A 443,485-nucleotide genomic window follows, 5' to 3' on the forward strand; every position below is an offset into this window, starting at 1 on the left:
AATAAAAAAGAAAACAGTAGTTAAAAACATATAAAATATCATGCATTATATATTCATTCAAATGGCTCTAACATTAATGTTTTATATATTAATTTATTATAATCTTATGAATAAAGGCGGCCGCAAACTTCACACACATTTTAAATATTACGTTATTATTTATTATGTATCTTTTTATCTAATAATGTTGCATAACGGATCATTTTTAGATGAAAATTATCATAACCTAAGAAGCAGCTTTGTGATATGTTTAGAGTAAATTCTATCATGGTTATGTGGCTTGCTTGGAGTGTTCTGTTAGTTCATGTTTTCTGTCAGGAAAGTAAGTATGATTTTCTCACATTTATGGAATGAATGGAGTTATTTGGTTAACGTCAATTAGATCACACAATATAAAATGTAGAAAGAAGTCAACATATTATAATATTGTTTATAGATCATGTCAAACTTCACATCACTATAATGGAGAAAAAAATTGAAAATGGAATTCATCGGAACAATAAAAAAATGCGTAACATACAGCAAATTCTCGAAATAGTAAATCATATCTTTTTTTCAAAATATGACTTTAAACAACAACTGAAGAGAACAGATACGAACATTAGTTCTTAATGCGAAGCAGAAGAGATTCATTAATTTCAGTTCCAAAGTTTAAATGAATCTGCCTATATTTAAGTTTTAACAAATGGTGAAGATTGAAAACACATTTTTGAACCAAACAAAGGTTGCCGAGTGTGAACTCGCATTACTATAAGACGTGGTACGGTACTTATACATCCCAAATTCATGTATTTAGTTTAAATGTTTAATGTTATATTTGTAATTCTCATCGGATTTTGTCAAATGTGTTGACGTCTTTTCTATTATATTTATGTGTTATGGTAAAGAAAATTAATCACCGCCTTCATTTATCAGATTTGATTTCGTTCAAAGTAATCAGTACGATATTTTACGTTTGAAGTTAGATTCATGACAAACCTGACATAGTTTTTTAATATAGTTAATTGCTACCTCAGTTTTATATTAATAAGAATTAAAATGTGCTTTGTTATTAAATGCAATATCAGTATTTAGTTCAAATACATAATCTTAAATTAATCCTAATTCTATCTTATTCATTCTTATGTGACGTCATTTTTCATTTTTTGATGCTCTGTTTTACTAATTCAAATGACGTCATTTTTTCGTCATTTTTCAGTTTCAAATAGGACGTCACTTGGCGTAGAGGTTTAAACGTATTCGGATGTGTCTACTTTTGTGTTTCAAATGTCTGGTTATGTAAATGTATTTCAGTTGTTTCCTGTAAATAGTTAATACTTCAGCTTTATCATGTACATCTTTTGAATATTCATTTTATTAAATTTACTGTTTGCAATAGTATAAATTACTCTAAATTATAGGGATTTTCTGGTTACTTAACAGAAAACCCTTGCCGTTTTTGGCACAACCTTTTTGATCTTTTGGTCCTCGATGCTATTCAACTTTGTACTCGTTTCGGCTTTCAAACTTTTGTATCTGTGCGTCACACATAGGTCTTGTGTGGACAAAATACACTTCTGGCGTATGAAAATTTTGAACTTGTTGCCTTTTGTTGGCTGTTGTTCGTGTGATTCTTTGTCAATTGTGTTCTCCAATTTATTTATATTGTAGTCCTGTGTTGTCATTTTGATGTTATATTTCACATGGCCATAAAAGTGCGAGGTTTGGCATGCCACAAAACCAGGTTCAACCCACCATTTTTTCCTTTAAAAATGCCCTGTACCAAGTCAGGAATATGGTCATTGTTATATTATAGTTCGTTTCTGTGTGTATTACATTATAACGTTGTGTCGTTTGTATTCTCTTATTTTTGAGTGTAAATTCACATTGCGATAAGACGTGTCACGGTACTTGTCTATCTCAAATTCATGTATTTGGTTTTGATGTTATATATATATGTTATATTTGTTATTCTCGTGGGATTTTGTCTATATGTGTTACATTTTAGTGTTATGTCGTTGTTCTCCTCTTATATTTAATGCGTTTCCCTCGGTTTTAGTTTGTTATCCCGATTTTGTTTTTTGTCCATGGATTTATGAGTTTTGAACAGCGGTATACTACTGTTGCCTTTATTTATTTACAAAAGATTTTATGATATCAAATAAGTTTATTAGAGTGGTTGTTTCTATATATTACCATTCAACAAAATAGCTGTTTGTAAAATCTATATTTAAATATTTTACAGAGAAACCTACAATTGTGGTTACACCATATCAGTCAACACTTTATGGTACTTCAAGAATTGTAATCCAATGTACCGTGTCGTCGTCACCTGTCGCTACATCAGTCGGTTGGAAAAAGATTTCGTTAGTTGACGGTACTTCACAAGATATAGATTCACAACATCGATACGAGGGCTATCAAATCGCCAATTCAATGATTAATCCCCATTTGACCATCACAAATATAGCATTTTCTCATGAAGCCGACTATATTTGTACTGCAAGAAATGATGCTGGAACAGGACAAAGCAATTACGGAAGAATAAATGTAACTATCGGTGAGTTATGTTTTTCATATTTTTGTTAGATATATATATGGGGTCAATTAATTTCCAATGTGTCAGCAAATTTATTGATATATAAAAAAGAAGATGTGGTATGATTGCCAATGAGACAACTATCCACAAAAGACCAAAATGACACAGACATTAACAACTATAGGTCACCGTACGGCCTTCAATGACCCCATATATATTGTATGCGTCTACCACACTTTGTATCGAATGTATCTTACCGACTATCTTAACATGTGGCATTTATACTAGTGGCATATTACAGTGATCAAGTATTCAATATTATGAACCTTATTCAGTTAGTCTATACCACTTGTTGGCTTTAAATGGTTTTTCTGTATTTATTTCCATCGTTCATCATCAACACCTTCATCTTTTGAAAGTTATCAAAGGTACCAGGATTACAATTTAGTACGCCAGACGCGCGTTTCGTCTATATAAGACTCATCAGTGACGCTCATATCTAAATATTTATAAAGCCAAACAAGTAAAAGGTTGAAGAGCATTGAGGATCCAAAATTCCAAAAGTTTTGCCAAATACGGCTAAGGTAATCTATGTCTGAGATAAGGAAATCCTTAGTGTTTTGAAAAATTCAAAGTTTTGTAAACAGGAAATTAAAAAAAAATGACCACATTATTGATATTCATGTCAACACCGGAGTGTTGACTACTGGGCTGGTGAAACCTTTCGGATTTTTCGTCAACATCGTGTTGTTATTACCAAGGGTCGTAACACCACTACCCACCGTGTAAAATCCACACATACTGATACACCATATGTGAAGTATACACGATCTCCATGCAGATGCCTCCAACAAACCAATCGTTTCCTTGAAATGTAAAGGGAATACAATTAATTATATTAATGTAAGTAATGAAGGTTATACGTTAATGAATCAGTATCTATTGACGTACATGTGTAAGACAAGTTAGATCATTTTTAAAGATACTTATAGGTCATTTTTACTGATTTTACATGCAGTTTGCTATTTCAGATTCATATCTACTAAAAAATGTTTTGTCCGATTTTTAATTCAAAATCAATTTTAATTAATCATTGTACTTCAAATAAGAGTATTTACCACAATTTGATTCAAAAGTATAGAATATATATTTTTTTCATAGAATTACCATCTGTAACTGTAACACCAGAAATACAGTTTCCATTCGTTGATACTTCGAAGATAATAATCCAGTGCGTTATCACATCATCACCTACTGCCTCCACTGTTGGTTGGCAAAGAACATCTTTAGATGGTTATTCAACAGTACCAATAGTTGTGGCCAATAGCAATGGCAAATATCACGTGGACAATTCACTGGAATATCCACATTTGACCATTAATGATATATCATTAGCAGATGACGCTTATTATGCATGTTTTGCAATCAATGATGGCGGCAAGGGAATAAGTAATGGATCCAGGGTTGATGTCATCAAATGTAAGTCTTGTACATATCAAAGCCAAGTAGTATTTATTAACTTCTTCAATCTTTCGTTACTCGTTTAATATTCGAGTTTATTAAGGCATTTAAAAAAAAAATGTTCCAACAATGATTTCAGTTTAAACGTTCTCATATATCAAAACACTGAAATACAGATTGCCTTTGTTTTTTTCAACAAACCAAAATTTAATGTTAAATACAAAACAATGATTATCACATTAATGACAATAACAAGATATAATACACGTTATGATAGTAATAAATAATATTTTTCTTTAATTTACATTTGTATTTTAATTCCCTTTGTAGCACCACTAGTTGTTAGTGTACCAGTAACAGAATATTCAGCATCAATTGGGTCTAAAGTCACCTTGCAGTGTTCGATCACTTCAAGTACTGCAACAGAAGTAAAGTGGCTTAAAAACAACAAAGTAATTACCACAACTGCTAGATTATCAGGGGGAAACGTAGAGTCTCCGTCTTTGACAATAAATTCAATAGAACAAGGGGACTTAGGATATTATGTTTGCCAGGCAACTGACGGAGTAAGGATTGTGACTTCAGATGACATATTTCTTTTTCCTTCAGGTAAGCAAGACTTAATGAAATAACTTTTAAATTCAATACAATTACCTTGTTAAAAATCATTAGCTACGCAATAGACAATAAAATAATACACGATTTCTTGTTTCAAATATTGATAAAAGCAGAATTTATCATCAATTAGCTCTGGCAAAATAAGCTCAGAAAACATCACTTGTTGCTGGTCAATAATTCAACCTAAATTGGATTCGTATTTATGCAACCTTTAGTTTGATCCCTTATAAATCAGTTAAAGGAAAGCAATAGCAACAATGAATAATGAAACAAAACGTACCCTTTCGTTGACTGATTCCACTCAAACTTTTTTTCTCAAGTTTAAGTCGCTGATGAACAAATGTTGTTAATGAAACATAACTAGATAAATACAGTTACGTGCTCGATGAATATTCATATCGATTGTGATGCTAGATCTTAAACACATGCATTGGTAACTGTTTATTTTAATATTTTTGTAATTTGGATATACATTATAGTATGTTATCAGTCAAATATTGATATTTGATTCAAATCGGTTGACATGAGTTTGAAAGCAAAGAAAGTCAAAGAAGTGTATATATTTATAAAACATGATTACAAAATTACTATTAATTTGCATCAGTATTATTAAAAGAAAGTATAAAAAAGATACAAAAGTCCAAGGTAAATTAAAAAAACATGGAATTCCTCAAATCCTGAAATAATCAAACGACTTTATATACCTACAAAAAAGTAAAATCTAAAAAAAAAATTAATCTCCGAGGGAAATTCAAAACGGAAAGTCCGTTATTAAAAGGCAAAATCAAAAGCTCAAACATATCAAAGCAATGGATATGAACGGTCATATTCTTGACTTGGTCTAGACATCTTCTTATGTATGTTTTCATAGCTAGCTAAACTTCTCACATGTATGACAGTCGCAAAAGAAAAATCCATTACTTTGAAAGAGATGTATGGTTAGGGTTAGGTCCAAACAAAAACAAACAGACATAATTCTAGGTAAAAACTGGAGTACAGCAGTCAACATTTTGCTATAATCATAATCATTATAAAAACAAACAAATATGTAACAAATAGCACAAAAAGGCATATGATAAAAGCACGTCATATTTAACAAAAAACAAAAATGAAAATAAAAGGAAATCAGATTACTTACCAGAAGATAAAAAGTTAAATAGCAGTAAGTGTGAAAGAATAAAAAGAAAAAAGTTTTATAGAATGAACCAAATTATGTTTACGATAATATAAGTTTTGCTTGTTATATCTATCCCTATATTATATACCGAGACACGTAAGTAAATTTACACTTTTGCTTTATATATTACAGAAGTTCGAATGAGAGTTGAAGTACCTGTAACTCAATATTCTCCTACTTTATTATCCACTGTAAAACTACAATGTGAAGTGACAGGAAGTGCGACATCTGTAAAATGGTTTAAAAACAACATCCTTATTGTAATAGCTAATAATAAAAGATTTTCTGGTGGTAATTTAAATTCACCATCACTGACAATTAGGTCTGTAACGGGGGATGACTTTGGATACTACACATGCCAAGTAACCAATGGCGTTGATATTATAAATGCTGATCAAATAGCTGTGTTACCCAAAGGTTAGTATATAGATACCGAATATATGTCAGAACATACAGAACATTTAATAATGTATTCAATGGCAAAAACATTATGTATGATTCATTTGAATATGTGTTTGTTTAAAATATGAAAAATTTTAAAGCAATATTAAATTGTCTTCAAAGTCTCTTACGTAGATATGATAAATGTGTTTTATTATAGTTTCCACAAATTTTATTTTCATTAGGCATTTAATTTGTCTACCATTACTCATGAAAATACCACCAAAACATCTCATAAGATTTTTTCGAATTTACTTTTATATCCAAAACTGTCCAGTCATTATCATACAGTACATACACCAGCGTACTGAAAAGCCGTGTTGCTCAACGTATGTCTTTTTCGTGAAACAATATTGTAGATGAAAAAAAAGTTATTATAAATGTTGCAGGCATTCCACCAGTTATTTCTGTTCCACAACCGGTTTCTGCACCGATAACAGGACAACAGTTCATTGTCCCTTGCATTACAGAATCAAACAGCAGTTCTCTGAACGACATACAGTGGATACATATAGATTTTACTGGAAAGATTATTGACCCAATAATTATATCTTCGCAGCAGCCAGTTAAGTATCAAGGTTCCTCAGTCAATAATCCATCACTAGTGATACACGATTATCAGTCTTCTGACGATGGACGCTATATGTGTCGTGCTACAAACAGTTGGGGAAGTTCTGTCATTGATGCAGTTTTGGCTACAACTGAAAGTAAGTTAAATTGCAGGTAAAATCTAACAAATTATAAATGTAACATAGAGAGAACTATATCAGTGGTTTAGTTTTGGTAAACACATAGTAGGTTAAATGTCAATGTATGATTCATTAGGTCTTTTCACTTTTTGCATTGAAAGACCTTTCGATTTTGTTCTGATTATTATTTGTCAGGAGCCTCTGGCCTTTCTTAGTCTTGTATGTTTTGTGTTTAATTTCAGTTCATCTATATGTTATGAAGTTTTATGTGACGTCCATCTTTACTGAAATAATACACATTTTTGTTAAGAGGCCAGCTTGAGTCCGCCTCCGGGTGCGAAATTTTCTCGTTGTCTTAGAGAGCCATTAGTGGTTTCGGGCTGTTAAATGCTCTTTGGTCAGATTTTTGTCTCTTTGACACACTTTACATTTTCATTCTCAATTTACGATTTATAAAAAAAACTAAGTTCATAAGACTAATAATAGTGTGGTTTATCCTAAAAATGTACTTGATGTTCCATAATCACAGAAATAACTGAATGTTTTAGCTAGTGTGAGGCCCTAGTGTAAAAACGCAGACACAAATTCCTAACCCTTTACCTGTAAAGGCTATGAATGTATTATCATAAAGGTTTTGTGTATCGAATACAATACCTATGCTTTGAAGTTATGCAAAAAATAACCACAGAGCTAAGTAGTCAGTTCTATAAAACTTTTTTAGTGAATTTTTATACCAGATTGGTAACCTAATGCATACAATCTTTGTAAAAATGGCTTTGTTTAAATACTTCTAGTTCACATATTAGCCAAAGTATGTTAGATATATATAGACAGAAAATTTGAACTTTTATAGATGAGTAGGCATACAGTAAGGTAAGATCTGGACTGGAAAGAGAGGCAGAATTTGATACAAAATATAATCTTGAATGTTGGAATGTGTAACAACTTAACTTTACATTTCTAGTAATATGAAATGCTTTAACTTTATTATCAGAATAGTTTAATAAATGTTTTAGACATTAAGGAAAATCCATAATGTTACTTTCTAAAGAGCCAAACTGATTCAAATTTCAAATTCAGCGAAGATAAAGTAACAAAAGAGAGCATATATGTTAAGTTATGTTTTATGACATTTACAAAGGTATTTACTAGGTTCTGGCAACCTTTTTATTATATCAATATGTATCATACTTTTTTAATTATTTTGACATTTGTTAGTTGATACAATACATTATCCCGGCCTAGTTAACCATTAGTAGTATATAACAATTTGATGAGTACTTATTAGTTAACTTATTTCTGAAATATATACATTTTTCATATATCCAAATAGTACATAATTGTATACATACAAAATGATCTGGTTTTTTTTTAAATAAGAGATAACAAATCGCATTAAAAAAAGAAATACAAAACACCAATGTCTTAGAGCATTCGTTATAGAATAATTTGTACAAGCGACTATGAGGAACATAAATGCAGATATAAACATAGACAAAACAGCAAATATACTTTTAAACAAACATATGACAACATTAAATCGTAATATGGATAGTGATGCGGATAAGGTAGAGAAATGTAAATCAAGACTCAATTAGGTAAACAAAGAACCTACGATTTTATAAAAAGATATTCTAGTATTGAAAACCAGCAAATGTTTGCCATGTGAAAGGGGTTACTTTTAGAAAATGAATTCTGTTCTAGTTTAAGATTCTTTGATGTAATTGTTTATTTTATATGATATTCGTAAAGTTTTGATCTATAAACAATAGATTTTTTCAGGAGTATTGATAAGTTTTTTTTATATTATTCATTTCTGTTTTTCCATAATATTCGGAAGCCAAATTCACACATAACCTTCTAAAAGACAAAAAAGGATGGCATCTTTAAAATTCTTTCGTTTAATTTTCAGATAAGAACACTTACATTGGTATCATTCAATAGCCAATAGCCACCTTTCGCCACCTTTCAGTGCGTACATGTATCTCAGATAACACAGTAACCTTCAGATAATGGACACTACTGATACTCAATGATTGGCTTTATTTCTACTTTATGAATAGAATAAATGTTAGGGATGTAAGAATAATATAGTTCTTACATATATATGTATCATGCATTCAAATTTTCATTACCCTCAGGAATAGATTACCATAGCTGTATTTGGCAACAACTTTTAGGAATTTTCGGTACTCAATGCTCTTCAACTTCGTACTTTATTTGGCCTTTTTCACATTTTTTTAGAGCGTTACTGTTGAGTCTTTGAAGATGAAACACGCGTCTGACGTATATACGAAATTCCAATACTGGTATCAATGAACTGTTTATTTAATTTCATTCATGCATCTATCTTTGGTTGAGAAGATAAGAAGATACCAAGAGGACAATTCAAAACCGTTAGTCGCAGAAAACACAGACAACCCATGACAAAAGGAAATATTTTGAACAGAAAAGTAACATTTCCAACCCACTACAATGAAATGTAAAAACGAACACTTCTTAAAACTGGGTTTATCTTAGTCGCGCAGGAAAATTAATCATTCTATTTCGATAATGAACGTCAGTGATATTAAATAAGATAATTACCAAATAATAATAATACTGAACACATTTTATATCAAAACTAGGTGGTTAAAAAACACCTTTTGCAAACAATATTTATTCATATATATCTCCAATACGATTGCCAAACAACTCATGATCAAATACGATGTGTGTTATTTATTTCTAGGTGTACCTACTGTATCTATAGGTGAGAGTTTTCCACAGTATGAAAGATTTACCGAAGTGACTTTGTTTTGTGCTGTGAATTCTGGAATTTCGATACTTCATGTGTTTTGGCAGAAAAAAAAGAATTCTTACATAACTACGATCGGACCTTATACAAACATCAATAAATATAGCGGTAGTTCGCCATCTACACCACAGCTCACCATAAATAATCTCGATGATGGCGATGAAGGTGAATATACATGTTTTGCATCAAACGATGTAGGAATAGGACAGAGTTCATCAACACATTTATTTATAAGAAATGGTAAGCTGCTGTTTAGATACTAGATATTAGCAATTTACAATAGATATAATAACTTTATTTTCATAATATATTTCTGGAGATTATTTGGTAAAGGAAGTTCTCATTTTCTTATCTTATTTTGAAGCACTTCAAAAAGATCTCATATAATAAGAAAATATAGTTGTTCGTATCATATTTGTTGTACATAGAACGTGTTTAAGTGGCATTTAACAGTTTCGTTTGACTGAATTTTTGTGTAGCCAATTCAAGAAAATAAAATAGCAGGTACTAAACCAAAAGGACAATAGAGAACATCCCAGAGCGTATACATTCATATTTTCGAATGGAATTGTTTATGAATAACTTGTCATGTAATGCATGTCAATACATTTTCCCGAGCAAAGGGGCGATAAAGCACAGCCTCCAGCAGGCGTTCGATTCAGTGGGATAATAGTTTTATCAGAATTGTTACATAAAACGTCCGAATTATTTGTCGTATTCATATTTTTGAACATCGATCAACTATAGTAGTTTCATTAATGCTTCTATTATTTCCTTGTGCCCTGAGGTGAGATTTCAGGGTTATTACTCACAGTGTATATGCTACATTTATTTCCTAGATATGTTTAGTTACATAGTGTGCTAGTAAATTAATTCGATTTATAAGGGTTTAGTAATTTCCATATGAAGTGAGAGCGGAATGAAATGATATATGTGTAACCAAATTTCGTATACGGTCAAACAAAAAAAAAGAACAAAAACAACGTGTGATTGGAATTGTTTAGAGTTGATGGTTCATCATATAAAGGCTTGGTTAACTTATATATGTAAAATTAATATGAGGCGACCAAAATTAACAAATTTCAAGATAGCAACCCTTTGGGCGTTTACAGCCGAAAAAAGTGTGGTTTATTAATTTTGAACTATACTAAATGGTATGAGAATGCTTTATGAGTTGGACGGAGTTGGTCTCAGTATGTTTTCTAGAAAAAGTAAATTTAATGTGTAGAGATATGTCCTCTGTGAATTTCTGTTTATACTATTAATCACGAACGTAGTTGTCTATTACAATAAAGGTAAAGATTATCACATTGTCAATGTTTTCATGTACCACCGTTTCAGTATGATGACAAATAACGAAATGACAGCATCACTCTTTCACGTTGGCATGGCACCCCCCTTTTCCCCTTCATTCGATGTCTTGAAATTACTATAAAGAAGCCAAACTGTTCTTCATTTACCAAGTCGTTTTGTAGATTTTATACCTCGTTCGGTTTTGACAGGTTTCATTGCCTTCCCTCTAAAACTTGATTTCGGTATGATTTTTTTCACTTATTATAATATTTATCAATGATCAAAGTATGATAATGGAGTTTGTTTTTATAATTTCAAGGGATACATTGTGGTCAGGCGTATTTTCCCCATATTTCTTATTTCAAAGTTCAGTGAAATTATGAACAATCCCTTAGCACTCAATAAATCATAAGATGCAGTTGTTTTGAGCCATCATAAAAGTTCTTTCTGAATTAAAGATTTTTTTGACAAATGGGCGTACCAGAAAAACGATAGTCGAATGAAAAAACAATACTTAAAACGGTATTATTTCATGAACTAAACAATAGCATTTAAAAAAATCTAAACGCCACAGATAATTTTTATATACTTTGCTCTAGTTGAAGGCCTTACGCGGACCTATAGTTGTTATTTTGTGTGTAACTTTGGTCTCTGGTGATAGTTGCCTTATTGGCGATTATATCACGTCTTCTTTTTTATATTTTATACATTTTCAGTGACATTGTTTGTTTTAAATATATTTCTTTTGTGTCATGGTAGGGCAGCCACCAACCGTTTATGTAAGCCAATCAACTTACCAAGTTGTCATCCATAGATCAGTGACTTTGGTTTGTACTGCTGTTTCTAACTCTATATATGGTATCACTGGTGTTCATTGGATAAGATATACTACTGGTGGCTCTCTTACTTTACCTTATACTAGCAAATACCGTGGAGGCAGTGTTTCAAATCCTTCCCTTACGATCGTCTATACGGATGAGAGTGATGATGGGACTTATAAATGTTCCGTCTCTGATAATTTTGGGACAGGATCGGGATCTACCAGACTCTATGTAACAGAAAGTAAGTATATTTTGTTTGCATTTTGTTGTTCTTCTCTGTGCGCAGGAAAAGTTATTTACCACTAAATCGGTAATTTTCACTGTACATTTCATCTACAAAAATCATGACAATTTACTTTTTGCATTTCTAAGGTTCAAACTTGCTCAGGAGTTGTTTCCGTTAACCATTTTTAACTGTTTTATTTAGGCACGTTGTGGTTATGGCGCTTAATACGTTAGGTTATAGAACAATAAAAAACATGACAAAAAAAAAACTAATAAAAAAACCAAAACGAAATCCATACATGAAACTTTTATCAAACGTAAGCTTTTATGCATATTTTCTCGGTCAAAAGGAATACAGTTCAAATTCCAAATTACATTTAGAATGACAGTGTGTTTAATAATTCAATTATGTTGTATTGCTTCATATTAAGAAATATAAATCAAAAAGTTTCAGAGAATTCCTGTACCAACTGATATTAAATTTCAAAAAAGCAAACAAGATACACAGGGTGCAATTAAAAACTAGAAGTTTAAAAAAAACCAGGTAAGACTAAGGCAAAAAACAACCAGAGAAAACAATAACAAAAGCTAGGTCCACACTTCATTAAGAAGAATATGTGGTATGCTTACCAATGAGGAAACTATTTGACAAATACGAAAGCAAGAAATTGTCAAGAATCTGAATGTAAATAACTAAAGAACATTGTATCTTGCGTAAAAATGTGCTTATTCAGTTGATTGAAAAGCATAATCCAACCTATTCACGTTAAATATTCACTTTAAAACATCTTATGGAAGCAGGATCAATATACCTGTATTAATATATTTTTGTCAGCTTATATATAGAAAAAGGAAGATACACGTGTATGGTGTGAGTGCCAATGAGACAACTCTCCATTCAAATAGCATTTTTTTAAAGTAAGCCATTAAAGGTCAATGTACGGCCTTTCATGTTTGATGTTAGCAATACTTAATTCCCAAAGCTATCCATGAAATTGAGCCAATTCTTCATCAAGCCTTTATATCAGTGATAAAATGGCAGTCAACTGAGGAATTGGAAGAATCCGTTGGATCTATTGATGGTATGTCCGAAAGAATAGATCGCCCAACTGAAAACTAAGCATTGTTTTATAGTGGACATCGTTTTATACACTGTATTCATACGTAAATCATAATAGACACAGAAAAGAAAATAAGATACATCAAATCTGGTTTCCTAAGTCATAACAATGACGCGATGTCTTACAGATTGATAGATGCGGTCGTTCCACACGTTAATATTACTATTCCCTTGTGATTGTTACTTAATTGGCGATACCCTATACTCATCGGAACATCCTCTTGCAACACCATATACTGTAAGGTATCTACGCAATCAAAATGCAATAATCCGCTCTCACCGCAAAATTGTCAATGAAAAAATTCGTGCAAGAAGAGTTTGTGTAGAACATTCCATAAGACCTATGAAAATTTTCTTTTTATAGACAAAGTCGGAACGATGATGCAGCCTTTGTAGAACTATGTGCAGCTCTTTGCCTACGACGAAACATATTTAATGATAAATTTGCATGATGAATAAATTGTCTATAACTTGTATTAGTGATAGAGTTTGCATTAAACTCAGCTTTTGTTGATAGATTCGTGTGAATTGATGAATTGAAGTAATATCCCATCTAGTGTATTCAAATTTCAAACAATACAATGGAGTGAAAGGTTTGAGTTAATTGACATAACATTTACATTTAACATTTACCTCACTACTATATATGGTTTCGGTATCGATTTCGGTATCGGTTTCGTCTTATGGTGAACATGACTAATATGACTGTTATACATAGTGTGAATTTGCATTGCTATACGTCGTCATTCGATATTTTGTACATCGAACATTAATAATCATGTACTCATGTACTTATTATGCACTTGTTTTTTTATATTTCTGTTGTTGTTTTGATTGGATAATTTGTTCTGTCTTATCGGTTGTAGTCCAAGTAGTCACAAAATCGTCTTTCCATAACATCCTTCATAAAAATTGTTTTGAGTAATATGAAATAATTGTATAAAGTTCGTGATGTCATGTTAGTTACGTAAGCTCGTCAATGTTTTTAATATCATGTTGTGTTTGTTGTTGATGGAATATGTGCCGAAAAAGTATTCTCCATTCCAAACGATGGGAACAAATTGGAGAGTTGTTATTAATTTGTTTCATAAAATCATAAAAAAAATGACCAACGTAGAAACAAGTATCTTGCTTTAGATTCGGATAAATCTTACTTTATAAAGAATAACTCTGATTCAAACCAAAAATGCTATGAAACTGACATTATAAGATGCTTGATTTCTTGATTGACAACATTTTTACTATCGTCATTCCTCTTGGAACCAATTGTAACCCTCCACTTGCCGACTTGTTCCATTATTATTATGAGACTGACTTCATACAATAACTTCTTAGGAAGAAAGATAAGAAGTAAGCAATATCCTTTAACTTTACTTTCCGTTATATAGATGATGTTCTGTCACTATATAATTCAGAATTGGTGACTGTTGAACGCATCTATCACATTGAACTAGATATAAAGGATACAACAGATACAGTCAAATTTGCCTCCTATCTTGACTTACATCTAGAAATTGACAATGAGTGTCGGTTGAAAACAAAACTTCACGATAAACGAGATGATTTCAGCTTCCCATTTGTGAACTTTCCATTTATATGTAGCAACATACTAGTAGCGGAGTATATATCTCCCAATTGATACGATATTCCCCGGCCTATATTTTCTTATTAAAATTTCATTGAAAGAGGGTTGTTGGTGGAAAATATTAAACCAAGAATTCCAAATAGTGAAGTTGAAATCATCCCTTCGAAACTTTTAAGGACGCCATCACGAGTTGGTTGACAGTTATGGAATATCCGTGTCACAGAAGATTTATCAATGTGAAGATGAGAAAAGTCCATTTTTGTTTATTCTCTACAATGCAATGACATATAATTTAAAAAATATATATACTTTGTTCAGATACTCAAAAGACAGAATGCCCTTCAGTGAATTGGTTTATTTATGAAAATTCCTGCTATCTCTTCGTGACCTCACAGCTTGACTGGTTTGGAGCACAAGTAAGTTAATTTGTTGTTTTATATGAAAACGAAAAACTGATAGTAAGCATTACTACAGTATCCCATGGTGTGCAATGTGATTGGAGGGTCGATATTACGCGATAGTGATATCTTCCCGGTAACCAGTTTTTATGTACAGACACGCTGAAAAAGATGTAAACTTGATAAAATATAACAATTAAATCCTACTGACAAAGTTGCCCATGGACGTTCTTATTTGTTCTGGCAAAATCATAATACAATAATTAAAAAACAAATGCAGAAAATGTTTGTTTATAACAGTTTATAAAACAATCATTTAAAATTTTAAAAAATCACATGTTAAACTAAGCTTTGGTATAGCAAACGTCGAATTGCTTCACAAATATGTATAAGTCAATATACATATCCATACATCGGTACTTTGTGTCTGTTGTCTTGTTAGAACCTGCTCCAGAAGTTGAGCTATTTTGAAATCACTTTGTGCGTTTCTTAGCCCACCAATTCGTTCATCCAACAAATATTTACGACATAACTTGTTAGAGGACCATTAAAAATCACGAATTTGCATATGTTAAAGTATAATACAGATACAGTTAAGTCGACCTCATATCTTGACTGACATCTAGAAATTGACAATGAGGGTCGGTTGAAAACAAAACTTTACGACGAAAGAGATAATTTCAGCTTTCCATTTGTGAACTTTCCATTTCTAAGTAGCAACATTCCAGCAGCACCTGCATACGGGTCATATATCTTCCAATTGATACGATATTTCCGTGTTTGCATTTCCTATCATGATTTTCTTGATAGAGGGTTGCTGCTCACAAAGAAGCTATTAAACCAAGAGTTCCAAATGGTGAAGTTGAAATTATTCCTTCGTAAATTTTACGGACGCCATTACCAGTTGGTTGACCATTATGGAATAACCGTTTCACAAATTATATCGGATATGTTCCTTACGTCGTAACAATCCCCTTCCCTTTCATGAATGTGAACTACCGAATTAGACTATTTACCGCATTTGTTATCACATAAGCAACACGACTGATGCCACATGTGGAGCAGGATCTGCTTACTCTTCCGAAACACCTGTTCTCCCCTGGTTTTTGGTGGGGTTCGCGTTGCTTATGCTTTAGTTTTCTGTGTTGTGTCATGTGAACTAATTTTTGTCAGTTTGTCTTTTTTCATTTTTAGCCATGGCGTTCTCAGTTTAATTTCGATTCTAAAACAAGTTTCGACTTCTTATGAGAAAGATCAACATCTATGTTAGTAAAGCGTAACATGAAAATATTTACTTTATATGTTAATAATTATTATCCACTTGTATCGCATGACATACATAAACATACTGTATATTTATTCATAGTAAAAAGGAATTTATCCTCACATTTTCGCTCACTGCAAAGAACTCTTAACTGTGATTTTAAGCAAGTAAAAATTGTTTGAAATAAAATATATCGATACACTATATATAAAATTGAAAGCTTAATAACCCAATTACACATTTTGATTTACGTTATAGAAGTTTAATCTTGCTAATTCATTTGTATATGTTTTTTTCATTGGAATCAAAGGAGCATTGCATTTCAAACTCCTGTCGACCGATTTGACTCAAATCTAATGTTTGATTTATAACAAACTTCTACGTTTATCCAAATCATAAAAGTATAAAATAAACAATTTGCTGTGCATGATCGCGATAATATGCATCAACATTTCGTGTGTATTCTAGTCGTGACACAATTTTCATAACCTTCGAGGTGACCTCCGAAGACTGTTGACAGTCATATAACCCGCTATAAACTTGCAAGGGAATAATTAATCTGCGATGTTTCTAAGCTTATTTATACAAGATTGAACCTAACTAGCTGCTACGAACAAATGATTATTTCGTTTTTACTTTTGTATCTCGTAGCAAATGGCCCTTTTAAAAGGAAGATGTTATGTGCGATAGAATAACTATATACTGTCTTTCTATTTCAAAGAAGAGGAGAACGTGTCTTTTCATTTATGAACTTCTCTCATTCATCTGTGAGTTATCATCAATTAGAATATGAATATCACAGATGTATGATCAAACGTAATTGAAAATTATTGTCCATTTAAACTAACCGGATCGCCATGGCGGAGTAAGGTTCCTGGGGTCGACAGCTACATTTTAGAACATGAAGTTCCAATACGAAGTCAAGATTATGGCCGTTATTGTCCATTCGTTTGATATGTTTGATTTTTTGATTGCACCACTTGATATGGGAATTTTCGTCAGGAAGTTACTTGGAAATCGGTATTTTTTTACTTTACTTTTAACACATCTTATTTATGACCCTTTGCGATTTGCTATAACTCTCCACAGTTTCCAAATACAATTTAGTTTAGACTTAACTTATCCTTTTGTTCGTGAAATTGTAAGTGACTGCGTGCCTACACACATTTTCGTTTTTTTTTTTGTATAATTACCTTCGGAAAAGGTCCGTCCCCATTCCTATTAAGATTGGAAGCCTGTGCATATACTCGGGTTGCAATTTGCACCGGACGTTTACAACATCTTCCAAAATTTAAGAACAAGCATGGTGGCACGAGCTACTACTCCTATACTTTTTAAGTTTTGGACCATCCGGGGTTAAATTGAATGCCCGGGTGGGAAACTGCACCTAATTTTAGTTTCTTGAACTTTCGGCCACCGCTTTACTCTTTTTTTTTTTTTATGTCAACCACTTACTTTTTTGTACTCCTCGACATTTTCCTATTGCAAATTTTTGAACCGTAATAATATTTAATATTTAATTTTTCTTTGTTCTTGTAAACCTAACTCCATGGAACAGAAATAGTATTATCATTAAAAATATAACAAATAGTCAGAATTAATACAAACGAATGATATACGACTGTTGAAAAAAAAAGAAGAAATTGCAGCTAATATAAATAAACAGACATTATTCATAAAAAAAGAAAATGTGGTATGATTGCCAATGAGACAACTCTCCACAAATGACCAAAATGACACAGAAATTAACATCTATATGTCACCGTACGGTCTTCAACTATGAGCAAAGCCCATACCGCACAGTCAGCTATAAAAAAAACCCGAAATGAAACGTAAACAATTTAAACTAAAAAACTAACGGCCTTATTTATGCACCAAAAAATGAACGAAAAACAAATATGTGACACATAAACACACGACAACCACTGAATTACAGGCTTCATGTAGACAATATGATCTAAACGTTATTTAACAATGTTTCCCCTAATAGTCCATTCGTTTATTTATCAGTCGAATAAATTAGCACAAATGGTTCAGAATACTGATGTTTCTAGTATTCATTAAAATATGGAACTGACTAAAATGAAACGTACTGACCGCGCGCAGTGTCCGCCTAATTGATTAAGTGGGGTCTTGAACCTTTTGGGTACCACATCGGTTGAAATTGTATTTTCATGTCAACTACTCATACTTTCGTTACTACTCAAACTTTCCATACTAAAAAAATCTGAATCAAACCTGGCTCAAATTGATGGTATCGACCGATCTCACTGACAACTTAAATATTTTTATGAACGTGTTTGTCACTGCAGAGGATCAAAGTTGCTTATTAAAGCATACAACATAAATAAATTATTAAAAGTTCATGCCGTATAAAATTATTAACTAATATATATTTTGTAATGGTAGTGTAAATACCAAATACAAATTGATGGTTTTTAGACATATCGCCTAATTGTTCACTAGCTTGTTGATTCTTATGTTGATCCTTAACGGTGGCTATTAATGGTCACTAGTCTCATTTGTTGCGGGAATTTGGTCGCTAGACTAAGTCTCCTTCCTCAATTCCCGAAATATAAAAGAATATTATACATAAAATTGTCAAAACCGTCACTTACATCACTTGAAAGAATAACTATTATTAAGTCTTTAATTGCAATATGTGTCTTATTTACGGTTGCAATGTACTAAGTTAATCCAGTAGTAAAATTTATACAATTTCATGTAAGATATAAAATTTGACAATGTACATCGGGATTGTTTTGCTTAGAATACTGCAGAGGGGGTTAAAACGATTAATTTGAGGAATTTCATACACAGGGTACAAGGCTAAAATGACTCAAATAATGAATAAACGACGGCACAATACCAGTTGTTCTTGCAGCTTTGTGAAAATAGGAGAATGAATTAACTTATATTGCTGGAAGCCTATGAAAAAAATATACTTTATAAAGATCAAGCTTTGTTGGTTTCCATATAGACATGATAGAACTATTCACATTATAAAAACTTTTTATGATAAACCGTCTACATCGTAATTTGTGGTCATTTTGCAAGAAAGAAGCGGAAAGTATTGAAGAATAACTGTGGGACTGTTATGCTGTAGCTGACATCTGGCACTATCTGAATGCTTGAATTTTCTAAGCAACGCATATTGAACTTCGACTTAAAGTGATATTTTCACGTTTGTCAAATATTAAAATTACTTAAAATATTTTATAAAACAAATGAATGCCATTTTACTAGTAAAGTACTTCATCTAAATATCGAAGATGCAGATGCAAAACCTCAAATTGGGGATCTAAATAAAGGCAACATTAGTATACCGCTGTTCAATAATTATTTGCTGCAGTGCAAAACAAAGGGCACTCTTCAAAATTAAAGACAAGAATAGAATTCATGGCAAACTTTTCTGTTTTTGGTGATGGTGACTTGTTTGTAGATATTATTTTACTGAACATTCTTGCTGTTTACAGTTATCTCTATCTATAATGAACTTGGTGAAGTAGTTTCAGACGAGAAGATGTTTGTAAAAGTTAAGATTTGATATTGAGAAATTATTTATGGGTGTCATAATGAGTGAGAATAGATATCGCTTTTATCAACTCGAAGTATTTAATTTCAATATGATAATAAACGAGCCTTTGGCGAGTTTATTATTACTATTTGAATTAAATAACGAGATTTGATATCAAGCAATATCCCATTCTCACAAGTTATTAAACCTGGTTGTCTAAATACGGCCAACACTTCCATTGCGTTAAACTAAAAATTACGAGAATCGTTGTTCAAGCATTTTGCACACAAAATGAATATTGTCGTAACCTTTGACGGTCATCAATGATCTAACGAATAGCCAGTGAAAATGCCGTAAATAGTTATCAAAGGTAACAGGGTTATAATTTAGTACGCCAGACGCGCGTTTCGTTTACATAAGACTCATCAGTGACGCTCAAATCAAATATTTATAAAGCCAAACAAGTACAAAGTTTAAGAGCATAGAGGATCCTAAATTCCAAAAAGTCGTGCCAAATACGGCTAATGTAATCTATGTCTGGGATAAGAAAGGCATTATTTGTTCGAAAAATTCAAAGTTGTAAACAGCATATAAAATGACCACATTATTGGCATTCATGTCAACACCGAAGTGTTGACTACTGGGCTGGTGATAACCTCGGGGACGAAACGTCCACCAGCAGTGGCATCGACCCAGTGGTGTGAATAGTTATCAAAGGTACCAGGGTGATAATTTAGTACGCATCGTCTGAATTAATGATGTTGTATAAGGTGTCAGACCACAAATTAAAATTCCCTGTCTGTTCTTCCAAATTTTGCAATTTTAACAGCTTTCTAAATGTCTTACCCTACGTTTATCTTCCTAGAATCCAGGTATATCCTGTACATGTATCATTTTTCTACATGCCAATAACCTTAAAGCCTTCTTAGAAAAAAAATGTCCGTCGAATAGAGGTTCTCCAAAAATAACCCCCTTGTTTTCTCGAAATCTTTAATTAGTATACCTTGGAGCGCAAAAATCCTTAATTTTTAATTCTAACTCATAGACAAGTAAATTTTGGCTCAAAATGATATAAACATATTTCTCTTTCACCAAAAGTTTGAGTTTTGAAAATTTGTTGGATAGTTTAAGTAAACAAGGACATCAAAACCACTATTTTGTGTCAGAGTAGGGCTACTTTTACTTCATTGAAGGGAGTAGTTGGTTGTGTGGTGAAACCAGCAGATCAAATTAACGCAGATTTTCGTACATGTATTTTCATATCACACTCTGTGTAATGATGATACGAGAAATTAATATTCATGCAAGAAATAGATAATAAGACACAACCATGCATAAGAGAAATGAACTTTGAAAACGTGACAGGTGTATCATGCGACGGAGTAAGAAACCTCAGTACTGGACAGCAAAGAAGAATCAGCAAAATGCTATGTAATAAAACACATTCTCCTAATGGAGGCCTGACCCCCGCCCCGACACAAAAAAACATGAATATTTTTTTTAACACTGACACAGACACAATTAATCCGCTCGATTTTTATTCCAATTGACAAAATATTTGAATTAGATTTTATACATAATAAACCATGATATGAATAGCTCATCAGGAATACAAATATTCTAATTGACAAAAACATTTGAATTATATTTTATACATAGTAAACAATGAAATGAATAGCTCACCAGGAATACAAATATCTGTATGTACGTCTCAATCCAAATTATTTATGCGTAGATTATATTGTTGTCACCACTAATATGTACTGTACATGAAAGTTAAAAAAAATATGACAAACAGCAACATATATACAAATGAACGAATGTTTATAACATGTAAGTGTTAGAACACCATTATCAAACTGATGCATTGGTTCCTTCTTGGAAAAGTATTGAATTTGAATCTTTGTTTATTTTTTTTTATCGTAAATACACTGGCATATATCATTTTTAACTATAGACAATTTGTATAATCACTCGAAAAAAAAATTGTACACACTCGAAAAAGCCCGGACTGCTCTCGAAAAAACCCGAACATAAACAAATGAATTTAGACTCAAAGTGTCGTTTTCAATGCAAAAACAAGAATTTTTGTAAAGTGTCTGTATTTCTAAGGATATATAGATTCCATGTATGCATTTCCTTCAACATTATCAGTGTTATGTGTATAAAAATGTCTTTTTTGTATTTTGGAATTAAAACATTTTAAGTCTTATTTCAAATTTTTTAACGAAAAATAATGTCGGATTAGTAATATCTTTCTTTATCAAATACAGTCATACATAATATAACTTTGTTTATCATATACTTAGACTAAATAACATATGATTTTTACTGTATAATAATAGCATTAAATTAACGTCAATTCAATATTTTTCGAATTGGTACTTAGTGCTTCGAGTGTTATCACATGCCTTTCCGTAACGATATCGAATGGCATTCCGGTGATACTCGGCAAATTCCGGAAAATACACCTCAATGCTACGTTTTCACTAAAAAAACATCACAAAGGAGTGTACAATACAATTATTTGGATACTGGAAAGTGTATTTTGTAAAATAGAAAAAAAACAATCAAATTATTAAATAAATGCATCTTTTAAAAGTTTAAAACATAATTTAGAAAGTTACTTTAAAAAAAAGTTGACTTTTCCAAACAGTGTTCATTATGTATATAATAATTCTTGAATTATGTTTTGTCGTTTCGTCATATTAAAATGTTTTTCTTCTCTGTTGAGGCATATGATAGAAAGATTTCATATCGAATGTATTAAATTTGGAATCCGACGTCCGTGAACTTTTCACTCTTAAAAACTTCTATTTGGGAACCACGTTAAAGGATCAATATATGAATCTGTTATTTTCCTCCATTGTTGAAGCATATGATATAAAGATCATAACATGTCATTTTTCATCACATGTATTATCAGTCCTCGGTCAATATCAGCCCTCGAGCCATGCGGCTCTTGGGCTGATATTGAACCTGGGGCTGATTATACATGCGATATGAAAAATGTCATGTAATAATCTGATAATATTAAACACAAGCGTCTACTTCATGTCTTGTTAGAGATGAAGTCTGTTTGTTTACATTTTTGTTCATATTTACTCGAAAAAAATGGTCACACTCGAAAATCAAATCATTCAAAAACCACGACCCTAGCCGGACACTATACCTACCGTGATCATCTTAGAGACAAAAACAACGAAACAACAGCCATTGCACTGCTACAAAATCAAACCCCCAACATACATAGAAACATTAGTTGTATAACATACGGTCTAACTTTACAAAAGCATATTTCTTTAAAACAAATTTGAGTGTGGAACTTCTGAGTAAGGGTTGCTGACTTAAGGAATAACAGTAATGTAGTTGAAGAGTTGCCACCGTCAATTGTCGATTTGACGGTCGCAAATGCAGTTTTACTGGCGACGCGTAGCGGAGACAGTAAAACGGAGATTTGCGACCGTCAAATCAAAATTGACGGTGGCAACTCTTCAACTACAGTACTGTTATTCCGATTCTAATGCATTTTAAAAAGAAATAATACGATAAAACTTGGAAAAATGTCTAAATTTGACAAATAAAAAAAAAAATCCGCGAAACTTCATGAATGATTTTGGCGCAAAGACGTCATGGGTAAACGTGACGTCAGACAAATGAAAACTTACAAACTGGAAGTAATTACGTTACCTGTACGCTTCAAATTCGGATAAAATAACTTTAAAACGGCGAATTCGAGGTAGGTGTTGTTTTATTTTGGATTATATAGTAGTAATCGAACATTTGTTGATTCAATCATTTCAAAATGGTTGTCCCTCCTTAGTTACGCCTGGTCAACTGTGGATTTGACAGCAACTTTTAGCCAATGAAAACAATTGTTACATACAAATTACATTAGAATAAATTATGAATGGTCATGTGTATACATGTATGTATATGTATACGTATATTTATGATCGTGTTCGTACAGTTATAATTATGTAAATTGAAATAACAATCAAAACCAAGGAGTAAACAAAGACTCATAAAACCAAAAGACATTTACATCAACAGTTACAAATTATAAAAAAGAAACGACACGAACTCCAATAAAATCCGGGAGTGAAACCAGGTGCTCCGGAAGGGTAATTCCTGCACTGTATACGGCACCCGTCGTGTTATTTCTTTGTTCAGTTCGGTAATGATGGAAGGTTATTATGACTGAGGAAGAATATCAGACATGATTTCTGATACACTTTTGTCAAAATGACCAATCAGCTTCTGATGGCGACCGTAAAATTTCTTGATTGATGACCTTAATTTGATTGATTCATAGCCCTGTCTTAGCCACTTTTGAGAAAGCAGTATTCCTCGTTCAACAAAATCAGCGTACTTTGAGCTAGCTCTAGAGTAGCGTATCCATTGAGACACATATACTCCATATGCTAGTGCCGCTGGGATGTTATTACACAGAAATGGAAAGTTGACTATAGGATAATTAAAATCATCGCGTTTATCATAAATTTTGGTACTTTACCTACCATCAGTAGTCATTTCTAGAAAAAGGCTAAATTTGGAGAAGGGGCTATAAGGGGCAAAATTGGCCTCAATTTCGAGAATTTTTCAAATTCTACTTATTCGTATGTGTATTGCTTTCTTTTTCCGTTAGACATATTCATTTTATGAAAAAAATGTTTTTTTTTGTAGTTATGACGTCATAATGCCGTGTTTTGACAACACTTCACGTGCATATTTGTTGGCTTTTCACAATTTTTTACTCATTTTCACTAACTTTTTTTACGAAAAAAGTACCAGCGCATTCTTGCCCCAACGAAATATTTTGTCAGAGCAATAATACCAACAAAAAGCATCTTATGTTGAAATATTTCAGTGGGGCAAAGCTGCGCTCATACTGAAGTTCCAAAATTTTTCGTCCGTTTTTCATATATACCGTTATCGGACTAAGGTTGACCAGGAACAGTTGTATTTTTTTAACATATTATTTGTCAATGGTTGATAATAATAAAGTTTCATTATAGAAAGTAAATTATAAAGTGTTTTTCTTCATATTAAAGTATAACATAGCCTTCCAAGTACAGCCTAGCCCTTGTCGTCTATATTTATTTTAAGTGATTACGGAACTGACACACGGAATTTTACTGGTTTCTGTTGTTAAGAAATAGAAATCAGTGTATCATTCGTTAAATACTTGATATTAACAGACAGAATTAAAAGAATTTTTAATATATTATAACTTAACACGTAAAAACTTCCACAGCACAGCAGGGGAGTGTTTTTTGTTCATTGGTAGTGAGCCAGAAGAGGTCCATTTCTGTTGGTTTTTTGTTTTGCATTGGGAAGATCTTCTGGCTCTCTTCTACCTCTTCCTTTTAAATAGGTGGTTTAGACGGCAGAGGCACAAAACAAAAATGGCGTTGTTTAATCGAAATGACAATAATAAATAGAGTGCCTCCCCATGCTTAAGGTTTATGCTTTATATTATACTAGATTATTAGCCTTCGGCTGTTGTCTGCTCTATGGTCGGGTTGTTGTCGCTTTGACACATTCCCCATTTCCTTTCTCAATGTTATTATGAATGTAGATATATTAGAATGTGAGCTGTGGTATACATGTTTTTATGGTACGACAGCCTTAGTAGGACATCTCTGTAGGATGTAAGCTAGATGAATATAAGAACTACACGGACAATAACAGTTAAGGGCCAACTATTTGAAATTCTAGGGAAAGGATTTTGATTTATTGGTGTTAAACTATACTTTCAACACTCATGATTTGGCTAGTGGTCAGTTTAAATCATTAGATGAGGACTGAAGAAGGAAAGAGGGCATTATTGATCATTTTAATATGTCGCTAAACATGTCTATTTTTCAACTCTTAGCAGGCAACCGTATTCATATACGAAATACTCCTGTCCCCACCCCAACCGAAGTTATTAAATATCAGATGGTTTTCTCTTATTTAACACAACTTTAAATTGATGCTTATTTTTAACGCACAGTGACACATATTTCATGCATATTCAGGAAACACGAGATTAAACGTCAGATATATATATATATAGATATGTAATATAAAAACGAAGAGATGTGTGATTATTGATTATATGACAACTATCCACCGGAGTTCAAATATGAAGTGGATGTAAGCAATTACAAGCAACCGTAAGGCCTTCAATCATGACAAAATCTGATACTGTTAAGCCGTTTATAAAAGTCCATGAAAAGTGTGAAACTATTTAAACGAATAAACTAACGGTTTAATTATACATAACAAATCAATTTAAAAAATATCGAAAATGAGTTGAGTTTAAACATATTTATTTATAGTGGATTGGAAAACAAGTTTTTGCAACTTATATTAATCCCTTTTCACTTTGCGGGTGCGAGTGCTGCCTTGTAACGGCAATAGCCTGCTCTTTTTCGAAATCTACAAGGGTGTATTTAACGTGCAAGAGATATGGCTCTCTCTTAACACGGGTCAGTCATTTATCTTCCCCGTCCGACGGACTATCATCGTTTCCTCAAGACCATACTCGCAAATGGTGTCAAGGGAGAGCCGAAAATTAAGTCCCTGAAATTTTCATCCCAGACGGGAATCGAACCAGGAACCTTTGTGTTAGTAGTTCTATGCACTAACCACTACACCACGGCTCTCTGTAAAATGACTTGAGACATGAACCAACGACAACCACTAAACTGCAGGCTCCTGACTTGGGACAGGTTCATAAAGAATATGCCAGGGTTGATATTAAAACGAAGATGTGGTATGATTGCCAATGAGACAATTTCTCACAAGAGACTAAATGACGCAGAAATTAACAGCCATATATTACCATATGCTCTTCAACAATAAACATAATAAAATTGAGAAAGGACATGGGGAATGTGTCTAAGAGACAACATTTCACATACTCAGCTATAAAAGGCCCCGAAATCACTAGAAGAAAACTAACAGCCTAATTAATGTACAAAATAATGAACGAAAAACAAGTAAGTAACACAGCAACAAACAATAACCACTGACTTACAGGCTCCTGACTTGGGAAAGCATATAGTTTTTACATACATAATTTGGCGGGGATAAGCATGTAAGCCGCGGATCCCAACCATCCCCTAACCTAGTACAGTGGTTTAACAGCACAACAGCATGTTTGTGAGCGCTCAACCCTCCGCGAAACTGAAACAGTAGCAGTACAATATAAAAACAACCTGCACAAATCAGTTGCAATTAGATTAACTCAAAATATCGGTCGAGACAAATACAAAAAAAAAAAAAAAAACCCAGCAAACTAGAAATAAGACAATATAGTATTGAATTAAGAGTATTTGCAATTACTGGTAATGTGTTCAAAACTAATTGCAACTAGTACTGAGACAAATCTTGTTCTCCCAGAATGAAGTATTAATCAGTACACAACCAACTGGTCCAAGGACACAGTTATCGTCCTTTTGTTTTCGTTGTCTATAGTCCCTAGTGTAAACAGTGTATAACGTGCATGTTTTATTTGATACACTTTCCCAATTTATTTCTTGATATTAAATGCATGAAATATTAAGTAGGGAGATGTATTTACATGTTAAAAAAAAATTGGGTGCTGAATCTTTATGTTAAGTAGTGATTTGGTCCAGTTCAAAAATCAAATTTTATCACGTCTGAAGCTGTCAAACTGAATTTTACACCCCCTTAACACAGGATTGTCAATATCTTGAGTTAGAGCTGGTAAAAGTTTCTATAATTTTGATATTATTTGTCTCACTGGTAGTACACTACACTGTAAAAATCTTTTTGAGGAAGAGCAGGTGCGATTTTTTTAATTTGAATTTATTGTTTAAAAGAAATGCACTACGAAATAACTGTGTTCTCGGACCAACTGATTTATTTATTAAACGTCTGGTATACTTTGTATACTTACATATTGATCCATATACAATGAAGGTTGTAGAAAAATGGTAGTCTGAAGGTTTTGACCATCAGAATTGTGCATTAGAAATAATAGTTAGGACCAGAAGATGTTCTTCAAGGTGCACCATAGAAAAACGATATTTGGAACTTAATTCCAGATATCTTAGCTTTATACAAAAAAATCCAGTTCGGTTACTTATTAAAAAAATGTATAGATTGAGATGTACTTTTTGATCAGTCATATTCCAGACAACCATTGACGATTTTTCGTGCAGTTTAAGATTATTCTTAAAAATCAATAAGCGGGAGATTAAGCCTGGTTTGTTTAGAAAAAATGAGATATAGGAAAGCACAAAGAAAATTGTAACAAACAGAGCACACTTTTACAGTCATGCATGTCTACGGGACGTATCTTAATTTTCTAAAAAAAAAAAAGAAAAAAATAAAGTCATCGAAAACTTAATTTATGTCATCCTACATAACAAAAATCTGCTATATTCGACGTCAAAATTTTTTTTTATTTTACTCTTCACCAGAAGACATTCTGGAGATGTGCAGAAGAGACCAATAAAACACGCCCCAGACGAAAACTTCAGTTTCCATTTTGCACTACTAACGTCTGTTTGGTAAAACAAAAATAATTTGGACCATGATATAACCAACAATGATGAAATGGCCATATCATTGATATAAACAATTTAGTTGAATAAGAAGTAAAGAAATGAAAAAAAAAGGTTCCTACTGTTTATGAATCAAAATGATCAATATGAGTTATTAACTTCAAATAGTTGTTGTGTCAATGTGGTTCAAATCGCCTACACGCTGCGCATTGGGCATGGTGGTGTACGAGTCCCATCAAATCCAATTGTTTTTCATCGTTTCGTAATTTTTTACATTTGTCGTTTAAAATCACATTATCATGATATTGTAAAGACACTTTAACAACAAAAAATAAAAAAAATGTGCTAACAATATTTCAGTTTTATTAAGGTTGAGCTGGTAATTGTTGAAATGTATAGTTTATGAAATTGCGATCTTTATTCATATATTATATGTATACTAGTACGTAATATGTCCCACCTGCTTGTGTTTTTATCAGCCGAGTACATTAAAGTACACACAAACTCATTTTTGGATATTCAAGTTAAAAGAAAAATAAATAAGGCCGTTAGTTTTCTCGTTTAATTGTTTTACATTGTCGGGGCCTTTTATAGCTGACTATGCGGTATGGACTTTGTTCATTGTTGGAGGCCGTTTGGTGACCTATAGTTGTTAATGTCTGTGTTTTTTTTTTGTCTCTTGTGGACAGTTGTCTCAATGGCAATCATACTACATCTTCTTTTTTATACAAACAATAACTGTAGATTTTCTCTGGTGAAAAATTTCTATAATTTGGTCATACATAGAACGAATGTTAACTTGTTGTTACCATAGCAACTATTTTATTGATATTAAATAGTTAAACTTTAGATCAATATTGTTCTTCATTGTATTAATACAATGGTTCACTAGTAATAATGTATTCATGTTGATTATATAAGGTGTAATCTATTGTAAAATGTACACAATACATAAAAAAAGGATAAAATACGTAAAAATCTGATATTTAAGCTTAGTCGGCCTACCATTTTTACGACGTCATAACAAGAAAACCGCAAGAGATAACTATAAAATTTTTGGTGTTTTATAAGCTCCATATCATAGAGATCAATTGAAAGAAATAACAATAGATTCTGAAGTGGGGCCAATTTTGCCCCTTATAGCCCCTTCTGTGTCGGAAGTATATGTAATTTCAAGTTCACTTGGATATATTAAATGTAAGTGATCACTGAAAATATTGTTATTAAGAGACAGTACATCATCAATATACCGAAAGGTGAAATTAAAAGACTGGGCTAATTTCTTTTCTCCTTTATAAATTATACATAGCTTTAGAAAGTCAGCTTTGAAGGTAAATCAAGAAAAGGCCTTGGGATACATGAAATTTTTAAAGTGTTGTTTTAATTCTCATATCATAATATATGCATGTTTTTGTGTTGGACGTTTTGTTAATCACTTGCTTGATTATGCTTGCTAGTCTCGCTGGCTTAATTATTTGCCACTATTTATAAATATATGTGAATGATTGTCCATTTGTTTACATTGTCGTAACTACAATCCTTTCCTGTTTTTCTCGTATATTACATTATCGTTCAATCCTGAGACTTAATTTATAGTTACATGAGCAACACTATTTGTACAACATGTAAAGCATTTTCTCCTTACCATTTTAGAGCGTTGGGGATCACACTCGATTCGTATTTCTCACCCGTTGGTTTTCTGTGGTGGTTTTTGTAGAATATATGTTTTTGTTTTTTTGTCATTTTTCGGGGTTTTGTTTTTTGTCATGACGCTGTAGGTTTGACGTTGACTTGTGAGTTTATTACTTGTTGTTTGTCGAATATCATGATACCAATAGTAACAAAAATCTCTATGATAAAACGACTAAATCATAAATAATAATAAAAAGATACACACAAAAATACAAAGATTAGGAAACACGAACACTAACGAAAACTAGAGCTGACATTAGTAATAAGTTATTTATCCTATTGTTGTAGAAATACACCAAAGTTAGTAAGTTTTTGAAACGTTGAGATTTCATAAAAAAAAATATTCAAATTATCAGTCTGCAAAATGCATATTGGTTTTTATTGGTTTATTCATATAGAGTTATTGTCGAGAATACGACGCAAAACTTGCAGAGATAGAAACAGAAGATGAGGACAACTTCATTCGATTAGTTATATCAGAGGCGCACTCTGGACAATGTAGGTGTAATTTACTTATAATTATTTATATGATATCGCCGAATGCAGATATTTGATACATTTCAATTTGTTTTAAAAATTCATTCTTTTCATATTATTAGATTTTTGTCGGAATTAATTGACTAGCTTTGAACATGATTAACAACTGCTGCTTCTACGGGGCGCCGAATGAAACTTGAACTTTTTTTAATCAAAATCAATTTTGTGTACACAAAATTCAATTTTGTCATAACAAAATAATTTTTGTCATAACAAAATAATTTTTGTCTTACAAAACTATGTGATACAGACTTGTTTTATGAGAACTTCAATTTTGTAATGACAAAATTCATTTTTATAGTGATTGAGATTATGACACAATGTTGACTGATGTAACCATATTTTGACATTTTTACCTATTATGTCTGTTTGATTTGTTCAAAAATCGTTGTCAATATAGTGGAATTTTATTCCACTGTCATACAAGTGAGAGGTTAAGCTAGCTATCAAACCAGGTCTAATCCATCATTTTTTTTTATAGGAAAATGCCTGTACCAAGACAGGAATATGACAGTTGCTATAAATTCGTTTCAATTCTTTAGTTCGTTTTTGCTAATGTGCTTTGTCTATATGCCTTTTTTGTTTGTTTTTCTTTGTTGATACATTCGTTAGTTTTAGTGGTGATAAGGATTAAAACACAATCATGACAATGATTTTTGACATTTTTACCTATTATGTCTGTTTAATTTTTTCACACATGGGTTTCAAAATAACGGAATTTTAAGCGATTATCATACAATTGAGAGGTTAAGCTAGCTATCAAACCAGGTTTAAGTTCACTATTTTCTACATACGAAAATGCCTGTTCCAAGTCAGGAATACGACAGCTGTTATCCATTCGTTTGATGTATTTCAGCTTCTGATTTTGCCATTTGCATAGGGACTTTCCGTTTAGAATTTTTCTCGGAGTCCGGTATTTTTGTTATTTTAGTTTTTGATCAGGTACTGTTTATCATTTTAGGAATATTGTGCTCGACATCAATATTAAAATAGTTGATGTTAAAGTTTGTTTATCCACGATTTTATCTTCAGTAAACGTTCAAGATATAAAAGTAAATGTATTTTGCTCTAAAATATGCAAGGAGTAATTACATATGCCGATGACTTTTCGATATTCTTTTAAGATAGATTTTGAAAATGTACGGATATTTTTATGTCTTCTTCATACAATTCGTTATATCTCGGTCTATACGATTGAGAAGTTAAGTTCAAATGGCTCATATTTAAGCTATGTAAAGTGATGATGTCGGTCCCAGTATATATTGATGAAATGAAGATTTCTATCAACATACTGAGTTTCCCAGGAAATGGTCACACTTGTTTTCTCTAATTAAGTATAAAACTTTCAATACAACCTTTTTAGATTTCTGGTTAGGAGGGACGGATAATGGCGTTGAGGGTTCATGGAAATGGTGGTCTGGAACGTCGTTTACGTATACAAAATGGAACCCGGGTGAACCAAATGACAACACGAATGCAAATGGCTACATTCAAGATTATGTAATGACTAATTCAAATGGATGGTTCGATCATGAATCGCACAATGCTGTCAACTATATATGCGAAAGGGAAGGTAAGTTTAATCCAAAATTTGACTTGTGATAACATGACTATCAGCTGACTCCTCGGTTATACTGCCGATTGTGATGAATACATGCATGCTGAGACAATGTTGATATAAATCTATAAGGCGTGAGTCTTTGTCTTCTCCTTAGCGAGAGTGTTTAACCAACTACTCCGTCCACATAAGCTACATTCTTTAGTAGTGAGCAAAGACAACTATTGCTTTACATATTACATGTTGTCTTTATTTCTGATTTATGACATTGATTAGATGGGCATTTTTTTACTGCGTCATTTATTTATTAACATATGGTCTAAATTTGCAAGAGATGCACACATAACACTGGATTTTCTCATTTTGTACATTTGACCTGGTCAATCTAGGTGAACCATCGTTTTCGATGTCTGTCTTTGTATTTTTGCAGAGTAATAGACCCCGTTTATACTACCAAATAATTGAATCGATATATTTGAATCGATCTTAAAAAGACCAGTTTGCGTTTACATTGCTTACGCAAGATCGATCGCGATCGATCTTATTTAATCCAGTGCGTTTACACTACAACATAAAAAGAACCGGTATGAACTTTATTTTTTTTGTATCTAAGCATAACATTCACCCGAAAAAAGATTGATCGTGTTTGATCTAAGCGTTTACACCAGAAAAAATATCGATTCAAATAAGATCGATTTTTTTTAAACAAACTCTAGAGGTAGGCTTTTTAAATCCGATTGGAGATCGATCTTACATATTTACACAGGACCAAGATCAATCTTAGTAAAGATCGATCTTTTTTGTCAGTGTAAACGGGGTCTAAGAATATTGGTTATTGATTTTTTCAGTATTTTTGTGATTCATGTCATGCTTTTATGTATTATTTGAACAAAGTGAATATAGCATACTTTTCGTACGTAATTTAAATAAACGATTTGGGTGTTTGTCCATCAAAAGATTCCTTGAATATTTCTTAAGAATAGACTTAACAGTCCAGTTCAATGCAAAACTAGTCACAGTCATAAAATATATACGCAGCATGAAGTTTACAACGTAAACGTGTCTAGTGATGGATTGTTAACTTCTGTCGGAAATTTTGTGAAAAAAACATATTCGAACTAAATTTCATTTCATACCATTTTCTAACATTTTGAGTTCACGCACGTGTCGTGTTGATAGACATATCAGACATTATGGGAGCGTCGTATTGCAATATGTTTTCGTGTTGATTATTTATTATCATTAAAATATGTTAACCAGTACACATGGCTTGTCTCTTAGTTATAAAATATAGGCTACCAACGCTTCACATTTGATACGTTAAGCTTGTTTGTGTTTAAACTGTTCGAATACCACCAGCAAGGGCATATAAAGATAAGAAGACGTGGTATAGTTGCTTAAATGGCATTTCTATGCCAGAGAACAAATGACGTAGAAGGTATTAACGGCCTACTAAAATGAATAATGAAAAAGTAAGACTAAAATAGACACTAATTCTACATAAATTTTACAATCAACAACATGAATTGAATAACTTAAATAAATGTCTGAATCTGACATTTTTCGCAGCCATTGATGTTCAGATAACAGAATAGTTGTTTAGTCTGTTATTTACCTTTTGTGTTAAATAAGTAAGGAATCACATTGGGGATTTATACATGCATATAAGACACTAACACTGTCGACATTTATATTGGGGATATTGCGATCATATCAGTTTTTGTTCGTTGCCTTGATTTGTTTTCTTAATGAATTTTTTGCCATTTTGATATCCGCAAACAACTGTAACCTAGATCTAGGCATATTAAGATAGTGAGTCAAATTTAATAAATGAAAAGAAAACTTTCTTTTTGTAATTATCCCATAACATAGGTTAGACGCATGTTAACATGCCTTTTAACATGACATCTAATGGTGGTACTTTAAGGGCATACGATACAGTTACAGGGGAGGTAATGACGTTGCTAACGTAAATTGTTATTTTCGCGACGTCAACTATGACTTATTGGGAAAAGATTCAAATTTCGAATAATTTTAATCATTCAAATTGATTTAACTTGAAAACGAGTTCATGGACCCCCTTTTTTTAATGCCATTTGGTTTGATTATGAAAGAAGATTATGTGTGCCAGTTTTCATGAAAACGTAAATTGTTCAATTTTTTTAAATTTGATAAATATACAGCAAAAAAAGTTTTTTTTTCTTCTAAATACATGAACATTTGATAAATACGAGTTAATTCTGAATAAAAAATGTATAAATTTTTAGAATACTTATAAAACACAGAAATTTAAAATTATTTAACAAAAAAACAATTTGTGTTTACCTTAAAAAACAAAAAGTTGTGTCTTTTTTTCGAAAGGGAAAATACGGCCTCAAATTCGAATTTTGAGCAAATGTACAAAATTTCGACCTCATTTTACTCAAAAAGTAGCAAATAAAGGTATATTTTTGTATTACATATTTGATTTAATCAGGTAAAACATAGTCTATATGGAAATTTTTATCAAAATGTAAATACGGGATCATCACTGTATCGTATGCCCTTAATCTTTTTATTATTTGTATTTCGTGCTTTGTATCAATCGGATGAGTCCATCCGTTTTCGTCTGATTGTGATGTGCTGTTATACTACTGTCCAAGGTTAGGAGTTTTGGGCTGCACAACTTTTTTAAAAACCCGGCACATTCTGTATGAGCCAGAAAAATTAGTGGTTATCGTTTGGTGCCCTTTGTTTGTTTATTGCTTTGTGTGTAAATGAGGCCTTTGATTTTTCTAAAAATTAAATGTTTTATATTTTGTTATCACTTGGCTTTTATATCTTGCTTTGCGGTTGAACTTTTCTTATTTTTGAAAATCAAATGTTGACCTCCAGTTGATATTACTTTGTCTTTTATCATTAGTTATGTCCTGACGAATCATGCCCTGTTTTTCTTACTTTTATCAAATTAAAACATAAAATAAGACAATACTTCTGTGGTCATATCATTACTATAAAATAAGATACACATAAGAAGATGTGGTATGATTGTCAACTTTTACTTTAAGTCAATATACGTTGCCAGATTGTCAAATATTCGTACTGTGCAATTTCCGTCATATCAGGATCAATGATCAAGCATAAGCAATTTGTAATTGAGTAAGTCCTTTTTCAAGTTCTGTCTTCTGAATAATATTATAATGTATGAACACAAATAATTCTTTTATAGAATAGAATTAGAACTCATCCAGAAATGTTATTAAAAATAGCATAAATATAGTAAAAATCAACACATTTGTTTGTGATTAAAATTGTTATCTCCTACAAAATGAAATTCCCTTTTTAATGTTTAGAAATGTTATCATTACAATAAACCACATCAGACAGATTTTCACTTTACCGCATACGGGTGCTCATTATACAGCCATGTGGAAAATACGGAGTTGAGCTCTTCGTAAATTAAATGCAGTCAATAAAAAATTACAAAAACACATTTTTTTTTAATTAGAAACGTTTAGCAGATAATACACGATGTTAAATACGCCATGTGGGAAATCTGATATTTCAATACGTATTTGCAACTTCCATCATTAAAAATCTTTCGGCTTTCCTTATTATTTGCTTTGCAGTTTCATTTATTAACATTACAAAAAACAACGGACATATATTTATATAATGTCTGTCAAAAATTAATTAATATGCGTATTTTAACAAATAAAAAAAATGATAATGTCAAGTAAAATCAATGCAAACAGTATTGAATTCAATAAGCAAAACAAAAATTGTTCTTTTGGCTTTTCGTAGACTTTTTAAACAAAAACAGCAGTAAAGTTGTTTTTGATTCGTTGATATCACTTAAATGACGATCATGCACCTCTATACGCAGGTAACTGATTTTGAGTTTGCATTGATTTGTAAGCAAGGCCAATATTGGTATTTTAAAAGTTCAACTTCGAAAATAAAAACATATGTATGCTACATATAAATAGCATATTCCTTTTTGCACTTGTAATGTTCCTTCCAAAATGAATGAATGATGGAACACATTATTTCTTTTCTTATAATGACAATGACAACGTCATTTAGAGAACGAATTATGAAAATGAGTCATTTTGCAGATCATGGTATTTTGGACATTTGTAAAGGTTTCAAAGAAAGCTGTTACTAGAACAATATGCATTGATTAAAATAAAATGGACGAATCAATATGTCTTGACCTAACCACTATACACGACTAATAAGATTTATAAAGGGCATATATTGAGCGTTTGAGGAATTTAAAAAATTTGGAGGATTTTTTTAGAATGCAGTTTTCGCTGTCTATAATAAATAACAAAAGAATCGCCACATAAGGGAATTTTGTTAAATTCTTGAAAAAAATATTGGAATGCTTTTTTACAACTTTCGTATATGAGAACTGTAGTATGAAGGGGCTTGAAATAATAGCTTAAAGTCCTATATGTAAACTTTTTTAAGTCCTAGATGTATAATTTTTCTAATTGGCTATTTTTGGCTTTGAAATGCCAGTAACTGCTAGTACTCTCAGATATAAGCCTGTCCCACATTATGTATGTACCTGTCCCAAGTCAGGAGCCTGTAATACTGTGTGTCATATTTGTTTTGTTTTTTTATTTATTTATTTTGTACATAGATAAGGCCGTTAGATTACTCGTATGAATTATTTTACATTTGCCATTTCGGAGCCTTTTATCATTATGCGGCATGGGTTTTGTTCTTAGTTGAAGGCTGTACGGTGACCTTGTTGTTGAAATCTTATTCATTTTGTCTCATTGGCAATCATACACCATCACCTTATCTTTATATATAATGTGATTTTTCCTCAGGAAAATTACCATTGTTATATTTTAGTCCGTTTCTGTGTGTGTTACATTTACATGTTGTGTTTCTGTTGTGTCGTTGTTCTATTCTTATATTTGGTGCGTTTCCCTCAGTTTTCGTTTGTTACCCGGATTTGTTCTTTCGCAATCGATTTATGAGTTCGAACAGCGGTTTACTACTGTTGCCTTTATTTGTTTTCTGATTTACTCTTAGTAAATGTTTACTTTATTTTTTCAGGTCTTTTATCAGTTAGTGCTCCTGTTACCTTTTATTCATCAACCTTGTATTCTAATGTAACACTGGAATGTGTGGTAACCGGTGAAGCAGTGGTGACATGGTTTAAAAACGAAAATCCTATTGATATAGCAGGGAATCCAAGGTTTTTTGGTGGAACTATTAATACTCCATCTCTTACCATTATTTCTGTAGAAAAAAATGATTTAGGATATTATACCTGTCACGCAACAATTAGAGATACTACTGTTAAAACTCCTCACATTATGTTGACAACTAAAGGTAAGCAAAGCTATGTTTTAAACTAACAACAAAGGAGCCAACCATATAACATGTACTATAACTACAATAAGATAAATGTGAATAAATTAACATTAACTCCATTATCAGGACATATCAATCAAAATACATATTTTTGACATACAAATGGAAAATGTTCTGCTTGTTAAGTTATTTTCTTCGCATATTGTATTGCATTATTTATCTATGACATAAACGACTAAACGCTTATCATATATACGAACAGTATTAAAAATAAGAAGTGTGCCGTAAATGCCAATGATACAACTATTAACCAAACCCTATTGACCTTGGCGTAGACGAACCGTAAAACCTGCGACAACAAGTAAATATATACCAGATATATATTAACTTCAGATCGACGTCTGATGTTTAATATGAAATAAGTATGTATTTCCAGTTCAGTATTGGTCCTTCGTCATATTCTGTCTAAATTGAAATCATGACAAAAAGAAAGGCGAAATGTATCATAGGGATGTTCATACGCAGTCGCAAACAAACTGACAAATCATGATATGAACATTGAGTTCGCGTATGGAAAAAATCAGCATGAAGAGGTGACAGCCCATCCTCATAGAAATATCTAAAGCAAAGTAAAAGGAGTTAAGACCTTTAAAATGTAATTTATAATATATAAACATACATATACATATAACATACGCTATGAATGTGTTTAAAAACAGATATTAGTATAGCGAGGTATATGACAACAACATAACAGCTTATAAGGACTTATCGGTCGTCCCACTGTCTATATTACTCTGCTCAGCTATTTATAAAATTGTATATCACGGCATTGGGACGTCAAATAGGTTGACCCGGTCATAATAACTTTGACCCGACTATATATCAGCAACGTCACAATGTTTGACCAGACGTTATTAAGTTTAACCTGCACTTATCAAGGCATCTTCCAGTTTGCTGGCGAAACAAAGAAAACACTTCATAAAATCCGATAAATCGATTATCAGGTTATCTGACACATTATGAAGCCTTTTGATCTAGTTCGCTTCGCTCACTCGGCAATAGCTTCATATTATGACTCGCAGCCAATATTCTACTATAGCAATATGCAGACAACCTGATAATCGGTAAATACATTGTTATCTTATGTAAAACGATGATCTACTTGACCTAGTTTATCCGAGTCATTTCATTTACGCACCAACCACTTCAATGAGTATTGTAAATGAATGTAACTGCTGAGAACAATGAGACAAACAAGATTTAGATTAGACTAATTTGCAGCATCGACAGACGTTGAAAATGCTTGCCTTCAAATGGAGCCTGGCGAAAAAGGTCGAGACGTGACAAGATTCGTTAGGCTGAGTGAATCTGACGACTTCATTTATCAAGAAATTTCCATTTTGACGTGTATTTACGGAGGTTGGCAGTGAAAGTTTGATATTAAACGGGTGAATTTGAAGACCGTAGAAAACACACAACCTGTCTATGAATTATATTGCAGACACATATTTATATTGTAATGTTGTCAGGGAGAAAATGGTTCGTATGTCTCCCTTGCGAATGGGGACAAATAAGTTATTGCAATGGCAAAACATCGAGTATCTTTTTTAGAATAGATAAAATTTTTAGACTTTTCTCGAATTGCTAAACATATACTTGAATGTATAGAGGAAATTGATTTGTACTTTCGGCCCGATGCCGAATTCTGATCATTTGGATATATATATAAAAAAACAAACACCCGAAATAATGATTGCCAATCCTGTGGTGGAAATGAAAGGAGGCGTGACTAACCAAAAATTGTGGTAAAACCAAACATTTGACAGATTGCTCGGAGTGGTAGATGTTTATTGTCATGTAAAAGATGGATGTACGAAATTAGTGAAAATTATAACCAAAAAAAAAACAGGGGCCGGTTTCACGAAGCTATCATAAGACATGTCATAAGATATATCTTAGGGCATGTCTTATGATCCTCTTATGACTATCCTCGGACATATGGCAGACTTCGTCTCGAAGTTATCTTAGGATGATCTTAGCTAAGACATCCTAAACCTGTCGCAAGTTCTTTAAATTTTCAAATATTAATAAGATTTACGGGAAAAAATCATGTAAATGTAGTATGTCTTACCATAAATTATTCAAAACGTATTAATTATTAAAATGATATAATTTGCAAAATAAATATAAAAAATAAAAGTGATTTATATGTAAATTATCTTTAATCAATACATCAATATAAATATGAAATTTTTAATGCAAAATTAAGAAAAAAGAATATAAAATGATGACATTTTTTTGGTACAAGTGAGTTGAATTCAATTTCGACTTTATTGGTTATAAAAGGTTAAGGGATAAAATCGGGCAATCTTGATATCAATACATCGAATTTTCATTGTTGACAAATCATGATAATCCGTCCATCTAGAAAGATAACGTAATAAGCAGGAACAGGAGAATAGATAATTAGATGATAATAAAATATTTTTTTCAAAATTAATATAAAAAAATGAGTGTAGTTTATATAGATAAACGTATAACTATCCTAAGACCATCATAAGACACCTCATAGTCCTAACTTTATGACCAACTTTAAGAGATGTCCTAATTTAGTTCCAATTTGTGAAACCCACTTAGGACTAAGATATGTCGTAAGACCATCCTAATACCTGTCTTAGTCCTAAGACAGCTTCGTGAAACTGGGCCCAGATTAACAAACTCTCTTTCAAAAGAGTTATTCGTTGAACGTTCTTATTATACAGTGTCATCAAAAGACATGAGAGCATACATCGAAAATTGAGCTAAACTAAGGACTCGTATAAGCACACCGAAGTCTAATTTTGAAATAGAGAGTCACTGCAAAATGTGCGTAGTAATTTAGTGATTCAAATTTGTTTGTGAAAATTAAACAGGGACAATGGAAAATGGAGAAACAGCACTATAAATAAAACTGTTGAGTTAATTGGAAATGGCTGAACTGAGCAGATTTGTACGAAGCATGAATAAAAAGATTTATACACAAATACAAATGACACAAAGTAACAATCCAAAAGCATCAGCAGTTCCTGAACACTCAAATGTTCAGGAAAAAAAAGAGAAAAATTTTCAACTATGGGATTTTGATGTTGTTCTTTTTTTCAAATCCAAATCATAGGACAGCTATATAAAATATTTACTTTCAATTTCAATTGAAACAATGTTAAAAATGGGAACACGCACCAAAATCACACCCACCAATGTTTGAATTAAGTGAGATTATTAATGTCACTCCGTTATTTATTTCAGGTCCATCAGTGTTAGATTTACGTACACCAATTACTAAATATTCACCAAAACTGTCAAGTACAGTCACTCTGCAGTGTATAATTACCTCGGGTACTCCTTCTTCGATAGATTGGCATTTTAATAATAATCCTATGAGTGTTGAAAATAATTCAAGGTATTCTGGAGGCAACATTAATAACCCATCTCTGACAATTACATCAGTGGAACAAAATGACTTAGGTTTATATATGTGCTTGGCAAGCAATGAAATTGTTACCATAAATTCTGATACCATAGCTCTACTACCTGTTGGTAAGTATGGACAGTAATTTTAACTATTGTCTTTAGTTAGTAACAGCTGGTTTATTTCAATGAATAAATCCAGTTCAGAAATGACCATTGCAAAGGGTATTGCTTTGGGACTTATTCTATTGAGCCTTTATTTTTTACTATTTCCTTTATCTTTTTTAAAGAACATATTCTAAAAATACTTCTAATTTGTTGGTGAGACCGTGAGAACACTCTTTTTCCTTGCAAATCAATCTCATTTGTTTTTAAACTGTGTATTGACTTGGTGTTTTTCAACCACAGGTCTTTTAAATGTACTTAGTACTTTACCAGGAACCAAAAATCAGCTGAAATCTCCACCATCCCTTTTATAATTTAGTTTTTTGATTTTGCAAGTTTTTCTCGTAGAGAACAATTTATTTAAGATATCTAAACAAAAATTCCTTTAATCTAATGATGCGTTGATTTAAATAAAATTGACAGATGTATACAACAACAATATCAGTAATGAATGGTGCATTCTATTTCTAAAACATTATGGCTTTCATGCATAAAGACCTAGACATTTTAAGATATTTTTGTATATAAGGAGGGCCTTGGTGTAATAGTTATCGTATCGGACTACTTACACAAAGTTTCCTGGTTCGATCTTCGTTCATGAGAGAAATTTTCAGGGACTGAGTTTTCGGCTCTCCCTCGACACCATTTCGAGTATGGTCTTGAGAAACGATGATAGAACCGCCGGAAGGGGACGATAAATTACTGACCCGTGTTGAGAGCGAGTCATATCTCTAACATGAAAACGACACCCTTGTAGATTTCGAAAAAAGAGTAGGCTAATACCGCTCCATGGCAACACTCGCTACCACAAAGACTAAAGGGATTGTTAATAAGTTGCAATACATTACTTCCCAATCACTAGTAACAAATATGTTTAAACTAATATTGTTGTATACATCTGTCAATTTTATTTAAATCCACGTTTCATATAAGCAGGAATTCAAATGTAAGAAAAGATCTAAGGTTTAAAAGAACTTCAGTACCTAAAATCGATAACTTACACTATTTTGTACCATTTGTGATAAAAACAAACCTTGCGCCTTTCATTAAATGAATCCATCTCTACCAAACAAGATAGATATAATTCATCCGTGCTTTTGGTGAGAATTAAGGTTTGAAACTTTGATATATAAAAAAAAATTGTATTTGCCAGCATGAATTTTTTTATTTGATATTATATTGTTTAATTTTTAAATGCATTATTGATTTAAAAGCTCGTTTATCTATACTATGCTAGACATAATAAATGAGATAAGAAAACTGTACAATAACAAATTTACAATCAATTAATTTCAAATAGAATTTCAATTAACCTTCTTATAAAGAGAAGAACGATTAGTATGCTTGCAGCAATTGCAATGTCCATTTGATAAATGCTTATATCCATAAATAACAGAAAACGATATTAAAACTGTAATACATATAGTTTTACCCATATGTCAATTACTGCTTACATGTAGAGCACATACATGCTAGTGTACTTCAGATAAACAACATTATAGACAGAAGGTTAAAGGTCTGTCTCAAATGTATGGCGTACACACATCTCAGTTAATACGGTACGTTCTAGATAACATATTCACATTAATCGATTTTCTTACAGGATTGTTCTCCTCCGAAAAAAAACCCAGCTTAAGCACAGTTTCAAGGAAGACGGGTTAAAATCGATACAACATTACCATAAAAAATCACAATAAAAAAATGGCTGATTGATACGTTATGCTGGTGTCTCAGCTTAAAAGATACATTTTTGTTACGTTTTTTATGTTCTTTAGACTGATTTTCAAATTGACCGATAGTAACATTTGACTAAGTGTAAATATCATGGCGAGTGTTGCATGTATAGCAGGAGTCCCGATATCGCTTCTTTTGAAGTTATGTGAATCTCTCAGTTATCAATTTTTTCCTGATGTTTTTCTTTCTTATCGATTGACATGAGAAATGGTATTCTACTGTTGACACACTTTATTAGAAACTGTAATGATCTTTGTGTCTCACCCAAATAAGATGCCATATAAGAATTCAAATAACAGATGATTGAAAAGTTGTAGTTATAACTTTTGCTTTCATCCTTTATTTAATGGTTTTTTTTAATTATCTGTGGATATGTTTTTTTAAGTTCGAGTGTTGATTTTTTGTACATGATGAAAGTAGCTCCGGATAATCGTTTTATGACGCACCAAATAAATAAAAAGATATTGTGATTTATTTGGTTGAGAGAGGAATAGCAGTTCGAAATAATTGTTATAACAAGACTTCCTTAAGGGCTACACTATAACAATGTATTTGTATAAAGACGACAACTGCTATTTAGACGTGTTCTATCTGTTTTATATGATATTTAGATAATATGCATCGTACAAGAACCCTTAAATGATATTTAGTTAACTTCTTGCAATATTTAGTGATGCTTAATCTTGACCTTAAACCTTGATGTAATGGACATTGCAGCGTAGAGTGTTTTTCTTTCGACCAAGCAAATCAAAAAACCTTTCGAATGATATATAATGTATCTCAGTTTTAGGTATTAGAAATAGTAATTTCAAAATATATTTGTTAGAAATGATAATGGAAAATTATGGTTCGATATTTTTGCATCTGTGTTAACAAATGCTATCTAAGCTTGTAAATACATTTGTATATTTTATTTCTGTAACCGTTTTATTTAGATTAAATAATTGTTAATCATCCACAGAAGCAAAACCGGTGGTTGATGTGCCACAAGCATCTTACACCCAATTAGCAGGACAAGAAATATCCATAACCTGTATAATACAATCCCCGAATAGTCAAATACAGGAAGTGCAGTGGATATTCACCAATAAAGAAGGAAAAGGGATTGACCCTGTCATTCTTTCAACAACTCCTCCACTCAAATATCGAGGTTCAAATATCACTAATCCATCACTAACAATAATGCATCTTGAGTCATCTGATGCAGGACAATACAGCTGCAGAGCTAGGAGCTTAATTGGAACAACAGTCAGTGCTAAATCTGCGTCACTCGTCATTCCAGGTATGGGTATTAGGGAAGAAAGTATACAGTCGCAATGAAACAAATCAATACAAAATGTAGTGGTATAAGAGAGTGAAATTTCATGAGACAACCAGGACCATATTATTTTATTTGCTTCGTTTTAATATTGAAGGTAAATGCTCATCAAAATTGATTAGAAATAGCTATCTCTTCTTTGGGTTCATGTTTGAAAAATATAAGGAATTAAGGGACATGACATGGTTCCCAGTATCTGTTATTATTTAATTGATTTTTGAATAATTTTATAGAAACTTAGTAGGAATAAGGTACTTCAGTCTTTTTTAAACAGAACTGTCAACAATAGTGCAAAATTGAGACATCGTTTCTGAGATTATAGATTTTTTCAATATTTATATGTTCTTATCACAACCGTAAAAAATAAACCACCAAACTAAAAAAAAAATAAACGTTTTTGTGTACAGTGTTTATAAGTTTGATGGGCTTAAAATATTATTATCAACTAATGGTTTCAGATTTAAAGTTGTTGTGAATGAATAGTCTACCTTATCAACCTTTCCTTATCGATATAAATTAGTAAAGTTGGTACTGGTTATTGTTTACATTTGAAAGTAAACTTTTTAAACACATTGTATCTCAAAAACATTAAGAAATTTAATGTTTGTGCAACATATAATATACCATTATCATTAATTTTACAGAGATTCCTGCTGTTCACATATCGAAATCCTTATATACTGTAAATCTACAAGACGAAATAACACTGGAATGCACAGCAATATCAAACATTGCACTTCGAGATGTCTTCTGGGTTAAAGACATAAATGATACGACTACAAGAGTTGTAATTGGTGACAGATTTCATGGGTCATCAATTATAAATCAATCTCTAACAATCTCCGATGTTGACAATAATGATGAAGGACATTACACGTGCTATGCAAGTAATACTATTGGTATTGGAAGCAGTCTACCAACTGCCTTAAATGTAACAGGAAGTAAGTTTTCTCACACTAAACACTAAACAATAACATTATCATCAATTAATATCCTTTCTTAATTTTGCCGACTAATGAATTTAGAAGATGTCAAAATGTAAGGTTTAATCTCCGAAAGGCAGAATTTACTTCATGTGGATTTGACTTTTTGTATTTACCTCACATTTGCTCCATTTTGGTCAAAAAGCTCACATTTGCTCCATTTTAGTCAAAAAGCTCCTTTATACGAGTATTTCTACATCTTTAGTTTTAATTGTTGTGTTTGAGTATACCTGATGAATGTTTCAGAAGAAAATGAAGTCGGACGCATTAAACTTTGGAAGTGTGATTTTTCTTTTCTATTGGTCTAAAACGTTAATAGTAGTCCCACAGTGTACCTTCAGCTCAGGAGTCAGTGCATGGGCACTGGTATAATCACATCATTCCTTTCTTGGATTATCCACACGTTAATGAGTATAGATACTCCTTTTTCTAAGAAATTCAGTTTCCAATTCCTTTGCAAAGTTCACCTTAGTTGGATTTGGCTTTTCTAATGACAGTCAATTATTAACTCTGCTCTTGACTTTCAAATTTCCAGATATGAGCATCCTTGATATATTTTAAGCAACAAAATGGCTTCGTACCCAGCAAAATTATAAGGTGTACACTACTGTTACCTATATTTCGACAAATTTTAACACAATGGTTTACTAAAGATACCAAAATAAAAATAAATTAATGTGTCATGATTGAATTATTGATTAATTTATTGTTGGTATGATTATCGATTAAGTTTTTTTAATTTTCACCTATGTGATGAAGATTTTGAATAAGAGATCATCAATTCAAAGTTTTTCAAATTCTTTTAAAGATGCAAACATCACTATCACTGAGCTGACTATTGAAGGTGAAATGATTAATGGAAGAAGTGTAACGGTCATGTGTGAAGCGTATGTTTTATACGCAGAAGGTACTATTTTTGCTACCTGGAAGCTGAATAATTCGGTTATAAATCCAACAAATACATCAAGATGGAAAACAGAAACAGTATCAAGTAATCCAACCAATAGAAGAATGCACTTCCGTTTGATTGTTTTAAGTCTACAAACAAGTGATTCAGGTATATATCCTTCATGAACTTTTAAAAACAACTTGTGATCTCTAGTGATCTATCGCGCATGTTTGATTGTTTTATTGTTTGCACATGCGTTAGTAAGATGATCATCAAAACACGAAAGACAGACTTACTGTTCAGGAAGTTCAATACACTTAAATATTTAAACAAAGGCTCGGCAAATGGACTTCAACATATGAACAACAATAATGACAAAAGAATTTAAAATGTGACTAAAACCCCAAAGCAATACTGTAAACAACAACACATACTTATGTTTAGCTAATTGTAAACATGGGAATACAATTGTGTCCAACAGACTGCCGAGTTACAGATTTAAAAAGAAAATACTTTATTTCAGTATGAAACTTCTAAATGCCTGATTATGTTTTACCAACGTTTCTAAGCGACTTCTGAAAATAAAACACGTCCAGGTACGTTCGTAACAGATAAATTATGCATTTACATTGTCCTACATAATAAAAAGATTGAGAGAATGTAACGAACTATAGCTTCAATGTTGTATACAGGACAATTGAAATTGTAAAAGGTCAGCTGTTCTATTTCAAAACTACATTGATCTCAGCGTCATGGTTTAGGAATTTGGAAAGAGAAAATATGGATGGGAGGTTTGATCAATTTGTTTTGTAAGTAAAACTCAATACTGCTTTTGATACACCTAAAAAAATTTCTTTAACAGGAAACCTAACCTGTGAAGTGAGTGATGGCTATATCAGCTCTGACAAGAAAATCAGTTTAAATATCATTGGCAAACCGATCGTTAGTATTTCACCACGTACATCAACCGTAACCCAAGGCGATACTGTCAACATATACTGCAATGTAGTTCAGTCTTATTCTGTCCTTACATCTATCCTATGGTACAAAAATGGAGACACGTTTAACCCAAACAAAGGTAAGTAATTACCACAAATAAAGTCATGTTCAGTCACCATCATTGTTTCATTGCTTTTTTAAGGTAAATTTTATGATAAGTTATTAATATACTGTGCCTTATTTATAAATCGAAATAAAAATGTTTGCAAATCATTTGCAATTCTCATTAAAGTAAATTAGAAAAAAAGAACTATTTCTAGTTAAATCAGAATTGTCCTGATAAATTCATGAAATGTAATGTTTTTGCAACAACGTCTTAAACTAATATTAATCTATTTTCTGATATTCGAACATTTCTCAGTAAATTTCGCTATACCTCCTCCTGCTTCTACCTAACTTGAAATTACTCGTAAATAAAAATCCTGAATTTTAACGTTCATTTAGTGCTTTATGTTCATATAAAGAACAAGAACATTTAACGGGATTGTTCCAATATTTGGTCGGAATAATCTTCTAGTTCAGCCGATTGGTTGTTATTGTTAGTGCTGTAGAATATATATACTTGTATCTCAAGTGAATTGGATATCAATGATACTAATTTCTTTTTTTTTTTTTTTGCTTCGTAAAAAAGAATGGCCAACGTAGATACAAGTACCTTGTCTTAGGGAGGGATAAATCCTACTTTGTAAAGGATCACTCTGATTCGAGCAAAAAATTCTCTACTACTGATATTATCAAGATGCTTGATTTCTTGATTGACAACATATTTGTTACGTTCGGAGGACGTGTTTTTCAACAGACTGTCGGCATTCCAATGGGAACAAACTGTGCCCCTTTACTTGCCGACTTGTTTCTTTATTATTATGAGGCTGACTTCATGCAGGAACTTCTTAGGAAGAAAGATAAGAAGTTAGCAATATCCTTTAACTCTACTTTTCGCTACATAGATGATGTTCTTACACTAAATAATTCAAAATTTGGTGACTATGTGGAACGCATCTATCCAATCGAGCTAGAGATAAAGGATACTACACATACAGTTAAGTCGGCCTCATATCTTGACTTACATCTAGAAATTGACAATGAGGGTCGGTTGAAAACAAAACTTTACGACAAAAGAGATGATTTCAGCTTTCCAATTGTGAACTTTCCATTTCTAAGTAGCAACATTCCAGCAGCACCTGCATACGGGGTATATATCTCCCAATTGATACGATATTCCCATGCTTGCATTTCCTATCTTGATTTTCTTGATAGAGGGTTGCTGCTCACAAGGAAGCTATTAAACCAAGAGTTCCAAATGGTGAATTTGAAATTATCCCTTCGTAAATTTTACGGACGCCATCACGAGTTGGTTGACCGTTATGGAATAACCGTTTCACAAATGATATCGGATATGTTCCTTACGTCGTAACTACAATCCCCTTCCCTTTCATGAATGTGACCTATCGAATTAGACTATTTACCGGATTTGTTATCAGATAGGCAACACGACGGGTGCCACATGTGGAGCAGGATCTGCTTACCCTTCCGGAGCACCTGATAGCACCTGATATCACCCCTAGTTTTTTGGTTGGGTTCGTGTTGTTTATTCTTTAGTTTTCTATGTTGTGTCGTGTGTGCTGTTGTTTGTTTGTCCTTTTCATTTTTAGCCATGGCGTTGTCAGTTTGTTTTAGATTTATGAGTTTGACTGTCCCTTTGGTATCTTTCCGTCCATTTCATCACAATATTCATTTCATTTGCAACGGTATTATCCTGACAGAACACTTGCACTAGCAGAAAGTGATAGTTAGGAAGACTTGCATTGAAAATCACCTTAATACCTTGGATAGTTTATCAAGAAGGAATAATAAAACGCCTCTTCTCTATACTAGGTGAGATAATCATACGTATAGACAATACACACTCGAAGTTGGTTGTAAGTGGAATCCAAGACACTGTTCAGTATGAATGTTCTGGAATTAACAATTATGGAGAAGGAAATCGCCTCGTCTCTCACATCAGTGTAATTAAACCCAACGGTAAGTGTTGTATTTTTTACAGAATATTTCAAACAAATGGATGTTTATGGATATCTCTATACCTAAACAGAAACTGCAAAAAAGGAGGTGAAAATATATCGGTGCTATAAATATTTCAATATAAGCAAATGCTAAATTTCAAAGTTAAATAATTAACTTATTTAAAATGGAACAATCGGCAATTTAATTTAGGCATACCTTCATGTGACTATTCCTTCCAAAGTATACAAATAAATAATATTAACAGAAATAATTAATTCGTGTCGATTTTATAGTTGTAATCAGCATTCTTTGGCTTATACTCACAACAATGTTATATAAAGTGTGTTGTATTGATAATGCCGTCTTTTATTTTGTTTTTCTATGTGAGCTTTCTTTAATTTATCCAATGTTTGTGTATTTATCTTTTAGTTGTCTATCAATATTGTCCAGTCAACGTGGACCAATTCGAAAGCTTCTGGGTATATACTGTTGAAAATACATTAGCTATTATTTCATGCCCTGGTGATCGTGCAGGTAACTATGATATTATTTGAATATAGATGTTTTGTTTCATTTTCAGTGTTTTGTGAGCTCTACAAATTTTCAAAAACTACAATAATCTCACAACTTTAATTTGAATGCCTGTATATTCATAAAGAACCAATGAGACGAACTATTGATGAATATGACATAAATAAAATAAAACATAAGATTACTGTATATTCGAATATCATCTGATGAATTTGAAATAATTGATATCAATGCATTTACCTTTTTTTTTAAGTATAATACTATCAACAGATTGCCGAAGTGTATAAAATATCGTATCATCTTTAATTGTCCCAGATTCGTAAAGTGCACCTTGACACATATGATATCTTATATCTAATCTAAGACAACGTGTTATTTTTTTTTTGTAGGTACAGTATCTCGATTGTGTAACAGTAATGGAGAGTGGGAAGAACCAAATTATAGTACATGTATATCAGAGCGTCTCTTAAATTTGAACGTAGAGGTATACTTTATATATAGCATTTATCTGTATTGTGGGTGATAAAAAGTAAAATCACAAAAATACTGAACTACGAAGAAAATTCAAAAAGGAAAGTTTCTAATCAAATGGCAAAATCAAAAGCTCAAACACATCAAACGAATCAATAGCAACTGTCATATTCCTGACTTGGTACAGGCATTTGCTTAAGTATAAAATGGAGGATTGAACCTGTTTTTATAGCTAGCTAAATTTATCACGTGTATGACAGTAAATAACCTTACCTTGATCAGTGTGATAGCTTTCAAACAAGTTTCTGTATACATTCATGTTTGTTTGTATGAGTATTTGTTTTCAACTTCGTTGTCGGCGAATTCACATGTGACAGTACATGTTCATGCCAGACAATGGACAAAACGCGAAAAAGAAGACGTGGATACTCTTTCGGAATGGAGTAAGGCTGTGAGGTCATCGATACAAATTCGAAAGAAAGAAAATCACACTTAATATGTTTCAAATACAGATGCTACATCAATCTTCATAACACGATAAAATAGATATTCAACAGTTCTCACTAAGATTTATATATATGTTGTTATCGAAATCAAACATGGTTGACCAGTTTGTGCCATGTTTAAGCACCATTCTGTGAATCTTTTTGTCATCTATTCTCAAGATTTACATTTCCAATACAATGGCCTTTTTTTATTTTTAGGCCTCTGATCTATTTCATGCAAAAGCGAATTCAAACTTTTCTCTTAAGAACTAGACTGTACAATTATTTTTTAATAACTCAGAAACCTATATTTTCACTATATTCCAAGTTGCAATGGTCAGTAGTAAAATAAAATTTTAACTGTTAAACTTTTGCTAGAATAAAAATCAGGTGTCTCCTGAATAAGAATATGAAATATTCGGTTAATTTTCATGTTTAAAAGTATAACTATTTAAAAGTTAATATATAAGTTAGAATAGGTAATACATAAGAATTTATTCTATTCTTGCTAAACGTAGACATGTTAGAGTTTTATGATAAATGAAAAATACATTAAAAATTAAACCGAATTCTACTGCTGAAGACCAAATGTTTTGTAAAGTCACAGAAATAGTTTGAAGAACGCTGTGCTTGAAAGTATGGAGCCACTTCATAAATTAAATTATAGGGAAGTGTTTATAGACTATCAATTGTACTAAAATCTGATATCTAGAAGCTGTTTCTTGGAGAAATATGATGATACCTTACTAAAAAAAGTTTGAGCTTTATTTTAAAAATGTGTATACATTCATAAACCTGCCTGATCTCATTAAATGAAGAAAAACGATTAATTATTCCTTTAAAGTTACCTGATTGCACTGTTTCATTTGTAGACGGACCTTCTGAAAAATGGTATCGAAGTGAAAGATGTGAACAACATTCTTGTTGATTTAAACAAGTTAACCGAACCAGATGTACCAAAAGACTTAACATCAGGGGAATTGGATATATCTTCTTCAATACTCGATAATATTGCTGTTCATGCGAAAGATAAATCAGACAGTATTTCTATTGACCAACTGGAGGTATGTAAACATTGTTTAAAAAAAACTAAAGACAATAAAACAAAACACTCAAAAACACTCAAAAATCGTATGTGGAATGTCCTAAAAAATTACAAAAACTTTCAGCAAATGAAACACATAATGGGTATTTAATCCCATGTCAAACTTTATTTCATAATCCATTTTTGCTATCTCAACATTCACTGAGTGAAATCACTATCCTCTGATAGATTAATATATATGACTACTTTTTTCAAGATTTTTGTGTCATCGTGTGATAACCTTTTGGTCGAGAAGAATATACCAAGCTGGAGGCAGTTGAAACGATTGGTTAGTATAAATGATAAAGTAAAAACATTAACATAAGACATATACCAATAATACCCTAATTGTTTTATTTTGTTGCTCAAACTCAGCTCAATTATTTATCTTCATTGGCAAAGGATTTTAATTCAAGCTAAATTCTATCTTCTTTGTCTGCAATAAAATTTGTCTTCATTATAAACATCGAGATCCAATCAAATCAGAGAATATGATGTCTATGAAAGTAAATCAGAGTAAATAGTAATTAACCAATACTTCAATCTCACAATTCAATGTTATCATTCAAATCAAGGTTAAAACAGAACCTGATGGAATCAAAAACTCCAAACGAGAACGACACTCGTGTATCGACAGTGTAAACGTCTCCTGTAATGCTATTATATCTATAGAAATCCCATAAACGCAATCAAGATAGGTTAATATGTGTACATTCTATAATTGAAGTTTAAAATGTGAACTAGTTCCACATCTTGCTATTTTTATTATACTAAGGATTTTCTAATCCTAGACACAGATTATCTTAGCTTTATTTGGTACAACATTTTTTAATTTGGGTCCTCAATGCTCTTCAACTTTATACTTGTTATGTTTTTTTACTATTTTGATCTGAGCGTCACTGATGAGTCTTATATAGAAGACACGTGCGTCTGGCGTATCAAATTATATGCTTGATACCTTTGTTAACTAATTATAAAATAATTGAATTATGGGAGTGAACATTCACTGAACGGCCACTCATAGTTATTATTCGGGACGTTTATATTTTCAAATAATTTCAATTTAAAGAATGAATAATTTGTATATTTGGGTATATTTGGAATAGAATTTCACGGGTGTAACAGCCATTGCAAAAGCAGTCACAGTGTACACAAAAGCATATACAAATGTAAATGACAGTGTATTTCAAAGGACTGTACAGAAAGACCAGTTAGGTTAGTATTAGAAATACAAGGAATACGCATTTGTCAAATCCTAAATACTTTCGAAATCAAAATATCTCTCAAAGAAATATCGTTCTCACCATTTATTCTTTCTTTTAAGAAAGGAGAACAGTCAATAAGGTCTCCTATTGACTTGCTTTTGCATCAAAAGATTTGTACAGTGTAATAATAATCAAATCAAAAATGAAACATAAAGAAAATTAATTTGATGAAATCTATTTTAAACCTAAATAAACAAACAACGAGAACGTAACGGCACACAAACATAATTAAAATTCACGAAGATGCATCAAACGTCTCATGTAAAAATATTCTTAAGTCACGTGTTCTCTTATACATTATCTCTCCAAATGTAAGTGATTCAATAGAAAGCAGAATAAACGTTCTAACTGTATGTTGCATTTCAGTTGTTCAAGTCGGGAAGGTTTTGTCTGAGGATATTACATTCCCCAAGAAAACTCAAGTGTTGCCTGATTGGATAACAGAATCGACAAATCAAGTAACATTAAGCAAAGATAACTTTCAAGGTAATTTTCCTCTACTAAACGCTATTCATTACTCCTGTTCTAGTTCTTGTTTTATCCTACTTTGAGATATAACATTGCTGACTTATTTGGAAAACCTAAAGAAAGTAAAATAAAAACAATTTTAATATACCAAAGATACAATGTTTGGGACATACATAATTGTGACTTCCACTCATCTGTTATTAGTTACACGAGGGATGTTTTTTGTGGAGCAAAATACTACTTAATCCATCAGGGCACCTGGTTCCATTCGGATGTTATACCAGAATTTTAGGTTCTTAATTTCCTTTCAAATTTGTTTTCTGTAATGTAGAGTGTCTGTTTGTCGTTTTTGTCTTTAGTCATGGTGTTATCACAGTCTTTTACAGTTGGTATAATTTATTTTGCAATTCGGGTTGGCTGTTCCTGAGATATATTTTTGGTGTTTTTTTTCAAAATTACACACATCTTTGATAGAATGAAAAAGGATACAGTTTAGTTATATCTGATCGTGTGTATAATTACATAAAAATTGTATTACTTAATTAATTGTTAAAGAAATAAAATACAAACGTCCTAATCAATCCAAATTCACACAAAATACAAGTGACGTCTGTATACAGATTTTACAATGATGTAATGACTTTAAAGTGTCAGAAACAGTGGTCAGTTTTGGTTATATATTTGACCGTTTTGAGATTTTTACCACAAAGGTTAATTTTGTGAAATGAAATGATAACTATTCCATACATAATTTATTTTTTAATTGTTACAGGGAAGCAACCAGTCGGATATAGTACAACGTATTACAGAAATATTTCGGATTTATTTCATGAATATTATTTGTCTGATGGGTACGTTTTTCAATGCTTATCGCTAGAAATCTTATAATAAGACATCAAACCATTTACTGTGAAACAAATATGGTAATGAGGTCATCAAAATCGAACATTAGACTTGAATTCAAGGGCAAACATATTCTGAAGAAACCACAAAAACATCTAACGGCAAATATATCTTTCATATAATATGGTGATTTCAGAAAGAAACATTTCTTTTTTAATCAGCATACAATTAAGATAAATATGGTATAATAAAATTGTATATTCCAGCTAAAGGTGAACATGTTCTGGGGAATTCATTTGAATGGTATCGCTTAAAATCACTCTTTTTGTGCTTTTGTTTTGTCATTTAAACTATAATTGTGTTATTTGAATGTACTTTGTTTATATACTAATTACTCTTATGCTGAATACATATATTCGTTTGTTCATTTGTTTCAGTTCGGTCGTAGCAACTAATGGAAGTTATGATATAAACTCGGTAGTAATAGATTTTTCTATAGAACCTACACCAACCAGTTTAAAACGTCCACTGATTATAAAATTTGAACATGTACAGGTATGTTTACATTAAAGTACATTTTACTTATGTTCACCCTGTTTGAGAGTTTAAGAGGGTGTTGTGATTTTAAACCGGCAAATTTGAGCTGAACATGATACTCAAATTACAGGCATGTCAATAATAAGCACGAATAAAAAATACTCATGTCAGTTATGTATACGGTATAACGACTTCCAAACAAAACAAACAACCATTCGCGGTGTACCATTTAACAAACTATCCAGTGTACTTTAATCAATGTAATTTTCATAACATTGATATTCCACATGTTCATTCAAGATGAATTAAATGCTTATCTCGAAATTGACTAAATGGAGAACTTGTATGATTCCAATTTAGCCAAATGTCATTTAAGATCAAGTAACAGTAAATGAACGCCGTCTAGCGAATTCCGCGAAATATTGCGACGTTTTGTACGAATTACGTCCCTTTGACCAGATTTTGCAATGTAAAAATTGCACCGGCGACTTTTCGATGGGACAACGTCAACGGTTTTGACGGAAAGAATGTAACTTCTATGAGAATGAATTTGTTTTTCTAAAATTAAAAATTGAAAATGAATATGAAAACGTCCTGAAGACGATCTTCAAAATGAAAATCAGGACGTAGGGTGGTAGAGTTTGTATATCTGCCGACCAGCTAAACATGTTAAAACAAGTGTGAAAACTGTTGCTCACTACTATTTCTACATAATTGTGATGAGAAAAAACAGTGTGGTCTCGGAAGTATTCTATATGTTGTATGTAAAAACTGTCCTTTCAACAAACCTATATTCACTGGGAAAAGACATCGTCTAGCAGAAAATGAGCAAGTTTGGGACATTAATACTAAAGATTCAAAAACTTAGTGTTGTACGGTAAGACTATATCTCCCATATTTTGAAAATTATCACACCAGTCGGAACAAGTCAAAATATTTTCAAATTAGAGAAAAGGAAATGAACCACATAAACTAATACTGGTCATAAATTCGCCGCTGCTGTCAGTCAGTCATAGATGGCACTAAATTATAATACACTTAAATTAATTAACCTTGTTCACGGCTGGAACAATATATAGTTTAATATTCATACACAGTTTTTGGACTTTAACAAATTAAAAATAAACAAAAATGATGTTTCACGATCATTAATCCATAGCTACATTTTGTATTCTAAAGTTGTTTTTTTTTTTTTTTTGTAATGGTGTTTTCTTTCACGTCCGCAATTTCGATGTTAGAAATAGAACACAAATCTTTAAATAGATACATGTATAAATAGTATATGGTTTGAAGATTTATACATGGCTTAGTATCCTAATAGTATTGATTCGTATGGTTGTCTTCTCAAAGGAATTGTTTCATATATATATATATGGGTAAATATTAACCGAATAAAAAAATGTACCCTAGCTGAAAGTAGCATCTCAAATATACTATAGAAATGTTGTCAATTCTATTTCACTCATAAAACTTGAAGGTTGAGATCGAGATTATATCGATCACCTCTATATCATAGTACTACTATATATACCGACTGAAAAATATGCACAGTGTCACAGACTTTCAGTACCAATTCAAGTTCAATGTAAATCCCGTAAGTAGTCAGTACTTCAATGAGGGTTTCATGATCCCGAAATCTCGGACTTTAAAACATGAAATCCCGAGGTTCCGAATTTATAGAAAATTCAATCCCGCCATCCCGAAATTCGAAAAAAGAATAGCCGGATCCAGAAAGGATAAATCCCGAAATCCCGTGCTTGAAAACACCTGATCCCGGAGTCCCGTTTAAGGTCCCGTTTAAGGTCCCCCTCATTTGTGTAAATTGACTAAATAACAAAACACAATATTACCAGTCATGTCTCAGCCTGTGGGCGATTGTTTTTTTCTCTTTTTTTTTCGGTTTGGGGGGGGGGGGTATTTTTGTAGGCATATTAAACATAAATATGTACATCTGTTTTTAGGTCATATCTCAACCTCCGTATATTTGTTTTTACACGATGTATTTTCTGGAAAATACACTGTACTACAAAGACCGTACAATGTCTTGAGAGAAAGCGAAATTCAGAGAGAGAAGCACGTTAATTTATGGTCACATATAATTAGATCTCAAAGAGAGTTGCAGAATAAATGTCAAAAATTGAACAAAAAAGTTTGCAAAATTATAAAGAATAACAACGGAAAATAAAATAATTGTTAAAAGATAAAGAACATTTAGGTACACACTTCATATGGACCCTTAAAAATCGTTGGATTATCTCGGTGTTACTGGTCAGTAATGCATAAAAAAACACTGGTCAGTTTAAAGGTTGTTGTAAGTGATGCAATATATTCTTATTTTCCTGTTCCCCTTTCCAGTTTTATTATAGTTTACATCAATCAAAGCCTTAGTTTAATTTAGTTTCCTGTCATTACTATCCCCCTTTATTTGTCGCATGTTGCGTATCATGTACTGATTCTATATATACTTCGAGCATACATATGTACACTGATGGAACAATAACCATTTAATAACTTTTTAAAACGTTTTTGTAGACTTGTATACAATAAATTTGATACAGAACAAAAAAGATAATAAAAAAGATGACAGTTTGTCTGCGTGTTTTACTTGTTAACTTGAAGATGTATTAATAACCACACGACACATTTTCAAGAATTTGTAGAATCATTGATATAATGTTTGTTTATATATGCGATATTAAGCAGCAGTATATGGACAGAACACGTTCTGTACTGATATAGTACCAAAACACAAGCTCTTAGATAGATATAGGAAGATGTGGTGTGAGTGCCAATGAGACAACTCTCCATACAAATAACAATTTAAAAAGTAAACCATTATAGGTTAAAGTACGGCCTTCAACACGGAGCCTTGGCTCACACCGAACAACAAGCTATAAAGGGCCCCAAAATTACTAGTGTAATGTTCCGCTGCTAAAAAATCCGTTTTTTTTTCAAAAGTGGCCAAATCATTATCGGAACGGATAAAAAGTGTAAACAGATGACTTACAAGACTGTCTAAGAGATTTATGAAATCGTTACCCAAAAATGACAAAGTTCAACTGTCTCTCATTAGAGCAAATATAAAAAAGATCAAAACCTTGACCACATGCAAACAGACAGCAAAGTACGTTCCATGATTCAAACTGTAGATGTTTTGCGGAATAACTATAAACTATAAAGGGGGCGGACGGACGGAAGGACGGGCGGTCAGACGGAATGACGGACGGACAGACGTACAGGGGTAGTTGAAGGGGGCATAAAAATATAGCTTCTATTACATCTTTTATTGCGTCAACTTGTTGACAGTAACCCTGATGATTTCTATTTTTAAGTTTTTACCATTTTTGCGTTCATGTACTTACAACGTATTTTTGTCTGAATTAGTTAATTGTATATTAATAATGAACATACATATACCACATTTTTTACAACGTATAATTTCTTTTTAACATGTTCCATAAAAGAGGGGTTTACGGAATACAGAATAATGGGCAAAATTGCAGAATAAAATGCAAAAAAGAAAAAGTGTATAATGGGGTGCTAAAATATAAAGAATAAAGAATATTGGTAATACTAAATAAAAATTTATGATAATTATCCAGACTCTTATGATAAAAAGAATCTATCAATACGAAACACATAATCATCGTGCATAATCAACACGAAGAACGTTGGAAATTATAAGCATGATAACTTGACGTTATGTAATAAAAATTACGACGTCACGAATTTTTATGGTTTTTTTTTGCCAAAATCTCGTGTTTGCGTCGCTTCTACAGGGAAAACGAAGTCGGTGACCATATTTTTTTTAATATCATCTAATTCGTAAGACAAAGAAGAAAAAAGTATTGATTTAAAACAAAATTCTATGGAGCGGTTCTCGTGATTTATACCAGAAACCGAAAATTGTAAGAGGAAAATATAGATTTACCCTATATATTCAATGTAATTTAGTACCCTCTGGGACCATTTTAAAATGGATTTTTCTTGAAAACGAAGTCGGTGACATATACTTTTTTTTACATTTTCTGATGTATATTTTCAATATCTAATAGAGTTCTAAATTTTAAAAAAATCTATGGACTAGTTTATTTACTGATCCTTGACCTTAAAACGAGTTTCAGTGGATTATAATGTTGAGGAAATTATTTACCAATGCATGCATACTTTGGAAAACGAAAATCAATAGTCATTTGTGCACGACAAAAAAAAATATTTCATTTTGCTCAGTTGATTAAAAACTTTGACTACTTGTTATCGAAGTTTACCGATCGTGATCTTGTTGAGCAATCTACAAATACTTATGAAGCATGTGTGTTAAACGTGAAACTATAGAGCAAAGTGCATTAAATGCGGGTTATTTTAGATTGCATACGTTCCAATATGTAGTTCTTACTCATGAATACAGGTTTTTGGATCTGGTATAATTGATAAGAACTTTCCAGCGTCAAGTTGGTTAACCCTTTTTCATCGCTTCATTTTAAAAGCAGGCAGGAAATCGGAGTAGGGGGGAAAAAATAAGTAGCAGTACTGGACATGTGTACATGATAAAGGATTATATTTTTATAAGAAAGTTCATATGCACCTGTTTTACATCTAAACATTTCAAGTGAGTATAAAGATAAGTCAAACTTGTAATTATCCTTTTGGTGTTCTTTTTAATGATTCATAATAAGGAAATAAAGTAAACGGGAAAAATTACCACCAAAGACACTCAAAACTGATACATAAAATATCTTTCATGATTAAATTGTCTATTTACATTTACATTACAGGTCAATTACTCAAATCCTGTCTGTGCATTTTGGGATTTTGATGCTATGTAAGTTCATGTTACATTAAATTGTTACGGAATAAAAAGGATTATCAAATGTTATTTGATGCACCGTGAGAGAATTGTACCGTAAAGATACGTGTGTATATTTTGCAACAGATTAATCCTTCAAATTTGTAAAAAAAAATGCATCTCTTTAAGAATAAAACTACACACAAGAAAAGAAAAGTAAAACAACTAGTTATAGTAAAGGAAGCATAATAATAGTATGCTATAATCAAACAATGAAGTGGCTTTGATGAAACAGCAATGTTCCTTCGTCTTGTCATTCCGGTGAAGCAGAAGGACTTAACTGTTATGGTTTAAAACCTTTAATTTCTAGCACCAAGCCATTTAAAACTGCTCTCGCTAATTTGCCAATCCTTTAATATCACACGATTTGGTTAAGCATCGTAAAACATGTATTCATGTGAGAAAAACTATTTACACTATTTTCTATATACTATGAATTCCTTAATGGTCATGGGTACCAATTTTCGAGGATGGAGGAAAACTTGCGAGAATTTCTCGCTACATTGAAGACATGTGGTGATCTTCTGCTGTTGTCTTTTCTATGGTCAGGTTGTTGTTTCTTTGACACTTTCCCCATTTCCATTTTCAATTTTATTGCATATTCGTAATTTTTAAATTGGTGGTTTTGGAATAGTCTGCATACATTCGTTTAGAAGATTTGTAATTCGTTGAACATTTAAATTTGTGGTTCCCCTGTACCAATCAAACCCACGAAAATTAGTATCCAACAAATACTGATGAATCCATAGTACCTTTATTTCGTCTAGTAGTATGTTAATAAGCCCTGTGTACTCTTTTAATAAAACATGGGGGGAAATAGCAAATGTAAGACGGAATACTTTTACTAAGTGTAAATATACAAAATTCATCAAAAGGTATATAATATAACTGTCGTGCATGGCTTTTCCATTTTATGAAATAATGATTGAGAATGATATATGTGAAAAAAATAGTGTTATCTTATTACAGAAACACTCCTAACGGTGCTTGGTCTTTTGTTGGTTCAAAATTAGTGAAGACTTCTGAAGGAATAACAGTATGCCAATATGACCACACTACTAATTTTGCGCTTCTTATGAGTCCAGGAAGAGCAGTGAGTATTTATAAAAAGGTTGTAGAATAACTGAAGAATATAATTGAATAGAAATTTACAGAACATTGTAAATGTTTGTGCCATTGGGTTGCTGTCCAATTCATTATTCAAATGTATATTCCGCGAACGAAAATGTTTAATGTTAAAAATCAAAAGTACATGTTATTTTATTCTATTTGCAGCCTTCATCACACAGCTTGGTGTTAAGTAAAATATCTGCTGTTGGGTGTGGTATTTCAATCTTATTTCTTGTTGTAACAGTTATGATCCATGGAATGTTATGGAGGTAATTAAAATAAAACAAAGGCATCTACTATATAAATAAATTACATTAGAATAGCGTTCTGCTGAGTTGAAGTTTACATTTTATTAATTGATCTGTCTTACCATGTGAATGAATAAGACATAATTAAGATAATCTAATGCGAATTACTATAAGAACGTTTTCAAAATATTAGTACTTTCTGGAGAATAAAATGCAATCTCTTTTTTTATACTCATCATATCTCAAACAAAATAGTTTAGTGAACGAATTTTGTATTTACATACAAACAGTATGAATATGAAAACATTGACATCCATCTCTATTAATAGTGCTTAAGTGTATCCGAAACAAAGAATCCTTTATACTTGTACGAATGATTTGTGTTTCATTGTCTTATTTTTGTAGACAACTAACATGTGATATGCGCGGAAGAAAAATAAAAAGGGATAAAGCAATCTTACTGGTTAATTTTTGTGTTGCCTTGACACTGTCCTACATCTTGTTTTTATCAGGAGTAACACAGACTGGCAATAAGGTATGTAACTTATTTGTGAATAACAAGAATTTTATTTCAAACAAAATGTGCTGTCTTCTGTTCTTGTAAAACAACTATATAAAGAACAACTGTCTTAGGTTGAATAGAGAGGGGTTTATGTACGTCCATATGAATGTGAATTAAAGTAAACCATTATCCTTATAATTTATGACAGGCCTTTGGTTTCAGGTAAGAACTTGTGACGAAATACACATAAAATGCATATCATATGCCAGATCCATTCAATTTTGTATTTAATATCGTTTGAATTTAATTCTATTAAAGTTCATAAATAGAAAATAAATTGTGCTTTACCAAACCTAGCAAATGTTTATGTTAATTTGTAATACCTTGACAAATTGTAGAAAGTCTGCACAGCTATGGCGGTACTGTTACATTATATCTTCTTGGTAGACTTCGCCTTTATGTTAGCGGAAGGAATTGAAATTGCAATTTCCGTCCTTTTTGTTTTCGCAACATCTTCAAGAACAAAATGGCTGATACCAACATGCTGGGGTACAGTATTGCAGTTTTAACGTTTAAATTAAGATATACACTATGTTTTATAAAAAAAGTAACGATTTTTTACCGAGCGCAAACACAAACACGAACCTCCCTAAAACAATCGAAAATATTCATCAAAGGAAAAACGTTGACGAATAAACTATTTTTTTTTATTTATTTTTTTTTATTTTTAAACTGAAGTTCTGCTCTATGATGGTACAATCAATGAAACTAACATCACCCTTGCACAAAATGTAAAATAAATTTCAGAAAAACAAACAACAGTCTTAAATTCTACACAGAAAACTACAGACAAATAGGCCGAAACAACAATATAGTTGGTCTAAATTGGCCTGGAGTTCTCGCTCCTCACATGACATCTTTCGTATTGTTCGTGGTTAATAGATATTCCCTGAAATATGATATAAGAAAGATGACTAGGCTTCGAAAATGAAAACAATGTATGTGGTCATCTTGTAAAGTATCTGTAGAATTTTCAAATTTTACTTATCAATCCAGCTTAACCATTTTATTCTTGCATTGCCATTGTGGCATAAATAGATCACAAATTATTTCTGATATTGTTGAATCAATCATAGGATGGAATGAATTATTATCCATTTAATACATTTCGTAAATCTGTATTTGCTCATTTCAATTTTGTTTTTGTAGTTTCTCCAGCTGTTATAGTCGGAATATCTATGGGTGCAACCAAACTAGACGGATACGGAAATTCTCAATAGTATTTATCATATTCTTTATTTAAATTTTGAAATTATTTCTATTTTATTAACAAATTGATTGATTGATTGATTGGCTGATTTTTGTTTACCGCAACTTTCAGCATGGTAAGACTTTATTCATGATTGAAGCCGTAGTGACCAGAGAGAACCAGCAATCTTACAATACGATTCAACAAATACAACAAATGTCATCCAAAAGAATTCAAATAACAATGGCAAATTATAATAATTACTATATTCCCTCAAATAATGTTGAAAATTATTTCTTTTGATTATTTTTACCTATCTGAAACTGGTATGTACATACTTGAGAAAAACTTAATCTGTTTTTAATTTTTTTCTATATATATTTGTCTTACCAAATCTTTTATCTGAAGCATACCTAATTAAATAAAGGCAACAGTAGTATACCGCTGTTCAAAATTCATAAATCGATAGAGAAAAAAACAAATCCGGGTTACAAACTAAAACTGAGGGAAACGTATCAAATATAAGAGAACTACGACACAACACCGAAACGTTAATTAAGATTGTTCCAAAAACACATGTTATACATAGAAACCTTTTTACCATATGCATTACTGTAAAGGATTATTATAGACACCACCATTGAGTGTTGTATTGCTAATTCCTATTTATTTTGCGTTTCATATACTTTTATAAAAACGTATTTCAAATGAATTTTTTTTTAGCAAAGTGTTAGTACAAATATTCAAGTAACCGCATGGCCTCTTTTAAAATGAAAATCATGTTTTCATTTTCTTTTCAGTTGCTGGCTTTCTGTTGAGTCCAACTTGATATGGGCATTTGTGGGGCCTGCATTAACGGTTATTTTGGTACGAAAAATAACAGATTTTAATCTTACAATACGCTATTTTATAATGAAAAACTCGATTTCCCTAAAAAAATGAGATTTGGATATATGTCGATTAGACATTAACCCTACAACAAATACAGCAAACCAAATATAGAGAGCAACATACAGTCATTAACAAAAGACCGATGCCTTGATGTCATGGTATAATAAGTCATTGGCCAATAAAAATGAAGTTCAATGAATTAAAAAGAAACACCACAGTGTTAACATAAAACGTTTAAAAAAAGCTGTTATTCAAACTTTCTTAATTCATCAAACACTATTATAAAACAAATTGTCTCGATAAACACTTTGAGATCTAAGGAAATATTTTTGACAAATGATTATAATGTTAAGCATGTCTCTAATAAAAAACCAATAAAAACATAACCTCTGTCATTTTTTTAGGTAAACCTTATTATTCTCATTTTGGTGTTGAGAACAATGTTTGCCACTCATGCCATGATGGACAAGACAACAAAAGAACGAGCAAAGTATGTTACTAAATATATTTTGTGGTGTTGATTTATTTGTGTTAATTAAGACACATAATGTTCAATCTATTCTATTAAGCTGTTTTTGTGTACTGTCCTAAATTATCTTTAGGTATTACCTTTTATTGTTCATGCATTTATTTGTACTGTATTCCAGTCTTGTATTATAAATGTCCTGTTTACAAAACTTTGAATTTTTCGAAAAACTTAGAATTTTCTTATCCAAGGCATAGATTACCTTAGCCGTATTTGGCACAACTTTTTGGAATTGTGGATCCCCAATGCTCTTCAATTTTGTACTTTTTTGGCTGTATAAATATTTTGATATGAGCGTCACTGATGAGTCTTATCTAGACGAAACGCGCGTCTGGCGTACTAAATTATAAGCCTGGTACTTTTGATAACTATTGTAATGTTGTCGTCTGAGCGGTATATCTAACATTGACATACAGTGCGGCGGTTTGGCTAGCCATAAACCAGATTCAACTCACCATTATTTTTTTTAATTTCCTGTACCATGTCAGGAATGTGGCTGTTGTTAACTTATAGTTCATTTGTATGTATGTTTTTTGTTATACGTCTGTGTTGTTTTTCTCTGATAGTGGGTGTTTTTTCACTCGGTTTTAGTTTGTAACCCAGATTTGTTGTCTCTCAATCGATTTATGACTTTTGAACTGCGGTATACTACTTTTGCCTTTATTTGCTTACATATAGGATCTGATAAAGTTATATAAAAAAGATCACATTCAATAGACAAAAGAAAATAGACAATATCTTATTGGCACAAACGCATTTACAATAAATTGTAATGACCGAATGGATAAACAATTTGCAATACATGGTAGTAAAATACAAAAAATTATATATATATGTGAATAAAGATTAAAGGTATAATGAAAATCTATTGCAATAGATTACTGCTTGCATTTAAACAATTTGTTACGAAAATTTGTTCAATTGAAATGAGTTCATTAAATACTGATATTTAAATAATATAGAATAAAACTGTATGATCAAAGCATTATTTAGTTGCCGTTTCCGCTCTTAAGACATTCTTATCATAACTATAAAGAAACTATTGATAACATGTAATTGTTATTGCAGAGCTGGAATAAGGAGTTTGTGTGTTATTTTACCATTGTTTGGTGTCACATGGGTCCTAGGAGTGTTCTCGGTTAACGAGGAGACCGTTTTATTCCAGTATTTGTTTGCAGTGTTTAACTCTTTACAGGTAAATTTATTTGGTCTGCAGTTTGATATATAACAAATCCAAAAGGATGTATTTCAGATCATCTTTAAAAATCATTAGAATAACAATGCGTATAATTTTGTACTACAATTTTGCCTTACGTCTTCATACGACTCACAAGAGTGTATTGAAATGTGTGAATCGGGAGCACATGTCCTCCATTTTCCTAATTTTTTCAGTGATTTTTTTTCAATAGCATGTTCACTTCAGTGAATATTTATGCCTTGTAAATGAAAAATGAAAATACCAATTGTAAAGGGGTATGTCCGGTAAGGGTCGATTTTGGCCTCAAATTTCGGGTTCATCTGACGAGAGATTTTGGTCACTTTTTAAACCCTTCAGTGTCCATTTCAATTGATTCAATTAGTTCATGTGAAAGATTTTAACTGATTCACTCATAAAAAACGCTCCGATTTTACCCCAAATATGAAAAATTAATCAAATCTGCCCAAAAAAAATGTCACTTTTCAGATGTTTTTTGTCTAAAATGAAAGTGGCCGCATCCGTGCTCATCCTCAACCTTTATATATGTTATGTATTATCATCAAATACAACTTACATTTCAATATTAAGATTGAACACAAATGCGGCCACTTTCATTTAAGACGGAAACTAAATTTTAACAAAAATGCAAACAGTTTGAAGATTTCAGTAATATAGCATGACTTAATGATGCTAGTACCCGCTATATGTACATTGTATTGTCAAAAACAGCCAATATTTATGTAGCAGAAGCATTCTAATTTCCAACTTATAACAATTTTGTTTAAGTTGATATATCTGGGGCCAAAAAAAGGGTCTTACTGGATACTCCATTTTAAGCTTTTGAAATTATTTTTTAGATTTTCTTTCATCAGGAACGATTTTAAAAAATAAAGGTCAAGGACTGATGAGATTCGAAACAAATGTTGTAATAATTACTCTGGGATTTGAAGCATTTTTTTATGCCCCACCTACGATATTAAAGGGGCATTATGATTTCTGGTCTTTGCCTCCGTTCGTTTGTCCGTTCGTTCGTCCGTTCGTCCGTGCTTCCGTTCGCCCCGCTTCAGGTTTAAGTTTTTGATCATGGTAGTTTTTGATAAAGTTGAAGTCCAATCAATTTGAAACTTAGTACACATGTTTCCCATGATATGATTTTTCTAATTTTAATGCCAAATTAAAGTTTTGACCCCAATTTCACGGTCCACTGAACAAAGAAAAAGATAGTGCGAATCTCAGGTTTAGGTTTCTGGTCAAGGTAGTTTTTGATGAAGTGGAAGTCCAATCAACCTGAAACTTAGTACACATGTTCCCATATGATATGATCTTTCTTATTTTAATGCCAAATTAAAGTATTGACCCCAATTTAACTGTCCACTGAACATGTAAAATAATAGTGCGAGTGGGGCATCCGTGTACTATGGACACATTCTTGTTTTAAGATATTTTTATCTTATGATTTTAGGGATTTTTCATTTTCCTATTCCATACAGTTTTTAACCAACAGATTCGAGAAGGAATACAAACGATGCGAGTAAAGAGAGCTGATAAAGCATCAATTTACTCAAAACAAAGCTCACAAGTAAGTAGATATCTACAATTTACTCAAAATAAAACTCAAAAGTTAGTATTTAGATTCCCTCGGTTTTAATTTGTCACCCGGATTTAACTTAAGAAAACATGTATTTGTTTACATAGAGGTCATTTGGTTATTTATGTTATTGAGATTTTGTTATTACCAGGCATGATGCGGAGTATAGAGTGACGTATTATCCAGTGCATCTGTCCGTCTTGGCCATCTTATTGTAGTTCATATTTATAGTTTCCAAACATTTAACAATGCCATGACCATATGGCAAACTTTAACTTGATATTAGTCGTCATTAAATGTGTTTGATTTCAACTGAAAATACAAACGTTATAGCATTTGCTTTTATTTCAAACTTTATAACAGACAAACTAATAATGTACAATTAGTTGCAATCATTTCCAGTTGTTATAATTTAATACGCCAGAAAGCGTTTCGTCTATATAAGACTCATCAGTGACGCTCAGGTCAAAATGATAACCTTGAATAACCAAACTCAGTGAAAATTCGTTGGGTTCTACTTTTTCTAATTAGATTGTTTCCCTGAGATAGAAATAAGATGTTTTACAATAATAATATATTGAATAAATATACCAGTCAGTTTAACTATAGATAACAGAAATATTTTTGATTGGATGTATGTAATGATCGAATACTGTTCTTTTTGTCTTCAGAAAACTACCAGGGAAAGTTTTGCTACGTCAACCAGTGATTCGCAAAGAAAGTCATCTGGTAAGGGTTGTGGTAAGAAAGCAATGTTCTATTTTGTCTTTCAAAAACTATTTGAGAAATAAAAAATATATTAATGGGCATTTAAAACTCAAACCTCGAAAGAACAGCAATCTTCATGCTCTAAAGAAAAAGATAATGACATAAGACAAAATTGACAAAAAAAATAAATGACCGGAAAACACATTGAAAATATTTCATAACAAAAGTATGTCAAACTTAAATTAATGACATTATATGAAAGCTATATATATAGTACACCGTCGGATTTGATTTTAAGACCGTAATATCGTTTTTAAGGTTGGCTCAGGGTTAAGTGAAAAAATAAACTCACACCTTACAAATAGGTGCAATAAAATTTATGAAAAAATATGACAAAATCAACATATTCTTATGAAACAAAAATCTGAGCATCACGAACCTCTGCAAAAATGAACCAAGGTAGCTTTAGCAAAAACAAGGCATAACGATAGATATAAACTATCCTTCCACAATTGTGACACACATATTCAGTGGTCAACTCTCCAAATTGTGTAAAACTATCGGACAAAAGTGTGTCTGCAAAGCCGATGCATTTGTTTATTGGTTAAAGTCTTGGCTTAAATCTATCCGAATAATGCCATTAAACGTATATTTGTAAAGACATATAACATGTATAAGAGTATGCATTTTTTAAATAGGATTCGGTTACTATTTTTACAGATTCAACTAGCATTTTGAAAGCAAAAAAACTTAATGATAGTCTGATCACAAGTTTTGAGAATAGTAGAAATACCAATCAAAATAGCCTAAAAGGGGATAAGAGCATTACACCAGAAAATGATTCAAAATCTACAACAGATGTACACGGACCTGTCAAAGCTGATAATGGAAAACAAAACAGTGTTCAGAACAAATCGAAATCAGACGGAGATAACAAAAAGGTAGATTATTTTAAAAATAAGTATGAGTATATCAAATATTACAATGAAATGGCAAATTGATTTAATTATAAATTCTGGATGTAAATTGGAAACATACATCTGATAATTTCACGCCATTCAACATGTCACGCAAGCCTGTGAAAGGCTAAAGTAGTAGAGGAACATTCACATGTGATATCATCATTGCCTCTTAAAGAGAGGTTAAAGATACCCATATTCATAAATAAAAAAACATGACTTTGCCATGGCTTAAAACGAAAACGGACAACGGACAACCAACAGTACACAAAACAACATAGAAACTAAAGAACCCAATTAATCGGGGTTTTTATATACATAATTGGCATACATGTATTAAACACCAGTTTTATTAGTATTAATTTTGATAAAAGCTAATCATATCAAAAATATCCTTTCTTTCTAAGCCACAGCAAGCTAATGATAACAAAGATGTTGTCGTAAGACGATCCCACACCGTTGCATCAGGGAGCCAGAACCAAAACGGAAAAAAATCTCATAAAAAGGACAAACGAAGAAGCCAATACAACAGCCGCCCTGAAAACATCAGTGTGTATTATTTTGATAATCCCGTTATGTCGAATGATCAGACCAGGCGACCTGCCGTGGAAAATCCTTCTTCTACAATTAAAAATGAGCAACAAAGGATACCAGATGAATATCAGGATCAAAGAGGCAACAAAATAAGGTGGTCAGCTGACTGTTAAGTTAAATAGTGGCGGGAAGTTATTAAATGATCTTTTCACATGTTCATATCAATATATCTTATATACCCGACATATGTTTTTATTGATAAATAGGCTAAATAAATATGCATATTAATGTTATTTCATGATGCATGTTTTTCATATGTCACACACAGTGTATTACCATTGATATTTTATTTTTGATTTTTCCCTGTTTGCACTAAAATATCCTTATATATTGTTTTCTAATCTCTGATGTATACCCCTTGTCTTGATCATTAAAATAAGATCAGATTTTTTAACAGATGAATTGCACCCAATTACTCCACCAAAGCATCAGATTAAAACTCGATAACATAGCATTGTATTTTAGTTTTATATTGAGTTTAGATATGGAGGATTTACTACAGTCTGAAAAATATGTTTATCTGTTCTGTTGAGCATTTCTATCTTAAATCTTTGAGAAAGCCGAATAACTACCTCAGAGTGTATTTCCTTATTATTTTTTCCATGCTCTCTTTGGTACATTTAAATTTCTCATTTGCTAGATTTAAGTTACAAATTTAAGTCTTGTTTTATCTGTTGGACAATCGATTTATGCATTTTATAATTGATTTGATAACATTGTATATACATATATATTTTTTGCAAAGGAAACATCGCCTTTTTATACCATTATGTTATAATTTACTAACTTTTATACAACTAATATTCCTGATGACATTATACAATTTCTTAACGGCATTATCGTATACTCAATTGTGTTCAGTTTATTATATATCTTTGTATACATTTGTTCCTTGTTACTTTATATATTTTAACACTAGCAATTTTTTTATTTTAATAAAAAAAAATTAACATTTCTCCCTGTTCTCTGTTGGTATATATGTATATAATAAAATTGAGAATGGAAATGGGGAATGTGTCGAAGAGACAACAACCCGACCGTAGAAAAGACAACAGCAGAAGGTCACCAACAGGTCTTCAATGCAGCGAGAAATTTCCGCACCCGGAGACGTCCTTCAGCTGGCCCCTAAACAAATATATATACTATTTTATTGATAATGAACGCCATACTTAACTCCAAATGTACACAAGAAACTAAAATTAAGAATGATACAAGACGTTCAAAGGCCAGAGGCTCCTGACTTGGGACAGGCGCAAAAATGCGGCAGGGTTAAACATGTTTATGAGATCTCAACCCTCCCCTATACATCTTGCCATTGTAGAAAGGTAAACGCATAACAATACGCACATTAAAATTCAGTTCAAGAGAAGTCCGAGTCTGATGTCACAGGATGTAACCAAAGAAAATACACAAAATGACAATATTACATAAATAACAACAGACTACTAGCAGTTAACTGCCATTCAGCTCCAAACTTCAATTAAACTGATTGAAAGATTATGTCTTCATCATATGAATATTAGGCACAATCCTTCCCGTTAGGGGTTTAGTATCATACCATCATGACATATATGAGAAGAAGATAACCCGCGTCATGCCAACAACTGGTTTTTAAATAAATGTGTTTAGTTCCGATGCAAAGACCCTATAAGTGAATCAATATTAACGCCAAAATATGCAATCTTTAATTACCTGACAACAATATCGTAACTATATTCCTTCTTAAATAAACTTTTTTTAGCTTTTGAGGTGAATACTGATATGTTTGTGCTTTATAAAGAATATTTCCATAAAAAAATAAATATACTTGTTCTGAGAAAAAGACCGCATTCTGCCATTCACACATAGTATGTTGAAGTAGTTTAATTTCGAATTGTTGCTAAGTTGTATCCGTCTTAAAATAATTTAGTATAAAGGCTATCAAAGAGAGAAAAGAGCTTACAGAAGAAATTCTAAATATATTTCCACATAAAATCACTTATATCGCGCGATCGTGTAACTCTCCTTAGAAATTACTAATCAGTTGCTATATTTTTATAGTCCTTGTTTTTATGCATACTTGACAGTCAGCTTTTGAAGAAGTATGTTATAAAAGAAGAGGCAAATCATAACTATAAGACAAAAAACTGTTTCCAAAAGATAACGACAAATTAAAATGGTAGACTGAAAACTTATGATGGAACATCATCTTTATAAGTCGCAGCTGTTATTAAACTGTTTGTTTCTATGTATGTTGGTGTTGCACTTCAGTGTTTCTGTTGTTTCGTTGTTTTCCTCTTATAGTTAGTTGATGGGTTTCCCTCGGTTTGTGTTGCTAACCCGGATTCGTTTTTTCTCGATCGATTTATGACTTTGGAACAGCTGCATACTTCTGTTGCCTTTATTTGCGATAAATTTTCAAACTCTCCGTAGATAAATTTAAAAATTATTCGGAAACTTTGGCTCAAACATTTTCATGCAAAGTTGACATTAAGTGGGTTTGTCTTTTATTCCTCTTAGGTCAATGTGTGTCATATTGTTCTTTAAGTGTTTATGTTCTTTTACATCCCTGCTTTCAAACTGTTGGTTTCGTTCATTTTTTATGAAGATGATTCCAGAAAAGTAGTTTGTACGAAACCCATTTACTAAGTGCACAGTTTCTAGCAATTAGTCGATAATACTGCTGGTGAACTGTTAAACTCTGAGGTTTTTATTTAGAAATTGTCGAGAGCCTTACGCTTCAACTCCTTCTGCGGGAAGGTGGAAACAAACAAAATCTAGCCACCTTTTTTAAAATTTCTAAAAAGTTAATATATTTGAATTCTATATATCTAGGGCAAGCTCTGTCTTTAAATATTTCCACAAACACAGGTGTGACTGCACTCAGAAAAGATTTGTGGTGTCAATACAGAAGTTATAGTCAAATGTTTTTGATGAACTTACATTTTGTTTTGTGTACAGTTGAAGCATACGACAATATTAGCATTTCATTGTTGAATTTTAATACAAGTCATTATCATTGCCTGTTTGAACAATACATTAACAAAAAACAACATTGAAAATCATACCTTTATCGGCTGCCTACGAGGTCCGAACTTTGGGAACATCCATGATACACTGCGCGAGTTCGTTCATTTATTTTTTGGTAGTTGATTGTATTGTATTGAAAATAGAATATCAGCAAATATTGAATGTCTTAATTAGAAGTTTATTAACCAATCAGTTCAAGTTGAAAGCTGGTAGTTTGAAGCAAACAGTTTGGAAGTTTTTATGATAATTGCAAGCTACCGGGTTGCTCTGAAACTGTAATTCCTCACGGCAATGGTTGCAGTCCCTCGAATAGATGGCTTGTGGTTGTCAGTTTACTGTGATACAAAACCCTGGTGTATCGGAGACTATGTGTCCCAGGAGCAAGGTGTCTCGGAGACTATGGCTCTGTTGTTTCAGGAAGTTGTGGTGGTTTTAAAGCTTCTTCTCTGTTCTAGTTTCAATGATTAAGGAGTTTTGAAGTTCTTGTTTTAGACTACTTTTTGATAAAAATTTAAGTTAGTTGTAAATCAATGAAACGGAACCAAGAGAGAGGCTTGGATAAAGATGCTGCAATAATTTGTTTTTCTAATTTGCCAAGGAAAATATTGGCGTAAGACGGTGCCATTTTCGTTCCCATCGCTGTCCCGTTAATTTGAAGGTAATGATCACCATTAAAGGTGAAATTGTTGCATTTCAGGACCAGAGTCAGCAGCTGGACTAAACATTCAGTAGGTGGTTCTAAAATGTTGCGAGAGTCCCATATTTCCCTACAAGATTGTATGCCGTCATCATGAGGTATGTTGGTATACAATGAGGTGACATCTAAAGTGACAAGGAGAGTTTCCGGAGGAAGAGGGTGCATGGATTCCATTTTACGAAGATAATCTGTAGTGTCTTGAATGTGGGAAGGAAGATTTTCTACATGAGATCTTAAATGAAAATCGACGAATTCCGAGATATTCTCAGTCGGATGGCCGTTTGCAGATACAATGGGTCTACCAGGGTTGTTAACCTTGTGTATTTTGGGAAGAAGATACAATCGACCAGGCTTGGCATTCTCTGGTTTTAAATAACCAATTGTACCTGCATCTATGTGACCGTCATCGTACATGGTTTGTAACGCAGTGATAATTTTGGAGCTAAACTCGGAAGTAGGGTCATAGTCTAGCTTCTTATAATATCTCTCATCGAAGAACTGACGCACTGCTTCCGCAATGTAGTTAGCTTTGTCCATTATCACAACGGCACTGCCCTTGTCTGCTGGTTTTATCACAATATCATCCCGGTTTCTCAGCGATTGTATGGATTTTTTCTAGTCAGGAGATGTGTTATAAAATGACGATTACTTTTTGCTAGCTAGATGAACAACATCCGATTTTATTTTTTCGATAACATCTGCCAGTGTAGCAGATTTACTAGGTTTTGAAATCCATGAATTCTTCTTTTTAAAATAAGGGATTCTGATTTCTTTCTCCGAGTCAAACGTGCCTGAGTCTTCCTCATTTTCCACCTCTTTATCCTTGTTACCAAAATATTCTTTGATTCTGAGGGTTCTGGCAAAGTTGTCAAGATCATCTCCCAGTTTCATGTTTTCTATGTTACTTGGAGTAGGGCAAAAATTCGAACCCTTAGACAAGACTTTAGTTTCGTCCTCAGATAAAGAGACTGTGGATAAGTTGACAACCGTGTTGTTGGGATTGGTCGGAACTCGAATTTTTCATTGAAATCTACGATTTCGAGACTTTTTATTTGATTTTTTTAGAGGGTCTGATTATAGGGTGATTAATTTGCACACCATCACGTTTGAATTTGTTAATCTGTTTGACGTGGAGCTTGTGTTATGCAATACGGTTGATATCACCAAGACGTACTTGAATTTCGTCAACTTCAGGATCAGACAATTGTTCACGAGATCGGCAGTGCAAATTATCACGTAGTTTATATAAATAATTTACTTGATGAATTGCTTCTTGGCGTGAAAGATCCATCAGACTAAACGAACTGTTGTGTAGAATGCTATTCCATCTATGAAAAAATCTGTTTGACTTTTCTCCTGTTGTAATTGGGGAGACTTTTAAAACTAATCCTTTCGGAATAATTCCTTGATCAATGAATGTTTCTAAATTTGAAATCTGATGTTCTGTTTTGATAAAAGAGGGACGAAAGATACCAAAGGGACAGTCAAACTCATAAATCTAAAACAAACTGACAACGCCATGGCTAAAAATGAAAAAGACAAACAGAAAAACAATAGTACACATGACACAACATAGAAAACTAAAGAATAAACAACACGAACCCCACCAAAAAGTAGGGGTGATCTCAGGTGCTCCGGAAGGGTCAGCAGATCCTGCTCCACATGTGGCAGCCGTCGTGTTGCTTATGTAATTACAAATCCGGTAAATAGTCTAATTCGGTAGGTCACATTCATGAAAGGGAAGGGCATTGTAGTTACGACGTAAGGAACATATCCGATATCATTTGTGAAACGGTTATTCCATAACGGTCAACCAACTCGTGATGGCGTCCGTAAAATTTACGAAGGGATGATTTCAACTTAACCATTTGGAAATCTTGGTTTAATAGCTTCCTTGTGAGCAGTAACCCTCTATCAAGAAAATCATGATAGGAAATGCAAGCATTGGAATATCGTATCAATTGGGAGATATATACCCCGTATGCAGGTGCTGCTGGAATGTTGCTACTTAGAAATGGAAAGTTCTCAATTGGAAAGCTGAAATCATCTCTGATAATTTTGATAGTGGAAGATCTTTATTTCTTAAAATAAAATTGCAAATGCATGATGGAATATGCAGTAAGAAAATCGGATCGGGTGAACACACTCGATGCAGACTACCAAAAAAGGGAAAAATATAAAATGACTGAATAAATAGTCAACGATTAATTTTATATACATATTTAGATCCACTTTTCGTGTTGCTTATTCTTTAGTTTTCTATGTTGTGTCATGTGTACTATTGTTTTTATCTGTTTGGTTTTGTTTTCATTTTTAGCTATGGCATTGTCAGTTTATTTTGCATTTATGAGTTTGACTGTCCCTCTGATATCTTTCGTCCCTCTTTTATAGTAAAACCTTTCTTGAGATAAAAGTAATCTCTATTTCAATCTCCACCTTCAATTTCAAGACAGACCTGATAAAACTTCACAATGATGAAAACAATTTTAATTTGATTCAATTTGCATAGATTGTATGCATTGATTTTATTTGTTTAATTTTTTTATTTTTATAAACTAAATTTGACAATTTGTGGTACCTAAATAAATGTTGCTCAATATTTACGGGAAAACATATACATTTCGATTTTTACTTCGATATAACATTGTTCGTAAAGGTCCTGCTATCATTTCTAACATAACTCTATGGAGTTATTTGCTTTCAGAACGATAGATCATTCTTTCGAAGAATTAACCCGGACGATACCATGCTTCAATTAAACATGCTCCAAGGCATAAAAGAGGGACGAAAGATACCAAAGGGACAGTAAAACTCATAAATCTAAAACAAACTGACAACGCCATGGCTAAAAATGAAAAAGACAAACAAACAACAGCACACACGACACAACATAGAAAACTAAAGAATAAACAACACGAACCCCACCAAAAAACTAGTGGTGATCTCAGGTACTCCGGAAGGGTAGGCAGATCCTGCTCCACATGCGGCACCCGTCGTGTTGCTTATGTGATAACAAAGCCGGTAAATAGTCATAACTAATTACCTATGTGAGGTCATTTTTTTTCTTGATAAAAATACAAACTATTATTTACTTAAAAATTTTAATCGTCTGATAGTTTTTTGTTGCCGATTTGGGAATTCATTTTTCAAAGTGTAATCTATGATTGATGTAAAAATAAAACATATCGTCATTGCCCGCATTTTAATTTTAGAAACAAATTTTGTGAAGTTTTGCTTATTTATCGCTACAATACAGAAATGATGAATTTGTATGTAAAACTTCCATAACACTTAATAAAAAAAAGCCAGATTTTACGTATTCGTGATTAAGCTTTGAAAATCTTATTGATTTGCACTGAATAGAAAATCATGCTGTGACCTACATGTATTGGTGTTCGTTTTCGTGTTACATGTACAAGAATGACGATTTCGTGCTCCCTATGTGTCAGTTCTGAACTTTTTTTTACATTTATGTATACCTTTTACTCTATCAAATGATTAACTAATAAAATACTCTTGTATTCTATTTAATTACACCCACATAACTCACAATTAGGTCGGGTAGGAGGTATAAATTTGTCATGATTATCGTTTTAAAAAATAAATGTAATTTTATTCAAAAGAAAACCATTCTGAATATTTCATTCGGTTCAATAAAAAATGTTGAAAAAATAATCACTCAGTGTCCTTCAGCGATAAAAATATCATTACAAATAGAAAAAAAACGCAAGGAGGTCTTTCTTTTTGCAATCCTGACAGCCGAGCTGTGTTCTACTGCCGGAAAACCCTTAATATTTGCACTATCTATAACTTCATCAATATCGGCCGGAAGGGTTTATTAAAGAATAAATAATGCATTTGTTTCTGGTTTTTGTTTGTAAGTAAACCGTACGGTGACCTATAGTTGTTAATGTCTGTGTCACTTTTGGGTTTTTGTAAATAGTTGTCTCATTGGCAATCATACCACATCTTTTTTATAATGTCTTTATATTTTAACCTATCAAAACATTTATACTGCAAGAATCGGGGAACACATAGGTGCCAAGCGGCCTTGTTCACTAGATCAACTAGACTATTATAAAAAGTAAACACACAAAAATTCCGAACCGGAAGGATAATTCAAATTGGAAAGTCCCTTATCGAAATTTCAACCAAAGATGAAGAACTGGATCTTCCATCACTGTAGTGGATACCTAAACTTTATAAGTGTCCTTACAAACAACGGTATATTGCTGGGTCTTCCAAGTGCTCGACGAAACCGCTTTCTGAATAAAACATCTATTTTATCAGCAATCAAAGACGAGCTTCAAAGTTATTGTGAAACTGCCTATTCTAGAGGTGGTGTGAATCATATGTGGATACTTAAAAATTCCAAAGATCTTTTAGAGTACATATCTAACTCTCTTTCATCTTGTAACAGTTTTAAAACTTTTGACTTTTCTAGTCTTTACACAAGTATTCAACATTCCAAACTAAAAGACAAATTGAAAGAGTTGGTATTGCTTTGCTTCATAAAAAAGAATGGCCAACGTAAATACAAGTATCTTGTCTCAGGGAGGGATAAATAGCAACATTCTAGCAGCACCTGCATACGGGGTATATATCTCCCAATTGATACGATATTCCCGTGCTTGCATTTCCTATCATGATTTTCTTGATAGAGGCTTAATCGAGGAAGCTTTTAAACTAAGAGTTCAAAATTGTAAAGTTGAAATCATCCCTCCGTAAATTTTACGGACGCCATCATGAGTTGGTTGACCGTTATGGAATAACCATTTCACAAATGATATCGGATATGTTCCTTACGTCGTAACTACAATGCCATTCCCTTTCATGAATGTGACCTACCGAATTAGACTATTTACCAGATTTGTTATCACATAAGCAACTCGACGGGTGCCACATGTGGAGCAGGATCTGCTGACCCATCCGGAGCACCGTGTTGTTTATTCTTTAGTTTTCTATGTTGTGTTATGTGTACTATTGTTTGTCTTTTTTCATTTTTAGCCATGTCGTTGTTAGTTTTTTTTAGATTTATGCGTTTGACTGTCCCTTTGGTATCTTCGTCCCTCTTTATTCAAATAAAAAAATGCTTAAACACATCAATCGAATGGAAAAATACGTGTCCGTGTTAGGTTTATATATGTTTGTGACAGTGGTTGTGTTATAACGACGAGTAGACAGAATACATTTATCACTTGATAGTGTCTGCATTATTTTAGTAACTTGCTAAAACTCGTCATCATTTCCAGCGGTTACAAGCTAAATATATGATAAGGGTACGTCTGTTTGTGTTTGAAAAATGATAATATTAATAAAAAATAAGATGCACAAAACGGATTCTTTTGCTTATTGATTACTTTTTTTTTCAAAAAACGAAGAAATGCTACGTTCTAGAAATGGAAATGTATATCAAACAGAAAAAGGTTACTACTCCGTTTGCATGTTTGAAATATAATGCAAGATATAACTTTACAACAAAAATCGATAGAAGTGTAAAATATGTTTCCAAATATTCTTGTTTTCATTATCATATTGCGTAGACCATATCATTGGACGTATAGTAGAACACTTATGTATATATTTTGTCTTCTATTTTGTTTGTCTTCAGCTTATCAAATTGTAGTGTCAGATAAATATGGCAAAAATTATCTTTGTAAGTACGTTACAAATGGTATAAAACAATTTTAGAGAAAGATGGATAAACAATTTGAGAAAATGGTGACGACACTTCAACAGAGTATAGACAATAAATAAAGTAATGGTATGTTTATATGTACATGAGTATGGTATAATAGTTGAAAATAAATAAAACAAAATTGAAGATAGAGCCTAAAGATTTGCTGGAAAAATAATGTAATAAGGTACAATCAATCAAAATCTTTGTTTTTCAAAAAATGCTTAAAGATGGAGATTTCTAATTTATTGTTTATCATTTTGTTTATACTTTATGTTCTTGAATAAATTATAAGCTTTTGGATAATCTGATTGAAAATCTGAAATCAAAATGTGTGTGATTCGTTCATAAAGATATGATAGAATATCAATGTTTAATTGAAAGGGAAAATTCCAAAACATCTTAATTGACTTCAGAGACCCTTGATGCCGTATTATGATGTTAACTACTGAACAATAATATTAAAATGGAGACGATCAGTACAGAAGTCGCATGATGTCAAAAAATAAATCTCTGAAATCATTAAAAACCGGATCTGTTTCACATGTCGCACTTTACATTGTGATGTTTTACCCATAGTCTTTTGAGTGGTGCATAATTTGTGTAATCATAAGAAGAAAGGCAAGTATATTACAGACCTTTTTTTATAAATTAAACTGAGAATGGAAAAGGGGAAATTGAATGTGTCAAAGAGACAACAACCCGACCATACAGCAGACAACAGCCGAAGGCCAACAATGGTTCTTCAATGCAGCGAGAGAACCTCCCTTATCCGGAGGCGTCTTTCAGCTGGCCTCTAAACAAATATGTATACTTGTTCAGTGATAATGGACGTCATACTTAACTCCGAGTAATACACAAAGAACTAAAATGAAAAATTATACAAGACTAACACAGGTCAGAGGCTCCTGACTAGGGACAGGCGCAAATTTGCAGCGGGGAAAACATGTTTTTTTGAGATCTCAACCCTCCCACTATACCTCTAGCCAATGTAGAAAAACACAAACGCCCAACAATACGCACAGTAAAACTCAAATGAAGAAAAGTCCGAGTCCAATGTCAGAATATGAAACAAAAAATAAAATAAACAAAATTACAATGTACATTTATATGTTTACAAATTCACTCGTGCAACCTGACCATTGGTGATTTCCATCCTTTAAAAAGATCATAAATACTAGGAGTCACCGATAAGTCTTATTTAGACAAAACGCGCGTCTGGCGTATCAAATTATTATCCTGGTACCTTTAATAACTATTTGTCCTTTTATTTATTTATTTTGCTGTGGCGTTGGCAATTTATTTTGGACTTATGAGGCTGGATATCCTTTTGGTATGGATTGCCTGTCTTTGTTTATTTTTCTTAGATTGTACGTACTGGTTTCCTTAAAAATAATGTTCTGAATTATTACGTTTTACCATCAGTATTTTTTATGTTTTTTGATAAACACTGCTGATTTTGTTTTATCCATTTTATAAAGGAAATGTTGATTTTCATGCCATTTTAAATGTTTAAATGAAACTAATCTTGCTTTTAAAAGGTAGTCAGGCATTTTAAAAACTTAATCACACCAAGATTATGTTCATATATCAAAAATCATTTTGAAATTGAAAACGAAACATTTAAGTACAGCTCTTTGTAAGAACCAGGCAGAGTGCGATACATGATGGTTTCAGATTTTATCTATAATTGGCCTAGTAGAAGCAGTTAATGAATATTGCTCAAAAAAAAAATTTAAGTGGGAAAATATGAGTGGTTGTCATGGTAACGGACACTCTATTTTTTGGTCGTTAAGCTTGGTAAAATCTTTCAAAAAACATCTAAATCACCACAATTCAGAGCCTGCTTATGAATAGAATCATGCATTTTTCATTAATGTTCAAATCTAACATTGATAGAACTTGGTTCAAGCTTCATTTTAGGGAAGATTGCATGTCAACCAAATTTGTAATTTTTTTGAATATTTTTAATGCATATTTTCAACATTTTTGAAATTGGGATTTTTTCGAAATTAACAAATTTTCTCTGGTGTTTTTCAAAAAAGTGCAAATGTGTACAGAGCAGTTAGCACTGTAGTTATGAAGTTTGGATACTACTTTACCAAATTGAATAGAAAAATGCGTGGGATTTTCTTCAGTTTTATCACCATAGCAACCGATTTTTTTCCTTGGAAACGGAGTTTTATTTGCAGAATATTGCAGTTTAAGAGCTTAAATGTCTTGGATTTTTTCATTACCGATAAAAAATACATAAAAACTTTCAATTACTATCATCAAGTGTTGTTGACTTCAATTGCTACCACAAAAACACATATTAACCATAGCAACATCCACTCTGAAACTGCATAAATAGAAATTTATGTAAAAAATACATAAATAGAGGGTGTTTATTTTCAAGTTGGAACATGACTGCATGCTTTGCTTCACTTACAGTCTTGTCTGGTTTTTTTCCTTCAGATTTTCAATAAATGTAATATATAATGTAATATTGGGGTTAGAAGGTAAAAAAGGGGGGTAGGTTCATTTTTTTAAAGATATCATACATGAAGATTTTGGAAAAGATATCGTTTGGTCGGCGAGCCTGATTATAAATAGAATCATTTTTTTTCTCTCAGAAATTTCTTATATAACATCGATATAACGATTTTAGCTTCAGAGCTAAGTTAAGGTACATTGTAGTTGTCATGTTTTGGGATTTTTGTCAGATTTTTGGAAACCTCCAGTTTTATTCATTTGAATGCCTTAAGAATAAATTTGTAAGGGTTCTGCGGAACCCAGTGTCTTGCCTATTTTTGCTGTAAATTGCAGGCTCAACAGAAATGAGGAAAAAAATCGGTAAAAATATTCCTCTTGATACTATTTTTTGATTGTAAGAAGCTTCTGTTCAAGTTTGGTAAAAATCCAGGATCGTTTATGAATCTAATAAATGTTTTAAAAACTTTTTCTGCAGACTGTATGTCATGTTAACTGGAAGAAAATCTAAGTCCGTTTAAAAGTAAAATACGGAAAAAATGGATTTATCTTTTTACAAAATTTACTTCTTGATACTATCTTATGATCATCAATAAGATTCTGTCCAAGTTTGGTACAAACCCAGCATGCCCAGGATAGTTTAAGAAAGTTAATAAAATTCTAAAAACTTTAACCACAGAGTAAATGTAATGTTTCCCCGCAGAAAAAAAATAAGTCCATTTATAAGTAAAATACGGAAAAAAATAGAATTTTATTTTTACAAAATTTACTTCTGGATACTATCTTATGATCATTGGTATCTTGTAGAGAGTTGTCTTATTAACAATTATACCACATCTTAAGATCAAATGGTCACTTTTAGAAATTTCTTTATAGTTAACCAACAACATTCAAACTTGATCTCTGTTTTGTGGTAATAAGCATTGTGTATACATGTTTCATGAGATTGGATTGAGGCAAACTATAACTTGCAAAATAGAAACCAACTTTGTGACGACTAATGTACTGACGGACATGGATTAAACCTACTACAACGCCCCCTCCCCCTCCCAAATTGCGGCACGGCCATAAAAGTGTTTATTTTAGTTTTTGCCGTTGTACCTTGAATCGATCAAGTGTGTGCACAACGCGTGGGACATCGGAAATTTATTCTTTTTTTACACATGGGACTCTAAAGTCTTGTATTCATGAATGATTACAACTTGTTGGGACTAGAAAACATTGATAATTACAAAGAAAAATAGCATTGGTATGTACTGCGCTGTTTCTAGTGTTGCATTTAATTAAATTGACCATGTGTGGAATTTGTCTTCCAATTATTACTGTTATTAATCTTGTATTTATGCAAATATTCTCAGCTTAGTGGTTTCATTCTAAATCTCGGGATTAGTGCAGTCTTTTATAAAGGTTACAGAGACAGATACAGAAAATAGGGGCGTAATTCATGTAAAGGTTAACAAAACGTTGAGAATAGCAAAATATTTTTTTTGAAATTTGAACCTAAAACAAGATGCTCCGCAGGGATCAGCTTTATACGACCGCAGAGTTCGAACCCTGAACATTGGGGCAAGTATGGACACAACCTTCAAGCTTGATACAGCTCTGAATTTGGATTGTGATTGAATAGTTGACACAACAAAGGTTTCTGACACATAATGAATGTGGTCTCAGAACTAAAACTTAAAAGCTTCAGTTAAATTTTAAATTGGACATTACCTATTATGGTCCAATATCCAAAATCAAAATACATGGTTAAATTCGGCATATCAAAGAACCCCAATTATTCAATTTTTGATGAAATCAAACAAAGTTTAATTTTGGACCTGTTGGGCCCCTTATTCCTAACCCGTTTGGATCAAAACTCCCAAAATCAATCCCAACCTTCCTTTTATGGTCATAAACCTTGTGTTTAAATTTCATAGATTTCTATTTACTTATACTGAAGTTAGGGTGCGAAAACCAAGAAAAATTCGTATTTGGGCCTCTTTGGCTACTTATTCCTAAACTGTTGGGACCTCAACTCCCAAAAACAATCCCAACCTTCCTTTTGTGGTCATAAACCTTGTTTAAGTTTTATTGATTTCTTTTCACTTATACTAATATTATTATGCGAAAACCAAGAATAATGCTTATTTGGGCCCTTGTTTGGCCCCTAATTCCTAAATTGTTGGAACCTAGTATAAAAGTGACACCTAACATCCACGTATTCCAACATCAATCCGAATTACGATAGCAAAAAATCTTATTTGGGAGACTCCGTATACATACTATAAGTATTTTATTGTAATTATATTACAAAATATTGATCACATGATGCTAGTATTACTAGACTTGCAATTGCTTTACATCAATCCAAACTCCCTAAATCAATCACAACCTTCCTTTGGTGGTCACAAACCTTGTGTGAAAATTTTATAGATTTCTATTTACTTAAACTAAAGTTATAGTGCGAAAACCAAGAAAATGCTTATTTGGGCCTTTTTTGGCCCCTAATTCCTAAACTGTTGTGACCAACACTCCAAAAATCAATCCCAACCTTCCTTTTGACACACACACACACACATATACACACACACACACACACACACACACACACACAAAACAAGATATAATGTTATCGGAATCTTGAACTTATGAGATGTATGTAGAAAGACGCATAGTAAGGAATAATTCATAATTGATACAATTATTTTGCTTGATAATTTTGATATGATAATCTTGCCGGTAATAGCATTATTATTTTACCGGGATTAGCACAATTCAAACTTAGCAGATGTATTCTATTTGTCTATCTCGGAGATCCTGAATTTTAATTGCGGGATAGTATTACAACAAAGGAGTTATTAATGATATGTTAATAGCTACATGTATATTTAAAGAGGATTCCATTATACTGGACTTCTGATATCAGCGATCAACAATTGACTATTATTATTTTTTTTAAGTCACCACCAACTTAAAATGTGTTCAATTTGCCTGTCCGTCTATCCGTCCGTCCATCACACTTAAGTTTCAGTTTAGAAATGCTTTGACCAAATGATTCTATTATTGGTTTGTTAATATTATGTTACAGGTCAATATGTGATTTATGCTGGAATAACATCTTAGACGGGTGTGTGCCATAAGAAATTAAGAATTTTCTTGCAATTGTTAGGGCCATATCTATCTTGCCTTGCCATAAGCCAGGTTGGCCCAGTTATTGTAAACCCATGAAGTTCATCATCTGCTAACTTCCAAAAATTGATAATCAGATGATGAACTCGGAACAAAGTCCGACCAAATGCAATTATCTTTTTTAAGTATCTACTTGTATGCAACATTTTAAAAAATCAACATACCCCTACCCCCCCCCCTCCAACCCCAATGTTACATTATATATTACATTTATTGAACAATCTGAAGGAAAAAAAACCCAGACAAGACTGTGAGTGAAGCAAAGAATGAAGCCATAGTCCAATTTGAAAATAAACACCCTCTATTTATGTATTTTTTTACATAAATTTCTATTTTTGCAGTTTTTAAGTGGATGTTGCTATGGATACTATGTGTTTCCGTGGTAACAATTGAAGTCAACAACACTTGACGATAGTAATTTAAAGTTTGAGTTGGCTTTTATGTATTTTCTTATTGGTTATAAAACAATTCAGGACATTTAAGCTCTAAAACTGCAATATTCTGCAAATAAAAATTCTGTTTCCAAGGAAAAAATCGGTTGCTATGGTGATAAAACTAAAAAAAATCCCACGCATTTTTCTATTTAATTTGGTAAAGTAGTATCCAAACTTCATTACTACAGTGCTAACTATTCTGTACACATTTGCACTTTTTTTTAAAAACACCTGAGGAAATTTGATAATTTCGAAAAAATCCCAATTTCAGAAATGTTGAAAATATGCATTTTTCCAAAAAATATACAAACTTGGTTGACATGCAATCTTCACTAAAATGAAGCTAAAACCAAGTTGTATAAATGTTACATATGAACATTAATGAAAAATGCATGATTCTATTCATAATCAGGCTCTAAAATGAGGTGATTTAGCTGATTTTTTAATGATTTAACAATGCTTAACAACCCAAAAATAGTGTGTCCGTTACCATGGCAACCACTCATATTTTCACACTCAAAATTATTTTTCGAGCTTTATTCATTTATTGCTTCTATTAGTCCAATTATAGATAAAATCTGGAACCCCCCATATATCACATATATATGGCATTCTGCCTGGTTCTTATAAAGAGCTGTACTTAAACACTTTTTCAGTTATGCAACAGCGAAAAATGGTCTACGTTCTTGTAATTACTTTTCCATATACATCTCTTAAAAGAGCCGAAATGACAAGATTATCATTTTACTTTGTTATTTATTCAGAACTGGATGGGAAATTAATAAAAACAAAATATATAGGCTCAAAATTGTTTTTTTCTTCAAGAAAAAAATATTTTCGCCTTCTGTCATCGACTGCTTTATTTCATAAAACTAGAAATAAAAAGTCAAAAATACATTCAGACCATGATGGCTTAATATTCATTTGTAAGTGTCAAGCTGAAGTGACATACAAATTGAAACAGCGAGCTAATCGTATTATGTTAGGGACTAGGGTCTTTTTGTTTTAAATTTTCTATAGAGTTCAATATTTTTGTGCTTTTACTTTTGTGTATAATATTATATATTAGTTATTGCATTTAACGTAATCAAAATCAAATATATGGGGCTTTGTATGATACTGATTAAGTTACGCATGCTATTTCATCAATCTTACTGGTTTCGAGATTTACGGTTTAGTTTGATAATTTAACTGGCTCATTTATACAAAATAACAAATTTGTACATTCTGTGTTTTTGTTAAATGTATTTCTATTTGTATTCTTTTTATGAGTTAAGCCTTTTTCAACTAACTTTTATAGTTCGTTCTTGTGTTGTACTATTACACCACAGGGTTGGGAACTCGCTAACACGTATAACCCCGCCACAGTCTGTATGTAAGTGCCTGTCCCTAGTCAGGAGCCTGTAATTTAGTGGTTGTCGTTTGTTGCTGTGTTACATATTTGTTTCCGTTCATTGTTTGTTCACAAATTAAGCCGTTAGTTTTACCGTTTTAATTGGTTTACATAATTGCATAAGTAATTTCGAGGCACTTTATAGCTGACTTTGGGGTATGAGCTTTATGCACTGCTGAAGGCCTTACGATGACCTTTATTATTTTTTTTAGTCTTTTGTGAAGAGGTGTCTCATTGGCAATCATACATCCTCTTCTTTTTATAAATATGAAATGTTCAACGGTAAATGTTGCATGGATATTTATGATAAGAACACACCAATGAGTTGTAAGAACACGCCAATGAGTTGTAAGAACACGCCAATTAGTTGTAAGAACACGCTAATTAGTTGTAAGAACATGCAAACCATATTTTGTTCTCTGCATGTACTCTACAGATTTTGAGTGGGTTATTTGAAATCATTACAATGAATAATCATTTTCAAATTGTTACAATTGGTTTTTTTTACGCATTCTTCATCACAAATTTGTCAATGAAAAGAGATTCATCGTCGAAATTTAAATCTGAACAGATTTGTCAGATTCAAGGTTTTACTTGTCCATATGAAGTTTCCGTCGTCTTTAAAAAACCAAACATTTCATTGACTCAACTTAGATGATTATAATCTTTCTTAATTACGACGTATATACGTCAGAGTTATCTATATATACATATACAAACATACAAACATACAAACATACAAACCTTATATCATATAGGGGTGTTATTTTTAAAGAGAGTGACGGACATCACTAGTTGTATAATACAAAAAGTTGTTTTCAAGTTACGGACATCCATAGTGTTTTCTCAAATCGTTCTGTAATCGTGAATTGTGTATAAGTAATCGCCTTTTACCTTTCGGAGTTTCCCTAAAAGATTGATAGAACTTTTTAGTTAATGAATATTTTTAATGTAAATAATGTATACATGGTGTTGTTGTAATATAAGAGATAATTTTCCTACCGACGCCAAGCGGCTCCATCTTGGACAGGTTAATCATCCTCGTCAATAAGGAGATGTGGTATTATTGCCAATGAAACAGCTATCTATCACTGTTTAAATGAAGTGGATGTGAGCAATTATAGGCAACCGTACGGCCTTTAACAATGAAAAAAATCTGTACAATAAAGTCGGCTATAAAAGGGCATGACATTAAAAATATTGAACAATTAAATTATAACGGCATAATTTGTAACAATGCAATTTACAAAACACTAAAACATTATATCATACAGAATATTTGTTGACTTACAAACAAGGCAAAGAAAAAACAACCCAGTTTACAACTACGACTGTCAGTATATATAACTGAGTATTTGATAAGAATTCATGTGACTTTTAATGCTTCAAAAGTAATTGACCACTGTGTTTCAAACACATAATTGCATATTGAATAATAAAGTTTTGTTATGGTAAAAATAAAGCATGGTGAAAAATAAAAAAGGAATATTCAATTTTTTATTAGTCGAAAACAAACTGACAATGCAATGGCAAAAAGGGACTAAACGACAAACAAATGTATATAGCAGGCAATATAAAAATCTAACGACTGAGCAACCTGAACCTCATCACAATCCGTGTTATATCATGTGCTCTGGGAGAGTACGCAAATCCATCTCCACACGTGACATCAGTACTTATTAGCCCAGTGATAAGTTTAATTCGGTAGGTCAAACTTGACGAAGAGAAGGCCTAAATTATAGTAAAGAAAATCGTTATAGCGTCCGTAAAATATTTGAATTTCACCACTCTAAACTCTAAGTTAAATAGCTTCCTTGTGAACTGCAACACTCCATTAATGAAATTATGATAAGAAATCCAAGCTCTGGAATGTCACTACTTTCTTCTTTATATAAATTTAAATAGTATGTACAGTTTCGTGAATTTACCGATTAAATCAACTTACATTAGTCTTGATCTGTTTACGATCCCCTTGTCAATTCTTCATATTTTTTCTCTAGATTTGTATATTAATATACAATTTAAACATATGATCACTAATGTTGCTTCTTATATTCCTTCATATCAATTACATTGCAACCTTTGACAAATTTATTATCAGTACAATTGAAAGTGAAAATGTAATAGAAATAAAAATTCACATCTGTATTATCGTGCATTATATAACCAATATAGTGACAGCAACGAACATGATATGGTAAAATCATATAATGCTTAATGTCTCATCTAAAGAAACATAGGAATTTATTTTTTGTAAAAAAAACGAATGAATTTAGGAATTTTTTGAATTCATATGTCTATATGAAGTATCAAAGGGAAAAACAGCAAAGCAAAGTTCGATATATCAACAGTTTTCTGCCAGTTTGGCACTTGATGGTAATACTGGTACTTTTTCTCACACCGATAACGAAAAAAATTCGTCTTAATGGGTAAATCTAGGAAAGCTGTTCAGTGTTGTACAGATTGAAGTGTATAGCCGGACGCAGTGTTGTGGTAAGTTGTAATAGTAACAAAATAAAACTAGGAAATATTTTGGACGTTAAATTTTGAACACAAATATTTTGTGCTTTCATGAAAAACGTGTTTGGTAAACAATTGTATTACACATTAAGGATACTTTCAACAATAAGTTTAGAGATTACAACATCAACGACGTCTTTAACATATTTAGCATTGTTACGAATGAATCTGTGCAATATCTAATGATGCTTATTCTTCATTTACACATATTCAATGGAAGTTAAACACTATTATACTAAATAAATGAGATACTTTAGTGTGGTAAGTAAACGTTTCGATCATGAACACCTTACGTCGACAATTTCCAAAATCAGTTTTCATCTTCGGTCATAAAAACACAAGAAATAGCATGGAAAAAATCCAATTTTGCTATTCTAAATACTTAAGAATACTAAAAAGATTTGAGACAGAATTCAATGTTATAAATTGATTCTTTTATCAGATATACAGAATGTGTAATTTTTGTTATGTTGCTGTAAGTGACATATCACTCGTACCATAATTATCTATCATTAAGTTCAATATTCAAATTTCAAAACTTATATTAATATGAAAGTATTTTTAGGTCAGTATCATTATGCTACGAACGTTATTGTAGGACCTTCCCTTAACAACATGGCTTTATGCACCCAATATATAAAGGTCCTGCAAAAACAGGGGAACATATCGTCTTAGAATGTAAAGCAAAACGGTTGGACGGTATGTGAAACTGCCTATTGTTGGTTCAGGTGTAATACAACTGGCAGAATTGAAAGTGTTTGCGTATTATCACAAATAATAAAATATTGAATAAAATGCTCACACATATTGTTTTATCAACAAATTCGCCTTTCCTTCAAGTCAGGAATATGACCGTAGTTTTCCAATCGTTTTATTTGTTTTATCATTTGATTTGCCATTTGAATAGGGACCTTCCGTTTTGAATTTTCCTCGAAGTTCAGTATTTTTTTATTTTACTTTTTTCAGTCTGAAACTTGTTCGAAAATGACTTTTAACAGTTAGACTAGATCGGGAAAAGTATTAAGATTGTCATATTGATTTAGAAAAATGTTATGGTTGTCTTTTCTGTAAATGTTGGGTTTACCAGGGAATATAAAGTGTATGTCTCTATCCCAGTAAAGGCAGAGCATGCATATATATTGGGTGTTTAAGTAATCTATGGAAAATGCTTAAGTATCATTTCAACATTTGTACCTCCACAGAAGCAATGTAAGAATGATATTAATTCCGCAATAAGGCGATACTTAAAATATGAAAACATTAAAGTAGTTGTTTGATGCAAAAATTTCAACGTATCATGAACTCTTCTTTGTCCTTTTGGGGTTTTTGATTTCTTTGATTTTGATATTTTGGCCACGATCTTTACTGAAGAGACATTCATTTTCTAATTGTGTGCATATTGTACAGTGACATTGGATCCGTTAAAGCTTTTTACTGATTATCCAAGAAATTCGAGATTTTGTTTATCCACAATTTGCTGAAACCTTAGCTACATGCTGTCGTCGATATCAATTACTTGATATAGTTGCATTTGTTGCCAAAATGAATTCAATAATACCAAGTAATTAATATAGACGACAGTTTATATTTCGATTGTTTGAATACACATATATGTATTGGTTTGAATTCGTGCAGCAGAAATCATTATATTATCCTAGTTTTTTAAATCAACGATTATGCTGTGATTGATATTTCGAACATAATTTGGTGAAAGTTTTTGTTATTATGACCCTTTCAAATGATAAATAATAATCTCCAATGTTTGTTCAAAACGAAGTTATTGCTTCAATAATTTTTAAAGTACAATTTCTTCAGTAATCTCTTTGAAGTTCATAGATGTTGTAGTTGTCTGACCGCTGATTCAAATACATGATCACAGATGTGTCCCATAATCATTGCAACACCAACCTGAATGACTTGTTGTCATATCCGATTAATCACCAATTTTGTATTGGGTCATATATTTTGATTATGCATTGTGACCTTGATGCAATTTTGAATATTCCCATATGTTTTTTAACAGTGTTGTACCTCAACTGCAGATCATTTTTCACTCAGCAGATTTGAGATATGTCGTTTTAAAGATAATGTAGTTTGAAATTTTTCGAGCGGCGGCATGAACATGTATGTTGTTTGGTTGTTTACAGTCGTCTCATTGGTATAATCTACCTTTCATATAAGTTTATTTGTCCGAGCTTATTGATTTCTACAGATCTCTTTAATATTTGAGCAATGTGTACTCTTACTTCAATCTGCACTACCGAATTTACACAAACTGAAAAAGTACTTTTATTCGTGGTTTTAGATTTTCCTGGTTGGAGACAAAGTTACATACTCGTGGGTTTTTAAATTCCTGGATTTTAGTTTTCTGAAGAAAAATAATTGAAAGTGAAAAATTTGAAGCCAATGAAAGATAAGACTTCATACTAGTGCTGTACAGAATTGAAGATTCAAAAATAGCAGCATTAACAAACTTCCTTTACATATTTTGAAAATCTTTTTCTGGCACAGTCCGATATATGAAACCTTCGATTGCAAAATCCTGCCCCGTTTTGCTTGGTTCCAATTATTATTTATTTTGTTCTGTTTTTCGTTTAATATTTTTTATGCTGGTCTTATTATTTTTTCCATTTGTTTTTGTCTGTCTAGCTATGATTAACGAGTTTGTGTTTTTCTCATTTGCATTGGTATCTGCACCGCTTCATAAATATTGCTAACTTCATATATAGAGTTGCCGAATATATAATCCTTCACAAACAAATTGACATGAATTACCACATTTATTGATATGTTCGTGTATATATTGTATGCCCCATTTATGGGCATTATGTTTTCTGGTCTGTACGTCCATTTGTCCGTTCGTTCGTCCTTCTGTCCTGCTTCGGGTTAAAGTTTTGGATCAAGGTTGTTTTTGATGAAGTTGAAGTCCAATTAACTTGAAACTTAGTACACATGTTCCCTATGATAACTTTTTATGATATTTATAATGTTAATGCCAAATTAGAGTTTTACCCCATTTTCACCGTCCATTAAAAATGGAAAATGATTATGCGAGTGGGGCACTCGAAAACTATGGCCACATTCTTGTTGTTAATTAATTTGTCGTTGTTAAATCATTTGTTTTATTTCTTCAAAATTGAATAATCTAAAATATGTATGCCAAAATGGGTTAATTATAGGATATTTTTCTATTAACAATAACAGCTGTGTGAAGATATTCGATAGAGCATAACTGAATGAGATTTTAAAAACAGTTCTAATGTAGATGTTATATAAAAAGTAATCTCATTTGAGTGTAAATTCACTATTTACTTTAAACATTGAACTTGCTATTACATTTGGTAGTGAAGTCTCATATTACATGTATTACAGGTATCTCGTTTAAATACAATGTATAGAGTGTAGCAGGGGTCATAATTTAACAACGAGGTTATCTTTAATATCACTATTGTGTCATAGCAGGGTTAAAACACATGATTTGTATTTAAAGTGTATCATTTGACACCCCAGTAAATTTCAATAGGCTCCTATATATTTTTCTTCTGTACAAATCGTAAATGCTTTTTAGAAGTTAATTTTTCGACTTCCTGATTGGTGAGAACGATGTTTTTACTCTTCTAGTTTGCATTCCTCTGCAAAATGCCTTTTACCTTATTCGAAAGGATGGATATTTTTACTTACTTCTTAATCCTCATTACTTCATAGTTTTTGGTGGGGTTCGTGTTGTTTATTCTTTAGTTTTCTATGTTGTGTCATGTGTACTATTGTTTTTCTGTTTGTCTTTTTCATTTTTAGCCATGGCGTTGTCAGTTTGTTTTAGATTTATGAGTTTGACTGTCTCTTTGGTATCTTTCGTCCCTCTTTTCGTACATATACATGAAAAAAGATATCCCGCCATCAAAATCGCAAGCGCTTTGAATATGGTTCCCTTATTTTAATTTCGATTTCGGTAAAGACATGCAACGAGAACCGGGTTTTGGAGACCATAATGGTAATGCAAGTATTTAACCAATACATGACTTATATTTAACTAAATCCTCTGTTAAGGTTTATTATGAGTTTATACATCATGAACATATAAACGACAATTTAACATTTTGTGATTGAAATGTAAGTGAGAAGAAAGAGCGATGTGATTTTTTTTTAATTTTTTTTTTATAATTCCCATGCATTTCTACTTTTATCACACTTTGTTTTACCAGTTTCTAAAGGATTAGGTGTATCAGTTTTGTCTCTCTAAATTTAATGAACATTTTTCTGTCCTGGCGGTTTCTTGCTTTTACGTTTACTGGGTGGTTACCAAAACTCAGTCGATATGGCAAATCCGAATTAAAGTTCGTCTTTCTTGCAGGCAATATTTCAATCGCCGTACTTTTCCGAAGATTTTGACAGGGCAAATTATTGATTTACAACCCATGTAAACTTATCTTAACTTGAAATACCATATGAACATATAGGCAGATAATTATATTATATTTTTAGTGAGTGTTCCCCTTGTTATGATTAATTCTCGAACATTAGAACAAGAGGTACGAAGAAACGGAAACTAAATCAAGATTAAGTGGATAAACGGTGTATAAAAAGAACCCACTGTGATATCCTGAAGACAATTATCTGTATCGCCCGTTCATTGTTTGTCGTTCAGGATTAAATATTATTACAATACTTTAATATTGATAATTGATATACATATTATAATTTGTGTTTTTGTATGCCTTACAAAACGGCTATCATATACCTATCAAATGACATTAAAAATTATTTGACCACAACACTTAAAACTTCATTAAGCACTACTAAACAGAACAATTGTATTGAATACAGTTTAATTTTGTAACTTGTTTTAGGAAATCGGTCGATTATCAAATTTCAACTTGACCTCCAATGAAATTATTTTAAAAAAAATAGTTGAGTGTGGAGACTGATGTTTTCTGTAGACGATTTGATCAAAAGATAAACATTTTTGTTGATTATATACCTATCATTTTTACTTAAATTGCATGACATAAAGTTTTTAAAGCCACATTTTTGAGAATCACAATATATCAAAATAGAATGCTACTTAAATTACATTTCCCGAGGAAAATAGGATTATTTTGAAAGTTTACTACCCGTGAAACTTCCTGTTTGAAATGCACAGACTCATTCAACCAGTAAACCTTTAACATTGCAGGTAGGTACCGTAATGAATGCTTTTTTTCCAATAATTTGAAAATATTTGTCTTTTTGACATTTATATCAAATCTAATGTTGAATCAAATTTGCACTTAACCTGAATAAAAAGTAAGCATGAAACGTAAGTATTAAATGAAATGGTATTTCATATTGGTAAATACTGTTAGATACTGTTAACATGTGGCTATCAATATCAACAATAAACAGACCACAACATACAAAAACATTCTCAAAAATCACAAATGGCGAGAACAACTTATTTTTATTAACAGAAAAACGTTTAATCTTGCCATTTATTTAATAAAGCATTTAGGAACCAAAATTCTAAAAAGTTGTGCCAAATATAGCTAAAGTATTCTATGCCTTGAATAAGAATAGCATGTGCAAAGTTGTATAGGTGTTATTTCTGGACATACAAACTTTTTGAAGAAATATCTCCGGATATGCATTAAGTATAATGTTTGATCTATTAGATCTAATTATTGAGGACAATTAAGGTAGATAGGGTGTCTTCCTCCATCTTGGATTTTGAAATACTAGAAAACAAGGTCTAATTCTTTTATGAAATGTGCAAATTTTTGAGGTAGTAGGTAATTCATGTGTAAGAATTTTCATTATAATATAGAAAATGCCATGTTTGATCATATTTATGATTGTATTTTACAAAAGAAGAATATTTTTGTTTGATTAATTTTTTTTCCAACTTCGTCAAATAAGGGGAGGCAACGCAAATGCAAGGGGAGATAATTCAGATAGTGTTACTTTTACAATAGAATGTGTTAGGATTTTACCCATTTTCACATGTAGCAAGAAAACAAGTTCGGTGACCCCATTTTTTCTTTTTCTTATCTGAAAGCATAATATTAGGGCTATCTTCTCATAATTTATTTTAAAATTCTATGATGTGGTTTGCGTTTTATGGCAGAAATTTGGGGTTTCCATGCATAATCTATACAAAATCTTGACAATTTTGCACAACCTGTAGTGTGAAAATAAGTCCGGTGACCCATTCATTTTATGAATGTTTTTAAACAAGCAGGATATGAACTACATTTTGGCAAATTATTAAAAGATTCTATGGATTATAATTTACACACCCCATCTACCTTAAGACCCGATTTTTTTTATTTATTTAATAAATCAAAAGAAAAATGAAAAATGTTTTTAACATATTTTTAGGATTCAAATATCTACATGTCTGATCTAATTCAAATAAGATGTGAACAAAGTGAGCGGCTTAACATTCGTTTTTCTTTTAATTTTGAAAAAGTTTTTTTTAAGGAATAACTATTTTATGCAACATAGATTTTTATTGTAAATAATTCATGCTACATGTTATATTGGTTTAGGCTTAATAGATTCATTTATAAATATTATTATTATTACTTTTACTGTTAAGTCTGTTTTTTTTTTGTTATATCTACTTTACGTGACTCTGCATTTATGTATGCCGTCATTCTTTGAACGACAAAATTATTTTATGTCTTCCTGTGCGAATTTCAAACGCGCACTTTTACACCAGTACTGAAAACCTTCCATCCTTTATGGTTAGATTTTACATAGATAAATAAAATCGTATAATATAAGCAAAATAAGGATGTTAATTTTGATGTATGCCGTTTCATTTTTTTTTTTTTATAGTGATTAAGATGATAACGTAATGTTGACTGTTGTACCCCTATTTTTGACATCTTACTTATTGTAAAATTGAGAATGGAAATGGGGAATGTGTCAAAGAGACAACAACCCGACCAAATAAAAAACAACAGCAGAAGGTCACCAACAGGTCTTCAATGTAGCGAGAAATTCCCGCACCCGGAGGCGTCCTTCAGCTGGCCCCTAAACAAATATATGTGTTTGTTTGTTTTGTTCACACATCGTTGACAATGTAATAGAATTTGATGCGACTGTCATACAAGTGAGAGGTTTAGCTAGCTATAAAACCAGGTTCAATCCACCATTTTCTGCATAAGAAACTCCCTGTACCAAGCCAGGAATATGACAGTTGTTATCCATTCGTTTGATGTGTTTGAACTATTCATTTTGCCATTTGATTTGGGACTTTCCTTTTTGAATTTTTCTCGGAGTTCAGTATTTTTGTGTTTTTACTTTTTACAGGTTTAACATTTAACTGTTACATTCTTGAAAGTCCTTGTTAGCCTTAGTAAGATAAACAATAAACAAGCATCTTTACAAATCTTTATCCAACAGTCTAAATATTTCAAAGATTAATAATTATATAATAGTAAAGGTAAAAGAGGGACGAAAGATACCAAAGGGACAGTCAAACTCATAGATCGAATAAAAACTGACAATGCCATGGCTAAAAATTAAAAAGACAAACAGACAAACAATAGCACACTTGACACAACATAGAAAACTAAAGAATATAAACAACACGAACCCCACCAAAAACTATGGGTGATCTCAGGTGCTCCGAAAGGTTAAACAGATCCTTCACCATATGTGGCACCCTTCGTGTTGCTTATATGATAACAAATCCGGTAAATAGTGTTAATTCGGTAGGTTACATTCATAAAAGGGAAGGGTATTGTAGTTACGACGTAAGGAACATATCCGATATCATTTGTGAAACGGTTATTCCATAATGGTCAACCAACTCGTGATGACGTCCGTAAAATTTACGAAGGGATGATTTTAACTTCACCATTTGGAACTCTTGGTTTAACAGCTTCCTTGTGAGCAGCAACAATCATGATGGGAAATGCAAGCACGGAAAATATCGTATCAATTGGGAGTTATATACCCCTTATGCAGGTGCTGCTGGAACGTTGCTACTTAAATGCAAAGTTCCTAATTGGAAAGCTGAAATCATCTCTTTTGTCGTAAAGTTTTGTTTTCAACCGACCCTCATTGTCGATTTCTAGATGTAAGTCCAGATATGAGGCCGACTTAACTGTATCTGTAGTATCTCTAGTAAAGGGTCATAACCAGTGACAAACTTTTCATAAATATATGCTATGATTTTTGTAGTTTACTGAATCGATGATTTTAGAAGTTATCAAAAAGTAAAGATATAAAAAAAATATTCAAAAAAAAAAATATTTGACATAAACATTATATATGTGTAATAAAATTTCCGATAAGATAAATGTTAATGAAATTAATTTTTGATTACTTCAAAGGGAATGCAATACATTGGGTATCTTATGTATGTATCCTTTGCTAGTACATAACCTCAAATAAAAAAAAATAAAAACCCATGGACCTCCTTTATTTATCAGAAAGGTCATGGGATATGTCATATCTGCACACTACAGTTTACTTTTGTTCGCTTCTCCTCCCCTTATTTATTATGTTATTCTTATTGTATTTCACAATATACATGATATAATGACTTTAAAAAACGCCAAACAAAGAAACAAAAAGCACTCATTCGGAATAGATACAGAAAAAAAATATCGTGACCAGGTAGCGATTTGTGTTGATGAATACAATACAAAAGTAATTAAGTTCGATTTTATCTGCATTGAAAGATCTATATGCCTGCTTTCTTTTATTTTAACATCGAGGAATTAATGAAAAGAAACCGGTAATTAGGAATCATCTAAAATGTCATACATCGTACATTATTATAACCTTCTAATGTCTCAAAACATTATATGTATTTATTCATAATATCTGCTAGATATGAGTGGTTTATGTATAAGTTGATCATCAAGCAGAACTGATCATTTCAGATGCAAATTATCATACCTTGAGAACCTGATGACCGTGTTTATATTCAGTATGAATACTACAATGACCATGTGGCTTGCTTTGCTTGTTCTGTTGGTTCCTGTGTTCTGTCGACAAAGTAAGTAAAAACAAAAGGATTGATTCCATGTAGTTTCCTTCACGACCAACGACTAAAGGCAAAAGCATTTGACGATATTTTCCTTAAAAAGACTGTTACTCAGTATAAAAAAAAACTCTTCGTCTACATCATTATACTAATAAGATATATTCAATGAAACAAATAAAAATATCTGCAACCAACATCGAATTTACAAAATGAAAGAACTATGACTCTTAACAATAACAACTATTACTGCAAATCATACTGTCTTTGAACAGGAACATAAACTAACAGAAATGGTAAATAATTTTGGTACAACACATTTTAAAGATTAATGTTTATTGTCTCAGCAACTTTGTGCTTTGGCAGTTAAATAATAACAAAGATTTCTCAAATGTAATATATTACAAAAATGTTTTGAAAAGTTTTCACAGGCACTTCAATTTTTATCAAAACCTCTCACCTTTTTATTTAAGTTGTTCATCTTTATTAAAAATGGTACATGCATGTTGATCATAGCTTCAAATAGCTAATCTCCAACAATTATGACAATCAAAATGTATCTTTATAAAGGCTTTTATTAAATGATATGAGCAAATAAGCCCTAATACGGATAAATCAGCATGTGCAATACTTAAAACGTTCCACTGTCGATATAAATCAAGAGTTAATATTGCTCTTCGAACAGGGCCAATACGGAAAAAAACAGGGCCAATACAGAAAAAAGCGGGAAAAAAGTCGTATTAGCCCTATGGCTAATACAGGACGTTCACTTCCGGTTTTCAATTTTCTTACGCCATTACTTTACTCTTGAAGTATCGTTATGCATAAAAACATTTGTATAATATTTTTTAAATTAAAGTCATAAAATAAACAGGTTAAATGATGTGCAATGTTTTGTAATGTCTTAATGTTTTCAAACGGAAAAAACAGGGCCAATACAGAAAAAAGCGGGAAAAAAGCTATATTGGCCCATGGGCTAATACGGGACGTTCACTTCCGGTTTTTAATTCTCTTAAAATCATTTAATAAAAGTGTTATGAACTGGCTGTTTCTGTATTGGCACTGGTATAGATTCTCGGTCAGCTGTATTGGCCCTCGACCCTACGGGTCTCGAGGCCAATACAGCAAACCTTGAATATATACCAGTGCCAATACAGAAACAGCCAGTTAATAACACTATAGTACTAACGCGCTATGGTTTTCGCTATTTGAGTTTACCTTGTTTTACTTTTTTAATTAAATAGTGATAAAGAAGGTGTGAACGAAATTCCATTTTCAAACTTACTATACATTCATTTATAGTTAAAGATAGCAAAAACGTTTTTTTAAATTTCTTGGATCAACCGAATTGCGTTTTGTTTAAAACAAAATTTCATACAAATATAAACTGTTACAAGCATTTTCTTTAAGGAATCTTTTAACACCACAGCATGTCACACAAACAAATCTTTGAGGAGCTTATGGTTGAAATATGATACACTATTACAGAGAACATTTTTCAAGCATGTTCAACACATTATGATATGTTACAAACTTTTCAGCAATATTGATGAAGCTTTGTTCAATTACTGTACATCTGATGTCTGCAGTAAAAATGTACTGCCATCTTTAACATCTCTCATTACTGATTTTTCTTAACTTCACAAGTGCGTACCAAATTTTTAAGAGAAATTTTGGAATGCAATATCGGTCAAAATACAATGTTTACTTTTCAACTAACTGGAACTACATTTTAAAAGGCAATTGGAAATTCACGATCAGATTATTTTGTTTTAAAATGAACTAACGTGGCTGCTAAAAGCTTGTCATCTTTGTCACTTTCATTTATGGTATCTGGTTGCTAATACCTCTTTATGGTATATTAAACGAAAAGCAGTTATCGACAAATATTGCTTTTGATTTACAAAGAAAACAACCTGAAATATTTGATATTTTATTCAATATCTATTCAAAATTTCACATCAATATTTACAGCCATACCTTCCATTGTTGCGACACCATATCAATCCGTTCCTTATGGTACTAGTGCAATTGTAATCCAGTGTACCGTGTCGTCATCACCTGTCGCTACATCAGTTGGATGGAGAAGAGTTTCTTTAATTGACAGTACAACAGAATACATTTATGCATCGAACAGCAATGGAAAATACCATATAACCGATTCAATGATAAATCCCCATTTGACTATCAACAACATTGTCTTTTCGGACGAGAATAACTATGTTTGTTTTGCAACAAATTTGGCTGGAACTGGACACAGTAATAACGGAAAATTAAATGTTACTAGCGGTAAGTTAGTTTCATTTGATTATATTCTAATTTATTTATTCTGCCGTTAGTTTTCTGGTTTTAAATGGTTCACATTTGTCATTTCGGGGCCTTTTATAGCTGACTATGCGGTATGATCTTTGCTTATTATTTAAGGAGGCCGTGCGGTGACCTATCGTTTATTCTTGTGTCATTTAGTCTCCTGTGAAGAGTTGTCTCATGGGAATAATACCATATCTTCTTTTTTATGTATACACAAAAAGTTTAGGAAAGGAACATCTTTTTTTTTCTCACGTATTATAAACCTCCTATATTCAGTTTGAATTTTGTTCAAAATCTGTGCAAGCATATGCATACATGATACTATTGATGTACGTGTAAATCTTTGTCAAAAACAGATATGCTATAGAGTATAGACACGCGTTCCAAATATAAGTTATCGACACAATAAAATAAATAAATAAATAATCTTTATTTCAAGAGGATGATCTCATTAGTTAAAACTAATCTTCCTGAGAGTCCTCAAAATAATAATAACATTTTATAAGTACATACAGTGTTATAATGATATATTATACACAATATACAAGTGTATCTATAGATAGATTTCCTATTTATTCATTTTATTATATTACAATAATAACTCGTAAAGCTTTCTAATGTACTTCTTCAAGCAATATGTACATGTGTATGACGTGTTTATTTTTAATTTTCATACAATTCAAGTCCTATATACGACAATAGGGGGCATTATATTTCAGTCCGTCTGTTTGTATGTTCAGTATTTCCGTGTGTATTGTATAAGTTGCCGTTTCTGGTAGAGGTAATTTATAATGAAAGAGGGACGAAAGATACCAAAGGGACAGTCAAACTCATAAATCTAAAACAAACTGTTTATAATACGTGAGAGAAAGTGTAGTCACATCAACTTAAAATTTAGTGCACATGTTTTTATATTAATTATATTACACAGTTAAATGACCATAATTACAATGTGATAGTGGCAATTTAATTCATTTTCAGGTTAAAGTGTTCGATCTACCATATAAAAGTTGGTGAAAAAAACTAAAATTTAAAGTTACTGTGTTTACACTTAAATTTTATAAACAAAATTATACGATTTTTTACAGAAATTCCCTCCATTATTGCGACTCCACAAAAGCAGTTTCCAGTTGATGGTTCTCCAAAAATTATAATCGAGTGCAACATTTCTTCATCACCAACTGCTACCTCTGTTGGCTGGCAAAGGACCTCATTAGATGGTTTTTCAACGAGAGCAATTGTGGTAGCTATAAGTAATGGCAAATATCAAGTTGACAACTCATTGGCTTTTCCACATTTGACCATCAATGATGTTTCATTAGCAGACGATGCGTACTATGCATGTTTTGGTAATAATGTTGCCGGTAAAGGAATAAGTAATAGTGTCAGAGTTGATGTCATCGAATGTAAGTTTCTTTATGCAGCTAAATCTTATGAAATGTCAACATTTTGAGATCTTTCATTAGGCATTTTGTCGTATAACATTTTTGTAGATGAAAGCCTAATTGTAGAAAACATATTATTACGTTGGTTGTAACTACTTAAAGTTATAATGTTCCCTGAAAATAATTATGAAAATTTCAATAATTATAATGTCAATGGTATTTTTTATAATGAAATTAATTAAATTAATAACCAAACCTTTTTAATAGGAAATCCCAAATCATATTTCACGGGTTAAATTTATTTGTTTAGCCTATTATATTATTTGAATCATTTTTGATTGGAATTGTACACTGACAACTTTTTTTATTTACATGCTTCTTCAAGTACCGCTAGCAGTTAGTGTACCGGTAACAGAATACTCAGTCTCAGTTGGATCGAAAGTCAGCTTGCAGTGTGTAATCACTTCAGGCACAGCAATAGAAGTAACGTGGCTTAAAAACAACATCATTATTACAATGACAAATAGATTATCTGGTGGGACTGTAAAATCCCCGACATTGGTTATTAATTCAGTAGAACAAGGAGACTTAGGATATTATGTTTGCAGTGCAAGTGATGGTGTTATGACTGTCAATTCAGATGACATATTCCTCATACCTTCAGGTAAGTATTACTCTGTAAAAGAACTATATATGAAAAAAGTAAAATAACAGAATACTCCATGGAAAATTCAAAACAGAAAGCCCCTCTTCAAATAGCAAAATCAAAGCTCAAACACATCAAACGAATGGAAAACAACTGTCATATTAAAGCATGTAATTCTATTATGATAACAACAATGCGTGGACAAGACAGAAATACATGATTGGTCACAATGGCAACATTAGGGTACAACAGTCAACATCGTGTTACAATTTTAATCAGTATAGAACAATCTTTTTTGTCAACAAAGAAAAGGAAAATATCTTAAAGAAAAAGCGCAAAAGCAAAACACTTGCCTTTATTTCAAAAACCGACACAAGAGACAATTTTCTAAATAGAACGGTGATGTTCCTTTGACTTCTTTTAAAGTGTTAATAAATCAATACCCGTTTGCTATATCCATATATCATGTACTGTAGTACGCCGCTAGATTAAAACTGACGAGGAAAGGTAACACACGGCCAGCGAAAGCTCTTTTTTTGAGAGCCCAGGTGGTCGTGTGGTCTAGCGGGACGGCTGCAGTGCAGGCGATTTGGTGTCACGATATCACAGTAGCATGGGTTCGAATCCCGGCGAGGGAAGAACTAAAAATTTGCGAAAGCAAATTTACAGATCTAACATTGTTGGGTTGATGTTTAGACGAGTTGTATATACATTATGTACACAGCCATGTATCACCATCATTGATGGCGATCCGATGGATACATCTGTTGTAGAGTTGTCACTGACTCAGACGTACTTATAAATATAATTATTTTCTGTGACTGTATATTACATTAATTTGTAGGATCCTTTACTATAGATAATTTAGCTGATCTGTAACAATAACATCTTCATGCCTTATATATCATGTACTGTAGTACGCCGCTAGATTAAAACTGACGAGGAAAGGTAACACACGGCCAGCGAAAGCTCTTTTTTTGAGAGCCCAGGTGGTCGTGTGGTCTAGCGGGACGGCTGCAGTGCAGGCGATTTGGTGTCACGATATCACAGTAGCATGGGTTCGAATCCCGGCGAGGGAAGAACTAAAAATTTGCGAAAGCAAATTTACAGATCTAACATTGTTGGGTTGATGTTTAGACGAGTTGTATATATATATATATATGCAAATGTACACAGACGACTGATTTCAATATTACACATAGCCGGATTATCATAATATTCAACTGATAACTCGATTAAAATAGACCCTGATACAGTCCCAACAAATCCTAATCAGCGAAAATAGATTAAAAGTTTTATGATACTGTATAATCAAAAAAATAAAAAATAACAAATATACCGAATTCTTAGGAAAGTTCAAAATGGAAATTAATGTATCAAATGTAAAACAAAAAAAAGAAGCTCAACCACATCACCAGAATTAAAAACAACAGTCTTATTCCTGACTTGTTTTATGTTCTACATTGTTGCCAATATAATGGAATTTTATGCGACTTATTTATTTCTCTTTGTATTCATCCGTTGAGCTTTTTTGAGCGAATAATTTGTATAGTGTGTTCTTATGTTGTTCTATCATCCACGGTGCCTGTGTAGAAAAAGGTTGAGCGTTCGAAAACATATATAACCCCGTCACATTATTTATATGCCTGTCCCAATTCAAGAGCATGTGGTTCAGTAGTTGTCGTTGGTTCAGGTCTGCGTATTTGTTTTTTCGTAAATTGCTGTGTTATAAAAAAGGTCGTTTGATGCAAAATTGAACTGTTTCATTTTTCTAATGTGGGGGCATTTTATAGCCGACTATATTGTATGTGTTGTTATTATCATTGAAGGCCATGATAATGCCTATCATAAGTTATATGGTTCGCTACTGACCCCTATGTATCCATAGATGATTTGTAAAATCTATACGGGGTGAAGCCTTATTTACTGTGGATTTAACTCACCCTTAATGGTCTGTAGACGGTCAGTGGTTAATCATATAACGAAATCATCGCACGCTGGACGTCATCTGCTGCGTTTTGTTGAAAAATAAACAACGAAATACAACAACATTACTAGATGATGTCACCATTTACATTAGACATGACGTCATGAAACCCCTATGAAACTTACCTATCCGCTACGAATTCATAGGGGTCATCACGTGACGACGTTAATCCAATCACAACGTGATAATTTACCCGAGAAGCGACAATATTGCTAACATCCTCTTCATTTTGATTTGTGGATTGTCGTCTCATTTTCAATCATACCACCATTGATTTACTTTTATATTTGAAAATATGGTACTAGTGTGTTCTAAAATTGTTAAATTTCATAAACAAATAATTACTAGGGCACTAAGTCAACAAATCAACAGAACACAAGTGCAGCAGGGAATAAATATACTGAAGCGACTAGGGCACCATATCATGAAGAAACTGGGGAACCACATCAATAAGCTACCATTACATGAATTTACTATTTACAATTGGTGCACCATTTTTAAACATAGGAATATCAATGTAATGATGGTAATCTTTACAGATGATATTTTCATATTGTTTATCCTGAAATTTTTATCTGCATTAAATGACTTGAAATATAAAAAAAAATACAGCTGATACAAAAACATTATAGCAATGGACTAAAAATGAAAATAATACACATCCCCTATCTACGCTCTCAATGCCAATTAATTGTTGAATTTCGTGCTAAGCATTCAATTTTATGAGAGATTTAAATAAGTAGTTCTAATTCTATATACATCCGCATATCCGTGTGAAAATTTCGTAAAATAAATAAGTTGTTATACAACAATTTAACCATATGAATTATCAATAATATATTTTAAAAAGCTTATCATCACTTTTTACTCTTTTCTATATTTTTTCATTGTGAACGGAAATGGGGAATGTGTCAAAGAGACAACAACACAACCAAAGGGCAGAAAACTGCCAAAAGGTAGAACAAATGGGTCTTCATTTGTCAGTTTTTTTCTACTTCCATTATATATCATGCTATTCAATTTTTATTTGTTCATTTTATTTTTTAACAATTTGTAATAAATGAAAAACAATATATCAAAATTGTAATTACAGATATGAGAGTACCACTAGGAGTAAAGGTACCAAAAACTCAATATTCTCCAGTTTTGTTTACCAATGTCATATTGCAGTGTGAAGTAAGAGGGAGTGTGACATCTGTTAAATGGTTTAAAAACAACAATGTTATTTCAATAGCTAACAGTCTAAGATTTTCAGGTTCTGATCCGAATTCACCATCTCTGACAATAAACTCTGTAACTGAAGATGACTTTGGATACTATACGTGTCAAATAAGCGATGGTGTTGATATACTGAACGCAGATATCATAACTTTATTACCTACAGGTTAGTATGCAGAGTTCTTTTACCTGCAACGACAGACAAAATGGCCATTTTTTTTATTTTATATTCAATGACGGTGAACCATAAAATATCACCTAATGTATGCTATTTTTTAAATAGGGTTTGATGTATCTACAAAATTGATAGACATTGGGAGATGTGTTTTAAAATCTTTAAAATGAAAATGGCTGATATTTGGTAGTGAGGTTGGGATAAAATGTTTGCAGGATAAAATAAACTGGGAACCAACCTTTGGCCACAACTATAAAGGTATAATGTAACAGTGCTAAGCAAAAGACCGTACTCAACCATATACAGATAATTTTCATTACCGGCCTCTGAAGGGCTTATTAATAACAATGTAAGTATTCATAACCTAATAAACTAAGTAAACAATAAACTTAGACAATAATAAATAATTATTCGAATACTAATCTTTTTGATAGTATTAAGACTTTTAACAGAATCATATTTTTTTTATTTTTAAATGTCAACATAAATGTATATTTTTATATTGAGGATATCGAGCTAAATTTGGAAAAGAAACATTTTAGATGTCGGTTTAGTCATTTATGCTTTTTGCAGTTAGTTCGGGTATCATTTTTAATATAAATTTTCAAACATAACTATTTTCTTAAGACATTAACGTTAAAAAGTATACTCTCAGACGAAGAAAAAATGTGAAAATGTATATTTGTAATTTAAATTTTTGATGACTGGCTTTCTACAATTTTAAGATCATGACAGTCTCGTATAAATGATATTCGTCTTCGACTGTTTCCTTTTATAAGTTACAGTATGTGTCTTTAAATTCTAAATTAAGGAATCAGTATTGCTTTCTATATTGACGTTATGATCACTAAGCTTAAATTTGGCAAATAATTTTCTGCTATCCTCCGACCCCGTAGTTAATGTAAGGTTCTAGTTCATATACATATTTGAATATTCTGTATGCTCTAATACATGTACTTATTTCCAGCTTTGTCTCTTGTTTTATTATATTCATTTAGTTTTGTTTTCAGAAGACTTATACATTTTCTTTTTGTGCAATAATCAAATTTATGAATTACATAATTCATTGATGTATGCGTATGACCCTTGTCTCTATTTATTCGTTCTTGTGTTTACCTGCCCTTATCGGAATATACACATACTAGCCCCATCACCTACTTTTTATTTGTTTTATTATTTCAATCAATGTATTTGTATAAACAGCTTATTATTCCGTAATATGGGTGGACGTTACTCGACTTTAAATATAATGAGTGGTTGTACCAATTTGGTAGTTCTTGTTTATATTTAATTATGTTTTAATCATTAAATATAGTTTCCCCCATTTAATTCTAAAAAGCCAAAGAGATCAGTCTTTTTTTTAAACACCTAGTTTTTTCAAACACTCGTTTAAAAAAAATATGCACACAACCTAACGTTATATTGATTAAATTTATTAGACTCAAACATTAATAGGGACTATGAAAGATTTTTCATCTTCCTTGAATTACGAAAAGACAAAGCACTACAAAGATAACCCCGGATTAGTTCAGGAGTTTAATAAAGTAGGAACCCGACTTTCCATTTAATTGAAATTACTGTATATATGTACAAATATTATTGTTTACAAACACACGAAAAACTTACAGGTATTCCGCCAGTAGTTTTTGTTCCACGACATTTACCAGTACCTATTAGAGGACAACAATACATTATTCCTTGTACAATAGACTCAAGTCAAATCCCTCTGCAGGATGTGCAGTGGATATATATCAATTGGGATGGTATTACTATTGACCCAATCAATATAACTTCGCCGCTGACAGTAAAGTATGAAGGTTCTTCAGTCGATAGTCCATCGCTTGTGATAAACGATTATCAGTCTTCTGACGATGGGCGTTATATGTGTCGTGCTACAAATGCATGGGGAAATGATGTCAGTCCGGCAGTTTTAGTAACACTTGAAAGTAAGTTAACATACAATGATTTCTATATTCAAATATTTCCTTACTTAAAATATTTGGTTGATTTAATTACAGAATAAATAATCCTACAATTTCTAATGTAGAAGAAATATATAACACTTGGGCAAACAACACATTATATATAAAACAGAAGATGTGGTATGATTGTCATTGAAACAACTCTTCACAAGAGACTGGCACAGAAATTAACAATTATAGGTTACCGTACGGCCTTTGACAATGAACAAAACCCATACAGCATAGTCAGTTATTAAAGGCACCGAAATGACAAATGTAAAACAATTAAAACGAGAAAACTAACGGCCTTATGTAGGTATGTGCCAAGCAAATGTAAAAATGGGAAATATTATTTGATTAGACTGTTACAACATAATGTTATTTCATCAAATAGTTATCAAAGGTACCAGGATTATAATTTAGCTCGCCAGACACGCGTTTCGTCTAAATAAGACTCATCAGTGACGCTCAGATCATAATAGTTATAAAGCCAAACAAGTTCAAAGTTAAAGAACATTGAGGACCCAAAATTCCAAAAAGTTTAACAGGCTTGTTCTCATTTAGAAAATGGTTGATTTAATCGTGTTTTATATTATAGCTAGCTAAACCTTTCACTTGCACGACAGTCGGATGAAATGCCATTATATTGACAATACTATTGGAAAATGTCTGTGATGCTGTTATCCAAAATACGCATTTTATATTACAAAATTGTATTGTTTAATTTGTAGGTGTGCCTACTCTTTTAAGTGTGCAGTCTTCTTATCAAAGTGAACCTTTCACCCACGTGATCTTACGATGCACTGTAAACTCAGTGATACCGGTAATCAAAGTATTTTGGCAGAGAAATCAAAATGGTAACATATTAACGATCAGTTCAGATACTAACATCAATAAATATAGCGGGAGTAGCCCTTCTACACCACATCTGACCATATCAGACACTAACAATGGTGATGCAGGATCTTATATATGTTTTGCTGTCAATCATGCCGGAACAGGAAACAGTCCAACTATAGTCTTGTCAATTACAACAAGTAAGTAAGTTATAAGTTATTGTCTAGTTTATATAAATGCTCTCTTTATATTTTTTTTTTTAATTATTGATTTTTATCCTTTTAATAAGCTTTGGCTATTCATATATTTTGGCCTTGAGCATCACTGAGGAGACATTTATTTCCGATATATTCATCTGGAGCATACACATTACAATGTAGTACCGTAAATCATACTCTTATTGTATATTTCCATTAGAAAATACTTTCAAAAACGTCTCGCTTCCACCTATCTGTGCCGATTCCAATACTAATTAATGTCTTCGTTTAACTAATCACAAATACGAATTGTAACTTAGCTTTTATATGTGTATTATATATTGTCAACCTAATATTAACAATTTTACAATTAACTTATGTCACGGTTGCTACTGCAAATTTTTTTTTTATTGTATGATAGTAATTGATAGCTTAGAATCATGATCTGAAATGCAATATTGTCCTCACTCGTTCATAAATATAAATACTAATAAAAAAGTATTTTAATAAAAGTTTGAACCTTAATTTAGGAAAAACGAAATAACATAAAATACTCCAAGTAAAAATCAAGACGGAAAGTTCCTAATCTAATAACAAAATCAAAAGCTCAAACACATAAAAAAATGAATATCAACTTTCATATCCCTGAATTGGAACACGCTTTTTCTTATCTAAGATAACACAAAGGATTGTATATGGTTTCATAGTTTGTATGTTATTAAACGAAATCTAATCTCAGGCATAGATAACCGTATCCGTATTTGGTACAACATTTTGGTCTTCATTGCTCTACAACTTTTAAATACTTGTTCGGCTTTCTTACTATTTTGATCTGAATTTCACTGATGAGTCTTATGAAGACGAAACGCGCGTCCTGCGTATCAAATTATAAGTCTGATACCTTTGATAACTATTTGATGACACGCATATGTTAAGTATGGAGTGAATAGCAATTATTATCTGTTATAGGAATACATCATGTTTAAATTGATCTCGAAAATAAATATTCGAGTTAGAAGGCAGAGCTCAGAAGTTTTAAATCAAATGTCCGTATGATACACATTTAAATAAAAGACATCTAAATAATTTATACTGTAAATTCATTTCAAAGTTTAAATGCGGAAGAGATATATTTCAAAATAGTATCTTTGTTTCGTTGTAGATAATGTGATACCAATTGTTGTCGTAGCAGAGTCCTCATACAATGTTGCATTAGGTAGTTCCGTGACCATGGTTTGTACCGCTACCTTCCCTCTTCACATTACCACTAATATAGTATGGGAAAGAATCACTGACGGTTCCAAGACTGTCATTGTACCCTATACTAGTAAATATGATGGTGGTTCTGCATTAACACCATCTCTCACGATATTTTATGCAGAGGAAAGCGATGCTGGAGTATATATATGTTATGCCTCCAATGTTTTTGGAGTAGGACATGGAACTACTGAACTTTATGTAGTAAAAAGTGAATATATTTTTACATGCATGGAATATTGCACTATGTTATGTCTGCTGCGTTTAAGAAATAGTACAATGTTAACATATTCGTGTCAGTTATTGAAGTTCGTGCATATTGAAGACAGAAGGCAACATGGTTTTTATACGACCGCAAAATTGAAAAAATTTTCGTCGTATATTGCTATCACGTTGGCGTCGTCGTCGTCGTCGTCGTCGTCGTCGTCTGCGTCGTCGTCCGGCGTCCGAATACTTTTAGTTTTCGCACTCTAACTTTAGTAAAAGTGAATGGAAATCTATGAAATTTTAACACAAGGTTTATGACCACAAAAGGAAGGTTGGTATTGATTTTGGGAGTTTTGGTCCCAACATTTTAGGAATTAGGGGCCAAAAAGGGCCCAAATAAGCATTTTCTTGGTTTTCGCACTATAACTTTAGTTTAAGTTAATAGAAATCTATGAAATTTTGACACAAGGTTTATGACCACAAAAGAACGGTTGGGATTGATTTTGGGAGTTTAGGTTTCAACAGTTTAGGAATTAGGGGCCAAAAAAGGGCCCAAATAAGCATTATTCTTGGTTTTCGCACAATAACTTTAGTTTAAGTAAATAGAAATCAATGAAATTTTAACACAATGTTAATGACTACAAAAGGAAGGTTGGTATTGATTTTGGGAGTTTAGGTCCCAACAGTTTAGGAATTAGGGGCCAAAAAGGGACCCAAATAAGCATTTTTCTTGGTTTTCGCACCATAACGTTAGTATAAGTAAATAGAAATCTATGAAATTTAAACACAAGGTTTATGACCATAAAAGGAAGGTTGGTATTGATTTTGGGAGTTTTGGTCCCAACAGAATAAGGGGCCCAAAGGGTCCAAAATTAAACTTTGTTTGATTTCATCAAAATTGAATAATTGGGGTTCTTTGATATGCCGAATCTAACTGTCATGATTGTGTATGTAGATTCTTAACTTTTGGTCCCGTTTTCAAATTGGTCTACATTAAGGTCCAAAGGGTCCAAAATTAAACTTAGTTTGATTTTGACAAAAAATGAATCAGTTAGGTTCTTTGATATGCTGAATCTAAAAATGTACTTAGATTCTTGATTATTGGCCCAGTTTTCAAGTTGGTCCAAATCGGGGTCCAAAATTAAACTTTGTTTGATTTCATCAAAAATTGAATAAATGGGGTTCTTTGATATACCAAATCTAACTGTGTATGTAGATTCTTCATTTTTGGTCCTGTTTTCAAATTGGTCTACACTAAAGTCCAAAGGGTCCAAAATTAAACTTAGTCTGATTTCAACAAAAATTGAAATCTTGGGGTTCTTTGATATGCTGAATCCAAAAATGTACTTAGATTTTTTATTATGGGCCCAGTTTTCAAGTTGGTCCAAATCAGGATCTAAAATTATTATATTAAGTGTTGTGCAATAGCAAGTCTTTTCAATTGCACAGTATTGCGCAATGGCAAGAAATATCTAATTGCACAATATTGTGAAATAGCAAATTTTTTTTTAATTAGAGTTATCTTTCTTTGTCCAGAATAGTAAGCAAGAAATATCTAATTGCAAAATATTGTGCAATAGCAAGATTTTTTTTAATTGGAGTTATCTTTCTTTGTCCAGAATCAACTTAAATCTTTGTTATATACAATATACAATGTATATTCACTTTTTACTACCAACTGATAGATTATAATAAATAACATTCAGTGATAACAAGCAGTTTTTTTTACATCTTAATATTTTATGATGTATTTAAATGAGTAGTTATTGTTGCAAACTCCATTAGAAATTTTAATTGAGATTAGTTTTGGAATAAGGGAAAGGGGGATGTGATTAAAAAAATTGGGTTCAATTTTTCTCATTTGAAATTTCATAAATAAAAAAGAAAATTTCTTCAAACATTTTTATGCCCCACCTACGATAGTAGAGGGGCATTATGTTTTCTGGTCTGTGCGTCCGTCCGTCCGTCCGTCCGTCTGTCCGTTCGTTCGTCCGTCCGTTCGTCCGTCCGTCTGTCCCGCTTCAGGTTAAAGTTTTTGGTCAAGGTAGTTTTTGATGAAGTTTAAGTCCAATCGACTTCACATGTCCCCTATGATATGATCTTTCTAATTTTAATGCCAAATTAGAGTTTTTACCCCAATTTCACGGTCCACTGAACATGGAAAATGATAGTGCGAGTGGGGCATTCGTGTACTGAGGACACATTCTTGTTTTGAGAGGATTAATATTCAACAGCATAGTGAATTGCTCTAAGAGAAAACAAAAATTTTAAGTTCATTAGAACACATTCATTCTGTGTCAGAAACCTATGCTGTGTCAACTATTTAATCACAATCCAAATTTAGAGCTGAATCCAGCTTGAATGTTGTGTCCATACTTGCCCCAACCGTTCAGGGTTCAACCTCTGCGGTCGTATAAAGCTACGCCCTGCGGAGCATCTGGTTGTTGTATGTGTGTGATAAGGGTAAGAGTGCATTAGTTGCATTCATTTGTAACAGGTATTTTACTAATTGTACATGAATTAACAAAAACATCTATCTTCTGCTTTATAAAACCAACTTTTTTCAAGTTATTTTAAAATTGATATAGAAAAATGTAGTATCAAAAAAAGTTTTCGTGTGTATTAGATTTCCTGCAATTTGCATAAAATCCTAAAAAAAATTAGACTTCGTTGAAAATAATTATAAATTCTTGGATTTGCAAACGAGCCTATAGATTAAATTTGTTCGGAATCTAACTTCGTGATTGAACAATGAAATCCATTTAATTACTGAAGAGGGGTGAAAGCTACCAGAGGGACAGTCAATCGAGAATAAACTGACAACGCAATGGCTAAAAAGGAAAATACTAACAGACAACTAATAATACACAAGACACAACATAGTAAACGAAAGACTAAGCAACACGAACCCCATTATGAAACGTAACTTCTGTTATATCATATAAACCACGTTGCTAGAATATTGCTATAACTCTCTTTATCTATTTATGCAAGTAATGTTAAACATTTGAATGTATTTTGATTCATAATATCGTTAAATTATTTCCAAGTTAAAAAGATATTGGACTGAAGAAAATGTTTTCTTTTTGAATACAGCTAATGATCATCGATTAAATTATATAGATGGCACCATTATTGTTTTTTTCTTCGATCTTATATTTATATTTTTATTGATAGGGCAATGAGCTCCTTTTCGAGATATTTTTATATATTTTGAAATCGACTGGGATAGAATGACTCGAACTTTAACCTCATATTTTCGTCTCAAATCGAAAGAAAGGAAATCAAAAATAGTCTTAAATTTTGGTAAGTGGCCTTTATGGGCTTTTGAAGTTTTATATGAAAAGAAAATTGATATTATTCGGCAAATTATTTTACCCTGTATCGTAGAGAAAAATTCCAGGAATTCGAACATCTGACACAAATTCATCAATCTCAACGAAGTACAACCTTCATAATTGTTTCAATTTCAATCATATCCAAATATTTGTAGGCAAATTACTTACCCTTTTAGTAAATTACATATTGATGTAGTCAAAGACTACAAAAAACACTTTTCTTTTTCAGATGAAGATAAGTTAAAATGTCCATCGGGGTGGATATATAATGAAAACTCTTGTTACCTCTTTACGATAACAAGTTATGGTATCCCCTGGTTTGGTGCAAAGGTAAGTTGTTATTTGTACTAAATGGTTGGGGTATTTTTTTTATTTTTTTTTACTTTTCAAGAATGTTTTTTAACTACGGCAACGTTTAATTCAGAATTTATGCTATAATGGGGTAAAATTTGTATTTTACAATGGGGAGATGTAACAACTTTCTACACAAGAGAAACAAGAATGTAAACTTTCCAGGTTAACTTTTGGCCCTCAATCGTGAGTCAGGATATATACCAAAAAGTATATAGTGTCAAAAGACCACAGGATATCACAATTTGAAACGACAAAAAAACCATCTAAAGGCTTTTTATAAGAATGCATAATAAAATGAAAATACATTACAACAGACTATCCTATGATGGAATTTATATGAATTATAGACAAATTGTGAAGAAATATCAATTGCTTTTAGAGATCAAAATAAACGGAAAAGAGTATAAAATTGAGAATGGAAATGGGGAATGTGCCAAAGAGACAACAACCTGACCATAGAAAAAAACAACAGCAGAAGGTCACCAAAATGGTCTTCAATGTAGCGAGAAACTCCCGCACCCGGAGGCGTCCTTCAACTGGCCCCTAAACAAATATATACATTTATTTGTGTAGAAGCTAGTTCTTTATGTTAGAACTGGAACAGATGTATTAAACAGATATGTCATGTTAATAAGGGGTATTTGCGAAAAATACCAGTCAAGGGACTGTGAAATTTTCCAAGCCGCTAGGCGAGGGACATTTGGTTACAAGACTGGTATTATTTCGCAAATACCCCTCCATAACATGATACATCTGTTTGATTACACCGAATAGATTTTGATTGACACTGTCAGTAAATGTGAATGGTAATCGGGAATTATATCTGTACTTTAGTGCTGTCTTTTTGTAATGTCATGGTATCTATGATACGTGTAAACGACAATGTTGTTCCATCCATTAATCGTTTATTTTTACAGACGTCTTTTTTCCCTCTTTATATATATAGTATCATGATATCTCAGTAGTATAAGTTCGAATCCCGGCGAGGGAAGAACAAAAAACAAAAAAAAATGCGAAAGCAAATTGACAGATCTAACATTGTTAGGTTGATGTTTAGACGAGTTGTATATATACAGAATGTACACAGCAATGTACAACCATCATTGCTGGTGATCCGATGGATAAATATGTTATAGAGTTGTCACTGATTCAGACGTATTTATAAATATAATTATTTCTGTGACTGACTGTATCTAACATTAATTTGTAGGATCCTTTACTATAGATATTTCAGGTGATTTGTACCTATTTCATCTTCATGTCTTATATATCATGTACTGTATTACGACGCTAGATTGAAACTGACGAGGAAAGGTAACATCCGGCCACCGACAGCTTTCTTTTTGTGAAGCCCAGGTGGTCGGGTGGTTTAGCGCTTGATGCAGTGCGACGATTTGGTGTCACGATATCTCAGTAGCATGAGTTCGAATCCCAGCGAGGGAAGAACAAAAAAATTTGCGAAAGCAAATTTACTTCTAACGTTGTTAGGTTGATGTTTAGACGAGTTGTATAATTATATATATTTATATCTTAGTTCCGATTTAATACAATCAATATTGTTTAACCATGTTGTCTTAATAATTGGGATCAGTGAGAAAGGTTCTGAATAATTTGTGGGGGTGGAAACAGGCTCACGAGGATAGAACAGGAATATCCAAAATGGAAAATATCAAGGTATTTAATGCAAATTCACCGGCAGTGGTGAAAAAAAACAAATCCTATAAAATGAAGAATGTGCAACAAATACACTGGTTTTCAACCAATCAAAATGCAGCCTTCTTACATAAGGTGTAGTTAAGGTTGACAGACACCCCTTATCAGCTGACTTAAAAGAATTCGTTATATAAACACAGTTCACAAGAAGTATAAACGTTAAACTGACGTTTTAACCAGACAAACAAAACGTTCAAATTGTTAAACAACTCTGAATGCTTCCATTTTACAGAATGCTTGAAACGCATACCTTTATCTTTTTAAATCTATTGATTCAAACACAAACTCAGTCACCGTTAAGTAACACAGTCAGTAACCGAACGTATACCGAAATAAGATTTGTTTGCTGATTCTATACATCATTAATAAAATCTTCTGGACTTCGTACCGTGGAGAGATTAAAAACGATAGAAAAACGAAAAAAACAATATGTGTGACAAAACAAAATTATTTTTTGTAGAAAATTGCAGTACAACTGATCTTCATATCAATGCAATATAAATGGTCAGAATAACAAAACGCATTGTACTAGTATATCTAAGCTTCTGTTGTTAATGAGTTTTTAAAGTCTTTAAATTGCCTGCCCTTAAATTCATATCTTAGAAACATTTCGGATCTAATATAAACAAGTAATATTATAATAAGAGCTACCGGTTGTATTGGGAATGTCTTTGAGGTTGTATTTCGATGAGCCTTCATTAGTTTATCGGTTAGTGACAGTGAATTAACACATATCGGGGTTTTTTCATAATACAAAACATATAATTTTACTCTTGGCCTGATTTCAATCATCGCAATATAAACAAGATTATTTGTTTACATTCTAGACGTTTTGTGAAGAACATGGTGCAAAACTTGCAGAGATAGAGACGGAATCTGAAGACAAATACATTTTAAGCAACATGAAAAATTTAGGATCACGTGATTGTAAGTATAGGCGTAAGGACTTTTGCTAAAATCAGATTATAAAATAAATATGCTTAGACAAATCCAAAACTGTTTAATAAAAGACTTTTTGTTGGACTATCATGGTTTAAACGTCAATTTTACCCAAATGTTAGATGTTGTTCCAGTTTCTGCGGAAAAGGATATGTGGTATGACTGTAAATGAAATAATAATCAACCAGACTAAAATGAAGTAGTTTAGTTTAAACAATATTTTATTCAAATAAATTGAATTGGATTGGGCAACAGGCATAGCCTATGTAAGCCCTCTCCACAAAACAAGGTACAATATATTACATTCAAACAAAGCAACACATACACAAACATAAAGACAAAACAGAATTAATTTTTCAAAAATACCTCTTAGCTGACTGGAATGATATTTCAAATAGTTAACTCAGATCAAAAGTATGACTATTTTAAAATGCTTCAAATGTTAACTTAGAAAAATTATGAAAAAAAAAAAATTATGAAAAAAAAAAAAAAAAAGTTTTAGTATTCTAGGTTGTATACTCCAACATTGATTTAGAGGTCTCACATTAAATTAAATGGTCTCCAGTCAGCTATCTAAAATAATAAATTTAATAACTCATTTTTAAAACAACATGTTTGATATCATGTACTTATTTTTACTAAATTATTGCACCTGAAGAAAAACGACAACGAGTAGTAACCATATTGATACATTAAAGAATTATAATAATATAAAAAGAATTTAGAATGTTATTAATAAAAGAAAAGAAAAAAATAGATTTAAGAAATTAAAGATATACAAATTGAATATATGAATGATATAGAAATAAAAGTGCATTTATTAGCTTTTTAGCTTTAATAATATTAATTTCAATGTACTGTCGTTTCATTATATTTTTGTTTCAATTTTAATTATTTTTTAGCTGGTTCGGGTTTAAGAGCTTAATATAATATAAAATACAGACATACAAAGTAAAAGTTAATTTTGTTTTGGACTATAAAATACATTTCATTATACAAATCTCTCTGAATTTTTTATATATTCATGAACAGCCTTAACTATCTGCACATTGTCTTCAATACTCATAGATTGATCACCAAATAGTATCAAGTTTAAATCAATATCAACTCCATAAGCAGACAGTTTATCAAGGAGTGTGATCCTGTTAATAGTGTATGATGGACAATCAAAAAAATAATGTTGGTTGTCTTCATGAAGTAACAGTTAGCTATTATAGACCATCGTATAAAAATTCATGTACATTAAAGCGCGTATGCTTTACAGATAGTAAAGTATCGTGTCGCCATTAGAGCTTATCTCAAGGTCGCCATGAAAGATTTGAATTTTTTTCTACTTTATATAAATAACATGATGTTGTATGAGTGCCAGTGAGACAAGTCCCCATCCACATCACAATGTAAAAAAGCTAAACAATTATAATTCAAATTCTGGAGTTTAGGCTCACGCCCAACAGCAAGCTATAAAGGACAAAAAAAGGCGTAAATTAAACATAAAACCCAACGGTCAATAAAAAAACATACAGTAAACGTTGATGAACTCCATTAACAAACCATATGAAAAATATGCACATGGACTAATGCAGGTTACATGTATTGGCTTCCAAAACTTTAGAAAAACCCGTTAAAATTTGGTTTCATGAATGACACTGGATAGTATAAATTCAATACAATTGTCGGAGTGTCAAACACATCTTTGTACGTGTTTGCAATAATAAATATCGACATTTTGAAGGAATTCATTTGGGAACCAACTGTGTCCCTTTAATATTGCCATGGATCAAGTTTATAACCCAACTCAGAAAAAATCCGTCTCAATCAATTGCATTTTATTAATGAAATTTTCAAATTATTTACCGTTACCATGATAATGATATTATTGTAATATAATTAAAAGAAATAGAGAAGCGTTTCAGGTTTCAATGAACGTAAACAAAAACAAAAAAACTGGTTAATTGTCAAGTCAGGAATTTCGTTACAAAAAAAAAAAATCTTAAACAATTTATAAATACAAAAATTCTGTTAAACATGATTCACATTCTATTCTATTACGGTAATGTTGTTTATAAAGCCTATTAAAATGTTAATTATACCCAATCCATGTTAATTAATTCATCTGTTTGATAGCTTTATATTAAAGGTTACCAATTACAAATAGTATTTTATTAAGAATGCTTAATGTATATATATAAAACAGAACTTCAGCTAATTATACCCCACAAATTAACTTTGGGTCGAATATAGAAACCACCATGTCCGTTTGTCCCTTTTGCTATTTAAAGTGTCTTTCTAACTATTATAGCTTTCTAGCACGCAATATAATGATAACAACCGTAATTAAATAGCGATAACGCTAATAAACAGTCCACTGATGATAATATCAACGTCGATTGATTTTAGAACTTGTCTTGTTAACCGACCACTACCTTGATAACCTCTTATAATATTAATAAGAGTTGTAATATTCAACTTTTTTGCAGGTACACACATTTACAGATTCAGTAAAAAAAACAATTCTGTACCTTGACCATTGAAACGTTCTGTAATTGTGCTATTTTTCTGATAAATTTCTTGATATTATTTGTTTCTCTAGATTTTTGGTTAGGAGGAAGAGATGATGAAGTGGAAGGCTCGTGGAAATGGTCGTCAGGAACACCTTTTACATATACACATTGGCTTCCAGGAGAACCAAATGATAACTCAGGTGTTTATAAACAGGATTATTTGATGACTAATTACGCGGGATGGATTGATCATCCATCGTCCCTCTTGCATGTTCGTCATTATGTATGCGAAATGGGTAAGTTAATACTAAAACCCTTTATTGGGTATTGTATTCTAACTGGAATTAAATAATGTTTTCTTAAGACACAAAAAAAAAATACATGAAACGTAGAAGTTGATGAGGACATAATAAGTAGATGTACAAAATCTATAACAGTTTATCAGCGACTTTCGTAAGAGCTAGGAGTCTTTGAGCTTAGGACTCTGGTGATAGTGTTGCCTAGTGACAATGTGAAGGTTCGGGATATGTGAGCGTGTTCACAAAGGTTCTTTAAACTATATTCTTTCATAATTTTCTGAGGTTTCTTCACATTTCTGTAGAAATGATTTTCGAAGTTGCTTTGTCTTACCGCCGTTTTATTCATCTTGTATGTTGTTTGTTAATTGGTAATCATACATAGGTATATTTTCACACTTTCTTAAAACAAAAAAGACAGCTTTAATTCAAAGTTTTAGATTCGTTCATTTAAACTGGTTTTAAGACATCAGTTGTTTTGTTTGAATTTACTGCACCTTGTTAGAGATTTAGTGAAATGAACACAATTCCAAATATAAATAGTCCGTTGCCATTTATTGCAGATAAAGCCATATTTTCTAATAAACACCATAATAATGTACATTTGATTGATATGTTGTCGGCTATGTCAGTGGTGAATTACATTTTGTATAAAAAAAATAAAATTAATAGGATTAGTCAATATATTTGGAAAAACCAGACTACCTCGAACTGATTCGTCATTTCTTTAGTTTGCGTAGACTTTTTATTAGTAAATAAGTATATTAAGACATTTCTAATTAGAAATAAAAAAAAAGTACTTTGAATTTGATACTCTGTGAACAAAGTTTGATTGGATTTACGAACCTTTTTCTTCTCAGATGTCTTTTGTCTAACATGTAGACAGAAAACACTCAAAAGTCAGACAAAATTTTGTTATTTCAGAATCTGTTGACTATTAGTTGAATATCACGTGGCGGTACATACAAATAATACAGTTCTATATCACAGAGGCTATTAAATTATTTAAGAGTTATTTTAAAAGATTGTATGTAGATCGACAGAAGTCACTTAATATTCTTAATATAAATTCATTTAAAGTTAACAACATTGTTTATTCTCGCATACAAGAGATTTAAGAAACTTAAGACTTTCTATCATTTTGATTTAATCTCAATCTTTCTTTTCAATAGAAAATGCAATAAGATTAAAGACGCTGAATTGAGTTTCATTTATGTGATCACCAACGGAAGTCAAAATAGCATGTCATTAATCAATAAAGTGGTCAGTGATCGGAAATTCAATTACACGTGTATTGTCGGATTAACTATTCAATCCCGGAGTATATGTTTCCTAACGGGAAGGATTGTGCCTGATGTTCATATGATGAAATCATAATCTTTCAGTCTGTTTAATTGAAGCCTGGAGCTGGCATGTCAGTTAACTGCTAATAGTCTGTTGCTATTTATGTATTATTGTCATTTTGTTTATTTTCTTTGGTTACATCTTCGGACATCAGACTCGGACTTCTCTTGAACTGAACTTTAATGTGCGTATTGTTATGCGTTTACTTTTCTACATTGGCTAGATGTATAGGGGGAGGGTTGAGATCTCACAAACATGTTTAACCCCGCCGCATTTTTGCGCCTGTCCCAAGTCAGGAGCCTCTGGCCTTTGTTAGTCTTGTATTATTTTAATTTTAGTTTCTTGTGTACAATTTTGAAATTAGTATGGCGTTCATTATCACTGAACTAGTATATATTTGTTTAGGGGCCAGCTGAAGGACGCCTCCGGGTGCGGGAATTTCTCGCTACATTGAAGACCTGTTGGTGACCTTCTGCTGTTGTGTTTTTTTCCATGGTCGGGTTGTTGTCTCTTTGGCACATTCCCCATTTCCATTCTCAATTTTATTTGATAAATGCGATAAGTTTGAGATAACTAATGAATTTTGAATGCTTTTGATAACCTTGGGACCTTAGATTTAGTTTGTCTCAACCAAAATTTCGACTCTTCAAATTTAGACACATCAGAGGATTCTAAATACATATATTTATATGCAAAAAAGTTCGGGACCTCGAGAAAACTTTGACTTATCCAAAATTTCGAGTCAACCGAGTTCGACACAACAAGAGCTAACTGTAGTTTTTTCTATGAATAGTGTATGAATTACTATCCCCAGTTATCTAAAAAAATTAATTTGTCAATCATTTTCCCCTGGTTTCTGCTTCAATAATTATATTTTTAAAAAGAGAAGCTAAGTAGACATAAACTTTTTCGGTAATCAATTACCTTTTATTTTGCCTTTATTTCCCCAATTTTGACAACATTAGTTTCCAATGTTCTTTGTAAAAAGGTTAATAAGTGACAAATCTAAGTTGAATAAGGGAAAATATAAAAATTCTGGCCTACACACATGATATAACACATCTTATTATTGTTTTATATATATGGTCACAATAAAACTTCATTATGATCCAATGCCTCAAACCTTGTCCCGTTCAAGGTGGTACCTTGTACCGGTTTAAGCAAAACTTGTAAGAAGATTGTGATCATGCTACATCGATCTGTCACCAAACGAAACTTCCAGGTAACATCAACGAATAATCAACTAAATTATGTTATGACTAACTGCCAGTCTTTCCTCAAATTATACTAACAATGCATACTAAGTAAGACACACAATTACAAATTGCGTCGGTAAACCACATTGAAACTTTAATCTTTACTTGTATTATTAGAAACAAATAAATAAAAGATTTTTTTTCAAATTGAAGCTATGAGAAATGTAACAGGTGGGAATAAATTAACTTCGATACAGATGCGTGTTGGGGAACACTTTCAGAAAGAAGGGAAAAACACAAGCTCACTATGTTTTATAAAATGGTGAATAAGGAAACTCCATATTATTTACAAAACTTGGTACCAAATCAAATAGTTAATTTACATAACCATTTCACTCGTCAGACTCAAAATACTTCGGAAATTCGTACAAGAACCAATCTATACTCCGATTATTTCCTTCCTTTGTCTATTTAATTGTAGAATAAGTTACCAGACCAAACGAGAAATTCTACGTCTTTAAGCATTTTTAAAAGTCGTATAAAAACCCCAAATAATAAATGCCCAAATTTTTACTACACTGGTACAAGAATGGGTCAAGTATTACATGCCAGATTAAGGATGAATAGTAGTTCTCTAAATGAACATTTGTTCAAACGAAATCTAGTAGATTCTACAAACTGCTCGTGTGGTTTGATCGAGTCTACAGCTTATTTCTTATTGCATTGTAAAAAATATGACGAATTGCGTAATGACATTATTTTCTCAATTAATTATCCAGTCACACTAAACACGAATTTACTTTTTTTTTGGATCACAAGCTCTAAATTTAGACCAAAATAAAGATATTTTTGGAAAAGTACAAAAATTCCTACTGAAGTGCAAGAGATTTACAAGTTAAATTGTTATTCACTATTCTCACTAAGTTGCAATTCATCTAAACATGTGTGTAGTATTTCAGTGTAGTTTTCTGTTTTCTTTTTTTTACTTTTTTTTTCTTCTTTTGTTGTATTTATTTTCATCATTTTAAAATTATTATTTTTTCTCCTTTCTTTTTTTGTTATATAGTTACTTATTTATTCTTGTTCCATGTCATAGTTACATTGCATGCTATATTTATGTAATAGTTAACTGGAGTTGGTATTTCAAGGAAACGGATTAATATAAGCTATATATAGCTTGTTTCCGAATCCTGTTATTATTGTGTATTTTGTATGATGATATATTTGTATTGATGGTGAATAAATATGTTTAAACTAAAAGCTCTTTTTTCAGTTGCCCATGAGATAAATTGCCCAACAGATTGGTTGTCTTTTGACAATTCGTGTTACCTCTTTATGGACTCAAGGAATGAACTTGATTGGTTTAGTGCAGACGTAAGTTTATCTGTTGATATAGATGAGAACAAATAGTTATAGTAATTTATGAACTTGTCACAAATCACTATCATTGAGTTGAAAGGATTAGAAAGAAACAACCATGAACGTTGGAGATAACAACCAAGTGTGATTGGGAAGGTTTTGGCCAAAACAGCATAAGAAATATTTAAAGGGGCAGTAATGACGCTGCTAACGTATTTTTACGACATCAAACAGTAATATATTGGGGAAAAGTTGCATTTTCGACTGAATTTTATCATTCAAACTGATTTAACTTGACAACGATTGTGCTAAAATGACAAAATGTCTAATAACATAAGTAGATTATTGTACCCACTTTTATATAAAAAAAAAGAGACATCAATGAAAGGTTTTTAAATTAGATAAATATACAGTAAAAATATGATTCTTATTTTATAAAAACATGTACTTTAATAATAATCAATTATTTCCAAAGAATTGTTATACAAATATAGAATATTCTTATGTAAGGAACGTTTTCATATTGTCTTTACATTAATCCGCTTGTGTGTATTTTTTTTTAACAAAACAGTTAGGTATGTCTATCCAAAATTTAGAAGCAAATGTGTAAAATTTCGATCCAATGTATCTCTTTAAGGGGCACTAGCTTTGAGATAGAGGGAAGCATTTTTTAAATCATTGATGAATGTGAAATAGTAAAATACAAATTCGCTTTTCACAGCCGAGTTGGTTCAGGTGTGTAAAACTATGCCACTTTTCATCGCTAATTTGATTTTTAATATGTTGGATTGAAGATTGTTACTGTCAGAAATCGCCTTTAAATTGCAGCCAACAAAAGACACAAATCAATAATAAAATTTAACAATATTTAGTATACAAACATTTACAAAAAGTATTACACAAATATTACTGTCAAATTAACTGTCAAAACATGAGTCCAATCTTTTATCTTTGTATCCGGATATCTTCTCTGAATCCAATCTGAATATTACGTTCACAACTTAGGTCACAATCCAGTATGATGTTGTTTGTAGAATAAAAGTGTCAATCCAAATGCTGTGAATACTAATGTCTATCGAAGTTTAACTTTAGTGTCTGCATATATATAGTTGTCACGGAAATTTCTAGAACACTCTAGAAATGGAACGTCCTTGAAAGTTACAACGGAAGTTTCTAGTAAAATGTAAAATTCTAAATAACGCATCTTTTATTAGGATCATTCTGGAATCATTATGAAAGTCAAATGGAAAGTTCCAATCATTTTGTGTTTGTTCTAGTGATTTCTAAACTACACAGTTATACGATTATTTTGTAAACAACTATCAGACCACACAACACAAATTAGGCCAACATAATAAATACAATAATTACAATATCATAACAAGATACATACGAACAATTTGCCATTATAGAAAGACATCTATTTTGGTGCAAATTGTAGGATTTCTTATCAATTTTTTTGTATCACATTTATAATAAATGGGATGCATCATGTTTTCAATAGCTGCATCAATCCGTCTGTTGGCTTGCGTGTTCAATAAAGTGTATATATTTCTATGATGTTTGATTTTTCATTTGACTGAATAGGACATTAATATTTTTTGTTTAACAACATAAGCACCACGACAAGTGCCAAATGTGAACCAGGATCAGCTTACCCGGGAGCACATGAAATCACCCTAAGTTTTTTTGGTGGGTTTGTGTTGATTTAGTTGTCTATGTTGTGTCTTGTTAACTATTACTTGTTTTTTTTTGTTTTTTTTTTCTAGCCATGGCATTGTCAGCTTATTTTTGATCAATGAGTTTGAATGTCATTCTGGTGTCTTTCGCCCCTCTTCCAATGAAAAAGAAAGGTCATAGGTGTTTACCAATGTTCTCATCTCACAAATCGATATAAATCAATGTAAAAAATAAACTGAGAATTTGCATGAACTGTTAAAGCAGCATAATCCGTTGCGTCGACAAGATACTACGATATAATTTTTTTCATTAGGGTTTTTCTCGTGTTTTTTTTTTTTTTTTGGGGGGGGTGGATCTCCTACAATACTTTCTTAGATGATTTATATGCTTTTAGCTTGCATCATATTCATTCGCATCTTCCTATTCAGAAACCTCGTAAGTTTAAGTTTCACATCACACGCATCTTTATTTTCTTGTTTGCAGATTCAAAAGTTTTGTTGATATTTGTTTAACTTATATACATCATTTATGAAATTGAGGAAGAAGAGCTTTGTATATTGTATAGACACCTGGTGTTTGTTATAGATAATGTGTAGTTCTACATATTTTTGGAATAGATTGTCGAATTGCTCCTGTCTAAAAGAGGGGCGAAAGATACCAAAGGGACTGTCAAACTCATAAATCTAAAACAAACTGACAACGCTATGACTAAAAATGAAAAAGACAAACAGAAAAACAATAGTACACATGACACAACATAGAAAACTAAAGAATAAGCAATTGTCGTCCACCGATCATCTCCTTCCTTTTATTTGTATCTATGTTTTCTTAATGATATTAGTTAGAATGCAAACATAATTATGTAATTTCATCCGCGGTCAAACTCCATTTATCAAATTAAACACATAACTTTTTACATTTAAGAATGCTTGCCGAGAAAATGGTACAATACTTGCAGAAATAGAGACAGAAGCAGAAGATGAATATATTCGAAACATCATTAGAAATCAATACTTCGGAGAATGTAAGCCTAACATGATAGTATAATAAGATTAGAAATGTTACGTTTTAAACATCTATGAAACATCATAGGTTTCAGTGATTATCCAATGTTATTTATACATTGTTGTTGTGGTGTCTTAAAATGGCGTTCATGGACCTTATCTGTGAATAAAACATTACTATTAATTAGGGTTTGCTCTTTGTCAGGTAATATTATGAAATGCCTAAAAACAAACCCAAATTATTGACTTATTGTTTAACTAGTTCATTTTTTGATTTTTAATACCTATTATAGTAAATGTGGTTTAATATTAATCAATATTGAACAGAATTGCCATATTCAAAGTTTTCCACAAATGGTTATTTATGGTGTAATGTTTGGTAAAATTCAAGTTCAACACACTACTTATTGGTTGTGACATCACTTTGATGTTCAGTACGTACCACTGACCTACAGGCGGAAACCCATTAGAAATAGGACAAAAGAATTAAAGCTCTTTGTTAGAGAAGGCGATAAATGCTTACTGTAATGTTTACTATAGGTGACACGGTAGTATTTCCTGGCCCGTAAGGGATAATGATAGTCTTTTAATTTTTTTTGTACTTTCCAACACTGCCAAAAATTTTACATTCACAGTTAACTGAAGTACTTTCATTTTACTATTCAGAAATGAATTTGAATGTGTATCATGACCGTTAACTTGTTTTGCTATTTATAAAAACCTAAGGCTACTAGTGCATTAAGGTCTTTTATCGTGCAGTGAATACAAAAATTTTAAAAAAATCTCAAAAAACCATTTTCATCCGTATGTTAAATTTTTTCATATTTTTCTACACCTGATTTATCCCTTAGTTTGGGAAAGTATGTTCAGTTGATACTGTATTTTTTAGCTTACCTGGCCGAAAGGCCAAGTGAGCTTTTCTCATCACTTGGCGTCCGGCGTCCGTCGTCGTCCGTCGTCGTCCGTCGTCGTCCGTCGTCGTCGTCCTGCGTTAACTTTTACAAAAATCTTCTCCTCTGAAACTACTGGGCCAAATTTAACCAAACTTGGCCACAATCATCATTGGGGTATCTAGTTTAACAAATGTGTCCGGTGACCCGGCCAACCAACCAAGATGGCCGCCATGGCTAAAAATAGAACATAGGGGTAAAATGCAGTTTTTGGCTTATAACTCAAAAACCAAAGCATTTAGAGCAAATCTGACATGGGGGTAATATTGTTCATTAGGTCAAGATCTATCTGCCCTGAAATTTTCAGATGAATCGGACGTTTCGTTGTTGGGTTGCTGCCCCTGAAATGGTAATTTTAAGGAAATTTTGCTGTTTTGGTTATTATCTTGAAAATTATTATAGATAGAGATAAACTGTAAACAGCAATAATGTTTAGCAAAGTAAGATCTACAAATAAGTCAACATGACCAAAATGGTCAGTTGACCACTTTAGGAGTTATTGCCCTTTATAGTCAATTTTTAACCATTTTTCGTAAATCTTAAAAATCTTTTAGAAAAATCTTCTCCTCTGAAACTACTGGGCCAAATTTAACCAAACTTGGCCATAATCATCATTGGGGTATTTAGTTTAAAAAATGTGTCCGGTGACCCGGCCAACCAACCAATATGGCCGCCATGGCTAAAAATAAATCATAGGGGTAAAATGCAGTTTTTGGCTTATAACTCAAAAACCAAAGCATTAAGAGGAAATCTGACAGGGGTAATATTGTTCATCAGATCAAGATCTATCTGCCCTGAAATTTTCAATTGAATCAGACATTTCGTTGTTGGGTTGCTGCCCCTGAAATGGTAATTTTAAGGAAATTTTGCTGTTTTTGGTTATTATCTTGAATATTATTATAGATAGAGATAAACTGTAACAGCAATAATGTTCAGCAAAGTAAGATCTACAAATAAGTCAACATGACCAAAATCGTCAGTTGATCACTTTAGGAGTTATTGCCCTTTATAGTCAATTTTTAACCATTTTTCGTAAATCTTAGTAATCTTTTAGAAAAATCTTCTCCTCTGAAACTACTGGGCCAAATTTAACCAAACTTGACCCTAATCATCATTTGGGTATCTAGTTTAAAAAATGTGTCCAATGACCCGGCCAACCAACCAAGATGGTCGCCATGGCTAAAAATAGAACATAGGGGTAAAATGCAGTTTTTGGCTTATAACTCAAAAACCAAAGCATTTAGAGCAAATCTGACTGGGGTAAAATTGTTCATCAGGTCAAGATCTATCTGCCCTGAAATTTTCAGATGAATCGGACATTTCGTTGTTGGGTTGCTGCCCCTGAAATGGTAATTTTAAGGAAATTTTGCTGTTTTTGGTTATAATCTTGAATATTATTATAGATAGAGATAAACTGTAAACAACAATAATGTTCAGCAAAGTAAGATCTACAAATAAGTCAACATGACAAAAATGGTCAGTTGACCACTTTAGGAGTTATTGCCCTTTATAGTCAATTTTTAACCATTTTTCGTAAATCTTAGTAATCTTTTAGAAAAATCTTCTCCTCTGAAACTACTGGGCCAAATTTAACCAAACTTAGCCATAATCATCATTGGGGTATCTAGTTAAAAAAATGTGTCCGGTAACTCGCCAACAAACCAAGATGGCCGGCATGGCTAAAAAAAGAACATGGGGGTAAAATGCAGTTTTTGGCTTATAACTCAAAAACCAAAGCATTAAGAGCAAATCTGACAGGAAGTCAAATTGTTGATCAGGTCAAGAACTATCTGCCCTGGAATTTTCAGATGAATCGGATAATCGGTTGTTAGGTTGCTGCCCCTGAATTGGTAATTTTGAGGAAATTTTGCTGTTTTTTTTTGTTATCTTGAATATTATTATAGATAGAGATAAACTGTAAACAGCAATAATGTACAGCAAAGTAAGAACTAAAAATAAGTCACTATGACCAAAATAGTCAATTAACCTCCTAAGGAGTTATTGCCCTTCATAGTCAATTTTTAACAATTTTCTTAAAATTTGAAGATTTCCAATAACATTTTCTACAGAAAGTACTGTTATAGATAGAGATAATTGTAAGCAGCAAGAATGTTTAGTAAAGTAAGATCTACAAACACATCACCACCACCAAAACACAATTTTGTCATGAATCCATCTGTGTCCATTGTTTAATATTCACATAGACCAAGGTGAGCGACACAGGCTCTTTAGAGCCTCTAGTTGTCCAATCACACTGCTCAGATACATTGATGTTGGTAGGGTACACAAAAGAGAATGCAACTACTACCGTGCTACAAGGGTCACTATTGGTGGATCTAAAAAAAAATACATACATTTTTTTACCACGGACGGAGAACATATTTATTTACGTTTTCCTTCATTTTCGCTTCTGCCCTTCCATTTTGTGACTCAGAAAAAAAATCCCCAAAATAAGTAACAATTGCGCCGAAAATAGAAAATGGAGTGCACCTTTTTATGTTAGGGCGTGTTTGAGTTGAATATTTTGTCTTGAAAACGTACAAATTATATAAAGCAAGAGTATTTGATACATCATATTGCTTAATATTCCATAATCTTTATATATCAAGGCTACAGGTTAAAATTATAACCACGCGACTTTATTCCATATCTTCTTGTCACAAGAAATGAACATTTATTTCGCCTATAGTTTGTGTTTCTCTCGGTTTTAGTTTGTAACCCGGATTTGTTTTCTCTCAATTGATTTATGACTTTCGAAGAGTGGTATACTATAAAAGGTAAGGTTTGGCATGCCACAAAACCAGGTTCAACCCGCCATCTTTTCCTTTAAAAATGTCCTGTACCAAGTCAGGAATATGGCCATTGTTATATTATAGTTCGTTTCTGTGTGTGTTACATTTTAACGTTGCGTCGTTTGTTTTCTCTTATTTTTTAGTGTAAATTCACATTGCGATAAGACGTGTCACGGTACTTGTCTATCCCAAATTCATGTATTTGGTTTTAATGTTATATTTGTTATTCTCGTGGAATTTTGTCTGATACTTGGTCCGTTTTTGTGTGTTACATTGTAGTGTTGTGTCGTTTTTCTCCTCTTATATTTAATGCGTTTCGCTCAGTTTTAGTTTGTTACCCCGATTTTGTTTTTTGTCCATGGATTTATGAGTTTGAACAGCGGTATACTACTGTTGCCTTTATTTATATATAACTGTTGCCTTTATTTATAGCCATGTATCATATTAAATTTTACACATTTTTGTTCTGCGCATTGATCATACTTTTAGTTTTCTCATTTGATTTGTACATTAATCAGACTATTAGTTTTCCGTTAGATTTTTTAATTTTTTATTTCGGTGTCTAGTATAGCTTACTATGCGTTATGGGTGTTTTCTAATAGCTGATTGTCGTATTGTGCGTTTTACTTATTACCTTTCACCTCATTTTGTTTGATGAGAGATGTCTCATTATATTAACAAACATATCACACCTTTTTTATATATATATACTGAAAACCCAATGCGGCTGAAATAAGTTTTATTATTTAAATCGAAAGGATCAATTACTCTTTATAAGGTAAAAACGCGGGCTTCATGTTTAAATAGCAAATGGAAACTTAAAAGGTTGTTCGGCATAAAAACGAAGATTAAAGAAAGCTTGCAACCCCTTATTAAATTATTATGTATAAAAGAGGTGCGAAAGATACCAGAGGGACAGTCAAACTCAAAGATTGAAAAAAATGACAACGCCATGGTTAAAAAGGAAAAGAAAGAAGGGTGATCCCAGGTGCTCCGGAAGGGGAAGCAGATCCCTAACACCATATGTGACTTATGTTATTACAAATCCGGTAAATCGTCTAATTCGGTAGGTCACATTCGGGAAAAGGGAAAAAATGTATTGTAGTTACGACATACTGAACATATCATCTGTGAAACGGTTAATTCATAAAGGTCAACCAACTCAAATGGCGTCCGTAAAATTTACGAAAGGATGATTTCAACTTTACAATTTAGAACTCTTTGTTTAATAGCTTTCTTGTGAGAAGCTACACCTTATCAATGAAATCATGATAGGAAATACCGGGAATATCGTATCAATTGGGAGATATATACTCCGCGTGCAGGTATTGCTTGAATGTTGCTACATAGAAATGGAAAGTTCACAACTAGGAAGCTGAAATGATCTGTTTTGTCGTAAAGTTTTGTTTGCAACACACCCTCATAGTCAATTTCTAGATATAAGTATGAGGCAGACTTAACTGACGTATCCTTTATCTCAAGTTCGTATAACTTACATGTCCTGTGAAATGTTGTTTGTTAATCAACACCAACAAAACAAATTAAAACTATTCAATCGGGATGCTTTAAAAAATCTGATGAAGGACTAGAATAAGATAGATCAAATATTATATTCAACTAAATGAGAACGATTAAAAATAAAATTGAGTTAGACTTATTATTTGATAGCTATTAAGAATTAAATATCTTGTGTTAAAAAATAAATAAAATTTAAATATCATAATGAGTAATTGTAAAGGTAATGAGATCCATAATAAATGTATTCTTATAATCTGAAATTGCCCTAACTTTTAGAAAAAAAATGATATCCTATTTATAGAAGGGTAATGTCATACTCATTCACAATCTACAATCATGAAATACAGAATGAGACCGATAACCGGATTTGTACTTCCATGAGCAAAACTATGGGCGCCACATGTTGAGAAAAATCAACTAATCCTTCTGGAGCACCTGAGATCACACCCGTTTTTTTTGGTGGGCTCGTGTTGCTCAATATTTTTTATTTTTTTTTTATTTTTGCTTTTTCATTATCAGTTTGTTTTCGACTGTGAGTTTGTAAGTCCCTCAGACATCTCTTTTAAATAAAACTTTTAAATTGAAACTCTTCTACCATAATACATTTACATGATTATTCAAACCTGTTGTTATCGCAATTAAAGCTCCTTCGATTATGGGATTTAATTCACCGTTCTTTGGTATATATTTACTATTAACCTTATAAATGTTTTTAAAGATTTTTGGTTAGGTGGAAGAGATGATGAAACGGAAGGATCATGGAAGTGGTCGTCTGGAACACCTTTCAACTATTCAAAATGGTATTCGGGACAACCAGATGATGCTCAACTCTACGAACAGGATTTCTTAATAACTAATGAGAAAGGATGGTTTGATCATGAAGCGTCCTATGTTCGTAATCATGTTTGTGAAATGAGTAAGTGTAATGTATGCTAAACAAACTACAGTAGCTTATGTTATAAAACTTGAAAATTAAACTTTGTAAATTGTATGCGTCAGAAGCGCCTTTTTAGATTTATCTTCATCAGGAACACTCAAGGCAAAATATTTAAAATCCAAGGATGTATCAGTAGTAACGGATTAAGTAAAGGGCTATATGAACAGGTAGTATTACTGTCACAAAATTTGGCTCGCACATTAGAGATATGTTAAATTCGGATGAGATAAATTAAGTTAGGTTAACCTTTCGCAAACAGACTTGAAATAAGGCAATATTGTTACTGTTACGATAAACTTTTGACTTACAAGACACAAACAAAAGCAGTCTTGATGCGTATCCTCTACCATACGGTTTATCGAGTAAATACAACTGATTATAAAGCGGAATGGAAACTAAAGAACTAGTAAGGGGTAGGAACAAAAAAATGCTTCCTTTTACTCAATGCAATTGTATTCCATATTTGAATTTTAATGTTAGCTCACTTTTCTTGAAAATATGAATCACGTTTTGCTTCACGTTGCAATTGATTATCAAGCCTCGATATGAAGCAAATTAGAATTTGTCGATATATGTAGGTCCTTGCGAATCTCAATGTCATATTTTGACTGAAATGCTAGAACAACGCGTAACTGCTCTTTCGTGCACTTCCCTGAAAAAGCGTACGTGTTGTTCATCGTTTCAAAGAGTAACGCGTGCATTCAACAGTTAGTTCATATAGAGTAACGCGCAACAGTTTGCTCGAGTATCATTGGGCACTTCATTACAACTAACACGAAACAGACGACACCTGACAATTTCAACAGTGGGATTGAATATTTTGGGATTTTTTCATAATAATTGTATAACACATAGAATTAAAATGTCCTTTCGTTTCGGTTGCACCTTCAACACTGCACTTTAAACTCCCAGTGCAATATAGGCCAGGCAATAATGTAAGTTTTGAAGGACCTATTTAAAATTTTCACAAGAACGTGGCTCTGCATACACAAATTCTCTGACATAATGCATTGATTTTAGTGAAGCATTATTTACAAATTATTTGGTAATACATTACTTATATTACAATTGCCAAATTTGGCATATTCAAATATTTAAACTTATGTTCTGAATTCATTGAACAATCGAGTTTTATTATACATGAAAGGAATATCGTTTATTCAGAGTAGCCAACTTGAAATGGACAACATTTGAAACGTGTTTTTTTTTCTAGCGGACACGAAAAACTGTTTAGTGTCGCTCTAGGGTATACCAACATCAACGCTGTTCCATGTAAACGTGATACTATTGCACAGCAACCCGAATGACCGTTCATACTGACATTGTTTATTGTCTTAATATGTGTTATATAGTTCTTTGTGTTTTGTATTTGTATATTTCTATCCTGTATAGTTAAGTCATTTATTGGTAATATCCTGTTGGCTTGACTCGGAATTTATGCATACCGCCATTTTATTATTGAGTTGGGCTATTGCATCCTTGTCTTTCATGTTTGCTTTTATGCTTTGTCTGTAGAGTGCCATTTTGTTTTTCTTTGATGACATAATTGTTTTTTTTTTATAGTGATAAATATAATAACGCAAGATTGACTTCTGTACACCATTTTGTTTTGGCATTTTTTCCCTGTACCCTATTTTTAACATTTTTGCCCTGTATGATTATTGCTTTGCTTACACATTGTTGTCAAAATGATGAAATTCTATGCCATACATGTGAGAGATTTAGCTAGCTATTAAACCAGGACAAATCTCCAAATATTAGGAAATGTGTAAACCCAATCGGGAATATTATAGTCATTTTTTATCTATTTATAAAGTTTTAGCTTTTATTTTTGCTATTTGATAAGGGCCTTTTCGTTTTGAATTTTCCTTTGAGTTCTAGAGTTTTCTTATATTACTATTTACGCGAACATGACCTTTGTCTACATATGATTTCCAAATAGAATTCAATTCAGACCTGGGTATTAATACGACATATTTTTAATTATATAGGTATGGACATCAAAATGTTCACTTGTACGTTTTTTTTACTTAACAACATCGGGAATGAAAATACTTTTCCAAAATAAAAATAACAAAAATACCGAACTCTAGGGAATATTCAAAACGGAAATTCTTTTAACAAATGGCTTAATCAAAAAATAAAATGAATGGAAAACAACTGTTTCATTACTTGGTGGTAAACGGTAGTAACCAATACACTTTCTCTTTTTTTTATTGGTGTGCATATTTTTAATTGTTATGAATGTCAACGAGATCCGTAGTGTATTTTTATTTTGCAACTTGTATAGTCACAGTCATGTGAAACTTGAAAAGACGATTTTCAATCGTGGAATTTGACATTGTTAAACGTTCAGTTTATTACACATATTGTTCAGACTACTCAAAGCTTTTGCCGCAATACATGTAGCAGCGTACGTCTAGGAATAGACGATGTGTTATTTTAAAGAGTGAGACACTGTATAATATCAGTGAAGCGAATATTTCCAGTGAGTAACATACGCAAAGTACGTGAAAGATCATCATATAAACCAAGATTGTGATCACTTTTAAGTATCGTTTATAATAATGAAATGGTCATTATTTTACCACAATCTCAATAAAAGTTATGTCGTAATTACAATATAGATAAGTAAAATTAACACTATGGTTAAAAGCTTGTAATTTGTTATCAATGTATAAACTCATTTTTTAAATTACTTTGTAATACATTCCAGAGTTTTCACAAATTGCGATGTTTTCATGTGAAAGTTGGAAACAATACTGTGTCATTATTTCGTAAATTGATAGTCAGATGTTTAACAGTCAGTGAAAAATGTATTGCTCATATATTTAGATATAGTAAAAAAATGATCATAAGTTTTTAAGAAATGAATCATCAAGTTGAGGCAACCAAAATCCTATATAAAGTTTTATCGGATATACACACTTTAGAACAGCACTAGCGAAACGTATCTTGCAACCACATACATATATATTATGGGTAAATTAACGACAAGTATGAAAATTCTGTTGCAACTTATACGTTGTTCTACGATCAAATATCGGCATTTTACTTTCAAACCGGAATTTAAATATTATAAAGAAAAAAATTAAAAAGACAAAACTCCAACTATATTTTATACGAACATGATTTCTTTTTGCTGAAAATTAGAACTATTGTATAATGGAAGAAATTGTATAAAGATATTTCATTTTTCACGTATCCTTCTGAATAACAATGTTGGTATTTTTATAAGAAATTAAGGTTCGACTAACATGACTTTATTTGTATCGACTGCTTGAGGGCTTTTTATCCATTCATCTATGTTTTAGGCAATTGGTTCATCAAAATACATTTTGCTAAAACTATTTGTGTGTAGTCTTTGAAGAATGTCCTTTTCGACATTTTTTCGTCCTTTTTCTTCGGCCATTGTTTAGTTTTTTTTCAAAGGCTTTGAAGGCTGTTTTATGGGACCCATGTAATAAACAAAAACGAAATAATATTGAATGAAAAAATAAATTTTCATAATAAATTAATCATTCTTTTAATATTTCACGTCCTTACATCAAACAGAAGAAACACTTTAGCACACGGGTATGCTATTTGTTCATCCTCCATATTATTTAGATTTTTCAATATGTAATAGGACCATTTTCATTGTTTTTATTTTATCTCAAATCAAACGTGTATTCATAGGTTTGCAGTGCTATATTCTAAATTCCTGTATAAAAGTACAGTAATGGATGTTGTTTCATGACTTACAATCGCAATCGATATAAAGCATACGTCAATCTTTTCAGGTTCTTTGTCAATAAGTGCTCCTGTTACCATATATTCACCGACATTGTATGATAGTGTAACAATGGTATGTGTAATAACAAGTGGAACCGCAAAAGCAGTGACTTGGTATAAAAACAAAAACCTGATTGATATACCAGAAAATGGAAGATTACTTGGTGGGAATGCAAGTATTCCATCTCTTACCATTATTTCAGTAGAACAAAATGATTTAGGATATTATACATGTCACGCAACAGATGGGCGTTCTACTGTAAATTCTCGTAGCATATTGCTGACACCAAAGGGTGAGTAAACATATAGTCTGTGTTGGTTCAAAACAATTTCGAAATTGTTTTACGTAACAATGATTTCCCTATTTTGTGCATTCAAATTATAAATTTTACATTACAAGATGTTGCCTAAAACATTGTGCAGACATTATTCAGTTTTCTTATCTGTATTACTCTATCCACTTATGTTTAAATGATATGTTTTTATATGTGGGATAACATAAGGGCTCACAGTACATCTTATCTACTTCAAAGTTCAGAGCTCAAATTGCAAGTTTTGAAGAACTTTAGAGGAAATCAAAAGGATTCATTAACTACAGTACTAAATGTAACACAAAATCGAACATTTCAAACATAAAACTAGCAAAACAGTAAGTTTCAGAAAGAAAAACACATGAATAAAACAAAACAATATATAACTCGAAGGATAAAATAAGTGTACATAAAAGGAACCTTTTGGTGATTTCGTATATTGTAAAGCCTTTGCGTAGAAACGTGAAGTTCTGTAATAAACGAAATCTCATATTAGAAACAGAGACCTTTAAAGTGTATCTCTTACACAGATATATGATTTATGGAGCTTTTTTAATTTCAGTTCCATTATTGTTGAGTGTGAATGCACCGATCACTAAATATTCACCTCCCCTAGCCAGTAAAGTCACCTTGCAGTGTACCATTACCTCTGGAACTGCTGCAACACTGGAATGGCATTTCAATAACAGTCCAATTAATGTTGGAGACAATTCAAAATATGCTGGTGGCAACATCAATAATCCATCTCTGACAATTAACTCGGTGAAACAAAATGACTTAGGATATTATATGTGTGTGGCAATAAATGAAATAATAACCGTTAATACGGACACAATAGCTTTACTACCAATGGGTAAGTACTGACAACGATGACAAACTCATTTTCTTTTCATGAAATCTTTTTGAATTTAGATTAATTTGACAAACGAATAGTTTTAGTGATGAGATTTTATTTGGTAACTACAATGAGATTTTGTAGCAAATCATCCAGTTACATCATCCGGGCTAAAAAAAGAGGGTAAAGATTATTTTTAGTTAAATTCACAAGTCGAAGTAATTCATAAAAATATTGAGATTGATAAAAAGTCCACATTGTCTTAACCATGTTTAACTGCGAACAACATGAGATAAATTGCATCTCATGCTACAGTAGAGTGATATATCTTCTTTTTTTAATTCGGTATGCTATATCAATTTATTTCACACAAATAATTTAACATATAGGTAAATAACAAACTTTAAAGATACGGGTTGGGCTATTTAGTTTAATACAATAAAGTTCTAGATCAGTCATTTGTAGCCATTTGTGAAGGTTTTGTATACATTCTATTTTCATTTTTTTCCTGTGTCCATGCATATATAAACTTTCTATAAACTAGAGATGAGTGACGATAGCCTTTACAGAGCCCTGTTTGAGTAAACAGGTAAATTGTGAGTGTTCCATCAAAGTAAACATTTGTCAAATGTACTACTACATTTTTCCCTAGTTACAAGGGTTTATAATTTGAAAGTTGAAACGATATAAGGATTTCTAAGTTTTGACCATGACTTTCTTTCAAGATCAAACACCTTATTGTAGTGATAAATACTCATACTTTTATTCCAAGGGGTATGGATGTTAGAACGCGTTAATGTTTTTTAACATATCTACCGGGGTGACTTCGGTAGTCAATTTGACTTACTGTATGCTTTCTAAACCGTTGTTTGTGTTTCGTATCGGTCTGATGTGTTCAGCCCTTTTCAACTGATTTGTATAGCATCACTGTTCCAATAAAAGATAACGGGGGTGCTGACAAATATTTTCAACCCCGACATATTCTGTATGTGAGTGCCCAAGAAAGGATCCTGTAATTAAATGGTTGTCGTTTGTTTCTGTTAATAAAATTTGTTTGTCAGTTTTGGTGATCGTTGAACGCCATGTAATGATCTTTGTTTGTCAATCCCTTCGTCATTTTGTCTCTGGTAAATTAAAATTCATTGACAATCGCACCTCATCTTCGTTTATTGTAAAGATAACGTTGCATAATACCATTATGTCATGCATAACTATTGGTCGTTCACAGGAGCAAAGCCAATTGTCAAAGTGCCACAGACATCGTACATCCAATTAGCAGGACAGGAAATAACCATTATCTGTACAATACAATCCCCGAAAAGTCCTATACAGGAAGTTCAGTGGATATTCATCAACCAAGAAGGAAAAAGGATTGACCCGGTCATTCTTTCATCGACTCCACTCAAATATCAAGGTTCCACTATCAGTAATCCCTCACTAACAATAATGTTCCTTGAGTCATCTGATGCAGGACAATACAGCTGCAGAGCAAGGAGTTTAATTGGATCAACGGTCAGTGATAAATCTGCGTCACTCGTGATTCCAGGTATGGATAGTATGACTGTTACAATGAAACAAATCAATACAAAATGTATTTTTCAAGTAATGTAAGTTTAGAAAAACTATGAGGAATTACGGGGCATGACATGGTTCCGAGTATCAGTTATTATTTAATTGATTTTTTAATAATTAAATAGAAACTTTGTAGGAACAAGGTACTTCAGTCTCTTTTAAAAAAACGTATCATAGATACCAGGAATAAATTTTGTATATACACCGACGCGCGTTTAGTCTACAAAAGACTCATCAGTGACGCTCGAATCCAAAAAAGGCCAAATAAAGTACGAAGTTGAAGAGCATTGAGGACAAAAATTCCTAAAAGTTTTGCCAAATCCAGCTAAGGTAATCTATGCCTGATGTAGAAAAGCCTTAGTATTTCAAAAATTCTAAATTTTGTAAACAGTTAATTTATAAATATAACCATATCAATGATAATTCATATCAGCACAAAAAGTGCTGGCTACTGGGCTGGTATCGGGAAATTAATCTCCACCAGCAGTGGCATCGACCCAGTGGTTGTAAATAAACTCATCATAGATACCAGGACTAAATTTTGTATATACGCCGACGCGCGTTACGTCTACAAAAGACTCATCAGTGACGCTCGAATCCAGCAGTTGCAACAGAACTGTCAACAAAAGCGAAAATTGAGGCAGCGTTAAAACGTATTCATGAACAGTAGCCTAGTAAAACTGACAAGATACCAAAGAAATCTAATAATAATTTTCTTGAAATTATGAAATAAAGTCAATGTTGTTACCCATTAACAGTATTTTTGATTAATAAAAAACTTACGTCGATGATTCGTTTCTGAGATGTTATGTTTTTTTTCCAATATTTATATGTTCTTATCACAACCGTAAAAAATAAACTACCAAACTGAAAAAAGAACTTTTCAACTTTTTTAGTACAGTGTTTATAAGTTTGATGGGCTTTCAGTCAGTTACACAATAAAGGTCGAATTCGTTACTTGGTTTTTAAAATCAGAATATTATCCGTTATTGGTTGTACAAAGCAAATTGGTTTGCAACTACAAATGATAACCAAATATTTTTATATTTGTTTTCTTTGTTCTTAGGATTTGCAAGAATGAAAAAAGACCACTTTAAATTTTAATGCGTAATTATTGTCCCTGTTTCTGTATCGTATGCTCTTATCACTGGTTGGGCATTTCTCATGCGTTTCCTTTCAGATTAAAGCTTGACATCAATTAGAAGTTAGATATATTTTTGTATTATTTACCCTATGTCGCATATTACAAAATTGACAGGACAATAGGAAGGGTCTGAACCCTGTACAACAATATCATTATGAACTTATGGTTTCAAATTGCGCCACTTAAGTTGAAGCGGGGAATGAAAAGCCTACCTTTTTAACTCTTTCCTTATCAAATTTGTATTTATCAAGTTGGTACTTGTTATTGTCTTTCGCTGAAAGAACACTTTTTAAACATATTGTATCGCAAAAACGTTATGAAATTAACTTTTTGTGCAGCATATTATTACCGTCATTATGAATATTGCAGAGATTCCTGCTGTTCACATATCGAAATCCTTATATACTGTAAATCTACAAGATGATTTAACACTGGAATGCACAGCACTATCAAATATTGCACTTCGAGATGTATTCTGGGTTAAAGAGATAAATGACACTACGACAACAGTTGTAATTGGTAACAAGTTTCATGGGTCATCAACAATAAATCCTTCTCTAACAATATCCGATGTTGACAATAATGATGAAGGACATTACACGTGCTATGCAAGTAATACTATTGGTATTGGAAGCAGTCTAACGACCGTGTTGAATGTAACAGGAAGTAAGTAAACATTTTCTAACACTTAACACTGGACAATGGCATTATCTTTCATTATCATTCCTTTCTTAATTTTCCGACCGATGAATTTAGAAGTTGTTAAAAAGTCAGGTTTAATCTCCGAAATGAAAAGTTTACTTCATGCGGATTTGACAATTATATTTAGCTCCCATCTCCACTTTTATTCAAATAGCTTTCTATTTTATGTAATTCTCTTTTGTTCACGGTGTTCTTCAGACATTCAATTATTTTCACTTAATCTACTTTCTTCTTTCAAATTTGCGGATATGTATTAACCGTTTTTGTGTATGTTATCGTTTGTTTTTGTAGCAGTTCAGTTAAAGTTGGTGTGTTTCCCACAGTTTTTGGTTGTGACCTGGATTTATTCATGCTTATTCAACATTTGTCAATTGAGAAGCGGTTTACTACTGTTGCCTTTATTAAGACAAATTATTATACATTGGTTCACTATAGAATACACGAAATAGTAATCATACCATCAATATGTCATGACTTTAATATGGAAATATTTATTGTTGGTATGATTACCAGTCAAGTCATTTTGATTTTCACATATCTGATGAAGATCCGGAATAAGGAATCATTAATACCATATTATTTTCAAATTCTTTTAAAGATGCAAACATCACTATCACTGGGATGACTGTTGAAGGTGAAATGATTAATGGAAGAAGTGTAACGGTCATGTGTGAAGCGTATGTCTTGTATGCAGAAGGTACTATTTTTGCTACCTGGAAGCTGAATAATTCGGTTATAAATCCAACAAATACATCTAGATGGAAAACAGAAACAATATCAAGTGATCCAAATAATAAAAGAATGCAGTTCCGTTTGATTGTTTTAAGTCTACAAACAAGTGATTCCGGTATGTAACATTCTTGGACATTATGATAATTTGTGATATTAAGTGAACTATATATTGCACATGTTTGACTGTTTTATGTTTTTGCAAATGCGTAAGTACGATGATGCTCAAACAAAAACGAACGATAGACCTATGGTTTGAGAAGTCCAACACACTTAAGTAGTGAAACTAAAGCTCGAGAAATGAACTTAAACATATGAACAACAATTAATAATGACAAAATAAATTTTAAATGTGATTAATACTGTTAACCACAACATATAGTTATTATTATCTATAAGCTACATGTAAACATTGGTATAAAATTGTGTCCAACTGCCTTATTACAGATAAGAAAAGAAAATACTTTTTTTCAGTATGAAAAATCTGAATGCCTGAAAAATGATTATATTTTACCAACTTTGACTGCCTTATTACAGATAAGAAAAGAAATACTTTATTTTTAGTATGAAAAATCTGAATGTCTGAAAAATGATTATATTTTACCAACTTTGACATCTTTATTACAGATAAGAAAAGAAAATACTGTATTTTCAGTATAAACAATCTTAATGCCTGAATACTTATTATATTTTACCAACTTTGTTAAGTGACGTCTGAAAATAATACACGTTCAGTTACGCTCATACCAAATCAATTATGTAGGTACATTGTGCTACATTATTTTAAGATTGGGAGAAATTAACGAGCTATAGCTTCAATGTCGTAAACAGGACAATTGACATTATATAAGGTCAGCTGTGCTATTTTCAAACGACCGTGATCTCACCGTCTAAATATAGAAATTGTCATGAGAAAATATGGAAGAGAGCTTTAACATTGTTTAAGCAATTAGCGTTGTCAGTTAAACTCAATGCTGCCTTTTATACACCTCAAATACATGTTCTTCAAATAGGAAACTTAACTTGTGAAGTGAGTGATGGCTATATAAGCTCTGACAAGACCTTGAGTTTAAATGTCATTGGCAAACCGATCGTTAGTATTTCACCACGTACATCAACAGTAACCCAAGGCGATACTGTGAACATATACTGCAATGTAGTTCAGTCTTTTTCTGTCCTAACATCTATCCTATGGTACAAGAATGGTGACACATTTAACCCAAACAAAGGTAAGTAATTAACACACTAATAAAGTCATATTCACTCACAATCATTGCTTCATTGCGTGTAAAGGTAAATCTTATAATAAGATATATACTGTGTCTTATCCATGAATCGGAATATAAATGTCTGCAAATTATTTTGCAAGCCTTATCAAAGCAAATTAAAAAGAAAATAAAACATTTCTTATTAAATCAGAATTGTCTTATTAAATTCATAAAATGTAATTTTGGGTTTTTGCAACAACTTCTCAAACTGATATCAATCTGTTTTCTGATATCCGACAATTTCTCAGTAAATTTCGCAAAACCCCCTCTTGCTTCTATTACTCGTTAATAAAAATCCGGTATTGTTCCGTTCACCTGAGATAAAAACCTGACATCATCCTAAAGTTTATTTAGTGATGTTAGTCAGAAACAAGAAAGTTTAACGGGATTGTTAAACTATTTGATCGGAATAATCTTCCAGTTCGGCAGATTGGTTGTTATTAATTTAGAGATCAATATGAGGCTTGCAGGGCTGTATAATATATATACTTATATTTCAAGTATCCCAGTGAATTTTATATCCATGATACTAATTTCCTTGAAATTGAAAAATATGTACGATTCCAACCAATGATATATGTCAACCATGACGACTAAGTACTCTTGTTCTGAGCAGTTATGCCCTGTAGTGTTTAGATCTCTGAACTGAAACGTTCCGTCTTGTATTTCATCACAATAATCATTCAATTTGCAATGGTATTATCCTGACAAAACACTTGCACTAGCAGAAAGTGATATTTAGGAAGACTTGCATTGACAATCACCTTAATACCTTGATTGGTATATTCAAAAAGAATTAATGAAACGCATCTTTTCTATACTAGGTGAGATAATCATACGGATAGACAATACACACTCGAAGCTGGTTGTAAGTGGAGTCCATGACACTGTTCAGTATGAATGTTCTGGAATAAACAATTACGGGGAAGGAAATCGACTTGTCTCTCACATCAGTGTAATTAAACCCAACGGTAAGTGTTGAATTTTTTACAGAATATTTTTTTTATGACCATTTGTATGGGATCAAACAAATGTATGGTTATGGATATTTATATACCTATAAAGGAACTGCGATATATTTGTGACATCTTAAGGAAAAAGAGGTGAAAATATATCGGTGCTATAAATATGTCAATATAAGCAAATAATAAATTTCAAAGTTATCAATTAACTTATTTAAAATTGAACAATCGGCAATCTAATTTAGACATACTAGTATTATACTTATAAAGAATCAAAAGACAGTGATAAACACTTATTGACTTGATCTTACATGTAGCCAGTATACAATTATAGCCTTTATATTGACCTGGAAGACATATGTTGACTGAGGACGAAGTTCGAGGTCGATATACTTCTTTTTGTCGATAAAGCCTGTATTTATTTTGACCACATACAAAGGCTATAATTGTGATATTATTAATTTTCGACCATATTTGCTTAAAAATTGTTAGTGCATTATATTCTCCTCGTTGGAATTTTATAGATATAGTGTCTCATTGACAAATTAAAAAAACAACATTTTCATTAGTTGTTATTTCAATTATTATATCTTCATATTTGATTGTGTACATCTTATGTATTAGAAGATTGGTGGATAATCCTGTCTTTTTTGTTTTTCTATGTCAGCTTTCTTTAATTTATCCAATATTTTTGTGTTTTTCTTTTAGTTATTTATCAATATTGTCCAGTCAACGTGGACCAATTTGAAGGCTTCTGGGTATACACTGTTGAAAATACATTAGTTATCAATTCATGCCCTGGTGATCGTGCAGGTAACTATTATATCATTTGCATATAGATGTTTTGTTTCATTTTCAGTGTTTTGAGAGGTCTTATAATTTTCAAGTACTACAATGAATACCAAACTTTAATTTAAATTCATTTACAATGAAAAGAAAATAAAAATACGAAACATTGATGAATATGACTCAAATAAAAGGAAAGATTAAATTACTCGTCCTTAAAGTATAATCTGATAAATATAATCAATATCAATACATTTGCTATTTTGCGGTATTATGATATCACCAGATGTCCGATTGGCATAAGAAATCATATCATCTTTTTAAAATTGTCCAAAATTATCAATGTACACTTACCATCGATTCCGAATGACCCATAATGTATATTTGGCATGTTTCATGTACCTTGCATTGACAGACTATAGTCAACTTTAGAAATGTTGAATATGTCGATAAATACGTAATGTACATAGCAAGACGAACATCGTGTTTCTCACCATATGAAATTTATGCGGTTACTATAGATTTCAATCTCACTGAAATCTGGCTTAAATAGTATCAAATATTTCAAGTAAATTTCTTAAAGAAGTAAAAATACATTCATCGCGGACATCTTTAATGATCCTCTTTACAAATATACATAAAAAGTAGAACATTTCCGATGAAGTAAAAACATTTCGTCTTGACCGATGCATATGAACTTTCTAATGTAGATCTTGTACGCACTAGAGATCTTCTGAGTTAAAGTTGATTTACCAACTATATCTTAAAGAGTATAATGTTTTGTTTGTTTATTGTTTTAAGTCTACTACTATAAATATGATGGATATTACTTTATTGTGTACTTCTTCACATTTTTTAGTCGTAAATGTCATCTCATATCAGTTCTAATAAATACATATTTTTCTTGTCAAATTGATTGAATGCCACCGACCTTGTCAAATAGAAGACTGTGTTTTCTTTCAGAATTTTTTTTCACTGAAGGAAATCAAATTGATTTAATAGTAACATAAAAACTTTCTTCCAAATTACTTTCTTTCATGTCAAATTGCAATCATTGACAATTTTGCATTGATTCAGAGAAATAACTGAGGAGGCGAGATAAACAGAAAATCTACTTTTAAAAATTTGAACGAAACTAATAGATTGTTACGTGACAAATTTATACATATAGAAACATTTTAACAATCATTTATAGATTAATAAGAACAAAGTAAATACCCAAATGAAAGTATCTGATTGTTGAGTAAAATTGTCGAATCATTTTTTTTTTTTATATTGCTTGAAAATTATGAACAAAAGAACAAAAACATGTTCACACATACACTATCTATATCTAAGACAACGTGTTAATTTTTCTAAGGTACAGTGTCTCGATTGTGTAACAGTAATGGTGATTGGGAAGAACCAAATTACAGTACATGTATATCAGATGGTCTCTTAAACTTAAACGTAGAGGTATACATTTATATATAGCTGTATCAGTTTTGTGGGTTGTTTGTAACATTAGTCTTTGTGTTTGACTTCACACAAGTTTCCGTATATATTCATGTTTGGTTTTTTTGTTGGATGATGAAAGTATGCAAAATTCAATGCTAGAGCCAGTTTTCCAATTTCTTTGTCGTTTCATTTACATGTAACAGTTGATATTTAAGGCAGGCAGACAATGGGTAAAACGAGAAAAAGAAGACACATATACTTTTTGTGAATTGGTTAAGGCTGTGAGGTCATTGATACAAATTCGAATAAAAAAAACGTAATGGGTCTTTGAATACAAATGCTACGTCAATGTTCATAGACCCAAATGTTGATAATCACATACCTCTATGACAATTATGTTTTTTCCCCGCAGACAAATCCCAATACAACACTATTGTTGTGTGTAAATCACATATTACATGAAATGCTTTAAAAGAAAATTAGGTAATTGATAATTCACTTGGAAACTCAACATTCAGCCGAACGCCTCTTACTTAGGAGAAAATCCTATATAACAATAAGTTTGTTCAATGTTCAATTTCAACCAGAGATGAAGAACTGGATTTTCCTTCACTGTATTGGATACCTTAATTATCTAAAGTGGCGTAAATCTGATGCTTGATTTCTTGATAACCAACATACTTCATTACGTTTGACGGACAATGGAAACCAACTGTGCTCTTCTTTTTGTCAAATAAAACCTAGAGTTGCAAGTGATGAAGTTGAATTCTGCCCTTCGAAAATGTTAATGACACCATAACGAGTTGTTTAACTGTTACAGACTTAATGCTTCAAAGAAGACGAATGATATGTTCCAATTGTTGTAATCATACACAATTTCGTTCTCGTTTCCTCGAATGAGATCTACCGAATACGACTTGTCACAGGGTCTGTGCTTACATGAGCGATACCGCGGATACCACATATGGTGCAGGATCTGCTTTCCCTTTCGGAGAATCAGAGATTACTGCCGGGTTCTTTGTATGGTTTTCAACTTTGTGTTTAGTTAACTATTGTTTTCTTTTTTGGGTTTTTTTTTTTTGTCGTGGCTTTGTCAATTCGTTAAAGCCTTCTGTGTTTTAATACACCTTTGGGATTTTTCGCCTCCCGTTATCAGCATGAATTCATGCAATTGTAATTTCTTAATACCATTTATATAGATTGTTTTATATTTCAAATTACTAATTAAATTTTATTAATTATAAAAGTGTTGTTTCGCTGATGTTGTATCTTAACAGATATTTGATTTAGAGCCTTACTTTACTTGAGTTATATTCAACAGTTCTTACTAAGATTTATCTTCAGATTGATCATAGTATTACGTTCATATCAAAATATAAAATGTAGTGGTCAACAAGAATGGTTAACTAGTTCACACCAAAAACTACAAAATATATTAAAGCACCATTCTATGAAACTATCTTTTATATGTTCTCACGAGTGACATTTCCAATACAGTTTTCATTTTTTTTTCAAGGATGATTAAAATTCAATAAATTAAACTATTGATACTTATGTCCCAAGGAACGACATGCGTTTTAACTTGATAATTGCTGCTGAAGACCAAATCTTTTGATGATTTACAGAATTTTTTTAATAGCGCTATGCTTGAAAGTATGGTGCCACATCATGAAAAAAACCTGGAAGAAGTGTATATAGACTTTCATCTAGAAGCTATGTTTAGGTAAAATATAATTTCCTAAACCTGAACTCATAGAATGAAAAAAATATAATTAATTATTCCTTTAAATTCACATAATTAAACACTGTTTCGTTTGTAGACGGACTTATTGAAAAATGGTATCGAAGTGAAAGATGTGAACAACATTCTTGTTGATTTAAACAAATTAACAGAACCAGATGTACCAAAAGACTTAACATCAGGGGAATTGGATATATCTTCTTCAATACTCGATAATATTGCCAGTCATGCGAAAGAAAGAGCAGACAGTATTTCTATTGATCAACTAGAGGTATATAAATATTGTTTCGATGAAACCTAAAGATAACCAAAAAAAAATAAGAAACACACACAAATCTCATGTGGAATTTCCTCAACAAATACACAAATTTCACACACTTTTAGGACATGAAACAATGAAGACATAATGGGTGTTTGGACCGTTTGTCAATTCTTTTTCTTGCTATCTCAACATTGAAAGAGAGAAATTACATTCCTCTGAAAGATTCATATATATGACTGTACTTTTTTAAGATTTTTGTGTCATCGTGTGATAACCTTTTGGTCGAAAAGAATATACCAAGTTGGAGGCAGTTGAAACAATTGGTAAGTAGAAGTGAAAAAGTATCTAGTATTTAAACATATACCAATAATACCTATATTCTATTTTATATCAAACTCAGCTAAATTATTTATCATTATTTGCAGTGGTATGTAATTCAAGTTGAATTTGGTCTTCTTTGCGTATTAAATTTTGTCTTCAATATAAACATCGAGATCCAATCCAATCAGATATACGATATCTATGAAAGAAAATTAGAGTAATTAACCAATACTCAAGTCTCACAATTTCATGTTATCATACAAGTTAAGGTTAACAAAAAGTCTGATGTAATCAACTTAACTCCAAATGGAACGAAACTTGTGCATCGACAGGGTAAACTTCACCTGCTATGCTACTATAACTATTGAAATAGCATAAAGGCAAACAAGATATGTTTGTATGTATACATTCTGTAATTGAAGTTTAAAATGTGAACTAGTTCCACATCTTGTTATTTTTATAATAGTAAGGATTTTCTAATCCAAGGCATTAATTACCAAAGCTGTATTCGGCATAACATTTTGGAATTTTGGGTCCTCAATGCTCTTCAACTTTATACTTGTTTGGCTTTATAACTATTTTGATCTGAACGTCTTATGTAGACGAAACGCTCGTCTGATGTATCAAATAATGAGCCTGGTACCTTAGATAACTATTTACACCACTGGGTCGATGCCACTGTGGGTGGACGTTTCGTCCCTGAATGTATCATCAACCCAGTAGTCAGCACTTCGTTGTTGATATGAATATCAATCATATGGTCATTTTTTTATGTTAACTGTTGCAAAAGTATGAATTTATTCGATATACCAATGATTTTCTTATCCCAGGCATTGATAACCTTATCCGTATTTGGCTCAACTTTTTGGGATTTTGGAGTTCTCAATACTAATCAACTTATACTTGTTTAGCTTTATAACTATTTTGATCTGAGCGTCACCTATGAGTCTAATTAAAATGAAACGCCCGTCTTGCGTATCAAATTATAAGGCTAGCGTAGTAACTTTAATAACTAATTATAATACATAATCTGTCTGTGAATTGTACATGACACTTATAAATCTTTAAAAAAAAGTTTTTATGCGTTTCTTACACCACAAAAGATTGCTTAAGCTTTGTTTTGAGCAGGTCTTTTGTAATTTTTTGTTTCCTGCGATTCTTAACTTCCTAAAATTACTTTTGTTTTCCAACTGATTTGCTTTACTCGCCACTAATGAGTTTTTAGCGGATAAAATGTCTCTTATTATTAGCTTAGTCGTTACAATGATTTCTTTTAACCAGTTACATTTATAATGTTACTATGCATACAACCAATAAATGATTAGCCTCATTATTTAACTTCAAATACATATTAATAATGTATTTCCTTGATTTTATCTAAATAAATGAATTTTTGAAAGTGGACATTCACTGAAACGTGAGTTGTTATTTGGTACGATTTATAATTTTTTCAAATAAATTTAATATAATGAAAGAGTAACTTATATATTTGAAATAGAATTTCACGGGTGTAACAGCCATTGCAAAAGCAGTCACAGTGTACACAAAAGCGTATACAAATATAAATGACAGTGTGTTTCAAAGGACTGTACAGAAAGACCAGTTAGGTATGTATTAGAAATACAAGGAATACGCAATTGTCAAATCATGTTACAAATCAAGATATATCACAATGAAAGGTCGTTCTTACCAGCTAGTCTTTCTTTTAAGAAACGATAACAGTCAGTAAGGTCTCCTATTGGTGACTTACTTTTGCATCAAAAGATTTGTACAGTGTAGTAATAATCAAACCAAAAATGAAACATGAAGGAAATTTATTTGATAAAATTTATTTTAAACACACCAATACAAACAACGAGAACGTAACGACACACAAACATAATTAAAATTCAGCGAAGATGCATCAAACTTCTCTAGAACATACTCTTAAGTCACGTGTTCTCTTATACGTTATCTTACCAAATGTAAGTGATTCAATATCTATCAATGGAAAGGAGAATACAAATTTAACCTGTCTGTTGCATTTCAGTTGTTCAAGTCGGGAAGGTTTTGCATGATGATATAACATTCCCCAAGAAAACTCAAGTGTTACCTGATTGGATAACAGAATCGACAAATCAAGTAACATTAAGTAAAGATAACTTTGAAGGTAAAACTATATAATTTTCCTCTACTAAAAATATTCATCGATCACTCCTGTTCTAGTTCTGTTTATACTACTTCGAAACATAACAAATCAATTTCATTCTGCCTTAACAATAATTTGTGTCAAGTTTCTTAAAGACATATGGCTGCTGTTTGCTCGACTCACTATTAAGCAAGCAGTAGTTTTTAAATTTCTTCTCATAGCTTATGTGGAAAACCTGAATCAAGTAATTAAAAAAAAAACAATTAAGAATTTTTTTTTAATATAATAAAGATACAATGTTTGCAACTTGTTGTGACTTACCATCATCTGTTAACTAGATGTTAGATACACGACGGGTGTTTCTTTCAGAGCAAAATACTACTTACTACATCTAAGCAACTTGTTTCATCCGGATATTTTTGCAGGGTTTTCTCTTCTCAATCATTCAATGTTGAGTTTGTGTAATGTAGAGTGTGGTGTGTCTGATTGTCCATGTATTTCTCTAGTCATGGTGTTATCAGTCTTTTTCTGTTGATATATTTTTTTACGCAAATTTGGGTTTGCTGTTCCTTTGATATTTTTTCTTCTTCACATATTTGATCAAATAAATAAGGACACAGTGAAGTTATATCTCATGGTGTGTATAGTTACATTAAATTGCTTACTAAAAGTAATTGTTTGTTTAAGAAATCACGGACAAACGTCATAATCTATCCAAATTCACACAAAATACAAACAACGTCTTTATACAGTTTTTACAATGATGTTATGACTTTAAAGTGTGAGAAACAGTGGTCGGTTTTGTTCAATATTTGACCTTTTGGGATTTTTATCACAAAGTTGAATTTTGAAATTAGATAATTACCATAATTGCATATATATTTTTTTAATTGCTACAGGGAAGCAACCAGTCGGATATAGTACAACATACTACAGAAATATTTCGAATTTATTTCATGAATATTATTTGTCTGAAGGGTATGTTTTTGTATGATTATCACTGGAAAGCTTATAATAAGACATCCAACTATTTACTTCGAAAAAAGAAGATGCTACAAATGTTGTAATCAAAATCGAACATCAGACATTGATCTAAAGGCATAATTATTGTGTTGCAACCACAAAACATCTAACGGGCCAAAATATCTTTCACTAAAACTGATGATTTCAGAAAGAAACATTATTTCTTTATCAGCATACATTTTGATAAATAGTGTTCAATAAAATTGTATATTCCAGCTAAAGGACATTTATTTGAATGTTATCACTCAAAATCACCCTTTTTATGTTTCTGTTTTATCATTTAAACTATAACTGTGCTATTTGAATGTACTTTTATAATTCTTATGCTGAATATATGTATATTTGTTTGTTCATTGGTTTCAGCTCGGTCGTATCAACTAATGGAAGTTATGATATAAACTCGGTAGTAATAGATTTTTCTATAGAACCTACGCCAACCAGGTTACAACGACCACTGATTATAAAATTTGAACATGTACAGGTATGTCTACATTAGAATACATTTTATACTTATGTTCGTCCTGCTAAAATGGAATATGTTATGATTTTAAATCGGCAAATTTTAGCTGAACATGATGCTCAAATTACAGACACGTCAATCATTAGCACGAATAAAAAGGTGAGGTATAAGGTAATGAGACGACTTCAAACCGAAGTAAACAACAATTGGCTGTGTACCATTTAACAAACTATCCAGTGTACTTTAAGCATTGTAATTTTTGTAACACTCATATTCCAGAGGCTAACTCAAGATGAATCAAATGCTTATTTCGAAATAGATGGAATGGACATGAATTTATATGAATCCAATTTAGCCAAATGTCATATAAAACGAGTTTCAGTTAATTATAATATAGAGGAAATTATTTGACCAATTCATGCATATTTAAGAAGACGAAATCAATTAGTACTTTTTGCACGACAAAAAAATATTTCATTTGGTTCTGTTGATTAAAAACTTTGACTGCTTATTAACTTTCATTTTTTGTTGTCAAAGTTTACCGATCGTGAACTTGTTAAACTTTCAACAAATAATCATGGAGTATGTGTATAAAACGTGAAACAGTAGAGCAAATTATAACAGTAGAGCAATTTATATGTGGGTTATTTTATAGAGTACATGCGTTTCCATATGTAGTTCTTACATATTGATAAAGATTGTTTGTTTTACTAGAATTGGTAAGAACTTTCTAGCTTCGTGTTGGTTTACTTGTTTTTCGCTTCATTTTAAAAAATGTCAAGAGAATTGGAGTATGGGAGAACAATAAATCAGTGGCAGTACTGAACATATTGACATGATAAAGGATTTTCTTTTAAAAGAAAGGTTATGTTCACCTGTTTTACATCTAAACATATTCATCTTTTTTTTTTGTCAATTTAAAAGAACTGTTTGATTTTCGAAGAAAGCCTAAACTTTTATCGTTTCATTTCAAGTGAGCTAGTATAAAGTTGTAGCTATCCTTTTGGTGTTGTTTTTAATGAAGCATAATAAGAAAAGACAGTAAACGGGAAATATTACCACCAAAGACACTCAAAACTGATTAATTTTAAATTGCTTATTTATTTTTATATTTCAGGTCAATTACTCAAATCCTGTCTGTGCATTTTGGGATTTTGATGCTGTGTAAGTACAAGTAACATTAAATTGTTTCAAAATAAAAAAAAGAATATCAAATGTAATTTGATGCACCATGAGAGAATTGAACAGTACAGATACGTGTGTATATTTTGCAGCCAATTTATCTTTGTTAAAAATATCCTTCTCTTAAAGAATAACATTACACACAAGAAAAGAAAAGTAAAACAACTAATTATAGAAAAGAAAGCGTAATGAAAGTACTCTATAATTAAACAATGAACAAACGGCTTTAATGAAACAGCAATGTTCCTTCGTCTGACACTTCTGGTGAAGCAGGAGAACAAAACTGATTTGGTTTAAATGATAATTTAAAAATTAAATTATAGTTTATACATATTTTGATAAATTCCTTGGGTTAAACTTTCCCTGGTTTGTTTTCTTTAATGATAATGTCAGCTTGTTAGCTTGTCAGCTTGGCAGTTTTGTTTTAATTAAGAGATTAAGGAAAAGAAATTAGATCATAGATAGGAAACAGCTGGATGACAGCATGGGTGTTGTCAGAAAAACATCTGTATATAATAAGGATGGTCAGTTGTTGTTTGAGCATTGCACTGTTAACCGTCATATTTTTACTTGTGGATAATTTATTCAGCCCACCCACCGAATCCCCAGCTGCACCTTAAAGAATTTAATAGTTTTATTTTAGTGTCAATTATTTTACATGTTTATTTAAAAAGGGGCTACTCATAACATATGTGTTTCTGTTGGTTTTAGTTTTATGTAGTTTTTTTGTTGTTTTTTTTTTTTTTTTTTTTTTGTTTTGTCATTCAATTTGGCCTACTTAATTTCAGGGAAATTATTTTTCCCCAATTCATTAATACATTTTATAATTTATTTAGGCTTTGTTTTATTTAAGGGTGATAATTAAGTTATTTTTTGTACCTGTTGGAATCTACCGCAAGAATTCTCATTTTTCAAAATTCATACTTGTCTGAGCTCTACCACTCAGGTTCTAAAAGTACCTGTTGGGATCTACCGCAGGTATTCTCATTTTTCAAATTTATACCTGTCTGGGCTCTACCAGTCAGGAGGTTTCTAAAATTAATTTTTCACCTGTCAGGGCTCTACTGCAGGTTCTTAAAATTGCATAATTTAGACAATTTACTTTTTAATTAATTTAAAATTATTTTGAGTAGGTAGTGTTTTACATTTGGTTATTTTTATTTGTTTTATTGTAAGTTTTAATGAGTAGCCCCCTAGAAAGCCAAATGATACATTTATTATTATTTTCTTATGTATTCAGTATAATAGATTTAGAAATGATTGTGAATATGATATTAGTATACTGTGTATACAATAGTGTCTTAGTATATTAGTTTGTTAATAAAATTAGAATAGTTATTATAAAGTTTTGCGTATGATATCAAGTATCCAGTACGGCAGGATAAATGTTCCATCCTAGTTGAACATTTCCTTTTCTATTCTAAGTATCTATAGCAGTATAGATAAATGTGGTATGATGTATGAGACTAGTTATTGTCTATAAGGACACACCAACTGTTCTTGTGGTATGGTATATGAGACTTGTTAGGTTCTGGGTGGAGACTTCTACTTGTTCTATGTGGTATGGTACATGAGACTTATTAATGTACTTTAGAAGACTTTACATTTCTATGTGGTATGGTATATGAGAATTGGTAGCATTTATTTGGAGACATCTATTGTTTCTTGTGGTATGGTATATGAGACTTGTTAGTGTTCTTTAGAAGACATCTACTGTTTTATTGGTATGGTAAATTAGACTCGTCAGTGTTCAAGGAGACTTCTACTGTTCTGACAGTTATAGGTATAAACCTTTAATTTCTAGCACCATACCGATGAAAAATGATTTCGAATAATTTGTTAAACCTTTAACATCCGACAATTTAACATAGTAAAACGTTAATTATTTTGAAAAAGATTATTTACACTTTTTCTATATAACCTTTATTTCGCCTATCCATCAATAAGACATGGGGGGGGGGGGAAATAACAAATGTATTAAGAAGGAATACTTTTACTTGGGCATGAATGTAAGAAAATCATTAAAGGTTATATATTTATCCTGCATTGCTTTTGCATATACAAACAGTGAAATGATAGTTGTGAATGATTGCTTAAAAAAATTGAACTTTTTACAGAAACACACCAAACGGTGCTTGGTCTTTTATTGGTTCAAAACTAGTGACGACATCAGAAGGAGTAACAGTATGCCAATATGACCACACTACTAACTTTGCACTACTTATGAGTCCGGGAAGAGCAGTGAGTATTTATAAAAAGGTTGCAGAATAACTTCAGAATATTATCGAATAGAAATTTACAGAACATTATGGAGTTTTGTGCCATTGGTTGCTGCCGAATTGATGGTTATCCCATTGAAAATACACATTCAATAATTATCCAAATCCATATTGCGCATAGCAAAATTTTTATTTTAAAAAATCAAAAGCGTATGTATTTTCTTTCTATTTGCAGTCTCCATCACACAGCTGGGTGTTAAGTAAAATATCTGCTGCTGGTTGTGGTATTTCAATCTTATTTCTTGTTGTGACAGTTATGATCCATGCAATGTTATGGAGGTAATTTTAAATATCAAGGGCATCTACAAAATAAATGACTTACATAAGAATAGCGTTCTGCTGAGTTGAAGTTTACATTTTATTAATTGATCTGTCGTTTTGAGTTGTTTCGTTTTTTTGTATATTCACTTGTTTTCTTACCATGTGAATGAATAAGACATAATTAAGAAAATATAATGCTAATTACTATAAGAACGTTTTCAAAATATTAGTACTTTCTGAAGAACAAAATACAATCTCTTTACTCATCATATTTCAAATAAAATATTTTAGTGAACGAATGTGGTATATACATACAAAAAGTATTAATACGAAACATTGAAATCCATCTCTGTTCATAGTGTTTAAGTGTATCCGAAACAAAGAATCCTTTATACTTGTACGAATAATGTGTGTGTCATTGTCTTATTTTTGTAGACAACTAACATGTGATATGCGCGGAAGAAAAATAAAAAAGGATAAAGCAATCTTACTGGTTAATTTTTGTGTTGCCTTGACGCTGTCCTACATCTTGTTTTTATCAGGAGTAACACAGACTGGCAATAAGGTATGTAACTTATTTGTGAATAACAAGAATTATATTCAAACAAAACGTGATGTCTTCCATCTTGAAAAACAACCATATAAAGAACAACTGACTTAAGTTGAATAGAGAGGGATTTATGTACGTACCATATAAATGTGATCCATTCTCCTTATAATTTACGACAGGCCTTTGGTTTCAGATAAGAACTTGCGAAGAAATACACATAAAATGCGTATCATATGCCAGATTCATTTAATCTTGTATTAAATTTCGTTTGAATCTAATTCTATTAAAGTTCATAAATAGAACATTATTTGTGATTTACCAAACCAAACAAATGTTTATGTTAATTTGTAATACCTTGATAAATTGTAGAAAGTCTGCACAGCTATGGCGGTACTGTTACATTATATCTTCTTGGTAGACTTCGCCTTTATGCTTGCGGAAGGAATTGAAATTGCAATGTCCGTCCTTTTTGTTTTCGCAACATCTTCAAGAACAAAATGGCTGATACCAACATGCTGGGGTACAGTATTGCATTTTTAACGTTTAAATTATCACGATATACACTATTCTTTTATAAAAAAAAAGGTAAAGATTTTTTACCGAGCGCAAACACTAACACGAACCTCCCTAAAACAATCGAAATTATTCATAAAGGGTAAAACGTTGAAGAATATACGATGTATTTTCATTTAATTCATTTTTTTTTCATTTTTTAACTGAAGTTCTGCTCTTTGATGGATGATACCCAAGGTTCAATCAATGAAACTAACATCACCCTTGCACAAAATGTAAAATGTATTTAAGAAAAACAAACAACAGTCTTAAATTCTACACAGAAAACAACAGACAAATAGGCCGAACCAACAATCTAGTTGGTCTAAATTGACCTGAAATAGTCTACAAATGCTCCTCACATGACACCTTTCGCATTATTCGTGGTTAATAGATATTCCGTGAAATATGATATAAGAAAGATGACTAGGCTTCGACAATGATAAAAATATATGTGGTCATCTTGTAAAGTATCTGTAGAATTTTCAATTTTTACTTTTCAACACACTTAACCATTTTATTCTTGCATTGCCAATGCAGCATCAATAGATCACACATTCTTTCTGATATTGTTGAATCAATCATATAATGGAATGAATTTTTATTCTTGTAATACATTTCGTACTTTCTGTAATTGCTCATTTTAATCTTGTTTTTGTAGTTTCTCCAGCTGTCATAGTCGGAATATCTATGGGTGCAACCAAACTAGACGGATATGGAAATTCTCAATAGTATTTATCATATTCTTTTTTTTTTATATATATCTTATTAACAAATACAATTGATTGATTGGTTGATTTGTGTTTACCGCCACTTTCAGCATGGTTATTCATGATTGAAGCCGTAGTGACCAGAGAGGACCTCCAATCTTACAATACGATTGCAACAAATACAACAAATGTCATCAAAAAGAATTCAAATAACAATTGCAAATTGTAATAATTACTATACTCCCTCAAATAATGTTCAAAATCATTCCTTTGGTTTCCTTTACCGATCTGAAACTGGTTTGCACATACTTGAAAAAAAATGAAACTGTTTTTAATTAAAAAACATTCTGTATATTTTCCTTACCAAATCTTTTATCTGAAGCATATCTTATTTAGTTTGTTTCAGAAACACATGTCATACATATTAACCTTGTAACCATATGCATTACTGTAAATGATTTTGCTAGACCTCACCATTTAGTGTAGTATTGCTAATTCCTATTTTTTTGTGTTTCATGTACTTTTATAAAAACGTATTTCAAATGAAATTGGATACTAAAAAAATGATTTTAGCAAAATGTTAGTACAAATATTCAATTAACCGCATAGCCTCATTTAAAATGAAAATACATGTTTTAATTTTCTTTTCAGTTGCTGGCTTTCTGTTGAGTCCAACTTGATGTGGGCATTTGTTGGACCTGCATTAACTGTTATTTTGGTACGAAAAAATAACAGCTTTTAATCTTACAATAAGCTATTTCATAATTAAAGAATTTTTTAATTTGTAAAAACTCGATGTCCCTAGAAATATGAGATTTTTTAGATACACGTCGATTAGACATTAACCCTACAACAAAAACAGCAAACAAAATATAGAGAGCAACATATAGTCATTAACAATAGACCGATGCCTTGATGCCATGCTCAATTAAGTCATTGGCCAATAAAAACAGTTCAATGAATTAAAAAGAAACACCAAATTGTTAACTTAAACGTTTTAAAAAAAGCTGTTATTCAAACTTTCTTAATTCATCAAACATTATTATAAAAAATTGTCTCCATAAACAATTCGAGCTCTTAAGAAATATGTTTTTGACAAATGATTATAATATTTAACATGTTGTTTTGAATAAGAACCATTAAAAACATAACCCTCTGTCACTTTTTAGGTAAACCTTATTATTCTCATTTTGGTGTTGAGGACAATGTTTGCCACTCATGCCATGATGGACAAGACAACAAAAGAACGAGCAAAGTAGGTTACTAAATATGTTTTGTGGCGTTGATTTATTAGTGTTACAGACACACATTTCTTTAATCGATTCTGTTAAGCTGTTTTTGTGTTCTGTCCAAAATTATGTTTAGGTATTAAAAGAGGGACGAAAGATACGTTTAGGTATTAGCTTTTATTGTTCATGCATTAATTTTGTACTGTATACCAGTCTTGAAATGTTGTCATCTAAGCGGTATATTCAACATTGACATACAGTGCGACGGTTTGGCTAGCCATAAACCAGGTTCACCTCACCATTATTTTTTTTTAATTTCTGTACCATGTCAGGAATGTGGCTGTTGTTAACTTATAGTTCATCTATATGTATGTTGTTTTTTTTCTCTGATAGTGGATGTTTTATCACTCGGTTTCAGTTTGTTACCCGGATTTGTTTTCTCTGAATCGATTTATAACTTTTGCACAGCGGTATACTACTGTTGACTTTATTTGCTTACATATCGGATCTGATAAAGTTATATAAAAAAGGTAACATTCAATTGAAATGAGTTCATTAAATACTGCTTTTCAAATAATATAGAATAATACTGTCAAACTGTATGATCAAAGCATTTTTTCGTTGACGTTTCCGCTCTGAAGACATTTTTTTCATAATCATAAGGAAAATCTTGATAACATGTAATTTTTATTGCAGAGCTGGAATAAGGAGTTTGTGTGTTGTATTACCATTGTTTGGTGTCACGTGGGTCCTTGGTGTGTTCTCGGTTAACGAGGAGACAGTTGTGTTCCAGTATTTGTTTGCAGTTGTTAACTCTTTACAGGTTAAAATATTAGGTCTGCAGTTGGATATATAACAAATCAAAAAGGATATCAGAATATCTTTAAAACTCATAAGAAAAACAATGCGTATAATTTTGTACTACAATTTTGCCTTACGTCTTTATACGACTTACCAGATACCGCCAGAATTTAAATAGCTGAACGTTTGAATCAAGCACAAAGAAACGAATTAAGAATCACATATTGTCGTTTCATAATTACTATCAATGAGAGTCGTCGAGTGAATTGAAATGCGTGAATCGGGAGCACATGTCCTCCATTATTCTGTCTTTTTCGGTGATTTTTTTTCAATAGCATGTTCACTTCAGTGATCAGTTATGTCTTGTACAAATGAAAAATGAATATAACAATTATAAATTTTTATAAGCTTTTGAAATTCTTTTGTGGATTTTCTTTTATCATGAACGGTCAAACTTTAAAAAATGAAGGTCAAGGACGTATTAGATTTGCAAAAAAATAGTAATAATTATTTGAAGATATGTTTTTCTAAGATATTTTTATCGTATGATTTCAGGGATTTTTCATTTTCCTATTCCATACAGTTTTAAACCAACAGATTCGAGAAGGAATACAAACGATGCGGGTAAAGAGAGTTGACAAATCATCAATTTACTCAAAACAAAGCTCACAAGTAAGTATATATCTACAATTTACTTAAAATAAAACTCAAAAGTTGGTATTTAGATTCATTCCCTCGGTTTTAGTTTGTAACCCGGATTTGTTTTCTCTCAATCGAATTATGACTTTTTAACAGCGGTAAACTACTGTTGTCTTTATTTAGGTGTCGTTTGTTTAAACTGTAATTATACAACAGTTTTAACTTAAGAAAACATGTATTTGTTTACATAGAGGTCATTTGGTTATTTATGTCATTGAGATTGTGCTATAACCAGGCATGATGCGGATTATACAGTGAGGTATAATTCAGTTTATACGTCCGTTTAGATCATTTAATTGTAGTTTATATTTACATTTTCCAAAATTGGAACAATGCCATGACAATATGTACTTGATATCAGTCGTCATTAAATGTGTAATTTCAACTAAAAATGCAAACGTTATAGCATTTGCTTTTTTTTCAAACTTTATAACAGACAAACTAATAATATACAATTAGCTGCAAGTATTTCCAGTTGTTATAATTTAATACGCCAGCAAGCGTTTCGTCTATATAAGACTCATCAGTGACGCTCAGGTCAAAATGATAACCTTGAATAACCAAACTCAGTGAAAATTCGTTGAGTTCTACTTTTTCTACTTAGATGGTTTCCCTGAGATAGAAATATGATGTTTTACAATAATTAATATATTGAATAAATATACCAATCAGTTTCACTATAGATAACAGAAATATTTTTGAATGGATGTATGTAATGATCGAATACTGTTCTTTTTGTCTTCAGAAAACTACCAGGGAAAGTTTTGCTACGTCAACCAGTGATTCGCAAAGAGAGTCGTCTGGTAAGGGTTGTGATAAGAAAGCAATGTTCTATTTTGCCTTTTAAAAACTATTTGAAAAATAAAGATATATATTAATGGGCATTCAAAAATCAAACGTCGAAAGAACAGCAAACTTCGTGCTCTAAAGAAAAAGATAATGAAAAAATTGACAAAAAAATATTAAATGACCGGAAAATACATTGAAATATTTCATATCAAAAGTATGTCAAATCTGAGTACATGACATTATAAAATAATTGAATATATAATACACTATCGGATTTAATTTTTAAGACTGTAAGATCGTTTATAAGGTAGGCTCAAGGTTAAGTGAAAAAAATAAACTCACTCCTTATAAATAGGCGCAATAAATTTATGAAAAATATGACAAAAACAACATATTTCTTATGAATTAAACATCTGAGCAACACGAACCTCTACAAAAATCAACCAAGATAACGTTAGCAAAAACAAGACATAACGATAGATACAAATTATCCTTCCACATATGTGACACACGTATTCAGTGGTTAACTCTCTAACAATTGTATAAACTATCGGACAAAAGTGTTTCTGCAATGGCCGCTGCCTTTGTTTATTGGTCAAAACGTAGGAGATGAAAATATACGTCTTGGCTTAAATCTATCCAAATTATGCAATTAAACGTATATTTGTAAAGACATATAACATGTATAAGTGTTAGCATTTTTAAAATAGCATTCGGTTACTATTTTTACAGATTCAACTAGCATTTTGAAAGCAAAAAAACTTAATGATAGTCTGGTCACAAGTTATGAGAATAGTAGAAATACCAATCAAAATAGCCTAAAAGGGGATAAGGGCATTACACCAGAAAATGATTCAAAAACTACAACAGATGTACACGGACCTGTCAAAGCTGATAATGGAAAACAAACCAGTGTTCAGAACAAATCGAAATCAGACGAACATAACAAAAAGGTAGATTGTTTGAAAGATAAGTATGAATTTATCAAATATTACAATGAAATGGCAAATTGATTCAATTACAAATTCCGGATGTAAATTGGAAACATACATCTGATAATTTCTCGTCATTAACGTAAGCCTTTGAAAGGCTAATGAAGTAGAGGAACATTTTAAATTAAAATTAAAAAACGAAAAAGACAAAGACAAATGGACAACCAACAGTACACAAAACAACATAGAAACTAAAGAATGGGCAGCAAGAACCCAATTAAGTGGGTTTTTTATATACATTATTGGCATACATGTATTAAATACCAGTTAATTATATCAATTTTGATAAAAGCAAATCTTATAGAAAATTATCCTTTCTTTCTAAGCCACAGCAATCTAATGACAACAAAGATGTTGTCCTAAGACGATCCCACACCGTTGCATCAGTGAGCCAGAACCAAAACGGAGAGAAATCTCATAAAAAGGACAAACGAAGAAGCCAATACAACAGCCGCCCTGAAAACATCAGTGTGTATTATTTTGATAATCCCGTTATGTCTAATGAACAGACCAGGCGACCAGCTGTGGAAAATCCTTCTTCAACATTCGGAAATGAGCGACAAAGGAAACCAGATGAATATCAGGATCAAAGAGGCAACAAAATAAGGTGGTCAGCTGACTATTAAACAAGTGGCGTGAAGATATTTACCAAATTTTAAATATGTTCATATCAAAATATCTTATATACTCGGCATATTCGTAAATGAAGAATAGGCTTAATTAATATGCATAGATATTTTACAATACATTTTTTTCATATGTGATTTACCATTTAATGTACTTTTATATTTCTTGTTTAATTGATCAATTTATTGTAAAGTCTGTATGTTTTCTATTATTTTTAAAACGAAACACGATTGTTTAAACAAAGTAATGGGTGGATCTAATCTGTTGTTAAAAAACATTGATACGATTACGATTTATCTTAGGTCATGAACAATTCAGTAAAGTCACGGTACCCAAATTGCACCGAGTACCCAAATTGCACCTATTCAACATAAACAGCTGAGAAATTCTTAAAAGTTTTCTTTGAGACTGAACAATTTGTATTTTGATTATTTGACATTATAAATGTCTTACAAAACAGGTGAATATATTCAAATATACACTAAAAGTTCACAATTTATATCAACAGCTGAAGCGTTCACTGGAAAGAAAAATGTACGTAAACGCCACCATGCGACCTTCACATATAGTAGTAATCTTTCAAAAATTAACACAAAAAAAATTAAAAAAAAAAAATTAATAGTGAGCTTGTACTATAGTCAAATTGTTCTAAATGTTTGAAAAAATAAATCAAAACATCTCTTATTTGATTTTTAATGGTATGAATTTAAACATGGATGTAATTTAGGTACTCCTCATTACGGAATCATGGATAGTTTTGAGGTCGATTCAAACCTATTTTTCTATGGCTGAATATATGGATTAAAAATCAAATTGTAGTAGCAATATGATAAAGAGAGATACGGCTACAAAATAAGCACAGAATGGATTTTTTCTTTCTTTATCATAAAACAAACGTAGGTGACAAAACTAATAAAATAGGTGCAATTAGGGTACAAATGTACCGTAGCGTTATACTTACCATACAAGTTATATGGTTCGCTACTGACCCCCAACGGATCCATAGAGGGTTAGTAAAATCCATAGGGGTGAGATCCGTAGGTGGAAGTAGATAACCGTAAACGATTTTATTGCACGCTGGTCTTTTTCTGTTGCGTTTGTTGAAAAATAAACAATGACACACAACAATAGTAATAGAAGACGTCACCATTAACAGTAGACGTGACGTCATGAACCCCCTAAGAAATTTACTAACCCTCTACGGTTCCATAGGGGGTCGCCACGTGACTGCGTTAAACCAATAACGACGTGATAATTTACCCGCGGTGCGATAATTAATATTAGTCGTACCTTTGAGTAAAACCGACTCCAGGTAATTAAGCAGATGCATAGTAACCCATTACTCCACCCAAGCATCAGATTATACCTCGATCATATAGCATTCTATTTAACTTTTTGTATTGAGTATAGATAAGGAGCATTTACACTGGTCTGAAAAATATGTTTGTCTCTTCTGTTGAGCATTTCTACCTTAAATCGTTATGAAAGCCGAATGACTATCTCAAAGTTCATTTCCATATTTGTTTTTCATGCTACATTTAGTGCATTTAAAAAAAATCAAATATCTCGAAAACGAGCTCCATGACCCAATATTTTTATCTTATTTTGTTCCTTAATTGGTACTCGTTTGACATGTAGTATCAATTTTAATTTCTTGATTTTTTAAATGTCACTTAAGTATATCCTTAAGTTAAAGATTTATGTCTTTTTATTTGAAGGAAAATCGATTTATGCATTTTATAATTGATTTGATAACATTGTATATACGTTTATATATTTTTTTTGAAAAGAAAACTTACTCGTCTTATTATACCATTATGTTATAATGTTCTAACTTTTATACAACTAATATACCTGATGACATTATTCAATTACCTAACGGTATTATCGTATACTCAATTGTGTTCAGTTTATTATATATCTTTGTATACATTTGTTCCTTGTTACTATATATATTTTAACACAATTATTTTATTTTATTTAATTAAAAAAAATAATAGCATTTCTTCATCTTCTTTGGTTGTATATCTTTATGTAAATATACTTGTCTCGAAAAAAGACCGCATTCTGTCAATCGCACAATGTGTCTTGAAGTGGTTTAATGGCAAGTTGTATAAGTTGTACCCGTCTTATATTATATAAAGGCCATCAAAGACAGAAAAAATGTTGCAGAATAACTTTAAAAAATATATATTTCTACATAAAAATACTACATCGCGCGATTGTGTAACTCTTCTTGAAATTACTAATCAGTTGCTATATTTTTATTGTCCTTGTTATTATGCATATTTTACCGTATGTTTTGAAGAAGTATGGTATAAAAGAAAAGAAATACCATAACCATAAGTGAAAGGTACAGTTTCCAAAATACAAACAGCTTAAGGTAGATACATGGTATACCGCCATCTTGGATTGTACAATCTCAGTAGAAAATAGGTCTAGTTATTTGACTAAATCTGCAAATTTGGAAACAGATTTGCAATTTAAAGGATAGATTGTTTAATAATATACAGAAAACTTGGTAATTTATTGTATAATTTAAAATATTTAAACAAATATATTTTTTTTTTGCTTTTAGAATCATTTTTTTCAAATGAGCCATTTAAGGAAAGATAACTCTTATAGTAAAAAAATTATACTGGACTGATAGGGAAATTTTTTCTTTTTACTTGTAGCAAGAAAACAAGTTCGGTGACACCATTTTTTCTTTTTATTTTCTTAATACATATTACAAAACCTATCTTTTCACAATTTATTTCAAAATTCTATCTCATAGATTTTTTTTTATGCACAAAAATGTGTTTTTCCATGAACAATCTAACCAAATTTAGGCAATTTTCAGCGACTCATAGCTTGAAAAATAGCACGGTGACCCATACTTTTTATTATATTTTTCAAAAGAGCATAGTAAAATCTTCATTTTGGCTAAGTATAAGAAAATTCTGTCTCAAAAAATATTTACTTATGATCTACCTTAAAATGGTAGACAATAAAACTAATGAACCATCATCTTTATACGTGGCAGTTGGTTTTAATCAGTTCTTTTCTCTGTATATTTGCGTTTGTTTTTGTTGCCCTTCAGTGTAATTATTTTGTTCCGTTGTTTTCCTCCTATAGTTGATGTGTTTCCCTTGGTTTGAGTTTGTGACCCAGATTTATTTTCTCTCAATCGATTTATGAATTTGGAACAGCGGTAAACTACTGTTGCCTTTACTTACAATAAATTCTCAAATTCTCAATAGATGAATTTAAAAATTATTCAGAAACTAAAGTTCAAAAGCTCTTAGGCTAAGTTGACATTAGGCGGATTTGTCTTTTACAATTCTTCTTAGGTCCCTATTTATTGGTTTTATAAGTGTTTATGTACTTGTTCGTCCCTGGCTTCAAACCATTGGTTTTGTTCGTTCTTGCTGGATATAAAGCAAGAGAAGCTGGACGAAACACATTTATTAAGTGTAACAGTATCGAGCAAGATGCCGATACCACTGTGATGGTGAACTGTTATATTATTAGGTCCTCAATGCTCTTCAACTTTGTATTTGTTTGGAATTATAACTATTTTGATTTGAGCGTCACTGATGAGTCTTATGTAGACGAAACGCGCGTCTGGCGTATTACATTATAATCCTGTTACCTTTGATAATTATATACTCCGTGGTTTCTTTTTTTTTAATTTTAGAAAGTATTGGCTTCACGGGAATGAAAAATAATGACAACAAAATCAAGGTATTTTTTTTTTAACTTCTGAAACATCTGAAACATAACTTATACATTTGGGATTGCAGATTTTAGACTACTTGTTGATACAAAGTTAGTTGTGTATATTTTGTTGTTTGTTTTTGTTACGATTCAAAGTTTAAAGATGGTCCCGTGGTTTTGAGTAAAGCTTCTAAATTATTTTTTTGTGTAAATAAAAAGATTGATATTGAAGTATCTCAGATTCTGTGAAACATATTGAAAAATTTGGGGGACTTTGCTAATTTGCATAGCAGCCTTTTTTTAAGAATTATATATATGGCCTTTAAATCAAAATGCCAATATGCCAATTTCTATGCCGAATCAACAATTTGTCTTCATATAGGTGAATTGTACTAATGTCTTGTTTTAGGGTTCTGTCCGTGTACAAATGAACAAAGTCTAACGTGAAAACTTTCGGCCTTTTTATAGTTTGAAATCGGGATGTAACCGTATTATACTTGCTATGTTGAATATCAAAAAGTCGTAACAAAGGAAGATTCAAAACAAAAATAAAGATACAAGTAGATATTGTTCATGATTTGTCCGCATATATACAAACACCATGTAGGTTGAATTTCAAAAGTTAAATAACCTTTAACTTACCTGCTTTCCTAAGCTCTCAGTCAAATTCTTTTTTTAAAAATATGATGGCATCAACCTTCCCATTTCGTGAAAAAAACAATTTTATGCGTTTTCCACTAGAATTACACGACATTTTTGCATATATCCACCAAAGGAAGTTATTTAAATTTATCTTACCTCCTATACATTTCTAGGAATATGATTGGTTAAAAGCGTCCGCGTGAAGACCATGTATATTTGATATTAGGTTAGTAGGGAGGCGGGGCTTATTTCATACACGGTCAGTAGTGGAGTTACGTCCTCAAGTTGTTATCGTTGGCTATTGTTTTTGTAGGATCAGGGCCGTAAATTACATAGAGTCATGTAGGCAGTTGCCTCCTATTGCAAACCGATAAAAAAAGAGAAAAAATGAAGAAAAAACACTGAAAAAAAACCAAACAAATGGTAAAAATCATGCTTTATTTTAATAGTACTGGTTGTTACTCTTACGCCTATTAAGAAGGTTGGGTAAAAATATTCGATAGAGCAAGCATTGGAAAGCAATGTCACGCAATTAAAACATGGAACAGGTGAACAATGACGGAAAGCAGATTGTGTAGTCTCTCTATGCAACACATACATCTACATAGAAGTCACAATGTTGCAATATTGAATGCATATAAGTGCTAAAGAGATGGGATTCGACCAGGCACAGAAAATTCCCGTTTGCATTTGACAAAGCCTAACCAAATAAAACTTTCAGTGTAAACAAACTGTGTTACGCTATAATAATTTGAATTTGATAATTAAAGTTTTGTTAAGTATGCATTTTCATTTTAAGGTTTGAAAATTGTGTCTTTGAAATGAAGTAAAATAGCTCCATTTTGGACAGCCAAAAAACCTGATAAACCATAAAAAAAATATTCAATTTGCAACTTCAGGGGGCATTTCATTTGAAGTACGCAAATTGGTTGCCTAAAACTTAGTAATAATAGCCTTTGAAGAGTCATATAGCAGGACAAAGGATAAAAAAATCTTACTTTAACCGCACACGTGATCTAACTTTGAATAATAAATATTTTCAATATATTCCAGGCGCTTATTTATTGAAATATTATATAATTTTAACAAGAGGTGAATTCTGGGGAAGTACATTGCATTTTCTGCATAAAACATGAAAAGGTCCACAAATAAAGGGAAGGCAATTTACGGCCCTGAGGATCAATGGAAGTAGTTTCTTAATGCTAACAGTATTGAAGACTGGCTTTCTCATTTTGATAGATTACAAGTCTAAATTTTACACGTTAAGATAGTCGATAAGATATATTCGTTACATAGTGTGCTAGTGACCTAATACCGTATATATGGGGTCAGTAAAATCCATATGGGCATCGAGCTTCCCTCTTACGCCATATGACCCCATATATACCGTATTAGATCACTACCACACTATGTAACTTATAATATCTTAATATTCAAATATTAAATACTCTGTAACGGAGGGGGTCGGTGACGACACCTCCCGGGACGTGAAGTGGCCAGTACTTCGCCCCTATTCGACCATTGGGATACCTGATATCAGATTATGGCTGAACTACAGACAATGAATCAAACGAAACTATATTTTATTCACAAATGTACAATGATTGCATTAAACAAAGTCGGATAAAACAGGAGTCAGAAAACTTTCTTAAATGGAGTTCAAAAATAAAGTAATTTCAAATGTAAAATGAAAAATATAGTGTTCCCAGAGTTAGTCTTAAAAGTAAAGTAAATTTGCTTCGCGTTGTGTTTAAAGTAGTAAAATTGCACCAGAAAGGGGTGACTAACTCAGGCGATCTGCACGGAAGTGGTGGCTAACTCTAGACTCGAGTGGTACTAATTTTAGTTCCGGCGAGTATTTGGAGGCCTGTGCAAGGCCGACTCCGACTGATTATCAAATGATATCCTAAACTTGTCATTAAACAGGCTAACTTTAACATAAAAGGTACTGAAGAAAAGTTAAATAAATGAATATTCTTAAAACATTATAAAAACATCAAAAGTTAAATACTAAAACAGTAAAATTAACAATCCTTACTTTTATCTTACTATATTTAAATCAAATTTAACTTAAAATAAACATTTAAATACTAAATAATTAATCTGTCCAAATTAAGGGGAATTAACCTAGGCACACCAAGGCACATCTATTACATTCCTCCCTCCTTAGGACAAATATTTAAGAAATTAATATTTGGGAAAAGAACTATTTAAAATAGATGTGTTGAAAATAATTAACAGTATAAACCAATGCAAACAAATGTCAATAAATGTCAACAAAAATGTCACATAAACACATGGCCCAACCATCGGGAAAGTTCCACACAGTATAAATGTCCAGGAATAGGCGGTAAACACAGTTTATAAAGTACAATAATCCATAGAATATATACCCAACGGTAAATGGACACAGCATATGTACAGTATTCAACACATAGTCCTTCAAACGGAAACGAAATATAAATATGGTTAATCTGTATGGTCCAAGTTGTACCAGGTATAGTCCACCAATTGTTGATCTCACAAAAAAAAACCACTTTGAACATGTGTTTTCGGTTTCTTAAAATCCATCGTTGTACCAGGTTTAGTCCACCAATTGTTGTTCTCACGAAAACACTTTAAACGTGTGTTTTCGGGTTCTAAAAAGTCCATCGTTGTACCAGGTTAAGTCCACCATTGTAGATCTCACGGAATCACGTATAACATGTGATTCCGGGTTCAAGATGATCAAACGTTGTACCAAAAGTAAGAAAGGTGTTCTTGATACAAGAACTGCTTACTTTATCAGCTGGTTGTCTTCACTCCATCTTTCTGCCACTCTATAGATTTCTGTCATGACTTATAAAAGTCACAAAAGGAACACCATAACCAAACTAAACAAATTTAAAACAATAAAACTTGTTCAGAAAGGTTAAAAATCCAAATAAATGAGCAAACTCATAAATAAACCTATTCAAACAAAAAAACTAAGCAACACTCTAAACTAACCAACATCTAAAGGAAAACACAATCAAATCAAACAACGTTTTGGGGGTGGTTTTGATAGCAAAACCGGCTCATTAACGTGACCAAGAAAAACAACAAATCCAATGAAAACTTTGAAACCATATCTACTAAACAATAATATAAACTGACAAAATAATTAAAATACTAAATATACAAATTAAAACTAATAAAACATACTATATGAAAACTTTACCTGGCTTATCCTTCAAACAAGAAAACGCATCCATGCTAGAAATCAAATAATCAGATAAACAGCATTGCAAATCAGATGAAAATAAACTTTGAACTTTGTTGACAACTTTGCATGATTTTTTCACTTTCTTATGAACTGCAGAAGAAACTGGTTTGTCTGGTTAAACAACCTGAACAGAATTGACACTTTTACAAACTTTATTGGGACAATTAGCTCTGATATGTCCAACTACCAAACAATTAAAACATTTTTTAACTTTAAACTTCTTATAAACCAGCTTTTTAAGAAATTTGACAATTTGATCAAAACCAGACTTCAAACAACTAAAATCTAAACTTTCTTCACTTTCCTCAATTTCGCATTCAACAGGTCCAATTGTCAAATTAAAACATTCAAACTCTGTAGCCAAAAATATAGCATCATCAAAAGTTTCCGGATGCTTAAAATGGACAAACTTTCCCATTTCCTTCTCTAACTTTCCAATAAAAAGATCCATAAAATAAGTTTGCATACTGTGAAAACGATCTGGAAATGCACGATGACATAAAAGTTTGAATCTATGTCCAAAATCGAACACAGATTCATCTGACAAAATTAAACAGCTATTCATTTGAAATTTATAAAAAGCTATCCTTTCCTTAGGATTAAAGCGTTGCACTAATAAACTTTTCAAAAAATCATAGCTTTGCAACTGAGTTGGAGTAAGAAGACGTATAATAGTTCGTGCTTCTTCTCTTAAGTTTATTACTAACTGAAGAGCCATTTCAGTAAAATTCCAGTTATTCCACAGACTAACTGCTTCACATTGAATAAAATAATCTTGTACATCGGCACTAGCACCGTCAAAAGTACAAGGTTTCTGTTCAAACTTTATTATTTTGAAAATCAAAAATTTAAACAATATCAAAAATAAATGCAATAAAAATATTCATACCAAAACTGAGGGATCAGGTATCCTGGTCACGGCACCATTTGTAACGGAGGGGGTCGGTGACGACACCTCCCGGGAGGTGAAGTGGTCAGTACTTCGCCCCTATTCGACCATTAGGATACCTGATATCAGATTATGGCTGAACAACAGACAATGAATCAAACGAAACTATATTTTATTCACAAATGTACAATAATTGCATTAAACAAAGTCGGATAAAACAGGAGTCAGAAAACTTTCTTAAATGGAGTTCAAAAATAAAGTAATTTCAAATATAAAATGAAAAATAGAGTGTTCCCAGAGTTAGTCTTACAGCTTTTACATTAATGCTAGCAAGACAAATCTTTGTTTGGCTTGCTGCTTTGTTTGTATCAGTGTTTGCTCAAGCATGGCAATTAAGATAGGCGGGGCTTCAGTTTGTATACATCATACTTAAATTTTATTGGACGTTATGTTTGAGGTTAAGGACACTTAATTTTAAAATATCACATGACACATATTCTCACATGTTTCCTTAACTGTAAATATACAATACAGACAGGATTCTACTTCGTCGAAATGATCTCCCCATTACACCAGTTCATTTTCACAATCGTAGAAATGGAAGACAATTTTTTTTCAAAGATCCAACTTAAAGACTGTCGTCAAGCACTTTAAGTTAAATAGCTATTCGAACACACCTACTCTGATTTTGTGATCCACTGGATAGGTATTTTACTTGACCCCTTTATTTCATCTTTTAGTACTGTGATTTTTTTTATGTTAAAAAGTCAACCTGTAGCTTTGATATATAAAAATGATAGAATCTGAAGCGAAATGATGTATCAAATACTCTTGCATTGTACGTTTTCCAGACAAAATATTCACCTCAAACACACTCTAACATAAACAATCTTTTCGATACAATTGTTTTCCATTTTTTTGGAATATTTTCTTGAGTTACATAGTAGAAGGACATACATGGAAATAACTGACTGAACTAATAGATTGATATGTTATAAAAAAACAATATTAAGTCAATGTTGAAGGCCAGTTTCTCAGCCTCATCCAAGAAAAAAGTTTATTTATTTTTCTTTCATGACAAATTATTGTATTTTTACAGGTAAGGAAACATGCGAGATTATTTGTCATGTGATGTTTAAAATTAGGTGTCCTTAACCTCAAACATAACGTCCAATAAAATTTAAGTATGATTATAGAAGCTGAAGCCCCGCCTATCTTAATTGCCATGCTTGAGTAAACATTGATACAAAGCAAGCAAGCCAAACAAAGATTTGTCTTGCTAGCATTAATGTAAAAGCTGTGAAAGTAAAGTAAATTTGCTTTGCGTTGTGTTTTAAAGTAGTAAAATTGCACCAAAAAGGGGTGACTAACTCTGGCGAACTGCATCGAAGTGGTGGCTAACTCTAGACTCGAGTTGTACTAATTTTACTTCCGGCGAGTATATGGAGGGGTGAGCAAGGCCGACTCTGACTGATTATGAAAATGATATCCTAAACTTGTCATTAAACAGGCTAACTTTAACATAAAAGGTACTGAAGAAAAGTTAAATAAATAAATATTCTTAAAACATTATAAAAACATCAAAAGTTACATACTAAAACAGTAAAATTAACAATCCTTACTTGTATCTTACTATATTTAAATCAAATTTAACTTAAAATAAACATTTAAATACTAAATAATTAATCTGTCCAAATTAAGGGGAATTAACCTAGGCACACCAAGGCACATCTATTACAACTCCATTAGATTTATTAAAAATTGAACTTTTTGATTCAAAGAATTTAACGTATAGTTTAAAATCAAACAATCGTCATATTCATAGACGTTCTACATTGTATGCATATTAACTGTAAGTGTATTACATACGCATGACTGTAATCAGTTATTTAACAACGATATGAGCAAGGTCAAATTCTAGATCGTTTAAAATATATAAATACGGTTAAGGTGTATAAACAAACAACGTTCTACATTATCCACCCCTACAGTACAGAAGTCACACAATTCAAGACTGAGTTACAAACAAAACAGACGACAGACAAAAGTAAGTAGTTTTTAAGTTGATAAAGATATTTTGTAAGTTACCGAAACTGATTTATTCTGTATTTTTAAATTACCTGTGAATCTATTAATTTGGTGACAAGACAAATATTTTAATTTACAATAACATACGAAGTAAGCAGTTGTTGTTTATTTATCTAGATATATAATATATTGTTAACAAATACATACACTGAACAGCCCATAAAAGCGAATCGAACGCATGATATTTCTAACATGTTTCAATTTGTTAACAGCCGTATGTCGACACCATTGCTGGGACTATTGGTCCGTTCGTTATTAACTCAGTAGTACTGTTTAGGTACTGACATGATTTGCAACAAACCTTCCTAACATTGTCTGTTAATAAGTTTTGACATTATAAAGAAACTAAGGTTGCAACTCTGTCAATCAGACATTGGAGTGATTTGGGTTTTTTATGCCCTTTTTGGTTATATAGCTCTCCCATTGTTACAGTTTTATAATCCTTGGCTTCAAAAGTTGGCTTTGAACGTTCCTGATGAGGGTTTATCAAGAAAATCGTTTTGGACGCATGAAATTTATTGCGTGTTGTTTTCATTTTTATGCCTGTTAATGGAAAATGGAATATAACTAAGGAACCTAAGTATTAAAATGCTTAAAAACTGATTTTTCATCTTATTCTAAAAATACAAATTGAAGAGTGATTCAATTATTGTATTGCTTGTATGCTTGAAGTTGTCTTCCTAAATCTAGAAACTATTAAATTATTTTGTTTTATATCATTTATAGTAACATAAAATATATACATAAAAATAATTGCATAGAACTGTTTTACCTTTTTCAGCAGGATGACAAATCGTTTAAAGTTTTATTGTGCTTGGTTTTGTCCCTTTGCACAGCGTGCTTGGATTGCATTGCTGGAAAAAGGTCTCGATTTTGAGTATATTGAATACAACCCTTACAAAGAAAAAACCAAGGAGTTCCTTCAACTGAATCCTAGAGGGCTTGTACCTGTGATAGAAGTCAACGGTAAATCTGTATACGAGTCGGATATATGTATAGAACTTGTAGATGAATACGGAGGGGAAAAAAATAGACTCCTCCCAACGGATACACTTGATAGGGCAAAGCTGAGAATAGTAAGTGGTTATATATCTCGCGAGATCACGCCTCTTTATTACAGGATGCTTCTAAAACAAGACAAAAAGATTCAAGAGAGTGTCAAATTAGAATTACTTAGTAACCTTAAAACTTTAATGGATTTTAAATCAGATTCTTCTACTTTCTTCGGTGGAGACAAATTGTCAATGCCAGATATAATGCTAGCTCCTTTCGCCATGCGATTTCCTGTACTTCAACATCATAGAGGTTTCCAAATTCCTGACACTGAAGAATATAAAGCCGTTCACAAATGGATAAACGCTTGTCAGAATCAACCATCGGTAATGAAATCAACATGTGACACGGACAAATCTATTATGATTTATGCATCTTATGCTGATGGAACGGCAGCTGTTAGGAGTAAACTTTGAAATAGTTAAAGCTTGATGAATAATAGAATCGTGTTTTATATTGGAATGATTGCTACTGACTTTGAAGTTACAAGACAAATAGCCTATGGTAAATACTTCCTTCACGCATTATATCGAAATGCTGTTCTATGTAAAACATACTCTGAAATTCAGCTTGTACGAATTAAATATATAGTGTTCTTCTTCTGTGAATACTACAACGTTAATATATTATAACTCTACCCCGTCATTACCGTAAATACATGACGACATCCTTTGATCAAATACATGTATTAAAAACATTTCTGAGTCTTTTTTACAAAACAAGTTTTTATGAAAGAAAAATTATGTTAGCGTTAGTATATATCAATGTTGTGCATCACAACAATACCATGGAAACAGTTATCCACTGCCTGACTTTTTACAGCGATATCAGCAGTTTGAACTCTCCTTGTATGATTTTACCTATTAAACTATTAAACAGTTCCTACTCAACAGGTGACACCATTCATCAGGAACTTCTTACCCTTCCGGAGCACACACATTCTATCTGTTTAAGGTGGGGTTTGTGTTGCTCAGTATTTTTAGTTTTCTATGTAGAATTTTCATGATGGTCTTTTCGTCATATTTCGTTTACTGTCAAGGCGTTGTCAGTTTTCTTCGACTGATGAGTTTTAGTTCAAACAAAGGTTTTTTTTTCAAACATTGAAATACACGCTTGTTATCTTTCGACTTTTTATTGTGAATTTCGAATAGAAAATGGCTTTACAAATACATGTAGTCTTATCACTAAATCCATTGGATGTTGGATGTGTACGGATTGATAGTTTAGTCTTAGATGCATGATTTTTTTATTAGTTGTTAGTGGCTTTGAACTAGCTGTCAGATAACTGCGAGTACTCTCAGATCTGTTCATTGTTTCTTTTTGTGTCGGGATGTATAAGTACCCGGCCACGTCCACTTGTATTTTTGTCCATCTGATGAGTTAAGCCTTTTTCAACTGATTTTCATAATTCGTTATTATTTTGTACTGTTATACCACTGTCCAATGTTAGGGGGAGGGTTGCGGATCCCCCTTACATGTTTAACCCCGCCAAATTATTTATTTATGTGCCTGTCCCAAATCAGGAGCCTGTAATTCCGTGGTTGTCGTTTGTTTATGTGTTACATATTTGTTTTTCGTTTTTCGTTCATTTTTTTTTTATATTAATAAGGCCGTTAGTTTTCTCGTTTGAATTGTTTTACATTGTCTTATCGGGGCCTTTTATGGCTGACTATGCGGTATGGGCTTTGCTCATTGTTGAAGGCCGTACGGTGACCTAGTTATTAATGTCTGTGTCATTTTGGTCTCTTATGGATAGTTGTCTCATTGGCAATCATACCACATCTTATTTTTTTATATTTGCTCATTGTTGAAGGCCGTATGGTGACCTAGTTGTTAATGTCTGTGTCATTTTGGTCTCTTATGGACAGTTGTCTCATTGGCAATCATACCACATCTTCTTTTTTATATTATATATCCGACTATACCGTATACGGTACGAATTTTTCTCATTTATGAAAGCCGTACTGTTGCCTATAATTGCTTACATCCACTGCATTTAAACGTTGGTCGATCGTGGTCTCATTTGCAATCTTACCATATCTCCTTCATATATAGTATTAATATGCAATTGATATCTTTGTACTTCCGGTATGTTTGTCAGTTCGTTCGTTCGTCCATCCGTTCGTTCGTCTGCTCGTTTGTCACATGTCAAATTAGAGTTTTGACCCCAATTTCACGGTCAAATGAACATAAAAAATTATAGTAAGGCATTCATGTACTTTGGACACATTCTTGATAAAAAAAAATAATTATATCTTAAATTATGAAACCAAGGAAATGTGGTATATTGATAACAAGACCAAAATCCAACTAAGACCAGAAGACGAGGATGCAAGCAAATACGAACATGCTAATTGTACGATCTTCACCAAGGAACCAGATTTATGGCGTTTATTACGCATAAAAAAATAAGACCCAAGCATGAAAAATGCGAGTCAAATCAAAGGAGAAATCCAACAGTCAATTGTTTGATAAGAACAATAAACAACAAAATATATGGCAGACAGCTTTTAACGATATCTAATATAAATTACCGGCTTCTGACTTCGTTCATGTTCAAAAACATGTTTCTGAGAGTTAATACTACCCATTAACTTTGTATAGTGGGTTAAAAGCTCAAGAACAAATATAAAATAGATAAGACAAAAAGATAAACACTAAGCAACGATCTTGGAGAACAGGCAGTTACTGAAAACTAGTCAAAGGCTAATTTCAAAATAATAAATAAACCATTTTTGCTCAGACTAAATTTGTCCTCAGTATACATCTAACGGATTATATATTAAAAGGCGTCAAAAACTATTTGAGAAAAGTATAACATTGTGCAATGCCCAGAGATAAACTGTATCTTTCTCATCACAGTATTTATGTGTATAGAATAGATATATATGATATATCACTCTATATCATAACCAAATTATAATCTTTCGTCTGATCTGAAGTAAATTTTTTGTTTTCCTTCAATTTTTCTTTTTGTTTCCTCTTTGTCTCTTCTTTGTTTATTCCGTCTTTTGTTACGTCATCATACTCTTGTTCATTAAACCTCTTGATATTTTCCTGTAATTTTGTTTTCTTCTTTTTCTTTTTCCTTTTTTAGGGCTGTCATGTTCTTTTTCGTTGACGGTTTCAAATGTTGGATTAGCCACGATTTTTGTTTTTTCATCTGCGTTAATGGTTGACGATTTTTCTGTTTCAATTGTTGTCGATTGCTTTATCATATTCGTTGCTGTTTGTGTTTCTGTCAGTTCAATCGATGTGATTGTTGTTGGTGGTGTTGGTGGTTCATTTGTTGTTGTCGGGTGATCAATTCCCTTGCTATTTTCCTGTACTTTTGCCTTTTTCCTTTTCTTTTTCTTTTTTGTAGAGTTTTGATTTTCTTGTTCGTTGACATTTTCAAATGTTTTAATATCCTCTGAATTCACAACTATATTTCCTTTCCATTCATCATTAGATGCATGTACTTGGTTTTCTTTAAGTAATCTTTTTCGTTTTTTCTTTTTGGATTTTCTAGTCTTCTCTTCATTTGTTTCGTCGTCTTTGTCTCCATGGTTCATCGATTTGTCTGAGGGACGGTCACTGATTGGTGGTAATGAACCAAGTGACATTATTGGCTTAAAATTACTACGGGGTATGTTCTTAACGTCAGCTTGAGTCGACAAATTACCATCCGCTTCCTGGTTAATAGGTTCTTGTTGTTTATCAGAAGGTTCTTTATCTGATTTTGGTGGAGCTTTTTTCATCTAAAATGATAACAATTGGAAAAAATAGTTACTTCAATTATGGTAATAGTAATTGTGTACTTAAAAGGATGAACAACCTAGTATCAAGAAGTGTTATGCCATCTTAAAAGTTTTCGTAACCAGGTTTATGACTGCCAAACACGTAAGTGACTGCAAATCACAATTTTAATGTCTATTATTGAACGAGTCACATTAACACACAAATATTTTCGGTACTGTAAATTCAGAAATTATTGCGTGCATTTACGATTGAGATTTTTGATGACTGAGTAAAAATGAAATTAATTATTACAAAAAAGCTCCATGCACATTCATGTGTCCAATATCAAAATACAAATACGCATGTTGACAATTACTGTTTTCCTATGTCTTAACCATCACATTTGCTCTTTTATACTCCTGGATGGTTCGACACCAATAAGACGGCTATCAAACTATATAGTATAACCAACATACGGTTGCAACAATAAACAGGCGCATATAAGACAAAGACACACTGATCTAAGAGTATTGGCAGTTAACGAAAGGTAACCAATAATCAGCCAATAATCAAATTATGTCCTACCCGACCTAAAGTTTTAATCAGATCATACACCAGATTAAGCGTAAAAAAAGAATATTCAAAGATCTTACTACGGTTTTAAAAAAAAAATTACTTGAAAAATGTTTATTCAAGAAAAAGTTAACTGTGCATGGATCGCCTTTTTAATGGATAAACAACATTACCATAATAATACATTAGATTCCTTAGGTTGCAGTATCCCGGTTTTAATCAGAATTCATCACAACTGTTTTCTTAAGAATTATAATTTTGGTAGACTAACCTTCTTCGCTTTTCCTTTTTGCCATATGTATTTGCAGCATACAAACGTAAGTATGGCGGCAATGATAATAACTGTGACCACTAATATCACAACAATCACTATCAAAACTGAAACAGATAATCATTCAGTACATTAGAAGTCAATGTAGGTAAAGATGTAAATAGTCAATGACTGCCGTTGGACCTATCATCTTTACAAATTGAATTATTGTTCCCGGGCGTTTTATAAAAAAAATAAAACCTTGCTACCCTGAATATTTATATTCTCTATCTGAACAGTTTAGTCTTGTCTCCATTTAGAAATGTAACAATGCAATTATGGAAAATATTAAAATACTAGAGGTTTTATTTAATTTCAATCTAAAATCGTAAAATTTTACAAACGTCATTCATTCAAGAAAATACATACGAGTTGTTGCGTCTTCGGAAGATTTTTGATTATCATTTGATAGCTTTGTTGTCGGTTTATCAGATGCGATCGTTGTTGCCAATTCAACTGTTGTGATCGATATTGTCGGTTCAGATGGTGTGATTCTTGTTATTGGTTCATCTGTTGTGGTCGTAGTTGTTGTCGGTTCATCTGTTGTGGTTGTAGTTGTTGTCGGTTCATCTGTTGTGGTCGTAGTTGTTGTCGTTTCATCTGTTGTGGTCGAAGTTGTTGTCGTTTCATCTGTTGTGGTCGTAGTTGCTGTCGGTTCATCTGTTGTGGTCGTAGTTGTAGGTTCATCTGTTGTGATCTTTGTTGTCGGTTCAGATGGTGTGATTCTTGTTATCGGTTCATCTGTTGTGGTAGTAGTTGTCGTTTTATCTGTTGTAGTCGTAGTTGTAGGTTCATCTGTTGTGATCGTTGTTGTCGTTTCAGATGGTGTGACTCTTGTTATCGATTCATCTGTTGTGGTCGTAGTTGTTGTCGTTTCATCTGTTGTGGTCGTAGTTGTTGTCGTTTCATCTGTTACAATCGTAGTTGCTGTCGGTTTGTCTATTGTGGTCGTAGTTGTAGGTTCATCTGTTGTGATCGTTGTTGTCGGTTCATCTAAAGTAGTATTTGCTGATGATTCATCTGTTGTGAACGTTGTTTTCGGTTCATCTGAAGTATTATTTGTTGTTGATTCAACTGTTGTGAACGTTGTAATCGCTTTATCTGCAGATATCGATATTGTGGTTGTATCTGTTATGATATTTGTCTGTTGATCAAATGTGATAGTTACCGTTGGTTCATTTGTTGTAAACGTTGTTGACGGTTTATCTGTTTTGATATTTGTTGTGGGTTCAGCTGTTTTGATCGTTGTCGATTTATCTGTTGTGGTTTGCTTTAATGTTGTGATGTGTGTTGTCGGCTTATCACTGGTTATCTTTGTAGTCGGTTCAACTGTTGAGATTGTTGTCGTCGTTTTATCTGTTGTGTGTCCTGTTGTCGGTTCATTTCCTGAGATCGGTATTGTGGTTGTATCTTTTGCATTATCTGATGGTTGATATGATGTGATAGTTACTGTCGGTTCATATGTTGTGAAATTTGTTGACTGCGTATCTGTTGTGATCTTTGTTGTGGGTTCAGATGTTCTAATTGTAACTGTCGGTTCAACTGATGTGATCGTTGTTCTCGATTTATCTGTTGAAGTCGGCTTATCTTTTGGGATCGTTGTTGTCGATACGTCTGAAATATTTGAAGAAGTCGTTTCAACAATTGTTATCGGTTTATCTGCAGATATCGGTATTGTGGTTGTATCTTCATTGATCTTTGTCGGTTCAGCTGACGTGATAGTTACTGTCGGATTATATGTTGTAAACGTTGTTGACGGTTTATCTGTCATGATCGCTGTCAATTGATCTGTTGTGTTTTGCTGAAATGTTGAGATGTTTGTTGCCGACTTATCTGTGGTGATCGTTGCAGTCGGTTGATCTGTTGTGATCATTGTTGTCTGTTCAACATTTGGGATTGTTGTTGTCGGTTTATCTGTTGTGTATATTGTTGTCGGTTCATTTCCTGAGATCTGTTTTGTCGTTGTGTCTGTTATGATGTATGTCGGTTCATCAGTTGTGATCATTGCTGATGGTTTATCTGATGTGAACGTTGTTAAAGGTTCAAGCGTTATGGTCGTTGTTGTCGGTTCATATGTTGTGAAATTTGTTGACTGCGTATCTGTTGTGATCTTTGTTGTGGGTTCAGATGTTCTAATTGTAACTGTCGGTTCAACTGATGTGATCGTTGTTCTCGATTTATCTGTTGAAGTCGGCTTATCTGTTGGTATCGTTGTTGTCGATACGTCTGAAGTATTTGATGAAGTCGTTTCAACAGTTGTTATCGGTTTATCTGCAGGTATCTGTATTGTGGTTGTATCTTCATTGATCTTTGTCGGTTCATCTGTCGGATTATATGTTGTAAACGTTGTTGACGGTTTATCTGTCATGATCTTTGTTGTGGGTTCAGCTGTTTTGATCGTTGTCAATTGATCTGTTGTGTTTTGCTGAAATGTTGAGATGTTTGTTGTCGACTTATCTGTGGTGATCGTTGCAGTCGGTTGATCTGTTGTGTATATTGTTGTCGGTTCATTTCCTGAGATCTGTTTTGTCGTTGTATCTGTTATGATGTTTGTCGGTTCATCAGTTTTGAACATTGTTGATGGTTTATCTGATGTGACCGTTGTTAAAGGTTCAAGTGTTGTGGTCGGTGTTGTCTGTTCATATGTTGCAATCAGTGTTGTCGGTTCAAATGGTGTGGATCTTGTTGTTGGTTTATCTGTTGTGATCGTTGTTTTCGGTTCATTTGAATAATTCATTGCTGTCGATTCAACATTTGGGAACGTTGTTGTCGGTTCATCTGTTGCGATCGTAGTTGTCAGATCATCTGTTGTGATCTTTGTTGTCGGTTCATCTGAAGTATTTGTTGACGGTGTGAATGTTGTGTACGTTGTTGTTTGTGTATCTGTTTTGTTCATTGTTGTCGATGTATTTATTGTGTACGCTGTTGTCGGTGTCTCTGTCGTAAACGTTGTTTTCGGTTTCTCTGTTGTGTACGTTGTTGTCGGTGTCTCTGTTGTAAGCATTGTTTTCGGTGTCTCTGATATGTACGTTGTTGTCGGTGTCTCTGTTGTTAACTTTGTTTTTGGTGTCTCTGTTGTGTACGCCGTTGTCTGTGTCTCTATTGTAAACGTTGTTTTGGGTGTCTTTGTTGTGTACGTCGTTGTCAGTGTCTCTGTTGTTAACTTTGTTTTCGGTGTATCTGTTGTGTACGTCGTTGTCGGTGTATCTGCTGTGTACGATGTTGTCAGTGTCTCTTTTGTGAACGTTGTTGTCGGTGTCTCTGTTGTGAACGTTCTTTTCGGTGTCTCTGTTGTGTACGTTGTTGTCGGTGTCTCTGTTGTGTACGTTGTTGTCGGTGACTCTGTTGTGTACGTTGTTGTCGGTGTCTCTGTTGTGTACGTTGTTGTCCGGGTCTCTGTTGTAAACATTGCTTTCGGTGTCTCTGTTGTGTACGTTGTTGTCGGTGTCTCTGTTGTGTACGTTGTTGTCGGTGACTCTGTTGTGTACGTTGTTGTCGGTGTCTCTGTTGTGTACGTTGTTGTCCGGGTCTCTGTTGTAAACATTGCTTTCGGTGTCTCTGTTGTTAACGTTGTTGTCGGTGTTTCTGTTGGGTACATTATTGTCTGTTGGTCTGTTGTGTACGTTGTTGTCGGTGTATATGTTGTGTACATTATTGTCTGTTGATCTATTGTGTACGTTATTGTCGATGTATCTGATGTGTACGTTGTTGTCGGCTGATCTGTTGTGTACGTTGTTGTCGGTGTATCTGTTGTGTTCATTATTGTCGGTTGATCTATTTTGTACGTTGTTGTCGGTGTCTCTGTTCTAAACGTTGTTGTTGATGTCTTTGTTGTGAACGTTGTTGTTGGTGTCTCTGTTGTTAACGTTGTTTTCGGTGTCTCTGTTGTGTACGATGTTGTCGGTGACTCTGTTGTAAACGTTGTTTTCGGTGTCTCTGTTGTGTACGTCGTTGTTGTTGTATCTGTTGTGTTCATTGTTGTCGGTGTATCTGTTGTGTACGTTTTTGTTTTTGTTGATGACGGTGTCTCTGTTGTGTACGTTGTTGTGTTTCTTGTTGACGGTGTCTCTGGTGTGTACGTTGTTGTCAATTTATCTGTTGTGTACGTTGTTGTCCGGGTCTCTGTTGTGTACATTATTGTCGGTTGATCTGTTGTGTACGTTGTTGTCGGTGTATCTGTTGTGTACATTATTGTCGGTTGATCTGTTGTGTACGTTGTTGTCGGTGTATCTGTTGTGTACATTATTGTCGGTTGATCTGTTGTGTAAGTTGTTGTCGAGGTATCTGTTGTAGTCGTTAATGTCGGGGTCTCTGTTGTGTACGTTGTTGTCGGTTGATCTATTGTGAACGATTTGGTCGATGAATATGCTATTGTTGTTTCATATGTTAATACTACAAAATCAAATGAGTCTATAAAAATATTATTTTGAAATCACATGATAGCGTTGAATATTCAGTTAATAGTTTTATTACTTTTTTTGTGAATAAAAGTAGGTAAAGGTAGACGTATATAGACTGGAGAGTTGTCTCTTTGGCATTCATACCCAGTCCTCACATATCTATTTGAGATGAAGATACATCCTCATATCACTTAGACGGCAAATCAAGAAAAGCACTTTGAAAAAACTACATTGATAATGTGTAGTTTTTTATTTAAAACATCACTTAGTCGATAACACAGTTATTATACTATCAGTCTGCGAAGGTAGCATTAGCTCAATAGGCAGTACCGAATTTGTATCTCGGTGCCGATAAAAAAAAAATTATAACAATATAACAATATAACAATCCTTTTTAAAATTGTACATTGATATATTTTGAAATTATAAGGAAACTAAGGTTTTGACTCCCTTAGACAAAGTGGACCACAGGTGTTTTGGTTATATTTTTAGGTTCTTTTAAGTTATATAGCTCTCCATCTTTTTCAATTCTTGGCTTTCAAAAGCTGAACTGTAAGCGTTTCTGGTGGAGATTAATCCAGAAATTAGTGAAAAAACTCGAAAAAAATGGTTGCACGTAAAACATGTAAATTCTGTAATAGCTTTTCTTCATTTGCAGTATGATATTTAAACACTGAGTGCCCTCATTAGTTTTGAGATACTTTTTTATAGAGAAATTATGATATTCCACCAAGTTTTCCTAATTGCTTCCATTAACGAATCCGATTTTTTTGTTTTCATGTTTGTAACCATTTATGATGACATAAATGTATGAATACCTTCTTTGTTTTAAAAAGAAAATTGAAGCACTTACTAGATGGCCAACAGTCAATAGTCAAATTTATGTATTTTCGGGGAGTTTGGTGATATATCAGACACAGCAGCAACTGCATCTTATCATCTGTCTGTTTTTATGTAAAGTTGTAATAATTTAAATGAGCCCCCTCCCCATATTGTTTTGATAAAACCAAAGTACAACGTGAAAATCGGTCAATATACAGGAACTAAACAGAGCAAATAAAAAAAATATATATGCTACATCATGTATTTGTGTATTTCTCTGTGCTAAGTGTTTAAACCTAATTGTGTTAGTTTGAACTGTATAGTGTTAATATTTTAACGTTATTTTTAACATTGCCATATGAGCTTGAGGTTTTACTGGCCATAAAACCAGGTTCATCCCACATTGTTTTCTTAAAATGTTTTGTACCAAGCCAGAAATATGACAGTTGTTTTCCTCTTATTGTTGATGTATTTTCTTCGATTTAAGTTGGCTCCTTTATTATTTTCTTATTCGGTTTGTGACTATTGAACAACGGTTGTCTACTAGTATTGTTGCCTTTATTTATAAACAGTATTTGAAATGTTAATTCAAATACATACCTATAATGTAAATGCCTGTGGTGGACAGTGTACAGCTTGAGATGACCTTTATAAAAATGTTACTAGTCGTCCTATAGGCATGGGTGTAAGTGTCAGTATCGATTAGTTTTCGAAATGTCTATTATTCATAAAAAAAAAATATTGGTCATCATTAGGTTTCTATATTCTCAGAATAAAAAAAACACTAATACCAACACAAAATTTGAATTTTTCTGTCTTCAAGCTCAACTTTAATGTATTTTTTATAACTTCTTATGAATTCTTATTTAAAACATTAACGGTACCAGTCTTCCTGCACCAGATGCGAATATCGACAATACATGTCTCTTCAGTGATGCTTGTGGCAAAAATATTTGAAATCCAAAGCTTATATAAAAGGTGATGAGCTATTATAATCCAAAAGGTCCAAAAAGAAATATCATAGTGTAGGGATTTTTTGTAAGCTTTCTGCACTCTGCACACCACGTTTTGGTAGTCTTTCGTCGTAGGTATTGTTTAAGTCATTCCAAAATACTTTTAGTATGACACCCTCAACGACGTCGCCAATGTCATCATTTATCTTTGGAATTTTAAAATGGTAACCGTCACCATGGAAACAGCAAAAAAGTAAAAAAAATCAAAATGTTCCAAACTTAATGAAACTTTACAGGAATGTCAATTGGCATGTGTAGATGCACTCTTTGACTTTAGAATTTTCAAAATGACTGCCTTTCACCTGGCAATGGGGGACAATGGTGCCATCCGTTATTGCTGGCAATTACAAATCTAGTTTTATTTTGCTTTAATTCAGGTATTTTTAAAAGAGAAGCGAAGTATATCAAATTGACATTTAAACATATTTTGGATCAAGGATTTCTTTGTTATTAAAATATGCGTGCATATTATAACTTTTGAATAGTTATATAGGGATAGATAAACTCATCAAAGATAACAGGATTGAAATTTTATATTAAAGCCAGGCGGGCGCTTCGTCTACAAAAGACTCATCAGTGACGTTCGAATCAACAAAATGTTAAAACGGCCAAATAAAATACGAAGTTGAAAAGCTTTAAGGACTAAAAATTCCTAAAATTTTGTCAAAAACAGTGAAGGTAATCTATTCCTGGAGGAAATCCTAAGTATTTAAAAAAAAAATCAAAGTTTTGTTAACAGTTAATTTATAGTTATGAACATATCAATGATAACTCAAGTCAACACAGAAGTGCTGACTATTTGGCTGGGAAATTAAAATTCCACCAGCAGTGGTATTGACCAATTGGCTGTAAATAAACGAAACATAGATACTAGGATTGAAATTTTATATTTACGTCAGACATGCGTTTAGTCTACAAAAGACTCATCAGTGAAGCTCGAATCAAAAAATGTTAAAAAAAGACTAATACAAATAAAGTACGAAGTTTAAGACCTTTGAGGACCGAAATTCCTAAATGTTTTTCCAAAAACAGCTAAGGTAATCTATTCATGAGATAGAAAAGCCATAGTATTTAAACAAATTCAGTTTTGTTAACAGTTGATTTATAATTATGAACTTTTCAATGATAACTCAAGTCAACATAGAAGTGTTGACTACTGGACTGTTGATACCCTCGGAAAATTAAAATTCTACCAGCAGTGGCACCCAGTGGTTCTAAATAAACTCATCATAGACACTAGGATTGAAATTTTATATTTACGCCAGACGCGCGTTTGGTCTACAAAAGCCTCAGCAGTGAAGCTCGAATGAAATAAATGTCAAACAGGCCAAATAAAATACGAAGTTGAAGGGATTTGAGGACCCAAAATTCCTATATATGTTTTGCCAAATTAATTTTTATTAACAGTTAATTTATAATTATGAATTTATCAATGATAACTCAAGTCAACATAGAAGTGTTGACTACTGGGCTGGTGATACCCTCGGGAAATTAAAATTCTACCAGCAGTGGCACCCAGTGGGTCTAAATAAACTCATCATAGACACTAGGATTGAAATGGTATATTTACGCCAGACGCGCGTTTGATCTACAAAAGACTAATCAGTGAAGCTCGAATAAAATAAATGTCAAAAACGCCAAATAAAATACGAAGTTGAAGAGATTTGAGGACCGAAAATTCCTATATATGTTTTGCCAAATGCAGTTTTGTTAAAAGATAATTTATAATTATGAACACATATCAATGATAACTCAAGTCAACACAGAAGTGCTGACTACTGGGCTGGTGATACCCTCGGGGAATTAAAATTCATCCAGATTTTGCAAATAAGATCAACAAAAATAAATGAAAAGCAAAAACTATTCTACAATTAATGTTTATCTTACATTTAAAAAATGAGGTTTCTTGTTTGTTTATATAAAGATGTCAGCGTATTGCACGGTGGCATTGGGTATGGACAAAAATGTCCAATGGATTTGATAAAGTGCCACATTCTAATCGTCACCCTAAGATTAATAAAAGAAGCTTGTTTTGTCACTTGTTTTCAGAGTTATAAAAATGTCAAATTACAAAAATACTGAACTCTAAGGAAAGTTCAAAACGTAGAGTCCCTAGTAATCAAATGGCAGAATCAAAAACTCAAACACATCAAACGAATAGATAACAACTATCATATTCCTGATTTGGTACAGGAAAGCACGTATTGGAAATTTCGATATCGAAAATAGTACCCCTGCTGTATCTGTAAAAGGGATTGTGATTATACTGATTCCGTCCTCTGCTTTGGTTATGGAAAATTGGTCCACGATCAGAAACAGGTGACATAGTAAAGAGAAATTATGATAGGGCTTTAGGCTATATTATCAGATTATTTTTCATTATAAGTCTTTCGGATTTCACGTTTTTAGATTAAGGCGTTTAAATGTTTTTCATTTTTTTACAGTGTCATTTCCAATGTCGTTAATCCTACCTATTTTGAGAAAGTTGTTTAAAAAAAGTTGACAAAAATTTCTATCGCTGCAAACCTTGTCAAACATAACTATATTAATTAGTTTCAATTTCTTAATTCTTATAAACCATGCAATTGGCAACAGTTTTGGTATATTTCATTTGAGCCAATATCTACAAAATTCAATCTTTCATTTGCTCTTCAACACTAATTTTCATTTGCGCTAAATAATAAAATCTACATAGGCTCCACTTAACAGGTAATTCACCAAACAAAAGTTGAAATTGTTTCGCTATATCGTAAAAAAATATAATATGTTTTAAACAGCCTCACATATATAGGTTATCTAATGAATAAATAAATTTTGTATCTACTATTTACATGTATTATTGACGCATATTTAAATTTGAATTGTTGTGCAAATCATAGTGAAAGATTTTTATGGCGCAAATTAAATGCCAATTTGCGCAAAGTCAAATCATCGTACATAGGTATTACCGAATAGGAGCAGATCAATTTAAAAAATAGCATTATTATTTAATGATATGTGTTATAAATGTTGTGAACAACACAGCCATTTCGTCTGTCATAAAAAAAAAAGGAAAAGATCACCCGCTCTCGCAAATTGAAAGTTGTTTACTCTAAAATAAGCGTTAAGATAAAAGTGTGTGAACATATGATTTCTAAACAACATTATGAAAAATAGCATGTCTAAGCTGTTTATATTCTTACAAACTATTTGAACAACATACATAACAAAAATTCAACAAGGGAGAAATAAATATATATGATTGTATAAATGTATATACCTTCTATGAAACAGTTACTGGTAATGACAGAATAAACAAGAACACTGAATAAAATATCCATCAAAATAATTGCTGGTTTTGATCATGTATCTGTTGTTTACTACTAACTGCGTATATAATTAAAAATTAAAGCACAAGGTTATATAACGAAGTATTTGCAGTTCCATTGACCATTCACTTTTTAAAAATGTATATAATTGTTTCATACAGATTTAATTACAGAAGTAAGCATTCTATGTTTTGTTTAAGCCGACACGGTATACATTTATTACATTTTAAATGACAACTAAACAATGATTTACTGGAAACAAATGTTAATTATTTCATTCGATTATTGATCGAAGTATTACGTAAATTTGTAGACCGTCATTTCGATCAACACGTTGATTGATTCTTATAATATAGAACAAGTGTGCGGTCAAAGATCGCGTTAATGATTTTCTTGACCGTGGTATTGTCACCGTATACATGTTCTTATTTGCCAGGAATGGTACATCGGACAGACTGGTAATTCAATTTGTCAAATAGTCAGTATTCACAGACAACAGATACGAGATCCATCCACACAAATGCAAGATGTGAGCGAACATTTCGAAACAGTAGAGGAAAATTTACCGTATATCCGTTCTATAAAATGAACGAATCGAATAAATATAAAAGACTGGTATATGAAGCACACTTTATAAAGGACTCTTAGCCAAAATTAAACGGATCTACGTAAACACGTTTGATTTATCTCCCCTTGCCGTTATTGTAACGTAATAAACGTTACCAACGGTAGTGTCGTCAAGGACATTGTTAAAACGTCGCCTGAAGATTGCCAGAAGGCATGAAAGCGCTAGTGGTAATATTTTAACGAACTGTTATTATTTGATGTGAAATAGTAGTTTGCGAATTTAAAAAAAATATTATGTTTTTATTATATTTGCTTCATCTAATCATTTTATGTTATTCTTGTTTTTGGTGTTAGATAGTTTCATATTCATATTATTTCCGTAATTCCTTTGACGATTGACGGCAAATAGAGTTGCGCTGCGCAACGGGCTAAATATTGCTTGCACGCTATGTTTGGCTACAAGTAATAAGGTGGTACATAACACTGAAGAGAGATAAATATGTAAAAATCAGCTGAATTTTTTAAAAACGTTCCATTATTGAGGAAATATTAAGCTTCTCCATGATCAAGGTAAATGTTTGTCAAAGTGAAATATATCCAAAAAAAATAATTCCGAAAAGTATGTTGTTTAAGTTTTCTTGACTTTCTGTCAAAGGGTCAAAATAGATAGGTTGTGAAAATAATAACTTTGTCAAAACTTTATGAAAATTAAACGAACCAAGAAATGTAACTCTAGAAAGTAAATATATTAATATTAAAAAAACACATATTTATAATCGAATGGCATGACTTACACACGTATTCAAAACGAGGTAATTCTAACCATAATAATATAAACTTTTGAAGTTAGTCACTGGTCATCATATAAATGTCTTATACCAGCAAGGGTGGATATTGAGCGTCGCTGCTACATAATATAAGTAAAGTTGTTTGGACGACTCATTTTAATGCAGAAAATGGCCTATGATTGTATACCACTCCAATACAAATTTAGACTTGATGGTTTAACATTTGGTGTCCAATTTTTTTTTTGAAATCAGCATTATCATTTTCTAAACAACCTAAAGAATTGTGTTTGCAACATATTTTTGGTTTGAAGTAGCGGACAGACAAAATCTTTTCCAAATCAACATATATCATACTGAATTTGTATTGTTTTACGGAGTGTAGGGATAAACCTTAAATAAGTTTTACATAAAATGTTAGTTACAATTCAATTCAATTCAATGTTTTATTAAAGTGTCTTCTCTCAACAAGTACAATCAATCTTTATACATTGTAAAATAACACTAAATAAAATAAGAGCCATTCTATACAGAATTATACGAGATGTTGAAAACAGATGAAATCGAAAGTTGGGAAATGTTCCTTGATAAAGACGAAAGTTCATTACATTTAATCGAAACAAATCGACTACCTTATTATAGACAAGACAAGAAAAATACTTTATTAAAGTCTCACCACTTGTAACATATAAAATATACAGCTTTTTAAAACACAAGTTAACAACAAGAGCCACTCTATAAAGAGTTATGAGAGACTATAAAACATTTTTTTTTAAATTATAATACAAATACAAGTCAACTATCATGAATATGAAATACATTTTCGCTTTATGAACATTTCATAGCAGATTTAGGCAGTATAAAATACCGTATTTTCATTTGTAAAAAGATATATAAATTTTTCATTATCAGACATATGTGAAAAATTCTCATCAATAGATAACTCTTCTGCAAAATCGTATCTGATTCCATCAAAGCGAAACCAACGACAATCGTGGAGACGAATGATATTCATCGTTGGTCATATTGATACAAGATTTTCAAAGGCCAAGTTCATCGTGATAGTTTTACCTTGACCTTTGTTATGAGTTGAGTTTTAAAGCCGTAATAGTTACAAACAATAAACTAAATGTGGGAACATCAGTCAACAACTTCGATACGTTAATGGTATATGACTAATAGCTAAATAAAGGGAAATACAGGTCAAAAGTTTGAGATTTCCTGACAATAGGTTTCCAAGAAAACTATTCAAATTGATAAAGCGTTATATTCTGTTTTCAGACATTTGTCAGTGGCGAGAACGAGGACACTGTAGAACTTATGAAGGAAACCAGGCTTAGTTCTCCAGTCGCGCGAGCGTTCCTTCTGGTTCCAGTCTTTTATTACAACTCCAGTTTCCGGTGCATGGCAAAACATGGAGGGAAACAAAATATTCCATTTTTTTCTGAATTTTTTTCTGGACTCAATTTTATCTGTTTGATTATAGGTTTATGCTGAATTGAAACATATATATAGATTTAAAAAAATCTTGCATCTTTTGGGTAATATCAATCCAGGAAAGTGGAAGGATATCATGTTTACTCGGAGTGGTGCGGCCTAGTAAAAACAGCAAAAAGAAAGTAGAAAAAAAATGTTTTGACTTCAGGATTACGTAACTTTTTATTCTTCGTGGCATGACCCACTTTTTTCCAATTAATTCACAATTTCACATTAGTACATACATGATATGAACAGGAAAAAAATTCTATCTAGCATATTTTATTTTTTTTATTTTCAAAGATCAGACTGCAACCTTCTCCATAAGATTTATCAATGTCTCGCTTAAAACGAGTATATGAAAGTCAAAGTAAACGAGTTTTGAAAACCAAAATGTGTAAGTCGAAGGGACCTAAATTATTCTATTTTAGATTTCTTTAATATAGTAATATTTAGGAAATAACATAGTTGGAGAAAGTTGTCAGGACATCACGCCTAAACTTTTAAAACGTGATTGATATAATTCGAGCTTCCGAAAAAGGTATTTGTAAGTGACGCAACATGTATCCCAACGGCGCACACCTTTTGGTAATTAATGTTCTTCAGCTTTGTATATGATTTGGATTTCCAACTGTTTTGATGGAGGTGCCAATGGTGAATTTTATGTATACCAAAATTACATGCCTAGTATCTTTAATGGATGTTTAAAATCACTAGGTTTATGCAACTTGTGACGGACGTTTCATCCCCAAGAGAAAAAAACAACCAAGTATTCGGTACCTTAGTCCAGACAATAAATTTTATTGATTTGTTAAATTTTTGTATATTACTGTTTGTATAATTTTCAAAACATTTTGCGTTTTTTTTTTCTCCAGGTAAAGATAACCTTAGTTGTATTAAGCACAATTTTCGGTATTTGTGGATATTCATTTTTATTCAACTTTATATTTGATTTGGGTTTCAAACTGTTTTGATTATATCGCTATACTGATGGGTATATTGAAAACGAACGCGCGTTTGGCGTACACATGGTAAAGTCAGGTATGTTTGTGGAGTTTTTACAACCACTGGATCAATGCCATTTGTGGTGGAAGTTTTGTCTCAGAGGGTAACACCAGACATGTTGAAATTTCTTTTTATTGACATACACTATCATTCGGTATTTTCATTATATGTCAATATGGGGCTAGTAAACGGTATAATATTCAATCCAACAAGGTTTGCCATTGCTACCTAACGATAAAGATTGTCCCAGCCGTATTTTGCTTAACTATAAGAAATTTCGGTTATTGATGCCCTTCATTACTTTATCAGTTCATCTTTCAAACTGATTTCATTCGAGCGTAATTGATGAGTCGAAGAAATGCACGTCTGAAGTACCAAATTATAAACCTGATATCCTTTATGATACAACTAGAAGGTTGATACGACAACTGGTGGACGTTTCATCCATGACGGTTACATCAGTAGTCAGAATGTTTGTGTTTTGAGCTTACTTGAAATTTCATAGACAGAATAATTTTATGTAAATTTACTCTCTGCAAAAGCATTTTTGTTTATTGAAAACAATAATACTTTTTACACCCAGGTAAAAATTGCTTTTGCCGTATTTAATACAACTTATCAGAATTTTCGGTTATTAATTTTCTTCAGCTTTGTATTTGATTTTGTTTTCAATCTGTTCTGAGTAGAGTGTTTCGTGTACAGATGAGTCTCATGTAAACGAACCAAACAGCCGTAGTCAAAGAGAGGCAAAATTGATACCAAAGGATAGTTAAACTCATAAATCGAATTGAAAACAAATTGATCATACCATGGCAAAAACCGAAAAATACAAATAACAGTATACAAAACACAACATAGAAAACTCAAAACAACGTATCATATCATAAGCCTGGTATTTGTGATCATTCATTGCTTGCACAATCACTTTTTGTTTTAAATGTAAGGACATAACTAAATTAGATCTTGAGAATGATCAACGTAAATACAAATACCTTGTTTGAGACTGAAAATCATGCTAATTGATACGAGGACATTTTGAATGGTTTTACTCCAGTAATGTTTTATATCCTGAATAGATTGCTGTTCGGAGTGAGTCAATGCTCACTGTTGAAGGTTATATTTTGACCTATGTGGATCACATGATCACAAATATATGCCATTTATCGAAGCAACAGTCCTGTTATGACATCACTGATTGCAACTATAGACAAAATGTTTTACTTGTCAGGAGTATGACGACGGGTGTCACTAGTCAAACAAGAATAGTTTACCCTTTCGGAGCATATAGGCTTATCATCGTTTTGTGGTTGGAGATATATTGCACAATCTTTTTTTTGTGTGATTGTCGGATTGTCTATTCGTCTTTTTCGATGTTAATATGATGTAAGTCATAATTGATTTTAAAATACTTTATTCACGGTAAAACCGTTATAATTTGGAAAAGTCTATTCGAATACTTAACATCTATTCATTTTAACAACATTAATGACAACTTGTATAAAAATGGGGAATAAGTGATTACCCATATTTCTATGTACCAAAATAAATTCAAGGAATATAAGTACAGTTTAATAAATTTGCAATTATGAGATAATGAGTACATGAAATTATATAACAAAAATGTTCAAATTCTAATCAAATGTAAGGCTTCTTCAGACTTATTTCGTTCATATAACATGTTACATGTACCAGTTAGAGAAGTCTTACCTTCCATCGGCTGAGATTCAATTACAATGTCTCTAATATAAATTTTGCAAACATAAAAACTATAAAAAGACATTTGCACTCATGACACATATTCATATATCTATTATAATTGTCATGATTGACAAAACAAACATTGAGATAAAACAAAAGTACACATTCTTGTACACAAAAGATTCTTTTTTCCTATAGAATATATTATACAAAGTGTTCATGAATACATTAATTATGATACTCAAGTGAATACACTATATCATAAAAATTCACACAAACTATACATACACACTAATATGGTACATCCTAACAATTAAACGAAACAATTTGCACCATTGGTTTATCAATAAGATGAGGTAACTCGGAATGAGCTGTACAAACTATACATGCATGACATGTTGGGTGAACAAAATTAAAAACCTGAAGTTGTTATTGGCTTTGAACTAACTTTCAATAACTAAAGGTACTATCAGATCTGTACTTTGTATCTTTTGTATAATTTTTCGAATGTTGTGTTGTTACAACACTGTCCCAGGTTACGGAAAGGGCTGACCCGCGAACATGTTTTATCGCACCAAATTCTGTATGTGATTGTTCCAAGCAAGCCAGGAGGCTGTAGTACAGTGCTTATCATTGATTTATATCTGGCATAAGATCAATCGATGTTTTTGTTTATTGTTGCTGTTTATCCTATTCGCTTTTTTTTCTTTTTTGGGGGGTTGTTGTTTTTTACTAGGCCATTAGTAAAATACTTTGAATTGTTTTACATTTGTCATTTATTTTTATATATGCCTTAGATGTTGTCTCATTTTGGTCTCTGATGATGAGTTGTCTCAAAGGCATGCGTACCACATCTTATTTTTAAAAGTACACGTCCACAACTACTAATAATTACAGTCATTTGGTTCGGAGATTTCTGAATAATTCGACAGAAAATAACTTGCATGCAAGGGGCAAGTACTGTTAGTTAATGTTTTTAGAAATTCATACACCTATAATGTTTATCACATGTTATAAAACTTGTATTTCTCAATATAAAGCAAACGAATGACAGGTAAAAAATAAATCCTTGCAAATAAAACAAAAATGTGGCTACCATGACAAAGAAACACAGCTGAGTACATTAACATAAAAAAAAAATATTTTAAATTACTCCTTCTAATGCATTCTTACTTCTTTCTACAAACAGAGATGGCTTTTTTGTCTTGTTACTTTTTAAAAAAAAAAGGCAACTTTATTTTTCACACATAGTTTCATTATATTAACCAACATCTGTAAACTGCTTTATCTTAAAAAGTTTTTAACTACAAGACAAGCCAAGAAGAGTCAGCTACGGTCTAATGAACCGGAATCGTAGTTAGAAGTCCCATAATTTCAAAGAATTGTGAAATTTTGATACTGGCGACAATATTTACATAGTACATTTTTTTGTATTTGCTTCATAGATGTTTATTTCACATTTAAGAATAAACATTCCACTCATCGGTACGAAATGATGAGTAAAAATTGAGAAACAAATGTAAACAGCAATTATTTGTTTCATATATAATTGCATATGCAGGTGCTTTCAATTGTATGGATACTACCAAAATTAAAAACATAAAAATAAATCACAGATATTTTAACCGGTTTATTACACTGTAGCAAAATGAACCCTTTTACTCTGTATCATTTTCTTCCTCTATTGTTTGTTTATAATTGTAGTTCTCTTCTTCCTGCTTAGAATCTTCGCTTTGTCTTTCCTTTCTTTTTTTCTTCTTTTTCTTCTTTTCTTTACGCACATGAATTTCTTCCAAATTTTCCTGTCCATTCAATTCAGATGAATTTTCATGCGGTTTTTTCCTCTTCTTTTTCTTTTTATGTTTGCTGGACTGTTCCTCATTTTCGTTAATATTTTCTATAACTGCTTCGTTCATTGGTAAAGCTGAAACGTCATTACCCTGTAACACATTGTCAAAAGCTTCAACCTGATTTTTCCTACGTTTCTTCTTTTTCTTCTTTTTCTTTCTTTTTTCAACTGATGGATCTTGCATTGAATTTGTAATTGGGGGATATTGTTGTTGACTGGTGCCAGGATCAAATTCGGTTGGAAATGCCGGCAACGAGTTGTTCGTGTGTATGATTGATTGTGTTATAATTCCAAAACTTATATCATTCCCATTTGACGTGTTTCCATGCAATCCGTCGCCTTGTTCTATGGTATGCGGTTTGGAAGCATGAGGCAGTTCACCTGGATGCTCTTTTGTTGCGGCCTTTATATACAAAACATACATGAATTAAATTATGCTAGCAATTTTTTATATATCATTACTTAAGCGAAAGGAACGCTTGAGTTATCTATTACGATGCTGGTTTCGTTATAATGTTGCATTTTAGTGTTGAAAATTTAACACTTTTTTATTACTAGTATAGATTAAAATCTTTTGATATTTTCACAAGTGAAAAGTTATTCTTTTCAAATCATCTCGGGACTATTTGACCATGCATATTTAATAACGCAAAACATCATCATAACCGTAAATTGTTAGGCTTCTCCAGAAACAAATGTGTAACTTGCAACTAGTCGCATGCGCGCCTAAATAGTATTATACTCAAACTCTTAATATTGATACGATATGCCCATGCTTGCATTTCCTATCATGATTTTTTTGATAGAGGGTTGCTGCTCACAAGGAAGCTATTAAACCAAAAATTCCCATTGGTGAAGTCGAAATCATCTCTTCGTAAATGTTACGAACGTCATCACGAGTTGGTTGACCGTTATGGAAAGACCGTTTCACAAATGATATCGGATATGTTCCTTACGTCGTTACTACAATCCCTTCCCTTTCATGAATGTGACCTACCAAATTAGACTATTTGTTATCACTTAAGCAACACGACGGGTGCCACATGTGGAGCAGGATCTGCTTACCCTTCCGGAGCACCTGAGATCACCTCCAGTTTTTGGTGAGGTTCGTGTTGCTTATTCATTAGTTTTCTATGTTGTGTCATGTGTTCAATTGTTTGTCTGTTTGTCTTTTTCAATTTTAGCCATGGCGTTGTCAGTTTATTTTCGATTTATGAGTTTGACTGTCCACCTGGTATCTTTCGTCCCTTTTTAGCTCACCTGGCTCAAAGGGCCAAGTGAGCTTTTCTCATCACTTGGCGTCCGTCGTCCGTCGTCGTCATCGTCGTCCGTCGCTAGCTTTTACAAATATCTTCTCCTCTGAAACTACTGGACCAAATTTTACCAAACTTGGCCACAATCATCATTGGGGTATAATCTAGTTTTTAAAATGTGTCCGGTGACCCGGTCAACCAACCAAGATGGCCACCAGGGCTAAAAATAGAACATAGGGGGAAAATGCGGGTTTTGGCTTTTAACTCAAAAACCAAAACATTTAGAGCAAATCTGATTGGGGTTAAATCGTTCATCAGGTCAAGATCTATCTGCCCTGAAATTTTCAGATGAATCGGACAACCCGTTGTTGGATTGCTGCCCCTGAATTGGTAATTTTATGGAAGTTTTACTGTTTTTGGTTATTATCTTGAATATTATAGATAGAGATAAACTGTAAATAGCAATAATGTTCAGCTAAGTAAGATTTACAAATAGGTCAACATGACCGAAATGGTCAGTTGACCCCTTTAGGAGTAATTGCCCTTTATAGTCAATTTTGAACCATTTTTCGTAAATCTTAGTAATCTTTTACAAAAATCTTCTCCTCTGAAACTGCTAAGCCAAATTAATCCAAACTTGTCCACAATCATCATTAGGGTATCTAGTTTAAACTAGAGGCTCTAAAGAGCCTGTGTCGCTCACCTTGGTCTTGTGCATATTAAACAATGGACACGGATAAATTCATGACATAATTGTGTTTTGGTGATAGTGATGTGTTTGTAGATCTTATTTTACTGAACATTCTTGTTGTTACACTTATATCTATCTATAATGAACTTGGCCCAGTAATTACAGTGGAAACTATTTTCTAAAAATTTACAAAAATTTATGAAAAATGTTAAAAATTAACTATAAAGGGCAATAACTCCTTAAGGGGTCAATTGACTATTTTGGTCATGTAAACTTATTTGTAGATCTTATTTTGCTGAACGCTATTGCTGTATACAGTTTATCTCTATCTATAATAATATTCAAGATAATAACAAAAAACGGCAAAATTTCCTTAAAATTACCAATTCAGGACAGTAACCTAACAACTAGTTGTCCGATCCATGTGAAAACATCAGGGCAGATAGATCTTGACCTGATAAACAATTAAACCCTGTCAGATTTTCTCTTAATGCTTCGGTTTTTGAGTTATTAGCCAAAAACTGCAATTTACCCCTATGTTCTATTATTAGCCGTGGCAGCCATTTTGGTTGATTGGCCAGGTCACGCCACACACTTTTTAAACAAGTTACCCCAATGATGATTGTGGCCAAGTTTAGTTTAATTTGGCCCAGTAGTTTCAGAGAAGAAGATTTTTGTAAAAGATTACTAAGATTTACGAAAAAATGGTTAAAAATTGACTATAAAGGGCAATAACTCCTTCAGGGGTCAACTGACCATTTTGGTCATGCTGACTTATTTGTAAATCTTACTTTGCTGAACATTATTGCTGTTTACAGTTTATCTCTATCTATAATAATATTCAAGATAATAACCAAAAACAGCAAAATTTCCTTAAAATTACCAATTCAGGGGCAGCAACCCAACAAAAGGTTGTCCGATTCATCTGAAAATTTCAGGACAGATAGATGTTGACCTGATAAACACTTTTACCGCATGTCAGATTTGCTCTTAATGCTTTGGTTTTTGAGTTATAAGCCAAAAACTGCATTTTACCCCTATGTTCTATTTTTAGCCATGGCGGCCATCTTGGTTGGTTGGCCGGGTCACGTCACACATTTTTTAAACTAGATATCCCAAAGATGATTGTGGTCAAGTTTGGATTAATTTGGCCCAGTAGTTTCAGAGGAGAAGATTTTTGTAAAAGATTACAAAGATTTACGAAAAATGGTTAAAAATTGTCTATAAAGGTCAATAACTCCTAAAGGGGTCAACTGACCATTTTGGTCATGTTGACTTATTTGTAGATTATACTTTGCTGAACATTATTGCTGTTTACAGTTTATCTCTATCTATAATAATATTCAAGATAATAGCCAAAAACAGCAAAAATTCCCTAAAATTACCAGTTCAGGGGCAGCAACCCAATAACAGGTTGTCAGATTCATCTGAAAATTTGAGGGCAGATAGATCTTCACCTGATAAACAATTTTACCCCATATCAGATTTGCTCTAAATGCTTTGGTTTTTGAGTTATAAGCCAAAAACTGCATTTTACCCCTATGTTCTATTTTTAGTTATGGCAGCCATCTTGGTTGGCCGGGTCACGCCACACATTTTTTAAACTAGATACCCCAATGATGATTGTGGCCAAGTTTGGTTTAATTTGGCCCAGTAGTTTCAGAGGAGAAGATTTTTGTAAAAGTTAACGACGACGGACGACGACGGACGACGACGACGACGGACGACGGACGCCAAGTGATGGGAAAAGCTCACTTGGCCCTTCGGGCCAGGTGAGCTAAAAATATGTCCGATGACCTGGCCAACCAACCAAGATGGCCGCCATGGCTAAAAATAGAACATAGGGGTAAAATGCAGTTTTTGGCTTATGACTCAAAAACCAAAGCATTTAGAGCAAATCTAACGGACGTTAAATCGTTCATCAGGTCAAGATCTATCTGCCCTGAAATTTTCAGATGAATCGGACAACCCGTTGTTGGGTTGCTGCCCCAAAATTGGTAATTTTAAGGAAATTTTGCTGTTTTTGGTTGTTATCTTGAATACTATTATAGATAGAGATAACCTGTAAAAAGCAATAATGTTCAGCAAAGTAAGATTTACAAATAGGTCAACATGACTGAAATGGTCAATTGACCCCCTAAGGAGTTAATGTCCTTTATAGTCAATTTTTAACAATTTTCATTGGGCCAAGTTCATTATAGATAAGAGATAATTGTAAGCAGCAAAATGTTCAGTAAAGTAAGATGTACAAACACATCACCATCACCAAAACACAATTTTGTCATGAATCCATCTGTTTCTTTTGTTTAATATTCACATATACCAAGGTGAGCGACACAGGCTCTTTAGAGCCTCTAGTTTATAATCTTTTGATATTTTCACAAGTGATCTCGGGACTATTTGATCATGCATATGAAATAAAGCAAAACATCATCATAACCGTAAATTGTTAGGCTTTTCCAGAAACAAATATGTAACTTGCAACTAGTCGCATGCGCGCCTAAATAGTATTATACTCCAGCTCTTAAACGAACATCAGTCAGATCAGAGTATAAGACATCTCTGCCCTAAGACAACTCAAACCGTCTAAGAAAACAACTCGGACCCTTATACAGACAGTTTCATTTCATAGATTTCAAAATACATATTTTTCGGATGACATCTTGGACGAGCTCTAGAGAAAACTAGGACCGTAAATAAAAACAACTTAGTCTGAACAAAGTTTGTACGTCATTCGTCAATTAGAAAAAATAGTTCCCGGTATGGCAAAGCATGATGACAGGTTAACACGTTTTGAAGACTTGTATTGATGATATGCAAACAACTAATGTAAAAAATAAATATGATATTTTATAAACAAATTATTTGATATGGCACAAGAAAAATTAGGGTGATAGGCTTTCTGTATATCTTACAGCTATGGTATCTACATCCAACTTCATTAACATAACATTTTATAACTGACTATGTGGGTTGTGCTTTGCTCATTGTTGAAGAGCGTACGGTGACATTGGCAATCATATCACATCTTCTATTTAATATCTCACCAAATAAGGTGTACTACTTTATAGCTAAGTCTCTTTAAAGTGTATGGTATATGTTTGGCTGAAATAGTTTGGTATTAATTGAGAATATATTTCTAGTAACAATTTGAAATCTAGAGTTGGTAAGAGACGTATGATAGGAGGTCAAAAGCAAAGACACAGTTACACTAACTAATGCGATCAATGCAAATAGGGAAAAAGTTAAACAATGGTAATGCTTTTTTGTTGTTGCTTTTTTGTCAATTTTAAAAAATTATGAACAAAATAATTTTAAACTACCTGTTTTGCAATTTCTCTCCTAGGTTTGATAATCTTCAAGTATACAACAACACCTATCACTATCATTATAATTAAAATTAGTGCGGCTGCAATACCAGCAATCACTGCAATGAAAACACATATGTATTTAACTTATATTTACAATTATATTTAGGTGTGACTTCTTAAACGTCCTGAACATGCATGTAATATATGTCACTGAACGTAAAGCAATTAATAGTCAATCATAACTGATTAACAAGACAAGTGGTGGAAATATCTGAGTCACGCGAGTCTTGTAGATCATTTACAAAATTAAATGATACTGTTTGTGTTAAATGTGTCCTATACATACTGATAAAGACTTTACCGCGACTCGTGAAAAAAAAATGGTCGGATTTTTTTATACCGAAAGATCTGCGTATAGATAAAATACTTCTCGAACACTATGGACGAAGGATAGCTGTTTAACTACATAGTTTGCCAATCATTGAATAAATTTGTCATGAACATGTGTGTAAATTGTTCCATAATTCTGTGAGTAAAGTTTGAAAGGTTTCAACGATTTTCCTGATTTACTCCCAAGAATTAGTGAAATAAATTCGGGGAAAACAGTTTGACACCGTTGTATAATAGAACACCACATCAATCTTTAAACCGCACCCGAAAAGATTTTTTTAACTGGGTTCTCTCACACAGCGGCCAGATTGGTGGCTTCAACTGTTTATTTGAAACACTTGATTAAGGGACAAAGGACGGGTGAACTGTTTGAACAGCGGTATACTACTGTTGCCTTTATTTATTTGATACAACTTGCATGATAACCGATCAGATAATCCACTGTTTATTTATTTTTGTTTTTCCTTGGTTTTCCTTTCGGTAGATCATGTTGTAAAGGCAAACACTTATTATCATTTTAGTGACACTTTGACATTTTTGAACCACTACGTATACATTTTTTTTATATACATACTCCCAGTGTTATTTCCTGATGATGGTGATTCTGACTTTCCGTTTGTAACTTTGTCCGTTGCTGTTGATGAATTGTCTGTGGTAAATGTTTGATCGTCAGTTGATGTCAAACTTCCGGTTGTTGTTTCATTTGCTTCATTTGTTGTGCTCTGTAAAGAAGTTGAGGTTTCTGGTGTTGTAGTTTGCTGTGTTGTAGTTTCCTGTTCTGTCGTTGTTGGTTCTTCAGTTGTAGAGGTTTCACAGGTATATATTTGGACTGGACTTTGGCAGTTTATTGTCAGATTACCATTTGACGATGCTGATGTAATATTTATTTGGAAAATATATGATTAGGAATAAATTTATTTTATGAATTTAACTAAGGGTACCTCTATGGCATCTCTATAAAATGGACTCGTACATTAACTTACATTAATTAGTATGTATACCTTAATTCTGAAGATGAGATTGGTGAAGGACAAAATTATAATTAGATTCATGTATACCCCTTGCAACAAAAACGAACAGTTTGTAAAGATTTCTGATACTTGTTTTGTATGCCTACCTCAAATCAAAAACCTGAACTGCATTTGTAAGTCATGTATTTTCTTTTAATTTGTATGGTTTGGAGTTAACAGGTACGGCCGGTTTTTTTTTTAACTAGCCGCGATGCTACAATCATTAAAGGGCTAGCTGAAGTCCACCGATACGGGATTTTCTTTGCTTCGTTGAAGACCCATCTGTTGTTTAGCTATTTGCTCGGGTTGTTGTCTCTCTCACACATTCCTCGTTTTCATTTTTATGTTGTAAGATATAAATGACAATGAAAACATTAATCGTACACACCTTCACTTCAAAACATGCTCGTTTTGTAAGAGAGATTATTTTGTTTCACCTACACATCATTCATACCTTTCGGTATCGAAAAGTGATAATTCACAAACTGAATAATACGAACTTACTTTGAAACCCTAGCCATAGATAGCCCCCAGCGTTTGTCCCTGCATATGTTACAGTAATATAGTTACTGTGGCTTATATACAAAGTCTTGATCTCAAAGTTGTTGTTTGAGGAACAATTGAAATGATTGGTATTCGATTCATCTGTTATGGACAACATGTTGTCTTCAATGCAAGTTACATTCACGTTGTCAGGAGCAAATCTAAAATCAAGGCTTAATACAGAGATTTTACCATCACAGTCCGTCTCAACTGAACAGGTATAAGTTGCTACTGTCAGTTCTGAGTAAGTGCTGGAGTCGCCACTCCATAAGTACAATGTAGACCCTTGTCCATTATTCTGCTTGTTTCCGTTGTTTAAGGGAGTTATATTATTAACTAAAATGTAAATATACATAGGCCTTGATGTCGATAATCAGACACACTAGAAAACGAGGTTTAAGCTATCGTCTGTTTATATTTTTGTTGTAAATTGTGTAAAACGTATTCAGATCCGTACTCATTAATGTTTATACCAACCGGTTAAGTAATTTGAGTTCTTTTCATTTGACATTTGTTTCAATTTAATGTTCTAATTTATTCCACATGTCAAGATTGAAAGGGCGGGGTTAAGTGTTGTATACTAGTATAAACTAGTTCACCCAGATAACTCATGCGAATGTGCCTGTCCTTAATCAGTGACTCCTGTCAGTTGTAATCTTAAGTTTTCTATCAATGCTTTTTTCGTCTTTTATAATTATTAGTATTATCATTGTTTTCTTTCTTTCTTTTTGTATGAAAAAGAAAAAATGTATGTGGATGGAAAATGTTGATACATCTTTTTTTTTTATAGAAGAGTCTGGTATTTGAAGAGGTTTAACATTGTAAGTTACAGTAATGACCGTATGTTGTCTATACGGATGTCTGATTTTTTTTTGGAGTCGCTGGGTAGTTGTAGCATTACAGTATGATTCTTTTTTTCTCAATGGTCCCAAAAATAAAATTTCTCTATCAGCCAATTGATACTTTTTGTCTTTCCATAATTGATTAAACAAAATTTCAATTATTTCATCAAGAATACTACTATCATTTACCGTCAATGCAATAAAATTCTACATCCATATATGTAGTTTGGAGCGGATAAAGATTTTGGGTACAGCTTGTCAAATATAGTGTGTCCATACGAGTAGCTTGTCTTGCTGAACATTTATTCTTTCCAATACAGTCTTTATGGTAACTGTGGGGATCAGTAGTGACAGCGATGTATTCGCCGTGACAGTCGTCTGATTCCTGGACGCAGCATTCTCTTGGGGCAGAGAAAGATGGACTACATGAATCATTACCGGTATATCGATCATGATACTTGACACCAGCATTAACCTGTTTGACATAAGCCCTTGTGTTAGTTTCTGAACAATTTCCTGTAAGAATTTCGCCGAAGCAATCGCTTTCTTTGGCTGTTGGTTCTGTAATATGTTGAGCAAAACCTATTCAAAAATAAAATAGCAAAATCATTGTTTTATAGGCTGTCAATCTACTGATACTAATAAGTAATCCATAAAGAAGTAATAATTTAGTTAGCGGAATTTATATGCCATATTTCAAAAAAGCAAATGCAAAGGCAAAGCAATCGCTTTCAATATAAAGTAGTTGTTCGGTTTAAAATGACTTCTGTTTTAATATAAGATCAAACCAGTCTCAGTAGACTTTCTTGCAACTTACAAGAATATTTACAGGAAGAATTATATGTGCGGTCAATGAAAATAACTTTTCAAGCTTTGAAGTAGTGTATACAGGGACTGAAGGGTCTGTGTTACTCCTCTAATAGGCGTTGCGGAACATATTGACTATATGTCTTTTGTTCTCTATAAATAAGCTTTCGAATGAAGTATAAGGTATGTATGTTATTAGGGGCTAAAGGGTCGTAACAGTCCATTCTCTTATTTAAAATTGGCTATTTCTTAAATTTCACGCGTAACCCCTCTAATGGTCATTGCGGCACAATGGACATGTTATATCTATAAATATGGGATAAAGAACAGCAAACGTAACGTAAAAATAAAAAAAAGATAATGTTGAGTATTTTAATATTTTAAATTATATATATGTTTTGGTATTCAGGTCATCAATACATTGAACCAAGGAATTTCTGTTAAAAATAGTTATGGAAATCTACTAGTTTATTCTCCGAAACTAAATAAATGAATAAATTAAGTTAAACATTTTAAAGAGTGCTTTTTTCTGGTATTAATTTGAATATTTATTAGTTACATCAAAATGACGAGATCAGAAATAGAGGTTTCGTTTTATTGAAGTAAAGATATATTTTTATCGAGATCTCGATATATTTAACAGAGATAACGATTTAATAATCCGAGATCTCGTTTTAATAAATCGAGATAACGATATAATAATCCGAGATAACGATATGATAAATCGAGATAACGATTTAATAAATCGAGATAATGATATAATTATCCGAGATCTCGATATAATGAATCGAGATAACAATATAATAATCCGAGATAATGATATAATTATCCGAGATCTCGATATAATGAATCGAGATAACAATATAATAATCCGAGATCTCGATATAACAATTTCGTTTTATCGAGATAACGATATATTTTTTTATCGAGATCTCGGTAAAACGGTTATGTTTTATCGTGATCTCGAATTAAAAAAAGTAGTTTCTATTTATCGATATAATAATTTTAATTATATCAAGATAATGATTTAATTATATCGAGATAATGATTTAGTTATATCGAGATAATGATTTAATTATATCGAGATAACGAAAAAAATATATCGTTAAACGATATAAATATATCGAAATAACGCTTTAAATATATCGAGATAAAAATTTAATTATATTGAAATAATGATATATATATTGAGATAACGAAATAATTCATTTTTGCAGATCCACTACGGGCTTCCGTAGGATTCATATCCTAGACGTTTTACGTTTATTTCGCCATCTTACATTCTACCTTGGTTTTACTTTTTACACAAAACCAATTTGAAGGTTATAATAAAAGTGCAGTCAAACCTGTTTTAAGAAATTACTTAAGGGAGAGCAAAAAAATGTCTCTTAAGACAGGTGGTCTTTTAATACAGGTTAAATTTATATAAAATTAACATGAAATGTACTACAGAGGGGTCTAAAATTGAAGGTCTTTTAACACAGGTTTTTGCTTAATACAGGTGGTCTCTTAAGCATGTTTGACTGTAATGTAATCATTTCGATTGTTTCTTTTTCATATAATTTTACAAATGTGAATAAAGCTCAAAACCCTCGACCCAATTGACAACGATTGCATATGCAACAGTTTATTCCTGTGACGAATATATCAGAATGCAATACATAGGATAGATTGGTTAGTGTTTAATGCCCTTTTCAGCACTATTGACGATTTTGTGAGGGTTTTTTTTAGCGGACGTAGCCCGGATAGAACTATCAGCTTTCTACAGGAAGTATGTGTAACGTAGCACAGCTTTTCCTGAAGTTACCGCAGTTAATTTCGAGTTTTCGGTTGTTCATGTCAAATTTACAATAATAAATGCTTGCAATAGTTCCTAAATTTACAGTTTTCGATCCTAATAAGATAAACAGGCGAGACATTACAGCGTGTCCACTTTTGTTTACTGTTAATTTGTTTAAAAGAAAAAGTAATTGTTGTAAATTATTTCTATTCTTATAAACGTAATACGGTTATCGAAAAAAAACAATAAACAAAAGAAGTTTAAAAAAAAAATAAAACAAATTTGTTTTGCGTGTAATTCCGCTGTTTATGACATTTAAATGCACTTATAAGTAGTATTCAAGCCGTTAGCAAATACTTTAAAAAATTAGGTAAATAAACTAATTTCATTTTGAAGTAAATCTTAAAAGAACAATCGAAACACAGATATTTAAAATAGTAATTGTCAGAATCTAAATCTGTATGGTTTTCTTCCCCGTCCAGATATTTTCTTGTTTTTTTACAGAGATCTTAAATGACCTATTCTTTTCATATTATTTAGTAGAAACAAATCCATTGTATTACTTATTTAGGGGGTGGGGTTAAAAACACAAGTTTATAGACTTTTTTTTTACTTCTAACAAATATTGAAACGTTAGACAAAATGCATTTGCACTATACAGTTACTCACAATGTTTATTCTATAATTGTGATTTCTTAAATCATTTGAATGAGTATATCTGCTTTAAGGCCCTCTTTAAGCGTAAGACAATTTTATTAGTCTTAGTTTAAGGAGATGAATGGTCACGTGTATTTATGTACGTTACATTCCTGGTGTAGAATCTATATCCTTAAAAATCCATTTCCATTTATCACACGATAATAAAACTAATCCATATAGATATGTACATATTAAAATAAGGATATGCAGAATGTTTAATTGAGACTTCTCTCCACAAAAGTCCAAAATGACGCGGTTGTTAGCATTATTGGATCACTGTCCGGCATTTGTCAATGAGTAAAATAGGCCCCGATATGACAAAATGTGAAAATTTTCAAACAAGTAAAAAAACGGTCTGATTATGACAAACAATAAAAGGGAGAAAGAAATAGAATGAAAACAACAACTGAATTACAAATAGGCAAATAAAGAATGCGTTGGGTAAAAACATGTTTGGATATAGTGTATATGCATTTATTTATACCGTACATGTAAAGCAAACAACTATCAATGCACCATAAATCTATAGTCTTCTTTCCTTTGATATACTAGTACTTCCTATTTCATTTATAATAAAGACGAACAATGGCTCTATCTACTCAGATGTTGATAAGGAACATGTAAAATATGAAGTTAGATTTGTAATGCAATTGTGTTTACTTTCACATGTCTATTCATCAAGGAAATCATGGTGATGGTAAAAATGATTTACAAATTAAAAACGTAAAGTTAACTTGTACATAGATTTCAAAGCACTATAATAAGTTTGAAGATGAAGTGTATTTGCTCACTATAAAAAAAGACATTAAGGTTAACCTCGGCTATTCATTGTCTTAAAGATGTATTGTATTACCGTGTACAAATGAGTGTTTTTCGCGCCTTTCTTATGTATAATTCATAAACAAGATATTTCATATGCTGAAAAATGTGTCTGTGATCTTTCAAAAATCAATTGCAGTAGACTGTTGATATAACTATCACCTATCCATTTAAAAAAATACATGCTTTCATTTGGTTTTTTTTCTTTTCTTAAGCAGATCCCTCACCACACGTTGCAACCGTCTCGTTGCTTATAGAATGTACAAATTTAGTAATGAAAAGAAAAGACGGCATTGTAGACGACAATTGGTTTCGAAGGAATTAAGTTTTGAAAGTAGCAGTATTAAGGTTGTCTAAATAGTATTTGAAAAGGGTGTAAACTTATTGACGATGCTTTGAATAAATGTATTCTAATAAAATATCAATTTAACACTGAAATAAGATCTCTAAATATTAAATTTATTGTAATAAAATTGAGAAAGGAAATGGTGAATATGTCAAAGCGACAACCACCCGACCATAGAGCAAACAACAGCCGAAGGCAACCAATGGGTCTTCAATGTAGCGAGAATTCCCGCACCCGTAGGTGTCCTTCAGCTGGCCCCTAAAATATGCATAATAGTACAGTGATAATGGACGTCATACTAAACTCCGAATTATACACAAGAAACTAAAATTTAAAATCATACAAGACTAACAAAGGCCAGAGGCTCCTGACTTGGGACAGGCGCAAAATTGCGGCGGGGTTAAACATGTTTATGAGATCTCAACCCTCCCCCTATACCTCTAGCCAATGTAGAAAAGTAAAAGAATAACAATACGCACATTAAAATTCAGTTCAAGAGAAGTCCGAGTCTGATGTCAAAAGATGTAACAAAAGAAAATAAATAAAATGACAATAATACATAAATAACAACAGACTACTAGCAGTTAACTGACATGCCAGCTCCAGACCTCAATTAAACTGATTGAAAGATTATGTCTTCATCATATGAATATCAGGTACAATCCCTCCCGTTAGGGGTTTAGTATCATACTATCATAAAATATATGAGAAGAACATAACCCGTGTCATGCCAACAACTGTTTTTTTTAAGAAATAAATGTGTTTAGTTCCGATGCAAAGACCCTATCAGTGAATCAATGTTAAAGCCAAAATATGCAATCTTTAATGACCTAACAACAGTATCGTAACTATATCCCCTTTTAATAAGTCTATTTAAAGGTTTTGTTAGTTTCTGAGGAGAATACTGACATTTTTGTGCTTTATAAAGAATATTTCCATAAAATTTTGGATGTGAAATACCTGAACGTATAAGATGTCTGCATGTTGAGTTATATTTACGAATTATTTCCTTATACCGGTGATAAAATTTAGTAAATGTTTTGACCAGTTTGTGATATCGAAAACCCTGGTGTAATAATTTTTCAGTAATACATAAATTTCTCTCGCTAAAATCTAATACATTGTTACATACACGAGCGAATCGTACAAGTTGAGATATATAAACACCATAAGATGGTGACAAGGGAACGTCACCATCTAAAAATGGATAATTAACAATAGGAAATGAAAAATCATCTCTTTTATCATAAATTTTTGTATTAAGCTTCCCGTTTATGATATAGATATCAAGATCGAGGAAAGGGCAGTGGTCATTGTTATCATTAGCTTTATTTAAAGTAAGTTCTACAGGATAAATTTCTTTAGTATACATACTGAAGTCGTCATTATTTAGAGCCAATATATCATCCAAATATCTAAAAGTATTGTTAAATTTTTGTATCAAATGTTGTTTTGATGGGTCTTTGCTAATTTTAGTCATAAATTGTAACTCATAACAATACAAAAACAGGTCCGCAATAAGTGGTGCACAGTTAGTCCCCATTGGAATTCCAATAACTTGACGATATACGGAATCTCCAAAGCGAACAAAAATGTTATCAAGTAAAAATTCAAGTGCATAAATAGTATCAAAGCATGTCCAATTGACATAGTTCTTTTGTTTATTGCTACTAAAAAATGATCTAAAAGAGTTTGAACATATGTACTCGCATTCCGACTTTTTAAATGCCCAGTTAATTAGGGATGTGAATTTTTTCTTAATAAGAATATGAGGCAAAGTGGTATATAGGGTAGAAAAATCAAAACTTTGAACAGATTCAAAATCACCAATATATGCATGCAATTTATCAAGTACTTCCAATGAGTTTTTGACACTCCAAAAGTAATTAATTCCACTATTTTCAAAGGCCTTATTTGAACAATTTATTATCAGGTTTTTTATTGTACCAAGTGTACTAGTAAGTAAAACAGACAATTTAGTAGTTGAACAATGGCTGGAAGATGAAATAAATCTATATTTGTAAGGTTTTTTGTGCAGCTTCGGAAGCCAGTACATAGTTGGGACTTTCATTGTGTTTGGTTCTGCTTGTAAAGAAGTAGCTAAAAGTTTATGTTTGTTACAGATGTCGTTTTCTGAAAATGAAGTCAGTTGGAATGTTGGTGAATTCGTGATTTCCTTTTGCAGAACCTCTATATAAAATTTACGTCAAACAATAATGATATTATTCGCAGCTTTATCAGCCGGGACAAAAACAAATTCCTTGGCTAGTTCTGTTAGTTTATTTTTGATACGCGAAATAGGGTTTTTATAGTTTTTGTTGAGGGTAAAATGTTCTTTAAAATGTTGTATTCGAATATCAACTATCTTCATTACTGAATTAAAAAAAGAGTCCAAAGATTTTTTGTCAGCTTTTTCCCGTTTTACCCATTTCAAACAGTAGGCGCGGAGTGAGTCGTTGATGATATTACGACACTCATTCCAGTTAATAGCTGACGGGGGACGATATTTAGGTCCTTTACTGAGGAATGATTTTAACTCTCGGTCGCGAACGATGTTAAGGTCTCCTGTTATAACATGGGAAATTGGTCCACAGGTGTATTCTGAATTACTGCAATTACACGACAGAGACATAGGTGTATTTTCAGTGATATTTACATCTTTACACAATTGGCTATAATTAAACACATATTTTCGGGTAGATTTCTTGTAAATATAACAAATGAGAGGGAGTTCAGTATTATCAAAATATCCAGGAATTTGGTCTTTAACAGAATGGTCGTTAAAAATACCGGCAATATTTACAAAATCAAAACCTTTATTGACATACTTTATTTTAATAAAATGTTTTTTATGATCTTCAGGGCGATCAATTTTTGGAAACAGTTTAGAATAACAATATGCCATTATGCCAATATGCCATTGTAAGTTTGTTTTTAGTAAATTAAAACATGAAATATGAATCGCTATATAGCTATGATAATCCTACATTCTGTCGATGTCTACATTTTGGCATCAATTTTTCTCAGACTTTAATGGCGTATTTACAATAAATTAATTAGATGTGAGATGATTGACATGTAGGCAACATAATTGTAATTGCTCATTGCTGAAGGTAGTAAGTTGTCCTATAGATGTTAACATGTACATCATTTTGTCTCCAGTAAATACTAGTAGTTGTATACTTTTGCAATTATACCACATCTTCCAAATATTTTATTGATACAAACTTATTTTTGGTGACAAACTATGGACCGCATCTTGACTGCAGGACTTATATTGGTTATGGCTTAAACTTAGTATTATGGTATTTTGCTTTCTCTGAATGTGTAATTTTTCCAAAAGTTTCATTCATTCTGATAATTTTCACTCTGAATGTATTGCATATGTTGAGACACTGTTCATTCAAATATTTCAATAATCAATCCTAGGTTTTTACAAAAAGAAGAAAAGGTTTAAATGCAAAAATATGTACCACCTCTGTACATTAATATGAATTACCTTTTAAATAGTTAAGAATATGTAAAAATCTACTTACTTATTTCGACAGTCAACAATGTAAAAATCAGAATCTTCATGTTTGATTATAATCTAGTATTCCATGTCTTTGTTCGTGAAGTTTTAAAATTCAAATCTATTAAAATTCAATAAACTTTAATAACTGATTCTGTTTTATATCAACAGCTATCGATCTATTTAGAGACAAACGTTTCTAAGTGGGTTTTTTTTATATTTAAAATTATTGAAGGGTTCTTTTTAGCTATTTCTATAGAGTTTATATACTTCCCTCATTCAAAAAATAACTTATTTTTACCATGAATCATATATAATTATGACCGATGCCAACAATAGAAATCTATTATTTCTAGGGATTCTATTAAAATCGGGTAAGAAGCAAATGTAGACAATTCACTATGTTATAAATGTAACCAGTTGTTCGCTATCGTCCAGTGGCTAACATTTCATTCATATTCAAGATGAAAACAAATAAACAATAATTGCAAATTGGGTCTATCGGGGTGAAGGGTTGGAAAAGACTGCCAGTGGTTTCCAAAAAAGTCATTTCATAAAAAAATATCCACTTTTTTTACACGTGTATTTAAACAATTAATCAAATGAAATGTGAATTCGCGAAAAATACGCGAAACAATCCCACGATGATTTCCAATCAGATTTTTTTCTAAACATAACAGCCCCTCTACAATATACTTTCCTCGTGCATGAGCCTTCTCTAACTTTAAATACCATTGTAAGATGGAGTTGAGCGCTAGAGATTTTTTTCACAAATGATAAATAAAAACACAAAAAGCACATAAAAATTGTTCTATTACAACAATTATTATATTCTTCTATTATACAAATTCGTATAGCTAAATACCTGCTTTAAAGATCGTGAAGATACAGATGGCAAACACGAGTCTACATAGTATTTCCATTTTCGGTAGAGTAACTAGGAAGTCCAAAATATATCAGAATATCAAGTCATCCAGAAAGCAACAATAAACAATGCATGTCGAACTTTAAAAAATTTAAATAACCTCCACTGCAATGTATACCCATTGTATATATATTAATATATTTTAAATTTAAGGAGGTATTGATTCTCTGTAGTGTGAATCGAATTCTGATAGCATTTAAATCATCAAATTAAAATTTGAAGGACATTCATATAACCTTATATGTCAAATACATAAAGTTATACTTGTATAAGCAATTAAAACATTTCATTGCATATTTAACAGTAAATGTGCACGGATAACTCACGAATAAAGTGAATATAGGAAATGGGCGATCACTTCATGATATTGTGAAATTGGGGCAATTACAACTACAATTGAATAGCGAAAAAGGAATCAAATACTAATATGACCCAATGTCGAGTTGACACATGACTTTGCAGTGTCCATGTCATGTTGAGCAGTAAATCATACAACTGAGCTCAAGGTCAGATGAATCCTACCAGACAGACCATAAACATCTGACAATCTTTCAATACACCAAAAATTTTGGGATTCTACCTATAGCATCCGAATAACGGACCTAATCACAATAAAGTACATTGAAAAAAACCCGGACTTTATATTTAAAGTTTGTTGTGAACTAATTTTCCCATTTTATGAATCGAAAATGATTTCCTTCAATTTAATTTGTTTACCAATGTACTTTTTGTTTCTTTGTGTATATATATTTAATACCTGTAAGACTTTGGATGATGATGTGTGTGATCTACTTTTTTTGTGTAACCTGAATGGCAACCTGTCTTATAACATGTTATTGTTTGTTGTACTTTTACCTAATGGGTAACTGTATTGAACAATACAGGGTAGCCATAGGGTTATTTAATTCATGTAAATTTAATTTTTCCGGATCAGATAATTTTTGTTTCAACGGAGAAACCTTTTCGGAAATTCTACTTACCAATTTTCGTTGTTCATTTCTCGTCGTCTCCTTGTCGCTTCTCCAAAGCCTTGATCCAAACATAAATGTTTTATTCCTTCTATTTGTTTTACATTTTATCCTTATAATTGGAAGCGTTGAACAAAATCCTGGCCCAATTGAACATGAAAACGATTTTTCTCGTGAAACTGATAACTCCATATCAATATGCAATATTAACATTCGTAGTTTACGAAATAAGATTGATTTCATTCAAAATTTCGCAGAAGAGTTTGATATTGTAACAATCACTGAAACGCACTTAGATCCAAACATAAATAACGAAGAATTAATGATAGATTCATTTTCACAAAATATATTCCGTAAAGATCGTAATAACGCCGGAGGAGGCCTACTCATTTACACAAAAGATGATATGTCAGTCACCAGAAAAGGTGTACTCGAAAACCACATTGACGAAACTATCTGGGTTGAGATCAGAGGTAAAGGTCAAACGTTTTTATTATGTTGTACTTATCGACCGGAATGGTCAGGTGTTGAATATTGGACACGGCTAAATCATGCTATTGAACTTGGTTATCAGTATACAGAAAACATTGTGATTTCTGGAGACTTGAATTCAGATTTATTTTCGTATAATAATAATAAGTTATATGATATAATTCATCAATTTAATTTAAAAAATGTAATTAATAAACCAACAAGGGTAACTGATCACAGTAGTGAAATCAGTAGTACTTTGCTTGATCCGATCATATTAAGTGATGCTATACAATTTTCTTTTTCTGATGTACTGAATGTACCTGCTAACATCAGTGATCACGATGCCTCTATTATTTTTTTACAATGTCCAAAGTCCGAAACAAAGTCGTTTAAACGGGAAATATGGTTATATGAAAAAACAGATGTTGAAAAGTTTTCAAATATGATGAATGCAATTGAATGGAACGAACTCTTTTCCAATGTTGAGGAAGTAGACGAAATGGTCACTATATTCACTGAAAAAATCCTCAGCATTGCAAGAGAGAGCATTCCAACCAAAATAGTAACTATACGTGGTAATGACAAACACTGGTTTAACAGTAATATCAGAAAAGCAATTCGAATAAGGGATAGATTACGAAAAAAATCAATTAAATCTAAAAAAGAAACGGATATTAATAAATATAAGAAACAAAGGAATAAAGTGAATAATATGAAAAAAGAAGCGAAAGAAAATTTTGAGAAAAACTTGGAAAATATAATACTAGATAACGCTTCAGATTCTAAGACTTATTGGAAAATTATGAAGATGCTTATTAAGCCAAATAGAGGATCTAATAACATACCCCCATTGAAAAATATTCTTAATGATGATCGTTTTGAGGAGTTCGCCGATAGAGACGACGAGAAATGCGACATTCTAAATAAGTATTTTTGTTTCATTTCATCGCTAGCAGATGTTGATGCTCAATTACCCGATTTCGACAAAAAAACTAACAATTTATTGAATGATATAGTGATTAGTACTAGTGAAATTGTTGATATCATAAAAACTATAAATCCAAAAAAAGCGTCAGGCCCGGATGTCATTAGTCATAAGATGCTTAAAATTTGTCCCGAAAAAATTGCAATTCCATTATGTATTATATTTAATAAATCCTTGCATCAGTGCAAATATCCTTCCAGCTGGAAAATTGCAAATGTTATAGCCTTATTTAAAAAGGGGGATAGTTCATTACCTTCCAATTATAGACCTATATCACTCATAAGTTGCATAGGCAAAGTCATGGAACGTGTTGTATATAAATATGTTTACAACCACTTACAAAGATTTAAATTAATTTATGAGTATCAATCGGGTTTTCTTCCTAAATGTTCAACGGTTCACCAACTGTTAGAAATATATAATTGCATATTGAACTCACTTGAAAAGAAAGAGATAAGTTGTTTTGTTTTTTGCGATTTCTCTAGAGCCTTTGATAAAGTTTGGCATGATGGTTTATTACATAAAATGAAGGCTTATGGTATAAATGGAAATCTGTTAAAATGGTTTAGAAGCTACTTAAGTGATAGAAAACAAAGGGTGGTTATCAAGCAATCTTCTTCAAAACTTTGCAGTATTTCAGCTGGAGTTCCTCAAGGGTCGGTCCTTGGACCATTACTTTTTATAATATATTAATGATATTGCAGAAAGACTTATTTCTCTGTGCAGACTCTTCGCAGATGACACATCGTTCAGCTGTGCGGATCGTGATGCTTTTCAGATAGAAACTGTGATAAACCATGATCTAGAAAAGCTGAACGAATGGTCCAAAAAATGGTTAATGTCTTTTAATCCAGATAAAACAGAAATTATGTTATTTTCTAATGTTGAAACCCCAGAAATGAACTTTATATTCAATGATAAAAATATACCTATTACAAATATTCATAAACATTTAGGGGTTACATTTAGCAATGATGCTAAATGGAATGCCCACGTTGATAATATTATCTTAAGCACGTCTAAACATATAAATATGCTAAGGAAGTTGAAATATAAACTGAGCAGGAAAAATTTAGAAAAACTCTATTTAGTTTTTATAAGACCTTTATTTGAGTATGCAAGTGAGGTTTGGGATAATATTGGGGTAGGTTATGTCAATAAACTGGAGCAATTACAGCTCCAAGCTGCTAGGATAGTTACGGGGTTACCTATATTCACAAGCTCAAGGATTATTTATGAAGAACTTGGATGGGAAACATTGGCTGAAAGAAGAGAGAGAAGAAAAATCCAAATGTTTTATAATATTCAAAATAATAATGTTCCAGAATATTTGTCAAATTTAATTCCCCAAAAAATACAAAGTATGACGGTCTATCCTCTACGTAATGGAAATGACATCATTATTCCATTCTGCAGACTACCATTAACTAATGATTCTTTTATTCCATCAACCATTCGTCTTTGGAATAATCTTGATGATTCAACTCGTGATGTGGAATCAATTAATAAATTTAAAACTGAACTAAAAAACCGTTATCCTCAGAGTAATATATTTGTACCGAAGCAATATGAATTTGGAAATCGAAAATTGAATATAATTCTCACCCAACTTCGATGTTTTGCATCATCCTTAAACTATGATCTATATAGGGTCAATATTATTTCTGACCCTTCCTGCCGCTGTGGTGTTAATCGTGAAGATTCCTATCATTTCTTTTTTAAATGTATATTATATTCAGACATACGAAATAAAATGTATGAAAGTCTGCGCTGGCTTCCAAATGATTGTAAAATTAACATAGAACTACTTACCTCGGGTAGTTGTCTTCTTTCTCTAGAGCAAAACCAAACCATTTTCAAAAATGTCTTTGAGTTTATTAAAAGTTCGGAAAGATTTCAAATTGTCTAGGTAGCAAACCATGATCGCACACACATCATCATCTAAGTAAAATTTCTTCTCCCCTTTTTTGTCCTTTTTATTTTTTCGTTTTTTTTGTTTTTTGTTTTGTTTTTGTTTTTTTGTTTTTTTTGTTTTTTTGTTTTTTTATTATTATTTGTTTTTTTTGTTGTTATTTTTTGTTTTTTTTTGTGTTTCTGTTTTCTAAATAATGATTTATATATTTTGATTTTTGATTTTTTTTCTGTATTATTATTGTTTTCTTTTTCTTCAATTTTCCGTCTTTTGATCCATATTTATATATATATTTACTAAATAGATATACCATTCTATACATGCATGCTCATACATATATTTTTGTATTATATTGCTATAAATGTTAAATGGAGAAGACTTCATAAGTCTGTTTGACTTGTGTCTTATCCAATTTGTACTTTAACAAATAAAATATGTTTAAACTAAGTACATTGACCAATGAACCATGAAGATGAGGTCAAGTTAATGTCAACCCTGCCAGACAGACATGTACACATTCCAACCATACAACACCATATATGGTTGACCTATTGCGTATAGCATCCGATAAACTGATAAAACTACAAAAATCTTATCATTGAGCAATGAACCATGAAAATAAGGTCAAGGTCACATGCATCCTGACAGACCGACAGCCAAATCATTGAATTTCATCTAACTAAACATAATTAACCTATTGCTTATAGAATCTGCTAAACTGACAAAACAATGCAACAGGAAAATGAGGTTAAGGTCATATGAAACTGGCCAGACATTCATATTTACCTTGCAATCATTCCACATACCAAATTAAGTGGTCCTATTGCTTATAATATCCGTGAAGAAGACCTTACCACAAAAACTAAATATTTTCTAATGATCCATTAAATGATGTTGATATCAGATGAAACCTACAAGCTGCACATGTACAATTACAGTCATTGCATACACCAAATATAGTTGGCCTATTGCTTGTAGTATCTGACATATTGGCTTCACGAACAAAACTTAATAGATTCATTAAATGAGGTTGAAGTCAGATTAACCATATCACACATGTAAACCTTGCTAGAAATCCATATAACAAATACTACTGTGAGTATTTCTCATGACAAAAAATAAAGCATATTTTTTTTTCTCTCGAGCAGTTACTGAGCCAGGAACAATAGTTCAAGCCCAATAGACATATGACAGACTGTAATGTGTAGCATCTGTAAACAAGGTTTGAATCATCTAAGAATGCTTAAAAATTAACATTTGAAAGCCAGGAATGTTCAAAATACCTAAATATGAAAGGAAATGACCAAAAGTCAACTTTGTCTGAAAATTTACATTGACACTGATTCTATCAATATTCTTGGTTTTAAATAGGCGTAACAGATAGCTTGCATCCCTTTGTCCGTTCATTTGTCTTTCCGTTCGTCCGTCTGTCCCGCTTCAGGATAAAGTTTCCAGGATAATTTTTTTTGGTCCAGGTAGTTTTTGATGAAGTTGAAGTCCAATCAACTTGAAACTTAGTACACATGTTCCCTATGATATGATCTTTCTAATTTTAATGACAAAGTAGAGATTTTCTCCCATTTTCACGGTCCACTGAACATAGAAAATGATAAAGCGGATGGGGCATCCATGTACTGGGGACACATTCTTGTTGTACATAGATCAGGTCATTAGTTTTCTCATTTGAATTGTTTAACATTTATCATTTCAGGGTCTATTATAGCTGACTATGCAGTATGGGTTATACTAATTATTGAAGGCCAAACAGTGACCTCAGTGACCTATTGTTTCATTGATTTTGTGTCATTTGGTCTATTGTGAAGAGTTGTTTCATTGACATTCATACCCCATCTTCTTATTTTTATATACCTGTAACTTTTCCATCTACAAATTTGTTGTGGGCAGATGAAAGAAAACATACCAATATATTCTGAAAAAAATTAGCCCTACAAATATATTTTCAGAAAATTCTTTCAATGTGTAATGAATTAACAAGTAGGATTTGCAAAATTTTATTTGTAATGTTACTAAGTAACAAAGAGCACTAGAAAAATGCCTAATGGCTAGTTCTTCTTCAGTCTGTGTTTTAAGGCATAACAACATGTCGCCTGGGCATAACAAATGTCGCCCCACAGAACTGGTTCTTAATATAACTCTCCAAATATACATCATCATCTACTTACAATGTCTCTATCTATGAGAAACAAAAACATGCAAAACAATTATGGCATCTGTATAAGAAAAAAATGTTTTCAAATGATTATTTTTATAAAAAAAAAAAGAAATTACAAAAAGTTGAGGTTTGCCCTTAACGATTTTGAAAAGGTGCTTTCAAAATACAATAAAGTCTGTTAATTATATTATTTGTTCATAGTTTTCAAGAAAATATGTTTTTTTTTTAAACAATAGAAATTTCTTAAGTGAATAATATATTATACTAGCTCCGGCTATATGTACTGATGTAAAAATTTCAAAAAAATCTTACAAATTATTTTCATGGCTAAGAGCAACTTAAAGAAGTATTTCAAGTGGAGATGTTATTGATCACTCCAACATAACTTATGTTTCAAATGGAATCAAAATACAAACTAGTTATTAAATATTCATTATCCTTAATTGTGAAAATCAATTTCATCTTTAAATTGGAAAATACAACATCTTCAATTCCAACCAGAAGCAAATAAATTGTTCATTGTAATAAAATATTGTTTTAGTAAATATAATACATGTTAATATTCATCATTCCTCATTTTGAACCTTAAATATATAAAAAATCTAAAAAATTATAAGGTGCCAGCTTCTTGATATTATAACCCAATCAGAACAAATTGAAAAGTTGCTCATTATTTTAACACCTCTTTTCCCCCAAATAATTTATATGTTTAATCAATTTTTTATTTCTTTTATTCAAAAAAGTATAGTACAACTATTTGTCTTCAACTATTATACATGTCTATTAAATTTTATAGTTAGCATATGTACTAAAATAGTGATTGGATATTTAAATGGCAAACATTGGTTTGATCCTTATATTGAACATAGAAATGTTATATAATATAAACTAAACCGTGAATACCCTTTGTTTAATAACATTTGAAGTCAGAGCATTTGAAATAAACTTGCTATTTACATGTAGTGTTTGCCATATATATTTTTTCATATTTAACTAAATCATACAATGACTTAATCATACATTGAAAATAAATTGAGTTAATACAACAAACTTCTGTCCAGTGTCGTCTATGTATAAATACCTATAACAAGTTTGATGAAAAATAGTTTTAGAAGACCTTTAAAACACATCATCTAGATTGCAGTACATGGAACTTTTTTTTCCCTTAGAGATACTTGATAAAATGTGTTAAGGATGTAGGACTATGCATCATTGATCTTGGGCCCCATCAAACACAGTTTTAGAATTAACCAAAAACAAATTAATAGAGTTTACAGAATTGCTTCATTGATCTGGCAATGAAAATGATTGGTGCTTCTTTCAAATCCTGGATTCTTGTCAATTTATAAATTACCAATGACCACATTTGACTTTTATGTTATATGATGATAATACCAGACATTCAATAATGTATACATTGTCTTGATAAGAATGCTGCATTAAAATTTCTCACTGACAAGCTGCTTTAATACCAAATATGAAGTCACAATTGATACTTGAGTAAATATAATGGAAATATTTGTTGGACGGATGGTCCAATGGACAGATGTACAGACAAGGTGAATTCAAAATTTTAATTAAAGAGCTCTGCCAATCTACTTATCTATGTTTCTTATTACATTGTGAATACTTACAACCTAGTGATTCTAGCAAAACAATCTCTGTGATTAAATGTACTACAAAATATGTTAAATTTTATATAAAAAATTTAAAGAGAAAATTCTTAAATGCAAATATGATGCTATTCTGATTATTTTTTCCTTATGTTGATACGATACAAATCACCGGAAAACTTTGAATAAAAAATAAACCATTAAATATTTTCTTTCCATTAAAACAGACTTTGTGACAACATTTTCCCTTAATGCTTCAACTGTGAATAAAAAACGTTATAAATCTGAAAATTAAATAAGTTTATACTGAAATACAACATTTAATTCCTGCTGAATTTTCTAAACAATAATTGAATACACATGATACAGGAAAACTAACATCTTATTATAGAAACCAATATAGTCTACATCACATACACAGAAAACCCATTCATCACTATCACCTTGACCTCATTCTGACATCACAGAATTCTTTAAGTAGAAGGTCAAAGGTCAAGAAATAGTCAGAGGTTCTGCTATCACTTTCAATTTATCTTCAAGGGAGGCAATCTGCTTCTTATTAAGCAGACGGTCAAAATGTCCTGATATTGTTGTCTGTGGAAGTTTAGGTTTCACCAGAGATTCTAATGGCACTGTAGCAAGGATACTCGCCAAATCATGTACAAACTGACACCTAAAAATAGAAAACAATACTACATTACTGCATACAATTAACCAGACTGTTGACACTTCATATAGTACCACCATTTTTCATTGTTTATTTGTTCATATTGTATTTAATTTTGCCACAATTCTTAACATAAATAAAATTGTCTTTAAAATAAGCCTTGTGGTTCTCTAAAGTTCCTTTTCTGAACTCTTTTTAAAGTTATCAATTCACTGTTGTGGATGCCAATGTTGTCTATGCATTATGTTTAAATACGTATATAATGATTCAATAAAATATGTATTTTGCAAGAGAAAATTAAGCAATAGATTTTCAAAAAGGAGATTTTTAAATCTGAAAGAAACCACCTTAAAAATATTTCTGCCAAAATGGTTCTAGTTGTTGGATAAGAATTAACCAGGTGCTCCGCAGGGCGCAGCTTTATACGACCGCAGAGGTCGAACCCTGAACAGTTGGGGCAAGTATGGACAAAACATTCAAGCATGATACAGCTCTGAATTTGGATTGTGATCAAATTTTTGACATTACATGGGTTTTTTTTACACAAAACAAATGCCAAGATTTTACAAATCAATTAAAGATTTCTTCTTCAAACTTTTTAAATCTAAAATTAAATAGTTGACACAGCATAGGTTTCTGACACAGAATGAATGTGGTCTAATGAACTTAAAAGGTTTTTTTTGCCTTTGAGCAAATCACTATGCTGTTGAATATTAATCCTCTCAAAAAAATGTTTGAAGAAATTTTCTTTTTATTTATGAAATCTGAAATGAGAAAAATTTAACCCCCCCCCCCCCCCTTTTTTTTCACATCCCCGTTTCCCTTTTTCAAAACTGATATCAATTCAAATTTCTAATGGAGTTTGCAACAATAACTACTCATTTAAATACATCATAAAATATTAAGATGTAAAAAAACTGCTTGTTATCACTGAATGGTAAAGATTATTTAAATTTATCAGTTGGTAGTAAAAAGTGTATATATATTGTATATTGTATATAACAAAGATTTAAGTTGATTCTGGGCAAAGAAAGATAACTCCATTTAAAAAAAATTCTTGCTATTGCACAAATAGGATATTTCTTGCTTACTATTCTGGACAAAGAAAGATAACTCTAATTAAAAAAAAATTTGCTATTTCACAATATTGTGCAATTAGATATTTCTTGCCATTGCACAATACTGTGCAATTGAAAAGACTTGCTATTGCAAAATACTTAATATAATAATTTTAGATCCTGATTTGGACCAACTTGAAAACTGGGCCCATAATCAAAAATCTAAGTACATGTTTAGATTCAGCATATCAAAGAGGCCCAAGAATTCAATTTTTGTTAAAATCAAACTTAGTTTAATTTTGGACCCTTTGGACTTTAATGTAGAATTTGAAATTTGAAAACAGGACCAAAAATGAAGAATCTACATACACAGTTAGATTTGGCATATCAAAGAACCCCAAGGATTCAATTTTTGATGAAATCAAACAAAGTTTAATTTTGGACCCTTTGGACCTTAATGTAGACCAATTTGAAAACTGGACCAAAAAAACTTCAATAATCAAGAATCTAAGTACATTTTTAGATTCAACATATCAAAGAACCAAACCGATTCATTTTTTGTCAAAATCAAACTAAGTTTAATTTTGGACCCTTTGGACCTTAATGTAGACCAATTTGAAAACGGGACCAAAAGTTGAGAATCTACATATACAGTTAGATTCGGCATATCAAAGAACCCCAATTATTCAATTTTGATGAAATCAAACAAAGTTTAATTTTGGACCCTTTGGGCCCCTTTTTCCTAAACTGTTGGGACCAAAACTCCCAAAATCAATACCAACCTTCCTTTTATGGTCATAAGCCTTGTGTTTAAATTTCATAGATTTGTATTTACTTATACTAACATTATAGTGCGAAAACCAAGAAAAATGCTTATTTGGGTCCCTTTTTGGCCCCTAATTCCTAATCTGTTGGGTCCTAAACTCCCAAAATCAATACCAAACTTCCTTTTGTGGTCATAAACATTGTGTTTAAATTTCATAGATTTCCATTTACTTAACCTAAGGTTATTGTGCAAAAACCAAGAAAAATGCTTATTTGGGCCCTTTATTGGCCCCTTATTCCTAAACTATTGAAACCAAAACTCCCAAAATCAATCCCAATCTTTCTTTTGTGGTCATAAACCTTGTGTCAAAATTTCATAGATTTCTATTAACTTAAACTAAAGTTATGGTGCGAAAACCAAGAAAATGCTTATTTGGGCCCTTTTTGGCCCCTTATTCCTAAAATGTTGGGACCAAAACTCCCAAAATCAATACCAACCTTCCTTTTATGGTCATAAACCTTGTGTTAAAATTTCATAGATTTCTATTCACTTTTACTAAAGTTAGAGTGCGAAAACTAAAAGTATTCGGACGCCGGACGACGACGACGCCGACGCCAACGTGATAGCAATATACGACGAAAATTTTTTCAAAATTTGCGGTCGTATAAAAAGAGAATTACAACTGTTTTCAAGCAGTGTTTTTATGCATTTTCCCACTAAATCTACACAAATCAATATTCTGCAATGGCTTAAAGTTTTGAAACTAGGAACTTGATCTTAATAGACTGTTTTTTTTTCAGGATATTATCCAGGTGTCCAAACAAAGAGCTATATGACAGGAAATGAGTAATTGCAATACCTCACAATTACTCTTCAGACCTGGGCAAAATTCTACCCTTATGTTGCAAAAGGTTAGACCTGATTTTACAGCACTTATTCACAGTGACTTTCCTAAACTAGTACTTACCACTCGGTCTGTAGCTGATTATCTATGTCTAATGGTGATGTATCTTTGTACAGCACTTCACCACGATGAATTAATGTACAAACGACAGAACTACCAAACTAGAAAAAAGAAAATAATTATTTCATTACTTTATCCTGAGAAATAAATTCCATGTGTAGAAATATTTAACAAAAATTACATTTCCCTATGGCATTATAATAGTCAATAATTATTATACAATTGCCACTTTTGTTGCTTGTCCTTAGTCTCAGGTGAAAAAAATTGTTGATCATAAAAATTTGTGGTTAACCAGTACCCAAAGTTCATGAAATTGATATCCCACAAATAATATAGAATCCATAGTAATCTTTTATTCATGTTCATATACGGCAGCAATTAAAACAAACCTTATTTTGCAAAGCTTGGGAAGCTGTATCAGTTTCTGACAGTACAGTTGATATGAACTGGACTAAACTTTTTAAATCACAGCTTTGTATCGTTCTGACAACAGGATCATGTAAAACCATTAATCCCTGAAAATATATAAATAATGAAATGTAATGTGTGTATGTCTTTTAAATCTGAATGTCAAGATTTTAAAATAATGAATATTGAGAAATTATTGCATGCACTTATTGTAATAGTTGAACAATTGATAAAAGCGTAATACAAAATATTGCAACTTTTAGAAATGCTGCCTAAAACAATGCTATCAACATTTAAAATAACCTTTTTTATTTTTGCTAAACCTATCCCTTAGCTATTTTGGTAAAATAAAGACATAAAATTTTTGAATTTACAATTATCAGCAAAACATAAGACAACAGATATATACACGGTTCCTGGGAGTTGCCAAACATACAGATTACTACGGTAAACTGAATTTCAGAAAGCAAAAAAATAATCTAATAATTTTAGTTTTCATTCAAACAAAAAAGCATTTTAGAATATAATTTATAGGTTTTACAAAATGTCCTTTCACAACAGAAATATGTTAAGTCTTCGAACATATGAATTTGATTCGATTAATTTATAGACTAGCAGTTAACATCAACAGTTTTATGAAAGTGTTATCTGATCTTTGGTTGAGTTGTTGTCTCTTTGACATATTCCCCATTTCCATTCTCAATTTGATCACTGTTGCAGTTGTTTTTCTAATTTACCTAAAGTTTTTTTTACAGTTAAATCTATAAAACTTAATTTTGGATGTAACGCTTCTTCTGATTGGCTGACATTGTTATGTTAATCAGCTCATAAACATAATTTTTGTCCAACATTTTACAAATAACACGCTATGCGGGTTATTCAGTGTGCACTACATTTTTGATGTTATTTCTTCATAGACAGAAAAAATATTACAGTCATTCCTTAAATGAAGAAAAATCTGTGATACAAAAATCACTGCGAAGTTGTCTCCCTTTGATGTTCTAATATGAAATTATCTTGTCGTCTTTATCTTTCAAATGCATTAAAAACAACTGCCATAGGAACCAAATGGACATGCAATGAATAATGACTTTAAACACAATGAATTATGGGTAGTTTTTACCTCATCCTGAGGGTCTTTCTTCAGCAGAACTTGTAATCTCTTTAATACTAACATAACCACATCTTCTGCATTTTTCTGAAATATAATTTCATTGGTTATTGTTTCTTTGGCCTGTTTCTATATTCTCATTTATATCTTTTAAATTTCTATGGCCGTTTTTATATTCTCATCTATATCTTTTAAAAATCTTTGGCCCATTTCTATTTTCTCATTTATATCGTTTAAAACCAAGTAAAAATGTCATCAATTTGATATGACAATGAATAATAAAAAAAAATTGTGTCCAGCCAATACTTGAAACAAGATCAAATTGGTACATATTGTAAAGACATAATTTTACCTACCCATTATCTTCAAATGTCAATCTTAAATATAATTTTTCAGCCAATAAAACAAAGTTTGCAAGCAAGTCCATCAAAGTTTTATTCACCATGGATTTCTATAAAAGCTCTAACTGATGTTATCTATTAGACTTACCTTTTCCAGGTTAGGTATACATCTAGCTACCAGTTTCCTGCCCTTTCTGACCAGAGCTCTAACTGATGTTATCTATTAGACTTACCTTTTCCAGGTTAGGTATACATCTAGCTACCAATTTCCTGCCCTTTCTGACCAGAGCTCTAACTGATGTTATCTATTAGACTTACCTTTTCCAGGTTAGGTATACATCTAGCTACCAGTTTCCTGCCCTTTCTGACCAGAGCTCTAACTGATGTTATCTATTAGACTTACCTTTTCCAGGTTAGGTATACATCTAGCTACCAGTTTCCTGCCCTTTCTGACCAGAGCTCTAACTGATGTTATCTATTAGACTTACCTTTTCCAGGTTAGGTATACATCTAGCTACCAATTTCCTGCCCTTTCTGACCAGAGCTCTAACTGATGTTATCTATTAGACTTACCTTTTCCAGGTTAGGTATACATCTAGCTACCAGTTTCCTGCCCTTTCTGACCAGAGCTTTAACTGATGTTATCTATTAGACTTACCTTTTCCAGGTTAGGTATACATCTAGCTACCAGTTTCCTGCCTTTTCTGACCAGAGCTCTAACTGATGTTATCTATTAGGCTTACCTTTTCCAGGTTAGGTATACATCTAGCTACCAGTTTCCTGCCCTTTCTGACCAGAGCTTTAACTGATGTTATCTATTAGACTTACCTTTTCCAGGTTAGGTATACATCTAGCTACCTGTTTCCTGCCTTTTCTGACCAGAGCTCTAACTGATATTATCTATTAGACTTACCTTTTCCAGGTTAGGTATACATCTAGCTACCAGTTTCCTGCCCTTTCTGACCAGAGCTCTAACTGATGTTATCTATTAGGCTTACCTTTTCCAGGTTAGGTATACATCTAGCTACCTGTTTCCTGCCTTTTCTGACCAGAGCTCTAACTGATATTATCTATTAGACTTACCTTTTCCAGGTTAGGTATACATCTAGCTACCTGTTTCCTGCCTTTTCTGACCAGAGCTCTAACTGATGTTATCTATTAGGCTTACCTTTTCCAGGTTAGGTATACATCTAGCTACCTGTTTCCTGCCTTTTCTGACCAGAGCTCTAACTGATATTATCTATTAGACTTACCTTTTCCAGGTTAGGTATACATCTAGCTACCTGTTTCCTGCCTTTTCTGACCAGAGCTCTAACTGATGTTATCTATTAGGCTTACCTTTTCCAGGTTAGGTATACATCTAGCTACCTGTTTCCTGCCTTTTCTGACCAGAGCTCTAACTGATGTTATCTATTAGGCTTACCTTTTCCAGGTTAGGTATACATCTAGCTACCTGTTTCTTGCCTTTTCTGACCAGAGCTCTAACTGATGTTATCTATTAGGCTTACCTTTTCCAGGTTAGGTATACATCTAGCTACCTGTTTCCTGCCTTTTCTGACCAGAGCTCTAACTGATGTTATCTATTAGACTTACCTTTTCCAGGTTAGGTATACATCTAGCTACCAGTTTCCTGCCTTTTCTGACCAGAGCTCTAACTGATGTTATCTATTAGGCTTACCTTTTCCAGGTTAGGTATACATCTAGCTACCAGTTTCCTGCCTTTTCTGACCAGAGCTCTAACTGATGTTATCTATTAGGCTTACCTTTTCCAGGTTAGGTATACATCTAGCTACCAGTTTCCTGCCTTTTCTGACCAGAGCTCTAACTGATGTTATCTATTAGGCTTACCTTTTCCAGGTTAGGTATACATCTAGCTACCTGTTTCCTGCCTTTTCTGACCAGAGCTCTAACTGATGTTATCTATTTGGCTTACCTTTTCCAGGTTAGGTATACATCTAGCTACCTGTTTCTTGCCTTTTCTGACCAGAGCTCTAACTGATGTTATCTATTAGGCTTACCTTTTCCAGGTTAGGTATACATCTAGCTACCTGTTTCTTGCCTTTTCTGACCAGAGCTCTAACTGATGTTATCTATTAGGCTTACCTTTTCCAGGTTAGGTATACATCTAGCTACCTGTTTCCTGCCTTTTCTGACCAGAGCTCTAACTGATGTTATCTATTAGGCTTACCTTTTCCAGGTTAGGTATACATCTAGCTACCTGTTTCTTGCCTTTTCTGACCAGAGCTCTAACTGATGTTATCTATTAGGCTTACCTTTTCCAGGTTAGGTATACATCTAGCTACCTGTTTCCTGCCTTTTCTGACCAGAGCTCTAACTTATGTTATCTATTAGGCTTACCTTTTCCAGGTTAGGTATACATCTAGCTACCTGTTTCTTGCCTTTTCTGACCAGAGCTCTAACTGATGTTATCTATTAGGCTTACCTTTTCCAGGTTAGGTATACATCTAGCTACCTATTTCTTGCCTTTTCTGACCAGAGCTCTAACTGATGTTATCTATTAGGCTTACCTTTTCCAGGTTAGGTATACATCTAGCTACCTGTTTCTTGCCTTTTCTGACCAGAGCTCTAACTGATGTTATCTATTAGGCTTACCTTTTCCAGGTTAGGTATACATCTAGCTACCTGTTTCTTGCCTTTTCTGACCAGAGCTTTAACTGATGTTATCTATTAGGCTTACCTTTTCCAGGTTAGGTATACATCTAGCTACCAATTTCCTGCCTTTTCTGACCATCATAAGATGTAGGAAGTCATCACTTATCACATATTTATACAGTGAGTAAAGCATATCATGTCTTTGTTCAAATAAGGGAGTTCTTTAAAAAAAAGAAAAAGAAGATTACAATAAACTCTCATCTATATGTAGATATGCAAATTCTTAGTTACTTAATTGCAAGTGATTATTGGTTCTAGCATATTAAAGAACTTATTGAACGGTTTTACACTAGTCATTGCTGTTTGGTGTAAGCCAAGACTCATTGTTGAAGAACCTACTTTGATCTATAATGGTTTGCTTTTACAAATTGTGACTTTGATGGAGAGTTGTATCATTGGAACTCATACTACATCTTCTTACATCTATTCATTATTTAGGTATGAACAGACTGATCCAAACTTTGGATACTTAAATGTGGTATCATTAAGAATCACTAATAAATATCTAAAACAACTGAATGTATGAACAATACTGTAAACCAACTTATTTTTGGCGAGCGATTTTTTTTCGCGACTTCATGAGTAAAAAACATTCGCGAATATAAATTGTCGCCAAAATGTAAAACTTGGATTATTTCTTAGTTAACTTCCTCAGGTAAATTTGAGAATCACGAAATTTAATCTCTGCGAAATGGACTAAAAATGGCTAAACGCGAAATAAAGTATCCGCAAAAATAAGTTGGTTTACAGTATATGATTTTGCTACATCTATCATGTCTATCTTGTTCCAGTATCATTTATCTGTGTGATTCTGCTCGTTGACATGACTATACTGGAAACAATAAACATATTTACACTTTTGGTATTTAGCTGAATTGCGCCTCCGAATGACCTTAGATCCCCCCCCCAAGGGAAACAACTCTAATCAGTCATTTAATCGCAATTTCAATATAACAGAATCTTTTTTGCAATTCATAGTACAGAAAAGGTTGTTTCCAACAATTCTTTCATGTGACCTTGAGTGACCCTTGAAATTATATAGAGTTCATATCCATGCCTTAAATTTTTTTCAATGTAATTTCATCCCCCTACTTAATATCCTATGCATGAAATATATAGAAATAAATTTGGAAGGTGTATGAAAAAAAATTGCACATTAAACACAGTCCACACTAAGGACTCTATTCGTAGACAATGAAAATCAAAGAACGATAACTGTCTTCCTAGACCAAATGTGCAATCAACAACTAGTCCAAACCTTGTTGTAATTTATGTAAAAACTCACTAATTGAATCTCAATAATAAAATCTTTTAAAGTTTTGTTTCATAATAATGAAAGCATATATATTTCTCGGATATGTATGCATATGATATGTTACCTAGCTTCATCTGGTAGAGCTAATATTTTCTTCTCGATATCATCAACCTCCAGCAATAAGTTATACCCCTAAAACAAACAGTTAGAGATTATATTCCCGGAAAAAGATGACTGGAATAAAATAAATTCTAAAAAAAAATTATATGACAATTATATGATTATTTCAATATAGGTAATATATACTTCTAGAAAATAAAATATTAACTGGTTGAAAAAATATCCCTAAAAAAAACAAAAATGCTTTTCTCTAGAAACAGTGTATATCCTTAGAAACAGACTAAAATTGTATTAATTATTTTCCTAGAAACAAGACAATGTAATAGGTCAATACATAAAAAAACTTAATATTACATTTACAGCACTCCCATTTTCTAATACTGTGAATTCATTATTATTTGTTGGATAACAATTTTCATGAACTTCATGGGAATAGTTGAAACACCAAATTAAATGAGCAACGAATGACAAGTATCCTGTAGGCTTTTATGCAGACTTCGTAAAAACCACAATATTAGATATCAACAAACATGACAGTTTTCCTTAAGGATGTACTTAGGTGAGGTTAGGTGAAAATTAATAAATCAAGAATTTAAAATTGATACTTTAAGCTGGTAGAGCCTTTTTTAAGGATAAAAATAAGCTAAAATATTGATAGGTCATGGACCTCCTTTTCGAAATATTTGAGATTAAAAATATGGCGGGAAAAGGTTGAATCGGACTTTTACCTTATGTTTGCATTGGTATTATTTGGGTCCCAAAACAAAAGAAAGAAAAATAAGAATCTTCTTAAATTTTGGTAAATGGCCTTTCATGAGCTATTTAGTCTTATATGAAAAAATAAATAGGTGTTATGGGGCAAAATATTTTATCTTGTTTTGTATGAAAAAACATCAGGGAGTCCAAAAAATTTTACATGAATTCCAAAACCTCACCTAAGTACATTCTTAATCCACAAAAATTTGTGCCTACGAAAATAAACGAATAAACAGTATTCCTATTTTTGGATTGATAATAAAGGCATATAAAACTTTACCTTCTCAATTTCCATCAGTAACTGTCTAGCCTTTCTTAAATCTTTATTTGCACTCTGACCTTGACCCTCGTCATGAATATCATGTGCATGCAAATCAATAATTTGTCGAGGATTGTGCACACTGGATGTGGTCAACCTACCTAGAGACCCTTCAAACTGAGCTAAAAAATACAATATTATTATATAAATATCTTGATCATCAGTAATTCAACAACAATAAGTTACTTGAAAATGTGAAATACAACAAATAAAATAAGGTATGTATAACTCCAATCAAACACTTCTTTAATACAGAATTAATATTCTAATGCAAAATTGTTTTTTTTAATTCTTCTAGTCCCCCCCCCCCCCCCACCCCATTTTCTTTGAATTTAAAAGAATTTATAATGCAAACCCTAAATAAGAAATGAAACACTTGAATTACTCAGAATACACAAAGTAAGTTAGGTTCTTTAAAAAAATGATCATTTCAGTTATTTGTGTCATTGGGCTGTTGTCATAATAATGTAACCCTATTAAATACATCATGTACATATATTTACATTCCAAAATTAAAAAACCAGATGCTCTGCAGGGCGTAGCTTTATACGACCGCAGAGGTTGAACCCTGAACGGTTAGGGCAAGTATGGACACAACATTCAAGCTGGATTCAGCTCTAAATTTGGATTGTGATTAAATAGTTGACACAGCATAGGTTTCTGACACAGAATGAATGTGTTCTAATGAACTTAAAATTTTTGTTTCTCTTAGAGCAATTCACTATGCTGTTGAATATTAATCCTCTCAAAAAAATGTTTGAAGAAATTTTCTTTTTTATTTATGAAATTTCAAATGAGAAAAATTGAACCCAATTTTTTTAATCACATCCCCCTTTCCCTTATTCCAAAACTAATCTCAATTAAAATTTCTAATGGAGTTTGCAACAATAACTACTCATTTAAATACATCATAAAATATTAAGATGTAAAAAAACTGCTTGTTATCACTGAATGGTAAAGATTATTTTAATTTATCAGTTGGTAGTAAAAAGTGAATATACATTGTATATTGTATATAACAAAGATTTAAGTTGATTCTGGACAAAGAAAGATAACTCCAATTAAAAAAAAAATCTTGCTATTGCACAATATTTTGCAATTAGATATTTCTTGCTTACTATTCTGGACAAAGAAAGATAACTCTAATTAAAAAAAAATTTGCTATTTCACAATATTGTGCAATTAGATATTTTTTGCCATTGCGCAATACTGTGCAATTGAAAAGACTTGCTATTGCACAATACTTAATATAATAATTTGAGATCCTGATTTGGACCAACTTGAAAACTGGGCCCATAATAAAAAATCTAAGTACATTTTTGGATTCAGCATATCAAAGAACTTCAAGATTTCAATTTTTGTTAAAATCAGACTAAGTTTAATTTTGGACCCTTTGGACCTTAATGTAGACCAATTTGAAAAAGGGACCAAAAGTTAAGAATCTACATACACAGTCATGACAGTTAGATTCAGCATATCAAAGAACCCCAATTATTCAATTTTGATGAAATCAAACAAAAGTTTAATTTTGGACCCTTTGGGCCCCTTATTATGTTGGGACCAAAACTCCCAAAATCAAACCCAACCTTTCTTTTATGGTCATAAACCTTGTGTTTAAATTTCATAGATTTCTATTTACTTATACTAACGTTATGGTGCGAAAACCAAGAAAAATGCTTATTTGGGTCCCTTTTTGGCCCCTAATTCCTAAACTGTTGGGACCTAAACTCCCAAAATCAATACCAACCTTCCTTTTGTAGTCATTAACATTGTGTTTAAATTTCATTGATTTCTATTTACTTAAACTAATGTTATTGTGCGAAAACCAAGAATAATGCTTATTTGGGCCCTTTTTTGGCCCCTAATTCCTAAACTGTTGAGACCAAAACTCCCAAAATCAATCCCAACCGTTCTTTTGTGGTCATAAACCTTGTGTCAAAATTTCATAGATTTCTATTAACTTAAACTAAAGTTATAGTGCGAAAACCAAGAAAATGCTTATTTGGGCCCTTTTTGGCCCCTAATTCCTAAAATGTTGGGACCAAAACTCCCAAAATCAATACCAACCTTCCTTTTGTGGTCATAAACCTTGTGTTAAAATTTCATAGATTTCCATTCACTTTTACTAAAGTTAGAGTGCGAAAACTAAAAGTATTCGGACGCCGGACGACGACGACGACGCAGACGCCAACGTGATAGCAATATACGACGAAAATTTTTTCAAAATTTGCGGTCGTATAAAAATTATATGGAATCAGACATTTTTCATGGAAAATTCTCAATTAAATTAATATAAGGCAGGCATTACCTGTAAATGGGGACAAAGTCTGTATGAATTATTTTTTTGTAACTTTAATATTTGTTAAAAAAAAGGAATGGAAATACCGTAATGTTTCCCGGATTTTGGTTCTGTTGTTAGGGATTTTAGTTGTGATGTTATGAAAGTTATGACGTCATATACAATGTAAACAAAGAAACGCTATCATCAGGTAACGTTTTTTCATAAAGGAATTATTAAAAATGAAATTGGTATTGCGTTCTTTCCTATTTTATACAAGACTGATAAATATATATTTTACTCCAAGTTTCATACATATGAGACCGGAAAAGGAAGTACATTGTAGATTTCTGTGCAGATCCGGAAATTCAAAAACGTGACAAAAAAAAAATTGAATGATTTTGAGTTCATTAGTACAATGAAAATATCGGGAAAATTTTCCCGATTTTTTTTTTTTTTATTGAATTTTCTACTGTTATTTGGGAGTTTGTCCCCATATAAAATGATAACATATGGGCACATTTCACACAGCAGTATATCTAAGAGTAAATAAATGATTGACTGATAAAATTTTCTAATCATCTGTACATGTATTTACCAGGTTTATAGGCCCTTGTCTCTAGCTTAGCCATGGCAGGTATTACTAGTTCTGCTAGATTTTTACCATCTATCTCCCCATTCTCTATCTGTTTCTGTCTTTCCAGTGCCTTCTTCTTTATGGCAAATGTCTATAATCAAAACAGTTTGCAATTACAATCTTGCTCATTAAATCACATTATCTTACACTGAGACATAAAATATTTGAACTTTCTTTTACAGCTTGAGTGATTGAACCTTGCAAATTACCTTCAATTTGTCAAATGTACTGAATACTGTATTCTGACTAAGATATATTATCAAAAACAATTATAATTTTCTATTCCAAAACAAATATTGCATATGTAAGTTGTAAAGATGACTTTTGGTTGATATTACAGTAGCCCTAAAGTAATTAATCACAAATTGATTAAAAATTGACATTTAAACTTCCTGCATGAATAATAGACTTGACCTTCATACAGATATCGATGCTAAATCAAAATGCAAAACACCCTCATTCTTAATAAGTTACTAACTGTGTAATAATAATCATCTATATAAGGATTATCTGTCTGTAACTGCAACAGCTGTATCTTAATAATCCAGTCTTTTTCTTTCTGTGTCATCAGGCCTGCATAATCGTCCAATCTACGATGTTCAATATCAGCATTGTACTCGTAGTATCGTCTATTGTTATATGGCCTGTTCTGTCTATAGTCTCTATCTCTATAATTCTCTCTATGTTCTTGTTCTCTATAATTTCTTGATACAAAAGTCAAAAAGTTTTTAATTTTTTCACTGTTGAACTTTAATATTTTCAGTATGATTTCAGATCTACCAAAATTTTAAGAACATTTTTTTCTAAATTAATTTTTGTTACTATACTGTAAATTCAGAAAATATTGCCTGCATTTATCATTGGGATTTTTCAAGAATTGACAAAAATGTGAAACTGATAATTGCAAATCAGAAGAAAAAAACAGGTCTATTCTTCAGTTATCAGAATGTGCTTTCATATTGGGATTCTCATTCAGACACCTTATTCATGTTATTCGCAAAGGAATGGGTTCAGTAAGACCCCTTTTTGGCCCCAAAATACAAAATCCTTCTGCTACATAAATATGGGCTGTTTTCGACAATACAATGCACATATATCGGGTACTAGCATTATCAAGTCATGCTTAATTACTGACATGACTGAAATCTTCACAAAATTAGCATTTTAGTATAATTTTAGATGGTTTCCGTCTTAAATGAAAGTGTCCACATTTGTGTTCATTCATAAAATTGAAATATAAGTTGTATTTGATGATGATACATAATATATATAAAGATTGAGGATGAACACGGATGCAGCCGCTTTCATTTTTGACAAAAACCATCTGAAAAGTAACGTATTTGATAGATTTTTCACATTTAAGCTTGAATCGGAGTGTTTTTAATGACTAAATCTGTTAAAATCTTTCACATAAACTAATCGAATCTATTGAAATAGACACTTAAGTGTTTAAAAGGTGTTTAAAATCTTTCTTCAGATGAACTAGAAATTTGAGGCCAAAATCAGCCCTTACCAGACCTACATATATTCCTTTATAAAAACCTGAATTTACATTGATAAATTTTGTAGCATGTTACAACGGTGGACAAAAAAAATCATGTTTCTTGAGAATTAATTGTTTTCTTAGATATTTATGCTTCTACACTATATATATTAAGGAATGCAAACAAAAATAATCTCATAAATGAAGCTTAGCACATACTCAATGAGTCCATTTGTGAATAATTAAAACCATAGATTCTTCAAACTTCTCAAAAAATTAAACAGTTTCAAATCCTGTAAAGATTGTATGCATTTTGTTCAAAAAGTTTGATTTTTAAAAAGCAATAATATGGATTACAGGATGTGAGCTTAAAAAAACCCAAGATATTTAAAGAGATTAAAACATATCAATTAAATTCAGTTAACTTCCTTTTATAACGGTTGTATGTAAGTTTTGTTTATTTCTTTTTATACACAAGTTGTAAATACACAATTATGGGGAAGAACTGAATACTAGAAAACATGTCAAAAGTAAAATGTTTACCAATAGATATATATAGATATATTGATAAACTTACGGATGATTTTGCTTATCTCCCCAGTTTTGATATGTCCCTCTTCCTCTCCCTCGAGTATGTCGTGGGTCTGTGTTTCCATTATGATGATGCTGATGTGGTATCCTAGGTGCAATAAAGTCAAACAATGTCACAGGTTTCACCATTGAACTAAATTGGCAAAATTGAAAGCAAAATTGAAAGTTGAATAATTTTAGTCAAATGTTTTCAACACCTTCACCTTTGAACCATCAGCCAAAACATGCAAGCAGCCTAAAAGTTGTTCTGCTGATTACATGTCTATATCCATACTTGTGTTAGATTCTTTGCACTTTTTTCCCTTCAATCTTCATATTATGAGAATTAACAATCTTTTTTGAAGCTCAAAAATCCTATTACAACCTATTACTGTCAAATGAGACAACTTTGTTCCAAAATATTTTTTATAAAGAATGAATTTTCCTTATAACGTAATGAAGACCTTGTTTGGAAACATGACATGTTGTGCCTTAGGCTTATTACACCTGAATACACAACAATCATAATACATATGATGAATATGCATGTTCTTATGTAATTATATTATGTTTACAGTTAGTGCAAGAAAGTATGATTGATGTCCTTAAACAATTAAACGGCAATAAAAAGTGATTATACATTTAACAAGACAGCTTAGAACAACTCAGCATTATTTAAAAAATAAAAACTTCTTTAAATGAGAGATTGCTGTTATTTATCAATAAAGCTGTGAAGGGTATATATATCTCCCTCCTTCATGTGCCCCTCCCACCCCCAACCATCACCATAGTGCAAAAAAAAGTCTATCTAAGATATCCATATTCGTTTATCATCGCATTGAAAAAATAGCCTTCCACCTATTATTGTTGCGAAGAATCCTTTTCACCTTTTCCCTTCTTTTAAAAAAAATTACCTGTTTGGCTGTGGAGTACTAAAGCCTGCAGGACTGTGTCCTAGACCAGGGTGAATAGGAAATCTAGCTGTTGGACTAGGGTGGTGATTAGCAGGACTATGATATGAATTATTTCTGTTGGTGTATGGGCTCTGTTGGTGTGGGGCTGGACTATTATAAGGACTATGATTTGGTGGTACTGATCCTCTTCCCATCTGCCTCGGAATTCCAATGGGTGCAGTTGGTGCTCCTCTGTTAGCTGTTTAAACAAATAACTTAAATATAATTCTTACAGAAAAATGCAATGCATTTGTTCTTTCTGATTTTTTAAAGCACTATAAAGAAGTATTCAATTAAGATGAACATAAATAAATAAATGTGTACTACACAAAAACTACTAAATAAAATTCTTATTTTTGTTTACTCCCTGAAAATTAAAGATATGGAGTCGTCAATGTAGTAAAAATATTATGGAAAATATATGTGATTGTATATCTAACTGACTGATCTTAAAGAGATTGATAATAGCCAAGGTGTTTTAGGACTATCAATGGATATATAACATGTATAACTAAATGAGTCTGTACAACATGAAGATTCTACCTCATCTCCCTATTGATAATGATATCTACTTAAGATAGTTCAATTTTTAATCTATAAAAAAGTTTACACAGCATTTTATTATTTCAACATTTAACTTATGAAATATATGTTAATACAATCACATGAATATATGTGTAACTCATGCACAAGCTAATAAATCCTATATAGTGGATTTAATTTAAATCATTTAAAACTTGTAATAAGAAATTAGTGTCTGAATAGATGTTTTCTGTGCACTGTTAACAGACACACACGGTGATCTTCAACTTTTGCTTAGAAAACCTTATTGGGTGACAATTATAATGATATATCTATTATTCCTAGTCATGTATCAATCAGACAAATGTACTTAAACTACCCTTTCATGATTATTTATCTATTATCTATGATGGTTTGGGATACATATTCAATACTTTCCTTGAGAATAGCAAATTTAATTCTTAATTCTGAAAATAATTCAAAGTACATAATCACAATTTTTATTTTGTATACCAGTAAAGCTGGCTTAAGCTGCACCATTAATAAACATCTGCTCAATGAGCGCATGATACGCCTTTTGCATTTTCAAACAAGAATGTGTCCCAAGTACAGGGATGCTCCATTCGCACTATCATTTACTATGTTCAGTGGACCGTGAAAATGGGATAAAATCTCTAATTTGGCATTAAAATAAAAGGTCATATCACAGAGAACATGTTTACTAAGTTTCAAGTTGATTGGACTTCAACTTCATTAAAAACTACCTTGACCAAAAACTTTAACCTGAAGCGGGACAGACGGAGGAATGGACGCGCAGACCAGAAAACATAATCATGATAATGCCCATAAATGGGGCATGAAAATAAAGTACAATGACTTCTCAATGTCATATATAAGAAATTTATGAAAATCAAAAGAGAGCTGACATCAATAGTTATCAACAATTCACCAATGTTTCATGAGAATTGCTGAAAGCATTTTTTGAGTTTTTGTCTGAAAACTGGAAAATCCCCCCTTTTTTTAAAGAATAAAATCCCATAAGGCCAACCTTAAAAATATGTTTGTTTGCAGTTTTCCAACTGTACCTTCAGACTGAAGGGTCGGTAGGTAGGAAAAATATTTTATTTTATCAGCCAAAATACAGTTTAAACAAGCAGTTACACTAAACCAAGTTTCTTGTGAAGAAAAAAAAACATTTTAAAACAACAAACACTGGACATGCTGAAAACCAACATCAAATGAACAGGCATTTTCAGATAAAAAACTTTTTAACCAAAACTGAAACTTTAACATAGTGTCATTATCCAATTTATGACATAAAATATGGTATAATTATTAAATACTGGAACACTTATAAACAAGGAATGTCATTATGACTAGAACTGTTTTAAAGAAATATATTCAGACATGTATGCTTCTTGACTAGAATGTTTTCATGAGTAGAGTATTTTCATCAGAAAAATGTAGATATTAAAGATTTATAAGACAATGTATTAATGTATTAAAGAGTGTATTTTTAATAAAAAAAAAAATAACCATTGAATCTTCCTCAATTGAAAAAAAAGGCAACTTGAAAAAAAAGTATTAAGACATTGACTGTTTTCATATTTCTAACAATATCTAATTATATGTGATAAGGTTATATTTTTGCCAGGCTTTAATGAAAACCAAAGAAATCTAAAGTTTGGGGTGAAATCCATAGCACCCCATTAAAAGTAAATGGTCTGTACTGAAATGTTTTTTAATGCATAATAAAATTGGCAGCATAGCTCCTAAGGACATGTTTTAATTGAATTCACACAGGCCACACAGTTTGGGTATATTTAATATTGTAAGAAAGAGAATAATTGCAATGAATGGGGCAGCCCCCCTTATCCTAAAGGAGCATACTCATTGCAATCGAAGATAGATTTAATATAGAGAGACGGTATATTTATTTTTCAAGCTAACCATTCATTTTCTCTACATCTTTGTGTAGTTAGGGTTGCTTCTTATTGATTTGGCATGATCTATATCCATTAACATTTCAAATGAGCCCTTCCTCCGTACAGGCGTGTTTACAGATATCCATGAAGATTTAAGTCACGGAGGAGTGGTTTCATCTTTGTCGTCTTCACAACGATTTGTAGAAAATATGCCATACTTCAAGCTGCTGTCGAATTATTTAACCACTGAAATTGGTCCATAAAGTCAGGCTCCACAGATTCTGTACCCGATTTGTTTGAGACAGAATGGTTATCGTGTCAGTTATGAATATCCGCTGCATCATCGTCAATGATATCATCACACATCATTACATGTGCCTGAATCTGTATAAACAGTTTACTAATAAACTTTTTTGTTTGTTATTTGTCTTAAAATTGACATGAGACGACAGCGTAAAGTACTCCTCCGTGACTTCATGGATACCTGTAAACAATTTCCATGTGCTTTATCATTAAATGGTCACATGAATGCTTGACGGGAAGCTAAGAAAAACCGAACTTGAAATGCGTAATTGACCCAGACTTTAAATCATTTCCGGAAAGGACCCAAAGTTCCGGATCGTGTCAATAGAAATATTAAAAAAAATTTCTTCAAATTTAAAGCAATAAAATTTTCACAGTCAGGAGGATTTTCAAGGGTCGGTCGGTAAACTGCAAACAAACAATATTTTAATTTAAGCCTAACTCAGCAATGTAAAATCTAATATTTATAAAATTATACAGCGAGCTTACATCAATAGATATATAACAATTCACCAAAGTTTCATGAGAACTGCTGAAAGCATTTTTGAGTTATTATCAGAAAACTGGAAAATCCCCCTTTTTTAAGAATAAAACTCCATAACTTAGAAATGTACAAGCTAAATGTTTTAAAAGTAGAAAGGGAGCTCATGTCAATAGATATTAACAATTCACCAAAATTTCTAGCACGTTGGTGAAAGCATTCTTGAGTAATTGTCCAAAAACTGGAAAATCCCTCTTTTTTTAATGAATAAAACTCCATAACTCAGAAATGTAAAATTTAAAATTTATAAAAAACAAAAGGGAACTTATGTCAATAGATGTTAACAATTTACCAAAGTTTTATGCAAATTAATAAAAGTGTTTTTGAGGTAATGTCTGACATATTGACAACAGACGGACAGACAGACACAGTATACCATAATATGTCCCTTAAACGGGCATATAAAAACTAGATTTTAAGGGACCTTAAACAAATAAGAAATGTTCCAAAGTTATTTTTATATTGTACTACTAGATCCTTCATATTGGTGCTTTTTTCTGATTTACTTAGTTGACTCATCGGTAACCATACCACATCTCTTTATTTTGATATTGACCTACCCAACATTTCCAACAACTGACCCCTGGCATAGGGTGAGATCAATCGTGCCTGAGACAAAGGTGATTGCATGATGAGAGGGGACACTGAATAAGTGGGAGGTGAAGGCGTGGTTCTACGCCCTGGTGTTAAACCCATCATTCCTGTTAGAAAGTAGAATACACACATTGACAGATTACATAAGTTATGACAGTGGTGGAATTCTGGATCTTACATTCACATCGATTTACTGCATTTTCTTTGAAATTCTTGTGCAAAAAAATAGATCACCGTTAACATGGTTAGGAAAATTTTCACAAAGATCCTTCAACTTTCTTGACTAAACACAATGAAATAACCAAAGTTACATTACTTGAAAAGTTGTAATTCTTTCTAGAGTTTTTTATGTACAACTATTCTTATTTCAAGACTTCTGGGACACTGAACAGTGGTCCATGATTTAAATAAGTTACATTTACAATTGAAAAGATGAACAAGCAACATAGCATATCACAATGCTGATTTTTCAAGTGTTGTGTCTAGTAAGAAACTGAAGGACCTTTCTTTTTCTTAATAATCAATTCTTAGTATTATTTGTATTCAAATTTTTCACAACAAAATGTAAACAGTTATAAAATACCTGATTTGTTTAAAGCAGTTTAAATCTGAAGGCAAGATCCAGTACACATATACAAGAATTCTGAATATTAATATTCTAGCTAACATAAAGAAAATACATACGAAACCATTTGTCTAGCTATTCATATGTACATGTATTCAGTTATCTTCATGTAATTTTCCATGTGAAATATTTTGATCTTTTTAGATTTATTAAGAGCATAAATTACACTGTAAATATGAAATATTTCAGTTTTTTACTGTGATAAAGATATACAAGTAAATGGTAGCATAGAAGCATTCCTTTGCAAAATAATCTTTGGCTTTATCTTTTGACTCTTCGGTGCTTCAATTTGAACTTATTTCAAGGAAAACACCTAAATAGTTCTTTCATTTAGCTGTAATTTACAAGCTCTGTATCCCCTTAATAATCCAACATAGAAACATATATTTTAATATCTCTTTTTCAATCAACTTGCCAGATCAATTTGATTTTAAATTAATTATTCAAATCATTCTTGTCCATGTGAACAAAATGCTTTAAATGACTTAAACGTAGACTTATAGGATTTGGATAGTGTTTACAAAAATAGAAGAAAAAAAAGGAAAATTGGGAATTCTTAAATATAACATGTATAAAGAATAAAGAATAATTAGTACAAATAACATGAATAAGTAACAAATTCTGCTTAATTGTCATAACAACCTCACGGTGGTGAATAGGGTGTTGAATAAATCATTACAGAGCTTGGCACACAGGTAAAAAATATCAAGATTTAAAAAAATATTTCTAGTGCTATAATATAGCATGGCAAAAGTGTCATATGTATAATTAATTGCTCCATATTCTTGACGAAAAAAGGTTTAATAACAAACAAAAAGTTACAAAATATAAAGTATAAACCTTCAGCTTGGTGCCTATGTAAATTTTATACTTTTGCATTCAACATGATAGATTACTGTGAATTCAGAAATTATTGTTATGTGTTGGATTAATTCTTTGTAAATTTGTTATAGAAATATTCTTCAGATTTTCCACAAATGATTTGAAGATTTATATGCAGGATTGAAGATATTGCTTAAAATGTACATTGCAACTATGTTCAATTTTCAGTTTGGTCATCCTGAGAGACAGTAAAGTAACACTGATATTTATAGATTAATCATGGATCTTCAGATTTATTTTTTTTCAGGATTCAATCTCAAAAGATTTAACAGAGGAACATCTTAAAGTCTGAAAGACTATAGCTATTGGTAATTTGTTTAAAGATATTCTCTAGTCAACGTCGAAGGTTCATTATGTATTTCTATATCAACTTGACTGGGAAAAGACATAACTCTTTAGCAGTGTAAAATGGAAATTATAATACAGAACTTCTGATGGAAAAATTTAAGAAAATAGAGATATATATACATTTGGAAAACATTAAATTATCAGGCACTTCTAATAAACTGAATATGCATGTACATGTAGTAGGTGAGTATATATGGGATATGTATAGTATATATATATTTTATATGCATGCATCATGTGGAAGAAATATATTCTAGGAATACATTTTTTTAGTGTTGTGATCTTTAGAAATCTTTATTTTTCTCACATGCTTTAATTTCATATATCCTAAAAAATTCATATAATGTATCCAAAGAAATAAATTATTCCACAGTATTAAACCCAATTGAAACCAAGATGCTAGTGCAATGATAAAAACCTAGTGGAGACTGTCTGCTGTTTCCCATCATCACAGGTGACATGTTATTCTGACGAGGTGGAGTTATACCCATCACATCGGCCAGGGGCGAGCTACGTCCCTCCATTACTCTAGTTATCATTGCACCCCTTCCAGGGGGTGTCATCCCCATCATATCTGTTATCGGTGAATAATGTCCTTCTGTCATTCTCTGAGGAACCATTGTAGGAGGTGTTGACATCGGCATACCAGATAACGGAGATTTACGACCGTTCATCACGTTCAATGGAGATTGTGGATACTGGTTGTATACTTGTGGTGGTCTCTGAACATGCTGAAGATAAAAATATTATATTCAAAAGTTACACTTTTACTATGTTAACAAAAATTAGAACTTAGTCAAGAATCCTTAAGGTATGACTTTCTTCCAAATTTGAACCAGTCTCATGAACTATTTAAATTAAAAGACACAATCAAATCACTGAAAAAGATTTGAATATTCAGATACTTGTGGTGGTCTCTGAAGATAAACATCTCATATTCACAAGTATTACATGTATTACCAAACCTATATTACAAATATTAGCACAATTCTACATTTGTATGATTGGCTATCAACACATGCAATAAAAAGAGAACATTTTAACTTTCTTTCAGGTATAAGTTTCTTCCAAATATGAACCAGTGTTAATAAAGTTTTATAGACAGACACAATCAATGGAAAAAAGTTGTATATATGCAGACAGGTTTAGAAACATGTTGAATTAAAAATTAAATAAATATATAATCTTATATCAAGGGATTAAGTTTGTAAGTACTGAAATAACCTTTGGTTTTCTTGGCCATTTAAAGAAAGATTGATACTCATAAATTTAAAACATAAACATTTCTAGTATGTTTAGGAAACAATTTTAAGTATTTTTTTTTTATAGCTTCAGAAAATAAAATGTAAGGTCAAGACAGGAATAAAAGGTAAGGTCAACATGCTTGATATAACAAATACATGTATCAATTAAACTATAGGGAGATAACTCTGTAAAAATCAGCTAAACGTTTAAATCATGATGTATTGTAAAGAAAATATTAAGCTTCTCATTGATCAAAATTAGTGTTTGTCGAACTGCTATATATCCTATGAAATTTTCCGAGAAAATGTGTGGTTCAAGGTGTGAAATTTTTACATTTTTGTCAAAACTTCCTTGAGTCTATATAACTTTGATCTTTACACAAATTCTTTAGCATTATCAATATGCCTATAAAGAAACAACTCAAAATAAATATCAATTTGCCGACAGCCCATTGCCATATTTCATACCATCTCCAATGAATGTGATGAACGGTTGAAAAGCCCAACGCTGTATTTCATAAGCATATTACCCATCATGTCAATAAAATATTTTCCCGCTTTTCTTTGAACTGCAGGAAAATATAGATATACATAAATAAGAATTTCAAAGGCTTATAAGATCAAACTGCGGAAGTTTGCACATTAGCTTTGTCATGTTTGTAGTCAAATATAAAATAAACAGCTGCGCCAGGAGCGCATCATACGCCCGTTGTATTGTGTGTGAAGTTTTATGCAGTAATTATAAATAGTTTCTAAGATATAGCAAGACATGTGAACCCCCACCCCCATATTTTTTTTTACAAAAAAACTCAATAACTCTAAAATAAAATTTGACTCATCACCAAAAAGTATACAGATCTTAAAATTAATATAACTTTTTTCCACATGTTTACAATGTCTTACAGTCAGGGGTACTACTTGTACAAGTTATTTTTATTTACTTGAACAGGGATCTCCATGGCCTGTTTAAGGATGGCCCCCTCCATCGTTCAAATGTCTTGCGCCATCGTCAAATGACCTGCGCCATCATTAAATTGTCTTCCACCATCGTTCAAAACTGTTATCGTTTATAGTCTGACGCCATTTTTTTAGCAATTATAAACAAATGCATGTAATTGCATAACCCTTAGGCTTTTTTTATATTATAATCCAATACAGTTATAACGCCTGAGGGATATCTTGATTAAGATCGCTAATCACTTGTACCTGAGCTATACAGGTAGATCAATAAACCAGACAGGAGAATACTATCTGAAGATAGACGATTCATTTGTCGAATTAATTAACTGAGTTTCCGCAAAAGCTTATGATAATTTAGATTAAATAATAAAATAAATTAAAAATCCAGTTACAAAGAAAACAGTTTAACAAGTCGAACACGTGCTTTTATTTTGACTTACGCAATCAGCATTCACCTTATATTAGTAGTACACAATAAGATGTAACACAGTAATTATTATTTCATCGCAAATAATTCGAGTTCTGCTGTAACTGTAATATTTAATTACTTTAAAAGTTAAAAAGTAAAAACTTAAATATTTCCTGTGAAGAAATATTGTATCGTAATTCCGAATTCATTTCGTAGTTTACAATCAAATTGATGCATCTGCGTTCCTGGTTTCTATTCAGACTCGAAAGATGCATGTTGCATAGCATCACTTTGCTAGATAAAGTCATTAAAAACCTTTTCATTTGTCAATGTTTGCTTTATAAATCTCTTTAACCTTCCACATAACTCGAACGAATCGTTTTGTTGTTGCTGCAAATCAGCCATACCGGTAATGGGTTCATGACTGCTTAATTTTACAGTGTCCTTGAAAATAAAGCCTACATGATTTTTTAACACCCCCATAACAATTACCAACCAGGTGCTCCTCAGGGCGCAGCTTTATACGACCGCAGAGGTCAATCCCTGAACAGTTGGGGCAGGTATTGACAAAACATTTAAGCGTGATACAGCTCTGAATTTGGATTGTGATCAAATTTTTGACATTATATGGGTTTTTTACACAAAAAAAATGTCAAGATTTTACAAATCAATTAAAGATTTCTTCTTCAAACTTATTTAAATCTAAAATTAAATAGTTGACACAGCATAGGTTTCTGACACAGAATGAATGTGGTCTAATGAACTTAAAAATGTTTTTGCCTTTGAGCAATTCACTATGCTGTTGAATATTAATCGTGTCAAAAAAATGTTTGAAGAAATTTTCTTTTTTTTATGAAATCTGAAATGAGAACAAGTATGGACACAACTTTTAAGCTAAAAATATTTTAGATAAGATAAGGAAAAAAAAACTTCATCAGCAACATTTTATATTGGCAAATTTCCAATGAAGTTATTTACATAAAGTTATTGGCAAATAAAAATAGAAAATGACATCATAGTCATGTCTGGCAAATGTCCAACATACATTATCTAAAAACATTTTAGATAAGATAAGGAAAAAAAGCTTCATCAGCAACATTTTATATTGGCAAATTTCCAATGAAGTTATTTACATAAAGTTATTGGCAAATAAAAATAGAAAATGACATCATAGTCATGTCTGGCAAATTTCCAACATATATTATCAACTACTATTCTATACAAAGAAAGATAACTCCAATTGAAAATTAATTGCTATTGCACGATATTGTGCAATTAGATATTTCTTGCTATTGTGCAATACTGTGCAATTGAAAATTTCTTGCTATTGCACAATACTTGATATGGAATCCTGATTTGGACCAACTTGAAAACTGGGCCCATAATCAAAAATCAAAGTACATGTTTAGATAAAGCATATCAAATAAGCCCAATAATTTAATTTTTGTTAAAATCAAACTTAGTTTAATTTTGGACCCTTTGGACCTTAATGTAGACCAATTTGAAAACTGGACCAAAAATTAAGAATCTACATACACAGTTAGATTTGGCATATCAAAGAACCCATTTATTCAATTTTTGATGAAATCAAACAAAGTTTAATTTTGGACCCCCATTTGGACCAACTTGAAAACTAGGCCAATAATTAAAAATCTAAGTACATTTTTAAATTCAGCATATCAAAGAACCCCAAGGATTCAATTTTTATTAAAATCAAACTAAGTTTAATTTTGGACCCTTTTTAATGTAGACCAATTTGAAAACGGGACCAAAAATTAAGAATCTACATACATAGTTAGATTCGGCATATCAAAGAACCCCAATTATCCAATTTTTGATGAAATCACACAAAGTTCAATTTTGGACCCTTTGGGCCCCTTATTCCTGAACTGTTGGGACCAAAACTCCCAAAATCAAACCCAACCTTCCTTTTATGGTCATAAACCTTGTGTTTAAATTTCATAGATTTCTATTTACTGATACTAAAGTTATGGTGCAAAAACCAAAAATAATGCTTATTTGGGCCCCTTTTTGGCCCCTAATTCATAAACTGTTGTGACCTCAACTCCAAAAATCAATCCCAACCTTCCTTTTGTGGTCATAAACCTTGTGTTTAAATTTCATTGATTTCTATTTACTTATACTAAAGTTATTGTGCGAAAACCAAGAATAATGCTTATTTGGGCCCTTTTTTGGCCCTTAATTCCTAAACTGTCGGAACCAAAACTCCCAAAATCAATCCCAACCGTCCTTTTGTGGTCATAAACCTTGTGTCAAAATTTCATAGATTTCTATTCACTTAAACTAAAGTTATAGTGCGAAAACCAAGAAAATGCTTATTTGGGCCCTTTTTGGCCCCTAATTCCTAAAATGTTGGGACCAAAACTCCCAAAATCAATCCCAACCTTCCTTTTGTGGTCATAAACCTTGTGTTAAAATTTCATTGATTTCTATTCACTTTTACTAAAGTTAGAGTGCGAAAACTAAAAGTATTCGGACGACGACGACGACGACGACGCCAACGTGATAGCAATATACGACCAAAAAATTAAAATTTTTGCGGTCGTATAAAAACAGCAAGAAAACTCCAAGGGGACCTTCATGACAGCTTTTGGTAATTCTCGACTAAGGAGGGGGGGGGGGGGGCATGAAGGCTTGGTATTTGAATGGTTACAAACGGCAATTAATGAAAATGTTGATACTTCAGATCTATAATGAAAATTCAAATAAATATAGTAATTTAAATATAAGCAATGAATCAGCATGTTCACCAAGGGTCCGGAAACGGTCATATATGCCAGACATGACCGATTTGGAAACCCAAAAGTCATAAATGATTCATTGGGATTTAGGTCAAATTTTATTTTTCAACAGAAATAATTTCGGTCATTTCTTTAGATCGAGTTTCAAAATCGCCATTTTGAACATGTTTTTGTTTTGTTATCAATTTTATGTAATTAAACTGTCACTTCAGTAGTGTTATAATCCTGAGGGCCCTCCTAATAACTATATTAATGCCTCGGGGAGCTATTGGCTAATGATCGCTAATCTCTTTACCTGTGTTTTTAAATGATTAATCCACACCTGGCTATTAATCACAAGCTCCGAACTAATATTATAAAGAAATTAAAATTCCATACCAACTGTCTTCATAATTTAATTACTTTTCAGCTAAGACAATTGTCAATTATGATTTAAAATTAAATTAAAACTTGATTTAATTTACGTAGAAAAAAGTATTTTTTTCACTACTAATACACGTGCTTTGTTTACTATGTAATATGCATGCCTGAAATTCTCTTCCGCAGATTAGACACTAAATCGTAAATTTAAAATGATTTCATGCTAAATAAAGCAAGTGCAACTATTTTCATTAATATTCTCACACTATTAAAGGTAAAATATTAAAAAGCCGATGATCTGTGAATTTGATACACAAAACTAATCCCGGAAATGAGTCCGGAATTGTTCGTATTAGTATTGTCGCATTACATCCGGTTTGAATTTCGACTTCAGAATCGAAAGAAACGTAAGCGATGACTGAGAAAATTATCATTTTGAGTCATTAAAATCATATTATTTTTAAGCTGTTGTCTTCCCTTAAATGCTCTTGATCGATTTTAGGAAAATGGAAGGATAAATCGTGAAGTAAATGCTATAGATGCAACAGTGAAACAAGTTTGATGATGCTACGAGTATGAGCATACTTTTGCAGTTATGAGATTTTGACAAACCTTTTTTGAAAAGGGCACCAGCATTTAAATTATATGAAAATGACTGAAATTAGGTGAAAAAATTTCCGGATCCTTGATGTTCACCATTCCTTATATGGTGGGATGAAATACTTTTGATTGCGCTACACTGTACGCCATAGACACGGTTTGTGATGGTGAAAGTTCCTCCATCATTCAATTTTCATCCATGGAGATCCCTGCTTGAAGAAGTAAAAAAGATATACACATATAAGTAAAAAAATAATGTTTGAATAATCTTCCCTTAATTTTCTCAAAAATTTACTTGTATAAGTAAATTTTTCTTACAATTCCACAAAAGTCCTCAAGGTTTGAGATGTAAATTCATGCCTTTTATGATTTTTACCAGGTTTGCTCAATCTTTTTTATTAGAGTTCAATGTTTCATCTCATTAATTCAACAAAGAAACTGATTACGCAAAGATCTAAGTATTTGCGCAAGGCCTTCAAAAATTGATTCTTGGGGGCTTGTAAATGAGCAGTGTTCTGAAGATAACAAACAAATGGGATTTTCGTTGTCCATGAAATTACACTTAAATGATTAGTTAAGCCATCTGCAAAGGGCAGATAATTTTAAATTCTATTAGAGCAAAGAAACCATAAGAATTCAATAAAAGAAGATAGGATGACTTTTTTACTTCTACAAGTAAAAAAATCTGAATGTCTAAGGGACATAACTCATGTAATTTTTTTTTTACCTATACAAGTAAATAAAATTCACTTGTATAAGTATCCTACAAATTTACTTATATAAATATATTAATATTACTTCTTCAAGTAATTAAAAATAACTTGTACAAGTAGTACCCCTGACGGTCTTAGTGACATAACAAAAGACCCTTCTGCAATAAAATGTCCAGATTATAATCAAACATTTCATCTATCTATTAAAATTAATATAATTTTGAAAGGCTTGAACAATTTGACTATTCTAGTAATTCTAGGTGTCAAATAATGGATCTTATCTTACCTTCTCATTTACAGACTTAAGGTCAATTACATGCCAAAGTATTTAATTACATCCCAATAACATCGATTTTTAAAAGCAATTAATAACATCACAATTAATTGATTTTAAATGCCATTATTTACATCACAATTGATTGATTGAGTGGTTGTTGCTTGGTTAATGTTCAGTGGCATCCTGTAGAAAATTACAAAGAAAAGATAAAATGTAAGTTTCAAATTATTGTGTCTTTTAACTATGCAAGTGTATGTAACAAATGAGCTTACCTGCATAGGCATTTGTGGTACACCTCTATACTGAGGAGGTACATTAGGTCTTGGAGGTTGATGCATTTGGGGAGGTGGTACCTCACCCCTCATGGCCCTCTCCAATTCCTCTGCTGTCACAGGACGAGTTATCGTCGGGGGAGGTCGCTGTAACATCTGGTTTTCTAGTTCCTCCAGGGTATGTCCTTTCTGAATCATCTGTGGAGATCTCCTCTGTTGGTCTGGTGTTGACATTGATGGATGCTGTAGATAAATTATTATAGTCACACTTCTGCTTGTTATCAAATCTTGACCAAATAATAGAATAGACTGATTTGGAAATTGCTACAAAGCTAAGAACTATAAGAAAAATGTTTAATTCTAAAACTAAATGTCTTCAAATTGATGAAAATATGGTTGAATGCAAGATTTTTTGTCTTAAAAAAAACAATGATTATACATTTTATAAATATAATAAGATGTGGTATGATTCTTAGGATACCACATCTTATTATATCTATAAGTTTTTAACCTTAAAAGGGACAAGGATAAATTACAGTAAACAAAATAGACCATTAAAATAACAGAATATGTAGACAGCTCTATTACAGGAATAAATCTGAACTGTAAAATATAAAGGCATTCACTCCAGACATGGTGACCCATTTTACAGCATATAGTATGTAGCAGTGTGATTTTTATAATAATTTTATATATTGTAAAAATCATCTATTTTATTACTATATTTATTATAAAAGTTTAATTCCATATTTTGAATATTGTATTCTGGTTAAATTATTACTTGCAAAACCTTTACTACAGACATGGTGACTCTTTCTACATGTACTTAACTTCTACTGCATCCACACAGCACAAGTAACAAACCCTGCAAGTCTTTTCCTTTAAAAATTTAAGACAGTACAGGACAGGGACAAGAATACAAGATGAGATTACAATTACTGACAAATCCTTGATAAAAATTTCCTATTGTTTTTTTTATAACATGATGAATATAGTTCTTCTACGTAATTGACAGATATCCATTTTACCTGTCTGTGAACAGTTGTTGATGATGCTTTAGCAAAATCAAAGAGACTTTGGAGGTTGTTGACTGGTTTCTGCATGTGTGATTCTTTTGTTGGTGATCCCCAGATGTTCCTACTCGAAGGGGAAACCTAAAATTATATATAGAACTGTATAAATAGTACGGAGTGGCTATTGGACCTGAATAGTGCCAGGGTATTTGTCCGGCCATTGCAATGTGCATGTCATATTATGTGCCTCTGGAAGTGCATGTAATATTGTCTTCAGTAGCACAGGTGGGCGTGTGTAATCCTCACTGATTTTCAATTTTAAGATCATGGCTAATGGCGATATCAATATTTGTGAAAATTTTGCAGGTTTTTTTCCAGAATTTGACAATGGAATACGATAGTTTAAACTTCAAAGAATTATATAATCTTATAAAAGGGATTCAAAATTAATTTAAATCAACGGGAAATGAGAAATAAAAGATAATTGATCTATATGAGAAGTATAGTTTTACAAAATTGTTCGACTCTCTACTGTAAGAGATGTATAAATGGTGGAAAAGATTTCATTATTTTTATATAAATAAGGCCATTAGTTTTCTCGTTTAAATTGTTTTACATTGTCTTATTGGGGCCTTTTATAGCTGACTTTTTGGTATGGGCTTTGCTCATTGTTGAAGGGCGTACGGTGACCTATAGTTGTTAATGTCTGTGTCATTTTGGTCTCTTGTGGACAGTTGTCTCATTGGATGATTGACAATCATACCACATCTTCTTTTTTTATATAAAGCAAGAGGAGTTCAGAAAGGCCTAAAACAATGGCATGTCTAAATTAATAGATTGTAATTATATTTCGAAAATGAATCTTGCAAGTAGCTGTCAAAAGGGGTGACTGAGGGGGGTTGAGGATGTTGGATATAAGATTATAAAAAGTGGGGTAATGAAATACAGGGGACTGTAAACAAAGGTGGGATCTGGAGAAAAAAAGAGAAGGGCAACTTGGGAAAAGGAGCACACAGTGTCAGCCCCCCCCCCCAAACCACGTTAATAAAATAAAATCACACCTAGAATTTCTGAATAAGATTCTAACAGTGTTGTTTACTTTATTTTGGAGGAGAGACATTATAGAAAAATCTCCCACCTCTCACTAAAAATATGGATAACTTTATGTCAAGGGGTCTATAATTCTCTTTGACAGCTACAGACAAATAATGTTGTACTTTCTTCAGCTAGACCAAATCCTTTACGTTAACTTAAAATGCACGAGTCAAACACGACCCAAGTTGTTTTACAAGTAATTTCATCTCTTTTCTTACAATGTAAAGCCATAGATGAAGTAATACATTCAAATATGGAATATATATGATTGTTTTTCAATTTTAGTATCAAGATAAGGCCCTCACAATAAAGAGTACAAACATTTGCTACCCCCTGGTGCAATAGTGCTGAAAATAATAGTACACGCACACACAAATAGTGACATGCACATTGTATTGGCTGGACAAATAGTCCTGGTACTATATGCCGGCTAGCCAGACAAATAGCAAAGTGTAAATACATGTAGTATTATTATCATTTTTGTACATAGGTGTACATGTCATGAGTGTATAAATTAAGTAAAAGTTCACCATAAAAAGAATATCAAAATTTTATTTATTTTTGCTGATTTAAATGAAGACAAACATAATACACGTAAAATGGTTTCTGACATTGGTTTAATAAATCTTACCAGATGTTCAGCGTCTAGAAAAGCTGGAGGAGATTCTGGTCCAAATAAATCCTCAATATTCGTCTCTCTCTGAAAATAAAAATGTTTCAATTATCTTGTTTCTTGTAAATATAAGCAAAACTATTCATGTTCATTCTTAAAATATTAAGTGGTGTCAATGTTTTTCAGAAACACAAAACATCATATTAGAAGGAGAGACAACAGGGGCAATGAGGCTCACAATTTGTCCAAAATAAAGTGCAAATTAAATAATTATCAACATCATCAGTGTTTTCCCCAGCAACCTTTAACCATCATGGTAATGTGTTGTTATATTGCTAGAAGGTGATGCTATCTGAAATGACTTCCTTGTAGATAGTGTAATGGATGTGATGCTGAAATTTCTAGAAACAAGATAGTTTTTCAAAATTATATGCTATATAAAATTTGTAAGGACACTTTTGATCTTAAATTAGCTTATAATTATAACATTACTCTTAAGGAACGGAAATTTAATATAAGCTTCAAAATATAAATATACTACATTATATTCATTTCAGTTTACCTTAGGAATCCTGTAGCTTTTGCTGACATTGAGTATTGCTGGATCTTCTATATCCTCTTCATCGTCTACAACCAGCTGACTGATACTCTGTTCCATGTACTCCTACAATGCAACAATAAATGATTATCATCATCAACTACCAAAGGGTAGTACTCTATAATTTGGTCAAAATATTATAAGCAAAGTAGATTCGAAAAAAAAGATGAAAATGTGAAAAATTTAAGACAACAAGAAAGCCAGAAGAGCAAAACATGCTCTGGTGTTTTAACATAGTCTATTATTGGTGAAAGAGAAATCAGATCAAATTTGTTGGCTAAGAAAGGCGTGGCGACATCATCCATTGCTGAGGCTTAATAAATATCTTCATCTTCATTTGAAATAAATTGAAGGAAAGAAATGGCTTGGTAAGAATGATCTGTAACTTAAGGCAATACTCATATTTACCTCCTGAGATCTATAGCTTTTGTCGGTTGTACCATATCCAGAATCTTGCATCCCTTGTCCATGTTTGGGATGGTCGTGTTCCAACACTTCAGCAAATTTCTCATGTTCTTCCTCCCAATCAAAACCCGCTGCAATAATCAACATTTTAAGTTACATGTAATATTTAGGAAATAAATTTAGTAATCTTTTGTTTGGGTTGAACAAGAGTTCACACACTGAAATGTCTCCTGTTTTACTTAGGCCACAATTAAAAATATTTTGGTTTGACCAAACCCTACCCAAAGGTTGAGACAGTGGGTAGGTAGCTATATATATATAGGTAGGCATTTTCTTTCTTTTTTTTGAAGTATCCGGTGTTTATTAGTCTTCATGCCTATCTAATTAAAAAAAAACTTCAAATCAGGACAATAAAAGAATTTGAGAAGGCACCTTTTTCTGGATAGGTAGGGTTTGGGTAAACAAACCTATTCTTTTTTATGGCCCTATGATTGGATATTCATTAAAGTCTGTAATATGAAGATTTTACTTCAAGCCTCACTTAAACTTTACCTTTTCTAGGATCCATGACTTGAAAATGAAGTCACTATCAGATGAACCATGCCAGACAGACATGTACACCTGACTAATTCCATGACAACAAATAGTCAGGGACCGCCTTTGATAAAATTTTATGATGGATAACATTCAAGCAAACAGTTAAAGAAGGAAATGAAAAATTCAGCAATTTTTTACAGGATTTCCAAAGTAAGCATCGGGTATTGATAATTGGATGATGGAAGGGGGAGGGTAGAGGGGGCAGCAGCCAAACAGTGTCCATGCATATCTAAATGGAGGTCAAGTTCAATATTTACTTATTTTTCCACTTTCACTACTCAGGAGTTATGGTTCTTGAATGATTGAAAAATGGTGTTTCTTTTCTGCAACTTTCAACACAGGCAAGTCAAATACCTTTCTTTTTAAGACTTATAATGTCCTGAATTTTTAAGCATATTTCAGACTAAATCAAAATTTTAAATCTTTTGTGTTTCTTACTGTAACATCATCCACTTTTTATTACACTGCACCCAATGCTCATTTCAATAAAATGCTTTTAATAGTGCTTTAAACTTTAATTTCTACACAAAATTCACCTTCACTTTTTCTTATTTTACTATATTATATACAGTGTAAACTGTGTAATCCAACAAACTGGGGGACCAGAAAAAATGTCGGATCAGTGTTCCAGCTTGAATCTCAGGGCAGAAGGGTGCTACTTGTCTGAAAGGGCACTTTAGCGCAATAACCCAAATTGTAAGGGCACTGTTTGGCAGTGTATTAATAACCTTGAATATATGTATTATATATTGCTAGGCTCAGCTGCAGAACATTACTTGTATTTTAACCTTATTCAGAAATTAATGTGTTCCAAGTGTTGGTTCCAGTAAGATTTTTTTATTATCAAATTATCATACCATGACACAAAGCATATCATTTTAATTGATGTAAATTTATGCAAACTGTCCATTTTGATCAGGAAAAAAATCCTTAGAAAAATCTTTTTTTTTATTTTATAATTTATATAACTTAATTATACAAGTCTATAAAAATAAACAAGTAGTTCTGAAAGATGGAGCTAAACAAAATTGAATTTGTTATGTAATTAAATTATTTACATTAAAACTACTTGTTTAGACATATAGTATTTGTGTTATTGAAAGTTACCTAACTTGTAAATTGTTACAAAAAAGTATTAAGAAGTGGACACCAAAGTGCTCCTAAGTAGGGAGTTTTATAAATATAACAGGTGATACAAGAGATGATTATATTATAATGATGCAATAATACATTGCATATATTACAGAAGGTATAAACTCCATTATGATTAAAAAATAAAAGCATTTGTTAAGTGCTCCTATGTAAGGAGGATTATAATACAAGAAATAAAACAGGAAGTGGTGCAATCTTGTTATGTTCAAATACAAATTTCTTTGGTTCTTCTTTTAATTTCATACTCGTGGTTATAAAAACAAAACGTTTTTACCAATCTACCAATTTACTCAAAACTTAGTCTGCCTTTTAAATTGTTTTAAATTTTCTTTAAAAATATTTTTTTGTATGTGTACATATGCTATGATACGTAAACATTACAAATGGCTAACATGTCAGCATTTTCATTCTGTATTAAATATCTAGTATTTGTTCAATTATCTTAAATCCACTAATTAGCAGTGAACAATCATTAGCAGAGGTGATAAAACTGCCAAAGGCATTAGGTATTTAACTTAATCCTATTGTCAGTTAATTAGTGTTACACAATCACTCAGGTAACAATTTTACCGGAAACGCCAGAAGGCATGAAATTTGTAAAATGTATCTTTTGAAAAGGCAGAGGGGGGCATTCTTTGGCTTTGGAGGGCAGAAGGGCGGGGGTAAGGGCACCAAGGGTGGGCGCCCTTCTATTTAGGGCAGGCGGAAACACTGCGGATTAAGCAGGATGTCAGAATACTCAGGTTTTTTCTGCAAGGATACATGTAGGCATATTTTGAGACCATGAAAATGTGTCGGTTAAAGCAGGATGTTGGAAGACTTCGGTGTCAGATTAGGCAGGTTACACTGTATATGATGATTACTGCTCCCTGGTTAATAAAAAACAAGTGAGATTTTGAGCCAGTGTACCCCTGCCCATGCAAAACCATTTACAACTGTTTAATGATACATTTTAGGCTGAATGATTTGTGGTGCCTTAAATCTTTAAACTGTCCAAAAATACATGTCCATACACTGATGTTTATTAGCTTTGTACCTTCTATTTCCCCACCAAATGTTTCATCATTCAGGAAATCAATATCGTCATCATTTTCTTCACAATCATCATACTCTGGTGGATTTGCCCCAACGGCCTAAAAGAAAAAAGATATTTAACTATGTTTTGTAGTATAAAATTCTTTCATTTGTTCAAACCCTGTTGCTTAAATTTTAAAAACTATATTACATGTATAATATATGTACCACTAATCATGCTAATGGCACTATTCTATTTTTCTTAATTTCATATATTTATCACTAAAATGCATGCAACTGTCTTTAAAATAAGCCATTTTATGAAGGCATGCAAGAAATAATCAGACATTTAAAGAACTCTAATAACAGGGGTTTCCCTAATTTTGAACATACACTATACAAAATTTTAGGCCAAAAAAAAATATATGTCTGTTTAAGGTTACATCATCAAAATAAATAGGGTAGGTAGGTGGGTATTTCGCTTTCATTATTTTTTTTCCATTATTTTTTTCTGCGGTCCGTCTTGCCGTGTCCAATTTGTCCATGGGCTGAAATTACCCGTATTTTTAATGATTGGATTATTTCCATTTTTTATTGATTAAAAGTCGTGAATTTCCTTAAAACAGCTATCATATTCATGATTATGAACATTGGAATGTATCAGGCATCACTATCTTCACTTTTAACACGAGTTCAGTATATTTTTCACATTATGACGGAAATAAAATGGCTTAGGGTCGGCGCTCTGGTAACCATAAACAGACATATATTTTTTTTTGGCCTTAAGTTGGAAACCTGGAAACCATACATACAGAAAAGTTTATGAAATAAAAGTGTGTTATGAATTTGTTCACACAATATATTATGATTATTGGTTTTATCAGTTTAATAAAGTGGACTCATAAGTCTGTGGTGCACAGATATACCGGACTGCACTAAAATTGAAAGTAAGCTGCAAAATTAAAAGTGAAAGTGGTCTATAGCTGCGGAACCGTAGCTCTTAGGTCCTTATGTTATTTTTTGACTATTTGCGGACCATAGATGGTCCGCAAAATCAAAAAAAATTAAAAAAGGACCATAAGAGTTACGGTTCCGCAGCTACTATATCTATGCCTATGGATGGACAAGAGAAAATTGTCAACAAGCTGTTTTGCATGCAATTAGGGATACCATATTTAATATTATCTCAACTTAGTCTTAAGCATATAAGTAATGAATTTGTAGTTGATTTAGTCTGTTGTAATGAAATTATATAAAATGGGCAAATAAATATTGCTTTGACCAAAAAAAAACAAGCATGAAAACCTAAACTAATTTGATAGGTAATTTCACAGGAAGTAGAAACGTATAATGATAAAGTAATGTATTGTTTTTAAATGAAGGGAAGTATCTAAAGAACATAGAACACATACAGAAACACCAGATTTTAACTTAGAAAACGTGTCTTCCATTTCTCAAGCCATTTTTGCATCATTTCCAAATAATCTCTAATATTCGAATTGTATTTTTATTACAACCACTAATTGATCGATTAAATATTTCATTAATTAAATGTCATAACATTTTTTATGCGTACTATATTAAAATATATTCAATTTATACCATTGTAATATATTGCGCAGAATTTAGAGGCTACTATCCCCTCAGACCATTTCCGCCATGACTCGTTAATCAACGGAAAATTCCGACATTTGTTGATAAACAAGGGAATGTGACGTTAATTTTGATGTGCAATGTATACATTTTAATGAATATTGTTTAATGAACATCCTCGATGATGTAAATTCACGTTTAAATGGTATGATTGCCAAATAAGGCGCATATGGCTTTCCGATATGTCTGAGGTCGACATCACCGAGGAACTGCCGAACGGTGACGATTCCGCATTCACGGAAGAACAACAACACGACGAAGACGGGACCCGAGACCACGCGGATGACAACTCAATCTCAGCAGAACATGTATATGTAGCCACATCTCAAGGCATTCTGTCAGCTGAACAATTTGCAGAAAATGTGAATGCACAAAATCAGTTTAAAACAACACACATTGTGATTCATGATCAAACACTAACAGTTGATTCTGGAGGACTAAAAACACCTTCAACTCCACTCCCCCCTCCAACGCCTGCAACACCCCTAAGTAGAGAAAAGGGTTTAAGGTACCAATGGGATGAATCAGTTCATGAACACGTTTTACCAGTTCGCTGCAAAAATACAAACGGAGAACTGCACAAAGCAAAATTTGGTTCAGGTATTAAACCAATTATAATATGAGCTCGTAGTAGTACCATCTATGAATGAGTATAATAACAAATAAGTTTTTCACGAACATAAAAGCATGGTTGGTTAACATGTACACGAAGCATGTACATTGAACCAAACACGAGAAAATAAGAAATAAGATGCTAAAACACAAAAACATGTGAATTAAAAATTTTAAAAAGTCAAATAGCATTGCCTGAAAAGAACCCTTAACCCCCCTCATTTAGAAATTGTATACATGATATATGAAATTGACAACTATATTAAACATGTTAAAAGTTTGTGCTTGCAATTTCCTTTTCCATACATTCTGTCTTTATTATTCCAGGGTGACGGTGTGCATGGTTTTTGAAATCTGAGACTTAAATTTTGGCAACTGAGTGACAACTCCATTAAATTTTAAAAGCATATAATTAACAGATACAGTAGAAAGGACAGATAATCAGCTTCTTTCCATATTCAAGGCATTTTCTCTTTGCAATGTTGCTAATGATAAGCCAAAAAATTAACGGATCAATAACATCATCAAGTAGGTAGCATGAATATAAATTCTTCCTGGGACATGTAGATTAAATTTTTTTGCAGGGTTCCTTTTATATGGTTTTATAATCTCTGTGTATATCATGAAATGGTTAATAATACATGTTTTTTTTAGGTGGTAGGGGTAGGTGTATAAAAGGTTTAGACGATTGGTTTACCCCGAACGAGTTTGAGGCACATAGTGGAAGAGCCAGTAGTAAAGATTGGAAGAGAAGTATAAGATATGGTGGTCGTACATTGCAGTGTCTGATAGATGATAATATTTTACAGCCACATGCCACTTCCTGTACATGTGCAGCATGCTGTGATGACGATGCTGTAGTAAGTACTTTATAAATACATATTCATATACCAAAATAAAGTGGTATGATTGCCAATGAGACAACTCTTCACAAGAGACTAAATGACACAGAAATGAACATCCATAGGTCACAGTACGGCCTTCAACAGTGAGCAAAGCCCACACAGCATAGTCAGCTATGAAATGACAAATGTAAAACAATTCAAACGAAAAAAATTAACCTCCTAATTTATGTACAAAAAATTAAAAAAAAATTATGTAACTCATCAACAAACGACAACCACTGAATTACAGGCTCCTGACTTGGGACAGACACACATGTATACAGAATGTGGCGGGGTCAAACATGTTAGCTTATAAGAAAATCCCTGCAGGTATTCCATGTATTCATAGCAGGTTCCAAGATGGAAAATATTTGAATTAAAGCCAATCATGAATAATACATGTTTGAGCATTTAAAAAATTCACCTAGACCATTTGTGTTATGGAGAATTGATAATAAGTAAAAATACTGGTTGTGGGTTTGTGGTAATCATGATACATGTAGTAATATCAGCTTATGAAATAATGATTAAACAAAGAATATTAATTTAGCAGATGTGGCTATGGTATGATTGACCATGTTGACAATGAAACAAATAATATATATTTATACCCACAAAATATGGGCTGTTCTGGCTAATAAGATTTCATTATTTTTTTTAAAATTTAGTAATTATTATTGATGGAAATTTAAAGGTAAAGAATTATTTCAAACAAAGTATTTTAATTTCACCATGTTGAGCTGTCCAATTTTAAAATTTGGCTTATGCTTATCTTGTGTAATAAAGTAAGAGATTATACCATCAAACTAGCATGTCTATATATAATTTTGCATTTCAGACAGGACCGGTTCGATTATTTGTGCCTTATAAACGACGAAAGAAAGACAGCGAAAGTGGACCAGGTGGACCATTGTCACCAGCCCCAACAACTTCCCCACAATTTGTAGCAAAGAAACAACGTCTAAATTCTACAAAGACACCAACATCATCATCAATGATTCCAGCAACACTTACGCCGGTCTCCATTGGGAAAGACCATGGTAAATCATAACACTTTAAAGTCTTAAAGAGGCTAAGAGCACAAAATAAACAATTGTAAATATTAGGTTTAAGTTGCAATTCAGAATTGAAAATATTCATTTAAAATCAATTTGTCTGTTATTAACAAGGAGCATGAAGATATTTTATGTCTTAAGATTATGATTCTATGTAGCTAGTTGAAATTTTGAAACCCAAGTACTACAATTTATATACATGTACATATAGGATCAGCTAACATTATTTAGGATTCATAATACAATTGCTATAGATTTCATTGAAAGAGAAAACAAGAACAATTTTATTGGTGTCCTTTATTTGTATCCTGCACATCACAGAAAAGGGGAACATGGTTATGGTCTCTGTCTGAAACACAACAATACTCAGAGATCTTTTGCCAGAAAGCTTTCATAGTACAATTATTTATTATCATAATTGAATAAATCATTTTTAATGGATTTGTGGGACTTAAACCATATTTGGAGCACTGTAATAGTGTCACCATGTAAAAGCAATTTTTCTGTTGCCATTTTATACTTTCATTTAGATTTGACTATTTTTTTATTGTCGAGTCTGCGATAGCTCAACATAGGGATAGTGATCCGGCGGCGACAGTGTTAGCTAACTTCTTAAAAAGCTTTATATTTTAGATTGTAGAAGACATGGATGCTTCATACTTTGTATATGGATGCTTCATGTTATGAAGTTTCCATCAGTCACATGTCCAATGTCCTTGACTTCATTTTCATGGTTCAGTGACTACTTGAAAAAGAAGTTCAGATTTTTTGTAATGTTAAATTCTATCTTGTTATAAGTAAAAGATAACTATATTTGGTATGTGCGTACCTTGCAAAGTCCTCATGCCTGCCAGACAATTTTCACTTGACCTCGACCTCATTTCACAATTAACAAGGTTACGTTTTGGTGGTCAAGTCCATATCTCAGATACTTTAAGCAATAGGTCTAGCATGTCTAGTATATTCGGTGTATGGAAGGATTGTAAGGTGTGCATGTCCAACTGGCAGGTGTCCTCTGACCTTGACCTCATTTTCATGGTTCAGTGGTTATAGTTAAGTTTTTGTGTTTTGGTCTGTTTTTCTTAAACTATTAGCAATGGTCAACTATATTTGTTGTATGGAAGAATGGTTTGTTGTACATGCCTGTCTGGCATGGTTCATCTGACCTTGATCTTATTTTCATGGTTCATTGGTGAATGTTTAATTTCCTTGGTTAATGTTAAGTTTATGTGACAGTAGTAAAGAAGGCGAGACATTTCAGCGTGTGTACTCTTGCGTAATTATATATACAGTTATTGTACTTTATATTGACACATAATTTGATTTCTCATTTATACAGCATGGGAGATTTCATTATGGTTCATCAATGTTGTTGACTTTAATAAAATATTTTTATCTATAGCTCAAAGTAACATAACTGAATCTTGTGGACTTAATCTCAGTTTTATTTATATTTCAACATGAAATTTGAAATTGAAGATTTCTAAAAATGTAATTTTCAAAAAAAAAAGGTTTCTTTACATTATAATTTCTATTTGATAATATCAAAATTTCATGAATGAACTAATTGTAATTATTTGTACATAGGAATGATGCTATCTATTGCCACATCACAACCACAGCAACATGCCCATCCAATAAAAGTGACCAATACTGAGGGAGAAACTGTCCAGATATTGACCACTGATGGACACGGAAATCTTATTTCAGGAGGTAATTATTTATTAAGATTGGACCATTCTGACAGACTTCATACCAAAGTCAGATCGCCAACAAAATAGGTATATGTAGACAACCTATTATTTACAAGGGGCACAGGTTAACAAAAACAGCAACTGACAAAAAAAAACTCAGTATTATTGAAGTAATGTAAATCATGGAATGATAATGTAATTTATGTTGGCATTTTTCACGATTTGCGTAATATTTCTGCTGATTTGTCTTATTTTGGTATTACAAACATAAAAAGGAATGATAATCATGATAATTGATGGCAGATTTCTTGCAATGAAAATTGTGAAATATAAAAAGTAACAAAACAGCTCATGGATGTTTGCAAGTGTACATATGCATGATCAAGACGAGATCTGCAGCTCAATTTGTCTCTATTACCAATGCTTTTGAATTTGCAAGATAGACATGATAGATGTCTTTTATAAAAACAACAAACATAGCAATAAGCTCTTCATGGTCTTTATTGGTTGATAAAAATGTCATGTGATTGATAAATATCTTCATTTCTTTGTCTACAATCTTTCAAATAAGAAATATGGATCAATATGATGAACAGGAGAGTAGAACACATCAAACTATCTAGATCATCAATTTCAAAATTTTATTTACATGTACCATTGAAATAAACCATTTAAAAACTGGTATTGGACTTTTGAATATAAATTCTTTGGATAAGTTCCTAAAATGAACACAATTTCAGTCATAATTTTATACACTGAAAAATGCATTATTTCAGGACCTTTTAACAACTGATCATAGAAAACTAAAAACTAAACAAGCATTAAACTTAGTATTTCATTTATTTATATTGTGATACAAAATCTCACTAAAACAGTACCTGTTGGTGCAAAAGATTAAAACACATTTTAATATGAATTATATAATAGTGCTGTAGATTGAATATACAGGTTATTGATACTGATCATTAAAAAAACATAAGCGCTGTTAGCCTAAAACACTGTAAAGTTGTGGACCAATATAGCTTTGGTTTGTATACAGAAAACCCTAGGGATTTTGTGGAAGTCTGTTTTTGAGCTTTAAAAGGCAATGCTTTAATTTGCCAGGAAGTTTTTATTGTAAGATATATATACTTGGTATTAGTTTTCTTTTCTACTTAAATGACTGATGTATTACTGACAACATTGAGTTTCAGATGCAGTTATGATGACCTCCATACCAATGACACCTAAGACACCTCATGGATCTGCAATATCATTACCTGATGTTAATGAACAGAGGCAGTGGTGGCAGTTAGAAGAGGTAAATTATTATATCATGCCAGATACAAATGTAATAAGAGCTAAATTATTCTGTCCATTTGCTTCGCTTAAATTTAACCCAAGGAGTGCAGTCTTTAAGCTTAACAACAGACCCAACAGCCCATGCTTGTAAAATGCTATCAGTACTGTAAAAATCATATCTGCAAACCAATAGAAATTAATGAAAAACTTTCATAAAATTCTTCCTCTGCCTATAGATTCAAAGGTTTATCTAAACAGTATTGCGCAATAGAATTGTAAGATCTTGACATTTATTTTTGTGTCAGAAATCAATATTATACAGTCAAACCTGATTAAACCGGACCCTGAATAAACCGGTTTCCTGTCCATTCCGGCTGAAAATGAAAGTCCCATATTTTTCCATTCAAAGTCTTTGTTAAAATACCCTTTGTAAACCGGACCCTGTGTATTCCGAATTCCGGTCTTATTATGAAGTCCCAATACTCTTAATTACATTAATTATTACCTGTCAAAACCGGTTTGTCTAATTAATGGCAATGATCGATATGCAATCAAAACATATTTGTTGATACAATATAACTTTTCGTGATAATCGATTAGTCAGGTGTCAAACTGTAAACCTACAATCGTACAGTAGTGAGCTGTATTATTTATTAAAACATTATAAATGTGTCAATTAAACGAAAAGACACACCGAATATATATCTCGGATTGAACTTACGTTTTAACTTGGATAAACAAATTAAAATCGCGAAGTAAAAAGTTCACATCGTAATTTCGAAATCCTTGGTTCCTTGTTGTGAGCCCCTAAACAAATGACCTTGATAAAGAAAACACCCGGATGACAACAATCAATGGATATTGTACACTGTACGACAACGTTTCGAAAGTGATGACATTACGTTTGATAATATTCTGGCTTTTTAATCGGCCATTCCAACATTTCAAATTATTGATCATGGGAGTTAATCGAAACTCTCGTCTTACAATCCAAACAACGCGAGCATTATGATGCAAATGCAAACAATGAAAAACGAAGTGAAAGTATTTTAATTTATCAGATATAATTTACAATCAGAGAGAATTTTTTCATGCAAAATGTCGGACGTCACAAGTCATTAACTTCCGGTCAAAACAGAAACCTGAATAAACCGGCTCACTGTCCAAACCGGCCCTTTTTCATGGTCCCGTAGCCGGCCGGTTTATACAGGGTTTACTGTATAAAAAATCTGATCACAATCCAAATTCAGACAGTAAAATCGTCCTGAATATGCATGAAATATTTGCCACTGGACACTAAGCAACCAACAATCAATCAATCAATCAATCAGACAGTAACAAGCTTAAATATGGTGTCCAAATTTGCCCCAACTTTTCAGGGTTCAACCTTTGCACTAGTATCAGGCTGTGCTGAGTGAAGCATTTTATAATCCAGAAATATTTATTAAAAGGGAGGGGGTTGGAGGATTTTTAAATTTTTTTTAATTTCATATGAAACCCTCTTTTGACGTGTTTTTCATACATGCAAGTGTAATAACAAGCTAATTTCATGTATATACATGTATAAGGAATTGTACATAATTGTTTAAATTCTTAAATAAATATCTCTGATTAGCAACCACTGTTCTACATGCAATTGCTGCTTTAGAAACCTATTTATAGTATACAGCATTACAACAGTGGATAAATCATGCTCTCTTCAGTTGGACCGCATAAACCAAATTTATTTTGCTTTTCCAAGCCACGGTTTGTAGGCATCATAAAATGAAGCAAAAATATTGGTATGCAACACAAGTATAACATTGTATTATGAGTACAGAAATGAGAATAAAATGAAAACTCAAACAGTGTTGAAAAAATATGGGTTGGTGCTTATGCAAGATATAATATATCAATGTAAAATATGAACTTAACAAAAAGAAGTTGTTTGATGACTCTATTGAGGGTATTGGGACAGAGGGTGTTTGCTGTTTGTGAAGAAGAAAAAACTGCAGCTATGACTAAATCAAAGTTGTTGCTGTCGACTTTTTGAACTCAATATATATCTATATATGTCTATGTCAACGGACATAATAAGTTGTGCTTCTGTCAATTTTTTAAATCCAATAATGTTTTTTTAGCTCACATGGCCTAAAAGGCCAAGTGAGCTTTTCTCATCACTTGGCGTCCGTCATCGTTAACCTTTACAAAAATCTTCTTCTCTGAAACTACTGGGCCAAATTTAATCAAACTTAGCCACAATCATCATTAGGGTATTTAGTTTGAAAAATGTGTGGCGTGACCCGGCCAACCAACCAAGATGCCCACCATGGCTAATAATAGAACATAGGGGTAAAATGTAGATTTTGGCTTATAACTCTGAAACCGAAGCATTTAGAGCAAATCTGACATAGGGCTTAATTTGTTTATCAAGTCAAGATCTAGCTGCCCTGAAATTTTCAGACGAATTGGACAATCGGTTGTTGGGTTGCTGTCCCTGAATTGGCAATTTTAAGGAAATTTTGCAGTTTTTGGTTAATATCTTGATTATTATTATAGATAAAGATAAACTGTAAACAGCAATAATGTCCAGCAAAGTAAGATCTACAAATAAGTCAACATGACAAAAATGGTCAGTTGACCCCTTAAGAAGTTACAGCCCTCTACAGTCAATTTTTATATGACCGCAAAATTTGAAAATTTTTTCGTCGTATATTGCTATCACGTTGGCGTCGTCGTCGTCGTCGTCGTCGTCCGAATACTTTTAGTTTTCGCACTCTAACTTTAGTAAAAGTGAATGGAAATCTATGAAATTTTAACACAAGGTTTATGACCACAAAAGGAAGGTTGGTATTGATTTTGGGAGTTTTGGTCCCAACATTTTAGGAATTAGGGGCCAAAAAGGGCCCAAATAAGCATTTTCTTGGTTTTCGCACTATAACTTTAGTTTAAGTTTATAGAAATCTATGAAATTTTGACAAAAGGATTATGACCACAAAAGAACGGTTGGGATTGATTTTGGGAGTTTTGGTTTCAACAGTTTAGGAATTAGGGGCCAAAAAAGGGCCCAAATAAGCATTATTCTTGGTTTTCGCACAATAACTTTAGTTTATGTAAATAGAAATCAATGAAATTTAAACACAATGTTAATGACTACAAAAGGAAGGTTGGTATTGATTTTGGGAATTTAGGTCCCAACAGTTTAGGAATTAGGGGCCAAAAAGGGACCCAAATAAGCATTTTTCTTGGTTTTCGCACCATAACGTTAGTATAAGTAAATAGAAATCTATGAAATTTAAACACAAGGTTTATGACCATAAAAGGAAGGTTGGTATTGATTTTGGGAGTTTTGGTCCCAACAGAATAAGGGGCCCAAAGGGTCCAAAATTAAACTTTGTTTGATTTCATCAAAATTGAATAATTGGGGTTCTTTGATATGCCGAATCTAACTGTCATGACTGTGTATGTAGATTCTTAACTTTTGGTCCCGTTTTCAAATTGGTCTACATTAAGGTCCAAAGGGTCCAAAATTAAACTTAGTTTGATTTTGACAAAAAATGAATTAGTTAGGTTCTTTGATATGCTGAATCTAAAAATGTACTTAGATTCTTGATTATTGGCCCAGTTTTCAAAATGGTCCAAATCGGGGTCCAAAATTAAACTTTGTTAGATTTTATCAAAAATTGAATAAATGGGGTTCTTTGATATACCAAATCTAACTGTGTATGTAGATTCTTCATTTTTGGTCCTGTTTTCAAATTGGTCTACACTAAAGTCCAAAGGGTCCAAAATTAAACTTAGTCTGATTTTAACAAAAATTGAAATCTTGGGGTTCTTTGATATGCTGAATCCAAAAATGTACTTAGATTTTTTTATTATGGGCCCAGTTTTCAAGTTGGTCCAAATCAGGATCTAAAATTATTATATTAAGTATTGTGCAATAGCAAGTCTTTTCAATTGCACAGTATTGCGCAATGGCAAGAAATATCTAATTGCACAATATTGTGAAATAGCAATTTTTTTTTAAATAGAGTTATCTTTCTTTGTCCAGAATAGTAAGCAAGAAATATCTAATTGCAAAATATTGTGCAATAGCAAGATTTTTTTTTAATTGGAGTTATCTTTCTTTGTCCAGAATCAACTTAAATCTTTGTTATATACAATATACAATGTATATTCACTTTTTACTACCAACTGATAAATTAAAATAATCTTTACCATTCAGTGATAACAAGCAGTTTTTTTACATCTTAATATTTTATGATGTATTTAAATGAGTAGTTATTGTTGCAAACTCCATTAGAAATTTTAATTGAGATTAGTTTTGGATTAAGGGAAAGGGGGATGTGATTAAAAAAATTGGGTTCAATTTTTCTCATTTGAAATTTCATAATTAAAAAAGAAAATTTTTTCAAACATTTTTTTGAGAGGATTAATATTCAACAGCATAGTGAATTGCTCTAAGAGAAAACAAAAATTTTAAGTTCATTAGAACACATTCATTCTGTGTCAGAAACCTATGCTGTGTCAACTATTTAATCACAATCCAAATTTAGAGCTGAATCCAGCTTGAATGTTGTGTCCATACTTGCCCCAACCGTTCAGGGTTCAACCTCTGCGGTCGTATAAAGCTACGCCCTGCGGAGCATCTGGTTAACACTTTAAATAAATTTTTTTATACGCCCGTCATTTTGACGGGATGTATTATGGTATACAAATGTCCGGTGTCCGTCTGTCCGGCGTAAACATGTTGCACCGTAACTTGAGAACGACTTATCCAAATTTCATGAAACTTCACATAGTTGTTTCTTATGATGGTCAAATGATCTGTATACTTTTTGGTGAAAATAAGATTAAAACTTTTTGAGTTACGGCACTTTGTAACTAAAACAGGGGTGTGTTTTTATACGCCCGTCAAAATTTTGACGGGACGTATTATGGTATACAAATGTCCGGTGTCCGTGCGTCCGTCTGTCTGGCGTAAACATGTCGCACTGTAACTTGAGAACGACTTATCCAAATTTCATGAAACTTAATATAGTTGTTTCTTATGATGGTCAAATGATCTGTATACTTTTTGGTGAAAATAAGATTTAAACTTTTTGAGTTACGGCACTTTGTAACTAAAACAGGGGTGTGTTTTTTTTCACATGTCGCACCGTATCTCAAAAACGGTTCTTGATTATTGCTTAAAACTTTACACACTTCTTAGTTATATTAATCTTAAGATCTGTATACTTTTTGGTTTGATTCAAAATTTTATTTTAGTGATATTTGTAAAAAAAAAAACAGGGTGGGGGGGGTTTCACATGTCCCGCCGTGTCTCAAAAACAATAAATGGTTATTGCTTAAAACTTCCTCAGAAACTATTTATGATTATTGCATAAAACTTCCACACAAGACGTCGGGCGTATCATGTGCTCATGGGGCAGCTGTTTATTAACAAAATATTTTCCTCTGTAACTAATGAGCTAAGTTTATTAAAGATGAAGATAATTGTAAGTAGCAAGAATGTTCAGTAAAGTAAGATCTACAAACACATCACCATCACCAAAACACAATTTTGTCATTAATCCATCTGTGTCTTTTGTTGAATATGCACATTGACCAAGGTGAGCGACACAGGCTCTTAAGAGCCTCTAGTTTCTTTTTTTTTTGCACCAACGTGTTCCATGATTCTTGCGCTTTAGATATCATTCACAAGTCTGAATTTCCTGATACAAAGTCATTGTATAAATTAAAAAAATCCACAGTTTAATTTTCTAATCACAGAAATTTGAGACATACAGTGATTTGCATTCTTGGAGACCGTGTATAACTCTTAACCCTAATATTTCATGTCCTTCTCATAATCAATCTCGGTAGATGATGTCATCATAGAGCAGCAGAATATGAAGACTAAATTTTGCATGTTTGGTTGATTACTCCAAAGAAAAATGAAAAAACCAAAATTTGAATCAGGAAGTTTTAAATGAGAAGAAATTATCGATAGCTATGTGTTACTGAAATGAACAGATTCAAGAAATCGTAAATTTTTTTTTAATAAAAAAATCAAGGCAGGACGATTTCAGATTGGCAGGCGGGGATGAAAATCTATTGATTAATTTTAATTGGCCTAATTTGATGAATTAAATTGACCGATTTTAAAGTGACACATACCTTTTTACACACTTATTGAAAATGTTTATATCCTCTTTCAGATGGCTAATAATCTGCTTACTCAAGCTCACCAATTTAAGTCCATGGTAGAACAAGCCAAGCAGCAGAGTCAGTTAAGCAGGGACGCTGCCATACAACAAGTCAAAATGCAGTGTGAAAAAGAAAAACAAGAAGTAGGTTTTGTCTGATGACATATAAACTAAATACAAATCCTTGCAAAAATTATATCCAAGCGATTTTGTGTTTAATTTATATTCTGACAAGAGGACCAATGTTTGTGGGAAAAAATCTTGCATATTGATTTTACATATTCTGCATACATATCTACATTAAACATTTAAATTCATGGTTTACCTATGTAGGTAAAACTACATTTTTTTTTTAAAAATAAAAGTATTGAAACAAGGGAGAAGTGATGTTATTGTGTGCATATAGATCTTAGAACAATTGCATTATAGACTATCCTTGGTCTTCTCAAAGAGATTGATTTTCTCGCTTCAGCTGCTTTTTTGAAAATGAAGCCAAATTGATCATTCCTTAAACATGTTAAATGCAATTTTTAATTTAATGTTTAAGGAGGCTCGAGGGTATAAAAATTTCAGAAAAAAATCAAACATTTGTTTTTCATTACAAATTTTATTTATTTCCTTTTGTAGTTGTTACTTTATCATATGGTACAAAAATCATTTAAAACAATCAATTCGTGTTGGCCCCAGATGACTTTCAAAATGTATATATCATTGAAAAAAGTTCCGAATTATCTCCCTTTGGTGGAAAAATGCCTTTTTTTGGCTCTAAAATTGAAATATCTTTTTCAACTCATCGGTGACCTATCTTTTTTAATATAATTTCCATATAAGCTGTACTAAAACTAAATTATTGTAAAATTTTAGCGATTTCTGTATTAAATTTCTTTTTTTTATTTCGATATTACCTTATTTCTCCTATTACTTCAACAGAAAAAAAACCACCTTTACAAAAATGTATGCTTCTTTCGAAGGCAGATTGTGAGCGCAAATGAACGGTGACCCCACTTTTTTATTTTATTTTTCTATTAACTATAAGATAAAACTAATTTTTAGAAAAATATAGAGAAATCCTATATAAATGATTTAGACCCGCGAACCCCCTTAATTTGATGTTTTATTGTTAACCCTTTAATTTTTAAGCAGTTAAGCTGCTTTATGCGAGCACCCTAGATTTATGTTTTACCCAATAAATGCTGAAATATGTGCCACTTTTATTATCTGGCTGGTTATCATGTTATTTATAACTAATTGGACACTTTTGTCATACTTTTTATTCTGGAATATAAAAAATATTATCATAAAAACGTTAAATGGTCGTTGATTTTCCCAAAAGTTTTGAAGTTGCACATAGGAAGTAGTGCTCGATAGAAATCCTTCTATAGTTTATTATCCCCTGTGCTGTTAGCTAAGATGCCAAAGAACAATTGTATGAAATATTTGGTCGCCGAAAATCTATAAAGATGAGTCGTTTACATTTCCCAAATGGCAAAAGTCGTAGGAATATTGTTTGTCATCGATAGGTATTACATACGTCAGTAGTCTATTAATAAGTTGGCGGCAATTTCAAATTTATACATAGAAGGCGAAATTTACGTACCTTTTAAATTGAGAGGATTCTGATGGTCAGGGCTTTCGGTGGCTTCAAGTGCCGGCTACTTCACTGACAAAAATATAAATTCAAAAAGATAAAAAAGATCTTTTTCAAATGTTTGCAGGCAGCCGAGAGACGTATTGTCGCAAAGTCGCGGTCACAATAAACAAGGGTGAAAAGTCAGTGTTTACCGTGGGCTAAATATAGTTCACATGATTTAGGTCACTGATTGGTTGTCTATTTAAAGTCGGAATGCATCGTTTCTTTTCAAAGATAACAAAAGAGACGTTCCGGTGGTCATTAAACGATAACAATAGAGACGTTCCGATGGGCATTAACTCGTTGGCTTTTTTTTTTGGCTTTTAAAAAGTGAAGACAATCAGATGGATGACAATCTTATGTTATGGAATAATATCAGTCAAGTTAAAGAAAGTGTAGAAGATCATATTGTTCAGAATCTGGAAAACAGTATCTTTTGAAGTTCATTTTTCAAAGCCCACGTGGTGTTCAGAGAATCAAGGTCAAAAACGAAAGTAGAATATTGTCGACTCGACCTCAAATAAATAACATTTCAAATGATTTATGTATCAGACTTATTGAACAGTTTACAAAAAAAAAAGAAAATCAGAGGATATATCAATTTTCTGTCAATGCTTGAGAAATAATTGTATGATTTAAATACGCGTAACAGTCTTTAGAGAGAAGAGGGGGATCATTTGTTTACAAATGCACGTAGTTATGCAAAATAAATCGATCAAGATTTATAACAAACCGGATTATTATATAAATAAAACTCCTTTAAAAGTAAATGAATGTTAAGCATAAGGTAATAAAAATAAAAAACTATAACATAAAAAAAATGAAATTTCTTTGAGATTTTTATTTCTTTCTTAAATTTCATACATAAAAAATGGTCAGTTGAAAGATGAAATTAGGTGCCAGGAGATTGCGAGAATGCAGGATTTCATGCTCTATTTATGCCAGAGCTTCTGAGGGCCTTGAGGGGCCCCAGACCCCCTGCCGTAAGGCACCAAGCTTACAGCTTGGTGGGCGTCTGGCTTCGCTGAACGCATGTTACCGTTAATTTTATTACAGCCGCCTATAATTTTAATTGAGCCTTCTACTTCAATTTCATGAGAAAGCCCTGCATTATTGGGTCCTCACTATGGACAGGTGCATACAGAATGTGGCGGCTTAAACATCTTAACTGGCACAAAACTCTCCCCTAACATAGGACAGTGTATGTGTATAATCTCAAACATTGAATCTTTATAAATATAAATTGGAAATAACTTTTGAAAGTTGTAGGATTGCATAACATAAACATTACTGTACAAGCATTATTTGATACTTTAGAAATAGCTGAGAACAATGCCTGAGATAAATAATTGACTAATTCTTTACACTATTCATCTGAACTTTGCCAAGTTTGCCATTGGGTTTTTGATTAACTGTCTATAGCACCCTTTGGTGCTTTGATTAAATGTTTTATTGTTAACCCTTTAATTGTTAACCCTTTAATTTGATGTTTTATTGTTAACCCTTTTGCCCAGAAATTTTGATCCAAACAGTGATATAAGAAATTTACCACCCTCTGGCTGATATTCTTGATCCGTCTTATTACCAGTGTAACATTTACCCCCCTCTGGCTGCTAATCTTGATCTGTCTTATTACCGGTGTAACGTTCACCACCCTCTGGCTGATAATCTTGATCCATCTTATTACCGGTGTAACATTTACCATTGAACAAGATGGTTAATATTTTTTACTATTTTTAAAAATGATGCTGTTATATAAGAATTAATAGGTGTTCTTTTGCTTGTTTTTTTTTAAATATAAAAATATATTTGTTAATTCAATCAGAGTATTTGTAAACCTTACATATAAATGGACTTACTTCTTCTGACAGTTAACATTATATTCACTCTACATGGTTAAAGATTTTAAAATCTTAATTACTTTTCTGAAAAATATCCTGGATTTGTACAAAAATAGACAGTAGCTTGTTTATGAGCAAATATAACAGATGTTTTTAAAAAAATCCTGTACTTTACTTATAACTTGGCTTAGTTTTTCTGTGAGTTAACATTATATTCTCTCTGTGGTTAAAGTTTATAAAATATCATTGAATTATACCAAACTTGGACAAAAGCTTGTTTATGATCAAAAGCTATTATCTAGAAAGATATTTTGTAAAAAATTATTTCCTGTTTTTCCATATATATATAACTTTAAAATGAACTTATTTTTTCTTCCAATTATTACATTCGGTCTAGATCTGCAGTTAAAGTTTTTAAAATATTTATTACATTCATAAACTATCCTGGATTTTTACCAAACTTGGAAAGAAGCCTCTTATAATCAAGAGATAGTTTCTAGGAGAAAATGTTTTTATATATTTTTCCCCATTTTAGTTGAGCCTGCGACTAACAGAAAAAGTAGGTGAGACACTGGGTTCCATGTATTGAATATTTGAGTAACTGATTACAATAGTAACGTGATTATATTTTTGTAGGCTTTACAACAAACAAGATTAGAATTCCAAATACAGATGTCAAGAGCACTGATGGAAGAGAGGGCACAGAAAGAAATGGCTGTGCAGCATGCCCTGGCATCATCTAGGGCTGACCTTCAGGATAAAATAGATTCCGTGACTGTAGTCGCTGTGGATAAAGTTACATATAATGATAACTGGGCACAACAACAAAATGATCAAAATCAAATTCATGTGGAAATGATTAATGGTGAAATGGTGGAGGACGACTCGGACAAAGATAAAGGCGTGGACGGATGAAAATATGTGTTCTCGCATTTATATATATGAAACATTTCTGTTCAAAACAGAGATATATATGATTGATCTTAAGACAGTCATAAATGAGTTTTTACCAATCAAAATGGTACATTCTTGAAACAAATCATGTAAAATGCATTTTTCATACCTAGTTCTTTTGAAGGAAGTGCTTTATGATATTTGTTTAGTATTTGTCATGTTTATTAGTTGCTTTATGGTAACAATACATACAATACAGCTAAAAGGGAAGCAATCATGTTTGTTTTTTGTTACCACGGTTTTAACACATTTGAAATACATTTTGTTAGATTTCTATCTTGTTTTAATAACTTTAATACTAAATAAAGAATATAGAAAGGATCAATTTTCAAGATACAGATTGTCAACTGGTTAAAAATTAATGTTATATAAAGCTTTAATTTTGTTTTAAATCTACATAAATAAGAATGGAAATGTTATGCTGCAAAAAGCCTGCAATTGGGAGTTTTAGTTGAAAATGTTTTCTCTTGGACAGCTTTGACAATTTGAGAAGTTTAATTCTTCAGTGTTTTTAAATTTTAATTATGTAGATGGCAAGTTTGAACTTGAGCTTTAATTTATCAATGACTTTATTTGACAGTTGTGTTCTTGATACATTAATCATACTTGCCTTTCAACCATTATAAGTCTTTTAGTTGTAAATAAGAAATATGTTGACCTAAATGGTGCAAATACTCAAAGCAGCATTAGATCTTACTCATGTTCATTTCTGTATCCCAGAATATCAACAAACTGTTGGTACAACATCCCCTTCTTGGGTTTCAGATTTTATGATGCTGGTCAGTATTTTTTTTTATCCTGCAAGTTCAATTGTTTTGTTACCTAATTAATGAAATGAACAGACCTGTGGGGCAAAATAAATCTCCTGACTTGTAGATAGGGATATTCATTGTAAAAAATTTCATACATATTATCTTTTTCACACACCTTGCATTTATCCCACTTGACTTGTTTATACATTGTATTATGTGTTTACATCATAACATTTCTGCATGTGTATTTGACACATTTGTAATTCATTGAGTTACATGAAACATATCAATTTCATATAAAATAAGACGCAGCTTACAGAAAAGGAGGAAAATGCAATACAATTTGTCAAAAGTGCTTAAAAAAAGATGCAGTAGTTAATTGTTCTTGTATTGTGAATATATTTTTGTATGTGTATATATAAATTGTTTATGTCTGAAATTCCTTTTACTGTTTTTGGTATTGTGTAAATGAAATGCAAAATGTGTTAGTTATTTTATGTGTCAATAAAAAATAAAGCATTACTTTGATGTTCCAACTTTTATTTTGACACTTTTATAGCTAGATGTTAACTTCCCACCAAACATTTTTAAAAATCTACACTAGATACAACAAATGAAAAATTGAATGGCTCCTGTCTTAATCAATTCAGGTGCTGCGAACGAGAATACCTGCATGAATTTCTGAAAATACAACCCATCAACATAGACATGAATTTCAAGATTACAGTGTAACAGAAGCATCTGTGCTGCATTTAAATTACAATACTTTATATTTAGATATTTAGACAGGAAATTGATTTAAGTGGTTGCTGAATGAAGGAACTATATTCAAAACTGAAACAATTTAAAAAAAGTTCAGTTCACAAAATCTTTTTTCCCATGGTGGTCCTTGAAAAATAATCTGCTGGTCTTCAATGTTATTCTTGTTGCAAAAATGTATCTGTCCTTCACAAAATTTTAAATAGTCAAACCATTCAGACCACCACTTTTTAGCTCACCTTGCCCAATATTGAAATACGCATAGGAAATAAAATTGAGAATGGAAATGGGGAATATGCCAAAGAGACAACAACCCGACCATAGAAAAAAACAACAAGGAAACATAGGAAATGACTACTTCCGGTTTCGGGTCCATTTGAAGTTTGGTTTTTTGGCCCAAATGACCTTCTGTAGACTGCTGAACCAAGATCAGATTCACTCCCACCTAACAACTATTGTGGTCAATTTGTTAAATAGGATCCACTCAACATGCAAGCTAAAGCTGGATACCTCGACCAGCATCCCTGGGTCTTCTGGGTTAAGAGAAAGGTCGAAAAATTGTCAAAATTGACGCTTTTTGCACCTGTTGACCAACTTTGGGGCAAATTATCGCCCACTCACCCCACCCCGTTATCACCTACATTAGATTTAAAGGAATCGATGTGCTACAGCAACAAGACTAAGCTCATTTGCATATAATTTGCATATTTTTGCAAATATACTAAAATTAGACATTTTCTGAAAACAATTCGAAATGCATGGTAAGAGTTAAGGCACTTGGTAGTTGACACCAACTTTTTTCCAGTTTTAGCTTAAATTTGAATGTTTTTTTTCATCTTTTTTGGGGTCACAATGGGTTATTTAGGCCTCCAGATAAACGGATTAGCTCGAAAACACTTAAAAAATTATTCTATTTTACTTTGTTTGTTACCCCTTACCATGCGGTGACTGTCATATGACGGGCGTACCCAGACCACCATTATTTGGCTCCAATGGCATTCCATACTTTTAGAAGTCTTATTTTAAAAGTTATACATGTTCCGTCAACCTGAGGCTATCCATATTCATGTTTCTCATGTATAAATTGCATTTTGAGCACAAATATGGACTTGGAAAATTGACTATGTGGTGTATATGATTATTGTGAGTATGGTGTGCGAATTCCTATTACAGGATTCACTTGACCTCGATCACATTTTCATGATTCCTTGGTCACTGTTAAGATTTCGTTATTACTGTACTAAGTCTTTTAAACTGTAACTGTCCTACAAGTGAGAGATTTAGCTAGCTATAAAACCAGGTTGAATACGCCATTTTCTACAAAACAAAATGGATGTGCCAAGGCAGGAATATGATAGTTGTTTGCCATTCGTTTGATGTATGAGCGTTTGATTTTTCCATTTGATTAGGGTTTTTTCGTTTTGAATTTTCGTCGGAGTTATGTATTTTTGTGATTTTACTTTTTACATACAAAACTTCAAGTTTTTTGTTTATTTTTTTTACTCTAGGCATGTGTTGTAGTCGTTATGGTTTTTGTCTTGCCTGCAACAAAAGTCGCCGAAAGTGAGCCATAATTATTGCTTTTACTTATTCAACCAACTCAAGATTAATCATCTTATTGTTTTTTGCTTAAATCAGTTTGATAGAAACTACTTGTGATATTTAGGTGCAATGATATTTTGTGTAAAGTACAAATGTACGTAGTATTTGAAGCGCAAATGTCCCATCGTTTTACAGGTAAAAAAGCGCAAACGTCCTGTGCCCAAATTTTCATTACTATCAATACAAATCAGTTTTAGTTTATGTCTAATTCTACGTCCTCAGTGTTCCCAGGTCTAGGTCATGCTACTTTCAATTAAGAAGCTATTTTCGATTTTAAGTTTTCTGCTTAATTCAGTTTGATAGGAACTGAGTTTGAAAGTAAAATCAACAGTGTCGGACATCATCCTTTTTCTTCGCTTATAAATAAAGTCCGGACGAAGCATCACGTCAGAGATATTTTTTATTTGATTTTTCTCTAGTATCGGTGTATTGTGGTCGTTGCTGTGTTTCGTCGTTAAAGATAGTTTGTTTTTCAGGAATACTGTTGTTGATAGATTGTGGAATATGTATATTCAAGTTTTTTTTTTGCTTGGGTTTTTTTCTGCTCTTTGGTCGGATTGTTTTCTCTTTGAAACATTCTCAATTTTATTCTCGATTTTATTCATTACATTTAACAACTTCAACAAACATTACTTATAATACATAGTTTCGATTAAAATGGTATAACTGTGTCTAGTCCTTTTAAAAAAATTAGAACGAGCGAATATACACTTTAAATATCAAACTATGGATGCATTGATAGGGAGAAAGAATATGTCACTATCGACATTTTTTATTTTCAACTTTTATCTTTATTGGATTGTGTGAATTTGACAGTTGAAAATGTAGAACGTTCAATCATTTTATGTCATTTGTTTAACTTCTATTTTTATCAGGCTATCTTATACATATAAATATAAACTTCGTCCTGCGAGTTCTACATTTTTACATGAGTTTGTGCTGCAGACGTTATAGACCTGAATATGTCACAAGTAAGCATCAACCCGGATTTAGCCAAGGAGAGACAGAAGGCAACATTTAATGTAGAAAATTTATCAGTTCTACTTCATGGAGGGCCAGCTAAGCTAAAAAGGAAGCGTTATATCGGTATGTAAATTTACTAAAAAAAAATGAGAAACTAAGTTCAAAATGTAGAACATTTACATGTATCTGGCTATATTAATCTGCATATAATTACTAGTATATGGTATTGACTAGGACAGAACGACAACAACTGATAAAATAGACTCATCCAAGCATTTGTCATTAATGTTTATACATGAGCAGCTTTATATTGTAACAGAATTGTGGCAGAATTTTAACCCCACCCCCAAACTATTTGATTTAAGTTTTTTTTTATCCTACATCGATCTTTTGATGTCGTCCCTAAGTGTTTATTTTACTCGATCGACAAAGTGAGATATTTCTTCTGGACCCATACTCTTAGCAGAAAAAATGACTATGCGAGATTTGATTCTGGACCTTTACATGCCGGTGGGGAAAATTACCCAGTGATAATTGCATTGCTGGTGAGAAAGAGACAAGACAGGCGTTATAACCGATGTAGAGACAGGCCTGGATCACAGGCGTTATAACCGATGTAGAGACAGGCCTGGATCACAGGCGTTATAACCGATGTAGAGACAGGCCTGGATCACAGGCGTTATAACCGGTGTAAAGACAGGCCTGGATCATAGGCGTTATAACCGATCATAGAGACAAGCCTGGATCACAGGCGTTATAACCGATGTAGAGACAGACCTGGATCACAGGCGTTATAACCGATGTAGAGACAGGTCTGGATCACAGGCGTTATAACCGATGTAGAGACAGGCCTGGATCACAGGCGTTATAACCGATGTAGAGACAGGCCTGGATCACAGGCGTTATAACCGATGTAGAGACAGGCCTGGATCACAGGCGTTATAACCGATGTAGAGACAGGCCTGGATCACAGGCGTTATAACCGATGTAGAGACAGGCCTGGATCACAGGCGTTATAACCGATGTAGAGACAGGCCTGGATCACAGGCGTTATAACCGATGTAGAGACAGGCCTGGATCACAGGCGTTATAACCGATGTAGAGACAGGCCTGGATCACAGGCGTTATAACCGATGTAGAGACAGGCCTGGATCACAGGCGTTATAACCGATGTAGAGACAGGCCTGGATCACAGGCGTTATAACTGATGTAGAGACAGGCCTGGATCACAGGCGTTATAAGCGATGTAAAGACAGGCCTGGATCACAGGCGTTATAACCGATCATAGAGACAGGCCTGGATCACAGGCGTTATAACCGATGTAGAGACAGGCCTGGATCACAGGCGTTATAACCGATGTAGAGACAGGCCTGGATCACAGGCGTTATAACCGATGTAGAGACAGGCCTGGGTCACAGGCGTTATAACCGATGTAGAGACAGGCCTGGATCACAGGCGTTATAACCGATGTAGAGACAGGCCTGGATCACAGGTGTTATAACCGATGTAGAGACAGGCCTGGATCACAGGCGTTATAACCGATGTAGAGACAGGCCTGGATCACAGGCGTTATAACCGATGTAGAGACAGGCCAGGATCACAGGCGTTATAACTGATGTAGAAACAGGCCTGGATCACAGGCGTTATAACCGATGTAGAGACAGGTCTGGATCACAGGCGTTATAACCGATGTAGAGACAGGCCTGGATCACAGACGTTATAACCGATGTAGAGACAGGCCTGGATCACAGGCGTTATAACCGATGTAGAGACAGGCCTGGATCACAGGCGTTATAACCGATGTAGAGACAGGCCTGGATCACAGGCGTTATAACCGATGTAGAGACAGGCCTGGATCACAGGCGTTATAACCGATGTAGAGACAGGCCTGGATCACGGGCGTTATAACCGATGTAGAGACAGGCCTGTATCACAGGCGTTATAACCGATGTAAAGACAGGCCTGGATCATAGGCGTTATAACCGATCATAGAGACAGGCCTGGATCAAAGGCGTTATAACCGATGTAGAGACAGGCCTGGATCACAGGCGTTATAACCGATGTAGAGACAGGCCTGGACCACAGGCGTTATAACCGATGTAGAGACAGGCCTGGATCACAGACGTTATAACCGATGTAGAGACAGGCCTGGATCACAGACGTTATAACCGATGTAGAGACAGGCCTGGATCACAGGCGTTTGAGTATATGCTATAGAATCTTTTTTAAAATTGTTTTGTTGTGATTAAAATATTCAATTTTCTATTTTTATAATACATATCGTTCACCAATGTGCATGTTTCACCTAGTTTCGAGTGATTTAAACAAATGTTTCTTAGTATGGATAGTGGTGATAGATATATGTAGTATAAATATAGAAAATAAACTATTTTAATCAAGACAAAAAAAATAAAAAAAGAATATACTAGTATGTATCATATACCCAAGCGCCTGTACATGAAATTGGAAATTATTATATGCTCAGAGATTAACGCCATTATACCAGAAAGCTTTCATACTTGGTAAACTTGATTTTGTCATCATGTGTTTTTGACAATTATACAATATTTAACTATTTCTGATTGATTTCTATTGTTTACGGTAACACAACTACAAGGCACATTTCGGAACGACCCATAAACTCATGTCAGATAACTTTGAAGCTTCCATATTAAAATACTATGATAATCCCCACGTAACCTATCTTTCAATTTTTGAAATGAAACCTACATTGCTTACTTTTTCTTATTTTTTTTTTGTAGAAAACATTGTACGTGAAGATCCGTTTTATAGACAGCTTAAACCTTGGTCGTATTGTAGTGTAGAGGAACAGTATGAAACCGCCTTAACAAAACACATGCATGTTAAAAAACAGATTGAAAAGCATGGACTAACAGACAGAAATGATTTGATGATATATAAACAGTAAGATATTTTCTCATTTTCTTTTTCTTTATAAGTCGTTCTGTGTACTGTTCCATTTTCAGGAATAATTGCACGACGTTGAATTTTTACACGGATGTGATACACAGAGAGAAAATCCCACACCCGGAGGTGGTCGTCAGCTTGCCCCTAAATGAAATTGAGTACTTGTTCAGTGAAAACGGACGTCACACTAACTCAAAAACATATAAATGAGCTAAATAAAAAAAAAAAAAAAAAAACATACAAGAATAGCAAAAACGCGGCGGGGTTAAACATGTTTTATGAGATTTCAACCCTCTGATATCCGATGTCAGAATAGATAACAAAATTAACTGAGTAAAATGACAATGATATATAAATTAACGTAATCTTGCTAATAATATATAAGTAGTAAGTATAAGGTTAAAAACTGCGGAAGCCGATAAGGACCATTCAAAAAAAAAATTTTATGTCGTTATTACGACATAGCATGTCGTAATTTCGACATAACATGTCGTTATAACGACATCGCTATGTCGTAATTTCGACATATCATGTCGTAATAACGACATCACTATGTCGTTAAAACGACATAGCTATGTCGTAATAACGACATCGCTATATATAAAAGAATATGTATTGTGATTGCCAAGAGACTAAATGACACAGAAATTAACAACTATAGGTCATCAGGGCCATTCAAAACAAAAAATTATGTCGTAATTACGACATAGCATGTCGTAATTTCGACATAACATGTCGTTATTACGACATCGCTATGTCGTAATTTCGACATAACATGTCGTTATAACGACATCGCTATATATAAAAGAATATGTACAGAGGCGGATTTGGGGGGGGGGGGGGGCATGGGGCCCGGAAATCACTGACGCGTGACTGGAGCGGGCCCCCTCTTGGGTCAGTCAGTGGGCCCCACTTATGAAAATTTCTAGATCCGCCACTGATGTATTATGATAAGAGACTAAATGACACAGAAATTAACAACTATAGGTCATCATAATGCCCCCAATAATTAGAAAAGACCCACATAGTCAGCTATAAAAGAGGGAGGAAAGATATCAGAGGGAGAGCCCCCGAAATGCTGTGTGGCAGACAGTGTTATTAATTAATTATAAGCTCCCTTGGTAAAACTCCAAATTTCATATTTAATGTATTTCATTGTTAAATAATTTACATGAAGCTTACTAAGTACATATTTGTTAATTGCATAGACTTTGCTATTTGAATTCATTGGTTAAAGATATTTATTTATATTGTAAAGTTTAATATTTGCATCGTCGCAAAATCTTTGGTTACCTTCTTTGAATAGATTCAGTGAGAAACTTATATATTTTATAGATCCAATGTAATTATACCGACCGTGTATGTTAGGTCTAACATTAATGCCTACCAAGGCAAGGCAAGTCATCCATCTCCCTACAAATAAGTGCAAACTTCAAGGCTTTTTGTGTAAAGGTTGAATTGAAGTATTGATTGCTCTATTTCTATTTTCAAACGTTGGGCACGATGATCCTACAACGCATTTAAAACAAAATCTTCGAAATTTCATCCGCAAAATAAAATAAAAATAAAAATGTTAGAAAACACGAAACAATATTGTAACAAATTCAGTATATGTTTTAAATTATGTTTTTACAGCTCTTGATCATATACTAAGTAATATCTAGTTTATTTGAGGATTAAAATAAGAAAACTATGTGAAAAAAAACGGATGTCCAACGTTACATTTATGAAAAACTGTTTTAACTCTTATGTATATAGTGATCCTATTTCTTATTATCTGATCTTCTTGATTCTTGGCAGGAACAACGACATGTGTTGGTTCTCTGTGCCGTTAAAGCCGTTATTTTGCCAAATTTCATTTGACTCGGTGGCTGCATATTAAGCTGGAATAAGAAAAATGTCCTACGACGTTTTTCATTAACTCAACGACTGAAAGTGAATTTTATAAGTAGATATAGCAGAAAATGAATAAAAAGAGTAAGACAATAATAATATCTAACAAAAGTACAAATATTTGCCTCATGTGAGTTCCAAATATTGCTGATTCAATAAAATCTTCTCTACACAGTCGTTTTTCAAACGGTAGCCATTTTGTCCAAGTTGATATTTCATTTTTCAAAGCAGTTAACGCGTATTTTTTATAATTGATAAAAACAAAAGTTAGATACACGAAGAGTAAAAAATGCCAAGGTTCTTTTCTTATTACCTACATATTTGGGTCTTAAAGGAATAAAATGCTTCCACACATTACAAAACGGTAGCCAATTTGTCCAAACGTCTGAAAACGTCTAAAATCCTAAAGACGTTAATTTCCGACGTTACATGTGCTAAAGTTTCAATTAAATGTTCATGATAATTAAAACAAATCGTGTTATGAAATTTGGAAAAAGAGGTTGATGATTGCTGCCGAAAAAAAAGAATAGTGCATGTTGCTATAGACACCGCCCGGGGACATAGGTTCGACACAGGTTAAATTTTGCAATTTTTATTAATCGTTTATAGCTTTTAACGATTTATTTAAAAGAATTGGGAAATGGGGAAAACATCCCATTACATGAACTTCGTCCAACTTTTGCAAAGACAAATTGGAGACACCAAGACAGTCCTCTAAATGTAAAATGCGAATTGAAATTTATGTTACGGAAGTACTCCGAAATAGATCATTTAAAGTCGTCACTTCAGTAAGGTCCAATCACCAATATTAAAAGACTTAATACCAGTTCACGGAATGTTTTACTTCGCGATTTGTCCTGCTATTCATGTTATAACGGTCGTGATGAAAATAATTCCTGTACTAGCGAAGCCGGAACTTTTCGTCAATATAAACTTGTGCATGAAATGGAGGTAATTGAAAGACGAATCACAAACAGCAACAAAAACCGTTTCATCGAATTAATAAAAACCCTGGATTATATTTGCCGTTTTCGCAGACGATCCAGGAGTAGATTACTATATTTTAGAATGTATATCAGAAGTTAAACGTTATAGATGACTTGGAATAATTCTCAAGCCAAGGTTTAAGTAATTGAAGGGGTGTATTTCGACAACTTATGTGCCAGGGAAAATACAATTCTATTCAAATTTAACCAAGGGTAAAAATGTTCGATTTACTTGCAGAGTGTCAGATATATTTGTATTGGTTGAATTAAGATATAGAAATTTTACAATGACAGATGATTTGCACCTTGAAAGTTAAACATCCTATGATAAAACAAAAATATGGAAAACCGTATACATGTACTTCCGTCCGATTTTCCCTTCCTACATTACTTACGACAGAACTGCATTTTTAGTTGAAATAACTTAAAGGGTAAACATTATTAAATCGATTTCCACAACTCGAGGTAATTTTTGATAAAATGACGTCGTGTTGTAGGAATGTCGTGCCCAACGTCTGAAAGTAGAAATAGAGCTATCAATACTTCAATTCACCCTTATTACAAGAAGCCATGTAGTTAGCGCTTATATATAGGGAGATGGAATGTTTGGCATGCAATGTCAGTCCTCATACATTTCCACGTCTTATTTGTTTATTTCAAACTTGTCTGGCTGTACAGCCCTTGCACGGCAGGTAACATATAATATTTAGACGGGATTTTAAAAATACATAAGTTTCTCACTGAAGGTATCCAAAGAAGGTAACCAATGATTTTGCGACGATGCAAATATTAAACTTTACAATATAAATAAAAAATCTTTAACAAATAAATTCAAATAGCAAAAGCTATGCAAGTAACAAATATATACGTATTAAGCTTCATGTAAATTATTTAACAATGAAATACATTAAATATGAAATTTGGAGTTTTACCAAGGGAGTTTATAATTAATTAATAACACTGTCTGCCACACAGCATTTCGGGGACTCTCCCTTTGGTATCTTTCCTCCCTCTTTTATAGCTGACTAATCGGGGGCTTTTCTAATTATTGGGGGCATTATGATGACCTATAGTTGTTAAGTTCTGTGTCATTTAGTCTCTTGGCAATCATAATACATATTCTTTTATATATAGCGATGTCGTTTTAACGACATAGTGATGTCGAAATTACGACATGATATGTCGAAATTACGACATAGCGATGTCGTTATAACGACATTTTATGTCGAAATTACGACATAGCGATGTCGTAATAACGACATGTTATGTCGAAATAACGACATGCTATGTCGTAATTACGACATAAAATATTTTTTTTGAATGGCCCTTATCGGCTTCCGTAAAAAACTGTAACTTTTTATTGAGGAAAACCTTTCGTGAACTGAAATTAGATCATTTTATTTTGTCCTGATACTATGGACACTAATTATGTTGTAAAACTTTTTATGTCAAAATTACACGATAAGCATGTCGTTAGAGATGAGACTTTAATATAGCGTTGAATTGAATTGAAATAGCAATGGATGTTTGTTATGACGATTTTCTTGCTCGTGACCAAATGTTTAGAGAACACATGCATACAACTGAAAAGAACAAAAGGCTAAGTTTGGCTGGGGGAGTTAAAGCCTATGTTTGAGATAATTGTGATTACACGGAGCACAGGGGTTAGCATTTCACTAGGTGTAGTCTAAAAAAAACTCTCAATCATGTTACAGACGAAAAACCATACTTAGGGTTAACTTATTATATATTTACAGGAGCGCTTTTCCAAACGAGACAGATCCAATAGGCATCAATACTGGAATGTTTATCCCCACTTTAGAACAACAAGGAACAGAAGAACAAAAAGCTAAATGGTTATCCTTAGCCTATCAGGAAAAAATAATTGGAACATATGCTCAAACTGAATTAGGACATGGTCAGTTGAATATTTTTGAGGGAAACTATACAGTTGTGCTATGATCAAGGACTGATTTTAACTTGTTGCACATATGAACCAAATTAATGTTTCAGACACATTATCAACGTTTTTATTTCCACATGCGTATTGTTTTCCAATTTTTTTTTATTGTAGCAAGTAGCCCTCATTGGTATCTTGATCTGAGCAAACGAGTTATCATGACAAGAAAATGTGTTTGAATCCATAATAATTACATTGCATGCATGTTTTATTTTGAAACGTTATTTTGATTGGCTAATAGCAATCGCTCGACATTCTGGAAATAAACCTTCATTTTAAAGTGAAATGTAACATTCATGAGGACACGAGCTCCTGCAACTAAAGTGCACAGGTATTTAAAAGAAACTCTTGACAGGAATCGTGTTTTCATGATCCTAACTGAAAAATGAATGCTTTTTGAAGTAATTTCATAGGGTTGTAAAAGGGTTAACCGTGCGTACTTTCTAGAATGAAGCGCTTTTGCGCTTCATACAAATGTACTTCAGACGACACTTTTACTCCGCAATGAAATTACAAAAAAGAATTCTTCTCTTAAATGAGTGCAATGCAAATAGTAGTGTGTCTTATATATAAAAGACAAAAATTCCACGAGACTAAATTTGTCCAGAGATTCATACAATTCTTATTCAAATTCCGAAATTCAAAATTTGAACGTGCGCACATTTTTAGAATGAAGCGCGCTTCATACAAAATGTACTTCGGTCAACGTTTTTACAACCAAATGAAGTTACAAAAAGAAGCTTTCAATTCTTAAATATATATACAGTAATTGTATGTAAAAGACAACTGAATGTACCTTTGCTATTGATGCTAGTTTTAATATTTTTATTGAAAGGTACGTTTTTGAGAGGACTGGAGACAACAGCGACATATGATCCAAAGACGAAAGAGTTCATACTCAATACTCCATCTTTGTCTGCAACTAAATTCTGGCCAGGCGGATGTAAGTAATGACCTTAACTGCAAAGAAGAAAGTGGGATCTAAAAGGATATAGTAAAATAGATGATAAAAAAACAACATACGAAGATGTTGTGTTCAATCAAATTTGAAAAACAATAATAATCACTTAGTGCTTTTAAACGTTCTTCTGTGTATTTTAGCTCACCTGGCCCGAAGGGCCAAGTGAGCTTTTCCCATCACTTTGCGTCCGTCGTCCGTCGTCCGTCGTCCGTGGTCGTCCGTCGTCGTTAACTTTTACAAAAATCTTCTCCTCTGAAACTGCTCGTCCAAATTAAACCAAACTTGGCCACAATCATCATTGGGGTATCTAGTTTAAAAAATGTGTCTGGTGACCCGGCCAACCAACCAAGAAGGCCTCCATGGCTAAAAATAGAACATAAGGGTAAAATGCAGTTTTTGGCTTATAACTCACAAAACCAAAGCATTTAGAGCAAATCTGACATGTGGTAAAATTGTTTATCAGGTCTAGATTTATCTGCCCTGAAATTTCCAGATGAATCGGACAAGCTGTTGTTGGGTTGCTACCCTAGAATTAGTCATTTTAAGGAAATTTTGCAGTTTTTGGTTATTATCTTGAATATTATAATAGATAGAGATAAACTGTAAACAGCAATAACGTTCAGCAAAGTTAGATCTACAAATAAGTCAACATGACCAAAATTGTTAGTTTACTCCTTATAGTCATTTTTTTAACAATTTTCATAAATTTTTGTAAATTTTTAGAATATATTTTCCACTGTAATTACTGGGCCAAGTTCATTATAGATAAAGAAATGTAGCAAGAAGAATGTCCAGTAAAGTAATATCTACAAACACATCATGATCACTAAAACACAATTTTGTCATGAATTTATCTGTGTCCATTGTTTAATATGCACATAGACCAAGGTGAGCGACACAGGCTCTTGAGAGCCTCCAGTTTTGTTATTCTACTGATACATGAAGATAAAAACAAGACAAAGGGTTAACCCCCCAAATGTAATTTAGCAAAGTCACTTAGGTTCTATGACGTATCCATCCATCTTATGTCGGGAAGCTCGTTAGTGGTTGAATTTATTTATACCTAAATGTGGTTTTTGGAGGAATTTGGTAGTCTGCGATGAGTTTATCTAAAATCGATTAACAAGTTTTTAACACTCGGAGCGCAATAAGAGACATACTATTGTCTATTGTAAAAGAATGCATGTTGATTAAATTAATATGTAGTTCATAAAATTATAGAATTAAGAATCGAAATGGGGAATGTGTCAAAGAGACAACAACCCGACCAAAGAGAAGAAAACAACCAAAGGCCACCAGCGGGTCTTCAATACAGCGGGAAAGTCCTGCACCCGGAGGCGTGCTACAGCTGACCCCTAAACATAAATATGTGCTACTTCAGTGATAATGGACGTCATACTAAACTCCGAAATATATAAATGAACTAAAATTAAAAATCATTTAAGACTAACAAAGGCAGGAAGGCCCCCGACTTTGCTGTCTCATTGGTGTGTATCCCACAAATTCTTTTTACCCATGGAAATGCCACATTTAGTATATATACATGTTTTCTTGAAAATACTTTTATGTTGAACACTTATCGATTAAGTCCTATCGCATATTTCGAAACCTAAAAGTACATACAACAAAATGCGTTAATAACTTGATAACCATGACTAGTTTTTTTCTTCTGACAGTAGGAAGAACAGCAAACCATTGTGTGGTGGTTGCCCAGTTATACACACAAGGGAAATGTCATGGCATCCATATATTCATGCTACAGTTGAGGAGTTTAGAAGACCACAGCCTGCTGCCTGGTAAAGAAATGCTTATCTACAGTTTATAAGAAAAATGGCTTTGATATGCATAAAAATGTTTTAAAAACACGAATCAAAGTATGGACCTAACCGATATGATACATACCGTACCTTTTACGCCGGACATCGTTACATTAAAGCATACATGAGTATACTTTTTTTGTATTTACAACATTTAAAACAAAAATATTCCCGGTTTCCATTTTCAATATCATAATGGTATATGGGCTTGCTCTAGTTTGGATTGTTCTTTAGAACTCGGTTATCAATATGAACCGTTATGAAATATCAGCTATGCTGCTAGAATTGTAAAAATTTAATCCCTTAAGAGTAAAACAAATCTCAAATTATTTTGTTCGTACAAAGGACGAGTGTGGCAAATCATCAAATTAATTACCACAATGGCTTAGAAAACTTTAAAGTCATCATCGCGAACCTCACCATAAACTGGAGGTAGATTTTCAACACGTAAAAGGCCTTTTTACTATATAATATAACACATCTGACAAACATATAATTCAAATACTATTGTAGGAATTGAAAACGGTGTGATAGGTAACAAGTTTGGATTTGGAACTAACGACAATGGATATCTAAAACTTAACAGTGTCAGGATTCCACGGGAAAATATGATGATGCGATACTCTAAAGTGAGTACTATATTGTATAATACCAAACTAAAGTACTAAATAATATACCACCAAAATAACCTCGCGCTGTAGAGAATAATTATAATGTGTAATCTTCGGTTCCTACAGTTTCAACCCAAATACTTCACATTCGAGATCTGGCATTTTTTTTTAAAAGATTTTCAATATCGTGCAACTTAATCAACAGTTGCAATTAATTTAGTGATGGTTTGATAAAGCGCGGAGGTTTGGCTAGACACAAAACCAGTTCTAACCCACCATATTAAAAAAAAAGAGTTCGGTACCAAGTAAAGTCCGGTACCAAGTAAGCAGTTGTTATCTAATAGTTCGTTTCTATGAACGTTGCATTGTTGTTTGTTTTTTGTTGCACTTCTGTGTTCTTTTATTTTGTTGTTTTTCTCTTATAGTTAATGTGTTTCCCTCGATTTAAGTTTTTTCTCAATCGATTTAAGACTTTTGAACAGCGGTATAATACTGCTGCCTTTATTTATTTAATATCTCTTAGTTTGCCTTAGAGAGCAACCATTTGAATGTGATAAAATTTGTGGAAATCTGTTATCACATTTAAATTGTTGCTGTCTGACGCAGGTGATCCACCATTTATAAATACATACTTTTGAATAGTTATAATTTCCTGTTACAAAAATTTAAATTTTTCGAAAAAATAAGGATTTCTTATCCCAGGAATAGATTACCTTAGCCGTATTGGGCACAACCTTTTCGGAATGTTGGGTCCTCAATGCTCTTCAAATTTGTACTTGTTTGGCTCTGTAACCTTTTTGATCTGAGCGCCACTGATGAGTCTTATGTAGACGAAACGCGCATCTGGCGTATCTATACTATTAAACGAGAAGACCTCATTTTTGGTGTCGCTTCTCTTCTTTCCACAATAAATTAATCAACACGACTCTGTGTCCTATATATACAGTGCATAGTCGCATTTGTCATCCATTCATATGATTATTCAGATTGAGTTATTTTTGGAGAAAAACGAGAAAAAAGGCATCCGGATATTGTCCCGTCATTGGACGAAATATTAAGTCAGATTATACTTCCGGTTTGCGTTTTTCTGTATACTTTGAACAAAGAAATAGTACGAATAAAGTGTATTTTAATTCTGTTCAGAGTTTATCAAATGAGGAGGGTCTGTATACTATGTCAATTGACCACCATAGATCGATTACTAAACTAAGAATTGAAAGTAAATACGCTTTATTTATATAGTAATATACAGATAAGCGCTTAAATTATTCATGTGAACTTTTGATACCTTTTCTGAAATTCTCCATTCATTAAATATTTTACAAAATTCATTGATTACAAAAATAAAGATGTGGTATGATTGCCATGTTGAGACAACTCTCCACAAGAGACCAAAGTGACACAGAAATTTACGACTATAGGTCACCGTACGGCCTTCAACAACGAGCAAAGCCCATACCGCATACTCAGCTTTAAAAGGCCCCGAAATGACGATGTAAAAATATTCAAACGAGAAAACTAGCAGCCTTATTTATGTACAAAAAAGGAACGAAAAACAAATATGTAACACACAAACAAACGACAACCACTGAACTACAGGCTCCTTACTTAAATGTTCATAACATATTAAATGTATGTTCATATTGAAATTGATAGAAAACCAAAAATTGGGAATTTTGGAAATGAAGGAGGAGGTATAAAACTTCTAACAACACTTTACATACTTTTAACTCCGCTCTGAATGCCCGCGATTTCGCGGGTGTGTTCTAGTTAAATTATAATCCTGGTACCTTTCATAACTATGTTATATAACGAATTATGATATATGAATATAAAGACCATACTAAATAAGTTAAGTACTAAGACTTATTTAGAAATACACATACTGTTGTCTTTCATCAGGTCTTAGAGGATGGTACTTATATTAAACCTGAAAATACTAAAGTGACATATGGGGTTATGGTACTTGTCAGATCATTCATTGTTAGAGGTGCCGCTTTACATCTGGCTGAGGCTTGTACTATAGCTATTCGCTACAGTGCTGTCAGAAGACAATCTGAATTAACACCGGGGTAAGTATATTTTATTTAGATTTACAGAAAAAAATATTTCTGATTAAAAAAATACTGACAACTCGACTAAACAACAGAAAACAGTCAAAGGCTACCAATGGGCAATCAAAAAGTAAATTCAATAAAGATACTGAACTCCTGGGGAAATCCAAAACGGAGAGTCCTTAATCGCATAGCAAAATCAAAAGCTCAAACACATCAAACGAATAACAACTGTCATATTCCTGACTTGGTACAGGCATTTTCTTATGTAGAAAATGGTGGGTTAAACCTGGTTTGAGTAGTTAAACCTCTCATGTGTATGGAAGTCACATCAAATTCTATTATATTCACATCGAGGTGTGAACAAAACAAACGGGTATAATAGGTAAAAATGTCAAAAATAGGGGTATAACAGTCAACATTGTGTTATACTATAAAAACAATTACCGAATATGTAACAAAGTAGCACAAAAAGGCATATAGACAAAGACTTAAGCAAAAATTAAAGACAAGAATACGAAAATTATGGTAAAAAACAAAACACAAATACAAAGTCACGTCAAATGCATATCACCAAAATCAGACTAAACAGTAAAAGTAATATACATAAAAGAATACTATAACACGTTTTAAATATGATAAACAATGTCAGTACCCATAATCTACTCTCAAGACCATCGTGTATTATTTGTGAAATTTATCCGGAATATTTATCAACAATGTCTTAGTTGATTCCAATGAACTTTGTAAGAAAAAGGACGAGATTTTCTTTGACATACCCCTGGTTCATAATCTTTCTGCTCTGACACTGGTGACGTTTTACACTGGGCGAAAAGTCCTCTCGCGGAGGCGGGCTTCAGCTGGACCCTTTCGTTCAATGGACGTCACACCAAACTCCAAAGCATATAAATGAAATAAATTGCTGTTTTAAAGTCCGTTACTTCAAGTTGTGGACCATACATAACAACATTCGAGAGAGCTCGTTGATTCAGGGAAATTCTTGTTAATAAAATTGAGAATGGAAATGGGGAATGTGTCAAAGAGACAACAACCCGACCAAATAAAAAACAACAGCAGAGGGTCACATATTGATGTGATTGTGTCATACATATGAAAGATTTAACTAGCTATAGAATCGGGTTAACTCCGCCATTTTCTACATTCGGAAATGCATTTATCAAGTCAGGAATATGACAGTTGACTAGTTTCCAATTCGTTCGTTGCGTTGGAGCTTAGGATTTTGCTTTTTGATAAAGAACTTTTCGTTTGGAATTTTCCTTGGAGTTCGGTATTTTTGTTTTTTGTTTTTGATATTCCTGAAATTAATTTTGATTGATGATCTCAATAAGAATTTAGTAGTTCTTTGATCAATATTTATCTGCTGTTGTGTATGGGGTAACATTATTTATTATTAAAGACACTATTGTTTAAAGCAGTAAATACATTTCTACACAGAGTAGGTTGATTGACAGATGATGATTTAATGGGATTGTTGACTGTCCGATATGATGTCAGACATATTTATCAAACCATTCCGCAATGTAACACTTTATTTGACTTATAATAGAACACAGAGAATATAATATCTTACCTCCTATACATTTCTAGGAATGTGATTGGTTAAAAGCGACCTCGTGGAGACCGTGTATATTTGATATTAGGTTAGTAGGGAGGCGGGGCTTATCTCATACACGGTTAGTAGTGGAGTTAGTCCCTTTACATTCCATATAATGTAGTATGGAGGCGGGGCTTATTCCATACACGGTTAGTAGTGGTTTTACGTCCCTTTATAAAAACAAAACGGTACTGAGAAAAAAATCGTAAAGGTTTCAACAGACGAAGAAATTGATGATTAAGATTGAAATAAATTCATATAACACATTTAAACCTCACAAGTTATTATTGTTGGTATCTGTTTTTGTAGGATCTATGGAAGTAGTTTCTTAACGCTAACAATATTGAGGACTTGCTCATTTTGATAAGTCTAAATTTCACACGTAATGATAGTCGGTAAGATAAATTCGTTACATAGTGTGCTAGTGACCCAATACGCTATATATGGGGTCAGTAAATTCCATATGGGGATTCGAACTTCGCTCTCACCCCATATGGAATTTACTGACCCCATATATACCGTATTAGGTCACTAGCACACATGTAACTTATACTATGCTATTCTTATAACACCCGGAAGTTGTAATTTGTAACTTTTTATTTTCACAATTTTGGATAGGTATTTCTTGTTTTTATATAAATTAGACCGTTTTTGATTTCCTGTTTGGATTGTTTTAATCTATTTGTTGTTAACTTTTTAAACATTGGGACTTGGATGGAGAGTGTGGTTACCCAGGAGATTCTAGGCATTTAAAAATAATTCTTATACATTTTCACAGATTGTTTAGTTCAGACGGGTTGCTACTATTCATTAGTTCTTGAAATTTTAAAATATTTGGTCTGTTTACAAAATGATGCTTTAGTAGCAATTGTCTATTTTCGTCTATTGCCGAGCATTATAAATTATAATGGAACTCGTCGCTAATATCACCGGAACTGCACAAAGTACAAGAACGATTTAATCTCTGAATGTTTTGTCATCTACCAATTTCGATAGGAATTTTTGTGTTCAAAGTTCTAAATCTACAAAAAGAAGCAAATTGTTTTGTCATCTAAAACATCAAAGTAGGTTTCGAAATGTCAGCACATGTACATGGAGTATTTTCCTTCCAGTGGATATGATATTCTAGAGCTTGTGTTTATGATTTGATTGATAACGGCTTGCAGCTTACAATGAAACTATGGAGAAAATCTCTCTAAAGTTGTACGAAATTAATCATGATTGCAGACAACATTCTGCAAATCAAAATTATTCAGATTTTTTAAAGGTGAAACTATGGATTTTAAAGTATTGACTTTAATTTCAGGGGTATAGAACCACAGATTTTAGATTACCAGACACAGCAGTACAGGTTGTTTCCCTTATTGTCTACAGCGTATGCTTTTCATTTTGCCTCGACTAACATGACAGAAACATACGAAAGGATTAGCAAACAAATAGAGGCTGGACGCCTTGACCAACTACCACAGGTATCTATTTAGAATCTAAATATCTTCAGGAACATATGTTATCCTTCAGTAAGATTGCGTAAACCCCTGAGGGTTTACGCAGTATATATTGGACGATATATGTAGTCTTTCGGAACACCGGATGTTATTCGGAATACATCTGTCCTTTCTATTGCCACCTTTCATATACATGCGCAATAGCTTATCAATTGACCTGTTGAATAAGCATTAGCATCATGAGTTGCTATAGAGATGCAAAATTTATCATGACACAAGCTATGTTAATGAGCATTGGAATACTTCCTTGCACGCAATTGCAAGCTGCTAATATTTACCTTACATATATCCGTAATAATTATTTTAATTAGAGTCAAACGTTGAAACCTGGTTACCAGCTGTGTTAATTCATGAGATAAGATTTCATGTGAAAAAGCAATGACATAACAAATTAAATGTGCCGCTTTAATAACGATTGATAACCTTAAAATTAATCATGCATGCAATTTTAGCAGACTTAACAGGATCGACGTTAAGATATCAAATGTTTTTTTTTATAGACACCGAGTGATGATAGATGTAGACAGAGATGACCAATAATAATTTCTATCATATATGGTCAGGGAACAGATTATCTAACTATATGTTCCTATTGTAATTTTAAAGGCTCTTCAAAATGTTCGTAAAAATAAAAGTAAATAATTATTATTTCTTGAAGACGATCAGATGATGAATTTTCGGTTTTAATATATATTAAGTACGACAATGTAAAATAGTGCAAGGGGATTTTGAGCCATCTCACTGATCAGTGTAGGCTACACAGTACCCCCAAATGAACAGTATAAAACTATCCAGCAAGAGAGAAAAAGATGGGTCAATATAGAAAAATTAACAAGGCAACTTCAGTTCAATTTCAATATATACATGTATTAATATATAGATTATTCTAATGAATAAGTCAAATGTCAGAGGGAATATCTTTTTAAATATGGCAGGAAAAACAATTAGACAACTCTCCATGAAGTGTTAGACACAGTGTAGTCAAAGTTAGCAGTTACATGTATACTATACATGTAACTGCTAACTTCAAAACAGAAACAAAAAGCAAATATGAACTGCACCAAAAAAAGACAACCACCAAACAACATGCTTCTTACTTGGAACATTCAGAAAATATCTTCAAAGCGAGTTAAAATTTTTAATAAGTTTTTGTTTTTAACAAAAGCGTTTTGCCATCTTAAACTTTTAAGAGCAGAAAGCACACAACTTAAAATTGCCAATGCTTACTACCCTTAGCATCACAAAAATCTTGCAGAGCAGGTGTAAAGATATTAATAATGATCAATATCAAGCCATTGTTCAAATAACCATGAACATATCAAATTTTATAAAATAAAAAAAACCACCACAGCTATTTACAGGTTCACGTACTGCATTTCTTGAACACAAGTAATCATCAATTAATTACATTTCTTCACATTTGTAATTGAACTTTAGCCTAAAAAAATAACTCTTATAAAAAACCGGCACCTTAAAATGGAACATCCAGTGGTTGACTCAGCATATTGTCTTTCGGGAGAGAGAAGAAACAAATATTCCTTGGTCGTGGGCAATGATTCCTTAATGCGGGGATCACACGTTGCCGAATATTGCTCTCGTTTGAGATCAGACAGCAATAAGACACGAAAAGTGAAAAAGTCGGATTACTATCCTCAATTATCTGGAATGTCCTATCATTGTCTGAACGCAGTCCTTTAAATTCGTAACAGATAGGCTACGGGTCGGGAATGGTCTTGATAGTTCGGCGAAGCACCCCGACATTTAGGTGCGTCCCGTAACATTCGGGGAAACTCAGCCGACTTTGTCTAGCCGGATGACAAGCGTAACTATGTCGTGGCAGATTCTGCTGTATCGGATAAAAATTCTAACATTGTTCTGTGTTTTCTGGAAGGTGTCCTGTGGAACGGGAATGATCTGGAGATTTCAAACCGTCTTTGCCGAAATCGTTCCGGAACAGTCCTGTTATTAATACGAAATTCGCCAATGATACCCACCTCAGAGTCCCGACAATTACAGAATACAATATGACTGAGACCAGACAAAGACGTTTGCAATGAGATAGAGAGGATCGTGATAGAATTCCGTTCCGACAGTACCTGATCATCCGAGTATTTCGACAGTTTTCGAACGGATAACTTCTGTCAGCGTCGGTTCACTGTCTGATCTCTGTCAGATTACATTCGGTAGAATCGGGATGCAGTTGTAGTGACCAATTCGGTCGAATTTTACTTTGCGAAAGATACAAATCGGATTAGAAGCGGATTGAGAACGGGATTATCGTGAAAAAATTCTCTTGGAAACGGTTGAATATCGACGCTTCCTGAACAATATCTGATTGTTGTCGTGATTAATTAATTAAAGTTTGAATTTCCTTCCACGATTCACAGGATCTTGATCAGACTTTTGACAAATTTTAATTGGGAATGGTCCTGTAAAGGACGGCAGTAAAAATCGTGAATGTGTGATCACAGCTTTAGCGAAAATATATCAACCCACATTGAATTGTAATTTCATTAAGTAAACAATCAATGCCAGTTTTTAATTCTTATACCACAATAATTATATAAAACAATTATCTAATATTTAATACCAAACAAGCATTTGGGTTTACGATTGCATTTCTTTTTTTAAAGAAAGCAACTTGTTTTCTTTGTTATTTCTTTCGCTCCCTTTTTCCCTATGAGTTAAACTCAGTGTTAATAGTTTTAAAAGGCCTACTACTTACTTAAACTTTTCGTTGTTGCTGTCGTTGAACATTTATGATCTTCAAAATGGATCATTTATGACTTCAGAATGGATCATTTATGACTTCAGAATGGATCATTTCAAACTTTATAGACGAACTTAAAAAGAAACCCCCGATACTTTTTTATTTACAGTTACATGCATTAGCAGCAGGACTTAAAGCTTTTACAACGTATGCAGGATCTGCAGGAATAGAAGTATGCCGAATATGTTGTGGTGGCCACGGATACTCACATGCTAGCGGACTTCCAAAAATCTATGTTTGCGCAGTGCCCGGTTGCACATATGAAGGGGAGAATACAGTTATGATGTTACAGGTAGCAAGGTAAAGTTTTAAGGAATGTAGTTATTTATTCAAATGCAGATTTTCAGATTGAATTTATTTTATTTAATTTAATATGCAACAAGAAGACTAATGAATACGTTGAATATGAATCAATAGTATCAAGTACATATTGTGTATTATTATACACTCTCTAAGAATGTATTTTGATAATTAGTTTGCTCTTTTATGACAAGGATTAAAAAAATATGTCAGGGAAAATCTCCCAATTCCTTATTGTGAAAGAGGAGGTGTAATAAACAAATGCCAGTACAGCTGTTGTTAATATGGCACCGAGCAGCTGACAATTTACAGTATCTAAATGCAAAAGATCGTACAACATGTTTATCATAAAATTGCAGTGTTCTCCTGAACCTAAAAACAATAGAAGTTTTTATTTATGTTTTGGAGATTAACGAGTTGACTTTGCGGAATTTTGCTTCAAGACAGGCATGATTTGGTACGGCAAATTTCAAAGTTCCAAGTTATATTTAAGGAATTACTAAGAAAATAAGTTTCATAATCCCTCGGGCAAATTTACCTTAGATGACTTAGACTGGATTTGTAGCAAACTAAGCTTGTTTATGATCATAAGATAGTATCAAGAAGTAAATTTTGTAAAAATAAAATTTCATTTGTTCCGTATTTTACTTATAAATGGACTTAATTTTTTTGCCAGGAAACATAACATTCACTCTTTGGTTAAAGTTTTTGAAATTTTAATAACTTTCTTAAACTATACTGGATTTGTACCAAACTTGGACAAAAGCTTGTTTATGATCAGAAGCTAGTATCTAGAAGGACATTTTGTATATGTTTATCTTTATTTTACTTATAAATGGACTTTTTTTCCAGTTAACATTACATACAGTATGTAGTTAACGTTTTTAAAACGTTTATTATATTCATAAACTATCCTGGATTTTTATCAAACTTGGACAGAAGCTTCTTACACTCAAAAGATAGTATCAAGAGGAATATTTTTATTGATTTATTTCCTCATTTTTGTTGAGTCTGCGATTAACGGCAAAAGTAGGCGAGACACTGGGTTCCACGGAACCCTTACGAATTTTTAAGTTCTTTTTTGACATAAAATTAATAAAGTCTATAAGAATTTTAAACACCAAGGCTTTCAAATGTTTATATATATGTGCGTTTATGATAAATGAATGTAAATCTAGGAATGGACTTTTGATGTACGAAATTTATAAAGTTTACTTTCAATTTCTATTTATAAACATTTCGTCAGCATCCTCAAATGATGATAATATATTCAGAGTTTTGCGTATCCTTGCCTGATTTCTTTGATAAGCTATTACATACAATTGTATTAATAAAATCTCTTCGAAAGTTACAACAAAATTTGCTTACCTTCCGGTCCTCATGAGATCGACCCGGTTTTGATAAGTATAACAAAGAAGATGTGGTATGATAGTCAATGAAACAACTCTCCACAAGAGACCAAAAGACACTGAAATCAACAACTATATGTCACCGTACGGCCTTTAACACAGCCCATACCGCAAATTCGGGGTTTTGATGAGGTTGTTTTTGCTCTGTCTTAATTTGTGTTATAAAATGAGCGTCTTGAATATATACAAAATTGCAATCCTGGTATCTATGATGAGTTCATTTCCACTCGTTTGATGCGTTCGAGCTTTTTATTTTGCAATTTGATAAGGGACTTTTCAATTTTAATTTTTCGTGGAGTTTGGTATTTTTGGTATTAACAATATCCACAATATTCACTGTAACAGCAAAGGACCTGACTCTGGCCCGATGATCACCTCTTTTGTACTTGTGTTGACATGAAATGTCATAGATAAATTCATTTTTTTTTTAAGTTTCTGTTTGTAAAATGTGAAGTTATTGAAATATTAAATAAGGGTTTTCCTTCCCCACAATTAGGTTTTTCTAACCCCTTGTTTAACTTGTTTGAATTTTTACTTTTTAATTCTTTTGAACTTTGTATTTGATTTTCACCATCCAACTATTTTGATTCTAGTGTAACTGATGAGCGTCTTGCGTGCCACATTATACGCCTGTTATATTTGATGAGTTTTTGTAACAACTGAGCTAAAGAAGTACTTCCTTCTCTCAGATAGTAGAGTAGTGGTTAACTGTGTAAAGGATCACTTGCAGTTATATTCATGAAAGCAAATGCCATTATGTTGCAGGTATCTGATGAAGTGCCACAGAACCAAACAACAGGGGAAATCCCTCTCTGGATTTGTCAGTTATATTGGCGAGCCTATGGAAAAGAACTCACGTATGGACGACGAAGTTTCATTTACTTGCATAGTCAAAGCTTATAAACACAGAGCAGCAAGGTAAAAAATATAAATCAAACATTTTAATTATATAGTTATTTAAATTCAGACATGAAACATCAGAGGTTACTTTCTAAAATGGTTTATCATTTATGGCAAGCCGTTCTCGTCAAAACTATGTTTAAACCATTTTTCGAAAAATTTACACACTGAGAATTAAAACAAAGACTTTTGAGATTTAAAAACTTCAAAACACACACTGAGAATTAAAAATTACACACTGAGATTTCAAAAAAGACGCACTGAGATTACAAAAAGGAAAAACACACACTGAGAATTGAAAATTACACACTATTGAAAATTGCACACTGAGAATTGAACATTACACACTGAGAATTGAAAATTACACACTGAGAATTGAAAATTACACACTGAGATTTCAAAAAGACAGATTGAGAATAAATAAACTGAAAACCCACACTGAGAATTTGAAATTACAAACTGAGAATTTAGAATTACACACTGAGATTTGTGCGCATTTTTTATGCGCACATATCTAATTAGCTTACTTAATCGGAATCTATTACAAGCTTAAAACAACTAGGGGACAGAACTCGTTAGTCCTTCGATTTGTTTCCAAATTATTTATAAAAAACTTTAGAAATACAAGAACAAGAAAAATACCCACTTACTCTTATTACAAAAAATAACCAAATGGTGAAAAACTTTATTAAGATTATAAGAAAACATTGGAACAATCTGCAAAACTGAAAAACAAAGAATGCAGTGAAAATTTTACTCACGTGTCTATTATAGCATATAAACGTAACAAAAATATAAAAGATTACCTTGAGAAATCAAGGTAACAGTTGGGAGACTTTAGAAAAGGGACCCATGCTCAAACGGTTTTAAGTTTTAAAAAATCCCGATATACTGGTAGTAATGATCTGAATTATAGGCAACAAACTTATGAATATGAGCGATGTTAAGTCTTGAAATTTATTACGAATGTTGGTTGAAGGAATCGCATTTCATTATAATGACAAGAGTTCTTGAGATCAAGATATTAATCTGTTGAATTATTCATCTCATGAATATTCATTAGTAATTTGCATATTAATCTCAGTGTGTATTTTTGAAATCTCAGTGTGTAATTAACAATTCTCAGTGTGTGTTTTTCAATTCATTTCATCTCAGTGTGTCTTTTTAAAATATCAGTGTGTAATTTTGAATTCTCAGTGTGTGTTTTTTATTTTTTTTAAATCTCAGTGTGTAATTTCGATTTCTCAGTGTGTTATTTTAGGTTTTTAAATCTCAGTGTATTTTTTTTTCGAAAAAAGGGTTTAAACATATTTTTGACGAGAACGGCTTGCCATAATCATTCATGTTCAGCAAAGCAAAATTGAGTTTTTAATCTAAGAAAAAATTGTCCAGGGGAAACGCGTTTTAGTATGACTAAGGATATACCAAATACTGGATGCTTATATGTATCACATGACATCAAATAAAACAATTCTTTCCCGTATATACATATGCATTTTAGAACCCTGACTGGCTCATCTTATCCGAGATTTAAAAAAAAAACATATTAGGTTAAAATCGGTGGATTCGAATAAAATACATGATCATACATTACGTTGACATAATCATAAATATTTAATACTATAATTTGTTCAACAACATATTTGTTAAGATGATAATAGTTGGATTTATATTTCAACAAGCCACAGAATCACATAAATATAGATAGATGTTGAAGGTTTCAGATATTTTAGATATTCGACCGGTAATGTAAAAATCTTTTCATGATAATTATAGGAACAATAAAAATAGGAACATATTTTGATACTCTTTCTTTTGCAGATTAATTGAGGAGGCTGCCAAACAAATGCAATCGTTTATACAGTCCGGTAGTCCTGCACACGAAGCCTGGAACAAAAGTTCGGTACAACTCTTTTTGGCGGCAAATGTAAGATATTTTTGGTGTAAATGTTTTGAATAAATATACTCTGCTATAAACATCGTTAAAATACTGTCGCCTTGACTCAAATGGTTAAGAGATATATCTCCCTATACACAAACATTAGTAAGACACATGCACTCGTTATCTCCCTATATACAAACCCTAATACGACAAGTCAACTTATTATCATTAGTAGTACTGCATGGCTTATTCTAAAATATTGCAGTTTGTGAAAATCTGGTGAATAAGTTATTCTTTACACTAAAAAATAGAATATAAGTAATTAATAAGACATAAGCATTTGAATAAATCTCATAAGTGATACTTATCAATTTTTTTTCTCCATAGAAGATCAAGATAATTCATAACCATTTTCATCAAATTATTTAATTTTTAATTTTACGATATAACATATTATTCATTCTTTAAATTCGATTACACAATTTTTATTCAACAGGTCATTTAATTGCTCAATGGTTGTTCAATGTATATATGAAAGATCCAATATTAGTATCTAATTGATACATTTTCATGTGTGCTCTATTTTATAGCTCAACATGTCAACAAATATATTTATGACGCATTAAATTGGTTTTCAGGCTCACTGTCACTTGTTTTGTGTCCAGAACTTTATAGATAGCATTCGAAACTGTAAAGTAGATAGTAATACATCAAAAGTCTTGAATGAAGTTTGTCAGTTATATGGTGTACATGGTATCCTAGAAAATTTAGGCGAATTTATGCAGGTACAATTAAACCATTATATTATAAATAAGATATTTGGTATTGATGGTATATAACTGTAAGGAATATCAGATTAATATATCCTTATCCTCTAAAATAACCAAGAAAATATTCTACATAGTAACTTATAATGGACCAGATACATTTCTTTTTCCTATACATAATATAATGATCTGTATCAAAACAAGATGAATATATTCTCTGCTTTGTTCTTTAATCTGAAGCAAACAGTTTGAGAGTAAATTGACATGATTCTTTGACAATATTTTTTTTCTTGGGGATCATTTTGTTCTTTATCTCAAAAAGACAAACTGAATTAGTTTTTGTTATGACATAACAGAAAGCGATTTGTCATCACATTTTCCCTGCCAATGAAGAACACGACAGGAACAGATTGACTTTCAGGAGCTCAGAAGTTCACATCCATTTTGTGTGGTGTTCATCTTGCTTCGTATTTAATTGTCTGTATAGTGGTATTTTGATTGTCAATTGGTTTTATATTATTCCATTGTTGCTTTATAACTTTCTTCAAATTATGGTTTGTATCGTTTTCCTCTTTATCCCTAGTTTTGACAATACATGCTTGTTACAATCAAAGATATAATTTTGGAGACACTTGGAATTTTCCCATCATAAATTTTACCCTTCTTTGATAATTACATAACCAATATCATCTGTTTACGATATATTTGATGAGACTGTCACCAAAGTGAGAGGTTTAGCGCTTTAAAACCAGGTTTAATTCACCTTTTTTTACGTTTGAAAATGCCTGTACCAAGTCAGGAATATGACAGTTCCTGTCCGTTCGTTTTTGATGTGTTTTGTCATTCGATTTTGCCATGTGATTATGGACTTTCCGATTAGCTTTTTCTCTGAGTTCAGTATGTTTGTGATTTTATTTTTTATATACGAGGTGGTACACTATACGGCTTTATCAGACTGTGTGTTATTGGTTCATGATGATAGTTTAAACGTTCAAGTTTTCCTTCAGGTTACGCTAAGATATAACATTAACAGACCTTTGTCTTATGACGATTACTTTATGCTCCTACTTGTACATCCTTCGTTTTGTGGAATTCAAATGCAATAATTAGAATTTCATGAAATCTAAGAGCAGATATAATAATAAACTGTTGCATTCATTAACTTCTAATGACGTATATATCAATGTAATACATATAGGAAGATGTGGTGTGAGTGCCAATGAGACAACTCTCCATCCAAATTTATAAAAGTAAACCATTATAGGTCAATGTACGGCATTCAACAAGGAGCCTTGGCTCACACCGAACAACAAGCTATAAAGGGCCCAAAAATTACTAGCGTAAAACCATTCAAACGGGTTGACCAACGGTCTAATCTATATAAAAAACGAGAAACGAGAAACACGTATAAATTACATAAACAATAAACTCATCATAGATACCAGGAGTAAATTTAGTATATACGCCAGAAACCGCGTTTCGTCTACAAAAGACTCATCAGTGATGCTCAAATCCAAAAAAGTTAATAAGGCCAAATAAAGTACGAAGTTTAAGAGCATTGAGGACAAAAAATTCCTAAAAGTTTTGCCAAATACAGCTAAGGTAATCTATGCCTGAGGTAGAAAAGCCTTAGTATTTCAAAAAATTCAAAAAATTTTAACAGTAAATTTATAAATATAACCATATCAATGACAATTCATGTCAGCACAAAAAGTGATGACGACTGGGCTTGTGATACCCTCAGGGAAATAAATCTCCAACAGCAGTGCCATTGACCCAGTGGTTGTAAATAAACTCATCATAGATTCCAGGAGTAAATTTAGTATATACGCCAGACGCGCGTTTCGTCTACAAAAGACTCATCAGTGACGCTCGAATCCGAACAACACAACTACTGTAATCATATTCCTGACTTAGGACAGATGCAAACATCTGCAGTGGAATTAAACGTTTTAATGGATCCAAACCTTCTCCCTGTTCTGAAACAATAGTATAACATCACAACATAGGAAAACACACGATAAAATATCAATTGGAAGGATTAACTCAATAAAAAAAACATAAAAATTAAAACACTTTAAACGAATAAATATTTCAACATTTGAAATGTTTACAGCATCGAGGACAATGTATCATAATATTGATAAGCGTAAATAATTTAAATATTCATGGCAATTAAATGTATTTTGAGAAGCACAGTGAACACTGACTAGCTCTAAATGGTCGTGCCAGTCTATATTACTGTATACAATATTGGATTATTTAAAAAGTATTGTAAAATAAAGATTTTTATTCCTATAAAATGATTTTTATAAAAAGTAAAAACAAATAATACATTTTTTACATGACATTTTATTTTATTTGTATAGGACAACTTCTTAACAGGACAACATGCAGAGTATTTACAGAAGAAGATGCTGACTTTATTTGATGTGATGAGGCCTAATGCTGTCGCACTCGTAGATGCTTTTGATTTTCCAGACCATAGCTTAGAAAGCTGTTTAGGCCGTTATGATGGTCAAGTTTACCAAGCCTTGTATGACTATGCAAAAATGGCGCCTATGAATCAAACAGAGGTAATAACGTTAACGTTTGGAAACTCAATACGACACATTTTCTGTTACGTGTTCCTTCAGAATTATGCTTTTAGTCCTGACAATTCCTGAATGCTGATAATGGCAAACATTTTAAAACTTCGCACCATTAAAAGTTTCCTTTATGCGTGCTGATACACATTATGCAACAATATTATTTTTATACGCCTTAAATAGAATCACAATATATATAAGCACCTGTTTTTCAATGTCCTCTGCGTAGCTTTATAGATATAAAAAAAATCCTATTATGGTATGGAGTAGTCCTTTATTTCTAACAAAGTTTAAAATCTCAATTTAAAACTAAGACTGTGAACGATATTATGTGATCAATCGATAAATGTTGTCGTGGATATGCTTTATAACAGTTCAAAGTAGAATTTGATAAAAAAAAACATAAATGAGAAAAAAAGGTTTAACCGAAATCGTGAACGAAAGTTGGGTCTACTTTCTTATCTTTGACATTTTTAGTATAAAAAAAATGCCTATAAAGAACAGAAAAATACTTCAAATCAAAGAACTATTACGTTATGGTTTGAAAAGTAAACTCATCATAAACACATGTACCAGGGTTGAAATTTAGTATTTGCATTAGACGCGCGTTTCGTCTACAAAATATTCACCAGTGACGCTAGAATCTAAAAAAAAACGTTAAAAATGCCGAATAAATTACGAAGTTGAAGAGCATTGAGAACCAAATATTCCTAAAAGTTTTGCCAGATAACAGCATTCCTGATATAATAAAAGCCTGAGAATTTCACAAATTCAAAGTTTTGTAAACAAATAATTCATAATTATGACCATATCAATGATAATTCATGTCAAACACAGAAGTGCTAACTACTGGGCTAGTGATACCCTCGGGGAATAAAAACTCCACCTGCATTTTATCAATCCAGTGATTGTAAATGAGATATCGACAGTATAGTAAAGATTTTTAAGAGTTATACGAAAAGTAACGATTTTCTACATCCTTTATATTTCTTACACCAGGTATTTCAAAATACTTTTGTCGTATTTGCTTGTTTACTAGTAAACTAAAAGTCAAAATTTTCACACACCATAGATTGCAATGTTACCAAAAAGTCAGAACAATGTATTTGATATGAAAAAAGTAAAATAATAAAAATACTGAACTGAGAGGTATATTTTAAACGTAAAATTCTTAAGCAAATGGCACAATCAGCAGCGCTAACACATCAAACGAATGGATAACAACTGTCATATACCTGACTTGGTACAGGCATTTTCTTATGTAGAAAATAGTGATTTAAACATGGATTATAGCTAGCTAAACTTCTCACTTGTATGATAGTCGTAGACTTGTGTTTAACATACTTTGAATGTATATTTGATTGTTTTCTCTTACAGGTCCACAGCACCTACTACACACATCTCAAACCATTGATGAGTGCAGATTCAAAACTTTAAACATGACTTTTTTGTTTATTTTCGTTGCAATTATTCAGAAACTAAGTGATAACTCTCATACCATTTATATGGTAATAGCACTGTATTGGTGTGTTGAACTTTGAACCAAGGCTACTTCTTATGAAAAGTTAAAAAGATTGAATGTATAGTTTATCTTTAATCTTGTGATATATTTAAAATAATGCTATGAGGTTTTATATATTTAATATCTTGTTTGGTTGTTTGATTATAAATCTCGTTAATTATTTCGAATATACAAACTGAATAACACAAAACAGAGCGAGTACGTGTACGGCGAGACAGTAAAATCACAAAAATACGAGAAAAATTCATAAAAGAAAGTCCGTAATCAAATGGCAAAATCAAAAGCTCAAACACATCAAACGAGATAACAACTGTCATATTCCGTACTTGGTACCCACATTTTCTCATGTAGCAAATGGTGGATTAAACCTGGAATTAAAGCTAGCTTAACATCACACTTTTATGACGTATCCTCCTATGCCAAATACAACACCCATCAATGTCCATTAGAATTACGCAACTATGTGCGCGAGGGAGTACGACACAACCGATAATGTATAGATCTGGATTTTTTTTTAATATCTTACACCGCAAAAACAGGTCTCTCATGAGTTGAAATACAAATATATAGAATCAGACAAAGGATTTTGAATGATGATTAAAACAACATGTAGTTTTGACAAATATTACATGTTTTTATCCTTTACATAAAGGATTTTAACAGTCGACCAACTGTAACTTTTAAAAGAAATTTTCTTCTTTACCTCCTCCAAATTCATCTGTTTTATGCTTCTAAAGATCAAAATATCTCCGGGACTGCTGTGTATTGATAAAGGGTCATTTATATAAATAATGATAATTAGTTATGATAATGTTTAAAAGAGCTTAAAAAACCTAGCACTGAGAAAACCAGTACGTTCATTGTGCCGACAGTAAATCTAGGATGCCTCTCTTCCCTTCTGTCTTCTTGTTACGCTGTATGAAAGAAGGGGGTGGTTCAGTTTGAATTTCAACCAACTTAAGATTAATCCTGTAATATGTCCTGTTCCTTAACGGGAGTGTGTTCCGCAGCAGTGAAGAACGACAACAGTCAGTTATTGCATGTTATATCGTAATGCCACTCCCCCTTTCTTACTTGGATAATTGCGTGTTAATAGCAGATCTTTGATTGTTTCTGTTGAATTTATATATTCCTCTCATGAAATCGAGACAATTAAGAGCGAGACATGTTTCATATGTGTGGTCATCTGTCTGTCGAAGGCTGTATGTACATCAAGATGGGTTTTTTTTTGTCATCGGGCTACAACTGTCCCTAATTTTCCTTCTATTTCACAATTAATTTTCCGCGTTCACTGCTGGCTGTAAAAATAATAAAAATCTTAAAGAACTCATGAGACATATATTGTTAGGACACCTGTCTTCTGTTGAAGATTTTACACGTCTCCCTGTAGATGGATGACTAATGGCTATTTCTGTAGTTGGGTGGCTGTCTCATTGACGTATACACCACATTTCGTTTTATTCCTACGTCACTTAATTTAACGTGTACACAGCTGGCCGAAAAACAATTTGATAGCACTTATAAGACATAATGTTAGAACATTTGTCTTTTGTTGAAGTCTACACGTCTCTCTCTAGATGTCTTTCGGTTATTTCTGTAGTTCGGTTGCTGTCTCATTGGCGTATACCTAAAATCTCCTTTTATTCGTGCATCACTTATTTTCCATGTGCACTGATGGATGAAAAAAAAATCTTATCATATACATCTGATAACACTGCCTGTCACGTTTGTTTTGCATCAAATAGAGCGGATTGATTTGGAGTTGAATGTTTTCTACTTAACGTCTAGTAGCAAATACTTCACGCATAATACAGCCATTATGTCAGTTAATCCAATCTCAGAGTTAAGGCACATGTGACGAAAATTCAAACCACAGATTACAAATTGCGGTTTCACGCTGATTTTTTTGTCATAAGTTTATTAAAGAATGATTTGCTGTCTTATACTCTAATATCAGTTACTGTACTTCTGAGAAAATGCCTAACAACAACGCCATAAACAGCACAGAAGGCCATATCCGAGGGTCTGCATGGGGGTCTTTCAATTTTGTATTATTTATTATGTTCATGTAGCTATTTTTCTCTATTCTTTATAAATTATGCCCATTATTCTCTATTCTTTATAATTCAACATTCCTTTATTCTTTACACCTGTACTAAATTGTTTATCCTTTTTTTCTCTATTCTTTCATTTTGAGTCCCATATATATCTCCTCTGTTTTATTATGCAAGTTTCATCCATAATTCCCTATTCAGTAAACCCCATCCAGATCCTCATATATGTGTGCAATACAGCGCAATAATTAAACTACATAGGCTTGTCCTACTGTCAAAGAGTTTAAATAAACATTGGCGGAAGTTGTTTCATATACATAATAATAAGAAGATGTGGTCTGATTGCCAATGAGACAACTCTCCACCAGAGACATACTGACATAGAAGCTGACAACTATAGGTCGCCGTACAAGCTTCAACAATGTTCAGTGTTATTTAAATTTTAATTGTGTAGACGGCAAGTTTAAATTTAAGCTGTAATGTTATCAACGACTGTATTTGACATTGTGTTCTTAATACATTAATCATACTTGCCTTTCAACTACAGTCTTTTAGTTGTAAATAAGAAATACGTTGAGCTAAATGGTGCAAATACTCAGCATTAGATCTTACTCATGTTCATTTCAGTTTTTACAGAATATAACATAAAAGGTATTTTAACAAAATGTTGGTACAACATCTGTCATGTCTGTTCTTGGGTTTCAGATATTAAGTAGCTGGTATTTTGTTTATCCTGTAAGTTACATTTTTCTGTTACCTTAATGAAATGAACAGACCTGTTAGACAAAATAACTTTCCTGACTTGTAGTAAGGGATATTCATTGCATAAATTTTTCATACATATTATCTTCACAAACCTCACATTTACTTGATTTACCCCACTTGACTTGTTTATATAGTGTGTTTACATCATAACATTTCTGCATGTGTATTTGACACATTTGTTACTCGCTGTCATTGAGTAACACGAAACATATCAATTTCATATAAAATAAGATGCAGCTTACAGAAAACGATGAAAATGCAATACAATTGTCAAAAGTGCTTAAAAAAAGATGAAGTGGTTTATTGTTCGTGTATTGTGTATATATTTTTGTATGTGTATATATAAATTGTTTATGTCTGAAATTCCTTTTACTGTTTTTGGTATCGTATAAATGAAATGCAAATGTGTTAGTTATTTTATGTGTCATAAAAAATAAAGCATTACTTTGATGTTTATTTTGACACTTTTATAGCTAGATGTTAACTTCCCACCAAACATTTTAAAAATCAACACTAGATACAACAAATAAAAAATTGAATGGCTCCTGTCTTAAGGTTCATGTGGACCCTATAGCTAAAATGGCCGTATTTTCACCTCAAAATTTACTCTGAGTACAGACAAACCTGTGCATCTGTTAAAATTTTCAGGCATAGCATGCCCTAGATAAATAAATTTCAAATATGTTTTGTGTTTTAGAAAAATAAAAACTTACCAGGATTTTGCCGTGCACTTTTTTTCATTCCTCCAGAAGGTGCCAAAATAAACTAAGTTGGGAAACAGGTTTGAGAACTTCCCCACAGGTAATTATTGAAGTGAGCTGTTTTGTTTGACATGGACATGAGATGGACAATATATACCTGACAATAATTGGTTATTTAAACTGTGTACCTGAGTGGACCATATCAAGGGAAACTCAACTGTTTGTTAATTTTATCATCTTCTGCAGGGACGAAAAAAAGTGTACGGTAAAATTCAGTTAAGTTATGAATTTTCTAAATCATACAATGCATTTGAATTCTATTTATCTAGGGCATGCTATGCCTTAAAACTTCTCAAAATGCACAGGTTTGCCTGTACTCAGATTAAATTTTGAGGTGAAAATACGGCCATTTTAGCCATAGGGTCCACATGAACCTTAAGTTAACCTTCCGGGTCTAGATCCAGCGACTAGCAATTATTATAAGCTATTTTCAACGTTAAGTTTTCTGCTATGGTTAGTTTGATAGGAACAACGTGTGTCAGATCAATGATATTTTCTAAAAATTTGCATTGCTAAAAGTACAAATCAGTTAGATCACTATATTGAGACACTGTGCCCTAAGTTGTGGTCAAGCGAGAATTGTTGCAATGTTTCTGTCCATCAGACGGTCTCTTTCAGAATGTAATGCCGATGGACGAGACATATCTGTGTCCAGGGGCGGATCCAGATTTTTTTCATTCGGGGGCCCCACTGACTGATAGGATAGGGACCGCTCCAGTCATGTTTCAGTGACTCCCCAAATAATCAACCAAATATTTCCAACGAAAGGAGGGACAGGACCCCTTCCCTGGATCCGCCTATGGTGTCAACAGTTTATTAGTTCAAGTTATGGTAATAGCTTTCGGAGTTAGAAAGTAAAATCAGTGTCGGACAGCATTCATTTACTTCGCTTATGGTACCGTCCGGACAAACTTTGTGTAAGTACCAGATTTGAAATGTTTTTGTCGGATTTTTTCTCTGGTATCGGTGTATAAAGGTCGTTGTTGTGTTTCATCGTTAGAGAAAGTTTGTTTATCAGGGATACTTTTGGTCTATCGGCGATAGATTGTGGAATATGTTAATATATTCAAGTTCAATGAATGTACATATACGTACGTAGGTTATTTTTTAGAACAAAAAAAACTATGTTTTCAAAAGGTAGACATGTGCATTGTAGCAACTATTTTGAAATTGATTCTGAAACGGGTTTTATAGGGCTGCTGAAGCCAGCTTTGTCGAAGACCCAATTTTGGTTTTGTGATTTTTTCTGCTCTTTGGTTGGGTTGCTGTATCTTTGATACATTCCCAATTCCATATTCTCAAATTTTTTTTCATTAAAAAAATCACTGCCTATAATATAAAGTTTCGATAAAAATAGTCTAACTGTGTTCGGCCCTTTAAAAAATTGAACAAGCGAATGTACACTTTAAATATCAAACTATGGATGTATTAGTAGGGAGAAAGAATATGTGACTATTCACATTATTTTATTTCCGACCTTTATCTTTATTGGATTGTGTAAATTTGACAGTTGTAAATGTAGAACGTTCAACCATTTTATGTCATTTGTTTAACTTCTATTTTTATCAGGCTATCTTATACATATAAATATAAACTTCGTATTGCGACTTCAGTTCTACTTTATTGAGTTTGTGCTGCGGATGTTACAAATCTAAATAAAATTATGTCACAGGGAAGCATCAACTCGGATTTAGCCAAGGAGAGACAGAAGGCAACATTCAATGTAGAAAATTTATCAGTTCTACTACATGGAGGGCAGGCTAAGCTAAAAAGGAAGCGTTATATCGGTATGTATAGTTACTAAACAAAATGAGAAAGTAAGTTCAAAATGTAGAACGTTTACATGTATCTGGCTCAATTAATCTGCATATAATTACTAGTATATGGTATTGACTAGGACAGAACGGCAACATCTGATAAAATAGACTTATCCATGTATTTGTCATTAATATTTATACATGAGCAGCTTTATATTGTAACAAAAAGAAAGAATGTTGATATCTGTTTGGTGCTTGCTAAGAAGGTTGTTGTGCTAAGTGTTTATTTTACTCGATCGGCTAAGTGAGCTATTCCTTCTGGTCCAATACACTCAGCAGAAAAATGACTATGTGAGATTTGGTTCTGGGTCTTTACATGGTGGGGACAACTAGTGTGAGCCCTTGTTGGTTATTTTACATTGCTGCTGAAAAAGAGACAAGACAGGCATTATAACCGATGTAGAGACAGGTCGGGATCACAGGCGTTTGGGTATATGCTATAGAATCTTTTTCTAAATTGTTTTCTGGTTGATTAAATCCGTTCTACTACATGGAGGGCCAGCTAAACAAAAAGGGATACCGTATGTATATTTACTTAAACAACGAGAAAGTATAAGTTCAAAATGTAGAACGTTTACATGTTTCTGGCTGAATAAATCTGCAAATTATTACTATAGTATATGGTATTGACTAGGGCAGAGAACGGCAACAACCATGTAATAATGCCTATGTTGGTTATATCGCATTGCTGCTGAGAAAGATACAAGACAGGCGTTATAACCGATGTAGAGACAGGCCGGGATCACAGGCGTTATAACCGATGTAGAGACAGGCCGGGATCACAGGCATTATAACCGATGTAGAGACAGGCCGGGATCACAGGCGTTATAACCGATGTAGAGACAGGCCGGGATCACAGGCATTATAACCGATGTAGAGACAGGCCGGGATCACAGGCGTTTGGGTATATGCTATAGAATCTTTTTTTTAAATTGTTTTGTTGTTGATTGAAATATTCAATTTTCTATATTATTAATACATATATCGATCACCACTAATCATTCCTCGCCTAGTTTCGAGTGATTTCAACAAATGTTTCTTAGTATGGATAATGGTGATAGATATATGAAGTATAAATATAGAAAATTAAATATTTTAATCAACAACAAAAAAACAAAAAAATATCTGTATCATATACCCAAGCGCCTGTGCGTGAAATTGGAATGTATACTCAGGAATTTACGCCATTATACCAGAAGCTTTTATACTTGGTAGACTTGATTTTGCCATCATGTGTTTTTGAGGCCTGGACTGAGTCGGGTGTGTCTATTCTGTGTTGGTCATTCATTATGTATTCGTGTTTGTTTTATGTAATGAGTTAATACTTCAGTTTCATTATGTATATCTGTTATATTCATTTGATAAAATTTACTGTTTGCAATAGCATTAATTGTTCTAAATAATTAGGATGTTCTTATCCCAAGCATACAAACTTAGCCGTATTTGAAACAACCTTTTTCAACTTTTTATCGTCAGTGCTGTACAACTTTGTACCTTTTTTTTCGCTTTCGATCTTTTATATCTGGGCGTCACTGGTGAGTCTTGTGTGGACGAGGCGTGTTTTTGGCGTATTAAATTTTAAACCTGGTGCTTTTTGTTATTCATTAATCATGTTTCTTAGTCTAATACGTTTTCCTATTTATTTGTATTGTAGTCCTGTAATATTATGTTGTCATTTCTATGTTATATTTAACATTGCCATTAAAGTGCGAGGTTTGGCATGCCACAAAACCAGGTTCAACCCACCAATTTTTCCTTTAAAAATGTCCTGTACCAAGTCAGGAATATGGCCATTGTTATGTTATAGTTCGTTTCTGTGAGTGTTACAATTTAACGTTGCGTCGTTTGTTTTCTCTTATTTTTGAGTGTAAATTAAGATTGCGGTAAGACGTGTCACGGTACTTGTCTATCCCAAATTTATGTATTTGGTTTTGATGTTATATTTGTTATTCTCGTGGGATTTTGTCTGATGCTTGGTCCGTTTCTGTGTGTGTTAGTTACATTGTAGTGTTGTGTCGTTGTTCTCCTCTTATATTTATGCGTTTCCGTCAGTTTTAGTTTGTTACCCCGATTTTGTTTTTTGTCCATGGATTTATGAGTTTGAACAGCGGTATACTACTGTTGCCTTTATTTGGTCATACAATGCAGTAATTATGATTTAGCTATTTCTGATTGAGTTCTATTGTTTACACAACTACAAGGCACAATTCGGAACAATCCATTAAGTCATGTCAGATAACTTTAAAGCCTCCATAAAAACTATTATCATAAATCGAGAATCCCCACGTAACCTATCTTTCAATATGTGAAATGAAACCTCCATTGCCAACTTTTTCTTAACTTTTTTTTTTGTAGAAAACCTTGTAAGAGAAGATCCGTTTTATAGACAGCTTAAACCTTGGTCGTATTGTAATGTAGAGGAGCAGTATGAAACCACATTAACAAAACACATACATGTTAAAAAACAGATTGAAAAACATGGACTAACAGACAGAAATGATTCGATGATATATAAACAGTAAGTCTAGCGGGACGGCTACAGTGCAGGCGATTTGGTGTCACGATATCTCAGTAGCATGGGCTTGATCCCGGCGAGGGAAGAACAAAAAATTTGCGAACGCAAATTTACAGATCTAACATTGTTGGGTTGGTGTTTAGACGAGTTGTATATACATAATGTACACAGCCATGTATCACCATTATTGCTGGTGATCCGATGGATAAATCTGTTGTACAGTTGTCATTGACTCAGACGTACTTATAAATATAATTATTTTCTGTGACTGTATCTTGCATTAATTTGTAGGATCCTTTACTATAGATAATTGAGCTGATCTGTAACAAAAACATCTCCATGCCTTATATTTATATCATGTACTGTAGTACGACGCTAGATTAAAACTGACGAGGAAAGGTAACACACGACCACCGAAAGCTTTATTATTGTGAAGCCCAGGTGGTCGTGTGGTCTAGCGGGACGGCTACAGTGCAGGCGATTTGGTGTCACGATATCTCAGTAGCATGGGTTCGAATCCCGGCGAGGGAAGAACAAAAACTTTGCGAAAGCAAATTTACAGATCTAACATTGTTGGGTTGATGTTTAGACGAGTTGTATAAACAGTAAGAAATATATACTTTTATATACCAGTAACCCATAAGCCTATTCTCAAAAAAGCAGATTAGCCGAAACTTATTTGTTGGATATATTTTCTACTTGTTTCCCATTTTCCTTTTCCTTTATAAGTCATTTTGTACACTATTCCATTTTCGGGAATGATTGGGACGTTGAATTTTCACACGTTTTTTGTGTCTTGTATATGATAGGTAGACATATAATTATTCTTGAAATAGTAGCTTATCCCAAGCTTACAATGTATTTATCGTATATTTCCTCTTTTCCAGTATGCCGTTCCTTTTATTTTTGTGTGTGGAATGTTCTCTTTTAGGCAATATTTGTGTTGTCAAGTTCTTTAAAAAAAGAGGCAAAAGATACCAAAAGAGACCTTTATTATCATGAATCGAAAATAAACTGAAAAAGCCATGACTAAAAAAGACAAAGACGAAAAAACAAACAAACAAACAACAGTACACAAAACAGTACATATAAAATCAAAGACTGCCCAATAAAAACCCAACCAAAAACTGTGGATGATCTAAACTCCTACGGAAGGATAAGCAGATCCTGCTCCACAAGTAGCACCCGTTGTGTTGCTCATGGAAGTACAAACTTGAAGTATAATTCAGATGCTCACATTCAGGGAAAAGAAGATGGAGTAGAAATTATGACGATTGAAATATATCTGTCGTCGTATGTCAAACAGATATTCCATGACGGCCAACCAACTAGTAATGCCGTCAGTAAAATTATGAAGGGATGATTTCAATTTCATCACTTGATGTCACTTGTTTAGTGAAAATGGACGTCACACTAACTCCAAAACATATAAATGAGCTAAATAAACATACACGAATAACAAAGGCCAAAGCCTCCCGACTTGAGTTGTCGCAAAAATGTGAGATGTCAACCCTCCCCTATATCTCTGATATTCGATGTCAGAATAGGTAACAAAATTAACTGAGCAGAATGACAATGATACATAAATTAACATAATCTTCCTAATAATATATGAGTAGTAAGCAAAAGTGTGTTAAAAACTGAAACTTTTTAGTAAGGAAAACTTTTTGTGAACTAAATTAAATTTGAACCCTTATTATGTTGTAAAACTTTTTATGTCAAAATTACACGATACGCATGTCGTTACTTAAAGATGAGACTTTAATAAAACGTTGAATTGAATTGAAATAGCAATGGATGTTCGTTATGACAATTTTCTTGCTCGTGACCAAATGTTTACAGAACACATGTATACAACTGAAAAGAACAAAAGGTTAAGTTTGCCTGGGGGCCCGGAGTTTAAGCCTATGTTTTAGATAATTGTGATTACTTGGAGCACGGGGGTTAGCATTCCACTAGTTGTAAGTCTCAAAACTTCTCACTCATATTACAGACGAAAAATCATACTTAGGGTTATTATATATTTACAGGAGCGCTTTTCCACACGAGGCAAATCCAATAAACATCAATACTACAATGTTTATCCCCACTATAGAACAACAAGGAACAGAAGAACAAAAAACTAAATGGTTACCCTTAGCCTATCAGGAAAAAATAATTGGAACATATGCTCAAACTGAAATAGGACATGGTCAGTTGAATACATTTGAGGGAAAATATATAATTGAACTATGATCAAGGAGTGATTTCAACTTGTTGCACTTATGAACCAAAGTAATGTTTCAGCCACATTATCAACGTCTTTATTTCCACATATCGTCCTGAATATGCATGAAATATTTGCCACTGGACGTTAAGTAACCAACAATCAATCAATTATTTCCACATGCGTATATGTTTCCCTCATTGATATCTTGATCTGAGCAAAGTTTTTATGACAAAAAAATGTGTTTGAATCCTTAATAATTACATTGCATGTATGTTTTATTTTAAAACGTTATTTTGATTGGCTAACAACAATCTTTCGACATTCTGGAAATAAACCTTCGTTTTAAAATGAAATGTAACATTCATGATGACACGAGCTCCTGCAAATAAAGTGCACAGGTATTTAAAATAAACTCTTGACAGGCATCGTGTTTTCATGATGCTAGCTGAAAAATGTAATTTTAAGTATTGAATGCTTCTTGTAGTAATTTCATAGGGTTGTAAAAGCGTTGATCGTGCGCACTTTAATAGAATGAAGCGCTTTTGCGCTTCATACAAAATGTACTCCAGTTGACACTTTTACACCCAATGAATTTACAAAAAAAACATTCTTTTCTTAAATGAGTACAATGTAAATTGTAGTGAGTCTTATATGTAAAAGACAAAAATTCCACGAAAATAAATTTATCCAGAGGTTCATACAAATCCTATCTAAATTCCGATATCATGAATATCACTATTTGCAAAATTGTAAATCAATCGTTGAGAATATATATATACACAGTCATTGTATGTAAAAGACAACTGAAGTGTACCTTTGTTATTGATGCTAGTTTAAATATTTTTGTTGATAGGTACGTTTTTGAGAGGTCTGGAGACAACAGCAACATATGATCCAAAGACGAAAGAGTTCATACTCAATACTCCATCTTTGTCTGCAACTAAATTCTGGCCAGCCGGATGTAAGTAATGACCAATCAAATTTGAAAAAAATAATAATCACTAAGTGCTTTTTTAACGTTCTTCTGTGTATTGTTTTTTTGTTATTCTACTGATACATGTAGATAAAAACAAGACATGAGTTAAAGCCCCAAATATGTAATTAAGCAAAGTCACTTTTACTGTATATATATATATTTATTATATACTTAGTAGTAAATACAGATAAATTGTATGTGTAATACAATCATTGGCAAGCGTGCTGTATCAGCCACCCGTGATGATATCGATATCAGCACGGTTGCAAAAGCTTTATCACACCTTTAATCTGTATGACGTCACGTCATCGGTTGCAGTCACTGTTGCAAATGCTTTATCAAATCCCTAATCTGTATGACGTCATGTCAAACCTATAATCTGTATGACGTTATTTCAAACCACCTTATCTGTATGACGTCATGTCACATAAAATAAACATCTACGTGAGGTATATGTATATAATAAAGTGTATATGATATGGCTTTTTCAATATCACACACCGTATCAACCCTCAACCAATATAATCCCTCGAGCAGAGCTCTTGGGATTATATTGGTGTTTCGGGTTGATATGGATGCGATATTGAAAAAGCCATATGATATTCTCTATATATACAACTCGTCTAAACATCAACCCAACAATGTTAGATCTGTAAATTTGCTTTCGCAAATATTTTGTTCTTCCCTCGCCGGGATTCGAACCAATGCTACTGAGATATCGTGACATCAAATCGCCTGCACTGTAGCCGTCCCGCTAGACCACATGACCACCTTGGCTTCACAAAAATAAAGCTTTCGGTGGCCGTGTGTTACATTTCCTCGTCAGTTTTAATCTAGCGTCGTACTATGATATATAAGGCATGGAGATGTTATAGTTACAGATCAGCTCATGATGGATAAATCTGTTGTAAAGTTGTCACTGACTCAGACGTACTTATAAATATAATTATATTCTGTGACTGTATCTTGCCTTAATTTGGATCCTTTACTATAGATACTTGAGCTGATCTGTTACTATAACATCTCCATGCCTTAAATATCATGTACTGAAGTACGCCGCTAGATTAAAACTGACGAGGAAAGGTTACACATGGTCAGCGAAAGCTCTTTTTTGAGATCCCAGGTGGTCGTGTGGTCTAGCGGGACGGCTGCAGTGCAGGCGATTTGGTGTCACGATATCTCAGTAGCATGGGTTCAAATTCCGGCGAGGGAAGAACAAAAAATTTGCGAAAGCAAATTTACAGATCTAACATTGTTGGGTTGATGTTTAGACGAGTTGTATATACATAATGTACACAGCCATGTATCAACATCATTGCTGGTGATCCGATGGATAAATCTGTTGTAGAATTGTCACTGACTCAGACGTATATATATATATTTAATCTAGCGGCGTACTACAGTACATGATATATAAGGCAAAAAGATATAATGCCTTATATATCATGTACTGTAGTACGCCGCTAGATTAAAACTGACGAGGAAAGGTTACACACGGCCAGCGAAAGCTTTATTTTTGTGAAGCCCAGGTGGTCGTGTGGTCTAGCGGGACGGCTGCAGTGCAGGCGATTTGGTGTCACGATATCACAGTAGCATGGGTTCGAATCCCGGCGAGGAAAGAACCAAAAATTTACGAAAGCAAATTTACAGATCTAACATTGTTGGGTTGATGTTTAGACGAGTTGTATATATAGAGAATATCATATGGCTTTTTCAATATCGCATCCATATCAACCCGAAACACCAATATAATCCCAAGAGCTCTGAATGAAATGAATCATGATCCTATATGATATATAAAAATTGTTGAGTTAGATTGCTGACAAATAATAAATACATTGTGTATGAAAATAATAATATAACATCTACACACGCTTAAAAAACACGTGTCTCATGTCTATCTCTAGATTCACCTTCCGTGACAAGGTAACACTACGACTATTGAAGTTATATTTTAATATAGCGGATGTGGTCGAGTGGTCTAGAGCGCTGGACATGAGGCTAAGCGATTGGTGCTGTAGTGTATCAAAGGTGTGAGTTCGAATCCCGCTGAGGGACGGACAAAAATTTGTCAGTATAAAATCCAACTCTAACACTGTTTGGTGAAATTTTCGTGTAGTGGCGTCTTGTATCAGTACCGTTGTGCAAATCTTTAGACTGATATGTATCATATTTTCCCTCCGGTTTATATGATCCGTTCATCCTATATTGACTCTTAAAATTCAAGAGTCGATCTGAAATTGAGGGTAAATTATATGGCCTTCCAAATACCGTTTCGATCCCTAACATCACTGAAGAGACATATATTGTCGAAATCTAGATCTGGTGTACAAAAAAAATATTGACACCTTGTGTTCGTGGCATGACATCTTGGTCACAAGTTTATCGTTTTCTGTTTAGTTTTAAATTTATATTAAGATCCATTTTGTTACATCTCGTGATCAATTTTATTTGGCAATCGCCAATGGCAGTCAGCAGGGTTTAAGAACATCAGTTGTTCGACCTGTTAGTCAAATGCGTTTTGTTTAAATATACTTTTTCACTTTTTTGGTCTTTTGGAAAATGTTGTTTGTGCTGTTTTTAGACCCTTCTACAACGAAATTTGTTTTACATGCACACGTATAAAAATTGCGGTTTTTATCCAACGCAATCATAGGTTTGAACGTAGTTTTCAATTTAGACTCGTTTATATATATATTAAGTTTACTGGTTGGTAGATTCTTATAGACTCTATATATATAAATATATATACATGCTTTCTTAAAAATGCTTTCATGTCGAACACTTATCGCTTTATTCCTATCGCATATTTCAAAACCTAAAAGTACATACAACAAAATGCGTTAATAACTTGATAACCATGACTATATTTTTTTTCAGTAGGAAGAACATCAAACTATTGTGTAGTGGTTGCCCAGTTATACACACAAGGAAAGTGTCATGGCATCCATATATTCATGCTACAGTTAAGGAGTTTAGAAGACCACAGTCAGCTTCCTGGTAAAGACATTATTATCTACAGTTTATAAGTCAAATGTCTTTGATATACACATCAACATGTTTTAAAAGCACGAATCCAAGTATGGATCTAAATAAATATTTTTTATTAAAGTTTAGGAATTTTAGAAAATAAACAGGCACTTTAAGCTGTATATATATGTAATTGAAAACAAATCATGTTGTCTTTTCATAAAAATTGATACAAATAATTGTCATGAACTTGTTTTCGATATATGTCACAGTTTTACGTCTCGAAAAAATAATATTTTACGTTAGCAACGTCATTACCCTCTCTGTAATTCAATATCTGCCATCCTAAATATGAGCAGTAACACTATTTTCTTGCAGCTATGAAATGTTATCTGACAGATTTAAAATTCTTTCGATTTTATACTTTCTCATTCTTTTAAACATTACAACAAATAAATCACAATTGTGAAAGAGAAACGTATAATACAAAAGATGTTCAACTCATAAGTCAAACACCAACTTACAATGCCATAGCAAAAACACAAAACGCTCAAAAGACAAACGATAATCTATATAACACAACATAAAAAAACTTTGGACAGAGCATTGCGAAACGAACCCTACCAAAAACTGGAAGCTCATTTTTATTACGTACATGTAATAGGCGTCCTCGTTATTTACAATAACAAATCCAACAAATATGTAATTCAATTACGACTGTAGGGATTGAAAACGGTGTGATCGGTAACAAGTTTGGATTTGGATCGAACGACAATGGATATCTAAAACTTAACAGTGTCAGGATTCCAAGGGAAAATATGCTGATGCGATACTCGAAAGTGAGTACTTACCTATATCGTATAATACCAAACTTGAGTACAAAATCATATAATACTAAACTTAAGTACTAAAATACTGTGTGTAACATTTAAGTACCACCAAAATGACATCGCACAATAGAGAATAATAAGTATGCATGTTTAATCTTCGATTCCGTCAGTTTCAACCCATATACTTCAAACGGTGAACAATGCTTGTAAATACCGAAAATGTGAACCTCAGTGTCTTAGAACATTGACATTTTTTTCTTCAGAATTTACATATCATGAAAATCAATCAATTATAGCAGTATGTATCCAATTAAAATAGTGACGGGTTTTATCTAATATCTCCTAGTTTGCCGTAGCTTTATCAATTTGTGGAATTCTGTTATTACATTAAAATTGTTGATGTCTGACGCAGGTGATCCGACATCTATAAGTACATATTTTAAAATATTTATAACGAATTATAGTTTGATAAAAATATTAAAAAAAATAAAGGCAACAGTAGTATACCGCTGTTGAAAAAATCATAAATGAGTTGAGAGAAAGCATCCGATTTACAAACTAAAACCAAGGGATACACATCAATTATATATAAGAGGAAAACAACGAAGCAAGAGAACACGGAAGTGCAACAAGAACAAACGACAATACAACATACATAGAAACGAACTATTAGAATAAAAACCATACAAAAATAAGTTTAAGTACTCAGACTTATTCAGAAATACACATACTGTTGTCTTTCGTCAGGTCTTAGAGGATGGTACTTATATTAAACCTGAAAATACTAAAGTGACATATGGGACAATGGTACTTGTCAGATCATTCATTGTTAGAAATGCCGCTATACAGCTGGCTGAGGCTTGTACTATAGTTATTCGCTACAGTGCTGTCAGAAGACAATCTGAATTAACACCGGGGTAAGTATATTTTATTTAGATTCATAGAAAAAATTATTTCTGATTAAAAAAAATTTGACTTTAAAAAAAAATGAGAATGGAATTGGGGAATGTGTCAAAGCGACAACAACTCGACCAAACAACAGAAAACAGTCAAAGGCTACCAATGGGCAATCAAAAAGTAAATTCAATAAAAATACTGAACTCCGGGGGAAATCCAAAACGGAGAGTCCTTAATCGCATAGAAAAATCAAAAGCTCAAACACATCAAACGAATGGATAACAACTGTCATATTCCTGACTTGCTACAGGCATTTTCTTATGTAGAAAATGGTGGGTTAAACCTGGTATATAGACAAAGACATAGGCAAAAATGAAAGACAAGAATACGAAAATTATGGTAGAAAACAAAACACAAATACAAAGTCACGTCAAATCCATATCACCAAAATCAGACTAAACAGTAAAAGTAATATACATAAAAGAATACTATAACACGTTTTAAATATGATAAACAACGTCAGTACCCATACTCTATACTCTCAAGACCATCGTGTATTATTTGTGAAATTTATCCGGAATATTTATCAACAAGGTCTTTGTTGCTTCCAATGAACTTTGTAAGAAAAAGGACGAGATTTTCTTTGACAATACTTCTGGTTCATAATCTTTCTGCTCTGACACTGGTGACGTTTTACACTGGGCGAAAAGTCCGCTCGCGGAGGCGGGCTTCAGCTGACCCCTTTAGTGCAATAAAAATGGACGTCACACCAAACTCCAAAGCATATAAATGAAATAAATTGCTGTTTTAAAGTCCGTTACTTCAAGTTGTGGACCATACATAACAAAATAGGGGAGAGCTCGTTAAGTTGGGGAAATTCTTGTTAAATATATTGATGTGATTGTGTCATACATATGAAAGATTTAACTAGCTATAGAATCGGGTTAACTCCGCCATTTTTTACATTCGGAAATGCATTTATGAATTTAGGAATATGACAGTTGACTAGCTTCCAATTCGTTCGTTTCGTTGGAGCTTTGGATTTTGCTTTTTGATAAAGAACTTTTCGTTTGGAATTTTCCTTGGAGTTCGGTATTTTTGTTTTTTATTTTTGGATATTCCTGAAATTAATTTCGATTGATGATCTCAAAAAGAATTTATTAGTTCTTTGATCAATCTTTATCTCCTGTTGTGTATTCGGTAACATTATTTATTATAAAAGAGACTATTGTTTAAAGCAGTAAATACATTTCTACTCAGAGTAGGTTGATTGACAGATGATTCAATGGGATTGTTGACTGTCCGATATGATGTGAGACATATTTATCAAACCATTCCGCAGTGTCACACATCATTTGACTTATAATAGAACACAGAGAATATAATATGCTATCCTTATAACACCGGGAAGTTGTAATTTGTAACTTTTTATTTTCACAATTTTGGAAAGGTATTTTTTGTTTTTATATAGATTAGACCGTTTTTGATTTCCTAGCCTGTTTGGATTGTTTTAACCTATTTGTTGTTAACTTTTTATACATTGGGACTTGGATGGAGAGGGTGTGGTTACCAAGGAGATTCTAGGCATTTAAAAATAATTCTTATACATTTTCACAGATTGTTTAGTTCAGACGGGTTGCTACTATTCATTAGACCTTGAAATTTTAAAATATTTGGTCTGTTTACAAAATGATGTTTTAGTAGCAATTGTCTATTTTCGTATATTGCCGAGCATTCTAAATTATAATGGAACTCGTCGCTAATATCATCGGAATTGCACAAATTACAAGTACGATTTTCTCTCTGAATGTTTTGTCATCTACCAATTTCGATAGGAATTTTTGTGTTCAAAGTTCTAAATCTACAAAAAGAAGCAATTGTTTTTGTCATCTAAAACACCAAAGTAGGTTTCGAAATGTCAGCACATGTATATGGAGTATTTTCCTTCCAGTGGATATTATATTCTAGAGCTTGTGTTTATGATTTGATTGATAACGGCTTGCAGCTTACAATAAACCTATTGAGAAAATCTCTCCAAAGTTGTACGAAATTAATCATGATTGCAGACAACATTCTGCAAATCAAAATTATTCAGATTTTAAAAGGTGAAACTATGGATTTTAAAGTATTGACTTTAATTTCAGGGGTATAGAACCACAGATTTTAGATTACCAGACACAGCAGTACAGGTTGTTTCCCTTATTGTCTACAGCGTATGCTTTTCATTTTGCCTCGACTAACATGACAGAAACATACGAAAGGATTAGCAAACAAATAGAGGGTGGACGCCTTGACCAACTACCACAGGTATCTATTTAGAATCTAAATATCTTCAGGAACATATGTTATCCTTCAGTATGATTTTCTTTGCTATTTCTTTCACTCCCTTTTTCCCTATGAGTTAAACTCAGTGTTAATAGTTTTAAAAGGCCTACTACTTACTTAAACTTTTCGTTGTTGCTGTCGTTGAACATTTATGATCTTCAGAATGGATCATTTATGACTTCAGAATGGATCATTTCAAACTTTATAGACGAACTTAAAAAGAAACCCCCGATACTTTTTTATTTACAGTTACATGCATTAGCAGCAGGACTTAAAGCTTTTACAACGTATGCAGGATCTGCAGGAATAGAAGTATGCCGAATATGTTGTGGTGGCCACGGATACTCACATGCTAGCGGACTTCCAAAAATCTATGTTTGCGCAGTGCCCGGTTGCACATATGAAGGGGAGAATACAGTTATGATGTTGCAGGTAGCAAGGTAAAGTTTTAAGGAATGTAGTTATTTATTCAAAATGCAGATTTTCAGATTGAATTTATTTAATTTAATTTAATATGCAACAAGAAGACTAATGAATACGTTGAATATGAATAAATAGTATCATGTTTTCTACAAGTACATGTTTTGTATTATTATACACTCTCTAAGAATGTATTTTGATAATTAGAATGCTCTTTTATGACAAGGATTAAAAGAAATATGTCAGGGAAAATCTCCCAATTCCTTATTGTGAAAGAGGAGGTGTAATAAACAACTACCAGTGCAGCTGTTGTTAATATGGCACCGAGCAGCTGACATTTTACAGTATCTAAATGCAAAAGATCGTACAACATGTTTATCATAAAATTACAGTGTTCCCCTGAACCTAAAAACAATAGAAGTTTTTATTAAGTTTTGGAGATTAACGAGTTGACTTTGCGGAATTTTGCTTCAAGACAGGCATGATTTGGTACGGCAAATTTCAAAGTTCCAAGTTATATTTAAGGAATTACTAAGAAACTAAGTTTCGTACTCCCTCGGGCAAATTTACCTTAGATGAATTAGGCTGTTCATTTTTGTCGAGCCTTCAGCTAATCATATCAATCCTACATTATGTCGTCGTTGTCGTCGTCGTTGTCGTCGGCAGCGTCCACAAATATTCACTCTGTGGTTAAAGTTTTTGAAATTTTAAAAACTTTCTTAAACTATTCTGGATTTGTACCAAACTAAGCTTGTTTATGATCATAAGATAGTATCTAGAAGTAACTTGAAAACGGGGTCCATAATCAAAAATCTAAATACATCTTCAGATTTAGCATACTAAAGACCCCCAAGAATTCAATTTTTGTAAATATCAAACGAAATTTTGTAAAAATAAAATTTCATTTTTTCCGTATTTTACTTATAAATGGACTAAATTTTTCAGCCAGGAAACATAAAATTCACTCTTTGGTTAAAGTTGTTAAAATTTTAATAACTTTCTTAAACTATCCTGGATTTGTACCAAACTTGGACAGAAGCCAATCTAATTAAAATTAAATCCTTTAAAGGATTTAATTTCAATTAGATTGGACAGAAGCTTGTTTATGATCAAAAGCTAGTATCTAGAAGGACATTTTGTATATGTTTATCTTTATTTTACTTATAAATGGACTTAGTTTTTCTTCCAGTTAACATTACATACAGTCTGCAGTTAAAGTTTTTAAAACGTTTATTAGATTCATAAACTATCCTGGATTTTTACCAAACTTGGACAGAAGCTTCTTACATTCAAAAGATAGTATCAAGAGGAATATTTTTATTGATTTATTTCCTCATTTTTGTTGAGTCTGCGATTAACAGCAAAAGTAGGCGAGACACTGGGTTCCGCGGAACCCTTACGAATTTTTAAGTTCTTTTTTGACATAAAATTAATAGTCTATAAGAATTTTACACACCAAGACTTTCAAATGTTTATATATATATATATGTGCGTTTATGATGATATGAATGTAAATCTAGGAATGGGGTTTATTTTCAATTTCTATTTATAAACATTTTTTCAGCATCCTCAAATGTTGATATTATATTCAGAGTTTGCGTATCCTTGCCTGATTTCTTTGACAAGTTACTACATACAATTGTATTAATAAAATCTCTTCGAAAGTTATAGCAAGATTTGCTTACCTTCCGGTCCTCATGAGATCGACCCGGGTATAACAAAGAAGATGTGGTATGATAGTCAATGAAACAACTCTCCACAAGAGACTAAAAGACACTGAAATTAACAACTATATGCCACCGTACGGCCTTTAACAAAGCCCATACCGCAAATTCGGGGTTTTGATGAGGTTGTTTTTGCTCTGTCTTAATTTGTGTTATAAACTTGCTCAATTTATTAAAATTATGTTGTTATTTTTTACTGTGTAGTCTGTTTTGGTGATATCCATAATTTAGACGTGACTCGGTACTTATTTATCCCTCGTTGTGTTATTGATTTCTTTGGTAAAATTTGATTAGTTGGTTGTACCCTCTGGAAAAGGAAGATGTATTTATAACAAAAATATGAAATATACTTTTAAAAGCTTTTAATATGTGAACGTGCATCTTTTCTAAATTTGTATTTCTCTTGTTCCGTTAATTGATAGCGCTTTAAATCGTTGGTGCCTGTACCATGTCAGTAGTATGACAGGTGTTTTCTACCCCAGGAATAGATTATTAGTACCTTAGCTGTATTTGGCAAACCTTTAGGAACTTCAGTTTGGACCTCAATGCTCTTCAACATCATGCACTATTTGTCCTTTTTAATTTTGGGGGATTTGAACGTCACTGATGAGTCTATTTAAGGCGAAATGAGCGTCTGTCGTATATACAAAATTGCAATCCTGGTATCTATAATGAGTTTATTTCCATTCGTTTGATGCGTTCGAGCTTTTATTTCGCAATTTGATAAAAACTTTCCGATTTCAATTTTTCATGGAGTTTGGTATTTTTGATATTAACAATATCCACAATATCCACTGTAACAGCAACGGACCTGACTCTGGCCCGATTATCACCTCTTTTGTACTTCTGTTGACATGAAATGTCATTGATAAATCCATTTTTTTTTAAAGTTTCTGTTTGTAAAATGTGAAGTTATTGAAACAATAAGGTTTTTATTACCCTACAATTAGGTTTTTCTTCCCCCTTGTTTAAATTGTTTGAATTTTTAGTTTTTAATGCTCTTCAACTTTGTATTTGATTTTTACCATCCAACTATTTTGATTCTAGTGTCACTGATGAGCGTCTGGCGTGCCACATTATACGCCTGTTATATTTGATGAGTTTTTGTAACAACTGAGCTAAAGAAGTACTTCCTTCTCTCAGATAGTAGAGTAGTGGTTAACTGTGTAAAGGATCACTTGCAGTTATATTCATTGAAGCAAATGCCATTTAATATATTGCAGGTATCTGATGAAGTGCCACAGATCCAAACAACAGGGGAAAACCCTCCCTGGATTTGTCAGTTATATTGGCGAGCCTATGGAAAAGAACTCACGTATGGACGACGAAGTTTCATTTACTTGCATAGTCAAAGCTTATAAACACAGAGCAGCAAGGTAAAAAATATCAATCAAACATTTATATAGGTATTAAAATTCAGACATGAAACATCAGAGGTTACTTTCTAAAATAGTTTATCATTCATGTTCAGCAGAGCAAAATAGAGTTTTTAATCTAAGAAAAAGTTGTCCAGGGGAAACGCGTTTTAGTATGATTAAGGATATACCAAATGCTGGATGCTTATATGTATCACATGACATCAAATAAAACAATTCTTTCCCGTATATACATATGCATTTTAGAACCCTAACTGGCTCATCTTATCCGAGATTTAAAAAAAAAATACTAGGTTAAAATCGGTGGATTCGAATAAAATACATGATCATACATTAAGTTGACATAATCATAAATATTTAACACTTTAATTTGTTCAACATCATATTTGTTAAGATGATAATTGTTGGATTTATATTTCAACAAGCCACAGAATCACATAAATATAGATAGATGTTGAAGGTTTCAGATATTCTAAATATTCGACCGGTAATGCAAACATCTTTTTATGATAATTATAGGAACAATAAAAAAAGGAACATATGTTGATACTCTTTCTTTTGCAGATTAATTGAAGAGGCTGCCAAACAAATGCAATCGTTTATACAGTCAGGTAGTCCTGCACACGAAGCCTGGAACAAAAGTTCGGTACAACTCTTTTTGGCGGCAAATGTAAGATATTTTTGGTGTAAATGTTTTGAATAAATATTCTCTGCTGTAAACATCGTTAAAATACGATCGCCTTAACTCAAATGGCTAAGAGATATATCTCCCTATACACAAACATTAGTAAGACACGTGCACTCGTTATTTCCCTTTATACAAACCCTAATACGACAAGTCAACTTATTATCATTAGTAGTACTGCATGGCTTATTCTAAAATATTGCAGTTTGTGAAAATCTGGTAAATAAGTTATTCTTTACACTAAATAATTAATAAGACATAAGCATTTAAATAAATCTCATTTGTGGTACTTATCCTTTTTTCCTACAAAGAAGATCAAGCTAATTCATAACCATTTTCATCAAATTATGTCATTGTCAATTTTACGATATAACATATTATTCATTCTTCAAATTCGATTACACAATTCTTATTCAACAGGTCATTTAATTGCTCAATGGTAGTACAATGTATGTATGAACGATCCAATATTAGTATCTAATTGATACATTTTAATTTGTGCTCTATTTTATAGCTCAACATGTCAACAAATACATTTCGCATTTAATTGGTTTTCAGGCTCACTGTCACTTGTTTTGTGTCCAGAACTTTATAGATAGCATTCGAAACTGTAAAGTAGATAGTAATACATCAAAAGTCTTGAATGAAGTTTGTCAGTTATATGGTGTACATGGTATCCTAGAAAATTTAGGCGAATTTATGCAGGTACAATTAAACCATTATATTACAAATAAGATATTTGGTATTGATGGTATACAATTGTAAGGAATATCAGATTAATATATTCTTATCCTCTAAAATATCCAAGAAAATATTCTACATGGTAACTTATAATGGACCAGATACAATTCTTTTTCCTATACATAATATAATGATCTGTATCTAAACAAGATGAATATATTCTCTGCTTTGTTCTTTAATCTGAAGCAAACAGTTTGAGAGTGAATTGACATGATTCTTTGACAATATTTTTTTTCTTGGGGATCATTTTGTTCTTTATCTCAAAATGACAAACTGAATTAGTTTTTGTTATGACATAACAGAAAGCGATTTGTCATCACATTTTCCCTGCCAATGAGGAACACGGCAGGAACAGATTGATTTTCAGGAGCTCAGAAGTTCACATCAATTTTGTGTGGTGTTCATCTTGCTTCGTATTTAATTTTCTGTATAGTGTTATTATGATTGTCAATTGGTTTTATATTATTCCATTGTTGCTTTATAACTTTCTTCAAATTATGGTTTGTATCGTTTTCCTCTTTATCCCTAGTTTTGACAATACATGCTTGTTACAATCAAAGATATAATTTTGGAGACACTTGGAATTTTCCCATCATAAATTTTACCCTTCTTTAATAATTACATAACCAATATCATCTGTTTACGATAAATTTGATGAGACTGTCATCAAAGTGAGAGGTTTAGCGCTTTAAAACCAGGTTTAATTCACCTTTTTTTACGTTTGAAATTACCTGTACCAAGTCAGGAATATGACAGTTCCTGTCCGTTCGTTTTTGATGTGTTTTGTCATTCGATTTTGCCATGTGATTATGGACTTTCCGATTAGATTTTTCTCTGAGTTCAGTATTTTTGTGATTTTATTTTTTATATACGAGATGGTACACTATACGGCTTTAGCAGACTGTGTGTTATTGGTTCATGATGATAGTTTAAACGTTCAAGTTTTCCTTCAGGTTACGCTAAGATATAACATTAACAGACCTTTGTCTTATGACGATTGCTTTATGCTCCTACTTGTACATCCTTCGTTTTGTGGAATTCAAATGCAATAATTAGAATTTCATGAAATCTAAGAGCAGATATAATAATAAACTGTTGCATTCATTAACTTCTAATGACGTATATATCAATGTAATACATATAGGAAGATGTTGTGTGAGTGCCAATGAGACAACTCTCCATCCAAATTTATAAAAGTAAACCATTATAGGTCAATGTACGGCCTTCAACACGGAGCCTTGGCTCACACCGAACAACAAGCTATAAAGGGCCCAAAAATTACTAGCGTAAAACCATTCAAACGGGTTGACCAACGGTCTAATCTATATAAAAAACGAGAAACGAGAAACACGTATAAATTACATAAACAATAAACTCATCATAGATACCAGGAGTAAATTTAGTATATACGCCAGACGCGCGTTTCGTCTACAAAAGACTCATCAGTGATGCTCGAATCCAAAAAAGTTAATAAGGCCAAATAAAGTACGAAGTTTAAGAGCATTGAGGACAAAAAATTCCTAAAAGTTTTGCCAAATACAGCTAAGGTAATCTACGCCTGAGGTAGAAAAGCCTTAGTATTTCAAAAAATTCAAAAATTTTTAACAGTAAATTTATAAATATAACCATATCAATGACAATTCATGTCAGCACAAAAAGTGCTGACGACTGGGCTTGTGATACCCTCAGGGAAATAAATCTCCAACAGCAGTGCCATTGACCCAGTGGTTGTAAATAAACTCATCATAGATTCCAGGAGTAAATTTAGTATATACGCCAGACGCGCGTTTCGTCTACAAATCCAAACAACACAACTACTGTAATCAGATTCCTGACTTAGGACAGGTGCAAACATTTGCAGTGTAATTAAACGTTTTAATGGTACCAAACCTTCTCCCTTTTCTGAAACAATAGTATAACATCACAACATAGGAAAACACACGATAAAATATCAATTGGAAGGATTATATAACTCAATAAAAAAAACATAAAATTAAAACACTTTAAACGAATAAATATTTCAACATTTAAAATGTTTACAGCATCGAGGACAATGTATCATAATATTGATAAGCGTAAATGATTTAAGTATTCATGGCAATTAAATGTATTTTGAGAAGCACAGTGAACACTGACTAGCTCTAAATGGTCGTGCCAGTCTATATTAGTAAAATAAAGATTTTTATTCCAATAAAATGATTTTTATAAAAAGTAAAAACAGATAATACATTTTTTACATGACATTTTATTTTATTTGTATAGGACAACTTCTTAACAGGACAACATGCAGAGTATTTACAGAAGAAGATGCTGACTTTATTTGATGTGATGAGGCCTAATGCTGTCGCACTCGTAGATGCTTTTGATTTTCCAGACCATATCTTACAAAGCTGTTTAGGCCGTTATGATGGTCAAGTTTACCAAGCCTTGTATGACTATGCAAAAATGGCGCCTATGAATCAAACAGAGGTAATAACGTTGACGTTTGGAAACTCAATACGACACATTTTCTGTTATGTGTTCCTTCAGAATTATGCTTTTAGTCCTGACAATTCCTGAATGCTGATAATGGCGAACATTTTAAAACTTCGCACCATTAAAAGTTTCCTTTATGCGTGCTGATACACATTATGCACCAATATTATTTTTATACGCCTTATATAGAATCACAATATATATAAGCACCTGTTTTTCCAATGTTCTCTGCGTAGCTTTATAGATATAAAAAAAATCCTATTATGGTATGGAGTAGTCCTTTATTTCTAACAAAGTTTAAAATCTCAATTTAAAACTAAGACTGTGAACGATATTATGTGATCAATCGATAAATTCTGTCGTGGATATGCTTTATAACAATTCATAGTAGAATTTCATAAAAAGCATAATTGAGAAAAAGGTTTAACAGAAATTGGGAACGAAAGTTGGGTCTACTTTCTGAACTTTGACATTTTTAGTACCAAAAAAATGCCTATAAAGAACAGAAAAATACTTCAAATTACAGAACTATTACGTTATGGTTGGAAAAGTAAACTCTTCATAGACACATGTACCAGGGTTGAAATTTAGTATTGCCATTAGACGCGCGTTTCGTCTACAAAAGATTCATCAGTGACGCTTGAATCTAAAAAAAAAAACGTTAAAAAGGCCGAATAAATTACGAAGCTGAAGAGCGTTGAGAACCAAATATTCCTAAAAGTTTTGCCAAATACAGCGATATAAAAAAAGCCTGAGAATTTCACAAATTCAAAGTTTTGTAAACAAATAATTCATAATTATGACCATATCAGTGATAATTCATGTCAAACACAGAAATTCTAACTACTGGGCTAGTGATACCCTCGGGGAATAAAAACTCCACCTGCAGTGGGATCAACCCAGTGGTCGTAAATAAGATATCGACAGTATAGTAAAGAGTTATACGAACAGTAACGATTATCTACATCCTTTATATTGCTTACACCAGGTATTTCAAAATACTTTTAAAGTCAAAACTTTCACACATTATATATGTTATCAAAAAGTCAGAACAATGCATTTGATATGAAAAAAGTAAAATGATAAAAATACCGAACTGAGAGGTAAATTTTAAACGGAAAATTTCTAAGCAAATCCCAAAATCAAAAGCTCAAACACATCAAACGAATCGATAACAACTGTTATGTACCTGACTTTGTACAGGCATTTTCTTATGTAGAAAATAGTTATTTTAACCTGGATTTATAGCTAGCTAAACCTCTCACTTGTATGATAGTCGTAGACTTGAGTTAAACATACTTTGTATGTATAATTGATTGTTATCTATTACAGGTCCACAGCACCTACTACACACATCTCAAACCATTGATGAGTGCAGATTCAAAACTTTAAATATTTGTATTTTCGTTGCAATTCAGAAACTTAGTGTTAAATATCATACCTTTTATGTGGTAATAAGCTGTATTGGTGTGTTGAACTTTAAACCAAGACTACTTCTTATAAAAAGTTAAAATGATTGAATGTATAATTTATATATTATTTGATTGTTATTGTCTTATCTTTAATCTTGTGATATATTTAGAATAATGCTATGAAGTTTTATATGCTTGATATCTTATTTGTTGTATGTTAATAAATGTCGTAAATCTTTCCGGATATACAATCTGAATAACCAAAACAGAGCGAGAACTACGTCGAGATGGTAAAAAGTAAAACCACAAAAATACTGAACCCCGAGTAAAATTCAAAAAGGTAAGTCCTTTATCAAATGGCAAACACATCACATCAAACGAATGGATAACAACTGTCATATTTTTGACTTGGTACCCGAATTTTCTTATGTAGAAAATGGTGAATTATACCTGATTTTTAAAACAAGCTAAACCTCTCACTTGTATGACGTATCCTGCTATACCTCTAAGAACACCCATCAATGTACATTAGAATTACACAACTAAGTGCAAGAGGGAATACCACACAACCGATAATGTATAGATCTGGAAATGTTTGAATATCTTTCACCCGCGAAAACATGTCTCTCATGAGTTGAAACACAAATATATAGAATCATACACATGATTTTGGATGATGATTAAAACAACTCAGTTTTGACAAATATTACATTTTTTTTTATCCTTTACATATGAGATTTAAACAGTCGACCAACTGTAAAATATTCTTTTGAAGGAAACAGTTTTTTCTTTACCTCTTCCAAAGTCATCTGTTGTATTTTATGCTTCTAAAGACAAAACTATCTCCGGGATTGCTGTGTATTGATAAAGGGTCATATATATAAATAATATTTATTAGTAATGGTAATGTTTAAAAGAGCTTAAAAAACCTAGCACTCAATGAAAACTGTGAAACCCGTACGTTTATTGTGCCGACTGTAAATCTTGGAATCCTCTCTTCTCTACTCTTGCAACGTTGTATGAACGAAGGGGGATGGTTCAGTTTGAGTTTAAACCAACTAAGATTAATCCTGTAATATGTCATGTTCCTTACTGTGAGTGTGTTCTGCAGCAGCAAAGAACGACAACCGTATATATTGTTTTGCATCAACAATAGTGGACTGATTTGGATTTGAATGTTTTCTACTTAACGTCTAGTAGCAAATATTTCACGCAAATTAAATCCATTATGTCAGTAAATCCAATCGTAAAGCTAAGGCACATGTGACGAAATTTCAAGCAACAGATTACAAATTGCGGTTTCATGGTGTTTTGTTTACTTTAGTTTGGTAAAGAATGATATGCTATCCTATACTCTAATATCAGTCACTACTTCTGAGAAAATGCACAACAGCAACGTCATCAACAGTATAGAAGGCCATATCGGAGTGCTGTCTGCATGGGAAGTCTTTCAATTCTGTATTTTTTTTTAATAATTTCTAGCAGCCCTTTTGCTCTATTCTTTATAAATTTAGCCCATTATTCTCTATTCTGTATAATTCAATACTCTACTATTCATTATTACTAGTACTCAATTGTTTGGTCTATTTTTCTCTATTCTTTCATGTTTGTCCTATTCGTATGTTCTCTTTATATTGTTAGCCAGTTATTATGCACGATTCGCCCATTATTCTCTATTCAGTATACCCCTTCCAGATCCTCATATGTGTGTGCAATGCATTGCAATATTTAAACTACATATTAACCTTGTCCTACCGCGTCAAAGAGTTTTATGAAACATTGGCGGAAGTTGTTTCATGATAAAGAGAGGTATACATAAAAAATAAGAAGATGTGGTCACAACTCTCCACCAGAGGCCAACTGACATATAAGCTTTCTACTATAGGTCGCCGTACAAGCTTCAACAATGAGCAAAACCCTTACCACATATATATAGTCAGCTATGAAAGACTCCGTATAACATATGAAAACAATTCAAACGAGAAATCTAACGGCCGGGTTTATGTACAAACAAATGAATGAAATACAAATATGATATATAGCAACAAACGACAACCACTGAGTAACAGGTTCCTGACTTGGGAAATGCACTCCACCTTTTCTTGAACCTTGTTCCTATCCAGGTTTTTCATTTTACTTCCAAACATTTTATGGGGGCGGGATCAATATACCGTTATTCAAACATTTAATTCAAACCGTACTGGTTACCGGAACTTTAGATACACCAAAACCATGTACTTCATATCTGAGACACAGGCAAAATATGCACTTAGTTTTAGAATTCATTCATACTTTTTTGGTTTTATTTCCGAATTGTCAGTCAATATGTGTTCTACAAGGATCAAGAGTCCGTCACCTTTTATTTGATACCTTAATACCTGAAATATATTCTACAATTTGTTATATTGATACCGATCCGTAGGAACTATTTTGTTTTAAATGTGTACTACTTTCTCGTACGTTTTTTTGTTATCGGATCCCAATTCTGAGTGCACGGTTCTATACTTTCTGCTAGTACAGTAAAACGCAGAATAAAAAGGTTTACATAAAACCCATTTTGGCAAATTAGCACAGACATCCTTGCAAGCTTGCACGCTCTGCATAAGTCTTGCTATTTTTTTGGAGACCAATTCAAATTAAACGAAAACTGAATGATAAAATAATCTGTTAACATACTTTACTTTTAAGCCGTCATAAACAAAACTCCATCCATTGCACGTGGAAAGTGGTGTATATTTTGAACAGACAATCGAAGAAAGTTAGAACAGCGAATTTCATGCTGTTCAATTGTGTGGTGTTGGATTGCTGTTTTATTGACGAATAATACCGGTACCTCGCATCATTTTTTTATTCATATTCTATGTTATATGTTTAAAAAAATGCTACCGTTCTACTAAATATTGAATATAACTGTCTCATTTTGTAGCTGATTATCATTTAAAAAGTCTATACCACGGTACCCCTTCCCCCTTTTTCTAAAAGCAGTAGAAAACACAAAACAATAGATATATCTAGATCAAAACACCAAAAAAATATTTGCCATACCTAATACGAGACAAAAAAAGCTTCAACTTCAGAGGTTATCATACTCTGTAATAAGTTTGAAATCCTTATGTAGTACACAATTTACACAATTTCCTCAGAGAAGGTATTGAAAAAATCTGGATCGTTTACAAAAAATGTATATACGTATTGTATACGTTTGTACGGCGTTTTGGCCTTTTCCGTATTTTTTGAAGTTGTGATCTGTACAGATTAAAATTTACAAGTTTCAATAACATTTAAACAACGACTTAATCATAAAATAAGTCTTTAACATTGGGTTTTCGTACAAATAAACACAAATTTTGCAATATTTCCGTTTATCATACCCTTTTAAGCAAATAGTTTTTACAAAAATATTTGCAAAACAGTTAGAGTGATCTAACCGCAGTTTAGTTCATTGTAAAATGACAGTCTAGGTCATATAGCCCGAAACGGCACTAAGAAAAACCGGTGCAGTTTATTGGCCGACAGTAATTGTTTACCCTTCTCTATTCTTGTCACGCTGTATTGAGAAAGTAGGATGGTTCTGTTTTAATTTTAGCCAACTTACGTTTAACCCAGAAATATTTCATGTTCCTGAACGTGAGTGTGTTTCGCAGCAGTGAGGAACGACAACCCTTAGTTTTTTTTTATGTTATATCGTAATGCCCCCTCCCCCTCTTTTTTTTTCTCGTTTAGAGAATTGCGTGTTAATAGCAGGTCTTAGATTGTTTCTGTTGAATCTCATGCTGTTCCATTTTGTGTTGTTGGATTGCTGTTTTATTGACGAATAATACCTTGTTTCTTTTTTGATTCATATTTTATGTTATATGTTTCAAAAAAAATTGCCACCGTTCTACTAAATATTGAATATAACTATCTCATTTTGTAGATGATTATCATTTAAAAAGTCTATACCACGGTACCCCTTCCCCCTTTTTCTAAAATCAGTAGAAAACACAAAACAATAGATATATCTAGATCAAAACACCAAAAAAATATTTGCCATACCTTATACGAAACAAAACAAGCTACTACTTCAGAGGTTATGGATACACTGTAAAAGATTTGAAATCCTTATATAGTACACAATTTGCATAATTTCTTCAGAGAAGGTATTGAAAAAATCTGTATCGTTTACAAAAAATGTATATACGTATTGTATACGTTTGTACGGCTTTTTGGCCTTTTCCGTATTTTTTGAAATTGTGATCTGCACAGATTGAAATTAAAAAGTTTCAATAAAATTTAAACAACGACTTAATCATAAAATAAGTCTTAAACAAGGAGTTTTTCTACAAATAAACACAAATTTTGCAATATTTCCATTTATCATACCCTTTTAAGCAAATTGTTTTTACAAATAAATTTGCAAAACAGAAATAGTCAACTAACCGCAGTCTAGTTCATTGTAAAGTGACAGTCTAGGTCTGTTGGTGATATAACCGGTAAAGTTTATGGGCCGACAGTAATTCTCTACCCTTCTCTCTTCTTGTTACTCTGTATAGTAAAAGGGGAATGGTTCTGTTTTAATTATAGCCAACTTACGTTTAATCCAGTAACATGTCATGTTCCTCAACGTGAGTGTGTTCCGCAGCAGTGAGGAACGACAACCGTTAGTTTTTGTATGTTATATCGTAACGCCCCCCCCCTTTTTTTTTTCTCGTTTATAGAATCGCGTGTAAATAGCAGGTTTTAGATTGTTTCTGTTAAATAATATATATCTTTCATGAAATCGAGACAATTGAGAGCGAGACATGTTTTGTATGTGTGGTCATCTGTCTGTCAAAGAATGTATGTTTGCATCAAGATGTTATTTTTTTTTTCTATCATTGGGCTACAACTTTTCCTGATTCTCTTTTTATTTCACAATTTATTTTCCACGCACACTGCTGGCTGTTTAAATAATACAAATATGATAGCACTTATGAAACATAATGTTAGGACACCTGTCTCCAGTTGAAGATTTTACACGTCTCCCTCTAGATGATCTGCGGTTATTTCTGTAGTAGGGTTGCTGTCTCATTGACGTATACATCACATTTCTTTATATTCCTATGTCACTACAATTTGCGTGTTTGCTGCTGGCCGAAAAAAAAATTGATAGCACTTATAAGACATAATGATAGGACATCTGTCTTTTGTTGAAGTCTCCTTCTAGATGTCGTTTGTCGTTTGTGTATTTCTTTAGTAAGGTTGCTGTCTCATTGACGCATAACTTACATCTCCTTTTTTCGTTCATCACTTATATTCCAGGCGCACTGGTGGCTGAAAAAAAATCTTATCATATAAATCTGATAGCACTGTCTGTTTTGTTTTGCGTCAATAATAGTGGATTGATTTGGATTTGAATGTTTTCTACTTAACGTCTCGTAGCAAATATTTCACGCATATTAAAGCCATCATGTCAGTAAATCCAATCGTAAAGCTAAGGCACATGTGACGAAAATTCAAGCCACAGATTACAAATTGCGGTTTCATGGTGGGTTTTTTTTACTTTAGTTTAGTAAAGAATGATATCTATCCTATACCCTTATATCAGTCACTGTACTTCTGAGAAAAATGCATAAGAGCAACGCCATAAACAGTATAGAAGGCCACATCGGAGTGCCTGCATGGGGAGTCTTTCAATTCTGTATTTTTTTTTAATAATTTCAAGCAGCCATTTTTCTCTATTCTGTATAATTCAACACTCTATTATTCATTATTACTAGTACTCAATTGTTTGGTCTATTTTTCTCTATTCTTTCATGTTTGTCCTATTCGTATGTTCTCTTTATATTGTTAGCCAGTTATTATACACGATTCGCCCATTATTCTCTATTCAGTATACCCCCATCCAGATCCTCATATGTGTGTGCAATGCATTGCAATATTTAAACTACATATTAACCTTGTCCTTCCGCGTCAAAGAGTTTTATGAAACATTGGCGGAAGTTTTTTCATGATAAAAAGAGGTATACATAATAATAAGAAGATGTGGTATGATTGCCAATGAGAAAACTCTCCACCAGAGACCAACTGACATAGAAGCTTACAACTATAGGTCGCCGTACAAGCCTCAACAGTGAGTAAAACCCTTGCCGCATATATATAGTCAGCTATGAAAGTCTCCGTAATGACTCAAACGAGAAATCTAACGGCCGGATTTATGTACAAAGAATGAATGAAAAATAAATATGATATACAGGTACAAACGACAACAACTGATGTTACAGGTTCCTGACTTGGGATATGCACTGCAACTTTTGTTGACCCTCATTCCTATTCAGGTTTTTTTCTCGTTGTTTCCTATTGTTGTTTTTAAATCATCATGACTTTTAAAAATGACGAATATTAAAAATCTAGACATAAAATTAGACTTACAGTTTCCAATTTTTTTGACAATTATGAATTTATCAGTTGAAATACCAATACTAAAAATCCAGGCTAAAATAAGGCTTACACACAGATATTTCAATTCAGTCAAGGAACCGCGATATCACGGGTGTGTTCTAGTTTTAATAAAAAAAAAAATGACAGGAAATATGTCGGTGAAACAAAAAGTTCAAATCTAATTGAAATTGAAAGTGCCGATGAACTCTATTCATAAAAAGGGTCCGTGTAACAACTAAAAAGTGTCCGTGTAACAACTAAAAAGTGTCCGTGTAACAACTAAAAAGTGTCCGTGTAGCATCTAAAAAGTGTCCGTGTAACACCCGTTAATGTTTTGCAAACAGTGGTGTCTTACTGTAAATTTATCTAAAACCAAAGTGCTTATATTCAACAAGGCAGGCAGACATCTCAAATATAATTTCAAATACAATGGAAAAAATGTTGAATGTGTAACCAAATGTAAATATCTTGGCATTACTTTTTGTTCATCTGGATCTTTCTCCTTTGCTTAAAATGAACTTTACCAGAAGGGTCTAAAGGCTTATTTTAAACTGTGCAAGGAATTTATTTCTCACTGTCCTTCACCTAAAATCTCATTACATGTATTCAATCACACTATTATGCCAATATTATTATATGGTTGTGAATTTTGGGGTTATTTTAATCCCTTTACATCACGATTGAAAAAAACCCTGATTTGTCCTTTGATGAAATTTATAAAAGACTTAAATGTGAAGATTTGCATGTTAAATTTTGTAAATTTGTTTTTGGTTGTGGGAAAAAGAGTACAAACTTTGTCTCCTTGTCAGAACTTGGCAGATTACCCACACATTTTAATATCGTCAGTTCAATGCTTAAATATTGGCACCGTTTGGAAAATTTAAATAATCAATTTCCAATTCTAAAAGATGCCTTTTAAACTTCCATAAATATATGAAAATTCATTATATTAATCTTTGGCAAAAACAAAAAACATCATTATCAGATGGCAAACTCTGTACGTACTTCAAGTTTTAACAAAACTTTGGATTTGAAAATTATTTAAATATTATAAAAGATTTTGGGCAGGGGAGAATTTTCACCAGATTCAGAATATCAGCTCATAGACTTCAAATAGAGTTAGGAAGATATCAAGGTATTATTAGGCAAAATAGATTGCGTGTTCATTGCTCATCTGGCGAGGTAGGAGATGAGAACAATTTTTTACTAACATGTACAAAGTATAAAGGTGAACGTTATGATCTAAATTTTAATTAATGCTATTTGTTTGAAATGTCCTAATTGTACCCACTTACAAAATCCTGAAAAATTTATTTGGATGATGAGTAATGAAGATCATGAAATTTTATGTAAAATTTGTTGTCTTATATCCAAACATGAACATACTAATTAAAGAGTAGTGGGACTTTGTCACTTCACTTGCACCTGCTACTGCTATGCTAGAGTGTTGAATATGTATATATATGCATTTGTAAATATAATTACATACGATTTTGGATGCCAAAACCTTTTAGTATCACCCCATGGTGAATTCTGCATTAAAGTGAACATTTTTTTTACTTTTTTGCACTTATCACGAGGAGGTTAAAACGGTATCTAAATTCCAGTTACTAACATGTCCGAGTGCATTTGGCCTTGGTCTCTTTTCCATTTTAGTGACTTGTATTATTTATTCCTTCAACTTATTTTTCTGGATAAGAGACGAGGTGGACCTCTGTTGGCAAACTATTTCCATTCTCAATTTAATATGGTGAATTAATAAATTATTAAAATTTTTTTGCTGGCACTCTGGCATTGCAGAAAAAAATCAAAGATATGAAACTTTGAGACAACTAAAATAACTTATAAATAATAACAAAAACAATTGTTTTATGTTATGATATTTTTAATATATGATATATATATATATTCTATGATATTATCTCATCCTCTACATGTGACTTGAAATTTTAATTTTATCTTCATTATATGTTTATGTGTTAAGAATCAGAATGTATTGTGTATTGTTGTCATTATGTCCCGTCAGGGGCCCTTAATTGGAAAATAAAGAACTTAGAACTTTGAACTTTGTACGGGTTTTCTATAGCTCTACTAATACTATAATAAAAGTCTTATATATTATTATTATCAATTTTTTACAGGTGAAATACAGGTAAAGGTGGTATCTATTTATTTCGGAAAAGTAATGCACGAATATGCGGAAACATGAAACTGGATTTTTGCTTACTGAAATTTGGAAACGTAATACGCCGGATAATAGCAATAGTTTTCCATCTGTCAATGTCGAAAGATCTTATAAGATGCAAAGGAAAGACGATCATAGTTTTTGCTGTTTGAAACAATTATAGACTGTATTCACCCGTGAATTTACAATTGAGTTAACAATTTTGTGACATAAATATTTTACATATTGAAATGCCCGAAATATAAATATGCTCACGTGATTGTAATTGCCTATGTGTATTTAAATCTCTATATATATAGTAAACAACTTTCATGTTTAAAAAATGGCCAGCGAGGAAGACAAGGACGAGAATAGACTATCAGAAGTAGTTTCAGACTGTCTTAAGTGCGAAGGCTATTTTATGGAACTGGTTGGAGTGTATAGGTCTGACTGTTTACTCACTGAGAAGATAGAAGAAGATCTTTTTGAGTCAAACCATATTAAATGCGGAAGTTTTATTGCAGAAGGATCGTTTATATTAGGAAGCGACATGGATCATATGTACGTTGCTACAGGGATCATCGCTGTTAAAGGAAAGTATAATTTTAATGAACCTGGTGTGAAAATGCATATATTTACAATGGCACTTGACAATTGTTCACCCGGTTATACGAGACTTGAAGTACTCAAAATAAATCCAAACAGTACCTTCTTGCCAGACATTGAATTAATGATAGTGACAGCCGGAAATAGACTGTTTTTGTCCAGTGAAGAATTTTTGAAGACATTTCAAAACGGACTCATTAAAAAATATGATAAATGGACACATCCTCACGTAAACGCCAGTTTTTATTCGCATGGTCCTTGTTTATCAGCTTTAATGTACAATTTTAAAGGAATTTCATCAAACATAGAGTATGATATGACATTTGGAATAAAATGCCATTCCTGGCCTGTTGCCGCTTCTGAGTGGAAAAACAGAGCACGTTCGAAGGGCTGGCCATCACGCGAAATTGTCCACATAATCAGTGCATTCCCAGTGCACGTGGTGCCAGTTGGAGATTACAGATCTAACATTTCGTCAATGCAGTGGCGGTTTTCCTTTTCAAAAGCAGAAAGGGAACTTATTTGGAATTTCAATGATACTCAGTTTCAATGTTATGTTTTAATGAAAAGTATTTTAAAAGGTAAATTGCAATCTTTTTCTCCAGATGAACTGAGTGGATATCAAATGAAAAACTTACTCTTTTGGATATCTGAAGAGTACGGTGTTAAAATGTTTTCTAAAGAAAACTTGCTCTTTTGTCTTGAAATTTGTTTTGAAAGATTTAAACAACATATACTGAAAGGTTCCCTTCCGCATTATATTATTCGCGATCGAAATCTGCTTGCCGGTAAATTAGATACCCGAACACGACAACGGATTGCAGATGAAATAGACAAAATTTTGGAAGATGTATTCGTGACAATATTCGAATGCCGCCATATCGTGCTACGATCTATCAAATTTCTGAAGATGTATAACGGATCGAAAAGAGACTTTATATGTCAAGTAAAGGCGCCACTTAATTATTGTTTGATGGAATGTCCAGAAAATGTAAAACTGGAAATCATGTTACGAAGTTTTAAAGTTTGTTTAAGCATGGTGCACTTACCAAATAACTCGAACAAACTCTTGGCGTTTATTGAAGATATGAAATCAGGAAATAATTGTTCTCGGAACATTTTACCATGTATGCTGAAAACGGCAAAGCGGTTTGGTAGTATACAATTAGGAATTATGTTCCACGAAGAAAGGTGTCGAACAGAAAAAACTCAAACAGAAATCGATATTTATCTCCGTTATACACATGGCTTACTCAAAATTGGAACCGATTTAGATGAATTGTCTGGAAAACTATACTTGGTCACTTTTGAACTTTTAAACAACAAAATAGATACTGCATGGGCATTACTTTCTCTTGTGATGTCTAATACTAAACCGTTCGTATACAGTGGATGGTGTATGGAAAAAAATATGGTATGGGTGTTAAAATTTTTATACTCTGAAATTCTTGTTGTGAATTATGATATGGTACATAACGAATTATTAATTTCATACGATGTGATGTTTCCGAAAAATGTTGTAAACTTCGTCCCAGAACCTATCAAATATGAACTTTTTCTACTACAATGTACAAAGCAGTCAAATTTTTGTGTTTATCATCCAGTGGTATATGCTTTTTATTTGAATTTCGAAATAAAACGAAAGAAAAACGAACAAATGCCTATACAGAATGAAATTCTTCGTAAACTTTCAAGTTTTATTGAAGACTGTAATGGCGGTTACGAACGACATAGAGCTTACAATATTCTTGGTTACTGCTATTACGTATGTGGGAGAATAAATGAAGCTTTTACTACTTTCTGTCTATCAATGCAAGAGAAATGTGATAGCACAAATGTCGCTGTATACCATTTGTGTATAGTATTGTCGGAATATTTCACAAATAAAGATGTCTAGTATACAGCATAGTAACAGTAGAAAACGCATCAAAGATACCAGGATTAAAATTGTGTACGCTAGATGCGCATTATGCCAATAAATATCTATGTAGATGAAATGTAAATTATTAATCATTGTACTTATTATTTTTTACATCCGTATTAGAGATCTTGGGGTTTTTCTTCAAAGTTGTTATTTTAACTTTAAATATTCTGTAAATTTTATTAAAATATTCTGATGTTTTGAACCTTTCTCGTATATATTCGGAAAAGCAAGAGCATCAAAACAGTAGTAGTATAGAATTGTTTGACTGAATGTAATATCCTAATGCCCCTTCCTTGTCTTATTTAGATAATTGCGTGTTTATAGCAGATGTGTGATTATTTCTGTTGAATTTATACATACCTTTCATGAAATCGAGACAATTAAGAGCGTGTGTGTCTGTCTGTCTGTGTCGAAGAATGTATGTATGCATCAAGATGTGTTTTTTTTTCATCATTGGGCTACTACAGTGCCTGATTCTCTTTCTTTTCACATTTTTTTCCCGCGCACACTGCTGACTGTTTAAATAATACAAATATGATAGCACTTATGAAACATAATGTTAGGGCACCTGTCCAGTTGAAGATTTTACACGTCTGCCTCTAGATGATCTGCGGTTAATTCCGTGGTAGGGTTGCTGTCTCATTGACGTATACATCACATTTCTTTATATTCCTATGTCACTACATTTTGCGTGTTTGCTGCTGGCCGAAAAAAAAATATGAATTTGATAGCACTTATAAGACATAATGTTAGGACATCTGTCTTTTGTTGAAGTCTACACGTCTCCTTCTAGATGTCTTTTGTGTATTTTATTTCGTAAGGTTGCCGTCTCATTGACGCATACCTAACATCTCCTTTTTTTTCGTGCATCATTTATATTCCATGCGCACTGGTGGCTGAATTTTCTTTTTATCATATAAATCTGATAACACTGCCTGTTTTGTTTTGCATCAACAATAGTGGATTGATTTGGATTTAAATGTTTTCTACTAAACGTCTAGTAGCAAATATTTCAGGCATATTAAAGCCGTTATGTCAATAAATCCAATCGTAAAGCTAAGGCACATGTGACGAAATTTCAAGCAACAGATTACAAATTGCGGTTTCATGGTGTTTTGTTTACTTTAGTTTGGTAAAGAATGATATGCTATCCTATACTCTAATATCAGTCACTGTACTTCTGAGAAAATGCATACCAGCAACGCCATAAACAGTATTGAAGGCCATATCGGAGGGTCTGCACGGGGAGTCTTTCGACTCTGCAATTTTTTTTTAATAATTTCAAGCAGTCATTTTTCTCTATTCTTTATAAATTTAGCCCATTATTCTCTATTCTGTATAATTCAACACTCTAGTATTCATTTGTACTAGTACTCAATTGTTTGGCCTATTTTTCTCTATTCTTTCATGTTTGTCCGACTCGTATCTTCTCTTTATATTGTACCAGTTATTATACACGATTCTACAAATTTTTATATTGATACCGATCCGTAGGAACTATTTTGTTTTATATATGTACTACTTTCTCGTACGTTCTTTTGTTACCGGGTCCCAGTTCTGGGTGCATGGTTCTATACTTTCTGCTAGTCCAGTAAAACGCAGAATAAAAAGATTTACATAAAAACCATTTTGGCAAATTAGCACAGACATCCTTGCAAGCTTGTACGCTCTGCGTAAGTCTTGCTATTTTTTTGGAGACCAATTCAAATTAAACGAAAACTGAATGATAAAATAATCTGTTAACACACTTCACTATAAAGCCGTAATAATCAAAACTCCATCTCTTGCACGTGGAAAGTGGTACATATATTTTGAACCGACAATCGACGAAAGTTAGAACAGCGAATCTCGTGCTGTTTAATTTTGTGTTGTTGGATTGCTGTTTTATTGACGAATAATACCTTGTATCTTTTTTTATTCATATTCTATGTTATATGTTTCAAAAAATTGCAACCGTTCTACTAAATATTGAATATAACTATCTCATTTTGTAGCTGATCTCATTTAGAAAGTCTCTACCACGGTACCCCAGCCCCCCTTTTTTTCTAAAAGCAGTAGAAAACACACAAAAACAATAGATATATCTAGATCAAGACACCAAAAAAATATTTGCCATACTTAATACGAGACAAAAGAAGCTTCTACTTCAGAGGTTATCATACTCTGTAAAAGGTTTGAAATCCTTATATAGTACACAATTTGCACAATGTCCTCAGAGAAGGTATTGAAAAAATCTGGATCGTTTACAAAAAATGTATATACGTATTGTATACGTTTTGTACGGCTTTTTGGCCTTTTCCGTATTTTTTGAAATTGTGATCTGCACAGATTGAAATTAAAAAGTTTCAATAAATTTAAACAACGACTTAATCATAAAATAAGTTTTTAACAAGGGGTTTTCCTACAAATAAACACAAATTTTGCAATATTTCCGTTTATCATACCCTTTTAAGCAAATAGTTTTTACAAATAAATTTGCAAAACAGAATTAGTCATCTAACCGCAGTCTAGATCATTGTAAAATGACAGTCTGGGTCTGTTGGTGATATAGCCCGCAACAGCTCAAGTAAAACCGGTGTAGTTTATGGGCCGACAGTAATTCTCTACTCTTCTCTCTTCTTGTTACGCTATATAGAAAAAGGGGGATGTTTTCTTTTAAATTTTAGCCAACTTACGTTTAACCCAGTAACATGTCATGTTCCTGAACGTGAGTGTGTTCCGCAGCAGCGAGGAACGACAACCGTTAGTTTGTGTATGTTATATCGTAATGCCCCCCCCCCCTCTCCTCTTTTTTTCTCGTTAAGAGAATCGCGTGTTAATAGCAGGTTTTAGATTGTTTCTGTTAAATTAATATATATCTTTCATGAAATCGAGACAATTGAGAGCGAGACATGTTTTGTATGTGTGGTCATCTGTCTGTTAACGAATGTATGTATGCATCAAGATGTTAATTTTTTTTCTATAACTGGGCTACAACTGTGCCTGATTCTCTTTCTATTTCACAATTTATTCTCCACGCACACTGCTGGCTATTTAAATAATACAAATATGATAGCACTTATGAAACATAATGTTAGGACACCTGTCTCCAGTTGAAGATGTTACACGTCTCCCTCTAAAAGATCTGCGGTTATTTCTGTAGTAGGGTTGCTGTCTCATTGACGTATACATCACATTTCTTTATATTCCTATGTCACAACATTTTGCGTGTTTGCTGCTGGCCGAAAAAAAATTTGATAGCACTTATAAGACATAATGATAGTACATCTGTCTTTTGTTGAAGTCTCCTTCTAGGTGTCTTTTGTGTTTTTCTTTAGTAAGGTTGCTGTCTCCTTAATTGACGCATACCTAACATCTCCTTTTTTCGTGCGTCACTTATATTCCATGCGTACTGGTGGCTGAAAAAATTCTTATCATATAAATCTGATAGCACTGTCTGTTTTGTTTTGCATCAGCAATAGTGGATTGATTTGGATTTGAATGTTTTCTACTTACCGTCTAGTAGCAAATATTTCACGCAAATTAAAGCCATTATGTCAGTAAATCCAATCGTAAAGCTAAGGCACATGTGACGAAATTTCAAGCCACAGATTACAAATTGCGGTTTCATAGTGTTTTGTTTACTTTAGTTTGGTAAAGAATGATATGCTATCCTATACTCTAAAATCAGTCACTGTACTTCTTAGAAAATGCATACCAGCAACGCCATAAACAGTATAGAAGGCCATATCGGAGGGTCTGCATGGGGAGTCTTTCGACTCTGTAATTTTTTTTTAATAATTTCAAGCAGTCATTTTTCTCTATTTTTTATAATTTATGCCCATTATTCTCTATTCTGTATAATTCAACACTCTATTATTCATTATTACTAGTACTCAATTGTTTGGCCTATTTTTCTCTATTCTTTCATGTTTTTCCTATTCGTATGTTCTCTTTATATTGTTAGCCAGTTATTATACACGATTCGCCCATTATTCTCTATTTATTTAAACTACATATTAACCTTGTCCTACCGCGTCAAAGAGTTTTATGAAACATTGGCGGAAGTTTGTTCATGATAAAGAGAGGTATACACAATAATAAGAAGATGTGGTCTGATTGCCAATGAGACAACTCTCCACCAGAGAACAACTGACATAGAAGCTTACAACTATAGGTCGCCGTACAAGCTTCAACAATGAGCAAAACCCTTACCGCATATATATAGTCAGCTATGAAAGGCTCCGTAATGAAATATGAAAACAATTCAAACGAGAAATCTAACGGCCGGATTTGTGTACAAAAAATGAATGAAAAACAAATATGATATACAGCAACAAACGGCGAAAACCACTGAGTTACAGGTTCCTGACTTAAGATATGCACTACATCTTTTCTTGACCCTCATTCCTATCCAGGTTTTTCATTTTACTTCCAAACATTTTATGGGGGAGGGATCGATATACCGTTATTAAAACATTTAATTCAAACCGTATTGGTTACCGGAACTTTAGATACACCAAAACCAGGTACTTCATATCTAAGACACAGGCAAAATATGCACTTAATTTTAGAATTCATTCCTACATTTTTGTTTTATTTCGAATTGTCAGTCAATATGTGTTCTACAAGGATCACTAGTCCGTCACCTTTTATTTGATACCTTAATAACTAAAATGTATTCTACAAATTTTTATATTGATACCGATCCGTAGGAACTATTTTGTTTTATATATGTACTACTTTCTCGTACGTTCTTTTGTTACCGGGTCCCAGTTCTGGGTGCATGGTTCTATACTTTCTGCTAGTCCAGTAAAACGCAGAATAAAAAGATTTACATAAAAACCATTTTGGCAAATTAGCACAGATATCCTTGCAAGCTTGTACGTTCTGCGTAAGTCTTGCTATTTTTTTGGAGACCAATTCAAATTAAACGAAAACTGAATGATAAAATAATCTGTTAACACACTTCACTATAAAGCCGTAATAATCAAAACTCCATCTCTTGCACGTGGAAAGTGGTACATATATTTTGAACCGACAATCGACGAAAGTTAGAACAGCGAATCTCGTGCTGTTTAATTTTGTGTTGTTGGATTGCTGTTTTATTGACGAATAATACCTTGTATCTTTTTTTATTCATATTCTATGTTATATGTTTCAAAAAATTGCAACCGTTCTACTAGATATTGAATATAACTATCTCATTTTGTAGCTGATCTCATTTAGAAAGTCTCTACCACGGTACCCCACCCCCCTTTTTTTTCTAAAAGCAGTAGAAAACACAAAAACAATAGATATATCTAGATCAAGACACCAAAAAAATATTTGCCATACTTAATACGAGACAAAAGAAGCTTCTACTTCAGAGGTTATCATACTCTGTAAAAGGTTTGAAATCCTTATATAGTACACAATTTGCACAATTTCCTCAGAGAAGGTATTGAAAAAATCTGGATCGTTTACAAAAAATGTATATACGTATTGTATACGTTTGTACGGCTTTTTGGCCTTTACCGTATTTTTTGAAATTGTGATCTGCACAGATTGAAATTAAAAAGTTTCAATAAAATTTAAACAACGACTTAATCATAAAATAAGTCTTTAACAAGGGGTTTTCCTACAAATAAACACAAATTTTGCAATATTTCCGTTTATCATACCCTTTTAAGCAAATAGTTTTTACAAATAAATTTGCAAAACAAAAATAGTCATCTAACCACAGTCTAGTTCATTGTAAAAATGACAGCCTAGGTCTGTTGGTGATATAGCCCGCAACGGCCCTAAGTAAAATCCGGTGTAGTTTATGGGCCGACAGTAATTCTCTACTCTTCTCTCTTCTTGTTACGCTATATAGAAAAAGGGGGATGGTTCTGTTTTAATTTTAGCCAACTTACGTTTAACCGAGTAACATGTTATGTTCCTGAACGTGAGTGTATTCCGCAGCAGCGAGGAACGACAACCGTTATTTTGTGTATGTTATATCTTAATGCCCCCCCCCCCTCTTTTTTCTCGTTAAGAGAATCGCGTGTTAATAGCAGGTTTTAGATTGTTTCTGTTAAATTAATATATATCTTTCATGAAATCGAGACAATTGAGAGCGAGACATGTTTTGTATGTGTGGTCATCTGTCTGTCAAAGGATGTTTGTATGTATCAAGATGTTAATTTTTTTCTATCATTGGGCTACAACTGTGCCTGATTCTCTAGATTTTTCTATTTCACAATTTATTCTCCACGCACACTGCTGGCTATTTAAATAATACAAATATGATAGCACTTATGAAACATAATGTTAGGACACCTGTCTCCAGTTGAAGATTTTACACGTCTCCCTCTAGATGATCTGCGGTTATTTCTGTAGTAGGGTTGCTGTCTCATTGACGTATACATCACATTTCTTTATATTCCTATGTCACAACATTTTGCGTGTTTGCTGCTGGCCGAAAAAAAAATTGATAGCACTTATAAGACATAATGATAGTACATCTGTCTTTTGTTGAAGTCTCCTTCTAGATGTCTTTTGTGTTTTTCTTTAGTAAGGTTGCTGTCTCCTTAATTGACGCATACCTAACATCTCCTTTTTTTGTGCATCACTTATATTCCATGCGTACTGGTGGCTGAAAAAATTCTTATCATATAAATCTGATAGCACTGTCTGTTTTGTTTTGCATCAACAATAGTGGATTGATTTGGATTTGAATGTTTTCTACTTAACGTCTAGTAGCAAATAATTCACGCAAATTAAAGCCATTATGTCAGTAAATCCAATCGTAAAGCTAAGGCACATGTGATGAAATTTCAAGCAACAGATTATAAATTGCGGTTTCATGGTGTTTTGTTTACTTTAGTTTTGTAAAGAATGATATGCTATTCTATACTCTAATATCAGTCACTGTACTTCTGGGAAAATGCATACCAGCAACGCCATAAACAGTATAGAAGGCCATATCGGAGGGTCTGCATGGGGAGTCTTTCGACTCTGTAATTTTTTTTTAATAATTTCAAGCAGCCATTTTTCTCTATTCTTTATAATTTAAAATTGTTATGCCCATTATTCTCTATTCTGTATAATTCAACACTCTATTATTCATTATAACTAGTACTCAATTGTTTGGCCTATTTTTCTCTATTTTTTCATGTTTGTCCGACTCGTATCTTCTCTTCATATTGTTAGCCAGTTATTATACACGATTCGCCCATTCTTCTCTATTCAGTATACCCCATCCAGATCCTCATATGTGTGTGCAATGCATTGGAATATTTAAACTACATATTAACCTTGTCCTACCGCGTCAAAGAGTTTTATGAAACATTGGCGGAAGTTTGTTCATGATAAAGAGAGGTATACACAATAATAAGAAGATGTGGTCTGATTGCCAATGAGACAACTCTCCACCAGAGAACAACTGACATAGAAGCTTACAACTATAGGTCGCCGTACAAGCTTCAACAATGAGCAAAACCCTTACCGCATATATATAGTCAGCTATGAAAGGCTCCGTAATGAAATATGAAAACAATTCAAACGAGAAATCTAACGGCCGGATTTGTGTACAAAGAATGAATGAAAAACAAATATGATATACAGCAACAAACGGCGACAACCACTGAGTTACAGGTTCCTGACTTAAGATATGCACTACACCTTTTCTTGACCCTCATTCCTATCCAGGTTTTTCATTTTACTTCCAAACATTTTATGGGGGAGGGATCGATATACCGTTATTAAAACATTTAATTCAAACCGTATTGGTTACCGGAACTTTAGATACACCAAAACCAGGTACTTCATATCTAAGACACAGGCAACATATGCACTTAATTTTAGAATTCATTCCTACATTTTTGTTTTATTTCGAATTGTCAGTAAATATGTGTTCTACAAGGATCACTAGTCCGTCACCTTTTATTTGATACCTTAATAACTAAAATGTATTCTACAAATTTTTATATTGATACCGATCCGTAGAGACTATTTTGTTTTAAATATGTACTACTTTCTCGTACGTTCTTATGTTACCGGGTCCCAGTTCTGGGTGCATGGTTCTATACTATCTGCTAGTCCAGTAAAACGCAGAATAAAAAGATTTACATAAAAACCATTTTGGCAAATTAGCACAGACATCCTTGCAAGCTTGTACGCTCTGCGTAAGTCTTGCTATTTTTTGGAGACCAATTCAAATTAAACGAAAACTGAATGATAAAATAATCTGTTAACACACTTCACTATAAAGCCGTAATAATCAAAACTTCATCTCTTGCACGTGGAAAGTGGTGTATATTTTGAACCAACAATCGAAGAAAGTTAGAACAGCGAATCTCGTGCTGTTCAATTTTGTGTTGTTGGATTGCTGTTTTATTGACGAATAATACCTTGTATCTTTTTTTATTCATATTCTATGTTATATGTTTCAAAACATTGCAACCGTTCTACTAAATATTGAATATAACTATCTCATTTTGTAGCTGATCTCATTTAGAAAGTCTCTACCACGGTACCCCACCCCCCTTTTTTTTCTAAAAGCAGTAGAAAACACAAAAACAATAGATATATCTAGATCAAGACACCAAAAAAATATTTGCCATACTTAATACGAGACAAAAGAAGCTTCTACTTCAGAGGTTATCATACTCTGTAAAAGGTTTGAAATCCTTATATAGTACACAATTTGCACAATGTCCTCAGAGAAGGTATTGAAAAAATCTGGATCGTTTACAAAAAATGTATATACGTATTGTATACGTTTGTACGGCTTTTTGGCCTTTTCCGTATTTTTTGAAATTGTGATCTGCACAGATTGAAATTAAAAAGTTTCAATAAAATTTAAACAACGACTTTATCATAAAATAAGTTTTTAACATGGGGTTTTCTTACAAATAAACACAAATTTTGCAATATTTCCGTTTATCATACCCTTTTAAGCAAATAGTTTTTACAAATAAATTTGCAAAACATAAAAAGTCACTTAACCGCAGTCTAGTTCATTGTAAAATGACAGTCTAGGACTGTTGGTGATATAGCCCGCAACGGCCCGAAGTAAAACCGGAGTAGTTTATGGGCCGACAGTAATTCTCTACTCTTCTCTCTTCTTGTTACGCTATATAGAAAAAGGAGATGGTTCTGTTTTAATTTTAGCCAACTTACGTTTAACCCAGTAACATGTCATGAACGTGAGTGTGTTCCGCAGCAGCGAGGAACGACAACCGTTAGTTTTTGTATGTTATATCGTAATGCCCCCCCCCCCCCTCTTTTTTTCTCATTAAGAGAATCGCGTGTTAATAGCAGGTTTTAGATTGTTTCTGTTAAATTAATATATATCTTTCATGAAATCGAGACAATTGAGAGCGAGACATGTTTTGTATGTGTGGTCATCTGTCTGTTAAAGAATGTATGTATGCATCAATATGTTAATTTTTTTTCTATCATTGGGCTACAACTGTGCCTGATTCTCTTTCTATTTCACAATTTATTCTCCACGCACACTGCTGGCTATTTAAATAATACAAATATGATAGCACTTATGAAACATAATGGTAGGACACCTGTCTCCAGTTGAAGATTTTACACGTCTCCCTCTAGATGATCTGCGGTTATTTCTGTAGTAGGGTTGCTGTCTCATTGACGTATACATCACATTTCTTTATATTCCTATGTCACAACATTTTGCGTGTTTGCTGCTGGCCGAAAAAAAATTTAATAGCACTTATAAGACATAATGATAGTACATCTGTCTTTTGTTCAAGTCTCCTTCTAGATGTCTTTTGTGTTTTTCTTTAGTAAGGTTGCTGTCTCCTTAATTGACGCATACCAAACATCTCCTTTTTTCGTGCATCACTTATATTCCATGCGTACTGGTGGCTGAAAAAAATTCTTATCATATAAATCTGATAGCACTGTCTGTTTTGTTTTGCATCAACAATAGTGGATTGATTTGGATTTGAATGTTTTCTACTTAACGTCTAGTAGCAAATATTTCACACAAATTAAAGCCATTATGTCAGTAAATCCAATCGTAAAGCTAAGGCACAAGTGACGAAATTTCAAGCAACAGATTACAAATTGCGGTTTCATGGTGTTTTGTTTACTTTAGTTTGGTAAAGAATGATATGCTATTCTATACTCTAATATCAGTCACTGTACTTCTGAGAAAATGCATACCAGCAACGCCATAAACAGTATAGAAGGCCATATCGGAGGGTCTGCATGGGGAGTCTTTCGACTCTGTAATTTTGTTTTAATAATTTCAAGCAGCCATTTTTCTCTATTCTTTATAATTTATGCCCATTATGCTCTATTCTGTATAATTCAGCACTCTATTATTCATTATTACTAGTACTTAATTGTTTGGCCTATTTTTCTATATTCTTTCATATTTGTCCGACTCGTATCTTCTCTTTATATTGTTAGCCAGTTATTATACACTATTCGCCCATTATTCTCTATTCAGTATACCCCATCCAGATCCTCATATGTGTGTGCAATGCATTGGAATATTTAAACTACATATTAACCTTGTCCTACCGCGTCAAAGAGTTTTATGAAACATTGGCGGAAGTTGTTTCATGATAAAGAGAGGTATACATAATAATAAGAAGATGTGGTCTGATTGCCAATGAGACAACTCTCCACCAGAGAACAACTGACATAGAAGCTTACAACTATAGGTCGCCGTACAAGCTTCAACAATGAGCAAAACCCTTACCGCATATATATAGTCAGCTATGAAAGGCTCCGTAATGAAATATGAAAACAATTCAAACGAGAAATCTAACGGCCGGATTTATGTACAAAGAATGAATAAAAAACAAATATGATATACAGCAACAAACGGCGACAACCACTGAGTTACAGGTTCGGAAACTTCCTGACTTAAGATATGCACTACACCTTTTCTTGACCCTCATTCCTATCCAGGTTTTTCATTTTACTTCCAAACATTTTATGGGGGAGGGATCGATATACCGTTATTAAAACATTTAATACAAACCGTATTGGTTACCGGAACTTTAGATACACCAAAACCAGGTACTTCATATCTAAGACACAGGCAAAATATGCACTTAATTTTAGAATTCATTCATACATTTTTGTTTTATTTCGAATTGTCAGTCAATATGTGTTCTACAAGGATCACTAGTCCATCACCTTTTATTTGATACCTTAATAACTAAAATGTATTCTACAAATGTTTATATTGATACCGATCCGTAGGAACTATTTTGTTTTAAATATGTACTACTTTCTCGTACGTTCTTTTGTTACCGGGTCCCAGTTCTGGGTGCATGGTTCTATACTTTCTGCTAGTCCAGTAAAACGCAGAATAAATAGATTTACATAAAAACCATTTTGGCAAATTAGCACAGACATCCTTGCAAGCTTGTACGCTCTGCGTAAGTCTTGCTATTTTTTTGGAGACCAATTCAAATTAAACGAAAACTGAATGATAAAATAATCTGTTAACGTACTTCAATATAAAGCCGTAATAATCAAAACTCCATCTCTTGCACGTGGAAAGTGGTGTATATTTTGAACCGACAATCGAAGAAAGTTAGAACAGCGAATATCGTGATGTTCAATTTTGTGTTGTTTGATTGCTGTTTTATTGACGAATAATACCTTGTATCTTTTTTTATTCATATTCTATGTTATATGTTTCAAAAAATTGCTACCGTTCTACTAAATATTGAATATGACTATCTCATTTTGTAGCTGATCTCATTTAGAAAGTCTCTACCACGGTACCCCACCCCCTTTTATTTCTAAAAGCAGTAGAAAACACAAAAACAATAGATATATCTAGATCAAGACACCAAAAAAAAATTTGCCATACTTAATACGAGACAAAAGAAGCTTCTACTTCATAGGTTATCATACACTGTAGAAGGTTTGAAATCCTTATATAGTACACAATTTGCACAATTTCCTCAGAGAAGGTATTGAAAAAATCTGGATCGTTTACAAAAAATGTATATACGTATTGTATACGTTTGTACGGCTTTTTGGCCTTTACCGTAATTTTTGAAATTGTGATCTGCACAGATTGAAATTAAAAAGTTTCAATAAAATTTAAACAACGACTTAATCATAAAATAAGTTTTTAACAAGGGGTTTTCCTACAAATAAACACAAATTTTGCAATATTTCCGTTTATCATACCCTTTTAAGCAAATAGTTTTTACAAATAAATTTGCAAAACAAAAATAGTCATCTAACCGCAGTCTAGTTCATTGTAAAATGACAGTCTATGTCTGTTGGTGATTTAGCTCGCAACGGCCCTAAGTAAAATCGGTGTAATTTATGGGCCGACAGTAATTCTCTACTATTCTCTCTTCTTGTTACGCTATATAGAAAAAGGGGGATGGTTCAGTTTTAATTTTAGCCAACTTACGTTTAACCCAGTAACATGTCATGTTCCTGAACGTGAGTGTGTTCCGCAACAGCGAGGAACGACAACCGTTAGTTTTTGTATGTTATATCGTAATGCCCCCCCCCTCTTTTTTTCTCATTAAGAAAATCGCGTGTTAATAGCAGGTTTTAGATTGTTTCTGTTAAATTAATATATATCTTTCATGAAATCGAGACAATTGAGAGCGAGACATGTTTTGTATGTGTAGTCATCTGTCTGTTAAAGAATGTATGTATGCATCAAGATGTTAATTTTTTTCTATCATTGGGCTACAACTGTGCTTAATTCTCTTTCTATTTCACAATTCTCCACGCACACTGCTGGCTATTTAAATAATACAAATATGATAGCACTTATGAAACATAATGTTAGGACACCTGTCTCCAGTTGAAGATTTTACACGTCTCCTAGCTCTAGATGATCTGCGGTTATTTCTGTAGTAGGGTTGCTGTACATCACATTTCTTTATATTCCTATGTCACAACATTTTGCGTGTTTGCTGCTGGCCGAAAAAAAATTTGATAGCACTTATAAGACATAATGATAGTACATCTGTCTTTTGTTGAAGTCTCCTTCTAGATGTCTTTTGTGTTTTTCTTTAGTAAGGTTGCTGTCTCCTCAATTGACGCATACCTAACATCTCCTTTTTTCGTGCATCACTTATATTCCATGCGTACTGGTGGCTGAAAAAAAATCTTATCATATAAATCTGATAGCACTGTCTGTTTTGTTTTGCATCAACAATAGTGGATTGATTTGGATTTGAATGTTTTCTACTTAACGTCTAGTAGCAAATATTTCACGCATATTAAAGCCATTATGTCAGTAAATCCAATCGTAAAGCTAAGGCACATGTGACGAAATTTCAAGCAACAGATTACAAATTGCGGTTTCATGGTGTTTTGTTTACTTTAGTTTAGTAAAGAATGATATGCTATCCTATACTCTAATATCAGTCACTGTACTTTTGAGAAAATGCATAACAGCAACGCCATAAACAGTATAGAAGGCCATATCGGAGGGTCTGCATGGGGAGTCTTTTAATTTTGTATTTTTTTTGATAATTTCAAGCAGCCATGTTTCTCTTTTCTTTATAAATTTAGCCCATTATTCTCTATTCTGTATAATTCAACACTCTATTATTCATTATTACTAGTACTCAATTATTTGGCCTATTTTTCTCTATTCTTTAATGTTTGTACTATTCGTATCTTCTTTTTATATTGTTAGCAAGTTATTATGCACGATTCGGCCATTATTCACTATTCAGTATACCCCATCCAGATCCTCATATGTGTGTCCAATGCATTGCAATATTTAAACTACATATTAACCTATTCCTACCGCGTCAAAGAGTTTTATGAAACATTGGCGGAAGTTGTTTCATGATAAAGAAAGGTATACATAATAATAAGAAGATGTGGTCTGATTGCCAATGAGACAACTCTCCACTAGAAACCAACTGACACAGAAGCTTACAACTATAGGTCGCCGTACAAGCTTCAACAATGAGCAAAACCCTTACCGCATATATATAGTCAGCTATGAAAGGCTCCATAATGACATATGAAAACAATTCAAACGAGAAATCTAACGGCCGGGCTTATGTACCAAAAAAATGAATGAAATACAAATATGATATACAGCAACAAACGACAACCACTGAGTTACAGGTTCCTGACTTGGGATATGCACGCCACCTTTTCTTGAACCTTGTTCCTATTTAGGTTTTTCATTTTACTTCCAAACATTTTATGGGGGCGGGATCAATATACCGTTATTCAAACATTTAATTCAAACCGTACTGGTTACCGGAACTTTAGATACACCAAAACCAGGTACTTCATATCTGAGACACAGGCAAAATATGCACTTAATTTTAGAATTCATTCATACTTTTTTGGTTTTATTTCCGAATTGTCAGTCAATATGATTGTGTTCTACAAGGATCAAGAGTCCGTCACCTTTTATTTGATACCTTCATACCTGAAATATATTCTACATTTTTTAATATTGATACCGATCCGTAGGAACTATTTTGTTTTAAATGTGTTCTACTTTCTCGTACGTTCTTTTGTTATCGGATCCCAGTTCTGGGTGCATGGTTCTATACTTTCTGCTAGTCCAGTAAAACACAGAAAAAAAAAGATTTACATAAAAACCATTTTGGCAAATTAGCACAGACATCCTTGCAAGCTTGCCAGTGATATTGTTTGCCTTAAATTAGTTGAGAATAGAGGCTTTTTCCCCTGGAGAAAAATCCCAATTAAAAAAAAAAATGGCTTAAAATTATTCCCAAAAAGACAACTTTTTTTCCCAAACAGTGCAGTCTCAGTAGTAATTGTGCATGAATACAAACTGAAAAACACTCATTCAAACAATTTTCTTGCCTAAAATGACTATACGTGCACATTTGAAGCTCTATTACAAGTATCATCACTTCACTGACAAAATTGGGTCTTATTTTAAAGCAGGGTTTGACTCTTGAAAATGGGTCTGTAAATTGAAGTTTCAGTCAAATTCATGGTTTTTTTTAAATTTCCCAATTTGATGAAAATGACGCATATTTTCCCAATAAAAAAGGGTAGAGATAGTTTTGAAAAAAGCCAACAATATCACTGCTTGCACGCTCTGCACAAGTCTTGCTATTTTTTTGGAGACCAATTCAAATTAAACGAAAACTGAATGATAAAATAATCTGTTAACATACTTTACTTTTAAGCCGTCATAATCAAACCTCCAGCCATTGCACGTGGAAAGTGGTGTATATTTTGAACTGACAATCAAAGAAAGTTAGAACAGCGAATTTCATGCTGTTCAATTGTGTGTTGTTGGATTGCTGTTTTTTTTACGAATAATACCTCGCATCATTTTTTTATTCATATTCTATGTTATATGTTTAAAAAAAAATGCTACCGTTCTACTAAATATTGAATATAACTATCTCATTTTGTAGCTGATCATGATTTAAAAAGCCTATACCACGGCTTCCCCCCCCTCCTTTTTTTTTTTAAATGCAGTAGAAAACACAAAACAATAGAAACATCTAGATCAAAATACCAAAAAACTATTTGCCATACCTAATTCGAGACAAAACAAGCTTCTACTTCAGAGGTTATCATACTCTGTAAAAAGTTTGAAATCCTTATATAGTACACAATTTGCACAATTTCCTCAGAGAAGGTATTAAAAAAATCTGGATCGTTTACAAAAAATGTATATACGTATTGTATACGTTTGTACGGCTTTTTGGCCTTTTCCGTATTTTTTGAAGTTGTGATCTGCACAGATTAAAATCAAAAAGTTTCAATAACATTTAAACAACGACTTAATCATAAAATAAGTCTTTTACATGGTGTTTTCGTACAAATAAACACAAATTTTGCAATATTTCCGTTTATCATACCCTTCTAAGCAAACAGTTTTTACAAATAAATTTGCAAAACAGTTATAATAATCTAACCGCAGTCTAGTTCATTGAAAAACGATCTAGGTCTGTTGCAAGGGTCGCCCACAACGGCACTAAGTAAAACCGGTGCAGTTTATGGGCCAATATTATTTCTCTACCCTACTCTATTCTTGTCACGCTGTATTGTAAAAAAGTGGGATAGTTCTGTTTTAATTTTAGCCAACTTATGATTAACTCTGTAACATGTTATGTTCCTGAACGTGAGTGTGTTCCGCAGCTGAGAGGAACGACAACCCTTAGTTTTTGTATGTTATATCGTTATCCCCAGCTTTTCTAATTTAGAGAATTGCGTGTTAATAACAGGTCTTAGATTGTTTCTGTTAAATTTATATATACCTTTCATGAAATCGAGACAATTGAGAGCGAGACATGTTTTGTATGTGTGGTCATCTGTCTGTCAAAGGATGTTTGTATGTATCAAGAAGTTAATTTGTTTTCTATCATTGGGCTACAACTGTGCCTGATTCTCTTTCTATTTCACAATTTATTTTCCACGCACACTGCTGGCTGTTTAAATAATACAAATATGATAGCACTTATGAAACATGATGTTAGGACACCTGTCTCTAGTTGAAGATTTTACAAGTTTCCCTCTAGATGATCTGCGGTTATTTCTGTAGTAGGGTTGCTGTCTCATTGACGTATACATCACATTTCTTTATTTGTCACTACATTTTGCGTGTTTGCTGCCGGCCGAAAAACAAATTAATTTGATAGCACTTATACGACATAATGTTAGGACATCTGTATTTTGTTGAAGTCTACACGTCTCCTTGTAAATGTCGTTTGTGTATTTCTTTAGGAAGGTTGCTGTCTCATTGACGCATACCTATCATCTCCCTTTTTCGTGCATCATTTATATTCCATGCGCACTGATGGCTGAAAAAAAGTCTTATCATATAAATCTGAAAGCACTGCCTGTTATGTTTTACATCAACAAAACTGGATTGATTTGGATTTGAATGTTTTCTACTTAACGTCTAGTAGCAAATATTTCACGCATATTAAAGCCATTATGTTAGTAAATCCAATCATAAAGCTAAGGCACATGTGACGAAAACTCAAGCCACAGATTGCAAATTGTTGTTTCATGGTGTTTTGCTAAGCTACGCCATAAACAGTATAGAAGGCCATATCGGAGGGTCTGCATGGGGAGTCTTTAATTCTGTAATTTTTTTTTAATAATTTCAAGCAGCCATTTTTCTCTATTCTTTATAAATTTAGCCCATTATTCTCTATTCTGTATAATTCAGCACTCTATTATTCATTATTACTAGTACTCAATTGTTTGGCCTATTTTTCTCTATTCTTTCATGTTTTTCCTATTCGTATCTTCTTTTTATATTGTTAGCCAGTTATTATACACGATTCGCCTATTATTCTCTAATCAGTATACCCCATCTAGATCCTCATTTGTGTGTGCAGTGCATTGCAATATTTAAACTACATATTAACCTTGTCCTACCGCGTCAAAGAGTTTTATGAAACATTGGCGGAAGTTGTTTCATGATAAAGAGAGGTACACATAATAATAAGAAGATGTGGTCTGATTGCCAATGAAACAACTCTCCACCAGAGACCAATTGACATAGAAGCTTACAACTATAGGTCGCCGTACACGCTTCAACAATGAGCAACACTCTTACCGCATATATATAGTCAGCTATGAAAGGCTCCGTAATGACATATGAAAATAATTCAAACGAGAAATATAACGGCCCGATATATGTACAAAGAATGAATGAAAAACAAATATGATATACAGCAACAAACGACAACCACTGAGTTACAGGTTCCTGACTTGGGATATGCACTCCACCTTTTCTTGACCCTCATTCCTATCCAGGTTTTTCATTTTACTTCCAAACATTTTATGGGAGCGGGATCAATATACCGTTATTCAAACATTTAATTCAAACCGTACTGGTTACCGGAACTTTAGATACATCAAAATCAGGTACTTCATATCTGAGACACAGGCAAAATATGCATTTAATTTTAGAATTCATTCCTACATTTTTGTTTTATTCCGAATTGTCAGTTAATATGTGTTTTACAAGGATCACTAGTCCGTCACCTTTTATTTGATACCTTAATAACTAAAATATATACTACAATTTGTTTTATATCGATACCGATCCGTAGGAACTATTTTGTTTTAAATATGTACTACTTTCTCGAACGTTCTTTTGTTACCGGGTCCCAATTCTGAGTGCATGGTTCTATACTTTCTGCTAGTCCAGTAAAATGCGTCAGCCTTGCTATTTTTTTGGAGACCAATTCAAATGAAACGAAAACTGAATGATAACATAATCTGTTAACATACTTTACTATAAAGCCGTCATAATCAAAACTCCATCCCTTGCACAACGGTCCCTTGCACGTGGAAAGTGGTGTATATTTTGAACTGACAATCGAAGAAAGTTAGAACAGCGAATCTCATATTGTTCAATTATGTCTTGTTGGATTGGTGTTTTTATGACGAATAATACCTTGCATCTTTTTTTTTCATATTCTATGTTATATGTTTCAAAAAATTGCAACCGTTCTACTAAAGATTGAATATAACTGTCTCATTTTGTAGCTGATTATCATTGTCTATACCACAGTACCCCACCCCCCTTTTTTCTAAAAGCAGTAGAAAACACAAAACAATAGATACATCTAGATCAAAACACCAAAAAACTATTTACCATACCTAATACGAGACAAAACAAGCTTTTACTTCAGAGGTTATCACTCTCTGTAAAAGGTTTGAAATCCTTATATAGTACACAATTTGCACAATTTCCTCAGAGAAGGTATTGAAAAAATCTGAATCGTTTACAAAAAATGTATATACGTATTGTATACGTTTGTACGGCTTTTTGGCCTTTTCCGTATTTTTTGAAGTTGTGATCTGCACAGATTAAAATTAAAAAGATTCAATCAAATTAAAACAACGACTTAATCATAAAATAAGTCTTTAACATGGGGTTTTCTTACAAATAAACACAAATTTTGCAATATTTCTGTTTATCATAGTACCCTTTTGAGGAAATAAATTTGCAAAACAGTAATGGTCATCTAACCGCACTCTAGTTCATTGAAAAAATGACAGGCTAGGACTGTTGGTGATGTAGCTCGCAACGGCACAAAGAGAAACCCTGCTCTCTCTAAATTTATGCTGTATAGAAAATGGGGGTTGGTTCTGTTGAAACTTTTATCAAATTACGATTAACCCAGTAATATTTCATGTTCCTGAACATGAGTGTGTTCAGCAGCAGTAAGGAACGACAACCGTTAGTTTTTGTATGTTATATCGTAATCAGTGGCGGTTCCAGAAATTTTCATAAGTGGGGGTCCACTGACTGACCTAAGAGGGGGCCCGCTCGAGTCACGCTTCAGTGATTCCCATAAAAGCAACAATTTTTTTTCCAAAAAAGGGGGGAGGCCGAGCCCGGGCCCCCTGCCCCCTAAATCCGCCCCTGGTAATGCCCCCCTTTTCTCATTTAGAGAATCGCGTGTTCTTAGGTCTTAGATTGTTTCTGTTGAATTTATATATATCTCCTACGAAATCGAGACAATTTAGAGCGACATGGTTTGTTTGTGTGGTCATCTGTCTGTCTGTCTGTCGGAGGATGTATGTATGCATCAAGATGTCCCTGATTCTCCTATTCTGTAATATCAGTCACTGTACTTCCTGAGAAAATGCCTAAGAGCAACGCGATAAACAGTATAGAAGGCCATATCTGAGGGTCTGCATGGGGAGTCTTTCAATTATGTATTCTTTGAATATTTTCAAGTAGCGGTTTTTCTCTATTATTTATAAATTTAGCCCATTATTCTCTAATCTCTATAATTCAAAACTCCTTCATTCTATATTACTAGTACTTAATTGTTTGGCCTATTTTTTTTTATTCTTTCATGTTTTGTCCCATTTGTATCTTCTCATTATTCTCTATTTAGTATACCCCATCCAGATCCTCATATGTTTGTGCAATTCATTGCAATATTTAAACTACATTACCTTGTTCTACCGCGTCAGAGAGTTTTATGAACATTGGCGGAAGTTGTTTCATGATAAAGAGAGGTATACATACTTATATATATATATATAGAACTCGTCTAAGCATCAACCCAACAATGTTAGATCTGTAAATTTGATTTTGCATATTTTTGGTTCTTCCCTAGCCGGGATTTGAACCAATGCTGATGAGATATCGTGACACCAAATCGCCTGCACTGTAACCGGTGCGCTAGACCACACGACCACATTGGCTTCATAAAAATGAGCTTTCGGTGGCCTGGTGTTACCTTTCAACGTCAATTTTGATCTAGCGTCGTACTACAGTACATGATATATAAGGCATGTAGATGTTATTCTTATAGATCAGCTAAATTATCTATAGTAAAGGATCCTACAAATTAATTTAAGATACAGTCACAGAAAATATTTATATTTATAAGTACGTTTGAGCCAGTGGCAACTCTACAACAGATTTATCCATCGGATCACCAGCAGTGATGGAGATGCATGGATGATTTACAGATCTACATTGTTGGGTTGATATTTAGAAGAGTTGTATATACATAATGTACACAGCCATGTATCAACATCACTGCTGGTGATCCGATGGATAAATCTGTTGTAGAGTTGTCACTGGCTCAGACGTATTGTAAATTATTTTCTCAAAAGTGGGAGCAGGAAAAGACTGGCCTGTGCCCGCCGCAAAGTTTTAAATGAACCACCATCCCCTTCCACAGCTCCTACAACAGAAAGAAAAATATTGGCCACTTGACATTTTCGAGAAAAGTCGAAGGTTAATATTTTGGCACTTGATGATATTGTTAGCTTTTGCACAGCTGACGCATGTATTAAAATATAAGTAATTTGCTGGTTCCACTGATTTTCCGGGTTTTTTTTGTAGGTTCTGAGGTTAATCGCTGAAACAAATTTTGACTTTTTATTTTGAAACGATGACATCAGATGACAACAGGTTTTCAAGAGTTGCTTACCTTTAGCAGCACTCGAGTTTCATATAGGTTTTTGTCGAACAATTGTAAGTTTTCTTTGGTGTTTTTTTCGGACTTTGTTTGTTTTCTCGTCTACGTTCATTTTGTCATGATGTTGCTCTTCTCTCTTAAATATTGTTATATTCTTGCATATATCTTAAAAAATACTGTTGCGTGGCAAGGGTAAATAATACGTTTCTTACATATAATTGTATGAATTTAAGTATGGTGTTTTTCAATTTGTAATTATGTTTATTCAATGTATCTACAGCTTAATATCAGAATAAAAAAAAAAATAAGAGACAAATACCACAGAAATTTGAAAAAAAGAACTGACTGGCAACAAATCAAACTGAATGGTTAATCAAGATATGACTATTACAGACAAGGGGAATAGCTCTGGTAGCATGGATGGAGACGATTATATTTTCGGACACATAAAAACACATCTGCTTCCATTTTCTACATTTTATTCAGACAAAGATAACGTCACAAACATAAATACAAAATACTGACAAAAGGGGAACAACTCTCTCTTAAAAACAGAACCATAATCTGACCATATACATACTGATATATAACACATTTTATGTCCGCATTCATCCGTTTTGGGTCGTTGGTCGAAATTCACAAAAGGTGTACATGTATTTCATGTAGTCTTGTGTTCCTTTTGTGCGAAGAGAGTTTTTCAACTCTAAGTCAAAATCAATAATTCGGACGGTTGAAAAGGGAGTATATGAAGTCTAAATCATTATCAGTTGTTTTATGTGCGGAGGCACAATGATAAACTCGCTTGTGTCAGTATTTATTTGTTTACACAAGTGATTTTTCAATAATACAATAATTATTTTGTTAAACTCATTTATTTAAACATATTCCATTCAAAAATAAAAGAACACTAAAATGCTAACGTTTTTTTTTATTTGATTTACATTATAAACAACTGCACATTTTGATGACAAAAAATAATTCAATACACAGAAAAAAGCCACTATCAGAGCTACGCTTCGCAAAATAATATAACATAATGACTGTACAACATGCAAACTTAGTATATTAAACAACTGATATAGAAAAAAGTGACTACTGTCTAATTATGTGTCATTACAGTTTGAAAAGAAGTCGGAGGTTGTATTGTTCTATTTATTTTTCTCCCATTTGACAAACAAAATCAAGGGTACCCTGTGCGATGGATACGTCGTAATGATCGGTTTACAGTTTGCTAACCTTGCTGTGAGGCAGGAAATCAGTGTTGTTAAGTAAAAATATGCTAGGGCAATTAGTAAGTGCCATATACCATGGAGATACAAATGAGCCAAGACATAAGTGCAGTGGAAAGTATCAATCCACCATAACACATATGCAATTACGACATACCCTGTGGCGTACCTGTTAAAATGAAATTATACAATGTTTATTTGATATTAATTGTTATAATACATTTTCATATGTTTGGTTACTAGCAATTTCAATAGCAAGATCTCGGCAAATTTTCGACAAGTTTTCTATTGATAAATATTTCTCCCTCTCACTCTATATATATATTATTAACGAGTCTAAATTGAAAACTACGTTCAAACCTATGATTGCGTTGGATAAAAACCGCAATTTTTATACGTGTGCACGTAAAACAAATTTCGTTGTAGAAGGGTCTAAAAACAGCACAAACAACATTTTCCAAAAGACCAAAAAAGTGAAAAAGTATATTTAAACAAAACGCATTTGACTAACAGGTCGAACAACTGATGTTCTTTAACCCTGCTGACTGCCATTGGCGATTGCCAAATAAAATTGATCACAAGATGTAACAAAATGGATCTTAATATAAATTTATTACTAAACAGATAAAAATTAACTTGTGGCCACAATGTTATGCCACAAACATACGGTGTCAATATGTTTTTAGTACACCAGATCCGGATATATATATATAACAAGTCAAAAAGGGTACAACATCACCATTAAATAACTATAAAATGAACAAATATTAGATATTTCGGATAACAGATATCCTTCTTTAATAATAGCACGATGTCAAATGATTTATGGCAATATATTCAAACTGAGAAACTATCAACATCTTGACATTTATACAATTTAAGCGAACACCACAGACGCTGGTACAATTTTAAAATTTCCAAACACGGTGCGAAGATTACAAAGATATGCCAAATAAAAATAGTCATTTGCGAAGTGAACTAGCACAACTCTAAATTTACAAAGGTTATTTAATGGTGATGTTGTACCCTTTTTGACTTGTTATATATTGTATTTTGTAGTGTACAGAATCATATTACATGATCCATCGCCCTGTAAGATTAATGTTGACTATTTATTCAGTCATTTCTAATTATATATACATATTTTTTTATATATAAATTGCAATATATGTATATTTTTTTATATATACATATATTGCAATTTGGTTTAGAAAAACATGGAATTTTCAATATCCCATCTGACAGGGCAAAATCTCATGGGATTGACCATTATCCCATCGAATTTTGGTTAAATCCCATAGAATTTATTTGGTTCCATGGGACAAAAATAGTTCTCATGGGACTTTAATTATTCCAAAGGATTTTAATATCCCAGAGGCAAAATTAAATCATATGGGATTCAAATTATAAATATACAGTAATATGTATGTAACATTGAATTATGTTTGTAAGTTTTGTTTTAAGATGATTTTTTAAAGTTGAATATCTTTTTTCCCTTTGAAATGTTATGCAATATATTGTTCTATAAGTGTTAAAAAAACAACAAAGCAGATAATGTAAGTATTAATATATGTTTATTTATGAATTCTAGAATACTGTTTTTGAAACTCAATTATTTCTCATTTGAAATCAATGAAACTCTGTTATAAGGATACACATACATGTACACGTAGGTTTTAACATAAATCTATATTTTGCAGGATATCCCTCCACCTAAAACATTAATAGTTTTTTTTATCATCCAGCATTGTGTGATCGTAATGTACAGTCCATTTTTTGGTCAATCAGCACGGAACATTGTCATAATTGTGGGTTTAATATCTTTTGGTATTTAATATTTAATAGCAAAAGACACCGAAAACAAAATTTGAAACAAAACATCAATTTAAACTTCAAATATATCAGACTAATTTATAAAAGCAAACAAATAACTAATGTAAAACAATTCAAAGGCGAAAGCTAAGTGCCTGATTTGTGCGCAAAACAATAAACAAAAACCAAATATGATATATAGCAACAGTGGACAAACACTAAAAAACAGGCACCAGTCTTGGGAAAGATACTTTCAAAATGTGGCATGGGTGGTGTAAGTGTCTGTTCAATATTTAAACTATACAAATAAGTTTAAAAGGTATTTTTACTGCTCTTTTCTCAGGTTATTTTGATACATTCACATTTTTATTATACATTTTATTAACTGATGAGAATGCAACAAAGCAGAAAACAGCAACTTAAAACACAAATTTGATGTGGCTGGAGAATTCTTTCCCTTTCATAAAACAAAAAAGACTCAACGCATAGATCTGTTTGTACTCACAGTTACTGACAACTAATTCAAATCAAATATCAACTAATATATAAACATTGTGTGAGCACCCAACACGCCCCTAACCTGGGACAGTGGTTTTAATAACAGCCCAAAATTTGAACAACCTGTAAACATTTGCTGCAATTGGCTTAACTCAAAAGAATGCAACAAGGCACATAAACAAATAATATGATCAAGAAAAAAAATTGAAAACAACACGTTTAATAATTCTAGGCGCCCGAAGCGCTTTTCTGGATTTACCTTCATCATGACGCCCAAAGCCAAACATTTATGTGTCCACAGTACACGGATGCACCAACCGCACTATCATTTTTTATATTAAGTTGACCGTAAAATTGGGGTAAACATTTTAATTTGGCATTACAATTAGAAAAATCATATCATAAGGAACATGTGTACTAAGTTTCAAAATGATTGGATTTCAACTTCATTAAAAACTACCTTGACCAAAAACCAAAACTTTAACCAGAAGCGGGAAGGACGAATGAACGAACGGAGGCACATACCAGAAAACATATGCCCATACATTGGACATAAAAAACGTAGATACAAAGCACTGAGATGAGAGTACTTACAACTAATATTCAAATGAAAGTTTATCAAAATGTTTATAAACATGATTACATAGCAATTTTATTGCTTTATTTCTCTTCATTGATATTTTTTTGGGTTCTATGTATTTGTAGGTCAGACATCTTTAGTTGGCTTTCATGATCATCATTCAACAGGTTAATACTGAACAGAAAGATCTTTGAAGAACAACCTTATCATAGATACCAGGATTGAAATTTTATGTAGAACTGTTTGCAAAAATGTTTTGTCTGAGAATTGTAGGCATATTCTAGTGGATGAAATAATTTATTTACTTGACTCTTATTTAGTGGACCGAATAATGGTACATAAAAAGCTGAAACAAGAAAACTTAAATTTAAAAGGAAAAGAGTTTATTTTATAAATTTGCAAATAAAAACATAATATTAGGCACACCACAAAGGTATACAATTCAAAGTAAATGCATATTCAGATGTATTGCAATGAAACTAAAACGAAGAAAACTTTACCTCATGAAAAGAAAAAGAATAAACTATTAAACGTGCTATTTCAACTTTTTCATCCAGATTATGAACAGATTATTACAGTTTTATTTTTCATAATCAGATAAATAAGACTTTTCAAAACAATATTTTGTTCTTTTATTTATACATGTCATCATTTTATTTCACTTAAAGGATCTTTTTTTTTACTTAAAATATTATTATACTTTCCAAAATAATAATAATCTTTATTGTAATATAAACAAATTAAAAACATGTTTGTGACAAAATGAAAAAGAAAATACACTCATATATATATATTATACTTTTTTTACTAGCAAACAGAATTCATTGTAACATCAACATTACTGTATATTTATAATTTGAATTCCAAAGGATTTTATTTTGTCCCTTGGGTTAATTATATTCCTATGGGATTTTTGTTGATCCATCGGACAACAAATATCCCATGGGAGAACTTTTATCCCATGGGACCTAAAGAAACATATGGGATTTAACAAAAATCCCATGGATAATGGTCAATCATATGGGATTTTGCCCTGTCCCATGGGATATTGAAAATCCCATATTTTTGTAAATCAAATTACAAAATATACATAATAATAACATAAAAAACAATGAAATTATTGAATGCCATGTAATTCCGCATATTTGGTTATATACACTACTCTAGCTCTTAGATGTGTTTGAACTTTTGATTTTGCCATTTGATTGGGGACTTTCCTTTTTGAATTTTCCTTGGAGTTCAGTATTTTTGTGATTTTACTTCTTAGAAGAGGCGGCGGCTGATTTGCAAAACAGTGTTTTGCAAATTAAAAGTGTCCAGTGTTTCTAACACTGTTGGATGTTATTTCAGACTTATATATAAGGAGTTAGTTAAGTACTTCATTCCAATAGACTTAATTTAGATGATGTGTCGCTAATCACTTTATCCTCAAAGACTTAGCAATAGGTATCAAGACTAAAGGTACAACAATTACATGGTTTACAATCAGCTATAAAAACTGTAGAGAGTTAACTTATGATTATGGTTATAAAACTAATTGGTAGCTGAACTTTTTTTATAATTACATATTTCTATCATCTAAAGTATGAATTACAAAATACCCCCAACAATGTCTTACAATTACTGGTATCACCTTTTATGATTCGACTGATAATGTTGATCATAATGACTTAATTGCAGATTAACTGATATTTTTTTGCCAATGACAAATGACTTTGTGATGTCCATAACTGTAAAGTCCGGCATTATTATAATGAGTGTTTTTTTTTTACTTCAGTCAACATTGTACTCATTTACTAACCGTGTGTTAAATCAACATTAAACAAGAATGTGTCCAAAGTTAATGGATGTCCCACTCGCACTATCATTTTTCATATTCAATTGACCGTGAAATCTAATTTGGCATTTAAATTAGAGAGATTATACCATTGGTAACATGTGTACTAAGTTTCAAGTTGATTGGACTTCAACTTCATCAAAACCTACCTTGACCATACATTTTAATCTGATTAAACTCGCACTTCATTTTCTATGTTCAGTGGACAGTGAAATTGGGGTTAAAAGTCTTTAAAATTAGAAAGATCATATCATGTGTGTACTAAGTTTCAAGTTGATTGGACTTCAGCTTCAATAAAAACTACCTTGACCAAAAACTTTAACCTGAAGCGGGACAGACGGACGAACGGGCGAACAAACGGCCGAATGGACTGACGAACGGACGCACCGACCAGAAAACATAATGCCACTCTACTATCGTAGGCTGGGCATAAAAACAAATTACTTTTATACATGTTATATAATTTCTTATTCTGATAAACGTTTTCGGTAATATATAAGCAGTATTAAAGTATCAAAAATTACATTTTGTTGAAACCGTGCTCCGCTTGAAGAATGTGTAAGATTTGAATCCTATTTCTAATGCAAGGATATTTTGAGGTACATTAAAATTACAGACTTAGTTCCAAACGCTTATTTTTCATTATCAAGGTTGATGATTTTTTTTGTTGAGTCATTGTTTTTATACTAACCACATCTGCAAAAATGCATCAAGCTGGTCAAATTTGTAACTGTCTTTATCCTTCCATATTTCGAGACAAATAGACAGTATAAAGAACCACAGAACGTCAAAAGTCAACCAGCCGATCCATTCATTCCTATAGGCAGAACTTAGAACCACGGTTACCATTGGATACATTCCTAAACAAACAGAAAGTTATAAACTGAGCAATACACAATAGTTATATTTAGTTCATATATCAATTCAATGAATTTAAGCTCAATAGTCCAATTCTTACCAAACCAGAAGTGATTTTGTAATTGTCAGGGAATAATGCAATAGATGACTTATACAGTTTGGATAGAGATGGACTGCAATTAGAAAAAAAAATACGAAGCCTATTAAGGTTTTTTAGTCAACTTTGATTGCTACGGAGAGTTATCTGATTTTGATTATTTGGTTTTCTATCTGAAGCTGGAAATAGTTCAGAAATAAGTTCTTATGTTGTACTGCTATACCACTGTCCCCGGTTAAACATGTTTAACCCCGCCACATTATTTATGTATGTGACTGTCCCAAGTCAGGAGCCTGTAATTCAGTGGTTGTCGTTTGTTTATGTGTTACATATTTGTTTTTCGTACATTTTTTTACATAAATAAGGCCGTTAGTTTTCTCGTTTGAATTGTTTTACATTGTCTTATCGGGGCCTTTTATAGCTGACTATGCGGTATGGGCTTTGCTCATTGTTGAAGGCCATACGGTGACCTATAGTTGTTAATGTCTGTGTCATGTTGGTCTTTTGTGGATAGTTGTCTCATTGGCAATCATACCACATCTTCTTTTTTATATGTCCCGGGTTTTACAAGTTTATTAATGTTGTGCACTACATTCTAGTAATTATTTTGTTAAAATCATAATGTGAAGACAAATTTCGTACACTTTCCTTTTGAACAAATTGTAATTTGTAAAATAATTTGTACAAAATTTATACAAAATATACCTATAACTTGTACAATAATTTAAAGTATGAATTATAATAGCATTGATACACTCTTTAGAATAGGCATTCAATGACCACACAATTTAATTATTTACAATATACAAAAAACGTTCTGTATCATTTGTTTGAGCAAGTGAGTTAATTATGGCATCGGGAATGGAATAACATCTGCTGCCAACCCTTTGCATTTATATGAAACAAATCTCTGTCAATAAGTTTTTTAAATGCTTTTAAACTTCTTCAGTTAGCGAATGTTTTACGTGGAAACAAAGCGTCATGTCAAATACGGTCAAAAGGAATTACACATTTTTAAATAAAAAAAAGTGGCAGTGGTGTTCGTATATTTTTTTGTTTAAATACTGATTGCATCTGGTATGTCTAACTTCATAACGGCTACATACCAGGTACTTTACATCCCTCAGACATGTATACGTAACGTTTCCTTCAGATATCATTTAGGTATTTGGTTTGAATGATAAAAAAGGAGAAAAAATGGATTTACTTGAAATGAATCAACAAATTAATAAACATTGTAATATCCGGCTTTATTTCCAGCTTTCAAGTAGATGGTTTGTTAAGCATTTGCAAGTAATCGTAAAACAAGTTACCACATTATTTATGTGGCTGTCAAAAGTCATGAGCCTGTAGTGCAGTGATTGTCGTTAATGCATGTGTGTCATATTTGTTTTTCGTAAATTGTTTCGTATGAATTAGTCCGTTTGTGTTTTCAACGGAGTCATTTCATATTTTTCATGTCTAGACCTTTCAAAGCTGACTTTACCGTATGGGTAACCTATTTGTTGAAGGCCGTACGGTTGTCTGTATTTACCCTAAATTGACGTTATTGCAACTTTGGTGGTTAGTTGTCTCATTGACAATCATACCTCATGCCTTATTTTTATATGAAATATCCTTATAATTGTCAGAATTGTTGGCCTGCTATTAACGTGATTTTCCAAATCAGTAAACCAGGTGTACCGGAAGGGTAAGCAAATCCAGCTCCACATGTGGCATCTATCGTGTTGTTAGAATAAGTGCAAATCCTATGATAAGTCTAATTCGGTAAGTCACAATTGGTAAAATGGAGGACAAAATTGTGTGAACGATGATCAGAACATCTCTGGCGTCCTCTCTGAAACTGTTATTGCATAACAGTAATTTAACTCGTGAAGGGATCTGTAAAATTTCATAAAGAATGACATCAAATTAACTATTTATAACTTGTAAAACATTGGGAAGGCTATTCGGAATACATACATTGTAGTTTATGAATTTTAAATACGATTGCCTTATTTTGATTGTAAAATTACATTTGCTTAAAATCAATATTCAGCTTTAAATATGCGCATTTAAGAAGCAACTTTACACTTTCATTAGTGCATATTTGTAGCATTAACTTCAGACATAAGCATCTTAAAATGGTGGTTAAAAGATTGAAATGTTTTTATAAATCCACGATCGCTAACTTACCGGCTATCAAAATAGTTGTAATGAAAATGCAGTGGTGTCCATAAAATTGAGAAAAACCAGCAGTATTTGCAAGAAATACTATAATCAGACTTTGTTGAAACTTGAGTATAGTCTCTCCTATTCGTCCAAAACCATTCCATAGTGTTGCATGGTATATGCCTTCCATTATACCATACCCAACAATCAAACTATACAAGTACAGGATTAATGATGACACATTACTTCCAGATTTGTAGATGCCGATAATCCCAAGAAAAACACCAGATAACAAACAAATAACAAAATTTCCAAACTCTTTGAATAGGATCATGTTAAATAGATTGAAAGGACCAAGTTTCTGGTATTCGCAGAATCCATCTGGAGGATATATCGCAGTAAAATTGTAAAAAGATATATTGGCTGGTTCTGTCATGATGGCTGAAAAAATATCTATTTCTAATGTAAAACATTGTTGACCAACAGAATACAACGATGCATTGTTCTCTACTTTTACTTTTAAATGTTAGATTGTATCATAACAATAGCCCGCCAAAGTTTCTGAAAACATTTTCAAAGTGCAAAATCTATTGACATACTAAAAGTCATGCTGTTTTTGTAATATCTATACATCATCTTATAGACAACAAACAGCTGTAATTCCCTTTTCAGACATGTCGTTTATGCAAAGTTACGTAAAGCGCTTCTTTTCATACTAAACAGCATTTTCAATGTTAAACACAACATTAATAAATATCAGCTGCTCGACACAATATGAAGACTTTTTGATTTCGTTTGCTGCGCTCAGTCGACAAAATGCTCAATTTTGTGACTCCCAGCTGATAATTTACAATATCAACATGCAGACAACCTGATTATTGGTACACACAACATTGAAACCTTATTTAGTAGAAAGAAATATGAATCATAATTTCTTTCGTTTACCGAGATTGTAGATATATAAAATTTATGTTCATATCAACAAGAGTGTAAACTAAATCATCAATACACACGATATAATAAAAATTGAATAACAATACCAATATAAGAATTTTTAAAACAACATAAGTATCTACCACAATTAAGACCTGCTGTAAATCTACTCACTGACAAGTTATGTGCGTCTGTTGTATGTGTAAAGAACATTTCCTGGAAGGAAAGTAAATACATATCTAAAAATAGAGTTTATATCCTTTAAATGAATAAGTACATTGTGTACTATATTTCAAAAAACGTATAATGCGTGAATTTTTAAACTAAAATATTACATATTCTTTTGTAATTCACATAACAGGTTTGTTTTTGTACTGATAGGTTTATGCTCCTATAATATATTAAATAACTTGGGCACACATATATTTTATGATCTTTAATTGAATAAAATTAATTCAAAATGCGGTTTCAAATGAATGCCCAATGTTCACTTGGTGAATCCTATTACGGCAGTCTCATCAGATATAAATATACACATATTGACGTTGTTTCCTAAGTTATACTTTTAAAAGAACAAGATCAACATACAATTAAGATTTCCTTTCAAAACTTGACTAGCAAAGAGCCACGATGCAGTCCCCTCTTCTATACCCTAGGCGGATATACACATGTATGTTAATTTGTTGTTTCCTTAGCATAATAATGTATACAACGGAATAAGATTGATTTTTAAGCTTTGGGATCATAATATATTTATTAGCGTTTAACTATGTTTTCAATTTATATATAATAATATGTGTTAGTTTTCCATTTTCAGCGATGAAAATAAGAAACATGTTTAAGGTCAACCTTATTTGCTTTTCTATTTCATGGATTTGAAAAAATAGCTGCCAGTTCGCTATTCATTTTTCGAAATTAAATATCTAATCTTCTGCTGGAAGTCGGTTCGATATTCAAATTGCTTAGTTTATAATAATAAAAATCTAAACATGATAAATATTCGATAACAACTAAATATTGATAGTTATAGGTATAAGATACAAAAGAATAACTAGGAAATCGTTTTATACCTCCTTCAGGCTGTCGTAAATTCCCGTTGTACTGAAATATAAACCCTTTTGAAAGTTGCACATTTGTCTTTTGGAAATATAGATACATTGCAATAAAATGCAACTAGAGATGTACTAAAACAAACAATCTCTTAAAAAGCATTTAAAAAAATAGAAAAAAATAGATATATTTACGGCAAGTAAAAGGAAATAAAAGAGAGTGTGACTTTTAAGTTTAAGTCGTCGAAAATTCAGTTCAAATGGCACAGAACGATGACTAGACCCCCTGATCTCTCAATCTGCATTCCGTTATGCAGATGTTTAATTAATATTAAGATACGAGGGATCCAAAAAGGAATTTGGGTTGACTCCTTGTCTTGTTTTCTAACAGAGGGCTAAAAGTGATTTTTGTTTAGCGATTTTGAATTGACACTTCAAGCCCTCCTTTCATATCGAAGATGACATAATTACTGGGAAAATTCTTTAAAAAGTATCTTTATATATAGTAAGCCTACAATAGTATTCATTTTTTTTATACTGAAAGAATAGATGGTCTCGCTGATTTTCAGTGGTAGGTTTTCACGATATTGATTTTTTTGAAATAGTAAACTTGCACGTTGAGTCCTCCATAAATTAAGAAGATCTTACTGTTCCTGGATTAGCTGATTATTGACATCATTTAGTCATTCGAAAATATCTCTTTTTGGGGTTTCCACAGTTGTTCTTATCTATGATTTTAAATCTTCGTGGAACGTTCGTTTCTGTTTGTTTCCTGAAATATTGTCTTTTAAATTTTCATTCTTAATTATGTTATTAATCTTAAGGTCACAAAGAGAAATATGAGATTTGCAAAAGGGTTTATATTTGAGGACACCGGGAATTTACGAAAACTTTATTTGGTCACATGAAAGATTTCCTTTATCTCTTAGTTCATGTAGTTTTTACAACTATAGTAATAATTTGAACTATCTGACTTGAATGTTATTGAATGTTTAATTTTTTTTTATTATATTCAACTTACGAAACTTCAATATCGAAAGTACTGATAGCAGCCACTGCATATCGAATATCGAATAAGGTATCGGCTGCTTTTTCACATACATTACTTTTCCGCCTAATGATTGTATACATGTATATATAGGGGTCATTGCATGCATGCATTTTATTTGGTTTTTCTTAATTAATGTTCACTGTAACTTAGGTGTTTTCTTTGATCTTTGAATTTAGAATAGCAGATAATAATCTTTCTAAATATGTAATGAAATGTCCAGTGTAAGACTTTTAATCTCAATATAGAAAAATATGTGTTTTATCATATTTATTCCTGTACTTGTAAAGAAAACAGAATATTTTTGTTTGATTCCTTTTTCGACTTTACAACATAAGTAGAGAAAACTCAGATACAAGGGAAGATAACACAGAGAAAGTGAATATCATAATAGAATGTAAAATTAATTTACATATTTTATTATGCAGCAAGAAACAACATTATTTCTTATCTGAAAGCATATTATAAGAGCTATCTTTTCATATTTATCTTTAGATTTTATGGTGAAGTTTTCTTTTTATCTTTCACATGAAATTGGGCTTTCCCTGTATTATCTTAACAAAATCTGACAATTTAGCATAATATGTAGCCTGAAAAAAACCCGGTGACCCATACTTTTTTAATTTGTTTTCGAAAAAAGCATTATACAAACTATTTTGAGAAATTATTCAAAACTCTATGGATTCTTATGGTCACAATTCACTTGGAAACTCAACATATACCCTCACGGCACTAACCAAAGAGGAAATCCTGAAAAATCATAGGTCTGTTCTATGTTCCTTTGGAATTTCAACAAAAGATGAAGAACTGGATCTTCCATCACTGTATTGGATACCTAAACGACATAAGAGTCCTTACAAACAACAGTATATTGCATGGTCTTCCAAGTGGTCCACGAAACCTCTTTCCAAATTATTAACATCTGTTTTATCAGCAATCAAAGCCGGGCTCCAAGGTTATTGTTAAACTGCCTTTTTTAGATGTGTATACTAAAACATTCCAAAGATATTTTAGAGTATATACAATCTAAGACTCTCTCAATTTGTTATAGTATTAAAACATCTGACTTTCCTACCCTTTACACAAGTATAACCCGTTCCAAACACAGAGACAAATTGAAAGAGTTGGTATTACTTTGTTTCATTAAAAAATGGCGAACGTAGATACAAGTATCTTGTCTTGGGGAGGGATAAATCCTACTTTGTAAAGAATCACTCTGATTCAAACCGAAAATTCTCTAAAACTGACATTATCAAGATGCTTGATTTCTTGATTGACAACATATTTGTTACGTTTGAAAGACGTGTTTTTCAACAGACTGTCGGAATTCCAAGGGGTACCAAGTGTGCCCCTTTTCTCGCCGACTTGTTTCTTTTTTATTATAAGGCTGACTTCATACAGGAACTTCTTAGAAAGAAAGACAAGAAGTTAGCAATATCCTTTAACTTTCCTTTCCGCTATATATGATGTTCTCTCACTAAATAATACAAAATTTGGTGACTATGTTAAACGAATCTTTCCCATCGAACTGGAGATAAAGGATACTACAGATACAGCTAAGTCTGCCTCATATCTTGACTTACATCTAGAAATTGACAATTAGGGTTGGTTGAAAACAAAACTTTACGACAGCTTCCCAATTATGAACTTTCCATTTTTATGTAGCAACATTCAAGCAGCGCCTGCATACGGAGTATATAACTCCCAATTGATACGATATTCCTGGGCTTGTATTTCCTATCATGATTTCCTTGATAGAGGATTGCTGCTCACAAGGAAGCTATTAAACCAAGAGTTCTAAATGGTGAAGTTCAATCATCCCTTCGTTAATTTTACGGACACCATCACGAGTTGGTTGCCTGTTATGGAATAACCGTGCCACAGATGATATCAGATATGTTCCTTATGTCGTAACTACAATATCCTTTCTCTTTTCACAAATGTGACCTACCGAATAATATTAGTTATCTTGGTGTAATCAGGGGTGTACAGAATTTTACACCGTTGTTGAAAATTCATACACCCCGAGGCGCAGCCCCTGATTACACCAAGATAACGAATTTATTTCTTATGAACAATTCCTTTACTCAATTTGAAACCAGGATGTAAAATTATAAAAAATGGTAATGGCAAATTTCCTGTGTAATATTTTTTCAATGTCCATGTTGCTGCACATTGTCAAATACATTTTAACTTTATTTTTGGAAAAATTCAGAAAATTTTGTGTTCCATTGAGTTTTCAAAAAAAAATAATATTTTATTTAATTCACCTGTGCACTTTATTGTTGGACCACGTGTTATCATGAATGAAAAGTTGTATTGAGCAATGCAACTGCTTACGGAATAACATGTGATGTGCAGTAAGCCAATCAGAATAAAGTATTATAATGAAACATACATCAAATGTAATTATTTAAAAAAAAAATTAAAATTTTTGTTTTTTTTATTATTTTTTTAGCATTTTCTTCTGTACTATTATTTGTCTGTTTGTCTTTGTATTTTTAGCCATGGTGTTGTCAGTTTATTTTCTATCTATGAGTTTGACTCTCCCTCTTTCTTAAACGGTCAATGCATACTAAAATACAGAGTAGATCGAGTAGACATAGCATTTTTGATCTAATAGAATTAACAACATGCATATGATACACTCAATTTTACATTTATCAATTGCAAGTTGTGTTAACATGTTAGAGATGAAAAACAGAAAAAACTTAGATACTAAGATTACTAAAGAATTTACCTTTAACGTGGTAACGGATTACATAATTTATTGAAAGATGATTGGGCAGGTGAATGTCTGAAATCTTGAGTTTCCATGGATCGTCTTCCTCTTCTCAACTTGATGACGAATATATCGTTTTTCATAAGTAAAGTATACCGTAGCATTCACTTTTTTTGGGACTCCATTTATGACTTAGATAGAGCATGGAGCTGCACTCGTTTGTAGTGCTTTTTGGGTGTACTATTTTCAGGAGGTAAAATTTACATTTGTATATCTAACATTGATTATTTATGTATTTCGATGTGCATGCGAAGATGATATTTTATTTCAGTTAATGATCATGGCCTTTTGCAAGAACTCATAAACCTTTTCCAGTTATAACTTAAGGATATTTACTTTTAAATAGATTAACCATTTAAAGGCTTCTTTAAATGTGCAGCTATATGTTCGTCAATTCTGACTATATTGAAAGAAAGGTTAAGTTGACAATAGATAAGTTAAAGTCAATAAATGTACAAAGAAGAGTAATTTCTAGGTAAAATACAAAATCTAAGAGAATTGCATGAACTCCTAACGGAATAAGACTTGATGGGTCGATATGGTAAACGTCTGTGGCTATGCATTTCATAGGAAAGCATTTTACAGCCAGTATTGACAAATTCAGTGCACTAAAAGAAAAATATAAACACACTTCATTTACGCTCATGAATCAACTAAGTTTGGAATTTTATTTCGTTTCGTAATGCAGTTCATGTTATCAATAGTGATCTATGTGGAATTGCTAATTAAAAATTAATTAGGATTACACGAATCTGTTGTAATATTTAGTATCAACGAATAAGTGTATGTATTTTATAAGAATTTCAGAAATACACGTAACCAGATTACGATTTTTAATTGGAACCCCGATTCAATGTCGGTAAAGCGATAACTAGCATAACTCACTATTAACTCTTTAACATGCCAGTTATTTCAACCCTTGTTTGTCAATTTTATTTCAATTTCAGCTTTTCTGATGCAGGTTTTTGGGGTCATTACTTTTCATGTTCGACAGACACTTATTCCTCAGAAATTATATCTGTAGACTGCATTTTATAGTATGTATGTATCGGTCTGAAAACAGGTAATAAATTAACGAATATACTTTTAGCAATATAAATTGTCTTCGTGATTTTTTTATGTTTGTTATATTTTTGTTCGAAAGTTCTTTCATACTAAAATGATTTTTTTAAAAAGCGTTCAACAGCCTGAAAGTCATGCATGTAGGAGCTTTAGGAGTAGTTGATCCTGATTTTTTTTATTTATTTAAAGTTAATCGATTATTACTTCAATATTGTACATGATGAAGTCAATGATTTATTGATGCCGAAAGTCAAGTCAACTGTTTTGTGAAAAAGATTACTAGTAGAACCATTGGGAGTAAAACATTAACTACTCTAGTATGCATTTTTTACCTATTATATGCTAGCACTGCATCGAGTTTAATACGGAATATATTCACTCGATACGAGTGGATAAGTACAGAATTGCACGATATTTGGTGGTGGAATCTATTTCTCTCATGATTTTGTAACCGATATGCAGACAATCATTATCCTTCGTTTAAATTGATATGCAAAAAAATATATGTTATTTCCGTGTGACGTATCTGGCAAGGTCACCCGTTTTATGATGTCACAATAGGAATTTCAGAGGAAAGCAATACCATTTGATGTCATAATCGAATTTTGACCAATGACATACTGATATCACGAATGTACCTAATGTCAAGAAGTAACACGCAAATTGAGAGACAATAATATGAAAATATCTGAGACAATATCTGAAAAATTCTAATTTCCATGTTCCATCTTTCACCAGCTATCAAATTTTTTATTCAACCATTCTTTTAAAAAATGTCATGCTTCAGTATCAACTAGAGTATATAATGCACCAACTATGCCAATTAAACACTCTTTCTTATATTTCTTCGAAAAAATATATTATAATTTAAATGTCAACCCCAACCCCCAAAAAAGCATGTTGTCCGGTGCCGGTGGTGTTTTCTGACAACTTAATCATTCAAACCATATCCAAATTAAGTAAACAGGCTTCCGATTTTCACAAAAATGATAGATTATATAGAAAACTTGTCCCTTACTGGTTTGATTTTATTATAACTAAAGCATGTGATAAAATTTTGCATTTTTAAGGGTCTTTGAAATATTGTCCCAATGGGTAATTACCACTGGGTATTTTCACTTGTGAAAATGTTTGAAAGATCTAAGATTTGGTTTCTTGTAATATAATTAGTGTTGTCAACGGTTAACCGGTTAACCGGTTAACCGGTCGAACGACCGAATACCGCATACCAAAAACGCTAACCGGTTAACCGGACTTTTTTTCAATTTTGATAGATTTGATAAAATTTGTAATAGATCAATAAATAGTTATGTTTTATTTAAAAAAAGTCGTCGAGGTAATTAATTTGACATATCAATTGTCCAGTATATTGATTGCTATTGTTTATCCTAAAAACATAAAATTAATTAGAGCTCAGGCAGGATCTTAAACAAACATAATTAGTATATATGTTTTTTTAACAGTAACCTTAAATCAGTAATGCGATTAAATACTAGTTACTTCATTATTTTGTGTTTGATCTAATATTGTGTAAACCTATATTTAAATGTGAAACCTCCGTAGTGCAAGGCTTATTCTTACTTTAAACGAAATGCTTACTCAAAAATTGTGAAATGCAAACCAATATGAATGTACTCAATGTATACGTGATAGTACGAGTAACATGCTTAAAAATCAAGCAAACAAAGTAAAGAAACATGTCGTACGGTGACCAACAGTTGTTCTGTGTCATTTTGGTCACTCGTGGAGAATTGTCTGATTGTCAATCATACCACATCTTCTTTTTAATAATTAATCATTTCAAATTGAAACACTCCACATTATATTCGAAGACAACACGAGATATGGAAAGAATAATCGGTTTCAGACATATTCAGTTCTATGAGATCAAGAAGTTTTTTTTTTCTATCTGAAGTTGGTAAGAACGCTATAGTTGATACGGTGTATTTGATTATTAAAAGTCAAACTTCGCCCAGAATCCTCACAGACAAATTATAATACCAAAGGACAAACTTCAGTTCCATAAGCTTGGATGAAAGGTTGTCAAATTGGCTCTCATACCACATCTTATCTATGTGTAGGGTAATATTGATAAGGCTTTCAATCGCCAACTTAAACTACCGGTTAACCGGTTAATCGGTCGAACGATTATCCGAGTAACCGGTTAGGAAAAGGTGTACGATTTGACAACACTAAATATAATGCAAAGAGCATAATTTCCTGCATGCATGACTCCATATGTAAAGGTGAATGGCAGCCAGTTTGAAAAATCCGAACTCCCCAAAGATATGAATTTAGAGAAGACTAATTTTGTTGTTCTCTCCTGTTACATCCTTTTTTGTACCTTCTGAAAATATTTCATTTTCAGCACTATAACAGTAAATGTGTGTTTATAGTATCTAATTTAATTGATATGTAGATGGAATTAAACTTCCACACAATTCGAATAAAAGGACAAAAAGTACTGTGTAATTCCTTTCTGTTACCATCTGTCATGTTACCTGATTAAAAGCAACAGCATAGCCATAATCAGTAACAGGAATGATATTAAAGACAATTTTACTGATAAATCACAAAGTTTATCTACTATATGCCAACTATTTCATTTAATATAATTCATGATCATCATATTAAATACATCTCAACATAAAATACAGTATGTTGAATGAAAAGACAGTTTTTTTACTTTGGATAACAGCAGAGAAAATTGTGCAATTCTGGTATGGTAGATGGTAACCGAAAGACATTTATTTTAGAATTTTTCATTACCGAGGCAGATTTTCATCTTGCAAATACAGTTTCAAAAGATAAATGACATTGTTTGCTGGTATCTTCCAATTGTGCCCAATTTGAAATGATGTATTTTTCTTAAAAACCTCGTTAGCAAACATGGAAACAAATCAACTCAGTTGTAGTTATCACTATTCGCCGATTTCAGAATTTAAAAAAAAAAGATTTAATTAGTTAAAACCATACATTACATCATTGCTATATACATATGCACTTTCTATAAACTGGCGAGTATTCTCATATCTCTAGTGTATTTCTATAATGTTGTTAGGGGTTTATAGATACAGTACCGTGCCATATCCAATCTGTGTTTTGAGTTATCTCTGCTTTGTAATGGTAAGAACACCTGTATCGTTTTAAAAGACCCAATAAATTCAAAAGTATCATTTATCAACATCTTAAGAAGCACAATCATCCTATTAAATATTTAACAGTTCAACCTTTAGAAGTAGTAAATAAGCAGCCTGGTGAATCTCATTCAAAGTTTGTACGCTCACGGAAAAAAGTTGAATTAAATTGGATAAAAAAAATTACAGACAGTCTACCCTCTCGGTCTTAATGATAATATCATAGGAATTGGCAATATATCAAGAACCGATTCTGTTAACATTTTGGATATAGTTTCTAAAACAGTTCGTAAAAATCGTTCTCATGGACGCAGAAAAAATCGCAATAAAAAACAATTTCGAACCAACCATACAAATATTTCGGATCTAGACATTATCTGTTAACCAAGCTTTGTTCTTTACCTATAAATACATTAAATAAAATTTTAGAGGATTGCAACACAATTTCATATTACAGTCCTAAGTATGAAATTGTTCAAATTATAATGGCATATTGTTATTCTAAATTGTTTCCAAAAATTGACCGCCCTGAAGATCATAAAAAACATTATTTTAAAATAAGTATGTCAATAAAGGTTTTGATTTTGTAAATATTGCCGGTATTTTTAACGACCATTCTGTTAAAGAACAAATTCCTGGATATTTTGATAATACTGAACTCCCTCTTATTTGTTATATTTACAAGAAATCTACCCGGAAATATGTGTTTAATTATAGCTAATTGTGTAAAGATATAAATATCATTGAAAATACACCTATGTCGTGTAATTGCAGAAATTCCAAATACACTTATGGCCCCATTTCCCATGTCATAACAGGAGACCTTAACATCGTTCGCGACCGAGAGTTAAAATCATTCCTCAGTAAAGGACCTAAATATCGTCCCCCGTCAATTATTAATTGGAATGAGTGTCGTAATATCATCCACGACTCACTCTATACCTACTGTTTGAAATGGGTAAAACGGGAAAAAGCTGACAACAAATCTTTGGACTCTTTTTTTTAATTCAGTAATGAAGATAGTTGATATTTGAATACAACATTTTAAAGAACATTTTACTCTTAACAACAACCATAAAAACCCTATTTCACGTATCAAACATAAACTAAAAGAACTAGCCAAGGGATTTGTTGTTGTCCCGGCTGATAAAGCTGCTTTTAATATCATTATTATTTGACGTAAATTTTATATAGAGGTTCTGCAAAAGGAAATCACGAATTCATAAACATTCAAACTGACTTCATTTTCAGAAAACGACATCTGTAACAAACACAAACTTTCAGCTACTTCTTTACAAGCAGAACCAAATACAATGAAAGTCCCAACTATGTACTGGCTTCCGAAGCTACACAAAAAACCTTACGAATATAGATTTATTTCATCTTATACAAGCCATTGTTCCACTACTAAATTTTCTGTTTTACTTACTAGTTCACTTGGTACAATAAAAAACCTGATAATAAATTGTTCAAATAAGGCCTTTGAAAATAGTGGAATTAATTACTTTTGGAGTATCAAAAACTCGTTGGAAGTACTTGATAAATTGCATGCATATATTGGTCATTTTGAATCTGTTCAAAGTTTTGATTTTTCTACCCTTTATACCACTTTGCCTCATATTCATATTAAATTCACATCCCTTATTAACTGGGCATTTAAAAAGTCAGAATGCGAGAAAATATGTTCAAACTCTTTTAGGTCATTTTTTAGTAGCAATAAACAAAAGAACTATGTAAATTGGACAGGCTTTGATACTATGTATGCGCTTGAATTTTTACTTGATAACATTTTTGTTCGCTTTTGAGATTTCGTATATCGTCATGTTATTGGAATTCCAATGGGGAATAACTGTGCACCACTTATTGCGGACCTGTTTTTGTATTGTTATGAGTTACAATTTATGACTAAAATTAGCAAAGACCCGTCGAAACAACATTTGATACAAATATTTAACAATACTTTTAGATATTTGGATGATATATTGGCTCTCAATAATGACGACTTCAATATGTATACTAAAGAAATTTATCCTGTTGAACTTATTTTAAATAGAGCTAATACTAACAATGACCACTGCCCTTTCCTCGATCTTGATATCTATATCATTTACGGGAAGCTAAATACAAAAATTTATGATAAAAGACATGATTTTTCATTTCCTATCGTTAATTATCCATTGTCACCATCTTATGGTGTTTATATATCTCAACTTGTACGATTCGCTCGTGTATGTAACAACGTATTAGATTTTAGCAAGAGAAATGTATGTATTACTAAAAAATTATTACACCAGGGTTTTCGATATCACAAACTGGTCAACACATTTACTAAATTTTATCACCGGTATAAGGAAATAATTCGTAAATATAACTCAACATGCAGACATCTTATATGTTCAGGTATTTCACATCCAATTTTTTATGGTAATATTATTTACAAAGCACTAAAATGTCAGTATTCACCTAAAAGCTTACAAAACCTTTAAACAGACTTATTAAGAAGGGATATAGTTACGATACTGTTGTCAGGTCATTAAAGATTGCATATTTTGGCTTTTAATATTGATTTACACATATCCTCAGTGATTGATATAATCTTGCATCCAGTTCATGTTAAGTTATGGGCATAGAAAACTCTAGAGGAAAGAACCGAATACAAGATAATATCTAAACGTTTCAAAAACCAAAATGTGGACTTCTATGCACAATGCAATGCAGAAGAGCTCACCGGATATAGTGCGCAGTTGTTTCTCAGTTATATAACTACTCTGGAGCTCATAAAATGAAGCATTATAATCAACATTATTGTCATCCAAGATATATAATCTTATTTTTACCATTGTAATGAAAAAGCAAACACAAACATACCAATACACTTGCCCTAATTGACCTTTCCCTTGAAAATCGATAAAGCGAAGGTTTGTTTTGTCAACATTATCCCATTGTAATGCTTATGTTTTTCTAATGTTGTCTCGTGCTCATCAACCCAAAATGCATACATGTAATACCAATATTAAAATATAAATATAAAAACATATCCACATTTTGGTACTTATGGGTGGGAGAGGGGGGAACTTATCAAGAACCTCATCAACCCAAACAGGCAATATGTATTGCCTGACCAAACATAGCCCTTAAACCAACCACCACTTGGATATTGAAAGAATGAGGATGTATCACATGTACTTCCGCCAAAGATATCAACCAATGAGGTTATACACATATCCTCAGTGATTGATATAATCTTGCATCCAGTTCATGTTAAGTTATGGGCATAGAAAACTCTATAGTCCATATAGCATATTTGCAGGCCAATCTCAAATTACACCACTAGCAAGGCTTTCCCTTAAGGGATAGTATTCCCAATACTCAAAACAAAAATATCTTCAACACTTTCATTAAATATTATTCCTTAATTACTTTAAAACACTACTAAACATTTAAAGATACATATACACAGTTCTTTATAAATAGTTCATAATTCAATAAATTCTCATGAATTTGACCACAAACAGACTTAAAAATTGAGTTAAGGCAATGAACTCCTATCAAAATGAACATTGTCATTATTTTGATAACGTCTTTAGCACGTAGAAAGCTTGTAAGCAAAGGGACTTCACCTCCAAGTGTAAACTATGCTGGCTTGTCTTTCTTTACTGTTGTTGAATCAAACACACTCTTATACTTCCTAATCAGGAACATTGACAATTGTATTTCCACTTGATTCTTCACACGTCTGCTGAAAATATATTAACCAATAACAAATTGTTTATTTGTACTTAAGAAGACAGCATTAGTCACACTTTGAAAAGGACAAATCCCTTTGCCTACAATTCACGTGGAAAACCACTAGGGAATCAGTGTCCCTCAAACTGTAGACAAAGAAATCTAATTTAAAAAATTTAACCATCATACATAAAAATTTAAGTATACATTTGTACTAGTATACAAAATCATTCAACATTATATTTATTAAATAAAACAAAACAAAAATATTGCAACCATTATTTAATCTCCCAAGACGAACAGATTTTTGTGACATATTTGAACACGTCAATGAAATTCTATACACATCCAATAGTAAGCATCATGATTTTTTTTTTTTTTTTTTTTTTTAGTACCGTGCCATATTGGCATATTCTGTCTTTTTCAACACAGACATACTTAATTTAGTGTTTTATCCATATTTTTCCCATTCATTATTTTCCTATTTTCAGAAATCAAAACATTACTTAAATTGCAATTTGTTCTCACCATATTCTGATCAGAAAAAATCCTTTCCTTTTAGGTTGTTCGAACTCATTGACATGAATCATTGTGCAATGTCATATTGCTTCTCCTTCATTCATCAGCCTGTCAAAGCTGTAGGTAACACCATCTGAAAACAAAAATATTCTATTCAATTCTATGTACAATCAAACAGACCGCTGAACGCGGACCTCGACGAAGACACCTTATAATTCAATACACATCACTCCGGTAAACACCATTAATATCAAGTGACATGTCACACTAAATTATTCCACTTTCTTGATAATTCTATTCTTTTCTAACAAATTCTTTAATAAGCATTTTCTATCAGTATGTACGATATAATAATCAATGAAAAATCCACAACACTCAAAAGTAACAAAAGAAACTATTTACCCTATAAACAATTTATTATTCTCCTTTCAACTATACAGGTTTCCAAAATGGCCAGAGCCCCCACTTCCGCATATATTTTATATAGCGATATCACTTTGCCCTACGTTTAACCGGCGCACGGCATAATAAATATCTGACCACATGGGTTGATAATAACTACCCCAGGGTCTAAATCCCAAAGCATTTTGCCACCAAGGTCAAACATTACCATCTAGTTCTATCAAAAAGCCGTCAAGGCGAATATAAATGACCACCAAGGTCTTGGCGCCCCCAAGGCTAGTATTTTCAATTCAATGTTGGCACCAAGGCAAATGTAAAATATCACAAAAATGACCACCTAGGTCTATTGCCACCAAGGCATATATAAATGACCACCTAGGTCTATTGCCACCAAGGCATAAATAAATGACCACCTAGGTCTATTGCCACCAAGGCATATATAAATGACCACCAAGGTCTTAAAGCCACCAAGGCTATATTGCCACCAAGGCAAATGTAAGTAAAAGTTAAAGAATATAGTTACTTTGCCGACAACACGTGGAGCACGACCTTCCCACAGCTTGGATATTGAAAGAATGAGGATGTATCACATGTACTTCCGCCAAAGATATCAACCAATGAGGTTACACTTATAGGGTCTTTGCATCGGAACTAAACACATTTATTTAAAAAAAAAAAACAGTTATTGGCATGACACGGGTTATTTTCTTCTCATATATTTTATGATAGTATGATACTTAACCCCTAACGGGAGGGATTGTGCCTGATATTCGTATGATGAAGACATAATCTTTCAATCAGTTTAATTGAGGTCGGGAGCTGGCATGTCAGTTAACTGCTAATAGTCTGTTGTTATTTATGTATTATTGTCATTTTATTTATTTTCTTTTGTTACATCTTTTGACATCGGACTCGGACTTCTCTTGAACTGAATTTTAATGTGCGTATTGTTATGCGTTTACTTTTCTACATTGGCTAGAGGTATAGGGGGAGAGTTGAGATCTCATAAACATGTTTAACCCCTCCGCAATTTTGCGCCTGTCCCAATTCAGGAGCCTCTGGCCTTTGTTAGTCTTGTATGATTTATAATTTTAGTTTCTTGTGTATAATTCGGAGTTTAGTATGACGTCCATTATCACTGTACTAGTATACATATTTTTAGGGCCAGCTGATGGACACCTACGGGTGCGGGAATTCTCGCTACATTGAAGACCCATTGGTGGCCTTCGGCTGTTGTCTGCTCTATGGTCGGGTTGTTGTCGCTTTGACACATTCCCCATTTCCTTTTTCAATTTTAATCAAATTTTTTTTATATTTTGTTTTTATGATATACTGTTTGTGACTGTGTGAACGAGGTTTGGGGTGTGTTCTGTGGGTTATGACGAATGCATGTAGTGATGATGTTCTTGTTTGTATGTTTGATGATGTTCTGCTGCTTTTGAGACTGTAATGAAAACAAGCTTTTAAGAATACAACTTTGTGCTGATCCAAATGAAACAGCAATACATGAATACATAATATTCGACATATAAACATACATAACATCTAACATAAGCATCTTGTCTTTAGTTAACCAATAATCTCTTACCCCAATGTCAAATAATATAAACACCCCAAAACATGTTCACTTAAATCAAGAAAGGGGGGGACTAGCTCACGTAATCTATTATTAGAATAATAATGTCTGGATGGTATGGAGTGCTTAGATAAAACATATGAGCAATGTCTCTTTTCAAAACAATTAACCAGACTTTAAAACACACAATAAATTTAAAAAAAAAATCAATAGGGCAACATATTTAATGACATTGTCTTGTAAATAATTGAAATAAAAGGAACTTGCTATATACTTGTTCTTTTAACTACAACCACATAGGGTTATTTAATATCCCAAAGTTAATCATACCTGAACACTCCCCTTTTCCCTTAATTTTCACTTTTCACTAAATTTACACATAATAAATATATAATCATTTGATGTATGCCAAATGCCATAACATATGGACTTGAAATAATAATAGGGATCTCTTTGTTATACCTGGAAATGCCTGATATGTGCACAATAGGCTATTTGCCAATTCCCGTTTTTGACCAAGTAATTAGAGATCCTTTTTAAGTTAGTTTAAACATATTTAATTATAGTGGATTGGGAAAAAAGTTTTGCAACTTATATTAATCCCTTTCCACTTTGCGGGTGCGAGTGCTGCCTTGTAGCGGCATTAGCCTGCTCTTTTTCGAAATCTACAAGGGTGTCTTTAACGTGCAAGAGATATGGCTCTCTCTTAACGCGGGTCAGCCATTATCGTCCCTTTCCGACGGACTATCATTATTTCCTCAAGACCATACACGCAAATGGTGTCAAGGGAGCGCCGAAAATTCAGTCCCTGAAATTTTCATCCCAGACGGGAATCGAACCAGGAACCTTTGTGTTAGTAGTCCAATGCACTAACCACTACACCACGGCGGCTCTTAAGTTGTCTCCCTTATGAGGGACATTAATTATTATTTACAATGGAGAGGTAGTAGAAACGCCAAATTTACCTGTGCGTAATGTGGGTAATCTTTAAGGTTTTCAAATCTTATAATTACATTAATTTGTTGTTAAGCTAAGTACTTTTGACATCCGTAATTACTTTTTATGAAAAATAAGTTAAACCGCCGATACATCACTTTGAATTCATCATGCCTTGCATTGCAAATGTGTCCGGTATGGAGCCAGTCTACGATTGACAAAGGGAAGTAATTTGTTTAAAAAATGTGTAATAACAGAATCAAATCGGAAATTGGCAAATGAACTATTCAACATCTTTTTTTTTTGTTGCGAACAATAACGCGGTTTTAAATAATGGGAGATCATTCAATATGATACAACCAAAGACCAGAAAGGTGAACATACACTGTAACATGTCATGATTCAATTAACTAAGTATGATAATAAACTTAATAGAGACACAGAAAATAGAGTCTCAATATGTTTCACGTGCGTAGTCTGATTTAGTGTTTCTGTTGTGTCGTAGTTTCTCTTAAATTTGATACGTTTCCCTCAGTTATAGTCTGTAACCCGGATTTGTTTTTTCTATCGATTTATGAATTTCGAACAGCGGTATACTACTGTTGCCTTTATTTACAATGTTCAATAGCCCAAATTACTTGATTATGGTCTTCTACAAATTCAGAATTAAGTGTTTGCTGCATTTTATTACCCTCATATTTCCAGTGGTATTCATTATCTTCTTTGAGTTTTTTAACTGCAAAGACAGCTTAAGTGGACCCCTTTAAATCAATGAACTCCTGACGGAGTTTAGATTAAATGTCACCTTGTTTTTAACAGCTCTGAAAATGTCTTGTAATGAAACATCAAGAGATTCTTTAAGTGGTATTGGATTCTCTGGATCCATGGCCAAATTCAAGATGAAATCTACCAAGAAAATTCGACTTTTCAGATTGACGGTGTCGTGCTGAATAGTTACGTGGGCAATAATATGACGCGAAATCAATTGTGAAGCGGGAAAACCCAACGCTCTCTATGCTACATTGATGAAAACACCCAGGAGAAATTAATTTCACTCTAAAGCAATGCCCGTTTAAACGAACTAAATTACAATTATACACAAGTAAATGAAAATAATTTTGTTGTTAAGTATACTTCTTCTTCTGTCTATACAATCTGCCGTTTAGGAATACTAAGAAATTTCTTGTAGGGCAATAAAACTAATCTAAAATTTGGTACATGTGTAACGATATGGGCCTCGTCTTTATATCTTTACATCTTACGTTAACGACAGTTATAATAAAAGAGAGAGAGTAAAACAAAAGGCGTTTCCGGACATCACTTGTACAATTCCGTAGAACATATAAATGACACATATATAAAACATATATATCTAAATATATAACACATGTGGGTTGAATATCAACAACAAAGTAACAATGTGTAGTAATCCAAAACAATCAAAGCTTGTATATAGAACAGATACATGTTAACATTAAATAACAAAAAAAGCATTACAAATAGTATCCACAGGTCAAATTAACAAGAAAGTATGATTTGAAGGTACTCGCAGTTACTGACAGCTAGTTTAAAGCCAAAACAAACAAAAATTAAAAATCATGCATAAAAAACTTAAATCAACTAAAACACATCCCAAGGTTTTTAAAGTTATAGACAATCAAAGAAGACATGACTTGTCGATGCCAATGTCTTTATGCCTTTTTTGTGTTTCTTATTTACATATATATATATATGACGGGACTCTGTACTTGTACATCCCTTCTTTGTGTTATCTACTCAGACACTGATGACGTTTTACAAAGTATGAGTAGGAGCTGCAAGCTCTTGAATATCGAATAAGTTGGGAAATATATATCCCATATGCAGGTGAAGTTGGTATATTGCTACTAAGGTGGGGGAAATTTATAATTTCAAAATTAAAATCGTCTCGTTTGTCATAAATTCTGGTACTGAGATGACTGTGTAAGTCAAATTCGAGATATAAGTCTAAAAATGAGGCGGAGGAAGCCGTGTCTGTTGTTTTTTTAATCTCTAGTTCTGGGGGATATATTAATGGAATCGATTCAGAAAAGTTCGGATTGTTTATGGAAAGAACATCATCAATATATCTGAAAGTAAAATTAAATAATCTGGCTTCTATGATCCTCTTGTTTTTGACAAGACTAGTGTCTGGAGGAACTCCGATTCATATGAAAATAAGAAGAGGTCGTCAAGAAGAGGCGCAAAGTTTGTTCCCATAGGAATGCCGACAATTTGTTGGAAAAGTGTACCTCCAAACTCAACAAATATGTTGTCGATAAGAAACTCCAGCATACTGACCACTTGTTCTTCTGTGTAGCATGTTTTACCTTTTTGATACACACACGACAATTTAGCAATATATATATTTATGTTGTCTGCAGTTTTTATAAATATCCAAGGGATTTCCAATTTTCATTTTTTTCTAATGCAGTTCCCCTCTGCTTTGCTTTACAAGGATGGCTTGTAACATTCAGGATTTAGACATACGCTTTCTAATAGAATAGAACAGACTAGAATAATTTGTATTGCTAATCACAGCGCTCACATATGAGATGAATAATTACATTAAATGTATATACAATGATAACAATGATGACAATGCAGATGAAATAAAAATAAAATATCAGATAAAATAATAAATCAAACTATTAAGACAAGTAATAAAAATCGGTTTGTACATTTAATAATAAATTATGTACAGTACCCCAGTTCTATAATACTGACAGGACTAAACTCACCTGCCATTTCTAACTATATGTATATATATATATACAACTCGTCTAAACATCAACCCAACAATGTTAGATTCGCAAATTTTTGGTTCTTCCCTCGCCGAGATTCGAACCCATGCTACTGTGATATCGTGACACCAAATCGCCTGCACTGCAGCCGTCCCGCTAGACCACACGACCATGGTATATTTTCTAAAAGGTGCAACGTACAACGAATGTATTATAAGTGAATAGGTAACGAATAGGTAACAGGGTATTAACCGAGCGCTGGAACGGGTACATATGCGCTAATAGGGTCATTTCATCTCTAAGAACACATTGTTACCACCAGAGACATGAACACAATTGAAAATCCTTTTGTAAAAGGTGCAACGTACAACAAATGTATTATAAGTGAATAGGTAACGAATAGGTAACGAATAGGTAACAGGGTAATAACCGAGCGCTGGAACGGGTACATGCACGCTAATAGGGTCATTTCATCTCTAATTACACAGTGTTACCACCAGAGACATGAACACAAGTGGAAATCCTTTTCTAAAAGGTGCAACGTACAACAAATGTATTATAAGTGAACAGGTAACGAATAGGTAACAGGGTATTAACCGAGCGCTGGAACGGGTACATGCGCGCTAATAGGGTCATTTCATCTCTAAGAACACATTGTTACCACCAGAGACATGAACACAAGTGAAAAATCCTTTTCTAAAAGGTGCAACGTACAACAAACGTATTTAAAGCGAATAAGTAACGAATAGGTAACGAATAGGTAACGAATAGGTAACGAATAGGTAACAGGGTATTAATCGAGCGCTGGAACGGGTACATGCGCTCTAATAGGGTCATTTCGTCTCTAAGAACACATTGTTAACACCAGAGACATGTGAACACAATTAAAAAACGATTTATTTCAAGGTGCAACATATACTTACCCCGTGCATTAAAAGCGAATAAGGAACGAATAAGTAACAGGGTATTATCCGAGCGCTGGAACGGATACATGCACGCTAATAGGGTCATTTCATCTCTAATTACACAGTGTTACCACCAGAGACATGAACACAAGTGGAAATCCTTTTCTTAAAGGTGCAACGTACAACAAATGTATTATAAGTGAATAGGTAACGAATAGGTAACGAATAGGTAACAGGGTAATAACCGAGCGCTGGAACGGGTACATGCACGCTAATAGGGTCATTTCATCTCTAATTACACAGTGTTACCACCAGAGACATGAACACAAGTGGAAATCCTTTTCTAAAAGGTGCAACGTACAACAAATGTATTATAAGTGAACAGGTAACGAATAGGTAACAGGGTATTAACCGAGCGCTGGAACGGGTACATGCGCGCTAATAGGGTCATTTCATCTCTAAGAACACATTGTTACCACCAGAGACATGAACACAAGTGAAAAATCCTTTTCTAAAAGGTGCAACGTACAACAAACGTATTTAAAGCGAATAAGTAACGAATAGGTAACGAATAGGTAACAGGGTATTAATCGAGCGCTGGAACGGGTACATGCGCTCTAATAGGGTCATTTCGTCTCTAAGAACACATTGTTAACACCAGAGACATGAACACAATTAAAAAACGATTTATTTCAAGGTGCAACATATACTTACCCCGTGCATTAAAAGCGAATAAGGAACGAATAAGTAACAGGGTATTATCCGAGCGCTGGAGCGGATACATGCACGCTAATAGGGTCATTTCATCTCTAATTACACAGTGTTACCACCAGAGACATGAACACAAGTGGAAATCCTTTTCTTAAAGGTGCAACGTACAACAAATGTATTATAAGTAAATAGGTAACGAATAGGTAACGAATAGGTAACAGGGTATTAACCGAGCGCTGGAACGGGTACCTATGCGCTAATAGGGTCATTTCATCTCTAAGAACACATTGTTACCACCAGAGACATGAACACAATTGAAAATCCTTTTCTAAAAGGTGCAACGTACAACAAATGTATTATAGGTGAATAGGTAACGAATAGGTAACGAATAGGTAACAGGGTATTAACCGAGCGCTGAGACGGGTACATGCGCGCTAATAGGGTCATTTCATCTCTAAGAACACATTGTTACCACCAGAGACATGAACACAAGTGAAAATCCTTTTCTAAGAGGTGCAACGTACAACAAACGTATTATAAGTGAATAGGTAACGGTTTTAACCGAGCGCTGGAACGGGTACATGCACGCTAATAGGGTCATTTCATCTCTAATTACATGTACACATTGTTACCACCAGAGACATGAACACAAGTGAAAATCCTTTTCTAAAAGGTGCAACGTACAACAAACGTATTTAAAGCGAATAAGTAACGAATAGGTAACGAATAGGCAACGAATAGGTAACGAATAGGTAACAGGGTATTAACCGAGCGCTGGAACGAGTACATATGCGCTAATAGTGTCATTTCATCTCTAAGAACACATTGTTACCACCAGAGACATGAACACAATTGAAAATCCTTTTCTAAAAGGTGCAACGTACAACAAATGTATTATAGGTGAATAGGTAACGAATAGGTAACGAATAGGTAACAGGGTATTAACCGAGCGCTGAGACGGGTACATGCGCGCTAATAGGGTCATTTCATCTCTAAGAACACATTGTTACCACCAGAGACACGAACACAATTAAAAAACGATTTATTTCAAGGTGCAACGTATACCCTGCGAATTAAAAGCGAATAAGGAACGAATAAGTAACAGGTATTATCCGAGCGCTGGAACGGGTAATATGCGCTAATAGGGGTATTTCATCTATAAGAACACATTATTACCACAAGAGATACGAACACAATTGAAAATCCGTTTCTTAAAGGTGCAACGTACAACAAACGTATTAAAAGCGAATAAGTAACGAATAGGTAACGAATAGGTAGTAACAGGGTATTAACCGAGCGCTGGAACGGGTACATGCACGCTAAAAGGGTAATTTCATCCCTTATTACACATTGTTACCACCAGAGACATGAACACAAGTGAAAATCCTTTTCTAAAAGGTGCAACGTACAACAAACGTATTATAAGTGAATAGGTAACGTATAGGTAACGAATAGGTAACAGGGTATTAACCGAGCGCTGGAACGGGTACATGCACGCTCTAATAGGGTCATTTCTTCTCTAAGAACACATTGTTACCACCAGAGACATGAACACAATTAAAAAACGATTTATTTCAAGGTGCAACGTATACTTATCCCGCGCATTAAAAGCGAATAAGGAACGAATAAGTAACAGGGTATTATCCGAGCGCTGGAACATGACATATGCGCTTATAGAGTTATATCACCTCTAAGAACCCAAATCTACCACCAGAGACAACAAAACAATTGAAAATCGTGTTTTAAAAGGTGCAACATATGATACACGTATTATAAGCGAATTATAAGCGAGTGATGGAACGAATTAAACAAGGTAATAGCATGCTCCGAAAGGATGTACACCCTGCTAACATGTTTAACCCCACCACATTATGTTAGTATGTGCCTGTCCCTAGACAAGAGCCTGAAATTAAGTAGTTATCGTTTGTTTTTGTGTTACATATTTGTTTTCCGTTTATTTTTTTGTATATGAAATACGGCCGTTAGTTTTGTTGTTTGAATTGTTTGAAATTGTCATATCTGGGCCTTTTATAGGTGACTACACGGTTTGTGCTATGCTCATTGTTGAAGGCCGTACATTGACCTATAGTTGATAGTTTTTGTGTCATTTTGGTCTATTGTGAATTGTTGTCTCATTGGCAATCATACCACATCTTTTTTTTATGCAAGCGCTAACACGGTGATTTCATCCCTTCGAACCAAGATCCATCTTCAAACATACGGACATAAAGCAGTTAAAAGGTAGAACGTATAAAAATCAAATAAGGAACAAATGAGTATGGAACATAAAGTAAAAGGATCGGTTGAGCACAAACACATATAAATAGGTCATAAAAAGATCATTTTACCTCAACAAATTTAGAACTATTACCAGATATAAGAGTATAAACAACAAGAAGTAATTGTAACAGGATGCTGTTACGAAGTCTCCCAAACAAAGCTCCCATAACTGGCAATTCATATGGTCCCATGTTCATTTGATTTTATTTTTTGTCCCATACAAGAATATATATGGCTTACTGGTGGGGATCTCCACCATTTACAAGTATTCAAACAGGAGGGGGTGGTGGTGACCCCCAGGGACTTTACCTACATTTCATTTTATTTGTTTTACTGTCCCCTACAAGAATATATATGGTTTAGGGGTGGTGATGTTGACCGTTTACAAGTTTTCAAACAAGAGGGGGTGGGATGACCCCCTCAGGACTTCCCTTTTATCTAATTTTATTTGTTTTATTGTCCCCTACAAGAACATATATGGTTTAGGGGTGGGGATCAGGACCATTTACAAGATAATAGTACATTCTCAAATTGAACGGGGTGGGGTGACCCCAAGGAACTTCCATTTAATTTCATTTGATTAGTTTTATTGTCCCTTACAAGAATATATATAGTTTAGGGGTGGGGATGTTGACCGTTTATAAGTTTTCAAACAAGAGGGGGTGGGGTGACCCCCTAGGGACTTTCCTTTTATTTCATTTCATTTGTTTTATTGTCCCCTACAAGAATATATATGGTTTAGGGGTGGGGATCTGGACCGTTTACAAGATAATAGCACATTCTAAAATTGGACGGGGTGGGGATGACCCCCGGGGACTTCCATTTAATTTCATTTGATTTGTTTTATCGTCCTATTCAAGAATATATATGGTTAAGGGCTGGGGATCTGGACCGTTTACAAGATAATAGTACATTCCCAAATTGAACGGGGTGGGGGTGACCCCCAGGAACTTTTATTTAATTTCATTTGATTAGTTTTATTGTCCCATACAAACATATATATGGTTTAGGGGTGGGGATCTGTACCGTTTACAAGTTAAAAGCATATTCTCGAATTGAAGGGGGTAGGGATGACCCCCCCCCCAGGGACTCCCCTATATTTCATGTGATTTGTTTTATTGTCCTTTAATCATTTCTGAAGACTGCATGTATCTATCACTGACAGTTTTCAAGTTATATTCATTTGAAAATTTTAGAAAATAAAACCCCATAGGGTTCTATAGTAAAGACCCCAATGCACAAACATGACAAATGAACGATTGATGGCTCACCTAGACAAATTAGTCTAACATTTTATGACACCCTAAGTAAATCTGACAAGTAGTTTTGGAGAAATGCTGCGAACAAGTTCATTTTAAAGTGGCGGAAGAAGACGAGGAAGAAGAGGAAGAAGAGGAAGAAGAGGAAGAAGAAGAATAATAAAAATAATAAGAACTGAGCAAAAACAATAAGTCTCCAAACTTTGTTTGGGAGACTTAATTAAAAAGGGGGAAGGATATTAAAAATCGAATAAGTAACGAATAGGTAACGATAGGGAATAGGGAATAAGTAACGAATAGGTAACGAATAGGGAATAGGGAATAGGTAACGAATAGGTAACGAATAGGGAATAGGGAATAGGTAACGAATAGGTAACGAATAGGGAATAGGTAACGAATAGGTAACGAATAGGGAATAGGGAATAGGTAACGAATAGGTAACGAATAGGGAATAGGGAATAGGTAACGAATAGGGAATAGGGAATAGGTAACGAATAGGGAATAGGTAACCAACTTGACGTTCATGAAAAAATATCAAACAAAAAACAGACCGGAGGTTGCAGTGTACTTATCATCCTTCGACATTCCTAACGACAAAACGACACTTAATTGCATACATGTGAGAAATTGCAGTTACCTAGATAAATAAACAGCTAGTTCAGCACGTCAGATATCTAAATCATGCAGGATAATATATCTAACTGTATATACGGCAATCCTCTAACGTAGATTAACATATTCGTTGTTTCAAGGATGGCCTTCAACTGACCTTGATTGAGATAGTATATGCCATTAGAGGCTTAGGTCTATGATTAACTGTGTACAATTTCTATGCATTAAGAGTCCGTGGAATAATATATGACTATAAAGAAACAAAGATGTCAACTCCCTCAGTCAAAGTTGACCAATAATTAAATAAAGTTCAGTCTTCTATCTGTAACTCGTAATGTTCTACTTATTTGTATTTATTATTAATACCTATATTTCACATTATCCCGTTCGGGGGTTCCTGGTGTATTTTTATTTAAAACTAGAGGCTCTAAAGAGCCTGTGTCGCTCACCTTGGTCTATGTGAATATTAAAGTAAGCAGATGGATTCATGACAATATTGTGTTTTGGTGATGGTGATGTGTTTGTACATCTTACTTTACTGAACATTCTTGCTACTTAAAATTATCTCTATCTATAATGAACTTTGCCCATTAGTTTCAGTGGAAAATGTTAGTAAAAATTTACAAATTTTATGAAAATTGTTAAAAATTGACTATAAAGAACAATAACTCCTAAGGGGTCAATTGACCATTTCGGTCATGTTGACTTATTTGTAAATCTTACTTTGCTGAACATTATTGTTGTTTACAGTTTATCTCTATCAATAATAATATTCAAGATAATGACAAAAAACAGCAAAATTTCCTTAAAACTAACAATTCAGGGTCAGCAACCCAACAACGGGTTGTCCGATTCATCTAAAAATTTCAGAGCAGATAAATGTTGACCTGATAAACAATTTTACCCCTGTCAGATTTGCTCTAAATGCTTTGGGTTTTGAGTTATAAGCCAAAAACTGCATTTTACCCCCTATGTTCTATTTTTAGCCATGGCGGCCATCTTGGATGGTTGGCCGGGTCACCGGACACATTTTTAAACTAGATACCCCAATGATGATTGTGGCCAAGTTTGGTTTAATTTGGCCAAGTAGTTTCAGAGAAGATTTTTGTAAAAGATTACTAAGATTTACGAAAAATGGTTAAAAATTGACTATAAAGGGCAATAACTCCTAAAGGGGTCAACTGACCATTTCAGTCATTTGACTTATTTGTAAATCTTACTTTGGTGAACATTATTGCTGTTTATAGTTTATCTTTATCTATAATAATATTCAAGATAATAACCAAAAAGAGCAAAACTTCCTTAAAATTACTAATTCAGGGCCAGCAACCCAACAACGGGTTGTCCGATTCATCTGAAAATTTCAGGGCAGATAGATCTTGAACTGATAAATTTTTTACCCCATGTCAGATTTGCTCTTAATGCTTTGGGTTTTGAGTTATAAGCCAAAAACTGCATTTTACCCCATGTTTTATTTTTAGCCATGGCGGCCATCTTGGTTTGATGGCCGGGTCACCGGACACATTTTTCAAACTACTAACCCAAAAGATGATTGTGGCCAAGTTTGGATTTATTTGGCCCAGTAGTTTTAGAGGAGAAGATTTTTGTAAAATATTACTAAGAATTACGAAAAATGGTTAAAAATTGACTATAAAGGGCAATAACTTCTAAAGGGGTCAACTGACCATTTCAGTCATGTTGACTTATTTGTAAATCTTACTTTGGTGAACATTATTGCTGTTTATAGTTTATCTCTATCTATAATAATATTCAAGATAATAACCAAAAACAGCAAAATTTCCTTAAAATTACTAATTCAGGGCCAGCAACCCAACAACGGGTTATCCGATTCATCTGAAAATTTCAGAGCAGATAGATCTTCACCTGTTTAACAATTCTACCCCATTTCAGATTTGCTCTAAATGCTTTGGTTTTTGAGTTATAAGCCAAAAACTGCATTTTACCCCTACGTTCTATTTTTAGCCATGGCGGCCATCTTGGATGGTTGGTCGGGTCACCGGACACATTTTTTAAACTAGATACCCCAATGATGATTGTGGCCAAGTTTGGTTTAATTTGGCCCAGTAGTTTCAGAGGAGAAGATTTTTGTAAAAGTTAACGACGACGACGGACGACGGATGACGGACGACGACGGACGACGGATGACGGACGACGACGGACGCCGGACGCCAAGTGATGAGAAAAGCTCACTTGGCCTTTTAGGCCAGGTGAGCTAAAAAGGGCTTCGCACGCCATTTTGTTTATGGAAAAGACTCTTTCTAAATTTTAATTGTATTAAAAGTCAACCCGTATATATATTTTTTAACTAACAACATTTTAAAAAGATTAAAAAGCAACAGATACAATTGTAAGAGCTTAATTTATTACGCTTGAAGATTAAGACTTAAGTTATTTTGTTTAATTTGTTCTGATGAACGTTTGCTCAAGCATTGTAGTTAAAATTTACATCTGTAAACAATTTTATAAACAGGAGGAGATAAACCAGTATACATGATACTTAAATTTGATAATATTATTTGATAACGTGCAATAAATCTACACAAACAAAGCAAGCCAACCAATTTATTAATCTTCAAGCTTTAGGAAAACAGCTCTAATGAAAAAGTCCTTAAAGTTATTTTAACAACCTAAAAACGAAGAAGTTGGTTTGCATTGATATTAGATCAGAATAATCCCAAATATATTTTTCGGTGGACTTGATGCATAAGATATGTTTGCCACTTTGACATATATTTCATCCCCTGCTTCCAAATAAGTATCACCACTGATGTATGTATCATATCTGGAGAAAACAAGATTCTCTGAACGTTCATACGGATGTTGTGTGCACATGATCTCGTCTTCCTTCTTTGAATTCTTTATGTTTGATTTGTATATTACATGTTTCATGTTCGGGCTCTTAGAATGCACTTCAATTGTGTTGCGCTCAGTGTCCCGTATTAAATGATAGTTAAACTCAATAGCGCTGTACACATGGTAAAATCCACTGACCGGGACACGAACACGTCCTCTGTGTAGTTTGATACCGTTTAACAAAAGGCAGTTGTTTCCTCTGTACCACTTCTTGACCGGTAATATCTCCTTTCTCGTGTCATCTAAAATAAATCTACATAGATGAACAAATATTCAGTATGTAAGGTTTATTGTTAAAAAATGCAATTTATGTTACGTTGTAAATGTTTCACATTCCTATCTATAATTAACCATTGAACTGGAAGAATTATCGAATTTAAATTGACAGTTTTGACATTTGTTATTTAAACCACATAATTTACTAACGACCTTAAATAGTTTAACTTTAATAAAAAAAAAAAAAAACAATATGAACACAAACAGTATTTACACATGGATTGTTTGCCCAAATTGATTCAAAGCAATAGAAATTATTTTTTTTCTATAATGTCAAATCTATAATATTTAACATTTTTGATATACTTGTACATAAACCTCAGTAGTGAGCACTTTTGTGTTGACATGAATATCACTTATATGGTCATTTTCATAAATTAACTGTTTGCAAAAGTATGAATTATTAGAAAAAGTAAGAATTTTTTATCCCAGGCATAGATTACCTTTGCCGTATTTGGCACAACGTTTTGAAATTTTCAGTCCTCAATGCCATTCAACTTTATATATGTTTGGCCTTTAACTATGTTGATCTGAGCGTCACTGATGAGTCTTATGTAGACGAAACGCGTGGCTGATGTATCAAATTATAAGCCTGGTACCTTAGATAACCAAATTGAATTATCCCATATGAGTTCCTTTCGCAAAATATCTTACGATAAAAAAAATATGAATGTAACTTGTTTTGAAATTTTAATGGCTCGGGAGTATTATTTTTTCGTAAGACATTTTTTTGAATTGGTCGACGTAATGTGTACATGCATATCTTCAAGTCGATTAACCTTACCACGTCAATTAAGCTATATTTGACATGCGCTATTGTTGTGAATGTTTGTATGTACATGTACGTGTAACGAAAATGTTGGGTGCACGCCAATGAGACAGCAGTCTAACGACAAAAAATAATCAAAAAGACATCTAGAGGTCTAATTATGTATTACTGAAAAATTATTACACCAGGGTTTTCGATATCACAAACTAGTCAAAACAATTACTAAATTTTATCATAAATAATTCGTAAATATAACTCAACATGCAGACATCTTATACGTTCAGGTATTTCTCATCAAATCTTTTATGGTAATATTCTTTACAAAGCACAAATATGTCAGTATTCACCTCAAAAGCTAACAAAACTTTTAAACATACTTATTAAGAAGGGATATATTTACGATACTGTTGTTAGGTCATTAAAGATTGCATATTTAAGCATTAATATTGATTCACTTATAGAGTCTTTGCATCGGAATTAAACACATGTATTCTAAAACCAGTTGTTGGCATGACACGGGTTATGTTCTTCTCATATTTTAATGATGGTATAATACTAAACCCCTAACATGATAATGACATAATCTTTCAATCAGTTTAATTGAGGTCTGGAGCTGGCATGTCAGTAACTGCTAGTAGTCTGTTGTTATTTATGTATTATTGTCATTTTGTTTATTTTGTTTAATTTCATATTCTGACATCGGACTCGGACTTCTCTTAAACTGAGTTTTACTGTGCGTATTGTTGTGCGTTTGTTTTTCTCCGTTGGCTAGAGGTATAGGGGGAGGGTTGAGATCTCAAAAACATGTTAAACCCTGCCACAATTTTGCGCATGTCCCAAGTCAGGAGCCTCTGGCCTTTGTTAGTCTGGTATGGTTTTGAATTTTTTATTGTTTATAATTCGGAGTTTAGTATCACGTCCATAATCACTGAACTAGTATGAATATTTGTTTAGGGGCCAGCTGAAGGACGCCTCCGGGTGCGGGAGTTTCTCGATACATTGGTGGCCTTCGGCTGTTGTCTGCTCTATTGTCGGGTTGTTATCGCTTTGACACATTCCCCATTACCATTCTCAATTTTATTCATCAACAGACAAGCAAAAATTTTTGTCGAAGGTGGTAGGTGTTGGTAGTTGGTGTACATTTCACTATCACTAGAACTTGAACACACCCGTGATATCGCCGGTCCGTGACTGAATTAAAGTATATAACTATGCGTTAGCCTTAGTTTTGTATTTATATTGTCATCTGATAAAGTCATGCCGATTATAAGATACACAGTTTTCTCTGCTTTCAAATCTTTCTGTTTAAACCCGTCGACCTGGATCTTATCAATTAGTGGTTTTATAGATTATTTGGAAAACAAACGGTCCTGGAATGGAGTATTTTTTAATCAATAGCATTGTCCTATATTAGTTACAAATAAAGTTTAATTCTTTGATTCGCTGTTTTATATCATGCCCACTAACAAATTGAAAACAGTACCTATACGCCTTATTTTAAGTCCAGATTTTTAGTATTCGTATTGTTATCTTAGATAGTTTTACTGATTAAAATGGGAACAATTAGACAATGATTGAGTTAAGTAGTGTCAACCCTGTAATTATGACCCGTGTATATAGCAATATCCTAAATACACCGTTTGGTGGTGCGCCTGTCAGATGCGGAACGTACAGGTAAGGTTATAGGTAACAGGTGAATATACTATTGGTATCGGTATCGGATTCGACCCGGAACCTGTTAATTATTGGCAATATTAAGTATGTAGAAAATAAAAGGGTCTGGAGTGGTGTAATTTTTAATCTACACCATTATCCTATATTAGCTATATATAAAGTTGAATTCTTTGATTTGTCGTTTTTACCCGATGACGGCTGACAAATTGGACTTCGTTAATTTAGTATTACAGATGATACCAAGTTTGTAATATTGATGTGATCCCTGTTATCCTTTTTGTACCTTGAGTGGAATCTTAATCATTCCATGATGACATTGTCAACTTCTTTTTTAAATTATGTACGCCTTTTTTTAACCAGACTAGCAACTTAATATTGGGTACGTCGATTTAATAATTTCCCCTCTAAAATGATAACATAATTATTTGTTTTCAAATTAGCAAACATAAAATGAAGAAAACAAATAATGAATTTCATAGAATGGCAACACATTGCATAGGTTGTTGCCAGTTTTATGGATATGTCTTTTTTAATTAACTAAAATCAAATTGTGTTTGTTTGTCTTTGAGTTTTACCTTTTGTTGGCATGTCCGTGTCTTCACCAATCAAATGGGCTACAGGTTTAACATCTCCAATGTAACCATTATGCATTTTGACTGAAAATGTACACACATTTTGATTAAGATGACAGGGACAGTATCAATTTGAGGCTGCGTTTTATTGACGCTACTTTTGCCAGTTACTGTACAAAAATACGAATACATAACTTTGCTCAAATTAATTTCCCCGAAGTCGAATCAGAAATAAAGTATTTGACTGAGAAAAAAGTTAGCGTACAATGCATCTAAGTAAGGACCATTGTCAATTGGTTGAAGCTATGAGCAAACATTGACATCATTTGAATTAAAAAAATTAGGGTTAGCTTTTTCTTGTGAAAACCTTTCCTTTGTCCTTTTTTCACATTATGCGTTACAATTATGAATGAAATAAACGTTAACGTTAAAAAAAACTCAAGCCTACTTATAGTAGACGTCATGGATGGGGTACTTAGTATTAGGATTCCATCCGTCCGTCCGTTAATCAGTCATTGTATCAACATTGGGTACTGAAGGTTTTCATGGTTTTGTTCAAAGTTTCAATCTTAAAATAGAGGTTAACCTGCACGATATTGATTGAATATACGAATGGACTGAACGAGTTTTGTATCCAACAAGATATTTACAAAATGAATGTTAGTGGGGGAGTTGTCCCATTACCCCTTGTATGCTTTTCTGACAAGAACGTGGGCAGTTCTGTAGATGTAGCTATTATGATTATTACCTGAAGAACTCTTGAACATATCTCTGTATTCTTTTGATATAGTCATCAATTTCTCATCGAAAGTCTATATGAAAAAAATATAAGTAGTACATATATCAAGAAAAAAATGTTGCAAACAAAAATAACGGATTTACGGAGCACTGTGTTTCCTATACAGATAAAGATTTGTGATATTTTAGATGCAGCGCTATAAATATTTTAAAAGTCTAGCGCTGTAGATAACAATGAGGTAAATTCCAGGAGATGTCAAGTCCAGTAGCCCTTTTCACAAAAAAATCTTAAGTGTAAAATTTATCGTAAGTCTTAAATATTCCTTTACAATTCAACTAAATATTTTTATCGTAAGATTAATTTTACACTTCAGTTTTTTTTTTTGTAAAAAATGCTACAGCGCTATAGATGCACTAGCTTTTGCATTTACAGCGAAGGAAATTAACATATCCCACTCTTGTATTAAAAATGTATAGCGCTTGGCTTTATATTTACAATGTTTTACTCTTTATCTACAGCCGCCCGACTTTACATCTCTAGTGCACTATTTATAACATATCATATATATTCATGCTATAGACGTGCTATACATCTACATTTGCAGATCTGGAATTCATAAATATAGTGCTGAACTGTTAAATTAACATGAAGAATCTAAAAAAAAAAATACAAAAATTTGTATGATTGAGACTCAGAGCAACAGGGTTCAGTAATTTGACATAATGCTATTGACTTTATATATCGTGTACTTAATCTAAAGATCTGAATAGTTGTACAATTGTTCTTAAAGAATTTTAAGTATGCTTATGACATTCCATAGCTTTATGCTTATGGCATACTTGATAAATGATTTATGCATTGTTGTTCTTTAGTTATTATTTGCTTTTTAATATCATTTTCACTACATTGGGTTCATATATGTGAAATAAATTATCTGCCGAATATATATAAATTGTAATTGGGTCAAACATTAATATCATTTTTTAAATACTTCCCGGTATTTGCTTTTTAATATCATTTTCACTACATTGGGTTTATATATATGTGAAATAAATTATCTGCCGAATATATATAAATCATAATTGGGACAAACATTATTATCATTTTTTAAATACTTCCCGGTTAGAGATCAGAGATGAACTATTTATAAATATTTACCTTTTCTGTGTATTCTTGTAATACTTCAGCTCTGCAACCACATTTCATATAATCAGAATTCTTTTCCATTTCAAGGCACAAGTACCCACAATTTTCTACAGGGGTAGATGGTTCTGACATATCCCATAGAATTCCCAGAACAATTATGAGAGTTAATACGTTGATAAGAAATAAAACAAGGATAATAATTTTTACATGACTTTCAAAATACTTTCGGATGTCTTGATACGACATTTTTCATATTCCACAATCAAATGTTTCTGCTTTCGTTTTCTAATTTTAAACACAGCAATACTAATAAGTTATGTAAAGATAAACGCCTGCTCCGATTATACACTAGTGATGCGTGTAAATGAAATCCTGTCCAGCAAACAATTCAAGCGTCGACAATGGCCTATTGCTTATATAAAGCAAAATGCCAAAATGTTACTTGTTTTTGCCAACATTTAGACAAATCACAACTGCGCAACTCCTACTTTCGGTCTTCTCAATCTGTATACATGTTATAGTTTTACTGTAATTTATTTTAATGAATTAAATGAATGCTCTGTTGATTAATATAATCATGCTATAGTCAAACTTAACGGTTAGAAACTTGTTTTTTCTATTTCTCATGTAACTATATACAGTCATGTATCATTCAGATTACACAGAAAAAGGGTGAATACTATGGATATATGCTGTGTGTATTTTATAATATTAGACAAATGACTATTATGGAATAAATGATATATTCATGAAATCGAACATAAAAACAATATAAAGCAGAAAATACTTTTTTCAAAATTGGTTATTTGACACAATACGATACACTGCCATGTAATTCGTGTAGTCTTAAAATCTATTTTTTTCCAAATTATTTCTTTTATGTTTTAAAATGTATTTAAATTTCAAACTGTTAATTAAAAGCATTCAGTACAACAAACTAACTTTGCATACCCTTCTCCGAAAGAACAATACAATGTTGGCTACCTTTTTTCAGGAACTACATTCAAAGTACTTTTAGTTAGAACTTTTAAGTACTAAGCTTCACGTGAGCCTGTTATTCTTTGTTATACATTTTTAGGTTATTGTGATACTTGCCTGCTGTCTACCTCCTGTTGACAAAAAAAAAACCTGACATAATCTTATACACATTAGCTTTATGTAAGCATGTTAGTAATGTATCGACTATATTGTATGATGCATTTCACATCCAAAGCTCATTTGCACCCTGTTCATCAAATAGTTATATATAAACATAGATAACAGGATTAAATTTTGTATTAAAGTCAGACGTGCGTTTCGTCTACAAAAGTCTCATCAGTGACGCTCGAATCCAAAAAAGTTTAAAAGGCCAAATAAAGTAGTAAGTTGAAGAGCATTAGGACAAAAATTCCAAATACAGCTAAGGTAATCTTTTCCCGAGGAAGAAACGCCTTAGTATTTCAAAAGTGTCAAAAGTTTTGTAAACAGTAAATAGTGTAACTTAATATAAGAACCATCCATCAAATTTTGGACGCGATTTTTTTAAAATACAAAATTAAATATGAAAATTTACCGGTTTCAAGATTCTTGCAAGCTTGCGTTACTGTGAGATGCATTATCGGATCTAGGACTATAATAATATTGTATTTTATATTCCATGATCAGATTCATCGCTCATAAATACCTCTTGACTAAATACTCATGTATTCTTTCACATAACGTTCATGTATTAAAAGGTTGTCACAATATTTCAGGAACTACAAATCAAGACTTTCGGAATAATGTTAAGTCCGCCACATATTTTGACTATCATACCACATCTTCTTTTTTATATTGCATCTATAAATTGATAATGAGGTTCGGTTATGGATATAAAACAAGAGATTGTGAGCATAGTGGAAATCATGGTAGTGGTGGTGGATATAAAACAAGATAAGGTGAGCATAGTGCCAATCATGGTGGAAATCATGATGGTTGTGGATATAAACAAGAGATGGTGAGCATAGTGCAGTGATGGTGGAAATCACGGTGGTGGTGGATATAAAACAAGAGATGGTGAGCACAGTGGCAATCATGGTGGTGGTGGATATAAAACAAGAGAGTGTGAGCATAGTGCCAATCATGGTGGAAATCATGATGGTTGTGGATATAAACAAGAGATGGTGAGCATAGTGCAGTGATGGTGGAAATCAAGATGGTTGTGGATATAAACAAGAGACGGTGAGTATAGTGCAGTGATGGTGGAAATCACGGTGGTGGTGGATATAAAACAAGAGATGGGGAGAATAGTGGCAATCATGGTGGAAATCATGGTGGTGGTGGATATAAAACAAGAGATGGTGAGCATAAAGACTATCATGGTGGTGGTGGATATAAAACAAGAGATGGTGAGCACAGTGGCAATCATGGTGGTGGTGGATATAAAACAAGAGATGGTGAGCATAGTGCCAATCATGGTGGAAATCACGGTGGTGGTGGATAGAAAACAAGAGATGGTGAGCATAGTGCAGTGATGGTGGAAATCAAGATGGTGGTGGATAGAAAACAAGAGATGGTGAGCATAGTGCAGTGATGGTGGAAATCACGGTGGTGATGGATATAAAACAAGAGATGGGGAGAATAGTGGAAATCATGGTGGAAATCATGGTGGTGGTGGATATATAACAAGAAATGGTGAGCATACAGACAATCATGGTGTTGGTGGATATAAAACAAGAGATGGTGAGCACAGTGGCAATCATGGTGGTGGTGGATATAAAACAAGATAAGGTGAGCATAGTGCAAATCATGGTTAAAATCACGGTGGTGGTGGATAGAAAACAAGACATGGTGAGCATAGTGGCGATCAGGTGATGGTGGATATAAAAAAAGAGATGGTGAGCATAGTGGTAGTCATGATTGAAATCACGGTGGTGATGGATATAAAACAATTTATGGTGAGCATAATGCCAATCATGGTGGTGATGGATATTAAACAAGAGATGGTGAGCATAGTGGTAACCACGGTGGAAATAATGGTGGTGGTAGATATAAAACAAGAGATGTAGAACATAGTGGCAACCATGGTGGAAATCACGGTGTTGGTGGATATATAACAAGAGATGCTGAGCATAGTGGTATCGTGAAGGAAACCATCGTGGTGACGGATATGAAACTAGAGATGGTGAGCATAGTGGAAATCATGGTGATGGTGGATATAAATTAAGAGATGGTGCTGGATATAAAACCATCTCTTGTTTTATTTCCACCACCATATAGTGGATATAAAACATGAGATGGTAGCATAGTGGCAACCATGTAGGTGGGGGATATAAAACAAGAGATGGTGAGCATTGTGGCAAGAATGGGGGTAAACATGGTGGTGGTGGATATAAAACAAAAAATGGTGAGCATAATCGCAACCATGGTGGAAATCATGGTGGTGGTGGATATAAAACAAGAGATGATGAGCACAGTGGCAACCATGGTGGAAATCATGGTGGTGGTAGATATAAAACTTGAGATTATGAGTATAGTGGCAATCATGTTGGAAATCATGGTGGTGGTGGATTTGAAACTAGAGATGGTGAGCATAGTGGAAATCATGGTGGCAATAATTGTTGTGGAAGTAGCAATGGGTATGGTAGTGGATATCTTTTGCATGGTGGAGGATATTTTGCGTATGGTGGAAGATAGGATGTGCTGTGGGGGGGGGGGGGGGGGAGATTGAAATGGTTTATGGAACTTGATTTTTTTTTTCATCTCAAGCATGTTATTTTGACAATCATGAGTTGAAAGCGATATCTTCCGATGAACTTCATAAAAAAGGTTTCTACAATGTACTACTTAACCTTGGTTCATCAACTTTCTGCTCAGACACAGATATCAAAATTCAACAGATATGATGTCAATAGGAAACCTCAAGCATACTGATCACTTGTTCCTCTATGTAACTTGCACTACCTTTTTGTTCTTTGCTCAACAAAACTTGCTGTATGATATTCTAAAGTAATAAATTTATAGCATATCCTACCATTCTTTTATCGAAAAGCATTGTTGGTTATTTCGTTTAGACAGGTGTTCAATTTCACATATGGAGCTATGGTATGCAGTGTTAAAAATCAAAAGTTTTGATAGCATAACTTCAGAGAAAGATCGAAATTGAAATCATCCAGAAGTTCTTAAAAGAGTTTTTTTTTAATCCACGTACCAGTATGGTCAATACCAATACGCGAGTAAACAGCTTCGTAGTTTTTCTGATGAACCTCTTTCGCTGATGATATATATTTTTTTGTCAATCGTTTGTTGTTGAACATGCAGATCACCCGACAATGAACTGTTTTTTGTAAGGAGTTTTGTAAACTTGGTATCTCATTGAATCCATGAGAAGGTACAAGCCATTTGATGTGGCTCTATACGTAAATATCTCGTCATTGTGTTGTGGTTAAAACATATATTTTTGTCTATGATCTTTGCTAATGTGCTTGGTCTATATGCCTGTTTTCGTGGTTCTTTGTTACATATGACGTGGCTCTGTACCTATACATCCCGTTACTTTGCAATGGTAATTTTTTTTATTCCTGTCTTTCATCTTAGCAAATGTACTTTGTCTATATGCCTTTTTGTGTTTCTTTGTTGCAAATTAGTTTCTTTTTATAGTGATTAAGATTATAACAAAATGTTGACTGCTGTTCCGCTTTCTCTTACATCATTACCTATTATGTCTGTTTTGTTCAGATGTTGTTGTCAATATAATGGAATTTAAGCGACTGTCATACATGCAAGAGGTTTAGCTAGCTATAAAACCAGTCTTAATCCACCATTTTCTGCATAAGAAAATGCTTGGACTAAGTCAGGAATAATATCCATTCGTTTGAGTTTTGGTTTTGCCATTTGATTACGGACTTATCATTTTGAATTTCCTCGGAGTTTTTTATTTTCCTTTTTATTTGTGATTCGATTTTGTAAGTGGGATTATCTGAGTGTTTTTGTTTTCCTTTTTATTTTACAAGAAACGCGTAGTAGTACGACTTATATATAAAAACATTTTATCTCTCCGCAGGACCAATAACTTATATATATATCGTGAAGATGGGATAGACATTTCACAGCTTATTCGTCTCTGAAAACGGACTGTCGATCATTCATAGTTTTTCAAGAAAGAATTCGACTGTTTATCAGAGATCTGAAAGTTTTTACCCATTCTGACAAAGTGTCCAGTAAAAATTATTAGTGTTTTGCCTATGCTCTGGTGTAGTCCTCAATGGACACGATGAAACCAGGATCTGAAAAGATCCATTAAGGCATAAAACTATGAAGAACGTATATCGGATTCCACGGCGTTTCTTTCAATTGCATTTGTGTTGCTAGCTTGCTCACTACTTAGTTCCTTAATTGGTATTTTTCAAATATTATAACAATATTGTGTTCACACATTTTTTTGACGACTTAAGTATAGTTCTATTTTCAAAACAGTGCCCTATCTATCTATTACATCAATGATAATGAATGACGCAACAAAAATCATCAGATACGGATATCCTTTTCTAAACATTAATTACAGTTGCAGAAATCCCTTTTTAAAAGTTTATTATAGGTACGGATATCAGTCTTTACAGTTTTGCCAATACCATTGGAGTTATTTTTCGAATTGCCGATTTTTCCATTAGGTGATAAACTATGAAAACAACTGCTGGTATTTCAGTTTCGTATTAAGTAATATGTTTAAAAATAGAAGACATGAAATACCAAAGAATTATGCCTAATTATTACAATATCGACAAAAGAGATGCTTCCTACAATCATGTCAATCATCCTTGGATATATGTAACTGCAGTTACGGCTATCGCATTTACCCTGGAATGATATCGGAATTTCGGAACAAAGTAGATAACTCAACAAAATTTGGAAACATTGATAAAAAATAGCTTACTTCACGCGCGGCTGGCGTACCAAATAATAAACTATAGTGGATAAAATTTCTGTAAGTTGAATTCAAAATAATCTCTAATTTTTTTCTTCCAACCATTTATATAGTTTCAAAATCGATATATTATAATAACTATAAATGTATCACAGAAAGCCAAACAAATGTTACTGTTTTATTGAGTTTTACTTTCATGAAACTGTTTCAGCAGTATCGCATAATGTCCTCAAAACTACACCACTCTTGGCAACAGTGGCAGAGTAAGTCTTTTTCTCTGTTCCGCTTCTTCACAATTGAAAACGGGTTGTTGCTTCTCTCTGGAAATACATATAAAAGTATAAAACGATTTATTTATCGAAAGCAAAAAGCCTTTCTAGTTTATTATATTGACTCTCAAACGATTTGTTAACAATTAATTTTCCTTATTAAACTTGCGATTACAGCGAGCGACACTCATTAGTATTACGTTCTTATATGGAACTAAATTAACAAGTACGTTTGTAATGTGGTCATCTGGCTACTATTTGAAGGTAATAAAATGTATTAAACACATATTTTGCAATCTATAAACGATAAGCGAAATACTAATCATTCGAAATATATCGGTTGTGGCTTTCAGTGTGTATAAAGAGTAAAGTAACTTAATGCGTAACACATTGACAGAATTTTACAAAACAATTTATCTACAGGACAAATTGTGCATCTGGTACATTATTTTTGCGCGATTTTAGGGTTTTCCAGTACTTCAATTTGATATCACAACACCCAGTTAATAATTTTGGGACCGTCTTTATGGGAAAATTCGCACGTTTAGAAGAAAAGAACTGTGAAGTAAATACAACTCTTTTCAATCAAACCACTCAGTCATCAAGTAAGAAAACTTTATCTACAAATTTGTAAGATCTTAAAAAAATACTAGTTGGAAAATGAACTTTTATAAGCTATTGAATTATTATATGAAAAGAAAAATGGGCGTTATTGGGCAAAATGTTTTATGTGTTGACTTGAGCTATCATTGATATGTTCATAATTATAAATAAACTATTAACAAAACTTAAAATTTTTGAAAAACTAAGGCTTTTCTATCTCAGGAATAGATGACCTTAGCTGTATTAGGCAAAACTTTTAGGAATTTTTGGCCCTAAATGCTCTTCAACTTCGTACTTTATTTGGCCTTTTACACATTTTTTATATACGAGCGTCACTAATAAATCTTTTGTAGACGAAACGCGAGTCTGGTATAAATATAAAATTTTAATCCTAGTATCTATGATGAGTTTATTAACCTTGTATTGAACGAGGAAAGACAGAGTCTGATCATCTGACAAAAATTCCTTCCTTCAGAATCCTTGCAACACTCATTAAGGGTTACGAAGGTGAACTCATTCAAAAGTTTTATCGTTGTATGTGATCTGACCCGAGGAGCGTTAATGAAATAAGTACAGGTATTTGCGAAACCCTAATTTAACAATGACAGAATATACCATTTGAATAATAAGGAAAATGTCAGTTACCATTGCAAATCGTTTTGGTAAAAAGTAAAATAATAAAACACCAGAACTCCAAGGACAATTCTGATAGGAAAGTCCCTCATCAAATAGCTAAATCAAAAACTCATACTACTGAATTGAAAACAACACGTTTAATAATTTCATGCGTCCGACGCGCTTTTCTTGATTTACCTTCATCAGGAACGCCCAAAGCCAAAAATTTGAAGTCCGAGGATGTATAAGTACCGAAACAATTGAAGAGCTATATTACAAAAATACCGACTTTGTAAGGCCTTTCCTTATTTAGAAAATGGTGAAAATGATAGGAAACGACATTCAGTCCACTCGTCAAAAATACGACAATTTTGTATGCCAGACGAGCTTTTCAAGCATCTACAAAAGATAGTCATCCAAAGATCGCAAACAAAGATCACTTATAAATTAAGTTATAATATCTGATTAAAGATTATGCAATCAAACGACAGCTTAGTTTCTCCAAAAAAGTGTAACAGAGAAGAATAATATTCTTATTTTCATAAACAAAATACAATGGCAACATCAGATCAATCAGAAAAAAATTATTTTAAGGATTTGATCCATTATAAGACTGTCTATTATCATAATTATGGAACAGAATATCAAAGAGTTTCACAGATTATTTATTTATCGTAAAATATGCACGCAATTTAATTTTACTTGGTATTCAAGAGCTTACAGCTGCTTCTCATATTTTCTAAAACGTCACCCGTATCTAAGAAGAAAGTTTATGAGTCGAGGTTATGTCAAAAACGACTATAAAAGTTCGCTAAGACCTCATTCCATACCAACTTCACAAATAATACATGATGGTCTTGGAGGTATAGATTCTAGGTACCGACGTTGTTACTCGTCTTAATTACGTGTTACAGTTCCCTTTGTTTTGTTTAGCTTGTTTAATTAAAACCTTTATTGTTGAGTCCTTATTGAGTATATACTTATGATGTGGATCTGTACTTATACATCCCGCCAGTGTAATATTAAGATATGGTCAATTTTTCATTTTTGCTTTTGAAATGTGTCTTAATATTTGTTCGTGTTTCTTTGTTGAAACAGTTATTTGTTTTAAAAATGATTAAGATCATATTTCAATGTAACAATGACTCTGAACCCCGATCCCCAATTTTATAAAGATTTTTTTACATAATAAGTATGTTTGTTAAGTGAATGGGACTGTCAGAAAAATGAGAGGTTTAACTAGTAATAAACCAGATTAAATCCACCATTTTGTACATAAAGAAATGACTACCAAATTCATGAAACTGGCAGTTGTTTCCATGTGGTTGCACTTTTGATTTTTCCATTTTATATAGGATTTTCCGTTTTGAATTTTTAATTGGAGTTCGGTATTTTGGTTATTTTACTTATTACTACTACTGTACTGTGAAAACGAGTTGACGTGCGCTTAAGTCATTTATGTTGATCTTAAACAGAAATATAAACTTTCACAAAAAAAAATGTTTCAAAAAGTAAACATTAGGTATGCAATGAATGGTTTAGTTATTTGACCGATATTTGACCGTTTAGTATGGATTACTACTAAACCCAAATCATGTTGTCCTGTGGTATTTGATGATTGCTATCTGCCATGATGATTTGCGTTTGTTTAGTAATTAAGTACAAAATAGGATATTGATGTTATTTTCTGAATAATAGTTTACAGTTTGTCAATTTTGGGGCTTTAATAGTTTGCCATACGGTATGCGTTTTCCTAATAGATGAACGCCGTATGGTTACCTGTATCTGATCACATAGTTGTCCCTTGCTCTATTGTATTAGTGTCCCATTTCAAACTATAAAACATCTCCCTTTTTATATGATATACTGTTCTTTACTTTCTTTATGTTTAAACAATCTTGCCTAACAAGACTTTCACTTGAATTATTTAGTTATCATTTGCTTCATCTACATTGAACATTAATATATTCAAATTGAAATGAAATAAAAACCATTTTAAATATTTGAACAATATTCTGCTTAGCTTTAAAATTCTCTCAATAGTATATAAAAAAAGTAACATCTTACCAGACACAGCCCTCTTTTTAACGCCAGACATTACTCCACAAACGAGTTCAACAACACTACTAAGTTCATTAAAACATTCTTCATGCGATACTGCTGTTATCATTTGACCATTATCACATACATAACAATGACATCTACTAAATAATATCATGAAGGTTCCAAAAAGTCCAAACACAATTCTCTGGAACTTCATTGGAATGTGTTAACTAATGTACAACAATCGAGAAACATTTCATCAAAATTGCGATATTTATACTTATATGTCAACCCACTCACTCAATACGTATTTATCATTTGCTTTGGTAAATAATATTGAATATAAGCCTTTGGCAAAGACTGTACCGACTTAAAATAAAAGATGAAAATAGCAGAATTATAAGTTATAATATTGAAATTTCCTTCAGTGGTATCTTTTGATATAATGACATATTTAGATAAGTAAGTAGACATTTTGCACTGATTATTATATTTTAATTGGTTTCTACAAATAATTATCTGCAGTAAGAATGAACGATACATGAATAGTTTCTGCTTACCTACTTAATGAATTATATGTTTTTTTTATCCTTGATTCCTCTTTCGTTTTATAGAGAGTATATAGACAGGAGGTTATAGGGGAGGTTATGACGTTGCTGACGTAAAATGTTATTTTCGCGACGTCAAACTATGACTTATCGGGAAAAGATGCATTTTTCGACTATTGTTTATCATTCAAACTGATTTAATTTGAAAACGAGTGCGTAGACCCCTATTTTTTAAAACGACATTTTGTTTCATTTTGCAGGGAGATTATGTGGACCAAATTTTTATAAAACTGTAAATAGAGGAATTTTTTTAATTTTGATAAATATACAGCAAAAAAAAGGATATATCTTAATTCATGACCATTTGATAAATATGAGTTATTTCTGAATAAAAAATGCATAATTTGTTAGGATACTTATAAAATACAAAAATTACAAATTATCTAACAATAAACAATTTGTTTATCTTTTAAAACAAAAAAGTTATGGGTTTCTTTCGAAAGGGAAAATACGGCCACAAATCCGAATTTTGACCAAATATACAAAATTTCGACCTCATTTAACTCAAAAAGTAGCACATGAAGGTATATTTTTTATTACATATTTGATTTAAGCAGGCCTATATGGAAATTTTCATCAAACTGTAAATACAGGATCAAAACTGTATCGTATGCCCTTAACATGCATGTATTATTAGCCCATATACGTTGAGTAATTAAAATTCCATTACTTATACATCCCAACGAAATGTAATTTGACGCGACTGTCATACAAGTAAGAGCTTTAGCGCTGTAAAACTAGGTTCAATCCACCATTTTCTACATTTGAAAATTCCAGTACCAAACAAAACCGCAATATGACAGTTGTTGTCCATTCGTTTGATGTGTTTTGTCATTTGATTTTGCCATGTGATTAGGGACTTTCCGATTAAATTTTCCTCGGAGTTCAGTATTTTTGTGATTTTACTTTTTGAAAGATAATTCTGAGGTAGTATGAACCTCATATGAATGGTCCTTATCAGATGCTGACCAAGTATTTAACCTAGAATCAGATCCATCATCAAAGATGGCTGCCAGAGAGGTACTTAGTTTAACATATGACCCTACGGGAAATACTTACAAATGTCGTTTTTTAGAGAGCCACTGAATGGAATGCAATAAAACATGGCATGCATATTCCTGGTGCGGTGCTGACCAAGTGTTGTTACTTTGTAGGCAATCCATCGTGTCAGATTGCCGCTAGACCATGTTGAAAATATATACAAATGTCTTTTTCTAGTAAATGAACTCATCATAGATACAAGGACTAAATTTTGTATACACGCCAGGCGCGCGTTTCGTCTACAAAAGACTCATCAGTGACGCTCGAATCCAAAAAATGTTTTAATAAAGTACGAAGTTGAAGAGCATTGAGATCCAAAATTCCTAAAAGGGTTGGCAAATACAGCTAAGGTAATCTATGCCTGAGGTAGAAAAGCCTTATTATTTCAAAAAATTCAAAATATTGTAAACAGTTAATTTATAAATATAAACCGCTTGATGGATTGAAACCAAACATGGTATGAATGTTTCGTTTAAAGTGGTGACCAAGTGTTGTGGTACTTTGTAGCTGATTTGTCATTGTCCTTATAGATAAAATTGAGAATGGAAATGGGGAATGTGTCAAAGAGACAACAACCCGACCATAGAAAAAAAACAACAGCAGAAGGTCACCAACAGGTCTTCAATGTAGCGAGAAATTCCCGCACCCGGAGGCGTTCTTCAACTGGCCCCTAAACAAATATATACTAGTTCAGTGATAATGAACGCCATACTAATTTCCAAATTGTACAGAAGAAACTAAAATTAAAATAATACAAGACTAACAAAGGCCAGAGGGTCCTGACTTGGGACAGGCACAAAAATGCGGCGGGGTTAAACATGTTTGTGAGATCTCAACCCTCCCCCTATACCTCTAGCCAATGTAGAAAATTAAACGCACAACAATACGCACATTAAAATTCAGTTCAAGAGAAGTCCGAGTCTGATGTCAGAAGATGTAACCAAAGAAAATAAACAAAATGACAATAATACATAAATAACAACAGACAGTTAACTGACATGCCAGCTCCAGACTTCAATTAAACTGACTGAAAGATTATGATTTCATCATATGAACATCAGGCACAATCCTTCCCGTTAGGGGTTAAGTATCATACCATCATAACATATATGAGAAGATCATAACCCGTGTCATGTCAACAACTTGTTTTTGAATAAATGTGTTTAGTTCCGATGCAAAGACCCTGTAAGTGAATCAATATTAAAGCCAAAATATGCAATCTTTAATGACCTGACAACAGTATCGTAACTATATCCCTTCTTAATAAGTCTATTCAAAGGTTTTGTTAGTTTTTGAGGTGACACCTTTGTGCTTTATAAAGAATATTTCCATAAAAAATTGGATGTGAAATACCTGAACGTATAAGAAGTCTGCATGTTGAGCTATATTAAAGGTCATTTTTACAATTTAAACGAAATTAATTGTAATGCCTGTTTACTTTACAAAAGTCTTATGCTTTTAATAAAATGCGGAAATACTTTTAAACCAAATAAGCCTCAATTATTTGGGTTTCTGATATGATTTGAATCTATTTTTACATTATTTCCAAACCCAAAGTAGAATCAGGTGAGAGACACAGGCTCTTCGACACCTCTAGTTTTTCTAGGGACATTTTGGAAAGAAGAGGAACACATTTTGGTTTCCTTAAGAATGCTGAGTGTTTTATTTTAATCTGTTCCTCCAAAGGTAACGAGCAAACAAACAAACGTCCACAGTAGGACTAATCCTTTTTAATATTTATGTTTAGAGGGAGGATACTAGTGAAAAGAGTTTATAGTAAAATTCTGTTATACTGTTGCAAGAGGATATATATATATAAACTTTGAACATATCTTTGGCGTTGACATGAATACCAATTACATGGTCATTTTTATAAATTTCCTGTTACAAAATTTGGATTTTATTTTTGGAAAACTGAGGATTTCTTATCTATGGAATAGATTACCTCAGCAATATTTGGCATAAAACAAATACATATTCTCAAATATTTGATTTAAAATTAGTTTATAGTCTTTTATTAGCTCTGCCAATTTTAAATATTTTTTGGACATCTGGATCATATTTTTTAAGACGCATGCGACTAGGTTAATATTGTCAAATCTGTAATCTAAGTTAAACTATCATGAAACCTACATACTGCACTGTTCTTTTACCTAAATATTCTTAATGTACCAGTTAGATAATCAAAATTTTCGGCTTTCAAATAAAAAAAAAAGTAAGTAAATAACGAGTTTATTATAAAAATACACGTTTGAAGAGAGATAGACCTCACCATTGCAAATCAAAACAATTGATTAAAAAATTATATAGAACAACCCAAACAGAAATTTTAAATTGCTCTCAGTCTCATCACGCAATTATTAGCACGATGTAATCTTCTTATTAGTGTAGCATTGTCGCATTGTAGCATCAGTATGTACAAGTCTGGCATTCTTTACTTGATAACTCACCAAAAGCACTTTGAACATATCTTTGCCCATGCTACGTCAATCTTTAAAGACCCAAATGTTGCAAAACACCTATCCTACCTCCATGACAAATATGTTGTTGTCCCCGCAGATAAAGCCCCAAACAACATCGTTTTTGTATGTAAAACTCATTACATTAACTGCTTGATAAACGAATTAGGTATTGACAATTCACTTGGAAACTCAACATATACACTCACGACACTTACCAAAGAGGAAATCCTGGATAATCATAGGTCTGTTCTGTGTTCCTTTGGAATTTCAACCAAAGATGAAGAACTGGATCTGCCATCACTGTATTGGATACCTAAACTACATAAGTGTCCTTACAAACAACGGTATATTGCTGGGTCTTCCAAGTGCTCCACGAAACCTCTTTCTGAATTATTAACATCTGTTTTATCAGCAATCAAAGACGGGCTTCAAAGTTATTGTGAAACTGCCTATTCTAGAGGGGGCGTGAATCAGATATGGATACTTAAAAATTCCAAAGATCTTTTAGAGTACATACAATCTAACTCTCTTTTATCTTGTAACAGTATTAAAACATTTGACTTTTCTACTCTGTACACCACATTCCAAACTAAAAGACAAATTGAAAGAGTTGGTATTGCTTTGCTTCGTAAAAAAGAATGGCCAACGTAGATACAAGTATCTTGTCTTAGGGAGGGATAAATCCTACTTTGTAAAGGATCACTCTGATTCGAACAAAAAATTCTCTAAAACTGATATTATCAAGATGCTTGATTTCTTGATTGACAACATATTTGTTACGTTCGGAGGACGTGTTTTTCAACAGACTATCGGCATTCCAATGGGAACAAACTGTGCCCCTCTACTTGCCGACTTGTTTCTTTATTATTATGAGGCTGACTTCATGCAGGAACTTCTTAGGAAGAAAGTTAAGAAGTTAGCACTATCCTTTAACTCTACGTTTCGCTATATAGATGATGTTCTGTCACTAAATAATTCAAAATTTGGTGACTATGTGGAACGCATCTATCCAATCGAGCTAGAGATAAAGGATACTACAGATACAGTTAAGTCGGCCTCATATCTTGACTTACATCTAGAAATTGACAATGAATGTCGGTTGAAAACAAAACTTTACGACAAAAGAGATGATTTCAGCTTTCCAATTGTGAACTTTCCATTTCTAAGTAGCAACATTCCAGCAGCACCTGCATACGGGTTACATATCTCCCAATTGATACGATATTCCCGTGCTTGCATTTCCTATCATGATTTGTTTTTTTGATAGAAGGTTGCTGCTCACAAGGAAGCTATTAAACCAAGAGTTCCAAATGGTGAAGTTGAAATCATCCCTTCGTAAATTTTACGGACGCCATCACGAGTTGGTTGACCGTTATGGAATAACCGTATCACAAATGATATCGGATATGTTCCTTACGTCGTAACTACAATCCCCTTCTCTTTCCTGAATGTGACCTACCGAATTAGACTATTTACCGGATTTGTTATCACATAAGCCACACGACGGGTGCCGCATGTGGAGCAGGATCTGCTTACCCTTCCGGAGCACCTGAGATCACCCCTAGTTTTTGGTGGGGTTTGTGTTGTTTATTCTTTAGTTTTCTATGTTGTGTCATGTGTACTATTGTTTTTCTGTTTGTCTTTTTCATTTTTAGCCATGGCGTTGTCAGTTTGTTTTAGATTTATGAGTTTGACTGTCCCTTTGGTATCTTTCGTTCCTCCTTAATTACAAACTTTTGAAAGATTTTTTTGGGAAAGAAGGTGATTTTGAAATTCTTGGGAACAAACTATCCATTGATTTATGTAGATTAAGGACCCCAAATCACAAGCTCCCTATTGAACATGGTAAATATAGTAAGAAATGATAAAATATGTGTTCTATGTCATAAAAATTGTAAGGGGTCTGCAGAACCCAGTTTCTCGCCTACTTTTGATGTTAATCACACACTCAATAAAAATGATGAAACAATCAATAAAAATATTTCTCTCGGTACTATATTTTGATTGTCAGAAGCTTCTGTCAAAGTTTGGTAAAAATCCAGGATAGTTTAAGAATCGTAACAAATGTTTCAACTGCAGACTGCATGTAATGTTAACTGGAAGAAGAACTAAGTCCATTAATAAGTAAAATTCGGGAAAAATGGATTTTGTTTCACAAAATTTACTTTTGGATACAACCTTAAGATGAGAAACATGCTTCTGTCCAAGTTTGGTAAAAATCCAGGATAGTTTAAGAAAGTTATCGAATTTTTAAAAACTTTAACAACAAAGTGAATGTCATGTTTCCTGGTAGAAAAACTCAGTCCATTTATAAGGAAAATACAGAAAAATTGGAATTTCATTTTTACAAAATTTACTTCTGGATACTATCTTACAATCCTAAACAAATTTCTGTTTAGGTTTGGTACAAATCCAGAATAGTTTAAGAAAGTTATTAAAATTCTAAAATCTTGATTCACAAAGTCAATGTAATGTTTCCTGGCAGACAAAAAAACAAGTCCTTTTATAAGTAAAATACGGGAAAAATGGAATTTTATTTTTACAAATAAAATTGAGAATGGAAATAGGGAATGTGTCGAAGAGACAAAAACCCGACCACAGAACAGACAACAGCAGAAGGTCACCAACAGGTCTTTAATGCAGCGAGAAATTCCCGCACCCGGAGGCGTCCTTCGGCTGGCCCCTAAACAAATATATATATACTAGTTCAGTGATAATGAACGCCATACTAAACTCCAAATTGTACACAAGAAACTAAAATTAAAGATAATACAATACTAACAAAGGCCACAGGCTCTGACTTGGGACAGCCGCAAAAACGCGGCGGGTTAAACATGTTTATGAAATCTCAACCCTCCGTCTATACCTCTAGCCAATGTAGAAAAGTAAACCATAAGAATACGCACATTAAAATTCAGTTCAAGAGAAGACCGAATCTGATGTCAGCAGATGTAACCAGAGAAAATAAACAAAATGACAATAATACATAAATAACAACAGACTACTAGCAGTTAACTGACATGCCAGTTCCAGACTTCAATAAAATTGATTGAAAGATTATATCTTCATCATATGAATATCGGCACAATCCCTCTCGTTATGGGTTAAGTATCACACCATCATAACATATATGAGAAGAACATAACCCGTGTCATGCAAACAACTGGGTTTTAGATTAATGTGTTAAGTTCCAATGCAAAAACACTATACGTGAATCAATATTAACGACAAAATATGCAATCTTTAATGACCTGACAACAATATCGTAACTATATCCCTTCTTAATAAGTCTATTCAAAGGGTTTTTAGCTTCTGATGTGAATACTGACATTTTTGTGCTTTATAAAGAATATTTCCATAAAAATTGGATGTGAAATACCTGAACGTATAAGAAGTCTGTATGTTGAGCTATATTTACGAATGATGTCCTTATACCGATGATAAAATTGAGTAAATGTTTTGACTAGTTTGTGATATCGATTTAAAATTTACTTCTGGATACTATCTTCTGATCATAAACAAGCTTCTGTTCAAGTGTGGTACAATTCCAGGATAGTTCAAGAAAGTTATTGAAATTTCAAAAACTCTAACCACAGTGTGAATATTTGTGGACAACGACTACGACGACGTCGACCGAATGTACAATCGCTCTGTCTCTTTTTTTTTTTTACTAAAGTCGAAGGCTCGACAAATATGATATTAGTGATGAAATACATTCCATTTTAATATGTAAATACTTATATGAAAACAGAAAACATAAAATGTCATTTGTGTTATTTAAAAAATGCAAATATTGTCAAATGCAAGCAATGTATGTCTTCAAAAAACAAATCAAAATTGATTAAACTGTATAAACTTATAAAGATTATTGACACAGGTATATGTGCTCCTTGCTAAAATGTACTTTGTATATTGTCTTAACAACTGTTTTGTTTGTTCTGTCTTGTTGTAAATATTTTACATAATTGTCTTCTCTATACCTATGTATATGGTTTATTGAGAATAAAGATATAAAAAAAATTTGTTTTAATCATATAGGCCGATATTAATTAGCTTTGCTTTATCGCTAAAGGTGTATTTTGAACTTCCTGTACTTGACTAATATATCAAATAAGAGGGCGGTTAATTGTTACAAATGAAAATTGTAACACTCAATTGTAAAAATAATATTAGTATTTATACGTGTTTCCTCAGTTTAATTAATTATCAGGATTTTTGTTATTGCGAAGATCAGCTGTTAGTTCACACGGACTGTAGTAACATGCACTCATTTGAAACCGTATTTTTGGAATTTGGGTCCTCAGTGCTCTTCAACTATGTACTTGCTTTGGCTTTATAACTATTTTGATCAAATTATAATCTGGCACCTTCGATAACAATTTCCACCACTGGGTCGATCCCACTGCTGGTGGTTGTTTTTTCCTCGAAGGTATCGCCATCTCAGTAGTCAGTACTTCGATGTTGACATGAATTTCGATTTTTAGTCATTTTTATAAATTTCCTGTGAAAAACATTGATTTTTTTGTTTTTGGAAAAGGGAATTTAACAGTAGATAAGAAGGGCTGTTTTGATTGCTGATCCAATTATATTTGCTGTTTGATATAATGTTTGTAAGGACACTTGTGTAACCTTGGTATCCAGGGCAATGATCCAAGATCCAGTTCTCCAGAGTGGTGTACGCAAATGTTTCAATGTGGTTTGCTGAACCTGCACTGTGTTACATTGTTTTATTTTTCATCCGTGACAAAACGTGCAACCTTTTTTGGGGTCACTTGTGAAATCATCCTGAGGGTACAAAAATTTTAAAGCGTCGACATAGGATGTGGACTATGGCCTGAAAATGTAAAGATTATAAAAACAAAAACATCGAGTGCGAATTTTTCTATTAAAAAACGAATTTACAATTAGAGAAAAAGATTAAACAACGTTGAGCTCTGGAAATCCTTTGATGTCAACTCTTGTTTTAAAACCCCATTAACATGATAAGCTCGCAAAATGCTTGTTATGTCCTACAATGAAATGCATTAACTCTAGTCTGCGCAATATCTAATTTTCATTTGTTATGAATGTTAATTACATTTGCTTTTTCAGAACGACTATTTTTCAAATACGTTATTACATGTTATTATGTATTTTACTTATTTTTACAGTTTTCAAAACCTGAACTGTTGAAACACACTGTTCTCAATGAACTGGAAGATAATTTTATCGGTCAAATTAGAAGACGAAAAAAGAATTGAACCTATATAAATATCTATATTTATTAAGTAACATTCAACGAGTTTTTTCTCTCGGCAATTTCAGATTTTTGAAAATGCAATATATACATTTATTATCTAACAGCATATCCGCCATTTCATAATCAAATCTGTGGTGTCTCAGGGCATGTAGTAAATTAAAGATGTAATAATCAGGTTCAGTTGATGCTGCTTAAATAGCATTGAGTTTACATACATTTATTAGTCTGTTTAAAAGTAATGATTTTTTTTTTAACTTTTGAGGTTTTGATAATTTTTTATTTGATGAAAGTCACGAAAGTAATCCAACACGATCTATGAAAGTCTTCCTGTCTTTTTGTGCTTCTAATGACGTCATCATTTGATTTGAAATGCAAGCCGAAGTACAGCTACCATTATAAGAGTTTTGGACAACATGGACAGTTGCAAACAAATGCAGCGATTTTGAGCGTTTTAAAAGGTACCAACCTCCACCCTTATCTGACACAATAGTGTAACATCACAACATAGAAAGACACACTATAAAGTATCATTTAATATGCGTTAACTTAATCAAAAGACTTATTACCACAAATGAACATACACCGAACGAAAATAATTGATCTATGCCACAGTGTTAAAACACAATCAAAAAAATAAGGGGTAAGTAAATAAAGGCGTCAGTATTATACCGCTGTGAGATGTTAAAGAATTTTTAAAAAATCAATAAGAACCTTCCAACAAACACCGCATCGATAGAATAATGTACATAGATAAATGAAAATAATTTTGTTGTAAGGTAAAGAGTTAAAATGGAGAACAGAAATTTATTTTACAAAATAAAAAATATTTTTTTGTTCGAAGTACGGGAACAGATGTGAAAATTTATAATCACACCAAACACTTATCAAAGCTGGTATATATTTAAAATAGAGAGACGAGAAATAAGCCCAAATTATTTAAAACTTAACAACAGAAAAAGCATTTCAAATGGTATCAACAGGTCAAATTAAATAAGAAGTACGATTTGAGAGTACTCGGAGTCACTGAAAAAGTCTAGTTAAAAGCCAAAAACAATTAATAAAAAAAATAATGCTACAGAGACTAAAATCAATTAAAACATATCCCAGGGATTAAGTATTTCAAAGTCATGGTCAGTTAAAGAAGACATGACTTGTGCTTGGAAAAATAAAAATATCGACAGACAGTATGATAGTTGGAAGTTTACCTCCATAGAACAAAATAACGTGGATGTGTATTTATACATTCCGTTGGAAAAGAATACAAATTAAATTATGTTTTAATTTGTCGATGACAAAATTGGTATTTGTGCCATTGTAAAGATATTTGTGCCTAATTACAACATTGGTAGGATAACCTTTATTGATAAGTTTGTTTAAAGGTTTGTCGAGTTTAAACATATCACATGCGTTTTTAGTAAAATTTAGGATGTGAAGTCGGTTGTAATAAGTTTTCTACTTGTACAGCCAAATTTACTTTAACATTCTTGTATCTCTGAAATAATTAAGTGAAAGTTTTAAGCAATATATGATAACGAAATCACTGACTTAATCAATTATGATGCATTGATCACGTTTGTTGAACATTACCAATAGGGAATGAAAAATCGTATCTTTTGTGTAAATCTTAGTACGGAGTTTCCTTTTAGAAATTGAAACTTTTAAATCTAAAAGAAGGACAACTACCGATTTTAAGTTAGATAAAGTTTAAGTTAGTTCCCTTGGATAAATTTTGGTAGTATTATATCTAGATAAATCTGAATTAATTTACGAAAAACAATCAGTAGGTATTGCTGAATGTATCAACCAAATGTAACACTGACGTTTCTCTACTGAGTTTGGTTCTAAGCTGAGTTTCACAGCAATACAGGAATAAATCTGATATTAAAGGGCACAGTAAGTGCCAATAGGAATACCATCAGCTTGTCGATTTATTTTATTGCCGAATTGTACATTTATGTTGTTCAGGAGAAAATGTAAGGCATCAATCATATTTTCACATATCCAGTAACTATCTAGCATACTTTCCTTTTTCGTTACTGAAACAGGCTTTGAACGAGTTACAGCAAAATTAAACTGCATGAGTATGCTGATCTCGTCCTGTTTGCATTTATTGAGGAGGTCCTGGTTGGTGATTTTTTGTGATCAAACTATCCTTAGGATTCTCCTCAGACTCTTGGTATGGAATGTAAAGAGCTTCTGTTGGTCTGCCTCTGTCATTCGCCAACATTCAGAACCATACATCAGGATAGGTAGTATACAACTGTTGTATAGTTTTAGCTTTGTCCGGATGGTGTATTGACCGGATTTCCATACGGGCTGCAGGTTATTAAATGCAGCTCTAGCTTTTGACAGTCTTTGTTTGATGTCAGTGTTGTTTCCACCATCTGAGCTTACAGAACTTCCTAGTTAATTGAAGGTATCGGTCTGTGGTTTCCCGTTTATTATAATTGATGCTGGGTTGTTAGTGTTTAGACTCGTTACTTCAGTTGTCTTAGTATTTATTTTGAGACCTATCTGTTCTGCATACTTTTCTATTCGACTGGACTTTTCTGGATATGTTGGTGAGTATGAGATAGCATGGCAATGTCGTCAGCAAAGTCCAAAACTTCAAGAATGGTGAAATTTCCCCATCGTATGCCTCTTGGGATATCTGCAGTTGTTTGTCGCATCACCCAGTCAATTGCAATTATAAATAGTGTACATGACATTACACATCCTTGTCTTTCTCTAGTTTTAATTGGGAAATAAATTGTTCACTTCCGACTGTACATTTGAAGTTTTCATAAAAAGCCTTGATTAGATTGATTAGGTCTTGTGGGATGCCATAAAGTTTTATGATTTTCCAAAGGGTTTCTCTATGAATGTTATCAAATGCTTTTTCGAAGTCGATGAAATTGATGTAGAGTTGCCGCTGCCATTCTGTGTAATGTTCAATGATATTTCTCAGGATGAAAATCTGGTCAACGCAGCCTTTTCTCTTGCTAAATCCTGCTTGCTCCTTTCTTAGTAAACTGTCGATTGCTTCAGATATTCTTTTTATGATAATTTTGGCCATGATCTTGCTAGGAATAGATATAAGAGTGATTGTCACTGGTGAGTTTTTGTAGACGAAAAGCACGTCTGGCGTATATACAAAATTTAGTCCTGGTATCTATGATTAGTTTATTTACAACCACTGGGTCGATGCCACTGCTGGTGGAGATTTATTTCTCCGAGGGTATCACCAGCCCAGTAGTCATCACTTTTTTGTGCTGACATGAATTATCATTGATATGGTTATATTTATAAATTAACTGTTTACAAAATTTAGAATGTTAGAAATACTAAGGCTTTTCTACCTCAGGCATAGATTACCTTAGCTGAATTTGGCAAGACTTTTAGGAATTTTGGTCCTCAATGCTCTTCAACTTCGTACTTTATTTGGCCTTTTTAACTTTTTGGATTCGAGCGTCACTGATGAGTCTTTTGTAGACGAAACGCGCGTCTGGCGAATATACAAAATTTAGTCCTGGTATCTATGATGAGTTTATCCACGACAGTTATTGCAATCATTTAATGCACCCTTTTTAGGTATTCGGATGATAATACCTTTATCCCATTCTGTTGGTACTATTACTTCTTTCCAGATCTTATGGAAAATTGGTTGGAGGGTATTGGCTGCTAAGATGGGGTCAGTTTTGAACAGTTCTGCATTCAGATTATCTGAACCAGGAGCTTTTCCGTTCTTTAGAGTTTTGATTACCGCTACAATTTCAGATATGGCGGGTGGTTCAATACTTATTTCCAGTTAAAAGCCAGGCTCTGGACAAGTAGGTAGTTCTTTTGGAGATGGTCTGTTCAAAATTTCACTGAAGTGCTTTGTCCATCTCTTTCTTGTTTCTTTTCTGATGTTAGTAAATTTCCCTGTTTGTCTTTCAATAGGTGAAGACTTGCCTTTTCCACAGATAATTTTGGAAATTTTGTAGAGGTTGCCTTGCTCTCTTTTATTAGCCGCTTCTTCTGCTTGATCTCATTATATTTCTCATCTAATCTTTCATTTTCATCTCTTCCTGAGTTACAGATCAGATACCAATACCTGGTATCAGAACAGATACCAATACCTGGTATCTGTTCTGTAACTTTATAGCAAATTCTCTTTTTATCTTGATATCCTCCAGTTTATCAATATCAAAACGCTTCCTAGATGGAACTTTCTTCCCAGTTGCCCTGAGCTTCAGTTGGATGAGAGCTGTTATCAGTTGGTGGTCAGATCCTACATCGGCTCCTCTCTTAACTTTCACATCTAATAATGATCTTCTCCATGTACTGTTTATCATTAATTATAGATTAGTAGTAGAACACTTACTTGATGAGGAGATGAAACGGAATTTAAATATTTTTGTGTGCAATTTAGGTAGTAACCAGTACACAGTACTGACTTTCAAATGTTCAGAAGAGACTTTAAGCTGGGTTGTAGAAGTGAAATAGTTCTTTACAATTTGACTCTGTGGAGCGTACGGACCTTTATGTAGAATACTTGATAATTTCGTTTTGGAGAACTTCCGTGTAGTATATGCGTTACACTACCACTACATTATTGGATGCTGGGTCTGCCGCTAGGAACACAAACCTTTTTGCAAGTACTAGGAGTGTATTCTTTTTATCTAAAAATGGAAATATCATGACCCATTTTCAATTTTAGAATTGTTTTCAAAATGAGATACACGAATATCAACAGTATTCATAATTTTATTCAAATAACTATGTGGAGATATGTTATCAAATTTTTCACATTTACACACATTTTTCAGTAGACAGACAGTCGAGAGCAATTTTAACAATCTGACGACACTCTTTCCAATTTATTATAGATGGAGATCGATATTTAGATCCTTTCTTTTGACATCACGTCTTTGATGATGTTGAAGTCTCTCCTGTAATGACAGGACATATATAAAACTAAATGTTTCATAGTTTTTGATGTAACTGACGTATAATTTAAAATCAAACATCTGCTTGGTTTTTTTTTTATAAGATTACGAAATAACAAGCGGTTCTATATTATCAAAATATGGAGATATTTTGACATGGATGGTTGTCATTGAATATACTATTTGAATTAATAAAATCAATACCTCTTTTTAAATTATTTTAATGTAAGAAAATGCCGTTTATCATTTTCAGGTTTATTGATACTAGGATAAAGCCTATCATGACCAAATATACAAAAAAGATGTGGTATGATTGCTAATGAGACAACTCTCCACAAGAAACCAAATGACACAGAAATTAAGAACTATGGGACACCCTATCGCCTTCAAAAATGAGCAAAGCCTATACCGCATAGTCAGCTATATAAGTCCCAAAAAAGCTGTAATCATACGGAGGAATTTATTCAACGGGCTAAAAAATGAAATTTTATCATACTCCAGAAAAATAGCATATACTTTATTTATTGTTGGCTGATCCATGTTTCATAATACGTGATGTCCGCCATTTTTTTTTTTTATTGTAGATAAAAGATCAGCAAGTGTAAAACTTATACGATGTTTAATACGTGGATTACGGTTTTAGAGTTTATTATGAGGCCTATAATTTCTAAGTTGTTTATTGACAATAGTAATGTCATAATTGAGGTTTTAGTTATGTTCCCCTGTTCTCATATCTGGTCACTGATACCGAGATGATCAGCTGTTAGAAGTCTTTTTTTTTTAAATTTCACGGGATTGTGATTGCTGATGTGATTGATTGTCCTGTTTGATTCTGAACGGTTGCAAGTGATTATGCTTATCTTAAGATATATCCTGTTTTTGATTTTTTTAGGTCTTCGAAAGAGGTAAAGATGTTCTTGTCCCGTCCGTCCAACATATTGAATACCACACTTAGGCTGGATTATAGAAACTACAAACAGAAGGTTTTGGGTTATTCATGTTATGTCACAGAAAGAAAAATGAAAAAGCTCCCCCTTTCACTGATGACCTTACAGTATTTTGTGAATTCGATCTAAAACATGCTAGTCACTTTTTGGCATAACACGGCAAAATTTGTGAATATCCACGTGCTTTTTTGTAAATCAATCTCTCTGTAGAGGCATTACAAATACGTTTGCTAAAGCCCATTGATATCCAAGAAAATGCATCTGTTGTTACTAGTGTTTTTTTTCCATAATGTAAAATCATGATTTTTCGAAAAGGGGTATAGAACAAATTTTAAAAAAACGCTAAATACGGATCACAATAACGGAACATGAAATAATAGGCAAAGCAGTAAAAGAACTATTTCAAAAACTGTTATTAAAGGCCCGACGTTAAGATTAAAGCATTACAAAATAGGTGTATTACAAACACAGGGCAAACACATAGGTTGTAAGAAATCTTAGTTAAATCATAGCAGGGGGCAATGATAAAAATAGCAAGCTTGGATGAGTATTTATACATCCAAACCCAATAATATTTAATTAACTAAGAACAAAAATAAAATAAACTTGTCTCTCACAGACAAACAACCCACAATTGAAAAATATTGCATTTTATATTTCTATACAGTAATTTTAGAATGAATTGACCAATACTACAAACCTGATCAGCTGTCATCATTTCTATTTCATTTCTATTTTAATAACAATGGTTTTATTTATAGGATTTTTTTTTTATATCATAATTGAATTAAATTGTAACGGATGTGTTTAGCTTTCATAATGAATAAAGCATTCAAACGTTAATGAAGGCTAGCTTTATCAATAGTTATTCAAAACATATACATCGCTTAAGGTTCAAAAATAAGAATATACACAGAAATAACTTATGTATAGATGGTCTAAAGCTTTGAGTTATAATGATACTCGAGTAGTTCACACTGTCTGGAAGGAAAGTAAGAATGAAAGGACTACGACAAGGAAGTGTCCACTAATTACTTTACTAAAAGTATAAAAAAAAATAGGTCGAAACTTTTCGTAAATAATATATATATATGAATATAATTAAATTTTGGATGTAACGCGTTTTCTGATTGGCTGACGCTATTTTGTTATGAGCCCATAGACATAATTTAGTCATGTGACTGTGACGTCATCAACGTTTTTTCATGGTTTTCTGCGCGTTATTCAGTGTGCACCACATTTTTTATGTTATTTCTTTATAGACAGAAAAAATATTACAGTCATTCCTTAAATATAACAAGTCAAAAAGGGTACAAATATATACATATGTTATTTCTCTTGATGTAGACTGAGTGTAGTTATCATTGCTGCACAAAATTTGAGTTTGTGTGCTATTGTTTGCCTGTTTGTATTTTTATATTTTAGCCATGGCGTACTCAGTTTATTTTTCGACTTGAATTTGATTATCCCCTGGTATCATTCGCCTCTAGTTTTAATATATCTGCCATTTCCAAACTAAAAAGATAACCAATAGCTTTCCAGTCAATAGAATAAATACAGGATAAATATTGTTCCCATTTCTAAATCCATAAATGCTAGTAGTATACCGGTGTTCTAAAGTTATAAATCGATTGAGAGATAAAAAAAAAACAACAAAAAACATCCGGGTTAGCAGGCCAAAAATCCGCTAAAATGACAACACTTCAAGATAGAAATGCATTACAGTTTATCCTGATATCTATGATGAGTTTATTTACATGCAAACAAACTAATCACATAGAAACGCACAAACAGTCAATATAATAGCAGACACAACATGCAAACCGCGGAACAACAACATAGCTTGTTAAAGAAGTTAGCCGTAGGGCAAAACTTTAATGCTCGTTCATGAAAAATTTCTTCAAGAAAACACCAGCGTTTTATATTAATTTTGTTGTACATGTCAAAATGATGTCAAAATGATTCTTCCGTTTTCTCTATCATTAACATGAAGACAATGTTTTGATTGTGTTGTCTGTACGGGATAATCTTCAAAATGTTCAAAATTCGATTGACATTTTCTTTTTACTCTTTTCTTAGGCTATGCAGCGAATTCTTATTCCCATCTTATATGTTACAGATAAAAATTGCGTACACGTTTTATCCAAAAGTTATTGAAATAAAAAAGGAAAACAATTTAGATTCATGACGAATACAATAAAACAGTAAGTAAGGGCAAAGTTTAGCAAAGCGTTAATCTTAACCTTCCATGAACGAAAACCATTATAGTGACAAATTCCGCGAATTTTGGGACTATTTGGTCCCCAATGCTCTTCATCTTCGTACTTCATTTGGTCTGTTAAACCTTTGATTGGAGCGTCATTGATGAGTCTTTTGTAGACGAAACGTGGTTCTCACGTATATACAAAATGTCAATCCTGGTATCTATGTTGAGTTTATCTCGATCCAGTAACAATATCTGCATAATATACAATATAAGAATATATCGTGAGGATCAAGGTTTAAACAACCCAAATATTATTTTCCTTTATTATATTTTCAATAATCGATCATCAACATTTAATTGTAATATGATTTACGACAACTATAATTATCATAGCTAATATAGTTAAAGAAGACTAGATATCCGGATTTTTTTATATTTTGTTTGATTGGGGTTTTTGTCTCCCATTTCTTTTACTTTGTAACAGGCATTTCATTTTTTCTCTTTTTTTTTCTTTGTCCGTGTTTCATTTAGTTTTGGGTTGGGTTTTTTTCACTGATAAGATAATGGTGGCTAGATTTCTTTATTTCTTGGAGTAAGAATTGGTTGTGAAAAAGGAAACAACAACATTTTCAAAATGTTTGGCTTTTAGAATTAATAATAGGACCAGTATCCTGAAATGTGTGTCCTTTGTATTGTCTTGCTGTTCTAAATCATGTCAAATTATTAGACGTGGTTCGTGTTTTTTCGAGTAGGAACACGTTTGTTGGAGTGAATATTATAAAAAATGTAAACAAACAGATTTCCTTTCTGGCAAAACGTGAAAAAAGATACTAGAAGCTTATATGCAAGATCATAGGAGGAAAATTAGTACTTTTAAGAGAAAGATATCATCAACCCTACTATGTATGTTTTAAAAAAGGCAACAGTACATTATCGCTGTTCAAAAAGTCATAAATTGATTGCGAGAAGAAGAAAAAATCTGTGTTACAAACAAAAACCGAAGGGAAATACATCAGTTATGAGATGAAAATAAAGGATTAACAGAAACACTGTAGTACAACGAAAACAAACGCAATGCAACATACACAGAAACGAACTATTGTATGACAACTGCCATATTCCTGAAAAACCTTTTAATTTAGCTTTACGATGCTTTATTCTGAAATATAGATTAGAGCCATTTTAATACCCATACCAATGCAAATGTCATCGGAAACGTGTTCATTAAATCTATATAAACTTAGATGTACAGACACATTAAGAAATCCTTTTTGCATTGAAAAGGGCATTAAGGAAGTAATTCATTTTTATGTTATTTTCGAAAAAAGATCGTTTTTTAATGATAAAAAACAAATTCCTGTGACTTAAAAAGTGATATGTTTTTATGTTTAAAAATATTAAAAGGTTACAAAACATAATTTTCAAAGCACGAAACAAAACGGTAGACTATCCAATTTATCTGTAAAATCTATTAACCTGCAATATATTGCATCACAAATGTTTTAAAGAGCAAATTAGAATATCGACTTGTATTAACAATATAACAAAAAACTACATTAACATAATTTGAGGAAATGGTTTGTGGGGTAAAATATGAGAATTTTAAAGAAAAAATACTATTTATGGTTATACTTTTCGATTAATAGCTTGGTGAAAACAAAACAATTTATTCAATACATGTAGTATATTATGTAGTCCTTTAGTTATAAGTTTTCATTTCAAAGTTATTTTGAGTTGAAATGAGTGATATTTAGAGAAATAACGCTGAAAACTGGAAATGAAGAAATTAAAGCTCAGTTTTTAATGGTTGAAAAATAGTTTGAGATATATATTGTACATTATTTCAGACATAAAAACGCTGAAAACTAGAAATGAAAACAACCTCGGTTACCTATGGTTGAAGCTTTTGAATCTAAGTATATAGAATAAAACATACTATAATATTTATATTATCAAGTCATATAGTAATGTTAATTAAACCAAAAGTGCTAATTGTTTGGGTAAAATGTGATTTCTTAAGAAATATATGGGTAAAATGAATTGAAAAAAACTCAGTTATGCATGGTAAAACTTTTAAAATATGATCTTTATAGAATACAGATTTGTTTTTCTCGTGAACCTGCTTGGCCATTGACTGAGGTCATTTTTGTAGTATTATTTCATTAGATACTTTTACGACATTTGAATTGCATTTAGTGGTCAGTTGATTAAATTCATCCATACCTTTTTGACAATTGCTACAATGGAAAACCAATCCTTTTATATTTTATAGTGGGTTTTTTTCTAAAAAGAAAACAATAGGCAGTTCTGATTGTTCCCTCGAAGGGAATAGTGCTACAAGGAATTTTCTAGATATTTGATGTTTGAGTATTCTTACAATTAGTAGTCTCAGTCTGCATACATCACTGTTGAATAAATCGATAAGGTTACTTCCTGGATATACATGTCATGTTTTTAAAAAGATATTTTATTATAAGTAATGAGGGGGGAAATTAATCAATGGTGAATACCACATATAAATATCTAGATGCATTTGGATTCTGTTTTATTGGTTATAAGGTGTAATATATGTACCACCATTGATTTTGCACTTATTTCAAAAATTGTGCAGAATTCTTTGTTTCAAATAAAGAAATACTTGGCATCAAAAAAGTTTAATTACTATAGACAAAATTTCGCATACAATTTCATTGCATATAAGAAAATAAACATCACTGGAAGTTGACCATTAAATTGTTACCCTTTGTTTACCCGTGTATAAGCTTTGGTAACCATGTGACCTCATATTTCCAAAATATTCTACAGAAATATTATCTTTCATTTTAAACATACTATGATTTGTTGGTATTACACCTTTTACATAAAACAGCATGGGACTATACGAGACATTAGGTGTAAAATCCAGGATCCGTCTGTTCTTAGCAGCGTATTTATTGTGCCAAACTGTCGGCTGAATGGGAGGAGAAAAGAGAACCCATTTTGTGGGTAATCATCTTCTTCATTTTTAACTAGAATCCTTTAAGCTTCACAAATAAATTGCAGTAATGATTAACTTTTTTTTTTGCTACATGTATTATGAAATTGTTTTAAATTTTTTTTTCCATTTTTATCGATTCAGCTTTTTTTTTTAGTAATTTTAAAATTACACTTTGGGTACTAGCTTGTGTGATCAACTCCTCCCACGGCTTGTAATCAAGATCATTGAAACCATATTACAGTAATGCACCTAATATTATTTGGAGTTGTTTTTCTATATTTAAATATTGTGAGTTGAGTCTTATTGCAGCAATATATATAAATAAAAATTACACATTTTGTATAATCAATGCCTTTTGTTGTTTGCGGTTGACCGACTTGTTCAAAATGGAAAAAGTGGTACCTGTTTTGTATGAACAACCTAGATCATAGAGAGAATGTTTGAGGTTGTGCAGATGGTATTATAGGGCTGTTTGAAGATCCCAATTTCTTAACATTTTTCATAACCAGGTATTTTAATGTTTTAACTATTTTCCATAGTTGAAGTGTATTTCTTCTATGAGTATTTATTTTTCAATAAATCGAAAAATTAATTTCAAAGGATTAATATTATTTTGATTGAAAATATTTATTTGAAGGAGAATTTATTAAAATATTTTAGGAACCGATATTAATATAACACAATATACGAAGTATTATTTACTAACTTTGACCGAAAACAGAATTTTTTCCTGGAGAAACGATAGATAAAATAAAAAAGGGGAAAATATATTGTACAACTGGTATGTTCAAAGTCATATCCTTCTCATACTATCGAAAATATTTAGTTGACTTTAATACGTTGACCAAACAATTCCAATTTCAGCACAATAAACCCTAGTCATGTCTAAAAATATCTCTTTTTATTATGTAGAAATTATTTCGTATTACGTCTGACAATTGGTATACAATTCATCATTATTATTATGCTACATCTATTTTCATGTTTCTTCCGTTTTTGTCTGTAGAAATAAAGTCAGTTTGGCCTGAAAGCATTTTAATAAATGATGATCTAGCATCTTTTGTTGATAAAAAAAAAGAATTTTACAGGATAGAAAACTATTTTTATAGGAAATAATGACCGATATTGCCTAAAATACAATGCTGAATTTCAGATTTCTTCTGACATTCCCGTCTCATTTGATTTTTAAAATACATTTGAGAAGAAGAATAAAACAACGATTTGAAGACGCCATCGAAGAAAAATTGCGGTAATTAGGCAAGCTTCGCCAGAGCCTAACAAACTTAACCTAGACTTTTGTTATTATTTTTTTTATCATTATCAATGCCATCATCATCATTTCCTAATATGAATGAAGGAAAATGTTGTGCATACTTAATTTAGATAAGTTTTTACCACCAATAACATAGAATCAAAACACATCTATTTATATGTGTGTGTACTCCCCATTGGTTCTTATCATTTTTTCTCATTACTAACATTCAAAATGAGATATTTTAATGAAGTGAGAGATCACCACACAATCAATATAAAGTAAAAAATAAACGATTTCCAAGGAAAATTCAAAGCGGAAGGACAAAAACAAAAGTTTAATCACATTAAAGGAATTGAAAGCAACTGCTATATTCCTGACTTGGTACAAGCATTTCCTTTTGTTGCAAATGGTTGACTAATTCTGATTTTATACATCGTGTAGCTAGCTAAAACTCCCACTATATTAGCATAAAACAAAACTACAGCACCTTCGGTATCAACTATGAACACAAACAGAACCATAAATTAAAATCTAAATCGGTTTGTGTTTTGTTTAAATTGAAAACGAATTCGAAAAGAACACAACAAATAGGTAGAAACATTAAAAAGTAAGGGTTTTGTGTGTCCCTAGTCTGACTAATATTGTTAAAATGCTAATAAACAGACCAGAGAATTTTTTTGGGCATGAGGGACAAATTCAATGCATATTTTTCATAATCTTCAACTTCACAATTTCATATGTAGACATAAATAAAAATATCTTAAAACCTAAAGAAAACAACATCTATACTTTGGGTGTCGCTTCTCTTCCTTCCACAATAAATCCATCATCATGCCTCTGTGTCCTATAGGTAACATGCATAGTCGCATTTGTCATCCATTCTTATGATTATTCAGATTGAGTTATTTTATTTTGGGAGAAAAACGACAAAAAGGGAGTCCGGATATGATTCCGTCATCGGACTGACTTTTAGTCATAGATAAGACTTCCGGTTTTAAAGATGCACAAATACAACCAATCGTATGATAGATAACAAAAATGAAAAAAAAAAAATTCAATCAGAGCGTTCTCCATATCATGGTGTTTAGATCGCAAGAACCAGTACTATTTTAACACCCGATGTGCTGTTGTTTGTTTGTCTTTTTCATTTTTAGCCATGGCGTTGTCAGTTTGTTTTAGATTTATGAGTTTGACTGTCCCTTTGGTATCTTTCGTCCCTCTTTTATACCTCCTTATAGAGGACAATTATTTTTCGCGTTTATCTACATGTAAACTACGATTATACTACTTTGACTCTCTGTATTCTGTCTACTGTTTTCTTTGAAATGTTTACTATTTAAGGGGTCATACCAGTTGTATATATATTAAAATAAGTAAAACATTTGACACAAGTACAACCAATCGTATGATGGATAACAAAAATGGAAAAAAATAAGCCATTCAGAGCGTTCGCAATATCATGGTGTTTAGATCGCAAGACAACTATTATATCTCCTTAGAGAGGACAATTATTGTTCGCGTTTCATATCATGGTGTTTAGATCGCAAGAACCACAACTATTATACCTCCTTAGAGAAGACAATTATTTTTCCCGTTTATCTACATGGAAACTACGATTATACTACTTTAATATATAGAGACTGTCTGTATTCTGTCAGGGACTTTCTATGTTAGTATGTTAGTATGTTATTATAGAAAGTCGGCCCTGATTCTGTCTACTGTTTTCTTTCAAATTTTTACTATTTAAGGGGTCATACCACTTGCATATATATTAAAATAAGTAAAACATGCTCAACTTCATCTAAAACTACCTCGACCAAAAACTTTAACCTGAAGCGAGATAGACACGGACGGACGAACGAACGAACGAACGAATGTACAGACTAGAAACTGACAAAATGCCCATAAATGGGGCATAACAATTTATTGTTGAAAGGGAAAATAATGATTTGGCAAAAATGAAAGTAAAGTAGAGATTAGAAGTAGGCAGGACCTTTTTCGGGGCGTCGGGATCGGGTGTTTTTAAGCTCGGGATTTGGGGATTGATCCTTACGGGATCCGGGAATATATTTTCGATTTCAGGATTTCGGGATATGCATTTCTTTAAATTCTACATCTCGGGATTTCATGGTTTTATGCCCGGGATTTCGGGATCAGGACCCGTCCGACCACCCCTCAAATTAGCCTTAGTCATTTATACATGATTAATATCCTACCATTGGCATGTTAATAAGGCTCTCAAAAGAAAAAGAAAACACTGATGGATTGTCCTAGAAACATATTTTATTAGACTAATAATGGTCTATATATAAGTAGTTACATTTATTTCATGTTTGAAACGGTGCAAATTGTTAATTTGATTTGACTTTTACCAAAAGAAGCATTGTAGCAAAGGAGAAGAATAATTGTGGTCTGAGGCCGGACACACGAAAATAATTGAATTTAACAGAAAGGAAACAAATATCGGACTTTGGAAAAAGGGAGAGGGCTTTTGATACCTTTTATGAAATTCTCCATACAAAATATCTTTTACAAAAAATCATCCTACAACAGTCTACAAGCTGTATATGCCCGCGATTTCGCGGGTGTGTTCTAGTTTAAACAAAACAAGGAATTACCTACTTTTATGTTGTTCATGTATTTATCAGTTTGATCTGTAGAAATTAAGTCAGTTAGCCCCAAAGCAGTTGAAAAATTCAACGATGTAGCAATACTTGATTGTCAAAATAGAATTTTACAGTGTTCAAAACAAATTGTAAAGGAATAATGACCGATATTTCCTAAAATAATTGATAAGCCTAATTTCTATTTTGTCTTAAAACCCAACGGGTCATATCTTTAATTCAGCTGAAAAAATGTGTGTGATCTTTCATAAGTTAATCAAATACAAGATACTAATAATTTGCATTTTTCGTGGGTATAAGGATTATAGAAAGCAGAAGTAGTATACTGTTGTTCAAAATTCATAAATCGATTGAGAGAAAACAAATCCGGGTTACGAACTTAAACCGAGGGAAACACATCAAATAAAGGAAGGAAATAATGGAAAAACAGAAGCACTAAAGAGCAACAAAAACAAACGCCAACATACATAGAAACTAACTATGTAATAACAATTGTCATATTCCTGACTTGCTACGCAAATATTGGTATCAATGAAAATTAATTTATTCACATAATATATTGAATTAGATAAGAGGAAAAACGACCACTGAAATGCCGTGTGCGAACTTTTTCACAATTGTTTAATCAAAAATTGAAAATTTGGGGGAGGGGAGATTTGTTTGTTTTATGTTTTTTTTTTTTTTGTTTTTTTTTTTTGCTGGGTTTTTTTATTATTTTTTTTTTCATCATAGAAAGTAATCATAAAAAAGGTAAGGATTACCTTTTACTCGAATTCTGTATATTCCAAAAATTCGTCAATGACTCATTGAAATCGTTATTAGTGCAGTAATACATTTTGAAATTCAAGTCTTCGCGAGTCTCCGTCTATTGTCTCCTTATTAGTTGTTTAAAAACGAATATTTTTGCAAGGATTTCCGCAAAATTGTCAAATTCATGATAATATTCGTAAATGTAGAGCACAAAAACTCATTAGTTTTGACCATTTATTTTGAATTTAAAATACGATAAATTGTTTGTAACTTAAAACTGAAAATAGTTTTTTTCGCTAACTATTGAACAACATGTTTTCTCGATTCTCTGAAGAAGTCTCATTTTTATAATTATGTCTTATGTAAAAATTGAATGCTTCTTCTTGTAAATTCATTGTGCTGAGAAAGTATTGACCAAAGTACTTTTTGTATAAATGTGCGCACAACCCTATAAAGTTACAAAAAGAAGCATTCAATACTTACATGACTTATATGTACATTTTTGGTGTGATAATGAAAATACCATTCATATCAAGAGTTTCTGTTATTTACCTGTGCCCTTTATTGTGGAAGCTCATGTCATCAGAAATTTTATATTTCTTTTTTAAGTGAAGGTTAATTGCAGAAAGACGCGAGATTGCTGTAAGCCAATCTATATAATGGACTATAATGAAACTTACATGTAATGTACATGTAAATATATGAAAATAAAACATCTTACCAAACCCAACAATGTTAGATCTGTTAATTTGCAAAAGCAAATGTTTTGATCTTCCTTGGGCGGGATTTGAACTCATGTTACTGAGAAATCGTGGCACCAAATCGCTTTGTACTATGCCCGACGCACTAGACCACTCGACCACCGTAGGCACTACAAAAATAAAGCTTTCG

The 443,485-nt window shown here is 32.4% G+C and overlaps 14 protein-coding genes and 2 long non-coding RNA genes across 30 annotated transcripts; 8 read left to right on the top strand and 8 right to left on the bottom strand.

The window, feature by feature from the left end:
* The first annotated feature begins 267 nt into the window (after positions 1–267).
* LOC139492729 (cell adhesion molecule DSCAM-like) lies at positions 268–41,145 on the top strand. Its single transcript, XM_071280882.1, has 10 exons — positions 268–322; positions 2,225–2,539; positions 3,680–3,997; positions 4,310–4,588; positions 5,907–6,191; positions 6,605–6,922; positions 9,636–9,941; positions 11,754–12,056; positions 37,289–37,567; positions 40,838–41,145. Exons 1-10 carry the CDS (start codon positions 268–270, stop codon positions 41,143–41,145), a joined length of 2,766 nt encoding a protein of 921 aa, XP_071136983.1.
* A 2,905-nt stretch (positions 41,146–44,050) lies between these two features.
* LOC139491016 (adhesion G protein-coupled receptor B1-like) lies at positions 44,051–69,474 on the top strand. The gene is made up of 26 exons (XM_071278258.1): positions 44,051–44,180; positions 44,861–45,157; positions 46,008–46,256; positions 46,951–47,166; positions 48,963–49,109; positions 49,521–49,625; positions 50,012–50,106; positions 51,451–51,642; positions 51,880–51,951; positions 52,769–52,877; positions 53,294–53,413; positions 54,168–54,246; positions 54,676–54,793; positions 59,551–59,597; positions 60,591–60,714; positions 60,897–61,000; positions 61,385–61,514; positions 61,880–62,030; positions 62,691–62,760; positions 63,531–63,597; positions 64,026–64,111; positions 65,216–65,342; positions 66,808–66,924; positions 67,605–67,662; positions 68,362–68,582; positions 69,008–69,474. The coding sequence occupies exons 1-26, from the start codon at positions 44,081–44,083 to the stop codon at positions 69,305–69,307; spliced, it is 3,501 nt and encodes a 1,166-aa protein (XP_071134359.1). The 5' UTR covers positions 44,051–44,080; the 3' UTR covers positions 69,308–69,474.
* Positions 69,475–72,714: 3,240 nt separating this feature from the next.
* Positions 72,715–73,437, bottom strand: LOC139492730 (uncharacterized). Its single transcript, XM_071280883.1, has one exon. The coding sequence runs from the start codon at positions 73,435–73,437 to the stop codon at positions 72,715–72,717; it is 723 nt and encodes a 240-aa protein (XP_071136984.1).
* A 14,821-nt stretch (positions 73,438–88,258) lies between these two features.
* Positions 88,259–163,784, top strand: LOC139491017 (uncharacterized). Of its 5 annotated transcripts, none has more exons than XM_071278264.1 (43): positions 88,259–88,543; positions 97,447–97,562; positions 99,522–99,836; positions 100,946–101,263; positions 101,628–101,906; positions 104,969–105,259; positions 106,897–107,214; positions 107,961–108,266; positions 109,426–109,731; positions 113,295–113,395; positions 115,960–116,059; positions 118,662–118,868; positions 122,682–122,782; positions 125,372–125,471; positions 131,430–131,627; positions 135,431–135,715; positions 136,296–136,586; positions 137,797–138,114; positions 139,654–139,950; positions 140,585–140,833; positions 141,729–141,944; positions 142,808–142,954; positions 143,654–143,758; positions 145,092–145,186; positions 146,989–147,180; positions 147,423–147,494; positions 148,991–149,099; positions 149,522–149,641; positions 150,520–150,598; positions 151,007–151,124; positions 152,221–152,267; positions 154,403–154,526; positions 154,740–154,843; positions 155,261–155,390; positions 155,745–155,895; positions 156,589–156,658; positions 157,289–157,355; positions 157,807–157,892; positions 158,563–158,689; positions 159,223–159,339; positions 160,112–160,169; positions 160,888–161,108; positions 161,474–163,784. In XM_071278264.1, exons 2-43 carry the CDS (start codon positions 97,475–97,477, stop codon positions 161,771–161,773), a joined length of 7,323 nt encoding a protein of 2,440 aa, XP_071134365.1. In that variant the 5' UTR covers positions 88,259–88,543; positions 97,447–97,474; the 3' UTR covers positions 161,774–163,784. The 5 variants fall into 5 exon arrangements, with proteins under 5 accessions (XP_071134365.1, XP_071134362.1, XP_071134364.1 ...); XM_071278261.1 differs by lacking the exon at positions 88,259–88,543 and adding an exon at positions 88,603–88,831; XM_071278263.1 differs by lacking the exon at positions 88,259–88,543 and adding an exon at positions 93,608–93,743.
* Positions 163,785–172,157: 8,373 nt separating this feature from the next.
* LOC139491018 (uncharacterized) lies at positions 172,158–174,086 on the top strand. Of its 2 annotated transcripts, none has more exons than XM_071278265.1 (2): positions 172,158–172,295; positions 173,118–174,086. In XM_071278265.1, exon 2 carries the CDS (start codon positions 173,122–173,124, stop codon positions 173,803–173,805), a length of 684 nt encoding a protein of 227 aa, XP_071134366.1. In that variant the 5' UTR covers positions 172,158–172,295; positions 173,118–173,121; the 3' UTR covers positions 173,806–174,086. The 2 variants fall into 2 exon arrangements, with proteins under 2 accessions (XP_071134366.1, XP_071134367.1); XM_071278266.1 differs by having other exon boundaries at positions 172,171–172,295; positions 173,121–174,086.
* Positions 174,087–175,882: 1,796 nt separating this feature from the next.
* On the bottom strand, positions 175,883–182,404 carry LOC139491019 (mucin-2-like). The gene is made up of 3 exons (XM_071278267.1): positions 178,362–182,404; positions 177,954–178,060; positions 175,883–177,129 (listed from the first exon to the last, which is right to left on the bottom strand). Exons 1-3 carry the CDS (start codon positions 182,233–182,235, stop codon positions 176,404–176,406), a joined length of 4,707 nt encoding a protein of 1,568 aa, XP_071134368.1. The 5' UTR covers positions 182,236–182,404; the 3' UTR covers positions 175,883–176,403.
* A 10,358-nt stretch (positions 182,405–192,762) lies between these two features.
* On the bottom strand, positions 192,763–211,973 carry LOC139491020 (uncharacterized). 2 transcript variants are annotated; one of them, XM_071278269.1, is made up of 7 exons: positions 211,783–211,973; positions 210,943–211,038; positions 203,145–203,537; positions 202,075–202,449; positions 201,135–201,431; positions 200,183–200,286; positions 192,763–195,318 (listed from the first exon to the last, which is right to left on the bottom strand). In XM_071278269.1, the coding sequence occupies exons 2-7, from the start codon at positions 210,980–210,982 to the stop codon at positions 194,725–194,727; spliced, it is 1,803 nt and encodes a 600-aa protein (XP_071134370.1). In that variant the 5' UTR covers positions 210,983–211,038; positions 211,783–211,973; the 3' UTR covers positions 192,763–194,724. The 2 variants fall into 2 exon arrangements, with proteins under 2 accessions (XP_071134370.1, XP_071134369.1); XM_071278268.1 differs by lacking the exon at positions 210,943–211,038 and having other exon boundaries at positions 211,783–211,946.
* Positions 211,974–218,177: 6,204 nt separating this feature from the next.
* On the bottom strand, positions 218,178–257,720 carry LOC139491022 (protein PAT1 homolog 1-like). Of its 4 annotated transcripts, none has more exons than XM_071278271.1 (20): positions 257,563–257,658; positions 256,173–256,269; positions 253,391–253,518; positions 252,947–253,048; positions 252,403–252,471; positions 250,692–250,817; positions 249,664–249,906; positions 242,485–242,797; positions 240,178–240,318; positions 236,288–236,525; positions 235,381–235,482; positions 233,799–234,024; positions 233,282–233,411; positions 230,367–230,527; positions 229,335–229,402; positions 227,981–228,116; positions 224,954–225,028; positions 223,812–223,937; positions 223,426–223,523; positions 218,178–220,640 (listed from the first exon to the last, which is right to left on the bottom strand). In XM_071278271.1, exons 1-20 carry the CDS (start codon positions 257,599–257,601, stop codon positions 220,460–220,462), a joined length of 2,799 nt encoding a protein of 932 aa, XP_071134372.1. In that variant the 5' UTR covers positions 257,602–257,658; the 3' UTR covers positions 218,178–220,459. The 4 variants fall into 4 exon arrangements, with proteins under 4 accessions (XP_071134372.1, XP_071134371.1, XP_071134373.1 ...); XM_071278270.1 differs by having other exon boundaries at positions 235,381–235,527; XM_071278272.1 differs by lacking the exon at positions 240,178–240,318 and having other exon boundaries at positions 235,381–235,527; positions 257,563–257,720.
* A 57-nt stretch (positions 257,721–257,777) lies between these two features.
* LOC139491023 (deformed epidermal autoregulatory factor 1 homolog) lies at positions 257,778–275,195 on the top strand. Of its 2 annotated transcripts, none has more exons than XM_071278275.1 (7): positions 257,778–258,403; positions 259,070–259,275; positions 260,138–260,339; positions 261,942–262,067; positions 263,236–263,348; positions 269,509–269,640; positions 273,604–275,195. In XM_071278275.1, the coding sequence occupies exons 1-7, from the start codon at positions 257,986–257,988 to the stop codon at positions 273,880–273,882; spliced, it is 1,476 nt and encodes a 491-aa protein (XP_071134376.1). In that variant the 5' UTR covers positions 257,778–257,985; the 3' UTR covers positions 273,883–275,195. The 2 variants fall into 2 exon arrangements, with proteins under 2 accessions (XP_071134376.1, XP_071134377.1); XM_071278276.1 differs by having other exon boundaries at positions 263,242–263,348.
* Positions 275,196–277,882: 2,687 nt separating this feature from the next.
* LOC139491025 (peroxisomal acyl-coenzyme A oxidase 1-like) lies at positions 277,883–306,584 on the top strand. Its single transcript, XM_071278281.1, has 14 exons — positions 277,883–278,120; positions 280,760–280,922; positions 285,562–285,722; positions 286,600–286,707; positions 288,402–288,521; positions 289,056–289,171; positions 291,056–291,225; positions 294,129–294,291; positions 297,207–297,397; positions 299,572–299,724; positions 301,528–301,633; positions 302,227–302,373; positions 304,725–304,931; positions 306,321–306,584. Exons 1-14 carry the CDS (start codon positions 277,997–277,999, stop codon positions 306,378–306,380), a joined length of 1,989 nt encoding a protein of 662 aa, XP_071134382.1. The 5' UTR covers positions 277,883–277,996; the 3' UTR covers positions 306,381–306,584.
* Positions 306,585–311,570: 4,986 nt separating this feature from the next.
* LOC139491026 (peroxisomal acyl-coenzyme A oxidase 1-like) lies at positions 311,571–333,654 on the top strand. The gene is made up of 14 exons (XM_071278282.1): positions 311,571–311,832; positions 314,218–314,380; positions 316,408–316,568; positions 317,440–317,547; positions 320,443–320,562; positions 321,256–321,371; positions 322,110–322,279; positions 324,404–324,566; positions 324,834–325,024; positions 327,952–328,104; positions 328,669–328,774; positions 329,348–329,494; positions 331,793–331,999; positions 333,338–333,654. Exons 1-14 carry the CDS (start codon positions 311,709–311,711, stop codon positions 333,395–333,397), a joined length of 1,989 nt encoding a protein of 662 aa, XP_071134383.1. The 5' UTR covers positions 311,571–311,708; the 3' UTR covers positions 333,398–333,654.
* An 8,669-nt stretch (positions 333,655–342,323) lies between these two features.
* On the top strand, positions 342,324–344,483 carry LOC139492731 (uncharacterized). Its single transcript, XM_071280884.1, has one exon. It carries the CDS (start codon positions 342,324–342,326, stop codon positions 344,481–344,483), a length of 2,160 nt encoding a protein of 719 aa, XP_071136985.1.
* A 12,989-nt stretch (positions 344,484–357,472) lies between these two features.
* Positions 357,473–375,659, bottom strand: LOC139491028 (uncharacterized). 5 transcript variants are annotated; one of them, XM_071278285.1, is made up of 4 exons: positions 375,492–375,619; positions 374,440–374,856; positions 372,001–372,169; positions 357,473–357,581 (listed from the first exon to the last, which is right to left on the bottom strand). In XM_071278285.1, exons 1-4 carry the CDS (start codon positions 375,583–375,585, stop codon positions 357,497–357,499), a joined length of 765 nt encoding a protein of 254 aa, XP_071134386.1. In that variant the 5' UTR covers positions 375,586–375,619; the 3' UTR covers positions 357,473–357,496. The 5 variants fall into 5 exon arrangements, 3 of the variants coding, with proteins under 3 accessions (XP_071134386.1, XP_071134385.1, XP_071134384.1); XR_011656449.1 differs by lacking the exon at positions 357,473–357,581 and adding an exon at positions 366,267–366,751 and having other exon boundaries at positions 375,523–375,659; XM_071278284.1 differs by lacking the exon at positions 357,473–357,581 and adding an exon at positions 366,267–366,751 and having other exon boundaries at positions 375,504–375,619.
* An 11,339-nt stretch (positions 375,660–386,998) lies between these two features.
* On the bottom strand, positions 386,999–389,698 carry LOC139492408 (uncharacterized). The gene is made up of 3 exons (XR_011656820.1): positions 389,597–389,698; positions 388,681–388,804; positions 386,999–388,165 (listed from the first exon to the last, which is right to left on the bottom strand). It is a non-coding gene; the product is annotated as an uncharacterized lncRNA (long non-coding RNA).
* Positions 389,699–402,679: 12,981 nt separating this feature from the next.
* LOC139491029 (uncharacterized) lies at positions 402,680–408,702 on the bottom strand. Its single transcript, XM_071278287.1, has 4 exons — positions 408,177–408,702; positions 407,028–407,091; positions 406,283–406,363; positions 402,680–403,230 (listed from the first exon to the last, which is right to left on the bottom strand). Exons 1-4 carry the CDS (start codon positions 408,408–408,410, stop codon positions 402,794–402,796), a joined length of 816 nt encoding a protein of 271 aa, XP_071134388.1. The 5' UTR covers positions 408,411–408,702; the 3' UTR covers positions 402,680–402,793.
* Positions 408,703–414,215: 5,513 nt separating this feature from the next.
* On the bottom strand, positions 414,216–417,804 carry LOC139492409 (uncharacterized). Its single transcript, XR_011656821.1, has 2 exons — positions 417,600–417,804; positions 414,216–414,365 (listed from the first exon to the last, which is right to left on the bottom strand). It is a non-coding gene; the product is annotated as an uncharacterized lncRNA (long non-coding RNA).
* Between the last annotated feature and the right edge of the window lie 25,681 nt (positions 417,805–443,485).

This window comes from Mytilus edulis, chromosome 10 (genome assembly GCF_963676685.1).
Source record: "Mytilus edulis chromosome 10, xbMytEdul2.2, whole genome shotgun sequence".
NCBI classification, from domain to species: domain Eukaryota; kingdom Metazoa; phylum Mollusca; class Bivalvia; order Mytilida; family Mytilidae; genus Mytilus; species Mytilus edulis.

Coding starts and splice junctions, on each gene's coding strand:
- LOC139492729 (XM_071280882.1), top strand. CDS start 268: ATGGTTATGTGGCTTGCTTGGAGTGTTCTGTTAGTTCATGTTTTCTGT. Junction 323..2,224: donor TCATGTTTTCTGTCAGGAAA/GTAAGTATGATT, acceptor AATATTTTACAG/AGAAACCTACAATTGTGGTT. Junction 12,057..37,288: donor CAGACTCTATGTAACAGAAA/GTAAGTATATTT, acceptor TTATTTTTTCAG/GTCTTTTATCAGTTAGTGCT.
- LOC139491016 (XM_071278258.1), top strand. CDS start 44,081: ATGCATCTTGAGTCATCTGATGCAGGACAATACAGCTGCAGAGCTAGG. Junction 47,167..48,962: donor CACGTTTAACCCAAACAAAG/GTAAGTAATTAC, acceptor TCTCTATACTAG/GTGAGATAATCATACGTATA. Junction 61,515..61,879: donor TAACACAGACTGGCAATAAG/GTATGTAACTTA, acceptor GACAAATTGTAG/AAAGTCTGCACAGCTATGGC.
- LOC139492730 (XM_071280883.1), bottom strand. CDS start 73,437: ATGGACAAAGCTAACTACATTGCGGAAGCAGTGCGTCAGTTCTTCGAT.
- LOC139491017 (XM_071278264.1), top strand. CDS start 97,475: ATGACCGTGTTTATATTCAGTATGAATACTACAATGACCATGTGGCTT. Junction 142,955..143,653: donor CAGTGTAATTAAACCCAACG/GTAAGTGTTGAA, acceptor TTTTTCTTTTAG/TTATTTATCAATATTGTCCA. Junction 155,391..155,744: donor TAACACAGACTGGCAATAAG/GTATGTAACTTA, acceptor GATAAATTGTAG/AAAGTCTGCACAGCTATGGC.
- LOC139491018 (XM_071278265.1), top strand. CDS start 173,122: ATGACAAATCGTTTAAAGTTTTATTGTGCTTGGTTTTGTCCCTTTGCA.
- LOC139491019 (XM_071278267.1), bottom strand. CDS start 182,235: ATGTACACAACAGATACACCGACAACAACGTACACAACAGATCAACCG. Junction 178,061..178,361: donor TTCCGAAGACGCAACAACTC/GTATGTATTTTC, acceptor TATCTGTTTCAG/TTTTGATAGTGATTGTTGTG. Junction 177,130..177,953: donor AAAAAGGAAAAGCGAAGAAG/GTTAGTCTACCA, acceptor TTATCATTTTAG/ATGAAAAAAGCTCCACCAAA.
- LOC139491020 (XM_071278268.1), bottom strand. CDS start 211,840: ATGGAAATACTATGTAGACTCGTGTTTGCCATCTGTATCTTCACGATC. Junction 203,538..211,782: donor CTTCACGATCTTTAAAGCAG/GTATTTAGCTAT, acceptor ATTTTTGAATAG/GTTTTGCTCAACATATTACA. Junction 200,287..201,134: donor ATCAGGAAATAACACTGGGA/GTATGTATATAA, acceptor TTTTCATTGCAG/TGATTGCTGGTATTGCAGCC.
- LOC139491022 (XM_071278270.1), bottom strand. CDS start 257,601: ATGGAAGACACGTTTTCTAAGTTAAAATCTGGTGTTTCT. Junction 252,472..252,946: donor AAAGCTACAGGATTCCTAAG/GTAAACTGAAAT, acceptor TTTTATTTTCAG/AGAGAGACGAATATTGAGGA. Junction 250,818..252,402: donor TTCTAGACGCTGAACATCTG/GTAAGATTTATT, acceptor ATATAATTTTAG/GTTTCCCCTTCGAGTAGGAA.
- LOC139491023 (XM_071278275.1), top strand. CDS start 257,986: ATGTCTGAGGTCGACATCACCGAGGAACTGCCGAACGGTGACGATTCC. Junction 259,276..260,137: donor GCTGTGATGACGATGCTGTA/GTAAGTACTTTA, acceptor TTTGCATTTCAG/ACAGGACCGGTTCGATTATT. Junction 262,068..263,235: donor CGGAAATCTTATTTCAGGAG/GTAATTATTTAT, acceptor GACAACATTGAG/TTTCAGATGCAGTTATGATG.
- LOC139491025 (XM_071278281.1), top strand. CDS start 277,997: ATGTCACAAGTAAGCATCAACCCGGATTTAGCCAAGGAGAGACAGAAG. Junction 301,634..302,226: donor AACTCTTTTTGGCGGCAAAT/GTAAGATATTTT, acceptor ATTGGTTTTCAG/GCTCACTGTCACTTGTTTTG. Junction 304,932..306,320: donor CGCCTATGAATCAAACAGAG/GTAATAACGTTA, acceptor TTTCTCTTACAG/GTCCACAGCACCTACTACAC.
- LOC139491026 (XM_071278282.1), top strand. CDS start 311,709: ATGTCACAGGGAAGCATCAACTCGGATTTAGCCAAGGAGAGACAGAAG. Junction 314,381..316,407: donor GATTCGATGATATATAAACA/GTAAGTCTAGCG, acceptor ATATATTTACAG/GAGCGCTTTTCCACACGAGG. Junction 328,775..329,347: donor AACTCTTTTTGGCGGCAAAT/GTAAGATATTTT, acceptor ATTGGTTTTCAG/GCTCACTGTCACTTGTTTTG.
- LOC139492731 (XM_071280884.1), top strand. CDS start 342,324: ATGGCCAGCGAGGAAGACAAGGACGAGAATAGACTATCAGAAGTAGTT.
- LOC139491028 (XM_071278283.1), bottom strand. CDS start 375,585: ATGTATTTACTTTCCTTCCAGGAAATGTTCTTTACACATACAACAGAC. Junction 374,857..375,491: donor TACAGCAGGTCTTAATTGTG/GTAGATACTTAT, acceptor ATATTTTTTCAG/CCATCATGACAGAACCAGCC. Junction 366,752..372,000: donor GATGCATTTTTGCAGATGTG/GTTAGTATAAAA, acceptor TCATTTTAACAG/GTACGCCACAGGGTATGTCG.
- LOC139491029 (XM_071278287.1), bottom strand. CDS start 408,410: ATGTCGTATCAAGACATCCGAAAGTATTTTGAAAGTCATGTAAAAATT. Junction 407,092..408,176: donor TACAAGAATACACAGAAAAG/GTAAATATTTAT, acceptor TTTTTCATATAG/ACTTTCGATGAGAAATTGAT. Junction 403,231..406,282: donor CACGGACATGCCAACAAAAG/GTAAAACTCAAA, acceptor GATTTATTTTAG/ATGACACGAGAAAGGAGATA.